This window comes from Callorhinus ursinus, unplaced genomic scaffold, assembly GCF_003265705.2.
Source record: "Callorhinus ursinus isolate GAN/ISIS: 27379988/994484 unplaced genomic scaffold, GSC_fseal_2.0 scaffold15, whole genome shotgun sequence".
Lineage (NCBI taxonomy): Eukaryota > Metazoa > Chordata > Mammalia > Carnivora > Otariidae > Callorhinus > Callorhinus ursinus.
This window is the reverse complement of record NW_027397077.1, coordinates 24,417,363-24,874,801: the sequence shown is the minus strand read 5'-3', so window position 1 is coordinate 24,874,801 and position 457,439 is coordinate 24,417,363. Positions and strand designations below refer to the sequence as shown.

Here is a 457,439-nt window from a genome sequence, read left to right as displayed (position 1 = left end):
AAAGAAAGAAAGAAAGAAAGAAAGAAAGAAAAAAGCCACATTGAGTGGCATTGTAATTTAGCTACAGATTTCAAATAGCAAAGAATCCACAAACGAATGTGACTTCCCCTGGAGCTCTGAACTACATGGGGATTGTGTGGGGACATGACTCAGCAGGAAGGAAGAAGAATCCACCTCACTTGTCACCACCCACACCCCCTGACATTCGGTAATCCCGCGATGAACAAGAGCCTGAACAGACTAAACTCTAAACTTGTACTGCAAACTACTTAGGTCCAAATTCTCTAGAGCACTGAAGTTTTGAGCATCTCTCACTCTTAAGACAGAAACAAGACAATCCTGGTGACTTGATTCTTCAGGGACACTCATGTTTCTCCCCAAAGCTGCTATTTCTCTTGGCTTTGTATTTTGTTTGGTTTTATCATGCAGTAGAAAGAAGATGGACCCTAGTTTTCTGAAGAGATTGAATTATAACGGTAATCTGTACCTCTATTATTATATCGGACTTCCTTTGGGAATATGATGGATGCTGTGGACCAGCTACTCAGGAAAATGTGTGCACAAATATCGGCACACATATTCAGTCACAAGGCAGCATTCATTTTAGGGGAAATTCACTGATCCCTTGCAGTTTATCTGCGGACCTGTGGTCAAAAGCATCTATACTGGTTGATTTCTAAGATTGTGTCTCTGTGTGACATTCATTTACTGATTCATTCAAGATTTCCAGGACCACTGTGTTGCAAGCACCAGGCTAGGCCCTGGGATTACGAAGGTAAATAAAGCATTGCCTCCCCTTTTGATGAATTCACAGCCCGCCTGATACAGGCTGACAATGTGTGACAACTGTCTCTATAGAGGTATAAAAACATACTGAGGGTATATAAGAGAAAGAGTGACTAAGTGTGACTCAGGAAGTCAAGGAAGGCATTGATATTTTTGTTTTTGTTTTTGAAAAAGAGAGTAGTTATGAGTGGCGAGGAGGAGCAGAGGGAGAGGGAGAGAGAATCCCAAGCAGGCTCCACGTTCAGTGCAGAGCCCAATGCAGGGCTTGATCTCACAACTCTGAAATCATGACTTGAGCTGAAATCAAGAGTTGGATGCTCAACCAACTGAGCCACCCAGGCACCCCAAGGAAGGCATGATTGGGGAAGGGCTATTTGGGCACAATGTTCAAGATGTGTAAACACGGCCAGAGGGCAAGGGCAATGACATCATTCCCGACAGACAGAACAGCAGGGGCAAAAGGTCGGAGGGGTGAAAAGCCTGGCATCGCTGAGCAGTACTAAGAGTTTGGTTGACCAGAACACAGAGCATATAAGGGGGAGACATGTTGAGAGAGGAAACATACAGATTTTGTGGATCCCGCTCTCATCAAGTTTGGACTTCATCCTGTAGGTAATGGGGACACCATGAAGGATTTTAAGCATGGAAGAGGGACAAAGGCAGGTTTATATTTTACAAAGGTTATTCTGTGATTTGTGTAGGAAAAACAAACCCAAGCCTCCCTAAAGTCAGTGGAACTATTATCATACTTGACTTTCCATTGCTAGTGCCACACAAAAATAAAAGCATTCAGCTGAATCAGTTTTCTCAAAAAGCTCAGTGGAAAAGGAAATATATTTTTAGAGTAATGCAGTGTCTGGTACCCAGTGGGGATGGACATGCAATATTAACAGATGAGAACGGGGGCTTCACAAATTTGAACCAAGAAAAAACAGCTGCTACCTAGAACTAGTCCTGAATACTATTTAGAGTTAAACACTAGCCCGTAGAACTTGGAGGATTCCGTTGCCACCGTTGAAAAGTGTCAAAAGGAATTTGTTGTAAACACGGTGGAATTTTAGCTTAAGATGGTGGTGCTGGTGGGGCTGGTGGGGCTGGTGGTGCTGGTGGTGTGAGGCGGAGGGGAGATGCTGCCTAAAGCAAAAACGTGATTACAGACAGAATTACCCTTATAAACTTCTTCAATTGCCCGTGAAGTACAGTACACACAGGCAGTAGAGAGCTGGAGTATTATTTATAAATAATCTGTACACAGTAAGGTTTCTAAAAGGGCACATTATTACAAGTTAATTTTGCAGTAGTTTTGCTATACTGATGTATATTGAAATTTGCGTAATTTAAATGCATGTATGTTGTGAATGCCACTGTGACATTTGTAACAGCAAACTTGGCAAATAAATGTTATTTATTTATTTATTTATGAGCGAGCGAGCGAGCGAGAGAGAGAGAGAGAATGAGACTGTGCACACGAGTGGGGGAAGGGAGGGGAGAGGTAGAGGGAGAGAGAGAATCTTAAGCAGAGTCCATGCTTAGCACAGAGCCCAACGCCAGTCTGACGCTCAGCCGACTGAGCCACCCAGGCGCCCCAAAGAAATTAGAAGAACTTCCAGATTGTCCCCACCATAATCTAACTGTCTTATATCCTGATCTGCTGTCCTGAGTGGTCAAAGTTAGCACATCCAACATGGGGAAATGCACAGGCAACTTCTTTGCTCATAAAGTGCCTTAGACGGTAATGAGGAACTAACTGGAACCGCTGTATGGTTAAGAGTAATCATAGAGATCAGAGGCTATTGTAGGCATTTATTTTTCTTCAAAATATTTTGGGATTTGGGTAAATCCATTGGAGGGAGCCTTGCACTTGAGCAACATTTGCCACATGTCCTGGAGACAGTACCCGAAAACGATTGCTCCCTGGGGCCTGGTGTAAAGAGATCCACAGAGAGCAGGATGCCAGACACAGTGGAAAATTCTGCACTGTTGATGCTGGGACCCCAGTCAACACTTGGCCAAAACAAATGTTTCCGTTTAAGGGTTCATGTCACCCTCTGGAGCCATCCCCTTCCCTGGCCCTCCGGCTGCCATGGTCACAGGTGGCTGAGGTCTACCCACTGCCTGGCGGGGGCTGGTGGATCTCTGCTGGCCAGCCACAGAGGAGGACTCCACTGCCAGGACAGCCCATGGGAGATGTCACTCCAATTGCATTGTAGAGTATCTTTTATCTGAAACCCAGGAGGTTGACCTCAAGGGCTTGTCTTGTGTGAATCTAGGCTCAGCAGTGACCAGAAGTTGACTTTGCAGGACCTTAACCAAATATGTTTTTACCTCTTACTCTCATGCCTACTGTTGGAAATGGCAGAGCAGATCAGGACAGTAAGAGACCTGTCACCCCTGGAAAGATCGATGCGTCCTTGAAAATACATGGGCATCATCCCGGGTCACCTCTTCTCCTTCTTCGCCTCCTCTCCCCCTCAACTCTTTCCTCCTCATTCTTGCACCTTTTGTCTGTCTTCACACACTCACACCCTGGATCAAAGCCTGAACTTTTGGATGCACCTGGATTCTAATCCCAGCTGGATCCTGAAAGAGTTATTTATGCTTCGCTTTGCTCAGCTGTAAAACAGGACTAATACAACAGTTGCTAGGGTTGTTTTGGGGATTGAATAAGATTGTCCAGTGCCTGTCACAGGGGCAATGCTCAACCAGTACTATTATTATTTAGCCCTCTTATTATTTTTATTGTAATTATATACTTCCCTGTAGCCTGCCAATGTTTAATTGTAAATACACTGTGCAAATGTTCTCGTATCACTAATAGTCTTCCCAAACAGAAGACTGAGTGGTGGCACAGAATACTGTCGTACAGATAATGTAATTAGCAATATGATTTCATGACTTCTTAATCATATTGCTTTTCCTTAGTAAGCAAGAAGAAACGTTACTAAGGCAGCTAAGTGCGTAGCCATATGCACCCAACATAAGGCTTTGTTTTCTTTTCATTTCAAATAGATCAAGTAGCAGAAACTATCTTTTGCTAGATTATGTTCCTCTGTATGTCAGGATAGATTCAATACAAAGGAGGCGATTTTTTTTTAATAACTCTTAAGGAGTTTCTCTATCCTAATTATCAAATGACCTTTAAACAAATTATTTCCCCTCCGCTGATACTGCCACAGGGCTCTCAGCTTCACAGATAAGAGTGGGTACAGCTTTGCCATTTCAAAGAGTTTCAACAGATGCCTTGAAAAGATCATAATCATCTGAGCTCTGTGGAACTATTTAAGCTGCTTAATGATGATGATATCGATGATAACAGGAAAAACAGCTAATGTGGTTGAGAACTCATTACCTGCCCTGTTTCAAGCATTTTGCATATGTTAGTTTATTTACTTTTCCCAGGAATGCTTTGGGGTAGGTGTGGTATTTATTCCCATTTCACAGATGAAGAAGCAGAGATGCTATTTCTTCATGTGTGAAAGGGGAATGTTACCATGTACTGGGGAGCATCCCAGGGCAGAGGGAAAGGGAAACGCTCTGAAAATGTAAATGCAGTAACATTCAGGGCATTATTAACACCTCCTGACATGAGTAAGGCCATGGTGACGACCCTCATTCTGTAGATGAGAAAACAGACATGTCTGCCATGGTAATGATGAAGTTGTAGCTCACCCTTGAGTCTCCCGGCTCCTGAGACCCAGGACATTTTTGACAGTGCGTACAATGTCGAGTTTCACCATCTACTCTCCTTCACAAATCAGTAAGTCCTTTACCAAGTGGAGGAACTCATGCTCCCGTGTTAGCAAATAATTAACAAATAATGTGAGTTTTGCAGAGAGAATAATTTTTCTCAAAAAAAAAGGCTTTCAATGATAGAAATGACCCATGATGTTTATAAAATGCCTAATAAAATGGTGAAGCATAAGAAAGAAAACAAAAAATCACATCTTGGTAATTCAGAGAGAGCTGTTGATAACGGTTTTGGTGATTAGCCCTTCAGTTGAGTAGTTACATACAAACGCACACTTTACTGACATGAAACCTTACAATTCCAGAAGGTGCTTTTCATGCAATAATATTAACTTATGAATATTAGTGTTGATACTAATTAATAATCAAAATGCAAATGAACCTATTTCATTGTTTTTTATTTTTTTAAAGATTTTATTTATTCATGAGAGACAGAGAGAGAGAGATAGAGGCAGAGAGAGAAGCAGGTTCCCAAGGAGCAGGGAGCCCGATGCGGGACTCGATCCCAGGACCCTGGGATCATGACCTGAGCCGAAGGCAGACGCCTAACCATCTGAGCCACCCAGGCACCCCCTTATGTCATTGTTTTTAATATTTGCAAAGTTCAATTAACCAAAATGTATTTAACTAATCCCCTATTGATGGACATTATGCTATTTTTTTGTAATATCATAAAAAATTGGGTGAACCTCTTTGACATAATCCTTTGTGTACTCTCCTCTGATTATCTCCTTAAGGTAAAGCCCGAGAAGGGGAATGGCTAAATCAAAGGATATACACATTTGGCATTTCCACTCATAGTTAGGGTCTGAATACCTACATAACTGGTTTTCCCAAAGACAATGTAGGAGAGCTTCCAATTCTTTCTGGTTTGTGGTAAACAGGGGAGAGTTAACACGGCTGGGAAACACTGGTAAGACAGTTTTCCTGGGTAAACACGGTCAGAGGCACAAATCCCAGAAGGCCTGAGGCTTTAGATCCTATTTTCCCACTAGTTTCCCAGTTCATGTCTCCTAATGGAGTAACAGTTTGCAGTTTGGGTTAACTCAATAGCCTGACTTTGAAATACTGTTTCCAGCGGCTGCAGAGATTCCTATGAGATCCCAGGATAATACAATCGAAGATTCTCACTGCAATCCAGGAAGAAACTACCCTTGCTGACTGATGATATTTAAAACTCAAAAAAAAAAAAAATCTGGGTTGCTGCTATGAGGTGTCGTATGTATTTGTAATGTCATCTTTGTCTCTAGAAAGAACCAGTCAGTTATTTGCAGACTGTTCACTGTGCCATTTGGGATAGAAATAAATTCTCCATGGACCTTGCCAGAAATCCAGCTTAAGTATACACACAAGGATTATTGTCATATTATAAACAGGGAAAAGTCACCACATTCCATGGCTTCACTGATGCCTTGATTTTTAGAATGAATCAACTATTACTTGGAAGTCTTTCTTGCTTTATTAACTCAGGATCACTTATAATAAGGGAAATTCTTAATGATTCTCCATTCTGGGGTGACACGCAGCACAGATACACTAGGGACATGTGGGTGAAGAACACTTTTTATTTGACATGCACTGCCTCATTGCATTTTAATTACATTCACCCTTTGGTGTCTAGGCATGAGTAGAATATCAATGGCATTTGAAATGTTCCAAAAGCAGAAGAGCAAAAAATTTTTAATCTCTAAAAAGTGTGCTTTCCTAAGAGATTAGTTCAGTAGTTTGGCATCCTACAATAAGCCAGTAAATTTTGATGTAGAAAAAAATTAATAAATGCCTTATTTGAAATATAGAGATAGCATTTTTATTGTTTACAAATTTCCACCTCTAGCCTAGTCCTGGGTGGTATATATTCTTCTTCCTTGACCCTCTCTCAGGAGAGACCAAATTGGTTTCTATAAAATTGCAAATTATGGGCACACACAAAAAGAATAAAGGTGAAGAAAATTCAAATTCTGGGAAGTTCAGAAACAATAAGCAACCTGTCCGTTCCAATTTCACCAGAGAAATGCTTTTTGTCTTCCAAATACAGCTTTTCCAGCACTTCTGAGTTCACAGGGTGCCCCAGCAAAGGCTTACAAGGAAGAATGGAGACGTCCTTCTCTCTGCTTCACCCCAGGTTTATATTCCAAGGGAAATTAATGACGATGTACATCACAATTTTAAAAGCACATTCTCTTATATTCTCTTATATTACCTCATTTGGCTCTCATACAGGAGGGGGAAGGTATAGGAGGTTATTAATAGTTCAGTTTGGGGGCGCCTGGATGGTTCAGTCAGTTGAGCAACCAATTCATCGTTTCAACTCAGGTCATGATCTCAGGGTTGTGAGATCGAGCCCCAAGTTGGACTCTGTGCCCAGGATGCGTCTGCTTGAGATTCTCTCTCTCCTTCTCCCTCTGCCCCTCTCCCTGCTCATGCTCTCTCTCTCTCTCAAGTAAATAAATAAATAAAATCTTTAAAAAATAATGTAGTTTTATCAGAAAAGAAAAATTAAGCCCAGACATACTTGCCCAAGTAGCGTGAGCAATGCTGCTTAGATAATGTCCAGCTTCACTAAGTACAAATCAACAGGTACTAATATTATTGGTATTGTTTTTATTACCATTACTGGTGGCCTTAACAAGGCCAAGGTCAATAGTTGACTATCAAATGCCCCTAATTCTTTCCACATCCAGCCTTTTCATGCATCTTTTAGAAAGATGCTGAAAATCAATAGAACCTACTCTTGTAATCACATTACCCTGTTTTATAAGCATACCCAACTTCTGATGTTCAAGTCTTGTTATAAACAGAATACAATGGAATTATTTATCCTCTGAGAAGCCATAGTCACCATCTAATTCATGCTGTTTTAAAGAAAAGAGAGTGGAACTGTTGTCTTCCTTAAGTGACTGGTTTGCAAGGATTAACACTAAAATATTTAAATGCTTAAAATATCATTATTTAAAAAATATATATCCTAGTTTCAGAGCATTTCCCACAGCTTTCTTTTAAAGATCAGGTATTTATTTTGTAAAAGTAACTCTAATAGTTTTTGTTTCATTCTAGATCATATTTATTTTCAATAATCCTGATATAATAAGTGTGATATGTGGAAAAAATTTGGTAATAGTGAATAGTAAATGATATGGTAAATATTTCCCCAATTTTGCTTTTATCACAGGTTTAGTGTACATTTCAAAGAGGATATTATGAAAGTGCTTTGAAAAGCCTAAATTGGGGGCACCTGGGTGGCTCAGTCGGTTAAGCGTCTGACTCTTGGTTTCGGCTCAGGTCATGAACTCAGGATCATGAGATCGAGCCCCGTGTTGGGCTCTGGGTTCAGCGGGGATTCAGCTTGAGATTCTCTCTCCCTCTGTCTCTGCCCCTCTCAATCTCTCTCAAAAAAAGAAAAGAGAAACTTAAATTGCACCTTAAAAACTGATAATAGTAATAGGAATTACTAAAGCTTAGAGGCATTAATTATCTAGTAATAGGTAATAATAATTACCTTTGTAATTATTACAATGACAGTAATAGGTAAGAGTAAAGTACATATCAAAATACATGCTTTACATGTGTTCATCTTATAACAATTCCATGGATTAGAATTATTATTAACCTCTCTTTACAGATGAGAAAATCTAAGTGCAGAGAAGAGTAGTGACTTGACCAGCCACTAAGTGGTAGAGTAGGGACGCAGGTTTAACGCCAAAGTGCCTTGGAACACCTGGGTAGCTCAGTCAGTTCAGTCAGTTAAGTGTCTGACTTGATCTCAGCTCAGGTCTTGATCTCAGGGTCATGAGTTCAAGGCCCAAGTTGGGCTCCACGTTGGGCTCCACATTGGGTGTGGAACCTACTTAAAATAAACGAACAAACAAAACAAAGTGCCGGCTCTTTTTTCCTCAAATTTATTAATAGTCAAACATAGACAAAAGTTGAAAATCAGCAAATACTCATTCACGCATCACATAACACAGATTTAACTATTTTTTCTTCTCTTTCCTTCCTTCCTTCCTTCTTTCCTTCCTTCCTTCCTTCCTTCCTTCCTCCACCTCATCTCTCTCTCTCTCTTCTTCCTCTCCTCTCTCTAGTTGGACAATTTCAAAGTAAATTATAGGCAACATAGGCTTAACCACCAACACTCCAGCTTACAACTCCTAAGAATAAGGACATCCTACTACACAAACACAATACCATTATCAAACCTAGATAATTATCAATAATTTCCTAGTATTATCTTATACTCAGTTTATATTAAAATTTCCTGAATTATCTCCCAAATGCTTTTTATGGCTATGTTTTTCAAATGCAAATCAAGTTTCATATTTTGCATGTGGTTGTTATGTCTTTTTATTCTAGGCCAGTTTTTTTCTACCAATTTTTTTTAATGACATTGACTTTTTGAAGAGACCAAGCAAGCTATTTTATTGAAGGTCCCACATTCTGAATTTGTGAGATTGTTTCCTTGTAATTTCTTTAATCTTTTTCTCTATTCCCTAAACTTTCAAACACGCTTTATTGTTAAATGTCTAATTCTTAAGTAAAAAGTACACCGTGTAAATAAATAAATAGCAAAACAACCTTCACATTTAATTCTGTTGTTAACTAATAATGTTTGTTCTGATGGTGGAAAGTTGTTCAGAGCTTAGTTTAAAGGAATGATAACTAGTGAAGGCATTCCATGCTTAGAATCCTTTGGTGTAAAAAGCTCATGTCTGACATTTTCAGATTTGGCTATGATTTTATTCACATGCGTTAGTTCTGAAGAGATTTAAGCACATGTGTTTTTGGAAACATTGCCAAAAACACTTGAAAATCCTATAGCTTCTGCCAGTTATGGCAAGTTTGGCTAGAAAATAGAGTGTTTTCTCTGCTATTTAGATGAAATTGAAGGAAATCTTGGAGTTCGGTCCTGCTCTCAAAGTCTCAGAAGAGCCCATGAGCTGCTTTCCACTACTTATATGCTATTTTTACAAAACTAAACTTCTCTTTGGACTTTATTTCATTGGCAACATGTAACTAACTGCCCTTATTCTGGGCCCACTAAATCTAGAAATCTCATGAAACAATGAACAAGCTAACACCCACTCACTTTGTAACATGTTGCAAAACTAAAGAATAGTTGTATAATTCTAAATCTGACACTAGATAACAATACAAAACAATAAGAAAGTGGGGGAGTTGACATTTTGTAAGATTTGAGCCACATTCTAGTTGCTGAATATGTTCTTCACAGTGCATATTCACAAAACAGTAAGAATCATATTTCTTTGTACACTTTTTTACTCCATCAAGCATATGTAGATTGGTTCCTCTGTGCAAGATATCTAGGGAACATAGGCGTAAACCACAGTCTTCAGCCTCAAGAAATTTACTAATGGGGAGACAGTCACAGTTATTTTCAGGATGATGTGGTAAATAATACAATAATGTACCGTGGGAGCAGAGATGAGGGGTACTTAAGCTGGTCTGTCAGGTCTGGAAGTCTTCATGGGGAAAAGGATGACGGATCTCAGTCTCCAGCTTATATAAAGGTCAGAACCAGGAGGTGGAAGGAAGTGGGCTCAGTCCTAGAGCCAGGACCTGACAGGGGTTGGAGATCAATGTGTGATACCCACCACCTGTCTTTGGGGGACAAGAACCACATGAGATACAACATAACAGGGGTCTGGGCTAGAAGAACAAAGGTTGCTACATTGTTGCAATTACAAATAGGATGGGAGAGAGACAGAAATAGAGACAGAGACATCAAAAAAGCCTCCCACTTAAAAGGATTTCAATCAGAGGAATAACATGGTCATCTATGTATTTTATGTACTTTATTCTGAACCCTGAATGGGAGATGAATTTGTGTGGCTTACGAATGAGCAGACCAACCAACTAGAACACTACTGAGGTCATTCAGGCAACAGGGACTGAAGGCTGACCTTAAGCTAGGCTGGCAAAAGAACAACAATAAGGAGAAGATTTTGTCCAATCTAATGTTTAGGTGAGTCAATGTCTCTCAAAATTCAGTCTGCCTCAGAATCACCAGGAGGGCTTGGTAACACAAATTTCTGGGCCCCAACCTTAGAGTTTCTGATTTTGTAGATCTGGCATGGGTTCCCCAAATCTACATTTTTTTTTTTAAGATTTTATTTATTTGTCAGAGAGCGAGCGAGAGAGCACGAGCAGGGGGAGCAGCAGAGGCAGAGGGAGAAGCAGGCTTCCCGCGGAGCAGGGACCCCGATGCAGGTCTCCATCCCAGGACCCTGGGATCATGCATGACCTGAGCCAAAGGCAGACACTTAACCAACTGAGCCACCCAGGCACCCCCAAATCTACATTTGTAACAAGCTCCCAGGTGGTACTGATGCTGCCAGTTGTGGGAACCACACTTGAGAAGCAAGGCTAGCATATATCTGTGGGCTTTTTCTTGCCTAGTCTTCCAGTTACAACCTTTGGTTTTTAGCTTCCATGAACTCCTTCCACATCGTTGGATACAGTCATGGAGGAACTGTCAGTCAAGATGTCTCACCTTCCCTTTACCCCAACGAGGCTAATCAGATATGCTGTTTTATTCTGGAATTTGATTCCAAAATGAACCAAAGACTGGAAGCAGCTGATTTTATTCATCCTGCCAGCCACCTCCCACAGAGATTGCCCATTAGTTTCTGCCCTGGTTCCTTCCCCAAGACCAATCCTTCAGCATTTCCTCCAAAATCACCTCCTCTCTTTCCATTTTACATACCTGTTTGTTTAACAAGTGGTTTGTTTTGCTTAAGTTAGCCAGAGTTAGATCAAATACCCCAACTGGTATTTAGGGAGCGAGGGAACCTGGGTAGAGTGATTGTATTTGTTTCTTATGACTGCTGCAATATATTACCGCAAATTTGGTGGCTTAAAATAGCAGAAATTTATCCCTGCACAGTTCTGGAGGTCAGCAGTCCAAAATTAATATCACTGAGATGAAATCAAGATTTTAGTAGGGTCATGGGGCACCTGGGCAGCTCAGTCGGTTAAGTGTCTGCCTTCGGCTTAGGTCATGATCTCAAGGTCCCAGGATCAAGCCCTGTATTGGGCTCCTCACCCAGCGGGGAGTCTGCTTGTCTCTCTCCCTCTGCCCGTCCCCTCCTTGTGTTCTCTCTCTCAAATAAATAAATAAAATCTTAAGAAAATAATATTTCAGTTGGGTCATGATCCTTTGGGAGGCTCTAGGGGAGAAACTATTCCTGGCCTCTTCCGGCTTCCGGTGGCCACGGGCACTCCCTGACTTGTGGCTGCATCAGTGGAACCTCTGTCACCATGGCAACATTACCTCCCCCGCCTCCTTCTATGTCAGTTTCTCCCTGCCTCATTCCTGTAATGGCCAGGTGCTAGGGTCCACCTGGATAATCCAGAACAAGGTCCTCATCCCTAGATCTTAATTTAACCAATTGGCAAGTATCTTTCTTTCAAATAGGTTCCAGGGATTGGAATGTAGATATTTGGGGGTGAGGACACCACTTTTTACCTTGCTATAGTGATCAAGGATTATCCTGGTTTGAGCACTAAAAGTCTTATGCTCCAGGAATGTCCCAAACAACCTTGGACTTGTTTGTTTGCTTCTTAAACTCTTGGTGTTAGCAACAAAGGTGGGGTGACCGCCTGTCTCAGTTTACCTGGGACTTTCTAAGTTTTAGTCCCACATTCCAGGCAGCCTCTCAGTTCCAGGCAAACAGGATTGGTGGGCCCTAACTCAGTTTCTCTGTCAGTTTCAGAGCCGTGGGCCAGGAAGAGCTGCCCTCTTTAAACTCTGTCCTAGAGCAGAGAAGACTTCTGAATAATTGGAGCACGTGCCTCAGGCAAAATGAGCCTGGAGAGATTTCAACAGAGCAACAAATCCAGTAGATAGCTGTTAATTGCCAGTGGTCAAACTTGAAAGCGGGGCTTATTTCCCAAGAAAGACATAGGAAAAAGATTTAATAGGATGGTTTTTAATAAATGGTGATCAGCTGCTCAGAAACATCCGTAAGGAGAAGGTAAACAAATTGGATGATTGTTGCAGGTGTAATTTGGGGCAAGTTTATAGCCTCATTTCTCTAGGTGTGGGCTCCTGCCCCCCCGGGCTCCCAATAAACCTTGGGTATCTATTAGATATGCTGGTTCTTGGGCTTCCCCATAGAATTTATGACTCAGACTCTCTGGGGTTGAGGTTCAGAAATCTGGGTTTTACACAATCATTATAAATGTGTTTTCTAGGGACAGACAGGGGCCCCTAATGATTTTCTGCCCTGTGGTGGCCACAATTTTGTGTAATCTCCTCCCTTGGAGTCCTGGCAAACCTGTGACTTGCTTCTACCCAATCGAAGAGGACAAAGATGATGGGATGTCACACCCATAATTACATTACCTTTTGTAAGTCTCCATTTTAACAAGGAAGAAGAAACTTGTGTGTGAGAGAGCTACATAGCAAGAACATCGGAGGGTCTCTAGACCTGAGCATGGCCTGCAGCCAAGAGCCAGCAAGACAACCACTCTCTCAGTCCTTCAGTGGCTAGGAGAAGAATTCTGCAAACAACTTGAGGGGGCTGGGAAGAACCCCCAGGCAAACCTGCAGATGAGAATGAAGTCCCAGCTGACCGCTGGATTGCAGCCTGCTGAAACTCGGGAGCAGACAACGTGCTGAGGCCATCCGTACCCAGATTCCTGCCTCAGAAACTGTAAGATACTACACAACCCAGGAATTACACTACTAGGTATTTACCCCAAAGACACAGATGAGTGAAAAAAGGGACACATGCACCCCAATGTTCATAGCAGCAATGTCCACAAGAGCCAAACTCTGGAAAGAGCCGAGATGCCCTTCAACAGATGAATGGATAAAGAAGATGTGGTCCATATATACAATGGAATATTACTCAGCCATCAGAAAGGATGAATACCCAACTTTTACGTCAACATGGATGGGACTGGAGGAGATTATGCTAAGGGAAATAAGTCAAGCAGAGAAAGACCATTATCAGATGGTTTCACTTATCTATGGAACATAAGGAATAGCAGGGAGGATCATGGGGGAGGGAGGGAAAACTGAATGGGAAGAAATCAGAGAGAGAGACAAACTGTGAGAGACTCTGGACTCTGGGAACCAAACTGAGGGTTACAGAAGGGAGGGCGGTCGGGGGATGGGGTAACAGGGCGACAGGTATTAAGGTGGGCACGTGTGGTGTTGCGCACTGGGTGTTATATGCAACTAATGAATCGTTGAACACGACACCAAAAACTAATGATGTACTATATGCTGGCTAATTGAACCATAATAATAAAAAATAAAAATAAAATAAAATAAAAAAGAAACTGTAAGATAACAGTGTGTATTGTTTTAAGATGCTAAGTTTATGGTACTTTGTTACTCTGCAGTAGATAACTAACCAATACAATACCTAAAACCTGAGAACCATGGCACCGAGGCAGAGGGCATGGGCTCTGAAAAGAGAAAAAAAGAAAGAAAAAAAGATCTGCTTCAACTCCAAGGTCTGCCCTGTCTCAGCTTTGTGACCTTAGACAGCAGCAAAATCTCTTTAAGCTTCAGATTCCTCATTTGTCATTGAGAGTGTTCAATGAGACAGGACCTGCAAAGCCCGAGCACGGGGTCTGTCACCTAGTAAGAGCTCAAACACATTCAATGGTGTTCTTGGTAAGAACTAGCCCAAAGATGAACCTAGTCTAACAAAGTGGCCTGTCACAAACAATTTATCAGAGTAGGATGGAGAGCCCCATCAGCAGCTATTTCTAGGATTGGCTAAACAGGCATAGCAGTAGGATCATGAAAGAACCATAAATTTTAATAGGTCCAATTAGCTACCATCTGTTTACACAAGTGAGTGATTAGCAGGCATCTACTTGTGTCACTTCTTAGATCAGGCTTTAGGGTCAAAACACAGTGGATGACTCATTTGATTTGAAGTTGGGAGGATCCAAAGCACTCAAAAGGCATGTGTGAACAGACCAAAAAATGGACAGTTTTTTAATACTTGGCTATGATTTTCCCCAGAGGTAAAATAGCCAACTCCTGAATGTTTTGGAGAATTCCGAGTACCTCATGTATGGGTTTGGGCACCGCATGACTGAGAAGTCATCTTCTCAAATCTGCTTCTGGTGGCAGACATCAGAATCACCCAGAGGGCTTATGTAGTCATGGAGCTCTGGACTCCACCCCAAGGCATTCTGGTGTTGTAGGTAGACCCAAGAACTTTCATTTATAGCAAGCTCCCAGGTGATGCTTCTGCTGCTGGTCCAGGGACCACACTTGAAGTAGCTCTGGCTTACAATGAAGCAAAGAATAAATGAGTCCTGGTAATTCCCTTCAAATATTTGGAAAATCATGTTGCATCATGAAAAACCGCAGAAGTTAGACCAATGGGCAGAAGTTAAGACAGATTTTGTCTTTCTATAGCAAAAAACAGTTCTAATCATTAGATTTGAGCAACAATGCAATGGACAGCAATTTCACTACTGGATATTTTCACCCCAAAGACACAGATGTAGTGAAAAGAAAGGCCATATGCACTCCAATGTTCATAGCAGTAATGTCCACAATAGCCAAACTGTGGAAAGAGCCGAGATGCCCTTCAACAGATGAATGGATAAAGAAGATGTGGTCCATATATACAATGGAATATTACTCAGCCATTAGAAAGGATGAATACCCAACTTCTGCATCGACATGGATGGAACTGGAGGAGATTATGCTACATGAAATAAGTCAATCAGAGAAGACAATTATCATATGGTTTCACTTATTTGCGGAACATAAGCAATAGCACGGAGGATATTAGGAGAATAAAGGGAAAAATGAAGGGGGGGGAATCAGAGGGGGAGATGAACCATGAGAGACTATGGACTCTGGGAAATGAACTGAGGGTTTTGGGGGGGGGGGGTTAGCCCGGTGATGGGTATTAAGGAGGGCACATATTGCATGGAGCACTGGGTGTTATACGCAAACAATGAATTATGGAACACTACATCAAAAACTAATGATGTACTCTATGGTGACTAACATAACATAATAATAATAATAAAACAATGCAATGGACTGTTTTATTAAATACTGAGTTCCTTGTCCTTGAAATAATCAAATACAAAAAGTTGTTGCCACAGGCAATGGGTGGAAATAAATCACTGTCACATTGTACTTGTTGGGTGTCTGGCAGGTGGAATAGCCATGTTGCTTCAGTGCAATTGATTCCACATCCTGCTTCATAAAGGCCTCAATTTCTTCATCTGTGAAGTGGGGTAATAATTTGAAGCTTGCATGTAAATTATGCATTGTCAGGTTAGGAGTCTGGCGGAAAAAGATTCCAGAAAGATGAGAGGCAGGAAGTTTTTCTGGGAGTGCCCTCAGGATCAGCTGTATCAGCGAATATACACAACAGAAATGGATCAAGGAGAAAATAAACTAGGAGGCAATTGCTGGAAGACCTCTGCTTGACCACTCAATCCCAGGACACTGTGATCAGGACCAACCACCACATTGTAGTGGGATGCCACCACTTTATCCTCTCACATCCACCACTCTTTGGAAACAGGCTGTCCCTGTAAAGGGGCTTCATCTTAGGCAATGCAAGTTTCTCCAGCAAGGGAAATTCCTGGTGAGGGCTGACTGCTGAGAGATGTCAGACAGTAACAGTCCTAGAGGATGACTAAAATACACATGTTTAAAACAATGTCTGAGGACACCTGGGTGGCTCAGTCGTTAATCGTCTGCCTTCGACTCAGGTCATGATCTCAAGGTCCTGGGATCGAGCCCTGCATCGGGCTCCCTGCTCCGCGGGAAGCCTGCTTCTCCCTCTCCCACTCCCCCTGCTTGTGTTCCCTCTCTTGCTCTGTCTCTCTCTGTCAAATAAATAAATAAAATCTTTTAAAAAAAATGTCTGGCACAAGGTTGTTATTATCATTTTTATTACAATTTGCTTAATGCATATGGAGTTTCCAAGAGCATGCTTTGCTCTTGGATGGCAACTGCTGTTATAGTCTGAGTGGAGACACTTACCATGGCTCCTCTAGTCATCCATTCATTAATTCTTTAAAAAACCCTTAGAGCTATTCATTTTTTTAAAGATTTTATTTATTTAGGGGCGCCTAGGCAGCTCAGTTGGTTAACTGTGTGCCTTCGGCTCAGGGCATGATCCCAGGGTCCTGGGATCAAGCCCCAAAGGGCCCTGGGATCAAGCCCCAAATTGTGTCAGTCTCCCTGCTCAGCAGGAAATCTGCTTGTCCCTCTTCCTCTGCCCCTTCCCCTTGCTTGTGCTTGCTCATTCTTCTCTATCTCTCAAATAAATAAATAAATAAATATCGGTAATAAAAAGATTTTATTTATCCCAGAGCCCTGCGGGGCTCAATCCCATGACCCTGCGATCATGACCTGAGCCAAAGGCAGCTGATTAACTGAGCCACCTAGACACCCCAAAGCTATTCGTTCTTAAAGATACATGCAACCCATGATGGGATAGTTAAAAATTGAGATGAAAGAGGAAAAAAAAAAAACCAATGATAGTGGCACAACATGCTAACCCCTAAGTTAGCATCCGGTGTTTTTAAAATTCTGAGCACTAAGCACCATTTAGAAGTCTATTTGCATGACCATTTATTTAATGCCTAACTCCCTTTTCCAAAAGTATAGGGGTTAAGGAATCTTTTTATTTTTTTAAGAGTATCTCAAGCCTCTGGCACAGTATTTGGCACATGGGCACTTGAATATTTGTCAAACGAATGCATGCATAAAGGAGGATGCAGAAATGAAGCTAAGAAACAAGGATGTCATAATCAACTGACACATTTACTATGAGTAGAGTGAAAATTCGAGACAATATTTCTTGGCTGCCAATGGCAAAAAAGCAAAAACGAACAACAACAAAAAACCAAACCAAACCAGGACTCCTGATCAAATAAGCAAATCAGAACCCATTGCTCATAAGAAGTACAACCATTCCTGGAATTAAGAAGTGATGAAAACCTCCCTAGGGACAATAGCCCCGGACGCTGGCAGCAATCACAAAACATCCTCCATAAGGTATGTGTAGTCATGTTTCATGAAGCTGTTCCTGACATGAAGCTGTTTCATGAAGCTGTCCCATGACACACACTGATGGGTTCACAGAGAAGCGCTGCTAGCCAACAGCAGGTAACCAGGTGTCTGCTACTCTGACCTGATACAAAGTAGATTTTAGAATATCTGTTAAGAGCAAAGAGTTATATTCCCTGGCAACTACCCACAGCCCTGATTCAGCCGGTGTATCCTCCACACCTGTGTGCTGAAAAGCTTTCACAGAGGTGCTGTGAAATTGTGTCCAGTATCTGGAATGTTACCTGTGGTTGTAGTAGTTGAACACTGAGCCGAGTGCGTCAGGGGACACTGTGGAGAGGGAGGAAAAATTTACTGCAAGACTGAAGGAAAGAGAAACCAGGGGCTTCTGGAACCAGCTCCAGAAAACGGATTATGCTCATGTCTTTCCAAGTTCATGCTCAGTGACTTCATGTTGTTGGCTTAAAAGTAGCCTTGGTGGGAGTATTTACACTATAGAAATCAGCAAAAATGATACATTAGGGTTTTCTTTTTCCCTCAAAGAGCTTGTTTACCAGTACCCCACTGGAAGTAGCTAAAAGCAAAGCCTGGACTGGATAAAGGTTGAAGGAGAAAGGTGTTTATTCAGTATATGAGAGCATGGTTAGAGCTGAGGATGGTTCTGTTCACATTGCACTAGAGCACAGAGGAAGTTCAAGTGAATAGCTTGCTAAATGAAGACCTTTCTCAACAGTATAAGACAAGGTTGTGCTGTCGCAGTGACAGTGTTGTAATTGTTCATGACTTGTTCAGTGCCATTTTGAGCCTTCTAAATCCCTTTATTGAGGCTGCCAAAATTTCCATGCCAGTGAAGTCTCCCGGCTCCACGGGACTTGAGGAAGACGAGAGAGAAAACAACTGAACAGTGAGCCATTCACGAAATGGACAAGCACAATAAGGCTAAGGTGGTAAACACGATCTGTCTTTCAGCTGATATCATGTCCCTGGTGCTCCTTGTTGAGTGAGAAGCTTCTTGTCCTGAGGTCTGATCTGGTGTATAAAGTGATATATTTCTCAAACAACATGGCTTCTCAGCGCAAGCCAACTACTTCATCTGGTGTGAACCACAAAACCAGCCATCTGTTCCAAGGCTGGAAGAAAAACTGACTCTTGGCCCTAATGATGGATAGAATAACACTGCACCTTATGGTAACTTCAGAGTTTTTTCCCAAGGAGATTTTTGACTTTACACAATTTTTTAACTCTTGAATAAGATACGATTCCATGTCCTAGAGGGCCCGCAGAGAATACCGAGTGGGATCTTGGCATACAAAGCAGCTGTTGTATTTCCGGGTGAACTCAGAACCCCATGACTCAGGAAACCCAGCTGGAGATAGGGTCCTTTTAGCATCCTCTGGTAAAAGTTGAGAAACCTGGGGTGCCTGGGTGGCTCAGTCGGTTAAGTGACTGCCTTCAGCTCAGGTCATGATCCTGGAATCCCGGGATCGAGTCCCACATCGGGCTCCCTGCTCAGCGGGGAGTCTGCTTCTCCCTCTGACCCTTCCCCCTCTCATGTGCTCTCTCTCTCTTTCTCATTCTCGCTCTCTTAAATAAATAAATAAATAAATAAATAAATAAATAAATAAATAAATAAAATCTTTAAAAAATATTTTTAAAAAATAAAAAAAAAAGTTGAGAAACCTATAGAAAATTTGTGCTTGAATGGAAGATTGTGCCATTACCACACAGAGGAGAGCGGGAGGAATAATCCTTTCAGGTAATCAAAACTAAAGTGCCAACAATGGGAGGTACCACCTTGCTCACCAAAAAAACCAGCATTTCATTACATAACCGTCAGTGTAGATGTCAACACCCTCACATAGGCAGCTAAAAAGTCAATTTCCTTTTATTTTGTTCCCTGATTGGTTTTCATGTGAAGATACAATATGCAGACATTAACCTGATGGTATTCTACATTCTCTATCATATACTCATTATACTGGTCTAAATGGGCCTTCAAAATAGAATTGCAAAACATGCCCATCTACATGAGAGGATTCAGTATCAATGAAGACAAAAAGTGCTGGCTGTAGCCTGTTGGGTCCAGAGAATAGCAGACAACCAAGATTGTGGAGAAGAATTATTTATGTCATAATTTTTTACCTTTCACATCTCTTCCTATCTTTTCTGCTTACTTGGCACTATTTAACAGAGAGAAAATGGGCAAAATGATGTGTCCAAAATGGCGATTCACTACCTATCAATTACAACATTGATTTTAATGAGTCCTCAGAGTATGTGGATGACTTGATATAAATTTTAGTTACAGAGCTCCCTGACTGATTAAAACACTTAAGCCACCAGAGGCTTCTTGAGGAACAAAGGCAACCTAAAAACTTCCATTCAATTTAAAAGTCCATATTCCCAGCCAGTACACAGTCTTCTTGGGGTGGGTTTACCCTGCCTGGTCTTATGGTTGTGGATCTGACTGGGCTGGTTAAAGAATATTCATTTAGCACAAAGGAATCTTGTGGGCTCACAGAGTGACTGGATTTTCTGTCTCTTTAGTGGAGAGAAAGCAGGTTCAGATGGAGAGATGTGAAATATGGCAGCTCTAAAGGGACTATGAGAACGTCGCCTCCACTGTTCTAGGGAGGTCAGGAAACTGCTCTTTATTTCTGGGAGTAAGAACCAACCATGGGTGGGTGGAGACTGGGATAAAAACATGATTTAAACAATATTTGACTAATTAATAGTGTTTAGAAACGATACTAGGGATAGCTAACATTTATTGTAATGGCTTTGAAGCTCTTTCACTGTGCTTCCTGTGAAAAAGGAATTTTTCAGGATGTATGAACATAAATATGAATATACACAAAACCAACCTATGTTTCATGAAACCATACTCTGATATTTTCTATTCTGTGTTTCTAAATGCTAGTTATGACCCAATCAATTGATTTCCTGACTCACTAGTGCATCATGGCCTGCTGTCTCAAATACTGATTTATTGTGTGCATATAATGAGCAGAGCAGTAAAGACCAAGATTATGGCACTGTGGTTAAAAGTGCTCTAGAGTCAGACTTCCTAGTATCTGAGCTTTGGCTCTGCTGCCTACAAGCAAGTTTCTTCACTGTGCCTCAGTTTTCTTGTCTGGAAAGTGAAGGTTATATCTCAGGAAGTTTTTGTGATGATTAAATTATGTAACGTGAATACATATTTATATATTATATAAATAATTGAGTTATATAATATATATAAAATCTCCTAGATCAGTAGCTAGCACATAGTAATCATTCCATAGATGTTGACTCCTTTGTCAGTTATCTGTGGTCACAGTAGTGCTCTCATAAATCATCCCCAAACTCTAAGGCAAATTTATTTAGCTCATAATCGAATGGGGTTTGGGATCTGTGGGGTTTAGCTGGCTATTGGCTAACTGGCTCTGCTCCATGGATCTCATCTTCCAATAGGAGAGCTCACCCTCCAACAGAAGGCATGTCCTTGTCATGGTGATGGAAGAGAGAAAGAGAGAGCCATAGCAAGTTCAGTCCTCTAAGCATCATGTGTGGTAACATCCACTGGCTAAAAGAAGTGACAAGTCAGAGTGGGAGGTTGCTACAGTTACACGGTGAAAGGGCATGGATAGGTAGGAAGTGATGATAAGTCAGGGTCCTTTTTTGCCATTAACCAGAGCTATGATGATGATCCTGGAGTCTCTCTTTCTCTCTCTCTCTCTCTCTCAGCTTAGTGCTTTGTATAAATCTGTTTAATCTATATAAATTGTGACAATAATCCATTACTATAAGGATTCTTGATTGCAAGTGACAGAGTGCCCATAGGAACAATTTCGAGCAAAAGTCAATTTAACTGGGAAGCAAACCATTCAAGGTTACTTAATAGGTCTGAGTTGTGGCATGGTTGGATATGGGGGCCCAAATGTGATCTTTGATGCTCTGTCTCTTTCCATCTCTCAACTGTTTCCCACTGTGTGTTGGATCGATTGTGGAGACAAATTTTTCCCATGAAGTTCTTTATAGCAATTCCAGGTTTAAATCCTCTCACAGCTTGCAACTTGTGTGACCAACCACCCTGATATGTCTAAGATTGAGAGGTTTCTTGGGTTGTGGGACCGTCAGTGTTAAAACTGAGCAAGCCCTGAGCAAATACAGGTGAATTCGCCATCCTACTTGCAGTTCCAGAGGTGGAAAGGTCAGCTTCCCAATGGATCTGGCAGAAAAGTCCCTTGACGGTCCTTCATTAGCTGAACCTGGATCATAAGTCTATTCCTGAACTAATGATTATGACCAAGAAGATGGAGCCTCTGGACATGATTAAGTCATTTTCCAACCTATTTTGGGGTTAACTCTGAATCATAAAAAGTGAGTGGAAGAGATAGATACCCAAAGGAAAGGATCCAGGATATACAATGAAAGTCATTTGAATATCATTGTCCCCATTTTATAGACAAGGAAATAGACTCTCTGGAAAATAGAATCTCTGAAAGGATGAGTGACTTTCCATGGTCACATCATCAAAAAGAAAAACTGAGCCAAGGTTTGAACCACAATCTCTCTTCTGGCTTTGAAGTCTGTACTCTTTTACAACGCCCAGGGCTGCTTGCCTAAAACAGTCACAATACAAATTTTCTCAAAGCCCAATGTAGCCCTTAAAAAGCAAAACTATACTTATTAAAATAGTGAGAAACTGTAAATATCCTACTTTGCAACTCACAGGGGGAAAATACAGAAATAAAGGCCACTTGTGGAAAATTACTCCCCAAGAATTTTTTTGCCAAAATATGAACAACTTAAAATTGGACAACTTAAAAATTCTTTTCGCTGAAACACAAACAATTGATTGGACAAATTAAAAGTTTCTTAGGTGGTTTTCAAATTTGTGCAGAGGTACCAGAAAAATTCCCCTGCCCCCCATAACCACTGAGGGAGATGGAGAATAATTGCCATTAGACACATTTGTGTCAAGCTCCACTTCCATTGGCTCCTGACACTTGAGAAACCAGCCCCCTCCCAGCACCCCTGCCAGGAGCCATTGGCCACGTTCAGTCACAATCTATCCCTTTTGAGTACAGAGATACTTTGGATCATCCCTATTTGGGCAACACAGAGGAGAAGGACCGAGAGTTCTGTTGCTTAGACTAAGAGAAAATAGAACTCTCCTTGTCCATTCTTCAAGGACCTCTCTAGTCCTTGCCCAAAATAACTCTTTGGCCCTTCTGAGAGTTGAGCATTGGCCAGAGCTGACAGTTGATGGTTTGGGTGGTGCAATCTGCTCGCGCTTTGGGAAACATCCCACGGCTCATCCCAACCATGCTGAGTTTGCCAGAGTAAAACGGGCTAGAGCTCTGTGTAAGAATTGGAATAAAAGAACAAATGGTCTTCGTGTCCTCTGTGGGTTCTAAAACCACTGCTATTCAGCCCAGTCATGAATCGCGAACAGCAGCTGGTGTCAGCGGCCGGAAGACAGATGAGCCTGCTACGCTGGGTGGGAGAAATGACAGGTCATTGTTCTTTTCAGTCTCGACAGTGCACAGAGCAAGTCACCCCACCAGCAGCAAAGGTGATAAATAGCTCTGGCCTGAGTGTTTGCCTACTAAAAAGAACAGAGAGTGGTAAGAGAGAGGCAGAGTGATTGTCCTGGATAGAATGCTAAAAATAATACAGTTAAAACCCTTAAACATCCCACTTCATTGTTTTATCTGGTACTTGTATTAACTAAATGCTGGTTGTTGGGTTGGTTTCTTTTTTTTTTAATCAAAGGCATTGAGAAACTATAAAAAGTTGGTGAGTGAACAAAAATACCCCTTAATGTGAAAGTTCTATAAAGTGATAGAGAGCCAAGAGGAAGGAGAAAAACATCGATTGAGCACCAGCTTGGTGCCCAACACCTTACATCCACTATTTATTCAGCCTCTACAACAACCCTGTGAGGTAAGCATCATAACCGAGTTGTACAGAGGAGAAATTACACATACACAGGGTAAAACTCCTAAGAGCGCACAGCTAGTAAATAGAGGTAGAATTTGCATCCATGGCTGCTTGACTGAAATCCCATGATCTTTCTTTGAGGCACACGGCTTCCCACACATAAAGACCATGAGGGAAATTTTAACAGAAAATATAGTTCAAGAGTCAGGTGATTTGTTCTTGTAATGGATTGTCATCTTTCCGACTGCTTATTTATCTTCCTGTCCCTGTGGTTACTAAACATTAGTCTGCAGACAAACACAGCTGACTCTATTGAGAACATTCTGGAAGCATTTTATTGTGTGTGTTCACTATTTTCCATGGCTTTCTTCAAGACCTCTGCAAAGGTGAGATTGCACATGCCCTGGAACAACCATGACCGGGCAGGTAAAAACTTCATCATGAGCTGTGTCCCCAGCAGGATCTTTGGAGAACTTCATCGTGAGCTGTGTCCCCAGCAGGATCTTTGGAGAACAAGTGTTCCTTTTCAATGTAATTAGCTTGGCCAGTCAGGATTGCCACTGTCAAACATGGACTACTACTTTGTTCTTTGCCAAACCAGTGAGTGAGGATCCAAAATATTAATGACAGTGCAGAAATCACCCACCACATACTACAACGAGCCTGTGAAGACTACCACGGTCATTCCTTCTGTTTGTAACATGCAGCCATGAGATGTGTCAAAACAGAAGAATAAAAGCCATCAGCACTTAGGAGCTAATGTTAACCCATCCGGCTACATGTCTGCTCTAGGATATAATGGGTCTCATTTCAGGCAAGTAAAAGTTGTAGGTTCTATTCTCATTAGAGAAGGGCAGCGGTGGATAATTTGTACCTATAAAGGCAATTGAATGTGTGCATATAATTTCCTTCAGAGCCTCTGCCAAAAGTATGTAGAGTCTAAGAATAAAAAACTATTGTGGATGTTAAAAGGTTGCCTTTGGATGAGATCATTCCATAATATTAATTCTATTGGGTCAGCTTTGTTGTTTAGCAGTAATAACCTAAAATGTGCCCTTCAAAACTTACCTAGGGCCAGGGCTAGTCCTTTTATAGAAAACAGAATTTTAGGCTTTTTGAGCTTAGGCTGTATGGTGTCTGGGGACCTGGAGCAAATTTGAGACCTCTCATTTTCGCTAGGACCTGGGACAGTGCATGACTAAGGTAGGCTTTTAATCAATGTTTACAGAACGAACAAAGGAATGAGACATTTGTGACTATTTGGTTTGAGTTTATAAAATTAGTTCAGTAGGTACTGCTTATTTCTGCTTAAATTATTAAATCCTAGTTGTGTAGTGCTTATGTAAACATTTCTGGTGTTTTAGTTAGATCCTGAAGGCAAAGCCAAGCTGAGTTAGGAAAGGCACATGTCCACCATTCCTCTCTTCTGTATCCATGGCAGACATTTCGGTCAACGCCAAGTTCTCCTTGGCCTCAAGACCCTTCACAGTCTGACCATCCTGACAGCTCCCACCAGTTGGCTGGATCTGGCATAATGGATTAACCAACTGACCCTCCTTTAAGCTGGGATTTCCTTTTGCATTAGAAAAATGAGATTATCTAAGTGTACATAATAAAATCAATAGGTGAATTCAGATTTCCTACCCAAGATGTGATTCTACTGGCAACACAGTTCTCTTACAAGACAAACCTAGTTTTGCTGTTTCATTTGAGGAAGGGGACAAGGTTAGAACTATGGGGTCTGCTTGGTCCATCCAGCGTCCTCCTGCACCAGCTTCCAAGTGGTACTTAATGTGTACTTGTCCCAGCTCATCGTGAGTGGGGCATATTATCAGATACAATAAATACACTGTAATGATCAGATTCTAGTATTTCTAAATGTGCAGTCTACTACAATGCAACCAGGAGACAGCAAATAATACCAGAATAATTTTAGAATTTTAGAACTGAAGGGGCCTTAGCAATGACTTTGTTCAGCAGTTCGCAAACCCTCTTGGCCTCGGGACTCCTTTCATGCATGAGCCATCTATGCCAGACAGTGAGAGCTTCCCAGGGACATTGGGAATAAATCGATTCAGAGAGATACCCTCCCTGTCTTCCTCCAGGTTTGCAAACTCAGAGGATCTTGTAGACCGGAGTTGCTGTGAGACAACTCTTTCTGCTTCAGAGAAAATGTCATCTGCAGAATGGATTCAACATACCAAGGAAACCCAAACTGAGTGCTGTAGACAGAGCATCAAAGACCTCTGGTGGTCTTCTAGACCCATCCAGCCACTGAGACATGTTAGATAACCCTAACAGTTTCGCTTCTCAGGTACGTGACTGAATAAATACACTTTTGTTTGATCTAGTTTGTGTGAAGATCCCATTGCAATCCAGGATTCTTATTTACACAAATACCCACATTATAGGGTTATTGTGAGGATTTGATCTAATTTATGCAAACCACTTTGCACTGAGTGTCAGGCTCCATGATCCTTATAGCTCAGCTGATTGCAAAACTGACCTCGATGTACCACCCCACCCTGTAGCCACACTGTTGGTTGTGTAACTTTGTTCTCCTCCCTCCTTCCTCCACTTGGACTCTGGGCTCTCCTGTGTGATTAGTTGTTTTTTTTTTTAAGATTTTATTTATTCATTTGACAGAGAGAGACACAGTGAGAGAGGGAACACAAGCAGGGGGAGTGGGAGAAGGAGAAGCAGGCTTCCCACTGAGCAGGGAGCCCCATGGGGGGCCCCATCCCAGGACCCTGGGATCATGACCTGAGCTGAAGACAGCTGCTTAACAACTGAGCCACCCAGGCTCAGTTTTTCTAATGGGATTTTAGCAGGCAAGATGCAAGAAAAAGTTTGAAATTGTCTTGGGCTACTGAGCTTGCAATCTCTCTGCTATCACCATGGGAAGACAAGAGGTAGTTTCTTAAAGATTAGATTCAGTGTGGAATCTGGAACCTAATCAATAAACTGTTTATATTCTGTTTCATTAAAATTAAAAGATTTTATTTATTTATTTGAGAGATAGAGAGACGAGAGGGAAGAGGGTCAGAGGGAGAAGCAGACTCCCTGCTGAGCAGGGAGCCCGATGCGGGACTCGATCCCTGGACCCCAGGATCCTGACCTGAGCCAAAGGCAGTCGCTTAACCAACTGAGCCACCCAGGCGCCCCAAAAGTATGGGTTTAACTTGAACTTTGAACAGATCCTTGAACCACGGGTGATTCCATAACATCATGGATCAAGCATTTGGAAAATCCTAGTTCACTGAATTATGCAGATCTTCCAAATGTTGCACATCTCATTAAGATATCAAAAATCACACACATAAATATTGCTACCAGTCTCATTAGAAAAACACATGATGTCAAGCTCACAGTGGTGCTTATAAAATTTTCCAAAATTCCCATTTGCACTTGCAACTTCAAATTTTACAATTGGCAACACATATTGTCAGTTGTTTTCCTCAAAGTGGCAATCTCACTTTGTTCATTTTGAAGAAACTGTCAGCCAAATATCCAAGTCTGAATAACCGTAGTTTGTCTGTCAGTAGTCTTTCAAACTGAGATCCTGCTCTGTGAAAGAAAGCAGTTAGTTGAGCTCTTAACTCAAACAGTTGCCCACAAGCGTTTTTTCTCAAGACAGTCATTGTACTTCAAAATTTAGCAAAAATGCTTCCTGTGTACTTTGCATTTTGTCACACAGAATACTGAGGGTTAGCCTTTGGTAAAATTAAAAATTTGATTCATCTAGAGCATTCTTAATGAAACTGGCATTTATTTTTACTTTTAGATTATTATTTGTTCCTCGGAGTGCCTACCAGTGGAAAAATATAACAACTGCAGGAAATTTGGTACCATTTGCTTGGATCTATGCTACAGCCCAGCAGTCTGGCCCATCATTGTTTTTGCACTAGACCTGAAAGGGTCAAAACCATTGTTCCAGGACTCAGTCATGTTCAAAGCATTATTCAAAATTTGAATATTTCAGCCTCTTTTGTATCTGTCTGCTGGGCATTCACAGAAAGATACTATGTGATGATGAGTCGATGCTGATGGAGGGCTGCAAGCAAACTGGCAAGCCCAGCTCTTCTTCAGATTCACCTGTTTGCAAAATATAAGTACACTTTTGAAAATGAGATATTAATGCAATCTTTATGTTTGCAGCTAAATTTTTAAATCACTGAGTTACTGTATCCCTGGAAAATGGCCCTGTGGCTGTTGTTTTTATGGACTTTTCATGCAGCAGGGATTGGGCACTGTCAACCGTACAGGATTTATTTATCAGGTGTTGTATGTGCTTCTCAAACCAATGAGATGCTTACCCTGGGAGATGCTTCAGTAGCTGCTTTGTTTCTAGGTTGAAAATCTGTATCGAACAACTTTTGACTTTTAAAGAGTTTATCACATCTATGGTTAAAATATTCAATTCCTTTTTCTTTAAACTTTTAATGACTGGCCTCAGAGTGATGTCTCAGTTGGCACCCAAATTTTGCACATAATAATATCCGAAAATCTTCTGTTGTACAAGGCACAGTGAGGTCATTGTTAACGTCTATAAAGATAGCTCATGTTGTATTTTTGTTATTTACACCTTTGCCTGTTTTGTGTTTTGCAATATATTCTTCCCTTCCATGAGACAGAATTCTCTGAGATATCAGTTTCATTTTTTCCAACATCTTCAGACGTACCTGGTGTGGTTGTGGGTTCAGAAAGCAAGCCTTTTAATCTCCCTTTTATAAGCCAACAATCCATCTTTCGACAAAGACAATAAATTTTTTTCATTTTGGAATAAAATATAAATTCTGAAATAATTTTGATAAAAATTTAAATTGAGTTCTTGAAAAAATTTATAACATTCTTGCAAAATAGGACAACAAGTATAGTCTAGGGACTTCTAGGTTTCCCACCAGCCTTTCAGTAAACTCCCTTTTACTTGTGTCTTTTTGTGTATACAAGGAAAATTCAGGGATTTCAAAATTTGTTGGATGTCAGTGAGGTTATGATAGTGAGAGCATAGTAGGAGTATTGAAAACAATCTGAGTTCTCATCTCTGAAAAGATACGTACTTATACCTTTCAACCTACTACCTGAAGAATACAGACAGCACAAGAATATTCAAGCCCATATTCCGTTACCTGTTACAGTGATGATGTCATTACCCGTCCTGTAGTTTGGAGAACTATTTGTGAGGGAATGACTGTAAAAGACAAATGTATTTTAAAATTACTATGAAAATAGTTTTCAGCCCCTCGACTATACTTGGAGGATTACTAAACTCCTATTTTAGAGGCAGAAAAAGAGACAGGCAAAAAAAAAATGTGCTTATCCAAATTGGTTCCAAAGGTAGAATTAGCAGTGTGAATCCCCTGGCTTCCACTCCTGTAGAGTACCTTCTCTGTCTTTGTTTCTGTCTCTCAGTCTCTCTCCTCATCCTTCTTGTCTTACCATTCTACTTAATTATAAGTCCCACCAAGATAGAAACCTTCATATTCATCTGTGTGTATCCCAGCACTTAGTAACTAGAGCAAATTGATAGTAACTGATTTGTTGTATTGGATTCAGGATTTGGTGATAAGGCATTGCTTTTGTGCACTCACATGAAAATCAAGCCTTGGTTAAAATGACCATATATTTAGAGGTAACCTAAGAGTTCCCCTAGTTTGGCCATAACATACAGTCTTTCTGTCTTTCTTTTTGGCAAAAATGGTTTCAGTTACCAATGAGAGAATCTAGCTGAAACTAACTAAAACCACAAGTTAGTTCATTGGCGTATATAAGTCCAGTGATGGGTTTGGCCTCAGGTACAGGTGGATCCAGGAGATCAAACAATAGTGCCAGACACCACCACTGGTCAGGTCTCATTTCTCTTCTCGTGGCATTTTGGCTTCATTTTTAGAAAGATTCCTCTACAAGTAAGGGAAGAAAACTTCCAGCAGCCAAATTTATATCCATACCATTTATAATTCAAAAGAGAGAGACATGCTTTCTCTCAGTTTTCATTTGTCAAGTCACATTGAAGGACTCTTATTAGTGCTTTCCAAGGCTCACATGCCTACCTCTGGATGAATTACTGAGGTTTGGAGGATGTGGTTCTCTGACTGGCCCAGACTTGAATATGTGCTCACCTCTGAAGGCAGAGATAAAATAGACCACACCGGTGACTACCCTTCTAATTTTTCATGGAATCAAAGTCAGTGTTAAAGAAAAAACTGCTGAATTTAATTCACAATATTTTTTTTTACAAATCTACATATATTTAAGAACACCAAAAAAAAAAAAAGGAAGAACATGAAAACAACCTGAAATGTTACCATATACAGAGATTCCAAGAGAAAAATGTGTATTTTTCCGGTTTTTCTATGGGTTGGAAATGAAAAAAGATGACAGCTTTTAAACTTAATATATATCCAACCATTTCCTCCTATTCTAAAGTATTCTTTCAGAACCAAACTGCAGTGATTGGTTCAGAGAGCAGTTTTGGGGGATGTTCTAATGCTCACAAACCTCCTTCTTCCATAAAAGTAATTTCAGTCTTCTTATAGGTGAAGGGACTAGTTTCTCTGCAGTGTACCTTGGTGCTTACAGGGCAGAACCTGAGCATCTCATGGAAAGTCTTCTCTTCCCTATGCACAAAAATACATTCACTTTCAAATACTGAATTTAGGGAAAGATTACAGTCACATCAGCACCCGTCTGGACTCGGAGAGGTTTCAAAGACAGCTCACCTGGAGGCCTTTCTCAGTCCCACCGTGTTGCTGAGAGGGCTGTGGGGCCAGAATCTCACGTGCCTGTGAATGCTGGGAGTGGTGAGCATGGAGCCAACCCGATTGCAGTCTCTGATTCTTGTTACTTGTTAAATAACGGCACAGTAACCATCTGGAGCAGACGTCCTTGAAGTTACATGGAGCCAGTCATGCCTAGGAGGAAAACTGCATGAAAAATTCTTTCTTTCCTTGCACAAATACAGCCGGATGCTAAGACCTTCAGTGAAAACTTGCCTAAGGAAGGAAAGTAGGGGAGCTGAGAAATAAGACAATGGACAGAAGGAAGTGATCCAAGGGTGTGTTATCAAGCAAACTGCCAGAGTAAGCATCTGGAACTGAATTCTCCCTGGGACTCTGAGAGACTGTGTTGAAAAGGCCCCTCAGACTTATTGAAGAGGAGGGGCTATTGGGGTATGTATCCAACAACTCCCAATGGCCATTTGTTGAAGCCTGCTTCCAAGGGGTATAATTCCTAGCATTTTGGGCCTGCAGGGAAAATGGAAAGCATACCCTCTTGTGGCAAAGGAAGACCATAGGCAGGGAGACTCAGGGATGGCATTTGGAAGTCCGGCCAGCTGGTCTGGAAATGGTCTGTGCCAAAGGCATGTGTGAAGGGCACTGACAATGTCTGCTACATTGTAAGTAAAAATTAAGTTGGTATATGTATAGAACCATGGATGGTAAGTAAATACCTTTGTAGAAAATGTATTTGAGTCTGTTGAGAATTGGCTCAAACACTACAAGTGTGCCTAAGCAACACATCATTATCTACGGGGCTTCGGCAGCTAAATACGTTTGGACACCACTGTAATAATAGGTCCCCTAAAGCAACATGAGTTTATATTGCTACCCATAGGTAGCTCTTGAAATGTCCAATCTTTAACTTTGAAAATGTGCAGTTGGTAAATTTGTGTTGAATTAATATCATCTGTCAGCCTCCTCTCTGACATTTTCTTCTTTCCCACTAAAGCCTTTTATTTTGTCACCAAACTATCTTCACTTCCTCTGACTATACATTTTCACAAAGTCTCTGCTAGGATGCTTCTGCCTTCCCCTTCTTCCCTCCCCCACATACACACACACAGTCTGTCTGGTGAACCCCCACTCATTCTTCCATACCACGGTCCAGCATCAGCTCCCAGGTAAAGCTGCCTCTGACCCTCAGGATCAGATAAGCTTAGGGTTGCTACTCGACATTCAATGTGGCAGTGGGTGGTCAAGAACAAGAACTTGAAACACAAACTGCCCTCCCCTTTTATTGAGGTAAAATTGAAAGGATACAAAATTAACCCTTTTAAAACGTACAATTCAGTGGAATTAGCACATTCCCAGAGTTAGGCAACCATGACCTCTATCCAGTTCCAAAACATTTTCAACACCCTAAAAGGAAACCATGTACCCATTAAGCAATCTCCCATTCCCTTCTCCCTCCTCCAGCTCCTATAAACCACTAACTGCTTTCGATTTATTTATCCTGGATATTTCATATAGATGGAACTAGACCAATATATGGCTGGCTATTGTGTCTCACTTCTTTCTCTTGACACATTTTCCAGATTTCTCCATATTGTTGCATGTTAGTAGTTCATTTTTGTGACTAAAGAATATTCCCTTGTATGGGTATACTGTACTGTGTATATGCATGTATCATTTGATAGACATTTGGGTTATATCTACCTTTTGGCTATTGGGATGAGGGCCACTATGAACACTCATGTACAAGCATTTGTTTGAAAACTTATTTTCAATACTTTTTGGATACCTCCTCGGTATCCACCTAGGAGGGTGATTTCTGTGTCTCATGGTAATTCCTTTTTTTTTTTTTTTTAAGCCTCAGTGTAGAGCCCAATGTGGGGCTTGAACTCACGACTCTGAGATCAAGATCTGAGCTGAGATCAAGAATTGGATGCTTAACCGACTGAACCACCCAGGCGCCCCTGGGTCACATGCTAATTTTACATTTAACTTTTTGAAGAACCATTGAACTGTTTTTCACAGTAGCTGCACCATTTTACATTCCCATCTTCAATGTAAGAGGTTCTAATTTCTAGAACTGCCCAGTTTTGAGTATAGGCCCTGCTGCTTACTAGCTGTGCAGCCTTGGGCAAGTTACTTTCTATGCCCACTTTTATCATAAATAATTTATTTATCATAAATAAAGAAGAGTAGAACTGTACCTACCTCATATGATTAGACAATTAAATGTGTAAAACACTGAAATACTGCCTGGCCTATAAGAAGAACTCAGGGTTTCCTGCTGTTATAGCACTCATACAATTCTACATGAAAACTCAAAACTTACCCCCACTTTTTAACACAGTACCTGGCAAACAGAGTATAGTCAACAAGTGTTTGGAGAATAAAATAGGTAATAAAAGCTAACAAACTTCTCAAAGGTAAGTAGGTATTATTAATAAGCCATATTAAATATTAAAGTATATAGCAACAAGTGTCTAAACTGTGTGGCACTCACATAGTAATAGATACATAGTTTTGTGTAATAATTACCTAGTCCATAATGGACCCTACTATACATAAGTTCTTAATATATGGAGAACATATGATAAATGATATAGAAGAATGAATTGTGAAAAGTGATCCAGAATTGTCTATATATACAAAAAAGGATGAAGAGGTTTCATATCTAACACCCAATACCAAGGTCAAACCAGATGAATGTAAATTTTTATTTAAAGATTAAATTCTAAAAATTACAAGAAAATTTAGACAAACATATTTGTTTCTCTACCTGTGGAGATAAAAGTATGGGATAAATCTCAAAGGAAGAGAGCAATGAATTTGGCTATCGTAACAGAAGAAGGCTCTGTTCCTCAAAACATAAATAAACTCAAAAGGTAACAAAATGAAAAAAAACACTTGCCACAAATATTACAAAGTGTTTATGACCTTAATATATAAAGAACTGTTATAAGTCATTAAGGAAAACAGCATGGCAGTAATAGAAGAATGAAAAAAGTTGAATAATAATTTCCAAGAAGACTATGAACTCTGAGAAACAAACTGAGGGTTCTAGAAGGGAGGGGAGTGTGGGGATGGGTTAGCCTGGTGATGGGTATTAAAGAGGGCACGTACTGAATGGAGCACTGGGTGTTATACGCAAACAATGAATCATGGAACACTACATCAAAAACTAATGATGTAATGTATGGCGATTAACATAATAAAAAAGTAAAAAAAATAAAAGGATGAATGAAATATGAAAAAAATAAATAATTTCCAAGAAGAAAAAATAATTTTCAAAAAGCAAAAAAACCCATGAAAATGAAAAAGATTTGATTTTACTAGGAAACAAGGAAATGCAAACTAAAACAAGGAGAAGCTATTTTTACCCAATAAATCAACTAGATTTTAGAAACTGGTAAGCCTCAGTGATGATGTGGGTGTACTGAGACAGGGCTGTCAAACATTGCTAATTGCTGTGCAAATTGTTGCAAATTTTCTGGAAATTCTAGAATTTCTTTTAATGCAACCATATATCCTCTTTTATATCTGGCTTCTTCCACTAGTTTAATGTTTTTGACATTCATCCAAGTTATTGTATATATCAGAAGTCCTTTCTTTTATTTGTGAAGTAATATTCCATGGTATGAATATACTAAAAATTGTTTACCCATTACTATTGGTGGACATTTAGGTTGTTTCCAGCTTGGGGTTATTACAAATAATGCCTGCTGTGAACTTTCTTGAACAGATCCTTGTGTGGACACATGTTTCATTTTGGGGGCTCAAACTGTTTTCCAAAACATTTGACTAATTTACATTTCTACCAACAAAGTATGAGAGTTGAAGTTGTTCTGCATCTTTATCAACACTTTATATTGTCAGTCTTGTACATTTTAGCCATTGACCAGTTGTGGATTTCTTGTTATAAAGGAAGAACATTTTATGGGTGGTGTTATTTTGTCATATTGCTTCATATCTTGGCCCATGATATCTGGTTGTTCCATTCTTAATAGACTAAAGGTGGAGCAACTTCAGGTGGCAGGAGCCTGATCTTTCCAACCTTTCATCAATTGGTTCATCTACTGAAGCTCTTTGAATCAATTACTTCATTAAGGAGTACAAAATGGTAATTTTAAAAATTCTCTCATTCTTTCCACATTTTTAGCTAGAAGGCTTCTATAAATAGGAACTTTTGCATATCAATCATGGCTATTTCATTGCCTTGAAATAGAGTTTATACAGGAAACAGGACAAACCCTTAATTCTTTCTCTTCAGTAGCCAATACATTGAATTGCCAATAATTTTTTTGAAGAGTTCTCTATTGACATGAGAAAATGTTCACAACATAATGTTGAGTGAGCAAAGCAGGACAAAACTATGTTTAGTAAGACCATTAGTTTTCTCTGCTTTGTGGGATTGTGGGTAGTTCTTATTTAAACAACACTTGCTATATTTTTGTAGTTTCTGTAATAAGGATACAGTAGTTACACAATCTGTCCCAAAAAAGTTACAAGTTTGCTGACTTATTCTATGGATGCCTGGATTAAGTTGGGTTTTGTTTTGTTTTGTTTTTTTATATTTCCCATTTTAATAGTTGTTTGCAGCTGTCTCTTGTACCTATTCTAAAGGGGGGTGTGAGCACTAGACAGGGAGAAGGCAGGGGTCCCACTGAGCCCACTCTTGAGTGTCTCCTATCTAATACATTTTCTTTCTTTAGGTCCTGACATCTTTTTAAAGATTTTTTTTTATTTGATAGAGAGAGAGAGAGAGAGAGAGAGCACAAGCAGGGGAAGGGGCAGATGGAGAGGGAAAAGCAGACTCCCCGCTGAGCAAGTCCCAATGCGGGACTCGATCCCAGGACCTTGAGATCATGACCTGAGCCGAAGACAGATGCTTAACCGACTGAGCCACGCAGGCGCCCGTAGGTCCTGACATTTTTTAAGAAGAAGTGACATACAACGGGCTTTCCTATAAATAAAACTGCTGGCAAGAGAAAACATTAGGGGTTGCTACCATAAAATCCTACAATGAAAACCTGAAAAGAAAAATGCCGGTAAAAGACCTTATGCTCCTTTTGGTGCTTGTTGATAACTAGGATATTTAGAGACATCATATCAACTCCGATCTCTCTAATGTTTTTATAGCTCCTGCTGATATTCAGGTACTTGGGACATGTTAAAACCCTATTCTGTCACACACTGAATCAGTCAACATGCTCAAAAGAGAGCCATTTACTGATGTGTGCCTTTTAAGTGTTCACATCTTTGCACCAAAATGGATGCCACTTGGTAGGAAAACAACTCAGCAAGGAGTTTTTATGCGAGAGTAATGCTGATTGGAAAATATGGCTTCCTTTGATCCAGGTACCCAGGTCTTCCCTGGAGCCACAGCTTATTTATGGAAGTTGAAGGCTAGCATTTTCATCTTTAGCATTTGATTGTCAGAATCTCAGCCTGGCATACAAAAATATCTGAACTCACAAATCCCCCCCGCCCCCAACAGGCTATTCATTCTTTAGTGCCGTTTTCATTTCCCTTGGGAGATATTCTTTTTGGCCGTCTCAGCACTATTAGACTACAGAATGCCTCAAAGCATAAAATGATGTTTGTTGAGTTTGTCAGTCTATGGGAAGCAGGCTTTCATGCTGGTTTGACTGAGTCAAGTATCTCCCCCATGACAGTCACCCCATGCAATTATTTGGTCAGAGAGAGGCTTCATGCTGTTTACCAGTGTGGTGATCCCAGAAGTGAAGATTATGAAAGAACTCCTCAGAGTAGAGAAAGGTACTGACATTTCAACTGGCTGTTCTAAGCTGGACTTTGACTATTGTGGCCATTTGTCTGTTTTCTTCCAGCAACCATCTCTTCCTTTGTACCACCTGAAGTATCCAGTTTTCCTTTAGAGAACCAACACTCTCTACTTGCAGCCATGAGGTTTAGATATGATTGAATTCATCCTTCTGGGGATGGGCCCCCATAGCTTTCCAATAAGTGTATTGCTTTCCTCTAACTATAGTGACTGATTTGAGAAGGGGCAGGTAAATAAAGCACAGTGATTCCATCCCAGGTACTGGGAGAAGTTGTCTCCTTCTTCCATGGAAAGTTCCCGAGAACTTTCTTTTGGCTGGAGAGTAAGTATGAGGATATATGGCCTGGAACTTCTGCAACTATTGTTGAATGATGAGGTGAGCCATTCTGGCAGCAAAGCCAAGACACAGAGGGAGATCCCTCACGACTCCACGGACTCTGGATCGCACAGTAGCTGGAGCCAAAGCTCCTCTAAGATAAGTGAGCTATTAAATGGGTCCATTTTTCTTCAGCTAAGTTGGGTTGAGTTTCCTGTTGTTTCCAATCCAAGATGACTAGCTAATGTACTATCTATAATTTACCATATTTCTCTCATCATAAGCTTATGCAGTATTATTGTACTCATTTTAGGGCTGAAGACACCAACTCTCAGAGAAAGAATCTCAGTGATAGTGTAGTTGGGAGATGAACTTAAGTTGTTTAAAACACATATTGTCAAGCTCTGTGCCAGCATTTCTTAAAATATGGCCTAGGAACCGCTGAGCAGGGTCTCCAAGACTCTTGCTAGGTATTTGAAAAGTCAAAACTATTTTCATATAATACTAAGACATTATTTGTCTTTTCTACTCTCATTCTCTTATGAGAGTACAGTGGAGTTTTCCAGAGAAATCTTGACTTGTGATGACATTATGTCTCTGATGGCTAGTGGAATATGTGCTTCTGTGTTCTAGTGTTTTCTGGAATTTTCTAAGGCAAGCTCTTAGGGGTTCTCATTATCAGAGTAAAAAGGGGTCTTGAGACTAAAAAGTTTGAGAACCAGTGCTCTAAGCTGTACTGTATGGTTCAAAATGCTCAGCATTCTCAGAGATACTTTTCATCTAACACAGAAAATTTTTACAAATACTTTACATAAATCACATGTCACCTCATTACCATCTCTTGAAAAATGGAACAAGTCTTCCATTAGATTTTAGTGAGAATTTATCATTTTCCTTGGTGTATAATTATTTTTCCTATGACATTACAGAATTTTTGAGTTATGGAGAATAGAGGTCCCTTTCTGAACTTCTTCTCAGGCTCTACTTTTAAGCTACTGTCATGGTTGCAATAAAAATTTCAGTGCTTCCAAGTGGAGGTGCATCCAAGTGGGTACGGTAAGCCTGGGTATAGGCATTTTCTGTAGAGACTTTTAAAACAATAATAAAATCAATGAAAAGTCTGTCTACTTTTTATTAGGACCATGCTCTGACAATCCTAAACAACACCAGTGATAAAATACTTTTCTGGCCACCTGTTCAAAATAAAAGATACCTAGATGTGAATTGGTATCCTAGAGTTTGAACTGCTATTGGAACTGCTGAATTCCATCCCACCATGATCCCCCAGCCTGGATATAAAATCACTTAGATAACTCAAAATAATGGTAATAATACTCAATATTTATACAGCATTTCTGTCTCAACATGTAGATAGAACACATTCTTTTTTCCTCACAGGCCCACTGTCCTCCAGGGGCCTCAAGACACCCTTGACAGACTGACTCACTGTAGCCCAAAATTCAGTGGGAACTCCAGATCACCAGATACTCAGGATTGAAATCAATGTCAAGTTTACAGGTGCAAGTTGTAGAGAATGCTTTAGTATTTTGCCTTTACCCACTCCCCAGTCTCAAGCCACACCCTCACCTCTCTCCCTCAGTACATTAGGAGCATACTGTCCTTCTCTTAGTTTCTCCATGTGTTGTGCTCTTTTACCTCAGGCCTTTGCATATTCTGTTCCTCTGGCCTAAGTTGTTCCCCTGACTCGCCTCCTGGCTGGCTTCTTCTTTTCCTCCAGGCTTCAACTTAAATAGCACTTCCTTAGGGGTGCCTGGGTGGCTCGGTTGGTTAAGTATCTGACTCTTGAATTCTGTTCAGGTCATGACCTCGGGATCGAGAGACGGAGCCCGTGTCGTGGGCCTCTGTGCTCAGTGGGGAGGCTGCTTGAGATTCTCTCTCATCCTCTGCCCCTCCCCCCGCTCGTACTCTCTAAATCAATCTTTAAAAAAATAGCATTTCCTCAGAGGCCCTCTCTGACCAACCCCTCAGAAATATGATACCTTTGTTACTTTTTTCTTCATCTCCTCTACTTTTACCTCATAGCACCTACCACCATTTGTACTTGTGCTTGGTTTTTGTTTATCTCCGCATTGGACTAGAAATTCCTGAGGCTGGTACCATGTCCATTTTATTCTTCAGACCCTACATCCACCAGTGTTGCCGCTGAAACATGGTAGCTGCTTAATACTTATTTTGTGAATGAACAAATAAATGAGTGAATAAATGTTCCACTCTTTAAAGAGTACAAAACTCCACCCAAAACCGTACAAGGAAGAGACATGTCATAATTTTCAAAAATAATCTCCAAAAAGAAAATCAGGGAAACTAGTGATTTGGTCCAATTCTGTCAAAAGACAATTGAATGGCAAGAAGTCGGTCTTATGTTGGCTCTTTTGGTAAGGCCAACGTAGGAGTTCAGGTTGTTGATTCTGTTTATGAGGAGTTCAAAGCCAGGAAAGAGAGGTAAAAGTGTTGGTTATATCTTGAGGAGGAGCAAGAGGAGCAATATCACCTTCTACGGGGCTGGAAATGCTCTTATCATCATCTGGACAGTGCTTACACAGGTGTAGACGTACATAAATATTCATCAAGCTGTACACTTAGAATTTGTACATACTGCTGCATGTATGTTATGCTTCAATTAAAAAACAAAAAACAAAAAACCTTTATAGCTAAGTTGAGAAAGAAGATCTGACCAAAAATGGTGGCTAGACTGAATTGATGCTGTAGCTTTCAATAGTACCAAGATGTAAATTGCTTTATCAAACTTCAGTGAAAAACCATGTCATCAGCTGCATCTCTGACAGGAGGGTATCAGTATATGCGTGACATAATTTAGATACACACACTTTGGGAAAAACATACACACACACATACATACACACCTTATGTGTATATATACCATATGTGTGTGTTATGTGTATACATATGCGTGTATATATACACATATAAACATATGTTTATAGTATATATGTATATATACACATAATACACCTACATACATTTTTAGGAACATACAGAGTCAAACTAAGATATAGTGGCCAGAAAGAACTCTGCTATGAAATAATTTAGTGTTCACTCTTGAAATCATTTTCTTTGTCAAAGGGCAGGAGTAGATGTCATAACTTTGAGCTTGTATTGTTTCCAAAAGAAAGAAACAATACAATTCACTGGCATACTCAATTGCTTCCAAACAAGGCTCTCCTCTGACAGACAAGTGGCTCACAAATTCATCTTTTTACATGGAAAATCTGTTGTACTTAATTTTTCTCAGGGCCAAAGCCATAAATAAAAAACAGGTCATTGTATCATGACAATAAATTATTATTATTTATGCACATTGAAGATGAGAGAGTGACTTGCCTTCATAAATTACCTTTTCTCCAGGATTCATTGAATTCTTCCCGACCCATGAATAATGAGGTCCCTAATTTCCTACAAAGAATTGGAGAAATGAAGACAAATTGAGGATGGGAGGAACCTGGAGAAAAATTATTGAATTAAGAATTTACATGAAAAAAATTTACATTTTTACATAGCAACTGTATGGAGAATGTTCCATGGCAGTCTGTACCAAATCGATGCTACATAATTTGAAAAACAGCAGCCTGATGCCTCTTTATTCCCCTTGACAAGTGTAAACGCTGTGATTCTGACAATGGCACTGAATACTTTTTTGAGACTGCTTGTTACATTAAGAAAGCCTCCTCCACGAAGCTCTTATGTTAGTAGCATGTGCAATCTGATCAGCTTTCATACAATCCCGGCAAAAGCCTGTTTTGCCTGTCACAGGCTCTGTTTGCTCCCGACTTCCAAATAAGCATTTAAAAATGGTGTTTTCATTAAAATCCTGGACTCTGTCAAATGCAACATTTACCAATAGAAAGTCTGTGAATAAGAATATTCCATGAGTTTATTATGTCACTTCATGGGGAGAAGCAAGAAATATTGACCATTTTTCTTAAACTACATACCAATAAATTCTTTAAAATGTGAGGTGCTAGAGTCATCCTTTGTCTCCTCTAGAGAATGAGAAATATGGAAGATAAGCATTTAGAGAAGAGAAATGAGTAACACTATTATAAAATAATCTCACTGTTTTATGATGTCAATAAATTCTCACAGTGTCATGATCACTTGTAATTTTATAGAAGGGCTATGGTATGATGAAAAAACAAAACAAAACAAAACAAAATGTACTATTGGATCCATTAGAGAATTTTATTTTTCCCCCACAAAAGGAAAACAATAAATGCAGTGAAACTGAGACACTTGTTCAATTTTTTTTTTAATGAGGATTTTTCTGCCCTCATCTTTGCATTTCAGACTCTACTAACATGACATTCATCATCATTTGGGTAAGTGCTCAGTGAAATTTTCCCTTGTGGCTTCAGATTTAGAAAAGCATCTGATCAGCAGCCTTGGATTCACACTCGCACAACTTGTCATTAAAATACAGTTGAAGAGGCGGTGCAAGGTGAAAAAGCTGAGCAATAACCCAAATGGTCCATCTAAGCCACTATCTTATATAAATTCCCACTTACTTAGTAATGCCTTTTTAATAGTCCATGAAAGACCTTTATCTGTCAGACCTCTCCTTTTAAAATACCAGACCAGCCTTTTTAGTGAACGAAGCTATGTCCCCTCCTGCCCGCCCTGCCCCCTGCCCGGCTCCACCCTACAGGTGTTCTTTTGGAAAAAGACATATTTGTGGTATTCCTTCCATTCATTCTCGCTCGCTCTCTACCTCAGTCAGGTCTCTCTGTTTCACATTGAGTAAGAAACCAAAGCTCCCAGAAATCAAATGGACAGGAAGCTGTGAGGAACGACAAGAGAAGACGTAGGAAATGCCTCCCCTGGGACTAGCTGAGAATTGTAGTTTTTCATGAAACACTTGGTTGTGGTTATAGGCTAAGATCAGATCAGGCCACCAGCAATGCATTTAACGCAGATATTGAGAATGGAGCTGGAAGCTGTACACGTGAATCGCTTTTCCCAGGTTATATCTTTGTCCTTTATCGAGGCTGTTTGCACAAAATAAGAGCCTCTATTGAGACACTCATGTTGGGGCACCCGGCTGGCTCAGTTGGTAGCTCAAATGACTCTTGATCTCAGAGTTGCGAGTTCAAGCCCCAAGCTGGGTGTAGAGATTACTTAAAAATAAAATCTTGAACGAAAAAAAAAGACATTCATGTTTATAGCATATACAACCAGGAGGACAAGTATGGATTCAGTGGCAATCCTTACACCCTATTGATGAGCAAAGAAGAGATCAGATGGACTCTGTCATTCTTCTAAACAAAAACAAGACAAACCCAGGGTTCCTGGGTGGCTCAGTCGGTTAAGCATCTGCTTTGTTTCAGGGCATGACCCCAGGGTCCTGGGATGGAGTCCTGCATCAGGCTTCCTGCTCAGCTGAAGTCTGCTTCTCTCTCTCCCTCTGCCCCTCCACTCATGCTCTCTCCTTATCAAATAAATAAATAAAATATTTAAAATTAAATAAAATTAAATGTTAAAAAAAACCCTAGAAATTTATGAAAAATATGTCAGAAAAGGGAAAGGAACTGTTAATCTGAAAATTCAGAAAAACTAGCCTCTGAAAGTGACTTACCACAAAAACAGGGTGAAAAAATGAGAAAATCGGTGTCCTTAATTGAACCACAAGAAAGGCTGCCACAAGGAAATCATATTGAAATGAAAATAAAATGAAGTACGATGAAAAATGAGATTAACGGGACAAGGAGGGGTAATGAGAAAATCAAAATTGCAATAGCAGAATGAAAAACTTCAGTGAGGATAAAAATGGAGACAGATAGTCACTGTTGAAAATGAAATCACTGTGGTGGAGGATGGAATTAAGATCCTCTTCCATTCTCAAAAGCAAAGGACAAAGATAGTAAGACAATTCAGTGGATCCGGAATGGAGATTATACTTAATCACTAGCAGGTACTTCTGAGGAAAGAGCCAGACTATTTTGAACAGAAGCAATCCTGAATAAGGACACCTGGGCGGCTCAGTCGGTTGAGCGTCTGACTCTTGATTTAGGCTCAGGTCATGATCACAGGATCGTGAGATTGAACCCCGTGTTGGGCTCTGTACTGGGCATGGAGCCTGTTTAAGATTCTCATTCTCCCTCTCCCTCTTCCCCTGCCCCGCCCCCCCACTGTCTCCCTTTATAAAAAATTTTTAAAAAATTAAAAAAAAGAAGTAACCCCGAATAAATTCAATGGAGCAAACCTCCTATAGCTGAAACAAGACAACCAATACCAAACCCTGGGTAAACAGCTCTGGAAGGGGTTGGGGTTTCCGTTGTGTAAATTAATCGGTGAAAAATTTAGCATCTCTTGGAAGATTTTTTGAGTTGCAAGAATAAATATACACATCCTCAGAAGCCTAGAAAGGTAGTGAGGCAAGGTGGGGGTTGTGGTGGGGAGAGGCCAAGTACAGGTTAACAAAAATTGAATTTAACGTCAGACGTCTCTTTAGCAGGAAATACATATGTTCATAGTATTTTATGGGAAAAGTATTTTAATACAGAATTGGCCCTAAAGGAGTAACATATCTACATTAATCATTTCTTCAAATTGGCTTTGAGACCCGAGAAATATGTAGGTGAAATGTTATTTTACAGAAGTGTTAACCTTCCCCTGAAGGCAGGAGGCGAGGAAAGCGGTGAAGAAGAGAAGGCTTTTGACTTTTTGAAGATGTCAACCAACAAAAGACAAAACTGCAAGCTGCAAAATAAAATATGTGCATTTATTTGGGGTCTTAGGGATTGCAATCCAGGAGGCATAGATTCTACTGAAATTGAAAGCATGCTCTGGGGAGACAAAAGGAGGTTAGAGCTTTTAAAGAGGAAAGAGGGAATGTATATAAATTGTTTTGAAGGAAATGTGACTGGTACTGGTCTAGCTACAGTTACACTAACCCATAGGTGGTTGGTTGCTAGGGCAAGTGTTAGGTGGAAAGTTCATTTATATCCATTCTCACCTATAGCAGATGCCTGGGCTTTTAGCTGAGTTCAAGAAAGAATTCTGAGAATTTGGGACAGAAGACATGCCTAAGCCTCACCTCTTCAAAGTCCTCCTGGCTCCATTAGAAATAACTCTCTTAGCAATGCTTACTCCATTTATTCTGCATTGTCAAAGAGAAGAACCATTATTTTCCTAACAGTTCTGTGATGATTAATTGTAGGTGTCAGCTTGAATAGGATAAAGGATGCCCAGACAGCTGGTAAAACATTATTTCTGGGTGTGTCTGTGAGGGAGGTTCAGGAAGAAATTAGTACTGGAATAATTGAACCAGGTAAAGATGGCCCTCCCAAACATGAGTGATATCATCCAACCTATTGAGGGCCCAAATAGAACAAAAAAGTGGAGAAATGGTGAATTCTCCCTGCCAGAACTAAGACATCCATCCTCTCTCCTGGACTCCTGGTACCCAACCTTTGGGACTTGGGCTGAATCACACCACTGGCTTCCCTGCGTCGTCAGCTTGCAAAGGGACTTCTCAGCCTCAATAATTGCATGAGGCTATTCCTGTCATACATCTCGAATTATATATGCCTATGTATTCTATGTGCTCTGTTTCTCTAAAGAACTCTGAATCATACAAGTTCAATAGCCTGTATGGTATGGAAACAGGGGGAAGAGAATTCTCCCTTTTTCGTTAGGCAAATGCCAAAGCACCATTTCTGCTGCCTCAGTACTTTCAGCACAAAGACCTGAGACTTTCTATTTTCATACTCTTTAATTTTTGAAAAAAGATTTTGGATAATTGGTAGTTTTTTCCTTAATTATTTCACAGAAGGTAACTGTGAAGCTTTCTGACCTTAGGCTTTTCTACATACGAAGATTTTTACTCACTAATTTGATTTCTTTATATAGGTCTATTCAGATTTTCTATTTTTCTCAAGTCAGTTATGATCGCTTGTATCTTTCTAAGAATTCACCGGTTTCTGCTAAGATAGAGTTTTATACATGGAGTTGTACGGAATATTCTCAGATAGCCTTTTAATCTTTGTAGGGTTGGTAGTATGATGCTTCTTTCATATCTTTTTTTGATCATTTTTGTCTTCTCTCTTCATCTCTTGTTTAGTAACCAAAGGCTTATCAATTTTGTTGATCCTTTTAAAATGCAAACTTGGTTTCATTGAATTTCTCTATTGTTTTTCTGTTTTCTATGTCACAGATCTCTGCTCAGCCATTTTTTTTTTTTTAGTTTCTTAAGATGGAAGCTTCTATTATTGATTGACATCTTTTTTGTCTGCTCTATTACCAGCATTTGGTGCTATAAATTTCTAAGTTTTGCCTTATCTGTACCCACAATTTTTGATATTTTATACTTTTATTTTCATTCAGTGAAAAAGATCTTCTACTTTCTCATGGGTTATTTAGAATTATATTGTTTGATTTCTAAATATTTGGAGATGACTCAAATTTCTTTCTGTTGTTGAGTTCTAATGTAAGTGTTTTGTAGTCAAAGAACATTCTTTGATTTCTACATTTAAAATTTATTGAAACTGTCTTAGTCCTTAGCATATGGTCTATACTAGAGAATGTTCCATGTGCACTTGAAAAGAATGTGTATTCTATTGTCATTGGGTGGAGTATTCTATAAATGTCAGTTAGGTCAAGTGCTTGAAAGTGTTCAGATCTTCATTATTCTTGTTGACAAGATTTTCTGGCTTATTTTATTAATCATGTACAATGGTATATTGAAATCTCCAACTATGATTTTCAAATTTTTGGTTTCTCTTTTTAATTCTGTCAGTTTCTGCTTTGTGTATTTTGGGTCTCTTTTGTCAGGTACATATATACATTTATAATTGTTAATACCTTCATGATATATTGACCATTTTATCATTATTAAATCTCTCTTTTTTATCTCTAGCAATATTTCTTGTCTTCAAGTCTATTTTGCCTGATATTAATCTTGTCACACCAGCTCTCCTAGGGTTACTATTTGCATTTAGTGTTAACAATTATTGCTTTATTCACTCCTATATTATCTAAGAAATTAAGAGTAGAAAAGAGAAAAATACATCCATATAGTCTTTTATTTTTACCATTTCTTGTGCTCTTTTTTTCTTTCTCAAGGATCTGGGTTATTGCCTGAAGATATTTCCATGCAGCCTGGAGAACTGCCTTTAAAATATCTTGTAAGGCAGGTCTTTAACAATGGATGTTCTCTGCCTTTGTTTACCTGAACATATTTCTGTTTTGCCTTCTTTGTTCAAGAATAATTATGGTGAATGTAAAATCCTTAGCTGATAATCATTTCCTTTTAGCAGTTTGAGGCCTTCTGGCCTCCACTGTTCCTGATAAGTAGTCAATAGTTAGTTGGATTTTTTGACTCTATATAATGAGTCCTTTCACTCCTGTTGCTTTCAAAATCTTTTCTTTGTCTTTCAATAATTTGCCTCTGATGCGTCTAGATGAGAAATTCCATGTTTATCTACTTAGAGTTCACTGAAACTCTTGGATCTGTAGATGAATACTTTTCATCAAATCTGGGAAGTTCTAGGCCATTATTTCTTCAAATGATTTTTCTGCTCCTTTTTCCTTCTCCTCTCTCTCTGGGATGCCCATTTTACATGTGTTACACTTGATGTTGTCCCATAGAGCTCCTAGACTTTCATTTCCTTCAGTCTTTTATTCCTGTCTTCTAGATTGAATCAGTTTTCTTGATTTACATGTGAGTTCACTTATTCTTTCTTCTGCCGTCTCAGTTCTGCTAGTGTGTCCATCTGGTGAGTTTTTCATTAGGGTTATATTATTATTATTATTATTATTATTATTATTATTATTTTATTTTATTTTCAACTTTAACATTTCCTCTTTTTTTTTCAAGTAGACTCTACACCCAACATAGGGCACGAACTCAGGTCCCTGATATCAAGAGTCACATGATCTACTGATTGAACCAGCCAGGCACCCCTCCATTTGTTTCTTTTTAATAGATTCTGTTCCTTTGTTGATATTCCCTATTGTTGAGTCATGGTCATCACGTTTTCTTTTGTTCTTTAAACATGGCATCTTTCAATTATTTGAACACACTTGTAATAGTTTCTTTGAGATCGTTTCTGTTAATCCAACACCTAAACCCATGAAGAGACAGTTTCTATTAACTACTTTTCATCTTGAATATGTGTCACCCTCTCCTGTTTTTCTAGCTCTCAAAACTTTTTGTTAAAAATTGGATATTTTAGATAATTTATTATAGCAACACTGGATTGTAATTTCCCTTTTTTGCGATGATTGTTTTTGTTTGTTTCTGTTTGTTTTTTGCTGTTTTAAGTAACTTGCCTGTACTTAATCTATAGAATTAGATTGTCACCCCACAGTGTGCAGCCTCTGCTTGGTTTTTCTCCGTTTATTTTCATTTTCTGGCTTATGTCTACATAGCCTAGTGGCCAACCAGTGATCAATCAGTGAGTGTGCACAAATACCTTCAGCTCAGAAAGCTTCCACCCTCTGCTGGTGGATCTATGTTTGGTTTGAGGGATGCATTCAAAATTTAGGCAGTTTTCAATTCTGCTCTAGCATTTACTTTCCGTGGATTCTCTCAATTCTCCATTGTGTAGGAGCATAGGCTCCCAGACAGCCAGTGATCTGTGGAAAGGTTATTAAGCCTTCCAGTTGCTAAGTGGAATGGTTATTAAGACTTCCAATGGCTAATTCATATGCCTGTTAAAGTTCTTGATAGTCCTTCATTCTGTCATCCCCCACCCCCAGTGCAACTGAAATCTTGGGCTCAGAGAGCTCTAGCCCTTTCCCATTCACCTTGGCTGCAAATTTTCCACTCTCTGCTCTAAATCAAGTTAGTCTCCGCCCCTGCAACAAGGCTGCCAGTTTTCATGGTCAGTCCCATCTGATAGAACTGCATGCTGGCCAATTTGGCATGGGGTGTGGGAGTAGCTACAGGCAAGAAAGCCACAGACTCCTACTGTTCTTACCCGAAAATCAGCAGTTTTTTATGAATATGTGCTTTTCAATTTGTTATTTCCTTTTGGTCCATTTCCAGAGCCCTGAAATGACTGTTTTTGACAATTTTGTTTCTTTTGTTGTTGTTTTGGAAAGAGGATTTATCAACCTCTTTACCCTCTCAGAGCCAGAATCTACACCACCTTCATGTCCATATGTGTTCTCTCTTCTGCTTCCAGGCTACTCTAACCACAGCATTGTCAGAGCAGGTTCTAGGACACAAACAGCTCTTTCTAGGGCAGATGCTTTTGTTCTTTCCTAGGCAGATTCTGACTTGAAAATATTTTATTACCTTTTGTTGATTCCCAAGTGATCATTGTGCAACTGATTTGAGATCCGCATCTTCTCCAACCCTTTCCATTTGCCTTTCCCTGCTTCCCCTGCACAGGTAAATGTCTACCAACCCCAAAACAGGAAAGAGTGATGGAACATTGATGGGAGTTTTCTTAGGCAAGATTATAGAGAGGATTTTTTTTTAATTACACACCATTCAGCAAAAAACCATAGTAAATCCTCTTTCACTAGTCATTTCTATTCTCATCGAATTTCCACTTTGAGGTACTGCAGAGAGACATTCTTCCCTCACCGTGTCTCTAAATAGTGCTGAGGTCTGTTGTAACTCTTCTCAACATTCTGTCTATCCATCCCCCAACATACACCAGACACAATTCCTTCCTTCCCTTAATTGTACAGACTAGCTTCCCTTTTCCTGTGAAAACTGGACTCAACTTCTAAACCTAGGTTCCAAAGACTTGCAGTTGGTTCCATCCAGGCATCTCCTAAATACTGTTTGGTCTTTCTCTACAGATCTTGCACCACAAGATCAGGAGATAAAAATGTCTTCAAATGTTAAGCCCTTTTTATAATCACATTCTTCCACCTTATACTCGGCAGAGCGTCCAACTTCTTACTTTGTTCTGATGCTTGAGGTCATTTGACCTGAACACTTTGATCTACCTGTAATTTTGTGACTAACAACTATCCCTTATGCTTCCCTTGGGTCCCAAAGAAAGGAGAGTGGGTCTCTGCATCAACGTTTATAGCCCCCACTAAAGTACTGGTTAATGTTATTTTGGTTTCATTTAACTTAATGTACCTCCAGCTAGTTTGGGCAAAGATTGATTTAGCCAAGAAAGTTCCAAAAAAAAAAAGAAAAAGAAAAAACAAGACCTAGGAAGACGTGGCAGTAGAACATGTGGTTCTTTCCTTTGGGATGGTGCCTTAAAATGATAGCACCAGAAATAAGAAGTCTCTGCTCAAGTTTCAAAACCTCAGAAGAGACAATCTGATTGGCTAGCTTGTTTCAGAGGCCCCTCCATAGACCAATCCCAGTGGAGTGAGGTGAGGTTAGGGTCTGTTCCTGGAAGAAAGGGGAGCAAAGGTGCTGGATAAATAAGAGTAGTATGAAAGTAGGACTGGACCTAGAGGGTATTGTGCTAAGTGAAATAAGCCAGGCAGAGAAAGACAAATACCATATGATTCCACATATATGGGGAATCTAAAACACAAAACAAACGAACTAACAAAAACAGGAACAGACTCATAAATACAGAAAACAAACTGGTGGTTGCCAGAGAGAATGAGAGTGGAGGGATGGGCAAAATAGAGAGGATTAGGAAGTGCAAACTTCTGGTTATAAATAAGTCATGGGGATGAAAAGTGTGGCATAGGGAATAGAGTCAATGATATTATAATAACATCATGCAATGACGTATATTAATTACACTTATCATGGTGAGTGTAGCATAATACACAGAATTGTTGAATCGCTACTTTGTGCACCTGAAACTAATATAACATTGCATATCCACTGTATTTCAATAATAAAAGTTAAAAAATAGAGTAGAACCACAGTGATACTGACAAACTCTTCCCTCCTGACTTTTCCTTAGCTGTCTCCCGTTTGTTTATCTGATTATTAGTGTCTCTCTTTCAGTTAGTTATTCCTTTTTGTCTTCAAATGAGCACAGATGTCCCCTAGTTCCAAAGAGAATTTTCCTAACTTTGTAAACTTTACTTCTCATCTTTGTTTTTTCCTTTCCATTCATCAAAATTTTCTGTTAAACCATCCATCCGGGTTCTCAGGCAGCTGTCTTGTCTCTAAAGAAAACTTGCTTCTCTTATTCCTATTCACCTTCTTTGCTCTCTCAAACCCTGTCTCGTTACCAGAAAGCCTTCCTTGCCTCCCTACTGATGCAAATCAAAAGCTTCTAAAACACCATTTGGTTTCAGCAACATTATTGAATACATCAAATGCTATCTATTTGAATTTTATTGATTTTATAGCTTTTTAATTTTGCCTATTTGCTTTTTTTTTTTTAAACTAGGCTCTACACTTGGCATGGAGCCCCAACGTGGGGCTTGAACTCACAACTCTAAGATCAAGACCGGAACTAAGATCAAGAGCTGGATGCTTCATCAGCTGAGCCACCCAGGCGCTCCTCTTATTTGCTTATTTGTTGTTGTTTTATGGTTACTTGAGAATAATAAGAGGTTTATAACATGCTTCTATGTTTGTACATATTTAAATAGTATTACGATAAAAATAATTCAAGTCAACCCTGGGAGTCTGAGAGAACAATTTTCTTTAAAAAAAGGTCTTACATGAGAGACGATGGACTCTGAAAAACAAACTGAGGGTTCTAGAGGGGAGGGGTGTGGGAGATGGGTTAGCCTGGTGATGGGTATTAAAGAGGGCACGTTCTGCATGGAGCACTGGGTGTTATACGCAAACAATGAATCATGGAACCCTGCATCAAAAACTAATGATGTAATGTATGGTGATTAACGTAACATAATAATAAAAAAATAAAAAATAAAAAAGGTCTTAAGTTTCAGGAAATGTAGGTCTATGATAGCAATTTATTGCTTAATCACAGTATTTCCTGGTAGGGATTTGAACCTCACCTAGTGATAGTCCCCACAAAAGCACTATAAATTCTTCAAAGGTAGGGAAAATGAGGTCTCTATCATTGTGTATCTACCTCCAAATACCCAGTAGCATCTCAAAACTAGATTTTATTGAGTGGACACAGGGAAGCTTTGATTAAGAATTGTATGAAATTTTTTTATAGGTAAGAACTATCTTTTATTGAGTGCTAATTCTTAGTCAGTGCCAGGAATTGTACTAGCTCTTTAGAGTATCTCAGTTTTCCCAATAAACTAAGAATAGGATCTAATTAAGATAACCATTTTACAGATGAGAAAACTGAGGCTCAGAGAGATTAAACGAATTGCCTAAGGCCATATACCCAGGAAATACTAGAGCTGAGACTGCATATGAAACAATTGTTAGAGAACTCAGAGCAAAACTCTTACAGTATAATTTTCATGATAATGTAAAACTCTTTCTTTGGTAAGATTTATATTTAATTCAGTCCTTAGTCTGTAAAAATATTGATAGATTTATTTGTTTTTCTCACTGAATATTTGGAAAATGATATAAAATTAGTCAGTGTTTATATAGTCATGGATACATTTCCCCTTAATACATTTATACTGTTACTACCAGCATTGAGTAATTTATACTCATTTAGTCAAACAACTTTGTTTAACTTTGCACTTGATAAGAGGATATTTTAACAGTTCAGACTGTATTTTGTAATATAGGAAATGACATGCCAACACATCGTTAACAGCACATTTCTGCCCATTGACCTTCCATCTAGAACAAGGAAATATGTGTTGTGGTGAGTACTGTACAGAGAATCACTGTCGCTAATATTTCAACCAGTGAGTAACTATATAAAACACTATAAACAAAATCTTAGTATAAACAGAATAGGCATGTCTCAGCTCAATCTTTGCCTGATAATTGCTATATTTATCAATTTTTAGGCAAATATACATTATAAGAAATCATTCCCAAGACTTTAATTCCAGGACTTTAACTCTTAATGACTTTGTTTCACATTCTTGATAGCACGGATTAGCTAATTGGAAGAAGAGAGGGCTGTGTGGTTAGTGAACATTAATGCATACCTTGGTCATGGCTGGGTTTTCCATTCCTTATGGCTATAGTCAAATGTGCGGTCAAGACCACTGTGCCCATCAATTATGCTACTCTTGATAATTTTTTTAAGAGAGAGCCTAAGAGTTAGAGTGGCCTTTATTCTAAGGAATAAATATTTAAAGAGAGGGATTTACTTTCCATGTTGTAAGGAAAAGAATCCAAAATTCTTATCATGGTCTAGAAGTTCCTACTTTAGACCAGCCTAGGTAGCACCATTTGCCTCTCCTTGACAACCTGTGTAAAAAATGCTGTTTCCTCTGCTTGAAGCACTCTACCATTCCCCTCACTGCCCTGTGTTATCCCTACTCATTCCTCAGATCTCAAGTGAAGGTTTACTTCCTCAGAGAAACCCTCCTCAGCTAAGTCAGGACCCTATCATAGGCTTCCATTGCAAGCTGAACTCTTATTTGGTAGCATTTATGAGTAGAATTGGGTATTTATTTTGAGAGCAGGTACTTTGTCTGACAGACAAAAGAACAAATCTTCTTTCAAGTCTACCTGGAGAGGGAGACAAAGAAAGGGAAAGAGACACAGAGACAGAGACTGAGAAGGGGAGGAGAGAGGAAGGCAGAAAAGTATGATATAGTTTGCAGGGAGAAGCAAAGACAAATGATGGCTCTCAGAGAGAAAAGGGAGAAAGCATGGCCACTAGGGATCCTACACATTCACCAATTTTTGTGTAGTCCAACCTACATTTCCTGCTTATGACAGAGGTTGCTACTGCTCACCAGTACCTACATTCTCCTCTTATTCCTGGGCACACACTTAGCCTACATTTCTAAGCCTCCCCTGCTCTTAAGTCATACTATGTGACTGAGCCCCTGCCAATGGCAGAAGGAAGGTTTACTTCCAGACGTGTCTCCCTAATTCTCCAGTGAACTCTCTTGTCTATAGGGGACCCACTTCACTTTCAGACCTCAACCTCAGAGTAAAACATTATTACCAGCTATATTTAGATGTATATAAATACATGTATGTACATGTAAATACATGTATGTATAAATATACATAAATATAAGAAATATAATAGCTTAAAGCATATCTATATTTTATATATAAATTAATAACATATTATATAATATATACTTTAAACTATTATTTTTAATGTTTCATATACATTTATTTTATATTTTACGCAAATATACTTCCATGTAAACATAGAAAAAGGTTAATTTTGAAACAGGACATAAAACAAGAATGACTTTAAGTTCATTTATGTGTTGAATTGTAAATCATTCTAATTAATCTAGTCTGATTAGTATAGGATTTATATCACAGTGGATCTTTTAGCTCACATTCATTCTATTTTGATATATCCCAACTTAAATTCAACTCTCCTGATACCAATTAGAGAGACCTTTTCCATTCTCTCCCTTACATCCTCCCAGGCATCTTTTGTGCTTCCAAACCCTGCCGATTCGTGTGTGTGTGTGTGCGCGCGCGCGCCTGCAGTATGTACACAAGTGGCTTCTGTGGGAAATGACCCCAGGGAGCAGGTGTGAGAGACAGGCGGGGAGTGCCACAGAGAAGGTGGGACAGATAATATAAAGCCACCATTCCGTGTGACCATGCAGGGTCCTCTGGGACCTCCCAAGGAGCCTTATGAAATGCATCTCAGAACCGTCTGCCAAGGGGTACAAAAGGGGGACGGATTTCTCCCGAGGCACCCATCATTCATTGTGTACCATTCACTTTTGGATTTGCTTCTTAATGGTCCTGAGGCAAAACTGTCTGGTTGCACAGATGTTAATTATTTGAGACTACTCTTAATTAGTTATGTGAGTTATTCATTCTGGAACCATGACAAAAAAACCTCAGCTGCTTTGGTCCCTGAAGACATAACCCCAGGAGCTTTCCAGGAGCTTGGTTTATGACCCCTTCCCCGTGTCTCTCCCTTCTTGAACCAGAACATTTCAGCTTAGTCAACCTCACAGAGGCCACCCCCCATGGGGACCTTTAAAATTAAATGCTCAGGATGTACATGATTTTTAAAAGCCCCTTGCACATCCAAGCTAAAAGCTTCAGTGCTGCTGCCCAATGAAATTATTCAGCTCCAAATCAAATGGCACTGGGGAGGACCTGGTCTTCTCTTACTGTGAGCTGACCATTCATTTTCCTTTGACTTGTAATTTCCCTTGCTCCGGTGATTTGCGCATTGCGCTGTGCAGTGTATTAAGCATGTTGGCTGACTTCACTATCATCTAAATAATTAAAGCTTTATTGAGGAGAGCACCATACAGATTAGCGCATTAAATACTAATCTGCTTGTTCATTACAGTCTCCACACACAAAAATTGGGAGGTGGGTATGCCACAGCTCATAGTAAATTACCCGTTCCTCATAGAATACTCATATGGATAAAGATGGTTGCATAGGTGGTCATTTTGAAAGGGTTTACGGGAAGACAATGCTGGTGCATTAATCTGGGAACCCGCAACGGAACAATCGGTAGCAACAAAGCTTCCTTCACGCTGAAGACCAGCTCCAGGCAGGAAGAAATGAAGCACTCCAGGTAATAAAATATATGCAAGGGAAAAATTATTTCCACTGGAGTTTTACCAGGAGGGGAAATAGACTGGTGCTCATTTTAAAGAAGTTCAGAACCAGCATTCTTTTTATGAACTTGGTATGAGTGCTAGATCGGCATGGGTGAAAGGAGAGCATGATCTATTATAATCACAATTGAAATTCTGCTTTACAAAATACAGTGGATCATTAAAAAGAAAGAGATAGTTTTTGTATATATCACCATGGAAGGATATCCATGATCCGATAAAAGGATAAACAAAGAACAGAGTAACAGGCATAATATAATCCCATTTTAATAAAATCAAATTATTTAATACTTTATATACAGGGTACATATGTTTATGAATGTATGAAATAATGTCTGGAGGGTCACACTTCAGCTATTTGGGTGTTTGCTTTGGGAGAAGCAGTTGATATTAGGGGAGGGGAGAGGAGGAGAAGCTTTTATTTGTTATATTAGACCAAAATTTAAAAAATAAAGACAAACACATTGTAAAAATTAGCCAAAGAATTTTATTATTGTAAAACATTGTTATTACAATTGAACTAGAGTCCTAAAACGTTTGGCAACAAAGGAATATTAGGGAAAACTGATTTAGATTTCATAGTTCTCAGAAAAATCTTAGAGTATTAAACTGCAGACTTAAAGGAAAGTGTTTTTTCAGAAATCTAGTTTATTTTCCCCACCTTTCTCTGAAATATTCCTCTTATATATATAAAGAAAGCAGCCAGTAATTTAAGAGGAAGCAGGCATGGGTTTGGAGTCAAGGGGAATGAGGTTGAAATCCTGCCTGCACTGTTTATTAACTGTGTGACTTGGAGCAACACACTTAGTCTTACTAAGCCTCTGTTTTCTTACCTGTAAAATGGGAAGGATAACAAAACTGGTTCATTATAAAAATTAAGATATTGTCTATAAAGGGCTTAGCCTACTGGAAGATGTAAAATAGCACTCAATAAATGTTAGCCATTTGTAGGTGTTGTAGAATATATTATTGTCCCGAATTGCCTGTCTACCTTCCAAGGGAAGTTTATGTATCTCAACCTTGTTGAACTCAAGAGTGGCCAAATGACTTGCTTCTGCCCATGAATCACAGATAGAACTCTGGCTTCCAAGAAGACCCATTAAGAGCCAGCTCCTTCTTCATTTTTATCCTCCTTTGTCTCTCCTACAACAACCATGTGTCAGATAGAAGCTGTTGCAAGAGTTTGAATTTTGGAGTGGAGACAAACATGGAACGCACAGTCAATCAACAATAGCCCTGATGTGTAGCATGAATGAGAAATAAACGTGGATGGTGAAAGTCAGTGAGGTTTTGGATTGTTTGTTACTGCAGCTAAACCTGCCTTCCCTGGCTGATACACACACCTTCCCTTCTGGCTAAAAATTTCTGGGCAGGTTTTTATTTTTTGTTTGTTTCTTGTTTGTTTTTTTGCTATTTACGGTTAGAGCTCTTAGTTGTAAACACCAGAAATATCTCTACTTCGTTTAAGTAGAGATATAGTTTATTGAACAATTTTAGATGGTTCACTACGTGTCTGGATGGCCCATAATAAAGCTGGGTTTACTCAGCCAGGAAAAATGACCAAGTTATTTTGCATGCCGGCTTCAACAGAGACAACACAGCTGATGTGTTTGGCCATAGGCTTTCATTTGCACTGCCTATGTTTGACCCTGATCCAAACCCTTCCACTGGACCCTCTACCATTCCTGCATTGGTAGCTGGAAGTGTCTGCCACCACCTCCCCAGAAGAGAGTCGACCAGGTGCTGCATCTGATTGGCAAAGCCTACATCATATGCCTACATTTAGATACAAGGGAGGCTGGGAAAGTGTATTCCTGGCTTCCACTTTGGGGAGATGCAAACTCAGAAAGTAGACCATTCCTCAAACACAGAGAAGGGTTCAAATATTAGGGATGACAAAACGCAATAGGCACATACATGCCACAAACCCCTATTAAGAAATGAACAGCTTGCTATGGTATAGAAGTGCCTGGGTTAAGGCAGTGAAACACTAGCCGCACGTGACTATTTACATTTCATTTAAGTGAAATTAAAAATTCAGTTCCTCCACCTCACTAATACATTTCAAGTCGTCCATTGCCAAGTGTGGCTAGTGGCTAATGTATTAGAAAGCGTGGTTATAGAACATTTCCATCATTGCAGAAAATGCATTTGCACAGTGCTGATACGGAGACTGGAGCTTGATATTGTCTTGAAATAATAATCTGCAGTGTAGAGAGATGGCTGCTGGTGCAGTGAAGGGGGCAATAGTGAGGGGCCACAGGCTCTGTTTCCACAGACAACCCCACCCCTTTGTGGCATTAGGCAGGTCTTTTAGCCACTTCAAGTCTTGATTTTTCCCACCCATCAAACAAGGGCATGGTAATTGTCATGGAGTCAGTCCCTCCAGGCAGCCCCCAAACAAGACTCCTGTAATTGGCCTCCTGCTGACACTTGTACTGGGCAAGTTTCTGGATCACAGGGCCAGGTAGTGATGAGGAATGGGTGAGGGGTGGATTTCTACTCTACAGATGAACACTTAAGGATTGTAACCTTGGCCCCTTTTCTCTCTCTCAGGTGGGTACCTTCTTGTCCCATTTCCCCAGCAGAGCTGAATTCACCATGATCTTGGCCAAGTGTGAAGGAATTTCCAGGCTAGCAGTACATATGGATAAGGATAATTATCAACCACCATCTCATGTGGTATAGATAACAGTTTCATTTCCTGGTGGTGTTTGGCTTTTGCCTCACTGCCATTGAAAACAAAAATGGTAGACGCCGGGGTGGCTCAGTCAGTTAAGCGTCTGCCTTCGGCTCAGGTCATGATCCCAGGGTCCTGGGATCGAGCCCCGCATCGGGCTCCCTGCTGAGCAGGGAGCCTTCTTTTCCCCTCTGCCTCTTCCCCCCACTCGTGCTCTCTTGTTCTCTCTCTCACTCTTGCTCTCAAATAAATTTTTAAAAAATTTTAAAAAAAGAAAACAAAAAGCTATAGCTTTCAGCCCTGTTCTTTCTTGCTGATTGACCCAACTTTATATCCAAGGCTATGGTCTTTTTCTTATCCTCCTTTCCCAGCCCTAGAGGTCAAGGGTTTTTTTGTCTGAGTATCAGTTAGCAACAAGACTCTAGGTAACAAAAAGACAAAAACAAAACAAAGAGCCGGTTCTTTCATCCTGAATCCATTCACTTTTTTCCATCTTCACTGCCACCATCTCCTGGTCCAAGCCACCACCATCTCTCATTAGATCACCTACTGGATGGCCTCATTGATTACTGAATTAATAAAGTCTTTAACAAAGGCTTATTTTATATCTGTGTGAGAATCATGATTTTTATTTTTATTTTTTTAAATTGTTTAACACAACATTCCAGCTGCTTAGATGTTTCAACACTCCATAAAAGTTGGTTCTTCACCCGGCAGCCAAAGTGGTCCTTATCAGATGGGTAAACAGATCCTGCATCTCTTTGGCTTTAAAACCCTTTCATAGTCCCCTATTCCCCTTAAAACAAAGTCTAAAGTCACTGCTTGGTCCCTGGGCCATGCAGGATCTGAGTTCTGACTACTTCTATCTCATCTCCTATTATTATCCCTCTCAATCAGACTATAGGAGAAACCTCGTGCTTCCCTGGAAAGCTATACATTATCTAGACTTTAGAGGACACTCCTCCAGGATATTTGATTCTGATTCTGTGGAAGCTATTTTCACAACCCTGTGAGTTGGCAATGCAAAATAATTCTTGCCGCTAGACATGCAAATCTGTTCTGTCCAGCAGAAGTGTGATTGCCCTCCTTTCTCACCTGTGGAAGAAGTTAGCTTTGCCTCCCTGTGCATGTTCATTTCAACATTCTTTTACTCCATATAAATATGTGGTGTTGTGACTTCTTTGAACCATTGATAACATCTGCCAGGTTCCATTGCTGATTAATAAATTAAATAAAATCCTTACCAAATGTTTCTCTTATACCTGTATATAGTCATACTTTTATCCTTTTTAGAAATTATCATTGAACACTCCATTCCAGCCACTTGGGTCTCCTTTTTTCTCAACTAGTCCAGTTTATTCACATCTTGGAATCGCTGTACTTGTTCTCTTCATCCCCAATTCCTTGCTCTAAGATTCTTCCATCGTTGACTGGTCTTTATTCAGGGATCAGTTCAAATGTCACCTCCTCAGAAAGATCTTCCCTTGTCACTCCCACACTTCATCAATACCAGTTCCTGCCTAATGTCTTCTCAGCAAAATTTAAGCTGAAGGGGTAAGACCATTGGGACCGACCTTCTGCCAGCAGAATTCTCTTGGGTATATGTTTCCGAACATTCTCCACCACCCAAGGTGAGGCCATCCCTTCCCACTCTTCCTGGGTAGTCTCTGCAGTTTCTTCTTGCCTCAAGTTCCTACCTTTTATCCTTCTACTGGTTGCCCCTTCTCAGCTCAGCCTCTCCCAGGGACACTTTACAAAAAAGGCACATTACTTAGTAGTTAAAAGCAAGGGTTCTGAGATCAAATGAAATCTGGATTTGATCCCAGCTGTGTCACTTACTACTTATGTGAGCTTAGGCAAATGTTTTAAACTCTCTAAACTTCAGTCTTCTTATCTAAAAGGGGACATTACTAATACCTTTAACTCCAAGATTTTCATGGAGATCCAAGTAGATAATGCATGCGAAGAATTTAACCAATAAGTGGCATAGAATAAATGCTGAGAAAATTAAGACTGTTGGCGTCATTTTATTCTACCTTGATTCTTGAATGCTTCACTCCTGTTACATCTTCTCTCTGGAGACGTTACAAAGGAATTACATGAGAGGTCGTAGAAAGTAAGGTTTTTGAACTTGAAATGTGAAAGTGTATTCCGTACTTGGGGTAAATAACTTATATGGTCCCTTCCTGTGGGAGAGGTTGACAGAGGGTAACTGGGACATCTCTCTCTCTCTTTACATGGAGTGTCCCTGGGACAATGGGGTTGACACTGTCTCCCTTGGGAATTCTTCTGAGGCCTTCTCTTTCTAGGCTTCTAAGAACTAAGGCAGTATTATCTTCTATCTTATCTCCTATTATATGGGACAGTGGGTAAGATAGAAAGGAGTTCATTTTAATTTTAAGTTTAGTAGAAAATATTTGTGGAAGTAAAAGGACATTGACAAAAGAGATGGGAAGAAGTCTAATGAAAGACAGAGGAGTTCAGCATTTGGAAAATGGCTTGGTGGGGTGGGGGGAACTGACATCAATTTTCATTTCAAAGTGAAGGATGGAATTAAATAGGCCATAAAGCCATCCTTTGCTCCCTAGCCAGCGTATTGACCAGCAATGGCTGTGCTCCTAGAAAAGGAAGCATATGGTCACATTCCCACTCAGAAATACCTGATGGCCAAGACATATACACGTTAACCTTATGTCTGCAAGTAATATATGAGGGCTGCTCATGAGGGCTGCTCATTTTCATTCTTCCCATGCTTATGATTCTCAAATAGAATGCGAATTCTGCAATCCTGTATTTTTGCTCATGAGTGCCCAACTCAGGTGAACGTTTTCTCTCAGTCTTTATTTCTCACTCACGGTATTTTCTCTCTCAAGATTCTCCCCAGAAAAGGTTATGGGATGCATATCTGGAGCTTTGTTTGCTGGTAAATTATGACCAAATCTATCTACTAATGAGCTGGGTTTGATGCATATTTCTGTTCCCATAAATGAGTGGGATATATGTAATAAATTATGTCACATTCACATGTATGTTTCTTTTCACCCTTTTGTACACAGAATATAATTTTTTTAATGGTGGAAAATGGGAGCGGGTGGCCGATCTCAGGGATAAGAGAGAGTAGAAGATGCCATTGAACCCAAGGTGATCCCCTTCCACAATTAGAGGGATACATGCTGTATACCTGGTACTGATAAGCTGAAAAGAAAACATGGTCACCCACTTTGGTTGCTTCATTTCTCTCTGAGCCACCATGATCCTGAGCCACATTTCATGGAACAAACCCTGGATTGTTTGCAGTGGAATTCTTGTCTTGGTGGTGGTCCCTAGGATAGATCATACATTCTCTGCAATTCCTTTTTTTTTTCATCTGTGAAACAAGAGGAAGAATCAAATTATCTCTTCATTTGTTTTGACCCTAATGTCAGTTCTGCATGCTGGCTCTCCTTTGCTTACTTACATAGAAAAAAAATGATTTCACTAACATTTGAGCCTGAATTGGAGGGTTAGAACAAAGACTTTTACAATCCATTCTTTTATTTTAGATGTGATGGAAATTTCCAACAAAAGAGCAATGATGAAATCAATCATAGTATAGCTTACATATAATTAAGCGGTAATTAAAAGTGACACTTGCAAAGAGCTTTAGGGGCCTGGAAGAATGCTCTCTATATAATGGTAAGTAAAGAAAACAATCAGAAACAAAACAGCATAAAGAGAATTAAAGCAATGATAAATATTATAGAAGATCCATGCCCACATTTTAACAGTGCTTGACTTCTGCTGGTGGAATTACGGCTGAACCTTTTTCAACTTCTTAAATATTCTTTTTATATGCTGTTCACCTCCTTCAAGGAGCATGTTCTATTTTCTAGTTCAAGGCATGTCCTTTGAATAGTTTTCCCTAGCCCTGGATTTCTTTGGAATCGACGGTTCCATGTGACAAATGTCAGGAATCTGAAAAACAGCCAGCCAGCTGAGTTGGAGATACAGCCTCTGGTCACTCAACAGGGCAAAGTACTCTCAACTAAATAGCTATTGAATCCCTGGCCTTGGTGTTATGAGGGCCATGCATCCATGGAACTAGACATCCATGCATGACTTTTACAGTATTAAAATTGAATGGGTCTCCCTGAGCTAGAAATAGGCCATTGACACTGCAGGTAGTTCAGTTGCAATTCAGGTGTTTCAAGGAACTTATTTATGATACAATATTCTTCTTCTACTAAAGGAGAATACACAGTGCCAGAATTAAGTGTCACTAGGCATTTATTGGATGTGTGCTTTGTGCCAAGCCTTGTGCTAAGCACTGAGGTTATAGGATGAATAAGATCCCGTTCCACTCATCAAGGAACTCGCAGTCTAGTACTTGATACAAACATAAAAACAAATAGTTGGGCTGCCATGTGATAAGAGTGATGATGGGAACAGGCACAGGGAATTGTAAGAACTCAGAAGGGCACCTCTGAGTTAACCAAGAGATGGGGAAGACTATGAGAATTCTCCCTAGAGGAAAAGGTCCTTGAGCCAAGTTGTACCAAATGCACAGCAATTGGTCTGGTGGAGAACTGAGGAGAGAAAAGGAGCATGCCAGGCAAAGAAAACAGCATAAGCAAAGTCCAGAGGCAGGAAACATCATGGAGAAAGACCCTAAAAGCCATGCAGCTTTGCTGAAGTGCCAAGTGGAGGCAGACAGCAGTGAGAAGTGAGAACGGAGAGGAACAGAGGGGCCAGATCAAGCAGGAGCTTATGCACCCTGTGAGGAGAATAGACAAGACCAAGGGAAGGTAAACTAGGGCCTACTAGCCAAATTTGGACTGTCATTGGTTTTGGAACAACCCATGAGTTGCAAATGGTTTTCACTGTCTTAAGTAACTATCTTTTAAGTATTTATATAAGTGCCTACATAATGTCTTCAATTTTGTGTAGGTCTGCAAAGCCTAAAAGATTCACTAGATGGTCTTTAAGAAAAAATATCCTGGAATATACCCTGAAAGTGATAGGAAATCACGGGCTTGGGACATGGGCTGGGGAGTGAGCTTGAAAAACAAGACAGGCATCTGGGGGATAGCTGGAAGGCTGCTGGGGTGAAAGATGAGACATGTGTTCATTATGGCAATGCTAAAGGGAAAGTAGAAGTAGATTTCTGAGAAGGATCCAGCGTTCAGTTTTGGATGTGTTACCCTAAAAGTGCCTAGGGACATGTGCATAGAGAAGTCTGCCAGCTGTTGCATATATAAATCTGAAATGCTCTGAAGCGAGGTCAGGGCTGAGCAGCTCTAGTCTTAAGAGGCATCAGCAAATAGGTGGAGACTAGAAATATGTAAGTGGATGAGATCATCTGGATTAAGTATATCAGTTAAGTGAGGCGGTCAGAGAGCCATAGGCAGAATCTTGGGGACCACCATATTTAAAGTTCTGGAGTTGGATGATGAATCAGAAAAGAGCAAAGAAGGAGCAGGCACAGAGGTGAAAGGAGAACAAGGCATGTGTTTTCATGGAAGCCAAAGAAGTAAAGAATTTCAAGAAGGAAAGGTGGATCAATAAATATTTCCAAAGCAGCAGACTTCCATAGTGCTAAGGACTGAACAGATGTCCTTTGGATTTGGCAAGTGGGATAATTTGGTAAAGTTACAGAATTTTCCATAGAGGAGACTGGATTTTTTTAGAAGAAAGGTTGGATGAAATTTTCCCACGTAATTTCTGTCTAGATTCCTGAAGTTACTTGTTGATCTTGAGGTTTATAGCATCATGGGATTTGTTCATTGTCATTTGTAAGAAATGTTCAAAGAGCACCATAAAGGGTATTTAAACAACCTGAATTAAGTGAGTGGATCAAGCACTTGAATCATTATGTTTGAATTAGTGTTGAAATTATTGTCCCAGTAGGTCTTATAGGTGCCTCATACAAAGATATTATGACTTGCCAAAAGAATAATTAACACACATGCACACACACACACAACTTTAAAATTAAAGAAGCAGGTGGTTAATTAAACAAGAAGGCTAACAATGATCTTGCCAGCTACCAGCTGTGAATCCCTGGAGAACAAGGAAACAACCAAAATTAAGAATGCAATGATGAATAAGTTTGAAAAAAATTAAGAAAGCAAAGTACTGGTAAAGAAATATGTTGGAATATTAACAAGTAGGTGAGTTTAGGAGCAGTCTTTCTTTTGCTGGCCCAGAATCCCCTGCAGATATAAATCCCAAACCTCCCTACTGGGGAGCCACCCTCCTTTCACTTCCGGTGGTTCAAGACAAACAGATGCCATTGGCAGCTCTAGGTGGAGTCATGCCCAACTTCTGGCCAGTGAGGGCCCTCATCTCCCATTCCCCAGTGATAGCTTCGGAGATGGGTTCCCGCCCAGCCTAAACCAATGAGAATCAGGCGTGGGTGTTTCCCTGGCACAGTCTGGAAAGAGCCGTTCCCTTTGCCTTGCGATTGCTAAACCAATAGTGTGCACTCAGAGAGCCACTGATGACCAAGAATAAAGCTTCCAGAGAGGGAAGTAGAGTTAAGAGAGGGAGAGAGGCACTTTCCCGATGACATCGTTTAGGTCACCAGATCCAGCCATGCCAGAAGCAAGGCCTGGACGTTTCAATTACAACCACCAAAAGAATTTCCCTTTTACCCTTGAGCTGGTTTGATTTCAGTTTCTACCATGTGCAGTCAAAATAGTCCAGATCGATAAGCCAAGCTAGGATATTTAGGTATGGAATGCAACTGGCTCTAAGGTATCCCAAAATTATAACTTTTGTACTCTCCAAAATATGGCCATTAACTTAGTCAAGGGTTTTTTGGTTTAAAGCAGGGAAAACACTAAATTTGCTCAAATGAAGAGGGGTTCATTGCATCAGGCTAACAGTCATTCACAAAACCCAACGGCAGGAATTAAGGTCAGTCATCACAATGGAGAATAAATGACCTCTAGAAAGATCTCAGAAGTCAAGAAAGCGGGCGCCTGGGTGGCTCAGTCGTTAAGCGTCTGCCTTCGGCTCAGGTCATGATCCCAGGGTCCTGGGATCGAGCCCCGCGTCAGGCTCCCTGCTCCACAGGAAGCCTGCTTCTCCCTCTCCCACTCCCCCTGCTTGGGTTCCCTCTCTCGCTGTGTCTCTCTCTGTCAAATAAATAAGATCTTAAAAAAAAAAAGAAGTCAAGAGAGCTATTCACTCTTCTCTCTGCTTTGGGATTCAGAGGGTATGTCTATTGCTCCATAAACATCCGTTCTGTTCTCAGTTTACCTGGTGCCTAAGAAACCATCCCAATGTGACTTCATTCATTACTGATGCACATAAAGAAAGCTCAACACCTGCAGGTAACTGACCCAATCTTCCCAATATTTTCAAGTACCAGTTCTGAATACGGGGAGGGGGGTGCAGGGGGAGAATGAATTTGATTAACCTCATCTAGCATGTGTCAACATCTGATCCAATCAGCTGTGACAAAATGGTGATGTTCCCAGCTCTATTGCCCAGAGGGCAAAGCAGTTATTACCCCCTAAACCTACAGAATCAGAAAATGAAAAAGACATGAAGAAGCACAGTGACACAGTAAGAAAAGCCCAGGATATGTAACTCAAGTTCCAGGCAGAACTGGCTGAGTGGTTTTCAGTGGTTCACTCCCCTTCTTGGAGCCCTAGAGCCTCTATTCTGCCATGCTTAAGCTCTCCATGCAATCAACACTATTGAATGAGATCATGTGCCTGAAAATGCTCTGTGGGAAAAAAAATCAGTTATTTGAATCAGTGTGTTCAAAACACAAGTCCTGAATGAATGCATAGAGTAGAAAGACCGTAACTTTGGAGTCAGTTATATGGACTCCAAATCCCAACAGTTAATTCACCTCCAGCCGTGGGACCTGGGGCATGCTCTCTGAATATCTTTTCTTCATCACAGAACAAGGATAATAATATCTAGCTTACTGGGCAAATGTAGAAATTAAATAAAGTGTCCCCAGATATGAATTACCCAGCCTAGTACCTATGGCACTCAGTAAATACTAATCGTCATCCTTATTAGTTATTAAGGCACATTATTATTATTTATCCCCAGGTGTTTCCACCCTTAAGCTAAAATTTTTTCATGGCAATGCTTTAAACAATCACTTCTGTTGGAAAAAGCTCTGTGTCAAAAGATTCCCTTTACACGCTGGTTCCAAACCATTCCAAATACCTGGAGGTCTTTTTAGAAATACCAATGCCTGGGTCCCACTATACACCGACTGAATCAGCATCCCTATTTTTAAAAGCCCGACAATGAAAGATAAAAATCTCACTAAATGTTTGTAGAATGAACATGTGAATGCACGAACAAATGAGCAAGTGAGAGAATTCTACAGTGAATGCAATATGTTTATAATCGATTGAGGCAAAAACGTTAAATTATGTCCTCTGATTTAGAGTTTAAAAGTAGAGTAACACACAAATAGAATGCTTAGAGCAGAGACACGAAAGAGTCATGGTGGCCATATCAAAATACAGACGCTTGTGTGCTGGTAGTGTTTGTGCTTTCTTCGGTTGGTTAGATCATTGTTGGCAAACCAGATGTTGTCGGTGAAAAGTGCATTACTACAAAAACACATGGAACTGTATAAGACTGCTGTTCGGGGACACAGGCATTTGCTTCCAGGATGAAAATACCTCCTCTTATCTGCTGCTGGGTTTGCTTTGCATTTGTTTTCTTAGATACTCATGCCTTCATGGAGCTGTTGACAGACTAGAACGCCCCTACCAATTATATTCGGTGAGCATTTCCTTCTTCTCCCTGATAAAGCTCTTGAGATTTTGAGTTTCATTTACAACTGGCATGCAGACCACTTCTTTTTCAAGCACTTAATCCACCAAGTACTGCAAGTCAAAAGGAAAGGAAAGAGCTTTATATAGACCCCCCTCAGCTCAGTTTAACCCATACAAGGTCAGAGGGAGGAAAAAAGTCCTCACATAATCATTAATCAAAACTCCGAACTGCGAAGTATAATTGATATGCCCTGGCAGTGTAGCTCAAAACTACAGGTTGGAAGAGATTAAATATTTTAAGGCCTAGCAGCATATGAATTTCGGAAATGGAGACCCTAAGGAAATAAGCAATGAATTAAGAGGATTTTCAGTTGAAATATAACATAGCTATTGGAAGAAGAAAAAGAAAATTGGTTTCATTTTTATTGAAAGTGAGTAAGTTAGTCTGCTAGAGAAATTGAGAGAATAAGGAAAAAATAAAGTAGTAAATTAAATTGGATTCACAAGTCACTCTTTAAAATGATCCTATGAATGAGTGAAAAGGGAAGGTTCTGAAGAAACACCCGAGGCTGTTAGGAAACACAGGGACTCAATGGGATCAGACACACCACTCATCGGGGGTCATGGGGTCAAATGTCTACAGGGCCTTTGAATGAAGGGGTTTGTGTATAATATAAAAGGGAGAGCAGGAAACTTAGGCAAAATGGATATGAATACCATATTTTAGAAAGTATCCACCACTTAGTATCAGTAGTGTCAACATGTTGGATATAAGCCCACAGCCATTAATCTTTTAAAGAGAAGTTAGAAAGGCAGATTTTTTAAAATAAAGGTCTCCCAGTTTAAATGCTGCAAACAAAATCAAATATTTTAAGAATACCAAATTAGCCACAAAACATGTCTGTGAGCTGGAGGCCCATGGGCTACCATTTTGAGAATTCTGGTGTATGGATTGGTATGTATAGTCATTGTACCCTTCCAGAACTGTTTTTTTTTTTCTAAGATCTTATTTATTTATTTGAGAGAGAGAGTACGAGTGCACCAGTGGGGTGGAGGACCGGTGGGGAGAGGGAGAAGCAGACTCCCCACTGAGCAGGGAGGCTGATGCAGGGCTCAATCCCAGGACCATGAGATCATGACCTGAGCCAAAGGAAGACGCTCAACCGACTGAGACACCCATGTGCCCCAGAACTGGGTTTTAATTCCATCTACCACACACCAGCTATGAGGACCATGGGGAAATGAACAACTTAAGTGTTCAAAACGGTTGCTTTATCTGTAGCAGGAGAATACTAACACCTTTCTCCCTGGTGTTACCATGTACCCCTGATCCATGGAAAAGGACCATGAATCCAAGGAAAGAAATACTCTTCCAAAGTTTCAAAATATGAAAGAATCTTTAACATAAGAATATATGAAATAAGATATACAAATGGGAAATTTGGAGTCATGATTTACCACATCATGATAAAATAGCTCAAACTGTGTCACATTAGAATGTAAAAACAACAAAAATTACCCCCTCCCCTCCCCCCTCAAAAAACATAAAAACCAAACTAGAAGTTAGCTATGTCTTAGAGTGGTGTTCCTCAATTTTTTCGTCATTATCACTCCCACCAAGGAACCATTCTAGACATTTTATTGTTCCTAATCACCACTCTCCATAAAAATTTTAATACAACAGATACCCATCATATCTGTTTATATCCCGTATGTGTGCCTGCCTGTGCTTCATATACTAAAAGAGGAGGTATCTTAATGGACTGGAATAATTAATACTGTGAAAATGTCCATACTACCCAAAGCCATCTATACATTTAATGCAATTCCTATCAGAACACCAATGGCATTTTTTTTGTTTTTTAAAGATTTTTATATATTTATTTTAGAGAGAGAGAGAGTATAAGCAGAGAGAGGGGCAGAGGGAGAAGCAGACTCCCTGCTGAGCAGGGTGCCTGATGAGGGGCTTGATCACTGGACTCCAGGATCATGACCTGAGCTGAAGGCAGACGCTTAACCAATTTAAACAGAAATAGAAAAAACAATCCTAAAATTCATACAGAACCATAAAAGACCCCAAATAGCCAAAACTATCTTGAGAAAAAAGTAAAGCTGAAGATAACCCACATCCCGATTTCAAACTATACTACAAACTTGTCCTAATCAAAACAGCAAGATACTAGCATAAAAATGGACATGAAAACCAATGGAATGGAACCAAGATCTCAGAAATAAACCCACCCATATACAGTCAACTCATATTCAGCAAGAAAGGCAAGAGAATTCAATGGAGAAAAGATAGTCTTTTCAATAAATGATGTTGGGAAAACTGGATATCCATTTGCCTAGGAATGAAACTGGTCCCCTATCACAAAAATTAACTCAAAATGGATTAAAGATTGAAGACCTAAAACTGTAAAATTCCTAGAAGAAAACATGGGGAAAAAGCTCTTTGACATTGGGTTTAGCAATGATTTTTTTGGATATGACACCAAAAGTGCAAGCAACAAAAACAAAAATAAATAAATAGGACAACATCACACTAAAAAGCTTTTTTTTTTTTTCTGCACAACAAGAGTCTAAAATGAAAAGGCAACTTATGGAATGGGAGGAATAATGGCAAATCGTGTATCTGATTAGGGCCTAGTATCCAAAATACATAAAGAACTCCTACAGCTCAAGAGCAAAAAACTGAATAATCCAATTTAAAAAATGGGCAAAGAACTTGAAAAGACATTTTTTCCAATTAGGACATACAGATAGCCAACAGCTACATGAAAAGGTGCTCCACATCACTCCTCATCAGGGGAATGCAAATCAAAACCAAAATGAGATACCATCTCATACCTGTTAGAAAGGCTGTTACCAAAAAGACAAGTAGTAACAAGTGCTGGCCAGGATGTGGATAAAAGGGAACCCTTGTTCACTGCTGGTGAGAATATAAATTGGTACAGCGACTCTGGAAAACAGTATGGAGGTTCTTCAAAAAATTAAAAACAGAACTACCATATGATCCGGAAACCTGTATTCTGATTCTATGCCCAAAGGAAATAAAATCACCATCTTGAAGAGATGTCCGTACCCCCATGTTTATTGTAGCGTTATTTACAACAGCCAAGATGTAAAAACAACATATGTGTGTGTGTTTGTGTGTATATAAAAAATTGAATATTATTCAGCCTTCAAAAGAAGGTAATCTTGCCATATGTGACACCAGAGAGCATTATGCTAAGTGAAGTCAGACAGAGAAAGACAAATACTATATGATCTTACTTATACATGGCACCTAAAAAAGACCAAACTCATAGGAACAAAGTAGATTAGTGGTTACCAGGGGTTGGTGGGGTTGAGGAAAAGGGTACAAATGTTCAGTTAGAAGAAGAATAAGTCCTAAGCATCTAATGCACAGCACAGTGAAGATAGTTAACAATCCCATATTGTTTACTTGAGTGTTGCTAAGAGAGTGTATCTTAAAAATTCTCAACACTTACAGAAAAATGGTAACTATGTGAGATGGTGGATGTCTTAACTAACTTTATTGTGGTAATCATTTTGCAATATATACGGATATCAAATCACTGTGTTTTACACCTAAAACTAATACAATGTTATGTGTCAATTATGTTTCAGTAAAGCTAGAAAGACAAAACAGAACACCAACAACAAAGGGAGTTAATTTCCCTCACCCCTAATCCATATATTCATCTCTTTGGGAATGATAGTCCTGTTGAGAATGCATATTTTTAAAAAAACCCACAACACAGATTGAATTCTGACATTTTTGCCTCACTTTGGAATTAGAGATAACGGATAGAAATCTTATTATTCAATGTCTGGAACAGCATAAATGCACGATAAATTATGGCTATTATAATACATGTTAATAAGATAACATGGAGATTTAACAGGATATTTCTTTGGGGCACTGAGTATCATGAGATGTCCAGAGACATATCTCCCTTCTGTGTTTTATTGCCTTGCTTCCCAGATCTTTATGAAGGCAACTTTACAAGACATCAGAAAGCCTCTAGCAATCCCTCTGGAGATATCACTTCCCAGGAAACCATATTCTCTAAGGAATATTAGCAGCATTGCTGTTCTTTGCAATATTTGCAATATTCTGCATATTTGCAAAATTCAAGGGAAAAAAGTACTCTCAGCAAATATATCAAATACAAAAGTCATCTTTGCTTAAACTTACCTCTGGTCAGTAACAAACTCTCATTTGTTTTGCAGCCAAAGGCCAATCTTTATCTTTTTAGCCCGATGAAATCTAAGCCCCCAAAGGCCTGCTATGCAGGGCAGGGTTGCTGGGCTTGGCTTCGTGCTTTTGCAGCAGCTTTGATGGTACATTCTTTCCAGGCCTGCTCCATGGCGTTGGGTTAGCAGCCAGACTCCAGAAAGAAAGAAGTCCCACTGTATTGTAACCTCTTAGCGGCCTCACCAAAGCCCAATTCTTGGCAGTCTTCTCAGTTAACGAAAGTACAAATGTAACTGTGAGGACATTAGGAAATCATGCCCCAGGAGGAAATCTCTGCAGATGATGTCAGAACAATTAGATATTGAAAGTTTCAGACTCCACAGTTATTAACAAGCTCAGGAAAACTAATTAAGGAGGGTGAGTAGATGCTACCTGGCTCGCTCAGAGGTATAACTTGCCAATGAAGATTCTTTACCCAGAGATTTCACGAGTTACCCAGGAGTTTCTAACAGCTGAGGGCTGGCATTGATGACAGTGCACAAAGAAAAGAAGCTCAAGAAGTTATTATTCTGGGGAGATTTCTATTAGAGCTCTCATCTTGTGCTTTAACCCTTTATTCACATTTTATTTATTTATTTATTTGTTTATTTATTTATTTATTTGCCAGCCTGAAGACTCCAGCGTGGCCAGACTGTGCTTTACTGCCTAGTTCACCGCCAGGAATGCAGCTCTTAGCCAGAGCTTATTATCATGATTGTTACTATTATTGAAGAAATAATGAATCTTTGCCACATTGGTAAGGGGATATCTATAAACATTCCCTCTGAAGAATGTATGCTGTTAAGTGAGAGGGATGAGTTTCAATTTTGGCTCTGTCACTGAACAGCCATGTGATGGGGGCCAATTACTATATATGTTTACGAGCCTCTGTTTTCTCATCTGTAAAATGGGAATAATTCTAGGACCTGGCACTTTAGAGTTGCTGGGAACATCCAATAAGCCAGTGCATATGAGTCCTACATTGTAATGTGTTTAGCTCAGTGTTTAGCATATAATAGAAGGTACCTAGCAAATGACAAGTATTATCACTATAATTGTCATTATCAGGATCATTTATAAGAAGTTTCATCTCATGAAGAGTTCAGTTTTGACAGTCAGGGAATAAACCAAAGAAAATCATATATATTCAAAATATCCCTTGAAGATCCATTAATTGTCCTTAAATCAACAGAGCTGAGACTCCAGGAAGATCCAACACCAAGAATTAACTTCCTTTTGTTTCTTTTGCATTCTGGCTGTGGCTTCTCTCTTCCTGAAGCATCAGAGGCCAGAGTCTATTTTGTAGGGTGGAAGGGTGAAGGTGTAAATTAAAGGATGTTTTTCCTTTGGCCAAACTTGCGTAGTTAAATTTGAGAAAGGTGGGCACATGTGTGATATGATCCCCTGTTTCATAACTCATGTTTCTTTGAATGCCAACTTTAAAGCAAGTTGGAATCTCCACACATGGAGCAGAGTTGGCTCATACAAGAGTGAAGCATCTCATAGACAAGCTTGATAAATCAAGGTAGATAGGAAGCTACCTTGCCATTTACAGGTCACTTGAGTATTTTGTTACCATTCCCAAGAACTTAGAGTGACAGATTTTCCAGTTTTGTGAATTAACCACGATCAGTCGTTCTTGTCATAGTTCAGCTGTGAAATCTCCACCAGCCCTGGCCATTTCCTTCTCAAAAATGTCATCATGAGCAGACTCAGTCATCTCTCTACCACTTGAATGACAGTTCTAAAATGTCCCCTGGCTCCTGTGTCAGCTGTGGCCATCATTGTAAGAAACAATGGATTGCCTTAGCAATGGGGAACTGGCCACTCTGCTCCATCAGCCCCCCAGAATTCTAGGAATTGAAGGACAGAGTGATGAGAAAGAAGTGGAATGCCAATGAGACCAACATGGACCTGGGCTCTTTGGAAAGCCAGAGCCCTGCAAACAGGTGGCTCATAGGCCAAATCCAGCCTACGGACATTTTTAGTTTGGTTCACACAGTATTTTAAAAAAATTCTAATTGGCTGCCAACATTTAAACATCAGGAGATATCTCTTAAATTTTGTAGTTTCTGGTTTCTCTTGAAAACTCCAACGTTTGGGCAATACTGGGCCTGCATTCCCACCTGGTTCCAGCTGAGTGGTGGTTGCTCCCATTAGATTGGGTAGGTACCTTTCTCCAGTTTGCCAGCATCTTAAGCCCTCACTAATTTCTCTTTGTTCTACTTGTATTATGCATGTAACACTACTGTTCCACTAGATTATGACTTTTCTTATAGTCAAGAGAAAAATAAAATGTTCCCTGTTCCCAAAGCAGAGAATAGAAATGACTATGTGACTGAAGACTTTTAAAAATCTTATACCAGCCTCCTTTCACGTGTTCAGTTGATACACACATAGGGGACACGACTAGTTTTTCAAGTAGTGAAGTACCTCTATACCAATTGGTAAGTAACAATTGTCCCCAACTGCTCTGTGTCCTGTGCTACCCATGACCACTGCAGCCCCTCTCCTGAAACCCAGTGACTGAGGGTTAATGCTAATCCCCAGCGGAGGGTCTTTAGGACCTAGCTGTGGTGCTAGATGCCCACAGACACCATTTATCTGGTAAGTTGAGAGTAGCAGGTTCCTTGGCCTATATTCGTCCTTCTTTCTGCCTCTTTAAGACATCTCACCTCTGGTGATATCTACACTTGATGATGAAACCCATGGTACCCCAGCCCCACGGTCTCAACCCTCCAACCTAACAGGTCCCAAGAGCTTCCTGGTCCTCACTGGGGCAAATCCTGGGAAAACTATAAACTCTTCCCCAAAAGATGCTGTCCCCAGGAAATATTACAGTGGTGTCTCTGGCTTCAGGGAGGAAAGAGCCCACCAGTATTTGCTTAAAGAGTCACAAGTGAAACACACGCTTCTTTTGCTTCCCATTCCTCCACTACGTTTAGTTTCCAAAGTGTCCAACAGGACGTCATCCACCTTGATCCCCATGCCTAGGACAGTCTTCATGACCAACCCTGGACTCTAGACATTTCACCAAGCTAACTTACCCTTACCTTTCAAGTCTCAAACTCAACATTGCCTCCTTCAGGATCATTTCTCCTGGGCTGTTAGGGGTTCCTCCTGCAGCCGGCTGGCCCCTGACTCCAGCACCACACTGCCCTTGCCCGTTCGCTGTACACACTTCATGGTGCACCATTTATGTCCAGCTTACAGCACAGCTCATGGCACACAGTGGAAATGCAAAAAGTATTCATTGAGTGAACGATCGACTGCATGAAGGAAGATTTCAGATTCTGTAAACTGCGCGAGCTGCCGTGTATCAAGACTGTGATGCGGTACAAGTCACAGGTCCCCTTAGGACCCTGTTTACCACCGGTGTCTCCTGCCTGACTCTCCACTTTTCCTGCATGGGACTTTCTTCAGGGGATTGCCTTCGGGACTGCAACTCCCTCCCTGGAAAGTCAAAGGGCCAGGGAGTTTCCTGCCCCTACCCAGGGAAGCCGATGAGTGGTAGAGGTATAAAAACACAGCTCTTTTTACTTCAGGTGGGATGAGGTCAGAGGCATAGTTTCTGCTCCATTGCTCCCTGCACTGTCATGCCCAGGCTGGGGCTGGACCTGAGATACCACCTTTGTTCCCTTTCCCCCGACTCCTTTAGCTGTGTCTAATGGGAGAACCCGATGCTTCGCTCAGGCTCTGCCTCTGGGAGAATCCATTCTAGGACAAATTGGCCCGTGAGCATTTATCAAGCCCTCCGGTATACAGAACACAATTATCGGGTAACCCCAGGAAGCAGACTGACGCAGGCTTCATTCCCTTTGGCCCGCATCTTTAGGGATAGTGCAGCTCTAAAAATATTGAACCCTCAATGATACCATTTGAGCCAGCACTTAGTTATTTTGGCGTTTTTAGAATAAAAACTTACCACAATAGTGGGTAGTCCATTAAAAAAAAAAAAAAAAAAAGGATGCTAGAAAATCAATAGCATTTTCTCTGAAGTCTTAGAGAAGGTTCCAACTCCGGATTTCCTTGGATGATTCTTCCGGTGGAACTTGCACCAGCTATAATCACATGGTTTTCCCAGATACCAAAATAGAGGAGTTATTTTGAAAGGTCAGTAATGGAGTCTTGATGTTTGGAGTCTTAATTGAGGAAATCATTGATTGCCCCATTAATATTTTAACCTGCTTGAAAGATAAGAAAGTAAAGGCTAATCTTGTTTTAAAAATACGCTGCTGAAAACCATCTATCAGGCACATACACATTTGATTCCATTAATGCTAGTGATAAAAACATAGATCAGGGTTTCTCAACCTTGGCATTATTGACATTTGGGGCTAGATAATTCTTTGTTATGGGGGCTGTCTTGTGCATTGTGGAATATCTTGCTAAATATCTACCCAGGAGATGCCAGGAGCACATCTTCATCCCCCATCCTGGCCAGTTGTGACAACCAAAAATATTTCCAGGCATTCTCAAATGTTCCCTAGGAACAAAATTGTCCCTGGGTAAGGACCACTGATCCTAAGTGGTAAATTCCAGAGGTTTGAGGTTCAGGGGTGGGAAAGTGGGTGTCAGAAGAGAACTCTTATTGCTATTCCTTTAAGTGTAATTGTGAAGGATAAAAGATGTCATCTGGATTCTGGAGATTATAAATAGAACCCGCTCTATAAATTGGCACCGAAGTGAATAGTTGAGGTCTGCTTCAAGACCAATGCAGAGCGTTTTTACACAGTGTCCTTCTTTAGAAAGGAGGTTCACATAGTCTAGAAGATTGTTTAAAAATGTGTGTCATGATTTGTTCTGATGATTAAAAGACTATCTGGGAACTTGGTAGATCAAATCTAACTACTGATTAAACAGATTTGTCCCTAACACTTTTGGGTCAGCTTCTCTTTACTGTTTTAAAAAAAGCAGGTCACCAACATCTGTTTTGAGTCCTTGGAAACTTGAAAAGATTAAAATCAAAAATAAGAAGAAAATAAACAAAGTTTCTTTTACCATCTGTTTCCTAACGGTCTCTCACTTCAAATTATTGCGGTTGTAGAGAAGGACAGACATTTTCAGTATTTTGAATCCCTAAAGTGAACCAGTAAGGAGGCCTTTGCAGATAACTTTAAAAGCAGTGAGGATTACACTAAATCTTTTTTTGTTTGTTTGTTGGAAATCCAATTCAAAGCGTGTATTTCCAGTCGCTTGGTGATGTATATATTTGAGTGAAGTACATTGGCTGCCAAACTGTCTTTGCCACATTAAGCCTCCATCAACTTAGAATCTGTTAGTGAAATTGTCGAACCAACAACTGAGTCCCTGGATAGTTTGGACTCTTATTAAAAACAATCGGAAGGATACATGAATTTTCCTAACTTTATTATGACCTATTTGATGTCATAACAAATAAAGTGGATCATCCTCTTTGGACTCATCAAAATAGTTAAAGAGGAGGAAGCTTTTACCCATCATTACAGGTATTAAAGAGCTACCAGTTTCTAAAAAGGCTTTCTTTTGACCACTATGTAATCATTCTGTCTTTTCTTCATTGTAGGGGGTTTTGGGCATTCATTCGTTTTCTTTGTTGAACTCAATTCGTGTCTCAAATGGAGATGACTAGGTTTCCTTCTCTCAAATGGAGGGGATGCTGTTTTTATATATTTTATGCTTAGGTCCTTCTGGAGTCAATTTGCTTATCCCCTCATCAATACCCAAAGCCAAAGGTATGGCATGTCTTACTTATAAGAAAGCTACCGCACAATTCTTTCATTGCATTCCTGTGGTTGATCATTTTATATATTAACACTTGAATACTCCCCAGTGTTTGGCTCTTTGCATTTTGGGGTTTACTTCTCAGGCTCTGTTATGCACAGTTAAATGGTTAAATATCTACTCTGCTGTGTTTCTACCAAAGAGAACTAATGTTTGGCTTGTTTCTAATATAATTCATTATCGACTCCATCTAGGAACTGGCAAAGTCAACAGCTCAGTGAGCTGCCTGGTGGTCCCAATTTTAAAGTGGCTGGATAAGCTTTCATGGGTTTCAAATCCCAAGTTGTAGTGATTATTTTGCATTCTAGTAGGGGAGTCAGACATCAAGCAAGGAATTACACAAGTAAATGTAAAATTACCAATTTGTTTAGGGCTGTGTTTCTCAACCTCAGTGCTATTTGGTATTTTGGGCTGGATACTTCCTTGTTGTTGAGGGGCTAACCCGTGTATTGCAGGGTATGGAGTGGCACCCCTGGCCTCTGCACACAGGGGAACTCCACACCTCTCCCCTCCAATTGTGACCTCCAAAAATATCTCTGGACATTGCATCCTCTGAGGGACACAACCACCCCCAAATGAGAACCAAGAAGGTATCAAGAGGAGGGAGAGGTTCATGGTATTATCCAGAGTATACAGTCAGGGACATAACACAGCCTGGCTTATCTGGAAAGATTTCCCTGAGGCTAGGGTGTCTGAGCTAAGATCCCAATGGTCAATAGAAATTAACAAAGCAGAGAGGGAAAGGAAAGCATTTAATTCATTCATTCATCCAAGAGTTACTTAGTCTTAAAAAAGTAAAACGAGGTGGAAGGAACTATTCTACCTGGTTTTAAGATTTACTGTAAAGCTATAGCAATCAAGGCAGGTGGTATTGGCTAAGAGATACACACATAGGTCAGTAGAACCAAACGGAAGGTCCAGAAATACACAGAAATGGCCTGTGGAGTTTTTACAAAGGACAAAGACAACTCAACTGAGAAATGCTAGCCTTTTCAATAAGTGGGATTTGAACGATTAGACATTCATGTGTTTAAAAAAAATTAACTTCTTACCTAACCTCACACTTTATACAAAAATTAACTCAAAATGTACCATAGATCTAATGAAATGAAATGAAAACAGAGTCAAATCTGCATGACCTGGAGTTGGAAAAAGAGATCTGAAAGATTATACTGAATGTATGATAAGAGAATAAAGAGAGAAGGAGAAGTAGAGGAAGAGGAAGAAGGAGAAGGAGAAAGGAGAGGAGGAGGGAGGGGGGTGGAGAAGAACTTCCAGAACGCCTACTATGTGTCGGTTCTGTTCTAGGTGCTGGTATATAGCAATAAGTAAGTCAAAATAAGGTTTATGTTAATAATCAGGTAAAGCAGGAGAGTGTGTAGAAGACTATTTCATCTAGAGTGGGCAGGGAAATACTCTCATAAGAGGTGATCTTTTTGCTGGTCCCTGAATAATGACAAGAAGCCAGCCAAACAAAGACCTGGGGGAAATGAATTCCAGGTAGGGATAGGAGCATGCACATAGTGACCATAGGGGATAGTTAGAGAATGTCCAGCCCCAAATCTCCTTTCCATTCATTTGGAATCCTGGCCCCAGGGTTAAGAAACTGAAACCCAGAGCTGGTTTAATGGTTAAGTAGTTGCTTTAATGATAACTATTTCTGGTGTCCATTTATGTACAAATAGACCATATCACCATTGACACAATAGAAATCAAAGATACATTGTTGGCAGCATTGGCATTACTCTATTTTTCAGGACAGTTCATCCAAGATCACATTGTTTGAGTGGTCAAGAGAAGCTTTCACTGGCTGTATCTGTTCTGTGGCTAAGAGAAAGAGCTCCTAAAATGCCGTTGGCTATAAATCTAGCTCCCTTTCCTGAAGACAAAGTTTACAAGAGAGATAAACAGCCTGTAATTCCTGTTAATAGAGTCTACAAGATTGCTTTATAATGAGGAAGGCAATTGACAAGATCATTTAAAAAGAAGTAATGTGGCAAACCCATCCAGAGGGTATGTTTTCTGATAAAAAGGTTCTTTTGATGACATACAGTATTTAGCAGAACAACTTTCCCTGTGTTTATTTTTCCCAAAAGAGCAGCAGGTTCCAAATTCTAGTTCCCCACCCCCATCCTGATAGTTGCCCAAGGATTCAGATTCCCCAAGGATACTGTTGAATTTTTGAGCGGTAAGTATCTAACCATCCCATTTTACAAAGGAAGGAACTGAGGCTCAGAAGAGTTGAATGACTTGCCCAAGGTCATAAAGTAATTTGTAACATTGCCAAGACAAGAACACCCTCCTCTAAGTAGTCCAGTCTATGTTTCTTGCCCTGCATGAACGAATGCCTTTATTTTGCATAAATTGCTCACTTAAAAAAGTGTCTTATGAACTGAAATCCACACTTCCCTTTGGCGCTGCTCATCACATTAAACCAAGGGTAGATTTTGCCCCGCCACCCGCGGGACATTTGGCAATGTCTGGAGACACTTTGGTTATCACAGCCTGTGGGGAAGAGGCGACGAGCTTCTAGTGGGTAGAGGCAAGGGATGCTGCTAAACATCCTCTCATGCCCAGGAAAGCTCCCACGGCACAGAATTCTCGAACCAGAGGTCGAGAGTGCCGCCTTTGAGCGGTGTTGCTGGGCTGTGGGCACTGCCTTTCTTCAGTAAACTTTCAGGTCAGTGAGACTGGGCTTTCCCTGCCCATTCTTGTCCCTCCTCCTGGCAGCCCGTCTGCGCTGGCACTCAATACATTCTCAAAACTTAACTGGTAAATTCAATTTAAGCCACAATGAAAGGCAGCACTCCCTTCAAAATCCGGTGGTGAGAGGCAGAAGAATTGCAGAAACCGACAATTACTTCCCATAGTAAGTAGGAGACATTTTAAAATGACAGTCCTTCATCCTTTTTGGGGCACAGATGTCTTTGAGAATCGCACAAGAGTCATGGATGCTTTCCTCATAAAAATACCACCCGTAACAAATTTTCCACACAAAAGGGCCAATGTATTCCCTGACATAGTAGAGGGGTCAGAAGTTCTGGGTCTAGAAAATAGTATAGAATGTTTTTTTTTTTTTTTTTTACTCCTCCTCACCCTTTGGATAGTGTAGTGAACCACTGGCTCAATACCGGCTGTCATTCTTTCCAGGAAAATTGATTCCTACTTTAAATATTTTAAAATGATTCAAATATCGGAAAGGGCCTAGACAGCCATCCACTAAAACGAACAAGTCAAATGTAGAATATCACACTGGATCCATATACATCAACTTGGATAGACTTTTTAATAAAACACTCAGGCTATGGTAACTTACATGTTGTAAGATACCCTACATGCAAATTTTAAAACAAAGATAAAACAATACTATGTGATATTCATAGATACACATACCTATATAGAAATTTGGAAGACTTCATGCAAAATTCATGATAATAGCTGCTCTTGGGGAGTTGGAGGTAAGAAAAAGCCTGGGGTCCGGGCACCAGGCTGGCTCAGTCAGTGGAGCGTGTGAATCTTGGTCTTGGGGCTGTGAGTTTGAGCCCCATGTTGGGTGCAGAGTTTACTTAAAAAAAAAAAAAAGCCAGGGAATAGAAAGCAAAAGCAACTTCACTTTTCTGTAAAGTCTTATTTCTTCTGATTAAAAACAAAAGACAATGGGCAAACGTGCTAAAATTTCCAATCCTGATTAGTAGCTATAGTGATGTTTGTTATCTTATATTCTGAGCTAGTCTGTACTTTGAAAACATTTCTGAAAAAGGAAATAAAAAGTCAGATATATAATGGAGGTTTTCAGTTACTGAGACTCTTAGAAAAATTATCTCTACTCATTCTCCAAAGTGTACTAGGATCCTCATAGGTTTACTGTGCATTTTGTTTTCTTTGGCAAAACAAGCAAACTTCCCCAAGATGCTTTGTATGCATGGCTTAGTTTTCACAGTCGCTGATTCACAAGTGTATTTTGCTTTTCCTGCCCACCTAGTTCTTATTCATGGTAGGGAAGTCAACATGGTTCCTCTTAAATATTTTACTTTTTCTCTACATTTGGCCAGATTTAGTAAAGAGATGCAGGGAGAGAAAATGTAGAGAAGTAGAAATGCAGAAAGTTTCTTTAGTACATGAATGGAAATAGAATTATACTGGTCTTATAAATGTTAGAACCAATTTAGGCTATGTGATCATGTGACTGAAAAGCCATTTATTGGAGCACCAATTACGTGCTCCAAAGACAGTGAATACCATCATCATTTTTGTTAACAACACACAGCATTTGAAATCATGTAATTAGGAACATCATTTAAATGTTTGCAAGAAAATAGAAGCAGATGTTTGTATTGGAAAAGCCCTAGGCTAGAAGCCAAGCAGCCAAGATACCACTTCCTGTTCCACTATTAAATAGTCATGCGTTCTTGGGCAAGTCACCTTGACTGTCTGAGCCTCCCTTTCCTGATCTGCAAAATGCAAGGACTAAAATGGGTCAGGGGTCTCAAAGTGGGGGCCCTTGAGTCATGTCAGGCCTGCAGGTATGTTTTGTTTGGCTAAGCGGTTAAGATGGCTCCAAATTATTTGTCAACATTTAATAAAAACATTTAAGAAAAATCCAGGATTCTGGCAGCTCTTAGAAAGCAAATCTGGCAACACTATGCCCACAACATTGTTACCGAGTAGTGGGGGTTACTGTAGCCAGGCTGTATACTTCCCAATTTGCCACAATCTCCACTATTCCCTGTTATCATACACTTGACCCGTTGCACACTTTTATCATCTTGCCTGGCCCCTCTAGGCATTTCCATTTGTAACTCCTGGACCAGAAGTTCTCCAAATTCCTTCAAGTTTTCTCATTTCTTGATGCTCAGCACAAAAGGGGTTATGGTCAGTTAACAAGGTACCTAAACTGAAATACATATATGGAAAAATGAAACTGGAAGAGTTTCTATTCGTTTCTGGAGTGGAGAGGAAAACTATGTTGAGCTAATGGAATTTTTGTTTCCTTGTTTTATTCATTTTTAAAAGAAATCATAAAAAATAAATAAAAATAAAAGAAATCATAAAATCATGAATTTTTAATGAAATAATCCTAGAAGCATGAAAAGGAAGTGTAATTGTTAAAGAATGGCCAGTCCATGGAAAATCAGTATGTCTAGAATAACATTTAAAAATAGCTTTTTAGAAATGATGGAATAACATCCAATTGTACAGACTAGATTTTGAATCTTCCCTCCAAATACAGTCAGGTACATCCACACACGCATCCAGATGTTTATGTTAACATTTCCAAGTTTTAACCGCCAGCAACGTGGAAACACTATGCAGTCCAAAACATATGCCAGTTTGCAACCTCTCCAGCGAAAAAGAGTCCTTCCCAAAGTCACCACCACATTATCTACTCTAACAAGACTGGGATCTTTGTGATTAGGGAACATGGCTACAAAATAGCTACAAAACATGTGTTTTATTTCCCATGGAGTGTCCTTGCCCTTTGGAAGGAAAGACGATACTCTCTGAACGCTCAGCTTTAAGATTCCACTGGACGCACACTATTCACTAAGGAGCCAGACTGCAAGGCTGGCCACTTTCCAAGGTGTTTCAGTCCGTGAAATGCCAAAAGAACATTATTAAAAAGCATTTTCACGTATAAAAAGGCTTAGCGATGTACCCTCAAAAGACAGTTACACATGTATTACCGTGAGGTTCCTGTTCGATCACATTACTTCCGTCATCTGGAAGCAAACACAGTTAGCCTAGTGACACAAGTTCATGTTCACAGCTAATCATTAGTGACTGCTTCATTTTAAAAATTGCCGATATTTGACCTTTAACCCCCAAAGGCAATTTCCTATGATTTAACTTAATATCCACCTGTGTTTAAATGTAATTATTTAAGAGTTTTTTTTTTAATTTTCTAATTTCAGGACATCAGAACGAGCACACTGACAATGAAGCACTTTTTTATGTTTATTTACATCCTGCAACATAGGCAAGGATTGAAGATAATGGCTTACTACTTCTGTTAATGAAAGAGGTTTTAATTTATCTCAATGTATATGCAAAGGCCATGTGGTGAAATGAAAAGGCTTCAAATATAATGAGCATTCCCCATGGGAGTGTGGAGCCACAGGTCACTTTGCTGTTCTTTCTGTAGTAAGTGCTTTCAGGGTAGAGGTGTGTGTCCAGGGCTGCATACAAGTGCATGACGCGGAGGTAATGGGCAAAGTAACTTGGAGTGTGTCAACACACGGCTGTTATTCTCATTAACCCTTCTTGGTTACCTAAAATGTGCTTTAGAAAGAAAACACAACAATTGATCTTGAACAGCTAAGTAGCTACATCTATGGTTATTGATATGTCTAATATTACCGGGATTTAGTTTTGAAATCCCTATTAAGAATCCCAGAGGGGCGTCTGGGTGGCTCAGTCAACCATCTGACTTAGGCTCAGGTCCTGTTCTCAGGGTCCTGGGATCCAGCCCCGCATCCCACTCCACACTCAGCAGGGAGTCTGCTTGTCCCTCTCTCCCTCTGCGCCTCCCCCTCCCCCTTTCATGCCCCTTCCTTCTCTCAAATAAATAAATAAAATCCTTAAAAAAAAAAAGAACCCCAGAAATCAGTGTAATGTACTTAAGCCATTACATTAGTAACAAAACACCAAAAAAGGCTAGGCCTTCTGTCATAGTGCATGAGACTTCCATTCTCGGAGTCAGAAAGTCCTGGGATCGAATCTTAGCTCCTGACTTATTGGCTATGTAACCTGAAGCAAGTCATTTCCCCTCTCTGGGCCTTGGTTTTCTCACCCGTAGAATGGAGAAAACAAGAGTGCTTTACTTCATAGTGACTGACTAAATGAGACCTCATATAGGAGGTGCTTAGCAAACATGTGCATGTGTTCTTATTACAAATCTAATGGACAAGACTTTAGCTACGGAATATGCAAGCAGTATTCATATTCTTATCCCAAACCTGAGTTTTAGCACAAAGTTCTTGGAGCTAAGAGGACCAAGGTGTTGCAGGGATGGTGTGACTTCTCTTTAGATCTGGTTTTAAAATAGTACGTAAAACAAAAAATCAAAGAGGCCCAATTATACACCAATACATCAATAGAGAATTGAGTGTATGTATTACACTACATCAATATAGTAGATGATCTGTGTGTGTTTGCATGCACATTTTTAAAAGTCTAGGAGTACACTTGTTTGAGGTGGTCATTTAGGGTGGTGAACTTATGGGTGATTTTCAATTTCTATTTTATGTACTTTTTGTATTGTCAAAAACTTGCCTGAGTATATATCTATCTTTAGCTCAAATAAATAAGTACATAAATATGTACAGAAACCAATAAATAAATCTGTTCTAATTTGGAAATAAAATATTTATGAAACATGTTCTTATTAATTCAGTAGCTGAATCTCATGATGCATATACCAAAACATACTCCTTTATACTTCACAGAACTGAGATAAAGAGCTTGAATGTGGGGGTCCAAGGAGTTTCTAGCACCATCTGGCATCAAAGATCTCAAACTCCAACATCCCATCATGTACAGAGTGATTGGTGAGGCCCTCATTTGTCACCTGGAAATTCCACACTTCAGGACAGAATTGTTTCCTCTTGAAAGCTTATTGCTTTCTTTTTGCTGATATGTATTTATCTCATCTCACCAATTACTCTGAGTTTCTGAAAGATGAGACCCATTTCTTTTATCCTATGTGTTGCACTATTTCTGCCCAGGGCCCAGCCCAGTGTTGAGCATTCACTAGTGATCCCAAAAGTACAGGAACTGTTACGTTATTTTTAATCTGAGTGTGGTTCCTCCAGCAAGCCCATTGTAGAGATTATAAATGGGCAGTCCATGGTGGATTTGACCTGCAGACAGGTTTCATTTTAAGTATAGAATATTTTAAGAATTTTAGCTGCTTGCCAAGATTTTTTAAACACTGGGAGATTTCATACCAAAATCCAGGTGTCCTGCTTTTCTTGGTAAATCAAAACATCAGGTCAATCAGATCAACACTCCCACAAGGCAGTGTGCTGGGAACTGGCCACCTCCTTCTGAAGGGGACAATATATTCTCTGTTTTGCCACAGTCCCCACCATTCCTGATTGCTTCACCTCTGTTCTAGTTTACTAGCCAATGTTACTTCTCTGGTCCCTGAGTTTGTCACTTCTGAGTGGTTCTCCGCTTGGTTCTTCAAACTTACAAATCTCTGGGGCTTCACTGCTTGGCCCATATTCTGTTCAGGCTTCTGACCAGGCTCTCCTGTAACTGGAGCAATTTCTTTCAGGAAATACTTGGAAATGCTGCATTCTTCCTGAAGCTGTTTCTGGATTCCTTCTTCCAGATGTACCCTTTGAACTTCTCTTATATATTGCTTTCCACCTAGTCAACAGGTTAAGTAAGCACTTATCACAGGGCACTGTACATGGCAAGCACTCAAAACACCTTAACCTTATTATTACACCTTTTCATGTTCCCATTTTTATTTCCAGATCATAAACTCGTTGCTAGCATGAAGGATGTTACCCATCTTTAGGCTGAGTTGTAGTCATTTGCACAAAATTGGTGCTTACTAAATGTGCATTGAATTAAATAGGAATGAACACACAGGATTTAATTCATCACAAGAGTTTAACAATTTAAGGTGGGGGGAAAATCCCTGGGGCAATGAGGTGGGGTAGGCATCGAGGGATGTGGAGGAAGAACAAAGCAGTGTTTGTCAAGTGGACCCCTGAAAAACTTGTTAAAAATGCAGATTTCTGGTCCCTGAGCCTTCTGGAGCCGGGGCCCAGGAATGTGAACCATTAAAAACAAAAATAAACCCTCCCTTCTAATATGCAGCCAGAATTAGTAATTCTATACTAGAGTAAGAATAAAGAAAACAAGTTTTGTTTCTTTGTTCTGCTGCATTGTGTTTTTAAGTTTTGCTATTTTGGGTATTTTATAAATATTTATCAGAAGGTTGAAGTTGGAAAGAAAGCTGTCCCCTCTCCTTTAATAATAATCGCTAATATTTATTAGGCAGTCACCATGTGCCAGACACTATTTCAAATGCTTTCTATGTGCTAACTAATTCAATCCTTACAACAACCCTATAAGGCTGGCATTATTATTATCCCTATTTTAGGTTGAGTAATTGGAAAAGTTGGGCTTCAAACCCATTTATAACAGCCTCGAAGCTTCCATTGTCAAGCCAGAGCCTCTTTGCTTCAAGAAAATCCAGTAAATATCCTGCCTCTTCCAGAGAACTCTCCAAACTACTCTGACCGACCAAATCAACCTTACCGACATCACCTACATCACATTTTTCATTTAATAGTCTGCATCTGGTTTCCCCCGCCCCAAACATACACCAAGCACTTTTTGGATGGCCAGCCTTGTGCTATTCATTTCCCCTGCATTGTTCCATTTTGCTGTACACTCCCTGAGATGTTCTCTAGTGTCCATGCTATAGGTATTGACTTTCTCTCCAAAGAAGTTATGTGCACTTAGGAGGGGAGAGTAAGCCATTACTGTTTCACTGCTGCCTTACCTGGGGCCCTTATGCCGCCCTTCACACGGAACAGACAGTACTGCCCAGTGGTTAGGGAGTCTTCGGATCAGAATTTGAAGACAGGTACAACCACGTTCTAGTTTCCTATTCTCAGGCAGGTCAATTAACCTCTCTGACCCTTAGGTTTCCCCCTCTGCAAAATGGAAGTCCATTAAGTCAACTGACCTTGAATGAGCAACTGCTGTGTGGCAGGGGCTGGACAAGGCCACCGAAGACCCTGAACTCATGGGGCATCTAGTCCATCCCTTTTCTCCCAAGAGAATCAAATGAAATAATACCAAGTGAAGTGCTTACTTAGCTCAGATCTGGGGGGCATGTCATAGCTGCTCAACAGATGTCAGCTATCCATTCAATATATTCTATTTAATTAGAAACAAGCAGTCCATTCGACACCAGAAGAAAATTTAATTAAACTTCACACCACACGGATTATACATCACTCCATCTCAAGCCTTTACTGCTTCACATCTTGCTTTCCACTTCATATCCACAGCAGCTATGCCAGGGCCTGGGAAAGCCAGCGAGCCTTCCCTCGGCCACCGGGTCCTTTTCTGTAGCCTGGTGATCGTCAAAAGAAGAAGGAGACGGAGAAGAGGAAGAAGTTAAGAAGACAGAGGAGGGGGAGAAATGCCAAAACCAAGGTTGCCATTGAGGAATCAACTAAACTTCCGACAAAACGCAGAGGTATCTATAACTGCTCAGTCTCAGGACAATAACTTTTAAAACGAGGTTTAGTTTTAAAACAATTAATTCATCGTGTATAGAGAAGTGGGTCTGGCAATGGGACACACATTCAAAGCTGTTTGGGAATTTATTTTCTCTCGGTCTTGACGGGGCACCTCTGGCGCTCTCTACTCGGCAGCTCATTTGGAGATGATGTGAAAAGTCTCAAGAGCGGATCCTTCGAACGGTCCTCCCTCCTTCCTCCACTCTTCTCCTGTGCTACCTCACACGCAGCATCAGATCTAGCTGCAGTCTCTGTCTCGTCATTGATCAGCTATTTGAGTTACCCTCTGGAGTTTCTTCGTCAGTAAATAGAGCGTAACGAGACACCCCTGAATCACAGAACTGTTCTGGAGGGAAAATGCCAGGCACGGGCTAGGCTCTTACTCCTTCGACTCTCCTTTCCTCTCTTTCTCGCTCGTCCTTCTCTCTTACTACCCTGTCTCCCTTCTTTCCCTCTTTCCTCCCCTCTTTGCTCCTCCTTTCTCTTTCTTTCAAGGGGAGCCACCAGGTTCGCGGGAATCTCCGATCAAGTCATTAGCCAGACCCACTCCCGTTCCGGACTAGAGCCGCCCGCGCCTCACCCCCTTTATTCTAAGGGCAGTCCGGGCTTGGGATGCTTGAAGCCTGGGAGGCGAACCGAGTCCCTCCCCGCACTTTTCTGCCCCGGAGCGAGGGATGGAGAGGGGCGGGCTCGTGCCCCTCCCTTTCCCCCACTCCCGGCCGCGCCAGCCGCTCCGCGCCCCTTGGCACCAGCGCCTTTTCTCTGTCGGGTAGGCGAGCCCAGCCGGCAGCCGCGCGGCGGGGGCCGAGGGCGCCCCCTCCCTTCCTCGCGCTCCCCTCCCCTTCCTCCCCTCCCGATACAATGACTGGGCCGGAACAGCGCATCAGCCGAGTCTCATTGGCAGCGGCCGCCCCAGCCCCCGGAGAGGCGGCGGGCGGGGGCAGCTGGGGAGAGCGGAGCCGGGAACTCGGGGCTGACAGCGAGAGCCAGCGGGCAGGGCGGAAGGACGGGAGGACGCAAGGCAGGCGGCCCGGGCACAGCTGTGAGTGTGGACCGAGGCGAGGACGCGCGGCCAGCGGCGGCGGGGGCGACGAGCGACCCCGGGCCGGGGATGCGGCGGGTGCTTGCTGCCCAGCGACCCCGGGAGTCGGGCTGCGCGGCTCACGTGCTGAGCAGGAGCTTGGGCCGAGAGGAGGAAGAAGAGGAAGGCAGGCGCCCGGGAAGGCGCGGCGCCGAGCGGAGTTGCTCGCAGCGCTGGCGCAAAGCCGGGTCCCCAGGTCCCGCGCGGTGAGCCACAGAGACAATAAAGTAGCGATCGGCAGCGCCCGAGCGCCCGAAGGAGGAGGCGGCGGAGCAGGTAGGTTGGTGACTGCCGCGGGGGTCTAGCGCGCTGCGGGGGCGCGGCCGTGAGCGGGTACCACCGCGGGCGCTAGGCGTGCGCCCCGGGCGCAGCGCGCACGTCCGGAGACCCCCCTCCCCCCGCAGCGGAGGTGTGGGGCTCGGGCGCTTGGGCGGGCAGGAAACCCCGCCCACGGCTCCCGGGCTGCAGACTGCCTCCGCCCGAGCCTCTGGGGCACTTGGCGCGGCGCTCTGGGCTCTTTGGTGGTGTGGGGACAGGAAGTTTGGCGGTTTCGAGGCGTTGGCGCTGGTGGGGTTTGCAAACGCGCCGCCAGGGACCATGTGCTTTGGTTGTTGCGCGTCCGTGGGAGGTGGGAGAAATGCTGATGAATCCCAGATACTTTAACAAGGCAGGGCAAGGACTGGCGGGGGGTGGAAATCCCTGGCGTTAGCAGAGGATCCTCAGGGCTTGGTTTGTTTGCCCTTTTTTTTTTTTTTTAAAGGCTGTTTGCGTGTGGATCGCTCTGTTTTCTGGAGTATTTCACCTTTCACCTTCGTGTGTGTGTCTGTGTGTGTGCGCGCGGGCGCGTGTATATGTGTGTGTGTGTGTGTGCGCGCGTCTGGGTCAAGGGGAGGGGACAAAGATGATATTTTGCGAAATGCCATTCGGTTTGGACTGGAAGATAAACTCTTCCTTTGCATTCAATGACCTGTGCTCTGAAGGATACTGCTGAGTAGTGGTTGGTGTTGTTGACAAAAGGGGTTGAGAGCTCCTCGGAAATCTTCCCAGAGCCTGAGAAAGCAGCCGCAGGAGGAGGTCTCCCTTGCTCTCCTTTGTGTGGCCGCTTCCTTCCAGATGTGAGAGGGTTGGGCTGGGCGCTCCTGGGTGCGGTAATAATTATCCCGAACATTCCTGCGATCTGCTAGGACTTGTGAACATACCAGAGCCAACTCCTCTGAACTTTGCGAACCAACTTGGTGTGCTTGCTGGTACCCAGAGGGCTGCATCTGGAAGGTGGCCCCTTCAGAAGAAAGACTGGGGAGTGCTGACAGCAAGCAGCCTCCCCGGAAAGCTGGTTGAGCCTTCAAGGTTAGCTAGTGTTTGCCCCAGAAATTTACCGACCCATTTGGAGGATGTGTACAAGATTTTCGCGCAATTCCGGACATGCTGTTTTCTGTTCCAAAGAGAATGCATCTGTGGAACTTCCAAATCAAATATCTGGAGAAGAAAAGCAGCTTCGCCTTACTTAACCTCCTCAGGCTGCACTTTCATCTGCCATACACGTGCTGTTAAGAATGGTGGTTGACAGCTTCTTGTGTGTCAGGCGTTGCAGTAGGCACTTTTTGGGCATCATGAACAGTCCGTGGAGTGGTAAGCTGAGCCCAGAGGGAGGTTAAGTAACTTGCCATAAGTCACATTGGTGATTTGGAGTTTCCCTGAGGTCTGATTCCAGATGCCAGGCAGTTAACCATGACAGTACCTCTAACAGGGATATGCAGTGATGGCATTAATGATGACGAAGAGAGTAATAGGAATAACAACAAGTCCCTCATATATTTTTTCATTCGATTAAATAACGTGATGGAGACTGACCCGAGGTAAACACTCAGTATCTATATTTTGGTCTCTAAATTAAATGTCACAAACTAGGCGATGGTTATATTGATGAGTCTATGATTCTTTTTTTCTTTTCTGTATAGCCAAGAATTTTGTAATAAAAAGTAAAGCACAAACGCGCACGCGCACACACACCCACCCACCCACCCACCTTTCAACAGTGCTTACATTTCCTAAAAGAGGGCCTGAAGAATTCGGGCAATTCCAAGGACTTCTTACACAGGAGAGGTTAATCGTGTCTTTATTGACATCTGCAAATATCAATCAAACACTATTTGCTTAAATTCAGTAATGCAGGTGGAATGTATTTGAAAAATATAATGATGGAAGATGAAGAAACCTACCTAAAATACCATTATTGCGAGGTTTGGTTTTTATTCTCCCTGGGAAAATTCTCAGAAGTCACTTTTCCGGGGTGTGCAAGTGATTGTCTTAAACTTCACTCTGCTTTGAAATTCATAGACTTTCATCTTGGTGGCAGGGCGGTTCCTGGCTTCTCAAACAGGCTGACAACTGTGCTGGAACCGAATCTAGAATAGTTTGGGAGGAGTTAAAGCTACAGCCACTCAAGAGTGTCAAAGCAGCTAAGTTTTCTCAGTTGTTTATAGGCCCGAGCCTCTGTTGTTAGCAAGCATGAGAATCCGACTTCTCCATTTGATGCTACAGATTTAATCAAGACTCTGCGGTACTTCTGAGCAGACAAAAAGGAAGTTTTGGCTAAGTGACAATACAAATAAGGTACATGGAAAACCGTTAAAAATACCCTGTCTTATCCAGCCTGTGGTAATTGCCTAAAATTTCAGGAACTCTTCGTAGTTATTTTATACACAATACACACGTAAGTGAAGGCTTGAGGTTTATACTGCAAGTGACCTCTCTCTTCCTCTCTCTTTCTCTCCCTCCCTACCTCTCTCTCTTCCTATCTCCCCACTTCCTTCTACATCTGCCCCAGAGATCTGATCTTATGAAGACACTATTTTTACATATTCAGTAACTGCTGAGGTTCACTGAAATTGCTATCTTCAGCCTATAGATAAATAAATCATGTAACTTAGCTCAGCAACAGGTCTTGGCTGTCTCTTTCCTTAATGTATTTTCTCATCTCTGCTTTTTTAGACATGGGCTTTATTTTGTTTTAGGAGATGCTTTTTTTTTAGCAATTTATTTCTAGGTCATTAAGATTTTTTTTTTTTCCTTTTCTGGTCAACATGTGTCTTGGGTAGATCAGAGAGGAATGGTAAAGCAGCAATTTTCTGTTGCTAGATGCTTGATTTAGGGGCCACACCTCCTATTTTCCTCAATAATCTGATTGAAATTATCATGATGTTTCTTATCTCACTTTTTCTGGTGAAATCAATTTTTAAGCTAATCTCACAAGGCAGTGTGTTTTAAAATGGTCATGAAATCAATATAGTGGGCTGCAACCAGTATTTTTTTTAAAGTATAACAGGACAGAATATATCAGCATCATCATATGCTAGTAAGTGTTCTGTTGTTTCATGAAACTTTGAGTCAGTTCTCTCTCTTGGACTGCATGCGCATTCTGGGTTGCAGTATAAAATGTATTTCTTACTATGAGTTGCTGTCTAAAAAGTTGCCGCAGGATGTATTTTCCTAGTAAGTGACAAACACCGAATTTAGGTGGAATTAAGATATGTGTGTGTGTGTGTGTGTGTGTGTGTATAATATAAATAATTTTTTTTCATACATACAAGTTCAAGTTACAGAAGGATACGTACCTAGAACTGGCCTCAAGAGCTTCTTGTTCAGGGCTGAACAATGACTTTGGAATCTGACTTCTTTCTTTTCATCTTCAGCTCTGTCTTCCTCTTCTTTCCTCTGTGTATGGGGCTCCTTGTTGGGTGGCTAGCTGACAGTAGCAGTTGCTGGTTTACACAATTTCAAGTTCAAGTCCAACAAAAAAGTATAAGCCTCCTTTGCTTGGTTGTTGAACAAAAAGCCTCAAAACCAGTTCCGATTGGCTTGATGGGCATGGTTTATAGGAAAGCCCTGTGCCAAATGACTTCTGCGGAGGTTGAGGGCTTTGCCTTGAGGTCGAGTCTCACCCAGACCACATGGACCGTGGACACCAGAGGGCTGGACCTCCAGATGAAGACAGTTGCTGGATAAAGGGGAAATGGATGCTGAAGAAGTCAAATAAACATTTGCTGAAATGTACAAGCGTCTAAGTCTGTGAAAGCTGATTTCTGTTCTCTTTGATGCCCAAAAGAATGGAGGACGAGCTGAATTACATTCAGGCAAATAGGCTATCAATCTGATTTCTCATGTGTGTAAGGAAAGCCTTAGTTGTCACTTTTAACGGGTCAGTTTCAGGACTTAGGAGATCACAATGCACAGCAGGTCAAATTGGTAGGGGTTGCTCTATTTTCCAATGACACTGAGGGAAAAAAAGACAGATATATTGATTAAAAATCCACTACAGACCCTAAACCTCTTACAAGGGGTCGTCTTGATCCTTTTTGCATTTATGTTTGAATCTTGGAAGGCATTTATTTTAATCACTTTGTTGTGCTAATGTGGTGAAAAATATTTAAGTGGTATCTTTCAGCAAATTATTTGAAGAATATACCTTCATAAGGGCCAAGGCCGATGAGTTTTCTGCTTCACAGCTCCTCAGCCTTGAGATATTTATCTGGGTCTGTGTTACTTTGCCCTTGGGGATGTGCTGTTTTTAATTACCCTCTGCCACTTCATGTACAATTATCCAGTGAGTAAGGGGGCCCTAATTGTGTACGGCTGTGAGAATAATGTTCACTCACAGCAGAGGTTCCCTAGAAGTAGGGTGATCATGCTGGCTTGCCCAGGTCAATCCTGGTAAATGTCTGTGCCTCCAGTTTGGATGAGAAATTATATGGTCACCCCACCTAGGTTATTTTAGGGGGCCCTGATGAAAGAATTCCTTTCACCAGGCAAGATTAAATGATAATATTTAAGGATGCATGCTTGTGTGGTTAAAGTCAAAAAGAAAGCAAAGAAAGTGGTTACCAAAAAGGTCACGATAGGGCAAGTGGTTCTTAACCAGGAGTGATTTTGCCCCCAAGGGGGACACTTGTCAATGTCTAGAGAAATTGTTGCCATTTCTTGTTGCCATTTCTTGTTACCATTTGGGGAAGGTGCTTTTGGCATCTAGCTTGTGGAAGCCAGGGAAGCTGCTACACATCGCACACGTGCAGGACAACCCCCACAGCACAGAATTACCCAGCCCCAAATGTATATAGTGTTGGGGATGAGAAACCCTGGTATGGTAGTTATATTTGAGGAGAAGGGAGAGAAAGTATCTAGGAGCTTCTGGGGCAACCGAGTGATGGATATATGGCTGTTTACTTGGAGATAATTATTGAGCTGCATATTTATATTTTGTTCATTTTGTTTTTTTGAGAGAGAGAGAGTGGGGAAGGGCAGAGGGAGAGGGAGAGAGAGTCTTAAACAGACTCACTGCTTAGCATGGAGCCCTACGTGGGGCTCAGTGTTATTACCCTGAGATCATGACCTGAGCTCAACACAAGAGTGGGACACTTAACCAACTGAGCCACCCAGGCACCCCTGTTCATTTTTTAAATATCTTTTATACTTAATAACAAAAAATCATTCAAAAAAAATAAAGAGGTCCCCACCATAACTGAAGGATACAATGGACCTCCCAATGCCTAGTAGGATCTTGTTCAGATGTGAAGGTTCAATAAATAATAATAGAGCTAATGGTAACTAGACCGGCTCATGTTCAGCAAGTGTTCTCCTGTGCTGAGAATTACTCTGCCAAGGTCCCATAGTATTTGTTGAATTGGCAAAGTCTGTGTGTTGACCAGTATTTTACAGAAAGGCAGGATGGGTTGAGGTTATGAACACTGCTCTCGAGTCAGGGGATCTGTCCTCAAATCCAGTTGCACCACTTATGAAATGTATGACTTTGAGCAAGTGGCTTACACTTTGTGCCTCAGTTTCCTCATCTATGAAATGGGGAGAATAAAAGTTCCTACTTCATTGGATTATTGTGAGGATAAAAGGACAGAGTGTAAAGTGCTTCACATAGTGCCTGCTACATATTAAATACCCCATAAATACTAGCTATGATTATTTTGGAGGCCAAGAAAAAGTATTAGTAGTTATATTTTTTATTTAACACTGTGTGTGCTAGATTTCAATCTCAGCATTTTTCAGCTCTCCTTTTCTTTATTCTTGCAAAAATCCTCTGATATGGGTGTTACGCCCATTTGTTGCTCCCATTTTATAGATGAGGAAAACAGAGACTTAATGAAATTAGCAAGTAAGGGAGACTTAATTTCAACCTAAAGTTATTCTGACTCTGAAGCTTCTGCTATCATTTATTATGTCATATTGTTAGATATGGAAGGGAACCTTGAGATCAGCGAACCCACACAAATGAGCCCCAAAGAGGGCTGTGATTTGTCAGGTTATTAAGGATGGTGCAGAGCCAGAACCCAGATTTTCTGCCTCCCATCATCCCCTACGGCCATCTGTGTTTCGCAGGCAGATGCATCTACCTCACAAGGCAACCGTGGTAGGTAGGAGCAGATCCAGACACAGGATCAGGAATTGGGGAGATGTCTTCTAATTCAGCTACAAAAAGCCTAGAGCTGTGTTTGTTAAAGTGGGGTATCTGTACCCTTGGTGGTGTATGAGTTAATTTGATTTTTTTTAAGATTTATTTATTTATTTGAGAGAGAGTATGTGTGCGGCTGCACACGCAAGGGGAGGCTGGGAAGGATGGGCATAGGGAGAGGGAGACAAGCAGACTCCCCACTGAGCGCGGAGCCTGAAGCAGGGCTCCCTCCCAGGACCCCGAGGATCATGACCTGAGCTGAAATCAAGAGCCAGATGCTCAGCCAACTGAGCCACCCAGGCGCTCCTGTGTAAGTTAATTTTAGATGATGGATGGAGAATCATTTTACTCTGATGGTTATTTATTTATTTTAATGTATACCAACAGATTTTTTTTCACCTAGACCTTCAAATCTTATTAAAGAATATATTTCTTTCTGCCTTGCTGAACGAACTATTGACAGACTGGATTACTACTGCTTAGGATAAGGCTAAGCAAGATATAATATCAATGTAAAATCATTTAAAAATATATATTAATAACACAAAGTATAGGTGGTGCTGAAAAATGGCTAAGCCTTTGAAGGGAAGCTGTGAATGACTGGAGTCTGGGAAATAGCAGACTCAAGCAATGTTTCTCCAGCACTGCGCTCTTGAGTCACTCGGGGATGGGATTCTGATTCAGTAGATCTGGAGTGGAGCCTGAGATTCTGTCGAGCTCCCAGGTGATGCTGCTGATGCTCGTCTGTGGACCACACTGTGCCTAGCAAGGGATCAGAGAACCTAGAAAATTCTTGGACATGTGCTGGGTGCTGGGGAGGGGTCAAAAAAATGTAAAGTAATCCCTTGTCTCCCAAAAGCTTAATCTAGCTGGGGAGAGAAGATGTGCATGAACTTGGGAGGTTTGCAGAGGAAGCATGGCAGGCAAGGAGAGGTGCAGCTACGCGGCTGCCCAGAGCTGCCGAAGTGGGATGGGTGGGGTGGGGTTTCCCTTTGGCCTGAAAGATGTGTGGCAGCCAAGGAGAGAGTTCCAAGACAGGCTTGCCGAGTAGGAGGAAGGCTGCAAGTCACAGGGAAGACTCTAGAAAGTGCCTGCACCTGCAAAGTGGAGATTTCACCCGTAATCTGATCAACACGGAGAATCAGTCTGGAACATGCAGTTTGAGTAACTTGCCTCTTCAAAGAACAGGTCCCTGCCTAGAAATAATAGTTCCTGTCTATTGAGTCCCTGTAAGTGCCAGGCATTTGCCAAGTGCCTTCCGTATAGTATGTGATGCCCATCTCCACAGTGACCCACCATTACCCATACTTCACACAGGTAGAAACCAAGGCTTGGAGGGGCTGTGTGACTTGTTCAACATGCACACAGCTGGTAAGTGAGACCTGGAATTCGAACTCGGAACAGAGTCTGGGCTCTTTGACACCACCCTGCGAGAGATTCTGCTCTTCATTATCCCTGACAGTCTCAGCCTGAGAGGTCTAGCTTTCTCTCTGGAGAACATACCTTCCAGGAGCCTCTAATGGCCCATCTTGTTTCAAATGAGGATACTGCCCTCTGAAACAGATTCTGAGCAAACATCCAAAGTTGTCAAGTGGTTTGTCCTTTACGATATTTGTAAAAGATTGTCTTTCTTTCTGCCCTGCTAGATAAGTGATTAACAGACAGAAGTTTTTGGCGTTGTGACCCTACAAAAGAAAGAAGTTCAAGACTGCAACCCCCAACCCAAAGAAGCACTGCATGTTTTGTTGCAAGGAGGAGGCCCTTTCGTTTGGAAATCACCATGTAGCCTAGGCAGACAGTTATTGGAAATAATTATGCCTCCATCACAGCATGGGGCCAGTCACAGTCCCGCCTGATTCAAAAGGTCTTTCTGGAATACCAGCATCCATCTTCCAGCTGGTGCTTATCACAGCCGACAGCATCGGTAGGGAACCCACAACGGATGCAGCCTGAGGATTGTTTCCAGGCTTCCCTTGTTGCACCTGACTGAGCCCATCCCATCAATTCAGTCCTTGCAAAAGAGCAGGGGGACCATATGTGACCTGAATGGGAGGCGCAAAGCTCAGAGAGGCAACCCTGGCCCTGGTTCATCCAAATAGAATACTCTGGTAAGGTTCTGCCAGACGAAGGAGGAGCTGTGGAGAAAAAGGGGTGGAGAAGCAGAAAGGCTGAGTTCTAATCCTATCTTAGCAGCCTGACTGACCTGAGCTGTGTTAATTAGCTCTCTCTGTTTGTCAAGTGTGTAGTGACCCTTGAGCTTCCCTCCATCCTCCATCTCTAATCCATTATGCTATGCACAATCAGACGCGTGCACTTGGTACCTTACCTGCACCTGTGATACTATCCTCATTTTATTTTAAGTCCCAGATAAATAAATGTGTATAAAATAAATGCACTTAAAAAGGCTTGCTTATCAGTATGTTGGTGAAACGATTCGGTAAAATTATTTGCTAGGCAGTAAAATAATATTTGGCATAAGTTGTCATCTAATAACCTTTCAGTATTGAGGCAAAGCTCAAAACATTAGCTTCTTTGGTAAGTTGGGAAAGATAGGGCTATTTGAGGCCATCACCAATGAACTAATTGCATCCATTTAAATGGGCAAGTTGAAATGCAGGATCCTGATTAAGTTATGAAAACCATGTGCCCTTAGACTGCGACCATAGGGCCTTAGCCCAGTGGGGCCATAACACATAAATTGAGGACGTAGCATGGTAATTTGTTCCAACTGTGTGAAATTAATTCAGTGTACTTTGAAGAGGGGGAAAAAAAGCTTGCTATGTTATATACCTTCGTGTTCTCAATGTAGCCGCATTTTCACTGCCTTAAAAAAAAAAGGGAGTGTCCAGTGTTTTTAGAGGTCAAAAGTTTGATTGAAACAAATTAAGAGTAAGAAATCACTTTTGCAATGATTCAGCTGCTTTTTTTTTCTTTTTCTTTTTCAAAGATTTTATTTATTTGACAGAGAGAGACACAGTGAGAGAGGGAACACGAGCAGGGGGAGTGGGAGAGGGAGAAGCAGGCTTCCCGCAGAGCAGGGAGCCCGATGCGGGGCTCGATCCCAGGACCCTGGGATCATGACCTGAGCCGAAGGCAGACGCTTAACAACTCAGCTGCTTTAAGCAGTTCAAATCATGAGTGGTTCTTGTTATACTTTCTAACAGTATGCTTAGTTGTATGTGGAAAAAGCATACCAGAAAACTATCACTGGCCTTTTTTAGATCTCAGAGAAAAGCTGTGAAAATGGTAAAGATAAAGGGTATTTAAAAGTTGACAGATGGTCAGCAAGTGTTCATACTATTCAGTAAATACTTTCACTGCAAGGATAAGTGGGGACAATACAACTTGGTCTTCTTTCAGAGTATACAGTGCAAACGTTCTTCTTCCCCTTCTTAAACAGTTTCATTTATCTGGCTGTTGTCAAGGAATAAATAATCTGTTTCACTGAAGTGATTTTTTCCAGGTGATTAAAGCTTATCTCTGCCTACCCACATTATTTTTTTGCTTGAACTATTTTTGATGAAAACATGGCACACGCTTCTTTACTTTTTTACATGGAATATATAAAGGTGGTTAGATCATTCCTGAATTTGGGCTCCTCATGCCAAACACTGCTTTTTGTTCCTTGCCATCATCCTGTTACTCTTTAGACAGCTGAATTGTGGGGCTGAGGGCCTCTGTATAAATAATAACCCATTTCTATTCTTTTATGGTTACTGGTATTCCTAATCATAGGGCTCCCCTGACTAGTTAGCAAATCTCGCATGGGGTGCTAAGAACTTCATGTACGTTATAGTTTTGGTAATCTGCCTAACCCCCCAAGAAATGAGATTATTTCTCCAGATGTATGGGTGAGGAAATTGAAGTTTAAGAAATGAGGAGTAAGCGGCAGAGCTGGGATTTGACCCCATGTCTGTCAGTGCAACAACGCTTGTTGATAGCTAATTGCAAGAGTTGCCTCCTGTTCTGTTTCTCCTTTCTGCCTTTATTTGGGTATTTCTCTCTGTCCCCCTGCTTTAAAGATCTTCACCCAGGTCAGGACCCAAGATTAGGTGTCTGCTTCTTTTATGGGTCATATTTTGGGTATCTTTTTCCTTAAATGGGGTCCTGAGGGTACTTTTGCTGATTCCTAGATTCCCAGACATATTCTGCACAATTGCAGTTTCTGGAACTCTAACCTGCGAATTCATCACTGCGTATGCTAAGGCTTTGGGGGGATTATAGGATTTTCTGCATTATGATTAAGCAACATAATCAAGAAACCTGCAATCAGGAGTGCTTGGCAAGTCCAGAATGCAGGGGTCAGCAAACTTTTTGTGAAGGGCCAGGGACTAAATGTATTAGGCTTTGCGGGCCATATGGTCTGTGTTCACCTACTTAACTCTGTCTTTGTAGGGCAAGAATAGTCATAGAGTATATGTAAAATAATGGGTGAAGCTAGATTCCAATAAAACGTGATTGATTTTTAAAGATTTTATTTTTTATTTGAGAGAGAGAGAGAGTGAGTGAGCACGGGGAGGGGCAGAGGGAGAGGGAAAGAATCTCAAGCAGATTCCCTGCTGAGCCCTGAGCCCCACAGGGGGCTCTATCTCATGACCCTGAGAACACGATCTATGCCAAAACCAAGAGTCAGATGCTTAACTGACCAAGGCATCCAGGCGTCCCTAATAAAACTTTATTTAGAAAAACAAGCAGTGGGCAGGAGATGGCTTATAGGACTGTTCTTGGCTAACTCCTGTTGTAACGGGGGAAAGGACCAATCAGGATATTTAAAAAGCCTAACTAGGTAGGTAGTTCAGAGGCAGTAAGTGGCCCATGGCCTCTGGAGCCAACTGCCTGGATTTGTCTCCTAGCTCTGCGGCTAACTACTCTAATGTAGGCAAGTATCTTAATCTCTCTGTGCCTTGGTTTTCTGTCCTTAAAATGAGGAAACTAATAGTCCTTACATGAGAGGGTTGCTTTGAGAATTAAGGGAATTATACATAAAATACTTAGGAGGGTACCCAGGACAAAATGAACCCTGTGTAACATTCTGTGAAGTTAAGAATCATGAGGAATCCGATTTCTAGTAATACAAAGTATTGTAAGGAGTTGTTGGACAGCACAAGACTTCCTGTGCTCTAAGTGGAGTGGAAGGTGGCCATGAGGCTGCCGCCTGTGGAGGATAGGTGTGCGGAGGGAGGGGGGAGGTTTGCTAGTGTAGGCGGCACAGTGGGTCAGGGGAGACCCGGGCCTGGGAGTTATGGTGAACTGGGTTCAGCAGTTCAATCTTTGAGTCACTTCCCTCTCGGGCCCTGCTTTCCCCATCTATAAAATAAGGGGCTTCACCTAGGTTAGTGGATGTGCACTGTGTGCCCACTGGTTGACGTCTGCCTACAGAGAGCTCCATTAACCCCTAGAGAGTTTAAAAAAAAAATTTGAATTAATCATCAGCAATAATGAATCAGGAGGTTCCGCAAGAATTCTGGATTCCAGGTTTCTTTTAAAAATTCAGAAGCTTTACCAATGCTGGCTGCATTCCCTCATGGCAACAGTTGGCTAGCGCTGAGTAATGGCGGCCCATAGGTTCTATCATTGATTTGCTGTAGCAGATGCTGCTGGTGCCCAGCCCATATCCTTGCCCTCCAACTTCAGTGCAGGCCAGCTTGACTTCCCACTGCCAGCACCTGTGTTCATCTGTCTGAGGAGTCTCTCTGACGGTGGAAGTGGTGGGGGTGAGGGCCCCAGAGTCGATGCCCACCCTTCCAGTGATGAAAGGTTCAGCACACAGACACCTGAGCTTCCTTGCCCATCTGGTGAGATAACCAAGGTGTTATTCTACACCAATTTCGAGAGCTTGCCATGGGGTTAATCTCTAGTCACCTACAGTGACAGTTGACTTAATAGGACACTCGTTTTTTAGTGGTCTGTCATTCTTTTTCTCATTTCCCCACTCTCCTACTGGTGTTCCCTGGGATGGCCTCTCAGATAAACACCTTACAGTTGAATCCTTGTCCAAGCTTCTGGAGGAAATCAGTCTAAGAAAACCATAGTCCCTACCACTGAGGCCAAATGAGGTTTGCTCTTGTTTTTCATCATGCTTGGGCAGTTTTGCTCGGGTGGAGAAATAGTTGTCCATCCCATGTCTATACAAGGAGGGAAGGTTAAGGACTGAATGGGCTGTAGGGTTCTAGAAGAATGGGAATGTATTTCGTTGTCTAAGTAAAGAATAGATGGAAAGCTTTTGTGCAAATGATCTTCGTCACTCACTGAAGTCTTGGCCCTTAGGTGTCTGAATTTATGATTCCTTCAGTAAAAGATCCTTATGGATTCTTAAAGTGGGGACTATTTTCGTGGGGTATCCTATGAGAAGCAGCCAGAACCCCTGCAGTGATTGGTGGATTGTTTTAAACTGCCTGAAGAGATTTGCATTTTAAAGAAAAAAGATCTGAGAGTCAGGTTTCTTTCCTAACAGGGTCACCAACTCTCCTGATTAGGTCGGGGCTGAGAACACTCCTGGGAAGCACTAAACGTGGGAAAATCCCAGGCAAACGGGAAATAAGCTGGTCACCTACTCTAGATACGGGGCACACCTAGGACCTGTCAGAGTCCAACCCCTGAAGGGTTATGTCTCTCCTATCTCTATATGTGTGTGTATATGTTTGCTTACATATCTTGTAATAAAATCATATTTTTTTAAAATGACCCCAAACTTAAATGTTTGTTGACATGAAATAACTCTTTTCCAGATTTCTAATTATAAACATCTGAGTACGTTTGGTGGCATGACTTCGGTTTTCCTTTGTGACTGTGCCTCTGCTTTGCTGCTGTTCGGTCTTGGCTGGCTGTGGGGGAGCACGACACCATGAGTCAAAGCAGTCAAACCCTCAGTATCTCTTCCCTTTCATGGCCTCTGCTCTGTCACTCAAGCAGGGGCTCTGCAGGGTTGCACCCCACATTTGAAGCTCTGAGCACTCTCCTCAAAGGTAAATGGGGAACCTGGTGTGTTTGAGGGTAAAACACTTCTCCAGGTACATCTGCTCTGCCCTGACTTACCTGTCAGCTTTCTTCTGCTGGCTATTTATCTCTTCTTAGTGATACCGTGTTTTAATCAGAAATGAGCTTGTGAAAATCTTTGCGCCCAAATTAGAAGAATGTCACAGCTGGATGAGGGAGAGGGAGCCATGCCCCCAGACGGATGACATAAATAGCAAAGGGCGTGAATGGCACCAGAATGTGGGAATCTCTGAGAATCAGAAACCAGATGTGTTGTCCGCATAGCACAATGTGGAAGGAAGACCTGGGAATTGGAAGTTTCGCATGATTTGGGGTATGAAATCAGGTAATTTAGACCCTGGAGTAAATAACTGAGACTCTATAAGTAGGTTTGGAACCAGAAAGATATTTGTGTTTGAACCCAAGGTCCATCATTTAACTCCATTTATAAGTCAGGGAACCTCCCTGAGTCTCAGTGTCCTCATTCATAAAACAGACATGAGAATAAATGGAAACTGACCTTTGAGCGCCTGCTATGTACTCCCATCAGTGCTAGGGACATTAGAGGAATTGTTTCATTTAAAATTTTACAGTTATACCAAGGCTGGTATAATTGGCCCCATTTTACAGATGAGGAAATCGAGGCACCAGCAAGTCAAATAATTTTCCCAGCATCACTCAGCTAGTAAGTGATGAAGCCAGACTTCAAGTCTGGGTCACGCTGACTCCAGAACCTGTGCCAGCCTGTCGTAGCTTACTTCTCACAGTGCTGGTCTTTCTTGGGTCCATCCAGAAGCTTATCCTGAGGTAGATTGCAAGTCGTTTATTTGGGAAGCACCGGAAAGAGCAGCGGTGGAGTCAGGAAATGAGATAAGGAAAGGAAGGCAGACAAGAAGTATGTTATCAGTCCGGCTATTCCAGTGGACTAGTAGAGCTCCATCCCAGTGGGGAAACTCAGAAACCAACACAGTGCATACATGCCCCATAGTGCAGCAGAGCACAGTGATCTCATCCGAGGGGTGAGGGAGCTGGGGTGTTTATACACCAGCTCCCAAGAGTCACCAATCGAGGGCTGCTTCTGAGAGGTGGAGTGATAATCCCTAGGTGCCTCCTTTGTAGCCTGTGTTTGGCAAACTAGGACTGCCAGACCCAGAAAGCCCTTGGCAGAGAAATGCAGGTGTGATGGTTGGGAGCAGGACAGTGTGTCTGAAAGCAGTAAGGAGAAGGGAGTGTGGAAAGAGCACTGACAACCCCTGCTGCAGTGGATGTTAGAACCAGAGACAATATGTACAGAGGCAGGCCTAGGGCCACCATTTACGGAGGGTATACTATGGTTGTGCAAATAATTATCAGTGAGAGGACTTTTGAGGCTTAGTCTGGGTCTTGTGAATCCTTACTTGACCTAGAATTGTTCCTAGGCACCTGTAGGAAGGCCTAAGGGAGGTCAGCCTGCATGTGTTGATCATGAACTTGGAATAAATGCCAGGCCTGGCCATCCGCCCACTATAGGCTGTATCCTTGGTGGCTCCATCCATCTGAGGTCCGTCGAGATATCTACTACCCCTGGGCCTGGGTCCAGAGGGAGGATCTGGAGTGGTTGCTTCCCCACAGAGCCAGACACCTCCTCCTCCATTTGGAAACCCAAAGTTTACCCACCCTGTGTGCTCTGAGGAAAGGAGTTTGAAAAAGGATTGTGAGCCAAAAGCAGGAAAGGATAAATGTAGCTTGGGTGCCATGAATAGCAAGGACTTCTGTTTTTCTTAGGATGATAACAGCTTGTCTCCCTGCCACCTCTTAAGGTTCCTTTTTTCCAGCAGAAAGTAATTACTGAGCGCTACAGCAGTTATAGCTTTGGGTTGTCCCACTTCCATCCTTCCCCCAGGCTATTAGGGGAGCCCCCCATTTTGTGTGGTCTTGATGGGGCAGTGCCCGTCTCTCCCTCTGAACCAGAAGACCAGATTATCCCTCTCTCCATAGGATGCAATCCAGGAAGATGGCAGAGACTACTTTTTGTCCCTTAACCCTTCTTCCTGTTGGTCATAACCCATGCGTTTTCTCTGGGCATGTGGCTGCTGCTGTAAGAGACTACATTTCCTTGTGTTTGGTGTGGCCACGTGACCAAGTTCGGCCTAATCCACCTCAAGGCATGGGAGAGGAAGTGGTATGTGCAGGTTCTAGCTGTTCCCATTGAGAGAAAACACCTACTTTTTCTTCCCTCCTTGCCTTGAACTCTGGAACAAGGAAGTGGTGATGAGCCACTGTCAACCCTGGGGGTGAAGGCAATAATCCAGTCATTGGTTTCCAACCTAGGGACTTCCCCAGGTGAAATCTGAAACTGATGCCCTTAAATGGAGGGCGAGAGGAGATTGAAGAAAGAGGCAGACCCCTGCATCCTCTGAAGGCTGAGCCCTTGAAATGGCTCCTACTGAGGGAAGGCTGGGCAGAACATAAATTCCAAGGATGGCCAGTGGGGGGATGAAGGGTGGTTAAGGAGCCACTGATTGCCTGGGTCCAACTTATGTATCAACCAGCAGTCACATCCTCTGCATGACTTCCAGAGCATGAAGGTGAAAGAGGTCTGGGTCCTTCTATCTCTGTGGGGAACAGAGCTGTACTACCAGCCCCTGCCCCCTGTCAGACCTGCCATCTACTTGAACTTGGACTTGAAGCAGAACTTATCTAAATGACTCTTACTTGGTCTTTGTTAAAACCAAGAACCTATATTTTAACTGATATAAAGGCTTGATACATGACTTAGCCTCAGCCAATGGCAGTTACACAAAAAATCATGGGAGTTGGTGCCAGGAAGACCTGGGTTTAATCCTAGCTCTGCCATTTACTAACTGGACAGTGTCAAATAAGACATTAATCTAAACATCTGCTGAGACTGTGGCATGCATTACCGTATTTAATACTCCGAAGCCAGTCTCTGGGGGCAAAATGCCCAGCACAATGCTTGGCACATGGTCAACAATCAATGAAAGATGGCTGTTGATGTTATTCATATTGTTATTAATTATTCACAGTGCTGAGTTGTTGCTGGCCACTCAGGCAGTAAGGTGGTATTAGTAACCTTATACCTTATGGCTCTGAGGTCTAGAATTAATTTTGCAAATTTCTAGCGGGTTTGGGTGATCCATGGTAAATTAGCAGGTCAGCAGAAACCATATGTTCCCTCAGAGCTCTGTGGGGAGCAGGCATTGGCTTTCCTCAGGTAAAGGATATCGTCCAATTAGTGGAGCAGAGGATATGTCTAATGATGACGTGGACAGACCTCCTGGGGTATTTTGATCCCTCACAACCCCAGGTAGGTATGTGAGGGTGGCAAGTACCAGGGTGGGGGTGGGGGTACCTGCTAGTCAGGGGAGAACTAAGTATCTTCATTGCCAGCCCTGTTCCCTGGCTGACCCGGGAAGCCTCATCTTTAGTGTCAGGACAACTGCTAGCGGTTTACCTGTTAGCCGCTTCCTCCACTTTTAGTAACAGACCCCCAATTTTATTTGAGGTGAGGTAGTGTGCTTTGCTGAAAGACTACATTTCCCTTCCTCTCACACTATTAAATATGGCAGTGGGACCAAGTGCTGGCCAGTGAAGTGTGAGCAAATGTTTTGTGGAGCTTCTGGGAAGCGTCCCAGTTCTTAGCTGACTCAGGTGTCTCCGCATGCTCATTTTGCCTTTCCATCTTCCTCCTTCTGCTTCCTAGAACACTGGTTTGGTGGCCGGAGCTTCAACAACTATTTTGTGACTTTGAGAGAGAAACCATGAGCTCAGGATGGCAGAGTAGAACGTAGAGGGATGAGTTTTCTGCTGGAAATGGCTCCTGCACATGAATATCTGAGTGCCACTCAAAGCTCCTCCCCCACTATCACCCCTCCCCACCATTTTGGCTTTATGTGTACTTATTGGCCTTCCCCTGATTTTACATTAAACATTTCAGTAGCCTTGAAGGGTCAAAGCGTCATGCCACAGGACTACAAAGCTACTTCTCTCATCTCCTTTTGGGGCTGGGTTAATTTCTTCATCCTTCTTGCAAATGCCTGGAGTCCAGCTTCCCAACAGAATAATCACTGATACCATCATTCTGTCCATTGTACCGACTCAGGACTGAACTTTTTGATGCTTAACCATTCTCTAACTTTTTCATTTGTTATTTTACAGTCTTTGCTTGTGGTCAGCATTCTTTGTTTGTTTTTTCTCCAAATACAATAACACTCCTCGTCTGCTGCTTTTCTGAATATGTGGATGGATTCCTGAGGATTGTTCTTGCAGCGGAAAGATGTTGGAAAAGGCCTTAGAAAAATAACCTGGGGAGTAACCTGAGGTTTGAGGCCTCTTGGTCATCTCTGTTGAATCAGTAAGCTTGACACTCTGCTGGTTATTTACCTCTTGATTCTCATCTCCAGGCCCATCTTCTTCTCCTCTGAACTGTGATATAGGGTAGAAGTCTACAGGTTACATTTGTCACGTTCCCTTTTAGCTGGCTTCTGATTAGGCTCTGTCAGGGGAAGGTGGTGGTTGCTGGAGACGGGGATGCAGGAGGACAGGGAAGGGATTTATTTCTGCTTCCAGCTCAAGTGTGCAACTCTGCAAAGGCAGCAGATATCAGTGAGGCTTCAGCCGGGAAATGTGTGCTTGAGTGGAAAGACCAACCCCAGTCCCATATTTACAAACGCCTCTTGCAATCCAAAGCATCTAAGTCAGCAAGCGGCTTAGAATGATAAGGGAGGTAACTAAAGCGCCCCAAACATGTGCAAACTTCACAACCTGCTACAGGGTTCTTTCATTCATTTATTCATTCAGGAAACATTTATTGCATGTCTATAGCAACTGTGTGAGTGTCCATGGGGATCATAAAAGAGGTGATTGAAAGAATATAATCTGGAGAGGAAGTGTTACTTTGGATTAACTCTGAAGGAAAGTTTGTTTTTGGAGTCTTTCAGCTGAGCCAGAAGGTCAAGAAGGAGCCAGCCATGTGAACATTTAGGGGGAGAGCATTCCTAGGCAGAGGGTATGGCTAGAGCACAGGTCAGGGAAGTAAGAACATGCCTGGAAGGTTTTAGGAATAGAGAATGGGCCAGTGTGACTGGAATGAAGTGAGCAGGGGAGAGAGATTAAATCATGGAGGGCCTTGTAGACTGCTGTGGAGGGTTTGTATTTTATTCTGAGTACCATGGGAAGCCAATGGATTATTCTAAGCAGAGAGGTGACATGATCTGACTCACAATTTTTTAAAAAGTTGCATGAGAGGGGCGCCTGGGTGGCTCAGTTGGTTGAGCGACTGCCTTCGGCTCAGGTCATGATCCTGGAGTCCCGGGATCGAGTCCCGCATCGGGCTCCCTGCTCGGCAAGGAGCCTGCTTCTCCCTCTGACCCTCTCCCCTCTCATGTACTCTCTCTCTCTCATTCTCGCTCTCTCAAATAAATACATCTTAAAATATATATATGTATATATATAAAGTTGCATGAGATATTTACTAGGTGAGAACATCAGTAAAAGCAGCATGTTAGCTAGAAGGGTGTAACCATGCTTCAGGCCAAGTGCTGATTGGGGCTTGAACTAGGAAGAAGATTCTTGAGGCAAGCCCATTAAGAGAGATACAAAGGGAGGGCATAAGGGCAGGGCTTTGGGGGCCAAGGAAACCAACCCAAGGACTGACAGAAGAGGCTGCCAGGAAGTTTATCTGCCAGGAAGTTCACTGTGTCACCAAGCCCACTCACGGTCTCCGAGGCAGAAATCCAAGTGCCTTCCCCCTTAGCTTTAAGGCCTGGCCAGACCCCAAGAGTGGGTGAGCATTCATTGTGGGGTGGGAGGGGGTGCTCCACCCCTCACACTGCCCTGAGAGGATCCAGTCACGGTGTTTAAATAAGCGCTCACTCCAGACAGAACTAGGGGTCTCGTCCTGGCAATATCTAGAACAAAGTGGAAAAAGTGAGAGTACTAGGAGCCTGAACAAGCCCCATTACAGTCCAAGTAAGACCAGGAGGGAGAGTAAGCCTTTCTAATATTGCTTTTCCTGACTTGAATTCTTCTCTTTCCTCATTATTGCTGTTTGCCTGTCTTAGCATGAGCTTCCCCGACCGTAGAGCTGAAGACAAGTGTGCCTGTGGTCGATCTGCGGAAGAGGTCTCAAGGCGTCTGAGAGGAGCTTATGGAAATAGGGAAGAAGGATGCAGACCATCACGCGGGGCGACCAGATCTCTATCCCCCTGGGGATGCTTTGAGATGCCATATAAAATGCACCTTAGAATTTTCTACCTGTGGGGAGAAAAAAGGGAAGTGTTTGTCCACGGGCAGCTTCATGAGCGTCTTGCCCTCACACCTCTGGGCTTTCCCTTGCCTCACCGCGGAGTGGCTCCTGGCAACCCTCCTGTGCCCAGCCCCGAGGTAGAGAGCCCAAAGCTCTTTCCCTGTAGGCTTTTGCATTAAATACTGTTTAAAAATGCTGGGTTTGGATTCTAGAAATGTCAGAGAAGCTAGCCAGAGAGAAAAAGCGTTGAAGTAAAGAAAATATAAAATGGCTGCCAAAAGCCAGCAAGATTCCTGAGGCAGGAGGAGGGATAGAGAGTTGCCTGTGGGAAGAAATAAGAGGTAACTGTTTCTCAGCAGAGGGTTTCCTAATTGTTAGGCAGTGCCCCCAACCTCTCCCTCTCCCCCACCCAAGCACACACATTGCACTAGCCACATGGAAAGACTCTAAGATCCCCAAATATGCTAGACGATCTTGACTGAGGTCCCTTCCACACCCCTACCCCCGTCTCCTCCCAACCGTGCACACCTACACACTTGGCTTGGTTGATTCACCCTCATCACTGAAGACCCACATCCCTCTCTGTCTCATGGCTTTCCTTAATTTCCCAAATTTGGCAATGTGTACTGTCTTCATTAGAGCTTTTGATTCTAAGAACCAGACCCCCACTCAAAGAGGTTTAAGTGAAAAACAAACAAATGGATGTAGGGTAGTGTTCCTCAGAATGTAATCCACAGACCACTGACATCAGGATCAGCGGGGTGTACCCATCCCTGCACCATGCCTGCCTGCTCTACCAGGAGCCTGACGGCCCAGCCCATGAACAAGCCACCCTCATGATTCTTTTGCACATTCACATTTAAGAATCCCATTTAAGGCTGTCCCAGTGCTCTGTGGAAAGAGTACATAGAGCCAGGACTCAGAAGAACCAGAACCATGTCAGATATCTGCCTAGGTGTGCAGGAGCTTGGTCTCTTGTTCCCCCACTGGTCTCTTAGGTTACCCTCCTTTGCTTACACACGGCTCCCTTGGTCCTAAACGCTGTGGCTCCCACAGCCAATGGGCTCAGCCTCCAAATCCCCATCCCAAACACCTGGATTGAGCCAGGTTGGGCCGGGGGTCTCCCTGCTCCAGCCAGCTGTGGCCCAGGGGATGGAAGGTAGATGGCACCTGATCTCATGTCACTGTCTCTGCCATGGCGGTGGGCCAGGTAGTTTTTTAAGAATGGTGGCCAAGAGAAATTGTCCTTTCTAGTGCAATGTCCTATGAGGCTTTGATTTTCTCCTGTCCTACCATTTACCATTTACCATATAATATTGTAATTGGCAGTAAACTTCTCAGCATCCACCATTAAGCTGGGAGAAATTTCGGGATGAGACCACCATCTTATACATCCTTATATTCCCAGAATTTATCAGAAGGCATATCATCAAGAAGGGATTCAATAAATAATGAATGACAATTGATCAGGTATGTCACTGCAAATATGTAGGACCATATGATTTCATAAATTTTTAAAAGTTTTAAGTCAATTTTATTAAAGCATCATTTACACACACTAAAACGCACACATCTTAAGTGGACAGTTTAATGAGTTTGACAAATGTATGCACCATTGTAACCATGTACCAATAAAGATATGGAACATTTTCATCACGCCAAAAGTCCCCTCTCACAAGGGGCCACTTTTTGTTTTTTTTAAGATTTTATTTATTTATTTGACAGAGAGAGAGACAGCGAGAGCAGGAACACAAGCAGGGGGAGTGGGAGAGGGAGAAGCAGGCTTCCCCCCGAGGAGGGAGCCTGATGTGGGGCTCGATCCCAGGACCCTGGGATCACGACCTGAGCCAAAGGCAGACGTTTAACGACTGAGCCACCCAGGCGCCCAAGGGGCCACTTTTTAATTCTTCTAAATTTGCCTGGGAAAGGAGTCATCCACACTCAGACCCTGGTGGTGCTTCTGCAAGACACATGGAGAACAGAAGCAGCAGCACCTCCTGGGATCTTGTTAGAAATGCACATTCTTGGGCCCTACCCTGGCCCACAGAATCAGAAACTCTGGGTGGGGCCCAGAAATCTGTTTTTCATGGACCCTCCAGGTGATGTTGATGAATGCTTCAGTAGGAAAACCATTGTACTAAGTCATCTGGGGTTTCTTAAAAATAGATAGCTGGGGGGATCCAGATACATGATAGCAGCCCCTGAGGGGCTGCACTGGGATCAAAGGAGGCCCCAACGTGGCCTGAGCCCATAAAGTGGTGCCCATCAATGTGTGGAGCCTGTCTGCGGATGGATTTGGAAGCAGATGGTCAGAGTCTGGAGGACTGGCTCTTTTTGCAGCATGGCTCTGGAAGATCCCAGTGTCGCTGCAAATGTATAGGAACACACGACCCCCAGTAATGACTCGGGGCCTTTGATAGCTTTGGACCTCCTTATGCAATGAGGCCTTTGAAATGACATTATCTTATGATGAGATTTGATCGTTGGGCAGTTTTTCTCCTCTTTGGAAGGATTCAGGTCAAATCTCTGATCCTATTGCTACTTTCATTTAAAAATTTTATTTCCTCTGTTCAACTCGTCCTTTGCCTTTATGATGTTCATTTTAAAAATTTATGTGCATGACTTTGTACTCTTTGTCCACAAGGTTGTGAACAAATCAATCTAATAGTAGCTGGGCCAGTTGTGATAGAGGGAAGGTAGAATGAAGAGAGTGTGTTGTGTGTACTGTATGCTACTTGAAAAAACAGATAATGCACCTAGGAATTGTAGCTTCAGGAACGATGCTGTCTGATGTACAGACTAGGTTGCTGAAGAGATTTTTGAGGGAGAGGAGGAATGAATGGAAGTATGTAAGTTTTCAGGGAGAAATACAGGCAGGAGTGAGTGCCTGGGTGGCTTGGTTGGTTAAGCATCCAACTTGATTTCAGCTCAGGTCACGATCTCGGGGTCATGAGGCTGATCGAGCCCCGGGTGGGTCTTTGCAATAGAGCCTGCTTGAGATTCTCTCTCTGCCCTTCCCTGCTCATGCTCTCTCTCTCTCTCAACAACAACAAAAAAGAAATATGGGCAGAACAAACAGATGTTAGGAAAGGTTATTCAAAACTTGAAAATAAGCAGAAAGATTACTATTTGTCTTTTCAACGTGATACTAGAGCCCTGTTGAGTCAAGCCCACGCAGGGGTCATCCAGTTCTCTAAGGGAAGGAACTTTGACTCATGATGCACTATTGATGAGAGCCCAGATTCTGTAAAGTTAAATGCTAACTTGCAGGAAACTGATAATGATCCAAATGTGTTCCTTCTAAGAGAGATTATATCAATTTACTATTGGCTGCTAACAAATCACCGCAAATTTACTGCCATAACACAACACAAATTTATTATCTTATATTCTGGGGGTCAAGAGTCCTAAATGGGTTTCACTGGGCTAAGATCAAGATGTTGGCCAGGTAACATTTGTTTAGTGGTTCTGGGAAAGAATCCATGCCCTTGTTTTCCAGCTTCTAGAAGCTACCTACATTTGTTCGCTCTCAGCTCCTTTCTCCATCTTCAAAGCCAGCAGTTTACCATCTTCCAATCTCTCCCTGACTCTGATCCTCTTGCCTTCCTCTTTCTGTTATAAGGACCCCTGTTATTACACTGAGCCCACCTGGACAGTCCTGGATATTTCCTCCATTGCAGTATCCTTAACTCAAGCACATCGGCAAAGCTCTTTTTGCTATGAAAGGTAACATACTCCCAGGACCCAGGGATTAGGACATGGACATCTTTGAGGGCCATTATTCTGCTAACCACAGAGATGCAAGTGATTTTGTTCATGACAGAAGTTAACCCCAAAAGCTGCAGTTTAATTAAAGACTTGGAAAATTATACTTAACCACAATGACGGGGGTGTATCAATGGACACAAGAGCCAACCGAAAGAACTCCCAATGGCCAAAGCGGGAACAATTTGAGCAACAAAATAAATAAAATAGTATTTTATTATAACCCAAAGTGTAGAATATCCGTAAGGCAGTGGTACATCCAGCCTGGCTGCCTAAGATACCCTTGGCTGCTATCCTCTCAACAATAGCAATTTAGAATTCATCCACAGACAAAAGTGTCTTTGAGGGAGTTGTAGGAAATAGTACCATATACCAGATGACCTGGGAAAAAGTCTTGCACACCCATGTGCCAGGTCATAGACAGTCAGACCTCAGTCCTAGCTGTGGACCCTACAGCAACCTGTGAACAGGCTTCGGCTTCTCTTGGGTGTGTCCAGGAGCCCCTGGAAGACATTGTGTTAGACAGTCACCCACAGATAAGAGAGCCTTTGTGGAAGTCTGGGTTTCCAATGGAAAACTTCTAGGGCACCACTGCAGCAAAAATATGACACTCTGGAAAGGGTGAGAGGGACAGTTTGTCTTGACCTGCATCACCGTGCCCCAAGGTAGCATTGCTCAGTGCCAAGCAAGACCTTCTCAGCCTGTGATTTCTCCCTCTGTGGAAGTGAGCATCTGTCAGTGACCACCTGCTTCCCCAGCTGTGCGGCATGTTGCCAGAGGCCCATTCCTCTCTCACCTTCCTGTGTACTGAGTCACGAGCTGCATGACTGGAGGGTAGGAAGAAGATAGGAAAGCAGCAGATAGGACTGTTGGAGGGCATTAAAGGGATGTGGATCCTACTAGTTGTGTCACAGATTCCATCAAGAAACCCACCCACAAGCACTGGGGACACCTCACTTACAGATCCCCCCCACAACTGGCCCCCAGCACCCCCAGCACTCTGCATACCTAATCCTCACACACTCCCACTGTGGCCAGATTTCTGTGTGCACTCCTGACAGCGATGAGAGTGAGCTTTGACAGGTGGCTAATGAGCTGGTGCAGAAAGCTGGCCTCAATATGTGTGCCAGGAAGAGATCACAAATTTGAGCTTTAGCTCCGCCCTTGGGAAAGCAAAAGAGAGGGTGTCAGCAGGCAGCCTGGGAGCACTGCCAGATTGAGAGAAGGCATACAAGCTTAAGAATCCTGCCACAGGAGGGAGCAAGAAGTGTGGAAGAGGTGTATCCATAGAAGCCTCAGATCCCCTCGCAGGACTGATGGAAGGTATTCATCTTCCAAAGTCAGTTAGTAAAGCCTGGAGGAGGTGACTGATATATACAAATGTGAAGACAAAGGAAAAATGAGATAAGACTGAAATAAATAAAATAAAATAAAAAATGAAAGAGGACAACTGATACCACAAATATACGACGATTGTAAGAGACTAGTACAAACAAGTATATGCCAACAAATTTTGTAACCTAAAGGAAATGGATAAATTCCTAGAATCATGAAGAAATAGAAAATCTGAACAGACCAATAATGAATAAGGAGATTGAATTAGTAATCAAAAACCTCCCCACAAAGAGAAGCCCAGGACCCAATGGTGTCGCTGATAAATTCTTCCAAACATTTAAAGAGGAATTAATGCTAATCATTCTTAAACTCTTCCAAAACTCTTCTAAAAAATCAAGGAGGAGGGAACACTCCCAAACTCATTTTACAAGGCCAGCATTACCCTGATACCAAAGCCAAAGAAGGACAATACAAGAAAAGATAACTATAGGCCAATAGTCCTGGTGAATATAGATAAAAAAAAATTCTCAACAAAATATCAGCAAACTGAATTCAAGAGCACAATGAGAGGATCATGCACCATGATCAAGTGATATTTATCCCGGGCATGCAAGGATGGCTCAATATACACAAATCAATAAGTGTGATATACTAAATTAATAGAATAAAAGATAAAAATCATAAAATCATCTCAATATATGCAGCAAAAGCATTTGACAAAATACAGCATTCTTTCGGGGGCCTGGGTGGCTCAGTTGGTTAAGCGACTGCCTTTGGCTCAGGTCATGATCCTGGAGTCCCGGGATCGAGTCCCACATCAGGCTCCCTGCTCAGCAGGGAGTCTGCTTCTCCCTCTGACTCTCCTCTCTCTCATGCTCTCTGTCTCTCATTCTCTCTCTCTCAAATAAATAAATAAAATCTTTTACAGCATTCTTTCATGATAAAAAAACTCTGAATAAATTGGATATAGAAGAAACATACCTCAACATAATAAAAGCCATACAGGCCAGGCCCACAGCTAACATCGTACAGTGGTAAAAGGTTGAAAGCTTTTCCTCTAAAATCAGGAACAAGACAAGAGTGCCCCCTCTTACCACTTGTTCAACATAATACTTGAAGTTCTAGTTAGAGAGATCAGGCAAGAAAAAGAAATAAAAAGCATCCAGATCAGAAATAAAAAAATAAAATTGTCTTTGTTTGCTGATGATATGATCTTATATATAGAAAAATTTAAAGACTCCACCAAAGTTAACTGTTAAAACTAATTAAGTTTCATTAAAGTTGCAGAATATAAAATCAGCATAGAAAAATCAGTTCTATTTATACACATTAAGAATAAAATAGCGGGCGCCTGGGTGGCTCAGTTGGTTAAGCGACTTCCTTCGGCTCGGGTCATGATCCTGGGGTCCCGGGATCGAGTCCCGCATCGGGCTCCCTGCTCAGCGGGGAGTCTGCTTCTCCCTCTGACCCTCTTCCCTCTCGTGCTCTCTCTCATTCTTCTCTCTCTCAAATAAATAAATAAAATCTTTAAAAAAAAGAAAAAAAAAAGAATAAAATAGCTAAAAAAATAAAATAATCCCATTCACAATAGTATCAAAACCAATAAAATACTGTAGAATAAATTTAACCACGGTGTTGAAAGATCTGTCTGTAGAAAACTGTAAGACTTTGATTGAAACATTTAAAGGCATTAACAAATGGAAAGATATCCTATGTTCATAGATTGGAAGAATTAATATTGCTAAAATGTCCAAAATACCCAAAGCCATCTAGAGATTCAATGCAGTCTATTTCAAAATTCCAATGGCATTTTTCACAGAATTAGAAAAAATACCCTAAAACTCATATGGACAAAAACTAATGATGTAATATATGGTGATTAACATAACAATAAAAAAATTAAAAAAAAAACTCATATGGAACCAGAAAAGATGCAAATTGCCAAAGCAATCCTGGGAAAGAACAAAGCTGGAGATATCTCAATTCTTGATTTCAAATGATATTACAAAGCTGTAGTAATCAAAATAGTATGGTACTGTCATAACAACAGACAAACAGACCAAGGGAACAGAATCAAAAGCCCATAAATGAACCCCCACTTATATGGTCAAGAATTATTTGACAAGAAGCCAAGAATATCCAATGAAGAAAGGATAGTTTCTTTAATAAATGGTAAAACTAGATTATCACATGTGAAAAAATGAAATTGGATCCCTATTTTACACCACTCACAAAAATTAAAAAGAATTAGAAACTTAAGCATAAGACCTAAAACCGTAAAACTCCTAGAAGAAAGCATACAGAAAAAGCTGTTTGACATTGGTCTTCACAGTATTTTTTGGATATGGCATCAAAAGTACAAGTGATGAAAGCAAAAATAAACAACTGGGTCTACATCAAACAAAAAAGCCACTGCCCAGCCCAAGAAACAACAAAATGCAAAGGAAACATACAGGATGAGAGAAAATATTTGCAAATCTTATATTTGATAATGGTTTAATATCCAGAATATGTAAGGAACTCTTACAACTTAGCAAAACAAATGAAAAAACAAAAACAAAAAACAAAACAAAAATACCCATGCTGATCCAATTAAAAAACAGCAGAGGACCTGAACAGACATTTTCCCAGAGAAGACATACAGATGACCGTGAAAAGACATACAGACACATGAAAAGATGCCCAACATCACTAATCATCAGGGAAATGCAAATGAAAGCCACGAGACATTACCTTCCACTTATTTTAATGGCTATTATCAAAGAGACAAGATAAGGAGTTTTGATGAGGATGTGGAGAAAAGGGAATCCTTGTGCCTTGTTGGGTGTGAATGCAAGTTGGTACAGCTACTATGGAAAATGGAAGTTCCTCAGAAAATTAAAAATAGAGCTACCGTATGAACCAACAATCCCGCCTCTGGGTATAAATCCAAAAGAAATGAAATCAGGATCTTGAAGAGATAGTTGCACTCCTGTGTTCATTGCAGTGTTATTCACAGAAGCTAAGATATGGAAACAACCTAAGTATCCAACATCAGATGAATGGATAAAGAAGATGTGGTGTATAGATACAATGGAATATTTTTCAGCTGTGAGAAAGAAGAAAGTCCTGTCACTTCTGACAATAAGCATAGACCTTGAGGGCACTGTGCTGGATGAGATAAGTCAGACACAGAAATACAAAGTATGATATCACTTATAAAAAGCCAGAATTACAGAAGCAGAGAGTACAGTGGTGGTTGCCAGGGTCTGAGGGGTGATGGATATGGGGTGATGTTTGTCAAAGGGTAGAAATTTCCAATTATAAGATGGTCAAAGGGTGCAAACTTCCAATTATGAGATAAACAAGTTCTCAGGTTATAATGTACAGTATGATGATTATAGTTAGCAATACTGTATTATATACATGAAAGTTGCTAAGAGAGTAAATCTTAGATTTTTATTTATTTATTTTTAATAATTTTATTTATTTATTTGTCAGAGAGAGAGAGTGAGAGCGAGAGAGAGAGAGAGAGAGCACAAGCAGGTGGAGCTGAAGGCAGAGGGAGAAGCAGGCTCCCCGCTGAGCAAGGAGCCTGATGCGGGACTGGATCCCAGGACCCTGGGATCATGACCCAAGACAAAGGCAGATGCTTAACCGACTGAGCGACCCAGGCATCCCTAATCTTAGATTTTTAACCACAGAAAAAGAAATAGTAATTACATGAAGTGATGGAGATGTTAATAACACAATTGTGGTTATTATTTCACAATATATAAATGTATCAAATCATTATATTATATACTTTCAACTTACACAATATTACATGTGTCTCAATAAGGGTGGAAAAAACATCCATGAGTCCATACTGATAGCAATAAATGACTAAATAAATAAATGGGTCAGAATAGACAAATATCCCTTACAAAGGAATTACAAATAACTCATGTAGATACTCTAACCTCAAGGAGGAGGAGCATAACTTCTCAGTGCTTAAAGTGTAGTGACTTCCTTCCTAAGAGTACAATATGGAAAGGGGATGAAGAGAGTAATATGGCAACACTACCACAGCTAGGTGATCAAGTTCAACATCAACAGTTTTTTGTGTTGTTTTTTTTTATAGTATGTACCCTTGGTGTGAGGTGATGGTAATGGCACTTTATGTCTGTGGTCTTCCTTCCAGAACACATAACCCTAATCTAATCATGAGAAAACCATGAGACAAACCCCAAGTGAGGGACATTCTACAAAATGCCTGACCAATTGTCCTCAAAACTGTCAAGGTCATCAAAAAGAAGGAAAGTCAGAGAAATTTCAAAGAGGAGCCTCAGGAGACATGAAAACAAAATGGAAAGCTGGATGGGAAACTAGAAGAGAAACAGTATTGAGTTTCCTCAAAAATTTAAAAATAGAATTACCATATGATCCAGTAATTCCACTATTGAGTATGTACCCAAAGAATGCAAAAACACTAATTCAGAAAGCTATGTGCATCCCTATGTATATTGTAGCATTTTTTACAATAGCCAAATTATGGAAGCAGACTCAGTATCCATCAATAGATGAATGGATAAAGAAGATGTGGTGTGGTATATATACAATGGAATATTAATCAGTTGTAAGAAAGAATGAAATCTTGCCATTTGTAACAACATGGGTGGATCTAGAGAGTATAATGTTAAGTGAAATAAGTCAGTCAGAGAAAGAAAAATGTCACATGATTTTACTCATATGTGGAATTTAAGAAACAAAACAAATGAACAAAGAAAAAAAGACGTCACAAAAACAGAGAACGAACTGATGATTACTAGAAGGAAGGTGGGTAAAAGGATGGTGAAATAGGTGAAGAAGATTAAGAGTACACTTGTCATGAGCAAGGAGTAGTGTATAGAATTGTTGAATCACTATATTGTACACCTGCAAGTAACATAACAGAGTACATTAACTATACTGGAATTAAAATTATAATTATTAAAGTTCTTAATTTTGATGAAATCCATTGTCTCCATTTTTTCTTTGGTTGCTGGGCTTAAATGTCATATCTAAGCAACCACGGCTCAATTCAAGGTCATAAATATATACCACCAAGTTTCATAATTTTATTTTATTTTATTTTTTTAAAGATTTTATTTATTTATTTGAGACAGAGAGAATGAGAGATAGAGAGCACGAGAGGGAAGAGGGTCAGAGGGAGAAGCAGACTCCCCGCTGAGCAGGGAGCCCGATGTGGGACTCGATCCCGGGACTCCAGGATCATGACCTGAGCCGAAGGCAGTAGCCCAACCAACTGAGCCACCCAGGTGCCCCCCAAGTTTCATAATTTTAGCTTTTACCTTTAGATCTTTGATCCATTTTGAGTTAATTTTTGTATATAGCATGAGATAATGGTACAAATTAACTTTTTGGCATGCTAATATCCAATTTTCTTGGAGTCATTTGTGGAAAAGACTATTCTTTCACCATGGGAGATCGCTTGTCAAAGATCAATTGACTATAGATACATGGGTTTATTTGAATTCCATGATCTACATGTGTATCCTCATGCCAGTACCACATAGTTTTTGATTACTGTAACTTGGTAATAAGCTTTGAAATTGGGAAGTGTGAGCCCTTCACATATGTTCTTTTTCAAGATTGTTTTGAATATCCTGTGACTCTTGCCTTTCAATACCAATGTTAAGATCAGCTTTAGTTTCTGTAAACAGGGAAGCTGGGATTCTGGTAGGGATTGTACTGAATCTGTAGATAAGTTTAGTGAGTATTGCCATCTTAACAATATTGCCTCCCAATGCATGGACATGGGATGCCATTCCATTTATATAGGTCTTCTTTAATTGTTTTCAACAATGCTTTGTAGTTTTCAGAGTAAAAATCTTGAACCATGTTTGCTGAATTCATTCCTTAAATGTTTTATTCTTTTTGATGCTGTTATAAATGAAATTTTCTTAATTCAGGTTTTGGATTATTTGTTGTTAATGTATAGAAACATACCTGGTTTTTATATGTTGATCTTCTTGTAGCCTGCAATCTCCCTAAAGTTTATTTATTAGCTCTAATAGGTGTTTTTTTTTTTTAATTCCTAAGGATTTGTACAAGATCATGTACAAGATCATGTCATCTACAAATAGAGGTAGTTTTACATTTTCCTTTTCAGTCTGGTTGCTTTTTTGGTTTTACTTAGTTTCCTTGCTTGGTGGAACCTCCAACACAACATTGAGTAGAAGGGATCAGAGCAGACATTCTTGTCTTGTTTCTAATCTTACTGGGGATTGCTTACTTTTTTTTGTCCATAGTATCTGGCAGAATACTTCTTAGTCTATTTGGGGCCATGCATATTTTGAAGGATCTGATCAAAGTTATGGTGCCAGTTCCAAGAAAACCACAAACATGAATAAGTATATCATATTTCACCTACAATTTAAGAAGCTTCATAGCCTTAGCACAGTGCCAAGAGTATAGTGGAAATTTATAAAAATGCGTCATATAACTGAATCCATGTGACATTTTAATAATAATGAGGCAAATGTACCACCTTTATACTTTTACAATATTTTGATATTCTTAATCCCTCTTGATCCTCACTGTAACTCTGTGGTTTTGGTTTCTGCGACATTGGTAATCCCATTTATAAGAGATTAAACATAGACCCTGAGTAATTAGTCAGCAAGCTAGTGATGGAACTAAGACCACCAGCACTCTGTTTTTATAGAACCTATATAATGTATACTCATCCTCTTTTGCCTCTTTCTTTCTAGCAGCTTCTCTTTGAGATGATATTTAGATCGGGAAGAAGTATAAAATAATTATAGCTAATAATTTTAGAGTGCTTTTATGTATTTGCAATTATTATGTTTATTATTATCCTCATTCTTACAAATAGTTGGAGAGTTGAGATCCCACAACCCCCGTATTTCCCTGAATTGTACTTATTATACTGAAAAATAAATTGAAGCTCCAAGAGTCACTTGCCTAAGGTTACACAGCTAATAAGACTTGGAGTCAAGATTCAAACTCTAGCTGCCCGATTCAAGAGCTGCTAAGCCTGAAGCCTGTTCTAGTATTTCTGCCATGTATTTAATTTTTAAATACTATGGGCTTTGGAATCCAAAAAATTTGGGTTCATACCCTAGCTCTGTTACTTCTGAGCTGTTGTGTGAGCTTGGGCAGTCTACACACGTATGATTGTCTTCATTTTCCTCATCCGTAGAACGAAGATAGCAGTTACCTCAGAGGACTGTAGTGAGGAGGATAAAATGTGATCATGAATGTCAAGTTCACAGCATGTGCTTAGTGTACAGTTAAGGGCAGTCCTTTCCTACGATGGACACATCCCACTGTTCCTAGGAATAGATATACTCCTTAGCGTAGTGAGAGCCGTTTTGTGATTGGATCCTCTGCAGTGATATCTATCGGCCCGGCCCATCTCACTCAACTCTTGCCATGTTGAACTGTACGTTCTTGCTTCCAGACATTTGCCTGGGATGCCTTTACCTGGCAAATCCTGCTTTTCTCTCATGCCATAGTCGAGACAGCACTTCTTCCAAAAAACATTCCTTGACTATTCCCGTTTCCCATGTCTGGGATGAGTGAAACTTTTGTTTGATTTCCACTGTCCTTGCACTTTGCTGAATTACACTGAATTGTAATGATCTGTCTCCACAATAGAGTGTACGCCCCACAAGACTGTGTCATGTTCCCTTTTGTATCCCTGGTGCCTGGCACCACGGCTAACTTAGCGTGGGCACACAATGACTAAATATGGAATGAATGAAGAAAGTGTCACTATGCCCCACTATCTGTCAAGTTCATAGCATGCTGTTTAGTGTACAGTTAAGGGCAGTCCTTGTATCTGTTCTCCGTTTTGTCCTTTTTTTTTTTAAATTCAGCCATTAAAACTTTAATTTTACACACATCTCCCCCCCACACATACACATATACTCCACCCCCACATGACTACAAATAAAATAGGGGAAGTCTGAAAGATATTGGTCAATAAATAATTGGGTAAAATTAACGTCAGTATTCTGGTTGTGATATTATACTATGATTTGCTCCCCTCATTTTATAGCTTGAAAATTGTGGTAAAAAACACATAACATAAAATTTACCATCTTAAACACTATTAAGGGATTCTGATTTCTCTACATCCTCACCAACACTTATATTTTTCTGTTTGTTTTTATAGTAGCCATTCTAATGGGTATGAAGTGACACTTCATTGTGGTTTTTATTTGCATTACTCTGACGATTAATGATGTTAAATATCTTTTCACGTTTGTTGGCCTTTGGTGTATTGTCTTTGGAGAAATGTCTGTTCAAGTCCTTTGCCTATTTTTAAATGGTTATTTGATTTTTTTTTTGGTCATTGAGTTGTGGGAATTCTTTGCATGTTCTAGATATTAACCACTCCTAAGATAAATGATTTATAAACATTTTTTCCCATTCCATAGGTTCCCTTTTCACTCTGTTGTGTCTAGTTTTTAAGTTTTAAGTAGTCCCATTTGCCTATTTTTTCTTTTGTTGCCTGTGGTTTTGGTGTCATATTCAAGAAATCATTGTCAAGTCCAGTGTCATGAAGTTTTTCCCATATGCTTTTATAAAGGGGTATTATAGTTTAGGGTCTTGTATTTTGGTATTAATCCATTTTGAGTTTTTTTCCTTCTTTCTTTCTTTCTTTCTTTTTTTTTGTATATGATGTAAGATGATCCAATTTCATTCTTTTTCATGTGGATATCCAGTTTTCCCAGCACTACTTTTTGACAAGATTGTCCTTTCCCTATTGAGTGGTTTTGTCACCCTTGTTAAAGATTATTTGACCATTTATGCAAAGATTATTTCTGAGCTCTCTATTCTTCTATGTCTATCTTTATTCCAGTACCATAGTATTTTGATTACTGTAGCTTTATAATATGTCTTGAAATCAGGAAGGATCATTTTCCAACTGTGTTCTTATTTTTCAAAATTGTTTTGGCTGTTTGGGGTCCCTTCAGATTTTACAGGACTTTTAGGATGGGGTTTTTTATTTATTCAAAAAATTTTGTTGGGATTTTGATATGGAGTGTACTGAATCTGTAAATTGCCTTGGGTAGTATTGACATCTTAACAATATTAAGTCTCCCGATCCAGGAACACAGAATGTCTTTCCATTAATTTGTTTTCTTAATTTCTTCTAGCAGTGTTTTATAGTTTGGTGGGGTTTTTTTTGTTTTTGTTTTTTTTAGAGAAAGGGAGAGCATGAGAGAGCATGAGTAAGGGAGAGGGGCAGAGGGAGAGGGAGAGAGAGAATCTTAAGCAGGCTCCATGCCCAGCACAGAGACTGACGCGGGGCTCAATCTCACGACCCTGAGATCATGACCTGTGCTGAAATTGAGAGTTGGATGCTTAACCAGCTGAGCCACCTAGGTGCCCCTATTTTATAGTTTTTAATGTATAAGTCGTTCACCTCTTGCTTAAGTTTATTCTAAGTGTTTTTTATGCTATCGTAAGTATAATTGTTTTCTTAATTTCTTTTCTTGGATTATTCATTGTTAGTGTATAGAAATGCAAGTGCCGGCACCTGGGCAGCTCAGCCAGTTAAGTGTCTGCCTTTGGCTCAGGTCATGATACCAGAGTCCTGGGATTGAGCCCGTGTCAGGCTCCCTGCTCAGCAAGGAATCTGCTTCTCTCTCTCCCTCTGCCCCTCCCTGCTTGTTCTCTCTCTCTCTCTAAAATAAATAAATAAATACAATCTTAATAAGAAAAAAAAAAGAAATGCCAATGATTCCTGTGTGTTTATTTTTTGTATCCTACAAGCTTACTAAATTTATTTATTAGTTTTAATAGTTTGGAGTGTGTGTGTGTGTGTGTGTGTGTGTGTGTGTGTAATCTTTAGGGTTTCCTATATACAAGATAATTTCATTTGTGAACAAAGATAATTTTACTTCATCCTTCCCAATTCAGATGCCTTTTATTTCTTTTTCCTCACTAATTTCTTTGACTAGCACTTCCAGTACTATGTTAACTAGAAGTGGCAAGAATGAGTAGCCTTTTGTTTTGTTCTTGATCTTAGAGGAAATGTTTTGTCTTTTATCATTGAGTATGTTAACTGTGGGCTTTTTGTATATGGTTTTATTATGTTGACATAATTTCCTTCTGTTTTTGAGTGTTTTATCCTGGAGTGTTGAATTTTCCAATGATTTTTTTTGCATTGATTGAAATGATCAAGTAGTTTTTGTCCTTCACTATGTTAATGTGATGTATTATATTGATTGATTTTTGTATGTTGAACAGTCCTTGCATTCCAGAAATAAATTCTACTTGTTCATGGTGGGGTAATCCCTTTAATGTGCTATTGAATTTGGTTGGCTAGTATTTTTTTGAGATTTTTGCATCAGTATTCATTAGGGATATTGGCCCATGGTTTTCTTTTCCTGTAACATATTTACCTGTCTTTCGTGTTAGGCTGATGGTGGCCTCACTCAATGAGTTTGGAGGTGTTCCCACGTCTTCAGTTTTTCCAAAGAGTTTGGGAGAGGATTGGTGTTAATTGTTACTTAAATGTTTGGCAGAATTCTTTACAGTGAAGCCATCTGGTCCTGGGCTCTTTGTTGGGAGAATTTTGATTACTGATTCAATCTCCTTACTAATTATTGGTCTGTTCAGATTTTCTATTTCTTTATGATTCAGTCTTGGTAGTTTGTGTATTTCCAGGAATTCATCTCTTTCTTCTAGGTCATCCAGTGTGTTGGCACATAATTGTTCATAGTAGTCTCATAATTCTATTTCTGTGGCATTGGTTGTAATGTCTCCTCTTCCATCTCTGATTTTAGCTGAGTCTTACTCCTTTTCTTTTTTAGTGTAGCTAAATTTTGTTGATCTTTCATAAAACCAGCTGTTAGTTTCATTAATTTTTTCTTTTGTTTTTCTATTTCAGTTATCTCTGCTCTAATCTTTTTTTCTCTTCTTTCCATTAATTTTGGGTTTCATTTGTTCTTTTTCTATTCCTTGAGGTATAAAGTTAGGTGGTTTCTTTGAGATCTTTCTTCTTTTTTAAATATGTCTTTACAAATGCAAACTCTCCTCTTAGCACTGCCTTTAATGCTTCCCGTAAGTTTTGGCATATTGCATTTTTGTTTTCATATGTCTCAAGGTATTTTCTTAATTTCCCTTTTGATTTCTTCTTTGAACCATTGCTTGTTTACCTTTTGCCCTTTTCATAATAGAACCTTCCTCCAAGTTTTATCTGGGCATATGGGTTCCCAACTGGAAACTACTTTCCTCAGCCCACTTTGCAGGCAGCTGTGTCCATTCCTTCAAATTTGGACTGATAAGATGCTCTCTTCTCTCCTTCCCCCATTCTCGTTGGTGAGAATTGGGAAAATTGCAACATCTATAGCGGCCATGTTGAAAGCCATTGTGAAAGATGGCAGAACCAGCCCACCCTCATGGATCCCAGTGTGGTCCAACAGATCAGCACTACTTACCTGCCTTAGACTACCTGCTTCTGTTTGGACCATTATGTAAAAGAGAAATACATGTTTATCTCAATTAAACCATTATATTTTGTGGTCTTCTGTGATAACAGCCTAGCCTGTACCATACTGGTACTTTAACTTTACCAAAAGTGTTATGATAACCTGAGGAATTATGCAGAGTTGGCTTTGTTCTTTGTTGGCCTTTCTTAGTAAGACATTAAAACTAAGTGAGTAAATAAATTCTTATGAAAAATTAAATGGGGCCCTGACCTTCCCAGGATATTTCTTCTTGACTCCAGCACCATACTGTCCCTCACAGTGGTGAGCAGGAATGGATATTTTTATTTTTGTCTCTTTATCCAGTCCTTGCCCACTTCTGCACCTTCTTCTTGCCTTTTCTCTCTCTGTCTCTCTGCTTTCTCTTCCAGGCAAAGCACCTGAAGCTGTCTTCTTTTCTCTCCATCTGGACACACTCTCTCCTGTGACTGGAGGGTCTTTGCACATGCCAATATGTATCTGGAGTGCTCTTCTCTTCCTCTCGGCCTCATTGCATTCGACTTACATTCTGGTTTCAGTTAGCACCTCCCCCCAGAAGTCTTCCCTGATTCTTAAAACACCACGTGTTTCTCTCTTATATTCTGCATTAATTCAGATCCTCTGAGGAGCAGATACCAAAAAGGGATTAAAAGTGCAAGGGATTTGTCAGGGGAAATGCCTGTGCAGTGTCAAGGCAGGGGCTGGAGAAGCTGGCATCGAAGGGGAGAGCCTTCAGACTGCAGTGCAGGTCTGGCCCCTGTGAAAGATGAAGGAGAAGGAAGAAATGGGAAGAGTCTCAAACTATGCACAGCTCCAAGAACATTTCAGTGAGGCCAATAGAGGGTCCTCAAGAGCAAGCCGCCTACTAGAGGCACAGTATGTGCCCTGCCATGCTCAGCCATTGGTCCAAGGCTCTGTAGCAGCAGCAGCTGAAACTGTCATGTATACTGCAGTCAGAGATGCAAGTGGGGTATTGCATTGGCCCCCATAGATGCTCTCTGAGCCCCGTGCCTATGATTAGACAGGCTCATGTGACTCTACAGGCACTTCCCTTTCTGTTGCTCTACACTCCATGAGGGAGAGGACTGTGTGTGTTTTACATGGTATCCCCAAGGCCTAGCACAGTGTCTGGCATATTTTATAAACAAAAGCAACTGGAACGTCTTTAAAAATTAATTTAAAATTCTTTAAAGTTTAGAAAGATTTTAATTTATTCTCAAAATTTTCTTCAACCTCTCTTAAAAAGGAATGTGCCCTAAGGGGGAAAAAATGAAGTTCAAAAAAATAAATGTAATCTGTAATGATAGTTGTATAACTCTGAGAGCATTAACCTGAAAATCTCTTTTAGATGAAAATTTTTTTTATTATGTTAGTCACCATACAGTACCTCATTAGTTTTTGATGTAGTGTTCCATGATTCATTATTTGCGTACAATCAAATTTAATGAAATAAATGTCCTTATGGCAGTTGATCAGGTCAAGTGGTAGAATCCCAAGCAAATCTTAAACCTAAGAATTTATTCACTGTACTTGGAAAGATGGTGTTTGTTCTGAGATATCTTTATGAGTTTAATAAAATACTCTATTTATAAATGATTCCACATGTAAATAAATGCTTTATTTGGTCTACAGGGGGAAAAATGGGTCAGATTTACTGGTCAACTATAAAAATGTAGATGATTCTCCCATGCTCACTGCTTTGAAGTTAGGCAAAGAGGAAATGTCAGCAAAGGGCAGGCATGAAATCTGGGCACTATTACAGTACTGCATGAAGAGTTGTGACTCCCTGGGTATGTTGACTGTTGGTATAAATGTGGGTGGTCTCAAAAGTGCTTTGCTTATAGCGTAATGTACAGGAGTCTAGGGCCCCGAGTGGCCTTACCATGTGTGAGTCTGCCTGCTGTTGTCATCAACACCTTTGGCTTTCCTGTTGCATCTTTGAGCTCAGTAGCCCCGGACACGTAAATTAAACCCGTAATTTACAAGTGCACTCACAGTGCTGGCCTTATGTCTTCAGAGAGTGCGTGAAATCAAGTGTTTGAAAGGAGAATCCAGTTTTGCCCTTGACTTGTCCTTTCAAATGCACCTGAACTTCCTCTAAGTTTCTTCACCCCAAATGGACACCGCTTTATTGTTTTATCTGATAATAACAGTAATATTAAAGCAATTCAGGATCAAGGGGGAGGATAAAATAAGACATCTGTAATTCTACCATCGTGAGAGAAACTGCTTAACGTTTTGTATAGAGACTTCTGGACTGACTTCATTTCTGCTCCTCATTTGGCCATGGCTTCTGACACTGTCATTTTATGTTATGATATTATCATCTGTGTAATTTTTTAAGAGTTCTAATCTCATAACAAATATAGCTATTATTATAATGCTTGTATTTCATGCTTTCTGGGGATTGTATGATTTAATCCCACAACCACCCTTGGAAGTAGGCAAAATTATTTTCTTCTGATATAGTAGGAAGAGGAGACCTTGAAAGGTATAAATATCAGCTAAGAAAAAAACCAACATTCTAACTTGGACAAATTCTCTCTGATTTGGGAGGAAAGAAGTCCTTTATGTTACAGCATCTGATTATATTTTATGGATTATTACAGGCTATTTGTAAATCTTTCTGGAATGAAACATGAGATAAATCCCATACAAATGTACATATTTTAAGGGACCCAGGGACCTTGCTTTGTGAATAAATATATGGTCTGCCCTTCTGTGACCCCAGAAGAAACCATTTTGTCAAGGAACCGCTCTCCTAATTTATCTGACTTATAATTTCAGGGTTTCATAAAGCTAAGGCTCAACTGTAATTACTCCGAATGTTCCATCTAAGCAGTCATGATTTTTTTTTAACAAACTCTGATGCTTGGTGACCTAATCTAGCATGTGTGCAACGTCTTGTGTGTCTGCTTAGTTACTCCCAAGCTTTCCAAGTAGACCTTCACTGCTTTATGGCTGGTAAATATTCCCAGATACATTTTAGTGCTCTTGGTCTTCTAAATGGGATATAAATTCTGTTTCATATATGCATGCTTCAAGGGTGAGAGATGTTTCTGACTAACTACCTCTGTATCTCCAGTCTCAGATGCTCCATTAGGAATCTTGAGTGACTGGCTGAACTCATTATTGAGGCAAGAGCTATTACTTGAACAGTTGGCAGACTTAGATTCTTCAACCTTGCATGCAGCCAACAATGTGCTTCCATTTATGCATGCTCAAGAGCACAAACTCACATTCACACACATGATTCTTAGTTTACAATTTAACACTTAGAAGAGGAGGAGTATTGGCCAACTAAACTTATGTATTAATCAAATTAAGGAGAAAGGGATCGAATCTATTGCCTCAAGTATTTTAAAGATTGAATCAGGAGTTACAAACTTGAAAGGCTGGTAAAAGCCAACCAGGCAGATTTCATAAGTGTATAATCTAGGCTCAATAGAAGCAATGAGGGAGATGGGCCCTGGAGCAAACTGGAGAGCCATGCCCACTTGAATTATTTTTTTAAAAAATATTATCATGGCCAAACAAAACACACTAAAAGCTGAATTTAGACCAGGACTGGCTGCCATTTGAAAATTCCTAGGGACTGGAATGGAAGATTAGTGCAAGACAGGGAAACATTTTAAGGTCTTAGAAGTTTGACCACTGTATCCAAGTAGATACCTCCCTCCTTTTATCCTGTTCTCCAGTAGTCTCTTCATTCTATTTTGTGGCACTTTTCATAGTCTCTGTAAATAGTTTCCTGTGTTATGTGTTTACCTGTTTATAATCTCTCTCGCTCTCTTTCTCTCTATCTCTCTCTCTCCCTCTTTTCCTCCCTCCCTCTCAACTTTTAAGCTTCATGAAGGCAGGGACTGTATTATCTTGCTCATGGTTGTAATTAGCAGTGCTAGCCAGGGACAGGCACATAGTTGGTCCTCATAAAAATTATTGAGGGGATAAAGCAAAGAGGGTGATATATCTTACCATCTTGTGACATATCTTATTCATCTTGATACCCCCAGCACTTAGTGCCGTAAGAGTGATGCAATAAGTATTTGTTGAATGAAATCGTTGGTGCTCATGGTTCACCGCAGGTGGTTAACCACAACGATGGTGGGGCCAAGATTTAGAAATAGATGTGGTCACTGGGTTGAGGATGTGTGTGTACTAGACCCAACTCTGCAAGGAAATTCAGTAAGACAGAAAATAGCAAGTTTTATATTATGGATACTAATAAGACATGGCTGGTTATCTGAGCAAGCTGTTGGCATCAGAGATGTCTGATGATGGATAAAAATAAGAAATCTAGGAATGGTCAGTGTTCCCAGATAAGGGTCTGCAGTCTTGCCACAAGTAAGCCAACTGATGATAGAACTAAATCCATAGTAGCTGAAGGTTGAGTTTCACATGGTGGTAAGAAGAGGAATGGGGAGAGAAAGGCCCAAGTGGGCATAAGGCACTAAGAAACCACCTAGGCATCTAACATGGGTTTCGGATTTTAAAATTCCAGAAATGGCTGCAAGGTGTAGACTTGGCCTCAGCATCCAGGCAGAATAATCTCAGAAGCCTAGGGCAGGCTCACACCAGCATTAGTCTTTGTTGGTATTGAATTCCCTAAAAAACTCACTCCCGCTAAGAACACCGTATTGCCGGTAACTAAGGGGCTAAGCTCAATACCCTTGGCTATCAGAAGAAGAGCTCACTTTTTGTCCTGAGTGAGCATGATCTAAGAATGTTTAATTTCCAGAACTGGAGAACCTGTGTGGGTTAATGCTGTCACATGATATAGCAATCAGGACTCTGGTTATAAATAACAGAAAGGTCATTCAAACTCACTGAAGGGGAAAGAGGAATCTATGGCTCATATAAACACCCCGTGTGAAGGCAGGAACTGAGCTGGTCCATGGGCTTCAGCTCTCTCTGCCTGTGCTGCAGTCTCTCTGTTGGAGGGGGCACTCCCTATAGAGATCAGTGTAGCCTTGATGGTCAGGAGCATGAACCTGGGGAGTCCCACAGTCTGGGTATGACTCTTACCTGTGCCCTTGACCTTAGACAAATTCTTCATCTATAAGATGTGCATGCTTAATAGCATCTGTATCATGCGTTGTTGCAAAAGTGAAATGAGCAAACAAATGGAAAATACTTAGAATAATACCTGGTACGTCGAAGGTATTCTGTTGATTTTGGTGAGCAGCGGCTCTGACTCCTAACCCAAGAGCTCTGATTCCAGGAGGAGGAGGATGATGCAGTCTGCCAATTCTACTTAAAGACAACATATCTAGGAAGGCCTGTCATGAGTTCAGCCTGTGACAGAGGTCCTGTCTATGTGGAAGGAGGGATCTTTTATCAAAAGGGGGAAAATTGAGAGATGAGGCAGAGATGCCTCTATCCACCAAAATTTGCTCTCCCCTTCTAGACAGTTGTTGCTAAGAAGTGGCTGCCCAGCAACGGGCTGCATTTCCCAGCATTTGTCCCCCCTGCATGGGGCTGGGGACGTAGGAGGACGTACACATGATTAGTTCTTGTTCATGTGGGGTGAGTGGAAGGGCTGTCTGATGATCCCAAGCCAAGGCTTTTAAGAAGTGCTTGTGTTGGGGCACCTAGGTAGCTGCGTCAGTTAAGCGTCTGCCTTCAGCTCAAGTCATGATCCCAGCGTTCTGGGATCGAGTCCCACATCGGGCTCCCTCCTTGGCGGGGGACCTGCTTCTCCCACTCCCTGCTCATGCTGTCTCTTGCTATCTCTCTCTCTCTCTCAAATAAATAAGTAAAAATCTTAAAAAAAAAAAAGAAGTGCTTGTGTTTCTTCCATGCTTTCTCTAAGATATAGTTATGAGGAGGACAGCGGTTCACAATCCTCTTTACACATTGGAATCACCTGGTAATCTTAACAAAATTAATAACAAGCCTAGTTTTATTTTTTTTTAAGATTTTGTTTATTTATTTAGAGGGAGAGAGAGAGCCTGAGTGGGCGGAGGCGCATAGGGAGAGGAAGAGGGAGAATCCTCAAGCAGACTCCACCCTGAGCTCGGAGCCCAATGTGGTGCTGGATCCCATGACCCTGAGCCAAATCAAGAGTTGGACTCTTAACTGACTGAGCCACCCAGGCGCCCCCAGGCCTAGTTTTAAACCAGTGCTTCCTAACGAGGAGCCATTTTTGTCCTCCCACCCCACAAGTGGGCATTTGACAGTCTGAGGACATTTTCATTTGTCACAGCTTGGGTTGAGGAGTTCCTGGGATCTAATAAGTAGAGGCCCGGCATGCTGCTAAACAGTCTACAATACGCCAGACATCCTCACCCAACAAAGAATTGTCTGGTCCAAAGTTGGTCAAGGTTGAAGAACCCGGTCCTGGTGGGTGGAGAGCCGCAAGCTAAGAGATGGAAGAGGCCGGAATGCCAGAATCATTGCCGTGAGGAAAGCTGCCTGTCAGTCTGGAACACCGACCATGGACAGTTACCTCGATGAAAAGTAAAGCTCTCTAGTGTTTAAACCATCGAAATTTGGGGTCTGGTTGGGGCAGTCGCTAGCGTTGCCTCAAGTAACACAAGAAGAGAAATGCGCTAAAGACATTGTAATTATTTAACTCATGAAATGGACATATAAGCTATTTTATTACTGTCTGCCTAGAGACAAAAATACTAAACTGCGGACCACTGTTTTCATTAAAATTTGCCAGTAATTCACAGCACAGATTTCCCTAATTAAAATCTCCCAAATTAGTATGCAGTGATTCTGTGGCATGGGAGTGGAATAGGAGTCTTTGCTTTATATCCTGGATGGAACATATTTGGGCCTGACCTTTATAAGTAGGTTAGATTAGGTTTCAACTCAAAATTTGTTTTTTTTTTTTCATTTCCTCCGTTTGAGTCAGTAAATTTTAAGTTAATCTTTCACATCATCTTATTAGTTATTGTTTGTAATGAAGACAAGTTGGATTTGTGAAGTAAGAGAAGAAAAATTGTTACAGATGGTAGCTTTAGTAAAGATTGTAAAAATGCCAGACTCTTGAATCTGTTTTCTATGCAAGTCACTGCGAATGTTGTGAAATTGGTTAGTATTGTAACTCTTCAGGGATTTTGTTATTTCAGGAATTTTAGAGAAAAGGGGGCAATCCTCTCAGTGTGTGGGGTTCAGGAGGGTCCACCTCCTGCTCTAGGAGTGGCCCAGAGATGAATAATAAAACACTGAACCCACCAGCCATATTGATTGATTTAGAGATGGTCTAAGTACCCAAGTTGGTCCAATTAGGGCCAATTTTGCTCAGGATCTATCAGAAGAGACATGTTTCTTTTTTTTTTTTTTTTGGGTTTGGAGCTATAAGGCTATCAGCCATGAGCTGCGGGTGGCCTTCTTACTTAAGGGTGAAGCCAGCATAAAGAAAAGCATAGATGAAAAATGAGAAAGAGAGGAGGGAGAAAGCAAGAGAGAGAGAGATTGGGTTCTAATGACATCATTTCACTTGAGTGTCTGGGCCAAGTTATCAAGCCACACCTGTGGCTCCATGGAATTTTCATTAACCCGAGTCAGTTAAGTCCCCCTTTTTGCTCTTAAGCCAGTTTGGGTTGAGTTTTCTGTTGCTTACTTCGATCTACTTTCAAGTAATTTGGGTGAGTTGATGTTGATTATGTCTGACCCCCAGGAGCTTACATCTGCATTTGTTATGGTAGATTTTATTATCACTACTGATTATGTGCTCCTTTCCCAGTAATGAACCTGTATCCCTGCTCATTTCCATGAGACTGGCATTGTGTATCCTATGGAAGGAGAATACTTCTCTAACTCATTGATGTTAAGCCTGGCCATGTCACTGGTTTTGGTCAATAACATATGGGAAGAAATGTCATATGCCACGTCCATGCAGAAGCCTTAAAGGTTATCACTTGGGTCTGCCATTTTCTTTTTTTTTTCTCTGCCAAGTGGCCATCAAATCCCACGATGATTCCTCGAATGGGGAAGATATTGGGAGCAGAGCCTCAGCTGACCCAGGATTGACAAGTAACATGAAAAAGAAACACATTTATTTTATTGCAAATCACTGATATTTTGGAGTTGTTGTTACTGAAGCATAACCTAGCGAAAGCTGACTAATATACTTGTTTTTTTAATGCTTGACAAAGCTTATAATTGAATACAACAAATCTAGAGCACCTATAATGTTGTTTGTCATTCATATCCTCAAAGTTATCAGAAATGAATTTGGGATGACTCATTGCTTCTCTCTCTCTCTTTTTGGTGCTCATAGCCCTATTATATGCAGTGGTAATCAGGAACATGGGCTTTGTCCCTGTGGTTTAATAACGGTAAGCTCCTGAACCGGTAAGCCTGAATCTAAATGTCCTTCTTAAAATACTAGTATCTTCTCACAGGAGTTTTGCACATACTTAAACAGTGCAGAGCACATAGTAAAACACTGAGTAAATAGTAACTTTTGTTTTCATCATTGTAGAAGAAAGTACCCCGATGAACTCTTCTCGATGCTTCCAGTAACAACTCCCTTGGGTGGGGCCCAAGGTAAACTTATTAACCGGTATTAACCACTCCTAACGGATGGCATTCTGGGGAGGGTCCCAAGACATTACTTGTAAATTTGCATCTATGCCATTCCAGGAAACAGTAAGTGGGGAGAATGCCTTAGAGAAAGTGGGATGGGAGTTGAAGGAATATACTGAGGAGTGGGGTAGCCATTTATCCTCCGAATGTCTTTGTGCTCCAAATTTAAGTGAAAAGGGAATGATAACCTGCAGGGTTGGTCCTTAAGTTAGACCTGAAAAGGATGCCAGAATGTAGTTGGTGTCCTTGAACGTTCTTCATTTACAAGTGGCATTTGGCAAATTTGTTTTGCTAGAGGGTGAATGTTACATTGGTTGAACTTATTTAATGTTCTTGGAAAAGAGGATGAGGAGTTTTATGACAGGAATATTTCTTAGGGCAAACATCTCTGGGTAATGAGGAGTAAGTCTTTTGAGTGATCTGGATTGAAGGGTGTGTGTGTGTGTGTGTGTGTGTGTGTGTGTGTGTGTGTGTGTGTGACATAGAAAAGTTCAGAACATGAGACCACAAGGGGAAAGGAGAAACTGGGCTTAGGAATATTATTGGGAATTTGTGTTCAGGTATTGTCAGAGGCTAAGGACATAGAGACTCATTCATTCTGTGATTCATTCAGCAAATATTTATGGAGCACCTGCAACATGCCAGGTGCTGTGCTGGATGCTTGGGGACACAATGGTGAGTGACATCAGACGTTGCCCGTGACCCTCATGGAACTTAAAGTCTAAGAAGTAACAGAGGTGATTAAATCATCACGTAAATAAATATGAAATCAGGTGAGGATAACCGCAAGGAAGGAAAGTAACAGGAACTGTGAGGATGTTTGCCAAAGGGATGTCACCCTGTCTGGTTGCGTCAGGGATATGACATGGTCAGATTTGTGTCTGAAGAGATTAGTCTGGTTTCAGTGTTGAAATGTGGTGCAATAATGGGATCAGTTAGGGGACTGAGGTGCCCAGCAGGAAATGTGGATGGCCCAGACCGGGGAGGTGATCATGGAGGCAGAAGTGGAAATATCAGAAATCTTTAGGAGGTCAACTCCACTGAACTTGGTGAAGAATTGCATGAGAGAGAAGAGGGAAGTAAGATTGAGAATGACGTCTGGGGTTTAAACCTCCCTCCCTGACCTCTAGGACCTCACAAACACACTGTGAAAAATAATATGAAGTATACACCCCAGTTTAAGCAAAAATAGGGCAGAGATAAATGGGATGTGATAAAATGTCCTGTTGCTGCCCCTTGAGCTGAGTTGCCTGAGAGCCCAGTGTTTGAAGATTAGAGTATAATGTATTTGTTGCATAGTCCATAGCCAAAGTCAACACAAGCACTGAGAGTGTAATGTACCAGTTGAGAACACAATTTGAATAGTCCAGCTCTGGGTCTAACTGTAAAGTCATTGTGTGGTCCTGTAATATTCTCCATCACCTCCCCCCTCCCCCAAATGCTCTGTGCTCTTTACTTGTCAGAGCTGTTTGTAAAGCCTGAGGGATGTCACGTAACAGCATGCTCTTCAAGGAATTAGCTTTGCAATTTAATGAAGAGAAACTTTTACGACTTCAGCTGTGCTCAGTGTTTATATTTCTCAGACTATACTATAGTTAAGGCTTAGTTATAAAAGCATACGCTTAGACTTATATAAGTTATATAACTTATAACTCTATAATATATAACTTGTAACTCTTGTAACAGTTATAAAAGTAAACATTTACTGGGCGCTTGTTAGTATCACTTATAAATGAGAAAACAGAGACTTATAAATATTAACTACCTTGCTTATGGACTCATGGGGACTCATTATTGTTCAATGCTTATATTTAGACCCAGGACTTATTCCTCTGACAAATATTTATTGAGTATTTACTGTATGCTAGGACTGTTTCCAAGTGAACAATATAATAAATTTCTTGTCCTCACAGGGCTTTTGCTCTTTTTGGGAAGATAACTAAGCAAAAACAAATAATATAGTATATGTATGTATTTATACCACGAAGAATAGAACAGCACAAGGGATGTGGTGAGGCACATTAGAAAAGGCACTTAGCTCAAGAAGACCTTTGAAGGGAAGATATTTGAGCTGAGACAGGATTGATGAGAAAGAATTTTGGGGGCAGAAAGCATTTTGGTTGGGGGAAACAGCAAGTGCAATTGCCCCGAGGCAGGAAACGGCTTGACGTATTTTACAGCAGGAAAGAGAAAGCCATGTGGCTGGAATGTCTGAGCCTAGGAAAGAGGAGTATCTTTGGGGGTCAAGAGATTAGAGGCTCTTTAGGAACACAGTAAAGAGCTTGGATTTTATTCTAAATGCAGTGGGAAGCCATTGGAAGGTTTTAAACTAGAAAAGTCACATGATCTGAGTAGGATTTAAGATCATTCCAGTTCCTGTGTGGCAGATGGGCAAGGTAGGTACAGCGGAGTGTAAGAAGAAAGTCTGGCGGTTGGGACCATCACTTTAGAAGAGAGGTAACAGAAAAGTAGGTGAATTCTCAGTATCTTTTGGTTGTGAGTTGACAGGGCTTGCTGGTAGATTCGATACAGTAGATAAAAAACAGAAACAAGGGCAACTTCTGGGTTTTTGATCAAAGCGATTAAATCATGAAGCTCTATACTGAGGATTCAACCCAGATTTCCTTAAGATTCCAGCAATCTCTTTTGAAAGGCAAGTATCTAATTGCCTGTTCTGGTGAGGAATTCTTCCTTTTGAAGTGTGTTATCTTATTATTCTATCTACAGGAAGCAGGGGGAAAGAGAGATTGATATTTATAGGGTGCATTTAAATTCAGGTTTGCCTGCCCCAGATGTCTGCTCCAAGCCTTCTGACTGGATTACTTGCTAATAGCTGTAGGGCACTGGCTCTACCAGTGACACTGTCTGCCTTAGGGTCCAGTTCCTTAGCTCTAAAAGAAGACAGAAGGTTGACAATATTGGCCTGACTGGCCTTCTTGCTGCCCAGTGCTGACTTCTGTTTGCAGTCCACTTCCTGGATCTGGTGTCATGACTTGCCCAAGAAGACGTTGTAAACATGCTCGCTAGCATGCGTTGACAGATTGGTTTCCAGAAGGGAATCTGGACTGTGTTCAGGGTGTCTGATGATCCCTGGAGGCCAGAAGATGACAGTCTGGATCCTTTGTCTCTGGCTTTCTACTGTGAGAGGGCCAGGCCCCGGAACTCAGTGCTGTGGTGGAGCTGGGTCACCACTGTGGTTTGGACAGAGAGCAGGGTGGGGCAAGCTGTCCCCGGGCTGCTCCGGAGCTGGCTTTAGACAAGAGACTAAGGTCAGGCCTGTGGTCGAAATTACACATGTGTTCCTGGCAGAATTCACATCAGGATTTAGGAAAATATTTTTTTATAACTTCATCTGTGCTTGACAATGATCATTTCTTGGTTGAGGATGCATGGAGGGTCCTTTGGATGTATTCTTACTGTGGATGGAAATCTGAACTCTGACACTGAGTGGGTCATCATTACCCCTTCAAACTTGGTAATGTCTCTTATTTGGGCCTAGAGGAGAGTGTCAGTCCTGGTAGGAAACAAGACTCACCTCTGATGGCTGAATGCAAGAGAGTTAATGAAGGAGTGACTCACAGATGTATGGGCGGGGCTAAGGGAGCAAAGGGGGTTAAGGTGCCACCCAGAGGCTAGCAGCAGAGTAAGCTGTCACCAACCCGAGGGGGTAAGGGGACAAAGGGCAGAACTGTGATAACCTGAGCCAGGTGAGACCAGGAACCATAGAGGAGGAGCACCCTGCAGGGGGGAAGAGTCCCACAGGTACAGTCACTCCAAGAGAAGTAGCCCAAGGTGGGAGGGAGCAAGAAAGGATTACCCAAGCCCTCTCTCCTGTGATCTCCTTTTTGTCTGCCAGGAGAGAGGAGGGAGGAAATGGAGGCCGATGGATCAGGAGGGGCAAACAAACACCCACCAGCCTAAGAGGAAATGTCATTCTTTACTACAAATCATAGGATTGGCATTGTCTTTAAACACACAACACACACACACACACACACACTGTGTGCAGGCACACCTTCTCCCAAAAGGAAGTCCAACTTTGTATGTTTTATTATTCCTTGGGAAGTAGTGTTGTGTATGTGTAAGACACAATTATATTTTTAGCTATGTATCTTATCATTTAAAAAAAAACAGCAAACCAAAATTTGCATTTATTTATTTATAAATTGTATGTAGTATATGTGGATTACCATGCTACTGTACTGTGCACAGTGTGGCATGGTAGGTAAGAGCCTGGCTCTGTAGCTCAGTTTCTTTGTACAGTTGCTCTGAAGGTTCCATGAGCATCTACAAAACCCTTAGCATTGTGGTGGATGTGAAGTAAGCAGAATGGGGGTTATGTTGTAGCATGAAATGTCCCAAACACAAGTTTTTATGAGTGAGATAAAAATATGTAAACAGAAGCTTGGGGGCGCCTGGGTGGCTCAGTACGTTGAGCATCTGACTCTTAGCTTGGCTCAAGTCATGATTTCAGGGTCATGGGATCGATCCCCCCACCTCCCCTTGCTCAGTGGGGTGTCAACTTGAGATTCTCTCCTCCTCCCGCTCTCACGGGCTCACATGCACGCTCTCTCTCTAAGATAAATAAATCTTAAAAAAAAAAAAAAAAAAATATATATATATATATATATATATATAGCCCAGGCCCTGGCACATCATCAGTACTCAGTAAAATATTGCATGTGGTTTTTGCTGCAAAAATAATAGTCATTGTATTTAAATGACCAAAGAGAAAAAAATCCATAATCATCTCAGATCACTGTAAAAAATATGTTGGCATATTTTTAGAACTTTTCCTAGAGATTCCATATACACACATACATATGTTGCCTAATTAGAATCATTGTACATTCCATTGTAGGCCCATTTTTTAGTGGCTATGAAATATAACATCTTATAGGCTCATAATAATTTATTCACTCAACCCTATTGTTGGTTATTTATGTTTTTCTTTCAATTTTAAACAACACTGTGATGAACATTTTTTAACAGCTTTATTGGAATATACAGTTAACCCTCGAACAACACGGGTTTGAACTGCGCAGGTCTGCTCATGCATGCATTTTTTATGCTACAGTACTGTAAATGTATTTTCTTTTCCTTAATGATTTTCTTTTTTTTTTAAGATTTTATTTATTTATTTGACAGAGAGAGAGTACACGTGAGAGCATGAATGGGGAGAGGAGCAGAGGGAGAGAGGGAGGCAGACTCCCCACTGTGCAGGGAGCCCAACTAACCAGGCTCCTTCCCAGAATCCTGAGATCATGACCTGAGCAGAAGGCAGACGCTTAATTAACTGAGCCACCCAGGCGCCCCTCCTTATGATTTTCTTTCTTTCTTTAGATTTTATTTATTTATTTGACACAGAGAGGGAGAGAGAGAGAGAGAGAGAGAGCACAAGCAGGGGGAGCAGCAGGGAGAGGGTGAAGGAGAAGGAGGCTCCTTGGCTGAGCAGGGAGCCCGATGTGGAGCTCGATCCCAGGACCTGGGGATCATGACCTGAGCCGAAGGTAGACGCTTAACTGACTGGGTCACCCAGGCGCCCCTCCTTACAGTTTTCTTAATAACATTTTCTTTTCTCTAGCTTACTTTATTGTAAGAATACAGTGTATAATACGTATAACTTACAAAACATGTGTTAATTGACCATTTATGTTATTGGTAAGACTTCCTTCTAGTCAAAAGTAGGCTTTTAGTTCTTAGGTTTTGGGGGAGTCAAAAGTTGTACTTGGATTTTCAACTGCCAGAGGGTTGGCACCACCGAGGCCTGAGTTTTCCAAGGATCAACTCTAATTTACATAGCATAAAATTCACCCATTCAAAGTGTGCCTTTTAATGGCTTTTAGTGTATTCAGAGTTGTGTAACCATCACCAGAATCTAATATTTTTGTCACTTCAAACATAAACCTGTACCCATCATAGCCCTCCCCATCTCCACCCCTCCTAGACCCAGGCAACCATTAATCTACTTCCTGCCTCTCTAGATTTGTCTAAATTCTGGACATTCCATATAAATGTGATCATACACTATGTCATGTTTCAAGACTGGCTTGAATCACTTAACATAATGATTTCGAGGTTCGCCCATGTTGTAACATTGCTATTACATCATTTCTTGTTATTGCTGTAGATCCCATAGTATGGACACATTTTATTCTTCCATTTGTCAGTGATGGATATTTGGGCTGTTTTCATGATGTTTATAAATTAATCTGTGTACACATCCGAATTATTTCCTTTGAAGACACGTCTAACCATGAAAGTGCTGGGTCACAGATGATGCACATAATTTCTAAACTTTTAATTATCAAACATGTCTGATGCAGCCTGTCATTTGAGCACACTAATTACTTATTTTGTCATTGGAAGGGTCACTGCTTTTCATCTAATGAACTACAAAACTTTTGTGTTCAAATGCAAAAACACCGGGAGATATTTGCAGCTCCTAATCTTTTATAGAACTATCCCTTGTGGATTCTATCCTATTTTGGGTGCCTGAGACTCTGGTGGGCAGTGATATTCCTAAAGGGAACTAACTGTATTTATTTGTATCGATCTTTATCATTTTCAACCAGAAACCCCCTACAGTCAGTCTGGCATTAATAAAAATGAACAGAGACTTGTCAGCAGCAGATGGTCTCTTGAAATTGTCTCACTTTGCCCTTTTAAGTACATTTTTCTGACTACCAACCTCCTGAAAGAATTGTGAGCCAAGGTTTCATGGCATATAGGCAGCTGAGTATCATAAAGCGTATCACCTTATTTATTTAAAATATGTTATATAGATAAACTGACTTTTCCCTTCCTTTAAGAATTTGAAGATAAGTGAAAATTTGTTTTCTACATGCTGTGGTTTTTAATCCAACATAGCTGTTAAACTCTTAGGGTGGCCACCTGGGTAATATCTAGTGACACTTTTCCTTTATTATATGAGAGGATCCTGCAGGGAAGGCAGCTGGTGGATAAACACCAGGCTTAAGCCTTACTCGGTGTGAATCCTGGATAATGTTTACAAACAGAATGGTCTCTGCAGCAACCAACTCACTGCAGATAAGAGAGCTACCTCATTTATAGCCGCATTTCATCTTTCCAAAGCCAGAAACACAGTCATTGAATCATGATGAATAGAACAGCTTATTATTATTCCTTATGACTCCCTCACCATCACCCCTGGAGTCTCTTCCACCACTGATCTTTCAGGTCACAAGCAATAAAAGTGATTAAAATACTTTGTTCTTTGTACAAAGACCCATCGACTGTGCTTCTCGAGGCTCCCGATGTTGTTGTCGGTTCTGCTGATGGGTGTGCCTTCATCTTTACTCCACTAGCCCCTTGGGAAGAGCTCCACGCCTTTGTGAAACTGCTGGCCTAGAAGCGAAGAAAGTCTAGCAGGGACTAGTAAGTGTTTGATGTCTCCTGCGTGTCACTTATGAGAGGCATTTTTACACAGGCTATCCATTTCAACCTCACAACTCCCCACGAAATAGGTGCTGTTATACCCATTGTAAAAATGAGAAAGTTGAGGGACATCTGCTGTGTGCCTCTTAGCTGCCAGAGTGTAAAAAAAATCTAAGTGAATACAGACTTATGATTTCAGCGTACAAAGTATGCTTATTCCTAAGTGTCAATAAAGGTAAACTGCTTGCTAATTTCTTTCCTATCAGTTAGAGACAGTGGCCAAAGCCTTTTAAAATAAATGCTGCAATGTTGTATTCTCCACGATGCAGAGTTCAGAGACAATGCCCCTCAAAAAAGAAGGGAGGTTCTATGACCAAGAAATTTGGGAACTGTTGGGTTAAATTAAATTATGCAAGATTCTTGATTGCAGACCTCAGAGACTCTAATATAGGATGTACATTGTGAAGCCCTAACATGGGTAGGACATAAATACTTTTTTTGTGGGACACCAATTAACATTTTAAAGAGCTGGTTTTTGTGACACACACAGTCAGAATGAACTTCTTAATGGCCATTCTTTTTGGGTTTAATTTTTTAATAGGTTCAGAGTACACAGAGGTATTTAGTGAAAAAGTATGTCTCTCTTTAACCTTTACCTCTACATTTGGAGAAGGAAGGGAAAAATGAAGGGGGGAGGAGATCGGAGGGGGAGATGAACCATGAGAAACTATGGACTCCAAGAAACAAACTGAGGGTTCTAGACAGGAGGGGGGTGGGGGGGATGGGTTAGCCTGGTGATGGGTATTAAGGAGGGCACGTTCTGCATGGAGCACCGGGTGTTATACACAAACAGTGAATCGTAGATCACTACATCAAAAACTAATGAGGTACAGTATGGTGACTAACATAACATAATAATAAAAAAAAATCTTTACCTCTGAGATTCTCTTGAGAAACAACCATTGATTTCAAGATCTGAGATATCCTATGTGTGTGCAGCCATGTTTGTACGTATGTATGTGCATATATGTGTGAGTGTGTATATATGTTTCGATTTGGAGCACACTGTATACATTTTTCTGCACCTTGCTTTTTAAATTTAATATATATTAGAAGTCACTCCATATCAAGACACATAATACTGTGTCATTTGTTTTAAGACCCACTTAATATTCTATTGTATGGTTGTGCCCTAATCCATTTAACCAGTACCCGACATATGGACATGTAGAATATAATATTTCTAATTTTTCCTGCTAGGAACAGTGCTATAGTGGGTGCCCTTGTACATCTGTCTTTGTCCCCATGGTGCTTCCTGTATCAGCCTTTGATAAAAACCAAGGGCATAAGATAATAATAATAATAATAGTAATAATAATATGTGACGCTGACAATCTGGCTTGATCCAGAGATATTGAGAATTTAGAGTTCTGGAGACCTATAGATCCAAATCCTAAAAAAAAAATATATTGTCTGAAGTTGTTTAAGATAGAAGAAACAAAATATAGATTATTTTTTCAGAGATAAGAAAAATTAAGGTTTTTTTAAAAATCCATTTCAATGAAGAAATAACAAGGTTTGAAGTTAATAATTGTATGTGTGTTCCTGCTCATGACAAAATGAAACTTGAGGCATCGGACCTCTAAGAACAGGGATTTCCTACGTGCATAACCTTTGATTCTTTGGTAAACCATAAAGCAGACTGCTTTAGTCACCCTGGTTTGGAAGCAATGGTTTCGCTTCCTCACAATCTTGTCTTGCTTCTCATTTCTGCCAAATAGCGTTTAACTGATGCTCAATCTTTAAGCCTTGTTTTTTCTCTTGAACGTATTTCTCCCTTTTCTTTCTTGTGTACTGAACAGGAAAAAATAATAGAACAGAGAGTAACTCTTCGTGCAACAAAAAATATAGTATTTCTTTTTAAAAAAGATGTTGATGTCTAGTTGGAAGTCTGCTAAAGAATGTGATAGAAGTTCTTTGTTGAATGGCTTTATTGATCATGTCTTCTGTATTATTTTAATCAGTTTGATCGTTGGGGGTTCAGTCTTAGCGCACGCTGAGCAAATTTCCTTGAGGCCAAATTGCTATCAGGACATCAGGTAATTTCAGTGTATTTCACGTTGGCTGGTCCTCCTTTGGGAGAGTGCCAAGCGGTACATTGTAGCAACCACTCATCATAAAGTGCCATTACTGTAGGTTAGGCGCCCTGCGTGTGGTGTCTGATCATTTGTACAATATGTTCAGTATCCTGTGATCCTGTATTAATAGGTGGGTACTGCTGTTCTCCCCATTTTATACATAAAGAAACCAGAGGACAGGTCAATCAAGTAAGTCCCTCTAGACCACTCAGCTAGGATGTTATCGAGCTAGAATTTGAACCCAATCTTTTAAAATCTTGACCAAATATGAGATGGCCTGATTCTTCAGGTCGTATTTGGATTCTTCAAAGCCTGAAGATATATAATCAACAGTGAGAGAAGAGGTTTTGTCACTGCTCCAGTCGAGTTATACCTGGCAGTGTGTGGAGGGTCCCCAGAGCACACAGCCCTCCACAGTGGGGCACTTTGTTCCCTACATCTAAGCTCGCTAGGCCAGAGGATGGAACAAGCTCAATGACACAGGTGACTCTTTCAAGGAAGGAGATGCTTTGACCCTTTTGTGAACTCCCCTGGGACAGAGGTCATCAGCTACAGGGATGTCCAATCATAACTGTGTCAGTTAGATGGGCAGGTCCCTCACCCTGTTCTAATAGAAACAAATCGCCAAAATTTTCCCTCAAGAATTTTTACAAATATTAGCTGCTCCCTCCCTGTGTTTTAATGTGTAGAAATGGTCGGGATGCCTAGAACCCAGTGTGACATCAAGTTTTCATATTTCCCCTTTGTGTCAAGGGGCTGTTGGAGGGTCATTATGTAAAGCCTGTGGATTAAGGTGTTTTGGGGTCTTAAAGAGGAATTTGACCAGAGGATTCCCAGAAACACAAGTCTAATTTGATTCTAATCCTGGGCTCTTAATCACTGCTGTGCCACAGGCCTCTGGTCATTCGCATTTGTCCTTTGGGCAGTATAAACCCATCTACTGCTGGAAAAATCTCAAAAACTGTATATCAAGGGAACTAACACATATTGAGAGCCAGGAACTATTAGATGCTCCATATCCCTGTAAAAAAGGGATTTGTTGGCACCCGTTCACCAATGACAAACCTACCAGCTGCTGAAACGCAAATGATGAAATGCCCAAACCAGGATTCAGATGCAGGGCTTTGCAAACCCTCGCTTCTGTACGCAGTCATTCCACATGTTCTGTTGCCTCCCCAAACAAGCAAGATGCAGGAATCAGAGATGAGAGGGAGTCCCGATTGCCAGGTTCAGTTTCCTGCCAAGGCAGGATGTAATTGCAGGGCTGAGTCTAGAGCCTATGATAAGCTGATACTAAACTTGTTCTTGGCAGAACATCTGGGACGTGTTGGGGTTAGGGCAGGAGAGGGGGAGCAAGAGGCTTAGGTGCAAGGATCCCTTCATAACCTCTGCTCTCCTCTTGCTTGAACGTGACAACGTTTCCTGAAGGACGGTCCTAAATATTCAGTGGTCTCTCAGATGTGATAGAGGTCTTCAAAATGTTCAGGCCTGGAGACATGGTTGCAATAGTGTGAGTTGTTTTGCTGTATCTGAACTTGGTCTTCATCTCGTCTTGTGACCCTGGCTTGAGTTATTTGGATGTGATGTCATTTGGATGTGATGTCTCTCATGACGTAACAGGTAACGTTGTGAAACAGGCTGCCGACGCTTTCCCTGTTGACCACACCTTTCCCCAACACTGTCCTAGGTTAACACGGAATCAAGCACCAGTCGAAGTGCTTTGTTTTTGTAACTTTAGCTCTGGTTTCTTTTTTGCAGAAGAGAAATCAATAGATATGCTGCTTTTATATAACGTTTAATTCCTAATAGGTATCACTTCCTTTTTTTTTTTTTTGATTTTCTTATTATCTGGAAGAATATTAGGTGAGGATATACTCCTGCTTTTACAATTTTTTTTCTTCCTTCCCTTTCTTTCTTTCTCCCCCCACGCACCCCACCACTCCGGCCACCGCCTCTCTTTCTCTCTTTCTTTATTTCTTTTTCAAAGATTGAAGGGTTTGATGCTTTGTGGCTCGCCACACAAAGGAAGCTATAAATTTGAGAAACTCCACAATGCGCCATGCTTCATTCTCCTCTTTGTTTCCCCGAGTGATCGTCATTTTGTCCGGGTAATCGCTAACTGGAGGACTCCTCACTGATAAGAGGAACACAGCACAAGGCTGCGGGGCTTGCTGATACCCTATTGTTTGAGCCCCGCTTTGATTTTCCTTTTCTTCCACGTGTGAGCTAGGCTCTGTCATTTGCTTTTCTCTCCTCTCATTGATTTTGCTGGAGACCCTAGTTTAGCTGAAACATAAATTTCATCAAGCCAGCCAGGTGAAGAAGAATCTATTTTCCTGAAATTGGTCTTTCGGGGAGAGGTTTTTCAGTGTCAAATGTTGTGAAGGAAATTCTTGCTGCTTTTTGGGGTAAGGGGTGGTGAATGAGGGTAGAGTTTTGAGAAGAATAAGGCTTTCCTTTTTTGTTGTTGTTGTTGCTGGGTGAACTGGGGACACCCCAGACCCTGGAGCCTCGACTCAGCCCATCCCAAAGATGTCGCCAAAGGCTCTTGGTCTTGTCAGGGGAAAGAATTCAAGCACAAACACAACGCAATGAATGAGCAACACCAGCGGGAAAGTTTATTAAAGCCAAAGTACACACTCTAGATATGAGAGCCGGTGAGCTCAAGAGAGGAAGCTGCATGCCCTGGGCATTGGGTTTCTATTTTTTATTGACAGTTGTTAACTAGGGGTTGAAATATTCATTACTTGGGGCCGGTATTTCTCGGAAACAGGGTTTCCCGGTTTTTTTCTTCCTAATTTGGTTATGGGTTTCTCTGTTGGTCATGACACCTGCCATCTTGGGCCTGTCTAGTGTGATCTGCCTTCTCGTGGAGTGCTGCCCGGACAGGCCTCTGACTTCCCCCATAACTGGCCATGACTTCCTTGTTGCTGGCCTCCAGGTGTTCTGTTAGAACCTAACTGAACTGCATACTCTTAACATGATGACAAGGGCAGAGCCAAGCATCTTTTTTTTTTTTTTTTAAAGATTGTATTTATTTATTTATTTGAGAGAGAAAGAGAGAGAGAGCACACAAGTTGGGGGGAGGGGCAAAAGGAGAGGGAGAAGCGGGCTCCCCCACTGAGCCAGGAGCCCAATGTGGAGCTCGATCCCAGGACCCGAAGATCATAACTGGAGCTGAAGGCTGACGCTTAACCCACTGAGCCACCCAGGCGCCCCTGCAGAACCAAGCATCCTAATGGTGCTCCATTCATCTTAAAATTTAGGCAGCCAGCAGCACTTGATTACAGGCCTCATGTGGTGGGGACAGCTTGGGAGCATAAGCGCTAGTGAGGAAGACAGTATATCCATAAGCGGGCAAACAGACAAACACAAATGTGACTGTGGAAATAAACACAGCACAGATGCATACCGTGAAGCAAAACAACAGGTGGAAGGGGTGACTATGGGCTGCTTGAGCTAAAGAAACCTAAGTCTTCGCTTTTGTATTGAACCAGAAGGCAACTTTGCAAATATCTGTCTGGGATAAAAGCTTTCCAAGAAGGAAGCGCCATTCCAAGTGCCTGAGGCAAGAACAAGCCTGGCATGTTTGAGAGACAGGAACATGGAAGCTGTTCTGAAAGAGAAGAGGAGCCGGTTTGTGGTGACGAGAATGAAGGCACTACTGACAAAGGAAAGGACTGGCTCAGGAACCTAAAGGAAGAAGACTAAAAGAATCGCATGCACTCTCTGGCTAGTAGCACTGTATGGTGCAGATGTATTTTTTGAAAGAGCTTTAGTGAGATGTAATTTACGTAACCAACATCCCATGAACAATGTTTATGCATTTGAAATGTTACCCATTTAAAATGTACAGTTCAATGACATTTAGTACATATTATGGCAACCATTGCCATCATCGCTCCTTAGAACATTTCATCATCCCCAGAAGAAACCCAGTACCTATTAGCAGTCCCTTTCCATGCTCCCAACCCCAACTCTAGACTGAGGCAACCATAATTAACTTTCTGTCTCTGCATATTTGCCTATTCTGGACATGGGATCATACAATCTGTGGTCTTTTCTGACTTCTCTAGAATGATGTTTTGGAGGTTTTTTCTATGTTGTAGCATTATTCGTATTTCGGTCCTTTTTATTGCCAAATAATATTCCATTGTCTGGATATACCGCCTTTTATATATCCAATCATCAGTTAATGGACGTTTGGACTTTTTCCAACTTGGGGCTATTATGAATAATGCTGCTATGAACAGTCATGTACAAGTTTTTGTGTGGACCTATGTTTTCATTTCTCCTGGGTTAAATACCTAGCAGTAGAACTTCTGGATCATATGGAAACTCTATGTTTAACATTTTGAGAAACTGCCACATTGTTTTACATTTACACCGGCAAAGTATGAAGGTTACAATTTCTCTGTATCCTTAGTAACACCTATTACTGTGCATCTTTTTGATGATAGCCATACTGGTGGGTGTGAAGTGGTAGCTCATGGTTTTGATTTGCATTTCTCTAATGACCAATAATACATTTTTTTCATGTGCCTATTAGCCATTTGTATGTTTTCTTTGGAGAAACGTCTATCTAAATCCTTTGCCTATATTTTTATGGGGGTGTTTTCTTTTTATTATTGAGTTATAGGGTTTCTTTTTACATTCTGGAGCTACGTTCTTTATTAGACATATGATTTGCAAATATTTCTCCCAAGAGAGCAAATTATCTTTTCACTTTCTTGATGGTGTCCTTTGAGGCACAGAAATTTTTAATTTTAGCGCAGTCTAATTTATTGATTTCTTTTTTGGTTTTGCTTTTGGTGTCTTATCTAAGAAATCTCAAGGATGCTATGATTTACTACTGTGTTTTCTTCCAAGAGTTTTATAGGTTTTTTTTTTTTTTTGCTTTTAAATTTAGGTCTGTGGTATACTTTTAGTTATTTTTTTGTTTATCCAATGAGGTAGGTAACCAAATTCGTTATTTTTCATGTAGCTATCCACTAGTCCCAATATGATCTGTTGAAAATACCGTTCTTTCCCTATTGAACTATGTTGGCCCCTTTGTGGAAAATCGATTGACTGTGAACATTAGAGTTTATTTCTGGGTTCTCAAGAGACTGTATCTTTAATTGATGGTATTTTCCTAAGATGGGGTGAAGCCTTCAGAAAGCCAAGCTCTGGTGGGGGAGTAAAGCACCTGGTAACTATCAGATAAATTCTAGATTGAAGGGGCTTCATTTTTCTGTGGCTATAACATGTATTTATGGATGATGGCTCTGGTATTACTTACTTAACAGTACTGGAAGGAATCTTAGGCAGTTCTTAGACCCTTGATAGGACTGCATCTTAGCCATTCTTGACAGGGCCATACCTTTTCTAGAGCTTACTTTTTCTTTCCTTTTTACTGCTGTAACATAACCTAGGTTGAAGAGATGAGATTTACAGAGGTTGGAGTTTGAACATTTAAATTAAATGATACATATAACAATGTGAATAGAACACAATGGGTAGATAGTTGAGATCAGATGACCACACAAATTCAAGGGTAAGGATTTCTCAATTTAGCAAGGTTTTTGAAATAAGTGGGAAGAAACATAGACATTGGGCATTCATCCTCCAAGATTCAGGCTTCTCCCTAAAGCCTTTCCCTTGGGGCGGGCGCCTGGGTGGCTCAGTTGATTAAGTGATCAGGTCATGATCCTGGGATCCTGGGATGGAGTCCCACATTGGGCTCCCCCTGCTCTGTGGGGAACCTGCTTCTCCCTCCCCCCTCTGCCTGCCACTACCCCTCCTTGTGCTCTCTCTTTCTGTCAAATGAATAAAATCTAAAAATAAAAAAAAGATAAAAATTAAAAAAATAAAGCCTTTCCCTTGGGAAATTTCTTTCTGGACCATCCCTATGTGAGTAAACACTCCAAAATGCATCACTATCTCTGGATCATCTCCTAAACTCAGGTTCCAAATGTCTTCCTGAATATTCACACTAGGACACCTACTAATACCGAAGATCCCAAACAGAAGAGTTATATCTGACATCTTCTAAGAGGAAACAATTTATCAGTCCTCTGGATTTATCCATTGCTACAGGTCTTATCTCACCCCTGAGATTTCCATTCCTCTGGTCTCCAGCTGATTCTCCTGACATAGTGCAGTAACCTCTGACCAGACACTTCCCATGGAGTTTATCTTCCAGATAGATTGGGTTAATTTTGTTAGAAAACCTCCTGATTGCATCAGCCTTTGCACCCCCAAATCTTCATTGCCACTAGGATAGAACCTAAACTTAGCTTAAACTTCAACATTCTTGTCCACCTGGTCTTTCGTTTGCTTTCCAAGCCTGGGCTCTGACTTCTTCCATATTCATGTTTCAGTTCTAACCAAACACAGTTCTTGCGTTGTTTCCTGGACATGCCTCACCCTTTTCTGCCTTGGGGCTTCATTCACCCTTTGCTCCCCATATAGTATGTTTGCCACTCTGCCTCCCTTCTCCTTATACAAATATCCCTGTTTTTTCCCAAGATGATATAAATCCTGTATCTTCTCATTAGTTCAGAGTTAAATGATGGGTCCAAGTTCCAAGCCTTAATAGCTTAGTTACATGGTGGAGAATTGCAAACTGGCAATCCACAGGCTGAATCCAGTTTATAAATATGTTTCTTTCATCCGTATAGTGTTTCAAAACTTTTTTTGAATTAGTTGCCAGCAGTTAAAAACCCAAGGTTTTTACATTTAGGAAAAACAAACAAACAGATTTCCAGCCAATTTGAAAAAAATTCCATTCCCACATGGCCACTATGTATATTTGTTCTATTGAGCTGTCCCATTCAGCCAAAATTGTGTGTGTGTGTGTGTGTGTGTGTGTGTGTGTGTGTGTTTGTACCAGCACCATTGCCCTGTGTCTGATACCCTTCACTCATGTACATTTCCCATACCGCCCCTGTGGGAATTTGACTGGGCAGTTAGTCCTGTAAAATCTTACGATTTTTCTTTGTCATCTTGAACTGTTAAATCATTCTTCCATTGCTCTTCACTGTTGGTATATTTGTCTTGGATCCCCGTTAAACTGAAATGCTCATAGCATATTACCTACGGTGAAATCTTGTATGTATAGGATACTAAATAAATGCACTGAGGTAACTTAACCTCCCATTCCTTGCTCAGAATATCCCACCCTTTGGGGCACCTGCATGGTTCAGTTAGTAAAGGTTCTGACTCTTGATCTCAGCTCAAGTCTTGATCTCAGTGTCATGAGTTTAAGCCCCAAGTCGGTCTCTGGGCTGGGTGTGGACCCTACTTAAAAAAAGAAAAAAAAAAAAAAGGATATCCCACCCTTTGCTTACATGGATTTAAGGTAGTATTTTTGAAAGATCTGTACCAAAAGGGTATAGAAGAGGAATCCAAATAAAGAACCAGGACCAAAGAAACAAAGAGAATGCAATAAACATGGTTGCCATAATTTCATGTATAAAAAGAAAAGAGGGATAAGATATATTTTATTTCAGGGAGAACCAAATCAGCAAGCTGAACCCACAAAAGGGTCACTGACCAGTGTTCTGGCTTCATTATTTGTTGGATGTAACTGGCTTTTATTTTTAAATGACATTTTCTTTCAAATGAAATAATCAGTTCAGGGCTTTCAGTAACGTCATCATAATGGAAATTAAGTCTTCCATTTTATTTCAGTTGATTTTAAAAATAACTCTATGGGTCCACAGTTGGTTAACATTTATTGCTTTTATTTTTAGGAGTTGGCAGAGGGACCCGTCTCTATTTTTCCACCAATAGTTTCCAGGTTTTCAGTGTCTTCCCCTCTCCATGAAGTTTCCCAGCATGGAGTGCCAGGCACTGTCCCGTTGGTGACCAGTTCCCAAGATGGTCCCTTATTTTTCAGTGTTTTATCATTAATATGAGGTAAGGCAGATCTACAATCCATTTGAAGCTTTCCCTTAGTCCAACACGGATACCTGGCATACTTCCCTTCTAATGTGGACTCCACAATAGCCTCTTAGACTAAAGATTTTAAGAGGAAATCTCTTTAGGACTCTAAATGGTTGTAATCATGACTATCATCAGTGTAAGCACCTCATAAGGGAAAATGTTGTGCTGAAGAAGCAGCTCTTAAGGCTGGAAGCTCTGATGAAGGTCTCAGAATACAATGGTGCTTTTTCGCACCCGGGGTATTTGTTACTCCCACACTAACATGGATTTGGAACACAAGGCCTCCTTTGACCCACGAACCTCACAATCGTACATGCTCGCTGACTAAGATACTTCCACTGAATCATTGTTACATCTGGTGCTACCGCTCTTGAGATTTTCTTTAAATTTGCCGCCTTTTTTAAACTAAAAAAAAATTTTCTTGGGTAAGTTTACATGACTACTATAAAAGGAATACTGATCTTCATAGCCTAAAGTTGAACGTTATTGGAATATTAACTGCAATGAAAGCACACCAATATTATTCAGTTCTGTCTAGGTCCTCTTGCCCCCCCCCCCCCCCGAGGCTCTGCTTTCTCTCTGTACCATAGGGGATAGAACTGGTTTTAGAGAGGGGCTACACATATAACAGCACCAAACTGAGACTGCCCGAGGGCTATTCAGAGGGATTAAAAGAGGACCAGAAACTGATAACTTTTTACCCTGGGATGCAATGGTACTTAGGGGCCCCTCTGGGGATCCCCTGATGTCATCTCAAGCAGGGACACAAGCTCCACCCTTTAGCAATCCCTGGATGGATTGGCAGTTTCTGCCACCCCCAATGTATTTCAGAAAATGTTGGTGAAAGCTTTCATCCTTAAGAGGGAATTGAGGTAAGTGAACTTGCAGAAAAAAAAATCTCCACTGTGAACGCCTGCATGAAGTTTGCTCTTTAAAGAAAGGTGTTACAGGGGGCGTCTGGGTGGCTCAGTGGGTTAAGCATCTGCCTTCGGCTCAGGTCATGATCTCAGTGTCCTGGGATCGAGCCCGGGCTCCCTGCTCAGCGGGGAGTCTGCTTCTCCCTCTCCTTCTGCCCCTCCCCCCCCGCTCCTGCACTCTTTCTTGCTCACACTCTCAATCTCTCTCAAATAAATAAAACCTTTAAAATTGAATTTATTAAAAAATAAAAATAACAAAAAAGAAAGAAAGGTGTTACAGCAGTGGCCCAGATCAGACTGGTTTAACTTTCCTGTCTCCCTCCTTCAATTTTTCCCTTCCTCCTCCTTTCCTTTTTTCTCTCGCTCCTTTCTTTGTCCCCCGGCCTTTCTCCTTTCTCTTGCTTCTCTTCCTCCTTCCCACTCCTTATTAGTCATCTTCACAGAACACACACCTGTGGGAGTGTGTTTGTGATCATTAAGTGCAGGAGCAGACTTCAGATATCCCCAGGGTATGACCTGTAATTCCCAGTTTACCTAGTTCTGTGATATTCTTAGGGCTGGAGCAAAGCTCTCAGCAACAATGCTTGTTTAGGGTATTTTTAAAGTTCTGTGTCTCACTGCAGCTTTTACCCACCTCCCCATCTTCTAAGAAAGTAAACTAAAGTCTAAGGAAATTGAACTTGGGCATTGAACTACAGGTTCACGGGGCTGTGTTGGCATGAGCAAAGCCGACGCATGCGTGCTCAGTGATTTCTGAAACCCAGGTGACGATTCTTTCCCCCAAACAGAATTTTAGCTTTTAATTTTTCAGTTAGTTATGTCTTTGGCATTGGAGAAGCAGTTTGCAGAGAAAAGATAGTCAACATTTGTTGGCTTTTCTATTCAGCTCTACTTCATTCTTCTTTGGGGAATTGCCCAGCCAAGGTCTATTTTCCTAGTTGCTGAAGGAGCAGTCATTTTATACCGTAGGACCCTGTTCTCTTTTAAGTTTTGATTTGTCCAGGGACAGGCACCTGACTCCAGGTAGACCAGCTGGACCTCTTCCTGGGATGCTTGAACTTGGGACCCTGAAGGTTGAGGTTTTCTCTTTCCAGGGACTGAAGTTATAAAAGGTGAAGCTTGGGAGCTGTTGTGTTTTTCCACACATTACAGCCCTGTGATTGTATTTTTCTTTCTTATGATTTCCTTAATAACATTTTCTTTTCTGTAGCTTACTTCATTGTAAGAATGTAGTATACAATACATATAACATAGAAAATATGTGTTATTCAACTATTTATGTAAGGTTGTATCGGTAAGTAAGGCTTCTGGCCAACGGTAGGCTATTAGTAGTTAGTGGGCTATTAGTAGTTATTTTGGGAAGTCAGAAGTTATCTATGAATTTTTGACCACGTGGGGTAGGATTGGCACCCCCCCTTTTTTTTTTTTAAAGATTTCATTTATTTATCTGACAGAGAGAGACAGCTAGAGAGAGGAAACACAAGCAGGGGGAGTGGGAAAGGGAGAAGCAGGCTTCCCACGGAGCAGAGAGCCCGATGCAGGGCTCAATCCCAGGACCCTGAGATCATGACCTGAGCCGAAGGCAGACGCTTAACAACTGAGCCACCCAAGCACCCCAGGACTGGCACCCTTAACCCTGTGTTGTTCAAGAGTCAACTATAATAGTCTTTCCCCATATTACAGATTAGAACCTGAGGCCCCAAAAAGTTAGGAAATATTCTCAGAATTACCCAGCTAGTAAAGAGCAGAAGCAGGACTTGAACCTATGATGGTCTAACTTCAGAGTTTATTGGTTTTCCCAGTTTCACCAGTGTAACTTCCCTACCCACAATTCTTTGATTTTTCTCTTATTTGTGCTAGTTGCCTTTCGTTGTAAAGGATGGACTGAAGATGGACTGAACTGACTGGCAATCTCTTCCAGGATTTATAAAGATGGAAGGAACCTTCCAGGTTAAGTTCTCCAAACCCTAACTTATTTTACAGATCAGGAGCTATAGCCTAAGAGGCAAGGGTATGTGCCCAAGGTCACCTAGCTAGTGTAAGGCGGTCCTGTAACTTGAATTTATCTTCTAGCACCAAGATGTTTGCTTTTTCACTCAAACACATTCTTTTGGTCTAAGCTTAAAAACCACTTCCTCCACAAAAACCTTTCCAATCCTTAGACTGGACGAATTGCTTCTGCTATGGGGTTTCCTACTACCCTCCCTTTCTCCATTCATAGCATTTTATTCCTGCCTTATGTGCCTGTTAAACAGCCCATCTGCCCCAAACAGATGGTAGCCTCTGTGAGGGCAGGAACCCTGTGTATCTTGTTCATTATGGCCTCTTGGATGGCATATGCTTACTATGCCTAAGTGGCAAATAAATGAGTGAATAAAACAGCACATGGGATCTGCAGCAGTGTTCTGGAGTGTAAGGCAATTGGGCTATATTGTATTGGAACGTATCTTCCGATTGTAATTCTTTGGTTTTTGCTGTGTTGAACATTTGCCGTTCTAATCATCTGCATAGCATTTAAACTTGTAGCTTTGGGGTCAGAAACACTCATAGATGAATTGCCAGGAGCCATGTTTCTTTCTTTCTTACCTATTAACTTCAGTTTGCTAGAACAGGTCTCTGTCACATGTACATAGCAGTCCCTAGCAGGTACTGAGCTAAGACAAGGCCCCATATGAGAAAGCAGGAGGAGAGCAAGTAATGCAGACCATTGTGTACATTACTGGTGGTCTTTAGCATTTGTATTTTGGAAGAAGACTGGGATGACTGAAGTGAACCTCTAATTTTTGAACCATGCAGGAAAGGTTGAAAATGAAGAAAAGAAGTTATATGGCAGGATGGGAGAAACCTAGGGAGAGAAGGTAGCCTAAGAGCTAAGGCTTGCTGGGAGTGACAGTGGAAGGAATAGCCATTCCTTACTGAATTGGATAGGTTTTCTCCCTTTTGACCAAACACTGTGTTGGATCACTTCAAGTCTCTTACCTAGAGCTCATCTACTTTTTCTCCTAAATTTTTATTTCACAAGTTGTATTAAACTCATTATTAAAAAATACTCCATGTACCCATGCGGCTGGAATATAAACCATCAGTTGAGTTTCCAACAGACACAAAACCGTAAGGATTTTGGAGAAATGGAAATATAGTCCTTAGATGACTCTAGAGAAGAAGACAAATATGGCTGGAGAAGCAAATTAGCATCAAATGCAAGATGACTCTACTAAAGCCCTACAAGGTGTGGAGTTTGCAAGAGATAATCATATTCTCATCTCTCCAAGTTCAGAAGGGGGAATGAAGTGAGGATAAAGATATGAGCTCTACTGATGATGAAGCCACATTGTAGACTTGAACCATAATGGTCTTCATTATATTCCATCTCCATATCTGGACTTCGGAGCCCAAACTTGGGAAGAGTTGAGGTGATGTAGTAGACCCTTATGCACTAATCCCATAGAAAATTACAACAGCTCTGTCAAGCCCAAGAGTAGGGCAGGCAGAACATGCACACTTGCTCTAAGTATGCAGTTTAGGAGGGGAAAAGATCAAAGAAAGCAGAGGCTGTATATTAATATTGGTCTTCTGCCATTCTTACCAAGTAAATTACTCCTAGAGAGAGTCCAAAGGTTTGTCCTCCAATCTTCATCTCTTTTAGGGAATGTCCTTTGTCCTCTACTTGGGACTATAAACAGTGAAGTTAGTGAGAACCACTAAAGAAGTTAGATCCCAAATTGCTCTTAGTTCGTTAAGATAATGTAGGCAAAGGGCGTTAGCCAAAAATACAATTTCCCAAAGACTCACTTTAAGGCTCAAAAATGTGAATACAGGTACCAGTATGGACAAAACTTGCAGTCCTTTGCAGCTCTCTATTCTTGATGTGTCTGGTATGGCAAGACCATGGTCATTTGAACCATGGCAAGCTCCTATTAGAAAACATCTTAAAACTTGACTGGTAGTTTGTGGTAGAACTTTCAGAACAATGTCTTTCTATACAAAATCCTTTCCCAAGGAATAGAGTCATTTGAAATGAAAAGCCAAACCAAAAGATTTAGTATCTCTTGCAAGCTCCTCATGAGCATGCTTGAGAAAGAGACATATCTTGACAAAACAATAGCCTTCCCTATTAATGTAAATAGGATTTCCATAATGAACCACGTGGTGGTGCCTTCCTGATGTAATTGCAAGAAGCGTCCTTGGCTGTGCTGAGAAATTTTATTTGCTACCATAAATGATAAACTTGTTTTCTGCAAAAGTAACCTCTTTGGGGAATACAGATCAGAAATATTTCCATCATCTTGGAGCCTTTAATGTGTTTTGCAACTGAGTGTCTTGGGGTATATTTCAACAAACCTCTGAACTAGATTTTCTGATTCTGTCCCACAGAGATCCGTGCTGTACTGCTATTAATCTGAAACACTTGCTGCATCACAGCAATTTGGTGAAATTATAATTGAAACATGGTACTTGACCCTGAGAGGACCATGGAGAAAGGGATTTGCTTTGGTGGCTTCTCATGCATCATTTAAAACCTGCTGCCACTGAATCAAAGTCTCACTTATATCTTAACTACGTGAACCCTGTATTGACAGCCATGTCAGCTGGACGACAGAATACTGTGCTCCTTGCCAGCCCTGTCATTTTGTTCTATTTGTCTGTCTTTACTTTTCCATAAATTGGATTATTCTGATTAATAACGGGATTGTGAAATAAGAGCTTGTTATGGGATTCTGGTGACTATCAAGCAGAATATAATTAAACCACCGTATGCCATCTAAGTGAGGAAAAGACATTTGGAATTAAGGGAAGTTGTGACGTTTGGTTATTAATTTCATGTATACAAGGTATTAAACTGAGCTAGCAGGGGATTACTGATTGTTGGAATCCTTCTGAAATCCACCTAAAAAGAAGAAATGAAAGGGATGAAGTAAGCAGTCTCTGTTAAATCATTTGGGGGAGTGCTCAAGAACATTTCTTTTAAATCTTGTTTACATTCTGAAGTCATTTTAATGAAAAATTGTAAAAATTTGAAAAAAATTACCAAATCAGTTAACCCTCCCTGCTTCTTCTGTAGCGGAAGCTGCTAGCTGTGCCTCAGTAATCCCCCCCCCTTTTCTTCTAGTAGGAATAGAACTGGACATGTGGCCACTCAGAATCATATCTACATTTCTCAGCCTTCCACGCAGTGGGTTGTTGCCATGTGACTATGTTCCGGCCAATGAGATGTGATGTGAGGGATTAATTTTGGGGTTGTCTTAAAGGCATCGGGTGTCTGCATCATCTCTGTCTTCTTCCCAGTGGTTGGAGGCTGACCTCTTCCCGAGCAGCTGGCTGAGATGAGATAGAGGCTGTGGGCTAGGGATGGCAGGACAAACTTGGTTCTGATGAGTGTAGAGCCCCCTTAACCAGGACTACCTATGCAAACTTGTCTATGAGGAAGAAGTCAATAAAGAAATCAACTGGATTCTTGAAATCCAGAAAATCAAGAAATCAACCGATGAGTCAGTTAAGCGTCTGACTCTTGATTTTGGCTTAGGTCATGATCTTGGGGTGAGATTGAGCCCCGTGTGGGCTCCATGCTAGGCATGGAGACCGCTTAAGATTCTCTGTCTCCTTCTGCCCCTCCCCCAGCCCCTGCCTGCACATGCGCACATGCTCTCTTTTTCTCTCTCTCAAAAAAAAAAAAAAAATATATATATATATATATATATATATATATATATCTTTGCTACACCATCCCAAACTGGTTCCTTCATTGGCCTTTGAAACCCAGGCTATAGAGGTCGTAGGTCTGTATTGATGGCAAAGTTGAGTGCTTCCAGCAGCAAGTAACAGATACCTGGACACACACAGGCTTAAACAGTGAGGCAGATTTGCACCTCTTAGAACATCAAGTTCACAGATGGGGCAGGCTTTTTGTGTTACAGATTGAGCAGCTCAACAATATCATGAAGGCCTCTGTTTCCTTCTCCCTGTCCTTCACCGTCCTTGATATGAGCTTCAACCTCAAGCCGGTAGCACATATGGGTGTTCCAGGCCTGAGCACCATGTCCAGACAGGACAACATTCCTAGGGAAAAGAGAGACCATTTTTTCTGTTGCTGCCTTAGGAAGACAGAAAACTTCCTAGAGACCTCTTGCTTCCCCAGCAGGGTTCCATTCATGTTTCAGTGGCAATTTTGAGTCACCTTCCTGACCCTGTCACCAACAAGGAAAATGAAATTACCTCTAAGCCACACGGGTCCACCACAGGGGCCTGAGTAACGCCTGCATCTCTGGCCATGTAGGGGAGGCATTGAGAAAAAATGAACACATGTTGAATGCAATAATTGAGGAAGTGGATGATGCGTAGACCACCAAACAGTGTCTCCTACAAAAGGAAACATAAAAGGATCTGGAAGAAAATATGCATGAAAAGGTTTATGTTGGCGATTTGCTTCAAAATAATATAGGAAAGGGGATGTGGGCAGAGTACAGACAAAACAAGGCTATCCTTGAATTAATAATTGTTGGAGTACATGGGGGTTCATTAGACTTTGCTCCCTGCTTTTGCATCTATTTGAAATTATCTGTAATTTAAAAACAACAACCTTGAAATAAATAATCTAAACAAAGCAACAGAAGAAAAAGTAGCACATGAAATTTGATCTGTTTTCATGTTAGCAATACTGTTATCTAACATTTATTAAGTGTTTGCCCTTTGCCAGGAGCTCTATTAATCAGTTCAGAATGGTTTAGGCCAACAGGAGATTTTATTTGCTGGTGGGACTGCAACTTGCAGAAGTAGCTTCAGGCCTAGGTGGGTGCATCTTTTGCTTGTACTCTCTTCCGTATTTGTGGGCTCTCTTTGTGCGGTGGCCTAATGGCTCCTGGCTGGCTCCCATTTTGTCAGCATTCCCCCCCTTATCTGTGGGGGATGCTTTCCAAGACCCTCAGTGGGACAGTCCCAAACTCTCTTATACTACATTTTTTTTTTATACATACATACCTGTGGTAAAGTTTAATGTACAAATTAGGCATAGTAAGAAATTAACAGTAACAAAAATAAAATGGAACTATAAAAATAAACTCTAATAAAAGTTTCGTGAAGTGGTCATTCTCTCTCAAAATATAGTATTGTACTCTTCCTGTGATGATGTGAAATGATAAAATACCTATAACTGCCTGATGCAGTGAAGTGAAGTGAATGATGTAGGCATTGTGACAGAGTGGGTTAGGCTGCTATTGACCAGTCTGTCAAGAGGATCATCTGGCTCTGGGCCAGGGCTGACTATAGGTAACTGAAGCCATAGAATGCCCGTGCAGATGAGGGGGACTACTGTAGTTGGTAGCAGTGAGTCCCACACTGGGATCCCATTGACCCAGTGTGAATCCCAAACCCATGTTTAAACCAGTCATGGCTAGGAGAATGTGGGGCTCCTAGAGACAAGTCCTGTCCGCCCCCCCCGGAACCAAGAGTAGTGTCACTCCTGCTCAAACATCACTGACTAGGACAGTCAGATTCTTATAAAGAGCATCAAGGGACTATGCCAAGGGAAGACAGCATGTTTCCTGGGCAGGCAAAAAGAACAGATGGCCATTGTGCTTATATTCTTGTGTTTATTCCTACTAAAACCCCTAGGTGTATGTAGTTATTACTCCATTTTACAGATGAAAAACCCAAGGCTTAAGAGGTCAAGTGACTTGCCACGGTCACGTAACTGGTAATGATAACACTAGGATTCAAACAATGGAAGCGGATTTGGGGGACCACATGTCCTACTGTCCACAGTGAACGGTTGGCTGTGAATCTCCAAGGTCAGTTCCAAACAGTGAGCTCTCATTACGGAGGTGGTGCAGCATAGTGGTTCCAACCATGGGTTTTGGAGTCAGATGGATTTGGGTCCAAACCACAGTACTCCCCACTCAGGTGCTGGCTCTCTTAATCAGTGCTCAAGGTAGTGTTAGCCTCGTTCCAGAGCTGGAGAATTTGAAGTCAGAGAACCTAAGTGACTTGTCAGGATGCAGAGCTAGGGCGCTAGGCCCTGTCTCCCTGGCCCCAAAGCCCGAGTTCTTTCTGCCCCACTAGCGTGATTCAGGCTGTCTCCAAGGGGGCAGGGGAGGGAGACAGAAGCAAGTAAGGCATGTTCTGGGTCCCTGCCTTTCACTTTGCCTGAGAAGTAGCAGTTTAAAAACCTCTTTTCAAGATGGGAATTCCACATCAGGTTTTGTTTTTTAAAAGAGTTCTCTGCCTTTCTGTTTATTTATTTTAACTGAATTATGGAAAGTCCAACTACAAAATATATGTATTTACATCCGTATACAAAAACAAAGTCAATATACGAAAAGACAAAATGATAGGATGATCACCCCTGTACTCATCACCCAGCTCTACTAGTTTTAGCTCATGACGAGCTGCTGCGCTGTATCAATATGCCCATTCTCCCCTCCTTATCATTTTTTTAAAGATTTTATTTATTTATTTGAGAGAGAGAGAGAGAGAGAACACAGAGGGAGAGGGAGAGGGAGAAGCAGACTCCCCACTGAGCAGGGAGCCTGAAGCGGGCCTCGATCCCAGGACCCTGAGATCATGACCTGAGTTGAAGGCAGATGCTTAACTGACTGAGCCACCCAGGCGCCCCACCTCCTTATCACTTTGGAGCAAATCTCAGATAGCATATCATTTTTTGGTAAATATTTTGGTGTGTATCTCCAGAGGGTAAGGTCTCTTTTTCCACAATGCCAATGTCCTATCTTTAAGGTTAACAATAATTTCTTAACGGCATCATATATCCCATCAGTGTTTACCTTGTCTTTTGTCTCATGGATTATATATGTATATATACATATAACATTTTTTGCAGATTGTTTGAATCCAGACCCAAGTAACATCAATCTGTTGCGAATGGTTGTGTCTTTTGGACCTTCTTTAACCTCTCAGCTTCCCGTCCATCTCTTTTGTTTCCCCTTGTAATTTGTATGTTAGAGAGATTGAGTTGTTTGACCTATAGAGTTGCTCACTGTCTGGATTTTGCTGATTTCATCACCATGTTCAGGTCACTGTGTTCTGTTAATTGGTCCCTGGTATTTGGATATAGGGGTTTAATCAGATTCTGTCTAGATTTTCTTTTTTCTTAAGATTTTTAAAATTTTTATTTGTAAGTAATCGCTACACTCAACGTGGTGCTGGAACTCACATCCCTGAGATCAAGAGTCGCCTGCTCCACCAAGAGGAATTTATGGATGCTGTGCTCTCCCCTCAGGAGCCCCATGGTATGGTGGGGGTCACTCTGTAATGTTGAAAGACAGGAGAATAGTGGTTGGAGAGGGGTGAGAAGAATGGTTGACCAGGAAAGGGCGCAAGGAACTTTCTGGGCTGATGGGTATGTTCTAGATCTGGATGCTGGTGTGGGTTACCTAGGTATTTGCATTTGTCAAAACTTACTGCAGGTAGATTACGCCCAATTACAAAATAAAAGCTCTGGTGCTGACACCTTCTTAGAGAGTGCAATCCCAGGGACCAGGGGTGAGGGCAAAAAGGGGTGAGGCAGGGAAGGGGACAAGGCAAATACAAGGAAGTGTGTCATATACAAGGGAGCAGGCCATGCCTTTGGAACAAGCTGATGGCTTGATCTCACAGGGATGTTGTCGGAGAAGGAATTACCAAGCCTCAGGATAGTACAGATGGAGGGAGAAAGAGGAGTTTGCCTGACAGTCCCTGGAGAGGCCAGGGGGGATCCATGGTCACAGGTGTACCTCAGTCTGCGGTTATGACAGAGGCAACAGTACCTGGCTCTATAGCTGCAGAAACTTAGCAAGTCATTGCGAGGGCCTTTCAGACCAGAAACAAGGCCACTGTGTAGATTCTGGGTGATGCACAATCGACTCAGGGGTAGACACACAAAAGCCACACTTGACCACTGTGAAGCTCAGCTGACAACGATCAGACAGACTAAAGTCCTGTCTTCACCACCTACCAGTGAGGTGGCTTTGGGCAAATGACTTAATGACTTAACTTCTCTAAGCCTCAGTGTCCTGATAGCAGATGCCATTGGTGCTCCTGGGCCTACCCTGGGGGTTGTCTGTGGACCCTTCCCACACATGCTGACAAAGCTCTTTGTGTCTTTCATCTGAGGGTCTTCATTCTCTAACCGTAGGAGTGAGCTCCTTGAACTGTGGACAGGCCAGATATGCAGGAGGGAGAGTGAATATTTCCAGGAATGATCCTCAACCAACTAGGGATGGGAGCTATGAAATAAAACTGCAGTTTCCTTGTCCCACTGTGGGAAACTTCTGAGGCAGGCTCTCACAATCTCTCAGAGGGTTCCCAGAGAGATTGAGCCCTGGTTATTCACAGCCATAACCACCTCAAAATGTTCTGTGTATTGGCTTCCTTCCTTTCCCTGCCTCGCTCCCTCACGCCCCTCTCTCTGCTTCTGGGAACATTTCCCCTCTCTCTGCTTCTGGGAACATTTCCCCAGAAAACTACTTGTCCCCAAGTCCTTGTGTCAGAGTTTGCTTTTGGAAAAACCCAATTTAAGGACATCAGCCATCAGCAAAACATTGTAATGATCAATTGGGATAATATAGACAAAGCCCTCAGAGCAGTGCCCGCTTCTTAGTGAGTATAAAATAAATGGAGCAATTATTTTGACTGTTTTCCTTCAAGGTCACCACCAAGGATGACCATGCAATTTATCATCCAATTTGGGTAGGTTTTGAGAATGAAAATGGGTGCTCTGTGAACTTAAGAGACAACAGGTGAAAACTGGCATTATTTCTAGAAAACCAGGATGTATTGTCAGGCAACAGTCATGACCATGACTTTGTTGGAAAAGGAACTCTCTAAACAAAGGAATTATAACCCAAATAACTATAAATACATCTTAACTGAACTGGTTCATAATTTCACATTTTTATGTGTTATCCTTTCTTCAAGTGAAGGCTCACCTGTATTGTATCACTTTAGTGCCCAAAAGGGATAATGTTAAATTTCTCATTTTCAAGTTAGTAATAAAATTGTCACTTACAAAGAACTGACAAGGGATATCACGCACAGAATGAAGTGCTTTTCAACACAATGTAAAGAACTGTTCAAACTTCTCCTGGAAGAGAACTGAATTTTGAGAGAGTAAAAACTTCTTATGTAGAAAGCTAATACCCAAACGGGATGCATTTGAAGGAATATTAAAATTACTGTCTAAATAGTGTTGACTGAGAAGAGTCACTTCTCACGGTGAGGAAAAGTAGAATCACAGCTCCTAGTAAGAGCTGGAAGGAGACTTGCAGCACCCAGTCTGGTAGTTCCCTTATAGATCATCTGGAAGAGCTTTAGCAAATATGCAGAGAATGGTTCTCACCCTGTGGAGGCCACACATGGCCTCGAACAGGGGTCAGCAAACCATGGCCCCAGGCAAGCTGGACACATCCAGCCATGCTCATTCACGTACAGATCGTGTATAGCTGTTTGGACTAGACAGTGGGGGGCCTGGGTAGAAGCAGTTGCAACCCAGATCATACAGCCCACACAGGCTAAAATATTTGTTCTCTGGCCCTTTATAGAAAAAACTTGTTGACTGCTGGCCTAGAGGGATCTGTATTTTTTAAAAAAAAGTTTTCCAGAACATTCTGGCGTACCACCAGGGTTGGGCATTACTGCTGACAATTTGTGTCCTTCATTTATAAAAACAGGAAGCTGAAAGGCCCAGAGAGGTGAAGTGACTGGCCCAAGGTTGCAAAGCTGAGACAAGACTGAGAAAGTTCTCACTGCCTACCATGGCGCCCTCTATCTCTCACGATGTGATCCTAACTTCTGTTAAAAATCAGCCGCTTCACTTGACCACTGTGGAGCTCAGCTGACAAAGATCAGTTTCCTGGCTGACAACATTTGATGATGAATAATACAGTGAATTGGCTTGTCATCTGGCAGCGTAACTTTCTTGCATGCCAGAATGCCTTCCCTTTGTCACCGGCACCATCTGGATAGAAAACTGTGTGGAATTTCCAACAAATGGCAGTTGATAGACATGTGCGAAGGAAATCTCTGAAATGAAAGGTTTGTCGAGAGTGGCAGGATCATGTGTCCCGGAAGAGAGTGATTTATTCATTAGTTCATTCATTCAACAAGCATTTGCCGGGCTCAGTGCTGGGCACAGGGAATCTAGTGTCAATCTTCATGGATCCTATAATTTGATGAAGGAGGCAAACAATAATAGATAACTAATTAAATAGATAGGTAAGTAGATAGAAATTGATGAGCGCAATTGCTGTGAGTGTTATAGAAAAGACACAATACAATAGTAACAAAAAAGAGGCAACAATTATGGAGTGCTTGTTTAGCCCTAGGCACTCCTACTTGGTTTGTATGTACTGACTCATTTCATGTTCGCATATAGTATGGTAACTGCTATAATAACCCCCCTTTTACAGATGGGGAAACTGAGGCACACATTGGTAAATTGGCTTTTCCAACATCACAGGGCTAAGAAATGGTAAAACCAGAAGGTAAATATACACAGTCTAGCTCAAGAGTCCCTAACCACTGTGTTTTATGCCCCCATAGAGGGACGCAGACCTAAGAAAGAGTCATTTAAGCTGACTGGTGCCTTTGGCGATACCGGTGCATAGATAGTAAATGTATGAATGAATTAATTAATGGGGGTGTTCGTATATCTACATACAGATGTGTGTGTGTGTTTATATGTGTGTGTGTGTATATATATATATATATATATATATTCTTAAGAATATATGAGATGTCTTAAGAATGATGTCTGGCATAAAACGAATTGTCTTGAGGCCAGCATTACCCATGCTCATTTCCTTCCCTTCCTTGTGTTTGAGCTATTACCAACTATTTCAGCCCAAACACTCCTACAATCTCATATGAAAGGTGAAATGCAATAATTAGATAGAGCTCATTAAATCAGTTAAATGATTCTCAAGTAGGAACCAGAGAACCATAATTTACTAAAATGTTTGAAGTATTAGTATGCAGTGAGAATAAGAAAAATAAGTCAAACTTACAAGATCACTACAAGAAAAAAGGCAATCGATCGTGAACACAGAAGCACCGAAGTTGTATTTATTGCATTTTTGTAGCATACAAAGCATTGTGCAAAAGTGCACATGTTTGGGAGGAATCGGGCTGCTTCAGATTCTCAGGGAGTATGTGTGCCCTAGGGGTTTGTAAGGTTGAGATTCTCTGAGGCTACTTTGGGGGAATCAGCAGGCGAGCACTCTTTAAACCAATTTAAAGTGATATCTTGGGGAACCTGAAGCTATGGGTCTTTGAAACAAGTTAGACTGCTTTTTGCCACCTGTAGAAGAGTCACGTTTTCCCTGGTTAACAAGAACAGAATTCACCAGGTACACCCTCTGACAGAAAGGATGCTCCTCAGGGCCATGTTTAAATCTTTATGGCCAACTTTGGTCTTCTCGGTAATTAATACCCTGAAGGTGTCCAAGCCCCTGTTCAGTTCTGGGGATATCTAACTCATGTGAGATGAAAGGGGAGAATGTTTGCTGATCATGTGTTTTTTGAAATCTTCAAACCTTTAACATGCTTTGTCAGCCCATCACATCTCCACCTTCCTTGCTCTGTCTTCCCAAACAGAAGAAGTATCAAAGCCTTTTCCCTCTCTTTGTCTAACTGGCCCATAGGGCCCTGTTTACTTGTTGTCTTCTTAAAAACCTCATGCTGGGCACGCCTGGGTGGTTCAGTCAGTTAAGCGTCCGACTCTTAATTTCGGCTCAGGTCATGATCTCAGGGTTGTGAGATCAAGCCCCGCATTGGGTTCCGCCCTGGGCATGGAGCCTGCTTGGGATTCTCTCTCCCTCTCCCTCTGCCCCTTCTACGCCCCCTCTCCCTCTCCCTCTCTAAAGAAAACAACAACAACCACCACCTCATGCTGAATCATCTCAGACTGGGTTAGGGAAGGCCAGCAGAAAATGCCACCCCAAGATATACTGCTTTGGTATATTAATTGTTTTGAGCTGTAGGTCCTTGAAAGGCAGCAGATATAGGAAGAGGCTTTCTCTGAACTGCCCTTATCTGCCTTAAGATAGGTCCTCTGAAAAGATTCAGTTGGCATAGATCACCTCCCTGAGAGTATCACCTACCAGGGAAGGTTGGGTCTTAACCATTGCAGAGGAGACTAGAAGTCAACACCACACCCAGACAGACTGCCACAAACTATCATACCTCCTCATGACACCACCTCGTACCTTATAAGGGCCCATGAATCTCCTAAAAATAATTTCCTGTCCCTGGAGGGGCCTCCATACCCCCAGCCCCTTTCCCTATTAAGATGGTATTTAAGCCTGAATTCTAAGCCACCTCTTTGAGTGACTCATTTTTCCGTGGGTATCTCCTGTGTATACATGAGATATACATGTTAATAAATTCTGCTTGTTTTTCTCCTGTTAATCTTTTATTACAGGGGTGTCTGCTAAAAACTCAGAAAGATAGAGGCAATTTATTTTTCCTCCCCAACATTAATCTTTCCTATATTTTCCTGTGCTTTCATAGTACAGTTTGCTTGGTCACTGTTAAACACCTTGTGTCTTCCACGAGTATAGACTGTGTTTATCTAGTTCATTTTGCACACCCAGCATATGTGTGGCCCCATATAGCAGCCTACTAAATAGATGTACAATGAGGAAATGGATCCTAGAAATGGATGAACTCAATTTCACACCATCTTTGAGAGCTTTCTGGTGCTCTATGTTATTGGTTTGATATTTGCTTATGAGCTCTCTTAGTTGGAGTTCCTCTGAAGCAGAATCTAAAACAAGATTTTCAGTGCAGGAAGCTAATTCAAGAGGAGATTTCCAGGAAGCAAGAGAGACAGGAGAGGGGAGGAAGGGAAGGAGAAAAAGCCAAGAAAGATGGTCTCTATGGGCAATTGATTCTCATCTCTGCCAGGATCCTGAGGCCCAGAGGCTGGGGTATCCACTGCTCCCTCACTGTTGAAGGTTGCCCTCAGGGGTGTTACCTTATGTTACCTGCTTCAGAGGCAGAAAAGCAGAGAGGTACACAGTTGATGCATGAAGTGAGAGCTGTCAGCATTGCCAGAACTGTCCACCTTGGCTCAGACTAAAATCAGGGCAATGTGACCACGGTAGGGGGCATTGTAAGTGTCTGACTACTAAGCCAGCAAACCTCTTTTCCAAACACATTTTGTAATCCAGATAGAAATGGTAAGCTGTGCTTTGGAAAGAATTAAGTGGATTATTAAAAAAAAAATTTTTAATGTAAAGAGAAATCATCCAGGTCAGATTGGGGGCCAACAATAATACTTTTTGAAGAAAGGTGGCCCTGGGTACTACACTCTCCATCTTGGCCATGTTTTCATGTTATTGGAATTCAATAATGACAGGCAGTGTGCTGAAAAGTGTGCACCCTGGGACCCCAAGGACATGACCCCTTGTCTGTGGACTGGGTACTTTATTTTTGCTGTCTTTCTTTTCAACATCACTTATTTTCTCTTTTTCTTATTATGAAAGCAAAGCATGTTTATTCTGGAAAATTTAGAGAATACAGCAAGAGCAAAGTGGGAAATAAAAGCCATTATTTTATTTCCCTTGCCTTGATACAGCTAACCTAACCTTTTTGCATATTTCCTTTCAGTGATTGATCCAATCGTTACAAAAATGTAACCATACTTCATACCATACTTAAAATTTTCACTTACTGTGAACATTTTTCTGTATTGATAAAGATGGATAAGCAATTCCCTCCCTCCCTCTCCCATTCACTCTCTTCCTCCTCCGTTCCTGCAACCTTTCCTTTCTTTTGTAAAAATAATTCTAATTTTTGTTTGTTTACAAAAATAATTTGTGTTCAGTGTAAAAAAATATGTATACATATGCATACACATATAGACAGACACACACGCAGATAGACATATACATATAGAGGTGTTAGACCAGTCAGAAAGAACTTCTACCATCTAGAGCAGGAGTCAGCAAACTTTATCTTTAAAAGGCCGAATAATCAATATTTTCAACTTTAAGGCCATGCAGTCTCTGTCGCAACAACTCAACCCTGTCTTCTAGTGCAAAAGTAGCCATAGAAAATGTGTAAAAGAATGAGCATGGCTGTGTTCCAATAAAATTTTATTGACAAAAACTGGGTGCCAGTCCAGGGACCGTGGTTTGCTTGAGGTGATCTAGGGAAAAGCACTAATACCATTCTTCCAGAAAAATATGCCTACTTTTTTTTTTTTTACAAAAATGGAATCGTACTACATGAGCTATCTTGTATGTCTTTAAATATTTATGAGTGTCTGCTATGTGCCAGTTCATGAACAGTGGTGCATACAGTTATGTGAACAAGACTGACCAGGGACCTTGCTCTTACGGCATTCACTGCAGAAGACGCACAGTGAACCGAGCAAGTGCTCTGAAAGTCATTGGGGGGCTGTGATAAACAGTTTCATGTATCATAGATTTTGCAACCAATTCCCTATTCACGGGTATTTAATTTCCTTAATTGCTTCTTTTTAAAAAAAAAAAGATTTTATTTATTCATTTGAAAGAGAGAGACAGAGAGCACAAGCAAGGGAAGAGGCAGAGGGAAAGGGAGAAGCAGACTCCCTGCTGAGCTGGGAGCCCAACATGTGGCTCGATCCCAGGACCTGCAGATCATGACCTGAGCTGAAGGCAAACTCTGAAACATCTGAGCCACCCAGGTGCCCCTTCTTAATTGCTTCTGTTGTAGACTACACAGTCATGAGAATTCTTGGGATTAAATCTTTATGAAAAACTGGCATTTTTTACTTAGGCTGAATTCCTTAAAATGGAATCGCTGAGTCAAAAGGCATACAATTTTTTTTCAGTCTTTTATTTGCTAGACATTGCCAAACTGCTTTCTAGAAAACTTACACCAACTTAGACTTTCACCTGGGCTGACCTTTTTTTTCCCCCCTTACTTCCTTTGTGCAACCAAACTGAGCTTCATGAATTGACAAAGTAAGAAAGAGAGGAGCCCTCTTTCAGATGTTTTGTCTCTGGGGACATCCTGTGATTTGATCCCTATATAATGGTTAGAAATAAATCTCAGAAGTTCTTTAGAGCTAGCTGACACCAGCTATTAACTGCCTTTACCGTCTGCCAGAAACTATGCTAAGCCCTTCATGTGCCTGATCTGAATTAAGCCTCCAAACAAAATGTAGCTAAGAAGCTACAAACGGCCTGAAGGTGGAGCAGAACCATGACTTTGAACTAGAGGAGAGAGCTCAAGCTGGCAGCCCCGCAGTCTGTTTTCTTTGGGTTTCGCAGTGTGGCCCAGTACAATGTTTAAAAATGTATCGACGTGGTTCTAAACATTTTAAAACTGGAAAACGTCCCTACTTAAAGTTTGCAAGGTCTAGGCACCCTGGGGCCCCGTTCCCACGTATTGACCGTGGGGTGGGTCAGAGGGTGGCACTTTCTGCACTGGGGACTTGCATTCTGATAAAGATATTATTGAGCTGAGATTAGCAACCACTCTGAAATTCATCCTCTTTCAAACCAATAGTAACTTTTGGTTGGGACAGCACAGGGAGGTGTGGGGACAATGGGCATCCTGCCTCCTGGCCCAATTCACTTCTCTTATTTCGTTGCTTGCCTGAATTTGTGGCCCTGCTGTTAACCTCTGGGCTACAGGACAAGACAAGACTGAGGGGAAGGAGGCAGATGTAGGTCCAGCCACCGCTGTGACCCATCATGGGCCCTGGTGGAGGGGACACTTCAACGGCTTCCTTAGGTGAGGGCACATCAGTGGTTGGGGGACAGCCAGCAAGATTTCTGGGCTCCTGCCTCTCTCCTCACGCACACTTCTTTCTCATTTGTGCTTTCATCATCCTCCAAATTCCATTGTAGTACATAAATTCCGGTAGTAGGTCTCCCTACTCCACCTCACCTTAGAGAACGGACTTAGCCGTGACGTGCACACAAAGGGTCAGACCATTGTCTCCTTCCCTTTCCTAGCCCATCTCTCCGCCAAATGTCACTACCCATAGCCAGGCCCTGCGCCCACCTATCCTCTGCTTGGAACCATGCACAGATTGGCTTTCTGCTGGGAATGGTTCTGGCATTTGCTTAGCTTGTAACTCTGTGGCTAGAGAGCAAACTGGGGTTCTGACAGGCCTTGTGGCTCTGGGAGCCAGTGCTGGGCTAGCTTGAGTCTTTACCTGGCATTGTCTTTATGTATTTAGAGCCGGACTGTGCAAAGAAGAAATCGCTCTTACATAGCTGTGCTTCCCCTACCCCAGGCAGTGTGCAGGTGAGGGGTGCCAGGAAGGAAAGGATGATCTGAGAGCCTGAAGGGGCCTGCAAAGAGTAAGCACCAAATCCACGTGTGGCCACCGTACCAGCAGGAAGTAGATTTAGGGACTCCCTGAGGCCAAATGAGCCAGGAGAAGGAGCCTTCTCTAAGGTGCTGCACCAAAACCTCTGTGCCAGGAGAGAGTGCTTAAAAACACTGAGCCTTCCTATTCCTGCCTGTCCCATTCCTGCTCCACTCCTTCCATGTGCCCACCTGGCAGCCTCTGTCTTCAGCTAACTCTCACATCTCCAGAATCTTCTAGAATTGCGCCGTCCAGGACAGAAGACATTCACTACATGTGGCTACTGAGCACCTGGCATGTGGCTAAGCCAAATTGAGTGGTAATATAAGTATAAAATTTATAGAGGGTTTGAGGCTTAGTAAAAAAAAGAGGGGGGGGTGCCTGGGTCGCTCCATCGGTTAAGCGTCCACGTTCAGCTTAGATCTTGATCCCAGGGTCATGGGATGGAGCCCTGCTTCAGGCTCCCTGCTCAGCGGGGAGTCTGCTTCTCCCTCTGACCTTCCCCCTGCTCATGCTCTCTCTCTCACGAGCTCTCTCAAATAAATAAATAAAATCTTAAAAAAACATAGAATGCAAGCTATCGCATTAATGAACTCATAATGGTTACAGGTTGAAATGATAATATTTTGGCTATCTTGGGTTAGATAGGTTATTTTTTTAAAAGGTTTATTTATTTGAGAGAAAGAGAGAGCACGAGTTGGGAGAGAGGCAGAGGGTAAGAGAGAATCTCAAGCTGACTCCCCACTGAGCAAAGAGCCTGACTTGGGGCTCAATCCACAGTTTGCTCCCAGTTTGCTCTCTAGCCGCAGAATTAGGAGCTAAGCAAATGTCAGAACCATTCCCAGCAGAAAACCAATCTGTGCATGGCTCCAAGATCATGACCTGAGTTGAAATCAAGAGTCGGACACTTAACTGGCTGAGCCACCCAAGGGCCTCTGGGTCAAATATGTTATTAAACTTTATTCTATCTACATCTTTTTACTTTTATTAATGTAGCTACTGAAATTTGAAAATTATCTACGTGCCTCTCCTTTGTGGCTTGTGGTGTGTTTCTATTAGACTGTCCTTTTGCAGAGCACTCCTTAACTCAGCCACATCAAATGTGCTTCTTTATGATTTTGCTATGTATTTGTTACATACATACACACACGCAGGTGCACATGGACATGGATGTGTGTGTATATATGTATAATAGAGTGTATATTCTCAGTCTATCTAGGTAGAAGACAGGGTTAATGTCTCTTTACTCTGTGTTTCATCACTCTCTGCCCAAGTGCCCCTTGTACTATTAGAGATCCAGTGCATGTTTGATAATGATTCTTTCATTCATTTGTGTTGAACTCATACTCTGGGCCAGGCTCCCCTGGGAACTTAATAAACTTTAACTCAATAGCTGGCATAGTCTCTGTAGGGTAGGAATTATTAGCTTTGTTTCGCAGATAAGGAAATTGGAGTAGGAAATTTAAGTGACTTGCTCAAGGTCACCTACTGTGGCAGGAAACAGAATTCCAACATTCTTTGGTCTGCTCCAAATCATGTCCCCTTTCCACTTCAGCATGTTCATACTGTGGAGGATTCTTCAGCCCGGCCCACTTTCTCCCTAAACCCTGTCTTCTTATTTGTGTATATATACCTATTACATGCTTGTTAATAGTCCATCTTTCCCAATAGGCTTCATGGGAGGACAGAAACCATTTCTCTTCTGAATGCTGTTGCAGCCCTGATACCTTGCCTATATGCCTGACAACCCAGTAAACACATAGAAACTTCCACTGAACGTATGAAGGAATAAACGATGGTCCCTTCTTCTCCTCACCATTATACAATTCCTGTTGAATTCCATTTTCCTGGAGAGGATACAAATAGGAATAAAACTCTATAGCCATTTTCTCAACAACTGTAATCATGTAAACATTCATTTTGTGTTTTATTTATTTAGAGCTCCATTATGCAAAAAGAATCCATTTATGTGAGAGTGCAGGGAAGAAATCTCCCTGCCACGCGCTCTCTTTCCACACATGAGGTTATCTCAGACCAACACGACAAAAACCAGGCACCTGTCTTTTGTCAGAATCGAGCATGCATCGTCCTAAACAGCTGCAGGCTGGTGGTTGCCAGAGCCTTGGTGCAAACCTAGGACTGGTGAGCTTTTCCAGTGATCTTGGCATAACTTATTCTTTATGGAAGTGTCTGAATGGAGTGTAACATGCCACGACCACGTAATGGTTATAAGACAGGAAGCCTTCTTGCCCATCAGAGAAGAAGGGCAGCGAGGCATGAAGAGCAATAAACCATAAGGAGTGGCCCCTGGTCTCAGCTTTGCCACTTTACTCTCTCCCTAACCTTGCGCACACCATGCTTCCTCGTGGTTGTGAACCTTAGCTCTCGTATTTCCAAAATTGAGGACATTGATATAGATCAGAGAGGACAGTAAAGTCTACATCTACCCTAGAAAACTATTGAAAACAGGAGGGAAAAATCTTGGATAGAAAAATCACAAGACTGAGACTCTGGAGTTGGAGTCAGAGATCTGAATTTAACACCCAGCTCTTCTCAACTGGTTGTCTGACCTTGAACTGGTCATTTCACTTGTCTGGGCCTTGGTTTCCTTTTCTATAAAATGTGATCATTGGACTGAATGATCTTTAAGATTCCTTCTAGGTTGGAAATAAAGTACATTTATTTGGGTGGGGATTGGGGGTGGATTTTGGTAGATGCATTCACTAGCATTTTTCCTCCTATGAGGTGATGATTACTTAGGCGTCAGAAACTTTTCTGAGGGTCACAGGGTGTAGAAAATGCACAGTGATTCCTGTGTGAATGCTCTGGAAGCAAAATAGTCTCCTTTCCTTTAGAAGCATGAGACCCTCTAAACAAATGTGTTAGAGCACAACGTTGGTTGTCATCCTAAGAGTCTTCGTGCACAGCTTGGCCTGTTATGTACCGACCATTTCTGTCATCAACGTCTGTCTGGTTGTCTAGTCTAAATTGAGTGGTTTTGTGGTGTTGAGATTGCACAGGTAATGTTAGAGTTAAAATACATGGTGTTTTATTAAGTTAGTTTCATTTATAGATCTTGAGAGGCCTTGGGGTGATAAAAATCTGAGTTATGCATTGCATTAAGCAGGGTTATATAAAGCCTGTTGAATATTAATTTTATAATGATTCACCTTACAGTTTTACAAGGCTAGATAAAAAAAGATACTGTGAATAATTGAGCCTATGGTCTATAAAATGAAGTCTAGCGAAGAGAGAAATAATTGGAACCGAAGAGAGCCAAGCCTTTTCCTTCTTTGCTGAGATCAAGTTAATTCAATCTCAGCGCCTTTCTGCAAATTCAGGCCCCCTGGTTTCTTAGAGCATTAGATGAACACATAGTACAGAATACAGTGCCAATAAAATGTGGACCATATTATTGTTTTCATTACTTTTAGCATAGCCTCAATATATTTTATCTTTATAGTTTGCATATTTTCTATATCCTTTTTTGGGTTACATTTTTCAAAATTGCTTCTCAAGTAAAGCAAAGTCTTGCACAGAAGAGATAAAATTACTTATATTTCCTATCTCTAAAATTGCACTTTGCATAAGTTATACAAATGGGCAATAAGCATGTAAGAGGGTGCTCAATATTATTAGCATCAAGGAAATACAAATTCAAACCATAATGAGATACCAGCAAATGCTTATTAAAATGGCTAAAATTAAAAGAGTGGCAATACCAAGTGTAGCTAAGGACGTGGAAGAGCTAGAACTTTCAAACACTGCTGGTGGGAATACAAAATGGTAAAACCATTTTAGAATGCAGTTTTCAGTTTTTTAAGATTAAAAACACCTTTATTATAAGACCTAGCCATTCTCCTCCAAGGTATTTACAGAAAAGAAATGAACAAATGTACAAATCCCTACAAATTTGTACTGGAGTGTTCATACCGTTACATTTATGATAACTCCGAACAAGAAACAATCCAAATATCCATCAGGATATGAATGGCTAAACCATTTGGGGGTATAGCCATACAATAGAATACTTCAAAATAAAACAAAACAATTTTAAAAAGAGCAAACTATTAATATGTGTAACAACATGGGTGTTTCTCAAAGATATTATGCTGAGCAGAAGGAGCCAGACACACAAAAAAGTTCTGACTATATGATTCAATTCCTATGAAATTCTAGAAAAAGCACACTAATATATAATGACAGAAAGCAGAGCAGTGGTTACCTGGGGCAAAGGTAGGAAGTAAGGGGGAGGATATAGTACATAGGAACATGAAGGAACATTTCAGGGGATAGAAATATTCTTTATCTTGATTGTGGTGATAGGTATAAAAGTGTCTATGTCAATATCTGATGAACTGAACACTTGAAGTGGGAGTAGTTTATTGTATGCAAATTATACCTCAACAAAGTTGATTTTTAAAATTTCTTTTGCAGTATCTTTTGTTGGTTCATTAGTACTCTAGAAACTGATCTTCCAAGATCTAGATTCCAAATCGATGTTCAATATTTACCCATTGTTAGATTATGAGTCTCATATACATAATATTAAAATAGGTATAGTAAATACATTTGGCCAACCTTCGGAACTTCCCTAAGAAACAAAAGAGAGGATGAATTTGTAAAAATTATTTATAAATCATGATACTGTGCAGAAAATTGACTGTCGCTACCATTATATGGTTCACCCTGTAAGTCAGAATGAAATTACCTTGATTTGGGCACATTAAAAATTAGTTGAGCCTCTTACCTGGACCCAAAATGAACTTTCCCCCTGTTGAATGCCTAGCTAAGAGCACAGAATATCCTAGCAAATTTCCTTAGTGTTTTAAAAATATCTACCTGCCTCAGTCCATGTGATGTACTGATCAACCCACTCAGACTAAGCCCTTCACTTCCAGCAGTGACAACCTACACAATCGTTCCTCCAAGTCAAGACACACTGTACAAATCATCTGAGCTTGTCAATGAGGTTTGAATTTCATTTGACATCTCCAGAGAATCCTCTGCTTTCAGAGCAATGAGCCCTGTGTTGGAGAATCTAGCCTAGTTGTAGAGTAACAATGCAGATATTCATAGAGAGGCATATGTCTCTTCTGCAAATTAACAACTTGTATCCTGGGCCAGAAATTGAGTTTTGATTCTGAAGGGACAGGGAGCACTGAAAAGCTGGGTCCTGATTTAATCTAAAACAACACAGGCATTCATTTGACAAAAAGTCACTGAGTACTATGTGCATTGTCCTGGGCTCTGGGAATTTAGCAGTGAATGGGACAAGCAAGTTCTCTCTCCTTAGGAAGCTTACATTCTAGTGGAGGGGTGAGTAGCAATCAAGTACACAATGTAATTTCAGGATCATATTATTCTCTACCCAAAAGTGGGTTGATAACACAACCCACAAAATAACACAAAAGTGGGTTGATATTATTTAGGCTATAGTGGTCAGGGAACATCATGCATGTTGAGTTAGGATGACGAGATGGAACCAGCTATGTGACAATCTAGAGAAACAGTGATCAGGGCAGTGGGGACAGCAAGCGAGAATGGGCTTGGCAAAGTAAGGAAGGGAAAGGAAACCAATGTGGGAAGTATCAAGAGTGAAAGGAAGACCGTCATGAAATGGGGCTACAGTGGTGGAGAGGGGGTAGAGTTGAAGATTTATTCCATGAAAATGAGAAAAAAAAAAAAAAAAAAAAATTTTAAAAAAAAAAAAAAGAAAATGAGAAGACCCTGAAGAGTTTAAAGCGGGGGGAAGAAATTATCTGATATGTAAATATGGCCACTACGTGAAGAAGAGATTGTCTCGTGTCAGGTGGGGAAATTAATAAGAAGGCTGCTGAAATAGGCTAAGGGAAAGATGATCAGGCTTAGAGTGGACTGGTGGCATTGGAAATAAAGAGGTACGAACAAATAGAGTGACGTTTCCTAGAGACAGTGCTGCCGGGGTTTGAGGAATGGGAAGTTTTGGCGGGGGTGGGGAGGATGGGAAGAATACACGGTTTTATGGCCTGAGCAACAACGAGCTGATGGAAGTCTTTCTTAGGAGACCACCTGCAGTGACAGGTTTGGGTGTCTGCATCCTTGGTCCACCAGTAGGACAGTGACCAAATTACTCTGAAGGTTGGAATAGCAGTTAAGTATTTGTAAATATCCTGTGAGGGGAACTCCAGTTGTAAAGACCCTGTCATCTCTCTTCTGTGATTGTCTAGACATGCTAATACGTGGGTGCTGGAAATGTCATGATTTCCTAATCACAATCTTCTTTTCCTAAAGCCATTTTCCACAGACATCAGTTCAGGGCAATAGCCAAACTCTTTCTGGCTGCTATTGTTTATTGCCGGTATGTCACTGTGCCCAACACGCTCACGGCAGGGGGCATGCTTTGAGGAGTTTACTTTTGCTCTGGAAGACTTTTTGGAAGCTTGCTTCCTTTTGTTAATTATGGCTTGGGGATTACTTTGTCAGACATTTTGAAGCTCTGAAGTGTAAAAAAAAAAAATTACAGGGTAATATTAAATATTTAAGTATTGCTCATTTCTCCATGTGGTATGAGATTTGGGCTAAGACTGAATCTTTGGGCTGTTTAATTCCCATGTTTATCATCTTGTATAGAGTCACAGATTCAATTTTGCCTACTTAAGCAAATTTTAAATTTGTTTCAAACAAGCAAGGATGGCATTAAATTGCCCTGACCTAGGTACATTGAGATTTTTGTTGTTTCTTTGTATTCATGGAGAGTAGTGAACATGAGCACTGAAACAGAAACATTTCAGCTTGTGAACATCCTGCTGGAGGAACGAGAAAAATCTTTTAAAATATTTAGGATTCTTTTGCATTATAAAAATAATACAAGCCCATCCTAGATAGTTTGGAAGGTACAGGAAAAAAAAAATCAGCCATAGCCCAAAGAAATCCATGAGATGTTGAAGTTTCTCATAAAATGCTAGGGTGGGAAGGGGCTTGTTGAATGATCGGATCCAACTTCTCATTTTGCATGTGAAGAAACTGAGGTGCCAGGGCAGTGTGGGGTGGAGAGCTCACGTTTCCTCGGGGCCAGTTTTGAGCTGTTTCCCTGATGGTTTATGTGGCTTCATAAGCTATTAGATTCTTGGGGACCTGATGGAGATGCAGAATCTGCTACACCCTCTTTTTGAACAAAGGGGATGTGACATCTTAACACTGGACATACATGTGGCTCCCTCTGCCCCCTGGTGTTCAAGAGGAGACACGGCCTTAAATAAGGATGGTGTTACATTGCCTTGACTTGGATGAGCATTTCCCAAAGAGTGGTTTTTGGGTCACCTGCCTCAGAGTCATCGAGAGTCCTTGTTGAAAATGAAGATTTCTGGGGCCCATCCCTGGTTTGTGAAATCCACTCTAGAGGTGGGAGCAGGAATCTGCTTTCTTTTTTCTTTTCCCTTTTCTTTTTTTCTTTCTTTTCTTTCTTTTTTTTTTTTTTTATTTAAACCTCAGTGAACATACAATGCAGTATTAGTTTTTGGAGTAGAATTCAGTGATTCATCCTTTACATACAACACCCAGTGCTCATCATAACAAGTGCCCTCCTTAATACCATCACCCATCTAGCCCACTCCCACCCCCACCTCCCTATATCAACCCTCAGTTTGTTCTCTGTCATTAGGAGTCTCCTATGGCTTTTTTCCCTCTGTCCTTTTTTTCTTTTCCCCTTTCCCACATGTTCATCTATTTTCTTTCTTAAATTTACATGAGTGAGATCATACGGTATTTGTCTTAATCTGACTTATTTCGCTTAGCATAATACACTCTAGCTCCATCCGTGTCATTGCAAATGGCAAAATTTTATTCTTTTCCATGGCTGAATAATATTCCATGGTATATATAAACCACGTCTTCTTTATTCATTCATCAGTCGATGGACATTTGAGCTCTCTTCATAGTTTGGCTATTGTTGATAATGCTGCTATAAACATTGAGGTGCATGTGTCCCATTGAATCTATATTTTTGTATCCTTTGGGTAAATACCTAGTAGTGCAATTGCTGGATCATAAGGTCGTTCTATTTTTAACTTTCTTTTTTCTTTATTTAAATTCAATTAGCCAAGGTATAGTACATCATTGGTTTTTGATATAATGTTCCACGATTAATCAGTTCAGTATAGCTTTCTTAACAAACTCACGCATCCATTGAAAAATAAGTTTGTCAATAAGAATAAAAAAAAAAAGAATCATTCAAATTCTCTAACCTGTGATAAATAGATAATATAGATAGGTAGGTAGGTAGAGAAAGAGAGAGATACTAAGTAAATGTGTAAAAAGTTGGTGACTCCACACAAAGAAATTGTCAATGGTTTTCCCTGGGGGTAGAAATAGGGGGTGAGTGAGAGAATGGGGCCTCCACTGTTCTGTATAACTTAGAAACCTGGATTTGCAGAACACAAATCCTTCAGAATTCCTTTTTTAAAGTATTCCTGCAGTCAAGCTATTTCTTTGGGAGACTAGAAATGTCTACAGAATATTATTTATTTGCTTGAGTGACGTGTATGGCCAGTGGGAGAAAGGGAGCACTCTTTGTTGATATAAGAGAACACAGAAGGATCAACCAGGGGACGAGGTGAGGTCCAAGTTAGTTCATTTATTTGCTCACTCATTTATTCAACACCTATTCATTGAATACCTTGTGTGTGCCAGGCACTGTTTGAAGTGCTGAGGACACAGGAGAGAATAAGACAGCAGGGTCCCTGTTTGTGTAGGGCTTATGGTCTATAATGGGGAAACACCAATAGAGTTTAACAAGTTAATTTCAAATGGTGACAAGTACTGTGAAGAAATGAGGGAGCTATGCCATTATGAATGATTTAAGGGCCATTCTCTGGTAGGAAGGGACAGTGTGAGAGATGACATCTGACCTGAGACCTTAGTGGCAAGAAGAAACCGTATCTGGGGAACAAGTTTGCATTAAAAGGAAGCTGTATACGGGCAGGGTCCTGAGGTGGAGTTAGCTTGATATGTTCAGGGTGTATAAAGAAAACCGGCATGGCTAAAGCTTAATGACTAACACGAGATTCAAGATAAAGTTCAAGAGGAAGACAGGGCTAAGCCACATACTGTAATTATGCCACAGTAAGTAGCTTGGATTCTATTTTAAGTGTAGTAGAAAGCCTCAGGAGACCTACATTCAAGGAGGGATAGTTGATATCTTCAGATTTGGGTTTTTAGAAAAAAATCACTTCAGCACTCAAAACTACATAGAAACTAGAGTCAAGTTTTTAAAAAATGTGCAACTCCTTCAGGAGAAAAAGTCATCGGAAACCACAAAAGAAGAACTAAAGAAATGGTCAGATCTACCATATACATGGAAAGGGAAGATCAGTATTATAAAATGCTGATTTTTATCAAAAAAGGATTTCTAAATTCATTGCAATTCTAAACAAAATCCCAACAGCATTCTAAAATTGAATGGAAATGTAAAAATTCAAGAATTTAATAAGAGAGGTTGCAAAAGAAGAAAAAGGAATGAGGGTTTCCCCTAGTTATCAAAATTTCTTATAAAGCCATAGTAATTAAGACACTGTGTTATTAGTGAAGGGGGATTACGAATAGACCAGTGGGAGAGAATAGAGAGCCCAGTGATGGACTGAACATATATGGACCCTCCTATGTGACGCAGGAGCCGTTGAAATTCAGAGTGGAAAACATAGACTATCAAAGGTAAATGAGTATCAGAGTTATCAGAAGCTTCCTAATTTACACTTTGTACAAAAATAAATTGAGATAAATTGAAAACCTAAATATAGAATGTAAAAATTCAAAACCTTTAGTGAGGGAAAAAATAAGGTATCTTTATACCCTTAGGATAAAGTGGATTTTATAAGCTAGAGACACAAAAATCACCCTCAAGAATAATGAGCTTGATGGATTTCACTGTATCAAAATGTACAACTTCTGCAAATAACGTCATAAAATGAAATGGCAGTTGACAAGCCAATAGAAGATATTTGCAACCTGATGTAACAAACAAAAGCTACATTTCTAGACTCCCTAGCAAACGTCTATAAATTGGTAAGGAAAACTCAAACTACCTGGTAGAAAAATGGCTACTTACTCACAGGCACTTTCCTGAGGGGGAGACATGAATGAGCAATGAAAATGTGAAAAGGCTTTCCACATCCCTGATGAAGGCGAGAAATGCCAGGATAGCATTTTATACCTATTATAGCGATATGCCTATTGGAGTAGCAGAAATTCAAAAGGTTGAGTTAGACAAGTCAAACTTGGCAAGGAGTTGAGATAAACAGGCACTTGGGAGAGTAAGTTGTCATTCTCTAGTTAGACTTGAAAATCCACATATTCTACAACAGATTCTGTTGCAGACCGTAAGCAATCAACAGTGTTTCTCCAAGGAGGGGCTCTTGGCATTGTGCGAGGGACAAGTCTTTGTCACTCAGGACTTTCATGCACCGGTAGAAAATTTAGCATCTCAGCCCTACTCCACCCCCAACTCACAAAAGAACTCTCCCCCATTTCCAAATGCCCCCAAGAGAGTTGCACTTGAGGAGAACGTCCTGCAGGTACATAGTGCTGCTGCAATATGAATGTGCTGGGACAGCCGCTGTCACTGAACAGAGAGATCTGGGACCCGAAGGAGGACTGTGAAGGGTGTGCACCGGAACATCCTTTGTTAGGACCAAAAACTGGACATCGTCCAAATAGCCATCAGTCCGGGAAAGGAAAATGAAACTATGATACGGTTGTATGATAGAGCGCTATACAAGAATTAATGACCTAGATCTGATCTGTACGGAGCAAAGTGAAAATATCTCAAAAACAGTGTTGACTACAGTGTAATATGCAACATGATACAATTTTTAAAAAGTGTAAAAACCACAAGACTGCAGGATATATTGTTTTGGATACACACAACACACGAACACACACAGGCATATGCATCGTGAACTGGGGTGGTTTAAATTCTGTGTGGTTCTATTTCTTAAAAGAGTAGATGAACGTGAAGATCAACATTAGTTCATTTTGAGTGATGGGCATGTGGAAAGGAGTTTGTCGCATTATCTTCTGCATAATGCTGTATTTTCGCCCTCACTCAGGCTGCTGAGTGCACAGTGGATGGGGTGAATGGAAAGGTGAGCAGGGGTCGAGCATGGAGGTGGGGGCAGTGAGGCTGAGCTGGATGCGCAGTCAGGCCCTGGAGGAGCCGAGTGAGGACCCCAGCATCCCTGCCGATACCACTTCGAACTCCAAGGGCATGTGACCAGTTTTCTGCTTCATTTCTCTATTGCCCAAAAGGTCTTCCTGGAATAACACTTCCCCTTGTTGCTTCCTCTGTCTTCCAAGCTACAATATTGTCACCTAAGCAAGCCAAGGATTTGTCAGCTGCTCATATTTTTTAGCAGAATGAGACATTCTGTATAAACAGTTTAGGTCTTCTCCATCCCCATCCCTGCAATGATGCTCCTACCCTCCTTTTAATTTTTTTCCTGAGCATTTCTTTTACTGTGGTAAAATATACATAAAGTCAAATTTACCATTCTAACTATTTTTATTTTTTAAGATTTTATTTATTTTATTTTAGGGAGAGCTCACGTGAGCATAGGGAGGGGCAGAGGGAGAGGAGAGAGAATCTCAAGCAGACTCCACGCTGAGTGAAGAGCCCAACGCAGGGCTGGATCGCACAGCTCCAAGATCATGACCTGAGCCAAAACCACGAGTCAGGCGCCCAACTGACCGAGCTACCCAGGCGCGCCCCCCCCCAATTCTAACTATTTTTAAATGTGCAATTCAGTGGCAGTACGTATATTCACAGGGTTTTGCAACCATCATCACCATCTATCTCCAGAACTTTGCAACCATCATCACCATCTATCTCCAGAACTTTTTCATCATTCCAAATTGAAACTCTATGCCCATTAAACAATGACTTCCATTCCTCAGTCCCCTTGCCCTCTGATAACCTCTAGTCTACTCTCTATCTCTCTGAATTTGACCATTCTAAGTACCCCATACAAGCAAGCATCGTATAATATTTGTCCTTTTGCATCTGCCTTATTCCACTTACTATGGTGCTTTTGAGATTCACCCACAATGTACCATGTATCCGGATTCCATTCTTTTTAAAAACGAATACTGTGCCGTTGCATGTATACACCACATTTTGTTTATTCACTTACCTGTCAGTGGACACTTGGGTTAGTTCTGTCTTTGGGCTACTGTGAACAATATAACATATAATGCAGCTATGAACAGGTGTACAACTGTCCATTCGAGTTCGTGCTTTCAATTCCTTGGGGTATATACCCAGAAGTGGAATTCCTGGATCTTACGGTAATTCTATGTTTAATTTTTTAAGGAACTTCCTAGCCAGAACTTCCCATAATGGCTGTACCATTTTACACTCCTCTTTGCGATGTGCAGGGGTTCTAACTTTTCCACATTTTCACGACTTACTTTTTTTCATTTTGGAAATAGCCCACCTAATGGTTATGAAGTGGTGTCTTATTGTGGCTTTGTCCTACACTTCTCATAATTAGTGTTAGGAAAGCATCATACATGTCTTCTGTCTAATTGATTGATCTGTGATAACCATGGTTTGAGTATTTCTGCATTTTCCTAAATGCGTTCCACGGAACACAGGACCTATTACAACTTCTGGTATTGGGGGCTCGGGGGACATGAGATGGGAGAGGTTAAGTTGAGAAACAATGCAAAAAAAAAAAAAAAACCCAACCCAACAACCTTCAGCAAAGTCAGATCAAGTACATATCGGCAAATTCAAGATGTAAGTGTGAGTCGGTATCTTGAATCCCCATTCCTTGGTAGCTGTTCTTTCAAGTATCTCATCGTGCTGAGAGTTGTTCTATTATTTAAAGATAAGCATCTTTGTATGCAAGTGGCCCATAAAAAAAAAGCGAACTCTTTCATGTGGTGCTCAAAAACAATTTTATCTGTTGCAACTTGGGAGGAAAAAACTGGCCATATTGATGATGATGTGCAATGGTAGACTCCATGGTGTGGCACTTTCCTTAAGGGATCCCCAGTGTTAATTGTGACCATATACAGTGTTCAGTTTCAGCTGACTTTAGAAATCACTGCCTACGCAAGATGCAGTTTTATTGTATGTCCTCCCCTTGAAGTTTGAAATATATATTTTCCAGAACCTGAAAAGTCCTACAATAAAGAGACCCAACCAACGTAGTTTAAAGCAGGAGTTAGTGAGCTCTCTCTGTGAAGGGCCAGGTAGTAAATACTTTTGGCCTTGTGTCTCTGGTGCAGCTCTTCAACCTTGCAATCGTAGCTCCAGAACAACCATAGACAGTCTTTAAATGACTAGATGTGGCTGTGTGCCAGAAAAAACTGTGCTTGCAGAAACAGGCAGCAGGCTGGATTTAATTCACAGGCAATCATTTTCTGACCCCTGGTTTAGACCATCATGACCGAAGTTTCTTGCATCCTGACTTTTCCCTCTTTTATTTTTTTAAATGTAAAACCTGTAGTAGACCCTTAGATGCCTGAATTCAAATACTAGAGGGTTTTAAATCCTTTGAGTGACACTGAAAGTTGATGGTGTGTAGCAGCTTTGTCACTTTTCGCGTACCTGGGTTTGCATTGTTTTGGCACCAGAAGTAGTTACTTCGTGGGTGGCCCGGGCTAAATTGTGTTCTACAGTTCATATGGTGAAGCTCTGACCCCCTAGTATTTCAGAATGTCACTATATTTGGAGATAAAGCCATTGAAGAGGTGATTAAGTTAAAATGAGGCTTTTAGAGCAATCTTGAAAAAGAACAAAATGGGAGCTATCGCAATCACATATGTCAAGATATACTACAAAGCTCTAGTAATCAAAACGGTATGGTACTGGCACAAAAGTAGATATATAGATCTATGGAACAGAATAGAGAGCCCAGAAATAAACCCATGATTATATGGTTAATGAATCTATGACAGAGGAGGCAAGAATCTTTCCAGTAGGAAAAAGACCATCTCTCCAACAAATGGTGTGGGGAAAATCGGCAGCTACATGCAAAAGAATGAAACTGGACCGCTTTCCTACACCAGACACAACCATGAAACGGACTAAAGGCTAAATGTGAGGCCTGAAACCATAAAATTCTTAGAAGAAAACATAGGCAGTAATCTCTTTGACAGCATCAATAGAAACATTTTTCTAAATGTCTCCTTTGGCAAGGGAAACAAATCTATTTTTGTCCTAAAACATACTGAAAATACTGCCTGCAGGAAACTCCCAGCCTATACCATGCTGTCATGGTGGTGGAGCTCCTGTTAGAAAATATGGATGGGCCATATGGCATCAGTAAGGAGACAGGGTCAAGGTGCTGATGAACAAATCGTACCTAGTTCTTTCTGCTTCCTGCCGCCGTATTCCACTTCATCCCTGTGTCCTTGTGCAGGGCGAGCTGAGGGGCAGGTGGAATGGGGAGGTGCCTTGGGGCTGGTCAGACAGTTGAGTTTTATTTACCCACATGGCAAACCAGTGAATGCCACACCGGCTGCTTCCTCATCTTGTCCAGTTTTTACACACTGGTGTGTGTGAAACAGTTTGGCCCGTAGTGGACAAGGAGAAGCGCACTTCCTGACCCCAGGAGAGCTTCTGAGGAATAGCTGTTTCCTTTTCTTTTATAGCGAAAATGACAAATACATTTAAATGAGCATCTTATGACACAACATACACACTACATTTCATCAGTATTCATGACATGCATTTCCTTCTCTTCACAACTGACAGCTATTGAAAATGAGATTGGGGAGCACCATCCTGGTTCCAGTTATTCTGGAACATGGATTCTGAGGTGAGGTTTTATTGATTTTTCCCACTTTCACAACCCTGGTTTTACAACTGACTGCAGATAAGTTTTAGCCCTGCAGAATCTCCCCTCCAGAGACAGCGACACCATCTCTTCAATGAAATGCATTATGTAGGAGGCCAAATCAGTACCAGATCTCTAGTTGTTGAGAATAGCCTTGATTTCATTTGTATTTTGAGATAGCTCTATTTTAAATCTCATTAGGTAAATTTCTGAAACTGTGATTAAACTATAGTCAGCCAAGGGAAAATTGGAAATAAATTAGAAGTGTCACCGATTTGAGAGCTCTAGTTTTTTCCTGTGTGCATACAGAAATTAAGGAACCTGTCTTTTCTGTGTTACAGGTTTTGATGAGAAATCCGGAAGAAAGAATGTGTGAAAGAAAAAGATGACATCCGTGCATGGCAAACCAAATCCGAAGATTATTACAGTGAAAAGAAAAGGAGGTCAAGAGAATACTTACTAGTAAAGGTAAGTGAACTTCTCTGTAAATGCTGAGCTCTGATAGGTTAGAACAGTTAGGTAGGTTTCTATATGTCCGTGTGTGAGTGTACGTTCGCTTGTCAAATGGGGACAGAGTAGGCTAGAATAGGGTAGGATGCATGATATGATCTAATGTCAAAATATTTATGTTCCAGCAGTGAAGAAGAAAACTAGTACATGCATTTGGCTCCCTATTCTCAAATAAAAGCGAAATGCCCAAAAGTTGAATAATAGACTTACCTTTTATAAAGGGGTTCTCTTCTCAGCAAAACAAACAAGAACCAAAATAAGCACTGTACTAACTATACTGTGCCATTGGCCCATTTCCTATAATATATTTCTAAGATATTGTACACTCAGTTGTAAAATTACTATCTCTTTGTTCACAGTTGAACACTTGACCAGCGAAGTCCAGTAGGCAGTTTAGCAAGCGAGTGGTTGATTATTTTCATGCATGCAGTGATTTTCATCCTGAGCTTTGTTGTAGTAAAGATGTGCTTTGTACCTCTAGTGTTAACACTTACGGGTTTTTTGCCCCATTTTCCACTGCTTTTTATAATATAATAAGAGGGGAAATGAAATATTTCATTATGGCAATGCTATGGAAACCAAACTGCCAGGCATGCAGGCAGTCCTACCGTGTGGTATCTTGGGATGTTTCTTCATTAGCTGATCTCAGAAGTCCGTATTTGACACACAAAGGTGATTTGAAGGATATTGATGTGTAACGTGCGGAAGTATGACTTGTGCACCAGCAGAACGTACAACAGTTCAGGACAGCATTTACTCAGTCTCTCAAATGCTTCCATGGGTGAAATAAAGGGTTGGATTGAATGTCCACATGCCTGCTGGGGAGGACTGTCATCTAGCTGTCAAGGACACTGACTCAAGATTCTTGCTCTTCCACTGACCACTTCTGTGACTGTGGTCAAAATGATTAGTCTTCCTTTGACTCAGTTTTCTTGACTGCATGAGGATGAGTAGATGGAACAAGTTAATAGATACAAAGCACTTGGAAGAATGGTGAGCCCGTAAAAAGTGCTCAGTAGTTAGTGGCTGGCTTTATCATTAAGCAAAGTAGAGTCTCCTTCAGGGATGGAAATTTGTGTTGTTTGTTTTGTGTGGCGTAGAGATGCGGAGGAGCCTAGAAGATGTAGGGGAAGCGGAGGGGACTATGTCTAACCCTGGGCTCTTAGGCTGTCCAGACCACTGTCACAGGAACCTGTGAGGTTAAGGATAGAAGTACATCTCAGTGCATCTCTAAAACTCATAGTCATTTAGATACTTTGAGAAGAATTGGAGAATATAAACTTAAGTGATGTAGGATCTTAAATTACAAATCAGGTCATCTCAGACTCTTGGCTGTAATCTGTAAGGCATGGTATGATCCAGCCCTGGCCACTTACCTCTACCCTGCCCCTCTTAGCATTCTGGTTCTCTCACACCTTCTTCCTGTCCCTCTACATCACACCAGCTCTTTTGCACACACTATCCGTGTGACACACTGCCCGTGAGCCTTTGCTCCCATTACCCAGCATAGCCTGCATGCCCTCCCTCCCTGCACCTGACACCTTTGCATGTTCCTTTCCATCTTTCTCAGACCTGTCTACTAAAGGGGTGGGAACCGTGACATCGTCTCCCCAAAATATCACCCCTACTGACATTCTTGTCAACAGTAACTATGAGAGCCTTTTTGTCCATATCCTTGCAACAAGAAGCATTCAAAATTCTTTCTGTCCTTGCCAATCTGACAGGTGATGAGCTTGGCTATTTAAAGTAGGTAGAAGAGAGGGGCACGTGGGTGGCTTAGTTGGTTAAGTGTCTGTCCTTGGCTAGGGTCGTGATGGGTCCGAGTCCCACATGAGGCTCCCTGCTCAGCAGGGAGTCTGTTTCTCTCTCTCACTCTGACCCTACCCCCTGTTCATGCTCTCACTCACTCTCAAATGAATAAATAAAAAAATTAAAAAAAAAATAAAGTAGGTAGCAGAGAGAATGCAAGGATTGGCAACTCATTCTTACTGGGAATTATTTTCTTTATTTGGTTCTTCAGTTATTTTTCCTGCTTTCCTTACTGGTCTGTAAGTTCTGCAAGGCCCAGGACGGTGTTTTCACGGTAATATTCTAGGATCCTGATCCAGCAACTGTTGTATATGATGTGCTTGGAAACCATTCTGGGAGTGACAGAATGAATGAGAGAGACGGGGTCCCTGATCTCAGGAGCACAGGTCTTGTTATTGAGACTGATGATTGCTTTACAGGACTAGAAGTTCAGAATTAGAGCAAGGAGATAATCAGTGGGCCTCACAAAAAATTAGCCTCATGGGGGCAGGAGTGAGATTCTAAACGCTAACTGGTAAACACAAATAAGGACCAACTTGAACAGGTGCAGACCCATAGTACTGGGCAGGGTGTTTACCCTTCAGGTGCTGCATTGTGTGGATGTGTGTGGGGTGCAAGGTTGGGGCTCAGGGCAGTGATCACTTGCCAACCGCTTTGGAGAAAATTTTAGGATTTTAATATCGAGTGCAGCAGCGTGTATGCATTGCTACAGAATGTCAGCCCCGATGATAGTATACCTTGTTTAAATAACCAAGCGCACCTGTCAGTCTGGCAAGAACAGAAAAAATTCTAAATACCCCCTGGGGGAAAGACATGGACAAAAAGGCTCTCATAGTCACTGTTGATGAGCCTGGCAGTAGGGGCAGTATTTTTGGAAGCTAACTTGGCAGTATGTATCAAAATGTTAAATGCACATTAACGTTGGCCAGATAATAGAACTTTATCTTCCAGACAAACTGGTATGAATGTAAAATGCTGTATGTACAAGTGCAATCGCTCTAGCGTTGTTTTAATAGCAAAAATAAGGGAGCAGTTTATATATCTATTAACAGAAGAGTAGTAAATAAGTGATGGCATTTCCATCCAATAGAACAATGTGGCCCATGAAACGTGTTAAGTGAAAGGGGAAATCCTGCCAAAAGTATGTATACTTTGGTCCTGTTTGTTGAAAGCAAAGGAACACAACCCAGGTGTTCCATCAACAGATGAACGGATGGATAAGCAAAATTTGGTCTTCAGTGAAATATTCTTCAGCCATAAAGAGGAATGAAGTTCTGATACATGCTACAACATGGGTGAACCTTGAAAACATTATGCTAAGTGACACAAAAGGATAAACGTTGTACGATTCAACTTGTATGAATTATCTGGAATAGGCAAATTCATAGAGCAAGTAGAAATTATCAGGAGCTGGGATGAGGGAGGAATGGGGGGTTTAGTGATTAATGGCTACTGTTTGGGGTGCTGAAAAATTTTGGAGATAGATGGTGGTGATGGTTGCACGACACTGTGACTGTAATTAATGCCAGTGAATTATACACTTAAAAATGATGAAAATGGCAGATTTATGTCCTATCTATTTTATCAGAATTTTTTAAAACTGGAAAGAAAAAGCAAATGAACAAACCAAAAATAAAGCAGGCACATACACACAGGCGTGCCCATGGGCACTGTATGGTCTGGAAAGATACCTGCAGATTGTTGATGGTTATTGTCTAAAGGATGAAATGAGGGACAGAGCAGGAGGGAAGAAAATTTTGTCCTATATACTTGTGTATTTTTCACAGGAAGCATATATTTTAACATTTTTTGAATTTTTTGAATTGAAGAGTTTTCTTTAAGTCATCCTGACCTGTGGTAGAACGCTGGAGTAGGTACAGTTTTCTAGTTTGCAACCAAAACAATCTTGAAAGGTCTGTTTACAACTGAACATGTTCACATCTAACATCTCTGTGCAATGTTTAACCTGGAGTGCGAATTTAATTACAGTTTAAAATGCAAAATCGTTTTCCTTTTCTAGATTAAATTACATCTTGTGGAAAACAGGCTCTTGATATAAAAAGAATTTGGTCTTATCCCTCCCTCATTGAAGACGGACTTCTCTATCTAGTAATTTCCTGCAAAGCAAGATGCTTCTATTTGTAGTTTTATATCCCCTTTGCTGGTAAAGCATCTAAGATGTGTTGGCTATACAAAATGAGCCTCAATATGAGAACACCTAGAAATTTTTATGCATAACAAGAGATTTTTTAAAGCCCTAATAAAATTCCATAAAAATAGCATTTTACTGGGTTCCCCATTTTACAAAATGTTTAAGCCCTATCACATGGTCATAAGTTTATATAAGTAGAGAGAATGTATGGAAGGATGCACATCCCAGGCTATTCATGTTGGTGGCCTCAAGGAGATGATCTCATGGATGGTGTCAGATGAGAGGAGATTCTTTATATACCTGTGCATTGTTTAATTGTTACAACTAAGGGCTTTTCTTAATAGCTTCCTGAAGGTATAACTGACCAGCAAGAAACTGCACATACTCAAAGTGTAAAATTTGAGGAGTGCTTGGTGGCTTTAGTCAATAGAGCATGCAACTCTTGATCTCAGGGTCATGAGTTTGAGCCCCAGTCTGAGTGTAAAGTTTACTTTAAAAAATAAATAAAAATAAAGTGCAAAATTTGAGAAAAAAATGTAACTGTATGAGGAGAGGGATGTTAACTAAATTTGTTGTGTTAATACTTTTACAATACGTTTATGTCAAGTCACGATGCTGTACGCCTTAAACTTATATAGAGCTGTGTGTCACTTATGTCTCAAGAAAACAAAAAAAAGTATACACACACACAATGGAATATTACTCAGCCCGTCAAAAAGAATGAAATCTTGCCATTTGCAGTGACATGGATGGAACTAGAGTGTATTATGCTAAGCGAAATAAGTCAGAGAAAGACAAATACCATATGATTGCACTCATATGTGGAATTTAAGAAACAAAACAGATGAACATAGGGGAAGGGGGAAAAAAGAGAGAGGGGGAGGGAAACCATAGGAGACTCTTCACTATAGAGGACAAACTGAGGGTTGCTGGAGGGGAGCTGGGGGGGATGGGCTAGATGGGGGATGACGCTTGTGATGAGCACTGGGTGTTATATGTAAGTGATGAATCACTAAATTCTTCTCCTGAAACCAATGTTACACTATATGCTGACTAACTAGAATTCAAATAAAAATTTGAAACAGACCAAAAAAAAAAGGCAAAGAGAGGGAAGGGAGAATGTTGAAACTGACAAAATATTTTCAAATATAGTTAAGAAAGAAGATCATCTGAGAACCATGTCTTATTTTCTATTGCATGTTCAGCACTGTTTTGGCAATAAAATAAAGCAGCAGCTTAGAGCTGAGAAGCCAAAAAAATAAAAAAATAAAGTGGACAGTTTGATAAGTTTTGACATATGTTTATACTCATGAAGCCGTCACCATAATCAAGTTAATGAAAACATCCATCATTCCCAAAAGTCTCCTCATGCACCTTTGTAATCCCCCCTTCCTACCCTACATAGCCCTCTCTTGCCCCAGGCAGCCACTGATCTTGTTTCTATCACTGTATATTAGTTTGCATTTCCTACAATTTTATATAAATGAAATCCTACACTATAAATTGTTTTGTCTGGCATCTTTCACTCAACATGATTATTCTGAGATTCATCCATGCTGTAGTATTATGGATGTTCCATTCCTTTTTATTGTTGAGTTGAATTCCATTATACGAATAACCTCCATTTGTTTATTTATTCACCATTGGTGGACGTTTGAGTTGTTTCTAGTGTTTCACTGTTACAAATAATGCTACTATGAATATTCATGTGTAAATCTTTATGTGGATATATGCTTTCACTTCTCTTGGGTAAATATCTAGGAGGAGTGGAATGGATCATATGATAGGTGTCTGTTTAACTTTTTGAGAAATTGCCAAACTGCTTTCTAAAGTGGTTGTACAATTTTACATCCCCACCTGCACTGAAAGAGAGTTCAGTTCCTTTACATTCTTGTCAGTACTTGGTATGACCAGTCTTTTTCCATTTTATTCATTCTAATAGGTATGTACTAGCAAGAGCAACTCGTTGTGGTGTTAACTTGCATTTCCCTAAAAACAACTGATGCTAAGTATCTTTTCATGTCCTAACTTGTCATCTTTATATCTTCTCAGTGAATGGTCTGATTCGATCTTTTGTGCACTTTTTAAAAATTGGGTATTTTGTTTTCTTATTGATTTTTGAGAGTTCTTCATATATTCAGGATGCAAGTCCTTTCTCAGATGTATGCTTTGCAAATACTTTCTCCCAGTGTCTAGCTTATTTTCTCTTTTTCTCAATGTTGTCTTTTGAAGGGAAGAGGTTTTTATTTATTATTATTATTATTAAAGACTTTATTTATTTGAGAAAGAGAGCATGAGCAGGGGTGGGGGCAGAGGGAGCCCACTGAGCAGGGAGCCTGATTCATGGCTCAGGGACTCTGAGATCGTGACCTGAGCTGAAGGCAGGTGCTTAACCAACTGAGCCACCCGGGCGCCCTGAAGGGCAGAGGTTTTTAATGTGTTTACTTTGTTTTAATTTGAGTTATTACAGCGAGGGACATTTAAAGATATTTGTCAGCCCTAGTAATTTTTACATTTAGATACTCACGATATGAAGCATATTAAAATACACACGTATCTCACATTAAAGAAAATTTTTTGCTCTATTCCCTTTTTAAAGACTTTTTAATTCTGATTTTGAAATTATTTATTTAACAAAACTCATTTAGTTTATTTATTATTGGCTGTAATTCTTCAAGACTCATCTTGTATCCTTGATGATTCATGCCAAGTAAAAAATGTAACTTAAAATTATTTTAGGGACGCCTGGGTGGCTCAGTCAGTTAAGCGGCTGCCTTCGGCTCAGGTCATGATCCCAGGGTCCTGAGATCGAGTCCTGCATCGGGCTCCCTGCTCCATGGGGAGTCTGCTTCTCCCTCTATCAGCCTCTCTCCCTGCTTGTGCTCTCTCTCTCTCTCTCTCTGACAAATAAATAAATAGAATTTTTAAAAAATTTTTATTATTTTAAAATATAATGTAATTTAATATAAACTACAATTTATCAACTAAGTTTGACAATATGTTAATTTTTGTAGATATTAATTTAAGTATTTGTTACTTTAGATTGAGTAGTTTTCTTTTCATATTTAGAAGCCAGTAAGTTTATTTGCTTGTTTTTTAGCTCTAGAATAATCTTTCTAGACCCCTGGAAAATGTGTAACTTCCAGACTTCGGGTAAAACAGTCTGGTTAAATTACATTTAAGGAAAAATATAATAATTAATAAATTAAAATAAATAGAAAACAGACGCAAGTTCTTTTTCCCCCTTCAAAGCAAGAAATAACTTTAAAATCATCAAAGATGTATATGAATATAGGAAAATCTAAATGTCAGATGAATGCTAGGGATTAAAATATGTGCCCTTCCTATGGAATTCTGCTTCAAAACCATTTAAAAATGTTAAATAATTCAACATTACTGATTATTAGGAAAATTCAAATCAAATCCCACAATAAGATACCACTTCACATCCATTAGAATGGCTAGTGTATAGAGAGATAGATGATAGATAGATGGATAGATAGATAGATAGATAGATAGATAGATAGATAGATAGATATAGTGTATACATAGTGTGTATATATATATGTATGTATTTCTAATAAGTGTTGGTGAGGCTGGTCAGAAATTGGGGGGTGGATGTAAAATGGTGCAGTTCCTGTGGAAAACAGTATGGTGATTCTTCAAAAAATTAAACTAGTATTACCATATGATCCCCCATTTCTACCCCTGGGTGTATACCTAAAAGCATTGTAAACAGAGACTTCTTGAACAGATATTTGTACACCAATGTTGATAGCATTATTCACAATAACCACTGGTAGAAACAAGCTAAACATCCACTGATCGGTGAATTGATAAACAAAATGTAGTACATACATACGATGGAATATTATTCAGGAATAAAAAGGAATGAAATTCTGACACATGATACAATATGGAAGAACCTTGAAGGCTTCTGCTAAGTGAAATAAACCAGACACGATATGACAAATATTGTATGATTCCGTTTACATGAGATTGCTAGAGTTGTCAAATTCACAGAGACAGAAGGCAAAATGATGGTTCCCCGGGGCGGGGGTGGAGGGAAGGGGGAATGAGGAGTCACTGCTTAGAGGATACAGAGTGTCATTTAGTGATGATGAAAATGTTCTGGAGATGGATGGTGGTGATGATTGCCCAGCAACATAAATGTACTTAATGCCACGGAACTGTACACTTAAAAATGGCCAGAAGGGCAAGTTTTATCCTATGTATGTTTTACCACAACTATAAAAAACACTAAGAGGAAACATTTCCAAGGATTTCCAAATGAAAAAAGTTAATAGCTAAAATATCACCCTGATACTTTTTAGATACAAATACAAAAAAAAGTTAGTAGCTAAAATATCACCCTGATACTTTATAGTCAGCCCAAATTTCTTCATGGTCTCATGGCCCAAAATGAAAGAACAATATTTTTAAAGGGAAAAAAAATTATTTTCCTTGTAAATGATGTTTCCTACTTCTGACTTCAGTAGCTCAAATTCAGAAACGCAAATTACTAGCCAACTGCCAGGCATTCTTTTAAGATTTTACATGTATTAACTCATTTAATCTTCAACAGAACTAGGACAGACTGTTATTTCCAGTTCAGAGATGAGGAAGGACATTGAGAACAGAGAGGTTATATAACATGCCCAAGGTTACGCATATATAATATATATGTTCATATATTTATAATAATTAGATAATATATAATATACAATTGTTTCCCAGTTCTTCTACCACTACTTCTGCCATGGAAAATCATGAGCCAGGAGTGCTTCCCGGAACACTTTTGGGCATCTTGGACATACTAGGGATTTCCCAAATCTACCACGAGGGGGCAGTTCCTCCCCATTTATATTCTGACAAACCTTAACCAAAACTTGATTTTCCCTCAGCACACGTGAGACAGGCTGACATTTTCCAAGCAGACTCTGCTAAAGACTTCCAAGAGATGAAGAAAAGAAATAATAAAAATATGAAACCCAAGAAATAGTAATTCCTGAAGAAACAGCAAATCTGCCAAACTCTCCTGGGCCAGTATGGAATATAAATTCTCAGCCATGTTGCTTGCCGTTTCCCCCGCTCCCATTTCTTACCCAGGTGACCTTTCTGTCCTCTTCACCCCCAAGAGCATCTATGGACTTACCTTCTCACAACTGAGGATAAATCCCATAGACCCTTGTGTTTTCACAGCTCAAATTATTTTCTAATTTAAATGTCCCAGGTCTGCACTGTGATCTTTCCTCTCAGTCCTGGTTGGCAGCTCTGAGGTACCTCTGTGGTGAGGAATGGATATGGCAGTTCCATGAACTTCTAGTCATGACTAAATGTGCAGTAAATGGATCGCCCTCAGGTCCCTTGCCAGGGCAGACATTATTCATCAGCAAAGCATGCTTTCTTTGTAGAACTCAGAACCAGTCTCACAGACTTTCCTGACACTGGGTTCCAGGTAGGCATTATTACCAATGGGTCGCTGTTAATGTGAGTGGGAGAATTCTCTCATCCAAGCCTGGGATATAAATTCCACCCACTTCTGGAAACTCCTGTGGTAACTCCCTCAGATGAATGTAATCTCCAGTAACCTCTACCCAAAACACATACACACATACGTTTTTAAAAGCCTATTTGAGAGGGTGCCTGGGTGGCTCAGATGGTTAAGCGTCTGCCTTCGGCTCAGGTCGTGATCCCAGAGTCCTGGGATCGAGTCCCGCATCGGGCTCCCTGCTCCTCGGGAGCCTGCTTCTCCCTCTGCCTCTCTCTCTCTCTCTCTCTCTGTCTCTCATGAATAAATAAATAAAAAAAATCTTAAAAAAAAAAGCCTATTTGAGAGCCACAATAATGAAAGTCTGTATTATAAGCCCATCGGAGCCTAATCCATACCTTATGTATAGAGCCCTGCACAAATACCACACCTTATTGGAAGACAAAGTTTGTTACATCCCAGTATGTTCCAGAGGCTCCAAACTTGGTCCATTCTGTTGTTTAACTTCTGATGGGTATTGATATCATGTGCTTACGCCCCATTTTGATTAGCATGTCCTTGGAGTTGCCTTTGTATGAGCTGCTCAGGAAATAGCCCGTGCTCTCTGTGGAACTTAAGCAACCGTCAGGCGTAAAAAGTCCTAACCTGTAATGGTAGGCTTTGAAGCTAGTTGCCATGCGACAGGTGTTGTTGTTGTTGTTGTTTTCTCTTTTTCTTTTCTTGTAATGCTGAAAGCTTATTTTAGCATTCAAGAATAAGAGGAGCAATACAGGGGCACCTGGGTGGCTCAGTCAGTTAAGCATCTGCCTTCAGCTCAGCTGTGATCCCGGGGTTCTGGGATCAAGCCCCACATGGAGCCCCACATTGAGCTCAGCAGGGAGTCTGCTTGTCCCTCTCCCCTGTCCCTCCCCCAGCTCATGCACTCTCACTCTCTCTCAAGTAAATAAATAAAATCTTAAAAAAAAAAAAAAAAAAAGAGGAGTACAGCCTAGAGAGTAAGCTTGAACTCTGGGGTTAGATGGGCTTCCACTCTTTACTGCACATTTAATTTCTTTAGAGCCTTTGGTGAGTTACTACGTAACACCTCCAAGCCTTCTGAAAAACAGGGGCAATATAATAATACCTTTCTTGTTGCGGTTCATTCATAAAATAAATGTTACTGTGTCTCTACTATGTACCAAGGACAAGCAGCAATGGGTGGATTTAATGGAATGAGACATGGAATTAATTCACCTATAACCAAACAATACTATTGTTACTCCTCTTTTAAAGTACTAGTGTTTCAACGGAAGCCCTCATGAAAAGTGGGGGCAAAAGGAGGCCATGGCTCTTGAATTCCAAATCAATTAGACCCGAAATCTAGGTGGTAGACCCGCAGTCAGTATTTAATTTTTAAATTGCGCCCGTGGGGTGAACTTCCCCCAGCGGCCAGTGGGGTGCGCTGTGGGAACAGTGACTATAGGACTGCCCCCGCGGGGTTTAGGGGGGCGAGGTCCTGCTTCCCCTCAGGGGAGTGGGGCTCAGCGTGATGAGCAGCAAGTTCACCTTTGCCGCGAATCCTCTAGCTTCTGTTTCCTGTTAAATTTAACTCCATCCACGTTCTAAGGACCGCAGAATTAATTCACATGTACTAGATGTCCTCGCTGACCTATATGCTTTTGCAATGAAACGATGTGCTTGAGGAAGCGTGAGGCCGCAGCGACACTGATACATTGGGTAATTGTTAAGAAAGCATTGTGGAAATACTATAAATGAGAAATTAACTGCTGAAGAGGGATGATAACACTGCGGAAAACAGCAAGACAAGGGAATCTTGGGAAGCATTAACACGTCTGCCACCTTCCTATTGTTCGAAGTCCCAGGCTGACCACGGTGGCCAGGTTCTAATCACCAAACGGTGAAGTTACAGTCGACAACATCTATGACTTTTTTTTTTATATTGCTTTTATTTGGTCTCTGATTTTGAATCTCATGTTCATTCTTTTAGCCTTGCCTCTTGAAATCAGCCTCAGAAATCAACCCAGTCCACCTGAGCAAATTTCAGATCCATCTTTGGATATTCAAAAGAGCTGGGTTTTATTCCAAATATGAATTTCCATGTTAGGATTTGAGGTAGTCAACATGTCTTATATCAATTCATTTATCTTATAAAAATAATTCCGCTTCTGACATTTTGATAAGAGAAATATTGTCGTCTCGTTTGTTTAATATTTATTCTTGATTTTCAGTGAAGTCGAGGATTTTTTCTTCTCTTTATTAGCTGTTTATATATCTGAGGAAAATTGCCTATTACCACCCTTCTTTTTCTATCAATTTGTTTATTACATTAATAGATCAAGAAGGAAATCATTGATTCGGGGGTGACAGACCAGAGTACAAGTAATGGGTGTTAACAATACAATCCAGATCACAAAGCCATTGCAAACAGTTGGAGAAGGTGAATTCTCAGCTCCTGCCTGATCTTTATAGTTAGGTGTTGTGTCTTGACGTCTCCCTCTTGGAGTCAATCTGGAGCTCACAGATGGCCGGTTCATCTTTCTGAGGTATGTATGATCTGTGAGCCCTGTGGCAGGTTGCAGAATGCTGGGAGAGAGGGTCTCTACAGTCCATGCAGAGCCCATAGAAGAGGTGGGTGGTGCTGCTTGACAGTCCTCTTCGAGAGAAGGCAGCAGGGGCACTTGTCTGTGAAGGAACACAGCTCAGCCTAAGAAAGGGAGATGCATAATTCCTCCACCAGCCTGGGCATTGACTGAATCGTATTCATTTCTATATCTTGCACTCTGGGCAAATGTTGGTTGGGATGATGGTAGAATAAGTTACCAGTGACTCTGTCTGCCAAAATATCATTCATGGGGCACCTGTGTGGCTCAGTCGGTTAAGCGTCTGCCTTCAGCTCAGGTTGTGATCTTGGGGTCCTGGGATCGAGCCCCATGTTGGGCTCCCTGCTCAGCGGGGAGTCTGCTTCTCCTTCTCCCTTTGCCACTCCCCCTGTTTGTGCTCTCTCTCTGTCAAATAAATAAATAAAATCTTACCAAAAAAATATCATTCAGGTAGTTGAGTCCCTTTACAGAGAAACATTTTGTGATATAAAAAATTGTGATATAATAACAAAGGTGCTTATTTATAAATGCAGTGAAGAGCAAGACCTGGTGTACCATAGTCAGGAGTGTGAACAATATTTGGGGATATAGGCAATCATGGTAATGTGATAGAAGAGTATCTGGGATTTCTATTGAGACTGACTGACCTGCTCATATTTCTGTAGTTGTTTACTTATATTCATAACTGAAGGAATGCTGATTTTTAAGTAGAAGTGAGTGAAAACATTTTTAAAAGATGTAATTTTTATACTTATCCAAGTTCCATTCTTGAATTCCGTACTCCCAAGGATCCCCTGGGAGTCAGGGATTCCTGACTGAAATCCCTTGGTCTCTGGCCGGGGGGTTGGGGGTGGGGTGGTCAAGTGCTGACTACACAGGGGCATGGAGGAATTTTTTGAGGCAATAGAACTGTTCAATCTTGATTGTGATGGTGGTTAAATTACTCAAAAATGGGCATTTCACGCATGAAAATTAGAACTGAAAGAGAGGGAGGGAAGGAAGGAGGGAGAGAGGGAAATGAAAAGAGAGAAAGAGGAGTTATGAGTTGCATATTGCCGCTAACAGAAGTAGTCACTGTATAAATTCCTTTTGTATAGGAGCTGGGTTTCTTCCACATTTATCCAGTGCCTTCTGGAGAGTCAGTGTAGCAGCAGTGGTCAGGAAAAAAGGACTCTGGAGCAACTCTTCCCAGGTTTAAATCCCGGCTCTGCCAGTTAGTTAGTTGGTGGGACCTGGGCCAAGTCACATGACCTCTCTCTGTCTCCGTTTTATCATCTTAAAATGAAGATAGCAGTAACCATGCCTACCTCATATGATTATTTGGGGATTAAATGGGTTAATATATTTAAAGTTGATTATTAGAACAGTGCCTGGCATCTAGTAAGCACCATAATGTCATCTAATAATTAGAAATGCTTGGGGGAAGAAGCCAAGGTCATGATGAAGAGCTCAGTCAATGCCAGTGATGGCATCAGGTCAAGAGAAGTTAGTCATCAACAAAAAAGGAATGTGTTTATGTGTCCGTAAGACACATCAACTTACTTGTTACTATTCTTCTAAATGCATTTGAAACTTTTTTTTTTTTTTGGCTCTGCCTACACCTCACCTCTCAGTTGTATCAACTCCCAACGCCCTCTTCCTTTTCCAAATCACTTCCCCTGATGGACCACCTCACATGTGTGTTTCCAGAGGCCAAGGCCATTGCCTTTTATGCTACGTTTGCAAATGAAAATCACACCCGTAGTAAAGGTGCCTATAAAACCCTAGTTGACTTAGCCATGCATACTTAGGGTGAGGTTATTCATTATGACTGATATTTAATATCATTCAGATAGTCTGCAAAACTGTGTTGAATATTTACAACATGGCAAAATGTTCACCTGCCAAGTTTCCGACAGAATCCTGCTGGGATTTTAGTCCTGGGGTGTTTTACTAGTGGGTGCACAGTTTGTGAGCTTTCAAATCATCTGTAAGTGAAGAATTTATTGGTTTAATAGGTTTCTCTGCCATCTACCAGGCAACAGCCCATTTATCTGGAGAACGAGAAACGGGAATCATGCAAATCTAAAATCATGAAATAATCCAATAACTTCATTTAAAGTAATTTCAACCTTCCTCAGTAAACCTTAAAGGCAATTTATAAGGAGAGAGGACATATGGGATATCACAGCAACTTCTTTTTAATGTCAGTAAAAATATAGACAGGCCGTTCTCATTTTTTTATGGTAGTACTGTTGTATAAAGTTGCCATGAGCACTGAATTAGCAAATGTTGAACCAGCTCCTAAGGGAAATACAGGGTTAGGTTCTTGTGAATCTCTGGTCACAACATTCTCATTAACCAATTAATATATAATCTTGGTTTACGTGTGTTTCTGTTTCAAGGCACTTTATTGGCTGTATATTGTGGATCCATTAACATTGAACTCATGGTCAACAGAACTGTAACTCGTGCCTGAATGAAACTTATCCAACACACACATTTTCTCCATAAGGTACATCGCAGTTTTCTTATTCTTAGGAACACTAACCAGCATCTCGGGGCTGTGCTTTGGGACCGTTTTAAACAACAGAGTCACCAGCAAAAAGCACAAAAAGGCAAAATACATTGTGCTAAAAAGACCACAACGAGGGCACTTGTTTATGGCACGTGCACTGAAATAAGAAGGCGGGGTGTCATCTTTGTTGACCTTAGCCGGGGCCTTGCTCAAGGGGCGACTCACATGTTTTGCCCCTGCCCCTGTCTGAGAATGACTTTAAATGGGGCACACGTTTGATTTCGGGTTTGCAAGTAAATTTTAGCAAGTAGGTGAATTTGCAAACATGGAATCCATGAATAATGAGGTTGAATTTATAAATAAGAAAAAGAACAAAAAAGAACCTATGTGGTCTGTCCCTCCATTCCTGAACAGCATTAGCTAAGTATAGAACTTCCATTGGATAAATGCCCAGTGAATCATATACGTGTGCCAGAGCACAGCCCTCCCTGCCTCGAAACCCACCGATCTCTCCATTGGAGAGCTTGCAGAACTTGGTGAGGGGTCAGCAAACTCCAGCCTGTGGGCCAGATCCCTCCTAATGCCTGTTTTGGTATGGTCCCAAGCTAAGACAGGGGTTTGGTTTGGTTTGGTTTCCCATTTAAATGGATGGGGGGCGGGGAGGAATCAAAGGAAGACTATTTCAGGACACTTGAAAATTTTATGAAATCTAGATGTTGGTGTCCAAAGGTGACGTTTTATTGGAACACAGCCCATGGGCATATTTATGCACTGTTGATGACTGCTTTCCTATAATGTGGCAGAGATGCGCACTTGCCACAGAAACTATTGTCGTCCACAAAGCTGAAAATGTTTACTATCTGGTCCTTTATAGAAAAATTAAATGACCTGTGTTCGCAAACATTGCTAGTGGCCACAACGTAGGGTCTTGCACAGGTACTTAAAAGCTCCGTATTGCAGGAAAACTTTATCTAGCAGGGGAGGAGGTAGGTTTTAGGCAACAGAAGATAGGGCTTTTCCCTTCCTCAACCCCACATCCTTCTTTTCAGACAAGGTTAGGTTTCAAATTGCTATTAATTAAGTAACTCAAGAATTTACTTCACATGTTGAAGCAGATTAGAAACTATCAGGTTGTTTCTGTTAACAAATCCGTTTTAAACCAATTTAAATGCAACTGGAGGAAATGCATCAAGGAGAAGAAAAAAGAGTACACCAAACTTTTTGTGTTGGAATTATGCAATGAAATTCCAGAAGCTTTCTTTCCTATCAATTAATATGGGTGGTTCCGTTTGTTGGGGTGTCCGACTCTTGATTTCAGCTCAGGTCATGATCTTGGGGTTGGGATTGAGCCCCGCATAGGCTCCCTGCTCAGTGAGGAGTCTGCTTGGCCCTCTCCCTCCCGTCTGCTCCTCCCCCTGCTTGCGCATGCAGGCATACACGCTCTCTCGCTCAAAAAAAAGGGGGGGGGGCACCTGGGTGGCTCCAGTCGTTAAACGTCTGCTTCGGCTCAGGTCATGATCTCAGGGTTCTGGGACCGAGCCCCACATCGGGCTCCCTGTTCCGCAGGAAGCCTGCTTCTCCCTCTCCCACTCCCCCTGCTTGTGTTCCCTCTCTCGCTGTGTGTCTCTCTCTGTCAAATAAATAAATAAAATCTTAAAAAAAAAAAAGTACAGTTCATTTTATTTTGTCTGTATATGGAGTTTTAGCAGCTCAAAGTTGTCTTAGAGATTATTTAGACCAAGACTACCAAGACTATCCAAGAGAATTTTCTGCGTGGCTGGGCATGTCCTATATCTGCATTATCCCAATACGGTAGCCACTAATTCATGTGGCTGTTGAGCATTTGAAATGTGGCTGGTAGGACTGAGGAACTGAATTTTTAATTTTTGTCCAGTTTTAATTAAGTCGAAATAGCCACATGCAGCACTATTATGTACCTTATGGAGCAGGTTGCATTTAGACTTAAGATGACAAACTGGTCGGCGGCCTTTCTTAAGTTTGCCTTGAATAGGGTTTTTAAAGAGTTTGGATTTGTTGCCAACATTTAAAGATTGGGGGATTTTATATAAAGACCCAAATTCTGGCTTCTTATGGGAAATTGATACATCTGGAGATACCAGGGATGCCCTTTCTGGACAAGCTATGGGATCTCCAGTCCCCAGTGCTCCCTATTGTCTTATACTCAGCCCGCTGCATCATTTTCATTACCTGTTTGGTCTCCATTGACATTTGAATGTGCAATTGCTAATCTAATTCAACCCCCAAATTTTCATATGGGAAACTAAAGCCCAGAGATAGCGTACCTTACACAAAGTCGTCTGGTAATTTACAGTAATTAATAGCCCAACTGGCTCACACAAGAATCCAGGTCCCTGGCCAGCACTCTTTCTACTCCAGAGCCCTGACTGAAATCTCTGGGTGTGTATGGGCAGTGGGAGAGGCGGTACCACCTGGTACCTGGGTGTGTCTGAGCTGCACTCAAAACCCCTATTCTCCTCTACTTCCAGGCCATGGAGAGGTTGGACATTTGGGTGAGTGAGGTCTCTGCTTTCCTCCCATCCGGGCTGACTCAGTGAGAGTCACAATGGGCAGTGAGGGTGTGGAAGGGATATAGGCCTGAACTTTCCCTGGCCATTTCCCTCCCCAACTTCCTGTCTCATTGTTTACCGTTGACATGTCCAAAGTTGTCAATGATGGCACATCTGAGAACCCATTGTTGGCTGTTTATCCTCCCTGTATCTCTGCAGTTCCTCTGCTTATTTGGGTCCACCTTTCTTTTTGTAAAGGCCTTTTGACTTATCTCTGAAGTCCTAGTCAATTAAATCTTGGGACCAAACACTTAAACGCACAAAGAAAGCTTTTGAAATAGTCTTTCACAGAATGAGAGTTAAATTTTATTGGGCATTTCTCTGTTCTCTTGTCCTGTTCCGGTCAAAGCTAATTCAGAAAGAGGAGGTTTAGCTTAGTGTCTTTGGGAACATCCTCACCTGGATTTGAGTCCCTGCTCTGCGAGCTGCCAGATCAATGACCTTGGGGAAAAATCCCTTAACCTCCTGGGCCTCGATTTCCACAAATGTCAAAATACCTACTTCATAGGGCTGTGGGTGAGGAATAAATCTGATAATGAATGTAAAGTAGAAGAAAGCATGGCGCCTGCGACATAACGAGTGCTCCATAGATGGAAAGAATGGAGTGTTCATTTTTACCACGTCCCTTTCCATACATCTTACATTCTTCCTCTAGAGAGGGATCTGCCGTGTTAATCAGAGCACACCGCTTCTGAAATCCTTCCCTGGGGTTACCTTGTTTATAAACTCAGCAGATCAATTACCTCGACGCATTTTAACCCCAAACATCTCTTCCTACAGTGCATTCTCCAAGTTCTGCTCTGTGTACTCTGCATCTAAACTTCCATTTACTGCTTGACTCTCTCCAAGTGTGGAGCTGGAGCTGGTATTCCTGTACTTCTGCCATCTTGCATGCTGGGGAATGGGCACCTGAGATTCTTGCCTGCCTGGGATCCAGTTCCTCTTCTTCTCCTAAGAGAACCCCACCCAATTAGCCTTTAGGCTTAGGTGAGGCTCCTCCCCCAGCCTCTTCTGCTATGAAGTTTGGACATGTGACTTAGGTCTGGCCAATCAGAGGCAGCGAAGAAGAACTGAATGACTCCTGTTGGAATTACTAGGAAAGGAATCTCTCTTTCCACAGGAGATGCTAAACTAGCTGGATGTAAGCTTGGCCCTACCAGCAGCCACCTCAGGCTCCCCTGGGAAGCCAGAGGGGCATCAACACTGAGGAGAGAGAACTGAGAGAGAGAGGGACAGAGTCCAGAGCATCAGTGCCTGAAGGCAGATACCCTGGGCTCTGCAGATGTGCGAGCCAGGAAACTCCCCCACATTCATCTTTATTAGCTTTATCCGTGTTTGCTTTGATTGGTTTGAGTTGGAGTTCTCTGTAACTAAAAGTTCTGCTTAAACTCTGCCCTTTCTAAATTTCCCCCAAATCCATCTCCCAGTGTATTTCCAGTTACTATACATCCATTTGCTGGCTCTGAACGACCTCATGTTTGCCACATGCAATTTCCCCCCAGTGCACTTTGCTATCTGGGTGTACTTGAAATCAGGTGTATTAGTTTTCTCTTACTACATGACGCATTACCACAAAGGTGGTGGCTTCAACAACACATACATATTATCTCACAGTTTCTGTGAATCAGGAGTCTAGACACAACTTCAGTGGGTCCTCCGCTCACGGTCTCCCCAGGCTGATATTAAGGTATTGGCTGGGACTGTGATCTCATCTGAAATTCAGGATCTCTTCCAAAATCACTGACTGTTGGCAGAACTCAGCTTTTACAGTTGGAGGACTAAGGCCCTCACCTCCTGGAGGGCACCTGCAGTTCCTTGCCATGTGCCTCCCACCAGCGTGCCAATTTGTTTCTTCAAAGACACCAGAAAATCGTCTTTCTCTCCAATTTGCTAATAAGATAGAGTAATAACAGCCAATAACAACCCATCACCTTTGGCACATAAGGTAATCTAATGAACAGAGTGACAGCCCATCATCTTTTCCATATTCTCCCAGCGGAAAGCAAGTTTACAGGCCCTAGCTACACTTAAGGGAAGGAGATTACATAGGGCGTAACACCAGCGTGTGGAAATCATGGGGGACGCATTAGAATTTTCCCTGCTGCACCAACTTTACCTCCCACCAAATGATCTAAACCCAGTTTGGAGCAGTAAGATACATTGATGAGTCAAGTTGTTCTGCATACATGTAGATTTTTTGTAAAAATGTGTTATTAGTTATAATGTGTGTGTGTGCATTTTAGGATTGAAAAAGATAGCTACAGGAGGCTGAAGACTGCCCCGCAAAGCTATCAGATTCTAATCCCTAGAATTGTAAATGTTGTCTTATATGGCAAAGACTTGGCAGCTGTGATGAAGTTGAGGTTCTTGAGATGGGGGGATTATCCTAGATTCTCTGGGTGGGCCCTACATGCCATCACAGGTGTCCTTACAAGAGGAAGATGAGAGAGACACATGGAGGAGAGAGCAATGTGAGCAGAGGTGGGGATTGGAGTGATGTGGCCACAAGTCAGGAAATGCTGGCAGGCACTGGAAGCTGGAGGATGCAAGAGCAGATTCTATCCTATCACCTCTGCAGGGAGTGTGGCCCAGTTCACACCTTGGTTCGAGGTCAAACTAAATTTGCACTTCTGACTTCCTGAACTATGAGAGAAGACATTTCTGCTGTGTTAAGCTGCTCATTCTGTGGTAATTTGTTACCACAGCCACAGGAACTGAGTATAATAGCCCTACTGACTAAGAATCAGTTTGCAGTTGAGTTTTTGGAGCCTAGAGACAATTTGGCCAAATTTCAGCCTCACTTTTAAAGGAATGCTTTTTCCCAGCGAGGTCCTTAGAGCACCTGCTTTGCATCTTTTGCGATGCTTATTTAGAAATGGGTTACTCAGAACCACCTGCTCACCGGTGCCCATTATTAAGGGCAGACCACAAGTTTGGCCTCAAGCCGCTCGGTGCTATTTGGTGGCCAAAGCAAAAAGTGGTCCGCCAATCTAACTTTCTAGTCTTTCTTTCTTACTTTATTCAGCGAGAGGGTCTAATTTTCCCCTTGGGTAAGTGATTAATTCCACAGGCACTGTCATCTTTTATCTGGTCTTTAATATGTCAACCAGATACCTTGAGTATTTCTTCATTTAGCAAACCTTTCTTGAGTCCTTGTGATGTGCCATGGAGGATGGAGATATAATAATGACCAAAAACACACAGTGTTTCCTGTTCTCAAAAAAACACAGCCTCATGAAAAGACAAAAATTAAATAGTCCCATGAATAAATGTGTAATTGCAGACTTCGGTAAGTCTGAAGAAAGGAAACATGTTTTGAGGAGGTTGTTTAGCGTAAGAATCGTGCCTAGTCTGAGAGAATCATGGCTGACTTTCTCCTGGATGTGACTTTTCAGTTAGGAGCTGAATGTGAGTGGGACTCAACCAGTAGATGGGGAAGAGAGGTCAAAGTTCCTTATGGAGGCAACAACCTACACCGCCATGTGACCGGAAGGCATGGTACGTTTGAAGACTGAGAGGGAAGTGGGAAAGTTGAGCAAGGTAGGACTGAAGAGGTGGGCAGGGTCTGACCATGGACACAGAAGACTCTTGAAGGAAGGCGAAGCACACACTGCTAAAATGAAAACAACTGGTCTGCTCCCTAGTCTACCAATTCCTGTGACCCTGCTTCCCTTTGGAAGCAATGGCCCAACCTCAAGAGGCTATTATGGGGCTTTCTCTGTGTTCACTTGAGTGATTCACTCCTATCATTGCCTGTTCACAAAATATACATGTCCAATATTTCTTTCTTCTCACTGGGCAGGGGTCAAGGCCTTAAAAGGCTATGGGCTGGATTCCAGCCTCAGTACTAGCAAAGATTAGGAAGAAAGGTCCCCATGTACATTCTTGGGGGACAACACAGCTGCCTGCGGAAGGCCAACGAACACCTGTGATGGTGTTGAAATGCAGCCCCGTGAAATGTGCTGCGCATTAAACCGAATTTAATGGCAGTTCTAACCCACAGCAACAAACAATGTCTATTGATTCATCCCTCTTGGAGACCTAAGATTACCATTGACTTTTTCTGCCTGTGGACCCCTGGACTTTCGTTGAAGTAACACCTCCTAATTAAAAAGGAAGCATATTTTTTTCCTTGCTGAAAGGCAGAACCATTTGTTTTCTAAGATACATGGTTCTCAGCCACATAATATACATTCCTTACAGGAGAGGGGGCGTACTTTAAGTGCAGAATGGTTTCTGCTACTCATCGGCATCATGGGCATTTTTATTCTAGTGTTTAACTCTCTGTTGTTAAAGCAGTGCATTATTTCCTCCTGATGGAGGTCTTTTGAGGAGAGTATTGTGTATTTTATACAAGAAGATGGCCTGGTTCTATTCAGATATGCATCTATTACCTAGAACCACCTTTCTCCTTTGGATTCCCTCTCTATATGAATGAAATATTGCTGCGGGATGATTTCTTGTCTCCCTGTGGATGTAGGAGCATCCATGTCATGAGAAACAGTTGACATGATTCCCTATGTATACCGCTCTCCCAGGCCAACATCAACCTTATTAAAAAGAAAAAAAATTCAGTGTAATCAAAGTCTCAGCTAAATAGGCAGAGTCAAGAAATTCCAGAAGGTTTCAAATCCCCAAGGAAGGAGGATGGCCGTTGGTATAAACAGGAGAAATTAAGCAAACAGAAATTGTTCGCTTTTTCCCCCCTTTTATCTCTGAGAAATAACTAAGAACGGTTGGTACAGTTTTCTTCCTGTTGTCCCTTCCTGTGCAACTCACAGCAGATGAGATGCGAGGTTTTATTGTCTTCATTCGGCTGCGTCTCAAAATGCTGCCTGTCTTTGGGATGCATGGTGAAGTCATCCCATTCCCTTGATATTACTGAGGCAATCAGGGCAAACTCTAAAACTAGTGAAAGGGAAGAGGAGGGGGAAATCCTGATATTCTGAGCATCTTGCCTATTTGTCTCTGTCTGAAAGCCGCTGTTAGGATTAGATGACATTTGGGGAAGCCTGGATGTGAAGCGGGGGTTACAGTGATTTGTGACTGTGTGTGGGTGAGTTTTGAGCGGGGAGGAGGGTAGAAAAGTATCTGAGAAGACTTGGTGAGAGAACATGAGATGCTAACTGACTTGGGGCAGGATAGTAGGTGAGGGGAGATACAAGGTGGGGCTAAGAGATCTGATTCTAACATCAAATTCCCACGGGTCAAACCAGGTACCTCCTGGCTGAACAGGCTAGTTGAGTGACCTTGAGTGTGTCACTTCACTTCTCTGTACCTCAGTTCCCTTAACTATAAAATGGAGATAGTCAAGGTAATGTCTCCTTTACAGAGCAGTTGGGAGGTTAAATGAAATTATCGTACATGGAAGTACTTGGTTTCTTAGTGCCCAGTAAATATCAGCTGTTGTTTTTATTGATATTATTGACCAGTTTGGTATGTTGATCTAGTTGGTTATCTTTAGTCCAGGCACTCAACAAACATGACCCTTGTGCCCAGTGTAAGTCAGGGACTGAGCTAGATGTCAAGAATGTAATGAACCATTATCATAGGCCACAGGAATTACCGTACTAGGGATATGAGTAGGCTACCAGAGAGTGGATCCCGAGAAGAGATACGATAACTCTGAGACCCACCTGTACTGTGGGGAACGACAACGGTTTTAGTGCCCAGAAGGTATAAAGTTTCCCACTGAACTTGGAGGGTCTGAGAAGGATAAGGAGTTTGTCGTTGGCATTCTCTCAAGTATCCTCCGACTGCCCTCCATCCACTTCCCAGGGCGCTCACCCCAGTCCCTGCTGTCCAAGGTCCCAACTGAGCATTTCACACAAATTAACACTTGCCTGCGGTGAAACTTAGATGATTGGAAAGACTCATTTCAAGTTCTAATCTCAGATAACTTGAGTAAATTCATGGTTGGAAAGGTAGGGATGCCTGATAAGCTCACGTGATAGCCATTTGTGCTTTAGACTGAAACTCGGCCACATGGATTTCCCATTCTACCTTCATGTCTTCCCCTCCCTTGTCTACCTATGTTCTCTTCCCTATGCTCTCTAACTTTGGGGTTATAAAAGGAGGGAAGGAAAGAAGGGAGGGAGGGAGGGAGGGTGGGAGGGAGGGAGGAAGGGAAGAAGGAAGGAAGGGGCACCTGGGTGGCTCAGTCTGTTAAGCATCCGACTCTTGGTTTCTGCTCAGGTCATGATTGTGGGGTCCTGGGATCAGCCTCGGGCTCCATGCTCAGCCAGGAGTCTGCTGGAGAGTCTCTCTCTCTCTCTCTCTCTCCCTCTCCCCCTCCCTCCCTCTCCCCCTCTGCCCCTCCCCCTGCTCATGCTCTCTCTCTCTGTCTCTCTATCATGTAAGTAAATCTAGAAAGGAAGGATGGAAGGAAGGGAGGGAGGAAGGAAGGGAAGAAAGGGGTCAAAATAAAATCGGCCTTCCAAAAGCTGGCCAATCCGCCATATAGTCTAACTCCAAAGACAAGCTCTTCTATGTGCCAGGTGTCCTTTTCCCGTGACGTCAGTGGCATCAGTTTATCTTCCCATTGTTATAAATTCAAAAGGTCTTTTGAATCTGCATTTCAACCCGGTGAGGCAGGTAAGCCTGGGTTTTGAAACCTGGCTCCACCACCCCCTGGCTGGAAAACCTGGTGGAATTTTCTTAACCCTCCTCTGCCTCATCTGAAAAAAAAAAAAAAAAATGGGGATAATAATAGTACCCACTTCATAGGGTTGGTGAGCACATGACTAAGTTCACAGATCGAAAGTGCCTAAAGTAGTGCTTGGCACATAGTAAGCATGCAACACATGTTAACTATTTTATTGTCATGTAGAGAGAAGTGAGATTTCTAGCTAGATCAGCAAGTGGGGAATATTCCTGCTGTGTTTCTGAGCACTCAGCCATTTGTTTCTGCAACTCGGCTTAAAGACAACTTTAAAAATCACTCAGTCAGGGATTTGTTTGGATTTGATCTAGATGATTGTTCAAAAGCATGATCCTTGGAAATCTCCCACTTTAAGAAGTGTATGTTGAGACTGGGAGTTGAAGCTAGTCTATCATGAACTGGAATTTTGGTGTAAATTGTATTACCGCCACGTCCCCAGATGGTTGTCCAGGACCCTGGCAGTTCCTCACTCTTGTAATTGTGATGGACTCCTTCGAAGTTCCCCTCGAAATGAGTGGAAGGTCAGCTTTGGAACTCGAGACTTTGCTCAGGAAATATTTTTACAGAGTCAACGAGACAGAACAGTTTCTAATTCCTCATGCTTGTGACAAAGAGATTTACCCTGCTGGGGGACGGGGCCCTGCGTGATTCATATCCTGTGGGATGAAAAATAGAATTCAGAAATCCAGGGGCCCCTCCCTCTCTGTCCTAGGCTTGAACGGTGTTGCTCAGGCGCATTTATAATCACCCAAGCACACCTCGCTTCAGACCGAGGTGGGGTGGCCGACTGTACTTTTTGTGAGTTGAGTCATATGTCACAAGAATTTAAAGAGGTCCTAAGTTAATTCTTTTCAAGCCTAAAGAAGCAACTGAGAAGGCAAGCGTAGGTGGCACCCCGGGGACTTAGCGTAAATACCATGTGGATTAGTGGCCACCATACAGAAAATTGGGAAAGTCCGGGTCGAAACCTGGATAACCTGACTGGTGTGCTCTCTTTAACGTTCAGAGTTTTGGCACCGTGGGGCCACCGTTACCACTTGTCAACATTCAGGGCTAAGTGGCAGTGCCCCCCTTCCATTGGGCATGCCATCCCGTTTGCCACAGGAAAACATGGCCCTCGGGACTCAGAGGTTTCACCAGGATGACCCTCTTGAGTTTGCAGCCCCTGTTCCATAGGCCAGGTACAGATTTTCAGACACTAGATGATAGCGTTTTCTATTCCAATAAAACTCCCATAGGCTTCTTCTTTCCTCCACAACTCTTCTTTTAGTCAGTCTTAATAAGAGAGACTGCTGTGGCTTCTGGGTAAATCATGATGCTACTTTTCTTCTTCTCGGTGGCCTGTCCTAGGTCATAAGTGCTTCCTGTCATCAGAAGACATTGGTTTGACAGTTTACCCTGAGGGGAAGTGCTTATCCAGAAACGCTTGTACACATACGGCATCTGCTCCCACACGCTTGCGCTCACTCTCATACACATGCTCATGCTCACTCACACACTCACACACTCACTCCTCTGCCCAAGAATGCCAGTAGAATGCACAGACTTAGGAGCATGGCAGAGCTGACATCGGCTTTGAACCCTGAAGTTGGCCAGACTTGGTTGATGGCAAATCATCCCAAAAGGGATGTCAGGACACGAGATGGGCTCAGAGGGGAAGGTGGGAAGCTGTCAAAGTTCAGCTTTATTCCTTTGTCCTTTTGCTACACAGCCTGAAGGCAGCAAGCCAGGGTCTGCTCTGTGTGCTAGGAAACTGCATTTGTTGTCAGGAAATCTGGTACATTTGAGGAAAGGGTGGGGTTTTGTTGCCATTGCTGGAAGGTCTGGGGGTCCTGGAGCAAGAAGAACCCATATGAACAACAGAAACTCCAGTTTGAACGGTCTTAAACAATAAGGGCTGTTTATTGGCTCATGTGACTGAGAAGTCCAAAGAGTTTCTAATTTCAGGTGAGGTTTGATCAAGAGGCTGACACAGTTCCTTGAATTCTCTCTGTTCTGCCCTCCCCACGTGTTCACATTGGCTTCATTGTCACCATTTCTTCCTTTACCGTGGCAAGACCGGCTGTGGCAGTTTAGTCCCCATGTCTGTGCCTTACGTGTACTGAGAAGAGAAGGTAAATTTAGCCCACAATTCCAAGCAGTAGCCCCAAGACTGTCTCTGATGGACTGGCTATGTCCCAAGTCCGCTCCCATGCTCATCAGTTTATGCCAGTTAGGTTTGCCCCTGAGGGTGGACAGGGGTCAACACAGAGTTTTGGCACCGCGGGGCCACCGTTACCACTTGGGTTGTGTGAGGGTGGATGATGCGTAAAATTGGGATTATCACACTAAGAAGGAGTATGAATGCTAGTGGCCACCACACCACCAGGCCAACCCCTCGGCAGTAGCTCATGCTGTTCTTCATGCCTTATTGGGGCAGATGGATGATGCACTAATACCCCTCCTCCCTCATCATTGTAACATTGCTGCTGCAATAGACATGGAGAAATGGAGCCCTGCCTAAGAATCTCCTTGGTTTATTGGTTTCCTTTTTGACAAATTTTTATTTGAAATCTCATCACAGCCCGGTAGATTTGCCTCTCCCAACTTAAGGAGAGAAGTTCAGGCATCTAGCTCCAGGGTAATGACTAAGCCAGAATTTGCTAGTAATCTACTCCTTCTTCCTTTTATGGTGTCTGATTTACAAAGAAGTGTTGAACCAAGTGAAAGGCAGTGTCCTGCTAAGACAGTTTGAGTGGTAGAGAAATAGACACTGCTTTACTGAAAACTCACCATGAGCCAGGGTCTGTTGCTAGAGACGCTGTATGTTTGTTCCTCATTAACATTAACCTCCTTAGGAAGGAGGTGGTTTCTCTGTTTTACAGATGACAAAGCAGAGCTCTAGACGGGTAACAAAATTCCTCCAAGCGCTAAGAGAGGCTAGAGCAGAGCTGGGATTTTTACCCCACGTTGTGTAGAATCTGACTTCAAACCCTGAGCTTCTTACCTCTCTCTTCTGCATAAACACACTCTGAGCGTCCTTCTCAGGTTGAACTTAGGAGCCAAGCGCTCCAGTCTTCTTCTCCTCCCTGTTTGAAATTCTCCCCAACCCCAGCCACCCTCGCTGTGAGAGTGTCCCCATCCCTCTGCCAAAATCCATGCAGTATTTTGAAATGCTGGTGGCCTCCATCTCAGGAGAGCCTGTCTTGTTTACCACTCTGTCCAAACCTACCCTGTCCATCCAGTGCAGCAAGTCCTGACACTTTTCTGATTTCATTTCCTTATTTTATAGCACTTTCCATTCAAAATGTGCATGCCCCAAGTCTGCCTCCATCATAGCCCTGCTGTGTGTTAGCTAATATGTTCCCCAAACCTGGTGGGTTGTTTTATTAGTGTTCCATGGAGACAGGTTTACTTTCCAAGGGCCTTCTGGACAAAGTGTCTTGCTCACTAAGTGGAAACTTTAGATTACCAAAATGGTGCCTATGCGAGCACTTGGCTCTTAAACCGCAGTGGTAGGGACAGCAATGTTTTGCTTGCACGTGGGGGAGTCCATGTTTGCATTACTATTAATTGAAAGGAATGTCTCATGTCTCAGAAATGCAGAGTTCTCCATTACCTCGAGGGGAACTGTTCAGGTCAGGTTTGCTCCTGAATTCCTTTTCAGACACAAATTTCCTCCTGATTGCACCCTCCCATTTCATCTGTGCATTATCACCTGCCCGTCACCTTGATCAGGGGTTGGCAGGCCATGACCTGTTTTTGTAAATAAAGTTTTATTGGCACACAGCCATGCCCATTTGTGTACGTGTTGTCTCTGGCACTTTTCCACTAAACGGCAGAGTTGCATCATCATAACCGAGACCCATCGTCCCAAAAAAGCAAAAATATTTACAAGCTGGCCCTTGAAAAAAAAAAAAAAAAAAAAAAAAGTGCTGAGCCCGATCGAGGTCAATAAGTTCCATACATATTCCTCCCAAACTCCCCAACTCCCTTCCCCCTCACATGGCCAGGAATAAAACCTCACATGGCCTGGGCTCCATCAAGGAAAAAAAAAAAGTGAATGCTTGATGTTTGGAAATGAAAGACACAATCTCAGCCTCAGTCCAATCTCAAAAAAGCAAGTGAGTGACACTTCTGTAGCCCCTTCCTATTTCTGGGCCCCTGGCAGACATTGCTAATCAACCGTCACACTCTTTCCCACAGAGCCTCAGATTCCTTCTTCAAAGCAAAGCCCAGGCAGCCTCTACCAATCAACCAGAGTTGGCATTTGAGTGGAGAACAATTTTCTATCTCTAGTCCAGTGGCCACCATCAGGTCAGAGAATCACATAAGACAAAAACCATGTTTAATAAATAATTCTTGAATCTCCTTTCGGTTGCCATGTCAGAGACAGACATAGCATCTCTTATTAAGTCCAGAGTTGGAAATTAATCCACTGTTTCTGTTTCTTTGATGAAGTCATTGGCTTGTGATTAGGGACGTTGCTATATGAAAAATACCTCCACCTCCTCTTAAATAGGAGATTCACGATTCTGTGCAATGTTCAGTGAGAGGTATCCAGGAACTGAGGTCCAGTGAGAATATTCTAGAGTCCTGTATCAAAGTCACCCTCATTGAGTGGCTTCACAGATGGGAACCACTGGGAGTTTTATGTTATTTCTTTCTTACTCATAGCTACCCTTCCTTTTTCTCCTATTGTTAAATTCATATACAGTATTGCCAGGGGCTGGAGTGGAGGCATCTAGATTATTACCACAGCTTCCTTAAAGCAAGCCACACTCATCCTGTGTTCTGGTTGATTCAGATTTCAGGAAGCCCCCACAGACGCTCTTTTCAAACGCTGGTGCAATCAATTTCTCAAAAAACTGATGTTAATGGTGATAGTTAAGAATTGACTAAAGGGCGCCTGGGTGGCTCAGTTGGTTGAGCGACTGCCTTCGGCTCAGGTCATGATCCTGGAGTCCCGGGATCGAGTCCCACATAGGACTCCCTGCTCGGCGGGGAGTCTGCTTCTCCCTCTGACCCTCTTCCCTCTCATGCTCTCTATCTCTCATTCTCTCTCTCTCAAATAAATAAGTAAAATCTTAAAAAAAAAAACAAACCAAAGAATTGACTAAAAATAGGTATCCATTGACAGCTGCGGTGACCTGCCCCAAAGACTATATTTGCTGCCACAAAACAGGCTGTACTGAGGAGGAAGTGATAGGCAAATTGAAAATGAGGAGGTGGCATCGCTTGGCAGTTTCTTGCTTCTTTTTGCCTCCAGAAGTTGGAGAAGAGGACAGGAAGGAAAGTGAATATTTTCCAAAGGAAACGAGGCAAGCCTAATTAAAGGGGTGGTTGGTGGGAGAAAGATGCTCCTTCCTGGCTGGGGAGCATCTGAGCATGTAGAAATGATAACTATTGACTGGAAGGATACAGATGCACTGGGATGCTTTGGTTTGAGGCTTGCACAGTTGGCATCTTGACAGCAAAGTGGTAGGCACCACGGTGGAGTGCTGGCTGGAATCCAGTGCAGGTTTTTCCAAGAGCCATTGTTCATTGAAACTGAAGCTTTAAAAGTTTTAAGTGAGTGACTGGGTGAGCATGCCTTTGGCCATTTAAAAACCTTAAGCCAACCTTGGCAAAAGGTTTTAGCATTTGGCACCTTGTGCCTTTTATGGAAAGGGAATAAGAAAGAATTGCCCTCCCAGATGGCAGTGGTGAGGGCCTTTTTAATAACATTTTAAGCTTTTAGATTTATGGGATCCCAATAAAATTAAGAATGTGGTGTTACTGATATTCTGTGGGTGAAAAAAAAAGAAAAAGCAATGCATCCATTCCTGGAACAGATGTAAGAATTTAATATGTATTATACCCAAGGTGCCCTATAACCAAATCATTGAAAATGCAAACGAATATTATTTGAAATCACTTTAATATGAAGACTGTTACTATTAATATGGTACATATCCTGGGGGACTGTTTCACTAGGAGGGACCAAGTAAAATTTAAATTTCAGTTGGATGGGCTGCCATGGAACTAGAAGGCCTTTCTACAGACCAGAAAACACATCACTGTGGATTATTTAATTTCTGGCACAAATAAAGAAAAGACTAGAAAATATGGTACCAGAGTATGCCAGACATTGTGGTGTATTTCTGGGCAAGGACATTATGGCTTAACAGTGGTTCTACCTTAGCTTGGATGTTGGCTTTTCTCGAAGACAAGAGGCCTCATAGAGAACATCAGCTGTTTCTGCTGCCCAGCATCCCTTTACCTCCTTCTTCTGGTAACAGGAACTTCCTTCACTGGGGGAAATGTTCTTTCCACACTCTGACCAAGTTGTTCGGTAGAGAGCTGCCAGTCATGCTACCCCACCCTGCTGGACCTTGGCATGGCCCCTGCTTCTGGCTGAGCCAGTCATTAAGCACCCCGCCATCCCCTCCATGCTAACCACAGCGCTTATGATAGTTAATCCACATGCTGGCCCATGATTTAACCTACTGGAGCTGGCAGGGAAGAGCTGGCTCATTAGTAGGCTAGAAGGACACATATACCTGGAGCTGCCTTTGGTTGTGGTTTTTTTATACCCTGTTGAGATAGCACATCTGAGAGAATGAATGAACCATGCAAAGGAAGCATGGCAAGGGCAAAAAGAAAGAATGAGAAAGTTCTTGGTATCCTCAAGGCCCATTTGACCCTGCCTGTCCCCCCATTTGGGGAAGTTACGAGAGTGACAGGTTAGATTCAGAGGCTGGAAGAGAGGTAGACATTAGGGTACCACGGACACCCAGACAATACAGTTCCTGTTTTGCTTAAATGAGTTAGAATTATGTCTCTGTTGTTTGCAAGCAAAGAGCTCTGGCAAATAAAGACATTACAGGCTCTGTGTAGCTGGCACTTGCACCCCACATTTCTCTCCTAGGTCACTGGACCACATTTCTAACCCCTTCCATTCCTGTCTGCTTCAGCAAGCTTTCTTTGGGTGCCTGTTGATGTGCCAGCACTGGGATAGCACTGGTCCCTGCCCTAGGAGTAGACCCACATGGATATAACAAGACCTCTCGCACCCTCTCTCCATTCTTAGGGAATTTTGAATTCTGAACCAACCAACTCACCTTTCTTCATGCCTTATCCTCCTTTGTTGGTGACCTCATTGTCACCCACTCATACGAACTTGACTTTTTATCTTTCTTGACCTTCTTTGGTTGTGCTCAACTCCACCCAGTACCAAGTGATAAACTCACTGCTCAACCTTGACTATTGGCCTCTGGGTACCCCAGTGTCTGCCTCCAGTCTCTGAATTGAACCTGTCACTTCTTCACTGCGTCAGTTTCACCATCTGTAAAATTGAGGTATTAATAATCCTGTTTCATAGACCATGGTGAGAATTAAAGGCTTAATAGGTGCTTTATAACAAGAAATCAATATACTGTAACCAAAGTTCTATCTGATGCTTCTAACTCTGATAAACAAGTTTAAATGTAGAGTCACATTTTTCATCCTTAGCATTAAAGAAAATGATATGATAGAAATAATTAGATTAGAAAGCCTGTAAATTTTTAATTTTTTGGAGTTCTGTTATTAGGCCGAAATCTCAGGGGAAAGAAATACATTTGCATGGATTTTCTTTTCCTTTTCCTTTTTTTTTTTTAAATGAATTTTCGATTTGACTTTTCTTTAAGGGAACCCAGAAGAAAATATCCTTAGGAATAGACTTGTCTCTGATTTTAAGTAGAATTAAGTGTGCAAAAAGGGACCAGTGTGGTGTGTGTGTATATGCACATGCATGCATTTGCATACATGCACATGTGTGTGGAATAGTGAGAGAGAGAACGCTACACTGTATTTCATAACTAGAGTACATTGGACTTATAAGATCTGACCATGTCCTTAAGCCTCTTTTATTTTTAAGCTGATTGTATTCGATACATATTTAAGGTTTCTACACTTCGGAACCTGTCCAGCCTGTTTCTCCTCCCTGTGAAGGATCCTGTGACTCTATTTGAATAGTGCCCGATACTTCATAGTCTCAAGGGTAAGCAGTAATGGCAGGAATGAGGTCTGCTTCTTCACTTACCTGATGGGGAACGGTTTCCTCCTTCCTTGTTGAAATTTCCCCATCACTGAACCCTTTGTTTTGCTAGGAAAAGATTCTCTTGGAGAATGCTAGATTACATGGTATTCTTTGTTGTATTTGTTCTTCCTCGGTTAATGGAAGAAACTGCCCATGTAGGCCAGTTTAAGAGGGGGATGGTGATAATACTTCAGAGTTTTTGAGGACATGAAGATGGGTCGATGTGGGTACAACTCCCTAAATCAATGCCTGACATGCAGCTTCTTTTCTAAGGAGTATCAGGAAGGAGTAGATCTTCTTTTAACAAGGAATATCCATGTGGCCATTTGAGGCCCCTCAATCCGTACTAAACCTCAAAGTACCTCTACGATCCAGGCAGTTCCTACTAATGAGGTAGTGGGGATCTTACCTAGCCTTCGTGTTTCCCCAGTGTAGATACACACACACAATATCATCGGTCTTATCTACACATCCAGCTACTATGGTATTTCTCCTGGATGTTTTATAAATACACAGGCACTGTTCCTCTCCTGCATTCTGTATGTGAATGAATAGTACCGTAATCCAGACATTCCAAGGTGGCGCCTCCTTTAAACAAAATAATCACTCTGGATCTTTCTCACCGCTTCCTTAGCCAGCGTTCTTTATCACTTTCAATTGCTGTTTTTCATATATGTTATTAATGATACGTTGAGGTCAATTGTAGTACTATCTCCAGATGCCAACAACCTCACCTCCCTTCATGTCATAGTGTCTATAATCTGGGTGGGTCATTTGGGTGTTAGAGGTCTAGGAGGCCTAGTGTTGACAAGAAAATTAACTTTGTACATCTTAAGTTTGATGATTGGTTCAATTAGTCCCGCATATATTAATTAGGCCTTTACTATCTGTAGGATGCTGTGTTAGACTCTGGGATACGAAGGTAATAAATGATACATCCTCATGTGATGTAATAAGCACTGGGTGTTACATGCAACTGATGAATCACTGAACTCTACCTCTGAAATTGATAATACTCCAAATGTTAATTAATTGAATTTAAATAAGATTAAGTTTAAAAAATAAATAAATCATACATCCTGCCCTTGACAAAGTTCTAGTCTAATGTAAAGTATATTGTTAAAGATCTCTTAAAGTGAAAGAGAAGTCACACGTTAATTGGCTTAATTAGTAAGGAAACAATATTATCTCACAGAAGTGGGCATCCCACACAGTGCTTAAAGACTCCATTTTCCCTTGTTGGTAATTGTCTTGCTTAAATGGAATCTCTGTCTGACTTCATCATCAGCTGTGGTGGTAAGGTGGCTCTGCCAGTTCTAGAAAAAGTGTCCCAGAACCCCCTCAGGAGACTTGACCTTGGGTCTTAATGGTCAAGACTGTATCAGATGCCCTTCCTAAACCAATCACATGGGAAGGAGAATGGGATTACCATAATTAGTTTAAGCTATTTATTTTGGGTATAATGGATGTTGGGTAATTGCCCTAGGACCACAGTGGTTGGATAGAATAAGAAATGAGAAATTCACTCCAGTTTGGTATGTGCTATGATAGGAATCTCTGAGGTTCCAGAAGAATTGTCTGTATACAGATTTCCATATTTGTTTTTTTTTAAGATTTTATTTATTTATTTTAGAGATAGAGAGAGCATGGTGGGTAGGGGCAGAGGAAGAGGGAGAGAGAAACTCAAGCAGACTCCGTGCTGAGCACAGAGCCCTAAGCAGAACTCGATCTCACAACCCTGAGATCGTGACCTGAGCCAAAATCAAGAGTCACTTAATCAAGAGGCAGTTAAACAACTGTGTCAGCCAGGCACCCCAGATTACCATATTTAATCATTTGTTGATGGAAAAACTTTTTTTTAACTAAGCTAAAAGCTTTTCGAAGTTTGATTAGACTATAATGATTATATCCCCTAAGGTCTACCTCTGTGCTTCTTACACTGGGGTAACACTCTGTCCTCATCAGGATATTAGGAGGAGCCCTAAGAGATTATGGGAAACCAAAAATAAACATTGTGCATCTTCCTGTACCTTCAGTTTTACTTAGTGTATTTTTAGAAGGAAAATCAAAGATATATTATGGAGAAGAATACAAAATCCACCTGAATTTTAAGATAAAATCAGTGAATTCAATTTCTCATTGCCAAAATTGCTTTGGGACCCACCCTTGGCCCCGGAAGGTACATATTCCCCTCCCTTTGCCATGTAGTTTACTTGAATGGAATAGTTGCAGAGAGCCAGTCTGCATATATTTTCACTGTTGTGGAAGGAAATGAAATTAGTCTGGATGCTCTCCTTTCCACACAACCATATTTCAGTAACAGTGGGCCTTGAAAAATTCTTCTCCAGCTTGAACATAATCCTGTGTTTTTGGTAGTTGTGTTTTATCATGTAAATATAATGTTTGCATTTTATTTAATTCTATACTGAATATCTTAAATTACTTATTTCAATTCTTTATCATCTCTGAAACTATATAGTGGCATGTATGGAAAATGACATTCAAAAAGAATGCCAGTAACTGTTGACATTCTCAGCACTCTTGTAGTTAATCAGTTAACAGACTTAAGTATTCTGTTTTAGAAATAGAAACAGAGAACAAATCCACAAGGCAAATGAATTCAAGTCTTCTTATCCTGCTCCTAGCATAACTTGAAGAAATAGAAACAGAACTAGTTTCTGAACGTCCCAAAGCCCTCTTGCAAGGGGCTTTAGAGAATAAGCCACTTAGGAGGACAAATATATCTTGTATAATCCTGCTGCTACTGTCAAGACCTATTTGAATCAGGTCAAATTAAAATCGAGATGCTTCCACATATCACCTTCTTAGCACAGTGTCCTCTGCTGTAGTAGAAATATCTCGCACTTAAGTCATCTGATCACCTTCCTAGGTCCCAACCATTTTTTCCCAGTCTTGTTTTTCATCCGAGATTTGCCCTAATCCAGCCTCATTTTCTCCCCACTTTTTCCTTGGAAGACACTTCTAGTCCTAAGGAGTAATAAGTACCAAGCCTTATTATTCTTGGCTCTCCGTTAATTCTAAACTTTCTTTTAAATAGCACTCCATTTGTTTAAATGAGGGAGGCTCTCCGAGGATCATGGATAGCTTTTGCATGTCCGTCGACTCAAAGGTCAGGTTTATTGAGTACCTACTATGAGCCAGGTGCTATGGTGACAAGGCAGGCATTCGTGGAGTGTGTGGTCTGGGGGTGAGATCAAGCTGCTGTGATGGGGCACTGTCCTGCTTTGAAGGATCAAGATTCAAGCTAAGGCTGGAGAGATAAACAGGAATTCACTGGATGAAATTCTGGGGTGGAGAAGAGTGTTCAGAACTGAAGGAACAGCAGATGAAGAGCCTGGGGCAAAGGAGTTGGAAGCCAAAAGAAGACCAGTATTGCCTTCTGTAAGGAGGCAAAACATGGAACAGAAACACAGGCAAAGAGCCGAAACTGTTCCTCAGAGTGTCAGAACAATCCTTGCAATCAGATCTCATTATTTGAATTATTTACTGGCTTAATCATTATTTTCCCTAAATAAGTAGAAACTTCAGCCCAAGTTGAATAAATATAGAGATATTAGACTACAGATTAACAGAGTGCTCTAGGTTTCTGTGTGAGCAATTCTCTTTGTTTTCAAGGACACTAGAGTGAATGAAATGGAAGTGCCAGGCTTCATATGGACACGCTCCTTTCCCAGGTTTCTCAGCAGATGAAAATCCTAAAGCTCTCCACAGTGGAAGCTAGACCATGCACAGACCACCATACTCTTCTAAGCTGGGGGGAGCATGGTGAATACAGCACCGAGTATCAACCCACTTGACAACTGCATTTCAATTAGTTTCATTTGCTGCTTAAACAACATACGTGAATTGGAGACTGCTAAGGTAGAAGACAATCCAACAGTCCTTGCACTTAGGATTCTTCCCTTAAGACTTGTTTATTACAAATAGGTTTTTTTCCCCCCTTTCTCTTAATCCTATTTTACCTTGAATGACTTCTCTAGAAGTGCTTGAATTCTGATTATATTGAATTGCTTTTCCGGGTATTTCTTTGTTCTTTTTAAATAACTGTTTCATCCACACAGCATGATGGATCTATTTGGGTAACATAGACTATGTCTGGAGGTGCATACAAAAAACTAGGCATTGTGGTAGGCTTTGTGGAGGGGAGACGGGCAGGGCTGCCACTCCTTACATAGCATTTTCATGTGGCTTAGATGAAAAAGATTGTTTCCTCAGAGCCATGAGTTGTGGCTTATCCAGCAGAGGCCAGGCTCGATTATAACCTCTCCACACTTCCTCAGCCACATGCCATTGTGCAGTAAACAACTTGAGCAATCTTACATGGCAGTCCTGGAAATGAGCTGGGGAACCAGGATGGGAGAGAGACTTAACATTTCGTTCACTGAAGAATAACATTTTGTCTGATTTCATGTTGCACTTCAGAATTAGAAATCAAAAAATAATATGTACTGATATAGAAAAGAAGGAAAAGAAAGCCCTCCAAAAAAAAAATAATAAAAAGCATCCAGTTAACCTAACTCAAAATCACTATCATTAATTTGATGTATTTTCCTTTAGTTTTTTTATCTGCCTGCATTCACTGGGTTTCGCAGTGGAGTTCACATGCAGTACTGATTTCCTGCTTTTATTTTTACTTTGTTTTGTATAATAGACATTTTTTTTCCAATCAAGAAATTCAGACACCTTTTCCTGAAAAATAAGTATTGCATGCTCATTGTAGAATATTCAGAAAATACAAGTAAAGGGTTACGATGTGTTCTATTTTATTTATTTGTTTGCTTATTGGTAACAGCTTTATTGAGATAGAGTTCACATATAAAGTTCGCCAGTTTTAAGTGTTTAATTCAATGGCTTTTAGTATATTTACAGAGTTGTGCAACCATCACTATACTCTAAATTTAAGACATTTCATTGACTTAAAAAGAAACCCTGTACCATTAGCAGTCATTCCACATTTCCCCTACCTCCCTCCAAACCACCCCCACCTCCAGCCCTAGGCAACCACTATCTACTTTCTATCCCTATAGACTTGCCTAATCTGGACATTTTATGTAAATGACATCATAAAATATGTGATCTTTGCTGTCTTCTTTCACTTAGCATAGTTTTTTTGAGATTCATCCATTTTGTAGCATGGATCAGTATTTTCTCTTTTGTTGTTACTTATTTTTTTATGATTCCTTGATTATTTATTCTTGATTTATTTAATTTAAACACAAATCACAGAATTCACCCTTTGAAAGTGCACAATTCCTGGGGCGCCTGGGTGGCTCTGTTGTTAAGCGTCTGCCTTCAGCTCGGGTCATGGTCCCAGGGTCCTGGGATCGAGCCCCGCATCGGGCTCCCTGCTCAGCGGGAAGCCTGCTTCTCCCTCTCCCACTCCTCCTGCTTGTGTTCCCTCTCTCGCTGTGTCTCCCTCTGTCAAATAAATAAATAAATAAAATCTTTAAAAAAAAGTGCACAATTCAGTGGTTTTTAGTATATTCACAAGGTTGTGCAACAATCATCATAATCTAATTCCAAATTATTTTCATTACTATAAAAAGAAACTCCAGGAGTGCCTGGATGGCTCAGTCGGTTAAGTGTCTGACTCTTGATTTCAGCTCAGGTCATGATCTCAGGGTCGTGAGATCGAGCCCCACATTGGGCTCTGTGCTGGGTGTGGAACATGCTTAACATTCTCTCTCTCTCCCTCCGCCCCTCCCCCCTTCTCTCTCTCTCTAAATAAAATTTTTTTTAGATAAAATAAATTACAAAAAAAAAAAAGAAATTCCATACCCATTGGCAGTCTCTTCCCATTCCATCCCCCCAAAACCCTGACAATCACAACTTATTTTCTGTCTCTATGGATATATGGCTTTTTTGTCTGGTTTCTTTTACTTAACATAATGTTTTCAACATTTGTCTATATTGTAGCTTGTGTCATTACTTCATCCCTTTTTGTGGCTGAGTAATATTCCACTATATAGCTGTACCACATGGTATGTGTCCACTATCAAGTGACATCTGAGCTGTTTCTACTTTTTGACTCTTACCAGTAATGCTGCTATAAACATTTGTGTGCAACTTTTTGGGTGAACATGTATTTTCAGTTCTCTTGGGAATATACCTCATTCCTTTTTATTGCTAAATCGTATTACATTATGAATATACCACTTTATTTTCAGTCTGTTCATCAGCTGATAGATGCATGGGTTGCTTCCACCATTTGGTTATTATGAACAGTGTTGCTATGAGCATTTGTATACAAGTTGGTTTTTTTAAACACGTGTTTTCACTTCTTTAGGGTATATACCTAGGAGTGGAATTGCCAGGCCATATGGTAGTGCTTTGTTTAACCTTTTGATAGATCGCTAATCTTTTCCACAGTGGCTGTTCTATTTTACATTCATACCAGCAATGTGTGAGATTCCAGTTTCTTCACATCCTTGCGGACTCTTGTTATTATTCTTCTTTTTGACTATAGCCATTCTAGCAGATATGAAGTAGTATACCATTGTGGTTTTGATTCGCATTCCCTAAGGATTCATGATGTTGAGCATCTTTATATGTGCTTAGTAGGCATTCATATATCTGCTCTAAAGAAATGTTTATGCAAATCCTTTTCCTCCCTTAAAATTGGGTTATTTGTCTTTTTCTGATTGTGTTGTAGCTCTTTATATACTCTGGATAGAAGTTACTTATCAGATAAAAGATTTGCAAATATTTTTTCCCAGTCAGTGGCTGGGTTTTTTTCCCCCCACTTTATTTATTGTATTCTTTGAAACACAAAAGTTTTTAATTTTGATAAAGGCCTATTTATTTATTTTCTTTCTTTTGTTACTTATGCTTTTCATGGCGTATCTTAGAAACCACGGACTGATCCAGTGTCGGAAAGATATACAATTATGTTTTCTTCTAAGAGTTTTACAGATTTCACTCTTACTTTTAGCTCTTTGATCTATATTGAGTTAATTTTTGTATATGATGTGAGGTAGGGGTTCAAATTCATTCTTTTGATGTTAGTATCCAGCTGTCCTACCACCATTTGCTGAAAAGACGATGCTTTCCCATTGGGTGGTGTTGACAGTCAAAAATCAGTTGACCATAAAAGAGGATTGATTTCTGCTCTCTTGATTCTTATTTCATTGATCTATGTATCTATCCTTATGCCGGTGCTAGTCTGTCTTGATTCTATGGCTTTGTGGTAAGTTTTGAAATGTGATCTGTTGAAGGTAACAAAGCATCCAACTAAAACAGCTTAAACTATGTAAGGCCCTATACTGTTTAAGTCTCATTGCAAATCATCTGAAAGTAGACTTCTCCCAGGTTGACTTGACATCTAAACAAAGTCATCAAAGACCCAGGCTTTTACCATCCTTTTTCTCCTATCTTTGCTGTCAACACATGTCCTCTTGGTCAGAAGATACCTGCTGTGGCTCAAAGCATTGTGTCTTCATCCAACAATGTCCCAAATAGGAATCAAGGAATATGCTGACAAAATTCTTGTGTTCCATTTCTTCAGAGGGAAATCTTTTCCAGAACTCTTTAGTGGGGCACCCAAGTGGCTCAGTCAGTTAAGCGTCTGCCTTCGGCTCAGGTCATGATCCCAGGGTCCTAGGATAGAGTCCCACATCGGTCTCTCTGCTCATCAGGGAACCTGCTTCTCCTTCTCTCTCTGCCCCTTCTCACACCACCCCACCCCCACGTGCCCTCTTTCTCTCTCTCTCTCTCTCTCTCAAATAAATAAATAAAATCTTAAAAAAAAAAAACCTCTTTACAAAGCTTCACTTTATATCTTATTGACAGATGGGGTGTCTTGCCTTCCCTTAGATCACTCATAGTTCATTTCAGGGGTATGTAAAATGAAGGCTCTGAAAAGGGGGGGTAAATGGTTGATGAATAGACAGCCAACACCATCTGCCAAAATATATAAACATACAAAGAATAAACCAAAATTATCTGCAAGTCCACCAGATGAGATTATAATGGAATTTTTTTTAGAGTGAGGACATCTACCTTAAATCTGTTTGGTGCCAAATCCTTCTGGAGTGAAACTCCTGTTTTCTTCCTTTGTTATTGATTCAAGACCATATCATGAAGTTCTTTTCCTCATTCTTCTCAAATACTGCCTAGAGCTCTCTGAACTCTTGACCTGAAGAATATATAACTCTTTTCTCAACTCTATGAAATACCCATACACCTTAGCCTGTAGCATGCTGCTTTCTCTTGTTGACAATCCCTTTTGTAGTTGAGAATGATATGTCACTAATATCAACTTTAAGTTAATTTTAGGATAGTAAGATAAAATAAATACTTTTATCACTTTTTTTTTTTTTTTGGTTTTTACATGCCAAACTCTGCTTTTATTTTGTTCTTGCTGCTCAGGGCCAAATAGTCAAAATTCCTAGCAATAATCCTATCAAATCATTCTGTATTTTTTAGTAATAACAGGAAAATTATGTATTTTCTATAAGTTCTTTGTTTGATGGCCAGAGTATACCTGGTCTTGAGAGTTCTTACTACCTTGCAAGCCATCGATCTTGGCTGATTTCTCTTTTTCATTTTACTAGTTATTGGCACACATACAGTATGATTGATCTTTGGAGAGTCAAGATTTTTTATGTATCTTTTTGTTTTTCTTCTTTCATTTATTGTGTAGAAGTAAAGGTCTGTTGGGTTTCAAGTAACTGTTCTTAACTCCCATAAAAAAAATTCTATTACTTTTCGTTTTCTTTTTCTTCTCATCATTGTTTTATTCTTACTTAAATTGGGTAAGTCCAAAGGGTGGGTGGGCATTTTATCACATTCACTTCCTGGAGAAATAAATAAGTCCCAGAGCCATTCATACCCTATAAATTATAGAATGAAGCCAAAGAAAATAACATCAATACAAAAGAAATTGTCCTTTTGTCTCTCAGATTAGAAGGATTGAAAAATTAGCAGCTATATCATTTAAGATGCTTTTAAATGCTTTTCCCACTGATCTTCAGCAAATTACCCAGCTTCTCTTTGCCTCAGTTTTTTTTTTTCCATGAAATGAGGCCAGTAAAGCCTTTCTCTGTTTGACTTTAGGAGAGTACTGTGGAAATCAACTGATGCTACATGTGGAGCTGACTTTATTTATTTAGAAAAAGGGATGCTGTAGGGCTGCCCGGATGGTGCCATCAGTTAAGCAACCGACTCTTGGTTTCTGTTCAGGTCCTGATCTCAGGGTCCTGAGATCAAGCCCTACATCAGGCTCTGCATTCAGTGGGGAGTCTGTTTGGGACTCTCTCTCCTTCTCCCTCTGCTCCTCCCCTGCTCGCTCTCTCTCTCTCTCAAATAAATAAATATTTTCTAAAAAGGGGTGCTATACAGACCAATTTATTACTATTTTAATTTTGTCCTTTTGGTGTATATGTAAATTAAGTGTAAATAAAAGGTGACAAATTATGGGGGTGGGAGGTAAGTCGCAACATTGATACTATTTCTTCTTTCAAGAAGGTCAGCTCTTTCCCACTCACCTGTGTGGGTTTCTTTGGAACCAACATCCCCTTCAAGTGCTTTCTCATCTACATAGACGACTTCTAAAATTTGACTTGGCAGGAGCTTCCAATATCTGTTGAATGAATTAACTAGTAAAAATGGAGACAATGTGGATCTAGCATGTTGCTCCCTTTTTTGTATCTCATAGAGTAAAGATAGCATCCCTCCTTTTTCCTTTGAGCAAGGAGAATTTGGTTTACTAAAATAACATGAGATTTTTGAGGAAGATGAGAAGATTTTGTTTTGTTTTCTTTCTTCCTTTTTTTCCTCTAGGAGTGGAATGAGTTTGCCAAAGGATAGAAGCTGGATAGATGCCTTGGTGTGCTGGATATTATTTACTTTGTAGTGTTTTTAGATCTTTATGATGCCAAAAAGCCATTCAAAGTCAGGAAGGCAGCTGCAGAACTTAAGCAGCCTACTAGTCAGCCCTGGGCAATCGTAACTGGTTCCTTCCCCTTCAGGATTCTGCTACTTCTGCACACTCCCTTCCATCTCCTCCTGTTTGGGTCCAAGACTGAAAGATGCTCCTCACTCTCTCAGCCAACGGGAAAGAGGAGTGAAAGCAGGCATAGAGAGAAGAACAAGACCACCTAGCCTCTGGCTCAAATGGGATTGAAGCAGAAGTTCTTTCCCCACCAAGCCCTCCTGCCTACCCCTTGGGGTGGGATGTAGAAGGAGGAGGGGCAAACAGACCCCCTGAAGGAGAAGCCTGCCTCTGCACAGTTGCTTTAAAGGGGGCACCTTCACCCATCAAATCCTCACCTTGTTCTGCAGGTTAACGCAATGGGATCCCGGGGAGGTGGGGGTGGGGATGAGAGACATGTTGACTCCTTTGGCTTAGTTATGTAAACATTCCCACAAGCCTACCCTAAGCCTTTTCTTCTCACCCCTGGCACTCAGCAGCTGCTGCCCAGATGGGCTTCCCTGGCCCCCCTACTGTTCAAGCATCCCCTACCACCACAAATCTGGGATCTGTCTTGCCACAGAGCCTTCATTCTTGCTGTGCTTCTGCCTTAGAGCGTGATTTGCATGTCTCCTCCCCCTGTCACCTAGCTTTCTCCTACTCACCCCTCTGTCTCAGCTGCAGCGTCATGTGATGCATTCCCTGACCCTCCTCCCCCCGCATCCTACATTACATGTCTCCCTTATAACCCATGTGGCAGTGCCCACTTCCTCTTATTACTTGGTCAATTGTCTGCCTTCCCCACTCCACTCGAAGACCCCCTGAGACAGAGATCATCTCTGTGTTGTTACAGTGCATTCTAAGGACTTAGTCCCCTGCCTGACCCATAATGCAAACTCAATACATCATTTTTTTCAGGAGCAAGAGTACGTATTTTGGGAATGGATGAACTTCTTTCTGTATTCCCTGTTCAGACAAATAGTCATTCATTTGTCAGTTCAACAAACATTTCCTGATTGCCTGCCAAGTGCCAGCCACTGGGGAAACAAGTATGAATAAGACCCTTTCCCTACTTCCACCAGTGGTTTCTGAGTGGGGGTGGCTACCACCACACCTGGGGGCATTGAGGTGCTTTTGTTGTTGATGTCATAATGACTGGGGGCACTCCTGGCAGAGCCCAGGGTCACAAAAATTTTCCAATGCAAGGGGTACTCCTCAATGGGAAGAGACCATCCAGCCACCCCACCCCCACCTCACCCACAGGGCTTCCTGATAGAGCTTGCAGTCTAATCGAGAAAAGAGGAAGAAGGGGAAACATCCTGTCACATGAGAGATTTTGTAGAATTGCATGGCCCAAGGGAGGCATCAGTATTCCACCTTGGGGTCATCGTGGTGGGAATTTCTGTAATATGCCAAAGAAAGGCTTTGACCCAACAAAGGAGTCTCTAATTTAAATGAAATGATAAAACCAAAAGCCAAAGAACCAAAATATAAATAGTTTATGGTGAAAATTACTATTCCTCATTTTTATGATAAATCACAAAAAGGTAGGTGAAGATAATAGAATATGGCATTCCAGTTCTTTCTCAAAGGACGTTAAGTTCATTATAGCTCTTTTGTAAGTGCCCAGAAACCATCATGGAATGATTGTTGCATTTTTCCCCACTCTGCCTTTTGGGGAGAAAATATCAAGAGGGAGGAAATTTTCCCCCCACAGAAGTCATGTGAGTGGAAGAGCAGAGTGTAGCATTTAACTAGACCAGGGTTCATCAGTTTGCATGACTGACATTTTAGGCAGAAGAGTTCTTTTTTGTGGAGACTGTCCTGGGATTGTAGGATGTTGAGCAGCATCCCTGGCCTCTGCCCACTAGATGCCAGTAGCACCGCCCCCCCGAGTTGTGACAACCAAAAATGTCTCCAGACATTGACAAATGTCCCAGAGGGAGGGATGCAAAATTGCCCCTGATTGAGAGCCATTGAACTAGATCTTGTTTTCATCCCCCTCAAGCCCAAGTCAGACATTCAGAGTCTATCAGAACTTAGCCACACTGGCTTTTTAGGTGTGTGAAGAGTGTAGTTTAAAAATGTCCACTGGCACAGGGGCGCCTGGGTGGCTCAGTGGGTTAAGCATCCAACTCGATTTCAGCTCAGGTCATGATCTCAGGGTTGCGGGATCGAGCCCCCTGTTGGGCTCAGCCCTGGGCATGGAGCCTGCTTTAATATCCTCTCTCTCACTCTCCCTCTGCCCCTCCATCACCACCCAAATTGTGCTCGCTCTGTCTTAAAAAAAAAAAAAAAAATTGTCCACTGGCAGTGAACTCTGTCTTTTTCATGGGCAGAGGGAACCATTGGAAGCTATGTTACCAACTGGCTCTCTCTTTCTAGAGACAGGAGTTGGCATTTCATGCTGTCTTCCCAGCATTGTGCTCTTCTTCCTGCTGATTGCTCAAAGGAGAACCTACAGGAGCCTCAGGGATAATGACAATTTCTCTTTTACCTCCATAGCACAACTCCCAGGTGTATGAGTAATGCTGTTACCTGAAGCATCTTTTTAAATCTCCAGAGAGAGCTACAGGAAATTACAGCATATTGCAGGGAATGGTGATGCTGAAGAGGAAAGAAAGTCCTCTTCTTTGAATGGAAGAAAGAAAGGAAGGAAGGGAGAGAGAGAGAGAGAGAGAGAGAGAGAGAGAGAGAAGAAAAGAGAAAAGGGAGGGAGGGAGGGAGGGAGGGAGGAAGGAAGGAAGGAAGGAAGGAAGGAAGGAATTATGAGCAAGATAATTCTGAAGCCAGCTTGATTTAGCTCCTTTTCCACTGGAAATTTCAGGCCACCCTCAAGGGTGTGTGCCTGGGATCTGGTTTGTCCCATGTGGTTAGTCCATTTTAAGAATGATGCCACACTTGGGTCGCTCTTTTCTCCACGGTTGCACATCTGGGTTCAGTGGCCACCCCCCCTCCCCTCCCTTGGTCCCTGGTGAGAAGGAACTTGCCCTTCCTTCCCTGTCCCAGAGCTCCGAACTCCTTCTGCGGGAGAGGAAAGCTGTTTGGGTAAGAAGCAGTATCAGTGTGGACGTTGGTGTCTTTATTTGTCTTGCATTCAGCTTTGAGTGTCCACGGCTTCTCCAAGTCCCCCAGCAAAGTTTGGCTGTGCTGGGGAAGATGGAGCTTCAGAAAGCTTTTTGGGAACTTGAATGAAAGTGACAGAATTTCCCCCCTGCCAACAAATCACCACCAACTGTAACCTCCAACCCACAGAAAGGGATTGGAAAATAGATGTAGATGATGAGTTGAAATTAAGAAAAAAAAAAACCCACTTTCTGTTTTATCTGCATACAAAAAATTGAAACAATTCATGATTTGGGTGGAGTGGTGGTGGTAGTTTGTGTTCTTTGGATGCTTACCCTTTGCCAGCTACAGTAAATACTTTATATGGAATATTTTACTTAATTTTCCCCCAAAACCCTAGATAGTGGATTCTGATATTATCCCCATTTTATAGATGAGGACGTTGAGGCTCTGTGGGTTTTAGGAGCTTGTACAGGGTCTTAAGGGGCAGAGATTTAAGTCAGGTGTCTTTCTCATAGGAGACTTGGCTTCTGCCAACCATGCCCTACAACAGTGCTTTTCCCCCTTTAGTGTGAACCCCCCAGAGGCTGCGTGAGCACTGGGATTGCTGACCTCACTCTAGAGTTTCTGATTCTGGAGTGGGCTGAAATCTTGCATCTCTCACCAGTTCCCCTGATGATGTTGATGCTTCTGGTTTAGGCACCACACTTTGAGAACCCTGACACCACATCCCACTTTTCAGAAAATAGTATAAGCACCGACTTTGAAAATCTGGAATGAAAATGACTGAGGTGGAACTGAGCACTGACTTTAGACCTGTGCACAGCGAGATAACAGCCCGGTTTCTAGAGCATCTCTTCTGAGAGCATGGTGTCATGAGACAAAGATAATTGACCTGTTGGAGGTTTTATTCTGGTATTCCCTTTGCTGCCCGACATTTCCGAGAATACAGTCACACTGCATCATTAAATAAATGTACCACCTCCATTCACTCATTTACTAAAACTCCATTTTTGAAGTTCAGTAGTTTTCCATTAGAAGGATGACATTTCATTTTCAAACTACACTAGTTCAGTTTCTTTTGATTCCCTAAGACCTAGTATATGCTGATTTTGTGGAAACACTGTGACCATTGTGTTGGAAAACATCATCAGAATGCATACTCATGAGCCCATAGGGTAGACTTACCGCAAAGAATTGTTTCCAAATCTTGGATCAGGTCTTGTGTCCAATGAACTAATTCAACAAAAACTCTTAGGTGATTTTATTGGTAATAAGAATAAGTAAAAAGTAATAAGAGAAATGTCATTTAAAAGTTTCCTGATTATGGGTACTACCAAAACAATAGGCACTTTGAGAACACATTTTTGCGTTCTGACTGAGTTTCACCGGAAGTAAGATTCCAAAGGCACATTTGAAACCTGAAATAACGCTAAATCAGCTTGTCGATAATCTGTTCTGAAGCCTTCTGTGCTAGTTCAGGAGAAAGGCTTTGGCACCTTACCTCTCTGCCACTTAATAGCCAAGATAACAGCCCAGGTGTGAAACCACCAATAAAACAGACAATTGTCCTACAAATGGATTCAGGAAAAAAACAACATCTTGAAATTTGCTGCAGTGCTTTTGCTATAAGAAATGTTATACTAAACTATCATATGGAACTGAATTCCACACACATTCTAAAGGGAAACAGAGACGGGTGGTATGTGGGGCTCCGTGAGCTCCTTGGGCTCCTTTTCCTAAATGCCTTAGGCAATATCAATTCCACAGGGAGAACTTTAAAACAACAACAACAGAACATTAATCATCTGGTGACTTCATGAGTGGTCAAACAGTTTCCTTCAGTTTTGAGGTCAGGAATAAACTACCTGTGTGCTGTTTTGTGCTAGCAGCCGCAGCTAGACATATCCAGAGGGTGAATTTTCCAGAACCAAACCAAGGATTCTTGTGAGCTTCTATTTTCCAGCACATAGTAACTGGAAGCTATTTGCTAAAGACCAAGACCACTCTTTGTTTTTCTCATGAACCGACTGCTGCATTGGAATTAGCACAGTGCAGAGGTGAGGGAACCTGCCCTCTGGCTGGCAACAAGGGGCAGGTTGGCATTTTCTTGGAGACGCTCAAATGAGGAGCAGAGGCAGGTTGTGCAGCCTCGCAGACACTGTTGCTCTGAGACTGTGTCTTCATCTCCTGCCTCCAAGCACAACCAAGGAAACCTTCAGGGCTGTTCCCCCCAGGGAAGTGGGGTCCAAAGGGATGCTTCGGAGGATTTTTTTTTCCCCTCCTGCATCTGTGGCTGCCCAGAGGTATTTATCAGCGTGTACAAAGCAAAGCCCCTGTAGTGTAAAGTAAGATGCTCCCCAAAGCGGTTTAGGAGACGTGGGCTGGTGTGTGTGTGTGTGTGTGTGTGTGTGTGTGTGTGTGTGTGTGTGTATGTGTGTCTGCAGAACGTGCAAGCAAGAGCGCTGAAATGCAGCTCTCATCTTTGCCTGCAAAGAGTCTCTCCACGTCCCCCTCTGCCCAGCGCACTCGGGGAGCGCCAGGGGGAGTCCTCGCAGGCCAGGGCTTCCCGCGCCCCGGGAGCGCGGAGGGCTCGCCTGGCGGAGCTTAGCGCAGCTCGCTCGGCGCTGCCAGCGAGCGCAGCGGGCGGGGGTGGACACTGGGCTTCTGTGTGCCGGCCGCAGCCGTTGGCTGGCGGGCGCCCAATCCCGGGGCATGCCGCCGGAGGCTGGCCAGGACGCACGGTGAAAGACGAGTTTGGTGGCAGGCTTGACATCCCCCCCTACCCCCGTCCCTCCGGGCTGCCCTCAGAAGCCGGCGGCTGGAGCCTCGGCGGTCGGGCCCGCGGCGGCGGGGCTAGGCTGGGCTGCAGCTGCGGGAGCCGGGCCGCCCCGGGGTCCCAGGGAAGGAGGCGGCATGGCTTCGGTGTTCATGTGTGGAGTGGAGGACCTGCTGTTCAGCGGCAGCCGCTTCGTGTGGAACTTGACCGTGTCCACGCTGCGGAGATGGTACACGGAGAGACTGCGGGCTTGCCACCAGGTGCTGCGGACGTGGTGCGGGCTGCGGGACGTGTACCAGGTGAGCCAGGGCGCGCGGCGCCCCGGGGCCCTGGCAGGATGCCGGGCGCTCTTGGGAAGCCGGTTCCACCTGTATGATTTGCTTCTCTCTCTCCCTCCACCTCTCTTTTTTCAAACTCCTAGCGGGCTGCTTGACTCCTGGGTCAAATGTTCAGCATCTGTGGATAACTGTTGCCTGACAAAGCTTGTGATTTTTCCCCACTGGGCACGGGGACACTTGCGAGTTAGTACCAGCATTTGCAGACATCTGTTACAGAGCGATGGTGTACTGCCTGGCACTTAGCTAAGAAAGCTGTTGCTTTGCAGCAGAGGGTCTGCGGGAAGCGACTTAGACATTCAGATGATTCCTCCTTTTTCGTAAGGGGTGGATGGAGGGGGGAGCATTTCGGGACCTAGGATTTCACACCAATTTTTGGTCAGAGGGGCCTTGCTGGATTTGCATTCTTTCTTTTGATTTTATTTCAGTTTTCCATCAGGCAGCCCCAACTTGCAAGGCAGAGCCAGGAAAAGCTGATTCTGTGTCTGCTGGCTTTTGGGGGAAGGACAGCAAATTGTGAACACTTTGCAGGAGGATGATGGTTAGGGTAGGGAGGGGTTGCCTGGTGGAAGGTTGGAATGCTTACCTTCGGGTTTACTCCCCTCACACAACACAGCCTCTTTATTTCTCTGCTAGGTCCCATTCTGCAGGCAAAAAATGCAGCAACTTTGTTCAACTAGGAAACCATTCATGTTCTCTGGGACTGCAGCTTCCCTGGATTTTTTTTTTTTTCTTTTTGACAGTCATTTGTGGATTTAAAAGTCCTTTGCTTGGGTTGGTTAATATCTTCGAGGTTTAAAAAAAAATCTGCATTGCATTTAGGAAGATTATACCTATTGTTTACTATGGGACTATAGCATCACATTTCCTTCCCTGTGATGTGGAAATAGCTCTGTTACAGCTCCTGGATTCCCCCTACCCTGACCGCATGCCCACTATGGCTATCATTTATATCTCATTGTACTGAGTCCTCTATGTGATCAAGCCTCTGGTTTTGACAAGCTGTAGTCTTCCATCCATCAAGCAAAGTGAAAAGAGCAGCACCTGAGGTTAAAGGGGGGGGGCGTTCACGGCGGGGGGGTTGTAAAGAATCAGCATCCCCTTGTCATCGTTGATGTCCATATCATCCTTGTTACAATGTGAGCAGCATTTACTTCATGCTTTCAGGACTCCTGCTTTAGAGAACACGTCTGTGATGTCTTGCATTTTGGGAGAATCCAAAAGCCAGGCTGAGACGCAGGACAGCCCATGGGAGTTGAGAGTATTATGGAGCTGTGGACATATCCCCTCTGGCCACGGTACACAGATCACCTAGCCTTTTAGAGCCAGATGTGTCTGCCTCTCAGCCTTTTTGTCTTTCGGGAAATCATTGTTGCGTTGGTCTGTAGGAGAAGTGACCCCCATAGAGTTTTGTTTTTGCTTTTTAATGTTGGAGAAACTTTTTAAAAGGAGAACAGGAATATTAGAGCCAACCAGACAGCCTCTATGCATCTCTCCCCAAGGTTCAGGGGACATATAGCTTATTTCTTTGCTATTAGTGACTAATTAGGTTAGGTTCCTGAGTCCTGAGACCCCCCCCATGGGTTCTTTATAAGTTTTATCAATCATTATTTGTAAGCAGAACAACAACTTGAAGGACTATCCTACTAAGTTGTAAGTTTTCTCTTCTGTAAAATGGATGGTGACTGAGCCAGTACCTTTTCATGATAATAAGAAAGGACATCTGATATAATGGTGGCCATTTTTATGAGTATAGTCATAAGTAGGAAATGATCTCTAAGTTTAAAGTTTCTTGTGCTTTGGGAGAAGTAAGAATTCTTAAAATATTTTAAAACTTGGAAGAATCATAGGTTTCTTAATTGCACAACACAAGTTAATTGCTAGCAAAGAAACACCATTTTCATTAATGCCTTTTAAATACTGAGCAAGAAAGTAGTGACTTAAATTGTATTGAACTGAAAGGCAGTAAAATAAAGTGGTTAATACCTTAGGCTCCAAGTCAGACACAGGGATAAATCCAACCTTTGCCTATGTTTGATCATACATAAGTTACTTTATCTTATCCTGATTCAGTTTATCATTTATAAAATGGGAAATACAATAGTACTAATCACAGAGGTTGATGAAAGAATTAATTGACACATAAGATATTTAGCACAGTACCTAGAGTTTAGGAAGCATTCAGTAAATGTTATCTGCTCTGTCATTTGGGATTTATAGTAGTAGGAAACCCAACTCTAACCTACAAAATAAAAAGAAGGGACTTATGACAAACCGAAATGTTTAGTAGTTGAATGAACTTCAGGTATGGTTTGATCCAGGTACGATGCTTGTTGCCCATGATTCTTTCAGCCTTGTCTTGTTCATGTATTGGCTTTTGCTCTAGCTGGTTTCTTCCCTCATGATAGCAGATAGCTGCAGCAATTCCACAGCTGAGATCCACATATGAACCCATCCAGAAAGAAAAAACATTTCTCATCTCCACCAGCTATCAAAAAAAAAAAAAAAAGTTCCCAGTTTGCACTCTGATAGGTTAACTTAGGGTCGGTGCCCTCCCCCAGTGCCTGCACTGAATGGCACAGGGAATGGGATTATAATTCAGGCATTCTCAGTGGGAGTGATAGGACCCCCAAGAAGCAAAAATTATTTCTTGGGAGTGGGGGCAAGGCACAAAAAAATCTTACTCTTCTTGTGTATAAAACACAGATATCCATACCTAAACAGATACACAGTATACTTTCGGCATTAGAATTTGCAGGGGGTGGGGATGACTAGCAAACAAAAAACTATCTACAAGGCTCCTTAAGACTCTGATAATGAATATAACTGTTGAGAAACACTAATTACACTGATGTGCTTAGGCCAGTGGGGAACAGACCCATTTCTGCAGCTGGGCACGAGGTCAGTCCCAGGCAGACCACATAGCTGCCAAACAATGGGGGAGGGTCAGTGCTCGGTTGGGGGGCAATCCGCAATGTCCACTGCACCTGCCTTCTTAGAATCTCAAATCTAGAGCTCTTTAAACAAAATATTTTTCTAGGTAAGTACAAAGATTAATGGCAAACACATTTCCAAGTATTTTGCCACAGTAATTCAAGTTAACAGGGTGGGGGCTCATCATTATTAAAACACCCTTATTGCTATCTAATAATTATGATTTCTAAATCAATGTTCAGTGGTCCTGCCCGGTCTACTGGCACATGAACTGGAAACACCATAGGGTTACATATTTTATTGAACCCCATTTTTTTATCATCTTGGTAATAAAAAAGGTGTCATTCTTCTTGCTTTTGGGCTGAATAGTCTTTGTGGGAAATCCAGGGCTCAGTCACTCCAGAGAGAAATAAGGGTGGTGCGGGAGGTATTCGTTACATGAAATACCTCGCAGTTCCCAGGGGGTATTTTGTTTATTCATATACTATAAGTGAAATAAGATCCTCCACCTATTCATACGGAATTTGGCAACAACATCATTGCCTGGCTGGTACAGCTGGGAAGGCATAATTTCTTTGGAATTGAACACTTCCTCTACCTCTAGATACTGGAGAGGCATGAGACTTAATTTGCCAAAAACCATGAATAATTAAGAGACTAGCTATAAGGCATTTCTGTAGTAACACGACTAAATAAAGAGCGGGCAGAAGCTGTACTAGGGCTGCCTTTGAACAAAGACTTACTTTATGAGTGAAGGTTTGAATTTGGTTCAAGTCGCAGCCTGGGACATTCACCTTCAATTTGGGACAAAATCTTAAAAGCTGATTCATCCGCCATATATCTATCCTGCTAATATCTTGCCTGGATGGGTTCCGTTATAGCAATTAATTAAGTTTAACAAACAACTGAGGTGGAAAATGATGGGAGAATGTGGCTGAAAAAAATCAACACCCTTTGCTTTTTATTCAGTGTGACATGTTCTAACAAAGCCCTCAGTTGGTTACTTGGGATTAAGTTTTCCCCTCATCCCCAACACCTCAAAGGTAGAATTTCTTGCTAACCCTGAATGGAGTGGTTGTCTCCAGCAGGAGGTAACGTGGACAGAATCTGAGATATTTAAGTGACCGTAAGAGGCTGGGTCAGCTCCCCTGAGGCAGGCAGTTGGCCCCGAGGGGTAGCAGACAGAGCAGACCAGGCAGAGGCTGTAGGCTCTGAGTTTAGCAACTTTGACCTTGACCAAATTGCTTTCCCTCTTTGAGCCTCCTGGGTAAAAGGGGAGAACTTTAGTACCTGCATAATGGGCAGGATGAAAAATTCATGAGATAATATCTATAACACTGAACATCCTGCCTGGCACAAGCAAATGCTCAATTAATGTTAGCTCTTGGGTATGTATGGTACTTAACACCAGACCCATAAAAGGTCCTTGATGAAGGGTAAGGCTAAGGGAATTACTATTGTTTTTATAAGTGATACTAGTTCTGTGGAAACTAAATTCCCATCTTTGCAGGCAAGGATGTTAAGGAAGAGAGACTGTGTATAGGGTGAGCCTTGGGATTTGCTCTTGTAAGCCAATACAAAAACTCTAGGAGATCATAGACAGCTCCCATTAGGGTCTCTAAGGAAATAATCTCTCTATATCCAAGACTCTGATGATCCATAAACTGGTAACACATGAACTTTGCCTCCCACTGCATTGGCTGGGAAAGACCAACTCCCCCAAAAGAAAAGTTCCCCATTGAGCATTCTGTGGCCTGTGTGCATCTCAAACCATGTATATTTTGCTTGTCCCCAGCCTTCACTCTCCACAGCCCTCTGAATTACACAGACTAGAAGAGGGGCGGACAAACTGCGACCCACAGGAGAAAACTGTCCTGTCTCTCGTTTTTGTAAATAAAGTTTTATTGGCACACAGCCCTGCTCATTCATGTACATGTTGTCTATGGCTGCTTTTGCATTACGGTGGCAGAATTGAGTCGTTGTGCCTTAACTACTACAGCCGAGTAGTTGACAAAAAGACTGTATTGGCCACAAAGTTAAAAATACTTACTGTCAGGTCCTTTACAGAAAGTTTGCCAGTTCCCACACTAGAAAAAAAGCAACATATTGGGTAGAGAATGCGAGAGGAAGAAAAGTCCAAAATTTACTCATAGAAAAAATAGAACTTGAAGGAATATGAAAGAATTTTCTCATCAAATACCTAGTCGCCAGGAAATTAGTGAACAAATATTCAGGATGAGTGTTCAGGTTACTTGTACTAGGTCCTTTGTCGTAGAACATGATTGGAGTTAGAGATTGAATCATTCTCTTGTTAGTTTATTTGTACCTAAAATAATGATCCAAGTGCTTACCCCAGCTCTGCTACTGTGCCAAGGCATTAGCAACACAAAGTCAAAATAGGCATTTTTCCTGCCCTTGAGGAATCTATTGTCAACGAAGGGAGATAGTTAAGGAAATGAAACTCTAGGTGCACAGTGGAGGGGATCTAAATCAGACTGGATTAAAGCAAAAAGGGAGGGGAACGGAGTCAAGGAGGCTTCCTGGAGGAGGTAATTCTCAAGCTGAGGTTTGAGAGACAAGTAGGAATTGGATGGATGAAGAAAGGCAGAAGGGCATTTCAGGCATAGGAAAACATGGCTTTGGGGAGATTATAAACAGGCTTTTAAGGCCGATGGGGAGAGAGGCTGAGGGGAGAGAAAGAGAGAGAGGGAGTTGGAGTCAGAGACAGAGCTGTTGATTGAGAATAATTCAAGTCTGAACTTGAATGATCTTTTACTTTAGGATTTTGATGTTTGTTTCTTCAGAACTTTGAGGGCAGGGGAGAGCTTGATTTAGACCCATCCCTGGCAGCAGTGAGGCTGATAGATTTGGGAGCAGGTAGCAGAGTGGAGGCGGGAAGGGGAGCTGGGACGCTGTTGCAGTGATACAGGTGTATCAGTCAGGAGAGGAGAGGTTTCGCTCTGACAACAAACAGTCCCAGTATCCTAAAGGCTTAAAGAAGTAGAGTTTGTTTTTGGTTCATACCACTTGTCCAATCACAGGTTGTCTCTAAGCTCTGCTCATCACTGTCACTGAGGCTCGTAGAACGTTCCTGCACATTACCAGTTACCAGGATAGAGAGTGAAGAGCTCTGGGGCTTTACACTGGCAATTAACTGCTTGGTCTCTGAGTAGCTCATGTGACTTCTCGAAGGTCATGGGTCGGAGCTGATTATGTAACCCACTCTATCACAGGGGCTAGGAAATCGAGCCTACCATGGTACCGCATGAAGGCTGATGCAGCTTTGGTTCCTGAAACAAATTCGCAAGCAGGATGTTTACTAGAGAGCGCACTGTGATCAACACCTGTAGAAGGGACTAGAAAGAAGCAGGAGGAGCAGAGGAGAAATTGGGCTGTTTATAATTCAGGCTCAACAATGGCTTCAGCTGCCCTCATGGTAGCTCTGGAAGAGAGAGTTGTCCCCATTTGGAGCAAGAGGGCTGTTCTTCCCCCCAACCTACATCAACACATCATTAGAAGTGGGCCGCCCTTGAGAATGTGGAGTGACCTTGACGTAGGCAGCTCTTTAAGGGAGGGCAGTCCCCAGAGGGGGCTGAGAGCTGCCAGCTCAGAATGCTTCCGACAACTGAGGGACAGCACATCACAGCATCTTCTACGGATGCCTGCCCAACAGGTGCCAGGATCAAAGCCTGAACTGAGGAAGGGCCCACGGGAAGGAAGTGGGGAGTAAGGATTGCACTGATGTGAAGGATATAGAATCTGGCTTTATTTTAGAACACGGCTGCCACTCAGAGCAGTCTCCTGATTGGATCCTACCCTGTTGAAGGGATCGGGCAGCCATGGAGTCAGTTAATAGCAGTAACACCTACACAAAGGAGACGAAACTTGGCAGATAAATGAAATACGAGTCTCCTTAACATCACAGAGAAAATTCATCTGCTATCTTTTCTGGTAATCAAAGCCTAGGGTTTTATGGCGAGGAACTGAGATGCCGAGATCCCCAAAACTAAGAAGGAAAACTATCTTAATGTTCTAGCGCATCACGTCACATGATGGGAAGACTGTATATTTAAAATCAACAAGATTGGTCTCCGTATCTTTGAGAAGCATTTTGGAGCTTCTGTTGCACAGCTTGAAAAACACTAAGTTAAGAATAGACTCTCCTGCCTTTTCAAAGCGGCATTTGTTTTTCCTCATACTGGCTCGTCTTGGTAGAGCTGCAACACGGGCTAACTTCCTGTTTATCCCCCACTGTGTTTATTATGAGCATTATATTGGGGATGTCCAATTTGGTGGTTGTGGAAAAGTGTGAATGATTTGAATGGGAAAGAAGAGAGGTAGTTCTAAATTTTGTAGACGAGGTAATATGATGTAACGCAGGGGAAGGAAGCAGAAATGAAATGCTCATGAAAAAAATTCAAGTTGACATCCATATGTGATTACATATAGGGTGCCTATAGGTGTTCATATGTAACAGATAAAAATTCTGGCATCCTTGAAATAAACTTGGCATGAAAGAGGCTGATACATGTGATAAATTATATTGTGCCACTTCTCCCAATGTCCTAATCATTTTCAGTCTCTTGGATTTTGTGTTTGGGCAAAGCTTCTTGCTTAAATAACTGTTTTTCTTTAACTGGTGCTCTTCTATAGTCTCATTGCCTTGACTTGGCTAATAGCTACTAATTATCTAGTAGCTACTGTATGCCAGGCCTTGTGCTTGGCACTTGGCATGTGTTATCTTAAAACAAAACAAAAAACCCTTAGGGGATTTTTTCAATATCGAAAAATATAAAAGATAATATGAGTAAAAGTCCACGCACCTACCTCTCAGTGTTAAGACATCTTAATATTTTGCCATGTTTGTTTAGATACATTTTTGAAATATAATAAAATTGGGAAAAAAAGAGAAATATAATAAAATTGTATAGAATCAATTGAAACCACCCTTGTACTTCTATCTATCTCTCTAGAATCCTACCATGAAGTTTGTGTTTCTCATTCCTGGGCATGTTTTTATAATTTTGCCACATATGTTTGTATGTGTTAATATACATAAACAATCTATATCACTTCTGTGTCTGTCAAATTTATATAAGGATGTATTATTCTGCTACCTTATTATTCTCTCAACAAGCTTTGAGGATTTGTCTCTAAATTCACTTTAATCCCTATATTCCATTGCATAAATATAACCGATCTTTTGTTGGTGGATACTTAAGTCATTTCCCATTTTTCAGTGTCTCACAATACTGCAGTGAAAATTTTTGTGTTTGTCTCCTTGTGCTTATGAGCAAGAACTTCCCCAGGGTATGTACAGAAGATCTTTAGCTTTAGGAGATATCATGCCTTATCTTTGTCCTTGTAACGGCACTACAGGATGATATCATGAACCCCACTTTATTGGTTTTATATACTTATTAACTAATAAGTCACGGTGTTGGAATTTGAACAGTGCTCTGGCTGACTCCAAGGCTCAGCCTCCTGCCACTGACTTGCTGCTTTATTTCTGAAAAGGTAAACAACTCATAAAGATAGAATCTTATCAATTTATTCACTTATTCACTCAGCAAACATCGGGTGGAAACATAGCCTGGCACTCAAAAACGCAGTCAATACACTCAGGCTGCCTATGAATTCAAAGCCTAACTCACCTTTTGTTACCCGTATGAGTTCTCTGAGACTCAATTTTTTTTTTTTCTGCTGTAAAATATAGATAATTACAGTATCTCACTTACAGTGTTTCTCTCCTAGGACCATTATCGAAATTCACTGTATTGGTATTTTCAGTAAGCAGTGTTAGATAAATGTGCGGATGGATGGTTGGTTGGATGGACGGGTTAGTGCCTGGCAAATCATTGTCTTTATATGTCTTTATATGTGTGGTGGGCTCAATGCTTTATGTATATGAGGAACCATTGAAACCCTTACAATCTGCAGAAGTCTGTGCTCCTCCTTCCTCCTCTCTACCCCAGATTAAGAACTACAGGCTAGGGTGGCAAGCAGGACAGGGGCCCCTGAGCACTGCAGAGAGACACTGTGCCCCCATGGTTGCATGGCACAGCTTTTTATCCTGAGACTGACATCTTCTGACTCGGGCACAAGAGCAAAGATGCTCACAACTGTTTAGTTGTTTTCTTTCTTTCTCTGCAACCGAAGCTATTAAACTTTCTTCTTCTCAACGCTGACCCCTAGACTCTCATGCACGAAGGCTATGGGACCCCACTGACGGCTGTCTCTCTCATCTGGGTAAGCTCTCCTCCGATATGACCCTGAGATTTGCAACTGCTAAGGAGACCCAGTAATTACAAGCATCATGCTACCCTTGGGTAATGTAGCCAGCAAATATTTTTACAGAAATGAGTTTGTCTCATTAAAATGTGATTAGATGCTTATTATCTGAGAGAGAAAAGGGCCTTGATAAAATAGGGAAATAGAATGAGCTGTAGTCAGCTGGACCTGGTTTAAAATCAAGGCTTCATGACTTACCAGCTGTGTGACCTTGAGCCAAGCTGCTTAATTGCTCTGGGCCTGTTTCTTTACCAGCGCAGGAGATAAAATAAATAATACTTACGTTTACATGGTAGGAAGGTTAAAAATTATATGGGTTGAGAAATGGTAGCTTTTCGGTTGGGAAAATTGGGACTCCTTGCACAGACTTGATCCTAAGCCTAAAGTAATCATGCTGAAAGTTGTATGAGTGCCAAGTGTGACCAGGATGTAACTCCAAACACAATCATTTCATAGTGGTGTGACATGGGCAAATTACATGACCTCTCTGTGCCTATCTTCTTGTGCATGAGATGGAAAGGGTAGTAGGACCTGTCTCCCAGGGTTGTTGAGGGGACGACACAGATAAATAAAGATTTCACTAGGGGGGCTGGCCCGTGGTAAGCATTTAAAAAGTGTTAGCGAGACGAACCATGAGAGATGATGGACTCTGAAAAACAAACTGAGGGTTCTAGAGGGTAGGGGGGTGGGGGGATGGGTTAGCCTGGTGATGGGTATTGAGGAGGGCACGTTTTGCATGGTGCACTGGGTGTTATGAACAAACAATGAATCATGGAACACTGCATCAAAAACTAATGATGTAATATATGGTGATTAACATAACAATAAAAAAATTAAAAAAAAAAGCATTAGAAGATACAAAAAAAAAAGTGTTAGCGATGGTTATTTCTTAGTGAACATTTTCTGTGTGTCAGACATAGTGCTAAGCACTTCATAGCCACCGTTTCATGTAATTCTCCTGACAGTGACATGTCACAGGTATTATGGAACCCACTTGGCAAATGTGGGAACTGTGTAGAGCTGCTGAGTAACCTGTCCAAGAGCAAAGACTGGAGCTCAGTTCTGTCTGAAGACAAACCCCATACCCTCAGCCATCTCGTGCAAGGGGCTTAGTTTTTACAAACTCTTCAGCCCCTTCCTTTGCTCCATTTGCCCGCCTGACGCCCAGGACTTCCCCAGGCTCCATCTCTCCCTCTACCAAACCCTGTAGCCATATCAGGAATCAGTGAACTGGTTGGGACTAAACGGTGTATTTTCTCAGTCGAGGCTCCAGAAGTAATTCAGCTCATGCCATGCTCATATCTGAATCCGTCCAATGACGTCCCAACTCAGAAAAAGCCAGCCTCACCAAACCTGCACCCCTTTCTTGGGTTCTCTTCACCCCCCAGCTGCCAGCAAACACACTCAGCCTCTGGTGGTAATTCCTCACACTTGTCCCCTAACTCTTCTGCAGCGACCCTGGCCTTCCCTCTGTCCAGTGCGTTCCAGCCTCAGAGCCTTTGCCCTCGGGGTGTTGTCTGCCTGGAACCCGGTAACCTAGAGTCCACGTGCGTGCTTCCCCCCTCACTACCTGCAGGTCTTACCATGTCACCCCACCCGCCAGGCCACCCCTGACCCTTCTCTATCCTGCTCTGTTTTTCTTCCTAAATCTATTGCCACCTGACATTAGACCTTTGTTCAGATGCTCTTGTGTGTTGGCCCAACCAGAATGTTAGCTGAAGATGTGCCGGGACTTGGCTTTGTTCGCTGTAGTAGCCTCAGCTCCTGGAACCTAACAGATCCTTCAGAAATACCTGTTGACTAAATGAACAAAGGAATTTGCTTTACATTTTAAGAAGGTCACTCTAGCCATTCTGCCGGGTATGGCTGGGAAGGGGTAAGACAATTAGGACGCTGTTTCTTTTTTTTTTTAATACTTTTTTTTTAAGATTTTTATTTATTTGACAGAGACAGAGAGCACAAGCAGGGGGAGCTGCAGACAGAGGGAGATGGGGAAGCAGGCTCCCCCTACTGAGCAGGGAGCCAGATGCGGGGCTCATCCCAGGACCTGGGATCATGACCTGAGCCGAAGGCAGACGCTTAACCGACTGAGCCACCCAGGCATCCCCAGGACGCTATTTCGGATGCTGGGGACCTGGGTAGGAGCGGCGGCAGCATGTGATGCAGGGACACACTAAGCATTTGGAGGAGGAAAAAATAGCATGAGGGGACCTCTGTCCAAAGGGAAAGGTGATGGTCTATAAAGTTCTGGAAACCTCATACAGGAGGAAAAGCCATGCAGGTTGAAATGTGTTTCTATGTGTATGTTTATTGTTTTTCGCTATTGAAAATAGCCCCAAGCCAATGTTCAGTATTGCTGATTGAGAATAAATCTGTTTGGGTTCTCTGATGTGTCTGTGTTCCCAGCTCATTCACGAGGCAGTGTTTTGGATAGCAGAGTGAATTATTTCCCGCAGGGCCCGTGACAATGGGCTCACCCGAGGACCCTGGCTTTTGTGGACAGCCAGCTGCAAGTTCCCGGTGGTGCCCGGCCCAGGGTGGGGAAGTTGGCAGCTTCTGCAGTTCTTGTCAGCTCCGGCTGTCAAGTGATCGCCGCTTCCTGTGCCCAGCCCTGTGGTTAGATTCTGGAAGGTGCCCCGTTTTGCCTGACGAATGCTGACAGGCACTTCAGACATTTTGCTTTCTTTTCTTTTCTTTTCTTTTTTTTGGCATTCTGTAGACATTGCTTGTCACTCTGACCCTGTCTCCTGTCATTCCCATCCACTGGAGTTAAGGATAGGAGGACCCTTTGGATTTGCCTGGATTTTTGGGGGAAAAAAAAAAAAAAACCCTTTTTTTTTTTTTTCTGGTCTTCATTAGTGTTTAATTAAAAGCTTGCTTCCCCTAGGTCTTTGGCTGTGTCTGGGCTTTTTAAAATTCTGCAAGCACAGACAATATAAAGCGAATTTGACCCTTTGAGTTACAAGAGCTGGTTATTGTGTCTAATTATCAACCTCAAATAATGACAGACTCATAATCCCCAGCACAAAAAGTAATACTAGGAATTTCCCAAATAATTCCTGAAGACAAAGTACACTTACTTTTAATAAATAGTCTAATACCAGTTTTTAAATGAAATTATTAAGTTTGAAACAATTTGGTCAGGATATAAAGAATCTTACCTCTCAACTCATATTTAATTTTATGGGGTTTTTTTCTTCCTGAAGGTTTTTATATATTAATATTTCTAGGTCTTGATGCCAGATATAGTTCTAGCCAAGCTCATAAGATTTTGCTCTCAAATACCTTTTGGAAATGATATTTTTTAGTGAATGTGTTTTTCCTTTAATAAACTTCAGAAGCCATCTCCGAGTTTCCAGAAAAAAAATTTTTTTGAGATTGTTAGTGCCAGAGTCTGAACAGTGCCCTTTATTCACAACCAAACTGGATCAGTTTAATTTTTTTTCAGGCTCCTACACTACATTAGGTGACAAATACAGCAAAACTTTGCTACACATTTATGCTGTAAATTGTGTTTTAAACAAATCAAGTTTAATTATGGTCTTTTTGTCCTTTTTTCTCCTAACTTTTTTTCTTTCTGTATATTTTCTCAGAGCTAACTAGGTCATGCTTAAGGATATGAATAATTTATAATATACATATATACGTATATGTAGGTATGTGAGTACAAATATACATATAAATGTATAAATATGTATGCATATATATATATGTATAAATATATGACTGTATCTGAAGTTTTTCCAGAAAGGAAAACCATAAACCAACATATTCATCAAACATAACTTTTACTTTTTTCCCCCCAATCTTCAACATCACTTTTTTTTAAGATTTTATTTATTTATTTATTTGAGAGAGAGAGAGAGCACAAGGCAGAGAGAGGCAGAAGCAGAGGGAGAAGCAGACTCCCCACTGAGCAGGGATCCCAATGCTGGGATTGATCCCAGGACTCTGGGATCATGACCTGAGCTGAAGGCAGACGCCCAACCTACTGAGCCACCCAGGAGTCCCTCAACATCACTTTTAAAGTTATGTTATGACCCTGAAGTAGTTATTCAGTACCAATAATAGGGTGAAGTTCCATAATAGATGGTATTTTTTAGGAAGTTGCTATCGATTTTAAGTTTAAGGCATGGGAAGTTGCTATCCATTTTGATGAAGTTTAGCAAATGAAAATGAAGAAACAACTTCATTTGTTTCCATTGGTTTAAAGACAAGAAACTAGAGAACTGGAGGGCTGGTTATGTGCTGAAGGTCCCGTGTCACCTCCCGGCTCGGCTCCCCTGCTGTGAAATGGGGCCATGCCATGGCCGCCGCATTGGGGGGGGGATTGAGTGTTTCAGTAGGGGGCAGTAGAGCGAGTCACTCACAATGTGGCACTTGCCTGCCCTCTTTCCCCGGCAACCACCCACCCTGTGCAAGACCAGGTGGGGGTAGTTGCAGGCTTGAGGAAGGTACAAAGAAAAACACAGACGAAGTGGACAATGACAATGCTGTGCCTTCCTATGCCAAGGCAGCTTCATTCATTATTTACGGATATTTAATGACATCTGTCTGTTTTAATAGACCTTGTAATGAGATGAAAGGCTTTATCTGTTTCCTTTGAGTGATATACACATATCCTTTGGGAGCTGTTGGAGTCAGAAAAATGTGAGCCCTGATCCTGTGCCTCATCCCTGACTGGCGGTGTGGCCCAGGGCATGATGACTAACTCCTTTGAACCTCAGTCTTACCATTTATGAAGTGGGGACATGATATCTCATAGTATGGTTGGCAGGTTTAAATGGGAAAATGCCGAATGCTATGGGACTGCTCAGCCCCGCACCTGGGGTGTCACAAGAAGTCAATAAATTATAGTTTAAGCAAAAGGCCCTGACCACTAAGGCAGAAAAGACAAGGACAAGCGTGCTGGAAATGGGATGCTCTTTTCCTCTCTATCTCCATGAACTTAGCTAAAATAAGCAGAAGACAGGAAATGGATATTTCAAAGCAGGAGAATTCAATTATAATTGATCTGGTAAGTTGCTACAACGTTTTTGGAGGAAAGTTTAGTGGTATCCAATCAAAATGTGAGAGGTGTGCCCTCTCTGAACATATCCACTTTAGGAAGTCATCTTAAGAATATTCTCACATAACGGTATATGTGCAAGATTTTCATTGCACCATTATTTGAAATAGCAAACCACTGGGAGACGTGAATGGAAGAATGCATGATAAAATGGTAACACCTTTGTACCATGGCATTCCATGAGATCAGGAGGAAGAATGTAGAGCTATAGATCACAGCTTCCCCAAATTGTCAGTGAGATAACTTCTAGTAAAAACAAAAGCCAAGACAGAACAATATACGGATGAGTGTGTGTGTGTGTGTGTGTGTGTGTGTGTGTGTGTGTGTGTGTGTATGTGGAGAGAGAGAGAGAGAGAGAGAGAAACAGATGCAGATATTACCCAAGAAATGTGTGTATATATTCCTTTACATGGGAGAACGGGGCTGGAAAGACATACACCAAACCATTAATAATGTTTACCCCTGGGCAATGTAAATGGATGAAGGGAGAGTTTTCCACTTCCTTTACTTTCATAATTCTGAATTTAAATTTTTTATAACAAGGATTTATGTAATTTTTTGTAACTTTTTAAAATTTCCTACTCAAAACAATTGACCCAGGCTATTGTGAAAAGTGTTTCTGGGGAACAGGGATCTGTCCGAGTTATGCCTGTGTCACTGCGCCCAGAATTTAGTATGTCCCCCCAAGTGTTTGTCTTCCATGTCCATTTAATAATAATTTAATAATAATCATTATTGGTGTGATTTATTATGGAATAAAAAGTAATATTTGTACTCATTTAAATGAGTATCATAGTTTTTTATCATTAAAATATAATGATAATATATATGACTTTTTATAATATAAAAAGTCCATAAGTATAATTGTTATAGAAATGGATGGGTTATTTTTTTTAAGATTTTATTTATTCATTTGAGAGAGAGAGAGTGTGAGCAGGGGGAGGAGCAGAGTGGGAGGGATAGGGAAGGGAAAGAATTTCAAGCCGACGCTGCACTGAGCACGGAGCCCAACATGGGGCCCGATCTCAGGACCCTGAGATCACAACTCTAAGATCATGACCTGAGCCAAAACCAAGGGTTGGACCAAGCTCAACCGACTGAGCCAGCCAGGTGCCCCGAAATGCATGGCTTAAAAATGAAGGTACTTTATCAGTGGTATATATTCACGAAATATTTTTTAAATGTATAGTAGCATACATATTACATTAATATAAAATTTTTATAAAGGTGAGATCATCATATATACATCTTATCTTAAAATGTATTTATTTACTTACATATTTAGATACTGATCTCTCATTATTTTCCAAAACTGTTGTATATTCAATGGTATGACGGTACCATAATTACTTTCATCAATCCCCTATTAATGGGCATTTAGGTTATTTCCGGTTTTCACTAAAACAGTGCTACAGTGAACATCTTTGTATGAAAAACATTTGTGAGAGAATTTCTGTAAGATAAATACCTTGTGTGGAAGGAATTTGGATTTCCAAAAAGGTTGTACCAATTTATGCTACTGTTGAATGAAGAAGAGCCCTTCTTTTCTTTTCCATACTCTAGCCAACTACTTTTGATTTATGCCATTCTCCTAGCCAAAAATTTATCTCTTATACATTTTTTCATTTTACTTCATTTATTAGTGGAGCTGTCCAATTTTCATAACTTTCTTAACGGCCATAACGCTCAGAAAACTGGGATTGTTCTTGCCTGAGAACATGGGGAGAAACACATTCTGCATTTTAACACAGTATCAAGTGGTTTACGTGTTTTCGGAGCCAGACTTGAGAGCAAATTTTTGTGTCTTGGAAAATGTTCGTCATCTCAGAGTGGTGTGGAATTGTCTCGTAGAGTTAAAATAAGTTTAGGTAGAGCATAACATTGCCAGTTAAAATCCAGTATCATAAAGATAAATTGTCGTTCAGCCTCTCTGTCATGCCCTACAATCCGAAGATTTAGAAATAGTGGGGAATACTTCTTTCTTTTTACATTTGCTCTACTGTTTGTGTCATAATATGGTTTCTCCATTCACTATTGAGTGGATTTCAGCAATTTTGTTTTATCTCTTCTGTAAATGTTCTGTACTTCATTTAGAGAAGTTGGAAAGGGCTCGCCAAGGCTTTTATTTATTTATTTTGTAACGGGGTATAAAGCTTGGGGCAGGAGAACAGAATGATGCACCATCTATTTTCTCTTTCTCATCTTAGATGCCTGAGGCCTTGAAGCTTATTTGACCCTCTAAATCCATATTTATTAACGTAAACATAATTTTGCCAGAGTTGAATTGTCTCAGTGAGATTTCATAGCCACAAGCAACCATGAAACTGTCTTTTGTCCCATCTTGGGAGCCACCAGAACTGATTAAGTAGATGATGGAAACTGCTGGTCCCGTTAATGTTGTGGTTATTCGAGAGAGAGCACCCTGAGGGTGAGGATGGGTTGACCTGCAGGTTTATTTCTGTATGGAGTTCCACCAGGGCCGGCCTAACTCAGAGGTAAATTGGAATTGCCACAGGAAGCCCTTCAAAGAGGGCTTTTGTCATGTTTTAGCTGCACAGCACTCACCTTGGCCTTCTGCTAGAACCCCATCTCCCTTCTGGAAGCGCCCAGTGGGCAAATGGCAAAAAGGCAGGTCCTGGTGCAGATTTCCTAACCTGGCAGCCAAGGAAACTAGATCTTCCTCTGTCTGCACTCCAGTTCAACGAGGGGACAGGTCCAGGGCCTCGACTTGACTCTGGGATACCTGCACGCCCTTGCCCTCAGAGTGGAGAGAGTGGTGTGGTGAGCTGGAGGAGGGAACGTTTGAAAGTCAGAACCATCCAGGTAGCAGTGGGGTGCCACACAGACATGACGGGTGCATGACACGGTCCTGGCTGTGTTTGCCCCTGGTGGCTTCTCTTGTTTCCTATTCATTTTCTAAGCCTGCTTCCTAGAGCCACTTTTTTCCTCCTTCTGTCCTGAGAGGCCTGATTCGGTCAGGAATCAGTATGGCCCTCCATGTAACTTGGGAATATCCTAGCTGGTCCATCAGCCAGTGCTTCCCAACTTCTCTTCATGTGATAAAGTACACGAAGATGATAATGTTGGTGTGGCCCCCAGGGTCGACGTTTATGAGGCTGCTCAAGGTTTGAGGTCACCAATGCAGAGGCTCAGGCTGCTGTGAGGGCTTGCTCACTATGTGTACGGATTGGTTATGAAGTTGTGGTCCGGGGAGCCACTATGACCTTCTCCTTTTGCCACTGATTGGTTTAGCATAAACAAATGACCCAGCTCTGGCTAATGGAGGTGGGGGGGCCAATTTGCTGACGCATTTCTCGGAAAAACTCTCTTTACTCTTAAAAAGAGACATAGAAGAAAGAGATGGTCCTTTTGAAGTAGGCATGTGATGCCTGAAAGAGTGACAGGGGATATTGCAACCAGGAGGGAATGTTAGCTTGAGGAGAACATGCTGAGTGGAAAAATAGAAGGAACCTGGGGCTTTGATGGCATTAATAATATGTAGACCTCACCAACCTTGGAACAAACCTACCTTTAGATACTGAGATAATGGATCCATGTCATTTTTTTGTTAAGATTTATTTACTTATTTATTTGAGAGAGCGAGATTGAGAGTACAAGCGGGAGGAGGGGCAGAGACGGAGAGAGAGAGAGAATCTCAAGCAGACTCCCCACTAACTCGAGCCCAAGGTGGGACTAGATCTCATGACCCTGAGATCATGACTTGAGCCAAAACCAAGAATCAGTGGGTCAACTGACTGAGCCACCCAGGTGCCCCATGGATCCATATTATGAAAATTATTTTCACTTTTTGTTTATTACTTACTGCAGAAAGTTTCTGACGTAATATCTGCTCGGGACTTGAAAATCAGGACTTACAGAAGAGTTGTCCAACCCAAAAAGTGCTCAAAATAAGAAACTTTTGAGGAAAGAATGGGAAAAGACCTGGATATATATTGGTGAAAAGAAAATGTTTAAGTTCAGAGTAAGATGGATAGAAGTAAAAGAAAACTTTAAAAAAAAAAGTGTTTGCTTTAAAAAGTACAAAGTTTCCTTATTAATATGATCGTAGTCTTGACGGGATATATTTGCTAGCATTGCAGCAAAATATTAGAGAAAGGGAAGGGATTCTAATTAATAATCGCAAGATGCAAAAGAGCATACAAGTCAGAAGCCTGAACCCTGGAGCCAAGGTGTTTAAGTTCAGATCCTCCATCAGCTGCTTCCTACCTGTGTGGCTTCATATAAGTTACTTAACCTCTCTCTGCTTCTGTTTTCTCATCTGTAAAGTAAAGATGATGATGATAATAGTCCCTACCTCAAATGTATTGTTGGCTATACACTTACAAAGTATGGGAACAGGATCCAGCATATATTAAGTACTATATAAGTGTTTGCTATTATTATTTACAATTATCATCCAAACCTGTACTCAATACAGATGCTTCTATCACTACATAGTTACTGGAGAGGCTAAATTAAGAAGAACTATAATACCAAGGGTTAGCAAAGACCTCCCATGCATTACTGGTGAGAGTGTAAAATGGTATGGCCTTTTGGAAAATTGTTTGGCAGTTTCTTAAAAAATTAAATATATGTCTACCTTATGATCTGTTATCTCCACTTGTATGTATTAGTCAAAACACATGAAAACATGTATATACATACACACACACACACACACACACCTTGTAAAAGATTATTCATAGAATATTTGTTTATAATACCCCCAAACTGGAAAAAGCTCAGGTCTCCATTCACGAGAGAGTGGATAAATAAACTGGTATATTCATAAAGTAGAATACTACTCAGCAGTAAAAAATGAACGAACTACAAATATACACAACACCATGAATGAATCTCAAGAACATTTTGCTCAGCAAAAGAAGCCAGACATGTAAGACTATATACTGTACAGTTCAATTTGTATGAATTTCTAGAACAGGAAAAACTAAATCTGAACAATAGTTGCTTATGGGGAAAGATTGGCAGAGGTAATTTTCTGGAAATATTCTACATCTTGGTGGGGGAGTGGAAACATAGGTGTATACATTTGTCAAAATTGATCAAATTGTTAATACTGAAAATATGTATATTTTACTATAAAAATCATAACAGAGTTTTTAAAAATGAAACAAAAAGCAATAAGAGATGCTGCACAGGTCTTGGGTAGTGAATACACAAAATGAGCATCTTTTTATCCCAGGTAGCAGGAAGCTATCAAAGACTTCTAGGGTCACGTCCAAAGGACCAGGAGCTGATTCAAAGAACTGGCCAAGATGCAACAGTTCAAACATCAGTAAAGGCAATACTTTTAATGATTTAAAACACATGTAAGGGCACCTGGATGGCTCAGTCGGTTGAGCATCCAACTCTTGATTGTGGCTCAGGTCATGATCTTGGGGTCGGAAGACCAAGCCCCGAGTCAGGCTCCATGAGCGACAGGAAATCGACTCGAGATTCTCTCCCCACCTTTGCCCCACCCCCCACTCACGCAAAAATAAAAATTTAAAAATTTAATTAATTTAAACACATGTAATATATTTAAATACATGTGTTTATAAATACTTAAAAACATATTTTGGCCACCATTGGAAGTGCCAAGTCATTATTGTGAAAACTAGTAAATAAAAAATTAGGCATTTGCTCTGTGTCTCCTATTATGAATTATATCACTGGGTAACCTGTTAGTAGATGAGGGGAAATGTCTCAGTACAGAAATATTCTAGCTAATAAGTAAAGGGTTATAGAATTAGAAAGTCACCATATTGCAACCCTTAATCCATTAAATGATCTAGCTATTGAACTAACTTCACAAAAGAGAAGGCCCTCCTAATAAAAGGACACAAGTGGTAACCTGTGAGACAATCTTGTCAAAGAAGATCCAACTGGACTCTGATCGAGCCTTCAGATTCAACCAATTTGTGGGAAATACAGTGGACAGAGGACCATGTTTAATGACACCACAGAGATGTAATCAACAAAACTCAGATGGTGGAATGTACAGGATAAGCAGTCCAGTTTCTTCAATAAATAAATTGCAGTAAGAGAGAAAATGAGCAAGATGTGTGGAAGGAGAACGTATAGATTAATAGAGACATGAGAAAAATCAACAAATTGCAGTGTGGACCTTTTCTGCATCAACATTCAAACTTGAAAAAAAACATTAATGAGACAATTGGAAATTTGAGCACTAACTGGAAATCTGATGATATTAAGGAATATTGTTAGATAGATAGATAGATAGATAGATAGATAGATATACACACATTTTAGGTAATTGGGGTTAGACTTTTAAAAAGAGTCCTTTTATATTGAAATATTCACAGATGAAAAGTATTTGAATGCTTAGATTTGCTTCAAAGTTAAAGGACAGAGGACAGAAATTGAGTGATAATATTAATAAAACAAGATTAGCCATGTGTTCATACCTGTTGAAAGTGGGTGAGGGATACATGCAGGTTCATTGAACCAGTCTGTCACTTTTTTAAGTGCTTGAAATTTTCCATCATGAAAAGTTTTGTTTTGTTTTGTTTTTAAAGACATGCAAAGAGAGAGGGAAAGGGGAAAACAAAACAAAACACCAGACTGTGCAGAAATACAGGAAGGAACCTAGCAGCATGCCTGAACACTAACCCCTGCATGCATTTCTCATGGGTCTGCAACAGCCAAGTGTATTTAAGAATGTAAGCCCCGGGTTCGAATCCTGTTCTACATCCAACTGGTGGGGAGGACCTCCTGGTGCCAGACTCCCTAGGGCTCAGTTTCTCCTTTATAAGATGGAGATGAACTAGTCCCCACTTGGGAAGGTTTTTGTCGGGATGAAAGAAGATAATCTGCGTCAAGCACGGGGTCTAGTACCTGGTACCGGTTAGCACTCAGTAAATGTGGGCTCTTGGCTATTATTTTATTGAATGTAGTCTTTAAAATGAGAACATTAGAAGTGAATACATGCACTTTTAGGTGGATGTTGGAGCCTCTTGGGTGACTTTTGAACTTCAAAGGCCTTTTTGGTTCCGTTTCTCGAACACAGGAATGAGATCAGTTTTTGCAGTATTCATGTCCATCACCTACAAAACTGCATGTGCCTTATGGTGACACTGAGCCCACCCCCTGAAGCAGACAGTAAGGGAAACCCTCACGTTGCTTACCTTTCTCCCTACCTCTTTTTTACCTCTGTTTTTCCATTTATCGTTAAGAAAGCAAGAGAATCTGGCTGGAACAAGAAACTTCCCTCTTTTTTCTTCCTGGAGGGGAACATGAGTAACGCACTTTTCCATCAGGGTTGTTTTTCCTGGACATGGTGTCCCCCCTCCAACTGCTACAACATGTGATCCTGAAGGAGACCTTAAATAAACTTCAGATGTTCCTTATCGGGCAGCGACGCTGTCCCAGCTTCTAATAAATTATGAAGTCGTTTTCTGTATTCGGTGTTCTTCCTTTGAGAACAGAAGTTCTGTTCATTCATGGGAATAGGTGAGAGCTTGCCGTGTGCTGTGTGTTACATAGCCTTGAACAAGGCAGAGGAGGAGGCCCATGCCCGGCTCCTTCATCCCCTCCAGGCCTCCCCAGAGGCTCGCCATCACCACCCAGAACCCTCCATTTTTCTTTAGCACGTCCTCCTGCTTTCCTCGTGAGTCTTTCCCTTATCTGAAACTACGTTTAGTTATTCATTTATGTATTTTTTTTTATTTCTTCTGCCCCACGGATGTCTCTCCTTTTCACCCTTGCTCCCCCACCACCTAGCCCAGTACCCAGAGAACCAGCTCCAGAACCAGGCTATGATTTGTAGGACCCAGTGCAAAAAAGAAATTGTGGGGGCCCCTGTTCAGAAACTATTAAGAATTACAAGACAGCAGAGAATGACCTCAAACGTGGGCCATTTCTGAGCTTGGGATCCTGGAGGACTACACTGGTCATATGCTCATTATTATTAGGCCTCACACCTAACAGACACCCAAAAAATAGTTATTGAGTGAATGTAAATCTAAGAAAAACCAAGTATCCAAAGAGCTCCGACGTACAAATTGATACGAGATTAAGAACAGAAACCAGCATGTATATGAAAGGGATGCATACTTTCTTAACCGTGGGGTTGGCCGTGAGGTGAAAAATAAAATGATCCCTCTGCTCTCCTTGCGAAACACCAATCTAGACCGCAAAATACCTTGAGAGTCTGGACCCGAGCATCTTCACCCTGACTTCCCTCACAGGGCCCTGTGCTTATGCCGTGCTCGGTGACCTGAATCGATTCTATAGGAGGAAGGAGAGCAGGATGAGGAGTAATGAAGGAAATGCACCTTTCTTTAGTGCAGATCTCACTGAATTTAGGAGATGAGCCGGCCTTCAAGGTTGTCCTCTCAGTTTATGACAAATGATTCAGAGCGAGGCTCAGTCATCAGAGTTTTAGAAACCTCATACATTGCCTGGGATGGGATGTTATGATGTGTCTGGCATTCATTAGGTATATAAAGTGTTCTGTGATCGTCTGGGGATAAATGCAAAGCTCTTCACAAAGATTGCTAAGACCCTATATACCTTTAAAAATCAAGACTATGCTATCATATCTTTTCCCCTAAATTGGTGGACATATTTCCCTGGTCCTGCTTCCAGCAGTGGTGGAAATCCCCACAGGGTCACCAGTATGCTAGTCCAGGCTCACTAGTTAGTTGGTCATGTGATGGTGTCACAGTTTGCATTTTGTAGGCATAATTTCACATATGTTTGTACTTCATTGGGACCTATTCCAGAGTATAATTTCCTTTCCACTGGGACTCCTTACCAGGGCTCCCGAAAGTCTGCATTCCTAGATCCAGGTTCATCCCTGCCCAGTCTCTGGCTGCCTGGCTGGAGCCGTTTGGAAGAGTTGTTTCAAGTTGGATGTAGGGTGAGCTTTACTGCTCTTCCTGTTTGGGCCTTGGATTGCCAGTTTTCTAGGACCAGTTCCTAACTGATTCACAGAACTTCTTTTTTTTTTTTTTTAAGATTTTATTTATTTGTTTGACAGAGTTAGTTAGCGAGAGCAGGAACACAAATGGGGGAGTGGGAGAGGGAGAAGCAGGCTTCCCGCCGAGCAGGGAGCCCGATGCGGGGCTGGATCCCAGGACCCTGGGATCATGACCTGAGCCGAAGGCAGACGCTTAACGACTGAGCCACCCAGGTGCCCTCAGAACTTCTATCTGATACCTGAGTACTGCAGGAATTATTCCTTTCCCTAAGATGGTATCCCTGGCACTGAGATTGCCCTGTGATTTGCACCCGGAGCCCCCCAAGGTCCCCAGTTCTGGGTTGATAAGCAACCCCGTTGTGGATCAGCATTGGTCACCTGGCTAATGGCATCTAATTATTGCTATCCGTTCTCCCACAAATGGATGTGTTTTGTTTGCTAATGAATTCTTTTTTTTAGTTTTTATTTTTTTATATTTTTAATTTAAATTCAATTAATTAACATACAATGTATTGTTGGTTTCAGAGGTGGAGGTCACTGAATTCTTTAAAAAAAAATTAAAACTAGCTTGAGCACAAGTGGGAGTTAGAGTGATTCAGACAGTCTTTGAAGTCTGTCTCTCTCCCACTCTTCTGCCCAGCATGAGGTACCCTGGTAGCCCCAGACTCATCACAGGAGCGTTAAAATTCCAGAACAAAAACAAACACACTTCTCCAATCCCTATAACTGAGTATGGGGTAGAGTGGTTTGGTTTTTTTTTTTTTTTTTTATTTCTTAATCGTATGTTTATTACATAATGGAGGGGGGGGGGGGGGGGGGGGGGGGTGGGGTGCGGGAGATAAGGTTAATCTCACCCTAATCATGTGGATGGTACCCTCCTAGAAAAGCAGGGATCTGTGATTAGGAAGGGTAAATCAGGCTCTGAACAGGCAAAACCGACAGACACTCTGACAGTCACCTCGTTTTAACTCTCCCATGTGCTCGCATCTCAATAACCTGGCCTTGCCCCACCCTTGTATTTAGAATGTCGGCCTTCACCTGGACCTTCGAGCTGGCCTGGCCTCCTGGTTTTAGCCCATCCTGTTGCCTCAACTCTGAAACTGGTTATCAAAACTCTGATTGTCCTTCAACATGAGAAACTTCTTCCCATACAGTTGGCAATGTCCCATTAATTCTCTCAGGAGACTCTCCAATGCAGTAAGAAAAGTTGCCATTTATGGAGTTTTTACTGCTATATATATACAAATAGAAAGTCCCCCAAAATATAAATTCTCCATTTTCCCAGTAAGAAGATTCAAAACCAAAAATTCAAGTTTGGGGCCAACTTGAATATATACAAATTTAAGAATGCAGATTCCACCTCAACAAATGAATGGATAAAGAAGATGTGGTATATATACACAATGGAATATTATGCAGCCATCAAAAGGAATGAGATCTTGCCATTTGCAACGACGTGAATGGAACTGGAGGGTGTTATGCTGAGTGAAATAAGTCAATCAGAGAAAGACATGTATCATATGACCTCACTGATATGAGGAATTCTTAATCTCAGGAAACAAACTGAGTGTTGCTGGAGTGATGGGGGGTGGGAGGGATGGGGTGGCTGGGTGATGGACACTGGGTAGGGTATGTGCTATGGTGAGCGCTGTGAATTGTGCAAGACTTTTGAATCATAAATCTGTACTTCTGAAACAAATAATGCAACATATGTTAAGAAAAAAGAAAAAGAAGAAGATAGCAGGAGGGGAAGAATAAAGGGGAGTAAGTCAGAGGGGAAGACGAACCATTAGAGACAATGGACTCTGAAAAACAAACTGAGGGTTCTAGAGGGGAGGGGGGTGGGGGGATGGGTTAGCCTGGTGATGGGTATTAAAGAGGGCACGTTCTGCATGGAGCACTGGGTGTTATGCACAAACAATGAATCATGGAACACTACATCAAAAACTAATGATGTAATGTATGGTGATTAACATAACAATAAAAAATTAAAAAAAAATGCAGATTCCGTAGTGGAATATCTCCTAGTATTTCAGATCATTTTATCTCTAGATTGAGAATTTGAGTGATTGTTGCCTGGCACTCCCCCTCTTTATGCAGTGGTTTTTCTCAGCCTCTTCCCCTGCATCTGTGCATTGGCCCTGAGACAGAAGCCCATCTTTGAGTCACCCTCATGGCTATCCCAACCACATCGTCACTCTCGCCTAAGACATGGGAGCGACAGCACTTTTTTGAATCTCCATATGTCATATTTCATTGGAAAAATGATTTCATGAAAAAAAATGATTGCATGACATTTTTTTTTTCCTTTTCCCATCCATCCTGTAGGTGCACATGAATGGTCTTCCAGCATAACCACCTGCTGCATGACCTTTTATTTATTTTTTTAAATATTTATTTATTTATTTGAGAGAGAGAGAGAGCATGTGAGTGGGGGGAGGGGCAGAGGAAGAGAGAGAGAGAATCTCCAGCAGACTACCCCCGAGTGCAGAGCCCAACACGGGGCTTATCTCATGACCTTGAGATCATGACCTGAGCCAAAATCAAGAGTTGGACGCTGAACCAACTGAGCCCCCCAGGCGCCCCTAAAAGCCTTTTTTAAAGTGATGTATAAGTAACTCATTTATTCTAACATCCAGCCCCTCCAATTGTGAGGTCACATGCCCACAAATAATTACCAAGTCTGTATTGAATTCTTTGCCACCTTTTCCACTGATTTTATCAAGTGACCTGAATAAGCATCCAAACTTGGCATTGATTGAAGTTGTTTTAGGCTATTGTGTCTTCCCAGATTGTATATTGTGGTTCAAAGTAATCAGAGTCTTTGAAAGGACTTCAAGGTAAAGCCACTCCCTCACTGCGCAGGGGTAAGATATTTTTTTGGTAGAGGGAAGGAGGAAGACTTCCTCATTAAATACATGTGTTATATGCCTATCTACCTAGTAAATTCTTTGTGTTCTTCATGCATTGTCTCATTTAATTCCTCCAACGCCCTTAAAAAGATGGGGATTTTTATTTCCACCTTACTAAAAAAGAAACAGATTCTCAGAGAGGTCAAGAAACGTTCCCAAGGACACACAGGTATAAAACCCCAGGTTTGACTCTAGAATTCACATCCTTAACTGTACCACACACTTGCACAAAATTTCAGAAGGTTCTTTTTTTTGGGGGGGGGAGCATTGTACCATGACACAAGCTCTTACTTAACCATTCTAAAAATAACACACAGATTTATTATTTTTCCTGGATTCTGTATATTTTTCTTTCTGCCCCACCTTGGAGTATAACATACTACAATTATTCCCTATCCATTGAGTAATTTCAATAGTAATGCTTCTGTTCAATGCAAATGATGAAATAGATCCGTTTTTGAGACCACAGTGATCCTGCCAAGATTTTTTGTTTGTGTCTGGCATCTCTGCTATTGATAGTACTGAGGTTGTCTCATGGAATTCTGAGTTTCTTTCCAAGTGTAAAAGCTAGTGACATGAGATGGGTGTGGGGACACAGTTGAGTTCAGTATTCCTTCTGCGTGTATGCATTCGGTCGCCTGCCTTGTGCAGAACATACACAGACTGAAGAGCCGAAATTGAAGTGTGGAATCTTCAATCGCCTAGCCCATGGCTGAATAATGATGCATCCCACGTCATGCATCATCAGTGAAGTTCAGAGAACAGTAAACAACATTTCATCCTGTGTTTTAAAGATGTAATGAAGAAAAACTTTAGGTACCCAAAAGAAATAGAACTTTGGGGTTATTTTTTTCCCCATGGCTCTCCTGACTCATGTTGAAAGGCTTTTGTTTCTAATCAAAGCAACAAACGGTAAGGTCATTTCCTTGCGATTATATGGCAGCGGAAGGCGTCAGGGTTTTCAGATCCCTACTTCCACCAGCTTTTATTTGGAGAAAACACACACACACACACACACACACACACACACACACACACACACACCACAAGCGCTTAATACATGTGTCCTTTGTCCTGCACATTCTCTCCAGTCCCTTTAAATGAGCCGAGATCATGATTTGGAGGTAAGAACAATTTCTCTTATAATGTTCTGACTACAGACAGTATAATGGTGCTTTGTGGCTCTCACTGGTATTCTTAGCCGAATCCTGGGCAGATTTTAATATTTTACTGGGGTGGAGTCCTCTAAGTACTAATATTCCAGAATCTGACTTTCAGAAAAGGAAACTCCAAGGAAAGTTCATCTCTGCTCTTTCCAAAAAATTACTCTTTCAAAAAAGATTTGGCTATGCTCCAGTTTGATACCAAAAAGGAGATGGTCCTTAACACCTATCTTTTGGAGGGTTTTCCTGTCATTGTTTTAAATGCGATCTCTGCTGCCTTAAAGGTCCTAAAAGACTGATTTCTTGTTTTCACTTTGGAACTTATCAATTGTTGAAGTGTGTCCTTCTACCTTACCGCTCCCTTCCCCCACATACCCTTGTTCTTTTCTTTCTTACTTTCTTTTTTTGTGGTTGTTAATTTTAAAGGCTCGAGCTCCTTTATGGATATGGAAAGGACAGGGAGAGGGCAGGAACTGTGTCATAAGCAGCACGAAAATGCTTTTGGATTTCCAGTTGTTAATCATGTCCTCGGTATAATGTGTGTGGCGAGTGCTTCTCTATCTTTGTGAGCTCTTGGCAGCAAAGATTCTGTGGGGATCTAGAACTCATTAGTAGCCTTTCTAAAAGGACCTATTAATGTTCATCCCTGTCTTGCCTGGAAAAAGAAGCAGGAAAAGTGATTTCTGTCCCCGAGTCTAGTTTTGGTGAAGACCACAATGTGATCAGAATTCAGCAGCTCAAGGCAGTGACCTTGGGAATATCATTTTGGGGAATGGCTGTTAATTAATTCATAAAACTTCTATGATTTGTCAGAGGAAGTTCTACATCCTAATTTAAGGGAAGCTTTTTTTTTCTTTCCTCCCTTGTAATGCGGTGTTGGTAAACTCATCAAGTTTAACTCCAAGTGTCCATTTTTTTTTTCCGATAGGTAGATGTCGGAGATGGAGGAGGGGAGGAAAATCTGGGTTGACTTCAGAAAACAAAGGAAATTGTCTCATCCAGGAGACTGCAAAACCCTTGGGTATAGAAGGAAGTCTGTGGAGGAAGTGGGTAGGATTGGGTACAGAAGAGAAACATCAAGGAAATAAATACATCACAATAGGCACTGGGATAATACCCCCTTGCCATAATGTAATACCACAGAGTGGCCTGAGAAATGAATTTTCAGCGCTCTCTAAGTTAATTCTATCTAAAGGTATCTTATGATCTGAAGGAGTAGAAAGGAATATAATCTTAACCAAAATGTAGTCCTTTGGCCTGGTTCTCAGACCGGCATTATGGTGACCCAGGGCTTCGCATTAGATGATCCTGTTCTTTAGATTCAGACCATAAGACCTCTCTAGAAGTGAGGCTCTCTTGCAACGCGGCCTCTTCAGGAATCAGAAACTACGTTTCTTAGTAGAAGATCTAAAATATTCCCAGACATTCCAAATTCCAGTCCAGAGCGTTTTCTGTGTGTTCCGGGGAACCATTTATTTGACCTTCCATTTGGAGCGTATAGGAAAGTGGTGGCTACTAGAATGGGGGTTCTTCCTGACAGATACCATGCCCTCCACCCCACCCTCCACCCCACCCCCTCCCCAGCCATGGGGCAAGTGCAAGTGGTCAAGAACTGCTGGGAGGGAGGGGATGGGTGGTGGACAAGGACCACTGGTTGAGTAGAATTGTAAAATAAGTTCATGCCATGGAATATTTGAGCCCAAAGAAACCTTTTAAGTTTCCCCAGTCCCTTCATTCTATTACCAACAGGATTAAAATCCAGAGTCGTGGGGGAATGTTTCTAAGATCTCATCTCCCATTAAAGGCAGGGCACAGCCTAGAATCTCCAGAGTCCTGATTCTATACTCTGTCCAGCACTGTGTCGTTTCTAGGACCAGCTGATTGCTTTGTCTAATTTCCAGCATCTCTGAATTACATGCAACTAGGGTTATTTCTAACTTGGACTAAAAATGCCCAAATGAAGTTTTGCTTCTTATTATGCACTGCTTACAGCTGTTGGCAAAAACCCATAGGCAAGTGCATGAAAGACCCCAAGAAAAGGAACCGGCCGCCTTGTCACTTTCACCACAAGCTGTGGTCCTAGGTAAAAATATACTCAAACACTTTCTCTTTGCTTTGAAAATATTGTAGGAACCGAAAAATATCAGTGAGCTCTTAGTAAAGGCCTGTCTTAAGATCATAGTTCAAGTAGGAGACTTTGTTTGTCCCTGAGATGGATTTCATGAAACTCCAATTAAGACCTTTTTATTTTTTTCACTTGATGCTGAAAAACTGCAAAAATTTTTAAATGAAAGACTTTTTTAAACTAGAAAGAAAAAGCTGAATATAGGCTAAAATATACGTTAACATATGTTAACCTGGCAAAACAGTTTATCATTCCAATAAAAGCAAGTAAAGAAAAGTAAGATATTGGGCACATTGTTTATTTTAGAGTTTTTTTCTCCCCCCAAAGGAAGTCTTTGTAGATGAGGCTGTAAAGATATGTTCACTTCTGTTCTCTTCTATTGGTTTATTTTCTCTTTTGGTTTTGTTTTCCTCTGTCTTTGAGAGTTAGAATGAACAAGTCAGCAGAACTTGTATTTATTTTCAAGATTTTACTGAATACCACCTTTTCCATTTGATGTGTTTAGATTCAGGTTTTCCAGTCAGGAATGGAATTCGGCCGGAAGCTGACCTTCTGTAACAGAGCATCTTTATCTGGTAGAGCAGTGGGACGGGGCCGAACGGTGCAGTGGACAGAGAGGGGATGGATTGTAGGTCTGACTCGGCGACTTAATGATAAGCTCTGTGGCCTCAGGGGAGCTCATTCTTCCCAACCAGACCTCCAAGCCCACTTTCGTGGGTGAAGAAGTTAGACTCCTGCTGAGGCTCCTTTCCAGCTTTGAAATGTTCCACCTCTAATTAATTGCAGTGACTTCCCTGTCACCCGGAAGGAAAACGGCAGCTCTCTCTGCCTCTCTTCTCTGCTTCACCTCCATCTCTCTCTCTCTCGTTCCTCTCGTTCTCCTCCTTCTCTCCCTTCTTCCTTCCTCTCCACTGATACTTTCCTTTTCACCTAGGAAGGAGTTGAGGGCATGGGCTCCAATGACCCAGCTGCGGGGAGACCCAGTGGCAGGAGAGAAAGAGCAGACTAAGTCAGGCCAAGTGGGAAATGGCAGAATGACTGAACCTACAAACTGGAATCAGACGCCGGGATGCTCTCTAGGAAGAAATCAGGAACTTGTGAAGAGTGGAGGCAGCTCTTGTCCTGAAATGGGACACTGCTCCTTGGGTTCCAAATTCTTTAGAAGTCGGGACGCCTGGGTGGCTCAGTTGGTTAAGCATCCGCCTTCAGCTCAGGTCATGATCCCAGGGTCCTGGGATCAAGCCCCCCATCGGGCTCCTTGCTCCGCAGGGAGCCTGCTTCTCCCTTTCCCTCTGCCTGCCTGCCGCTCCCCGAGCATGTGCTCTCTCTCTCACTATCTCTCTCTGTGTGTCAAATCAATAAATAAATAAGTAATTCTTTAGAAGTCAACACCTATTTCCCCCATATGTGCTGCCTCGGTGATGGGCCAGGCAGGGGCTCACAAGGGTGAATGAGGTGCATCCACTGCGCGCTTAGGAAGCCTGGGCCAGCAGGAGAGTGCAAACAGGAACTCTCCAGTGACTCTCTGGAGCTCCTGCAAGCTTGACTTGTAGTTCACTTGCCACTCACTCTTGGGGAGTGCAAAAGCTCTTGACGGGAAATGGCCGTGAGTAGTGGAATTTAATTAACCTGATTTTGAAGTCAAAGGATTAAACCGACAGGGGTGCATTTGGGTAGACGTCAGACAATGTCAGCTACAACCAGTGGTGATGCCAACACATTCAGCTGCCCATTGGTAAAGGTTCTGTTTTTGATAGGCTCTGCCTCAATGAAACCAGAGCGAGAGGAAGTGGTGAGAGGGCAGTGTTCTGCATCTTCACCTGGAAACCTTGCTTTGCCTCTTAGGAGCTGAGTGACCACCTCTGACCATCTGATGGGGCTAGTTAAAATCGCCTTATAAGGTCGTTGAGGGAATTAGAGCTAGCCTCTGGCACTGAAGCCACACCTAATAAAAGGCAGTTAATATTATTTAATAATATTATTATTATTATCTAGCCCAAGTGCAGGAAATGAAGTGTCAGGAAAATAGGCAGACACCACCTGCAGATCGAGTGTGTGCAGTAATAAATGGGTCATTTTCTTTAGGGCCCTTCATGTTCACAATAGCATAAATATAAACCAGTTATCGGCCATCCCACATTCGGATCTCTGCACATCTTGCCGCTTTAAGAATATATACCAGCCTTCCATCGTTTCGGACACATGGGCTTCCCTGAGCCCGTAGTCACTTGTCTGGATTTCACCAGGCGCAGGTCCACAAATAAGTGATCACAATGTGTCCATTGCAGCCTTCCATCTTGGGCTTGAGGTCAAGGGTCCATCTTTTTAAGGACCTGGTTCTAAACCACTTGGGTGGTTTAGAAGGATACGGACCCAATACAAATCTGATCAAAGTTATAGAAAGTGTTCCTGGCAAGAGTCTCACCAGCACATTGTGCTTATATTGGGGGAGGGGGTGATCTTTTCAAACCTCTCTCACCTCAGTAGAACTGTGAGAGGTCTGTCTCTGTAGCCCAGCTAAAGAACTGGAATAAACAGTGTCTTTCAGAGACATGGTGAGAAACTAGTTGACCTCTATGTGATGCCCAAGAAATGAGTTTTTCTGGAACCTTCTTTCAGCCCCTAGAAGTGTGGTGTCCCAGAATTGACATGAGCTCCATAGAAGGCATTTGGGATCTAAGAGCCAAGTTCTGCCCCTCCTCCTCTGCAGCTATTTATACTGCTCCTCTGGGAGCAGGCGTGAGAACTTCAGCAACAAGCAGGGTGTGGAGGAGGCAGGCTCCCTCTTGGTACTTGGCCTTGTGTTGAGTTGAGAGTCAGGTCACTCTAGTGGGACCTGAAGGTAATTGCTCTGCTCACCATTAGAATTGCCGTCCTGCTTCAGGGATTCATCTGAAAATCTGCAGAGATTTTGCAGCAACCGCTACATTTGAGATGGAGCAGTGGGATGTTGTTTGTGGTAACCGTGTACATCCCCAAGCGCCCACCTCGCAGTGCAAACACCCCTCTTTATTAGAGCAAGTACTGAGGTCCAACACGCCCTCCAAATCTTGCTTTGCATTAATTATATAATTTTTTTCTTCTTTTTAAAATAAACTACTCATCAACTAGTAATCCTTTTAAATATTTTCTATGAAAAAAAGGCTATATTGCTTCTCAATTTTTAAAAAATAAATGAAGCAACTCCATTTTTTCATTCAACTGATGTTTACTGAGCGACTGGTTTTACAGAGTGCGTGCTCCAAGCTGAGGAAAAGGGATTAAGAGACAGCTAGGGTCCCTGGAGGAAGATACTGTAAACAAGGTACATCGTTATTTAATTACAATTGTGAAAAGTACTGCAAAGAGAAGTACAGAGAGCTTAAAGAAAAAGTAACACTCATAATAACAGTTACAGAGCCCAGAGCTCTTCCAGATACTCTATGTACACCAGCTCGTTTAAACCTCAGAGCAGGGCACCACTATTTTGTCCATTATGCAGATCAGAAAACTGAGTAACAAAGGGATGAGGTCCTCTGCCCCTGATTGTGCTGCTAGCAAATTAACTGAATCAGGATTTGAGCCCCAGGCAATGTGACTCTCAAGTCTTCCATCATAACAACTACACAGTTTGTGGCTTCAATGGTAAAATGACTTTTAATCTGTATTTTTAAGGATAAATTGGGTTAGTCCAGCTTGGTTAGGGTGTACATTCCCTACTCTCTTGTGCTTTGAGGTGGGAAGGAGATCACATAGAGGAAAAACTAGAAGAGGACCAGGTGGCTGGAGCCCAGAGAGGGAGGGGACGGCTGGGCAGGAAGCAGGGGGGCAGGGCGAGGTGGGTGGCATTAGGGATGGGCGCTTTAGGTCAGTTCTGAAGGTAAACCCCTCCATCAAGACCCTCTCGGGAACCTTCCATGCCTGTGATATAAAGACACTGAGTGGAGTTCTCCTGAGCTGGCATGATTCTTTCCTATCAACTTACTATTATGTATAGAAAACACCCTGCTTAATGATGTTTTATGTGTATCATCAACCTGACCCATTGACATCTTTTCTAAGCCAAACTTGTTTTCCGCCTTCCCTGGGGCCCACAGAACTGCCCATTCCGTTATGGTTCACATAGCCATGTTGTACCTGTGGCAGGTTCAATCATCATCATCAGCGTCATCCTCCTCCTCCTCCTCATGGCTCACACTTTGTGGCAGGCACTGTGTGGGGTACTTTCCATGCATTCTAATGTTTCAGCCTCAAATCCATGAGGTAGGTAGGTAGGTGCTGTTACTATCTGTATTTTTCAGATAAAGGAACCAATTTACAGGTATTCATTCACTCACTGCCCAGCATCCCACCAGCAGTCAGGTCTTGTAGCCCAGGTTGCCTGGTGTCGAAGTCCAAGCATGCTTAACCCTACACTGTGGGTTGCCTCCCTGCCTAGGGCACTTCCTATTAGACAGATGTGAAAACCATCGAAAGTTAATGATAGACCTGATTCTAAAGCTTGGTTTTTACATTAACTTTCCTTTCCTAGGCCAACAGTTAAATCTCTGGTAAAAAAGAGAAAGAAGGGGAACTGAATAGAACACCGTGGACTTTCACCATGACCTAAAGCAGCCTTGTAAACATGTTACAGGTTTACTAGCCCACAGAGATACTTTACCAGCCCCCCAGCAGCCAAATCGGTTAACACTGGCAAAAATAGAGGGATCTAAAGGGGGTGGGGAATCTGTATTTGGATACTAACCAGTGGGTGGTTGAAAAAGAGAAAGAAGGGGCAAAACTGAACAGTTTTAATAATTATTGGGTCCTTACTATGTGCCAAGCACTGTGCTAAGTTCTTTACATGTATTCATTCATTTTATCCTCTTTACAAACTTATGAAGTTGGTCTCAGTCGTATCTCCATGTCACAGATACAAACCGGAAGACTGTTTCTCCTTCTTCCATTTTTGCCTCTCCTTGCCCTACTCTCAGAGTAACCAGATTTTTCTTTTGTAAGTGTCCCCAGATCATGTCTCCCCCATACCAAAAAGCCTCCGATAGCCTTCTCCTGCATTTAAAATAAAGCCCGTGCTCCTTACCATGGCCCACAGTGAAGTAAATGACATAGCCCCGTGTTTTCCAGACTTCAGTATGTATCAGAGTGACCCGGAGGGCTTGCTATAACAGATGGCTGAGCACCACTGTGCATTTCTAGCAAGCTGTGGTTGGTAGGGAACACACTTTGAGGACCACTGATGAGCCCCTTATTAACTCTGTGACCTTGTCTCCTGTCCTTTTCCTTTGGACCACCCAGCTCCAGCCACCCTTGCTGCCATTTTATTTTTAAACTGTTGATTCTCAGTGGTGAGACTTCACTCCCAAGAGAGTGCACCTTGGTTCTCGAGGGGCAAAAAATACCCCTTAGATATCACAATAGATTGTGGCCCTCCAAAGCTCAACTCCACCCAATAGGGATACAATGTATCTGTGGTATTAAAATTTCGTAGAGGAGGAGGGTATTAGGGGGAAAAATGTCTAGAGAGGCTCCTTAAGAGTGCGATAATGAAAAAAAGTTGTGCAGCATATCTTAAACAAAGCATACTCCTACCACAGGGTATTAGCACTTATTTGGCGCTCTGTCTGGAATGTTCTTTTCCCAGATATTCCCAAGGTTGACTCCTTATCATTCCCATCTCAGATTAAGTATCATTTCCCCAAATAGCCCCTTCCTGACTACTCTAAAGTAATAACTCTCCTGCATCACATTATTCTGTTTTCTTATTTTCCTGGTACTCAGCATGATCTGAAATCATCCTGTGTATTGGTTGGTTTCCTTGTTTGTTGGCTGTCTCCTCCACTAGTGAGCGTGTAAGAAAGGAGCTCCTTAGCTGTGTCCCTGCTGAATATCTAGAGTCTGTGATAAATTCTGGCACCCAACTAGAGCTTGATAAATATTTGTGCATGCATAAATGGATGGTAATCACACAGTTGATAAAGCAGTCATGCTGAGATGTGAAGCCAGGCGTTCAGACTTCAGGCCTCCTGCGTAAGCACCCCTGAAACCCCAGGGTCATTGAGTGAGGGCACCTCGCAGGCATGGTGCTGTGACAATTTACTGGGTCCAGCAGATGACCCCGCTCAACCTGCGTCATCTAACAGGCAGGGGGAAGGAACACATTTTTCCAAAATTTTTTTCCAGGTGGTTGAATTCTAATCCTACCACTTAATTTTCTCCCATGGTTACGACAAGCAGGACAAAAGGGGGAGGAAAACTCCACTAATTTCAGATAAGGAGATCAATGTGAAGGATTATGGATAGTATTATCCTCCCATTTTACAAATGAGAAAACAGTGGCTCAAAAATATTTCACCAAATGCCCGAGGCCCCAGAGCCAGGAATTAAAGAGGCTGTAAAGCACACCATTTTCCTTCTCCTCCCCTGGGACCTCTCCCCGAGGCTGGCACCCTTGACCACAGCCCCATCATCGTTAGAGCGTCAGCCATACCCAGCAACTCACTCGCCCCAGAGCATTTCCTGCATCCCAGGGAATTCTACTGGACACTGATGCGAAAAGATGTGCCCTTTTCACCTCCGCCCTATCTTGATTTAGGAAAACGGGAAGGTCATTTAAAATGACATATCTCATTATCTGTACATCAAAGAAAAATAATTTCTGGTCACTTCCCTTATGGCATCATATTCATCTGTCTGATTCCCCTCCTACCGAACAAAAATGGGCAATTATTATTTTATCCCTGAGAGCCTGACACAGAGTAGGTGCTCAAAAAATACTCATTCACTGTAAAGCAAACAAAATCAGCCAATGAATGAAGCCAGGAAAATGGAGAGTGTTTACAATTTGGTGGAAATTTGGTATTATATAATCAGAGGGAAGAAAGGATAAAATAGAATACCATCCAATTACAGGGGGGGGAAATAGCCCCAATTGGCTTCAATGAAGTTTTTAAACTTTTTTTTAAGATTTTATTTATTTATTTAGAGAGCGAGCACGAGAGGAGGGAGGGGCAGAAGGAGAGAAAGAGAGAGAATCTCAGGCCTCCTTTCGGGGCTCGATCCCAGGACCCTGAGATTATGACCTGAGCCAAAATCAAGAGCTGAATACTTAACCAACTGAGCCACCCAGGTGCCCCAGTGTAGTTTTTGTTAAAAACTTTAACCACTGTGGTTACAGAGGAAGGAGACATGTATAAATTTGAGCAGGAACTAATCAGAGCATCTGTTGGCCATAACACAGAAGGAATGGCATTATAATGAAACAAAACAGAAGTTTTACAAATACTCCTAATTCCAAGCCACAATATTCGTGGAAATCTGGAGGTGACTTCTGTAGGTTCCCCACCTTCAGTCCCTGCCAGGCCCACAGGATCCACTTTTCTTGTTTAAATAAATCACTTCTCTTTGATAAAACTCATCCCTGCTCTAGTGCCTTAAACCCTCCAAGACTCAAAAGATGTCAGTAGGAAGAATAATAGTTCCCAAGCCAGAAAAACCTGGACTTTGATCTCCGGGGCTGTTTTAAAATTCTCCAATTTTTTAAAAAGCGCATTTCTTTTCATTGACTTCAGTCTAATAAAAGGCTTTGGGGACTGGCAGAGTGAGTGAGCACTGGAGGCAGCCAGGACCTCACTGATGGAGAGCACTGCGGATCCCCCAAAGCACCCCTGAGTTGGGAGAGCTACATTCTCTTTACAATTCTAATTTAATGTTAACGGAAGCCTTCCCACTATGAAATGCACAAGAGGAAGCACTGCATGCAGGACCTGCCTTGTATTTTAGTGGGTTTTTTTTTTTCTAACTTTACTTCTGGGTGAATATTTTATAAGGGTCAGGAGATTGGGGCAGGAGAAAGCAGGAGCTCCGGTCTGGAGTCTCAGCTCTGTCTAGCTCTGCAACCACAGAGAAGTCACATCCCTTCTTTGGGCCTCAGTGGCCTCAGCTATGAAATGGGGATATGACACTCTGGCACGTTAAAACGTGTAAAGTTTAAAAGAATCAATAGAAGTGAAGGCACTTTGAAAGTTTAAAGCACTCTGGACAGGCAAGGTGATATTATTCCTAATTAGAACGTTCAGACCAAGTCTGATCTTGCCCGAGCTACCTGCTCCTTTCTCTGCAGAAGAGTACAAAGGCAGAGTAGGATCTGCTCGGCACTGGAACACGGCCTTCAAGGACATCTACTCTGAAGGAGTGTCTAGCAACTGCTTGGTCTTTATTAATGAAAGGTATAATAATATCACTAGAAATTGTATGTACTCTACTAAGCATTTTATGTATATTATCTCATGTGACCCTCCCAGGCCTGGGAAGTGGGTGCTATTATTATTCCCATTTTCAGATGGGGAAAACGAGGCTCAAGAGAAGGGAAGTAACCCAAACAAGGCCACACAGGAACTGAAGAGCAGAGTTGGGGCTTAAACCTAGGTCTGTCTGACTCCGGAGCCTATACTCTTGACCTTCACACTTCTGGAATAATAACGCTATATTTGAAAAAGCAATACAAGCCGCTTCTTATGGAATGCTGACAATGTACAAGGCAAAAATACTCCCATTGCACAGCAGGTACTCAGAGAGTGTAAGCGGCTTGCTTGAAGTTTCCAGCTAGTTAGAGGCAGAGCCAGGCTGGGATGTCATATCCATCTGACTTCTGAGGGGCTGTTCCCAAACCACCGCCCAGCACTAAGTGTTATCACGCCCTACTCCCCTGACTATGATTGAAAAAGCACTAGGAATTCCGGAATGTAATGATTTCCCAATGAGTTTGCAGAAGCCACCATCCAGGCCACTCTTACCAGAAGCATCCATGCTTTTTTAAATGACCCAGCCCCTCACTGCCTTCAGAAAGGTTACTCCAGAACAGCCTCAAGAAGCAAGGCTGAGGCAGGGCCACAGAGGAAAATATTTGGTTCCCTGGATACAGCTGTGCGTGTTGGGTGAGATTTCCTCTCACAAGACTTGTCCCTTCTGCTGGAGGCCGAGCGGAACCGAGATTAAAACGGAGCGGCCATACAAGTGGGGAGAAACTTGCCGACAGAGCAGAATGACATGTGCTCAGTTCTGCTTGTGAATGAAAAAGCTGGAAACATCTTTCACCTATGCCTTAAGGTCACGGCGGCCTCCTGCAGCAGGAGTTCCAATGGTTTGAGAGATTCCAGAAGGACAGCAAGATAGCAACACAGGGGGTTGGGATCTGGCAATTAAGAGGCAAAGGAGTGACCTTGGCAGAAAGAGGGAGAAAACTCAGAAGCGGAGCAGCAGATGGAAATAAAGGGAAATTCATTCATTCCACACGTTTTTAGTAAGCCCCGCGATGGGCTCGGCTCTCTTGTAGGAGCTAGGAGAGTAGCAGTAAGTGAAACTTGCATCCCAGTGGCAAAAGAACCAGGAAAAGCAGATGACATCGAACGTTTTGACAGGAGCATTGCAGTCCTTGGTCGGCAGACCCTCAGCGGTGAGCCTGGTCACTGGCGATTTGGGGAAGCATGATGATAAAGTAGAACAGTTACTTTTTATGTTGACCTCTTGTCTGCCAACCTCGGTGCTCTGTGGGCAGGTATCATGAGTCCCATTGTCGGGATGTGATAAGTGAGTCTTAGGAAAGTTAAGTGGGCTGAGCTTTGGATGCAATTCTGTCTGAATCCAAAGACTACTATTTCATCTTCATCACTGGTAGCTCAGTGGCCTCAGCATCCCGACATAGTGCTCTGAAACTCATCCTTTCTCTGAGATCTCTCACTCCCACTGAACTTCTCCAGGGGTATGCTGGTGCGTCTTTCACAAACAGCTCTCTGGGATAAAGGGTGCCAACGTGTAACATTTGCCAATTTCTGTGGTGTGAAGACCCTCACCTTGGCTGATCTCCTGTTACCACTGTAACCTCCCTGATTGGGAAGAGGTGAGCAGTAACATGTCGCCATCGAGGAGCGCTGCTGTCACACTGACTCAGTAGGCATAAATAACCTCAAGAGCAAAGATAATAGTAAAATGTAGCCAAATAACTGGAAATGATGAGTTTTGAGCATTTATTACCTGTAATTTTTTTTAAGTAAGCTCTAGGACCAACGTGGGCCTTGAACTCATGACCCCGAGATCAAGAGTCACAGGCTCCACCAACTGAACCAGCCAGGCGCACCTTATTACTTGTATTTTTAATGTAATTATTTCATTACTTATTTATTTCTTCATTCTATTCTTATTGCTTCATTATTTAATTCATAAGTTTATATACTGTAATTTTAAATATTGGGTCATGCTTCACAACCAGCTTGAAAATGGGGCGGTAGACTCTCGTGAGTTGCGGAGACTCACCATTCTCTCTCTCAAAGGATTCTTTTCCCCTCGTTGCATTTTCTGGTTCTGGCCCAGAAATTGTTCTTGGCTCCTTTTTTATATTTCCTTTGTCTCCTTGACCTGTGGCCTTCCAGTTTTTTTGGTTTTGTTTCGTTTTAATCTTTGACGCCTGCGTTAGCCTCAAAAAAAGACACCATCCCATTTGATCAACGCAACCTGCGTTAAGTGACCAGAAAGTTTCTTCACTAAATATTAGAAACCTGTAGGTTGAGAAGGGGGTGTTTCTTCTGTGACAGTAAAACGAGTCCTAGACATTTGTGATTAAGAAAGTTTCTATATTGTCCTAAGTGTGCTTGACTTTTCTGTTCTCACAGTTTGGTAATGCCTTTCTAAGTTCCCTACCCAAATGTGACCTTTCTACTGACCCAGCTAGTGCTCTGGACCTAATACAATCCGTTTGTATTATTTATAAATGCCCTAAGGACTGATTTCAGCCTCTACTTGTACTTGGACCACAAAGAACAAAGAGATTTTGAAAAGCATAAATCAGGGACATTCTAACAGGTGTTGATGAAAAATGGAAATGTGAAAATTCTGACAATGAATGTGTACTCCGAAACAAATGTAAAGTTGATTTTGGTTGTCTAATTAATTTTTGTTCAGTTTTAGGTTTCCAGGGCAATATATGTGATTTATGTGCCCTGTGGATGGCTTACATTCAGCCCAGATTTCCAAATGTGCTGTACAATGAATAAACAGTACCTAGAATATCTTTCAGTTACAAGTACTACAGTTTATTTTTAAAATCCATTTACCCGAGCTGTGCTTGTCTTAACTTTTAAGTTTTTGAAAGACGCAGTACTTTTGCTCATTCCTACAGGCTGTTTTTCATGGGAGAAGAGAAAACTGACAGTTGGCCAAGCAAAAAGTTTCCAAACCACAGGGTGTCTGCTACTTGCATATTCACCAAAGCCAAAATTTCCATTTTCTACAAGTTGACTGGAGAACTTCATTTCTGGTCAACCTGAGCTGCAGACAAGAACTGAAATCCTTCACAGCCCGTGGGCTGTGCTCTTGGCTTTTTTCTTGGTTACACTTTGTGACTTTTCCTGTTTACAATATCTGTGTCCTCCCATTTTTTTTTTCTTTTTCGACTCGATACTGTACCATGACATCTAAAAATACAGCCTAACAACTGGTTTTAAATAAAGAGGATGTTTCTTTCTGGAAAGGAACGGCAGATATATCCTGCACAGTTTTTTTAAAATAAACATTGGACAAACTCTCATCAGTGCCTAAGCTGAGTTTCTAATTGGAAAAGCACACAGTATTTATAAAGACAATCCTGCTTTTTGCTGCAGCTTCTTCCATGAAGATATATCACCTGTTTCCCCCACTTGTCACTGGGTGAGCTCCTAGCTGAGTTTGGCTCAGGCCTTTATTAGCTAGGAAGCTTGGGTAAGTTATTCTCAACTTCTTGGGGTCTCAACTTCTTCAGTGTAAAACAGAGGGTCAAAAATACCTGCTTCCCAGGGTGGTTGTAAGAATTCAGCAGATGGGGGCGCCTGGGTGGCTCAGTCATTAAGCATCTGCCTTTGGCTCAGGTCATGACTCTAGGTTCCTGAGATGGAGCCCCGCATCGGGCTCCCTGGTCAGTGGGAAGCCTGCTTCTCCTTCTTCTACTCTCCCTGCTTGTGTTCCCTTCTCGCTGTGTCTCTCTCTGTCAAATAAATAAATAAAATCTTTAAAAAAAAAAAAAAAGAATTCAGCTGATGGGGCGCCTGGGTGGCTCAGTCAGTTAAGCGTCTGCCTTCGGCTCAGGTCATGATCCCAGGGTCCTGGGACCGAGCCCCCACGTCAGGCCCCCTACTCAGCAGGGGGGCCTGCTTCTTCCTCTCCCTCTGCCTGCCACTCCCCCTGCTTGTGCGCTCGCTCTCTCTCTCCCTCTGTCAAATAAATAAATAAAATCTTAAAAAAAAAAAGAATTCAGTGGATAAGATGTATATCAAAGCACATGACGAACATAGCAGTCAGCACACTCAATTGATGTTGGTGAGAACAAAAGTAGCCAGCCCAAGACACAACCTGGTCACAATCAGATAAGGAGAAGGGGTTTATAAGTGTTTCCCCAGCTTGGGGTACCAGGGCAGTTAACAATGGCAGTTTTGAGTTAGTCTGTTGATTATCACTGAGAAATCAGAATGGCATTAATCCCCATCTTTTGGGTTGACCACTCTTTCCAGGGTTTACCTGGTAGATTGATTTTCAACTCAAATTCGACAACTTGTCCTCTTAATAATCCAGGAGAACTTTTTTCTTGAGAAAAATAATCATTTAACCAACTTAAAAGAACCACTGACAGTTAACATAATAGCACTCAACAGCTTACAGATCATTTCCAGCAATCATAGTGCTCAGTGCACAAGGTTAAGAGTAGAGCTGATCATGCGTGCCAGGCATTTTAACACAGACTCTAACACCTAATCTATAACCAATAAGTAGAGTGTATTACTGGTGGTGTGATTATCATCTGTACTTTTGTGGTAGGTTTTAGGTTCAATCCACATTAATACAAGAGACAAAGCTAAATAAGATTGATTCTTAGCAGTTTCATTTCACAGGGGCAGAAACTGAGATTTAGAGAGATACCACGATATCAATGCCACGCTCTTAGTTAAATGGTACAGCTGGGACACAACCCAGGCCTCTTGATTCTTTTTTTGTTTGTTTAAGATTTTATTTATTTATTTTAGAGAGAGAAAGTGAGTGTGAGCAGGGAGAGGGTCAGAGGAAGAAGGAGAAGGAGTATCTTCAAACAGACTCTGTGCTGAGCGTGGAGCCTGACGCGGAACTCGATCTCATGACTCTGAGATCACGATCTGAGCCAAAACCAAGTTTTGGTTTGATCTGAGACACCCAGGCGCCCCCCCCCCCCCAGGCCTCCTGATTCTAAATCCTGGAATACCTCGAGGACACCAGGCTGGTGTTGTCCTATGACCTTCAGCTCCAGACTTCAAAAATAGTTTTGCTTCTTTTCTTCTTTTCTTTCTTCCTTTGAAACCTGGCCTTTCTTTTCACCAGCCTTAAGAGATCAGGCTATAATCTGATGAGCGATTATCTTTTATGAGAATGTCCTCCCTAGGGGGTGTCTGCCAAAGCTGACCGAAATTCCCTGCCAGGTCGATGCTGGAGCTCCAGAAGCGGTGTCCACCTGCCAGCCTTTCTCGTTTGCTTTTCTCCAGCCTCTGCCAGAAAGGAGCTTGCACTTGAATGCTAATGTCCAGAAAACACCGTTATCCCTCCAACCTGTACTGGGAGCCCCTTCTCAAGAGCAATGGTCCAATATACGTTCTCTCTATCAGTTTCCTAATTTCTCGGGCCTCCAGGGCAAGACATCAGTTTTGCAGAGGCTCAGAACTTAAGTCCATTGCCAGTTGAGCTATTTCAGAGCCTTTATTAGTGTCTGAAAATATTTGTTTAATTTTTAGTCATTTCTTTTCTTCTCCTTACCTCTAGAGCAGTTGTTCCCAACCAGGGACGATTTTGTCCAAGAGACAATGGACGATGTCTGGAGACATTTTGTGGTTGTCACAAACAGGGGGGAGGTGTTACTGGCATCTAGTGGGTAGAGGCCAGGGAGGCTGCTAAACATCCTACAGTGCACAGGAGAGCCCCACAAGGGAAGAAGTATCTAGCCACAAATACTAGCGCCAAAGCTGAGATACCCTGCTCGAGAACAAGCCTTGCTGATGTATATTACTACCCAGAGCAGTGCTTGCGCTTGGAAAGTGCTCAGTGAATCCTGGTTGAGCAAATGAGTGAAAACATGTTTCAGAGCTTTCCCACGCTGAGTTCACTGCATTGTGTTCTAGATTGCATCTTAAGCCCAGACTATTGTAGAGTCAGACCCGGGAGGTCACACACCTGATAAATGTCATCCTGTACCGAGAGTGTCCACATAAGCGTGACAGAGCCCACAGCCCAAGAGGTGGGGATTAATTCCATCCTGATGCCCAGTGAAAATCAAGAGCAAACACTTAGACACTGTTTTTAGCAGCTGCCCATGTTTCTGCAGTGCAGGGCCAGGAGGTAGCCAAGGAATGGGGATGTTCCCCTGGCCTTGCTGCTGCACAATGACCTGAACCCAGAAACTCTGGTTTGGTGAATCTAGATGAGGCTTTTCCAGGACAGTGTCTTACCTGGTGGTCAGGCTGATATGGGAAATGCCAAAGCTGGGTGTTTGCATCTCTCAGACCTACCAGATGGGAAATACTTTAGAACAGAAGTAATACAATATAGCAGGGAAAGGCACACACTCTGAAGTCACAGTGTCTGTGTTTCTACCTTCTGGGTCTCCTCCTCGCTCGCTGACCTTGCGGGGTGGAGTCAGCCATTTACCTCTCCGAGCCTTGACTTCTTCGTCCATAGAATGGAGTTACTATGGGAATCTACCTCACAGGCTTGTTATGAAAATGAAGCTAGGGGCACCTGGCTGGCTCAGTCGGTGGAGCACTCGACTCTTGATCTCTGGGTGATGAGTTCGAGCCCCACGTTGGGTGTAGAGATCGCTAAAAGAATAAAAGAGAAAAGGAAAGAAAAGAAAAGAAAAGGAATTTAAACAGCCCACATAGGGGCGCCTGGGTGGCTCAGTCGGTTAAATGTCTGCCTTCGGCTCAGGTCATGATCCCGGGGTCCTGGGATCGAGCCCCACATCGGGCTCCCTGCTCCGCAGAGAATCTGTTTCTCCCTCTCCCTCTACCCCTCCCCCCTGCTCTGCTCTCTCCTGCTCACTCTCTCAAAGAAGTAAATAAAATCTTTAAAAAAAGTAAACAGCCCACGTAAATAGAAGAAAGGGCTTGGAATAGTGCCAGGCACATGGTCACTGGCTATTAGTTATTGTTAACAGTTTTTTCCTAAGTCAGATTACTCAAGTTACTCAGTTCGGTCTTCGGGGACCTGAATTCTCCCCTTCTTTCTCATTCTCCCCACCCCAGCACATTTTCTTTCTTCCTGTGCTTCTTTTATGCCACCTGCCTCTGTCTCTCATTGTCTCTTTTTTATCCTCCTCTCCCAGTGAACCTACGAGAGGCACGCAAGAGGCCTACTTCTGTGCAGCTAATGGAACCCGAGAGTCCGCCCCAGGTCATAGCAACACGACCCAAGACAAGTGACTTAACCTCTCGGCACTTCAGTTTTGTCATCCACAGAATCTAAACAGCAACACCTCTTACCTGTAGGGATGTAAGTAGCATGAAAGAAGATACTGCCCATGTGCTACATGACATCCAGTGGCTACAGAAGCTAGGAGAATCATTCATTGATACGGGAAAAAGGGGTTCCTGATGATCGCACATTGGGAGGGGAGGCACCATCTTGAAGCAACTCGAGGGACAATCACAGCTGACTCGGTGTGGAGACATCTGTGTCAGTCTAGGCCATTCTCTGAACGGGAGTGTCAATAGCTCATATTCAGTCAACACCCAGAGATGATATAAAGGAGCCCTGTTTGGCTGCGGTTGACATCATTTGAGTGAAATATAAAACTCTGTCCACTCAATAGATCCCAAAGTAAGAATGTCCTAGATACGCCTTTCTACCTCTCTCCAGTTCCTCCAGAATCTCTCATCTGATGAGGAGTCTAATAGCACGCCTTGTTCTCAGAGTGGAAAGCTTGTTTGTTATGTATGACCCCGTCTGGGCCAAGGCTTAGGAGGTGTTTTGGAACATCCTCACTTTACCTTATGCTATGTCAATGGAAATCATTTGTGAATGTATTTCACAAATTGTTGACTGTGTCTAGATTCTGAGCAGTTAAGACTTTCTTTCACTCAGCAGATATCTACTTAGCACATTCTCACCCTGTGCCAGGCACTGTTCTAGGCCCTGGGGATACAGTGGTGAACAAATCAATCAGGGTCTCTGTCCTGAAATTTACATTCTGATGGTGAAAGATAGAGACAGATATAAACAAAAACAAAACAAACAAACAAAAAGAAATACTAGCTATGAAGAAAGTAAAGCCGCTTGTTAAGAGGGAGAGTATCCAGTCTCCACTGTATTTTGAGGACAGGCCTCTTGGAAACAGTGACATTTGATTTAAGATCTGAAAGATGTAAAAGCACCCAATCATGCAGTGACCTGGGGAAACGGCATTCCAGACCAAACAACCTATGCAGAATTTCAAGGGAGGAACAGGCTTTTATTTTGAGGAAGAAAAGGAGGGCCCGTGTGGCTGGTGTGCTAAAGCAAAGGCAGATGGGTTGGAATTAAAATTAGAGAGGGTTATGTGGACACCGTTGGCAAGGGAAGGAGTTAGATTTTCCCAAGGTTTGTATGAGAAGCCACCTGGCGATTTTAAGCAGGAAAGTGAAGGGATTTCATCTTTGTTTTAGAGATGCTGCTCACATGGCCATGCGGAGATTGGATCCTCACGGGACTCAAAAGCATGAAGCCCGGTTAGAGAGATGGTTTTGCACACATCCAAGCAAGGGACGATGGGGAATTAGACTCTGAATGGGTCACCCCACAAAAAATCCTGAGGAGTCATTTTTATGAGGCAGACTCTCTCAAGCTAGGCTTTCAGAAAAGGTCAAAAGGGAACAAGAAAAAAGAAAAAAGCAGCTTGCCGCTTCCTTTACCAAGCTTTCATATTTCCTTGTTCCAAAGAACTACTAAAGCAAAACCAAAGAAGGCTGAGGTTCTGGTCTTTTTCTGTAGCTGTTTTTTCCTGTTGCTTTTTAAGCTGACCCTGGTCATTATGAACGGTCCTAAACTGCCCTATCTGGACTTGCCTTTGGGTTTCTTACCAGGTCCGCCTTGTCTCTCCTCTTCTAAATCGGGTAGTGGGATTGGGTGTCTGTGGTGGGGTGTTTTCACACAGACTTGAACCCCACTATGGGGTTACATATCAGGACACTCCATGAAGCCAGAGGTCTGACCTGTGGCTGCCTCTCACTTCCCTCTGCTCTTCCTCATTTGACCAGTGACCAGATGGACAAGGTCCTTCCACCAGCACCCAGTGCTTAGCATCTGAGGACCCACGCTACCAGCTGGGGAGCAAACGCAGGGCAAACACAGACTGAGGTGGGAGTTTTAATCCAACCTGCATGATTTTAACCTCTGTGTCCCTGGGGTTGAATGTAGGAGGAGGCAGGAAGGGATTCAAGTCTGGGTGGGGGGTAAGTGAAACTTTCCAAAGACATGATTTTTTAAAATATGTTTTCTGTTCCATGTGAGGCGTTGCTGCCCCTGGGAAGGGTCACACCTGAGACTGCTTGGAAAGTCTCTGTGGGGTTCGAGTGATTCTGTGGAGCATCATTCCACACACAGACTGGAGAAAGAGTATGGCCCACTATCCTGTGTTTGCTTATGAAAAGAAATGTGTACTTCCTTTGAGACTTCTTAAATGAAGTGTCATGGCCTAACTTGGCAAATTAGTTTCTGTCTGGCATTAGGGGCCTGAAGAGCTCATAGGAAAATACAGACTCTTAAATCTTAAGGCAATTTGTTAATCAAAAGAGAGAGGGGAGAGAGAGAGAGAGAGAGAGAGAAGACACTTTGTAATGAGGTAGTGAAGAACACGGACTCAGGAGCTAGTCTGCCTAAGTTGGAATCCCAGCTCTACCTCTTACTAGCTCTGTGACCTTGGGCGAGTTGCTTGGCCTCTCTGCTCTACCTCTTACTAGCTTTGTGACCTTGGGCGAGTTGCTTGGCCTCTCTGTGCTTCGGTTTCCTTAATGTAAAGTGAAGGTGATAGAGCTGTTTACTTCATGCCTTTAAATGAGTTGCTACGTATTCAATACATTGAACATGCTCAACAAAATTTGTTGTTTCTATTATATTTTAAGGTGATTCTGTATTTACAGATATAATCATTGTGATCCTTGAACAGTTCCCTTCAAATATAACTCCTGTTGTTGAAATTAGAAGAGAAAGCATTGGTGGGAGTCATATTTTAAATTAAATTTAAAATGCCTGCTTTTTTTTTTCCTTTTGTTGTTACAGTATTTTTTTTTTTTTTTTTTTTTTTTAGTAAAAAGAAAAATTCAGCCTGTTGCAAACAACAGAATTTGAATGAGATGGTATCTCCTAGCCAAGTAACCTTGTGCACAGCACTTATGCTCCAGCCTGGAAGTCAGAACCCTGAGTTTTAATCCCAGGCCTCACATTAACTAGCTGTGGCTTTGGACACGTCCGTTCCTTCATTGCCCCATATCCCAAGTAAGCAGTGGTTGTTAAATGCCTTCTAAGACTCTTCATATTTGCAAGTTCTAAATTCTAACTACCCCACGTCAGCTGACGTGATTTTTCATGCCCGCCTTCGAACGTTTTGTTTTCCCTCTTGCTCCTCACTCATCCAGTCTATTGGAACTGGTTGCACGGGAAGGCTCTCCCACAACTTGTCACCATAGAGCATTTGGAATAGCAGGTGTACAGCTAAACGGTTAAGGGCTTGGGCTTTGGGGTTGAGTCCAGTTCTGCCATTTATGAATCTTGTTATGTACAATCTCTGTAACCTTGTTCACCTGTAATATGGGGAGAGGAGATTGCCTACCTCGCGTGGGTATCATGAGGGTCGGATATGCAAATACGTGAAAAGTGCTGAGTGCAATGCTTGGAATACAGAAAGAACTGGTTAGTGGTAATATCAGTGTTGTCAATAAAATACTGAACAGGGTGGGGCGGTGGGGGAGCCCTGGGGGGCTCAGTCGGTTAAGCGTCTGCCTTCGGCTCAGGTCATGATCCCAGGGTCCTGGGATCAAGTCCCACATCGGGCTCCCTGATCAGTGGGGACTCTGCCTCTCCCTCTGACCCCCCCCCTTGTGTGTGCATGCTCTTTGTCTCTCAAGTAAATAAATAAAATCTTTAAAAAATAAAAATAAAATGCCAAACCGGGTGCCAGGCTTACAGAAGCCTTGCAGGAGCTCGTGATCCCCTCTCTCTTTTTATGTCTGCCCCATCAGCTCTGGAGAATTTTTCTGCTCTGTGCTTGTTAACTCACCTGTCATTTATCTCCTTCAAAATGGGTTAGTAATCTTCATCCCATTAGAAAGTTGTTGTTTTTTTTTTTTAATAGGAGAATAAATGGAGGATAGGAAGGTTCATTAGCTGTTTGTTAAGCTTCAAGCAAATGAAGGGTATAATAACTGTGCTTTGTGGAAGTGGTTTATTTCATTCTCAGGGGTGTCAGATTGAAAGCTTACCAGGACATTGCTTATGAGGCTCAGAAAGGTTAAGTACCTTCTCCAAGGTAACCCAGCTAGTAAGAGATAAAATATGATTTTGAGCCCAAGTCTGGCTTTAGAACTCATGCAAGTGACATCGTTTCCCAGGCCTTGGTTTCCTGGTGCTTAAATTGAGGAAGGCCCCCCAAAATGAAACCAAACAAAATGAGGATGCCCCTTTCAGAGGCTTGCTTAGAGGCTGAAATCCTAGATGTTAATGAAGGTCAAGTGTCAAGCACTTGGCCTGGTGCAGAGGAGGCCCTCCTTTGACGTGGCGTTTTGTCTCTTCCCTGTCCTGTGTGAACTTAAATAGGGGTTTGCTTATTCTCGTGATGCGACTCCTAGGAACCTGGCAGATAATAAATTTGGGTGAGACAGGGACCACAAATCTCATCTAAAGAAGGAGCTGCTGGTCCCCACCCTAGCCCAATGTTGCCATGGGGGAAATCCAACCCAGTGTTTCCAAATCCTACCATCTCAATTTTTCTTAAGTGGCATCTTCTGATTTCTGAGATCATCAAAACAAAAATTTATTCATAACAAAATACATCAACCACCTTTCAACCTCTAATTTAAGTAAGTGACAAGGGCAGGCCTTTCTATCGCTAGTGGTAGTCAAATCAGTACTCTGGCCTCCCGGAGAAACCATCCTCCCATAGAGGAAAGGGTTCGGTGAATACAGAGCACGATGTGCCAACGTGGGCTTAAAACTGTAGCATTTTTTCCCCCTCCAGTTCACCTGCACTGCCCTTCTCTAGCTTGTTTTGTATGGTGTCTTATCACTTCACATACTGAGACATGTGTTCAGTTCTCCCCACCAAATATCAGCCTTTCTCCTGGCTGTTATATTTGTGGATGGTGCATCCATGATTATGACTAGATGACTTTACCATATTAATGACATCATCTGGGGAGTCTGTCCTTTGGAAACCTTTCGTTCTGATTTAGGTGTGGTATCTGGGACGCCAGGCTGGCTCAGTTGATCAAGCATCTGGTGCTTGATTTCAGCTCAGGTCATGATCTCAGGGTCCTGGGATTGAGCTCTGCGTGGGGCTCCGCACTCAGTGGGGAGTCTGCTTGAGATTCGCTCTCTCCCTCTCTCTCTGCCCCCCCCCCAAAAGATACCTATGGTATCTCAGGAAGACACTTTTAGCTGCAAGAAGCAGAATCCAACTCAAGGTAGTTTCAGAAAGAAAAAAAATGGATTTATTAAAGGAACACAAGGATGTTTCATGGAACGAAAGAGCAAGAATTCACCCAAACCAGTGGAAGTGACTACAAGTGACTAGAATGACATTAGGAACCTGGACAGCAACTCTCTCGAGCTTTCCCTTGCAGGTTGCATGATTTCTCTTGCCTCTTTCCAGCTACCTGTGTCCTTCATTCTCTCTGCAGATGGCTTTCCTTTTTGTCCACACACAGCGGAGAAGAGCTGTCCTTACCCAACTGCTTTCCCATCCTCTCAGCCTCAATTCCAGATTCCCTGGACTGAGGATATGATTGGCTCAGCTTGAATCAGGTGTCTGTTCCCTGGTCCAATCAGCTGAAACCTGAAGCGGAAGTGGTAGGACCAAGTTGTACAAACATGGCCACCACTGCCTGTGTTTGTCCCGAGATGGGCAGACACACCAGAAAAACATTTGCTACTTAATTCCCCAGGGTAGAATGGGGTGTTGACAAAAGGAAAATCGACGAGATCGAGCAAAGTATGGTGGGAAGGAAAAAAGATGCTTTTTGAAAATCAGAAAATAAATTCATTTGGATTATGCAACAACGGAGTAACTTGAAATAATTTATGAGTTTTGACATATTCCTTAATGGACTCATGTTGTGTCAGTTGGTCTTCTGAGTATTATTTTGTCTTACCATAGTACATGTATTTGGGGTCTGTTTGTGTGGGTTTTACAAGAGAAGTAAAGTGATTTGAACTGACGCATTTATTTCTTTCTTCCCATAGAACAGTAGAAAAAAAGATGACTTTTTTGTTGTTGTTCAGTTAGAACTTAATTTAAATCTTGACTTGGCTTTTTTCTTGCTCAGATAACTCTGGATAAATTACTTTAAACTCTGGACCTCGGTTTCATTGTCTGTAATATGGGGATGTTGTCATAGAGATTTTTTGTGGAGCTTTAATGAAATAATGTACGTACATTGTCCAGCTTAGTACCTGGAACAAATAAATATTCGTTCCCTTTCTCTTCGTCACCAAAAGTGTGTATTTCACCTCGGCTTTGCGGAGTTAAGGACATAATCAGGAGCCATGGGACAAGGTAAAGCTTGCCCACTCACCTCTTCACATTTCCTCCGTGGTTTCAATGGACCACATCTCCATAATACCGTGATCTAACCAACTGAGCTAGTTTTCAGACCTTTAAGGCAGAGTTTAATAAAAAATGTAAATGCAGTAATTAGTATTTTTCACACGGAAAACATTGCTTATCCCACTCTGAGCCTCAATTTCCCCATCTGTTAAATTGGAGATAGTATCAGCAGTCCCACATGGTGACCGTGCAGCTCAGAGACGATATCTATTAAACACCTGGAACAGTTAGAAGTCTATAGCTGGTGCTTCATAATGGAGTGATTTTCTCTTTAAATTGGTTTAAATATATCTGAGTTTCCAGCTCTTATAGTTTGATACAGCAGCTGAGAGAGAAAATGCTGCCCATCCTTTTTCAAAGTGACCCAGAAGCTCCTCAACCATGGGCAAAGTTGGGTATGCATTGTTCACCATGATGTTGCTTAGATGGAGGCCATCTAAGTGTCTCTCAGCAGGAGACTCATTAAACTATTACATGTCCACACAATTACTTGTTACTGTAGAACCTTTAAAAAGAATGCAGTTGGTCTATATGTGTTGGCATTGGAAAGATCACCAAGAAATAGCTTAGTTCCACTTGAGTTGGGGGAAAAAATATATATATACATGTATATATATATATATATATACACACACATATATATGTATATATATCATGTATGTGTGTTTGTATATACATATAGCATCACAGTACACACACCCCATAAACACAGAGTCATATATAAAATTTCTGGATGATTATATAGACACAAACACACACACAAATATTAACAATACTTCATTTGCAAAACAATATGTCCAATAACATTGCAAAGCAAACCATTTAATATGAAGTTTTTTGAAAATATGTACACATATATATCTGAAAATATGAACACCTATATATATGTACACATACATATCTCAAACTGTAAAAACAGTTTGAGCTGATTCTCCTCAAACTGACAGAGTGGTGATTTCTGCAGATAAAATGATTTGGAGCATGAGTGAATTAAGGGGGCTCTTTGTATTCTGTGCATTGTTTAAATATTTTACAGGGGGGCCTGGCTGGCTCTGTCTGTAGAGCATGCGACTCTTGATCTTGGGGTCATGAGTTCAAGCCCCACATTGGGTGTGGAGCCTACTTAAAAAATAAAATGAAATAAAATAAAAAATAAGTAAATAAATAAATATTTTACAAAGAATATTTCCTGGTATTGCAGTTATAAGTGGTAAAAAAGTAAATATAACTGGAAATTTATACTGACGTGTACCGTTCTTAACTATATATCTTAACTGTTCTTAATTACAGTAGTGATGTTCTATAAAGAGGACAGACATTTCAAAGATAGAGACTTTCAATTTTAACTCTAATGTCATAGTTTTCCTTTCTAATTATGAATGTATTATATTTATTTAAATACATCAGTGAATATAGACATTTTCATTTGAAAAATTCAATATTGATTCAATGAAAAATATAGCAGTTTCCTCTGGGAAGGAAACCAGCTTTTCATAGTATAATCTTGTGTGCACTATTATAGACATAATTTTTTCAACATACTGACTTGTCTTTGCTTTTCATTCTTTTCTTCTTTTAAATTGAAGAGCAAATTAATTCATTGATTGATGAATTCAAGAGCTAATGCCAAAGAGTAAGTCTGTTTATGATCAAGGCTGTTGAGTAACTCAACTGAAGCCATTTTTAGCCTGAACACATCGCATGTAAACTAAACTATACATCAAGTTCAAGGGTCTGCTTGCCCATGCTAGCCATGATGCCACTGTTGCTTTCTTGTCCCCACAGATGACAGAAGGCAGGCACTGCCAGGTACACCTCCTGGATGATCGGAGACTGGAGCTGCTGGTTCAGGTGGGTGTTGCCCGTATAGAGACAGCCTGTACTGGTTCCCTCTGTGAGCCTCCAGGCCTGTGGTCAGGCTACTCGCTTATATGTGCCAACGACTTGGGATTGTTTGAGGGGCAAAAGAACAGCTTCCAAGTCAGACAACTTGGTCTATGTGTAAGAGTAGTTATAGTCTGGGGACGTGGATTTGAGACCCTTGGGTTCCCATCTCAGTTATGACACTCAGTAGCTGTGTGACCCCCAGGAAGTGACTTTACTTCTCTGAACCTCTTGTTGGTAAGCTGGACACCATAATGCTTCCCTGAAAGGGTTATTGTGAGCTGCAAATCTGCATCCTGCCACTTTCTTGCTACATGACGTTGTCCAAGTTAAATACCCAGCATCATCAGCTGTGAACTGGGATGGAGAAGGCTTAGTGTTCCTCATAGAATTATGACTAAAATCAAGCTAGTTTATATATGTGAACAAAATCCTTTTGTAAACTATATGGAGTGTATGAGTGGTGGTATTTTGATTGTTGATCCTTTTCTCTTTATTTACCCAACACTGTGGACCAAGGACCTTTAAAAATTGTGGAAATCCCCTCTGATAGCCACAACTGTAGCTACAGCTAGAACTCTCTCCTTTGACCAAACCTAAAGTCTTCTGAGGCTCCTTTCTCACCCATTATGCACGGGCTTCAGTTAGAATGAAAATAGCACAGTCAACACTGTTTCACCAGAGTAGACCAGATTTCTGCCTGTTTCTTTCTTTCTTCTTTTCTTTTAAATCATGACCATCCTTCTTCCCTAACAGCAAACATCCAACTCTCAAAGCACCATAATGAGCCCTAAATTGTCTGGCTCTAAGTTCAAAAAGAGCCCATGCAAATGCCCTCCTGCATATCCCCCTTTCCTTCCTGAGTCCCTATAAATCAGGTGTCCACTGTCACTCTGGATGTTCCCCCTGATTCCAAACCATGCTCCTTGCCACCCATCCGGTGCTTCTCAAAAGCTCATAGATTAGATCCTTCTAAGTGCTTAGTAAACACTGGTGACGATCATCTATATAATGGGTAAAATCACTCTAGTTCTAGAGAGAAATGAAAGGCTTAGGCTTTGGAATCAGGTAGAACTGGGTTCAATTCCCTGCCCTTATTGACTGGAACATCAAGCCAGGCATTTAGTTTCTTTTAACTTTGGTCCCCTCATCTCTAAAATGGCAATAAGAGGGTGCCTGGGTGGCTCAGTTGGTTAAGCGACTGCTTTCGGCTCAGGCCATGATCCTGGAGTCTCAGGATCGAGTCCCGCCATCAGGCTCCCTGCTCAGCAGGGAGTCTGCTTCTCCCTCTGACCCTTACCCCTCTCATGTGCTCTCTCTCTCTCTCATTCTCTCTCTCTCAAATAAATAAATAAATAAAATCTTTAAAAAAAATGGCAATAAGAACCCCTATCTCATAGGCTCATTATAAGGATGAAATGAGACAATGGTTAGAAGGAATTCAGCACAGTAAATGGTAACCAGAAGTAGAGTAGTAGTTTTACCTGTGACCCCACAGCGTTGGGTCTTCAAACTCTTCAGCTGGCCCTCACCAAACAGAGTTATTCCTACAATCCAGGAGGTGAGATGTTTGATATTCTTTGTCTTGGTCACTAGCACCATGCTACATATAAAAGAGTTATCTTTCCAAAGTATCATTGCATTAGTAAACATACTGATCCCTAGAGGAAAAAGTAAGGTACTGGACTGAATTGCAAAATACATGAAAATGATGATCTCACTGGGGTTCCTATTACAATTTCTTCCCCTTTCCAATCTCTTCGAAAATGTATAGTCAATTAACATAAACAGCCAAAGGGGGGGCGGCGGATGTATTTAAAAACAAACAGGGATAAGGGCGCCTGGGTGGCTCAGTCAGTTTAGCGTCTGCCTTTGGCTCAGGTCATGATCCCAGGGTCCTGGGATCGAGCCCCGCTTGGGCTCCCTGCTCGGCGGGAAGCCTGCTTGTGTTCCCTCTCTCGCTGTGTCTCTCTCTGTCAAATAAATAAGTAAAATCTTAAAAAACTTTAAAAACAAACAAACAATAGCTGCTCTAAACTATTCGGGGCAGAGAAGGGTTGTAGCTTCTGATCACATTTTATTTTAACAGCCCAAACTTTTATCAAGAGAATTGCTGGACCTCGTGGCTTCACATTTCAACCTGAAAGAAAAGGAGTACTTTGGAATAACATTTACAGACGACATGTGAGTGTTTTAATCATTTTCATTTGTTTACCTTTCGTGGGGACTCCCTGCTCACTGTCATTCACAATCTGCAGAAAAAGACATAAATGCTCCAAGAATTAGAATATGTCTTGCTTAGTTAAAGATTATCTAATACAAGATTTCTCTCCTCAGACTATTGCAAAGGGAGAAGAAAGGGAATACTGATCATTTTTAAACATCAAAATATTGCCCTAATGTTTTAGAAATTTGTTATAATGAGGTTGTTATTCTTGGGAGTCTATCTGCACATTTTTTATACTGTAGTTATGTATCAGTGATAGAAATAGTCGTTATTCACTAATATATTGAAATAAGAATTAATGTTTTGGGTGTTGGTGGCCAGACAGTTTAAAGGCAAATGTATGGCCCACCTGGAAAATATGTTTATAGTTTTAATACAGAATGAATTTTTCCACTTCTCCCTAGGTCATTTCATGTTACCTCTTTACTATCTTTTTTTTCTTCTACTTACATTTTTTATGCTAACTTGGACATGGTATGTATTTATCAATGATTTAAATGCTTTCTAAGATGAAGCATGTGTATAACAATAAAATCATAAGAAGTTAAAACTCCATGTAAAAAAATGTGTTTGGTCTTACCAGTTCTTTCCTCTGTGTGTGTGTGTGTGTGTGTGTGTGTGTGTGTGTGTTAGTGTTTGTGTGTTATGACAGTCCAATTTGCCTATGTTATTTGCAACCTGGTAGATTATCAGAAGAATTTTTCCCCTTTGTGGGGATAATATCCAAAGAGTTATTCAAATATTAAAATTCAAGAAAATGCATTCCAGACACAAAATATATTGGCCAACTGCCCAGCATTCTTTCTATAACTCTCCCAGTGTAAATGTTTTTTCAGTTCTTTAGTTTAACCAGGCAGAAAATAATCTCAAGAAGGGGTTAATTTTTTTTAACACCTTGCTTCTCATTATTTCTAGCCTGAGTGGGCCACAGCCTAGGACCTCCCCCACCCCACCCCAGGCTCAGGATGTGGGCTGGGCAAAACCAGGCAACCACTTGTCAGGAGACAGAAAAACCTGAAAACTTTGATCCCAGACCCAAGATGCTTCCTGAATCGGAAGTACACTAGACAAAAAGTACGCTAGACATCACCCACCTCACTCTGATTCACAAAATTATCAGTTCACCCAACTATTTGAGACCCTATATGATCAGTCCTCTGCTGGATGAAATAGGAAATGCAGACATCCATTGACCACATGCTCAGCTGGAAAGACAAGGCTAGTTCATGTAAATTAGTGATTAAACACACACACACAGGTTGAAAGTGTGCATGCAATAATTGCAAATAATATAAGACATGAAACCTAAAAGCTATATGGTTGAACTGTAAGTGTTATAAACACTGTAATTTAGAGAGGTTACATAGAATAGAGGCAAAAAGCATGAATATTAATTTATTCATTCAACAAATATTTCTTGAGTGCTTACCAAATGCCAGGCATTGTTCTAGGTCCTAGAGATTTAGTTGTGCATGACAGAGACAAGGTTCTTGTTTTCATGGAGCTTTTGTTGCAATGGTATGGTCTAGCAGAACAAGTAAACATGGATAAATGAGAAATTACTTGAAATGATAAATGCTTAGAAGAACATCATCATGGCCATGATGAAGAGAAGTTGGGGGGCAGTGTTAGATTGGGTGGACGAGGAGGGCTTCTAGGAGGAGACATGTAATAAAAAGCAAGACCCAGTTCTGCAAAAGTAGAGGGAGACATTCCGGACAAAAGCCAGGGCGAAAGCCTTGAGGTGAGACGGAGCTTGACTTTTGGGTTTTTTTATTTTGTATTTTTGAGAAAGAAAAAGATCCAATATGACTGGAATATAGACAGTAAGAAGGAAAGTGGCGCAAGTTAAGGGTTCAGAGGGAGGCAGGGAGTGAATATTATAGAATTGTGGTAGCTATGAGATTTTAGACCAGTTACTTAACATCTCTGACACTCCAGTGTTCTCTTTGGTACATTGGGCATAATAATGGTACTTATATATAATAAGGACTACATAAGACACATGTAATAGGTTGCTAGGATTATGTACTGTCAAGTCAGGTAAGATATGCCCAGCTCATAGCACAGGCACACACTGAAAGGAAGCTCTCATGCTGCTCTTGGTACGATAATAAGTTCAGTGTCCAGAAGGGGGCTGAAGGATGACTAGAGTGAAATTCACTCAAGAGGATAACTACAAATGGACAAGGCAGGGCAGGTAGACTTTAGGTGGAAGGGAGAGGAATGGAAGATGACATCCCAGGGAAGACTCATTTTGTGGCCCCGTGTGTGAGCATGGAGATGAATACGGTGCATTTGCCCAGTGGTGAGGAGCCCGGCCTGACGGTGGGGCGAGATGTAAGGGGGACAAGACCAGAGGTGGGTCCTGTGTACCACATAGATGGGAGACTGTAGAATGTTTGCCCGGGAATTACATGATTTATGACTGGTGTGGCAAGTTCCCCAGGCTACAAGGTTCATGATGGGCTGGAAAAAGGGGTTCCTGGCCACGTGGATGGCTTCTGGGAAAACTCCCAGTTCAGGTGAGCATAATCAAACAGTGCATAAATCAGTCGTTCAGCTGTAAGATCTTCTCTTCAGAAAGAAAAGGAATAATATGAATGACTTCCTTCAATGCCTTGAGCCACCTTCCCCCGCCCCCCCGCCTCTTCTGCTCTGGGATTTCTTTCTAAATCCTCTACTGGGAGAAGAATGTCTCACTCAAGCGTCTCCTCCAGCTATCTCGTTTGGCGACAGTGGTTGATGGTTATAGTCTTTCCAAGAAGCCTGGCTCCAAACTGTCCTCTGTGTACTCCCCTGTAAGTGACAGCAGAGTCTATTTTTGAATTATGACCAGTTTGAAAGGTGTCTTCTGGCTGTAACTGTGTTTATTTTCAGAAGAAGTAGGAGCTGGCTTTGGGAGGGGGAAGGGAGGATCTGGCCATTTCCACCTTTCTGGGGAACAGGTCTGGAAAATTGCTTCTGTCTAAGGGTGTCTCCTTGGAATGTCTTGGTCACAAGCCTAGCTCTTTTTCTTTGTCTGGTAAATATTTTTGGAAAGTACTTTCTTTCAGCACTCCCTTTCTCCCGCCCCCCGTAAAACCACTGAGTCGGATCCCTCCCAGGATGCTGTCTGAATTGAATTTCCAACTTAGATGCCACATCAGCCGTCTGCCTTTGGTGAACTTCTCTCAACAGAGTAAGGCAAAGCTGAGGGGGACATTTTGTCAAGGAAACTAGCTACTGTCAATGCCCCCATACACAGGCCAAGAAGAGAAATGGAAAAAATGAATTGCGCCATTACATAAGAAAAGTAGTGATGGTGACCAACAAAAATAAATCCATGTTCCTATTGGAGGGTGGGGTAGAGTTCCTTGAGATTACACTTGAAAGTACCTCCTGGTGATCTGTGTGCAGAGGCAGTTTTTCACCTCCAGAGGGCAGTCTCGCCCTCCGGAGGCAGCAACGCTGAAGTTCACCAAAATGGTTCCCATCCCCTTAAACCCACATCATTTTTTTTTAATTCCCTTGTTTTGAAAGGCTTTGCTGAATAAGCTTTGTTTATGAAGAAATAACAGTTTTCACAACACAATGGTGGCTTTTGATCACCATCCCATTCGCTGGGTGTGAGCTGATGGGATCTTTGACTGATACGATTATAAGCCAAAAAAAATCTTGCTTTAGGGTTGAGCTGCAAGCTTGATAGAGGTGACTGTGTAGCATCAGCTGTATTTTTTTTGAGATACTGATTAGATCTAGTATATTCGCTGATGGAAAAACCTGAGAAAAGCAGGTTATAAGCAATATGTGCTTTCTGATCTCATTTTACTATAAAACAACATGTTAACCTTATTTATATCTCAGTGATAGAATTACGGGTAATTTTCAAATTTTTGTTCTTTTAATTTTATCTTGTTGGTGAGATTATGGATGGGTTTTTTTAAGTTTATTATTATTATTTTAGCAATGTCTACACCTAATGTGGGGTTCTAACTCATGACCACAAGATCAAGAGTCATATGCTCTTCCGACTGAGTCAGCTTAGGCACCCCTGGATGGATTTTAAAATCTAATTTCTAATTTATCCTTTTTAAAAAATTATTTTATGGTGCATAAACACGAATGTCTTTTTATAAAAAAAAACATTTAATATCATAATTGAAGCCAATCCCTTTTGACTACCTCCCCACCCCAAATGTTGCAATTTGCTCTATACCTCTCCAAAACTGTAAGAATTTCATCCATATATAATAGTGTTTTCGGTGCACTTCTTTAGTTAATATAATTGATTTATTCAGTATATGTTATTATACAACTTGTTTTATTCATTTTTGGACATCATTCCATGCATGTTCATGTAAATATACATTGTGCTCTTGTAATAATGCCGTATCTTTCCTATATAAAAGCAAGAAGAACAATTCCAAATTAGTCTCATTTTCCCTAAGAAACTGTTAAGACCTGATACTATACACTATTTTATGTACTTTAAGACACATATTTGAACATGTCTGAAATTGGCGTATGTCTTTAAATCGGCGATTCTAAACTGGATGAAATACAGTGGAAGAGTCCCCTACCTTCTAGCCCCCTATCTTTATGTATATATTTTTAAACAAGCAGTGTTTCTAAGAACGTCCCCTTATATCACTTATATCAGCTTATTTATCTTTATAATATTCCTCCTAGGAAAGCTAGGGACAATACCGGAAGCCTCATCTTATAACTGCACAAGCAAAGACACACTTCTTCCGGTGTTGAGACTAGTAAGTGACAGAGATCAGCCAAAAGTTATAAAAGCTGATTCAACTTTCTAGTCTTCTATATACCAAAGTCCTGTAGTGCAAGTCCTGGGCTCAAATCTTGGCTCTGCCAATTTTTTTGCAAGCTTGTTGTAAAATACAGCCTTAATACATAAAAACTTCCAGCTCTGTGGGCACAGAGTAGCTGTTACCATTATGAGTAGCTGTTACTATTAATGATTATTACTATTACTCTTGTAATTGTTTATGTCCACTTTTCCTATCTACTTGTAATGAATGCAGCTTAGAGATTTCTGAATTTTTTAAATTATTTATTCAAAGACCAAAAAGGGTTGGAAAATATCTTCTGGCCCATTATAGGTTTTGTTATAATTCGACATCCCACCACCATTTGCATGTTTTTAAGCTTTATATAAGCAAGCAAAATGGAGTCTATGCCTTCTGGGAATATACAGTCTAAAACGGACCAACTGGTTGGATGGCCTTGGAAAAGACCTGGAAACAATTCCAAGCCACAGTGTCATCCTTTGGATCTCTCAGAGGTCAAAATTTAAGGAGAACTGTTTATATTCATGAATTTTACTGAGGCTCTTGAGTAAATAAACAAATACATATTCAAATATTAGGAAGTCCATAATATAGAAACAGCACTCAGAGAATATGTAAGCCCGTACTTTTTAGAAAAGCAGTATTACTGTTCTTTGTGTCTGTCTGATTTCATGAAACCAGGAATTTTCCCCTTCTTGACTATCTAAAATATTTCAGATACCACATTTAATAAGAATTTAAAGATTCATATATTAAGTTTCACCTAGTTTTTTACCTCCAAATGTACCAGGTGGTATCAGTTTCTTGTTAATCCTCTGAGAGATATTGTGTGTGTGTGTGTGTGTGTGTGTGTGTGTGTGTGTGTGTGTGTTTAAATTTTAAAATGGCTATATACTGTACTCACGGTTATGCCCCTTGTTCTTCCATTTAACGTCATGTCTTGGAAATTGCTCAAAATAAGTTTGTAAAGATACTCTCCATCTTTTGTATGGCTCTCTTGTATGTTATTGCTCAGTTTAAATTAATTTTTAAACAACATCTTGCTGGACCTTTATAGGTTGTTTTGAGCCTCTTTGCTGTTATAACCAATGCTATAGTAAGGGACTTTATACATGGGCCATTTTTCACATGTGCAAGTTTACCTTGATAAATTCTTGGAAATCAACAGTCTGGTTCAGAGGCAGATGCTTTTATAACTTTGATAGTAATTGCTAAATTAACCTCATTACCAGTTGTAACAGGTTATACGCCTATGGTCCATGTATGACAGTAACTATCTCCCCAACATTGTGTGTTTTGAACCCTTCTCTGACCTTTTGTTTAATCCTTTTTCTTTGCTTTGCCCTCACAGAGGTCAGCAGAACTGGCTACAGTTAGATCACCGAGTTCTTGACCATGATCTGCCGAAGAAACCAGGTGCCACCATTTTGCACTTTGCTGTGAGGTATGTATCCATAGAAACATCCAGCATTCCCACCTCCCTTTAAAAAAAAAAAAAAATAATTCTGGTAATCAGATAGAGAATAAAAAAAGAACAGACCTATCAAAACATTATTGTGTGAAAAAGATTCTCTACTGTCTTAGTCTGGAAACGAAGTTGCCATAGATACTGTGTAGAACTGTTTTTTTGAAGATGAAAGATAGGATCACCTTCCTTTATTCCTCAAAGTCCTTTGGATCCATTTAAAGCTGGACAACGTAGGTACTTTGTTTTAATACCTAAGGCTGTTTTCAACTCAGCATACTTTAGGATTTTTATAATTTGAAATATGGCCAACATTTACTGTTACATGTTATGAACATTTCCTAGAGACTGGCAAGAATTGAATTTTATACAATTTCACGCCTTCGTTTGAATAGAAGAGAAAATGCAAACAAATGCTCATGGAAAGAATTATCTTAACAGTGCAGAGATCTGAGTTCAGCTTGCAGTCAGAGAGATTGCTGAGAAGGACGTAAGGAGTCCTTGACTTGTCCCCTGGCTCTGCTTGGGCAGGTCACTTACCCATTCCTAGGGGCCTCCATACATACTTTCTCTGGAAATGGAGGCATTCAACTCAGCAATTTCTTAAAGCCATGATAGGAATAGTTTTCCACGTGAAATAGTCACACTCTAAAATAAATAAAATGTTATGAAAAGTAACACCTGTGTTCCTATACCTAGCTTGGGAAGTAAAGCATTCCCAATTTTGCTGAAAGCCCCTTTCTGTGAACTAGCAGCTCTTTCCCCTCTACCTGAATTGGATGATGAATTTCATGATAAGTTGTTTTCCTTGTCTGAAGCCAAATCTGATAACATAAGCTAAGGTCATAGATTTTCCATGAATCCAAATAAGTTTTCATAAAGCTAGATCAGCCTAAAGAATGTCTCTGTATTCTGAGCTTTTGTTATTTTTTGGATATTGAAATATGCTTTGTTTGAGGCGCCTGGCTAGCTCAGTTGGTAGAGCATGCAACTCTTGATCCCTGGGTTGTGACGTGTTTGACAGTTGGACAGTTTAGTTCAGAGGCACATGCTTTTATAATTTTGATAGCTTACTTAAAAAGAAAAGAAAGGGAGAAAGAAGGAAGGAAGGAAGGAAAGAAAAAGAGAAAGAAAGAAAGAAAGAAAGAAAGAAAGAAAGAAAGAAAGAAAGAAAGAAGGGAAGGAGGAAGGAAGGAAGGAAGGAAGGAAGAAAAATGATTTGTTTTATGACATAGTAGTGGAAGCTTATTATGATTACCTGGCAAAATCATGTTGATTTACACAATTTTTTTTTACTTCATTTCATTTACTTCAGTCTGCTCCATGAAACCCAAAAGTATGGTAATAAGATGTCCTACCTTTTTTTATATGAATTGTGATTGTTGATGGTAGCTGCTCCTAACTCAGGAAATAAAGTATTGACAATCCCCTTTTTTTTTTTTTTTTTTTTTTTCCTTTTTTTTTTTTTTTTTTTTTTTTGCTTTTTGCTTTTTGCTTTGGTATCTGGCTTAGAATTTCTTTCATACCACCAGACATGTTTTTGAAACCCAGGAAGGAGGTAGCGTAAATGGTGATTTGTCCAGGAGCATAGCTGGTGTGGAAATTGCATGGAAATCCTAAAGAAAAACATAGGAGTTTCCTGGAAAGAGTATGACATGAGTGCTTGTGTTCATGGAAATGGGAGGAAAAGACAAACACAAACTAACAAGCAGTAGGAAAAAGTGCATATTAGTCATTAAGCAGGGGTCAGAGCATACAGAAATTTTAATCTTGTGTGTGAAAAGTGGCTCAACATACGTCAATAAATTTTTTCACAAAAGATTATATTTTCACTATAAACATTTCAAATTATATGAACTTACTCTCCCCAGCCTTCCTCCCTCCCCTCCACCCCTGACACCCTTCCCTTCTCAGAGAAAAATAAGGATGATGTGTTGCTTGGTGACTGACTTTGTTTTTACCTGGAAATTTCTCCTTATGTCTGTGAAAATCCACTTTGTTTGCACTTTCATAATTTAGGGGTCCAGTCTCCTATGAAACACTTAGGCTGTTTCCAGTTATGTATGCTTTAATGCAGGCTGTGGTTAAGATCCTTGCATTTTCATCTTTGCACACACGTGTGTTATCTAAGCGGCATAACTAGTCAGCAAAATTCTGTGTTTGGAGAATTTAAACAAGTACCATTTATTTAGTCATCCAATTGTTAACTCCTCTGACAGCTGCTATCTGGTTTAGTTTTGGTCTCAAAAATACCAGGGGGAGAAAACTCTATCTTCCCTTCTATTCAGTCATTCCTAAGGTGGCCGTATCTTCTGGAAGCAGGTTCCTGAGATGCCCGAGCAGCCTGCTACTTGTTCCCGTGAGTTTCAGCACTTACTTGAGCATTATCTCGAGAGTGTCCCATAATCACATGGCATGACTTTCCCTTAACTCCTTGCGTGTTTAAAACCCTTATCGAGTTCTTAATTATTCACTTAATTTTTCCTCCCAACAGTAGAGTGAGATCATAATAATCTTTGTTATTATTCCAATTAAGTACTTGTTGTTACTCCAGCTTAATTAAAGAAATGATAAAGCAAAAACAAGCAAAGAATTAAGTGAACTGATGGAGGTCGCTCAGTGGAATGTTGTTCTTTGGAGGGCTTACGAAGGGGGTTAGAGGAACCCCTGTGAAGTCTGGTGCCTCTCAGAGGGGCTCTAGCCTCTTCTTTGAGAGAACAGAACTGTTGGTGAGACTTACATACCCATAGACACCACCACCAACCCTTTTAGTCATTGAAGAATAGAACCAAAGACAGCTTTTGATTCTATTTGGATATTGGTCACTACAGGAGCCTCCGGAAATACACCAGACCCCTTTTTTTTTTCTTTTCAACTGAAGTATAATTGACACATGCTGTTACATTAGTTGCAAGCGTACAACAGAGTGATTTGAGGAGCCTGTCGGTTACCCTGTGCTCACCACAAATGTAACTATCCTGTCACCGCACAACACTCTTACAGTCCCATCGGCTGCAGACCTATTCTGCACCTTTCATCCCTGTAACTTCTTCATTCCGTGACCGGAAGCAGTCACCCAGGTGCAATCACGAAGTAGTGAATGCACAATGACAAAGGATTCCCCACAGTGGTAGCACATTACAAGGATATGCATCACGGTTATTTTCATTGCAAACAGTTAGAAATATCCAAATGCCGACAATGAAGATGTAAGTGATGGCATTCGTACAGTGAACAATTGGTCACTTTAATAAAAGAGATTAGTTTTTTTTTAAGTACATTGCATTTCAATGTTTCCCCACAGAGAGAGAGGGGGTGCGTATCTGAATCATCCTAGGAATTTTTCAAACTAGACAGTCATACCCCTCCAAGCCCCAAATCCCCCACATTCCTGGCCCAGATTCTGATCCAGTGCGCTAGAGATGGTAAATGCGGTCTTGTTCAAGTTGGTTGTGACAAATAAAGAGACATCAGGATAGAAAGGGTGTTTGCAAAATGCTATAAAAATATAAGAAAATACAATTTTTTAAAAAAATTATAGTGTTTATGAAAAAGAAAAAACCATTCAGTTTTGCTCTCAAGAAGTTCTCTCTCTATGGATATATAGCATTAACCCTGTGATAGGCACTGGGCTAAATATTTGACGTGCATTGTCTCAGTGAGTCCTGGGCTAAACACTGGGGTCCTGCAGATCTGGGAGAGGGGGTGACTTTCTCTTGGTTAATTCCCCTCAGGACGCAGGGAGCAGCTCAGAAACATAGGCAGCTTCTGCATGGAAGAAAACCCTGAAGCTGAAGGGCGCTTAGCGTTCCCTTTATGAACTTCAGGATTAAACCTTTGTCTTCAGTTACAAAAGCTCAATGATAACATGCTAAATATGCATGTGACACCTGGGTATATAGATGCCCCATAATTTATTTATGCACCATAATTCATTGAGCCAGTTCTCCATTTCCGTGTGAGTCCAAACTCCCCCAGGTTGCTGGGGGACTTCTCCGGGCTGGGGGGTTGTTATTTGCTGCTGCAAATTATCTTCTGCAAACACTTGGGCCTCTTTGGTAATGCAGCCCAGATGTGAGCATTGGAAAAGCTTGATAGTGAGTGAGCACGCAAGCATTTAAATCAGAGAGCAGGGCCTTGGCGTGACCTCACTGGAAAAGCTCCCATTCCCTCATGGGAGGGCAGGCGGAGGTGGCTCAGGCTGGTACCACCCAGCTCCACACCAAGCAGCATCTCAACGTCTTTTACTCCCTTCTTCTGACTACTTGTTGCTCCCCCCTCCTCCTCCCCTTCTGGTCTTCCCTCTCCTGCCCCTTTTCCTCCTCCTCAAGCCCCCTCTGCTGTGCCCTAGGGCTGTAAGGGACCACTCAGAGGTACCCCTAAAGTATCATCGTCTGTGACACTCAGGGCTGAGAACTCCCTGCATTACTTGGAGAGTTCTAGTAGAAATGTGAGGGATATAAGCCCTTAACTGCTACCTTTCTGCCAAAGTTGTTGCAAACCTAGAGCCTTTGAAAAACTCTGAGAGTGCTCTCAGTACCCCCTGTCCTGGTTCTGGAACACTCAGCCTTTAAAAAGCGTTAAACTCAAGGAAGCGTCATGACTGTAACCTGTGGGTTCCCCATCATTCCACCTGACTTTTTTTTTCTTTTTTAAGAACTCCAAATATATGCAATACAACACAACAGGTAAAAACAAAAGACTCTGATGAAAAACAAGATTGTTCATATGGAAAGATGCCCCCGATATATTCAAGCAGACCACAAAGCATGTGTGACATGATTACACTGAAACGTGAAATACATGAGTAGGGAGAAAGTTTAAAATGTTAACAGTAGTTTATCTCTGGATAGAATGATTCTGGGAATGATGATTTTTTTTTTGTCTTTTTGTTAATCTATATGTATATATTTTTTTCCCGATAATGAACGTATTACTTAAGCGTTTTTTTAATGCAAACAGCAGTTAGTCTCTGGGTGGAATGATTATGGGAAAGATTTTTTTTTCTTTTTGTTAATCTATATATATTTTTCCATATGATGAATACATTACTTAAGCATTTTTTAAAAAATGCAAACAGTAGTAAATCTCTGGGTAGAATGATTATGGGAATGTTTTTTTTTTGTCTTTTTCCTTATCTCTCTATATTTTTTTCCTACAACGAACACATTACTTTAAGCATTTTTTTTAATGCAAACATTAGGATTGATAAGAGGAAGAGAAATTGGAATATTTGTGAGTGGCTAGCCATGAGTTATTTTAAAGCTATCAAAGGGTAGGTAACTTACAATAAGGAGAGGACAGGAAAGTTTATGTCTTCGAGGAAGAATGTGACCAAAAGCCCAGAGGAATAACTGATTCCTCCTACTATGGGCCCGGCAGAGGCTCTTTGAGGCAGATATGTGAGGTCAGCTGGAGCTCTGGGCCAGCCACCACACTCCCATCTGAGCGGGCAATATCCCGGAACATAAAGAAGGTAGACTGTTGGTTGCCTTAATATTGACCGTGACCTCCTCAGTGGCATCACCCATTCTTGACCTTCCAGGCACTTGGTCAGAGGCCTCCATCTGTGAGGATCCGACATCCTAATTCATACGAAAGATCCAGAAAGACCCAGAACCCTTCAAAACTCGTGCGCAATCCTGATTCCAGTTTCTTACAGGATTATATTTCTCAGTGTGCTTTCTGATAAAATATCAGACATTGTGGGAATCGGTTCACTCTCCTCCGTAATCTGTCCTCAGGGTGACATTGAAAGGGCAGAAGGAAAGAATGAGTAATGTAATGAGTGCAAAAAGCTGTAGCGTGTAGAAGTTAAAGCTTGGCCTTTAGCGCGGAGTTTAATAGGGGCCCTTCTGACATTTGGGGCAGGTAATTCTTCGTCGTGGGAAGCTACGCTGGGAGGTGGGATGGTCTCAGCATCCTGGGCATCGACCACCCAGATGCCAGTACACCCTCCAAGCCAGGGTGATCCAAAAATGTCTTCCATACCGCCCAATGCGCCCCACTCTGCCCACCGAGAATGGGTGCTTTAGCATCGCTCCTGGATTCGAATCCCAGTTCTTCCATTTATTTGCTCTGTGGCTTATTTCCCTCATGTGCAAAATGGACCTTGTTGGAGGATTAAACCTGTAAGAACATATCATGTAGACCCTCAGTAAATGTTAACGATTATTATGATATAAATGACAGAGACTGCCTTAATCACATGTGGAACGGTTAAAAAAAAATTCTGTAACATGATGTACGGTCTTCAAATGTGGAAGGTTTGGGACGGTCTGGCTCGAGTCAGACCCATTCACGTTTGCCCTGGGTGGGAGATCTCATCGTCTGTCTTTGTCATTCACAGTGCTGGCCGTCCTCCTGCCCCCCATCTTCCTTCTCCTTACTCCCTTCCTGCCTTCTTCTCAAAGCCTACATCCCTACTTTGCTCGTGGAGGACAGGAACAGGCTGTTTTGCAGTTTGGAAGGGAAGAAGCAACACTTGGATAATTATGCGTTGCCTGGGGCAGAAGAATTCCCTGGACCCCTTTCGGACAGGTCACAGCAAGGCCCTTACCCTCCTGGGCCTCCAGCCCCTCCCCGGGGAACTCAGAAAGAGCCACACCGTGGCAGTGAGCAACAGGCCAGGTTCCTACAGGCTTATCTGGAGGGCCCTCGCTGGTTCTCCTAGAGATGCCTGGAAATTTGGAAGTGAGGGAGCGCCTTTTGGCAGGGGAGGACATAGTGGAAGCAAATTGTGCTTTCCTTGGGGAATTCTGTCAGACTGCACCCCTCCCAGAGATGAAAGGAGCATCTGGGACTCCCACGAGCCCTGCATAATAGCTTAGAGAAAGTACAATATACTTCAATTACACTGCTGGCTTCCGCATGCATCATAAAGTGAGACGATGAGGTAGCCGGGTCATTACAAGCAATGAGCAGAGATCTCCCTGCTCAGAATGTGGCCTGGGATCTGATAGGAATCTCCTTGGGCCCACGGCTGTGGTGAGTGCCAGAAATTACCCGCAATGACTGACCGAAACCCAGAAGGAGGGCCTCGCTGGACTCCACTCACAAGCTCAGCATTGTTCAGAATGCGAAGTCATTGAGCAATTCTTGCCCTCTTCCCCCCGGCTTTGAAGATATCACGGAGACATAAGGAAGGCCCTGGAAAACTAAATATGCTCAGTTGGCAGAGAACAAGTCATAACTGGTCAGAAAGACTTTGTTTCACGGCATTTTCCTTTTCTGGGTCAAAATGGACACTTGGGGAGCATTTTGTGTCCTTGAGAGAAAGATCTTAGGAAGTTTTAAAGCTTCCCGGCTCAGTCAACGCCTTTTATTATAGTGCCATCTATAGAAGAAGGAGAAGAATCTAGTAATAATGCCCGCCACCCATTGGCAGCTGAGCGGCATGCCACCCACTATGTTGAGCACATTTAAAACATCTCATGGCTCTGGGATGTGGGGCAGGTGAAGCAGGGGAGTGCTGAGCAGCCAGACGGCCAGCTCAAGGCCCCAGGATGAGGCTATCTCCCCAACTCCATGGTGTTGACTTTTGATCACAATGAATAAATGCCCCAAGAAGAAAATATTGGCCACCTACACATAAGTGACTGTTGAAGAACAGCCCATTCCAAACAACTCCCGTGTTCTGCTTTTTTTTTTTTTTTTTTTTTTGCCAGGTAAGAAAAACTCTTTACTAATAACAGCATTTCTTTCATCCTCTGTGCAGCAACCATTTGTAAACAGCACAACTTACCGCAAAGATTTTTAACAAAGTTTTCATGTAGAGCTTTCGTATGCCAAAGGAGACTCCAAAAATGGCAGGGACTCTGATGAAAACAAGGAGGAGGGTGAAGAGGACAGTCAGGGAGATGCCCAGAAGGTTGACAATCAGGCTATCAAAAGGCAGCAACAGGAACATGGTGGAAGATCCAGGCAAGGCCAGCGCTTTCCACCCCAAGAACAAACCACCGTCTTCAGATGGTCCTGTCAGTTAGCACCGGCCTGGGAAAGACAGCGAGTCCCCATAGGATAGCAAACCCCGTTCCACGTTCACATCATTCCACTGCCTGGGGGCGGAAGGACAGTAAAAAGGGCCACAGGGGGCAGCCCAAAAACACCAGCTCTCCCCAGAACCGATGGACTTTGGAGGTCAGTGAGGCGGGACCAATCTTCAGTACAAGCATCTGAATCCAGGCAGAGTTTCTGTGAAAGTGAGTAGTGAGGGAGGGATCTCTGCTCTGCTACCCTTCTGCTCCTTCCAGAAGTTTTACTTTTTCTTTCCTGGTCAAGAGCATTTAGCAAATAAATCTGTCCTGAACATCTGTCATTGCCAGAAGTACCAAGAAGAGTTCAACTTGGTGCCAGAACAATCCTGATAACTTCTGTGGAGGGGGGTGACTGCTGGCCTTCACACAGAAGGCTATTGAACTTGAATATGTGGAAGTTAAGTAATTGTTTTACTTAAAACTCCTTCATAAGCTGAAAACTGTGTTCATTGTAGAGAGTTCACATCTGGCCCCATTCTTCCTCTAGAGAGGTTCCTGGTGCACGCTGCTTCCAGGACCCTCCAATCTGGAGAGCTACAGTCTTTGCCAGCAGGACCCAGGGGCTGGCACAGAATGTCTCATGCTGCCTGTGCTGAGCGTAACTCCAGACGTGTCTGGCATTGGTTTCCCCTGGACAGTCTTCTCCCTAAGGCCCCCTTCTCAGCGGTGACCTGGGTTCTTGGCAAGAAGTTGCTCACATGCTGCCAAAGCTTTCTCCTTGCCTACAAAGGACTAACTTGAGTTGGAACTGGGTGGTAAGAAACCTGGTACCAAGTTCCCCCACAGCAACATGAAGTCTTCGAAGCGACCGCAAGGCTCCGTGGTTCCCAATCCCTCCGTGGCCGATCCCTCCCGCCCTTGGCCGCCGCCGCCGCCGGCCGAGGCGTCCCGTGTTCTGCTTTTTGACACACCTGTGCTGTCACCGGGCCGAGAGGCCCACCTCCTCCCCAGTCACATCACTGAAGGTCGATGTTCTGGTATCGTTGCTAAATGGTTAGGTGACCGCCCGTCCCGTCAGGAAGGAACAAAGACAGCCAGTGGGGGGAGCACACAAATTAGAGGAAAACCTCTCCAAGCAAACTCTCTTCTCAAGAAACTGTACTCACTCAGCTGTAATGAGGTTTGTCTCTCAAACATATGCCTAGTCCAAAAGCTTGAGCTCATTTCAGGGCTAGAAATTGAACCGGGGGCTTCAGCTTCACAAAAACTTGGTGAAATCACTCACAGTAAGCGTGCAGAAAGGAAACAGTATCCTTTTACCAAAAGGGGGGCTGAAACAAAAGGTCTTTATTTTATGAGTCTGGGAGAGTTCGTTTTATTTCATTAAGAAGCCCTAGATTCTGTTTTCACTTCATGATACATGTTGATAGGTGTGCCTGGGGAGTCATTCTCCCAAAGGACGATACGCACTTTTCATACACTCCATAAATATGAAGTCATTACAATGGCCCCCTTGAGGGAGAGAGAGGATTCTGAATTGAGAGAACAGGTAATCAGATGCCGAAGAAGAAAGGTAGAAGGCAACAGGGCAGGTCGCCAGAAAGTGGTGGGAAACAAGATAGGGACCTGTTTACTAGAACGAAGGTATAGTCAAGGGCTTGGGCTTCAGAAACAAGGGGAACCCAGTTTCTGGTACAAAGCTATCTGTTCAGAGCTGAGCAAGCCTCAAGCTGATTTGGAGCTGAGCCACCCAGCCCCCTGCATGTGGGTTCTTAAATTCTTGAAGATCAGCAAGAGGACTGGTCTGGCTAATATGTCCTCTCCCTAGAAGGGTCTTCCCTCCCTTGGCTACCTGGTGAACTCGTGCATTCTTTAAGACTCGGCCCAGTTGTCCAAGGGGACATTTCGTGTCCTATGTCACTTAGTGCTATGGATTTCAGCTTGGCAGCCTGCTCCCTCTTGATTCATAAGCCCAGTTCAGTGCATCCCTCCTTCGGGCCCCATGGCATTGTGCGCACGTTACGTTTCATTGTGATTGTTATTGTAGGAAAGCATTCTATCACATGGGTTTGGAAAGGGAACTTTGAAGTCTGACCCGCCTTAGTTCGAATCATGGTTCCCCCACTTCCTGCCTGTACGGCTTAGAGAAGATGACTTAGGGACACCTCCATCTCTCCGTTTCCTCCTCTGTAAAATGGGTTCATAAGTCGCTACCTGTGGCGTCTGGTTGTACTGAAGATTAAGTGAAACGATTGTTGTGAGTGAAATGAGACAACACATGGAAGGCGCTTAGCGTCTGGTTTGCCATAAGCAGGAGCTCAGGAGGTCGTAGCTGGCACACTGCGGCTGCCCCTTTCAGGAAACCTGCCCCTGTTACCTCAGTTGACAGGGATAAAGTACCTGTAGCAGCAAAGAGCAGGCAACTGCCACCACCACCTAGTTGAACTGGAAGGTCCTTCAGAGTGCAGCCATTGAGTTAACTGGCCAGGCAAGAGCAGCGCTCCACCCCAGAGAGGCTCCTTATGTGGGATAAGCAGTGGCCCAACCGAGCACCCGGGACCCTCAGAGGGAGTGAGAGGGAGGGGGGCACTAAGCCGAAGCCACCAGTCGGAGGAAGAAGGGCAAGTCAGCCTAAGGAGCTGAGGGCAGAGAAGCAAGGGAGTGCGCTGAGCGACATAAAGCCAGGGGGCCCCTGAGGCTCGCTGCCGCTGCCGCTGGAAGGCTGGGATCTTAGCCTCAAAGTTGGAATCACTTCCCCTAGGCCACAAAGCACGACATGCCAGAGAATGGGTTTTTATTAACAATTGTTAATATTTATTGTTTCCTATATATTACTTCCTTTAATCCTTTCAAGAGCCCTCCCCCCCCCAAACCGTGAGCTGAGTGCAATCATGACACCCATTTTAGAAGAGACACAAAGAAGCCCATGAACTTGCCCAAGGCCACACAGCTAATGAAGGCTGGAGGAGGGCGTCCCTGTCTTGATCTTTCTGATTCCAAAGCCTGTTTCCCCCCAGGCCCACATTCTCCTCCCTGTCTGAGTCCTTCACTTTCCTTTCTCACAAACCAGCCGTCTTCAGTCCTCATTAATCTCACTTATGAGATAAACCCTTGTAAGGAAAAATATAAAGGATTTATTCTCTTTCTGGAACTCCCCTTGATGATTCAACATTAGAGGTGAAATTTTTCAAATGCTTTTGCCATCTCCGTGATAAAATCATCCATGGTCCTTTTCAGTTTCATTTATTTATCCAACATTCTGTCCTTGTTGGAGGGAAGGGAGTGGAGAACAGATGCCCACCGCCTGTCATGATGGTGCAGAGCTAAGGTCAGGCTCCCCCAAGCCACTTTAGCCCTGGTTGATCTTAACTCTCACCAATCAGAGAGCAAGTTTCTCTTCCAGGAGCTGAGCTGTGAGCTGTCTTGGGGCATTAGGTCTCTTCATGCATTATTCATCAAGCAGGGCTCCAAACTTGAGAAAAACTTCTGTGCCTCTGGCTGGCCCGCTCACCCACCCAGAGCTTAGCATTTACTGGCCAGCCTCATCATTAGGAGGTTTTGAAAAAAGACACAATTGTGAAGGACTCCCCTCCCCTCCTTACAAGGGGCTGTCGGGGCTCTCCTTAGAGTGTGGACTAAAGCCCAGGAAAGGGGGTGGGGAGAGGCCTGGAATACTCTGATTTGCATGACAAAAAGTCCAAGGTTAAGTGCTACTGAGGGCCTGGCTTCCAGCCAAGAGAAAACCCTGGCCTGGAAGGATGACTGGGAAGGAGCAGGGTGTGATTGAAATTTGCCTGGTGGATGCAGGCAAGGTGGGCCGGGCCTGGGGCCCTCGCACCCTCACACCCACCTCAAGTCTGAAAACCGGAGCGGACGTGAGTGTTGTTGCATCATATAGTTCTTAACTCAGTCACCTTCTACTTTCTACTTCTGCTTTTGCCTGGGCTTTGTTTTGAAGCTGTCTGAGTTATTAGGAGCCCCCAGAACGCTTGTGTTCAAGAATGATCAACACAGATAAAGCCGGGTTTGCTGTTGGATACCATTTTGGATTCCTCTTGAATTCACTGTCCAAGACACAAAAACTTTATGTTCAGAGATTTTATCTGCATACATGTCTACATTCATATGCATTATATGTACATATATGTAGACATACATATGTATTACAGATTTCTTTTAAAAGGAAAAAAAGCACAACCGTTCTGTTTTGGGGGAAGCTAAATGAGGACATGACATCATGCTGAGAGAGGGAAAGAAATCTGAAGAAACCAACTTCTGTACTATTTTTCAGGTTTTACATTGAGAGCATATCATTTTTAAAGGATAAAACCACGGTGGAGCTGTTTTTCCTGAACGCAAAGTCCTGTGTGCACAAGGTAGGATGCCCCATTTGTTATATTCAGTGAATGACTCCAGATGGACTGGAGCAGGGGGGACAATGGTATTGCCTAGCTTTTCATGTTCAAACAAAGAAAAATGGCCATAATCTTTCCCACTGCCATAAAAAAATACAAATAAATTTAAATGAAAGGCAGCTCTTCTCAAATTCTGAGTGAGAAAGACAGCCATCTGCAGGGAACTCACGCTCACAGACAATTACCATGGCCTTAAAGGCAGCTCGTACTCCACACAGAATATTCCAGAAAGACACAAAGATGGATTAGTCAGATTGTGATTGAAACCTCAAAAAAAGTCATACTGGAAATCTTGTTTCATAGAGTATGTCCTACATCTCTCACAATTCAAAACCAATCTTATTTATGGGCCTCTGCTCAGAGCCACATGTTTTAAAGCAATGTCTCAGTTATCTGTGGTGAGGGACAGGTTTTTCTGCTTTATTGTTTTTTATTTGTATCCAATCTTTGGAGGACACACTGCTTTTGTAACATACGGTAAACATGAATTGCTGGAGAAATGATCCCATGCCCGGATGTCAAATTGCTATAAAGCATTCTCAATTTTGATCTTATCTCCTTGCAGACTATCATTGCGTTCAAGGTCCTCTACTCTGGCCTCCTCAAACCACACCTTGGCCAAGGCAGGGAGTCTGCGAACCTAGATATGTTCATCTGGAACAAACTTCTCCATTCTAGGTTATAGTCTCAGTATTCAGGATCTCAGAGCCCATGCCCACTTCCAGGGCCAGTGGGAGCCCCTTCTGTCCAGATACATCACCCCAAATCTGAGGGGTGCCCAGCATTGTCTGGCCTAGAAAGATAAGGGGGGCAGACTATATATGGGTTAGGGAACTTACATTGGTACATTTCCCTTAGGCCCCCAAAATATTAAGGGTGGCTCACTGCACACATACACAGAATTAATTGACTCAGACCGGGCAGAGTTTTTGTTGGATTTTTTTAAACAGCTGTATTGAGAAACAATTGACTATACATGTTTAAAGTGTACAGTTTTGGGCGCCTGGGTAGCTCAGTTGGTTAAGCAACTGCCTTCAGCTCAGGTCATGATCCTGGAGTCCCGTGATCGAGTCCCGCATCGGGCTCCCTGCTCAGCGGGGAGTCTGCTTCTCCCTCTGACCCTCTTCCCTCTCATGCTCTCTATCTCTCATTCTCTCTCTCTCAAATAAATAAATAAAATCTTTAAAAAAATAAAGTGTACAGTTTTGTAAGTTTTAACATATATCGTAGCCATGAAATGATCACCAAAATCAAGATAGTGAATATACCCAGCAACTGCACATCTGCTTTTTCTCACAATGGAGCAGTTTCCATTTTCTAGAGTTGTATATAGGTAGAATCATATAGTGGATGATGTTTTTGTTTTCTTTCCTTTTTTAAAGATTTTATTTATTTATTAGAGAGAGAGAGCATGAGTTGGGGGGCGGGGAAAGGGGCAGAGGGAGAAGGAGAAGCAGACTCCCTGCTGAGCGGGGAGCTCAATCCCAGGACCCCAGGATTGTGACCTGAGCCAAAGGCAGATGCTTAACCAACTGAGCCACCCAGGCGCCCCATCTTTTTGTCTTCTTTCAATGAGCATAATTATTTTGAGATTCATCTGTGTTGTTGCATTTATCAGTAGCCCATTCCTTTTTATTGCTAAAGCATTCCATTGTATGGATGTACCTTAAATTACTTTTCAATTCCCCTGTGGGTTTTTCCCCATTTTTTTCGAGCTTTACTGAGATATAATTGAGATATAACACTCTGTAAATTTAAGGAGTACAAAAGGATGATTTGATACACGTATATGTTGCAAAATGATCCATTCACCTGTTGATGGACAGTTGGTTTGTACCAGTTTGGGGACTATTACAAATACAAATGCAATGAACATTCATGTACAAATCATTGTATATACACATACTTTCTTTTTTCTTGAGTAAATACCTGGGAGCAGAATGGCTGGATCATATGGTAGATATGTTTAATTTTTTAAGGTACTGCCAAACTGTTTTCCAAAATGGTTTTCAAAAATCAGTTGTTCATATATGCATGAGTTTATTTCTGGACTCTGTATTTTGTTTCATTGATCTTTTTGTCAACCTTTTTGCCAATAACATACTGTTTTGATTACTATAGCTTTAGAATATATGTCTTGAAATCAGAACAAACTCTAGCATTGTTCTTTTTCAACATTGTTTTATTCTGTTTTCTTGCATTTCCGTATAAATTTTAGAATCAACTTGTTAATTTAAAAAAAAAAACAAAATAAAACAAAACAGAAAAACACCTGATGAGATTTTCCTTAGGATTGCACTGAATCTATAGACCAATGTAGAAAGAATTGACAACCTAGCAGTATGGAGTCATCAGACCCAGGACACAAGGTATAATCTCCATTTATTTCAGTCATCTTTAATTTCTCTCAGCAGTATTTATAGTTTTCAGCACACAGGTCTTTTGTCAGATTTGTCCTTAAATCTTCCCTATTATTTGATACAATTGTGAATGGTATCTTTCTATTTCAATTTCTGAGAGTTCATTAATAGTATATAGAAATACAATTGATTTTTGTATATTGCTCTTGAATTCTGCAACCTTCCTAAACTCACTTATCATTTTTGGTAGCTTCTTTGTAGATTCTACCGGATTTTCTTTATAGATGTTTGTGGCATCTGCTAATAGTTTTAAATCTTCCTTTCTACCCTGCCTGCTTTTTTATTAGTTGTCAAATTTGTAGACATAGTTGTTCAAAATATTTCCTTATCGCCCTCTTAACATGTGGTCTAGAGTGCTGTTACCTCTTTTGATCCTGATATTAATAATTGGTGCCTTTCTCTTTTTTTTTCTAATTAGTCTGGCTAAAAGTTGATCTCTCTTGAGTTTCTCAAAGAACTAGCTTTTGGTTTCAGTTATTTTCTCTGTTGTCTTTCTGGTTTCTATTTCATTGACTTCTGCTATGATCTTTATTATCTTTACCTTTTACCTTTATTATTTACTTTCTTCCTTTTTCTTTGGACTTCATTTGTTCTTCTTATTCTAGTTCCTTAAGATAGAAACCGAGATCACTGTTTAAAGATGTTCTTTTCTAATACAGGCATTTAGTATATAAAATTTCCCCCAAGTACTGATTTTGTAGTATCCCACAAATTCTCATATGTTGTGTTCTCATTTTTATTTACTTCAAAAGATTTCCAAATTCCTCTTTCTTATATCTTCAATGGCCTCTGGTTATTTAGAAGAGTGCAGTTTGGTTTCCAAATATTTGGGGGATGTTTTAGGACTCTCTCTGTTATTTATTTCTAATATAATCCCACTGTGGTCAGAGAACACACTTTGTAAGAATTAAATTCTTTTAAATTTATTGAGACTTGTTTTATGGCCCAGAATATGTTCCATCTTGGTAAATGATCCATGCACAATTGGGAAGAATGTGTATTCCGCTGTCCCTGTGTGGAATGTTCTGTGAATTTTATCACTGCTTTTGATTACGAGGTGTGTTGGTATAGCTTTCTTTATGGTTCTTATGATTGGTGTTTATTGAGCATTTTGGACTTGTGGGTTTATAGTTTTCATCAATTTTGGAAATAGCCATTTTTTTAGGATTTTATTTATTTCTTAAAGAGAGAGAGAGCATGAATGGGAGAGAGAGAAGCAGACTCCCTGCTGAGCAGGGACCCTCACTGGATGGGGGGCTCGGTCCTAGGACCCTGAGATCATGACCTGAGCCAAAGTCAGACACTTAACTGACTGAGCTACCCAGGCGCCCCTATCTTAGCCATTTTTTCAATTTATTTCTAATTTAATCCCACTATAGTCAGAGAACACATTTTATATGAATTAAATCCTTTTTAATTTATTGAGACTTGTTTCATGACCCAGAATATGCCATAGTTTTAATTAGGTAGACTTGGTTGGTAGTATTGTTCAAGTCAACTGTATCTTGCTGATTGTTTATTTCTTGTATCAGGTATTGACAGAAGGGTACTGAAATCTCTAGCTATTACTATGGACATTTCTATTTCTTTTTGCAAGTTGACCTAATTAAAATATCGGTTTTGTTTCATGCATTTCAAAGCTCTGTTATTAGGGCATAAAGACTTAGAATTGCTGTCCTCTTGATTATCATTATAAAATGATCCTCTTTATCTTGGTAATATTCTTTTTCCTGACGTCTGCTTTGTTTGATATTAATATAATCACTTCAACTTTCTTCTATTAGTGTTATCATGGTAAATCTTTTCTCATCCTTTTAAACTATTTGTATCTGTATATTTGAAGTGCATTTTTTGTGGACAACATATAATTGCATCTTGATTTTTTAATGCATTTGGCAATCTCTGTATTTTAAATGGTTATATATATATACTATCTACATTAGTGTGATTTTTGGCACGGTTAAGTTTAAATCTATCATCTTCCTATTTGTTTTCTGTTTGTCCCATCTGTTATTTTTTCCTTTCTCTCCCTTCTTTTGGATTTATTGTGCGTTGTATGATTCCATTTTACCTCTTTTGTTGGATTATCAGCTATAACTCTTTGTCTTGTTATTTCCATGGTTGCTTTAGGGTTTATAGTATACATCTTTTTTTTAAGATTTATTTATTTATTATTTTGGGGCGTGCACGGGGGGGGCAGAAGCAGAGGGAAAGAGAGAACCTCAAGCTGACTCCCCACTGAGGGCAGAGCCTGACGCGGGGCTCAACTCCATGACCCTGAGATCATGACCTGAGCTGAAATCAAGAGTCTGAAGCTTAGGGGCGCCTGGGTGGCTCAGTCAGTTAAGCATCTGCCTTTGGCTCAGGTCATGATCCCAGGGTCCTGGGATCAAGGCCCACATTGGGCTCCTTGCTCAGTGGGGAGCCTGCTTCTCCCTCTACTGCTCCCCTGCTTGTGTGTGCACTCTCGCTTTCTCTCTCTCTCTCAAAAATGAATAAATAAAATCTAAAAAAAAAAGAAGAAAAGCCACCCAGTTGCCCCTGTGGTATACATCTTTAACTTATTACGTCTCCCTTCAAGTGACATAATACCATTTCAAATGTAGTGCAAGAACCTTACAATAGTATATTTCTCTCTCCCCCCCCATCAGCCTTTATGCTGTCAGTGCCATATATTTTACTTTTTGATATGTTATAGATGCATACAACATTGTTGTTTTTGTGTAAGCACTTGGTATTTCTGCCTGCTTTTAAGATTTTCTTTTTATCAATGCTTTTAATTATGAGGTGCTATGGTATAGTTTTCTTCATGTTTCTTCTTTTTTGGTATTTATTGAGCATCTTGGGCTTGTGAGTTTATAATTTTCATCAGTTTTTGAAATACCTCAGCCATTTTATCTTCAAATATTTTTTCCTATTCCCACCATGCTTCCTTTGCAAAGTCCAATTGCACATATACTGGGCAATCTGAAGTTATCCCAGAGCCCAGTCATACTCTCTTCTTTTCATTTAGTTATTTTTATGTGTATGCTTCATTTTGGATAGTTTCTATTGCTCTGTCTTCAATTTATGTCTTTTCTTTTGCAATCTAATCTGCCATTGGTCTCATCCAGTAGATTGAGTTTTTATCTTTAGAAGTCTGATTTAGTGGGGCACCTGGGTGGCTCAGTCAGTTAAGCATCTGCCTTTGGCTCAAGTCATGATCCCGGGGTCCTGGGATCCAGCCCGACGTTGGGCTCCCTGCTCAGCAGGGAGCCTGCTTCTCCCTTTCCCTCTGCTGTGCTCTCTCTCTCTCTGTCAAATAAATAAATAAAATCTTTAAAAATAAATAAATAATTTAAAAAAAGAAGTTTGGTTTGGATAATTTTTATATCTTCTGTATGGCTACTTAATTTTTTTGAATATATGAGATACAGTTATAATAATTGTTTCAAAGCCTTTCTCTGCTTATTCTTATATCTGTGTCAGTTCTGGTAGGTTTTGACTGATTATGGGTCATGTTTTCCTGCCTACTTTGTATGCCTGATAATATTTGAATGGATGCTGGACATGTTTAACTTTTTGGGTGCTGCATATTTTTGCATTCCTGTAAATATTCTTGACAGTTGTGTTGGAATAAAAGTTAATTACTTAGATGCATTTTGACTTTTTTCAAGTCTTAGTTTTATGATTTGTTAGGCTGACCTAGAGCAGTGCTCACTGTAGAACTAATTATTCCCCATTACTGAGGCAAGACCTTCCTAAGTAGTCTACTCAATGACCCATGAATTATGAGTTTTTTCTGTGGGAACCAGCTCTGTGTGAGGACCAGGTACTCTTCCCTTTCATCTTCTTGGATGGTACTTTCCCCAGCCTTGGGCAGTCTCTTTCCATGCATGCAATAATCAGTACTCTGCATATCTTCGGGATTCTCTCTGTGAAGCTCTCCTTTCTCTGGCACTCTGTTCTACAAATTCTATCCATTTTGGTCTCCCCAGTCTCTCAACTCTGTCTCCTCAACTCAGAGAGTCCACCATGCTCCCTCTGTGTAACACCTTCACAGCCTAGAAACATTCTCATGGCAGGAAGTGGGGGCAGTCATGGGGTTCCCTCATTCAGGGTTCACTGTCCTTTGTTGCCTTTTATTCAGTGTTTTGAAAATTTTGTTTCATACTTATTGGCTGTTTTTTTAAGTTTTTTGGTTACAGTTTTGTTTGTTTATATTTGGTGAGAAGGTAAATCCAGTCCCTGTTAATCCATCTTGGCTAGAAGCAGAAGTATTCAAATCAGAGTTTTTGGTTAATTCTTTGGAGAAAGTAAAAGGTCTTCAGCACCAAAGACTTTATTATAGCCTCTCTTTGTTGAGACTTGAGCTTCCTTAAGAACTCCAAGTGTTGACTGATAAGTAGATACCTATATAGCAAATGCAGCCTTCACTGAGTCAGGAGAAAACATTTCATAAACCACTGTTGGTCATCATCTCCTATGGGGAGAAGTACAATTACCCCTTGTTATATTTTTCACTATCTAGCTGGCCATGGTCCATTGAAACAGTTTCCTTGATTGCTTCTTTGCTCTGTTGCTATGTAAATAAAGATACAATGCAAATTTTAACTCATGATATTTCTCTCGTAGCTTTGTATGCTAAATTCTGTTGGTCTTGAGGAAGTCCTGAAAAGCAGAGTTCTTTTTAACTTCCACTCCTTCTTATGAATGTCAGTTCTTGAGACATCCTTTCTAAATAGGAGTGTTTTATGACTTGTCAAAGAATTTAGAACTTTTACAAAATATAGTATTGTTAGGCACTGTGATCTATGAATGTTATTGCAATAAATTTTTAAATTCAGTTGTAAGAATTTAGAGTTGAATATTTTCTATCTAAGTAATATGCAGATGGCTAGTAACAAACAGTCCCAAGAGATATTACAGGATCCTGTAAATGATAAGATAATGGGATCAGGTAGCTGTGTGGTAAAGCATCTTTCAAGTAATTTCTAAGATATATGATAATTTAAGAACACCACACATAGGGAATATCATCTGAATCATGGACACAGGAATAAATAAGTTTTATGAGAACATAGTCTCGGCTATAGAATACATGTAGGTGGATTATTGATTGGTGAAAATCAGCCACTGATGTGATAGCTGCTGTTAATTTAGGGCTCAATGCTGGATATGAGAGTGAATGGGGCTTCCTTCCACACTGTGCCAAGAACATGCTTCCCATCAGTGATGTGTTCAGCACCTCTAATCATCCACTACCCACACTTCTTTCTTTCTACCGGATAGCTGTCCCCATCTGCCAACTCCTTCCTTCCACTGAAGGCAGAAACATACAGGCAATGAAAGAGAGCTCTTATTTGCAAATACTGACAAAGCCACAATATCTCTTTGCATGCTTGGTTAGTAAGAAATATGGCTTGTGATAAAGTTTCTTATAGTGGCTAAAGCTCTGCATAGCTACGTAAATGTGGATTCATATTTAAAAAATTCACCCCTGTGAGTATGTCGTTTGAAACACTGGGTGGTTCCCAGTGGTTTTGTAAATATCATTGCCCATACTGTATAGCAAAGAAGCCATTGGTAGCTTTGTGTTAAAAGAAATATTGGACCTCATTTTTGAGTTTGGGTATCCCGGAAGAGTCTGAAAAAGGGAAAGAGATTTTTTCACTTTTGTTTACTCCAAAGCAAATCCCCATGTACACAGTGTGGTACGAATTGGGCATTCAGTGAATTGTTGTAGACTAATGCAATAAATGAATGGATGCTGTTGATGATGAACGCTTGTTTCCCAAGAAGCCCAGAAATAAACAAAACAGCTTGTCTGTTGTATCACATGACTAGCATTAACTATGAAATGTGTATAAACTTAGTGAGAAACTAAACATCTAAAATGCTTAAAAATTCATTTTCCAGGTATTACTGAATATCATTTAGCAATGCTATGGTAACTCTAATTACAATTTTCAATAAAAAAAAATGAGTAAGAATGATCCTATCAGGGAGAAAATTCAATGTATAGTCTAATACCTTCTTTTTAAGAAGTCAAAAACCTGTTGGATTTTTCTCTAGTTATTGTAGATATCAATTAAATGTCAATAGTAATCTTACAGAAGACTAGTTCTGGTCGACTTCAGTTACAAAGCCATTGGTATATAGGCCAAAGTCAACCATGGCTAGAACTGAGTACATAAGAGAGTATTTATTTAGCAGTACTTTCCTTTTTGTGCCTGCTTCTTGCCAGCACCATTTGAGGCTGCTTATAACTGGAAATGCTCTGAGGATTTCTTGATTTTTCTCCTTGCCTTGCTGAGCCATTTTTTCCCATTTCGAAATTATCTGGTGAGATTGGGGCAGCATTTCGCATTGTGTGACCTTTGACTACTTTTATCAGATTTACAACAAACGCTCATTTTTAATGAGCAAACTCTTGCCTTCTTGCCCCTCTCCAGACCAAAGAGTCGGAATTGTGGAGAGAGATGGAAAGCAGCCTTTTCAACAAGATTCTTTGGTCATTTTCCTGAGCCCTTTAGTTGAAGAATCACTGGGTTTTCTGGGTGTTAAACAAGCAGAATGTTTAAATATGGGTTGAACCTGGCTTTGAGACATACGAATCAAGGTCCAGAGACAACTCTAGAAAGATGCCTTTTCATTTCTCCTCTTCTTTCCTGGCAGTTAAAACAGGAAAGCCATTTCCCCCTTAAGAACAGGAGAGCAGAGGAAGGTATGAAATTGCTTTCCAGCTCTGAGACTAATTGGAAGGAAAGAAATGTTTGCAGAGCCTTTTCTGTACATTTTTGTGTGTGTGCTGCTACTATGCTAAGTGGTACACATTTCACTGCATTTGATTCTCACTCTAGCCCATGAAGAAGAAAATGTGTGATCCCCTTTTAGAAATAAAAGAACAGCGGCCCAGGCGGGTTAAGTTGTTTGCTTAACATCACAGAGCGAGGTGGGAAAAGTATCCTTAGAAAATTATACCAGCAAGACGCTGGGGCCCATAAAAGCACCTCTGATTTGTCTCTGCTTTTCTTTGATCATTGCTCCAGGGAAATAAAAGTGTCCTCCATAACTTAGACCTCGGGGACTATTGTTACAGGGTGGGCAGGTCACAGCCCCTAATGAGTATTGAATACATATAATTTGCTAGGCGCTTACTGCATATATTCATTCATTTAGTTCTCCAAACCTTACCTAAGTTCTATTATTTTCCCCCATTTTACAGGTGGGAATACTGAGGTAGGAGAGGTTAAGTAACATACAGAAGTTCGCAGAGCTAATAAGTGGAGGAGCCAGGATTCATCCCAGGCTACGTATGATGCCAGAATCTAGGACTTTAACCACTACATATACTGCTTCTGGATGGATGAGGGTTGTCTATCCCCTCCCCATGGGGGAGGTGGATCTGAGTCATCTGAAGTTTAAGCTCCTTCTTTCCCTTATTCCAAACTGTGTTGTACATACTCATGGTCTTAGGCCATGGTGGTATAGATGCCTCCGGACACTGGGGGCCAAATGGCTTCCACAAGTTGGGCTGGGGGACAAAGCACTCATCTCCTTTCCGAAGGGCATGAGCACTCATGGAGGAACAGAACCTACCAGAAAGCTACAAACGGCCCCATGTGGGTCAAGTGTTCCCCGGGAGAATGCTGGTGTCTGAGTTGTCGGTCAGGTGAGGGCTCTTGAACCTGTTTGGCTTCCTTGGTGAGAATGCAGAGGGGCACACCTTGCCTTTGCAAAACAACCACCTGTGCCAGGTGGCAATGACGTGGAAATTCCGAAACTGATACTGGGGAACCCTGGCAGCGCTCAGCGTGTGGGCAGCGGTCCACCTTGGGCAGCCTGTTGCCTGCTAGGAGAGAAGGCTGAATGCCCAAAACAGGACTGCAGGTGTGGCCCCAGTTACCATTTCTGGAGGCCTCCATGACCACGTCTGACTTTAGTCACCAATGCACATTTATGACCACCACCCCTTTTTTAAAATCAGTGATTTGAAGACGTGCTTAGAAAATTAAAATAGCGTGGGCCACCTTGTCTCTTTTGCTGTGTATAAAATTTTTATAAGGAAAAGGCAAAGCAAGTGGGGTTCAGGAGGTGCTCTGTGGGGGAAATCATGCACATGAACGAGGATGGCAGCTCGACCTTCCTGAGAGCTTCCCAAGCAGCAGGCCTTGATTTCTTTCTTTTATTAGCTCATTTAATCCTCTCAATAACTGAGAGTGTTGTTTATTATTGCTTTAACAAATGAGGAAATGGAAACATAAGTAAGTTAAATAATTTGGCCGTGGTTAAATCGCTCATTAGTAGTGGAGTAATCACTAGGCAGCCTAGCTCCAGAAACCATAGTATTTGCCTTTCATTCATTCATTTGTTCATTCGTTCATTCATTCATTCATTTAGTCAGTAAAAATTTACTGCATTCCTATTTAGGGCCAGCATTTCTGATGAGTGCTGCGTTATCAGTATTCTAACGCTAGTACCTTCCCATGGCCTGTCCTAAGTCTTAAGGATTCTTTCATTTGTACATTTGTGTGTAGATGTGTGTCGTGTTTACTTTAAAGGCAATACATATGATGATACTTTCTAGGACATAATATTTCTGAAAGATGCCAGGGACCGTGGAAAGACTGTGCATACCCAGAATTCACTGATGCATCTTGTCACTCCTTCATAATAATATAAAAAGCAGGGTGAGACATTTTCCTAACTCTGCAATACAAGAAATCTCACAAACAGAATTAGGAGTCTGCAATCACCCCCACACACAGAATACTGTACTTTACATCTACAGCTCCGGGTGCCCAGGTGTGGCGCAGTTGGTTAAACGTCAGACTCTTGGTTTTGGCTCAGGTTGTGATCTCAGGGTCTTGAGATTGAGCTCTGCGTAGGGCTCTGTGATCAGTATAGAGTCTGCTTAAGACTCTCTCTGCCCCTCTCGCCCCCTCCCTCCCCCTCCCTTACACACATACTCTCTCTTCCTCAAATAAATAAATGAGTTTTTAAAAAAAAATAAATCTGCAGCTCAAGAATCTATCTCATGATCTTAAGCTATTTTCTTACCAAAAAGAGTTTAAGAAACTTTGAATATTAGACCACTTTCTTGGAAATTCACCACATGCTTTCAACATGTTCAAGACTTCAAGAAGTTCTTCAATATGCAAACATATGATTTTGTTTAACCCGATATTGTCCAAACTTACTTGCATATGAAATTTTTCTTTCAAGCAATATTTATTAATGGACTGCTGACCACACTTGTGAAAATGCCATTGTGAATATATACTATACCGTTAAATAATAAAGCAGAAAGTGACAACTGTAAGCCTATGTTAGATCTGACCACAGGATAAAACCTAGGTCTGTTCTGATTCTTTAAACAAAATGTCTTTGGATTCAGTCAAGAGATGCTGACCTGGGTACTAAGCCAGTTAGGACTTCCTCTGCCCCAGGCGGAGCAGGAGGATATACCGTACCAAAAGGAGCAGACATTGGCTCAGGAACGCCCTAACAGATTTCACTATGTTCCCTTTTCTTTTCTCAAAAGCTCTCATCTCTTTGTACCTCAAATAATGTAGAAACACAAAAGAGCCAAACATGAGTAATCCTATTAAAAATTAGTTATTGCAAGACTATCCAATCATGTTTATCCTTACCCTCCCTCCAGCCCCATTTCTTGACCGAGACCTCATTAGATGTGCCCTTTCATTAGTAGACTTGGCGAGAGCCTCAGCCCGGCCTCCCTAAAACACGCTCTTACCCCACTTAGAGTGATAGCCCGTATTGCATAATGGTCTTAGAATCCGAATGCCATTTGCTTTTAAGTGTGTGCACCTGGAGGCACCAAAGCTCTTTTTCAAAGCTCTTTCGAGGGCAGTCTGGCCATGTCCATTAAAAGTAAGAACATGTCTTTTCACCCAGTTGTCCACCAGCATTAGGAATAATCCCGTGGAAGATGTTACTGAAATATGAAAAGATAAATATAAAAAGATCTTAAATAATTCTTTCTAATAGAAGGAAACTGGAAACTGCCAAAATACACTTCAACAGGGGTTCGTTAAATCAAGGACAACTCATTCAGGTGATAGGCTCCTGTGTGGCCATCAAAGAGTAGGGCAGCCCGGCTCTGCTCGACTGACATGGAAATGTGTCCAAACTACCTTGCCACGTTTAAAAAGAATCAAGTTACAGAACAGCAAATATATACTGTGATCGTTGTTAACTTTATTATTTACTTTTATGCATGTAAAATGGAGTTTATACATAGGGAAAAATAGAAAAAAGTATGGCATAGCCTAAATTTCTATTATCTCTGGGAGTGAAGTTATGGAACTTTTATTCCCTAAGACATGCTTTTATAATTTTTTTTAACAAGAAGCTTGAATTAAAATTTTAAATAAAAAAAATAAAGACAAAAGCAATCAGCGTAGTCACTGAACTTTACCTCTTTAAAGCTGTGTGAAGAGAATAAAAACATTTTGCTTATCACTTTCCCTCCATTAGAAAAACGCCCAGTCACCTTTCTCACTGGGCAAAGCTGATGGAAGTTGAAGATTCCTAATTGCTTTATCTAGAAAAGCAAAAGGTCTACTCTTAAAGACAATGGGTAGAGTGGTGGTTTTTTTCCCAATTGTAAAAGTAATACTTGGCCGTTGTAGAAAATTTAGAAAATGCAGGGGGAAAAAAAGGGATTGATTCATATGCCTAATACTGGGGCATTAATTGTTTTATTCTGCCATATTTCTTTCCTTTGAGCATAGATCTTTTCTTGGTTGAGATCACTTGCTGCCTACATTTTACATTTTGTTAGATTTTCAACTTTTTATGTATGTTGAAGCTGCTTTAATCTTATCTGGCCCACTTTTCTCCCTCTCTTCTTTATGTTCTTATGTTTGGAGAGTAAGCGTGCAGCATGGGGAAGGAGTACAGGGATACTTTGCCATTACACATTTTTATTTCATTAAATATAAACTCACACATGGAGGATAGGGGCCAGATTTTCTCTGTGTCAGAACCTCTAGGACCTTCTTAAGTAAAAGGTTGTTAAGTGGACAAATAAGTGAATGAGTGAATGATTAAAGAATGAACAATTGGATAGCCCCGTTGAGGCATTTTAGGAAGTGAAATCGACAAGACTGCACCTCCCCAGTCTTCACTGCCTCCCACCCCCGCCCGCTGCCTACAGGGGCTGTGGAATGCAGTGACTCTGCAACCAGGCACCCTTGGCTCAAAAACGTGGCCTTGGCTTTCACCTGGGCATGGTACTTAAATTTTTAAGCCTCCGTTTAACTGTTAAAGCAGGGGCGAGAATAGTACCTGCCTCAATGGATAGGTTAATATATGCAAAGCGTATAGAACAGCGTCTGGCAGGCTGTTTTGCTGTTCGCAGTTCTGCTCTTCTTACTACTGCCATTCTGTATCAGGCCCTTAGGAGGACACACAAGCCCTGGATCAGTACGGGATCCTCTTCCCATACTCACCCTGTGGTCAAACTGAAATAACTCCTCGTTCCCTGACCATCCCAGTCTTTGCCTTTTGTAATATACTTAGCCTGCTGAATGTCTTTTTCTCTTTTATGTTCTTGTTTCCCTGCTGGCTGCCTTTCTCCCTCCCTTCCTTTCCCTCTGACAAATATGCCGCTTATCCTCCAGAAATCAGCTCCAGCCCCTGCCCCTGGAGCAATGCTCCCCATATGCACCATCACCAGCGTCCTCCAAAATAGTCTTTACATGCTTCTCCTGACTCTCCTCCCATTGTGTCGAATTGTTTGTTCGTATATCTGCCGCCCACGACCAGAGACCAGACTAAGTGCTTGGGACCAGGTCAGCCCTTGTTCATGCTATGGCCCAAAATCACTGGCACAGAGCTTGGCCTATGCTGGAGGCCCTCAGTAAATAGTGGTCAAGTGAGGAAAGTAAATGGAGTTTACACTAGCAACTGCATTGATCAGTCTTTCAAAATGGGCTTGTGAAAAGATCAAGTTAAATTGAAAATCAGTTCTGAGTAACAACCATAAAATTAGACTTTTTCAGCTTTCAATCTTATTTTGTTTTCGCTACTTAAGATGGAGTTACTGCTCCTAAATTCAATTTTCCAGTGTTGGTGCCGCACTTGTAACCTTGAAATTCAGTATACTGAACTTATTGGAATACAATTTAGACATCCCACGATCGGATTTGTAAAAGCACGGGCGTCTCAGCATATGTACTGTAACCTTTGTTGCTATATTCACTGTAAGTACCTGTGGAGACATTCAGGAGAATCACTGTAAAATCAGCTACAAGGATAGGTGGACACACTTCTCTGCTCTTCAATTCAAACATCTTCTCTTGGAATTCCAAGGAAATAAGTCATCGACTTTTGATAGCCTCTGGGACAGAGGAGCATTGAGAGTACATGCAGAGGGAATCCAGTTAATCCTAAAACCTCTCGTTAGCTGAGTCTTCTGGCATTTTCTCCCACCCACACATTCAACCATACTACCCTGGATATCACTGACTTTTCTTTTTCCTTCTTACTAGAGCCAAGTTACCATAGAAGCAACAAAAAAGCAGGGATGGGAGAAACATTACAGAAATGAATCCTCCCCAAAGTTAATACATGAGCTCGTGAATAGTACTAACTATTCTAGCTGCCCGGTCATGGCAAAGAGATATTTTTTAAGTACACATTCATGGAAAGACCTGCTGCTATCCCTATTTATAATGTCTCTTTTTTTTAAGATTTTATTTATTTATTTGAGAGAGAGAGAGAGAGAGAACACTAGCAAAGGCAGGGACTGAAGGAGAAGCAGACCCCCGACCTGGGCAAGAAGCCCGACATGGGACTTGATCCCAGGACCCCAGGATCATGACCTGAGCCAAAGGCAGATGCTTAACCTACTGGACCACCCAGGTGCCCCCCTATTTATAATGTCTTAAGAGAGAGAAATGGTCTCAGTTCCATTTAACCTGACAGAACATAAGGCATACTCCTCTGTAAACAGTCCAATACTTGAGCATCACATTCCTGCTTCTTGTCCCAGAATCACTGCATGTAATTCACCAAACAACAATTTGAGTAGTCACTGAGAACTGAAATATATTCAGTGTATCTGCTAACCTGGCAGTTTTAACATTTGGGATTTGAAGAGTGAATATATGTGTGTGTGTGTGTGTGTGTGTGTGTGTGTTTTAATCCTCAAGCTCTTTTCAGGATGCTGAAATAATTTAAAGGATCAGTAACAGAAATTGAATTTTGCAGGCTGTAGTTCTGTCTACACAGAGACGATCGTGCCTCCTCATAATAACCAGCCACCAGTATTTACCAAGTGAAGTCACTAAACTAAACATCAGAGTTGGTTTGAAGGCTAGCCAGTCCACGAGGAACAAAGAAATCTAATATCATATTTTAAAGGGCTTTTGCGAGTTTTATAATAAATATTTCACCTTTTTCTGTTTCATGTGGTTTTTCCCTCTGTTTTCCTGACATTGAAATTATGTGCATCTTAAACCATGAGCATTCGGATATATGCCGCCTTGTACATTTGTGAGAATCAAGTTTTCATAACACATGCCAGTTTGAATCCTCGGGGACTGGCCGTATATGCCATGTCATTTGCCTTTATCACCTCCCTGAGATGGTAGAGGGGAAGGTGTTTGGTCCCCAGTGGAAAGAGCTGAGGTCTGTAGAGGTAAAAGAACCTCATCACAGAATAAATAACAAGGAAAATGCCTTCCAGATGACACTAGCCTGGGTAAATTTGCAAAGAATGAATTTTTTGTTCACTGATTTTTGGCCAGCACAAATAGGCACTCAAATATTTGTTGAATGCATTGAGAAGAGCTACTAAAAATGCAGTTGAAAAGCCTGCATTTCCTAATGGTGCCATTTGGCATGAATTATCTTAAAACATTTAAACTCAGCATTCATACGTTTGGTAAAACATCATCTCAGAAATGAGCTGTAAGAAGAGCACTACACTAAATTTGACTCAAAAAAGTCATAAAAATAGTATGACCAATGCTTGGACAGAGGCAGGAGGAGGGAGATGGTCCATTCATCTGAAAATACAATATCTTAAATGTAGGAATGAATGAAATGACTCTGTAAGATGTTTTCTCAATTTATTCTAGAAATCACATTTCTTTTATGTTTCCTGCTTTTGAAAATGCTTAGCTTGACATCCTTGAAGACACACATCTTGGATTTCAAAAGGAATATGGCAAAGAAACTTCCCAAAACAAATGTATCCATACCAGATCTCTCTCTATATATATCCATCTTTTTACCCCTCAGCTATCTGTCATCTCTTTGTTTAACTCAAACTAGAGCCAGATATATTTTGCCTTTCTGCAGTGTTACACATGCTCAGGAGGCCTTAGGAGGAGATTTGAAGGGCTATCTTTATGTTTTTCCAAACAGAGGAAATTGAATGGAAGATTCCCATTTCATAAGTAGGCCTAATAGTGATGTTTTGCAATGTGGATTCATTAGGAAACAGACTAAGATATCCATTTCAGTTAAACCTGTTGAATGGGCCACAAATAGTTACACATGTAATATACACTCTAAGAGTGTGAGAGACTTCTCAGCTAAAGGCAGTAGGTCACAGGTGCCGGCCACCGACCAAGATTATTTGCTCGCTCCTTGGAGAGACTGTCCAAAGTATGGCCCAATGCCTGACATGGCGGGGGGCGGGGTGGGCACTGAGGACAGGGGGTCCCAACTGCCTCACTGTGAATCCTGGCTCCACCACTCACAGTCTGGGTGGCCTTGAGCAACCATCTCGTTGTCTTCCTAAGCTTCAATCTCCTCCTCACAGGGCTGTCCTGAGGATTCAGTGAATTAATATACGTCAACCTCTTGGAATAGATAATTAGCACTTCAGTGTTTCTTGTTTTTGTTGTTGTTATTGACAGTATTATTCCAAAATTCTGTTACAAGATGTTTTCATTTATGAGAAGTACTTGAGCATTAAAGAAAAAACACAATTACGGCACAAAAGGAGAATGTTGGTGAAAATATTTTAAGCGTGGTATGATCTATTGGAAAAAATAAATAATAATAAAAAATAAAAAATAATAACTAACCCAATCAAATGGATGCACAATAGTCCTGAAAATAAAAGTATCATTGCGTATTTACTCATGCAAAAAAAAAAAAAAAAAGTCTAGAAAGGATACTGACTTTAGCAGAGCTTCTTTATTCAAAGGCTTAATTTTAATATCATGACCATAACTTTCTCCTGATTCATCCTTTTCTCTCTCTACTCATCTTTTATTACCTTGCAAGCACTTTGCACTGTTTTTAAAAAAAATATGACTAGTTTTTCAGCTGAACACCCCACTACTACAAATTCAAACTGTAATCATAAATTGGTGCCAGGGTGCATTCAAGCAATTAGAATGCTGTAATTAAAGTCTGCTGTGTATGTCATCTTATAATACATACAGGTAAGTACAGAAGTCAAGAGCTTGGTTCTAAGTATTTACTTAATGACGGTTATTCATTTGTTCCGCAGTTGTCTCCCCTCGTATTTATCAGATGTGGGTGCCTTGGAACCTCCATGCTTATTAGCAGAGCCTGACCTATTTAGGCTTCCTGCCTTTCTTGCATCGCCTAACAATTTGGCCGTAGATCACCACACCTAATTTTCAGGGCAGTCTCATAAACATTCGCTCCCTTGCTTTGAAACTGTTGGTGCAAGAGTTTATAAAAAGGACTCAGATATTGCAGAATGGTGGAGCCAGTCTCTCTCGTACTTACCATGTGACCATCTCATTCTTTCTGGGCTTAAGAAGAATAAAGTAGAGCCTCAAGATCTCAAAATGGGCGGGGGGTGGGTGGGTGGGGAGAATAAAAATGAGAGTTGGAAGCAGAAAGACTTATAGTCCTGATATTTTTTGCAGCGTTATCTGATAGGACATTGTCCTCGAAATGTTTAGTGTTTTTTTCTTAAGTATAGATTAATTCATTAAAAATATTTTTTGATTGTCCACAATGTGGTAGGCACTATGTAGATGTTGGTGTACAACTTAGAAAACAGATCTCTGCCTGTGTAGAGTTTGGAGTTTTGTGCAATGAATACCCTATTTCACAAGCTGTGTGTATCTAAAATCCAGTTCCTATTCAAGTTTTTTTAATTGTCTCATTAATGTTCTGTATAGCTTTGGGGTTTTTTCCTGTTCTGATCCAGAGTCCAATCCCAGATCACACATTGCAGTTAGTCATCATGCCTCTGTAGTTTCTATAACTGGAAACAGGTGGCCAGTCTTTCTTCAGTTTTTCTTCCACTGGTACTTTTGAAGGGTATAGGCCAATTGCTTTGCAGAATGTCTCTCCATTTCTGGTGTATGGATTTGTATAATTCAATGGTTTAAAACATGTATCGTGTTGGACGTGTCTCAGAATCATCTCGGAACTTGGTGAAAATGCCGAGACCCACACCCTGTCCTATTTCATCCTGTCTTACTTCAGTCAGCCTGGGCCTCTGTATTCTTCATTAGCTCTTGTCCCAGCAATTCTGCTACACACCAAAATTTGCGGGTCACTAGTCTAACATAATTTCCTTGTGGCAGGAATACTGCGTAAGTGATGGGGGTTCTCAGTGTTTCTTGCAAAGAGGCTGGCCAATGTCAGTATACCTCGGGGGTTTTTTTTTGTATTGAAAAAATGTACTTATTTATTTGAGAGTGAAAGTGAGCGAGCACATGTGCATGTGCACGAGAGAGAGAGAAAGAGCACAAACAGGGGGAGAGGGAGAAGCAGACTCCCCACTGAGCAGGGAACCAGATGCGGGGCTCCATCCCAAGATTCTGGGATCATGACCTCAGCCAAAGGCAGACGCTTAACCGACTGAGCCACCCAGACACCCCATCAATGTATTATCATCCATTCTGCCATTCATTTTGATGATCAAAATGCTCCTATTGCTGTAGCCTTGGAATCAGCCATTTTTCCTTTCCAGGGAGAACGGTATTTAGAAATCAAGATCTGGTTTGTATTTAAACTAGTTGGAAGTTCATCCCAAGGGGAAAAAAAAAGTGTCACCTGTCCACCTAAAAATAAAATGCATTGCATGAACCATACCTGGGCTGATCCTCGGGAAAGTGCGGTCTGCCTAGTTTCCCTTCTTTCTCATTTCCATTTCCGTATATTCCTTTGATTATCCTCCCACAAACAAGCACTAATTCACATGCTGCAAAACTTTCTCTTTCTCTTTGCTCCTATCTTCATTGTGATCAAGTTTCTGAGAAGCGGTCTGCCCAGATACTTTGGTCATAATGCTTATGTCTTTGAAACTGTGATACACACCCACAGAAACACCTGTACTTATTGGCTTTACTTGTAATGCTTTTTCCTTTTCCAAAGCATTTTTATATCTTGTTTTTCTTTTTGTCCTCAAACTCCGTGAAACATGTGAGACAGGTATTATTATTTTCCTTTTATGTTTTTAGAAAGTGAAGCCAGAAGAGCAAAAGACTTTCTGACATCTAACACCAACTTGTGTTTGGTGTTTTGAGTTTGCGTACTGAGTCCTTGACACATAGGACTTAGCTTACAGTGCCCATAGCTGGTGAAGCCTGGGCTGTGTTCTCATGGTTCAGAAACTCATTCTGAGTTGAAAATCAAGGCAAATCAACTGAATAGTGAATCAAGAAACACAAGAAGCATTCCCTTTTTTAAAAGGAAAGAAAAATACTTCCATCGACTTTTTACCTCACTACTCTTTTAGTTGATCTTCTACAAATATTATTGAACACCTGCTCTGTGCTAGGCAGTGTTCTAGGTCCAGGAGATATAGCTAGGGCCAAATAGATAAAAATCCGTGCCCTTAAGGATCTTACCTATGAGACAGGGGTGATAGTGGGTGGGAAGAAAAACAATAAAGAAAATAGATAAGGTGTGTAATGCATGAGAAGGTGCAAATAGGATCACTAAATACTTCATACAAGGTGCTCACTGCTCAGCTCCATGCCCGAAGGTGCCATGAGACCTTGGACCTAAGCAACTGAAGATGGAACTGTCACTAAGTAAGATGACAAAAGCTTTAGGGAAGGTCAGGAGTTCTGTTTGTTTGCTTCTCAGCTGTATATTATAGTATAACACACATATAGAAAAGTGCACGTAATTTAAGTGTGCAGCTCAACAAACTTTCACAAATTGAACACATCTGTGCAACTAACATCACTATCAAGTAACCAGAATAGTACCACCTGAGAAGCCCCTAACATGTTCTCTTCCAGTCATTAATCCCTCCACTCCCGTGACTTTTAATAGCATTTATTACTTTTGGGTCACTTTATATTTCATATAACTGGAGTCATACCACTTATGCTCTTTAACGTTTGGCCTATTTTTGCTCAAATTATGTTTTTGAGATTCATCCGTATTGTACGTAGTTTAGGCTAGCTTGTTCGCTTTCATTGCTGAATAGTAGTCCATAGTCTAAATATACCACAGTTCGTTTGCTCATTGATGGGCAATTGGGGTTGTACAGTACTTAGTTATTACAAATAGCATTAGTGTCCATCGTTTAGGGGACATATGTAAACATGTCTGTCAGGTGTTTACCTAAGAGCAGAATTGCTGGGCCATCGTGAATATGTGTGTTAAGGTTTGGTAGACCTTGCCAAAAAGTTGGTCCAGAACTAAGTTATAATCCACCAGCAGTGATGAGAAGAATATAGTTTTGGATGTGTTAAGTAAAATGTCTAATTCATGCAGTGCAATCAGATGGACCAAGTACATTGCAAAGAAGTACACCAAAATATTATTTGAAGACGATTTCACTATGTGCCTACAAAATGGAAATAAATAAGCTAAAACTTATTGGCATTATAAGCTTTGGTGAAGAAATTTAATGGTAGTCAAATATGCTAAAAATAATAATCTTACATAATGACAACCAGGAAATATAAGGAAAAAGGTGGTCCCTTTATAAAGGAAAATATAAAATACTGAGTATTAACCCTAACATTGGATGTGTGTGATCTTTATAGTATATCATAAAACCTTATGGTCACTATAAAGCTATTTTTTTTAATAAATCCACTTCAGTAGAGACACACATGGTTCCAAAGAGGAAGACAAATTATATATATATATATATAATATATATATATATTATATATACATATATAATACTTTTTTAAACTTGACAAGATTATTTTAAATTTAAAAAATACGTGAAAGAGAATGTTAAAGATTATTATGGAAAATTAAAGCACTTAGATATTGAGATATATCATAATGGAACATTGATGAAATGTTACAGAACAACACAAAAATTGAACAGTGTCCCAGACCAAAGTAGATTACTATAGATGTAGTAATATGGAACAATGTAAGAAGCAACATGGTGCATAGTGCAGAGAGAATGCAATGAAAGAATCTTTGAGCCTAGGCTTTATGATAAAGGCTTTATATTTGTCCCTCATTAATGTTCTAAACAGCCCACTAAATTCAATATTATCGTTCCCCATTTTGCAGATGAGGAACTGAGTTTCGGAAAAACAGCTTGCTCAGAACCCCAAAGATTCTTCCAGTGAGGGAGATGGGCCCCAGTCCCGTCTGACTTCACAGGTCGGGAGAGGGAGAATAGATTGAAGGATACAGTTTTTACCCAGTAGGCAACACAAAGGGTTAACATTGGTAGCTCAGACAAAAACTAAGTTCTCAAATAGGTAAGTGAACACAGGGTCACTTCACACAGGCAATAGCAAATAATAAGCAATTGCAAGAGAGAGACTCAAATTGATTAGTAATCAAAGAATTGCAAATTGCAACAATTTTGCAGTATTGATAGTTTTCTAATTAGCAAAAATAATTTTATTTGTTTGATGTGGCATATAAAAATACATACGTTTCCCTAAGATGGAAAAATTAGTGAGAGTGTTTGATGTATCTTTATCTGGGTAATGATTGCATGAGTGTATACATGTGCCAAAATTCACCACGCTGTGCACTAAGGTTTGTGCATATTACTGTATGGACCTCCATAAAAAAGAAAAAAGCACTTTAAAATATAGTCAGTGATGAAATCAGAGTTACTTGTGAGAAAATAAAAGTAGAAATAATTAGATACTGCCAAGGTTAAGGTTGGTATAAAACATTTAGCATGGTTAATATAAAGCATTGAATTTGAAACCCAACTTCTCTTAAGAACCACAGCAAAGAAGGAGTTATGATCACTTGCATAACTCACAGTGGTCATTAAGGCAAAAACAAAGCAGCTGCTCAGAGGAGCGCAGTCACTACTGGTCTTAAAAACCAGAAACTTCTCCCAGGGGTCCTCATGAAGGACTAGTACGTGATGTAATTATCTATATCCTCCACAACACACCTAGAGTTACTAAGATAATGAGGTTCTGAGGGTTGCTTCCTATATAGTTTCTCACTAGAAGCCAAAACACAAAAGCAGTTTTACCTTGGGACAAGACTTACGGTTCAGTTTTGTAAGTTTCTGATGCTTCTAGCTTAATCCAGGAATAAAACTGAGAATCTAGGTCACTGGTTCTCAACTGGGGAAACTTTGCCATGCAGAAGACATTTGGAAATGTTTGGAGACAATTCTGATGGTCACAACTGGGGTGGGCGGGGAAGCTGCTCCCAGAATCTAGTGGATAGAGTCCAGAGGTGCTGCTCAGCACCCTACAATGCACAGGGCAGCCCCTACAAAAAAAAAAACCAAAACACTATCTAACTGAAAATGTCAATTACCCCAAGGTTGCAAAACTTGTCTAGAAGAACAAAATGGAAAATATATATCGAGACCATCCTCCGGAAACATTACCTCTCACCACTAGCTTGGACAAAAAAGGACAAAGTATTGGTCCATTTACACAAGGGGAATGGGGGGGAGTGCAGATGTGGTAGTCATGGCCTGGTTTCCTAGGGGCACCATAACCCCTAGAAGACAGAACTAGCACAGGGAAGGATCCTTCTATGGGCCAGCAAGAACTGCCTTGTAAGATAGTGGGTAGCTCTTAAGTGTTGATGTGCCACCGCCACCACCACCAGACTAATTGTATGAAACCAGTGAGTCCCTATCTCTGGAATTCTCTGATCTGGCAGATTCCTCCTCCATGTAGATGTGCCCACAGAAGGAAATAAAAAGTCTCCTGGGAGCTACATCCATTCACTCATCTGTGTGCTTATCACATCTGTTCTTTACCCTCTTTGTTTGCCGGCTTAGTGGTAAACCAAAGCGAGAGCATCTGAGCAGCATCCGAGTCTCTGCTCTTGCCAATTTTTGAGTTTTAACCAGACTTCGAAGTCTGGCCTGGTTGAGCAGTAGATGCAGTTGACTACCAATGTCAGGAAGTCCCTTTCTCTCTGTCTGTAGGCAGTGATTCTCTCTGGTTCACGTCTGCCCAACTTTGCCCTGAGACACAGTGGGAGAGAGTTTCTTCCCTCAGCTCTAATTTGGAAAATCCCTGGGACTGTCTTTGGACCAGCTTCCGTTGCTTGTCCACAGAACCATGATTGTGTTTGCACACAAGCCAGTAGGGAAAGAAGCAGTTCTGAAAAGAATAGGCTCTTCTGCCCAGAAAAGGGGATGGGTACTAGGCAGTCAAGACAAATAGATATCCAGCGCTCTGGGAAAATGTCAGCTTTTTACAAACTTTTTATTTTGAAATTATTTCAAACTTATGGAAGAGTTTCAAGAATAGCACAAAAAATGGGGTATGTCCCTCAAACTAAATTCACCGGTCATTAACATTTTGCCACATTTGCACTCCCTTCCCTTGCCTGCAGATGTGTAATTTTTTTCTGAATCATTTAAGAGTAAGTTACACTGTTTATCCTTAAATAATTCATCATATCGCGCCTAAGATCAAAGACATCCATTACGTAACCATGTCACAGTAATCACATTTAGAACATTTAACACTGAAGCTATACTGTTGCACAATGTACCGTCCAGTTGTACCAATAATGCCCTTTGTAACAACTTCTCTTGGTACAGGATGACACCCTGCATTTAGTTGTTGTGACTGCTTGGTCTCCTTTCCTTCGAAACAGTTCTTCAACCTTTCTTTGGCATTCATCCTATCGATATTTTTGAAGAGTATGGGCCAGATATTTTAATAGAATGACTCTCCATTTGAGTTTGTCTCATGCTTCCTCACAATTAGATCTAATGGTGTATTTTTGGCAGAGATACTACCCAGTGGTGTACTGGTACCGGTGGTGAGAGCCAATTCTCACATCACTTCCCAGCAGCGTGTTTCTGTGAGGTCATATTGGTAGTTTGACATCAGCTATGGAGGGAGTATTTGCACCATGGATATCAACAGATGCTACAAATGAGGCATCATCCCCCCTCCTCCAAGTTCTGGTTGTGAAACATATACATTTACCAACACAGCCATATATATAGGTGAAGTTGTGTCCTTCTCAATAAATACTACCAGGAGGCACATGATGCTGGTCTGTCCAATTATTGGTGATATCTTATCACTTGATTAAGACTGTATCTGTCTGGAGCACCTGGGTGGGGCAGTCGGTTGGGTAACCAGCTCTTGGTTTGGGCTGAGGTCGTGATCTCAGGGTCGTGGGATTGAGCCCTGCACTGGGCTCAGCACAGAGTCTGCTTGGGTTTCATTCTCCCTCTGCCCCTCTGCCCTGCACATGGGCTCTCTCTCTCTTTCTCTCTTTCTAAAATAAGTAAATAACTCTTAAAAAAAAAAAAGATTGTACTGTCAGACTTCTCCATTGAAAAGCTAGCATTTTCCCCCTTATTGTTAAATTTCCCCAGAGAGATACTTTGTGATTATATAAATACCCTGTCCTGTTTCTCACCAAACTTTTACACAATAGTTTTTATTTCTTGAAAACTATTGCATGGATAATTAGTACTATGATGACTGTAAATGATAATTTTGTTTTCCTCTCATTTCTTGTACATTTATTTGTTGGTGTTCTACAAGCTACCTTTTTTAATAGACTTAACCCCAGAATAGCTAGATAATTAGTGATACACTTGGAAACAAGCTGACTTCCCCCAGCAGTTTGTGAGCAAGTGATTCATGTCCACGGTTGTGCAGAATAAGTTTCCATGAAGTACTACATCAATACAGAAAAAGCAGATGGGTCTTCAGAAATAATTCTCCCATTCTAAGTGTTTGTGTTTGATGATAACTTACCATCCCATCAACAGGAAAGGGGACATTTGGAGTCATTTTTCAGTCTTCTCTGATTCCAGTTTTTATCAAAAGCATGCCTTTGGAAGATTCCTGGTGAGAGATTGACACCGGAGTCAGAAAATTAACTAGTGCATGGCGGAATGGAAAGAGCACTGGACGAGAAGCCCAGAGTCACGGTCGGCTGTGGGGTTGGGTAGTACACGTCATGTCCCCGATGCTCAGTGCCATCATCTCTAAAATAATATGAGTAATTTTTTCACTAAATTCCCTTTCAGATTCTAAAACTTTCTGTTATTCTCCTCTACTTGTGAATCAAAACCTGGAGTTTACCTCATTAGCAAGATGTTTTGGTCAACTGAGCTAACAAGCCAAGGACAAAAATAAGATGTCCAACGCGGAGCCTGAACCTAGTGACCTAGGGACTGGATCCGTAAAGCAGCTAAATTAGGCATGAGGGTAGAGCACCAAGACTTGATACTGTTTCATATTACCCTTGTGTATTCAGCCACATCATCTGACTCACTTCTCTGCTCCTCTTTGTTTATCCCTGACAGTCATGGAAACCTACGAAGGATTCCATTACTTCTCTCTCTGAAGAGATCCCTCTCTCAAGTGTTAGCTTGCCCAGTCCCTATAAGGTTACCTCCGTTGCCATAGTTATAAGCAAAAGAAGTCTTTTATCCTAGGACAGACAGCAATTTCTAAAGAACTTTTGCACTTCAGGCATGAAATTCCGGAATTCTGTATATGTCTTAATTGAATTTCACCATGCGAAATGGCTGAGAACGGGGCAAATAGTATTATTTTTGCTTGATCCAGTTTTGTGAGCTCCCTGCACAAGTCAGGTAACCTTGGCAATCAGTATTAGAATTCAAAATATGTTGCCTTGGATTTCCAGAACAGTGGATAGGAAGAAGGTGAGGTGTAGGGACCAAAGTATATAAAAGAATGTAAGGCTTGGCCAAACCGTGGATTCTCCTGTCTCCCTGGAACCAGAGTTCGGTAGGCCCCACCCCTCCAGCCCACCATCACCCTCCTCCACCAGAATTGTGTTGTGGCAACTTGCATAGGTGGAAAAAAAAAAAACAACCCACAGGTGAGTTGCATATTTACCTCCCCACTCTTCTGGAGCTGTCTGAGCCTGGCACTTTTCATGCTTCAGCTCCTCATTTCGGCATTTTTAATATTTAATGACCCTTCTAAGGTAGAGAATTATTTGGCAGCATTCTTAAGAGTTTCTGTCTGAGGCCTTTTTATCTGCTGAACTTCCATTTACTAAATTGAAAAGTTGGTGTCTCAAATATTGTTTGGATGACTCACCTAAAGTTCTGCTGAGGCAAAGAGGGTCATGGGGGGTCAGAAGAGTTGGCAGTCATTTTCAGTATATTTTATTTAGCTTTTGTTTTGCTAATTTCCGAAACAACCCATTTTTTTCTCTTTTGTAAGATTTTAAGACAAACAGGACTTTAAGTTTGGGTGCAATTTCAAACTCAAAGATGTCTTTGAGTGTCCCTCCCCCTGTGACCCCCTCCCTGAGTTGTTGTTGTTGTTATTTTCCTTTGAGCATGAGGAATATAACCGTTGTAAAACTTTGTCTTGATCAACACCCATCTCACCTGTTGGATTAAATGCTTCATCATCTTTCACCAGATTAGAAAACCACTGTCTCTTGCCTGAAAGACAGAGGGCAATCAACCTGGCTTCTCTTTGATTTTATAATCTGTTTCTAGAGATTAGAAGCAAGCTTTGAATTCCAAGGCTCTGGGCCTGTCAGCTTTTAGAGCAAAAAAGTTTGGAGCAGATCCCTTGCCTCAGGTTTCAGAAAGGAAACTTAGATGTCGCAGGATGAAATTGGTTTGTTTTCATTTTGTGACATAAGGGAAACATAATTATCACAGCTGGCGTTGTAACGCCCTGGGTTTTTGGTTTATTTTATTTTTGTGGCTTTTAGAAGAATTATTGTTATTAGTTTGTTTCATTTTTGAGAACCCCAAATCCAAATCACTTGGAAACGTGAGAGAAAAGCATAAGCCTTTCAGAAATCTGCAGTGAGCTCACTGCTTCTGTGAACCTACCTAGTTCGCCTTTACTTTAAAACTACTTAATTACCCACCATTGATGCCCTGGTACAACTAGAATAACTCTTCAGCCCAAATTCAATAGGTAAAAGGGAGAAATAAAGAATTCAGGGCATTTTCTAGGCTCATGAGTTCCACAGTTTCAAAGACTCTGCACTTTCAAGTACTAATTATACAACACGTAAGCAAGGTTATATGGAATTGTTTTAGTGTATGTTAATGCTTACAAGGTAGTGTATCACCCAACAAATTTTTTTTAAAAATGAAGATCCCGCTATACCATTCATTGTGGTACTATATTATATGATGTAGTAATGGTATTAACGTATATGATATTTAACAAAATAAATGAAGGCATATGTGAATATCATTGCTAGAGGCAATATTCCCTCCACACACACTTATGCATCCCTACCAGGGTACTGAAAAAGCATTCCTGTTTTCCAAGGCCCCACATTCCTATTTTTGGTGTGGGGGGAGATCTTAAAGGATGAAAAAAATAAAATAATGGGTAAAATGATAAATTAGAGTTCATCAGATTTCAGTAAAATGGAACAGAATTTCGGTCTTCTCTAAGTATTTGCTGTAACTGATTCTTAACGCTTTACATTTTGTCTCTAACTGTATAAATATTAATTTAACAATGTGTCATTGATGTCGAAGTGAATTTACATTTTTAATAATAGTTGCATTGTGTGTATACCAAAAAAAAAAAAAAACATGTGGTGACACAGAAAAAAATATCTCAGGAAAACACAGAACGAACAAATCTAAGAAAATCTTCAGAGCTTAAAAATGAACCTGTAGGGATAAAAGTCAATCATTGGGAAGTTGTTTGAATTTTCAGCCTCAAAGTCATTTGTGTTTCTTCCAGAATACCGCTCTCTAAACAAAATTCCCCACAGCTAATTAAAGTGTGGGCGCGCGCGCGCGCGCACACACACACACACACACACACACACACACACATTGTGGCTTCCCCTGAACCCTGGATGCGCCCCTCCACGCCCCCCTCCCTTTCCCCTGTAATGGTATGATCTGCGTTTGATTGTAAACTGGAGGTGCCAAGCTGTGACAGCTTCCCCAACTCCACAGCCATTTGCTACAACCTAGGGCAGCCTGTGTCCAGTGACGCTTTGCTTTCCCACCCCCCACAGGGGCAAATCGAAGCGGACAGCGAAACCATCTTCAAGTTAGCAGCGCTTGTGTTACAGGTAAGAATCAACCAACTACCTCTTGCCTGCGCCTTTTTGTTTGTTGGTTTTTGTGAACTGCCTGCAACTCTGAAACTTTCTCTCATGGGCCAGTGGCTGATAGATTTTTTAAGCCAGCTGGTAGTTTGCCAGTGAAAAACGTAAGCGAGCCACCGTTTTCTGTTTTAGCATAATTTGCATGAGCTATAGGGTGGTATTGTATGTCGCAAAGGAAAATGAAATTTAGGCTGCTCTGGGGGAAGAGAATTTAGATCGTACTTCTGGAAAGGAGCTCTGGAACAGTTGAATTTGGGAAGCAGCAATTGTTACAAGAGCTGTAATTTTCATTTAAATTAAGTAACTTTTGTAGACATTTTTCTTGAGGTCGAGGGCAAGAGCAAGAGCCCCTTAATGCTTAAAGACGCTAGTTGCTGAAAAACCAAGCGTGTTCTGTGCTGGTTTAAAAAGAGAAAACAAGTAGCACGCGTTGATTTACCTATGTCCGGTTTAAAAGGTCTGTGTCCAGACTAGAAAGTGCTGCTCGAATAGACGAGCATTTATCACATGATCTTAGAGACCTAAAAGAAGAAATAATCATCTGTGCTTTTTCAGATATATTTGTCTCTTCTGTTGAAAATAAAAAAAAAAAAGAATATGAAGTATTTCATGGATACTAATGTGTTCTCACCAATGCCACATTCTTCTCCGTGGCCCTAGAGAAAGTGTTCCTCGGGGACACTCTTCAAAACAAAACTCAGGCACTTTTAAGAGGGAAACGTGACCAAGAGTGAAATTCATTTGCTTAGTTAACATAAATTCATATTGATCATCCATCTTTGTTTTTTATTTCAGGAGGCCAAAGGGGATTATACCAGGTAATGGTTCCTTTTCTGATATTACTATGCAAAATAACCCTAGCTGAACCCTAGCTGAATGCCGCTACTTTAAATAACAATGGATGCGAACTCAAAAGAAAGTAGATCTCAAGGCGGGGGACTGAGATCTCTTCCCTCTTCAGATAAGGACCCATTCTTTTTGTGAATGAATCCAGCAAGGAAGCTTTCTTAGAGTTTTTCAAGCCAGAGTGACAGTGAATTGTAAACAGAAGCCCTCCAAAGTTCTATTTTCTGTTATCTGCTAGCAAGATGAAGAAATCCCTAAAAAGCTTTGGTAGCCGTGCTGACTTTTTTAAAATTTATAAATAATCCTGTGTTGGAGGAGTTATAACATATGCACAAAAAGATAACTCCATCAGCTGCTTAGTTAAGGGATTAATGGGGGCTTGCTTTTTGCAGCTGCCCTGCAGGGACCTCCCCCTTCAGACACTTGACCTACCAGTGGTATTGTTGCCCCTGGGACACTTAACTGGTTCTAACTGCCTAACTGGCCGCCTCATCAGAGTGTTTATGTTCATGCTCTACCTGCTCCTTTCTGCCCCTTTTAATGCAGTAGTTGGAGTCGGAGAAAATCGAAACGGTTAAAGGTGGAGGCGAGGCCTCCAATTAGAAGCAGCCCACAGGCCAGTGACCCATTGAAAGCCTCACCTCTACCATGTTAATGTTCCACTCCTAGTAAACTTTACCCGTAGATTATTTACAGATGACCTAGCACTCATTCCCAGCCAAGATTTTGAATAGTATGCTCCTTAAGGGACTGATAACCGAATAATGCCTTCCATGCCTGAAAATGTCCAGTCAGGGCATACTACTTCACCTCAGAAACTCCAGATCCTCTCACCTGCCCATTCAGTTTGGTAAAATGACTGAGGAGTCCACGTAACACACCACGATCTGCTCACCACATTCATTAGCTTTGTTTTGTGCTGTTATTTTTTTAGAAATTTGTGTTTAAGTTAGGAAATAGGCTTTGAGGGAAAGGAAAATACATTTAAAAATATATTTTCCTGATATATGTAAATATATCAGGAAAATCTATAAACACCATTATTTTTTAATTAAAAGAAAACGTGGAGATAAGAGGAGGGTAAATGAGTTTCTAGATCCTTGACATCATGCTGCTGTGTTCTCTGCTCTTGGATTTCTTGGAGGAGCCATATTTCCTAGGAAGATCAGATATGCGAGGAATGTCATCATGTGGGGGGGGTGAGTCTGAAGTTGATTTATAAATGAGGGCTTTAGGGCCGAAAGCTCACCTTCTGCAGTCTGTGAACTGCTAACCCTTCCTTCCCCATTTCCTCTCCACCAGCCATGTAATGGACACTCTCTAAGCCTCATATCCTCATCAGGAAAATGGCACCTACCCCCTAGATTAATGGGCGTAGAGCGGGAGATCAAATGTTGTAAACATTGCCCAGGGCAGTTTCTGGCACGTAGCAAGCTCTCTGAACACTTTGACTATTATTATCAATTATTCTAGTATCATTATAGCCCTCCTCATTATCAACATCCTGCCCTGTCTCTTGGTAACCTCTGAAAAGACCACTGGGACTAAGGTGGGTCTGAAGAAAGTGAATAGTGTATTAAGGGGAGGAACAGATCTTCCTTGGGGAAGATCTCTTGCCTATGACTGAAGGCTCGGAAGAGACAGTCCTCGGGTAGTCCAGAGGTTGTCTAAGACTTCAAGGTTGTTGAGTTAGTCTGGCCAAGCCCAAACCAATCCTCTTCTTTAAATTTTCCTTGTGCCTGGTGGTTTCCTGAGTGATTACTAGGCTGATTAGATGGAGGACACTGTTTTGGAAATTGTCTAAACCTCACTGAGTTGTAGAAGGAACGTGAGCCTGGGCGTCAAGAAACTAGCAATGTGACCCTAAGTGAGCCGTTTGTCCCTTCTGGGCCTCAGCTTGCTCATCTGTAAATTGGGGTTCATGAAAATTGTGACTTGGCAGGGTGGTTTTGAGGAGATGAATGACGTGGAACGACTTTGTAAATTATCAGTTGTTTTGCCAGCAAGCGTTAGTTTTCGCTGATGGAGGTGAAGGAAAGAATAAGGAACTGTGAACTCTTGTCATTGGGTTTATAATGAGGCAGAATTTTGATTCTTTGCTACCACCCACCCCCTCCCTGTGATGTGATCGCTTCCTCCTGTGAATGGGGAAAATATATTTTTCCCCCCAAATTTGTTACAAAACTGGCTTAAGAAAAAAAAAATACCATGAGACAATGTAGTATATTGGTTAGAGCAAAGACACACGAACCAGCCTGCCTTGCTCAGATCCCAGGTCTGCTACTTATTACCTGTATAATCTTGAGCAGGTTATTTAAACTGTCCGAGCCCTCAACTTCCTCATCTGTAGAATGGAACTTATCTTAATGGTACACACCCCATAGCATTGCTATGAGCATTAAATGAATTAATATTTGCAAAGCGCGTAGAACAGTTCCTGCAGTCTCCACTTTCTTATTTGATCATATTAATGGAATGACTTACCACCTCCCTGTTGTTTCAAATATGAATTGTTTCCCATTTTTTGCTGACATATAAATAATGCTGTGATGAACATCTTGGTGTATTTGGGACTGTGGTGATCTGTGATTGTTTTCTTACGTGATGTTTCTCAGGTGGAAACAAGCAGAGGGAAGTTCCTTAAAGAGGCAAAATACAAAGTCCTGAAAGGGAGTTTACACATTCTTGATACCAGTACGTTAAAATTATACAAAGTTCATAGCTTTAGCCGTTAACACCCACAGAATGCCTAAAATGTGTCAGCCCCAGTCAAGGCACAGAGGATGCCGAGAACCATAGGCTAGGGCATCTCCTTCCTGGGGACTTGGTTTTCTATCAAGAATTACCTCAGTGGCCATTCTGAATCCCACTCTTCTGTTGACTTACAGGCCGCTGGCTGCAGCCGTTGGCTTTTAGAACTTCACTGAGTTGACTCACTGAGGTTTAAGTCTCAAAAAATGTCCCCGAATTCTTTCCAAGACCAGGGCAATGTGGATTTCTCGATTAAAACAATGATTAACACCTACTTCTTAAGGCTGCTCCGGTCCACCCACTCCTTATGAATATCTCCCTCTTTCTCAAATGTAGCATTTCCAAAGCTGAACCCAGCAGCACCCCAGCCCCCAGAGCAACTCCTCTTCCCTGACTCCCCTTGTATGACATCAGCTTTTTCTCTTGAATCACCTCGGAGGATTTCCCCTTCGCCCTCCCACCCATCTCCTCCATCTGTCTAGTCAGCTCTCTTCTTCATCAGAAGGCTTGCTTTCTCAGCCCTCATTCCCCTCCACACAACCCGACCACGGTGCTGTGTGTGTGTATAGTTTGTGTGAGTGCTTTCGACAACATTATTTTCCCAAAGTCCATGTGAGATTTCATTCAGCCCCCACCACAAATGTTATCATTGCCATTGAACAAATTAACAGATGGAAAATCAGGCCCAGGGAAACAATGTCTCATAGCCAGTGAGCTTCCAGATCTTTTCTGGTGCCATCCCTCACAGCCACCTGCACAGAACCCCAGTGACCTTCCCAAGACATAAATGTGATTGGTATTGTTCACTACCAAGAATCTCTTTACGGTTTCTCATTGCACAAACGCCCACCCTCCAACACCCTCATCTGGCATCAAGGCTCTACTTAATCTGTATTATGTACTTTAATTTCCCATACTCCACTGTTTATACTCCTTAATATCTGTTCACACCTCTCTTCTCAGTTCTCCAGGTACTCTGTAGTATTTTCCCTTCATGGCTTTGCTCAAACTCTTCTTCCTAGAATGCCTTGAAAAACAGCAATTCTCCCCCTTCTTACTTAGCTTCCTGCCATGTTTCCTTAAGAGTATTTTAAGTGAACATCATCATAACCAGTAGGAAACCTTGCTCTCTGCAAGTTAATTAAAGTAGTAGAGTGGGGACTTTCATTCTCTTTAAATAGTTGACCGTCTGAATTTCCAAGTCAGCCTTTAAGCTGCAAAGATAACAAGCTGCTTGGGTTACACAACACAGACAACGCAGAGAATTCCTGAAAGCTGACACGGGCGAGGAGGGAAGGCTTTATCACTGAGCTAGCCACAAATGAGTTTGTAAAAGCAGGACTGGGTTGGTTTTTTGTTTTGTTTTCCTTTTTCATTTTTCTTAAGATCCTGAAAGGTGGAAGTTACCGAATAATCATGTGATTAGGGCACTTCTGCTTATACGAAAAAGTGAATGACGACAATTTACAATTAAGTGCTGGGTCAGAATGAGCGTATATTGTCCCCCAGCTTCAAATGGGAAGGAATAATTCACAACTTACAGCTGTGCTACAAAATGCAGCTATTTCCCATGGGAAAGGACCTGGTGTGGCTGCCCTAAGTGTAGTTAACGGGGGGGGGGGGGGGGGGGGAGGGGAGCAAAGACTTTAAAGAACTTTCCTGCCTCGTTCCTACCTCTCTAGAGCTTTTAAACCTCTAAAATGTCCTTCCATTTCCAGAGCCTGTAGAAATCAGTTACAATAATAAAAATAGCAGCTCCCATGGGCTTGGTGCTATGTGGGGTCCTTACATCAATGGGGAGGCAGTAGTGAAGACAGGAGCTCTAGAATTTAACTGCTTGGGTTCAAATCCAGCTCAGATGCTTGCTGTATAACTGGCTCTCTGGAACCCAGTTTCTGGGTCTCAGTAAATATTACATGGCATTGTTATTGTTCCTAAAAGGCATCACCTTCGCATCAACCCTGTGATGATAGGCGCTGTTAGTATCCCCATTTTACAGATAGGGAAACTGAGTTGTGGGGTGAGCAAGTGGCATTCTGTCTAAGTCACATAGCTAGAGAGTGGCAGAATTAGGACTCCAAGCCTCATGCTCTTTGCCGTTGTGAGGAGTCTCCTGTTCCCTATTCCAACACAAACGGTAAGAATCATGACCTTCCTTGCTAGCAGAATAAAGAAGACTGACTGGACAGAAGGTGCATCTTTCTGTCTCATTTCAAGCAAGGGATTTAATGTATCAGCCAAAGGCTTTTGTGAAGAAAAACTTGAGAAGCGGCTTTTCTCTCTCCCTGTGAAATGATTATTTTAAGGTTTGACCTAAAGATAGAAACAAATTCATCAGTTCAGTGCATTAATACTTTATTTATTTTTAATGGTTTGTAAATACATCTAAGTGTTAGGCAGTTTTACATGTTTTACAAACATTAATTCATTAATCATCATCTTCACCCTGTGAACTTGGTATAATACCCCCACACTACAAGCAAGGTTAAGAAACTTTGCGTAGCATTATATTGATGTTACCATATTATGGCTTAACATTCCCCAATGACTTGGCCAGATGTCAAGAATTATGTTGAATAAACAAACAAACAAACAACACATGGGGAACCATGGACAATTAAGTGTGGGGAAATACCTGGTTAAGAGTTAAAATTCAAGTTCTTTTCGGTAAGTTTCCCATCTGCTCATGTACATAGCGAATGTCCTAGAAGAAGACATGTAAACAGTAGTTCCTACACTGGTTTGTCCCTGATGTGTGAGCCTCTTGCCTGACAATATTCCCTGGACTTCACTTTGTAAAGGGTGGGTTTATTTATTTGCTGAAAGCTCAGTATTAAAATGCCTTTAAAAGATAGGCAGTTTGGGGAAATCTGTTCTTTGTACTCTCTGTCAGATTCATTACTCCCCTAGATTTTAATTCCATTAACTCTTAGGCAGGGTAAACATTCATCAAGTTCTGAACTTGCTTTTTCTGAAGGGCTCTAAATTTGGAAAAAAGCAGCCATCCCATACGATGGGCACTTTTTCATCTGTTCTAAGCATAGAGGGATAGAGCTGGCCTGTATCACACATTTGAACCCTCATTTTATAGCTGATGAACTAAGGAGTGACAGATCCGTGACAGTTTAGGTGGACAAGACCAGACCTGCAGTCTGTCTACCCCACCCATCTCAGAGTGATCATTTTAACTTACACGTGTGTAAGCAGGCCTGTGTGGATCCCTGCTGTCCCTGCTGGAAGGCAGTGCGGGACAGCAGGCTGTGGAGTCTACCCTGGCAAGTGGTATTATCAGTGCAGTGGCCCTGAGTCTAATATTAGTCACTTGAGGAGATAGTTGAAGAGTGAGAAGGCAGGAAATGAACTCTGGATCATCAGTGCCCTTGGATGCCTTGCCTTTTTCTCATTGTTCAACCCTGTTCCTTTGCATAGATTAAATACCTAGCGTGTGCGAGGCGCTAGACCCAGCAAGGGCTATGATGGAGGCAGACTGGCTTTCCAGTCTCCTTTGTGGGAGACGCCAGGGGAAGGCATGGGCTCTGGATTCAGACAGGCAGGCAGGAGTGTGACAATCTGCTGGTGGCATGCCCTTCAGCCTGTTTTAAGACATCTGAATCTACGGTCCCTTTTCTTTTTTTTTTCTTTTTTTTTAAGAGAGCAAGGCCATTCCCTTTTCTTTAAAAGGTTTGTTTTGAGGTTACCTTAACGTAACCCCTAACCTTAACCTTTTCAGGGTGCCTGGTACGGAGTGGAGATGTCAGAGTTCTTGGCAGTTAACTTCCACTTCCCACTAAGTCCTATCTATTGTAGTGAGATGTGGTTTTTGTTGTGTTTTTTTTCCTTACCATCTTAGCAATTATTAAGTGTGCAGTTTAGTGGTGGTCAACACATTGACATTGTTGTACAACCGTCACCACCATCCAGCAACAAAACTTTTCATCTTGCAAAGCTGCAACTCTGACCCATTAAACACTAACACATCTCTGCCCCTCCCCCAGCCTCGGGCAACCACCATTCTGTCTCTGAATTTGCCTATTCACCTCTGTGAATCTGCCTATTCTGTCTCTTGTGAATTTGCCTAATAATCACGTGATATTTGTCTTTTTGTGACTGGCATTATTTTATTTAGCATAATGTCCTTGTGGTTCATCTATGTTGTACCATGCATCAGAATTTCTTTTATTTTAAGGCAGGATAATATTCCTTTGTATATATAGACCACGTTTTGTTTATCTGCTCATCCATGGATGGATACTTGGGTTACTTCCACTTTTTGGTTCTTATGAATAATGCTGATATGAATATGCGTATGCAGATATCTCTTTGAGACCCTGTTTTCAGTTATTCTGGGAAAAGAGATGCACTTTTTAAAAAGAGTCTCTGGCTTCTAGGTACTTAATTATATTCCACCATTCTTTGGGATAAGGTGGGGTGAGGGCATAGGAATGTAGGACAGACCTCAGATTCTTGTTCTAAATCATCAGCTGTTAATCAAAATTAATGCTTAAAAGAGTCTAGTATTTATATTGAAAATATTGTTGCAGATGAATTTTTGTTGACGTGGGAAAATGATTACAATATACAAAGTGGAAAAAAACAAAAGTATATGTATTATCCATTTTTTAAAACGTGTGTATCAGTATATTCAAACACATGATATATGCATAAAACTGGTAAGTTATAGCATAGTGCATTGTCTTTTGAATCTTTTTGTTCATACAGCACATTCATTTCTCATATATACATGTATATATGTTTTATTTATTTATTTATAACAGTTATGTACATGTAGAACCATACCAGCATCCTGTTCAGAAAAAATATTTACGGGGTGCCTGGGTGGCTCAGTCAGTTCAGTGTCTGACTTTTGATTTCTGCTCAGGTCGCGATCTCAGGGTCATGGAATCAAGCCCCACATCAGGCTCTGGGCTCAGCACAGAGTCTGCTTGAGATTCTCTCTCTCCTTCTGCCCCTCCCCCCACTCACCCATGCAGATGCGTGCGCACACATGCGCTCTCTCAAATAAATAAGTAAATAAAGTCTTTTTAAAAAATGAATAAAATATTTACAAAAGAATAACATGTGGAAAGGAATGAGATAGAGTAACACGTTCAAAGAAATGGATACAGATAAATATCACTGGAAATTCTAATATTTTCTTTCTGTACACCCACATACCTTTCCACCATAGAAACCTTAAGAGAGTGGATTCTGAAGTTCAGTGGAGTTGGGGGGGGGGTTTAGTTCCAGATTCCACTCCTCCCTGGTGAACAATCTTAGCTAAGTTACTGAGCCTCTCTAAAATTCAGTTTCCTTATCTGTATAGGGATAATTACAGTTCTTTTGAAACATTTTTTTGAGATATGATTGACATGTAACATTAGTTTACGATGCAGCAATCAATGTAATGATTAGATAATTGTGTATAGTGCGCAGTGATCACCCCAATAAGTCTAGTTAACACCCGTCAACATATTTATTATGAACTTCTTTTTCTCTTGTGATGAGGACATTTAGGATCTCTCTTCGCAACTTTCAAATATTCAATACAGTATTACAGCGTTTTGCACGCTGCCCAGTTTAAGGTAGGGGCAGAAAAAAATTAAGCTATTATTATGGTTGTAATGACTTACAATTGTCTCAGGGTGGTGGGCAGAGAAATGTTTACAGGTTTCCTTCTTTGCATGTCACTGTGTTTTTGTTTATCAACATCAAAAACATAGTGCTTTTGTCAGAATTTTCTTAGAGGTTATTTTGTATTTTTAAAAACACTCCAAGCTTAACACAGTGACTTACACATCTCTCGCCCTGCAACCCCGTTCAAAATGAAAGCACAACTTGTGGAAGTGGGTAGAATTCTGCCTAATGGAAACTTCCAAAAACCAAGGCTTAAGCTTTTCCCTGCCACCCAGAGCCACAGGGAACCCATGACTCCCCACAGCATGTGGGAGGCCCTGGCCAGAACCTGCTGGTGCCCAAGGCCTGTGTGCCTTTGTCAACAGGCTCATTCAGTTTGGGCACAGGCGCCCCAGGCTGGGCAGGCAGAAAGGAAGCAATTAAGACAATGGAAACCTGCTGGGGAAAGAGCTGTTGGCAGGGTGGACTTCATGGGGTGTGACCCGCGCAGCCACACAGGGCCCCCTGCTCAGAAGGGCCCCACGCTTGGTTGGTGCTCTTCTGTCACCGTGTTGAAATTGTCAATGATTTTTGACAAGGGGCTCCACATTTTCATTTGTCACTGGGCCTTGCAAATTGTGTGGCTGGTTCTGGCTGTTAAAAATTGCAAGGCATGGAGGAGCCCTGGGTGTTGAATGGATTCTTAAAAGAAGGGGTTCTCCAGTAGGCGTCTAAACGGGTGCTCCATTGAGAAGGGTGAAGAAACCACACAGAATTCCACAATCCAGCTTTTTTGCATATGTATGGAACATCTTAGCTCTTTCTGATTCCATTTTGCATGATCTCCCAGGTCTGAGGCACGAGGAGTAACACAACCTCTGCCTCATAGGGCTCCTGTGAAAATGTACAAAAATAATGTACAAAAATAATGCCCATAAAGGGGTTAGACTAGTGCCTGGCACCTGGAATAGTCATTTCTAAAAGCTTCCTAAATATTCACTACCTATTCCTTGTATAGTTCCAAGAGCTAGGTGTGATGATTGGCCTCACTTGACACCTGTGGAAGCTGAGACCCAGAGAAGTTGAGTGACTTGACCAAGTCACACAGCTGGTAAAATGTGGAGCTGGAATTTGAACCCAGGCCCTCTGATGGCAAGAGCCCATGCTCTCCCTTCACCATTATGCACACTGCTTTTACCATTATCTGCTAGGTGCCAGGCACCCTTACATTCTTTCTAGCATTTTGTCCTCAAATTGAGATGCTCATTCTGCAGATGCGGGGACTGAGGCTGGCAGCCAAGATCCCTTAACTTCCACACACGGAATTTGGATCTGAACCCTCCTTCTCCGAATTTCCTCTCTGCCTTTTCTTTGGATGATTCTTCAAAAGTGAAGCCAGAGGATGTTTAATGGTATCTGCTGGTTGGGGCTGATAATGAAATGCAGTCAGAGCACGGGGAACTCCTGGACCCACAGGAGTCTGCATGGCTTGTTTCTGGCCATGGTGTCACATCCTCTGCAGGAGCTCAGGCCCTAGCGTCATCCTGGGTCCCCATCTCAGCTCCAACCTGAGGAGCTGTATAGGCTTCTACAAGTCTCACCTCTTTATTGCTCAGTTTTTCCACCTGTAAAGTGGGGGTGGTAGTCCTATTTGTGGAAGAGGATTCTTGGATGGATTATGTTTACCTACTCAGTTGCGTGCCTAGTACATTGTAAGTATTTCTAACTATAAAAGCTCTTTTGCTCCAGCTTTTAGGAAAGAAAGGTATTGCCTGTGTTTGAATAGAACAAATACTTTTATTTCTTCTGATAGTTCTTAGCAGGTCACAGCTCATTCTCAGACTCTTACCTTGTTTGGATTTCATTTGTTTTTATTTTTATTTTTTAAATGCCAGGATACTCTTGTTTGGACTTTAAAATGGCCCTGTGTTGAAAGGGGTTTCATCTCCATTTTACAGAAAAGGGAGGCCTGAATCCACTATTTAAGAGCAGAATCGGGCTAGGAATCCAGGCCTCTGCATTTCACAGCTTCTAAGTATTTTGCATTTCAGAACACTTTGCCTTTCACGGCTTAAAGACACAATGCAAATAAACAAAAATAAAAGACCCCAAGTTCCACCTTAGTAGACCCTAGACAGCTACCAACCCCACAGTGAGGATCAGTCTTGTGCCAGGAGCGAATGGGGCCATTGTACTATCACTGCTACTTGGTACAAAAAAAAGAAATTCAGCCTCAGTGGGCTTTTCAGATAGCGTCTGGCTAAGACATCTGCATATTTACTGTACAGTAGGAATAGAAAGTAGCGTGACATAAACTCTCCCCCAAGTGCAAGCCATTCAGAGTCTACCTGAGCTAAGGGATGGCATTTTATTTATTTATTTTTTAAAGATTTTATTTATTTGACAGAGAGAGACACAGCGAGAGAGGGAACACAAGCAGGGGGAGTGGGAGAAGGAGAAGCAGGCTTCCCGCCCAGCAGGGAGCCCGATGTGGGGCTCGATCCCAGGACCCTGGGATCACGACCTGAGCTGAAGGCAGACACTTAACGACTGAGCCACCCCGGCGCCCTAAGGCATGGCATTTTAAAGGATGATCTCTACATTCCCTCACTGATACACACTTCAGTGCCTTTGGGTTTGGTTCAAGAAACACTGAGTAACAACATAACACACGTTCAGTCTTATTATCTGTGTTCAAATGGCTGATGAGGTTAATCCAGTTTTTGTGTGATCAGGACAGACACACTGAGTCACACATGCAGGAAGAAGGAATAAAGCTTTGGGCCTTCAAGTTGACCATACATAATTTTCACTTGTCTTGTAGGCAGTGTCCCAAGAGAGGAACAGGTTTCTTTGACTTTACATTCTTTTATTGGAAAACACGATCCATATTATTTTTCTTCCATGTGCCTTTTTTTTCTAACTTGAGATTTGTATGACAGATCACTTTTTTAAATTATAGTAAAATATACATAACATAAAATTTACCATCTTAACCATTTTTAAGTGTGTAATTCAGAAGTGTTAAATATATTCTCATTGTTGTTACACAACTGGATCTCCAGAACTCTTCATTTTACAAAACTGAAATGTTATGCCCATTAAACACACCTGGCAACCACCATTCTACTTTCTGTCCCTGTGAATTTGTAAAATATTTTTTATTTTACTATGTTTACAGAATTTCATGTTAACCTGCTTCTCAGCCTGTCATTCTTACGAATTTTCCTTCTTCTGAGAGTTGAAGTTTCCAAGCAGACACGATTAGAATCCTCAGCAAGCTGGCTACAGTTGAGAAAAACCTCTCATCACACTTTCATTATTATTAGAAGTTCTCTAGACTTAAAAAAAAAATAGTTTGACAGTTGATCATTATCAAGCATGCAGATGGACAGAGTAATTTGTCCTCTGTTTCAAGTTAGGCCACAGACGAAAACAATGGCAAAAGAATTCAAGCTGAGAGGACACTTGTGTTTCCCACCAAGAACACAAGCAGATTCTTGCATCTTTGGTACAGTGCTGAGATAAGGAGGGCCCAGCGCAAATTCCGTGGACTGGTCATGATGTGGGAAGAGCAGGATTCAAGGCTGAACTTGAACCGGTTACAGTGGATTCTGTTGAACAAATCCTAAAACTGCTTACCACTTGGGACTTGGCAAGGTGTTTCCAGAGTTCTTTCCCTGTGTCATTTATTACCAACCCTTGAGGGTTGGCAGATTTAGCAAATAAAAATACAGGATGATCGTTTAAATTTGAATTTCAGATAGATAATGAATATTTTTGTTAATTCCCACACCTAACATACAGTGTTATATTAGTTTCAGGTGCACAATATAGCGATTCAACAATGAATAATTTTATCTATTTGTTTGTTTGTTTGTTTGTTTATTTTAGTATAAGTGTGTCCTAAATATTTAATCTGACAACTCTAACCTAGATCACCCACTGGGGATTCTTCTTGGTGGTAATCATCCATCCATAGCCTGGTCTGAGAGTGGGGGCAATAAAGAGTTTGGAAAGCTCTTTGGTTTCACATGCTGCTGTCAGAAAGCAAAGAACACATTTATTGAGTGCAGGCAGGTGTCTTCACAGTATTCTATTGCTGTCTTCCCAAGAACCCTGTAAGACAGGTCACTGGCCCCAGTTTTATAATGAGGAAGCCAAGGCTCACAAAGGTTAGTTTATCTAGGGCCACAAAAATCCTACCAACCCAGAAACTTGGGACTGAATTCAGTTCTCGGTCCAAACCTTATTACTGCACATCACGGGTCCAGAGCCAGCTGGTTGTTTGGTCTGTTGATTTGTTTCTAAGTGTAAGCTTTGTGGTAGCCCGTATCCAGGTCCTGGCTGCCCATGGACGAGCTCTAGTGGATGGGGGCAGGTAGGTGACTCTTCTAAAGCATATAAATTGGAAATAGTGCCTACCTCTAGGTTCGCTATAAGGATTGAGTGAGTTCCTATAAGTAAAATGCCGAGCACTTCACACACTCAGGACAGTCCCCTTTCAGGCCAGGTTCTTTTATTGTTCTGCTAAGGAGCTGAGAGGTCTGAGGGAGCTGGAGATCAGAGGCAGCCTGGAAATGCATGTTCACACCTTGAACCCTAGTGAAAGAGCTTCATTTTCTCAAGATGTGGGGGGGGGCACCCCGTTCCCGGAAGCAGTGGGGGCTCCGGAGCTTCTGCAGGAGGCCAGAAGATTGGTTTATGTAATCCTCCAGGGATTTGGCTGGAGGTGTGATCCCAAAACATTTAAATGGGGCGGGGAGGAAACTCCAAGAATGGAAAGAGCTTGTGACTTGGGAGGGGAGTGCTGTCGGCCCCTCCCTGCTTCCACTCCTGCCTTTCAGTTCCCTCTGGCTCCTCCTCCCCTTCTCCCCCTTCTGCCGCTCCGACCTGGAGTCCCAGGGAACCAGCCAACCCGCTGCTGGTGTTCTAGACCTAGCGCCACCTCACTTCACTGCAGAGCCTTTGGTAAGTCTTCAAACCTCGGCGGGCAGGCCAGTTTCCCCTCCAGGGACTGAGGGTTTGGACCAAAGGAATTCAGCTCTCCCAACCGGCTGGCTGTCTTTCGGTCTGGAAGGGTGGAAGGCAAGGAGGGCACTTCATTTTAGCTGCTAGGAGATTACCTCGGGTCTGTAAGCACTATTTCTATACTGATTGTTTGCCATCATCGGTAGTGGCATTGGACTACATTAAGTGAATGGGAGCGCTAGCTTTCTGCCTTTGCATACAATCGGCAATGAAAGTAACAACGTGGGTCTTACTTCCTCATCTCCTCCCAGGACTTGGGCTCCTGCAACAGAGATAACTCATCAGGAGTGGAGAGCTTACTGTGAAATATTGTCAGTATAAAAAAATGGGGCATGAGGGATACTTTGTGTGGTTTAAGGAGCCTTGTTGAGGTGTCAGGCTTCTCGCCTGAAGTGAGGATCAGGTGAGTTTGGATGCCCTGTTTTAAAATTCTGCTGAAAATGACTGGGGTCTGATTTTGTAGCTCTTTAAAAAAAAATCTTTTTGATGAAATTTGATATCTTTGCTATTAGGGGACAACCATGGACTGTAGTTGGTTTGGTTCAAGAAACACTTGAGTGGTAACACATACTCATTTTTGTTATCTGTGTTCAGATCTCTTATGTGGCTTAATTCAGGTTTTGCCTAATCCAGATTAATCTAGTTTTAAAAAAGCTACCTGTCCTCACCCAAGAAGCTACCACTGTCCTAGAACTAGTCAGTGGCCACCATATTTATGAATTCTGAAGCCCCAAGTTAAACTGACAAGTCTTCCCCCAACCCCACCTTCCCCTTCTGGTCAGAACCTGGAGGAGTTAGGCAAAGTGGGTAAAGCACAGGTTTGGAGTCACATCTCTACTTTCTTACTATGTGAGTTTAAATTAATCGCTCTTAAATTTCAGTTTTCACATCTGTGAAATGGGGGATCTGGTGATAATGGCATAAGACACCTGTAGAAAGAGCCTTTCTCCCAAACTCTGCCACCTAATAATGCCCAGTGAGTGTGAGAAATTCAAAGCATTTCTTTTTGGGGACTGAATGACGTGCTCACTTGGCATCACTGCTGGGTCAGCCCCCTAGAGTCTCCTGAAACTAACCTCTTAGACTGTCCTCCGCCTCCGGGACTTTCTTTTCTATTTTAAATGGTGATTACTGTCTCTTTTTCGAAAATCTCCTTGTTTTATGATCTGTGGATTCTGTTACTCTTTTGCAGTGCTTCTCAAGTCATTTGTGAGACGGATTGCTGGGTCCCCCCTTTGAGCCCTTCTGATGCAGTAGGTCTGGAGTAGGCCCCACTAATTTGCATTTCTAACAGGTTCTGAGATAATACTGATTTTGCTGGTGAGGGGACTATGATGTAGTAACTTTACGCTTGTCACCTTTAATATCCCCTTACCTAGGAATTAGTAGAAAGAAATTTACTGTTAGAACTCCCTAGTTATTAAATCAAAGAGCTAATAAACTAGACTCGTCATAGAGAGCCAAGTTCCCAGATAACTGAGAGAAACGTGATTTTTTTAAAAAATTCAAACAGCGTGATTTGAAGGCATCAGCGAAAAACCACTCCAAGTAAACTGGTAACGTACCTTAAACTGCTAATCACTGAATGTTAATCAGTCCAGTAGACTGGTCAAAGAAATCCGTGTTTATACACAGTAACCAAGATCCTTTTAATAATGACATGGTTAAGCAAGCTGTCATCCTTAAACAATGGATCCAGCTCGAATGTTTTAGTAGGTGAGTTGGCACCTACTACACCATTTAACAGACGTGAAATGCACTTTCTGTAACTGGTATGATCATTACCATGTCCCAGTCCTTCAGTGAAGTGCACGGGCTCGAGCAAGCTTAGATAAGGAAGGGGCTTATCACCAGGGTCTTCACAGAGCAATGCCGGGAGACTGGCAAATGTTTCTAATTAGCACAATTCCTAATGACTGCAAATCTTTAGTTTGCATGGAGCACAGCAGCAGATAGAGCTCCCAGCTGTGACAACTTGCCCAAGTCCCCCGGATGTCCCTTCTCATACCTTTTTATTTCATTTCTTTTTTCTCCCCTTTACTTAATTTCTGATGATATTTAGGCTGTGGTAGACTTTATCTTGAGTGTTCAAATAGGCATTAACTATAGCATTTTTTACATTTGCATATGCATTTTTAAGCAATATATTGTATCTACCCATAGGTGTTTCATTAATAAATAAATAAGTAAAATAAATTTATTTATTTATTATTTTTAAGTAATTTCTATGCCCATAATGGGGCTCAAACTCATGACCCCAAGATCAAGAGTTGCATGTTCTGTCAGCTAAACCAGCCAGGTGCCCCTGGCTCGTTTTTATGAAATACAGGTTTTGAATTATATATGGGTAAACAGACTCCAGTCTTAAGGTACTTTTTAAATAGCTTAGTTTATTTCTTTGTGTAGTAAAGTTGCTACAAAGATTTCCTTTGGGTCATTATATTCAACATGAGCTTTTTAGGCACTTTTACTTTGGGTTTCAGGTAAGAAAGAGCTTCAGCCTCAAAAGGAAAAGGGAAGTTTGGGGGTTGGGCTTTTTTTTTTTTCAAAATGTCCTAGAAACCTAGGGATGCCCCCACACCAGGCATACACAGCTACCGTCATCAAGGGACCTCAGCGATTGGTCTGTTCTGGAAAACACTGGCATCCACCGTTTGCTAATTGCCTGCGCTCCAGCCTCAGAATGGCAGGTGGCTGGTTGTCGCTGTGAGCATGTTCCCAATTAACCACAAACAGGTGCACACATTTGCTGGGGGTGGCTGTTTCCACACAAGTGCTCCCACACACACAAAGGGTGGCCTCGGTTTTGCCAACCATGTGGCTTTCTCAAAAAATGAGTGAGGTTGGCACATTCCTCCAGGGCTTTTGAGGTCAGTGAAGAAGAACAACAGCCCAAGAAAGGGGGCTTGAGCATGCCAAAGGGAATCACCTGAAATGTAGTTACAGGGGCGAAATGGTGGGCCATGGGCTGCTTCCTTCTAGAAAGCCGTCAGAATAGGAATCTGGAATACCTAATGGAGGCGTTCTGCCTAGATCATTAGAGGAAACATGAGCATGTTCTTCAGTGTGACATCTGAATTCCTGCCGAGACGATGAAGAAAAGTAATTCCTGGTTTAGTTACTGAGAAGTCACAAGTCTTGTAGATTTATGGGTATTCTCTCTGGCCAGGACCTGGAGAAATCAGTCCCTCTTGGCAATTCTGGTCAAGTGCATCTTTTAAAATAACACTTCCATTGCCAGTAAGGTCAAGAACGCCCAGTCAGGGTGAGTGCATTTAGTGCTGGGGCAGAGACCTCTTCATCCAAGGCTGCTCACCTCCCAGCTGCTTTTGAGCACTCCCTCTGGATTCTACCTGCCTGCCAGCCTGCCAGCCTGCCAGCCCGGAGGGGCCGGCTATGCTGAAGCCACACCTGGCTGCCCCTGCAAGCTCAGCGGATCCACGTGGCCTCCAGCTCCCAGGCAAATTCCCCGGGCTGGATTCTTCAGAGGGTGAACAAATCAGCACTCAGCTACTGTCAGTCTGCTCAGACATGAAATCTTTCTTGGTCCCGAACTCTGAAAATGATCAGGATTAACCTTAGAATAATGTGCCAGTGTTTCTAACACCCTGGTGGATTCACTTTGTGGTTCATCAGTTAGACCTCTTGCTTTAGTCAGCGCTGCAGCTCTTCTCCTCTAAAGGGCAGGGAGCAGGCTGCGCTACAGCACCTTACTCCCACCCGCTAACCACATTGGATGTCATTTTTGATGTGAATTATATCACGCAGAAGAAAGCATAAAACACGTATGTTTGGTTTAAAGAACAAATCAGAGAATGTGCAGCTACATAACCACACCCAGGGAGGAATGTTGCCAGGACTCCACCCCATCCCCCCATTGTGTACCATGCCCCTCCCCATTTCAATAAAATCCTCTTTCACCAGAGGTGCTGACTCTATGGTACATATTTTCTTGTTTTGCTTTCTACTTTTATCACCTAAATATGAATCTCTAGTTTCATTTTCCTTATTTTATTTTTTTTAAGATTTTATTTGAGAGAGAGAGAGAGAGCATGAGTTGGAGGGAGTCTAAGTAGGGAGCCCAACATGGGGCTCAGTCCCAGGACCCCGAGATCATGACCCCAGCCGAAGGCAGAAGCTAAACCAACTGAGCCACCTAGGTGCCCCTATTTTGCTTATTGTAGGACATGGGATTGTGATGTATATATTAATTTGAGTCTTGCTTCTTTGCTTACTATTTGTGAGTTTCATCATGTTGTGTGAAGCTCTAGTGTCTTTGCTGTATGGTATTCCATTGTCTGAATATACTACAATTCTATCATTCCTGTTGTTATGAGATACTTAGCTTGTTGCCTTTATTTGTCTTCTTGGGTTTTAGTTGTTTGTTTCAAGTTTTTATTTAAATTCTAGTTGGTTTACATATAATGTAATACTGGTTTTAGGAGGAGAATTTAGTGATTCATCACATACGTACAACACCCAGTGCTCATCACCAGTGCCCTCCTTAATACCCATCAACCATTTAGCTCTCCACCCCCCCCACCCGCCTTATTTGTCTTGTGAACAATGCTGCTATAAAGCTTATTTTTTTGCCTAAGTTTCTCTAGGGATATACCTAAGAAAGGATCTCTGTGTATAGGGTATGCAAATTTCCAAAGTGATCATACCAATTAACATTCCCACTAGCAATAGATGGGAGTTTCTATTGCCCTACACCTTCATGTAGACTAGATATTGCCAGAGTTTTAAGTTTGGCAGTCTGGTACGTGGTGGTGATTCATTGAGGGTTTAATTTGTGTTTTTTTCCTGCGTACTTAGGAAGCTGAACACTTGATTCTGTTGGCCACAGGATTTCTACTTCTGTGCACTGTTGAAAGGTTTAACCCATTTTTCTGCTAGGTTGCCTGTCTCAGCCATCTTTGGGTCCTTCTGGGACTCTCTTTTAATATTGATAGCTAATGTTCACAGCTCAATTATCTCAATATCTGTGGTGGCTTGTTAGAAATGGGCTATTAAATGGGTTCTTATGGGAAAGTGATGTTATATATTCACAAGGAAAGGATGTTTCTGCAACAGCACAAATGACTAAATGTGGAGGGACGATAGGAACCTTTTCTAATACAAAAAAAATAAGGCTTTGTTCTTTCCTAAGAATATAATCATTTGGGATGTGGTCCAGATTCCACATTTGTCAAAAATCACTTATGCATCTCTTTTATTTTTGCACTACTGACAATTAGCACTGTTAATACACTTTTTAAAACTGGAAACCAAATTGAGGAACTGAGAAAGCATCTCCCTATCCATTCGAAACTAATAGCTTATGTCACAAATTGCAAAGCGATAGTGATGGTCCTCAATATGTTTTATATGGCCTGCACAGTGTTTTAGTTTTTATTTTTGTTTTTTGTTTATTTCTTGGTGGAGGCAGTATTTTAAAATTTCGATATGTTACATAAAACTCTGAGATTTTTGCCTTAATTGTTGGGCAAAAATGTAATCACTAGGCAATAGTGGATCCGTATACCCACATGGCAGAAATTGCATGGGTCTAAGTGGTGGCTCCCTATCAGCATTGGAGTCAGATTGTGTTTTCCCCTGTATCCAATCTCTTTTTTCTATATCATTAGAATTTTTAGCTAGACATGTGCTGCCCCAAATAAAGACTACATATTGCAGTGTCCTGTGAATTAGGGATAGCCATATGATTGTTCTGGCCAAGAGACTTAGGGAAAGTGAGCAGATTTCATGTTCTGCCCCTAAATAATGGGTTTGTCCTCCCTCATTGTTGTTCCCCTGCCTGATGGCTGAAATGTGGACTCAGTGATGGGGCTGTCTGGGACCATGTGAAGGATAGCAACACCCCAGCGATGATGAAGCAACAAGAGAAGAGTTTGGGTCCCTGAATATTCACGCCCTTCTAGGTCTGACTTTAGATAAAGAGAAATTAATTAAAATGTTGATCTCTGTCACATATGGTCAAGTCAAGTCTGTATCCTAAGTAATACTTCAAATGGACAATGTTTTCTTTTCTTCATAGTCCCCATCATTCCTCATTGTGTTTCTTCTTCTTCTTTTTTTTTTTTTTTTAAGATTTTGCTTATTCGCTTGAGAGAGAGGGAGAGAGAGTGCATGCGTGCACACGCACAACTCTCTGCCTTGAGCCTTTAAAGGCAGGATGTTAACTGACTGAGCCACCCAGGCTCCTGGTGTTCTTGTTTCTAATGCTGACTCTGACTTGCCTGGTTTTTTTTCCTTTAAATTTTTTATTGTTATGTTAATCACCATACATTACATCATTAGTTTTTGATGTAGTGTTCTATGAGTCATTGTTTGTGCATAACACCCAGTGCTCCATGCAGAACGTGCCCTCTTTAATATCCATCACCAGGCTAACCCATCCCCCCCTCCCCTCTAGAACCCTCAGTTTGTTTTTCAGAGTCCATCGTCTCTCATGGTTTGTCTCCCCCTCCGATTTCCCCCCCTTCATTCTTCCCCTCCTGCTATCTTCTTCTTCTTTTTCTTTTTCTTAACATATACTGCATTATTTGTTTCAGAGGTACAGATCTATGATTCAACAGTCGTGCACAATTCACAGCACTCACCATAGCACATGCCCTCCCCAATGTCTGTCACCCAGACACCCCATCCACTAGCTTAGATAGTTGAATGTGTAATGCCTGTCTCACTTGGCTCCTGATAGGCATTTGTATCTAAGCTGTATTTGTGTTCTGATATCTATAGTCTAAGAGTGAACGAGAGAAATTCTTTAGGTCTAAAAGATACAATTAGAAGTTTTAGGGTTGAATTATCAAAAATTTTATAATAATTCAAGTCAGGGTTTCTCAAAACAACATTGCTAACATTTTGGGCAGGATAATTCTTTGTTGTTGGGGGCTCTGTCCTGTGTATTGTAGGATGTACAACAGCATCCTGGCCTCTCCTCAGCAGATGCCAGTAACGCCTCTCTTCAACTGTGACTGTGAAACATGTCTTAAGGGGCGCCCTGCTGGCTCAGTCAGTGGAGCATGCAACTCTTGATCTCAGGGTTGTAAGTTCGAGCCCCACACTGGCTGTAGAGGTTACTTAAAAAAAAATAAATCTTTAAAAAAGTCTTTAAAATAAATGTTTTAATGGGGCACCTGGGTGGCTTAGTCGGTTAAGCATCTGTCTTTGGCTCACGTCATGATCCCGGGGTCCTGGGATCGAGCCCCGCATAGGGCTGCCTACTCACTGGGGAGTCTGCTTCTCCCTCTCCCCTTGCCCCTCTCCCCCACTTATGCTCTTTCTCTCTCTTGCTCTCTCTCTCAAATAAATAAATAAATAAATAAATAAAATCTTTAAAAAAAGAAGTCTTAAGACATTGCTAAATGCCCCCTTAGGAGAAAAGCTGCCCAGGTTAAAAGCCACTAATCTAAAGTGCATTTCTTTCTTTTTCTATCTTTTCTGAATTAATATACTTTATTATTTTAGAGCAGTTTTAGGTTTCCAGAAAATTTGAGCGGAAAGTACAGAGAGTTCCCATCTACCCTCTCTTTCTTTCCCCTTCCATGTCCCATGCCTGACAGGTTCTCCTACTGTTAACATCTTGCATTAGTAGGGTACATTTGTTACAATTGAATTAGTATTATTACATCATTATTAACTGAAGTCCGTAGTTAAGTTAGGATTCAGTCCGTGTTGTACAAGTTTATAAATTTTGACAAATGCATAATGTTATGTATGTCATTGCAGTATTATTCAGAATAGGTGCACTGCCCCCAAATCCCTTGGGCTCCACCTGTTCAAGTATACTCCTTTTAAAGTAGTCTAAACTCTGCTTAAAATGAACCCTAAGCTATTAACCCTATTAATGCACATTTTAGTTGCTTCCCGGAAATTGATCAGTACCCCAGAAAGGTCTTAGTGAGTGAATACTTGTTATTTAGGATACTGGCCCATGATTGATCTTTGGTACTATTTATTCAACCCCCACATCCAGATGAAGAACATCTTATCACATCTTATAACTGGGGTGGTTCTAATTGTAGTCCCCCCCTTACCTGCGGGTTCACTTTCCACGGTTTCAGTTACCCGTGGTCTGGGAGCAGATGATCCTCCTCCTGACAGATCATCAGAAGGTCCATAGTAGCCTAACACTAGGTCACAACACCTACATCATTCCCCTTACTGCATCTCCTCATGGGGGCATTTTCTCATCTCATATCGTCATATGGAGAATGGTGAGTACAGGACAATAAGGTATTTTTAGAGAAAGACAGCATTCACATAAGTTTTATTACAGTACTTTGTTGTCTATTTTATTATTACTGTTTTTAATCTCTTACTATGCCTAATTTACAAATTAAACTTTATCATGGGTATGTATATATAGAAAAAAACATAGTATGTAGGGTTTGGTACTATCTACAGTTTCAGATATCTACTGGGGGTCTGGGAGTGTATCCCCCGTGGATGAGGAGGGTGACTATTGTATAGTTAAAATTACTCTTGACAGTTCCTTGAAGGGTGCCTGGGTGGTTCAGTGGGTGGGTGGCCGACTCTTGATTTCAGCTTAGATCATGATCTCAGGGTCCTGGGATCTGGCCCCGTGCCAGGCTCCACCCTCAGCAGGAAGTCTGCTTGAGATCTCCACCCCCCTTCTCTAAAATAAATTAATAAATCTTAAGAAGAAAAGAATAGAAAAAAAATTCCTTGAAAAGATGACATGTCAAAGAGCAGAGTTTATCTTTCAATAAATTCAACACAGGGAGTAATTTTCTTCTGTTGAAACACAGAGCTGTTTCTTTAGTTAGGCACTAACATGTAAGTTGCTGGTGTTTACCAAGCATGTAATAAATGCTAGAAAAATCTCAGTGTTGTGAGATGCTGGTGCTTTGAGGACACAGGAACTAAAGCCTTGTTAAGGGGCCACAACTTCAAACCTCCCTTTTATTCTCTCTTTTTTTTTTTCCTCCCGTTTATTCTCAACTACGAGCTCAGTGAACAGAATGATGGATAAAATCTCTCCCTTACTTCTGTCCCTTCTCCTCTCTCTTTTGCTTCTATATACTAGTGTGCACTATATACCCAGTACATACTTCCTAAAAGAATAAATGAAGTTACAGTGAATAGCAGCTTCTACTCTAGTGAGGTCTTGATTGCCACAAAATTAACTATAACCCAAAGAGGTAACTGAGTGCTAGGCTAAGTTCTTGGAACATAGCATATAGTTCACATGGACCCAGAAGATAATAATAGATATGTAATTGTTGGTGATGATGAATAGCAAAAAGTGTTGTCCTTAGCCTATCATTTTAGAATATATACATGTATTTGCCCTTCATAAAAAACTCATAAGCCAACTTCTTTGAAAAAGGAAGTGGGATTTGAAGGACAGAGCATAAAAGAAATTATTAAGAAAAATAAATATCATTACTGGGAGTTGACAGTTGACCTTTAACATGAATAAATTGGATTGTGGTATATTTGGTTTTCAGGAAGTCCAAACCTGTTTTCCAAGATTGTCAATGTGGTTAAGGCTTACTGCGTAGATTTCAAATGAATAGAGAGATTTATCCTTACATAAGAACAGGAGCCAAGAGACTTTTTATTTCCTGTAGTAATTTGTAAAGCTGGATCTTTCCCCTTTAGGAAGGGCCACAACCTTCATTTGGAAGTGTAATGTTGACAGGTACAAATCATAGTGTCTCCAAGCTAGGTAACACTCAGCTCTCTGTTCTTACTGAAAGACAGTAAGCGTATGTACAGTTTGCTCAGTGGGTTCACTTGATTGCCTTGTAGCACGGTCAGGAAATGTGAGGGTAAAGGCAAAAGACAAAATTTCTGTAGACATAGAAGGAGAACCACTTACACCCAAGCCTGATCCGGTGACAGGAGTGAGCAATTTCTAATACAGCACAGGACAATGTGGGTCAAATAAAACCTATCTGCAGGCCACGCTTGGTTCCCCAGATTCATCTCTAACAATTGATCTGTGAGTGTTGAATGAATGCTTTGGGAGGAGATTCACCTTAGGTTGTGTTTGGTCCTCCAGTTGGGGGTTCATCTCTTCCAGTGCGAATCGCTGGGGCAAACCCCAGGGAAGCTAATGTGAAAATGCATGAATGATGCCTCCTGAAATTCATTGGTTCAGTGTTTTCATTTGTAACTAGCAGGTGAGGGTGAAGGGGAGCTATGCCTTGCCAAAATGAGAAGGTGTGCGTTGGCTCTTTGGGACACTGTTCTGAGAGTCTGTCAAGGAAGCAGGTCATGGTCTTATCCTTTAAAGCCAAGTAGACTGGGTCTGCCTTCTGGCTTCCCTACACAGTTGCTGTGAGACATTGAGGAGTGGCTTAGCCTCTGGAAACCTCTCTTGCCTGTAAAGCATGGATAATAATAGTACCTACCACATGGAAAAAGTTGTGATGAGAACTATGAGGTAAATAATGACTTAGGAAGTGTGTTGCATGGGGTCGCCTGAGTTGCTTAGTCGTTTAAGCATCCAGCTCTTGATTTTGGCTCAGGTCATGATCTCAGGGTCATGAGATCGAGTCCCGCATTGGGCTCCGCACTCAGTGGGGAGTCTGCTTGAGATTCTCCCTCTCCCTGTGCCCCTCCCCCTGCTCTTTCTCCTTCTCTCTCTCAAATAAATAAATAAATCTAAAAAAAAAAAAGTGTGTTGCAGGATGCCTGGCTCTCAACAAAGGATGGGTCATGGTAAAAATATGAAACAGTGGAAAGTAGGAGGAAAAGACTTACCAATGTGCTGTTAGATGGACACCAGTTTGGTCAGGATTTTGAGTAGCTCTTTATATACTCATCCGAAGCTCTGATAGACCCCAGAAAGTCATGTCTGTTTTCTCACAGACTACCTTCTTAAATACTTGGGGCAGTTTTTGAGAGTATTTTCTCTCATACTGTGTAGGCCAGCTATGACTGGGTTATATTACCTGTTCTTCCTTGTATTAAGTTCTATAAAGACCACACCCCTCTCTCTCTCTCTCTCTCTCTCTCTCTCTCTTTAATTTTTAAGTAAGCTCTATACACCCAACATGGGCCTTGAACTCACATTCCCAAGATCAAGAGTCATATGTTCTACCAACTAAGCCAGCCAGGCACTCCCACACCCCTCTCTTTTGACAACTAGAATTTTGCCATTTTATAATGAGATAATAGCCAACCTTACACGAAGTATGTTTTTAGTTTACTTGATGCAATTTGAGCAATAGCGTGAGTTTCATTACAAATACATTTTCACGTCATCTTCTGTTCAGGTGATTTCTAGTTGGCCAACTTGATTATTTAATTTCAGAGTGTGGTAAGGAAATAACCAACAAGTAATAGAAAAGTCTATATGCACTTTTTAAAAAAGATTTTATTTATTTGGGGCGCCTGGGTGGTTCAGTCGGTTAAGCATCTGTCTTTGGCTCAAGTCACGGTCTCAGGGTCCTAGGATCAAGCCCGGTGTCGGGCTCCCTGCTCGCAGGGAACCTGCTTCTCCCTCTCCTCCCTGCTCATGTTCTCTCTTGCTATCTTTCTCTCTCAACTAAATAAAGATTTTTTTAAAGATTTTATTTATTTACTTATTTATTTGACAGAGAGAGACACAGCGAGAGAGGGAACACAGGCAGGGGGAGTGGGGAAGGGAGAAGCAGGCTTCCCGCCGAGCAGGGAGCCCGATGCGGGGCTCGATCCCAGGACCCTGGGATCATGACCTGAGCCGAAGGCAGCTGCTTAACGACTGAGCCACCCAGGAGCCCCAATAAATAAAAATTTTTTATTAAGTCTTTTATTAAAGATTTTATTTATTTATTTGAGAGAGGGAGAGAGTGCCCATGATCTACGGGGAGGGGCGGAGGGAGAGGGAGAAGCAGACTCCCCACTTAGCGGCAAGCCCATTGTGGAGCTTGATCCCAGGACCCTGGGATCATGACCTGAGCCAAAGGCAGACACTTAATCTACTGAGCCACCCAGGTGCCCCTCTATAAACTTTTTATTGAATTGACATCTATTATGAAAAATTGGTAATACTACGGGTGGTTTTTATGATAACCTATATTCCAACAATATTATGTTGGCGCTAAAGATCATTATGAGGGTGCTATAGGAACATAGAGAAATATGTAACGAAATTTGAAGAATGCTATATAAAAATGGAATATCCACAATTATAATAATTATGTAATAGAATAGATACACATAGGAAATCTACAATGAAAATGGCTGCAAGTTTATCAGGAGAGTAAGGAAAATAGGATTATGGCACTTGAATACTGTTATTTTAATTTTTTTGGTCTTTATAAAAACTTCAAAATATCAGATGGCTTGGGGGGTTCAGTTGGCGGCTGTTTCTAATTGAATCCATAGCCTTATGTGTGTACTGACAATACTTGGCTAGAGCCCACTATACTGTAGTTATTTATCAGATTTTCTCTGGTCACTAGCTTGGATGATATTTTAGGTAATGGTGACTGACACTACTGTATTCCTCTTCTTTTCAGTGATGAAAATGCCAGGAAAGATTTAAAGACCCTACCAGCCTTTCCAACCAAAACTCTTCAGGAGCATCCATCCCTTGCTTACTGGTAAGCCAGAGCAAGACAACAGGTGACCTTGATATCATAGCCTCCATTGAGAACTGCATGCTTTTCAAGAAATTAAAAGAAACATAAGTGAAGAAAGTATCAAATAGCCCATCACATGCATCAGAGTGACTATAAGTAGACCTTGGTCCTTTCCGTGAGAGGGTCTTGCCAAAGCTACTGGAGATCATCATACTAAGATTGTAGTCATTTGTGAAGTGTGGCTACTTGCCTTCTCATTCACATGTGTTAAAGGTCTGTAGAGAGCACTTTTAAGTAAACATAATGCTCAATACGTGTGCAGTCGCTGTGTAATGTGGCCGTAATCTAGCAGAGTGTAATATACATGTTATAAAATACAGATTTCCTTGGATGGAGGTTTTCTTAATGGCCAGAAATGACCTGACTGATCAGAAGTGTCTTCTGTGGCCAAAAATTGTTGTATATTTCAAGTCGTTCTATTTGTTTCTATTTTAATAAATCCATAGTACCCATTTTCCTTACAGCATTTTTCCTAGAAAAGTACTTATTTCCCCCTTTGAATTAGTTACATCCCCTTTAAGTACAGTTTCCTTGACTTATGGCTCTGAATCCTGAAGATAGTTTTCTTTTCCACTGAAAAACTGATTACAAAATAAATATTCAACATGAATAGCTTTAATAGGAAAGATGAAATGCAGTTCCCACAGAAAGAGCAAAAGTGAGACCTGAGACTACATTGCTTCCTGAGTCTGGAATCTTCCAAACAAATCCTTGTTAAGTGATAGTTTCTTAAGAAAAAAAAAAACAAAGACCATTTACCACTGATTACTGGTTGTGTAGAGATAAAAACATTTACCCTTCTAGGTTATACTTGAGATATGACGGGTCTCTGTAAGTAGGGTACAGTAGCTGACATCAAAGGTGAAAGACTGTAGCCTAGTTCTTGCCTTTCTAGTCAACAAGTTTGGCTTTTTTTTTTTTTAACTTTTTTTTTTTTTTACTAAGTAATCTCTACCCCCAGTGTAGGGCTTGAACTCATGACCCCAAGATCAAGAGTCACATTTTCTACTGACTGAGCCAGCCAGGTGCCCCTCTAGTCAACAAGTTTTATATTGGGACAATAATGAAGGGTTTTCTCTGAAAGCAGTGTGCCCCAGGTAGCGAGTGACAAGAGAGTATTTTGGATTGCACACCGGACTCAGAACAGTTTTAATCCTCTCTAAATCTTTGTGGATAATTTAAGGAAAATGCCTTTAATAACTAACACATGCTGATCTCTTTTTTTTAAGCCATTTAATTTCCCTAGCAAGGCTCACTAATTAGTATTTAATAATAATATTTTGTATTTTATATCCCAATTATGAAAAATACCAGTTTTTCATATGATAAATTGATATTATCTTTCCTTTTCCAATAAATTGTTTTTAAAAGTATTGATGTATTTATATATCATATAAAATATAAATAAAAATTCATGATAGTAGCCAAATGTCTGAGGTTCAGGAATCCATGTCCTACAGAAACTCAAATCAGCCAGCTTCTATCTCCCAGACAAGTTGGTGAAGGTCCTTATTCTCAAGTTTCTCAACAAGCCAGGTGAGAGTCTTGAAACTGGGTCTGTACCTCATATAATCGTGCACACCATATTTCTCATTTCCTTGTTTTACAGTGAGGACAGGGTAATTGAGCATTATTTGAAAATCAAAGGTCTGACTCGGGGTCAAGCGGTGGTTCAGTAAGTATCTGTCTTTCCTTTTGCTTAGATAGAATTTTAATGTCTTCTGTTTGAAGAAATCATCTGAAAATGATTTCTATTGTGTGGTTTGTGTGTATATCGTCCCCATCTGGTTAGAAAAGCCTTGCTATGAATTATAAAATGCCTTGAGTCATTCCATAGCTGGTGTTATTAATTCAGATATCATCCAGTGTCAGGCAGGTAGCAAAACAGAAATTTAGGCCAAGTGTAGGGCAATAGGGAGTGGTGGGGACTGAAGTAAACTGGAGAGCTGTTGTCCTGAGTAGAGGCAAGGTGATTCAGTCTCAGAAATCAGGCCTAAAGCTATCAGACCTGATATTTCTAAGAAAAGCTGGAAATTCTGATTTTTAAAATCCAATTTTAAACATTGCAAAGTAATTTTAAGAAAATTTTATTACAACGCAAGCCAAACAAAACCTATCTGGAGGCCATGTTTGGTTGCCTAGTTTGCGACTCTACTTGGAGTAGAGCATACAGTGTTGGTGTTGGATAATCTATGTCTGCATGCTACCAAGAACAGACCAGTGATATATCTCTGCATTTTAGACTTACAGAGTTACCACCCATTTATTTATTTATTTTTAAGATTTATTAAAATCAGCGGGGAGCCCTGACGCAGGGCCTGATTCCAGGATTTTGAGATCATGACCTGAACCGAAACCAAGAGTCTGAGGCTTAAGCGACTGAGCCATCCAGGCACCCCACCATCCATTTATTAACAATAGTCCACAAGCTACGTTGAAGTTTTAAAATTACAAGAACTAAATTTATAATTTTATAATTTTAAAATTATTAAATGAATATAGCATTATTGCTGTAGTAATTGTAGAATAACTTTTATGGCCATAGAAGTTCTTTTAAAAACCCACTGAATATCGCTCAGAGCATGTGAGAACTGAAGTAAGGACTTAGAGACCGCATTTCCCCTAGTCAGTGTATAGATCTCCCTTACGACCTCTACCTCTTGCACTAATCGCCTTTTTATCACGGCCCACCTTCTGTGGTCTTCAAGGCAGAAATCAAAAATGAGCGGTCCTGAAGTTGAATCCTTGACATTTTAACTCGTGGTGCTTGTTTTCTGCGGGGGTGGGAAACGAGGAGTAACAACTTCCCTGAAGGATTTTAGGTTAGGCTAATGAGCATGTTATGAAGTGTCCTTGTTTAAATGCAGAGTCCTTTTACTTCCCTTGATCGTTATGGTTGTGGCTCCAAGTAAGAGACTAACTTGGTGGTTAAGGCTCTAGACTGTAATCCATCTCACTTTGTTAGAATCTTGGTTGTGCAGTGTATTTGCTGCATGTTGCTGGCACATTTTACATACAGGCCATTTACTTTTTAAAAAAGCATCCCAAATTATTGATTACAAAACCCAGAGCAATTGATATTCAAACTGTCATTAAAAAGCCCACTTGTACTAAACAGGAACCTCAATTCTTTGTGAGCAGAGAGGAAGTCTTACACAATTTTATTTCACTCCATAAAACCTTAGAAGTACACAGTCAATATTTGTTGATTAGAAATAGTAAATGGAGAAATCATTGTTTTAATTTTTATTTGGAGGGGTATTTTTTTAAAGATTTTATTTATTTATTTGAGAGAGAGAATGAGAGAGAGAGAGCACATGAGAGGGAAGAGGGTCAGAGGGAGAAGCAGACTCCCCGCTGAGCAGGGAGCCCGATGCCGGGACTCGATCCCGGGACTCCAGGATCATGACCTGAGCCGAAGGCAGTCGCTTAACCAACTGAGCCACCCAGGCGCCCTGGAGGGGTATATTTTTTAAAATCAGTTTGATATACAATAAAATTCATCCTTTTTAGGTACATATTTCTTAGAGTTTAGACCTAAGAGTTAAGTAGATATTTCTAAGAGTTTACCACAATCAGTAAATGGAATCACTTCATTTTTTTTTGACAATTTATTTTTTTGACTATATGTATGTACGTATGTATGTAATTTCTAGGCCCAACATGGCACTCCAACTCACAATCCCAAGATCAAGAGCCATATGGTCTGCTGACTGAGCCAGCTAGGTGGCCTACAATTGCTTTACTTTTTACTTGTTATGAGCATGACCCAAAAGTTGTTCTCATTGCTTTGCATTAAGTGCTTAGTTTGGTGCTTAGTTTTAAAAATACTTGCAGTTTGGGTTTATGATACAGAAACATACTAGAATATGTTTCTAAGACATAGAAATCTTAATATGCAGAAAATAACATTTCTTATAGCTTTTGGGAATTGAAGTTTTGTTAGCAACTTCCTAACATTTGGGTAAGGTAAAATATATTACTCCCTAGAATGGCTTATTCTATTTCTACTTTAGTCAGAGGCATTAGCCATGGTTGTAATGAGGAAAGTAGACACAAATTGTGTTTCTTTTCTTTTCTTTTTTTTAAGATTTATTTATTTATTTGAGAGTGAGCGAGCAGGGGGAGGGGCAAAGAGAGAGGGAGAGAGAACCTAAAGCAGACTCTCCGCTGAGTGCAGAGCCCTGCGTGGGCTTGATCTCAGGATCCTGAGATCATGACCTGAGCCGAAATCAAGAATTGGACACTTAACTGACTGAGCCACCCAGGCGCCCCACAAATCATATTTCTGTACATCACTTTTCCCAAAATGATCCTCTAATTTATTAAGAGATTATAATATATATTCATTTTTCGTAGGTATATGAAAATAGTAGAAGCTCTACCCACATATGGAGTCCATTATTATGCAGTAAAGGTAAATACTTTTGCACATGTTAGTTTGACAGCACCAATGTCTAAAATCACATAAATTAATATGCATATGTATGCAAATTATCTCTATAAATTTCAACATTTAAAATATGATGGATTTTCTTAAAAAATTAAAAGCCTGTTTATATCTTGTCATTTGTAGCAAATTATAAGGCTCGTTATTTTTGTAAAATACTTGCTCCATTCAAATGTTTTCCCAAAACCTCTATTAATCCTAACGTACTCAAATTATTCTCTTTTAGCACATCCATTCCTTTTACCTATTTTTGCTGCTATTTCTCTTCCCCAGTGGTTCACCTGTCTAATAGTGCCGGATACTCACTTGATAGAACCTTTATATGAGAATCATAAACTTGCCATTGTCATTTCAGCAAATTCATAAAGTTCTCAAAATTTTGCAGGATTTGTGATAGCAATTTTCAATTGGTATATTTCATATTTGTGTAGTATTTTCAGGTGTTTTCTTTCTTTTTTTTTTTTAATTTATTCATGAGAGACAGAGGGAGAGAGAGGGAGAAGCAGGCTCCCAAGGAGCAGGGAGCCCAATGCGGGACTCGATCCCAGGACTCTGGGATCATGACCTGAGCCGAAGGCAGATGCTTAACCATCTGAGCCACCCAGGCGCCCTCAGGTGTTTTCAAGCAGGGAGAGATTGATTAAGAATGAAGGGGGGGGAATCAGAGGGGGCGACGAACCATGAGAGACTATGGACTCTGGAAATTAAACTGAGGGTTCTAGAGGGGAGGGGGGGAGGATGTGTTAGCCTGGTGTTGGGTATTAAAGAGGGCACGTTCTGCATGGAGCACTGGGTGTTATACGCAAACAGTGAATCATGGAACACTACATCAAAAACTAATGATGTAATGTATGGTGATTAACATAACATAATAAAAAAAAGAACTATTTTGAGATGTAAGGGATAAAGCACCATTAAGAAGGGGGTCTTGTTTGAAAGGAATTTTATCATAGATGAATCTTGAGTGACTTTTCAAGTTACAACAGTATTTGCAATTCAAAATGGGAGATTAAGTAATAAATACTTGCATAATGAGGATACCTTGTACTAAAAATATGCAGCAATTCAACTTCGGTTTCTCCCGATTCCTGATTTTTTTGCATATGGGTATATGTTTAAGTCTAAATTTTTCTTTCCCTATGTCAATACATCCTTCGCTTTGGCAAGACCTAAAAGATAAATTTATGAAAAAAAAATTCCTCTCCTCCCCATATGTACCTCAAAGTGATGATTCAAACATCCTGCCATTGAATCATACAGTTCTCCAAAAGAGCTTTTCAGTATTCCCACATTCATTGTTAAGCGGATTATAAACATCAGGTTTGCAGCCACCTTTCTCATCTTTGTAATTCTTTGGAAACTTCCCTGACCATTATAACTGGTTACTGATCAAGAGAACAGAGAGCTTTTTTTCTTTTTCTTTTTAGTTTCTTTTCTTTTCTTTTCTTTTCTTTTTAAATGGATAACTGGCTTTCCACTTGGGATTAATTTTACATTTTCTTTCTTTTCTCCAACAGTCAAGACAATAATGGTTCATTCTTTTTGATGGCATTAATAGTGTTGATCTAACTTACGGACCTTTTTTGAAGGCATTTTAATAGGAAATTAGGTTTTTAAGTAATGTTTTGTTTACCAAGGCAACTTTATTGTGACTTGCTGATATTTGTTAAAAGATGAAATTGGTAAATCTTTACCTCTAGAAGACTGAACAATTAGGGCTTGGTTCTCATGTTTTTCCATCTTCCAGGATAAACAAGGACTTCCTTGGTGGCTTGGAATCAGCTATAAAGGAATCGGCCAGTATGATTTGCAAGATAAAGTGAAACCTCGGAAAGTAAGTGTGGATCATTTTAGGCACATAGGAAAACTTAAGCTATTCTGGATTTGGCAACATTGCTTTAATGGGCACCGGAATAGTCTCAGACAAGTAACTTTCGTTAGTGAAGCCATGGGTTCAGAGAAGGCTCAGGTTAAGTGAAAAATGCTTTTTATAACTAATTTATGTACCTTTCACCCAGCAGTTCCACATCTGATCATGTATTCTAAGGGAATTAAGTTATGCACAAAGACTTAACTGTAAGGATGTTGATCCCAACTTCATTTGTAGATGCATACAATTAGATTTCTATTTTAAGGTCATATGAAGAGAAGGATGACATTTGTTTTCCAAGTTTTGTATATATCTATCTGTTATATAGGCATAAAATATTTATTTATATATATAGTTATATATAATGTTAATATATTTTTTACATAAATTATATACATACACACACATATATACATACATACATATACATACATATGCTTACTGACATTGGATGGATACACAGGTGGATGAATTGTGAAGACATAAGCCTGAGTATTTGGTGCTGGCTCCCTCTCAGTAATCCAGTCCTGACTGATCTTTTGACTACTGCTGCTATTTTCACTTATCTTTGGTTCACAGTTTTCCACACGAAACATGTCTGCTTTTTTCAAAAGAAAAATAAGTTCTGTGCTGTTTATTAAAAGTCACACTCTCTCAGGTTTGGGTGTTCCAGACCTAATAAATGACGTTATTTTCCATTTGAACTGTGGCCATGACGCGTCTTCTCTTGATCCAAGCACAGACGTATAATCCGTTTCTGCCCATATGAGAATGGATGAGTCTGTGTAGACAGCCACCCACCTGCCCTGGCCTAACCGTGTATTATAATGACGCGAAGGTTTACTCATGCCACCCCTGGTTGGTTTCACTGCCCTCCCTGTGCTCTGCCAGCAGCGCGCGACACGACAGTGAAACAGTGACCTATAATAGCAGACCATGTGCTATCACACCCCGACATTGAAGCCTTGAATAACTCCTATCATTTCCATCTGTCTCGTGCTTTAATGTCTGTTAGAAAAACAGCCATATTCATCATAAAGCGGCCTTTGTCATCATACCACAGCATTATTCGTCTTCTTTGTGGTTTTTCAGCTTTTATCAATGCTCACAATCTTTCGTTGAGTTAAAATAACTAAGCTCCTCTTTTCTCCCCATTTTATGATTGTGAAGCTGACACAGACAACACAAAGGGGTGGCCCAGGGCTCACCCCCTCCTAATGCCAGTCCTGCCCTCCCGGAGCAGACTAGCTGAGCATTGAGCCTTCTTATTGGAAAATATTGATCAAAATAATAAAATAACATTTCATAATCTATTTCCATCTGTGTGAGGGACAGGAAGACAGCATGTATGTAATCCTATAACAAAGTGGTGTCTCTGTAAGCCCTGTGACCAAGATCAATTGAAGTAAGGTATACTTACTTAATTTCCAGGAGGAGTATGAATAATGTTGTTCATACTTGAAAATTTGCCTCTAAGACCAAATTTCAAATAAATAATGTTAGAAATGATGGGCATATGATTTTTTTCAAAATCATTTTTATTTATAGTTACTTTTTTAACCAAAAGGTATACATAGCCATTGTAAAAACAACAAAAATACAAACTACAGAAACATGTCAGTTAGGGCAGGAAGTCCTTCTGCAATTCCCATCCCTTCCCCATAATAACCACAGTCAGGAGAATGATAACTGGTTCATTGAGACTTTGTCAGTGTATATCCTAAGCTTTCCAGAAAGAGAAATCTTTCTATGCACACTATTTCGTCCCATGTCCTATTTCTCCAGGTTACTTTATAAACACATCTCTCTTCACTCGGTCTAAAGCTGCCCAGTATCCAATATGTGGAAATACATACAAATACTGATTTGCTTTTGATGGACATTATGGTTGTTAACTGTGGGGGTCCGTGGCGGGGAGAGGGAGCATAATGAATTCCAGTCAAGGCATATAACTAATCCCTAGTTTATCTATTTTATATTACCAAATCATTGCTTATCGTGTTTTCTTGAGGTAGACCTCAACCTATATTAACATTTTTTGGTCATTTATTTCTCTGCTGAATTTTACTTTAAGAAATAACATTCAGGAGTCTCACTAGTTTCGCTGAATCTTTCATGTCGTATATAACTTAAATCAACTCACAAGTCATCTCTTAGCGAATGTGGCTTCATGAAATTGAGAATCCTGCAGAATATAAATGCACCTACTAAAAACAACCAGACTTTCTCCCAAAATAATGGTGAATCAGAATTTGCGCAGTAAATATTGCAGCGAATTTCCTTTCAGTTGCTTATGACTCACAGCCCTTTCTTTACATTCACAGTTTCATAGGAATTGGTCAATATTGTTTGACACTGATCACAATCAGGCTTGCTTGTTCATCCCAGAGTTGAGACAAGGATTAGAAGACACTTTCTTTTTTCGACTGGCAGAGTTTTTGTTTTCATTTTCAAGATGTGCCATTCAATTCAAAAAGGACCTAACCGGGCCATCTTGTTTACCACTGCCTCGTCTTCTCTGTCTTGGTTATTTTTGCAGCTGTCCACTGTACCACTGTTTGCATCCTCCTTCTTCTGTTAAAACCCGACAATGGATTTTGCTCCCATCTGTTTCTTTTTCCATGGCCAAACAACCTACGGGTTTAATTAGAGGGAGAATGTTCTACAAGTCACTGCCCTGGCCCAGTTGGTCCAAATGAAAGAGCCATAATTTAAAAGGCCGTGAGCACTGACTTGTAAAGAGGAGGATCATGCTTCAGCTGTTTGCATGACCTGGGCCCACAGCAAGTTACCAGTGGCCGAGCAGGAATGAAGGTCAAGATTGGCAAACCCTGAAACAAAGGCTGGAATGGGAGGCCTTGGAGATGCTCAGCCTCTTGAGCTGCTTGTTACACATGCCTGCTGAGTTATAATTATGTAGCTTAAAAACAGGCCAGAAGGGGGAAGATTGGCCAATAATAAGAGAGACTGACTAATGCCAAAGCCTATTTCGAAAAAAATGTTTGCCCAAGACCCACAAGCTGAAGCTTTCTGTCCTTTCCATATAATGTCTATTAGTTGTAGCCTAGAAATGTTGGGGCCTCTGTTTCTCGTACCTGCCAGAACACCCAGTTCTTCATGTATTTTGGCTCTAAGGCTTTTGCCAGTCGTGGGGGAAAGTTTTCAGTCTGTGTAGGATAATGATGCAGAGCAAGAATTTGGGAAGCAACCCATGGCCTGTCTTTGGTGTCTGGTGTCTGTTTGCTCTGTGACCTTGGGCATGTTTTTTTAATCTCTCTTTAAACTCGGTGTCTTCGTCTGCACCACGGTAATACCACTGACGGCATAGGGTGTTTGTATGAATTACATGAGATTATATTCAGCACTGTGCCTGATACACAGTCCTCACTACGCAACTGGTTGTTGTTCATTGGTAGTGACAGAGAAAGACAATTTAAAAAGGTATGAGAAATAGGCTTGGTCAGAGAAGGACCCAACATTGCTACAGACTTGTAGCCCTAGCGTCCTAAGAGTCCACACTCAGATTTTCTCTTTTCAGAGACTCTTAAGCACTCTGTGCCAATTTATTAACTGTAATGCCCTAAGGCATGATGCAAATTAAGAGAATTTTAAAATTCTGAGTAACAAACCACAAAAATTCAGGGTATTAAAAATTCAGATCACAAGCAGTTTTTTTTTCTTCTTAATTCTCCCTTTATGCATGAAATGTGTCATTGCAAACTCTTATGGAATGTGAAAACATACCAGAACTCAACTTAATTTCAAATCGTAGGACATTTGAACTTAAAAACAGTGAAGTTTTACATTTAAAACAAAAATGCAAGCTTGTGTTCCCTAGGGTTTTTATTGCTCGTTCAGTATTTCAAGGAAAAATGTCATTTCTTCACAACGAGGTAGAGTGGGCCAGTGGCTAAGTGAAGTATTGATAGATGTCATGACTGATTTGTAGCCCTCCAGCAAGTTATTTGACCTGGGAAAACCAGACCCTGTCAGAGATGGGAGAAATAAAAAAGGTACGCCAGCCAGGGTGTCACCAGCAGACCTTGGTGGGATAAAATGCTGTTCAAGATTAGTATCTTCGTGCATTATAACTGCTAACCAAGTTTTGTGATGTGCATCATCACCCCGGGGCATTTCAGGGTGGGGAAAGAGTTCTTAGCCTGTTAACTGATTTTTTTTTTTAAACTATTGGAATTCCCAAAAGCCTAGAGCCAGATGAATTAAGTCACAAGTACAGGAATCTTCCTGTTTCCTTGTCAGGAAAGTACAGGGTTCATTTCATTTAAACTCGGAGACTTGCTTACTTTTCTAAGCACAGCCATCTTGACATTTCTTGCCACTCCCGGTTTTTCCACCACCTGCTGCCACCTCACCAGGGAGCTCGATGGGGCTTCTCCTTCTAACACTGCTTAAGTTCTGGATGAGCTTAGCTGCAGGAGAAGGAGGAACATGTGCTGTCCAGTCACACTTTCTACGTCGGTACATAATAAAGTATGGTGTGGAAGAAAAGAATGGAATTAGAGAATGTTAGAGAATGTCAACTGAAGACCGGTCCATCCTGTTTGTAAAGTGTCTAAATTAAGCTCCATCCACACCAATAATCAATCTAATCGTTAAAGCCTTCTGCAGAGTCACTGGGAGGAGAGCTCAAATCCTACGTGGGTTTGAAATAAGAAACCAGTCCTGCACTCCTGCCTACTGGTTGGCTGACCTGGAGCTGTCACTCAACCTTTCTGGGTCTTTATTTCCTCAACTTTCAAATTCCAATAATTCTGTCTACTCTATCTACCTCAAAGATCATTGTGAGGACCCAGTGGGTTAGTGACTAATTTTACCGAGTAGATTTTTTTTTTCCTTCCTACCATATTATGATGTATAGAAGACTGTAGATATTTTTCTTCCCCTCCTGTAAGCTCATCACAGGATTTTAAGCAGTTCTTCTAAGACAAGGAACTCTCAGAGAATCGGTTGGGCATTGGTGAGTCTCCATTTCCATTTCACAACTGACAAGCAGATGGAAAGAATTCAAGGCAAGCAGCCTGATTAGTCATAAAGTCTAATTGTAAGGGAGGCTGGGAAGGGTAGTCTTTAGGTGGGTGGCCATGGGCAAAGCCATAACTCAGGGTGTTTTGTTACTAAAAGGAAGGAGGGAAAAAAGATCCTGTGGGTGATAAGTAGTTTCTGTCACACCGTGTTTGTTTTCTCTGAAGTCTTTTAGGGGGATGGTCAGTGAGAAACTAATGAGTGAGCAAAGAAATAAAACAGGATGATAAATTTGGGATAGTTCTCGTGGAAACAAAATGGAGGGACAATAATGGGATGGGTGTGGAACCTCAGTGGGTTCAGGGAAGGCGGTTGAGAAAGGTGACATTTAAACTGGGTCCTGAAGGGTGGGAAGGAGACAGGCTATGAAGAATGGGTTGGCACGTTCTAGTCAGAAAAGAGCGTATGCAGATGGGAAGGGGGTAGGCACGTCATAAAACTGAGAGGAGACCGCTGAGGCTAGAGCTTCAAGGCTGAGAGTTTTCCCTGTAGAAACAGGATGGTGTTTGAAGAAGAGGAAGTGGCTGCTGGACAGGCAAAACCATTCGATTTCATTGTTTAATCTCTTAGTTTGTATTTCCAGCCATTTACCGAATGGCTGAATTGTTGGCACATACAGAGAAATGAAAGATAGTACTTTAATAGGATTGACTTGTCCAAATGCCACTTTGGACATTTATCTACCATGAGTAGAGAAAGCGTTGTGAAAAAAATGTTCTAGGAAGGGGCATAAACAGTAAAGGCTTCTTCACTTTGTACTTATGACCAAAGATTGGTTTGGTTTTCATTCATTCATCCTTAGGGAACAAATTGCTAACAAGAGAGTACAGTTTTCCCCAGTTTTACATTTTAACAACAACGACAATGTATTGAGCCCATGTACAGGGACCCTGAGCTAGCACTTTATATTCTTTATTCCATTTAAGGAAAAAGCCAAGTCCCTGTCATTAAGGACGTGACAGCCCATCTGGAAAGACAGAATTATATTCAAAGTTAGGGATTTTACTGAAATATTTAATAAGTGGGCTAGACACCAAGCCGTGAGAAGGGATGTCAGTTGTAAACCCTCAAATGAGCCATGCAGGGGCCCCTCAGCAGCAGGTCAGCCCTGGTTGTACCATCCACGTGGCGGGGAGCCCTCTACTGCAAGTATTAACAGGAAGTCATTAGGTCGGCCCTGGGAGGTTAGAGATTCAGCCACAGAGGAAATCTGGGGAGATCACATCCCCTTGGATGGTCAGAGTTTTATATTATGCATTTCCTGATGACCAGAACTTCATCTAAACTTTTTCTAAAATACTCCCAGTGTTGTACTCCTTGCATTTAAGACGTGATGTTTCATTATGGAGGGTTATGATATCACATCTCAAAAGGTAATTTTTGCTACCCGAGTACATCCCATTTGGGTATGTTATAACATTTTTGTTCAGCACACCTGACTCTGTTAGCATGGCCTCTTCTAGTCTGATGGGTGGTGTTCAGTCCCTCTGGTGGGTAACATTTGCATTTAGAAAATCTGAACAACCATTTGTTCCTAAGGAGATTACCTAACTGAGAAAAATAGGACCCCAGCGTTCATTATTTTGGAGCAAACATTTCATCTTCTACATCAACACACTCCACCTACCGAAGCATAGGTATATCACCAAAAATTATCCTCTGAGTCAGGCTTTCTCAGTCTCTGCACTGTTGACATTTGGGGTCAGAGGATTTTGTCCTGAGCATGGCCTGATATTCAGCAGCATCCCCAGTTTCTGCCCACCAGCTGCCCGTAGCACCTGTCCCTGCAGTGTGACTACCAGAAATGTCTCCAGATATCCCCAAATGGCCCGAGGGTTGTGGATGAGAGTAGGGAGTGATGTAAATCATTGCTGGTTGAGAACCACTAGTGCAAGTAAAATTTGAGGGTCCCAGAGTCCTTTTCTGCAAATGGCTGTTATAACTGCTGGGGTTTTTTTTTCCTTGGGGGTCGATCTGAGGAATTTTCCCAAGTTTTTGTTAAAAAAAAAAAAAAATCTCCATTGAGTCCTCTTCCCAGATGAGTGAGGCAGGATGGTGTACTTTGGTTAGGCAGTGGGGTTTGGGGAGCCTGGTTGTGCCTGGGTGTGAATACCAGATCTGCCCCCATTTAGCTTTGTGGCCTTGGACAATTTATGCAAACCTCTCTGAGCCTCAGTTGTCTGTCTTATAAAATGAGGCTGTAAGTAGTAACTCCCTGTAGGGTTGTTGGGCAGACTCACTCTCAGGCACATAAGCATTTGATGGATAGAAGGATGGCTGGCTAGAAGGTGGTCAATGTGGCTTTCTAAAAGTCCATGATCCCGCAAAATTCTGTCTTTGTGAGACTCCAAAAGGCAAAACTCATCCACTCACTTGATCATGAGTACTAACAGTACATTCATCAAGTATAACTTTTTTTTTTAAATGAAAAAAGCATAAATCAATAATACAGTTCTTTGGTTTTGCTTCAAGTTACAGCAAGGGATCACCCGATGTGAGTCACTGTTTGATGTACAGTCATATAGTACAGCTCTGACTATCCCAAATTTGGTCATTTCCAGGTGAACTTGCAGTTAAATGATTAACCTATATTATAAGTGCTATTAAAAAAAAAAGCCTCTGATGATGCCTTTCCTATCCTGGACTGGTGTTATACCTTTGGGTGACCTCTAATTTTGATTTGTTAAGATTCAAAAAGACAGGGTTTTTTTTAAAGATTTTTTATTTATTTATTTGAGAGAGAGAATGAGATAGAGAGAGAGCATGAGATGGGGGAGGGTCAGAGGGAGAAGCAGACTCCCCGCTGAGCAGGGAGCCCGATGCGGGACTCGATCCCGGGACTCCAGGATCATGACCTGAGCCGAAGGCAGTTGCTCAACCAACTGAGCCACCCAGGCTCCCCTCAAAAAGACAGCTTGATCCTTTCTGTCCGAGGCTTTCCCTCAGTCTTTTATTAGCCTGGGAGGTACCCCCCGGCCTATGGCAGGTGCACACTCCTCAGCATTGTTGGCAGGTTCCTTTTCTGGGTACCCCAGACAGGAGGGAGCTTGCTGCCATGCGTCTGTCTGTGGGAGTGCCCTTGACCCACCCCACCCTCCTCCTCTCTGACCTCCGTGATACAGGAACAGTGAACAGATTTCCTACCCAGAGGGTGTATCAGGAAACCACCGATGAAATCAACAGAGATATAGCAGTTTTTACAGAGGCTGAAACTCGCAGAATTGGAAACCCGATGTGTCAACAGAAGAACTTGACTGGTTCTCGTCAGTGGAAAGACAGATGTGGGATCCAGACAGCTCTTTCTACTTCTGTTTCTGCTATTAAATGGCAGTCCCCCATCCTCACAAAGACATGATAACATTACGGAATTGGATGGCATGTCCTTCATAACAGTTACAACTAGCTCTATCACTTACTGCATGTTTATTCTAAACCAGACGCTGGGACTAAGTGCTTCATAAATGTAACCTCACTGAACCCTTCCCACAACCCTCTGAAGCAGGCGTTGCTCCAGTTTTACAGATGAGAAAACTGAGACTCAGAGAAGTTAAGCAAGTTACCCCCCCCAAAAAAACAAGTGATGGAACCAGAATGCAAACCCTTGGTACACTCCACCATCCTCACCTCACAGACTCAGTCTCGTACCATTAACTTCTTTTGCAAACCCAGTTGCCATCTAATTATTTCAAATTCCTTAAATAACCTGGAGCCCTTCACCGTTTAAGTAGGGCTTTTGCTTGCAGGGAGGATGTTTGCTCTCGATGCAGGGACTTGCTGAATGGAGGCAAAGGCGCTAGTATTTCCCATTTGTAAGTGATAAGAGGGGGAGGTGGTGGCTTTCAGAGATCATGTTTCAAGTCCGGCCCTGGTTTTTATGTGTGTGGGAATGGACGCAAAGAAAAACACAGCTGAGCTGCATTGTGGTTCTTCCTGTAGAACCTGTTTATGCCCAGGGTGAGTAAACCTGGGGTAGCAATGTCTCCCTGAGACAGCCTCCAGTGAAATTTGTGCCTGGATTTGAAGCAACTTATTTCCCGGGAAGTATCATCAGGATCCCCGCTCTGGTCCATTTAAAAGAATGTGTCTCCCTTCTGGGAAGATCTGCCAGAGAGAACTTTGCCCTCTTTCTCCCTGATCGGAGGAAGGAGTAGAACTGGGGAGGTGTCACCCGCTAGAGTTGCTGATGTCAGTAGCGTGTCAGCCGTGGGAGGCTCTGTTTGTGAAATTGAGTTACACCTCGATGTCTTATGAAACTCAGAACTCACCAGAGCTGCTGTCTGGGAGAGGGGAGGTGGAGCAAGCCTTGGGGTTTTCCTTCACATTTCTGTCCCATTTTTGGAATCTCTGGATGAAAAGAAATGAAAGCGTCCAGTCTACGGACATTTTAGGAAATGGGTATGTAGCTTTAAGCTTTCACTAATAACTCTTGCCACCTGGGTGATTGTTGTGGTTACATTGACTGTGTGTTCGGACCACGAAGGGCTGTGTTCTTAGCGTGTGCTGGTTTCTCTCACTGTGTTTGGGGTTGGGGGTCCAGGTTGAACGCTTTTGTCTCCTGGTTACATGTGCATAGGAACTTTAAGTTCGTGCTATTCCTTTACATGAGGTTCACATGTTCGTGAAAAGTCTTGGCTCCTGTACTTCAGGAAATGGTTGTGCTGATGGTGCTTTGCAGTTAGACAATTTAAATGCGCCCCTAAGATTCCCTGAACATAATTTCAAACTCTGGCCAAAGTCTACTAATCATCAATAGTGGGACAAATTCCTAGTTGAGAGGAAAAGCTGAGACTCAGGCTAGTACCAGGGGGTTGGGAAAGAAAATAGAGCAGGGCACTCGGCCTCGGGAATGGGCTGCTTTTTATAAATTATTTGATTTTCAAATGCACATTGCTAGCTCACTTCTGTTTCTCCCAACCAATTGGCAAATGACACCGAATGCAGCATTAGAAGGTCAGCAGTGGGAATAGAGAAGTGGGTTCTATTTACAAAAACTGGAGGCTCTAGCTCAGAAACCAAGAGGGCAACCCCACATTTACCCCCCTCCCCACCTCTGCTCCAGTTCTTGGCACTAGGTTTCTGTCACATTTAGGGGAACTCTGGTAGGCAGGAAACTGGTATCACAGAGAATCACCCCTGCTTGGGGTCCCGTTTTACTTTCACTTTGCATTCTTTTGAAATTTCATCTGTGGTTCTACTGAAACATCCCTTTGAATATCTTTCCATTTGAATATGAAGTCAACATCTTTGATCAGAAGGCATGTGCTTACTGGAATCTGTGAGGATTTCCTAACTATTTTTATTTAGTTGAGTCAGAGGAAAAAGAGTATGCATGTACCCCACACTGGCCTGGTTTTAGCATTCAAGGAAGATTTACTCATGAGGTGAAGATTACTGTCAGAGAAAGGAATAAAATGGTTTCAGGTTGTTGATTTGCAACAAGACTGCATCACATATCCGTGCTTCGCCTTAGTGTACCTTCTTGATTTTTTGATGATGAAGCTGAGTTCCAGATTTAGGAAAAATCAGCATTAATTAAAGCTGTGCATCTTTTCTGCGTTCTTGATTTCGTAGTTATTCCAGTGGAAACAGCTGGAGAACTTATATTTCCGTGAGAAAAAATTCGCCGTTGAAGTTCATGATCCACGGAGGTGAGGATGACAGCCTTTTCTTTATATGGTTGCATTGACAATCCCTGTAACCCTGCTGCCGGGGACACTCATGTGCACGTTTTTGTGCTGACATGTTTTCATTTCTCCTGGGTAGAGCTGGGAGGGGGATTGCTGGGTAACTCTTTTCTTTAACCTTTGGAGGAACGGCCACAGTTTTTCCACAGCAGCTCTACCATTTTGCATTCCCACCAACAACGTATGTGGTTCCCTTTTCTTCACATCCTCCCTAACACTTGTTATTTTTAGTTGTGTTTTTGTTTTTTTAATAGTCACCCTGGTGGCATACAGTGATAGCCCATTTTGGCTTGGATTGGCATTTCCCTCATGACTAATGATGGCTAAGCATCTTTTCATGTGCTCTTTGGCCACTTGTATATCTCCTCTAGAGAAATACCTGTTCAGATCCTTTGCTCATATTTTTAATTTGGTTTTCCTGGCCACTTCTAAAACCATAGTTGCCAAGTTACCGCCATGGATTGAAGTCAGGATTGTAGGCTCTCTGAGCTCTTCAGAGGAATTCATTATCAGTCCTCAGTGTTTGCCTTTCAGATACGTTTATGGATGCTTGGAGGTCAGAGGGATTGGGGAAACAACTGTGACAAAAAGAGGACCAAGAGATAAGCCAAATTCCTACAAAGAACATTGGTACCCTTCTCCCTCCTTCCCCACAGCGTCTTCCTGCTCCCCCTTCCTTCTCCTTTCACCCTCTCTTCCTCTGACTCTCTCTCCTCTTCTTATCTGGCACATAAGCAGTACACTGGACCAGTTTCAGACTTGCATATCTGCAGACGATATTATCATGTTCATCCTCTGATAATGTCAGAGCTGCATAAGTCTACCTAGATCTGAAATGGTCTTTTACCTTGAGGGAGGTGTTGACCCTGCCCTCTCGGTTGCGTTATCTTTGAAATATTATCACCTTGATTCCTGACCTCTTGTGATGGTCACACATCCTGTGGTTTTTTAAGTAAATGTTTTTAGTACAGCCCCTAATTTGAGTAGTTCTTACCCTTTGGATTATGTGCGTATGCATTTTTGAATATGGTAGTTTAAAAAAAAGAGAGATTATCCAGGTGTAACGGGTTTCTTCATAAAAGGAGAAAATCAGAAGCTTGGCTCCTCTCAACATCCGAGTGTGACAGCAGGAAAACAAATAAGAAGATACTTCATGATCACATTCCTCACTGGGTACATGTTGTGGTGTGCTGGGCCAGAGGTGAATAAATCGAATGCTTTGCTTAATCTTTCAGGATTTCTGTGTCAAGAAGAACCTTTGGGCAAAGTGGGCTCTTCGTGCAAACGTGGTATGCAAACCCTTCTCTCATCAAGTCCATCTGGGTAATGGCAATTAGTCAGCACCAGTTTTACTTGGACCGGAAGCAAAGCAAAGTAAGTCACTAGAGTGTTTCTATAGGAACAGACTTCCCTCCCTCATTTGCTTTCTGCTCAGAAGATAAGCTTCCTCAGAAAAGATGGAAGCACATGGGATTTTGTTCTTTGAGTTTTTGCTTTTTAAACTTTCTGACCGTTTTAATTTTCCTTACATTTAAAAGAGGAGCACTATATATAGCCTGATTTAGAAGTTGTAAGATGGGCCAACTTTTCGGCACGTGTATACATGGACACAGGTGACATTTTAAAGTTAATGATTGAACTGTACCATGAGAGAGATTCATGCGTATTTAAACATTTTCGATGTAAAGCTTAAGTTTTGTATTTTTTTCTTCTGAAGTGTCACTTGGGCATGTAAAAATTCTAAATTGTCCTCTCTGTTGACATACTTATTCCATAGTAACTTAATCATTTTATTAATTTGAAATAGGTTCTGTTGAATGAATTCTGTTTCCATGTTGTGTACCTCTTAGGCAAAAATTCCTTCAGCCAGGAGTTTAGACGATATCGCGATGGATTTGACTGAGACAGGAACACCGAGGGTCTCCAAAATGGTGACACTGGAGGCCAAAAGTCAGTTCATCATGGCGAGCAATGGCAGTTTAATCTCTTCAGGTAACATTTTGGGAAAGTACAAGTGATTTTTATTTTTCACTTTTTTTGGTCCTAAACTACTTTTGGGGGTCATAAACCACTTTTAAACACATTTTAGACCCATTATTTGGGGAGTAAATAAGCCTATCAAAACCTATAGCATGCAGCATAAACCAATGTATTAAAAAGTAAAAGGAAAGTTAAATTATAAATAGCTTGCATAAACAACACTGGTTACAAAGATAGTGAACTCCTCAGGGTAACTTGAAAGGACATTTTCTCCCCATCTATTCTATCAGCTTCTTCTCCCAATATTTAGTTTTTGATTTAGACAGTTGTCTAATGCTCTACTTAATATATAGTCAAACGTGACTACAAGCTTCAAACCTCACCCCAAACCCACCTCCCAGTGTGATTGCTGCCCTGAAGCCCTTCCTCTGTACACGTATATGTGGACACAGGTGACATTTTAAAGTTAATGATTGAACTGTACCATGAGAGAGATTCATTCCAAATGCTGGAATCTCTCTTTTTTTTTAAAGATTATTTATTTATTTATTTGAGAGAGAGAGAGAATGAGATAGAGAGAGACAGCATAAGAGAGGGGAGGGTCAGAGGGAGAAGCAGACTCCCCACTGAGCAGGGAGCCCGACACAGGACTCGATCCCGGGACTCCAGGATCATGACCTGAGCCGAAGGCAGTCTCCTAACCAACTGAGCCACCCAGGCGCCCAAATTCTGGAATCTCTTATCACCAAGTATACGTAACTGAACTCAAATGAATTTTCCCATCTAAATCCTATTGTCAACTCTTAATCTGAGGCACAGAATGTTCCTTTGCCTTGCTTGCTTGCTTTCTACAAGGACATTCTAAACAATTATCTCCAGGAACATCTTACCTTCTCCCTTGCTCAGAAAAATGAAATTCTTCCTTGGGTGCGTCTGAAACATTAAGCATTTTATCATTGCTTCTAGAATGACTGAGCCAAAATACAGAAGGTATATATAATGACCAGGCTGTGTTGGATGCCCAGAAGCATGAGAAAATGTACTCCAGTTTCCTTTTATTATGTTCGGAAACAAGGAGAAATGAAATAAATTATTATTTAATAGCAGGTCAGGCTTAAAAATCCTTTGTCCTTTAAAAAAGGAAGGAAACATGCCTTGTATAAACCTTCCCTGCCCTCCCTTCCAATCCCTCCAGGTTCTCAAGACTCAGAAGTTAGCGAGGAGCAAAAGAGAGAGAAAATCCTGGAGCTCAAGAAGAAGGAAAAGCTCTTGCAGGAAAAACTCCTGAAAAAAGTCGAGGAGCTTAAGAAGATCTGTTTGCGGGAGGCTGTGAGTGTCTTCTGCTTTGGGGGGACTCGTCACATTGTGTTTGACAATCTGGCCAATGTCAGTTATCCCCCTCTCGATTCTGTCCTGTTTTACAGGAGCTCACCGGCAAAATGCCAAAAGAATATCCGCTGAACGTAGGTGAGAAACCGCCTCAGGTCAGAAGGCGTGTAGGCACCGCGTTCAAATTGGATGACAACCTGCTGCCAAGTGAACAGGTATGAGCACCAGCTCTGAGCATTTCTGCTAACAGCCCGACAGAACAGCCCTCAGCTGAATGTGACTGACTCGTTTCTTTGGTTTTTGAGTCCCTGCTGTACCTTTCTATCTCGCCACTTGAAAGTGATATAGTAGACCAAATCGAATTCTTTCTTTCATGCACAGTCCTATTACAGTTGAGTTATTTCTCACTACTTTACTCCTCCCAAGCATAGAGAGTGTTAAACAAACCCCAAATGTTATAACTGAGAACCATGGCCGTAAGAATGAAGAACTCCAGCAACAGCATTAGATGCTTCCACGTAAAACAGAGAAGCCTTTGATGAAAACGTTTGCCCTTTCTGATAGGCCATTTCTCAGATCTCAGTTCCCTTATCCATAAAATGGGGGTAATCCTCGTTCTTCCCGCTAACGGATAAGAGTAGTTTAAGTGACATAATACATCTGCAGCATTCAGGTATAATAAAGTTCCAATATAGAGTGTACTTTCTTATTTACATGTCATCAGATCGTAGGGCCCTACTCCTGTTTCTTGCCCAAATTTAGCCATTTGGCTGTAGAAAATGATAGCAGTTTCCATCCATAATAGAGTGAGCTTTGCAAGTTTTTAAAAAGATGTGTTTATTTCTTTTAGAGAGAGCACGAGCAGGGCGAGAGGCAGAGGGACAGGGAGAGAATCTCATACAGGTTCCCTGCTGAGCACGGAGCCCGACACGGCTCCATCCCATGACCCTGAGACTATGACCTGAGCCGAAATCGAGAGGTGGACTTTGAACCCACTGAGTCACCCAGGCGCCCCTGAGCTCAGCAATTTATTGAGTATACCCAGTCCTGGGCTAAGCAATGAACACACACAATCTCATTTAATCCTTGCCATATTTTTAAAAACAAGGTAGATGTTCTCTCATTTGAAATGGAGATGCAGAATGAAAATAACATGCAACATTAGCAGTGTTTCCAGGGTCACGAAGCAGGAACCACCAGAAAGAGAAATCAAACCCAAATGTATCTGTTTCTAAAGCTATGTATGTAAATATAACCTTCTGTGTCTCTGAATCTTGGGTTAAGAATCTCTCCTTGAAAAATATAATCTTCACCCAACCAACTACATGAATGAAAGACCATTCCCTTCTTTAAAAGGAAAAAAGTCGGAGTAGTGAGGAGTGTAAGTAAATGGATGAGGGAGGTCTTGACTTCTAGAAAAGTGTTTGAAAATACCTATGCAGTAGACTTAGGAAGGTTTTATTCTCAAAGAGCATCTGAACTGAGAATGTACAAGAACCAGTATCATTGTATAAATGCAGGATCCTGCTTTGCAAGAACTGGAGAGCAATTTTCTAATACAGCAAAAGCTGGTTGAAGCTGCAAAGAAACTTGCCAACGAGCCAGACCTTTATAAAACCGTGAAGAAAAAACGAAAGCAAGATTACACAGATGCAGTGAAAAAGCTTCAGGAGATTGAAAATGCGATAAATGAATACCGAATCAGATGTGGAAAGAAACCCAGCCAGAAAGCAACCGTTATTTTACCAGGTTCGTAATCAGTAAGGTTTTTCCAGTCACATAGTCAATGTTTGTGATAGTATGTAGCATTTCCAAGTTAGTTCATTTGGTGAGAGATAAAAGAAAGAACAAGTTTAAAAGTAAGTTTCTTAGGGTTAAAAATGGTTTGGGATGTCAGTCTTGCAAGTGTGTAAACATGGTTTTCAGTGACATTCTCACTTTTGTAATACTATACTATTGCATTGCTTTCATTTTTGGGATGAAGGAGCATTCATAGCAATATTGGTTCATAATCCCCTTTTAACTAGCCTGACATCACTACAGGAAATAGAGTTGATAGCACAGAGTGGTAAGAGAGCTAGGCCTACGCAGTCATTTCCCAAAGGTTTTTCATGCAGGGACATACATTTTTTTAAGGACCTATCTAACATTTGTGAAAAGAGCTCTTACCATCCTGTCATTGTGGAGGCTATTTAAAGCTGTGGACAAATGCTTGTGATATAACATGAAATGCAGAAAGCAGGGTATTAAATCATAACCACAACATGATCCTGACATCGTATAAATATCTACATACAACAGCTGGTTGGGAAATATTTCAAAATACTAGTAGTTGTGGAATTTCAAGTAACTAATTTTTCTTTTAATACTTTCTGTATTTTCAAAAATTCTCAACATTGTATACTTAACGATTTTCATATTCGGGAAAAAAATACACTGAAAATCTCGTTCAGGTAGTAAGTCCAGTTGGCCTTACTTTAACAGCATGGTTTTCAGCCTTGATTGTTGGTTGAAATATGATTATATTTCTTTGATTCCAAGACTATTTTTTTTCACATTTAAACATCTGTGAAATTTGAATAATTTTTATACTAGATGGTGTACTACAGTTACAATTGGCAATACTTTCTCTTGTTTTACTGAAACATAAAATAATTATATATGTCAGATTGGATGAAATGTGGTGACTAGGTTTCGCGTATTCTCGGGTTTAGGGCGGTATGGTTTATAAAGCAGAGATACGGCTTTTGGAAAGTGAATGCACAGACATCAACACACAAGTGTTCGTCAGCTACAGCTGGAGAATTTAGAATGGCTTTGACTCTGAATGAGAAATCCAGTTGGCTTTGGAGGTGGTTACATTCTGGACCTACAGAGATGGGTGATTAGCAGCGTACTTAACTTTCATAACCATTTGTTGTGGCCCATTCATCCCCAAACTGTGCAAGATTTGAGTGATCTCCTTTACAATGAGTGACATTTGGGCAGCAGATGGTGCCAATGGTTGAGCATATATTGGGTAGATTTTTTTTTAAGTGTGCCTGACAGCTGACTACACTGGCACCTTGCCTTCAAACGCTACTGTGTGTCCAATTAAGAGATAGTCTGCCCGGCTCTGATGGAGATTAACATTTGAGATCAGATGGGAGAGATTCCCTTCATAATGGCATGGAAGCCTACACTAAGGTGCTGTATTTGCCTGTAACCTTGCCAGGACTTGACCCTGTGTGTGGAATGATTTGCCAAGGCAGATCAACACATCTGAGATGACTCTTGTTTTAACATCTGATGAGCAGCAGTAATATTTAGGAGCATTATGGGTATTTCCAACCACCAGGAAGCTGTGTCTAAGTAATAAAAGCAAAACTGTAGCTAATATTTATTGAGCGTTCGTCCTGTACAAGGAGCTGGGCTAAGGGCTTTACATCCATTATTTTAATTACCGTTCACCTTAGCACTGCATACTACATACTATTCTTATTCCCATTTTAGTTGAGCCAAGTGATGGTAAGAGGGATTAAGTCATTTGCCCAAGGTCTCACAGCCAGTAAGTGTCAAAACCAAGATGGGAACCCAGGTCTGTCTAATTCAGTGGTTCTCAGCCAGGAGCAGTTTTGCACCCCAGGGAATATTTGGCAATGTGTACAGACATTTTTGGTTGCCAAAACTGGGCGTGGCGGTGCTTCTCTTAGACAGTGGGTGGAGGCTGGAGATCCTACAATGCAAAGGACAGCTCCCCCCAGCAAAGAATTATCCAGTTCAAAATGCCAGTAGTGCCACGTGAGAAACCTGGGTCTAATTGAAAAGCTCATGCACCACAAAGTGTTTACCTATTAAGAAAAGGCCCTTTTCTTCAGGGAGGGGTCAAAAAATAATTTATACTAACAGCAGATTTTCAAGTGAGGGTTCAGGTGTATTTTGCATAACATTTAGCATTTTTCACATGAATGGCATGATTTTTCTTTCCAGTTTGTTGGGTGTAAGCCCTCAATGTATAAGGTAAAGTTTTCATCCCATGTAGAAGCTAGATTGAAAACAAAAACTGCCTTGAAATCGGTCCCATTTTTCTTAAAGATTTTATTTATTTATTTATGTATTTATTTATTTAGAGTGCATCAGTGGGGAGAGGGGCAGAGAGAGAGAGGGAGAGAGAATCTCAAGCAGACTCTGTGCTGAGAGCGGAGCCTGATATGGGGCTTGATCTCACGACCCTGGGATCATGACCTGAGCCAAAATCAAGACTCAGATGGTGATTGAGCCACCGAGGAGCCCCTAAATCTGTTCCATTTTAAGAAATAGTCCAGTGTCATATTTTTTTTTAAAGATTTTATTTATTTATTTGAGAGAGAGAGAGAGAGAAACAGCATGAGAGGGGAGAAGGTCAGAGGGAGAAGCAGGCTCCCCGCCGAGCCGGGAGCCCGATGCGGGACTCGATCCTGGGACTCCGGGATCATGACCTGAGCCGAAGGCAGTCGCTAAACCAACTGAGCCACCCAGGCGCCCCCAGTGTCATATTTGTACAATTTCTAAGATGTTTATATCTTTACTAGTGATTCCATTCTTGTAATCATTAATTATTCTTAATGCACTGTAATTAGTTATGCTTACTAAATAAAAATAAGATGGACTCTATTAAGAATTGCTTTATTAAATTCACCGTAGATGTATAAATGCCCTGTTCTTCTAAAGGCACTTATTTTTATTCACAGAAGACATAATCCCATCAGAGAGCAGCTCCTTGTCTGACACTACCACCTATGATGATTGTGAGTAGCTCTTCTTTTTCATTTTAAAATGTTATATATTCCGAAATATTAAGACAGTTTCTTCAAGTAAAGCCTATGTTTTATTCTTTTGGGAAAAGCAGAATGAACTAACTTACATTTATGCAGAATGGTTGGGAAAGGGAGATTATGATTAATTTCTACCGAGGCTAACTCAGCATTAAATACAGTACCATACAAATCACTTGAACTTAGGAAATCATAATACTATATACAACTAAGCCAGTCCTTCAGTAAGGGTTTGTGAGGCTCTATAGAATTTTTTTATTAGCATTTTTACTTACTATTATTTTTTTTTCACTTTTAAGTAGGCTCCACACCCAATGTGGGGCTTGAACTCATGACCCTGAGATCAAAAGTTGCATGCTTTACTGACTGAACCAGCCAGGCACCCCCGTGTAGGATTTTTTTTTTTTTAATGTTTTCTCTTGAAGTAATTACAGGTTCACAGGGAGTTGCATAGATAATTTAGAGTCTTTCACTCAACTTTTCCCAACGGTGACTTCCTATATATTTAGAGTCTAATCTCAAACTGGAAAATATAGTGTAGACTTTGATTATCCCTGTATTCTGGATAGCTAGGAGTTTATTTTCCTTAGGAAGAAATTGGGTTTCATGTCATTGTATTGGCTTCATAGAGGAACGCCATATCTGTTGGGATGGCCTGTGTTTGTTCAACACATTTTATGATGGAATGGATTTCATATCGAGTGGTAGAATACTTCCTTGGAATCCCTGGTGCTTAAGCACAGGAGTGACTATCTGTCTGATATGATTTTTTTTAAAGATTTTTATTTATTTATTTGACAGAGAGCGAGTGAGAGAGGGAACACAAGCAGGGGGAGTGGGAGAGGGAGAAGCAGACTCCCTGCGGAGCAGGGAGCCCAATGCGGGGCTCGATCCCAGGACTCTGGGACCACGACCCGAGCCGAAGGCAGACGCCTAACGACTGAGCCACCCAGGCGCATATGATTTAAAGAATTCTGGGACGCCACTAACCCATACAGATTAATCTCCCCCATCCCCACCCCAAGTTTGATGGTGCATGAAACTCCACCATTCCAAAATTCTTCCTTTGAGCTGAAGTTGGGTCATGCTTGCCATTCCTCTTTGAAAATGCAAATGTCAGCAGGAGACATAACAAGTCTCTAATGACTTAGCATAAATCAGTTATATCACTTTCAATGATAGGATGAGCCTCTGGTCAACCAAAGAGGTGTTAAGAACTTGAAAGGTGAACAAAAGTGATCCATACCAACTTTACAGGCCGGCTTCCTTTTGGCCCTATACACACTGGGGTTTTTCTTTAATATAACTCTAGAAAAGCTATAGTATCACCCATTCTACCAGAATGCTTTCTTTGCTCAGAGTGGTACCTACTAAAGTGGCAAAAGTTGGATCAGGCCCACAAGAGAACAGGTGACCCTTGAACTATGTGGGGGTTATGTGTGGCCATACCCCCCGTGGTTGAAAATGCAAGTATAACTTCTGACTACTCCAAAACTTAACTACTAACAGCCTACTGCTGGCAGAAGCCTTATTAATTTAAACAATAAACACGTTTGTATGTTAAATGTATTTTATACTGTACTCTTACAGTCAAGTAAACTAGAGAAAAGAAAATGTTATTAAGAAAATCATAAGGAAGAGAAAATGCATTTACTATACTGTACTATATTTATCAGAAAAAAAAATAATCCATGAACTGCATCCATGCAGTTCAAACCTGTGTTGTTCAAGGGTCAACTATATTCAGTAATTTCCGTTTTCTAGTGTATAGAGTATAAAAATAAATTTCCTGAAAGTAATACACTTCTAAAAACATCAGCTCTTCTGATTTTGTTTTTGGAGGGCTGGCAAGGTATTTATTGCCTTATTTATTTACCTACTTACTTATTCATTCATTCACTTATTATAGCTAATGACAACTTCACTCTTGCCGGGCAGCGACCAAGTTCAGTACCTCATTCTCCAAGAATTCTTCCCCCCAAGTCTCTCGGGATTGAGCAAATCCATTTCAGAAAGTCGTCCGTCAATGAACAGTTTGTGGAGACCAGGCAGTCCAGGTGAGAAGTCACAGCATTAGTAAGGCAGATGCCTCACAGCCATGGCACCTTTCCTCCAAAATAGTTGACCCTTTTTGGCTTTACCCTATTTATCCTTTCGGAAGGGGTTATCTTGCAAAACAAAGCATAGAAACTAACCCCGTTATTTGTTGTTGACAGCAAGTGCAAGTGTTTCTAAGAGATCTTTTCAAAGCATTTGACAGTTTCCTATATTTTAAAGTCTGCTGGATTTATGTTAGGTTCCAGGGGCATTATTTATAATCTGGATTTGGATATAATGTCCTAAGTTCAGTTTCAGAACCCATGCTCTCAGGAAGCTGACATTAAATACCACTCTATCGGTGCAAGTGACAGAAATGACTTCTGATCTTTAAAATAGAAATGAGACTTCAACTCATCTTTAATCTGTAAAATAGACAATATGACTTTTTTCTCAAATGTCTCAGGTAAATATTATCTGGGCAATAACACCAGATTTTAAAAAGATGACAGACCAGTGATTCTCAGAATTTGGCTGCATGGATCAATACTACTAAAAAAAAAAAAGAAAGAAAGAAAGAAAAATAGGACCCAAGATAGGATTACCAAATGTTTACTCTCCCTAATCAGGATGTTCAAGTAAACAATGCCATGATTTCAGGAAAAAAACGACATGTAAATATCAAAAAAAAATACAGCCATTGTCATAATAATAATAAAATGAAGTTAACATTTATGGAACTCCTACTGTGTATCAGACACTGTTCAAAGTGTTTTAATATGTATTAATGAATTTAATCTGTACCACAATCCTGGTGGTTATGACAACTGTCATTACCATTTACAGATAAGTAGACTGAGGACCAGAAAGCTTGAATAACCTGTTGGGTTCATGTAAATGTTGGAATCAGGATTTGAACCTTTTAACCAATATGTCACACTGCATCTCAACAAAGGTGTTGGAAATTAGTCTTAAAATAAAGGAAGATTATTTAGATTAAATAATTCTTCGCTTATGAAAACAACACCTTGTTATATTTCTCCTTTGTCGAAGACCGTATCAGGCCCCTCTGTTAGAATAGCATTTAGAACTGTTGCCTTAAACAATAGAAATCCAAGTGTCTAGAGCTGTGCTGGCCAGTTCAATTAAAAGTAAATAAAATTAAAAATTCACTTTCTCAGTCATGCTAGCCACATTTCAAGTGCTAATGGGCGCACATATGGGCTAATGTCTATAATACTGGCATAGATATAACACATTTCCATCATTGGACAGCCCTGGACAAGTATGTTTATTATATTAGGGAAAACAAAGCTATTGCAGTAAAAGGAAAAATTATAACCAGAAATCATTATCTTAAAAATTACTATACCTACTTCCTTAATAGCTTAAGATGGGTTTGCTCTTTGATCCAACAATTTCACTTAGAGGAACTTTTCCTATTGAATTAAGTACAGGATGCTCATCACATTATTGTTTACACTAGTGACAAATTGAAAACAACCCAAATGCTCAACTAGTGAATTGTTTAAATAAATTATAAATCCTTACAGTGGAATGTTATACTGTCACTAAAATAACATTGTGAATGAATATTAACCAACACAAAACATTAGATACAGTTTTTTTAATGTGGGTTTTGAAGGAGAATATAGGGTAAGATAATATTTTTTTGTTGTTAAAAACTGTAAATGCCTGTAAGTATGCTTAGTAAAAATATCTGGCTATATCCGAGGCTTCTGATTATAGATATTTAAATTTCTTTTTTATCTGTATTTTCAGAATTTTCTGCAATGAACTTGACGTGCTTTTGTAATAAGTAAAAATGTAATCAAAGTCACATTTAATTAAAAAATTAACTTCAGAGTGTGTTCTCACTGTGCTGGGTAGCAAACAAAGTGATTTAAAGATGTTGCCTTCTAGTCCATGGGCCTGCAGACAATAGCCCATTGGCCAGATCCATCCTGCGACTTATTTTATATTTTTATATGGCCCACGAGCTAAGAATGGTTTTTCTTATGTTTAAACAGTTGGAGGGGAAATCAAAAGCAATAGTATTTGGGGAAGTGAAAATTATATGATACTTGACTTTCGGTATCCACAGTCAATCTCTATTGGCTCATAGCCACCCCCATTCACTTACATGTTGTCTACACTGCTTTTGTCCTTCAAGGGCACAGTAGAGCAGTAAGGACTGGGACATCTGGCCTGCAAAGCCAAAAATATTAACTATTAGACTCTTTACAGAAAAAGGCTTTGCTGCCCCTGCTCTAGTTGCTTTTGATCTCTTTTATTCAATATACTCTTTTTTTAAAAAACTTTAATTTTTTTCCTTCATCCGTATGACTCAGAGAGATCAAGGATACTAAAGCACAAAGGCACTCTGCCCTGTTTTCTCCAGTGCTCCTTTCCTTCAGCTTCCAGTAAGTTTCAGATTGGCTGATGACGAGTTTGCCAGAGATGTCAGGAGGCTCATCATCTCCCGACTTCTTCTTTTCCCCATCACAGGGAAATGCTGTCGACACACGGCAGCCCTTACAAAACCCTGGAGCAGCGGCCCCTGGGCGGACGGAGTATGCCCACCACCCCAGTTCTGACCCGGAACGCCTATAGCACCAGCCACTTGGAGTAAGAGCGCTTCGTTCCAATGACTTTGCCACTGTTGGTTTTGCTTTCCTTTGTTGTGCATCTTAATCATTTTAAGGCACTTGATTCAGCAGGACTGTGTTACGAATCTACATTTTCTACTTAATGGGTCAACGACATTGGCAAAGAAAATGTATTGAAAAATATGCTTTGAGATAGGAGATTTGTGTGTGTATGCGCGTGCGCCTTAATTTTCCCAACCAGACATCACCGTTTGTTATTCAGTGGTGAGGATGAAGATAATGACTCGAGCAATGCTTTGACGTCTTTAGGGGAGGTTTTGCTAGCTCTTTTATATGCCTGATTTTTTTTTATTTTTTTAAGATTTTATTTATTTCTCAGAGAGAGAGAGAAAACACAAGCAGGGGGAGCGGCAGGCAGAGGGAGAAGCAGGCTCCCCCCTAAGCAAGGAGCCTGATGCAGGGCTCGATCCCAGGACCCTGGGACCATGACCTGAGCCGAAGGCAGAGGCCTAACTGATTGAGCCACCCAGGCATCCCTATATGCCTGATATTATTCAGTCCACACAACAAGCCGAACTGTAGATCTCAGATCCTGTTTTCCCTCCTCATTTTACAGATGAGGATTGCAAGAGGTTAAATGTCTTACCCAAGCTCGCACAGCTGGGAGATGGCAGAGCCATGACTCCCCCAGATATGTCTGGCATCAGAGCCAGGCTCTCCCCCGTGCGGTGCTCCCTCCACCCTAGTCTGCATCTCCTGCTATCCTTATTGGAAGAGAGGAACCTCCAAAGATGCGTTGGGCTTTCTTTTTAGGCTTTGATGTAACTTGTGCATCATCAGTTTATATCTTCCCTCCTCTCGAGTGAGGCTTGGGATCGCATGGTTGTTAGAACTTGGTTCTTTTCTCATTTGGACCATGACACAGTGAACCTGTGTGGGAACCAAGGGATTGTGTGAAAAATGGATTCTCTTGTGCAGTCAGCTTTGGAAACCTTTGAGTCTTATGGCAGTTCAGGGGTGATTAGATCCTTCAACGCCATGTTCATTTTGTAAAATTTCGGTCCTTCCTTCTTTCTTCCTCTGTTACTTTGTTTCTACCTCTGTTACTACCTATTACTACTCTGTTTCTACCTCTGTTAAATTGGCCTTTCTCCTTCTGCAGACCCGAATCTTCAGCCCAGCACTGTCGCCAGCGCAGTGGAAGCCTTGAATCTCAGTCCCACCTGCTGTCTGAGATGGACAACGATAAGCCATTTTTCTCCCTCTCCAAATCCCAAAGAAGCAGTAGTACAGAAATCCTGGATGACGGGTCTTCCTACACCAGCCAGTCAAGCACAGAGTATTACTGCGTGACGCCCGTCGCCGGCCCATATTACACTACCCAGACTCTGGACACTCGTGCGAGGGGCCGGAGAAGGTCCAAGAAACAGAGTGTTTCGACTTCAAATTCAGGAAGCATGCCCAACCTAGCACAAAAGGATAGTTTGAGGAATGGTGTCTACACAAAGAGCCAGGAACAACCTTCTTCTAGTTACTATATTGCTGGGTACACACCCTATCCCGAGTGCGATCTTTATTACAGTGGCGGCTATGTCTATGAGAACGACACGGAGGGACAGTACAGTGTCAATCCTTCCTACCGGGCCTCAGCCCACTACAGCTACGAGCGCCAAAGGGACTATAGCAGGTCCTTTCATGAAGATGAGGTCGACCGGGTGCCCCACAACCCATATGCAACTCTCCGGCTGCCCAGGAAGGCTGCTGCCAAGTCAGAGCACATCACCAAAAACATCCACAAGGCCTTAGTTGCAGAGCACCTGCGTGGCTGGTACCAGCGGGCCTCTGGGCAGAAGGATCAGGGGCACAGCCCACAGACTAGCTTTGACTCAGACAGGGGATCGCAGAGGTGCCTGGGGTTTGCAGGGCTACAAGTACCCTGCTCTCCCAGCAGCCGAACATCCTCCTACTCTTCCGGTAAGAATACTGCCTACTCACTTGATCCCCAGATCAAATTTACCTCCTGTCCCCCGCCCACCCTTCCCCCAAACCACTCCCCTCAGGGATCACAGGGCCAGTACCCAAGGTCATGACACTGGTAGCCATTCCGTGGGGCCACAGTAAGAATTGCCAACTGAAACATAGTTCTTTCTCTTCGGCTTTCCAAAGAACACAGTCCACAGGAGTCCAGTGGAGCAAATCGTAGATTCCAATCCAACAAGCATTCATTGAGCACCTATTCTATGCTGCCCTGTGTTAGGGGCTTTCAAATATTCTATCTTTTCCCCATGTCATTAAAGTGTTCAGGTCACTGATGTTTGATATATTTAAAAAAAAATAGAGTGAATCCATCAGGTAAGCAGAAAACATTAGGATTTTGCATCCTTCCCTGCTCACCAGCAGGAACTTGATCCTCTAAAGGCAGTTTGTTTTGAATGTTCGGGTAGCTGCGTGAGGATCTTAGTAATTCTGATGGGAGCCAGTAATTTGTAAGCCCTGTTCCTGGCACTGTTCTACGTGCTTCGCGTGCTTTGACTCAATTCAGTAATCATATATACTCTGCTTTAGGGTTGGTGTAAGGGATTTTCAAAGATAATTTTGGTTAGAGATGTTCCCTCATGCATTGACTTGGGCCCCTCACTCCACTAAAATCCATGGAGTACTTACTGCTTACCCCTCGCTGAGTAGAGAAATGAGGGGAAAGAGGAATATCTGTCTCTGGTTACGTTGATTCAGCAAACAAGCAGGCATGTCCCGGAAGCTGAGGAGCCAGGGTTGACCCAGTTTTGGCCTTGAGGAGCTCACGGTCTAGTCAGCAGCCAGAGGAGTGTATGCAAATTAGCAATTTCGAGGCTCTAAAACGAATGAGTTCTTGAACTACGTGGAAACCTGAGGTCCTATGTTCTTGCCCCTCTTTCAGGCATGACCCCTTAGTAGGACACAGCACAGGGATTCCTGAATCACCGTGTAATAGTTGGTGAAAACTGTGCCTTTAAAAGTATTCTAAGTTTGTTGACCAGAGACATTTCCATGGAGATTTCTATTTTTTTTTTTTTTATTTGGGTGTACGGTCTCTTATGGTTTGTGTAGGACTTTGGACTTCCGCTAGGGCTTTCCCATTTATTATCACATCTACCATACAAAAAGGCTCCTGTTCTTACTCCTGGTAATTTATGGCTCATCTCTAGAGAACGCCTTTCTTCCCCCTAACGTTCAGGGCACTGCATGAGAATCTTTCCAAAAACAAACATGGAGAAGGTGTTAGAAAGAAAGAATAAACAAGGAGGGCTGAGATGCATATGGATTGTCATCAGGGCCCAGGGCTGGGGTGATGCCGTTTTAAGCAGGGAGGCTGGAAAGGAGCAGGCATCCCTCCGAAACCACAGCATTACTGCTGGTTGGCTCGGTCCCTGGGGCAAAGGTAAGAATGGAGTGAGTGCTTCTCGATTCACACCCAGTAGGAGCCTGGCTTGTAGCCATAGGATTTGGCCCCACAGACCAAAGGCATTCCATTCATGTTAAAGAATTAAAGGGATGGAATTAGATCTCATTCCTGTCTACATTTTATAGCTGCAAAAATGTATTACAACAGGCATGCATCATGGAGAGTTTCCTGTTATTTGCTAAAGTAGTCAGGGGTTTCGTAGCTCGTTCTAGTCATCTGAAGACTCTCTTGGTGACTCCGTTTTAGTAGTAATGACAGCCACCATCTCTTGGCAGCTTCCCCTGGGCCATGCCACATGCTCAGTGCTTCGTGTGCACCATCCCACCTAATGTATGCAAACAGTTGGGTACCGTGAGCGCTGTTGTTAGGTCTATTATTACTATCCTCGTCTTTCAGCAGAGGCAGTTCTGGTTTAGAGAGTTGAAGTGACCCTGGCCAAGTCCCAGAGCTAGGAAGTGCTTGACACCTTAACCACCGAGCTTTCCAGCCCCTGACTCAGAGTTATGAAACATTCTTAGAAACTCGAAGTGAGAGAATTACATCTTTGAGTCAAAACCTCATGGCATCCAGGGCCACAGATGAGTTTTGAAAGGCGTCCACCCTACACTGGACACCAGGGCTTTGTGGGTGTGAGAAAGAAGACAAGGAAGGTGGCTGCCAAGAACAGGAAATGGAGGGGAGCTGGAAGTATCCATGAGCGGTCCTGGCCTTGGACCACCAGCATGGCGTTGTGGTCACCTTGTGCATCCTGGGCATGGAGCAGGACTGGTTTTAGAGAGAGGACAACAAACGCCCTACGATGAGACATTCACTGGGCTTTGCTCCCAAATGATGCCCTTGTCTTGTTCCAGTTCAGTCCCTCAGTAGAACATATTCCCTCCTATACTAGTTACCCTCCCCACCCCTTCCCACACACACACTTTCTCTTTTAAGGCAAAAAGTATGCGTCGATCCTGCTAGTGGCTGGCATTGCCTTGGGCCGAGGAGCAAGTCGTGACCCAACAGGGCAACTTACGGAGTGCTTTTCCTCCAAAGGCCTCCAAAAAACTCAAACTGGGTCATCTTATCTTTACAAATAAAGCCTTATCTATCCAGCCACCATAGCCAGAATGGAAAGACTCTCTCCATATATGAGAATGTTTTTCCTACTTGTCTTTTAGGTTATTTTTTATGCCTTTCAATTAACTTTATTCCCATTAACAATATCAATAGTTACCATTTTGGGAGTGCTTACTCTATACCAAGCACGGTGCTAGACATTCTCATATATAACCTTATTCAATCCTGGTATCATCCCTATACAGGATATATCTGCATTGTTATCCCCACTTTACAGGTGAAGAAACTGAGACTTGAAGAGAGTAAACTATTTGCCCGAGGTCACATGGCCAGTGACTAAATTGGATTAGGAACTCTGTTGATTATAAACACTGGCTCTTAATCTCTGCACATAGATGATTATAATGTACATCTAAATGGCCTAAACAGTCTTTGCTTTGAATATTCCCACTAATTTTGTCTCTTTCCATTTTTACTTCTAGTATCTTCTACAAACGCTTCTGGAAACTGGAGGACCCAGATAGCTGTAGGGCTATCTGACTACGAGACCCCGGCACGTTCTTCCTACACCAGCTGCTACGGCAACATCTGTAATCCTTTGCCCTCCCCAGGCAGGTGAGAAAGCAATGCTCCAAAATTCTAGTAGCCTGTTCCTGGTCAAAACAATTGAGGAATTCATTTTTTTCTTTTTTCTTTTTTTTTTTTTTTTTTATGACTGCTCAAGGATTATCAGACTATAGCCTGTGGGGCCCAAACCAGCTGCCACCTGTTTTTGTAAATTAAGTTTTATGGGAAAACAGCCATGTTCATTCACGTACATTTTATCTATGGCTGTTTTTGCACCGTGAGGGCAGAGTGGAGTAGCGACAGAGCCCTCGTGGCCAACAAAGCCAAAAATATCTGGCCTTTTTAAGAAAAGGTTTGTTGACTCCTAATCTAGATTGTTCGAATTTGACTCTGTTCCTCGTCTTCTGCAAGGTCTTAAATTCTGTGTCTGACGGGTTTTTTTTAATTGCAGTACTTTAAACGGTATTACTGATACATCCATTTAAGACTCTCCTGGAACCTTGGAGGAAAAATATCTCTACTCCAGAAAAGGCTGTTCACATCAGAATTCCTCGTAGGCAGTTGGTGGGCTTGATTACAATGAACATTTGCCAGCATTTTGTGTCTGACCCTGTGTTCCTTAAGAAGCTACAAACACAGTCAGTTGCCCTATTGTAATCGTGGTTCTTTGTAAACATTTGGAGGAAACATACAAGAACAATTTGTTAAAATGTGATTTTTTAAAAAAGATGGCTAACTCCGCATTACTTCTTTGTATATGCAAGAGGAGAGGAGTTTCTCCAAGAGGAGTTAAGTTATGAAGAGGTCATTTCTCCCTCACTTTTCACAGGATATCATTCACACCCATCGTGCCAAGAAATAGAGCATTTTCTGTTTGTTTTTATTTAATTTTTGCTCTAGGTCAGATTGCTTCAGGCATAGGGAGACTTACACAGACAATAACTTATCAAAGTGTCTAGCCTGGTGAGTTTGAGAGATTAAATATCTTTGCTTTTTTCTACTTCAATTTTTTATTTCAGTTCTAGTTGATTAACCTCCATCAACCCTCAGTTTGTTCTCTATAGTTAAGAGTCTCTTCTGGTTTGCCTTTCTCTCTTTTTTTCCCTTCCATTGTTCATCTGTTTTGTTTCTTAAATTCCACATATGAGTGAAATCATAATTTCTTAATAAAGTACTCAGTGTTACAAACGAATTGGAGGTATTCAACCCCAAAGCCTTATTTTTCTTCTCCTTGTTCAAGGAGAGTTTTTCTTGGCTTGAACTGTTAGGCCGATTGTCTCAACTCAACAAAGGGTGTGCTCAAAATAGGATTTTAGTGAAAATATACCTCAGGGGACTTCAAATAGCTTGGGTTTCTGTAAATAATGCTTGCAAATGAGTTAGGAGCAAGAACTATAATGGCTTTGGCCCAAAATTGGAGCTGCACTTTAAGTCAGTTCTCATCGTTTTGTATAATTCATTTGCATATAGTTTTCCCCACTTGTACACTTTTACTTTCCTTTTCATGGACTGCATGAGAAATAATATAAAAGCACATGAAACAGTTTGAAAATCCTTAACACTACTTTCACTGGACTCAGGAAGTACTAAACATTTTTAGAGAAAGTCTGTTTTTACCAAGTGTGCCTGTCTGTCTCAGAGAGCCAGCCCAAGATGGCTTGACGTGGAGTCTGATGTCAGAGGTGGGGTAATCTACAGGAAATTAGAAACTATTTAAAGATCCCTATTGTGTGTGCTCACATGCACATCGTATGAGCTCATTGTGGAAAATTAGGAAAATAATAAAGGGATAAATAAGTAGGAAATCATTTACCCATAATTCTACCATCTAGAGATGGTAGCTATTAGCATTTTGACACATTTCCCATTTTCCAGTGTCCATTTTTAACATGGTGGTAATGATACCCTTATGTGCAGTTTTACACCTTTCATTATCTATGAATTTCTGCATCCCAGTGTTTTACTTAATATCACAATATAAACATGTTCCCATATTTTTAAAAACCATTAAGCCTTACTTTATGTGATCCACATGATATTCCACTCAATAAATATACCATACTTTATTTAACAGTTCCCATATTTTGAATTTGAATGGTTTTTTAGATTTTTCTCTCTCTTTTTTATTGTAATGCTGCTGTTAATGTCTTTGTGCAAAATATTTGTCTGAATTCCAGATTATTGCCTTAGGATACATTCCAATAAGTAGAATTAATGGATTAAATTGAAAAGTGAATTTTTTTAAGCCCTTGCTTTCCAGAAAGATTTGCCAGTTTACCCTCCCAGCAACAGAGGTACGGGTGTGCTTATTTCCATCTATTTGTCTATTTAGGATTTTTTTTTTATTATACCTCAGAGTGATCAACTTAACTTGACCTACTAACAAAGCAAGTATCATAACAGCCATCCATTAAGTTTTAGAAATTTGGTGTAAAATTATGTTATTTTTGATGAAAACATAATTTTTAAAATAAGAGAGAAATTAGGTTTCAAGATAAAGATAAAAAGAAAACCTTTAGATCTGCCCTGAAGTTCAAGATTTGAGTAATTTTTTAAACAAATGAAGTACATAGTATTTCAAGATCCTTTCCCCCCAAGTGTCTGGCTCTTAACATTTACAGAAAGCTACACATTTTTACCAATAAAAATTTGTTTCCAAGTATGCTGTGGTATAATTGTCAGTGGCATAGGCTTTCTAAAATCATAAATGTCAATGTCTCTTATGCTCCCTAGTATATAATGCAGTCAGATTCTTGGCTCTGTGTGCTGCAAACTGTGTTTCAAATAACTTTTTCCCCCTTGCCTTCCTGTTTTCCATTTTGCATTCTCTTCCTTATCTAACTACCTCTACCAGGCAACACCCAGGGCTTCTGTCACGGAGAATGGTTGTGTCTCCCGAAATGAGATCAGTTTTCAGTTCTCTTTTGCTCAGTGTAGCCAGCTGTAGTAAGTACAGCCCTCAGATCCGTCTGCTGCATCTTGCCTTGTAGCAGGACTTTTGCTTGTTCTGGCTGATGTGTGAAGCTATGGAAATCTGACTTTGTGTTTATAGTAGATGAAAACACTAAATACCTGGTTTCACATAGTATTTCTTTCCGCAGCTCTCCTTCCAGTGCCTTTTTAACCATCTTGACTAAAGAAATGTAAAATAAAAAGAAACCTACTAACTATCTAACCTATTCTAAATGACTGTTGCAGGAATGAAGTTTTGCCTATTGGAATGTTTTGTGTTATAGGATGCCTTCCTTTGGATATATCATCCAAGTATGCCTATGATTTTTGAATGTGGTGTTGTTTCCAATTGATGTTCAACCCATAGACCCTAGGGATGTAAGATGTGTTCCTGGGTGCCCCTGCCTGCCACTAAATATATTCCTTTGTCCCTGAGGAAAGCATCTAGTCTATTCCCTTAATTTGAAGAATACTTAAAATGTGGCTGTCAAAAATACTTTTTAAAAAGTTAAAAATAGGGGCGCCTGAGTGGCTCAGTTGGTTAAGCGACTGCCTTCGGCTCAGGTCATGATCCTGGAGTCCCGGGATCGAGTCCCACATCGGGCTCCCTGCTCAGCAGGGAGTCTGCTTCACCCTCTGACCCTCCCCCTTCTCATGCTCTCTCTATCTCATTCTCTCTCTCAAATAAATAAGATCTTTTAAAAAATAAAATAAAATAAAAAGTTAAAAATACGACTCTCACACAAAGAGAAAATGGGCATGTGTCAAAGATTTATTTAACTCATTAATGTAACAGAATGGTAAAGCTGCTTCCAAGAGAATTCAAAAGACTGAATTCAACACACTGAAAGATAAAAGGCTGGAATAAGATTACTAAATAAGATTAAAAAACCAGTTAATGGCCTACAGGGCAATAAAACTATAACCATAGTCTTTTTATAGTAGACCAAAGTTATTTGTATTTCTTCCAGACAAAAACCCTACAAGTTAACATGTAACTTACCACAATCTGGATCCTAATCAATGGTAAATATAAGTGAGACAAAGGAATATCTCCCGAGAGAATTAAGTACACCTTGCATGGGCCTTTTTGACAATTCGCCAGTAGGATAGTGAAAGAACACACCATCATCCTTTGCCTTGACAGTGCTTTCTACTAATTCTTTGAGTAGCGTCATCTTTGTACTCTGGTAATAAAAATGACCACAAGTAATAACTCTCCTGGTTTCCTTTAATAGACAGTACCCAGAGATCAGTCAACTGGACAGCACAGATGGAAGCCGGTTGGAAGACAGCCTGGAGAGCAGGGAGCAGAAGCTCTTTTGGCATGAAGATTCAAAGCCTGGAACATTAGTCTGAACTGCAGTTGGACCTCTTGACCAAACACTGCATCTCACACTAGTGTGCCTTGCAAAATGTGTTCGTCTTCCCAGAAAGCTATCCGGCGTTAGAAAGCTAAAGGCATCCAAGTTTGGAGAGACCCTGAACGACTTGCCTTTCTGACTCCGGGCACTCACGTGACAGAGCAAGGTGGAGCCGTGGCCACGAAAGGCCTCAGCCTTTATCAGTAGCAAGCACTTTTTAAGGGAATAAAAGTTGTTGAAGGCAAACCGCAAAACTGTGAAAAGTGCGTTCAGGGTCCCCAACAGGAAAGAAGGACGGGAAATTTCAGAGCACAATCCAGAATGATGAGGAAAGGGAAAGCAGAAACTCCTTAGTCATTAATCACCTTCAGAAAGTTTGGGTTTGTGAGCCGGTGAAGAATAACTTGCTATCTCTACCCAGACATGAACAATTTAGACAGTATTGGAAAATTACTTGAAGAGAAGCTGGATTTTCATGAAGTTCTGAATGAGTGTAAATGTTTTTAGGATATCATAAAGAGTGATGGTTTTCATAAGCACCGTAAAATGGGTTCTGGAAAGACTTAGCATCCTGTAATATAACTTTATGGTAGCAGATTGGGGAAAACAAAGCAGCCCACTGAATAATTGACAAACTCTGCTTGGAGAATGTTCTAAGGTACAATATTATTGGGCTCCTTTTTTTCTTTCTACACCAGTTGCCTGATGGATGATTATTCAGGCTGGTAACTCTCCAATTTGCCTGCCATTTCAAATGGCAGACCTGATATGGAAAGTTTTTCTAACCAAGAGTTCAAAAAAGTATTTTAAGATCATACAGAAAGAACCCAAAACAAAACAAAATGGAAAAACAAAAGCCACAGCATTTTCAATGAATTGCGTGCCTTAAAATGGTGAACATTAGAAAAGTAAGCATATTGTCCAGATTCAATGGGGGGTTCTAAGTCACCAAATGACAAAAAACAAGATTAATCATTAAAAAACAAAACAAAAAAAACAAAAACAAAAACAAAAAAAACTCCAAGCTGCAGTAGATTTAATTATGAGGCTAAAACTACCTCATACTTTACTCGGAAGAACTAATTAGCTATGGTTTACTGTATTGTTTTTTAAAAAAAAAACAAAAACAAATATTTCCATATTCCAGATTGCTCTTTTTTGTCATCTTCACTCTGCTTCAATATTCCATAAAAGGTGCTCCCTTCCCCCCTTTTATACAGGTTTCATGTTCATATTGTGAATAGAGAAGTTTCTGAACAACTTTTTTGGAACATTTTCTATCTATATTCCAAAGCATGTAATATATACATAAAAATGCTTTGTTAAACTGGTCCTTAGTCATTTGTATCATTAAATATGAAGTTTGGGAGAAAAATTTGGAACAAAAAAGAAGACATGCAAAAAATAGTAAGTTATTCCTTTTTGCATACTTGTATAGCCTTCTAGAAACAGAAATACCCTTTTGCATATTCTTTTACTGTTCTGACTTTTTAAGACCTATTATTTTTTTACATAGGTCAATAAACTGAGGTGTGCTACTGAAAATGTTTACGTATTCTTCCATTACATTCAGGGTTCAGACAAAGCAGTTTAAAGTGCTCTACTTCAAGTAATCATGTTGGACAAGATTGCGGATTTTTAGTTATATATTAGCATATTTTATTGATGCCAAGATGCACATTTTTTCATATTTACATCTTTGAAATCAGGATGCATCTTTTGATGGATGGCATGCTCTCAATGAACTGGCAGTGTTTTTTTCTTAGTGCTACATAAAATAATGCTGTGTCTTACAATAAAGTTGTCTTAGAATTGATGAAATACGGTAGTTTATTGCCTCACTGAGGATGACAGATGTGAATTTTTAGGCTTCCTAATCGTGCGAATGTTGTTTATTTGTAACAAGTCATCCATCCTAGTTTTGCCGACTTGCCAACAGGTCTTCTAAATTCAAGAAAATGTTTCATCTGACATCTATTTATCCTGCACAATGGGGGAAGGGAATGGGAAATGAAATGTAGGAAGACCTTAATATTTCTGTGCAAGTATCTCAGATGGAAATAACCTTCTTCTGTTTAAGAAAGGGAATGCTCAGAATTGCAAGTACACTTTGAAAGAATGCATGGAACTTGGCTCCCAAATGGTTAAAGAAGGTACAGAAATGGAAGCACAGTGGGCCTGCTGTTTGATTTTTTTTTTCCCCTGTCTTTTTAGGAAAACCTCTCTCTACCACATGTTTGGTGTGTTTATTAATAACCAAAGCATGGCAAAGGTAAATTATTCAACATAACCCATTGATCTGTTTCTTATTACAAGATGTCATATTTTCCTGATAAAAATTTTAAATTAAAAAAATTTTAAATTCAAACACAAAGCAAATAAATAACATAAGAACATAATTATGCCCTGGAAGCCTAATGTTACCAGATGTAAGAATTGTTCATTTATTTTCTATTAGTTCACATTTTCTTCTATGCATACAGTAATGTTTTAAAAATTCAGCATCATATTGCAAGGACAGTTTACAACTTGTTTTTTTCACCTAGCATATCATGGACCTCTCTGTATCAATATATATTGATCTACCTCATAAAGATGTATATTTTCCAAGGTGGATTTTTTTTAATTGCCTCACCTTCCTTGCTGTTCATATTTTTTCCTATATTTGAGAAAATTCTTCAAAATTCTTTCTTGTACTCATATAAGCTTAATGTTACAAGTAATAAAGATTCCAGAATTGTTTCAAACTATTAGTTTGGCCTGTTCTTAGGAACAAAGGTTCAGACTAAGAGTTCCTTCAAATGTTAGTCCTTCAGAGCATTCAGAAGTGGAATAATGACTTTCTTCAGGACAGAAGAGTTTGAATTCTTTTCTAGAGTAATTTTCACAGGATCAGTGGTGAGAGACAAGTTTTTTAAATTTTCAACTATTGTGGGCCTTTAGTTTTGTGAAGACAAAGATGAATTACTAAGGAAAACAAGTTAATTTAAAAAAATGAATTCCTAGGGAAGTGGAAAAAAACAAATGGGTACAAAAATATACATTCCTGCTCATTATTAGATTCACAGGGCATAAAACTACTCTGTCGAGTCACAATCACAGATTCTAAACACAGACTCTTACTTTTTTACCTCAATTTACATTCCACTAACAGTTTCTTAACTCCCCATGTTTCTCATTGAAGTATAGTTAACATACGGTGTGCTGTTTCAGGTGTACAATGTATTGATTCAACAATTCCATGCATGACTCAATGCTCACGGTCATAAGAGTATCTGAACCACCCTCTGAGTACCGCTAACTTGGAGCTCTTCACAGGAGGTTCCCATTCATGCATGTTAATAAGGCAAGTCATTCTTCATCCCCTGTTACCTCATAAGGCATGGAGCTGCAGTTCATCTCGAAAGAGAAAAATCTGTTTAACACATACATGGATATACTCATCTTTCTGCTCAAGCCCTTTACCTCTCGTGTTCCTCATGGTTCAGTGTGTGCCGTGAAGTGTTGTGTGTACGAGCTGCTCTAATCCCCACGACAGCCCAGTGACTTGATGTTATCTCCATGTTACTGAATCTGAGAATTGGGAAGGGCAAATCATTTGTCCAAAAGTCGTGCAGCACTTGGAAGAAAAGCAGGAAATAGATTTTGATTCATCCAACACCAAATCCTAAACTACTGCAGCCTTGTTCCAAGAACAATTTCTCTGCAGTCTGGGTAGCAAACAAGATTTTTAAGAATATATTATAGGGGCACCTGGGTGGATCAGTAAGTTAAACGACTGACTCGGTTTCAGCTCAGGTCATGATCTCAGGGTCCTGGAACAGAGCGGACTTCAGGCTCCATGCTTATTGCCGAGTCTCCTTGGGACTCTCTCCCCCTCTGCCCCTCCCCCTGTGCTCTCTCTCAAATCGATAAATCTTTTATAAAAAATATATATATATATACATAAATGAAAATTGAATATATGCTAAGCTCAGCTGTCCTTGTTTGTTTGTTTTTGGTTTTTTTTTTCCATTACCAGTGGCAAAAAGGCAAAGGCAGGCCTCAGTCTGAATATAGGTGAAGATAACCCTTATCTGGGTTACTACCAGCCTTGCAGCCTGGTAGGCTGCATTTTGTATTGCTATGTGAGCTCATCAGTGGACCAAGTACATTTGTTAATTCTTTTCAAGTCAATAAAATGTCTCACACCAGTGAATATACTTGTTATAATCACAGATAACCATAATGAGCTAAATATTGATCAGTAGCACTGAAAGTATCTATCAATCTTTCTCCATTTCTGATGGCTCAGGGCAGCAGGATAATATGAAGTTTATATGCTCTGCTACCATGACCCCAAGGAGTCCTCTCAGAATTGACCTCTATCAGATGTATGTGCCCGTGGGCTTTCGCTCTTGATTCTCCTTGGAAAGAGTGAATCTGGGATTAATCCCCTTTTAGAATCTGAGCCCAGTGCCAAAAAATCCTTCTAGTACTTCCCACCTTTTCTACCTTTGATGCCTCATGGAGTCTATCTCCCCTGCAAAAGAAAATAGGAACTGTGCATCAAGATTTGTTTTAGCAGTACTTAGCTGATTCTTAACATCAACACACACACAAACATTTTCTCCCTTTTCTTTTGCTTTTGAATATCAGCAGTCTTGACAAGAATGGTGTATTGGGACCAAGGTAATGGGGATGGGAGCTGACTTAACTTCTGAGTTTTAGATAATTATCTCTTCTTAAATGCTTATTACACTTAAGAAGTGTCCAAGGTTAAAAGTTTCTGTGGTTTTCAACTAGGGCTGTACCACCAGCTATGGGGCATTTGGAAATGTGAATATGTTGCTGTATTTTAGAATCCCTCAATGATTTGGAAATACTACTGACATATAGGGACCAGGGACATTAAACAGATACAAGTCATGGGATGGGCCCCTACAATAAATAGTTGTTCTATCCAAACTGCCCAAAGTGACCCCACTGAGGAACCCTGGGCGTCTTACCTAGGAAAATGTGTTAAATCCACTTCTTTGGGTGCTGCCTTCCAGTGTTTGAAGCAAAGAATTCTCAATTCTGAAGGGAAGAAAGGGGAAAGTAAAGGAGATGATGGTCTCCTGAGGGTGGGGGAGAGATTGTATGTGAGTTAAAAAGGTATATATCTAACAAATATTAGAACACCAACGACGGTCACTGTGCCAGGCAGTGAGAATAGAATGTTTTCCTGAAGATGGCTGTCCAATCAATGAGGGAGAAACAGAAGTGACCAATGTGAATAACTTAGAAGGAACATTAGTCTTATGAAAGCCAAGCGTGGTGAGAAAAGAAAGGATGTAGATGATACCTTAGGTTGCTGGGACACAGTGGGGTCTTTGGGGCGTTGATGCTTCATCCCAGGCTTGGGGGTCGGTAAGAGAAGGTCCAGTTAAGCAAGAAGGAAAAGAAGCTCTCCCCGGGTTAAGAGAATGTCACCATGGGGGAGCCTGGATGGCTCAGTTGGATAAGTGTCTGACTCTTGATTTCAGCTTGGGTCATGATCTCACAGGTTGTGAGGTCACGCCCTGCATCGGGCTCTGCACTTGGCATGGAGCCTGATTAAGATTCTCTCTCTCTCTCTCATCCTCTCTTTCTGCCCCTCCCCTCTTAAAAAAAAGAGAGAGAGATTGTTACCATGGCATCACCAAAGCCCTAAAGCGAGGAGCAACTTAGCCAGTTTCAGAAACTAAAAAAATAGGAGGACTTATTATTCCAGGATTGAAGAAGTATAGGTAATTAGAAAGAAAGCTGCCGGGGCGCCTGGGTGGCCCAGATGGTGAAGCATCCAACTCTTGGTTTGGGCTCTGGCCCTGATCTCAGGGTTGTGGGATCAAGCCCCATGTGGGGCTCCATGCTCAACGTACAGCAAGCTTGTCCCTCTCCCTCTGCCCCTCCCCCCACTCAAATAAATAAATAAGTAAAATCTTTAAAAAAGAAAGAAAGGTGCCATTTTTGAGTTTTCACTATAGTCCCAAAAATGGGCTAAGTGCTATCATTTGATTTAATCCTTCCTACAACTGTGTGACAAAGATGGTCTTAGCCCGGAAAAGGATATGAAGAGAGAGGCTCAGAAAGATGACCACGGCCTCAGTTACCAGACCACAGAGTAAGTTGTAAAGCTAAAATTCAAACCATCTTTGACCAAACCTCATGCTCTTTATTAACCATGACATTATGGAAAAGCAGTTGCTCACCAAGCACCTCTGTTAAATGGAAGCCAAAGAAAATGACAAGAGAAAGGAAGGAGCAAACAAAAGAGCTGCCCTGGGTCAATGGGAGGGATGGAAATCTGATCAGCAAGGTGAAAATAGGGGAAAAGACTGTTCAGGGCAGTTGGCAGTGCATGGGTTTTCAAGATAGGCACGTCAGACAGTTCTGATCGGGGTGTGGCTTGAAGATGTTCCTAATGAAGGGCCAACTGGGGGAGAACTATCTTTGCAAAAAGGGTGGAGGAAAAGAGCAAAGGCATTTGGGGAATATACTCAAAACGCCGGTCAGTGGGTCGTGAATAGTGAATTAAATTAGCATTGCAGCCTCCCACCCCTGCTCCCATACAAAACAAACACAACATTCCCTGGAAAACCATTCTTCATGTTGTCCTCTCATTTTCAAAAGAAATTGGCTCCATAAGGAGATCAAAGATTGGGAGGCCAGAGTGGGAAAGATCTTATCAGGCAAACCGGCAACCCACGACTGGAAGTACATTCTCCTCAGCCCTTCAATTACCAGAAGATAGTGGGTGTCTGGGTAGACATTACCATCTTTATAAAGCAGTGGTTAAGTGTGTGGGCTTTGAAGTCAGGCAGACCTGGAGACGGGTTGCCCGGCTTGAAATCAATGCTAGCCCCACTACTTGCTGAACCCTATGAACTAGGGTAAGTTTTCTAACTTCCCTGGGCCTCAGTTTCCCCACTAGTACCCATCACACAAGGGTATTTGTGGGCTGAACAAGATAATGCATCTAACAGTGAGGCACAACATCTAGTCTCTAGCAGGTGCTTCATGAGATAAATTATTTCCTGGAAAAAAAGAAAAGATGGGAAATGATGATTGAATATTAAACGAGATCTAGAAAGTTGAGGTTCTGAGGATTGGCACTGCCTGAAGTGACACCACTCTTGAAATTACTCATCACTGTCGAGAGCCGATTACATTTCAGGCACTGTCATAGGCAGAGTACCATACTGGAATATTTTTTTCTTTTTTAATCCTTACATCAAATTTACAATTATTAATCTCCAACAAAAGCTCAGGGAGGTTAAGTGCTTTGCCCAGGTTACATATCTAGAAGGTACCCAGGCCTGGATTGCACCTCATAAATGCATAAAACAGAACCTTTGTAAAGTAGGACTTTGTGCCACTCTGGAGTCTGCCATGGATGGAAGACACGTCAAGGTTTAATCCACGCAGTCAAGCCGATTAAGGTGTTTTCCAGACTTTTCAACCAGAGGTCTCGTGCAAAGCCCGGACCAGAGCGACGTGCACTTGCAAGAGCCTGGGAGTGAGTACCTGCTTAAACTGTGTGCCCAGCTGCCTGACTTGCTTCACCCCCAGCTTGGCCTTGCTGTGGGCTCAAGGACTACACCTGCCCTTTTATGTGCAGAAGAATGCAAAGAAGCCAGCCCGCAGAGGGGCTAGATTCAGCAAATGAAAATCAAAACGCTAAGTTCAATTTAAAAGAAATACCTCTAACTGCCAAATTTTTGTCATTTACTAAAAAAGAAAAAAGTAGATACAGGACATTTAGGGCATCCTGGAAAAACTCACCAAGGGACACAAAACGAAATCATTCAATTCAGAACATGTACCATAGATATGGGACACATGGCAATCCCATTTGCCAGGCCACTGCCCACTGGCAGGTGGGACAATAATAGATGCTTGAGAAGCTCTTGTGGATGGTTTTCTAGAAAGGTAAGTGTCACACCCTCCAGGTCCATGAAGAGGTTCGCCCTGCTCAAGCCAGAGTCTTTCTTCAGACCAGGAGCCGTCTAGATCAGGCCGTTTTGTCTGAAAACATGCAGAGAATGTGTGGAAGTTCTTCCGGCAGAGCATGCCTTAGAAAATTACCTTTTCTAAAACGTACTTTTTCTCTGGCCCACAAGTTTGGCTCCTACAAATTTGGTCAATGAGGACACCTAGAGGCCGGCTTGGGTTATCACAGGCAGGAGGTTTCTGATGGGCCTCCCGGTGATATTGAATTAAAATCCTATGTGTATATACAAACAAGTTTCAGTAGCCTTGCAGGGGAAAAAAAAAATCAATTTTGAGTGTTCGACGCCTTGATTTATTAGGTGTGTCTTCTTGGGGAAATCGTTTAAATTTTTAAAAACTTCACTTTTCTATAAAATAGGAAATAGTAATTTTAACAATTTCGCAGTATTGTAAGAATTCAATAAAACTATAACTTAAGGAAGTTAGCACAATACCAGGGACACAGAAAAACCTCATAAATGTTCCTTGTCATTACTGTTTCCAATATGACACTACAGGGCAGTGTAATATTAGAGAGTTGTAATTAATATTTAACGTTATTAAATTTAAATGTTAATACAATTAAAAGAGTAAATATTATTAATATTTAAGATTCACTGAATGCCAGGGCCAGGATTTGGGTGAAGGGATTGAGCCTCTCGCTCAGGTGCGAAAATGTAAAGGGGCATCGGAAAACCCATTTGACAAGGTAAATAATATTTTGGGGCACCTGGGTGGCTCAGTCATTAAGCGTCTGCCTTCGGCTCAGGTCATGATCCCAGGGTCCTGGAATCGAGCCCGCATTGGGCTCCCTGGTCGGCGGGAAGCCTGCTTCTCCCTCTCCCACTCCCCCTGCTTGTGTTCCCTCTCTTGCTGTGTCTCTCTCTGTCAAATAAATAAATAAAATCTTTAAAAATAAATAAATAATATTTTAATGCAATCTTTTTTAAAAATCAAAACTTAGACAAAGAAAATCTGTGACGAACAAAACGTTAACATTTTAAATAAGGGCAGGAAGGGCTGGTCATTCCTTTTTCCTCAGGCTCCATTATGGCTCAGCACTACCAGCACTGTGCTAGTGCTTAAACCCAACAAGGAGAGGCCAGGGTTCTATATACCCATTTTACAGATAAGGAAAGAGAAACCCAGAGGAGCTGCTCAGATGCACTGCCCACATAATCAACAGTAGGGCCAGCAATCTCCCCCAGATCTGAATGATTCTAAAGCTCATGTCCTGCCCCCTTTTTATCTTGTTCATACTTCCCATTTACGAAGTGATGCAGGCTCAAGGTTCTCTACCCCATGGTGTCATTTCACTTGTACTATGTTTAGAGTTGCCAGATCTGGCGAACTAAAGTGTGTCCAGTTCAATTTGAAGTTGAGATAAACCACAAATAATTTTTAGTATGTGTCTGTCGCATGCATATCCTTTACTTTTATCTGGCAGCCCTCCTCCCCATCCCATCACCAAGGAGACCAGACATTTTAATAAATAGAGCTCACAATTTCAAAATGGAATAAACCTGCTGGATTAATCCTGCCATTTCTGTACTGAGCACAGATCAGGAATGGTAAATGGCTTCGATAGAGTTACAAGCTTCTCCCCCCGGTAAAATAGAAAACTGGCTTAGTATCTTTGCTTAAAGGCAAAGGGACCATTTGAGCTTCATCTGGCCTTACAAAGTGCTTCTTTTGGTCTTTACTGAGATGTTCTAGGGTAAGAAATTACAAGCCTGAGTTGAAATAAAATAAAGAAAATGCTTTAGGCGTTTTGGGTTGCGTGTCCTGCAAATACTATTTGTTATTTTGAGATCTCTGACTCCAGGCGCCATAAATTATTTCCTTGGCAGAATAATATTCTGAACCCTAATGATTTGCTTCCATTCACAGTGCAATGAAGATGATTGAGAACGAATGAAATCTGTTCTTTAAAAGAACTGGTAATCATGTCTCCCACCTGGAGCTGAATCATTAGCAAATTTCAGCCCCTTAGAGCTCACTAGATTGAATATATTGTCAGAAAGTATTTCTTCTAATAATGTTACTGCATACAGATGAAGAAGGAGAAAAATATTTCAGGGGTAACCTGAACTTTAAGCACTATTTGAATTATTAGGTTTTTAATTACATAAGAGTGAATCATTAAAACCTGTCAACGGATTCTTAGCAAATTGCATGACTTGAACAACCATTTCAGTTTCAAATTCATACCGTACCACACAGTGAGAATTTCCTAGCTCCCTCCCAGATTAATACTGGTGTGTGTGTGTGTGTGTGTGTGTGTGTGTGTGTATGCGCATGTGCGCACACACATACATGCTTACCCTCCTCCCCCTTTAGTCTGTGAGCTCTTAGAGATCAAGGACCATATCTTATTTGAATATGTGTTCCATTTAGAATCTAAAATTAATTCTTTATCTAGCAAGTTCTTGTGGAATTGCACGGTATGTACATGCTGGATTCATTTGCTAGGGCTGCATAAACAAAGAATCACAAACTGTGACTTAAACAACAGAAATGTACTGTCTCACGTTTCTGGAGTCTGAGAGAGGGTGATGGCAGAGTTGGTTCCTACAGAGGCTGTGAGAGGGGATCTTCTATAACCTCCCCTCGTGTTGCACCTGAAATATGAAAGTGATAAGAAGGCACACTCATTTCCCACTCTTTCTGTTTCCAAGGAGGGACTTTAGCTAGGCCTGTGTATGCTGTATCTATCTAAGAAGCTGAAAAAGAAAACATACTGGTGCTCCAGCCCTACAATGGACCGACTAAATCAGAATATTTGAGGGTGAACCCAACCACGGATTTTGTTTTCAATGGTCAGGTGATGCTACTATGCACCCTGGGGGATGAGAACAAGTGAGCTGCAGCGGGCCTCTCCCCTGCATCTTCCCTTCACCTGGGAATGCTCTTCCTCCTTTTTCAGTGTCCCTGCCTCTAGAGCGGGAGCATTCGGCCAGTTCCCCAGCCCTGGGGTAGCCATAGTTTCTCTGAGCAAGATCACCAAGAGAGAGACCCGCCATTATGCAGAGCTGTAGTGTTGGCTAACCTGAAGCCTGCGTCCCTGGGAGCCTCTTTAACATGCAGGCTCCGATTCAAGAGGTCTAAGGCCAGGAGTCTGACCTGCACTTTTTTTTAATGATTTTATTTATCTACTTGACACGGAATGAGAGAGCACAAGCAGGGGGAGTGGCAGGCAGAGGGAGGGAGAAGCAGGCTCCCCGAGGAGCAGGGATCCCAATGTGGGGCTCGATCCCAGGACTCTGGGATCATGACCTGAGCCACCCAGGCACCCCCTGACCTGCATTTTGAATGCATTCCCATGCACGCCTGTTTCTTGTACATGGCCCACACTTTAAGTAGCAAGATGGTGCCATCTTAAAACCATCCCTTCTGATCCAGCTTTTATCTGTTATACATGCATATCTATTTTACTTTCCTATATGACACCAGTGTCCTTTTGCTGAACTTGACTGGAAAAGGGGGTAGCATTTATTGGAAAAACCATAAAACTCCAGTAAACTAATTGGTCTCCACCTTTATAATTATTCCTAAATACTAATGTAGTGCCAATATATTAAATCTTATAGGCACAACTGCCCAGGTGACAGTGATTCTTCCTCTGGGATCGGCCCGCCCCATTACCACCAGAGTTCCCAGCTCCTCTGCTAAAACGTAAAGCTGATAGAGCACAAGGGCTCTACAGTCAGGCAGTGTGACTTCAAGGTCCAGCTCTGACACCTGCTAGCCCTGTGACCTTGAAAAAGTCACTGGGCTTCTTTAAGAATCTATTTTCTCTCCTCCCTTCCGAGGGTTGATGTGCAGAGTAAGGATGTGCGTATAAAATGCATAGCGCATGACAGGCTCAGAGTAAACACGCATTGTATGCTAGCGGCAGTGGTGATTTTGCTATTTCATGACCTGACCCCCTAAGGTGTAGTTGATGGATCCAGGGGTGCATGCTTGACCTAAGCTAGGACACTGGCAACCCCTCTTAGGAATTTGAAATTGGGAAGTGAAACCATCAGAGACTAGATAGTGTCAAAATTTGACACTTGAATCTTTCTACTAGAATAGCTATCAGGGGACCAGCGGCATGAGCATCACCTGGGAGCTTGTTACTGGATACATAATCTCAGGCTCCAGCCCAGACTGACTGAATAAGGATGCATTTCTAATAATGTGCGCATTACAGCTTGGGACACACTTAGAGGAAAGTCTGTTATCCTCTTGGAAGGCATTTCTGTGACCTTTGCATCTTCATACCTGCAAATACAAATGCAGATGTTTATAAAATACTCTCAACTAATGCCTTATCTTTTCTTAAGCCTGAGCTAGCTCTAGTTCATCCCTGCTACTTGCAACCCCCAAATCTCAATAGCATTGCAGACCATATTCTGCATGTTAGAGCTTTTGCACCATATCCTATAATGAAGACGAACCTAGAAGTGGAAGAGAGGTTAGGTTCTAAAGTCAGCCCATATGGTACAAACTGTGTCTGGTCAAAATATTGCCAGAAAATGGAGTAGAAATGTGCCACGTTAAAAAGCGTTATACCATCTTGCAGTAAATCCAACACAGCTGGTTTTGGAATACACTCAGTTGAACTTCTTCAACTGAGCCACAGAGGAGTAGTAGCTTCTCTTTCATGATTACATTGCATGAAAGTACTTTTTTTAATTTACTTTATTAACATATAATGTATTATTTGGTCAGGGGTATAGATCTGTGATTCAACAGTCTTGCACAATTCACAGCGCTCACCATAGCACATACCCTCCCCAATGTCTATCATCCAGCCACCCCATCCCTCCCACCCCCCACCACTCCAGCAACCCTCAGTTTGTTTCCTGAGATTAGGAGAGTACTTATTTTTAAATCCCAGACTGAGGCGTCTGGGTGGCTCAGCCGGTTAAGCATCAGACTCTTGATTCCGGTTCAGGTCATGACTTTGGGGTTGTGAGATCGAGCCCCACATTGGGTTCTGTGCTGGGCCTGGAGCCTACTTAAGATTCTCTCTCTCTCCCTCTCCTTCTGCTCCCCCACCCCACCAGCCCCCACTCACACGTGTGCACACTCAAAAAATATATATAAAAAGTAAACTCCAGACTCACAATCACCATGGAAGATCACACTATGGAAACTGAGAAAATAGATGCCGATTTCCCAGCTCACATCCATTCTGGGGCATAAGCTCATAGTGATTGATATGGCAATCAGAATCCCTTACACAATTTAAACTGGTTTTCCCCGTCTTTTTCTCTCTCCCCCTTTTCTGTTTCTCTCTGCGTGTAGAGTTGACTTTTCACACATTAAATGAGAGCATGTTATCACTCTCAGGATGTTGGATCACACATGCTTGTATACATCACAGACTCTCCAATTCTGTGTGGGGCAGCCACTAGGAAGTATTAAAGGCTGTACAAGATAGTAAGCAAGCCAGCAGTAATTACCCTGTGACCACTGCTGCAGCTCAGTCGTGCTCTTCTTCCAGAACACCCACAGTCACACAGCCTTCGCTTGCTTTCCAACATGATGTCCGCTACCCCTGTCCTTTCTCCCTATCATATCCCACGCTGGCCACGCCATCATCTCTCTGAAGATTTCACCGTAAACTCTGCGTGCCCTCAGTCCTAGCAAATACAAATTTTCTATATTGATCCAGATTTGGTGCCACACTTGTGAAATGTTTCATTTTCTAGCCACTTAAATGTTTTAAAGCCTCTGCATGATAAGAAAAGAAGCCCACACCTCACTAATAGGCACCATCTTTATAAGATATTGCTCTCTCATCCACTCCTCTGCTTAAAAATGGTCCTCATGCCACAATGTGAATAAACCTTGAAAATGTTTTGCTATGTAAAATAAGCCAGACCCCAAAAGACAAATACTGTATGATTCCACTCATAGGAAATGTCTGGAATAGGCAACTTCAAAGAGACAGGAAGTAGATGAGAGGTTACCAGGGAGAGGCCAATCGGGATTTCTTGCTTAATGGTTACAGAGTTTCTATTTGGGTTGATGAAAAGTTTCGGAAACACGTAGTGGTAAATATGATTAATGCTGCTGAATTGTATGTACTTAGTGCAAATTTTAAGTAATATGTATTTTAAATAGTAAAAGAAATGGGGAAAAATGGTTCGAATCGGGATTTCCTGCTTAATGGTTACAGAGTTTCTATTTGGGTTGATGAAAAGTTTCGGAAACACGTAGTGGTGAATACAATTAAGGCCGCTAAATTGTATGTACTTAATACAAATTTTAAGTAATATGTATTTTAAACAGTAAAAGAAATGGGGGAAAAATGTTTCCTACTGTCCACAGCGTGAGGTCTGCATATTTATGGTCCCATATTCTAGCTAGACTTACTGCTTAATAAATCCAAGGACCACCATCCACTCCATTCAAAACTCTCCCCATTCTTTCCTCATTCTCGCCAATGCTAAACACTCTTCATTCTCATTTCCCTGGGTTTTCACATGCTCTTTGTTTATTTATTAAATTAATTATTTATGAATTATTATTTTATTAAATTATTACCTGTAATGCGCCAGGAGACAGAAATACCAGAGTCTCAGGCGTGGGATCCATCCCCTGGAAGTTTGCAGTTTAATCAGGGAGTCAGTCAAGTTCATAGGTGATTGTAATATAGTGAAAAATGATATTATCAGGGACCCTTTGGGAACTGGGTGTGGGCAACCAACATAATTGGGGACAGGGTGGAGTCAAGGAAAGCGTCCTGGAGGAAGTGTCCTCTGACTGTGTGTGTGTGTGTGTGTGTGTGTGTGTGTGTGTGTGTGTGCGCGCATGCGCACACGCGCACACACGAGCGCACAAAATTGCTGTTATCTTGTTAATTCGATTTAAAGGAAATGTATCACTTTTGTAATACTCAACATCAGGCAATACTGGGAGTAGCCATCCTAGGACAGAGTCAACAGCGAGCAGTTTGGTATTATCATTGCAGGGCACCCACCATGTAATGGGTTCTTGTCCAAGAACTGTATCTACAGAACCATCTTAACTATAATGGGTGCTTTATCATGCTGTAATCCAAGCATGGCAGACTAAAATAATCATGATTTTCTAAAAGTCTGAAGGAAAGAATACCTTATGATTAGGGAATAGCATGCACAACTTGCTTGGCCCATGGTTTTTTTCCCTTCTTTTTTGAGGTCTCAGGGTGAGGAGGAGCGTTCTAGAAATTAAAAAGTAAGTTAAACTTGGATATAGGGAAAGGCCAATGTGTACGGTCCATCTGAGCCATCCCTAAGATTGCATGTAAATAAATGAAAAAACTGTGAGTCCTCTTATTTGGAGGTCACATGGCATAGTGGGAAGAAATAAAGGAAAAAATTGTGACTCCTATTATTTGGAGGTCATGTGGCATAGTTGGAAGAACAAAGGCTTTGGGGCCACTTTCCCACAAGGGTCTTGTTAGTAGAAATAATGATAATAAGACCTAACAATAGTTACACTCTTGTCATATAATTAGGTTCCCATTCAATCCTTAAAATATACCCACGAGGTGAGTACTACCATTACTCCTATTTTATAGATAAACAAGCTGATGCTTTATTAGGTTACATACCCAATGTCGTTCTCCTCATCTCTCAAATGGGAATGAGTAAGCTGATTTGCTTTGATAGAAGTGGATAGGAAATACACCCGTACAGTATCTAACAGGGTAGATGATCTATACACACTGGTTCCTCTCCCTGGAATTAATGCCATTGAACCACTTTAGAAATGAGCTCTCTGTAACTGTCCCCTTGGTTACTTAAGAAACCAATACCCTTTGGCTAGAATCCCATTTGGAAAAGACTCTTGGAATTCATGTCTTAAATAAGTTTAAAATTCTGGTTCCACCTAATGTAAGCACCTCCCTAATCAAATCATAATGTGTAGATTTGATGCATAAATAATGCTAGACTAACAATGACGGTCTAATCTAGCCTTGAAAAGCTGTTGACATGATAAATACTGTAGATCTGGCAAGGTCTCAATAGAGCAAGAAGGTTTGGGCTGGAGATCTACCAAGAATCTCAAAGGATATAGACATCCTTAGCCTGGTGTCTTTGTTAGGGCAGTATCAAAAGTTACCATGCCATAAGACTAGCTAGGTAATCAGATAAACCCTGCAAGAGAAAGAAGGTAGTTCCAAACTCACGGTGCCTAGATTCTGATCAACTTTGTATTTTTAACAAGTAGAAAAGTAGCCCAAATCCAGCTCTCTGCTCCCAGTCATCCATTAGCTACATCAATACGGTAGCTGTTAGCCACCTTTGAAGATAATCTGTGAAAAGTGTACATATATTGATTTAGAGCGATCTACGAATCAACACACCAATAACCATTCCTTGACACAGGCTGTACTTAAATCAAAAATAAAGCCAACCTGGGAAGACCAAATTTGTGTGCACCCTAATCCTCTCGATTCATTCCCCATGTAGAGGACAACAGTAGTGCAGGTGATCCAAAGAACCTAAATAGAAGGTGGCTCAGTCAGTTAAGCATCTGACTTTGGCTCAAGTCATGATGTCAAGGTCGTTGGATGGAGCCCTGCATGGAGCCCAAGCCACACATGGAGCCCCATTAGGGGCTCCACACTCAGCGAGGAGTCTGCTTGTCCCTCTTCCTCTCCCCTGGCCCCTCCCCACCGTTCATGCACACACACACACACACACACACACACACACATACACACACACTCTGCCTCTTAAATGAATAAATAAAATCTTTGAAAAAACCCCCAAAACAAAGAACCTAAATAGAGTATTTGGTTTTATAAATATGACTCAGTAGCAGATTTACTTCTGCTTAGGCTTGGCTTAAGTAAAGAGTTAAATGACGTTAAATTGCTTGGGTATGGGGTGCCTGGGAGGCTCAGTCAGTTAAGCGTCTACCTTCAGCTCAGGTCATGATACCAGGGTCCTGGGATCAAGCCCCGCATCAGGCTCGCTGTTCAGTGGGGAGCCTGCTTCTCCCTCTCCCTCTGCCACTCCCCCTGCTTGTGTTCTCTCTCTCTGTCAAATAACTAAATAAAATCTTTAAAAAACATTGCTTGGGTACATACTGCAGTTTGTTTTAACCAAGTAGTTTCATAATGGTGCCAGTAACTGTCTTCATAATTGTAAATTCTAAAATTCCTGTAGAGCCCTGGTCTCTCTGGTTATAGGACATATAACCTGGCATATTCACTTTTACTCCTGTGTTGTAGGAAAAGATAAATGTGCAAATCTGGGAAGGAAAATAACATGTGATTGGTTCTACTCTAAGACCTGGATGTTAGGGGCTATCTCATGCTGGGCTCTTTGTCCAAGTGCCTTCTGTGTATTTAGGAGGGTATGTGTTAGGGGCTACTCTCACACTTCTCTACACCCCCTTTCCTCTAGGACAGAATTTGCTAGCCTCTGCACTATTGACTTTTTTGGCAGACACTTCTCTTGCAGGGGCTGTCCTGTGCAAGGTAGGACATTGAGCAGTATTCCTCTCCTCCACCCTCTAGAGGCCAGTAGCATCCCCTCTGCAGTTGTGACAACTGAAAATGTCCCTAAACATTGCCACATGTCCTTTGTAAAGACACAATCCCTCCTAGAGAACCACTGCTCTTAAGAGGAGGAGTTGCTAATCTGATTGTTGACAGTGTTACCTCCATTGGGCCACATTTCACTGGTGGGGTGATCATTGCTCAACAGCTCTTAACCTGACCTCTCTCTTGCTTTCTGAAGTTTCTTAAGGCACAGAGGCCATAATGTAATGGCTACATGACACTGGGTTCACGGACACTGAATCTAATCCAGCTTTAGAATTTACTAGGTATTTATCTTTATTTATTCCTTACTTTCTCTAAGCCTTAGCTTCTGATCTGTAAAATGGACATAATAATAATACTTAACCTGTGGCAGATGCAGTTCATCCCATACTCTATATTTGTGTTGCCCTTCTTCTATGCTAAAACCCAGTTTTGTCTGGGCAGCAATGTGTCCAGGTTAGGATTGTCTGATGTAGCAAATAAAAATACAGGATGTTCAGTTGGATTTTAATCTTAGACAAATGACAGATTTTTCTTGTAAAAGCATGTCCCATTTACTAAAAATGCATTTAGTATGTTCAGGGCCCCTCTTAGAGTTTGACCTGCCCTGTTCTTGTTTTCCTTCTCTTTGACACTCCTCTCCCCCTCTCCATCTCTTTTCTCCACCCCCACACATTAGATAGGTCCCGAGTGTGCCGGTCCCAAGATTTTTCGAGAGAGAATGAGGAGGAGTCTCACTTAGTCCTTGAACATGAGCCAGGTCCAGGGCTTTGCTTTAGAGTGTGGTACTTTGGCAAGCACCGTACAATCTTGCACTTTGCTTCTCTTTTTGCAGCTGATACCTGTATATACTCCATGGATCACAGCATTGAAAGGGAAAATGAGTAAATGGTACCCAAAAGCCCTAACAGCAGTTGCAAGGAACAAAATCTAACTTCTGGATAAATGGGGTTTTTTAGCTTTATTGAGATGTAATTGAAATGTAATATCTTATAAGTTGAAGGTATCCAGTGTGATGATTTAATACACATATATATTGTGAAATGATTGCCGCAATAAGGTTAGTTAACACAGCCATCACTTCACATAATTATCTTTTTTTTTTTTTTTTGGCTGGAGGGAGAACATTTAAGATCTACTCTCATGGGGGTGCGGAGCAAGATGTCAGAGGAGTAGGAGACCTGGATTTCGTCTGGTCTCAGGAATTCAGCTGGATAGGGATCAAACCATTCTGAACACCTACGAACTCAACAGGAGATCGAAGAAAAGAATAGCAGCAACTCTCTGAACAGAAAAGCGACCACTTACTGGAAGGTAGGACGTGCGGAGAAGTGAATCCGAGGTGATATTCGGGAGGATAGACGGCGGGGGAGGGGGCCTCCGGCGGCCGCTTCTGGCAAGTGCTAGAGCCGCGGAGCACAAAATCGGAACTTTTAGAAGTCGGCTCCGCTGAGGACGTCACTCCAGTGGCCAAGCGGGGGGAGAAAACCTCGCGGGACAGTGTGGTCTCAGGACCCTCGGGGCACAGAAAGACCGGGGGTGCCTGAGTGCGGCACAGCTCCCAGGTATCGGAGCTGGGAAGCCGGCTGCAGAGACGGAGCCGAGTCGCGGGCTCTCAGCTGGGGTTGCCATAAACTGTGATCCGCGGCCCAGTCGGGCCACTGCTCCTCCAGCAGGGACCCAACAAGTGGCAGATCCGGGGAGACTCTCCTTCCTCCCTGGGGAGGAGCGGCACAGGAGCAGACCGCAGGGATCTGCTGGGTTTGGAGACTCCACACCAAGTCGGGTGCCACAGATAGAAACGCTCGGTCACAGGCCGGGTGAGCACGGAGTGCGGCCGGAGACTGGGGAGACAGGAGTGACTGCTTTTCTCTGGGGGCGCACTGAGGAGCGGTCCCCGAGTTCTCGGCTCCTCTGGGACGGAGATTGGGAAGCCGCCATTTTCACTGTTGTCCTCCAAAGCTGTAGCAAAAGCTTGCAGGGAACAAAAGCTCCGAAGAGCAAACCCGAGCAGCTTGCATAGCCGGGACTCACAAGGGCGGGGCAATTCCGCCTCCGGCAAAGACATCTGGGAACCACGGCAACAGGCCCCTCCCCCAGAAGATCTGCAAGAACAGCCAGCCAAGACCAAGTTTACTGATCAATGAGAACGGCAGAACTCCAGCGCTAGGGGAATACTGCACATAGAATTCATGGCTTTTTCCCCATGATTCTTTAGTCTTTCAAAGTTAATTTTTTTAACTGTCTTTTTTTAAATTTTTCTTTTTCCCTTTTTCAACCAACATCTTATCAATCCCTTTTTAAAAAAAATTTTTTTTTTCATTTTTAAGAGTCATATTCTATCCCTTCATAGTAGTTACCCTTATTTTTGGCATATATATATAAGTTGTTCTCTCTTTAAAATTTTGAGATACAGTTTCTTCTAACAGATCAAAATATACCCTAAATCTCTAGTGTATGACTTTGTTCTAGTCTCCTGCCTGATCACATTCTCTCCCCTTTTCTTTCTTTCTTTCTTTCTTTCTTTCTAAATCCTCTTCTTTCTTTTTTCAAACAACTTCTTATCAATACCTTTTATAAAATTTTTTATAATTTTCATCTTTACAGTCATATTCCATCCCTTCATCGTATCAACCGTTATTTTGTACATATATAAGTCTTTCTTTCTTTAAAATTTTGGGAGGCACTTTCTTCTAACAGACCAAAATACACCCCAACTCTAGTGTGTGGCACTGATCTATGCACCAGCCTGATCATATTTGATCATATTCTGTTTTTTTTGTTGTTGTTTTGTTCTGTTTTTGTTTGTTTTTATCTTTTCTTTCTTTCTTTCTTTCTTTCCCTTTCTTTTACCCTGGTTTCAGGTCTTTTCTGATTTGTTTAGAGTATATTTTCTGGGGATGTTGTTACCCTGTTAGCATTTTGTTCTCTCTTTCATCTATTCTCCTCTGGACAAAATGACAAGACAGAAAAAATCACCTCAACAAAAAGGACAAGAGGTAGTACTGTCAGCCAGGGACCTACTCAATACGGACATTACTACGATGTCGGACCTAGAGTTCAGAATCATGATTTTAAAGATACTAGCTGGGCTTGAAAAAAGCATGGAAGTTATTAGAGAAACCCTTTCTGGAGAAATAAAAGAACTAAAATCTAACCAAGTCGAAATCAAAAAAGGCTATTAGTGAGGTGCAATAAAAAATGGGGGCACTAACTGCTAGGATAAATGAGGCAGAAGAGAGAATCAGCAATATAGAAGACCAAATGATGGAAAATAAGAAGCTGAGAAAAAGATAAACAATTACTGGATCACGAGGGCAGAATTCAAGAGATAAGAGATACCATAAGATGTAACAACATTAGAATAATTGGGATCCCAGAAGAAGAAGAAAGAGAGAGAGGGGCAGAAGGTATATTGGAGCAAATTATAAGAGAGAACTTCCCTAATGTGGGGAAGGAAACAGGCATCAAAATCCAGGAGGCACAGAGAACCCCTCTCAAAATCAATAAAAATAGGTCAACACCCCGACATCTCATAGTAAAACTTATGAGTCTCAGAGACAAAGAGAAAATCCTGAAAGCAGCTCAGGCTTCTCCTGATATGTAACCTATAATGGTACAAATATTAGATTGGCAACAGACCTATCCACAGAGACCTGGCAGGCCAGAAAGGACTGGCATGATATATTCAGAGCACTAAACGAGAAAAATATGCAGCCAGAATACTATATCCAGCTAGGCTGTCACTGAAAATAGAAGGAGAGATAAAAAGCTTCCAGGACAAACAAAAACTAAAGGAATTTGCAAACACAAAACCAGCCCTCCAAGAAATTTTGAAAGGGGTCCTCTAAGCAAAGAGAGAGCCTAAAAGCAGCATAGACCAGAAAGGAACACAGACAATAGACAGTAACAGTCACCTTACAGTCAATACAATGGCACTAAATTCATATCTTTCAATAGTTACCCTGAATGTAAATGAGCTAAATGCCCCAATCAAAAGACACAGGCTATCAGATTGGATTAAAAAACAAGACCCATCGATATGGTGTCTGCAAGAGACTCATTTTAGACCCAAAGACACCCCCAGATTGAAAGTGAGGGGGTGGAAAACCATTTACCATGCTAATGGACACCAAAAGAAAGCTGGAGTGGCAATCTTTATATCAGACAAATTAGATTTTAAACCAAAGACTGTAATAAGAGATGAGGAAGGACACTGTATCCTACTTAAAGGGTTTATCCAACAAGAGGATCTAACAATTGTAAATATCTATGCCCCGAACATGGAAGCAGCCAATTATATAAGGCAATTAATAACAAAAACAAAGAAACACATTGACAACAATACAATAATAGTGGGGGACTTTAACAGCCCCCTGACTGAAATGGACAGATCATCTAAGCAAAAGATCAACAAGGAAATAAAGACTTTAAATGACACACTGGGCCAAATGGACTTCACAGACATATTCAGAACATTCCATCCCAAAGCAACAGAAGACACATTCTTCTCTAGTGCCCATGGAACATTCTCCAGAATATATCACATCCTAGGTCACAAATCAGGTCTCAACTGGTACCAAAATATTGGGATCATTCCCTCATATTTTCAGACCACAATGCTTTGAAACTAGAATTCAATCATAAGAGGAAAGTCGGAAAGAACTCAAATACATGGAGGCTAAAGAGCATCCTACTAAAGAATGAATGGGTCAACCAGGAAATTAAAGAAGAATTAAAAAAAATTCATGGAAACAAATGAAAATGAAAATACAACTGTTCAAAATCTTTGGGACGCAGCAAAGGCAGTCCTAAGAGGAAAGTATATAGCAATACAAGCCTTTCTCAAGAAACAAGAAAGGTCTCAAATACACAACCTAAACCTACACCTAAAGGAGCTGGAGAAAAAATAGCAAGCCTAAACCCAGCAGGAGAAGAGAAATCATAAAGATCAGAGCAGAATTCAATGAAATAGAAACCAAAAGAACAGTAGAACAGATCAACGAAACTAGGAGCTGGTTCTTTGAAAGAATTAACAAGATTGATAAATCCCTGGCCAGTCTTATCAAAAAGAAAAGAGAAATGACCCAAATCAACAAAATAATGAATGAAAGAGGAGAGATCACAACCAACACCAAAAAAATACAAACAATTCTAAGAACATATTATGAGCAACTCTATGCCAGCAAAATAGATAACCTGGAAGAAACGGATGCATTCCTAGAGATGTATCAACTACCAAAACTGAACCAGGAAGAAATAGAAAACCTGAACAGACCTATAACCACTAAGGAAATTGAAGCAGTCATCAAAAATCTCCCAACAAACAAAAGCCCAGGGCCAGATGGCTTCCCAGGGGAATTCTACCAGACATTTAAAGAAGAATTAATACCTGTTCTCCTGAAACTGTTCCAAAAAATAGAAATGGAAGGAAAACTTCCAAACTCGTTTTATGAGGCCACCATTACCTTGATCCCCAAACCAGACAAAGACCCCATCAAAAAGGAGAATGACAGACCAATATCCTTGATGAACATGGATGCAAAAATTCTCACCAAAATACTAGCCAATAGGATCCAACAGTACATTAAAAGGATTATTCACCACGACCAAGAGGGATTTATCCCTGGGCTACAAGGTTGGTTCAACATCTGCAAATCAATCAATGTGATACAATACATTAATAAGAGAAAGAACAAGAATCGTATGATCCTCTCAATAGATGCAGAAAAAGTATTTGACAAAGTACAGCATCCTTTCTTGATCAAAACTCTTCAGAGTTATAGGGATAGAGGGTACATACCTCAATATCATAAAAGCCATCTATGAAAAATCTACAGCAAATATCATTCTCCATGGGGAAAAACTGAGAGCTTTCCCCCTAAGGTCAGGAACGCAGCAGTGATGTCCACTATCACCACTGCTATTCAACATAGTATTAGAAGTCCTACCCACAGCAATCAGAAAACAAAAAGATATCAAAGGCATCCAAATCAGCAAAGAAGAAGTCAAACTCTCACTGTTTGCAGATGATATGATACTGTATGTGGAAAACCCAAAAGACTCCACCCCAAAACTGCTAGAACTCATACAGGAATTCAGTCAAGTGGCAGGATATAAAATCAATGCACAGAAATCAGTGGCATTCCTATACACCAACAAGACAGAAGAGAGACAAATGAAGGCGTCAATCCCATTTACAATTGCACCCAAAACCATAAGATACCTAGGAATAAATCTAACCAAAGAGGCAAAAGATCTGTACTCAGAAAACTATAAAATACTCATGAAAGAAATTGAGGAAGACACAAAGAAATGGAAAAACGTTCCATGCTCATGGATTGGAAGAACAAACATTGTGAAGATGTCAGTGCTACCTAGAGCAATCTACACATTCAATGCAATCCCCATCAAAATACCATCCACTTTTTTCAAAGAAATGGAACAAATAATCCTAAAATTTGTATGGAACCAGAAAAGACCCCGAGTAGCCAGAGGAATGTTGAAAAAGAAAAGCAAAGCTGGCGGCATCACAATTCTGGACTTGAGGCTCTATTACAAAGCTGTCATCATCAAGACAGTATGGTACTGGCACAAAAACAGACTTATCGATCAATGGAACAGAATAGAGTGCCCAGAAATGGACCCTCAACTCTATGGTCAACTAATCGTTGACAAAGCAGGAAAGAATGTCCAATGGAAAAAAGACAGTCTCTTTTTTTCTTTTTTTTAATTTTTTATTGTTATGTTAATCACCATACATTACATCATTAGTTTTGGATGTAGTGTTCCATGATTCATTGTTTGTGCATAACACCCAGTGCTCCATGCAGAACGTGCCCTCCCTAATACCCATCACCAGGCTAACACATCCCCCCACCCCCCTCCCCTCTAGAACCCTCAGTTTGTTTTTCAGAGTCCATCGTCTCTCATGGTTGGTCTCCCCTCCAATTTCCCCTCCTTCATTAAAAAGACAGTCTCTTCAACAAATGGTGTTGGGAAAATTGGACAGCCACATGCAGAAGAATGAAACTGGACCATTTCCTTACACCACATGCAAAAATAGACTCCAGATGGTTGAAAGACCCAAATGTGAGACAGGAGTCCATCAACATCCTAAAGGAGAACACAGCAGTAACCTCTTCGACCTCAGCTGCAGCAACTTCTTCCTAGAAACATCGCCAAAGGCAAGGGAAGCAAGGGCAAAAATGAACTATTGGGATTTCATCAAGATCAAAAGCTTTTGCACAGCAAAAGAAACAGTTAATAAAACCGAAAGATAACCGACAGAATGGAAGAAGATATTTGCAAATGACATATCAGATAAAGGGCTAATATCAAACTCAACACCCAAAGAACAAATAACCCAATCAAGAAATGGGCAGAAGACATGAACAGACATTTTTCCAAAGAAGACATCCAAATGGCCAACAGACACATGAAAAAGTGCTCAACATCGCTCGGCATCAGGGAAATCCAAATCAAAACCTCAGTGAGATACCACCTCACACCAGTCAGAATGGCTAAAATTAACAAGTCAGGAAATGACAGATGTTGGCGGGGATGCGGAGAAAGGGGAACCCTCCTACACTGTTGGTGGGAACGCAAGCTGGTGCAACCACTCTGGAAAACAGTATGGAGGTTCCTCAAACAGTTGAAAATAGAGCTACCATATGATCCAGCAATTGTACAACTGGGTATTTACCACAAAGATACAAATGTAGGGATCCGAAGGGGTACGTGCACCCCGATGTTTATAGCAGCAATGTCCACAATAGCCAAACTGTGCAAAGAGCCAAGATGTCCATTGACAGATGAATGGATAAAGAAGAAGTGGTATATATACACAATGGAATATTATGCAGCCATCAAAAGGAATGAGATCTTGCCATTCGCAATGGCGTGGATGGAACTGGAGGGTGTTATGCTGAGTGAAATAAGTCAATCAGAGAAAGACATGTATCATATGACCTCACTGATATGAGGAATTCTTAATCTCAGGAAACAAACTGAGGGTTGCTGGAGTGGGGGTCGGGTGGGAGGGATGGGGTGGCTGAGTGATAGACATTCGGGAGGGTATGTGCTATGGTGAGCGCTGTGAATTGTGCAAGACTGTTGAATCACAGATCTGTACCTCTGAAACAAATAATACAATATATGTTTAAGAAAAAAAAAAGATAGCAGGAAGGGAAGAATGAAAGGGGGAAATCGGAGGGGCAGATGAACCATGAGAGATGATGGACTCTGAAAAACAAACTGAGGGTTCTAGAGGGGAGGTGGTGGGGGGATGGGTTAACCTGGTGGTGGGTATTAAAGAGGGCACGTTCTGTGTTATGCACAAACAATGAATCATGGAACACTACATCAAAAACTAATGATGTAATGTATGGTGATTAACATAACAATAAAAAATTTAAAGGAAAAAAAAACCCATCTACTCTCATGGGCGCCTGGGTGCCTCAGTCAATTCTGCATCGGCCTTCGGCTCAGGTCATGATCCTGGAGTCCTGGGATGGAGTCTTCCTGCCTAGCGGGGAGTCTGCTTCTCCCTCTGACCCTCCGCCTCTCGTGCTTTCTCTCTCACACGCGTTCTCTCTCTCTCTCAAATAAACGAATAAAATCTTTTAAAAAAATCTAATCTCAGTAATTTTCAGGTATATTAATACAGTACTGTTAGCTTTGGTCTCCATGCTATATATATATTAGATTCCCAGAATTTATTCATCTTATCACTGGAATTTTGTACCCTTTGATCAACATCTCGCCATTTCTCCTGCCCCCACCTCCTGCCCCTGGAAACCCACCATTCTATTCTGTTTCTGTGAGTTTGGCTCTTGTTTGTTTGTTTGTTTTAGAAATAAGTGAGATCATATGGCATTTATCTTTCTCTGACTTTACAGCATAATGTCCTTAAGGTCCATCTATATTGTCACAAATGGCAGGATTTCTTCTTATGGTTGAATAATATTCCATTGTATGTGTATATACCATATTTTCTTTATCCATTCATCCATGGAGAATCACTTAGGTTGTTTCCCTGTTTGGACTATTGTGACTAATGTTGCAGAGAGTGAAGATATCTCTTTGAGGTCTTGGTTTAAATACTTTTGGATATATACTCATAAGTGGGATTGTTAAATCATACAGTAGTTCTATTTTTAATTTTTTAAAAATTTTAAATAATCTCTATACCCAAAGTGGGGCTCAAACCCACAACTCTGAGATCAAGAGTTGCACACTCCACTGACTGAACCAGCCAGGTGCCCCCTAGGTCTAATTTTTTGAGGAACCTCCATATTTTTCTCCATAGTGGCTGTACCAATTTACAGTCTCATCAACAGGGCACAGGGGTTCCTTTCCCCCACATTCTTGCCAGTATTTGTTATCTCTTGACTTTTTTGTAACAGTCATCCTAACAGGTGATTTTGATTTGCATTTTCCTGATAATTAGTGATGTCGAGCATCTTTTCATGTACCCGTTGGCCATTAGTATGTCTTTGGAAAAACGCCTATTCAGGTCCTTCACCCATTTTTATTGGATTATTTGTGGGTTTTCTTTCTATTGAGTTGTATGTGTTCCTTATATATCTGAATAAAGATTGCAAATATTTTCTCCCATTTTATAGTTTATTTTATTTTGTTACTTCTTTTGTTCTGTAGAAGCTTTTCAGTTTGATGTAGTCCTACTTATTTGTTTTTACTTTTGTTACTTGTACTTTTGGTGTCCTATCCAAAAATTGTTACCAAGACCGTGTCAAGGAGCTTTTCCTTTGTCTTTTCTTCTAGGACCTTTACAGTTTCAGGTCTTACATTTAACTCTTCAATCCATTTCAAGTTATTTTTTTTGAATGGTGTAAAATAGGAATCCACTTGAATTCTTTTGCATGGGAATATCTAGTTTTCCCTGCATCATTTATGAAGGAGACTATCTTTTCCTCATTGAACACTATCCCCCAAATATTTGTTGACCATATGTGGATAGGTTTTTTTTCTGGACTCTCAATTCTGTTCCATTGGTTTATGTGTTTATTTTTATGCCAGTAACATACTGATTTGTCTATGTATTTATTTTTTTTAAGATTTTTTTATTTAATTATTTAGAGAGAGAGTGCAAATGGGGAGAGAGGCAGAGGGAGAGAGAGAGGAAATCTCATGCAGACTCTACGCTGAGTGCAGAGCCTGATGTGGGGCACAAGCTCACAATCATGAGACCATGACCTGAGCCAAAGTCAAGAGTCAGACATTTAACCAACTGAGCCACCTAGGCGACCCCCTCTGTGTTTATTTTTATGTCAGTAGCAAATTGTTTTGCTTACTGTTCTGTATTGTTTGAAAACAGCAAGTATGTTAACTCTAGCCATGTTTTTTCTCAAGATTGCTTTGCCTATTCAAGGTCTTTCATGGTTCCATATGAATTTTCAGATTGTCTTTTTCTGTATCTGTATAAAATGTCATTGGGATTTTGATAGGGATTGCATTAAAACTATCAAGGGCTTTGGATAGTATGAACATACTCTTCTGATCCACAAACATGAGGTATCTTTCCATTTATTTATGTCAGTGTGTTATAGCTTTCAGTGAACAGATTTTTTTACCTCCTTGGTTGAGTTTATTCCTCAGAATTTTATTGTTTTAGATGCTATTATAAATGAGATTTTTTTCTTTATTTTTTTTTCAGATATTTCCTTGTTTGGTATAGAAACACAACTGATTTCTGTATGTTAATTTTACAGCGTGTGACACTTTTGGTGGAATCTTTATGATTTTCTATATAGAAGATCAGATCATCTGCGAACAGGTAATTTGACTTCTTCGGTTTGGATGTCTTTTATTTCTTTTTCTTGCCTAACTGTTCTGGCTAGGACTTTCTGTTCTTATCTTTTTTTTTTTTTTTTTTTTTTTCTGGCTAGGACTTTCAATACATGTTAAATAGGAGTGGTGAGAGTAGGTACCCTTGTCTTTTTACTGATTTTAGAGGAAAAAGCTTTGAGTTTTTCACCATTTAGTAAGCTGTGGGTTTATATGACCTTGATTATCTTGAGGCATGATCCCTCTATATGCAATTTGTTGAGAGCTTTTATTATTTTGTAAAATGTTCTGCATCAGTTGAGAAGATCACAGGATTTTTTTTATCCTTCTTTCTACTAATGTGGTGTATCACATTTATTGATTTGTGTATGTTGAACTATTCTTGCATCCTAGGGGTAGTCCCACTTAATCATGTAAATCCCATTTAATCCTTTTAATGTGCTGTTAAATTCAGTTTGCTAAAATTTTGTTGAGAATCTTAGCATCTCTATTCCTCAAGGATATTGGCCTATAGTTTTCTTTTGTAATTTTTTTTTTATTTGAGTATAGTTGACACATAGTGCTACATGAGTTTCAGGTATGCAACATAGTGATTTAGTGGCCTATCGTTTTCTTATAGTGACCTTATCCGGTTTTGTTATCAGGGTAATACAGGCCTCAAAGAATAAGCTTGGGAGTTCCTCCTCTTCATTTTTTTTTTTTTTCGGAAAGAGTTTGAGAAGGATTATTATTCCTAAAATATTTTGTGGAATTCACCAGTGAAAACATCTAATCTTGGGCTTTTCTTTGTGAGGAGGTTTTTGATTACTGTATCAACTCTCTAGGCATTATTGGTCAGTTCAGATTTTCTATTTCTTCATGATTCGATCTTGGCAGGTTGTTTGTTTGTAGGGATGTATCCATTTCTGGTAGGTTATCCAATTTTTTGGCATATCATTATTCATAGTAGTCTCTTATGATCCTTTGTATTTCTGTGATATCAATTGTCATATTTCCTCTTTTATTTATAATTTCATTTATTTGAGTCCTCTATTTTTTCTTGGTTAGTCTTACTAAAGATTCGTTAATATTGTTTACCTTTCCAAAAAACCAACTCTTTATTTCATTGATTTTTTTCTTTTGTCTTTCTAGTCTTTATTTCATTTATTTCTGCTCTAATCTTTATTTTTTGCATCCTTCTGCTAACTTTGGGCTTACTGTGTTCTTTTTCTAATTCAATGAGGTGTAAAGTTAGATTGTTTGAGATCTTTCTCTTTTCTTAGTGTGGGCATTTATTGTTATCAATTTCCCTCTTAGGACTGCTTTTGCTGCATCCCATAAGTTTTAATATACTGTGTTTTTTCTCCCTCCCTCCTTCCCCCCTTCCCTCCCCCCTCCCTTCCGCCCTTCCTTCCCTCCCTACCTCCTTTCTTTCCTTCCTTCCTTCCTTCCTTAAGCTCTACATGCAATGTGGGGCTTGAATCATGACTCTGAGATCAGGAATCACATGCTCCTCTGACTGAGCAGGAGACACTCAACTCCATGTTTTCATTTTCATTTGTCTCAAGACACAATACTCCTTTGACCCACTGGTTGTTCTGGAGTGTGTTGTGTAATTTACATGTATTTGTGAATTTTCAGCTTTCCTCTGTGTTACTGATTTCTGATTTCATACCACTGTGGTCAGAAAAGATATTTGATATGATTTTAATTTTCTCAAATTTGTTAGGACTTGCTTTGTGACCCAACATATGATCTATCCTGTAGAATGTTCCATGGGTGCTTGAGAAAAATGTGTATTCTGGTGTTGTTGAATGTTCTATATATGTCTGTTAGGTCCATTTGATCTATAGTGTTATTGAGGTTTGCTGTTCCCTCATTAATTTACCATTTGGATGATCTTTCCAATATTGAAAGTGGGACATTCAAGTCCTCTACTATTATTGTGTTGCTGTCTATTTCTTCCTTCAGTTCTCTTAATATTTGCTTTAAATATTTAGATGCTCCAATGCTGGGTACATATATATTTTACAATTGTTATATCCTTTTGATGAATCAACACCTTTATCACTATATATTGACCGTCTCTGTCTCTTTTCATTCTTCTTTTTTTCTTAAGTAGACTCCACACTGGGTAACCTGAGATTGAGACCTGAGCTGAGATCAAGGGTCAGACACTTAACCAGCTGAGCCACCCAGGTGCCCCTCTTATAATTCATTTTGACTACTGGCAGACTGTAGCTGTGAGGAGCCTGAAGCCAGGTGTAGGGCTCTTTCAGGATCTCTAGACATGGGTGGGAGTGTCTCCTGCTGGGTCCCTGTGCTAGCAGGCCTGCTCATGGACTATGGCTGGGACAGGCTGGAGCCCAGGTTCAGGGTCCTTTCAGAATCCATAGTCTCAGCAAGTTTGGCAGGCTTACCTCCAGGGGCTCCCAGACTGCAGCTGAGAAGGGGAGGAGTCCATTCATGGTTTATTTCAGAGTCTACAGCTGGAAGCAAGGTTTGTATGCCAATTATTTGACATACAGGTGGGCATTACTTCTCCTAGGTCCCTTGGCAGATGGTGCTGGTGGCACAACAGTAGCCAAATAGGGTTGTGGCTAAGTTCTCACGGGTATGGAGCTGTTTCTGGGTCTGTAGCTAAGACCATGGTCTGAGAGTCAGCCAGATGTGAACCTGCTTTCCTTAATCCTGGACTGGATGGTGTGTGTGTGTGTGTGTGTGTGTGTATGTTTGGGCATCCTCAAAATCTCCTACCTTGATCCCAAAGTTTCTATAAAGGCACTTTCATTCATGGATGGATGACAAAATATTGCTGTTGCAGCAGGGGTACAAATGAGGGACACTTTATTCAGCTATCTTGTTCAATACATGGTTTTAATTGGGAGCTGAATAGAGATTTCATCTCAGACACCAAACTGATTGATAGTGGCTGCCTGGCATGGGGCTCTGTGAAGGTCTCCAAGGTTGCTCTGGGCTTTGAGACTGTGTCATGGTCAGTTATCAATGTCTGCCATGGACATGACATAGGGGAGTGGCAATACAAGTGTCATGTATTTGTCATCCTGATCTGTAATATAAACCTCAACCAGTGATGGTAGCTGTAATTTTCTGCCGGCTCATGCCCTGACATGGCCTTGGCAGGCTATTCAGATGTCTTGGTAGCAGTTGTGGAGTTGTGCTGTTTACCAAACTAACTTTTCACTCATTAAACTTGTAATTTAAGTAACTGATTAACAAGCATATTATATCCATATATTGGAGCTCTCAAGAGGTGTTCAAGCATTAAAAGTATATTTTGATGCCGAGAAAGATAAAAAATCTCTTAGGATAAATATAAGAAATAAACTTACTTTAGATCAAAAAATCAAAACTTACTTTAGATCAAAAACTACAGTTAGTTTTGTTTTTTTATGAAACTTGAGAAAATTGTTTCTCTTCATTCTTGAAACATTTATCTTGAAAAAAAGGGAAAATCATGTTACTAGAAATTATACATGCCATGACATCTAAAAAGCCTCAAAATTGTTTTAGTAAAAATGGCAGCAGCAGGATTTTGCCCCCAAAATTAATGCCAACATTGACATGAAACATTCAAATACCATGTCCTCATTGCCTTGCCTCTTTCCCACAGCCTTGCGCTTTTATTCCTCTAGTTGCTGGGTGGTTGTTATTGTAAAGTCACCATCTGACCCTCTATAATCCCCAGATTGCATTTCAGTGGATTGCAGTTGGGCAGAGGCAGATAAATATTTTTTTCAATTTTAGAAGCTTCCATCATACCTACAAGTATTTTCTAAAGGGATGCTAGTTTGTGTTACATGGAAACATTTGCTGAGCAAGTCAGGGAATGTCTGGCAACCGAAGACAGGGAGCAATGGCTAAATCAATCATTCTGTGTTGTTTATCGGGGGGAAAAATGAAGCCACTAGTGTGAAATTTGTTTGAAAGCATTTAGCATGTGACACTTCCATTAATTTAAAAATAGACCCCAGGAAGTATGTGAAGTACGTAAGGAATGATGTTGGTTATAGGATCAGTGAGACAACCTCACTGTGACTAAGAACAATGGTGGTGGTGGGGAGATCACATATCCATGTCCAGTTCTAATTCTCCCAAGAGTTTTATGGGTGTTTCTCCTTTGTGGATGGGTTAAATTTCTGAACTCCTGGAAGAAAACCTGTGTTTTCAAATACAGAATTCTGAAGACAGTAAGAACTGTTTTGCTAAAAAAATTTCATGGCCTAGGGAAATGGTTTACTGAGGAATGTAATATGAACCAGTGGAACCAGAAAAGCTCTGAAATAATCCTGCATATTGTCTGTGCCTTAAAAACCAGAAAAACAATGGCTGACACCTCTAATTCCACACTTTTATCTACAGTGATAAGAGTTCACAAAGAGAAAGGATTGTGACTTTCAGTTACAACTTGAAGACTGGCTACAGTATGGTTGGCTATTTTGGACTATGATTGGTTATTTTTGGTTCAAGTGTTTTAAAAAGTTGTCACACCACTTCCAACAGCCTTGCTGTGCAAGCTGATACTCTTGTTGCTCTCCAGGATGCATACAATTGCAAGGTGATGATATCTGTGTCCTGATAGAGTGGGAAGCAAAATTCCCCTGTGTAAGCTCTGCTGCACACCAGAGACTCTGAAGGAGAGGTCTGGTCCAAAGGGCAAGGCAAAGAGGGGGACATATGAGTTGTGGCTTTGTGTGCCTATTGACCTCATAAACTTATCAAATTGTTTTTGGTGAGCACTTTTGTACTTTTGATAAGTACCATACGTATCTTCCTTTTCTCCCAACCACCTACGTGACTCATTCATTCACTCAACCAAAATACTTGATAACTTTTTGTGTGCCCTGAACCATGAAAAGACGTAAAGAACACTGATAGCCCTTGTTCTTACAAAGCTTTCTGATGCATGAGATGGCCTATCTTTTGCTATAAAGAATACAAAGAGGGATGCCTGGATGGCTCAGTCGGTTAAGCATCTGCCTTTGGCTCAGGTCATGATCTCAGGGTCCTGGGATCGAGTCCTGCATTGGGCTCCCTGCTCAACAGGGAACCTGATTCTCCCTCTCCTTCTGCCTGCAGCAACCTCTCTTTCTCTCTGACAAATAAATAAATAAAATCTTACAAAATATGCAAAGAATAACCACACTTTATTATTTTTGCTTTTTAAAATTGAATTATAATTCAGATGCAATAGTATATTGGTTTCATGTATACAGCACAGTGATTCGATATCTTTATACATTACGAAATGATCACCTTGAGAGGTCTAGTTACCCTCTGTCACTATACAAAATTATTACATTAACCAAGTAAACTTTATATCATTTTACTAATAGTTATCTTTTATATGTGAGAGTGCCATCTCTCCTCCCTTTTACATGGTAAAGAAAGGGAAAAAATATGTTAATTGAAAACACTACCATTTGGAGAACTAACTACTAACATATCCTGTCCAGCAATACACCTGACCCATATTCATAATCGGTGTAGTCAGCCTGCAGTAGCAGATACTAACAATCATGAGAGGTAACAGTGTATCTCAAATGTGAACGTTAGTGTGCGCATGCACGCGCGCAAGCGCGCACACACACACACACACACAGAACACCAAACAGATGAGAGGACTCACATGAGAGGAAGACAAAATCATGAAATGGAAGAATTAATGCACAAGCAAAATAGAGTTAATAACAGAGCATTAAATCCTTGAAATAGTACAGTGTGACATGTATTCTAAGCAAGGTAGCACATGTGGCTGAGGATCAAGGAGGAAGCATCCTACACAGACAGAGGAAGAACAGATTCAGGTTCTTGGAAACTGGTTTTTGTTTTTGTTTTTGTTTTAGATTGAGGGCAGCTAGGAAAATAGGGCACAGAAGATATTCCAGGTCATATGTATAAACGAGGGAGGATAAGATAGAGAACTTGATAGGAAATACAAAGAGATCAGGATTCCTGATTTCGAAATAGTCTGCATTAATCGTAATTCACATTTTTATAGTTCTTTGCAAGTTTCTAAATGCCTTCACAGACATTCTATGTCAATTCCACCTGCTACCTGTTAGTTGTACACATTTGATAACATTTCACAGATGAGGAAACTTCACTTAGAGGGTCAGTGATTTGCCTGCGGGAAAGAGCTTCTAAGAGACAGGTTCCAGCCTTCTGCCACCCAACTGAGTGGTGTTTCTGCTACTCTACAGCTGTCTGGTTTGTTTTAGCTGACATAATACAAAGTGGCACATATTATTCTGGCCACATGAGTAGCGAACCGAAAGAATGAGGTGGAGAAAGCAACTCCTGGTATGCTCTAAAGAAAACATGACTTTATCACGGAACCTGGAGTTTTCATCTGAATTCTGGAAAGCCTAGTAGAATTTTTTTTAATGCGACAGAAGTCACTCAAAATTTTAAAAATTAGCAAAATCTTGCCAATTTGACCTTGATTTTGGAGGCAGCGTCGGTGTGGGAGAAAACAGTAGGGGTCAATATCATAATTGTTTTACACTGCTGTTTTCCTTGTGTCTTGCACTAATGCTCTCTTTATTAACTAGTATTAATGTGGTCAATAATATGCTGTGATTTGTTCAGCAAAGAACCATTGATGTGATTATAAAGTTAGCACAACGTGTAGGGGATATTGTAGTTTTGCCAATCCGGCAACTGTTCCTTCTTCTCCAGATAACAGCACCCCAGTAATTCTTGGGGCACCGATCTTTTCCTCACTGGATAGGAGTTTTTGTAGAATGCCCAGTCAAGGTGCCCCCACCTACCCAAGGCATCTAAGCTAAGATAATCATATGCCCACTCTCTGGAATTTTTATCTTACACTGAGAAATCTGCAGGCTGAATGGATGGTAAGGATTTATTTATCTCCATAAGACGTGTGAAAGACACTGCTGCTTAGTTCCTGCTGCCTGGATTCCTACAACCCTGTCTGTTCTACCACTGGCATGCATTCAGAAACGATGCACTTGTCACCACGGACATTAGGACCTCTCTGGCTCACACTGCCATCTCGTCCCTTCCGGGTTTCTGTAGCAACTTCTTCAGCATCTCCCTGCTTCTATTTTTGCCCCCACAAAATCTATTTCCCTTGTGTATTCAGAGGGCTCTTCTAAAGATACAAACCATTTTATTCCCTTGCAATTCCCTTGCAGTGGTTTCCAACCGCATTTAGAATAAAATGTGAACTCCTTACATCTAGACGCTATCTGACCACTGCCTACCTCCCCAGACTCACTTCCTATCACTCTTAACCTGACTCATTAACCTCCAACCACCCTGGAAAAGAGAGAGGAGGTGAAGAGTTATCTTAAGAGACTAAATTATTTAAGCAATCAAGTCACTCTCAATCAGTGGGAATTTTACCATTCATTCAACACACCAGTTTTGAAGCCCTCTTTATCTCTTCTAGGCAGTGGGGATAGCAAAGCAGATGAGACAGACACAGTCCCTGATTTTACATTGCTTGTGTTCTTTTTTTATTTTTTTAAGATTTATTTATTTATTTTAGAGAGAGAGCAGGAGAGCAAGGGAAGTGGGGGAGGGACAGAGGGAGAGAGAGAGAGAATCTCAAGCATACTCTCTGCTGAGCATGGAGCCCAATGCGGAGTTCTGTCCCAGGACCCCAAGATCATGACCTGAGCCAAAATCAAGAGTCAGATGCTTAACTAATGAGCCACCTAGGTGTCCCTACATTGCTTATGTTCTAGTGGAAAATAGTTAAATTAAGAATATTTAACAGAGGCCACCCTAGGCTAATGGTTGCTCTCTAAGAGACACTGCAGAGATGCTTTAATGAATGGCAGAACCATTTAAATAAGTATACACCCTATGAAAAAGACTGCACATAAGAAAATGCTCATTTGGGTTTATAAACTCTAGTGTGTTCATTTTAAAAATCATGTTCTATAGCCATTTGTAGTCTAATTTCATACACAAGTGTAGGTAATGGTGCTTTTATATTTGCAAGAAGAAGTCATTCATGGGAAAATACTACTACATTGAAAGAAAAGCATACGTTTCTTATCATAAATGGTAACATTGGAAAGACAATCTTAATTTCTCTTAGATGACAATAGACCCATCTTTAGAAAAAGAGAAACTGAGGAAAACATTTTAAGATCACACAGTGAATGTAGGGGCAAATATGATGAATTACATGATCTTACTGTTGGATCCTCCCAATAAAGACAACCACGGGATTTTGCAAAGTGGGATTTGCAGAATCTCACTTACATAATCAAAAAGATAAGAAACAATCTTAAAAAGTTACCAACATTTCGAACACACACACACACACACACACACACACCCAGATGTTGAGTTGTTGTCTGTTAACCAGTTATTTCAATTTTTATTTCTGATGATCTGTAGTTCCAATTTTTCTATGATAAACTTATACGATTTATATAATTAAAATCAAGTTAATTTAAAGAGAAAAAATAACTTATTTCTAATGACCATATTTTTTAGCCTTTTCTTTGGAAAGACACCCAAGGAGAGGCTTGTTTGTACCTTAGTAAAATTTGATAAAATTCTTGAGACACTGAACTTGGTTTCAGGTTAGGCTTCTAAAGTTTCTTGAAGCTCTGGCCTTTTCTCCAATGTCCTGAATGCTTCTTGAGTAACGGAATTGTGGTATCTAAATTTCTCTTGCATTTCAATCAACTGAAGTGCTTTTTGCCTCGTATCCTTAGGCATCTGGTGCCAACAGTGTTGTGGTTCCTTTTTCCACAAGTAAATGGCCTGTAATATTTTTCTACCTCCAATTTTTGTTTAAAATTCTATTTATATATTGAGGTGAAATGAGCATTACGTGAAATGCCTAGATCTTAGATGTACAAATAGATGAGTAGTGACAAATAGATTCCCGGATGTAACCAACACTCCAATGAAGATAGAACGGTCACCCCAGAAATTGCCCCCAGTGCCAGTTTTCAAGTCAATCCCCACCCCGCATCAGCAACTGCCCTTATGATTGCTATCTCCAAGGTTTTGCTTTACTTGTTTTTGGTCTTTTACAAGCGGCATCTTACCACGTGTATTCTTTGGTGTCTGCTTCTTTCACTCACTAAAGGTTCTTGCAATTTAGTCATGTTGCTGTGAATATCAGCAGTTCCTTTTTATTGTTATGTGGTCTTCCCTACACCAGAATTTTTTCTCCATTCTTCGTTGGTGGACTTAATACCCTCAACTTGTTTAAAAAGTAGCTTTTTATTTTGTAAAACAGTTCAGAAAAAATGAATAGAATCTTTTTTTCTGTATTGGATGTTTGCTTGAGTACCAACTGAACTTCATTTTTTTAAGTTTTATTTAAATTCCAATTAGTTAACATACAGTGTAATATTAGTTTCCTGTGTACAATATAGTGATTCAACAATTCCATACCTCACCCAGTGCTCATCACAAGTGCCCTCCTTAATCCCCTTTACCTGTTTCCCCATCGCCACCCCCCACCTCCCCTCTGGTAACTATCAGTTTGTTCTCCATACTTAAGAGTCTGTTTCTTGGTTTGCCTCTCTCTCTCTTTTGTTAACCTTTGTTCATTTGTTTTGTTTCTTAAATTCCACATATGAGTGAAATCATATGGTGTTTGTCTTTCTCTACTAATGTATTTCCCTTAGCATAATACTCTCTAGTTCTATCCACATCATTGCAAATGGCAAGATTTCATTCTTTTTTATGGCTGAGTAATACACCACATCTTCTTTATCCATTCATCAGTCGATGGACACTTGGGCTGTTTCCATAATTTGGCTATCGTAGACAATGCTGCTATAAACATAGGAGCGCATATATCCCCTTAAATTAGTATTTTTGTTTTCTTTAGGTAAATACCTAGTAGTGCAATTGCTGGGCCATAGGATAGCTCTATTTTTAACTTTTTGAGGAACTCCATACTGTTTTCCAGAGCGGCTGCCCCAGTTTGCATTCCCACCAACAGTGTAAGAGGGTTTCTCTTTCTCTGCATCCTAGCCAACACCTATTGTTTCATGTGTTGTTGATTTTAGCCATTCTGAGAGGTGCGAGGCAATATCTCATTGTAGTTTTGATTTGCATTTCCCTGATGATCAGTGATGTTGAGCATCTTTTCATGTGTCTGTTGGCCTTCTGTATGTCTTCTTTGGAAAATTATTCATGTCACCTGCCCATTTTTTAATTGGATTATTCATTATTGGGATGTTGAATTTTATAAGTTCTTTATACATTTTAAATACTAACTCTTTATCAGATATGTCACTTGCAAATATCACTTGATAAATATTAGCAGGTACATCTTGATCATCTAATTACTTGTTTTAAATATTTTTCATTCAACAATTTTTCAGATTTTTTTTAAATTGTAATAAGCATGTAATATAAAACTTAGGATCTTAACCATTTTTTAATCATATTCATTTTAAAGTGTATAATTCAATAGTGTTAAGTATATTAATGCTCTTGTGCAATCATCTCCAGAATGTTTCATCTTACAAAACTGAAACTCTATATCCACCAAACAACTCCCCACTTCCTGCTCCCCCCAGTCCCTAACAACAACCATTTTACTTTCTGACTGTGAATATGACTACTATAGATGCCTCATGTAAGTGGAATCATACAGTATCAGTATTTGGTTTTTTTGTGACTAGCTCTTTTCACTTAGGATAATGTCCTGAAGTTTTATCCATGTTGCAGCATGTGACAGAATTTCCTTCTTCCTTATGGATGAATAATATTCTATTAGATATATATATATATATATATATATATATATATACCACATTTTATTTATCCATTGATCTGTTGATGGGTGTTTGGGTTGGCTCAATAGCCACCTCTTGGTTACTGTGAATATACTGTCATAAACATAGACGTGCAAATACCTCTTTGAGATCCTGCTTTCTGTTCTTCTGGATATACTTCTAAACTTGGGATTGTGAGATCATATGGTAGTTCCATTTTTAATGTTTTAAGGAACTGCCATACTGTTTTCGAGAGTGGCTGTGCCACTTTACATGCCCATCAACAGTGCTTCACATAGTTTTTGAATGAGTCAAATATCATCGTTAGCACTGAGGTCTTAGGTTACCTTTTGCTTTTACTCCTCTCTCTCTGCCCAGAGAGAGCCACTACCCTGAATTTGGTGATTCTCTTGCCCGTGCATATTTTGATATCACTCTATTGACTGTTGACACCCATTACTATGAATAAGATGTCTACTGTCACTTTTAGTTTTTGTTATTCTGTAAATAATGTCTTTTCTCTCAGGTAGTTTCTTTGAAGTTCTCTAGTTTTACTACAAGTTGTTGAAGTATGGCGAGGTGCAGATGTTTTAAAATTGCAGATGGTTTTAAATGTTTCAAAACTTATTTTGCTCAGTATTCAGAAAACACTTTCACTCAGAGGACCTAGATCTTGCTTCATTTCTGGAAAATAAGCAATAATTTCTCTTCAGATGCTGCTTTTTCCTCATTCTCCCCACTCTCTTATTCTGGAATTTCTGTTAAAAAAATGTGGGAGCCCTAGAATCATGCCATATTCTGAACATTACAGTTCTATGTTCCCATTCAGAAATACACTCTGTGTCCAGCTGGAGTTTATCCTATGGTTTGTTCCCATAACTATAATACTTATTTCTAAGATTTCTATTTTTTTACATTTTCTTGTTTGGTAATTTATAATTATTTTGAAAGAGAAGTTGTATTTCTTTCTGAACATATTAAATAGGATTATTTTAAAAGTCTATCAAAATCTATAAATTCACTTAATCTGCAATCAACACATGTTCAAAATACTGATTTTGCTGGTTTTTCCCCCTAAACTCCCTGACCCATTTCCTTTTTGTCTTTCCCTTTAAAAAAATGATCCCTGTTTTTTCTTTTACACTTTATTTTTTTATTTAAGTATGATTAATCTACAATGTCATGTCAGTTTCATGTATAACCTATTCTTAAGTTTTCACTTAAACATAGTAAAACAGGGAGTCATGCTAACCCCTCCATGATAATGCACATACAGAATGGCCTACATTTTAATGATGAAAAGTGACCCCTGTAAGGTTATTACCTATATATTAATATACACTTAAAATATGGTTTAATGATTTTTCTGATCACAAAAGTACATATGCACTTCCAAATTCAAATAATTTGGAAATGTTTAAAGAAGAAATCAAGGATCCCTGCTTCATATTGATATAGATCCTGCTGGACTTTTTTCTATGTTTATATATAAAATAAATATAGGTGGATTATATTTATATGTTTTTTAAATTTAACACATTATGTCATTTAATAACAGGCATTTTTCACTCCATAAATTTTAGATAAGATTCCATAATAAAACAACTTTATGTCAATTTTTAAAACAGGTTTTGAGGTATTAGGTGGTAAGAATAGTATATACTTTGATTAGTCCCCCATTGTTGGGCATTTAGGTTGTTTCCAGGTCACTGTAATAAATAATTCTGTGAACACACTTCTATTTTTTAATTTTTTTTAAGATTTTATTTATTTATTTGAGAGAGAGCACAAGCAGGGGGAGTGGATGAAGGAGAAACAGACTCCCCGCCAAGCAGGAACGCTGGCGGGGCTCCACCCCAGGACCCCAAGATCACAACCTGAGCTAAAGGCAGAAGTTCAGCCAACTGAGCCACCCAGGTGTCCCTGTGAGCACACTTACAAATATTGAAAGTTGTGAGGATCTTTCAAAATAAAATATGCTACCTAAATTTATTTCACTACCCTTAGTTTTTGTCATTGTGGTAAAATGTACATAACATAAAATTAACTAGATTAGCCATTTTTAAGTATATAGTTCAGTGGCATTAAGTACATTCCACAATGTTGTACAATCACCTTTGCTTTTAACTGAGTGTGAGTGTGCAGCTTGATTAAAGAAATCTCCTTATAGCAAAATGTGTTGTAGACAGCCATCAAGAAATCTTGGGCGTGCTCTCAGTTTTTAAGTTTTTAAAATATCTCTGCCTTCGAGAATGTAGACTTTTATCAAAGTAGTTGGAGAATGTCATATTTGTGAGGTATCCAAAAAGAAAATCTTGACATTGCCTGCTGCATTTACATATGTCAGAGAAAAATATGAATGAGTTGTTTTAAAAGATGCTGATGATTTAAGGGTTAAAGTATTTTGTTCTATGTGTCTGATCAGACCTGCATTTATTTTTTACCTGTTTTAGCAGGATATTCATAGCCCAAGTGACAAGATTAAGGCAGTTATTCTGAAATTCACTTAAAGATTTTCTGGGGTTATTATCTGTGTTTTAAAAAGTAAAAGCAGCATTTATTTGTTATTCTGAAAATGTAGAAAAGGCTGGATCAAAAAACAAAACAAAATACAAGCATTAGTAATGCCTCCACTTTGACTTGTAACATTTTAGAGTATTTCTTTCCAGTCTTTTTTTTCCTATGTAAATACATACATTCTGTTTTCTTTATTTGACTTGATTAGGTCAACATGTCACAAAATGCATTATGAGGAACATTACTCTTTTTTAAGATTTTATTTATTTATTTATTTATTCATTTATTTATTTATTTAGAGAGCATGCACGAGCATGCAAATGGGGGGAGGGGAAGAGGAAAATGATGACTCTCGAGCAAACTCTGCACTGAGCATGGAGCCCAATGCGAGGCTCCATCTCACAACCCTGAGATCATGACCTGAGCCAAAATCCAGAGCTGGAGACTCAACCAAGAGTCACCCAGGTGCCCCTAGGAACATTACTCTTATAATATGCCCTGTGGTAAAAAGTTTTTGTGGTCATCAGTTCGGAAAAGACTATTTTCTCAATTTAGAAATTCACAGTTATCTTAAACGTTTACCAAAAATTAATGATAGGAGGCTCACACTGATGTGTGATTTGTTTAAAGATTGGATTATTTATTTCTTGTATTTTCCTCAAATCTCTTGGGTAGCTTCATTTTCACTACAATTCTAGTATCCTAATTAAAAAAAAAAAAGAAATTCACAATTCTCATTGGGATGTTCTAAACTTTGGGTTAAGAAATCTCTCTAGCTGGGACGCCTTGGTGACTCAGTTAAGCATCTGCTTTCGGCTTAAGGTCACCTGGGATCAAGCTCCACATCGGGCTCCAGCCCCGCATCCGGCTCCCTGCTCAATGGGGAGCTTGCTTCTTCCTCCCCCTCCGCCTCTCCCGCTGCTTGTGCTCTCTCTCACTCTCTCTCTCTCTCTTGAAAAAGATTTTATTTATTTGAGAAAGAGAGAACATGGCGGGAGGAGCTGAGGGAGAGGATCTCAAGCGGCCTCTCTGCTGAGTGCAGAGCCCAACACTGACACCAGCTCAATTCGGGGCTCAATCTAATGACCCTGAGATCATGACCTGAGCCGAAGTCTAGTCGTTTAACCAACTGAGCTATCCAGGTGCCCCAAGTGGCTATAAAATCAATAGCAGCAGTAGTAGCTGTCAGCTGTCGTATTAATAGCAACAGTAATAAACATTGTAGCGACAATAGTAGTAATAGTAGTAGCCGTAGTAAGTAATGGTGATACTTAGTGTAGTAGCCCTATAGGGAGTAGTGCATTAACATCCTCACACCCAGGCACCTGGTGGCTCAGTCTTTATAATCGGCGGCCTTCGTCTCAGGTCATGATCCCAGGGTCCTGGGATCGAGCCCCACATCAGGCTCTCTGCTCGGCAAGAAGCCTGCTTCTCCCTCTCCCACTACCCCTGCTTGTGTTCCCTCTCTCACTGTCTCTTTCTCTGTCGAATAAATAAATAAAATCTTAAAAAAAATATCCTCACACCCTTCAGAAGTCTAGAGAATTAATTCACCTTTGAAATTAAACCCAAATCAAATGAATTCAATTTCACAATTTTGAGATGACTTATAAAACAATTAAGATAAAATAGTAAATATCCTCTTGTAATTCAAGCTACTCTGGGGTCTGGTAAAAGCAAGAGAGGCTGGGTATTTTGGCTTTAGAGAAACACTTGCCTCGTAAATTTAGGAGTCCATCCCGAGGCAATGCAACTATGGGTCAGGGAAATTTGAGGAGAGAGCCAGGCATTTATTTCACTCTCCCAAAGTCTTCAGGCACTTTGCAGTCAGTGAGCAGAATGTTGGTGATCCAGATGAAATTGCATAAGAGAATAGGGTGCCACAAACAGGACAGAACTGATTTATTTAGCGACATATGGAAACCATTTATAGAAGTTGTGTTCATTTACAGCTAGTGCTCGGGGCTGAAGGAGGATGTGGCTTCTCCGTAGTTTTCCCCATCCTGAATAAATGTGGGATGGAAAAATAAGTGGATCAAAGGAAGAAGTGCTTCCTTTTACCATCAGGATTTTTCATAAATGTGTCAAGCTTTACATATTTCTTTTACATGTTCTATGTGCTATTTGGAAAGAATAGAGCCGAACAGCGATTTATTTCTGTCTTGAACAATATTTGTTAGGAATCAGGCACTTTCTAGGCAGAAAAAATTCATACACTTTATTTGTGAAAATATTATAATAATTAATGTTAAATAAGTGTTTACCATGGATTGTGTCATTTAGGTTTTTCAAAAATCCTAAGGTAGCTTGGGCACCTGGGTGGCTCAGTCAGTTAAGTGTCTGCCTTTGGCTCAGGTCATGATCTGGGCGTCCTGGAATCGAGCCCTGCATTGGGCTCCCTGCTCAGCGGGGAGTCTGCTTCTCCCTCTCCCTCTGCCACACCCCCCCATCGTGTGTGCACATTCTCTCTCAAAATAAATAAAATCTTTTAAAAAAAATCCTAAAGTAGGTACAATTATCATCCCACTTTTGCAGACTAATGAACTGAAGCACAGAGTTGACATGCCTAGTGTAGGCGAGGAGGAAAGTATTTTCTTACTACCTTCATGGTTCTCCAGCTGAGACCCTGTAAATTGACAAAAGACAGATCAACAAAAGAAAAGCATACAAATGTACTTAAGTTTTATGTGACACTGGAGCCTTCATATGGAAATGAATACCCCAAGAAACGTTAAACCTGAGTTATTTTTGCTAAGTTTAAATGAAGAGTAGAAAATCATGGAAAAACATGTGGCAGGACAAAAGGATATGAGCTAAAGGTAGTAAACTGGGGGAAATTTAGCAAGGCTTATCAGTTTGGATTCCTCCTGGAGTGCTGTCTTTGCTCCATGTAAAGGGAGGGCACCTCTCGGATGAGGGACTTAGGACCTGCTTGAGCGCCGGCAAGCAGAGGTCAGAGAGTTCTTCCTGCACCTGCCTTTTCTGAAACATTTTCAGCTTAAAATATTCCTTATTCCAAGGTGCTATATTTGGGGGTAGTGTGTTGTGAATTTCATCAAATGCAGTTCCTTAAGCTCTCTGAGCCTGATCTGTAAAATGGGTGGCTTGCCATAGCCCTGTCATTCCCGTGCTTATTCACACATCCGAATCACCTGGAGAGCTTTCAAAAAATACAGATTCCTGAACCTAAACCAGAAAAGTCTGGTTGAGTAGCTTCTGGGTGGGCCCCAGGGTATCAGTGCACTCTGTAAACTTTGCCAGAGATTCTGATCTGTGATGCCCTACCTGGCTAGAAAACTCAGTAGTCCCACTGCAGGCTGCTTTCTTTGGGTATGGTGGTTGGATTTTGACGTGAGAAGCTGCTGAGATGGCAACTGCACAACATCGTTAAGAGAAAGCACAACTCAATCATCTGTGAGTCAACTGAGGCTAATTACACCAGCAAAACCCTCTCTGTCAGCATATGAGTAAAATGCACAGCGGAAGCCGCTGGGAGAGATGTACTTGCTTCCTGAACTATTCAGCAGGTTGGAAGTTAGCTGAAAGAGCGCCCCTTACAGCAGTTCCTCAATCTGCTTTTGATCATCAGAAACATTTGGTCACCATCAGAGAATTTAAATCTGAACGTTTACAAGCAACAATTCAGATCCTTTTCTTGGGAGAGCTGTATATTAACATGCAAATGGTGGTGTTCTATTTTCCTTATACACAGTCCCATCTAAAAGCCTCTTGCTTTCTGTAAAAGCAATGAGTTTTTTCAAGCCCTTTGTTGATGGACATTAATACAATGGTTTCTCCCATGGAAGTGGTTTATAAAATGTGTTACATTTTGTAATTGCCTTTGTTTTTCTTTAAATGTTTCTGTGGTTATCCATGAAAGATTAAGACTAGTAATATTTAACACTTATTGAGGGCTTGCGTTGTGCCATGCACAATCCTATTTAATTTGTATATCTATATATAACCTCATGTAGTTCTCTCAATAACTGCATATGGTAACTATTAGTCTCTGATCCCTTTTATATGATGAGGTAATTGGGCTAAGTTGTCCAATAGCACATAGTCACTGAAAAGTTCAGTTGGAACATGAACCCAGCAGATTGATGCCAGATCTTTCTCTTTCGTATTTAGATCAGTATGCCCCAAAGTTAATTACACAGGATATTAATAAATGACTTTTTTTGTGGGGGTGGGGAGGCATGAATTAAATGAAGTTGGGGAATATTGGGTTAAACAAATTGGTTTCTTTTGTGTGTGACTTCTCAGAGTGTTTAAAAACTCAGGTCCTATACACATCTCTAAGAGGCAAAAGCAGAATTTTACATTTCCCAAACCACCTTGAACACAGGACTCTTCTTGGTCAAGTCTCTTTAGACCACTGTTAAATGACGTCTATGAAATGATGGTTTGCAAATGAGTTATCTGCCAAGTGGTCTGCCTTCCTGCCTCCTGAAGCCATGCACATCTGTCCCTTTTACAGGGACAGTAGGAAGACCTGACAGCAAGAGGCCAATGCCGTGTTGCCACTATGCACCTGTGTTCTTTACTTTAAACATGATCATTAGGGGCGCCTGGGTGGCTCAGTCATTAAGTGTCTGCCTTCAGCTCAGGTCATGATTCCAGGGTCCTGGGATGGAGCCCTGCATCAGGCTCCCTGCTCAACCTTTCCCACTCCCCCTGTTTGTGTTCCCTCTCTCGCTGTGTCTCTCTCTAGCAAATAAATAAATAAAATCTTTAAAAAAATAAATAAACATGATCATTCAAGTAAATTGGCAATAAATTTCTTGGGAGTCATTTAGCCATATCTAATGAAAAGCTTCTCAACCTTGGGGTGTTCAAAATAAATAACTGGGATAGGAAGAAAACATTAGAACATCCATTTAAGACTTCTTGCATTTGATTTTTCTGCATATGTTTCGTTATAAAGCCGTATGTGTGTGTAGATATAATAAAACATATGTCAAAATTAACATTTATAATTATAAATATTATATTTAAGAGTATTTGGTCATGTATATTATAAATATAATATCTATAAATGATATATTACCATAGTTATATATGTAACTTGCAAATAATTTAATATATATGTATTGGGGATGATTTGCAAAAATATTGAGCAGATCACTTAGGCATATGAAAACCCTTCCATTTCTTCATATTCTTGGACCCAGCAATTTCACTTCTTAGGATATATTCACCTTATCCTAAGGAAATAATCTTACATGTGTATAATTATTTAGCTACAGGAGATGTTTATTAAAGAACTCCTTGTGCTTGTGAGAATTGAAAACAGTCCAAATATTCAACAGTTGGGGATTGCTTACATAAATTATGGTATATCCATATAAGAGTCTTAACAGAGAGCTATTAAAAATTATGTAGTTAGAAAAAAATGCTATGGAAAAATCCTGATTTTTGTAAGTCAAAAAAAAAAACAGATGACAAAAGATTATTTAGTTCATATCCTGGAAGAATGGACTAGAATGATGAACCAAAATATTAATAGTGGTAGCTCTTAGTGATGACATAAGAGAAAAATTTTATTTTCTTTATACTTCCCTGTGTTATCTTAAGCTTTGTACAATAAATGTACAAATAAGCATTGGATAAGCATTGAAGTAAGCATTAAATGCTTAACTAAGCATTATATTCATAAAGTCCCAAAGTTGGTAATTATGAAAGGGTATACAGTTAACAAGGTCTTTCCTAGTCTTGTCTCCCAGACAAGCTGCTCCTCTCTCCAAAAGTGTTGAGGGTAATGGTTTCTTGTATATCTTTCCAAGGATTTGTTATGTTGATAAAATTTGTATATATGCCTATATTCTTTTACCCCTTATATACAAATAACAGCATACAATACATACCGTTCTATACGGTTATATTGAATAATTCTGTGCACCTGTCATTTCACCCCATCTACAGTATATCTATAGGATACATTCCCAAAAGAGGAATTGCTGGGTCAAAAAATAATGTGCATTTGTCATTTGGATAAATATTGCCCTCTGAGGATATACTAAAAAAAAATCCTCTCATGGTTTCTTCCAGCACTTTAACAGTTTGGGGTTTTGTTGCAGTTCATTTGTGATCCACTTTAATTTATCCTGGCTTAATGGATACTTAGTAAGAAAAACAAATTATTTACAATATTAGACTCCTCGCTTATAGTGGAAATTCAAGTGCTGGTTGTCCTCATCTGTTAGATCACAGGATCTAGATGCAAATAAGGATGTCTTGCAAAGGTTCAGCTTACGCTGGGAATGAGTAACATAGCCAGACCTCTGCTCTGCTGTGTGCTGGTTTGCTTCCAGAGTCACACTGGAGTGAAGAGGGAAGCCCTGAGAGCTCGAGTTCCACCCGCAAGTGAAATTTTCACTTCTGTAGAACTCTAGTCGCTGGTTGGATCTTCCTTCCAAAATCCTGTAAGTTGCTTTAGTCATCTAAATAAAAGGACATGGTCTCCCCTGTAGTGCTGGGGTATGTGTGTGGGCTGCATGCATTAGGGTATGACAGTATATAGGAAGAGCACTGATTTTATTCCTGTAGATTTTCTCTAGACCTGTTACTCACTGGCAGACCTCAGCAGCTGCACTGAAATGTCAGATGGATTTGCACAGCTGACTCAAGTTGCCAAAATGAGAGCGGCACAGTAGTTTCATAAATTGACCCAATCCGGCCAAGCGCTGCTTAATATAGATACGGCGTGAGCTTAGCTGCAGTCCCCCGCCTAGCTGCTCAGCACACACCACCGGGATCCTTGAGGGGAAGATCTCTTCAAGCAATGTTAACCTGGAATGTTTGTTCACTGGGGGGATTCCTTGAGAGTTTTTTAATATTTTGAGAGTCTGATTATTTCTCCTTTTCTAGTAACAGAGAAAAATATAGGAGAAAAAAATCATGTCAGAACACAGCAGAAATTCAGATCAAGAAGAACTTTTTGACGAGGAGATTGATGAAGATGAAATCTTGGCCAACTTGTCCCCCGAAGAGCTGAGAAAACTGCAGTCGGAAATGGAAGTGATGGCCCCTGACCCCAGGCTTCCCGTGGGAATGATTCAGAAGGATCAGACTGACAAGCCACCCACGGGAAACTTTGACCATAAGTCTCTTATGGATTATATGTATTGGCAAAAGGCATCCAGACGCATGCTGGAAGACGAACGTGTCCCTGTCACCTTTGTGCCATCCCAGGTAATCAGGAATTTGTGTACAGCAGAGAAACGGCTGCCTGGGCCCGAGCGACAGGTGTCCATGGGGCAACTATCATTTCTCAAGACTTCATGTTTGGTCTTGTTTGGTGGCCACTGCTAGATTAAATCATAACATTTCATCTGATGTCAGATGGGAACTTCCTGAAACACTTACATGGTATAACGGGGAAGGAAAAGTGGTAGTTTTTGTGTAAATGTCTTTTTTTTTAAAGATTTTATTTATTTGACAGAGAGAGAGACACAGTGGGAGAGGGAACACAAGCAGGGGGAACGGGAGAGGGAGAAGCGGGCTTCCCGTGGAGCAGGGAGCCCGATGTGGGGCTCAATCCCAGGACCCTGGGATCATGACCTGAGCCGAAGGCAGATCCTTAATGACTGAGCCACCCAGGCGCCCCTAAATGTCTCTTTAAAAAAATGGCTGTGGGGTTCACTGTGTAAGAAAGCCTGATTCTACAGACAGGATATTTAATGAATTAACTCATAACCTATAAGCATTTGTCCTTAACTCCTTTTTCTTGGCGCAAAGGCTGCTCTAAGAAGCTGATGATAGCTCTGTACCCCTCCTTCTGCTTATACATTCATAGGCAGTATTTCACATACAACTGCAAGGGTGTCACAGCCCTTCTGAAGTCCTACCATATAACCTGCAGTTCAACCAAGTTAAATGACCCCCAAAATTCCATATTAACACAGCTTATTGGATATCAGTAATACACTTAGAAATTGATAGCTATTAGATGGTTGTTGTAAAGACCTTCTTTCTGAAATATATTTATTATATGAACACTAGAGTCGTGGTTGAATCTATGAACCTATTATATATCACAGCATACTTTTTTTTTAATGTTCCACTTAAAAATGACACAGCCAAAGGAAGACCAAGATCCCCACAGGTAAAGACTCTTTAAGTTATGCCTGCTGGTACAGCTAAATCTTGTCACATTGCTCTCACGCTGGCTGTAATTAAGGAAACTTATAAACTGGTTTCATGGTCAGAAGAGTTTAAACGCGTACTAACGCGTACTAAACTTAAGAAATTGCTAGTTTGGTCAGGTTGGAGTTAAGGATACAATCTGCAGATATTTGGAGTCAACATATTATACAATTGGAGCAAAAACTAATTCTATCCGAATGCAAATTTCAGAAAAAGTTAATTGGGTACTTTGAACACTTTTTCTTTCCTTGGTATAATTTACACAGCTTGATGATTGGCTCCCCCTGCTGGAACAGATGAGAAATGCAGTGGGGAAGGCTTTAAGGTGGTTAGGATGACTGTTGTCAACTGTCACTTCCAACCTACAATATGTTGTAAGCAAGAAGATCAAGTTCTTGCTTGAAAATGCTACACCAGCTTTCGAAATGACACCTATGAGGTACACATGTGGTATAGGAAAACACACTAATTGATGGGCAAGAATCTAATAAAGGTCATTGTTTAGAGACTGCTAATTTCTTTCTAGACTAATCAATTGTTTCTAAATGTCTGTATAATCCCGCCCTCTTTTGTAGCTGGCACTGCCCCCTAGATACTTTGTTTCAAAAGAAACTGGACTTGTGATCCCGTCCTTGGAGTAGTCAGGACTGTTGTCACAGAGCTGAGGAGACAAAAAATCCAAGTCTAGGTCTTTGGTATATTTCAGGGTATCATAGTGCTCTCATTTTTCCCACAATATATTATGTTTTCAGGGAAAGTTGATATACACATTATACTAGATTAGCAGATATCCTGGGAATGTAAATTTTATTCAGGGCAACAAGTAAATTGTGTAACCCAGGACTATTGAACACAAAAATGCCTATTTGGCTATATATAAAACAAAGACTTCAGTGTATTGACCGATAACTCCATAACGTTTCCAAAGCAAATAATTTTTGGACCACATCTAGAATTGAACACCATTTTAAAAAACAATACAGAACCCAAAACCAAAATTAGGTTTCATTTTACCGTATGGAATGAGATAAAGACAACCAGAAAGTATGTGTTTGTATGTATCTGTAGTATGGCTATAAAAGTTCATCTTTATTTAGATTATATTTTCTTTTACAAAACTAATATGTGTATCTTGTTTTTAAAAAAAATTCAAACACTTTAGAATTATATAATGTGAAAACTGAAAATCCCCCAAATGCGTCCCCTCCCCGGTCATCTTTTTTTTCTTTTTAAGATTTTATTTTTAAAGTAACCTCTACACCCAAAGTGGGGCTTGAACTCACAACCCTGAGATCAGGAGTCACGTGCTCCAGCAGCTGAGCCCGCCAGGCGCCACACCCTTCCCAGTTACCTGAATGGTTCCCTCTCTTCCTAAGAGAGAACTACTAATTGCGTCAACATTACAACAGGCTTGTTTTTCTTATGCATTTATACACTTTTATATGTTGTATATGCGTTTTTATATATGTATATGCACACAAATGGATACTACATATCCGGACTTCCAGCTCGATTACAAAGCTGTCATCATCAAGCCAGTATGGTACCGGCACAAAAACAGACACATAGATCAATGGAACAGAATCGAGAGCCCAGAAAGGGACCCTCAACTCTATGGTCAACTTATCTTTGACAAAGCAGGAAAGAATGTCCACCACTTACTTGCTTACTTTTTTCACTTCCTAATAAATCTCTTATTTCCGGTAGCAACTGCTCTGCTTCCTGTTTCTCCATTGCCATGCGTTCTAACCCACATAAACCTCTCTTTTAGGTGGACACTCAAAAGCAGCATGAAGAAGTAGACAAAGGTAATAAAAATGGGTCCCAGTATCTAAAAGAAAAGCTCAACAATGAAATCGCTGCAAATAAGAGAGAATCAAAAGGCAGCGACGATGTCCCAGAAACCGATGATGCTGATGGTGAAGGAGATGAAGGAGACGATGAGGAGGATGAAGATGAGGAAGGAGAAGATGACAGCGAGGAGAGTGTGGAAAAGCCGCAAAGAGGAGTGCAAGGCGAGGTAAGGGAGCAGATCAGAAATGGCGAGAGCAGCCGCCCACAAGTAAAGGCGTTTGGAGAACAGAAAGACAGACCAGAGGCCCAAGAAAAAGGTGAGAAAAAAATATCAAAACTAGATCCCAAGAAGTTAACTCTAGATACCAGCTTTCTAAAAGTAAGTGCAAGGCCTTCGGGAAACCAAACAGACCTGGATGGGAGCTTGAGGCGCGTTAGACAGAATGACCCCGACATGAAGGAGCTCAACCTGAACAACATTGAAAACATCCCCAAGGAGATGTTACTGGACTTTGTCAATGCAATGAAGAAAAACAAACACATCAAAACCTTCAGCTTAGCGAACGTGGGCGCGGACGAGAACGTCGCGTTCGCCTTGGCGAACATGCTGCGGGAAAATAGGAGCATTACCACTCTCAACATCGAGTCCAATTTCATCACAGGTAAAGGAATTGTGGCCATCATGCGGTGCCTCCAGTTCAACGAGACGCTCACCGAGCTTCGGTTTCACAATCAAAGACACATGCTGGGCCACCAAGCCGAAATGGAAATCTCCCGGCTCTTGAAGGCGAACACCACTCTCCTGAAGATGGGCTACCATTTTGAGCTCCCAGGTCCCAGAATGGTGGTAACCAATCTGCTCACCAGGAATCAGGACAAGCAACGGCAGAAAAGACAAGAGGAACAGAAGCAGCAGCAGTTCAAAGAGCAGAGGAAGTTGATAGCCATGTTGGAGAACGGGTTGGGCCTGCCACCTGGAATGTGGGAGAGGTTGGGGGGACCCATGTCCGATCCCAGGATGCGGGAGTTCCTCCAGCCTCCTCCTCAGCCTCCCAAACCCCAAGCGGCCCCCTTCGGTCGACAGAATGAAACGATGAAGAAGCCGTCACAGCCTCCGAAGTACAGGACGGACCCTGACTCCTTCCGAGTGGTGAAGCTGAAGAGGATCCAGCGCAAGTCTCGGATGCCCGAGGCCAGAGAACCACCTGAGAAGACCAACCTCAAAGATGTCATCAGAACGCTCAAACCGGTGCCGAGAAATAGGCCACCCCCGTTGGTAGAAATCACTCCCAGAGATCAGCTCTTGAATGACATTCGTCACAGCAACGTCGCCTATCTTAAGCCCGTAAGTAGAGGGAAGGAGAAATGGTGAATGAGCTCCCGTGTATCACACCTCTCCCCCTGCTTGTTTTAACACATGGAGAGTCTCACTAGTGGTGACTAACTGGAGCAAGCCCATCAGCGTTACCAGGGAACCAAAATTACTAATTAGCTCCAAGGACGTGCATACATCTAGACAACTTTATAACAGTGATATTCAGAGCTAACATTTATTAAGCACTTACTATAGGTCAGATGCATTATATGAATTAACTCATCATCTTAACAACCCTATGATGTAGGTATTATTATTCTCCCCATTTTATAAAAGAGAAACTGAGACTTAGAGAAGTTCAATACCATGTATAGGAAAGAGAGCTAGAAAGAGGTAGAGTTGACATTGAAATTCAGCTCCAGGCCCAGGGTCAAGCGTTTATTCATCCCAGCCACAGAGCTGACCTTCAGAGATCTCGAGGAACCTGCTGTGGGAATAATAAAGGACAAAGCCTAAATTAGGCCCATCACTTGTAAGTAAGTGAGTACTTCCAAAATGTTTAAAAATAGTTGGTTCTTTTTTAGTAGATGAAGAGAGACTACCTGCAACTGCACTCATATACTCTTCACTTTTTTAGGTGGACAGACAAATGGTAAACTTCAGGTTAGCATCACCATGAATTAATGGAGTTTTGACTATTATTTCAGCTTTAATGTTTACAGTGATCCACGATTAACTGCTGCTGATACATGAAAATGTGTTATTCCTTGCAGGTAAAATTGAAGAAATAATAGTTTTGTCATTACTAAGATAGCATTTATGGAATCTGAAAGGAGTATGTCCAAAAGTCACAGGTAGTTGATAATGAACTATATTATTTTATTTATTTATTTTTTATTATTATTTATTTATTTAATATTTTATTTATTTATTTGAGAGAGAGAGAGAATGAGAGAGAGCACGAGAGGGAAGAGGGTCAGAGGGAGAAGCAGACTCCCTGCTGAGCAGGGAGCCTGATGCGGGACTCGATCCGGGGACTACAGGATCATGACCTGAGCCGAAGGCAGTCGCTTAACCAACTGAGCCACCCAGGCGCCCCTGAACTATATTATTTTAAAATCTAGTGTGTAATTTAGCCAAAATAGTCCATCTCTTATTTCATCATAGGGAGTCACAATTTCTTCAAGATGTGTTACACAGATGTATATCCCTTATTCTCATCTCCTGGTTATGCAGAATTGACAGCATTCCATTCTTCTCAATCAAAGAAGACTTTCCACTATGTCGTACAGGGATTCTGATTCTTCCTAGGGTAGAAGCCAGAACACTAGAAGGTCCCCTGAGGTCAGGCAAGAGTTCTTTGCCTGCCCTTTGGGTACTACATCAAGACTTTCTGCACCTGCTCTTCTCCAGGCAGCCAGACCCCTGTAGGGGGGTGGATGGGGGTGTTGATTTGAGAGAAACTAGCTCTGTCACTGTGTAACCAGTCACTGGTAAAGCATATCCAAGCTGCCTGGGAGGCTGTACCATCAGAAAATAACAGTCTGAAAAGACTGAAGAGGAGTTGTTTTTTTTTTAATTTTTATTTATTTATTTTTGAGAGAGAGAGAGAGAGAGTGCATGCAGGGGGAGGAGGGGCAGAGGGAGAGGGACAGAATCTTAAGTAGGTTCTACGCCCAGCACAGAGCTGGATGCTGGGCTCGATCTCATGACCCTGAGATCACGACCTGAGCTGACATCAAGAGTCAGACACTCGGGATGCCCCAGTGGCTCAGTCGGTTAAACATCTGCCTTTGGCTCCGGTCACGATCCCAGCGTCCTGGGATCGAGTCCCACATCAGGCTCCTCGCTCAGCGGGAAGCCTGCTTTTCCCTCTCCCTCTGCCCCTCCCCCCATTAGTGTGCTCTCTCTCTCTCTCTCTCTCAAATAAATAAAATCTTAAAAAAAAAAAAAAGAGTCGGGACACTTAACCAACTGAGCCACCCAGGTGCCCTAAGAGAAGTTTTTAAAAATCTACATTAGAGGTGGCCTGTGGATTCAGAGTAGAAGAGAGAATGAAGTTCAGATGATTATCTGACCCAATTCCCTGCCTTCCGAGGGAGTGTTCTACTGAGCAAGTCTGCTTACCGTGGAGTCTGTTTCATTCTACCCATTCACTTATTCGTTAATGCAGCATATACTTTTGTAGCGCACCTGCATGTCAGGTGCCATCAGAGGGGCAGGGATATAGCGGTGAACGAGGCAGGCACAGTCTTGACCTCACCGAACTTAGGGTCTTGGTTTTGTAATTTCCACAGTCAGCACACTCTTCCTTTTAGTCAACTGAAAACACTTCAACTTTGAGTCGAGATTCTAGAACAAAAAACATTAAAATAAATTTATGAGGATAATGACAAAAGCGTAATCCCTGGCTAATCGCTACATTTTTAATTTTCAATTAGTTCTAAACTGCTATCAATTTTAAACTGTGTTTTGTTTGTGCTTAATGTCCACTAAGAAAGGAACGTGCTTCAAAGCAAACTCTGACACAATTTTTGAATGATGGTCTTGCATATCAACCTCTGCTTTGAAATGTCTTTTCTCTGTTCCAAGGGATTGGCAATCTCTCCTTCTTTTACCTGCCTGGCTTAGCCTGTGAGAGATGTCTCCTTGCATGTACTTAAGATAGAGAATGTCACACAACTTCATCCAGTTAGTCCTGTAAGATGCTCCGCAAAAAAAAAAAAAAAAAAAAAAAAGTGCAAATGCATCATCCCACTGACCAAGATTCACTTCACTAATGACCCTTTGTTCCCCACTGATCAAGTTGTGTGCCTTGCTACATAATAAATTTCTGCTTTCATGCTGAATCATAGTGTGATCTTTTTAAAAGATAGTCTTTTTATTTTGAAATCATTTTAGACTTGCAGAAGTTCAAAAATAGTACAAAGAGTTGTTACGTACCCATCACATTTTGTCAAGTTGGTTTTGTCATTCTTTAAAAAGCTACTCGAAATGGCAATACATCTGCGTGTGTAATTAATGGAAGTGCTGATATTGCAGAAGGCCGTGGTGTGTTCGTGCTTGAATCTGCAGTCAGCTGTTGTAAAGCTTACGGATTGTAAAATGCTTTCTGATTTGGGGGCTGTGGAAATGTCACAAAATGTGCCCCTTAGACTGAGTGAAATATTGAAAACGACATTGGTGATGATATGGCAAAGTCCCAGCAGAAAGGGATATTTTTAGCTAGTCAAATGAGACATAACAGCGCTCACTTGGGAAAAGTGAAACTAAAGGTTTTTAGGTTGTTCTCTCCCCCTCTTGTGCTGTGGACAGAGATGCCCTCCAAACCCCTGGGTTTTCAGGTAGGAGGTTAAAATTAAAGCGTAATTTTGAAATGTTGTGATTTTTTAAAATATTTTTAAATTTAAATTCAATTAACTAACATATAATGTATTATTGGTTTCAGAGGTACAGGCCTGTGATTCATCAGTCTTGTATAACACCCAGTGCTTATTGCATCACGTGCCCTCCTTAATGTCTATCACCCAGTGACCCCATCCCTCTACCCCCTCTCCTCCAGTAACCCTTAGTTTGTTTCCCATGATTAAGAGTCACTTATGGTTTATCTCTCTCTCTGATTTCATCTTGCTTTATTTTATCCTCTCTTCCTCTATGCTCCTCTGTTTTGTTTCTTAAATTCCACATATCAGTGAGATCATATGATAATTGTCTTTCTCTGACTGACTTATTTTGCTTAGCCTAATACCCTCTAGCTCCAACCACGTCATTACAAATGGCAAGATTTCATTTTTGTTGTGATTTTTTAAAAATAGAGACTGCTAACTAGAATCTTGAATGTCCAAAAACATACTTACAAATTATTTAGTCTTAGCTAGTCTTGTTTTCCTTTTTGTTTTCTATTTTTCTCTCATGGACTTGCAAATAGTATTTTTGCATAAGCAAAACATATCCCATCAAGCAGTCCGTTTATATTTTTTAATTGTATTTTTTCATTTCAATGCCTGTTCTCTCCCCATGCCATGCTTCTGGCCTGAGATTCTTGAAATGAAGTTGATAGCAAAGAATAAAGGAAAATCTGTACACTTGCTTGGTTTAAATGCTACCTCCTCGGGGCACCTGGGTGGCTCAGTCGTTAAGCGTCTGCCTTCGGCTCAGGTCGTGGTCCCAGGGTCTTGGGACCGAGCCCCGCGTCGGGAGGCCTGCTTCTCCCTCTCCCACTCCCCCTGCTTGTGTTCCTGCTCTCACTGTCTCTCTCTCTCTGTGTCAAATAAATAAAATCTTTTAAATAAATAA

The 457,439-nt window shown here is 41.2% G+C and overlaps 2 protein-coding genes across 5 annotated transcripts in view; both read left to right on the top strand.

Moving 5' to 3' along the window:
- The first annotated feature begins 86,562 nt into the window (after positions 1 to 86,562).
- FRMD4B (FERM domain containing 4B) lies at positions 86,563 to 401,635 on the top strand. 4 transcript variants are annotated; one of them, XM_073901535.1, is made up of 24 exons: positions 86,563 to 86,937; positions 183,290 to 183,416; positions 284,445 to 284,510; positions 286,633 to 286,727; positions 292,915 to 293,007; positions 305,296 to 305,380; positions 334,186 to 334,242; positions 335,074 to 335,096; positions 361,002 to 361,085; positions 362,734 to 362,799; positions 365,484 to 365,541; positions 367,322 to 367,408; positions 378,059 to 378,135; positions 379,407 to 379,545; positions 380,022 to 380,163; positions 381,347 to 381,480; positions 381,576 to 381,695; positions 383,001 to 383,229; positions 386,190 to 386,246; positions 388,183 to 388,330; positions 390,819 to 390,938; positions 392,082 to 392,893; positions 395,903 to 396,035; positions 400,178 to 401,635. In XM_073901535.1, exons 3-24 carry the CDS (start codon positions 284,445 to 284,447, stop codon positions 400,296 to 400,298), a joined length of 2,946 nt encoding a protein of 981 aa, XP_073757636.1. In that variant the 5' UTR covers positions 86,563 to 86,937; positions 183,290 to 183,416; the 3' UTR covers positions 400,299 to 401,635. The 4 variants fall into 4 exon arrangements, with proteins under 4 accessions (XP_073757636.1, XP_025741224.1, XP_073757635.1 ...); XM_025885439.2 differs by lacking the exons at positions 86,563 to 86,937; positions 183,290 to 183,416 and adding an exon at positions 231,017 to 231,372; XM_073901534.1 differs by lacking the exons at positions 86,563 to 86,937; positions 183,290 to 183,416 and adding an exon at positions 258,577 to 258,681.
- Positions 401,636 to 448,651: 47,016 nt separating this feature from the next.
- Positions 448,652 to 457,439, top strand: part of LMOD3 (leiomodin 3) — a 12,783-nt gene continuing 3,995 nt past the window's right edge. Inside the window, exons 1-2 of the mRNA XM_025884726.2 lie at positions 448,652 to 449,080; positions 451,806 to 453,173. Coding sequence (XP_025740511.1) covers positions 448,787 to 449,080; positions 451,806 to 453,173 — 1,662 coding nt within the window. The 5' untranslated portion in view covers positions 448,652 to 448,786. The remainder of the gene's footprint in view (positions 449,081 to 451,805; positions 453,174 to 457,439) is intronic.

Bases quoted from the DNA above. Each gene is read 5' to 3' on its own strand.
- FRMD4B (XM_025885439.2), top strand. From the start codon at position 231,211: ATGGCTTCGGTGTTCATGTGTGGAGTGGAGGACCTGCTGTTCAGCGGC. The intron at 381,481-381,575 runs GTGAGTGTCTTC...CCTGTTTTACAG, and splicing joins AGATCTGTTTGCGGGAGGCT to GAGCTCACCGGCAAAATGCC. The intron at 388,331-390,818 runs GTGAGAAGTCAC...TCCCCATCACAG, and splicing joins GTGGAGACCAGGCAGTCCAG to GGAAATGCTGTCGACACACG.